The 534,827-nt window shown below is 44.6% G+C and overlaps 8 protein-coding genes and 1 pseudogene across 13 annotated transcripts; 5 read left to right on the plus strand and 4 right to left on the minus strand.

Moving 5' to 3' along the window:
* The first annotated feature begins 843 nt into the window (after positions 1-843).
* On the plus strand, positions 844-150,223 carry LOC106601254 (protein TANC2). Its single transcript, XM_045715128.2, has 28 exons — positions 844-1,239; positions 42,248-42,343; positions 73,318-73,414; positions 99,450-99,632; positions 121,606-121,754; positions 123,513-123,708; positions 124,075-124,332; positions 131,863-131,988; positions 133,855-134,136; positions 136,549-136,670; positions 138,452-138,683; positions 138,878-139,128; positions 139,350-139,547; positions 139,713-140,044; positions 140,240-140,348; positions 140,474-140,596; positions 140,693-140,929; positions 141,149-141,334; positions 141,415-141,508; positions 141,605-141,738; positions 141,901-142,024; positions 142,263-142,438; positions 142,652-142,784; positions 143,433-143,462; positions 144,309-144,400; positions 144,520-144,666; positions 145,650-145,750; positions 146,277-150,223. The coding sequence occupies exons 3-28, from the start codon at positions 73,351-73,353 to the stop codon at positions 148,237-148,239; spliced, it is 6,042 nt and encodes a 2,013-aa protein (XP_045571084.2). The 5' UTR covers positions 844-1,239; positions 42,248-42,343; positions 73,318-73,350; the 3' UTR covers positions 148,240-150,223.
* On the minus strand, positions 54,333-55,666 carry LOC106601256 (high affinity 3',5'-cyclic-AMP phosphodiesterase 7A pseudogene; annotated as a pseudogene).
* An 89-nt stretch (positions 150,224-150,312) lies between the features above and the next one.
* On the minus strand, positions 150,313-158,185 carry cyb561 (cytochrome b561). The gene is made up of 6 exons (XM_014193328.3): positions 157,679-158,185; positions 156,481-156,698; positions 154,638-154,736; positions 153,188-153,291; positions 152,826-152,983; positions 150,313-152,331 (listed from the first exon to the last, which is right to left on the minus strand). Exons 2-6 carry the CDS (start codon positions 156,689-156,691, stop codon positions 152,136-152,138), a joined length of 768 nt encoding a protein of 255 aa, XP_014048803.1. The 5' UTR covers positions 156,692-156,698; positions 157,679-158,185; the 3' UTR covers positions 150,313-152,135.
* A 27,532-nt stretch (positions 158,186-185,717) lies between these two features.
* Positions 185,718-271,201, plus strand: LOC106601252 (histone deacetylase 5). Of its 4 annotated transcripts, XM_082973718.1 has the most exons (25): positions 185,718-185,890; positions 199,051-199,296; positions 240,449-240,735; positions 240,904-241,048; positions 241,273-241,381; positions 241,708-241,841; positions 244,140-244,271; positions 245,195-245,307; positions 247,749-247,868; positions 250,773-251,010; positions 254,034-254,239; positions 254,402-254,701; positions 258,344-258,497; positions 259,608-259,741; positions 259,972-260,092; positions 261,986-262,035; positions 262,270-262,377; positions 262,610-262,665; positions 262,887-262,974; positions 263,103-263,320; positions 263,491-263,609; positions 263,932-264,065; positions 264,212-264,296; positions 264,421-264,586; positions 264,818-271,201. In XM_082973718.1, the coding sequence occupies exons 3-25, from the start codon at positions 240,481-240,483 to the stop codon at positions 264,855-264,857; spliced, it is 3,225 nt and encodes a 1,074-aa protein (XP_082829844.1). In that variant the 5' UTR covers positions 185,718-185,890; positions 199,051-199,296; positions 240,449-240,480; the 3' UTR covers positions 264,858-271,201. The 4 variants fall into 4 exon arrangements, with proteins under 4 accessions (XP_082829844.1, XP_082829843.1, XP_014048793.2 ...); XM_082973717.1 differs by lacking the exons at positions 185,718-185,890; positions 199,051-199,296 and adding an exon at positions 214,693-215,834 and having other exon boundaries at positions 258,374-258,497; XM_014193318.3 differs by lacking the exons at positions 185,718-185,890; positions 199,051-199,296 and adding an exon at positions 214,693-215,834 and having other exon boundaries at positions 247,752-247,868.
* Positions 271,202-272,709: 1,508 nt separating this feature from the next.
* LOC106601251 (protein LSM12 homolog A) lies at positions 272,710-279,374 on the plus strand. Of its 2 annotated transcripts, none has more exons than XM_045715131.2 (5): positions 272,710-272,895; positions 276,015-276,148; positions 276,833-276,942; positions 277,523-277,649; positions 277,756-279,374. In XM_045715131.2, the coding sequence occupies exons 1-5, from the start codon at positions 272,769-272,771 to the stop codon at positions 277,846-277,848; spliced, it is 591 nt and encodes a 196-aa protein (XP_045571087.1). In that variant the 5' UTR covers positions 272,710-272,768; the 3' UTR covers positions 277,849-279,374. The 2 variants fall into 2 exon arrangements, with proteins under 2 accessions (XP_045571087.1, XP_045571088.1); XM_045715132.2 differs by lacking the exon at positions 272,710-272,895 and adding an exon at positions 273,028-273,123.
* Positions 279,375-282,058: 2,684 nt separating this feature from the next.
* Positions 282,059-284,589, plus strand: LOC106601293 (uncharacterized). Its single transcript, XM_014193397.3, has 3 exons — positions 282,059-282,167; positions 282,580-282,950; positions 283,166-284,589. The coding sequence occupies exons 2-3, from the start codon at positions 282,675-282,677 to the stop codon at positions 283,943-283,945; spliced, it is 1,056 nt and encodes a 351-aa protein (XP_014048872.1). The 5' UTR covers positions 282,059-282,167; positions 282,580-282,674; the 3' UTR covers positions 283,946-284,589.
* Positions 284,590-288,059: 3,470 nt separating this feature from the next.
* LOC106601250 (myocardin-related transcription factor A) lies at positions 288,060-337,836 on the plus strand. The gene is made up of 18 exons (XM_082973114.1): positions 288,060-288,259; positions 290,151-290,201; positions 299,814-300,010; positions 312,412-312,477; positions 327,935-327,990; positions 328,140-328,215; positions 328,495-328,656; positions 333,180-333,457; positions 333,603-333,856; positions 333,967-334,132; positions 334,229-334,672; positions 334,792-335,592; positions 335,739-335,948; positions 336,056-336,172; positions 336,526-336,675; positions 336,782-336,871; positions 337,027-337,084; positions 337,187-337,836. The coding sequence occupies exons 3-18, from the start codon at positions 299,851-299,853 to the stop codon at positions 337,834-337,836; spliced, it is 3,738 nt and encodes a 1,245-aa protein (XP_082829240.1). The 5' UTR covers positions 288,060-288,259; positions 290,151-290,201; positions 299,814-299,850.
* Positions 337,837-345,995: 8,159 nt separating this feature from the next.
* LOC106601248 (protein shisa-9) lies at positions 345,996-463,265 on the minus strand. 2 transcript variants are annotated; one of them, XM_014193306.3, is made up of 5 exons: positions 460,275-463,265; positions 429,788-429,903; positions 389,416-389,532; positions 352,198-352,275; positions 345,996-352,031 (listed from the first exon to the last, which is right to left on the minus strand). In XM_014193306.3, the coding sequence occupies exons 1-5, from the start codon at positions 460,814-460,816 to the stop codon at positions 351,499-351,501; spliced, it is 1,386 nt and encodes a 461-aa protein (XP_014048781.3). In that variant the 5' UTR covers positions 460,817-463,265; the 3' UTR covers positions 345,996-351,498. The 2 variants fall into 2 exon arrangements, with proteins under 2 accessions (XP_014048781.3, XP_014048780.3); XM_014193305.3 differs by having other exon boundaries at positions 345,996-352,034.
* A 57,298-nt stretch (positions 463,266-520,563) lies between these two features.
* LOC106601247 (desumoylating isopeptidase 1) lies at positions 520,564-523,945 on the minus strand. Its single transcript, XM_014193304.3, has 6 exons — positions 523,229-523,945; positions 522,792-522,813; positions 522,569-522,638; positions 522,238-522,347; positions 521,973-522,095; positions 520,564-521,869 (listed from the first exon to the last, which is right to left on the minus strand). The coding sequence occupies exons 1-6, from the start codon at positions 523,320-523,322 to the stop codon at positions 521,782-521,784; spliced, it is 507 nt and encodes a 168-aa protein (XP_014048779.1). The 5' UTR covers positions 523,323-523,945; the 3' UTR covers positions 520,564-521,781.
* Positions 523,946-534,827: the final 10,882 nt, after the last annotated feature.

Raw genomic sequence — 534,827 nt, forward strand, 5'->3', positions numbered from 1 at the left:
TGGGACGTCCCCCCCCCCCCCCCCCCCCCCCTTCCTAGCTAGCGGGTAAACAGTGTCCTTCGCTCCCGCCTGCCAAACAGAACACCATGTGCTAGCTTACTAGTTAGCTAGCACACAGTGTCACTCCCGCCTGCAGTGTACCGGAGAAAACTGTGCCTGACAGGCGGGGGCGAAAGACACTGTCTACCGGTCGTCCCCGCCTCCCGCTAGCACAGCAGATGGGAGGCTAGGGTGACAGCATGTGCTAGTTAGCGACACTGTGTGCTAGCTTGCTAGTTAGTTAGCGCACAGAGTTGCCCCTGCCTCCCGCCTGCTGTGTACTGAAGAAAACTGTGTCCTACAGGCGGGGGCGAAGGACACTGTCTAAAGCACAGCATTAGGGAAGCTAGGGCGACACCGTGTGCTAGCTAACAAGCAAACTTGATAGTTAGTGACACCCTCGCCTCCCGCCTGCTGTGTACCGGAGTCCTCTTTAGGACTAGCTGCCTAAGCTAGCACACAGTGTCCTTCACTCCCGCCTCCTGAACACCTACCCTCGCTTTCGTCAACAGAACTGCGGGAAAACAGTGCCCGACAGTCCGCGTCCCTTCTACTGTGAGGTTTATCGACAGCTGGTATCCAACGTTATTGTGCATTAACGCCACCTACTTCCTCCCACCTGTCCTAACTTAAAAATGGACCAATAAAAGTATAGAGAGGAGTTCCTGCAGATTCAGGAATGCCCACGTGCAGGAACTTGGTCTGCAATTGCACCCTTCTCGAAAATACCACCTTCCCACTTGTATATGAACGCAGGATCTGAGCACCCGCCCCCTCATGAATAAGTCAGCAGCCCCTCGCGCCTCATGCGACTGTATGAGAGCGTTTTCGACACACAAACATCTTCGTAGCAATGTTTGGACCTTCTCATGCAGTCGCGTAATGAATAGTATCTCGTTCTTCTTCACTGGGTGGTTATTATTGGAGGCAAATTGAGCGCAATTACGGTATTTTTTCCTCCCTCAAAACCTGGAGTAGGAGGTACCTCAGTGGGAGAAGGACGGAACGATTGAACACGTCGAATCTTTACGCACGCTCGTGAAGGCTGTGTTGTGGTCCAGCTGCTTACTGGAAATCTTGCTGAAACGTTATAGCTAGCCATTGCACTGACGTTTATGTACGAACTGACACGGGTTTAATGGTCAGTGGGACGTTCTTGCCTCGGCTTATTTGACAGTGGAGGAGGTGAAAAAAACCAAGGTACGTGACAGCGAATGACAATGTTACATTTGAAACACGAAATTCGAATGAGTTGGCTGAATAACGTTAGTCCTAGCCAAATAATGTGATGTTCTTTAGCGTTCGGTGTCTGCTGTGCTGCACTGTCTTAGCTAGCGCTTGCTATATATCCGCATTGAAGAGTCCCAATCATCTATTGTATTGCAGGTAGATACATAGTTAGCATTCGCTATTTGACAACCATGTAATTTTCGAACATGTTTTTTACTGTAGTTATATTTAGCTGGACAACCTAAAGCCACACAGTGAACAATGTGGCCATTCAGTTACACAAAGAAACCCCTTTTGTGTATTTTTTTTATTGACGAATATCCCTTCGCCATACGCCTCAAATTGGCTTGCTGAACATCTTTGAATTTAGAATGACAGCTACCCCTCTGGCTAACGTTAGTTAAATAGAGAAGATGTTTATTAACCTCTTATAGAGAGTCATTATATCCTTGGTGAATTATAGCATGGCATTTGCTGAATGGCTCTGTAAACCAAATGTATAAATGCTTCATCTTTGTGCATTCAATGACCTAGCACCAGTTTACTTTAAAATGCATGGGGGTTGTGAATGCATTCATGCCATTATGGGTTATGTGTTTCTTACATTTACAGTGGTGACAGAACTGGGTCTGGTTTCCCAAAAGCATCTTAAAGAGAAATGTAAAAAAAATATATATATTCTTCCTATTCATCATCTCTAGCACCACACCAACATCAATATATGTCAAATGGCGTGTTTCTAGGTTTTGTTGATGTTGGGGTGGTGCTAGAGATGATGAATATGAAGTTGAACAATTTAGAAATTACCCTTTAAGGCTAAATTCGTCGTTAGAACCATCGTAGGAGCATAGTTAAATCTCTGAGCTGTTTCACAAAACCATCGTTATTAACGTTGCACTTGAAAACGATTAATCTAACATGCTGCCAGACCGCATGTGTGTCCGCGCCATCGCGCGCATGTTGATTTTGTACCGCCACACCATATGCGACCAAGACAAGCCAGTTGAAATATCAAAACAAACTTTGAACCAACTATTAATTTGTGGACAGGTCGAAAAGCATTAAACCTGTACAGCAATGTAGCTAGCTTGCTGTTGCTAGTTAATTTGACCTGGAATATAAACATTGGGTTGTTGTTTTACCTGATTCTTTTATTTTACCTTTATTTAACTAGGCAAGTCAATAAAGAAAAAAATCTTATTTTCAATGACGGCCTAGGAACACTGGGTTAACTGCCTTGTTCAGGGGCAGAACGACAGATTTGTACTTTGTTAGCTCAGGGATTTGATCTTGCAACCTTTTGGTTACAAGTCCAACGCTCTAACAACTAGGCTACCTACCGCCCCGGTAGTGCACAAGGTCCTCTACTCCGACAATTAATCCACAGATAAACGGGTAAACCAAGTTTGTTTCTAGTAATCTCTCCTCCTTCAGGCTTCTTCTTTGGATTTTATATGGCGGTTGGCAACCAACTTTAAGGTGCATTACCACTACCAACTATGCACTACCAACTGGACTGGAGTGTGGACCTTAGTTCATCTTTCAATCACCCACGTGGGTATATGCTCCTAAAAATATATATATACTTAAGATGAAAACCTAGTTGACTGCATTAAAATATAAATACAGTAGACTATAGGCTTATTTCAATCATATGTGATCCGTTTCAAGAAGCTAGGCGTATGTCTCATGTCACTACTTCATGGGAGGGGCGTTTGAACTTATTTTTTTATAAACAAATAAAATAATTTTAAAAAATTGTTGGCAGAAATGCCTTCTGGAATATGTGAACTTTCATTTTGCCTTAATAACAAACTTGTATGCCATCTGTAATCAAACATTGCATACAAAATAGCATGAGAAAACACTTAGAATACATAACATATGACAATCATATAAAATGAAGACTTAAACACATACAGTACATTCGGAAAGTATTCAGACCCCTTGACTTTTTCCACATTTTGTTACAGTACAGCCTTATTCTAAAATGGATTAAATAAATAAAAATCCTCAATCTACAGACAATACCCCATAATGACAAAGCAAAAACTGGTTTTTAGTAGTTTTAGAAAATGTATTCAACTTAAAAAGATACCTTATTTACATAAGTATTCAGACCCTTTGCGATGAGACATGAAATTGAGCTCAGGTACAACCATTCTTGAGATGTTTCTACAACTTTATTGGAGTCCATGTGGTAAATTTAATTGATTGGACATGGAAATTCCCGTACCTGTTTACATAAGGTCCCACAGTTGACAGTGCAGAGCAAAAACCAAGCCATGAGGTCGAAGGAATTGTCTGTAGAGCTCCGAGACAGGATTGTGTCGAGGCACATATCTGGGGAAGGTTTCCCAAAAATGTCTGCAGCATTGAAGGTCCCCAGGAACACAGTGGCCTCCATCATTCTTAAATGGAAGAAGTTTGGAACCACCAAGACTCTTCTTAGAGCTGGCTACCTGGCCAAACTGAGCAATTGGGGGAGAAGGGCCTTGGTCAGGGAGGTGATCAAGAATCTGATGGTCACTCTGACAGAGCTCTATTGTTCCTCTGTGGAGATGGGAGAACCTTCCAGAAGGACAGCCATCTCTGCAGCACTCCACCAATCAGGCCTTTATGGTAGAGTGGCCAGACGGAAGCCACTCTATAGTAAAATACACATGACAGCCCGCTTGGAGTTTGTCAAAAGGCACCTAAAGGACTCTCAGACCATGAGAAACAAGATTCTTTGCTCTGATGAAACAAAGATTGAACTCTTTGGCCTGAATGTCAAGCGTCACGTCTGGAGGAAACCCGGCACCATCCCTACGGTGAAGCATGGTGGTGGCAGCATCATACTGTGGGATTTTTCTTCAGCAGCAGTTACTGGGAAAGTTGTCGGGATCGAGGGAAAGATGAACGGCGCAAAGTACAGAGACATCCTTGATGAAAACCTGCTCCAGAGCGCTCAGGACCTCAGACTGGGGTGAAGGTTCACCTTCCAATAGGACAATGACCCAAAGCACACAGACCTTGACATGTCCTTGAGTGGCCCAGCCAGAGCCCGGACTTGAACCCGATCTAACATCTCTGGAGAGACCTGAAAATAGCTGTGCAATCCCCATCCAACCTGACAGAGCTTGAGAGGATCTGCAGAGAAGAATGGGAGAAACTCCCCAAATACAGGTGTGCCAAGCTTGTAGCATCATACCCAAGAAGACTCAAGGCTGTAATCACTGCCAAAGGTGCTTCAACAAAATACTGAGTAAAGGGTCTGAATATTTATGAATGAATGAATGGAGAAAAATATATTTTTGTGTCAAATTGGCAGCCCATCCCTTATGGGATTAACCTGTTGAGGACACGGAACCCCGTTCTGCCTGCGGAACCCCTAGCCAACAGCCAATGGCATCGCACGGCGCGAAATACAAAACCAACTAAAATAGCACAATTAAATTTTTTCAAAAAATCAACTATTTTACACTATTTTAAAGATAAGACTCTCGTTAATCTAACCACATTGTCCGATTTCAAAAAGGCTTTACAGCGAAAGCAAAACATTAGATTATGTTAGGAGAGTACATCGACACAAATAATCACACAGCCATTTTCCAAGCAAGCATATATGTCACATAAACCCAAACCACAGCTAAATGCAGCACTAACCTTTGATGATCTTCATCAGATGACACTCCTAGAACATTATGTTATACAATACATGCATGTTTTGTTCAATCAAGTTCATATTTATATCAAAAACCAGCTTTTTACATTAGCATGTGATGTTCAGAACTAGCATACCCACCGAAAACTTACGGTGAATTTATTAAATTACTCATGATAAACGTTCAGAAAATACATAACAATTATTTTAAGAATTATTGATACAGAACTCCTTTATGCAATCGCGGTGTCAGATTTTAAAATAGCTTTTCGGCAAAAGCAATATTGCAATATTCTGAGTACATAGCTCGGCCATCACGGCTAGCTATTTTGACACCCATCAGAATGCACTCCCAGGTCTTCTACTTCAACAACAAATGTTGTTTTGGTTCCAAATAATCCATAGTTGTATTCAAATAGCTCCGTTTTGTTCGTGCGTTCAGGTCACTATCAGAAGGGTGATGCGCATTTCGTGACAAAAAAATTCTAAATATTCCATTACCGTACTTAGAAGCATGTCAAACGTTGTTTAAAATCAATTTTTATGCTATTTTTCTCGTAAAATAGCGATAATATTCCAACCGGGCAACGTTGTATTCATTCAAAGGCTGAAAGAAAAAAATTGAGTAGTCTCGTGACCGCACATCTCCAGTGTCACTGTCCCCAGGCTGACCACTTACAAATTCTCCTGCTGTTCTTCACCCAGAGACAGCAGACACCCCATTCCACTTTCTGGCGGGTTTAGAGAGCCAATGGAAGCCTTAGAAAATGTCACGTTACAGCACAGATGCTGTATTTTCGATAGAGATGCAACAGAAGGACAACAAATTGTCAGTCAGGGCACTTCCTGTATGGAATCTTCTCAGGTTTTGGCCTGCCATATGAGTTCTGTTATACTCACAGACACCATTCAAACAGTTTTAGAAACTTTAGAGTGTTTTCTATCCAAATCTACTAATTATATGCATATTCTAGTTTCTGGGCAGGAGTAGTAACCAGATTAAATCGGGTACGTTTTTTATCCGGCCGTGAAAATACTGCCACCTATCCCAAAGAAGTTAAAGAGAAATGTAAAAAAAAAAAAACAATATACTTCATATTTATCATCTCCAGCACCACTCCAACATCAACATGTCAAATGGCACGTTTCTATGTTTTGTTGATGTTGGGATTGTGCTGGATATTATGAATATGAAGTTGAACAATTTATAAATGTCCCTTTAAGGCTAAGTTCGTCGTTAGAACCTTCGTAGGAGCATAGTTAAATCTCTGAGCTGTTTACCAAAACCATCATTATTAACGTTGCACTTATGCACAAAATGCGTAATCTAACATGCTGACCAGACCGCACGCGCACGTGTGTCTGCGCAATCGCACACATGTTGATTTTGCCCCCCCATACCAGACATGATCAGGACAACCAAGTTGAAATATCAAAACAATCTCTGAACCAATTATATTAATTTGGGCAGGTCGGAAGCATTAACTTCTTTGGGCTCAACTCCCGTTAACGGGATCGATTTGACAACAGTGGGTGAAATGGCAGAGCGCCAAATTCCCCAAAAATATTTAACTTTCATACATTCATAAGTGCAACACACCAAATTAAATCTTAACTTCTCGTTAATCTAGCCACCGTGTCAGATTTCAAAAAGGCTTTACGGCGAAAGCAAACCATGCGATTATCTTAGGACAGCGCCCAGCATACCAACACATGAAAATCAGATTTCAACCCGCCAGGCGCGACACAAAAGTCAGAAATAAGTATTTAATTCATGCCTTACCTTTGAAGAACTTCTTCTGTTGGCACTCCAATATGTCCCATAAACATCACAAATGGTCCTTTTGTTCGATTAATTCCGTCGTTATATCTCCAAAATGTCCATTTATTTGGCGCGTTTGATTCAGAAAAACACTGGTTCCAACTCGCCCAGCATGACTACAAAATATCTAATAAGTTACCTGTAAACGCTGTCCAAACATTTGAAACAACTTTCCTAATACAACTTTAGGTATTTTTTTTAACGTAAATAATCAATCAAATTTAAGACGGGATAAACAGTGTTCAATACCAGATAAAAACAACCTGAAGCGCGTGACCTGAAGAGCGTGACCTGGAGCGCGCTTCAAAACATTAGTGCTCTAGGCTGGACCCTCGTTCTGAACTGCCGTACTTCTTCATTTCTCTAAAGAAAAACATCAACCAATTTCTAAAGACTGTTGACATCCAGTGGAAGTGATAGGAACTGCAAGCATGTGCCTTATAAATCTAGATACACATAGAAACCCATTGAAAACACTGTCACCTCAAAACAAAATCCTGGATGATTTGTCCTCGGGGTTTTGCCTGCCAAATAAGTTCTGTTATACTCACAGACATAATTTTACCAGTTTTAGAAACTTTAGAGTGTTTTCTATCCAAATCTACCAATTATCCAAGCTTCTGGGCCTGAGTAGCAGGCAGTTTACTTTGGGAACGTTTTTCATCCGGACGTCAAAATACTGCCCCCTAGCCCAAAGACGTTAAACATTTATGGCAATTTCGCCAGATCGGCCTTTACATTTTTTTATATTGGACTGCCGTTTTGTGCTCTAAAATTAGTTTGATCCCCACAGTGAATTTTTTTAGATTTCGCTATAAATCGAGATATTCAATGAAATATTGATCCATTCTGACTTCTAAATTTGTCGTCACACAGGACCACGTGCTGACACAGAACTATTACGGACTGGCAGGCTACGGGGAGGCTCACGTCCCCATGCACGCTCTTTGCATGTGCACCCAGCAGCGTTGGGTTGACTCTCTCAGGCAGGATGAAATTGACTACATCAACCATGATCCTTTGCTAGTTACTGCCACTTTCACCATGATCCTTAGTGTTTTTTGTTGTTGTTGCCATTCAGCCCAATTCAGCAGTATGGCGCACTTCAAATTCAAATACTTCTGGCTTGATGCGCCATCGGGAGTTTTGCATAGCAATACGCGGATGATGTCAGTGCTATCACTATCTACTGGTTTTAATGTCTATGCTTGCAGGTGACAGAGTGGTTCAAATGATTGACAGGTGGAATGCGCACTCAACAGTGAATTCACCTGTGCACATACTTGATGGCTTGACCATGTGAATAGACCTAGCAGCTGAGAATACTTCAGTAGGCTACTGTACAATCATTCTTTGACGTTCAGTGATCAATCATTCACTCAAACGACTATATGCGACCTCCTTTATTCCCCAAACTTTTCCTCAATCACTCATCTTTCTTGAAGTGACCGTTATGGATAGGCTACCTACAGTAGAGTAGTCCATGGACACTGACACAGGGACCCAATATTTGGGTTTGTTTACTTATTCTGCTAATCCAGTTTCCTAACAGCAGTCTCCAAACAGCATGCTCAAATTGGCTCATGGTGACGCCATAAAATGAGGTAGCCTACAATCAATAAGATGAGCTGAGTTTGTATTTTGGGTGAACCATCCCTCTAAACATCTAAAGCCCCCTTTTTCCTACTTATAAACATTGTTGGGCCATGAATCAAATACTGTCAGACAGCCTACTGGCTAGGCTATTTTAACTAAAACACAACCCAGATTAAATAATCACAGTTGGCCAGTGCTTCCAGGGTGATTTTTTTGTTATGACTGACACGTAACATTTTCTTTGTAACTTTCATTTATGTGCCGGAGGGCAGCTGTGGAAAAGTGATTAGGGAAATGGATGTGCGGTCTGGGGCCTAGGGTTGGGGGCTTTAGCAAGGTACTTCACAGAAATAGCCCCAGCTGTCGCAGCAGACAGCAGCAATGATGAAAATGTCTCAGATTGGGGTGTCTGTTGAGGAAATAACAAAATCATAATTCAGTTCAGCCAATTGATTTACCGGCTGGAGTGGGTGCTTGGATCTTTATGATGGATGAGTATGGAAGGGCCTTAGCAAAACAATAGTGAACTGGGACCCCACTAGACTAAGTGAAAGGTTTTATGACATTGACTTAATTTTATTAATTCTACCTTTTTAACATGCAATAAGTGAAAAGATTTTGTACAGGCTGCTGAGGGAAGCCAATTAGATCCGATGTAGAATAAATGTGACTTTGACAAGTAGCCTACTTCCAGCAGTCCTGAGCAGTGTAATTTCTCAATGTTGCTAGTCTTGATGCCATAGGCCTACTTGTATACTTTATTTCTTTCTTTCTTTTTTACATATATATATTTTTTTTAATCCTGTTTTCTCACCAATTTTGTGGTATCCAATTGGTAGTTACAGTTTTGTCTCATCGCTGCATCTCCCATGCGGACTCGGGAGAGGTGAAGGTCGAGAGCCGTGCGTCCTCCGAAACACAAACCAACCAAGCGCATTGCTTCTTGACACAATGTCCGCTTAACCCGGAAGCCAGCCGCACCAATGTGTTGAAGGAAACACCGTACACCTCGCGACCGTGTCAGCGTGCACTGCGCCCGGCCCCACAGGAGTCGCTAGTGCGCGATGGGACAAGGACATCCCTGCCGGCCAAACCCTCCCCTAACCTGGACGATGCTGGGCCAATTGTGCGTCGCCCCATGGGTGTCCAGAGCCTGGACTCGAACCAGGATCTCTAGTGGCACAGCCTTAGACCACTGCACCACTCGGGAGGCCCTCCTACTTGTATACTTACAGGTTTACAAGATTACCTTAGTTATGTTGAATATACAGATTTTTTTCTTCTAAGCTTATTGCTCTAATAAGCTCTTCTGACTGAGGTTAAATGTTTTTTTCTTAAATGTCTGAAGAGAATGCAGTCTCAGGAAGCACCTCTCCTGCGCTACCACTAACACCTGGCTGCTACCAAGATATACTGCTATGATGGGAAAGTAAAGTCAACACAACTAAGACAGTTGTGCCAGGTGTTACAAGCAATTTAATGCTTCCTTTTAAAAATGTCTGAAGCCATTTTCCAGTAGAATGTTATGAAACGATGTAAGATTGATTTAGATGTTTTTTTTACCCCTCAGTTGCAGCCCAATCATATAGCCTAGTGGAGTGTTTGATTGATAAATGGATTCTTTGCACAACATTATAAAGTGGGGCAATGTTATGGATTTGTTACGGCTGCTATTCTTCGTTTAGGGGAACCTTGATTATTAAACACAGTCACACAGTGTTGTCTGTCTGCAGTCAGATATGTAAATTGAAGTCTGTGCTGTGTGCCTGGTGAGCTGCTGTGACTCTCGCATGTAGTAAATCCCCATAACTGCCACACCTCCAATGCTTAGAGGAAAACTTGAGCTGCTGCCATGCCTTTACTGCAGGGTCATTAAAGGCCATGCAATGAAGTGAAGCTGCATTCACTAACACCATCTCATTTCATCCCTTTGTTCCCAAGCCTCCCACCTCAGGTTTATCTTACTGGCTGCCTGTTTGTCAGACTCACACATGCGCACACACACACACACACACACACACACACACACACACACACACACACACACACACACACACACACACATACACACACCTTTCTCCCTTTGCTTTGATTGGGATGAGATTATCATTGGTCACAGCTGTTTCACCTCTTGGTGTTTGCTGCAGCGATAAGATGGTTGAGAATCTGACATGCAAGTAGATTTTCCTCTTTAGTCACATTTGGAGATGGCATATTGCTCTGCTCAGCGCAGTATGACGGACTGTATGTTCGAGCAGCAGGTTTGGCTTGTCCTACTCTTCCGAAATGGGCTTTCAATATGTTTGGCTGAATACTGTTATAGGACAGTCTTTCTCAGATGTTTTCCCATTTATGTCATTTATTACAGAATGTTATTACAGAATTGGGTGCCCATGCATCCAAACTATGGAAAGACGATTGACATCTCTCTTTAAAAATGTTTGTGTGGAATCACAATAAAGGGATTGTAACTGACTGTAACCATCAACATAATCTAAAGAGGTCCTTCAAGTTCAAAAAGCAGCAAAGTTGTTGTAAGTGACTGTTTTTTGTAGTTGAATCCGGGCCGACTTGTGAGAGATTACCCACAACCTCCTACAGGTGGGCTCCCTGCTGTCACCTGGCTCTTATCTCCATGCCCAATTTTACTTCCTACAGGACACAATTCAGCTGGCCCCATAGAGTGGGAGGGGGGAGGTTTTTGGCGTCTGGCACTTTTTTTCTCTCTCGTCTAGGGCTATGCAGCTTGCATTCCTGTGGGCTACATTTAATTGTCAGTGCCACTCAACTAGTGCTAATAATATCAAGGAGACTAACGAGGAGGCAAAAAGTTCCTGTTGAGACCACACATCAGGGTCAGTAATGCTTTGTTTGCTTTGTGTGTGTGTGTGTGTGTGTGTGTGTGTGTGTGTGTGTGTGTGTGTGTGTGTGTGTGTGTGTGTGTGTCTTCCGTTTGTTGTTTCTTCTATGTGGGCCAACGTCAATCTGGTTCCAAGATACCAACAGACAAGACTTTTGGTTACAATGCTGTATTATTTCCTGATATCGAATCCTGAGTCACCATCCTGAGTGAGAGAGAGAGAATGTTTGGATTATTTGGGGTTACTAAAGCACAGACCAATAACCCCTCCCTTATAATAAAATGATAACGGTCCCTAGTCAACCAAACTCGGTTTCTTGTTTCAATTGCCAAAGATTTTTGTGTTGCCACACAGTCAAGGTGGCATTTCTCAGTAGTAGAGATGACCAGGGACGTTCTCTTTATAAGTGCGTGAATTGGACCATTTTCTGTCCTGCTAAGCATTCAAAATGTAAAGAGTAATTTTGGGTGTAAGGGAAAATGTATGGAGTAAAAAGTACATTTATTTTCTTTGGGAATGTAGTGAAGTAAAAGTTGTCAAAATTCTAAATACTAAAGTACAGGTACCCCAAAAAACTACTTAAGTAGTACTTTAAAGTATATATATTTTTTTACTTAAGTACTTTACATCACTGAACCCTGTTAATTGATAGTCCCATTGTATGCACACATTTTACTTGGTGGTCATGTTGTGGACTTCAAGAGAATGCTGAGTTACCTTGCATGTTGACATATAAGTGGTTCCATTGTATCCTCTCCTTCCTCAGTAAGCAATATTAAAACAACTTGATTTGAAGAAGTGTTGACTTGCACCATAAGAGCTCAGCTGAATGATGGGGGATAATAATTCAGCTAGCGTCAGACAACCAAGTCTCTGGTGCAGTACAATTGGTTTTTAGAAAGAGTTAAAGAAATACATCCCTCTATTTATTTTTCTGTCGCACAGCAGTTTAATTTAAATGGACCACTGAACAATACTGTCTACACTACAGCAAGCAATGTGTCACCTGCTATGCAGAGGGGAAAAACAGCTGTGAATGCAGCCGTTTTCACTGGACCGCAGCGTTTACCTAATGGAATAGATTTGTAAATTCTCATAAATGTTATCAGTGAGGGATGACTGCAGTCACTCCAGGAAGCGGCACTTGTCACCGCTCATCATCAGGAGGCCAGTGCGATTCAACCATGTCAAGGTGACAAGACTGCCGGCTCCATCATGGAATTAGCCTAATTTACATCAGCTCAAACATTCGCATCTTTCAGTTTCACAAATGATCCGTTTGCTTATATTATACTTTTTGAGACCAATTTCATCCAAGTCTCCTCATTAACAAAGCCATAATTGTTCTCCTTTTGTCTTTTTTACATGTTAAAATGAAGCCGACTCAAGCTCAGGATTAGAACAAAAATAAACGGTAGTGTCATCTGGCATATGTTGCTCCTAGCACTGCAGGTAGACTGAAGAGGAGTATCTTACAGATCCTTTCGGGCAACCTCACCCCCAAGTTTATTCAGTCTCTAGCTCAGACTTCCAGGACTCCACTGAAGTCCCAGTACATGTCGTCTCCAATGGAGCGTGCCACCAGGACCTTCTGATCCGATCAGATGGCTGTTTTGACCCCATTCCTTCCTCTTCTATTCCCCCCTCTGAGGCCATCATCTCGTTCCCGCCATCCATGCCATGGTGCCACCTCGTCTTCAGAGACCTCGTACATGTACTGAACAAAAATATGATTGCAACAATTTCAATGATTTTACTGAGTTACAGTTCATATAAGGAAATCAGTCAATTGAAATACTATACATGTACATGTAGGCTTTGTGGTGGAAGCAGTTCAGGATTCTTTTGGAAGAGGCGTTGTCGTGCCCTCTTCACGACTGTGTTGGTGTGTTTGGACCATGATAGATCCTTAGTGATGTGGACATTCACGGTCGAGACTTTTGTATCAACATGTCTACTTCCTCTCTGAAATTTTTGTTTCATTAGAGAATTATATCCTAGCTTAAGTCTTGCGTTTTCTCACACCAGAAAGAAATCGCTAATATATGGCTATTTATATCTCTAATACTATCTCAAGCTAATATGGCTCCTGCTTGTGAGTAAAGAAAGACTGAGGGTACTGTTTCTTAGCTCAATTGCAGCCACTGTTTCGAAAGAAATGATCCTGCAGATCCACCCTCTGAACTCAATACAAAGGAGTCTGAGGGGATAGGTCTTAAATTGTCCTCATCGGTCTTTCTAAGTTGTTACATTGGACAGTACCCTCCATTTTTTTGTTTTTACCAGACATATTGCTGTCACCTCTAAACACCTTTGCCCGAGGGGTACAGATTGTGGTTTGCATGGTGGTTGGCATTGACATATTAAAATATGTCGCTTGACCAGATAGACTATGTTGGATATTATTAAAGAAATGACTGGAGTGCATAGAATTTGCTTCTAGATGTATATTGGCCTAGCCTACATTTGAACTGAAGCACTTCAGTGCCTTCCTTTCCCCCTGCACTTGAAAATACAGCCTCTCCATGGCTCTGAATTACTTCCATTTGAAAAGCTGATTTTATAGATAATCTGTTATTGATTTCAGAACATCATGCACCAGGTAAGGCTGTGTGTGTGTGCGCACATTTTATATGTGTGCTTTTGTATGTTTTTTTTTTTTGTTAAAGAGGCTACTCAGACGCTCCGCTTCCTGGTAGAACCAATCAAGACTGACCATTTAAAGAGCAATCTTGTGCATTCCTGTGGAAGGCTATCTGTGGTGCATCTGGAGGCTACACTAATCTGTGATGATTGGTCGTACTCAGTATGAGAACACAATCAGTTTTGAATGCTGTTCTAGTGAAGCATCTAATCCAATAGCCTATTTCTATTTTGGGTGTAAGTTTCAACCTCTAATATCTCAATTTGTAAATATGTTCTCCAAATCTGAGGTCATGTATTGATTCTTTCTTCTGCACCTCTGTAATTCTCTCTGACGAATAGGCCTAAACAGCAAGGATTTAGCCCATGTTTGTTGGTGTTTGCGGTCTTCGAAATCTGAGCTTTTCAACCTCACCCGACTTCACATCCCCTTCAACCTTCTCCTGAAGTAACAAAATAAAAATAAAATCCTCAAGACGGCCATGATTTATTTTCCCCTCCAGTTTTATAGAGTAGACCCTGAACACATGTTTTGCAGATATTATTGCAGGTGCAGCGAAATCCTTATGTTTCTAGCTCCAACAGTGAAGTAATATCTAACAATACAAAACAATACACAGTCTCAAAAAACTGTCCGGAATATAAATATACTCTTTCCATGACTTAGACTGACCAGGTGAATCCAGGTGAAAGCTATGATCCCTTATTGATGTCACCTGTTAAATCCACTTAATCCATGTAGATGAAGGGGAGGAGACAGGTTAAAGAATGATTTTTAAACCTTGAGACAATTGAGACATGGATTGTGTATGTGTGCCATTCAGAGGATGAATGGACAAGACAAAATAAGTGCTTTTGAAAGGGGTTCGGTAGTAGGTGCCAGGCACCCGGGTTCGAATGTGTCAAGAACTGCAACGCTGCTGGGTTTTTCACACTCAACAGTTTCCATGTGTATCAAGAATGGTCCACCACCCAAAGGACTTCCAGCCAACTTGACACAACTGTTGGAAACATTAGAGTCAACATGGCTAGCATCCCAGTGGACCGCTTTCAACACCTTGTAGAGTCCATGCCTCAATGGATTGAGGCTGTTCTTGGGGCAAAAGCGGGTGCAACTCAATATTAGGAAGGTGTTCCTAATGTTTTGTACACTCAGTGTATATGTAGATAATGGTGTGTATGGACAGTATATGAGTAGAAAAGGTGTGTACGGCAGTAGTTATATAGGATGAGTGTTTTACCCCTAGACATCTGTTTCCTTTTGTAGATAATCAGAAACTGACATGATCCCCAAACAGACAGCTGTTATAGTTTTCGGTAGCACTGTCCGGGTATCTGCTTTAGTGGTCCCCTGCAGGATTGAGTTGTAAAGAGCAGGGCTGGACGATACGTCTCTATATTACGGCTGGACACAGTGCACACATGGGATTCTTGTCTGTTCCATGGAGGAAAACCATATCATAGTGCTGGAGACTGGATAGAGATAAAATGTCTTCAAATCAGGTTCAGTGTGTGGATGCGCCACCGAGCCATGCTGTTTTAAGGTTTAATGCCTTACATGGGCATGGAACCTAATCGCTTTATACGGCCTTGTGAAAGCGGACACCACTTTTAGCCCATTACCCTGCATAAAATGGATGATTTTTGCCTCCTAACTTTTCTCCCACATCTACATAATGTGACCATTTGTGCGTGGTGCTAGGAGATGGCCTTTTGTTACGCATTAGGCTAACAGTGCTATCGCTACCTCGGATTGTGTCCATATACACTGGCAACCCGCAGTGACCACTGCTCCCCATTCCCTCCCCTCATTACAGAGGTAATAGCATCAGCCTCTGTCCCCTGAGCACACAGCCTTCCATACGTTTCTCATCAGCTCATTCCCAACAAGCCTTCCATAAGCCTCCAGTGATCATTGACTTTGAACTACCTCCAACAAGCCCATGTGATCAGCACGAGCCTGTTTATTATGCAGGTTTATTGGGGGGGTGAGCTCCACCATGTCCCCATTCTGTCGCTTCCGCTGGAGACAGGGAAGGAAAAAAGGAGACAGTCTACTGAAATTCAGAGTAGAGGGAGGATCTGGGCTCTTTCAGAAGCCTTTGTTTTTCATTGCTGCATTTCTCTCTTCATACCATCTATACCTAACACAGATTACAGAAGAGTGCTGATTTTAATCTAGCCTATATAACTGCTATAGCTAACGTATGTAGCGTCTCCACCGTTTGTCTATATGAACGGAGGAAAGCCAGCCAGTTCTTTATCTCCTACTGGTGGAGTGGAGCAGTGACCTCCCACTGGGGCTGGTGGATTCCTGCACTCTGCTGTATAATTAATGAGATTGTAGCAGAGAAAGGGCAGGGACAGGGAGGGGGCCAACATACAATACCCAGACAGAGATACAGAACAGAGAGGGACAGAGAGAAGACTGGCAAATATGGACTGAAAAGAATGGGAGAGGGGTTAAGAGGGAGAGGGTAAAAAGAAAACAGTCCCAAAAACATGGTGGAGGAGATTGAGAGCTTAGTGCTGTAATGGAGGTTCATGGGCTGAGTTACAATTGGCCTACACTACATAGCTCTTTAAACAGTGGAGACTTCTCCTCCATAGAATGCAGTCAGGTCTGACCACCGCCAGCCCCATAGACAGAACACAATCTTAAAGTATTCACCAGGTGTTTATACAAGAGACACCATTCTGTGTCACCTGTTTCTGCTTTAGGGTGTGGCCCTCCTACAGTAGGAGAGTAGACAGGTGTTGGCTATGCCCTCTGTTTACTCTACCTGTTCCTAAAACCGGTTTCTGGTGCACTGCACAAAGATGCCTATGTTGTCCTTCTGTTTACGTAACAGCTGCTGCTTTATCAGTCATTTATCTCATTTATTCCCTGCAATAGCCTATAGCCTACTTGGAAAGAAACATACAGATGTTCAAAGAAACATCATAGTATGTACCATACTGCCATTATATGAATGTAAACAGTACTACAGTATAGACTGTGGAGATTGGCCTACAGGCTGTGGAACTACAGTATAGACCAGGGGGTAAACTACTAGATTGAACCACGGGACGATTTCTGTCGGTGCGGCTGTTCAGGGGTCCAGAAGATGATTATAATAATTTGTACACCTTAGCCAAATACATTTTAAACTCAGTTTATCACAATTCCTGACATTTAATCCTGGTAAAAAGTCCCTGTCTTAGGTCAGTTAGGATCACCACTTTATTTTAAGAATGTGAAGTGTCAGAATAATAGTAGTTAGAATGATTGATTTATTTCAGCTTTTATTTATTTTATTACATTCCCAGTGGGTCAGAAGTTTACATACGCTCAATTACTATTTGGTAGCATTGCCTTTAAGTTGTTTAACTTGGGTCAAACGTTTCAGGTAGCCTTCCACAAGCTTCCCACAATGTCAATTTTGGCCCATTCCTCCTGACAGAGCTGGTGTAACTGAGTCTCAGGTTTGTAGGCCTCCTTGCTCGCACACAAATTTTCTATGGAATTGAGATCAGGGCTTTGGGATGACCACTCCAATACCTTGACTTTGTTGCCCTTAAGCCATTTTGCCACAACCTTGGAAGTATGCTTGGGGTCATTATCCATTTGGAAGACCCATTTGCGACCAAGCTTTAACTTCCTGACTGATGTCTTGAGATGTTGCTTCAATATATCCACATAATTTTCCTCCCTCATGATGCCATCTATTTTGTGAAGTGCACCAGTCCCTCCTGCAGCAAAGCACCCCCACAACATGATGCTGCCACCCCCGTGCTTCATGGTTGGGATGGTGTTCTTCGGCTTGCAAGCCTCCCCCTTTTTCCTCCAAACATAACTATGGTCATTATGGCCAAACAGTTCTATTTTTGTTTAATCAGACCTGAGAACATTTCTTCAAAAAGTACGATCTTTGTCCTCATGTGCAGTTGCAAACCGCAGTCTGTTTTTTTATGGTGGTTTTGGAGCAGTGGCTTCTTCCTTGCTGAGCGGCCTTTCAGGTTATGTCGATATAGGACTCGTTTTACTGTGGATATAGCTACTTTTGTACCTGTTTCCTCCAGCATCTTCACAAGGTCCTTTGTTGCTGTTCTGGGATTGATTTGCACTTTTCGCACCAAAGTATGTTCATCTCCAGGAGACAGAACGTGTCTCCTTTCTGAGTGGTATGATGGCTGCGTGGTCCCATGGTTTTTGTACTTGCATACTATTGTTTGTGCAGATGAACGTGGTACCTTCAGGCGTTTGGAAATTGCTCCTAAGAATGAACCAGACTTGTGGAGGTCTCCAATTTTGTTTCTGAGGTCTTGGCTGATTTCTTTTGATTTTCCCATGATGTCAAGCAAAGAGGCACTGAGTTTGAAGATAGGCCTTGAAATACAGGTACACCTCCAATTGACTCAAATGATGTCAATTAGGCTTTAGAAGCTTCTGATAGGCAATCAGAAGTTTCTAATACCGGATAAAAACAACGTGGAGCGAGCTCCTGGTCACGCGCACCAAAACAGTAGAGTCCACCTGGAGTGACACTTACAATGAATAGGACTACTTCTTCATTTCTCAAAAGAAAAACATCGAACAATTTCTAAAGACTGTTGACATCTACTGGAAGCCATAGGAACTGCAACCAGGTTCCTAATAAGGGCATCCCATAGAAAAATATTGGAAAATCCTATGACCTCAATTTTTTTTCTCCCCTGGATGGTTTGTCCTTGGGGTTTCGCCTGCCAAATCAGTTCTGTTATACTCAGACATTATTTTAACAGTTGTAGAAACTTTAGAGTGTTTTCTATTCAAATCTACCAATTATATGCATATCCTAGCTGGGCCTGAGTAACATGCAGTTTACTTTGGGCACGCTTTTCATCCGGATGTCAAAATGCTGCTCCCTACCCCAGAGAGGTTAATGGATTTCAGCTTTGAGTTGTCTCGCTGAAATGTTCTTATTCTTTCAAATGACTGCTTGACCCGCTGACTGCTCAATCCACACAGCAGACATTGTGGGCTAGGTTAGGAATGCTGTGTTGCACATGTAGCGCAACATTTTACATGGCGTCATTACGTCATGTACCTTTTGTTATATAGGTATGCACGGTAGCTTTGACATCGGTTTTTGACATCGGCGTTAACCTGTTGAGGGTAGGGGGCAGTATTTGCGCGGCCGGATAAAAAACGTACCCGATTTAATCTGGTTATTACTACTGCCCAGTCACTAGAATATGCATATACTTATTGGCTTTGGATAGAAAACACCCTAAAGTTTCTAAAACTGTTTGAATGGTGTCTGTGAGTATAACAGAACTCATATGGCAGGCAAAAACCTGAGAAGATTCTGTACAGAAAGTGCCCTCTCTGACCATTCCTTGGGCTTCTTGACTCTCTTTATTGAAAATGTAGGATCTTTGCTGTAACGTGACACTTCCTACGGCTCCCATAGGCTCTCAGAACCCAGGAAAAATCTGAATGATGTCGAGGCAGCCCCTGGCTGAAAAACATTAGCACATTTGGTAAGTGGTCTATCAGAGGACAATGAGACTGAGGCGCGTGCACGAGGCGACCCCATGTTTTTATTTTCTCTCTCTTTGAACGTAAACACGGTTTCCCGGTCGGAATATTATGGCTTTTTTACGAGAAAAATGGCATAAAAATTGATTTTAAACAGCGGTTGACATGCTTCGAAGTACGGTAATGGAATATTTAGAATTTTTTTGTCACGAAACGCATCGGGTGCGTCATCCTTCTTTACACTTCGGATAGTGTCTTGAACGCACGAACAAAACAGAGGATATTTGAACATAACTATGGATTATTTTGAACCAAACCAACATTTGTTATTGAAGTAGAAGTCCTGGGAGTGCATTCTGACGAAGAACAGCAAAGGTAATAACATTTTTCTTATAGTAAATCTGACTTTGGTGAGGGCTAAACTTGGTGGGTGTCTAAATAGCTAGCCCTGTGATGCCGGGCTATCTACTCAGAATATTGCAAAATGTGCTTTCACCGAAAAGCTATTTTAAAATCGGACATAGCGAGTGCATAAAGGAGTTCTGTATCTATAATTCTTAAAATAATTGTTATGTTTTTTGTGAACGTTTATCGTGAGTAATTTAGTAAATTCACCGGAAGTTTGCGGGGGGTATGCTAGTTCTGAACGTCACATGCTAATGTAAAAAGCTGGTTTTTGATATAAATATGAACATGATTGAACAAAACATGCATGTATTGTATAACATAATGTCCTAGGTGTGTCATCTGATGAAGATCATCAAAGGTTAGTGCTGCATTTAGCTGTGGTTTGGGTTTTTGTGACATTATATGCTAGCTTGAAAAATGGGTGTCTGATTATTTCTGGCTGGGTACTCTGCTGACATAATCTAATGTTTTGCTTTCGTTGTAAAGCCTTTTTGAAATCGGACAGTGTGGTTAGATTAACGAGAGTCTTGTCTTTAAAATGGTGTAAAATAGTCATATGTTTGAGAAATTGATGTAATAGCATTTCTAAGGTATTTGAATAATGCGCCACGGGATTCCACTGGCTGTTACGTAGGTGGGACGATTTCGTCCCACCTACCCTAGAGAGGTTAAGCTAGACATCGGCCGATACCGATGTTGGCATTTTTAGCTTAATTCTCCCGATTCCAATATGTTCACCGATATATCGTGCATCCCTATTCTTCATTGGTTGGGATCAGACCCTAGAGATTAGAGGTCGACCGATTTATGATTTTTCAACGCCAATACCGATTTTATTGGAGGACCCAAAAAAGCTGATACCGATTAATCGGCCGACCTTTATTATTATTATTTTTTGTTTTTATTCGATAGTTTTTTTTATTATAATAAAAAAAATGTATTATATATATTTGAGAAAGAGAAAAAATATATATATATATATTTAGTCGTGGCCAAAAGTTGAGAATGATACAAATATTTACTTTCACAAAGTCTTTTGTAGGATGGCAATTTGCATATACTCCAGAATGTTATGAAGAGTGATCAGATGAATTGCAATTAATTGCAAAGTCCCTCTTTGCCATGCAAATGAACTGAATCCCCAAAAAACATTTCCACTGCATTTCAGCCCTGCCACAAAAGGACCAGCTGACATCATGTCCGTGATTCTCTCGTTAACACAGGTGTGAGTGTTGACGAGGACAGGGCTGGAGATCACTCTGTCATGCTGATTGAGTTCGAATAACAGACTGGAAGCTTCAATAGGTGGGTGGTGCTTGGAATCATTGTTCTTCCTCTGTCAACCATGGTTACCTGCAAGGAAACACGTTCCGTCATCATTGCTTTGCACAAAAAGGGCTTCACAGGCAAGGATATTGCTGCCAGTACGATTGCACCTAAATCAACCATTTATCGGATCATCAAGAACTTCAAGGAGAGCGGTTCAATTGTTGTGAAGACGGCTTCAGGGCGCCCAAGAAAGTCCAGCAAGCGCCAGGACCGTCTCCTAAAGTTGATTCAGCTGCGGGATCGGGGCACCATCAGTACAGAGCTTGCTCAGGAATGGCAGCAGGCAGGTGTGAGTGCATCTGCACACACAGTGAGGCGAAGACTTTTGGAGGATGGCCTGGTGTCAAGAAGGGCAGCAAAGAAGCCACTTCTCTCCAGGAAAAACATCAGGGACAGACTGATATCCTGCAAAATGTGCAGGGATTGGACTGCTGAGGACTGGGGTAAAGTCATTTTCTCTGATGAATCCCCTTTCTGATTGTTTGGGGCATCTGGAAAAAAGGTTGTCTGGAGAAGACAAGGTGAGCGCTACCATCAGTCCTGTGTCATGCCAAAAGTAAAGCATCCTGACACCATTCATGTGTGGGGTTGCTTCTCAGCCAAGGCAGTGGGCTCACTCACACTTTTGCCTAAGAACACTGCCATGAATAAAGAATGGTACCAACACATCCTCCGAGAGCAACTTCTCCCAACCATCCAGGAACAGTTTTGTGACAAACAATGCCTTTTCCAGCATGATGGAGCACCTTGCCATAAGGCAAAAGTGATAACTTAGTGGCTCGGGGAACAAAACATAGATCTTTTGGGTCCATGGCCAGGAAACTTCCCAGACCTTAATCCCATTGAGAACATGTGGTCAACCCTCAAGAGGCGGGTGGACAAACAAAACCCCACAAATTCTGACAAACTCCAAGCATTTGATTATGCAAGAATGGGCTGCATCAGTCAGGATGTGGCCCAGAAGTTAATTGACAGCATGCCAGGGCGGATTGCAGAGGTCTTGAAAAAAGAAGGGTCACCACTGCAAATATTGACTCTTTGCATCAACTTCATGTAATTGTCAATAAAAGCCTTTGACACTTTTGAAATGCTTGTAATTATACTTCAGTATTCCATAGTAACATCTGACAAAAATATCTAAAGACACTGAAGCAGCAAACTTTGTGGAAATGAATATTTGTGTCATTCTCAAAACTTTTGGCCATGACGTGTGTGTGTATATATATGTATGTAATAATGACAATTACAACAATACTCAATGTACACTTTTATTTTAACTTAATATAATACATAAATTACGTCTATTTAGTCTGAAATAAATAATGAAATGTGCTCAATTTGGTTTAAATAATGCAAAAACAGTGTTGGAGAACAAAGTAAAAGTGCAATATGTGCCATGTAAAAAGCTAATGTTTAAGTTCCTTGCTCAGAACATATGAAAGCTGGTGGTTCAATATTCCCAGTTCTTCAATATTCCCAGTTAAGAAGTTTTAGGTTGTAGTTATTATAGGAATTATGACACGTCGACTATTTCTCTCTATACCACTTGTATTTCATATACCTTTGACTATTGGACGTTCTAATAGGCACTTTAGTATTGCCAGCCTAATCTCAGGAGTTGATAGGCTTGAAGTCATAAACAGCTCTGTGAATCAAGCATTGCTAAGAGCTGCTGGCAAACCCAGTAAAGTTTGAATGAATGCTTACGACCCTGCTGCTGCCTCCCACCGCTCAGTCAGACTGCTCTATCAAATATCAAATCATAGACTTAATTATAATATTATAAACACAGAAATACGAGCCGTTGGTCATTAATATGGTCAAATCCGGAAACTATAATTTGGAAAACAAAACGTTTATTCTGTCAGTGAAATACGGAACTGTTCCCTATTTTATCGAACGGATGGCAACCCTAAGTCTAAATATTGCTGTTACATTGCACAACCTTCAATGTTATGTCATAATTGTGTAAAATTCTGGCAAACTAGTTTGTCATGAGCCAGGCGGCCCAAACTATTGCATATACCCTGACTCTGCGTGCAATGAATGCAAGAGAAGTGACCCAATTTCCCTAGTTAATATTGCCTGCTAACATGAATTTCTTAACAAAATATGCAGGTTTAAAAAAAAATATATATACTTCTGTGTATTGATTTTAAGAAAGGCATTGGTGTTTATGGTTAGGTACATTCGTGCAACAATTGTGCATTTTTTGCGAATGCATTTTTGTTAAATCATCCCCCGTTTGGTGAAGTAGGCTGTGATTCGATGATGAATTAACAGCCACCACATTGAGTATATGCAACGCAGGACAAGCTAGTTAACCTAGTAATATCATCAACCATGTGTAGTTAACTAGTGATTATGTGAAGATTGATTGTTTTTTTATAAGTTTATTGCTAGCTAGCAACTTACCTTGGCTCCTTGCTGCACTCGCATAACAGGTGGTCAGCCTGCCACACAGTTTCCTCGTGGAGTGCAATATAATCAGCCGTAATCGGCGTCCAAAAAGGCGATTACTGATTTGTTATGTAAAATTGAAATTGGCCCTAATTAATCGGCCATACCGATTTAATCGGTCGACCTCTACTAGAGAATGCAGTGGGAAATATATTGGAGGACATCCTTCGAGTTGGGATGCACGCCATTGTTACTGCTACATTTGCTGTGATATACTTACAGAGCTCAATGCAACTTTAATCAGAGGCCTTTATCATATTCATCACTCTTCATGCTCACTTTTGTTACTGTTTGTTACGTTTACTTTCAATCGACTAGGCCCATTTTACATCAGTGTCACCCTCCCTGTTAAATTTTCCACAAAGCTTGGAATGATATAATTACTCACATAAAGCTGACTGAAAGCAGTTTAGATGGGAACATTTGTCTGTGGTTTTTCAGGTTTGTATTTGCAGTTTCTCAAGGGTCACTTGGAACACCAAGCCCTCTCAGGCACTTAAGCCGTATAGATACCATGCTTAGACCTGTAGGATGAGTCATACAGTAGATTTTGTGTGTGTGTGTGTAAATGTAGGACTGTGTATTGTCTACATAAGTGCAGGAAGCACTGCCTGATAAGAAAGAAAAGATAAATGAATAACCTGGGCCAAACCATGCCCCCACACTCCACAGTGAGAGAAATCAGAATGTTCCTACCCATGTCTGTTTCCTGGAATCTGTTTATAAAACAACCTGCTCCCTGTCTCTCTTTAACTCCTCTACCCTCCTCTCATTGCCTCACCATCCTCCTCTCTTCCTCCTCCTCCTTGTGGGCTGACAGTAATGGAGAGAGGCAGTCACTCTGGTTTAAAACCACCTCCAAACAGAGAGATGGGGATGAAATTAAGATTAGAGAGGAGAGGTAGACAGAGAGGACACCGCTGGTCACGGGCTAATCCTTCTGCTTGGACTGGAATCAGTAGGGTAATAGCCAGAAGAGACCTGGAAGGCACCAGCATGGAGCCGCTGCAGCCTGTACTGGAATTGATCTCCCAATTTATTTAATCTCTGCTTTATGGTACTGGCAGTGTCAAACCTTGGTGAATTTGCTGATTCTGCAGCGTGCTCACTTCATCAACACTGTAGTCAAACAGCTGACCAATCTCTGATACGAAGATGTCTTTGCCAGCCCGCATTGGACCTCTTTGATATGACTATACATTGACTTTGAGAGTATGCATTTATCATAACTAGAACAGAGAAACGGAGGGCTCTACCGCAAGCTGTCACTAGGCATCTTTGATGGCTTTCTGTTGTAGGCACAAAATATTTTTTGATATGGTGCAAACACTCTTAGGCTTATGTGCGTTATGGGGGTACATTTGTTTTGGTTTTTTCGTAGCTGTGTGTCATGTGTATTACTGGTACGACAAGAAAAAGACAGACATGCAGTGTCTGAAGCCAGCACTACAAACAACAACACCCTGTTGGCCCTCAGACACATTTCTCCGATAGAAGCAGGGCAGAGACATGGCGAGCAGCATTTCGGGGGGGGGGTGTGTGTGTGTGTGTGTGTGTGTGTGTGTGTGTGTGTGTGTGTGTGTGTGTGTGTGTGTGTGTGTGTGTGTGTGTGTGTGTGTGTGTGTGTGTGTGTGTGTGTGTGTGTGTGTGTGTGTGTGTGTGTGTGTGTGTGTGTGTGTGCGCGAGTGCACTTTAACAAGATGGTAAAACTGGAGTTTCTTACCAAGGCTTACAAGCAGCATTAGCCCCAGGGCAGATAACATCTGTAGTGGCTCAAGTCACCACTCAAAGGCTGCCTTATGTTCTCTCTCGCTCTCTCAAAACAGTGGCTCCTAAGAAGCTCTGGCTAGGGTTCTGGTCAGGGGAATCGACAGGCTAACATGAGGCCAGGGCTTTTTCGTTTGGTTTTTACTCGCTTTAGGCTACATCCCTCATTTTCTTGGCTTTTGTTCTCTGAGCACGAGTGAGGGATTGTTCAGCGTTGTACCCAAGGGATTTTAAAACTTATTTGACTCGGAGTCAAAAAATGAAATTCTACAGGAGGACAAATGATCTGTTCTGAAGGAAGATGGATGGAGCCTTCCAACCAGGCAGACACAAAGAAGGCCCTGATGATATTCTCTGGTCATACATAATAGCTAGGCCTATTTCCATTGATATGTAAAAATGGTTTTGTCCTGTTTTGGAACATAGACTAGTATTAGATTAGTATTACTGTTGCTTTGTTCCCTCAGCCACTAGCATTGGACACAGGCTAAGAAGGCTTAGGGGCGTGATCCTATCATCCCTACTCTCCTCTTGTATGCAGAGATTAGCACACTGACACACATTGGTGGCTTGCCTTGTTTCAGCTATAAACGCAATCAATGAGGGCTGTTTACCTTGACACACACACACTCCCCTATGTATTTATTTGGACAGTGAAGCTAAAGGATTTTAATTTGGCTCTGTACTCCAGCATTTTGGATTTGAGATCAAATGTTTCATTTGAGGCTACGGTACAGAATTTCACCTTTTTTGTGAGGGTATTTTCATGTATATCTGTTTTAGAAATATCATAACCCCCCCCCCCCCCAAAAAAAAAAAATTCTAACCTCCCCTGTTATTGTTAATGGTGAGGTTAGCATGTCTTGGTGGTATAATTTTGTGTCTAACTTTTGCACTCATCACTATTCAGGATTCATTCATTTATTTATTTAACCTTTATTTAACTAGGCAAGTCAGTTAAGAACAAATTCTTATTTACAATGACGGCCTACCCCGGCCAAACCCTAACCCGGATGACGCTGGGAAAATTGTGTGCCGCCCTATGGGACTCCCAATCACGACCGGTTGTGATACAGCCTGGAATCTAACCAGGGTCTGTAGTGACGCCTCTAGCACTGAGATGCAGTGCCTTATACCGCTGCGCCACTCTGCATTCATGATTATAGCATCCACATTAAGTGTTCAAAAACATTCTATTCACAAAAAAAGTGACTCCAAAATGAGCTAACTTCAAATGAATCTAACAAGTTTGTAGAGTCACAAGCTTGATGTAGTCATTGCGTGTTAGGAATATGGGAGCAAATACTAAACTTTCGACTACTTTAATACACGGATATGTGAATTTTTCCAAATACTTATGACACCTTCAGAAGGTCAAGTGCTTTCATTTGTAAATGGTAAAACAGATATGTATGAAAATACCCTAAAATAAAAGGGGACATTATGTACCCTCATATGAAACATTTGATCTCAAATCCAAAATGTAAGTTTTTGCTTCACTGTCCAAATAAGTACGGAGTGTATGAACAGACATGAGATGCACTCAAATATAGAAAATGGGTTGCTGGAGACTGATATTGCAACTTTCACTCTTGCTGATGTGCAAGTCTGCGCTCTCATAGGCCATTTATTTATAGACATATTAGCATAAGATATTTCAGACATCATGGCTCTTCTCAGAATGGTTTAAACATTAGAATCAAGGCATAGGCAGATGATGCAATTTATATGTGTGCCATTTGAGGCATAAATATAAATTGGATTAGGCCTACATTTTCCTCTTAGAAAAAATGCAGTTAAACATCATCCTGGACAGAATATTAGAGATAAATGTATCTTCATCTTTATCGGTGTCTCTAGACGTGACATCGGCTCCCCTCTTTAAAGCCTTTTCCCCAGGGGCTACAAAAATGTAATTTTCTTCTGAATATCTCTTTCTTTCTCTCTCTTCCAATCTCTCTCTCCCTCTTCCGGATGGTGGATTTTGTCCTTGCTAGGGCACAGGGCTCTCCACTGTTTCAGCACACAGTGCTGGCTAAAAATACCCCTCCGCCCCTCTGGTCCAGCATCCAATCCTCAGCGTGGGAGTGGGAAGAGAGATAGCGGTAGAGAGAAGCGATAGAGGAGGAGGAGAAGAGGGTGCGATGGAGGGAGGGGGAGTAGGCTGCGTTTCGCCCTGGGTTGCACCGGAATACAGAGACACTGAAGCACCTCCAACGCAGGAGCTCCACAGCCTACTCTGCCAAAGCTCTCCTCTCCGTCAGCCAGAAGCTCAGGTCATTATAGATGTGGGAGTGGAGAAGGGATTGGCCACTTCCATGAACAAGTCAGTTTACACTGTGGATGTGATACAGGCTGCTACTTTAGTGCAGCCATGCAATCAAAAGGATGTTTCACAAATTATTTAAAACTAACTTGCATCATTCATGTTATACTTGCCACACTAATATGAACTCTTATCTGCTTTTCCACTTACTAAAACAAACCTCAGACAATTGCAAGAAAATAAGTAGATGCACTGCAACTGAGCTCTCCCTGTTCTTTGATCTTGATGGCTCACTCGGCAGCAGCTATTAGAGCTAAGCTCTGCCAGGTGATTTTCTTTGATTGAGATCTTCCTGGCTGGTACAGTAGGCTACCCCAAAAGGCTTCTCCCTCTAAGGTCAGGGTCATTAAGTAAGGAGAGAGAGTCTTACACACACACGGTGTAACCAAGGTGTGTGTGTTAACTGTACTAGAATGCTTAAAAGGCCGCAATTCTTTTTAAATATCGGTTATCAGTATCGTCCAAAAATGTATTTCCGGTACATCACTAGTCTGAGAGTCTTTAGGTGTCTTTTGGCAATCTCCAAGCGGGCTGTCATGTGCCTTTTTACTGAGGAGTGGCTTTCGTCTGGCCACTACCATAAAGGCCTGATTGGTGTAGTGCTGCAGAGATGGTTGTCCTTCTGGAAGGTTCTCCCATCTCCACAGAGAAACTCTGGAGCTCTGTCAAAGTAACCATCGGGTTCTTGGTCACCTCCATGAACAAGGCCCTTCTTCACCGATTGCTCAGTTTCGCTGGGCAGCCAGCTCTAGGAAGAGTCTTGGTGGTTCCAAACTTCTTCCATTTGAAGAATGATGGAGGCCACTGTGTTCTTGGGGATCTTCAATGCTGCAGAAATGTGTTGGTACCCTTCCCCAGATCTGTGCCTCAAAACAATCCTGTCTCAGAGCTCTACAGGTAATTGGTTTTTGCTCTGACATGCACTGTCAACTGTGGGACCTTTTTATAGACAGGTGTGCCTTTCCAAATCTTGTCCAATCAATTGAATTTACCACAGGTGGACTCCAAGCAAGTTGTAGAAACATCTCAATGATGATCAATAGAAACAGGATGTACCAGATATCAATTTCATGTCTCATAACAAAGGGTCTGAATAGTTATGTAAATAAGGTGTTTGTGTTTTTAATTTCTGTACAAAAGTCTAAAAACCTGTTTTCGCTTTGTCATTATGGGGTATTGTGTGTAGGTTGAAGTACAATTTTTTTTGTCCATTTTAGAATAGGGCTGTAACGTAAGACATTTTGGAAAAAGTCAAGGGGTCTGAATACTTTCTGAATATACTGTATATTAATTTCGGGACAGGTTGAAATGCATGAAACATTCATGGACATTTAGCTAGATAGCTGTTGCTACCAGTTTGTCCTGGGAGATGAACATTGGGTTATTATTTTACCTGATCATGCATATGGTCCCTTTTTTATCTGGTTATTTTTTTATACACAGAGAGCGTGTACAGAAAGAGAGGGAGAGGGGCCTCAGGGCCGATGTCTGCTAATGGATGGGCTAATGAGTTGTTAATTGACTTTTAGAGGAATGGTTCCTACTTTCCCACTCCAATCTAGTGCCATCTCCAGGAGAGCACTGGTGAGGCCCGCTCAGCAGATGCCCCCCTGAGGTTACTATGGGATTCATTAGGAAGATGGACCTAGGGAAGACATGCCAACCATATCCCCATGCTTTAGGGGCAAAGGAAATGGATAAGGCACTGTTTCCAGGAGATGAATTAGGCCTAGTAAAATCTCTTGGCAACATTGGAGCTCAGCTCCAGCTCAATCTCATTTTTAACTATCACTGAAGCGCACTATGTGTCTGTTAACTCTGTGGTAGACAAAGGTCAATGTTTCTGAAGATGTCATCCATTTCCCTTTCCCTCCATTATCCTCACCTTTACAGTGAGAAAAATGACAGTGAGTGTTTCATGGTTTTAATGGTTATTTTACCTAATATTTAAAAAAGTCAAATGCTTGAGCAATCAAAGGGAAAATGAAAAAGCCATGAATATCTTTCCACCATTATTTTTGGTTTGTTTGTACGCGCTAGCATGAACAATGCCTTCTGGGGATAGTGGCAAACAAATTGTCAAGCAAATGAAAGAAACAAATTCATGCACCTCCTTATCTCATTCAGTGGGTTAGGGGTGTGAACGTTTAAACGTTAAAACGATTCAACGAAATCGGGATCTTTAACGTTAAGAAAACACTTTTTTCCCCCCACAAAACTACAATCACAGTGCAGTTATCACAAAACGGTATTTTCCTTGTTATAGCCTAACTTGACGATAGGCTATAAAGGGCTGGGGAAAGTTGTGTAATTTTAAATAAAACCAGACAGGAAGAGGTGAACTTTAGGCTACTTTTGTGAATTTGGGAGGCATGCAAGACAGATTACCAAGACACATGCGCACAATGTTTTTTCAGCGTATTTTTTTCTTCTTCAAATTGTTCTTTTTTTTCCGCTAGATTGAGTCAGAACCATGAGCTAGGCCTGTCTGCCTGGTGGCCGACCTGCCTATACTGTACCTCTCTCGTCCCTTGCTAGCTCGCTATGAAAGTGTTTTGATTAGTTGCTGTACTTCCAAGAACACAGTCTCCTCCTTTCCAAAAATATAGAATTTAAGAGTCGATTCCTAGTGGAATCTAATCTTGACACTCTGAAATGGGAGTCGACGCTGGGAGTCGACGTGCAAGGAGTCAACTCTCCACCGTTCGTTGTTAACAGTTGGAAAAATGGTGGCGAAAGGCAAGCGACAGCAGCAAAGTCCTATATGGCAATACTTTGAGAAGTTAAATGAGAAGGAAATGTAAACTTTGTAGTGGAACTGAGGTACAGTAATGGTAGTACAGGTGCAATGCTTAATCATCTGAAGGGGATGCACATTTTTCATTTAACACACACACACACACACACACACACACACACACACACACACACACACACACACACACACAGCCACAGCTTCCCAACATGTGTGCTGCTATTTTGGCTCACAGTGCTACAACTCTATAGAGCCATGCATTGGATTGCTTCAATAATAACCAATCCCTGTGTGTATAGTCATCCATCTTGTACTGCTGTTCTCCCGGTATGTCCCTGCGTGCGCAGAATGGAAGCATGCACTGGTCTGAAATAGAAAAGGAATCTGTTGAAGAACCACATTATGTTCTTGAGATCAGGAGATCACACTCTGGAGGAGGTTGCTTATCCTGTTCCACAGAAGAGCCACTGAAATACTCACATTTGGAATGGTGGCAAATAGGGCTGGGAATTGCCATGGACCTTACAGTACGATATTATCTCATATACTTGGGTGCATGATATGTACTGCGATTCTCACAATTCTAAATGTATTGCGATTCGATACTGTGATTTTATTGTGATTCGATGTTCCAAACATATTGTTCACCTTGTCTGCTGCAGACGGACAAGAGAGCCGTGATAAAATCTTTTTTGCTCAATCACGGAAATAAAAGTGCTATAAATAAATTGGCTCCCTATTGTAAAAAGAAGATGGTGAACAAGCTATGAAGGAAAAATACTGGAGTTTTGGTGCTGGTACAGCCAACTAGCGCAAAAATAATATTGTGATATTCTCAAAACTAAACAAAAGATCAAAAATAATATCCCGATATGTTACTGTGTTGATCACCATCACTAGTGGCGTAACAGTCTAAGCCTATATGAAAATAATTACATCTATCATAGTTTACTGATACCAAAAACCATTACAATAGGCTGTTTTAATAACCTGGATGACTTCAACCTTGAGGAATGAAGAGAAATCAGAGAAATGCAATGACTCATTTCATTCACTCAAGTTTCAGTTTAGAAGGACATCACGGAATAGAGTGATATCATGACGCTCCAGTTTAGAGTAACTGAGAGATTGTTCCTCATGGGGGAAAAAAATGACATTTGAGATTCATCAGTAGAATCTACTTTTTCCCTCTAAGGGCTTTGCATGTCAGAAAATTAACACCTCCCAGTTGGAGGGATATCATTCATTTGTTTGGGCTTAGCGTGGGTGGCTTTAAGCCTAGTGGTTAGAGTTGGGCCAGTAACCGAAAGGTTGCTGGATCGAATCCTTGAGCTGACAAGGTAAAAATCTGTCTTTCTGCCGCTGAGCAAGGCAGTTAACCCACTGTTCCCCGGGCACCGAAGACGTGGATGTCGATTTAAGGCAGCCCCTCACACCTCTCTGATTCAGAGATTGGGTTAAATGCGGAAGATGCATTTCAGTTGAAGGCATTGAGTTGTACAACTGACTAGGTATCTCCCTTTCCCTTTATATGGCTAGTAGATTTCTTGGCAGCCTCCCTTTATGCAGCCAGTCTTCTCCCTGACCCAGTTGTCAGACATAGACCATCAGGTGTGAATCCCCATCCTCTCACACTTCCTGTGGCAACGTCTGACTACAGTACTGGCGTCTTCTGCCACCTTCCAACACCAATTTACCATCCCCTCAGGCTATTCAGAGCAAGACATGTCAAAGTTCTACAAGCTTCCTCAGACGTCTTAAACACAGCACCTATGACTTTCCTCACCCTTGACTGCTCACACTGAGACTTCAGTCTCGCCAGGCAGAGTGCTACTCCACAGTCCCAAGGGACTGACTGTGAAATTGCAATTTTCCGCTCTGGTGGCACGCCGATGTGTAATTGACTTAATGAGATGGATTTTGGAAGGGATGGTAAAGAATGGGGGATGGCTAATTTTAAAACGAGGTGCCAGTAGAGCTCCTCCAGCCCAGAGAAGGCTCTTATCTCATCATACGCTGGTCCTTCTCTGGCACTTCCTGACCCACAAAGTAGTCTCACGCTATTCATCATTTCTAGGGTCCTATTGTCTACTTGACATCCTTGGACTGTTGGTCTTAAGGATCACTCAAGGAATGACCCAAGTCCTCAGGATAGACCAGGGAGATATGTTGAGTGTTGTTTGGATATGCCGTCAATGTCATGGGACATTTTTCGTCTGAACACCACCTGGATTTATGGAGATATCAGATGCATTTCTGACCTCAGATTTTTTATTTTTTTTGCTGTACACTGGATAACTGGCAGCAACTCGGGACCCCTCAAATGAAGGTCCAGGTCTCTGGTTAGGCATCAGCCTTATATGCACAAGAGGCAATTCACTGATTTTATCTAAATAATGGCTTTATATTAGTTCAGAGCAAACAATGTGTTGTTCAGCAAATTCTGAAATGATTTGTTTATGATGACAGGTGCCATATGCTATCGGAGCTGGAGAGAATCATTGTTGCCCTGATGGGTACCTCCAAGTGCACGGTTGGTATTTTCTGTGTTAACAGTAATTAAGTTTGCTACTTGCTTTCTGCTATTGCTGGGTGTGAGAGAGAGATTCTTACTAGTTTTTTTTAATGTAGTTTTTTTTTGTGGGATTAAATTTGCAGGACTGAGCTGTGATAACTCTTATACTGACAGCCTTTCTCTAGGGGTTTGAAACTACATCTAGCTTCACATCCTGTAAAGCAGTTAAACGTGGTAACACTAAAATGGTTTTAATAGCAAGCTAGGTGATGTTCTTTCCAAAAACAAAACATTTTGAGAATATGATGCATAACTTGATGCAAAATGAAGTAGTTATTATTGGAATGAGAGGAGCTCTTCCTTGATTACATCTTTATGAAACCAAAGCACAGATGGATATAATGGACAGATCACGCTGTGCCACCAGAGACAAGGATCCGGGAGAAGGGAGGCATGGCTAAAATGTGGGTCTAAGCCCAGGAACAAGAACCCCCTGCTGGGAAAGACTGAGATTAAATGTGCTCGGTAAATACAGATATGGAAATCTGGTGGAGCGACCGCAGGAAGGTCGGTCCTGACTGACACATCTGACAGGCGTAACCCTTGGCTCTGTGTTGGGTCCAGGCAGAATGCTAAGAGGATGGAGGACTGGGTGTCTACCTGTCACCTCTCCTTCCCTTCTTTGCTGCCTGTCCTCGTGCATCATCCCTGACGGGTCTTTTTACTGACCTGTCACTGACCACAGAAAGAACTGGGCTGGCTTCTCGCCAAGCCCTTCCCTCGCCACAGACCCCTTGCCCCTCTGCCTGGGGTGTTAACCCTGCTAAGCCCCCCTGGCAGGGGCACAGCGGGCCAACAGGAAATAGGAGCAGATCAGGCTGCTTTTAAGGGAATGAGAGATGAAGTTGGATGGCTGAGAGGGGTGTCAGGGGGAACATGAGGGGGTAGGAGTGGAGGGACCAATGTTATTTCATACTAAGGGATGACAAATGCAGTCTGCCGAGGGGGCAGTGGGTACTGAATAGCAGCGGTGCTCTGAGGAGGAAGAGAATCTGCTTCATTGAGTTTCATTCTGTGTGGAATGAGTCTTCTCTTATTTGTTTTCTTGTCTGGCTGTCACCTCCGGTCTGATAGCCAAGAAGGCAAGCAATAAATTAAACCCTTTTGAAAAGAAAATCATGCAGTCAGAACATGAAAAATAGAATGAGGAAATAGAACATTCTGATGGCTCATCTCTCCAGAGATATTAAAGCTTAGTGTCTCTCTCTGTCCACCACAAATTTTTTGTTTTGTTTTTAAGTTGCCCAGAAATTATACTTGGCTGAAGTGACTGCAAATACTTACTGGCCTAATGTGGCCATGGTGACAGCAAGGAGGGGGTTTTGTACCCCATATATTTTTATCCATGTCGTGCTTGTCCTCTGACCTTCTGTTGCCCAGTGCCCTTGACGCAAACAAAGAGTGGCCTAAATATATATACTATGGGTAGCAAGTAGGGGGGCAGGCATTGGGGCAAGTCCCCTGTTAAGGAGATGCAGGACCATTTTGTGATTTATTGATAAGTAAGTAAATATCAAAATGGTCAACCAGGAGGGCCTTTAAAATCTGAAATGCACTTCCTGTAGAAAAGGATGCAAGTTTTTGGTGTACGCTACAGAGCATACTATCCTCTCATCACAAACATGAATGGTACACAGGATGTATATGTTGAATGCATCCTATAACCCATGTGTTGTGGGTTATTCAGTAGTGTTTAGGATGAATATCCTAAAGATGCAGGCTATCCGACTCCCCCTCCACATCATCTTGTAATCAAGATTTTGATCAGCTCGAAGACAGATGGTTGGCCTGAGAGCCCCCTCCCCCTTCCCTTCCTCCAATCCTTAGCTCCAGTATGTGTGTCTAGACCAGAGTTATCCAGACTTACAGAATGACCCCCCCCCCCACACACTTCACTGAGCCTTGGAGTCACCATGGAGTTGGGGTCATCCATCTAGCACTCGAGCTGTGCTAAAAGTAGTGGAGCACTTGGGAAACTTAAGCTGGCAAAGTGCCAAGTCATTGTGCTCTACTGAAACTGTGATATCTACTGTATCTACAAGGTGTTGGGTTTTTCAGCACCTTCAAAATGAGCACAAAAACGGACTGTTTTTAAGACAAATATATCTAATCCTGGTAACATCTCATTACTGAGCTGTTTTTTGTATCAAAACACAAATGGACTGATAAGGTTTTTGCGGCATAAAAGATCATCCCGGCTTCATTTCACAAAAAAGACATCCAAATGTAGGCTACAAATACTTAGGTGTCTGGTTAGACTGTAAACTCTCCTTCCAGACTCACATCAAACATCTCCAATCCAAAGTTGAATCTAGAATTGGTTTCCTATTACGCAACAAAGCATCCTTCACTCATGCTGCCAAACATACCCTTGTAAAACTGACCATCCTACCGATCCTCGACTTCGGCGATGTCATTTACAAAATAGCCTCCAATACCCTACTCAATAAATTGGATGCAGTCTATCACAGTGCCATCCGTTTTGTCACCAAAGCCCCATATACTACCCACCACTGCGACATGTATGCTCTCGTTGGCTGGCCCTCGCTTCATACCCGTCGCCAAACCCACTGGCTCCAGGTCATCTACAAGACCCTGGTAGGCAAGTCCCTTATCTCAGCTCGCTGGTCAACATAGCAGCACCCACCTGTAGCACGCGCTCCAGCAGGTATATCTCTCTGGTCACCCCCAAAGCCAATTCCTCCTTCGGCCGCCTCTCCTTCCAGTTCTCTGCTGCCAATGACTGGAACGAACTACAAAAATCTCTGAAACTGGAAACACAGATTTCTGCACCTGTACATAGCCCATCTATAATTTAGCCCAAACAACTACCTCTTCCCCTACTGTATTTGTTTTTTTATTTTGCTCCTTTGCACCCCATTATTTCTATTTCTACTTGCACTTTCTTCCACTGCAAATCAACCAAATCTACCATTCCAGTGTTTTACTTGCTATATTGTATTTACTTCGCCACCATGGCCTTTTTTTACCTTTACCTCCCATATCTCACCTCATTTGCTCACTTTGTATATAGACTTATTTTTCTACTGTATTATTGGCTGTATGTTTGTTTAACTCCATGTGTAACTCTGTGTTGTTGTATGTGTCGAACTGCTTTGCTTTCTTGGCCAGGTCGCAGTTGTAAATGAGAACTTGTTCTCAACTTGCCTACCTGGTTAAATAAAGGTGAAATAAAAAAATAACCATTGCTCATCTTCTGGAGGGCTACATAATGCTACATCTGGGGACCAGACCAGATACTCTAAACAATTGACTCTTTGCCTCTAACGTCTCCATTCTTCAGTAAATGTCCCCAGTAAGAATGAGGATCTGAATGAGCATCTATTCACTGTTGGCTGTGTGGTTTGGTTTGCCGTACCTCATTATCCTTCTCTCTGCATACCATTATACAACTCACTTCAGCCAGCTCTACTATGAGGAAGCAACAATCGAGGCTTTCATACCATAAGTGCAATATATACACACTGCCACCAAAACGTCTGGAGCTTAGAAGTTATTTTCAACACTCTGTGTAGGAGTATGGTGCCCACGCAGAAAGAGGTTTGGGTGTGGCAGCCCTAGAACAGCCTCTAGTCTCCTTTACATCAGGACTGCTGATGACAACGCAAGAACTGGATAGCCTTCCATAGCAATGTCCCATCTCGTGATGTTAATTAGCTCGTAGGCCTACATTTGATATGTAGCACGAGTTGACGCTGCTTTTGTAAGAGCTACTTGATTCCGTTGTGAAGGCTGTGACTGGAGTTGCCACGCTTGACTGACTGGAGGTCTTTGGTGCCCTGTGGTCGAGAGGGGCTCTGTTAAACACAGGACAAACAAACACCTCAGAGCTTCTCCAGTGTGGAAATCCCAGTGCTGTGCTCAGCGACTCCAAACCCTCACCCCCTTCTTTCCAATCCTGTCGTTATGGCAGCGTGACCCTGCGGCTGTGCTCCCTGCTCAAATCCCAAATCCCAGGGTGCTCAGTCTCACAGCATGGCTTTGGATTCCTGATGCTGTCGTGTGTGTGTGTGTGTGTGTGTGTGTGTGTGTGTGTGTGTGTGTGTGTGTGTGGATTGAGTATCTGTCTGTGGGTGGGTGGAGATTTTTTTCTCCTTTTGACAATTTGTCCATTGTGCTGTGTGGCTTGTCTCGTTCTCTGTGGTTTCTTTGAGCATAGCGTTTGTGTGTGTGTGTCCAGGTGTGTGCGTGTCTGCCCCTTCATCTGGGTCTTTCATCTTCATGTGCAGCCTGTTTTATACCTTCCCCTCGTTATTTTGTCTTTATCTCCACTCCACTCATCCTTGCTCTCACCACCTGAATCTCCCTCTCTCTCTTTCCTATAAACTCACATAATGACTGTTTTGTTCAGAGTGCCCAGCGACTCGTAGCCAGGATTTGCATATGTGACAGAGCCCATATTCTCTCCTCCCCGCCCGGGGCCAACACCCGCCAGAGCATGTAGGAGTCAAGGGCTGCCCTCTCAGACAAAGTGAATGATCTCTCTATCGCCTCTCAATCCTTCCCCAGCAATTCAGTTGCCCTTTCATTCAGCTGAATAGGGACCCGCGGATCGCAACCCACTAACACATCGGCCATTTTGTGGCTTGAGTAAAAATCGGTATGCATTGTCAGAGTGAGTATTGGTTGAAGCATTCACTGTAATATGGCTAACTCTGGCCCTGCTATTGTCTGGTGGTGGGTGGATGATGGTGTAGGCTACTTGAAGTTATGCTGCCAACCTGTTGTACATTGTCCATATTTCAACTCGATACAACTCAATTGTCCAAGCACCTTCCTTTCCTTTGTCTGCGCTGATGTGTGGAGGTGAAAGAAAATTTCCAGTAGATTTTAGGCTAAATCCTTTCATCTTTCCTGCTTTTTAAATTCAGTCAGAAAGCTACTTTAGACTATTGAGATGCATCCTCTTACTTTCATTCTCTGGTTTGGATGACTGAACTTGTGGGTGATGTAAATTCCCCTAGCCCAGTGTGTATGCTTTCTCTGAGTGGAGGGGCTCTAAGCTTACTCCCTCAGCCAAAGACAAATAACCTAACTGGAAAATCACCCCATTCCCCTAGTGGATTCAGGGTATTGAATAATATCCCTCTGTGTCCGCCTGTGCATGTGTGTTTGTGCTTCTCCTTATATGTAACTTATTTAAAATATCTATTCACTTTTAACTAGTTTTGGATCACTTTGCACTGTCAACAGCGATAAAGCATAAATAGCAAAGGCACGCCTCTCTTGCTCTGTCCTCTCTTCTCGCTCTCCCTTCTGCTCTCTGCCTTTCCTGGACAGTTTAATAGCCAAGAGTACTGCGAAACATTGTTTGAATTTGACTAGTGCCTGAATGCGAAAATACCACATCAATTCCACATGAGATGTCAGCCAGTACAGTTTGTGCAAGCCTCTTGAGTCTGAGCATTGTGTTAGTCTTCCACATGTAGGTATATTTCACTCGACCATACATGTGTAACGCAGCCTTTCTTTTGTTATCATAAAAGCCAGTGCTGCAAGAGATTGGGACCTTTGATGCCTTGGGGGAAATCATGACATCATAGAGGATGTGCAACTTTCTTGCAGTTGAGCAGGTTCGGGTGTCGCTTACTTAAAATCCCTTGACTCGCTCCAGTCTACCGGGCTGCTCCTCCGCTTCTCATCTGTCATCTCTGGTGTTTTGGCTATAGCTCAGTCGTATCTGTATCACGCACCACAATAACTTACGGGGCTTGTGTGTTGCATGCACAAAGGAGCCTAGCGTTGCCCGTGAGTTCACTTTTAGAAACCTGAGGTAAGGCCCCTTATGCATGTCTCCTCTTGTGCGGAACATTTGGAAACTTTCCATGTGCTGTAACACCGTACCCAAACCGGCCCCGCGCCATAGAGCGCAAATTGATTTTGTCCCCCCACACCAAACGAGATCAAGACACGCAGATTAAAATATCAAAACAAACTCTGAACCAATTATATTAATTTGGGGAAGAGTCGAAAAGCGTTAAACATTTATGGCAATTTAGCTAGCTAGCTTGCAGATGCTAGCTAATTTGTCCGATTTACCTAGCTTGCTGTTGCTAGCTAATTTGTCCTGGGATGTAAACGTTGAGTTATTTTACCTGAAATGCACAAGGTCCACTACTCCGACAATTAATCCACACATAAAACGGTCAACCAAATCGTTTTTAGTCATCTCTCCTCCTTCCAGGCTTTTTCATCTTTGGACTTACAGTTGAAGTCGGATGTTTACATACACCTTAGCCAAATGCATTTAAACTCAGTTTTTCACAATTCCTGACATTTAATCCTAGTAAAAATTCCCTGTTTTAGGTCAGTTAGGATCACCAATTTATTTTGAGAATGTGAAATCTCAGAATAATAGTAGAGAGCGTGATTGATTTATTTCAGCTTTTATTTATTTCATCACATTCCCAGTGGGTCAGAAGTTTACATACATACACTCAATTAGTATTTGGTAGCATTGCTTTAAACAATTTAAACCTGGGTCAAACGTTCCGGGTAGCCTTCCACAAGCTTCCCACAATAAGTTGTGAATTTTGGCCCATTCCTCTTGACAGAGCTGGTGTTACTGAATCAGGTTTGTAGGCCTCCTTGCTCGCACACGCTTTCAGTTCTGCCCACACATTTTCTATAGGATTGAGGTCAGGGCTTTGTGATGGCCACTCCAATACCTTGACTTTGTTGTCCTTAAGCCATTTTGCCACAACTTTGGAAGTATGCTTGGGGTCACTGTCCATTTGGAAGACCCATTTGCGACCTAGCTTTACCTTCCTGACTGATGTCTTGAGATGTTGCTTCAATATATCCACATAATTTTGCTTCCTCATGATGCCATCTATTTTGTGAAGTGCACCAGTCCCTCCTGCAGCAAAGCACCCCCACAACATGATGCTGCCACCCCCGGGCTTCATGGTTGGGATGGTGTTCTTCGGCTTGCAAGCCTCCCCCTTTTTACTCCAAATATAATGATGGTCATTATGGCCAAACAGTTCTATTTTTGTTTCATCAGACCAGAGGACATTTCTCCAAAAAGTATGATCTTTTCTCCCCATGTGCAGTTGCAAACCGCAGTCTGGCTTTTTCATGGTGGTTTTGGAGCAGTGGCTTCTTCCTTGCTGAGCGGCCTTTCAGGTTTGTACCCGTTTCCTCCAGCATCTTCACAAGGTCCTTTGCTGCTGTTCTGGGATTGATTTGCACTTTTCACACCAAAGTACGTTCATCTCTAGGAGACAGAACGCGTCTCCTTCCTGAGTAGTATGATGGCTGCTTGGTCCCATGGTCTTTATACTTGCGTACTATTGTTTGTACAGATGAACGTGGTACCTTCAGGCATTTGGAAATTGCTCCCAAAGATGAACCAGACTTGTGAAGGTCTACAATTTTCTTTCTGAGGTCTTGGCTGATTTCTTTTGATTTTCCCATGATGTCAAGCAAAGAGGCACTGAGTTTGAAGATAGGCCTTGAAATACATCCACAGGTACACCTCCATTTGACTCAAATGATGTCAATTAGCCTATCAGAGGCTTCTAAAGCAATGACATAGTGTCACGTCCTGACCATATACTTAGGTTTTTTTGTATTATATTTGGTCAGGACGTGGCAGTTATGTTTGGTTATGGTATAGTGGGGTTGTGAGTGTTGGGGTAGGTTCTAGGTTAGGTATTTCTATGTGGAGTTTAGTGAGTGTATGTCTGTTTGGTTAATTGGGGTTGGGACTCTCAGTTGAAGGCAGGTGTTGTCTATCTGCCTTTGATTGAGAGTCCTATATAGTGGGGTGTGTTTGTGTTTGATTTTTGTGGGTAATTGTAATTTTGCACTGTGTTTCGTTTCACCTGTGAAACTGTCACCTTTCTCCTTTGCGTGTTTATTTTGTTTTGTCGTTTCCATCTAAAATAAATATGATGTGGAACAGTCAACCTGCTGCGTATTGGTCATTGAGTGATTTCGACATATCTTCCGATGAGGGAGAATACGAGGAACGTGACACATGGTTCCCTGTGGCTCAGTTGGTAGAGCATGGTGTGTGCAACGCCAGAGTTGTGGGTTCGATTCCCACGGGGGGCCAGTACAAAAAGAAAACGTATGAAATGTATGCATTCACTACTGTAAGTTGCTCTGGATAAGAGCATCTGCTAAATGACTAAATGACTAAAACATAGTTTTTTGGAATTTTCCAAGCTGTTTAAAGGCACAGTCAACTTAGTGTATGTAAACTTCTGACCCACTGCAATTGTGATACAGTGAATTATAAGTGAAATAATCTATCTGCAAACAATTGTTGGGAAAATTACTTGTGTCATGCACAAAGTAAATGTTCTAACCGACTTGCCAAAACTATAGTTTGTTAACAAGAAATCTGTGGAGTGGTTGAAAAAATTAGTTTTAATGACTCCAACCTAAGTGTATGTAAACTTCCAACTTCAACTGTATATGGCGATTGGCAATTAACTTTCATAAAAGGTGTATTACCACCACCGACCTCCGTTCGACTTTCAGTCACCCACGTGGGTATAACCAATGAGGAGATGTCACGTGGGCATATGGTTCTATAAACCAATGAGGAGATGGGAGAGGCAGGACTTGCAGCGCGATCAGCGTCACAAATAGAACTGACTTCTACTGTAGCCCTTAGCAACGTAGACACTTGTTGGCGCGTGCAAGCAGTGTGGGTGCAATAATTGAATAACATGCATGTCTACATTTATTTTGTAGTCAGCATGTAATGGGTCAAGGTGCGCCTTTGAGAAAACAAAGACATGAACACCAAAATGGAGGGAGGAGAAAGAGTAAAAGAACGAAGGATGTCCAGGAATGGGGCCAGAATGTTGAAAAACGATTCTGACAGATCTGAGTTTTTTTTTTTCTTTCTTTGTGATGTTTTTCATGGCTCGGCCTTGGCAGAATCTCTCCCTCTCTTCTCCCAGGGGAGGAGTCAATCAATCAATCAAATGTATTATAAAGCCCTTTTTACATCAGCAGATGTCTCATTGTGCTATACAGAAACCCAGCCTAAAACCCCAAACAGCAAGAAATGCAGGAGTCTGTGGTGTTTCCTCATGCTGACTTCACCATGTGTTACTGTGCCCCATATTCATATGAAGCTAATTTCTTAATTAAAAATCCCAAACTCCTATGTCTACCATGCAGTCTGAGAATATAAACTTTATGAGAAAATGAGACTGTGTTATTCAGTTAGCGGGTTATGCAAAGGTTGGCTGTAATGCTGCCTGTTGACACTGAATCACTTACTGATGTTTTCCCTTTTGCAGGACACACCAGAGTGCATCAGTTGGGAGATGGGAGAAGGGCTTGAGCCTGTCGCTGCCCCACCCGTCTCACTGTGAGGCCTTTGTCTCCCACTCATGGTAAGTCCCCACAGCCTACATCCCAGAAATATTTTTTTTCATGTGATGTGTGTGTCATGTGCTATTGTTTAGATGTCATGGTATACCACAGAAAAAGTCCGGGGACAGTCCCAACAAAGAATGCCAGTTGTCAAAGATGATGGGTCAGTTGTATATCCAGCCATACACTTAGCATGTGTACATTTGTGAGAGATGAGCTATGTCATTTACATGTACCTGGTATTTCAAAACAGCAGCAAGGCAGGTACTTAACAAAGCTCTCCTTTCAATGTTCCTATAGCCACAAGCTAGAATTCATTGTCCTGATTGGTGACATTGTTTTGGGAACAACACAATCCAGTCACGTTGCTAATTGATGGGTAGGAAGCAACAAGTGACTGATCAAAACATCTCCACATCTCACTGCTCACGGATATCAAACGACTCCAATAACACACAAAACTGCACGGAGCAACAACCAGAAAGACGAACTTCCACCAAGAATTGCCACGCATCCCGTACTCATTTAATGCAATAAAGCGACAAGTGAGACCCAAACAAAGCCAGCCCTGTGTTGAGCTCAGTAGCCCTCTCCCTAGTCTCTCTTTAGAGAACACTGTCTTATTTTCTTCTCACAGAGCTGAGGCGAGCGTCACCATGTTCACTCAAGGCTCATCTAATTATCCAGTGGCCGCCCAGCCGTGAAATTGGTGTTTGGCTGTGAAATGGAGCCAGTGTGGCTGGAGGAGACCTTGGCGTTTTGAGAGACCGTCGCAAGGTCCCTTTTCTTTAGAACGGACAAGGAGGAGGAGGAGACAACGAATGGCGTATCCAGCCCGGCCAATTCAAGGCGGCCATAATGAGCACAACAACAGCGAGGGCAGACGCACCACAGTGGATTAGCAGAGGATTATTACCTTTGATCTGTTATGAAGAGGGAGGAGCTAGGCGAAGGGCAATTAGCTGAGAGGCAGCCGACTGACTTCTTTCTTTTGTGGCTGTTGTCAAGGGGAGTAAGAGATACTGTGCTGTTTGCTTAAGACGTGATGGCTGAATGGGGTAGTGTGAAAGAAACCGACAGGGACTGGATTTTCATGGTGGTGGTGGTGCATATGTAGATGGAAATCCATAAAACAAAGACTGTTTTGAATGGTTTCTGGGGTATTTCTATCTTGAATATGTATTAATGTAACAATTCTGATTTCTAGAGGCACTTCTGTAGTAGGCCTATGCTTTATATAATCATACCGGCTAATGGAGAGAATAATTGGGAAAGTCTTTCACTGTGTATTTTCAGTGACTCGTTTTATTGACATGTCAAATGAACAGACAGGCTGGTGCCTAGCTAATTGTTTCACCATTCTTGGGGATTCCATGAGATTAGGATGTAAGCCCCTCATGATTTGCTTGTGGTTTGATCTGTTTGTTACTCAAGAGGACATGATGGGATGAAAACATTACCGATGTTTTATGAGAAGGTTTAGAGACTGACCTAATGCCCTTTAAAGGGGTTAATAATGACTTCTCACAACCTTTAGAATCAGGTAAGCGTGATAGATCCCTAGGGTCCACTTCCATGGATAAAATCGCTCCGTAAGATTTTGTAACCCATGCTCAAGTGGTCCAACTCAGCGCCACTGCTGCATATCTTTCCTTGATGACATAGCTGCTGCATTACTCATACTATTAACCTAGTAAATGCTTTCAAGCTTTTGCTAATGACATGTTCATGAAAAGTATCAGAAGGACTATTCATCTGCTCAGCATTTAGCATTAGCCTAAAGCCTTTAAAACATTCTGGCGCATTTAAATAGTTAAAATCGCCTGTCGAGAACCACTGCGACGTCTCATTTTTGAGCACCGCTGTGATTAAGGTGTTAGCTCGCCACCTGGGATCAAGTGACAAAGCTATTGTGTGTTATTTTAAGCACAGGCATCTGTTTCTCAAATGTCTGCTGTTTTTAATTGTTTTGAAGTAAGTCAGCTTGCTTTTATGCACATTAATTAATTTAGACTTAACGATTCTACCCTTCGCTGTTGTCATGAGCAGTTCAATTTCAAATGCTGTCAAACCAAATAATCTTCACCTATGACCTGCGTATCTTGTAGGTTAAGTGAATTGTTTTCTCCCCTGTATGATTTGCAAAACAAGCCGTCCTTGACGCATACTGTATTCCCCCAGCATGATTGTGCTGTCATGTACATTCACTACAACTAACAATTTATTTAGCTCCGATAGCCAATTAGACTGTCTGCATGAGGCCCGGTCTGTTTACTCAGACCCACTCAGGCGTTGGAGTGCTTATTAGTTATCGGTCTTCTTGGGGGTCTGGGTGGACAGCATTGCAGTTTGGATCGACAGAGCGCCTCAGCCCTCGTTGTCCAACCGTTTGCGTCGTGTCATTGGATGCTCATGTCATTGGAAGCTCACACTGCCTCTCAAAATAAGACAATCCTTCCAGGTCCAGGATTGGTGAGATGTCACTCATCGGGCTGGCAGCAACATGCGCAATTATCATGTTCTTTTAGTTGCAAATTGGAGCAGGCCAAGCCGCTGTTAAACTCCCTGCCTCTCGCTTCATACAGCAGGCACATTACAACTCTCGCTCCCTACATCTGCCCTCAGGGATAGGACATTTTGTCTGACAATTCGTGCCATCATGGCTGTTGACATAGTCACAGCCCTCCCTCTCTTTCTCACACATCTTTCTCGGTATTCGCTCTCACCTCCTTCCATCTCTCACTCTACTTCACATGCTGTAACTCGCTAGTTCTCGGTTTCTGTTCTCTCATTCCCTTTTTCCTTCCCGTTCTCTCTTATTCTCTTCACCCAATCACTGAACATAACAGCACAGACACAAGTGAGGAGAGGTGATGGAGGGGAAGTGCGGAGAGGGAGAACGAACATAAGATTGGCGTAATTACAGAGCACCCTGTTTCTCATGGTGAGGAGGACTGAGTGTCTGAGTACAGCTATAACAGTAAACCGGCTTTGTGTACAGAGAGCCGCGGCACGAAGCAGATTTGTTTTCGAGGAGGTCGGATACACAGTGGAAGCAGGAGTGGGCGTTCGCTCGTCGGGGGTCTCACCTGATGCAGATCTGTCAGTGGCGTTATTTCACGTCGTTGTCGTGACTGTTTAGTTGATGGGTTAGACATATGTACTTTCAGGAGGTTTATCCACTCAGGTCTGTAGTAGTACACTCCACGAAATATACACACCATAGACGAAGCCCCCCCCACACAGGCACATTTCCAAATGGATGCGGTTTCCCCCTCCTGTTTGATCGCTTGAGTGATGAAGCCAATGTAATCCCACTACCACTCTTTTCAAACCCCCTCATCACCCTCCACACCCACAGCCCTTATGCATCTATAGGCCACTCTACACCCCCTAGGGGAGGTATAGCAATCCCCTGAATTCCCTCATCTCATTGTACATCTTTCTCTTGAGTTCAGTGCTCACAAAGAATGTACTTTCTCTACTTCAAAGTTCTCCAAGATCAGTCACTATTCTAGGTCTCCACTACTGCTTCTTTCTCTACCCCCTCCCCCTCCATCTCTCTTTCTGTTTTTCACCTTACCTCATCTTGTCCTCATGCATCATTCTGACCGGCTGCGTAAGCTGAAACCTTGGCTTCTGGTCCTCCCACACTGCCTGTAAACTACAGAACACAACTGTACTGAGAGATGATCTGCCAGACTGCAGAGAACAGATTATTTTCTGAGAACCTGGGCATTCTGTTACGGGTTGAACGGGTCTGATGTTGATGATGTTGATGTTGGTTACATTTGTTATTGATGATGGGGATTATGATGAATATACTCTCTGATTTCTACCAGTGTATGGGTACAGAAATATCTGATTTGACAACCCACTGAGCCCCTAAACCCTCCTCCAACTGAAAACATTACTCCAGAAGCGAAGAGGAAGAATCGAAATATATGAATAATTTAAACGAAAAATAGAACCCTAGCTGTCAGATATTTCTGTATTTCCTTCTAATGCCTTCGTGTTGCAGCGGATTGAATCAGCCAGTGGCTGGGTGTTGATCGTCAAGTCTTACTGACAGACCTGACATGCATTCCTACAGCCCATCTAGTACTCCTCGAAGACCTCTCAGTGGAGTGTCCAGTACCTCTGTGACTCCCACTAACTTGATCTGCCGGTCGGTCACCTGTGCCTACGTGTCATTTTAGTCCTCATGTTTCAGTGCCACTACTTAACCCCTGTAACCAGTGCTTCATTTGTAAATCGGGAGGTCCCGGAACACATAGTGGGGGGGTGATTATCCTGGGGGCTCTGAGGTACCGTAGCAGCGCAGCAGACAGAGTAAACAGCCAAGTAGCCTACTGTATACAGTGGTGAATCGGACAGCACTCTCCAAGGTGCTGATTAATTCAAAGCATTTTAGACGTCACTGCAGTATGCCCACATACTTGTGTAAGCCCAGCAGCTATACTCAAGTCCGAATTTCTTATATCCTAATTTTTGAGACATCAATGTACAGCAACATTCTTAGACAACACTGCAGAACACCTGCCATATGCATACATACTCAGCTGTGGGGCTTACAAGACCTGACTTTCATATCATTTTCAAGACATCAATGTAGCAGTAGAACAAATATCACAATTTCGGAATAGAACTTCAAATAAATAAATCAAAATAGGCTACAGCAAAACACACATATAGGCTTCCTGCCTCAGATTACCTTCACAGTACAGGATTTCCCCCCCCCCCCTACCTTTAGTTTTCAAAACCTCCCACAATGACACTCCCCAAGTCCATTTAACTCCCAAGGGTCAATTTCTTGCGCAAAGCCATGAGTGGACCAGTGGCTGTGACGTTTAGTCTCCTTCTACGGCTGTTCTGAAGACTCTGGCTGTAGTGTTAACTATAACCTGGGTGTCTCTTTAGCCTCGTCGCCACCAAATGCACCATGGTTCGGGCATGTCAAAAAAACTATTTTTGAGGGCTCTTTGTTTTTTTGTTTTATTTACTGTACATTCCATCCACTCTTTTGCTAGTTCAATCCCTCCAGTCATTTCTAGACATAAGCTCCCTACCTTTTTGCATGTTGTCCAGCCAAACTTTTAATTCTGCATGACAAGCCAGGGGTTATACGTTTGCTTGTTCTTGAACTGCAAATTGCACCTGTTCTGAGCACTTCGTCGGTGGTTGCACTGACCCACATCCCCCAGCTCCCCGTCTCCTGCTGAGTCTGACTCGCTAGTGGAGGTGCCGGTGGTGATGCTCCTCTCCTCTGGCACTGACAGTACTCTGGCTCGTTTGTTTTAACCATCTTTTTCAGGATTTTTGGACTTCAGAAATGTCTTTAAACTCGATTGCCTTTTCTTATCCGTTTTTAATTTGGCTTTCACATGATTCAAATTCAGTAGAAAGACGACTAGCCTAGGCTAGGTAACGTGATTACGTAGGGACCTCTTCACTAGTTGACTACCAAGACCTGCTGTGTCAAGATCAGTTAATTACCCAACCAGCCCTCCTCATAACCTCTATGTACAAATAAGAGAGCAGGTCTGAAATCAGTGTGTTAGGAGAGGATGATTACACAGAAGGATAGGATCACTGTGCTTTTACATGGTCTTTCTGGGAGCGGGATAAATAATTAGAAGGCAACTTGATTTAACGCTGATTGCTTTCATTAGAATGTCTACAGTACAAACAATTAATAAATCATGAGGTACCGGATCCGGGCAAATAGGTGCCGGAACAAAGTAAAATCCGAGAAGTGCTTAAATTAAGCACAGCCTCTAACCCTTTGTCGTGGTCAGGGTTGTCTCCCTATTGGTCCTCTCGGTGACCACAGGGAGTTTGTGGCTGTTGACATGCTCGTATAGATGTACTCGCAGGGGGAGAAGGAACACATTTTACCAGGTAGAAAGGCACAGAACCTTTGTTTACTTTTACCACTGTGATGCAGAACTAATCTGTTTGTAGTCAAATAATATTTAGGCTAGCTAGGAATCCAAACAGTCCTTGTATCTGTGTTTTTTGGCTCACTGTGTCTATTCCTGCCAAGGACACTTCATTTTCGGATAAACACATGGTTTCCATTAGGAGGTCCAGAAGTGCCAGTGTCAAGCAAGGTTGTTTATCACCAATGAAGATAGCTTGTCTGTCAGGTAACCTAGTTGCTATGTCCAGATGGAGACACACCAATTCTGTACAATCAGTTGTTCCAAAATCTAAGCTCCTTCTCCTTTTTCAGATTAGAAAATAAGTCATTTGTGAAGGTATTTGCATGTTGTAAGTTATAACATTAAAAGTAATTAGTCCCCCTCCCAGTGTTGTCTTTAACACTTCTGAGTAGGGTACTTTGTAAACAATGTAGCATGTATTTAGCACTTAGAAGCTCATTAGTGAGAAGTTGATTTTGGAAATTGTGCCAATTTCTCCCTGTTCATCTTTTTGTCCACTGGGTAAGCATTTAGTAACATAGTATTTCTTATTTCCTTACCCCAAATAGCTTCTGGATCGTATGCTTAAGGCTAATTAATTGATGGCTAATTAGCTTTGCGTTAACCTCTGAGATTTGAAACCTCACTATAGCGATATGTTACCAGGAACACCCAGACTCTTGAGTGATCAACCAAAAAGCAAGGCCCTTTATGTACCTCGCTGCCTCTTCTTTTCAATGAGCTTAATGTTTTAGTGCTGCTTAATTAGAGGTGCTGGCTGGCCTCGTCTGGTTCCACTCAGTCACTCCTCTGTCACACAGCCAGACAGAGCCAGGTCTCTGATAGCAACATTGGAGCAGCAGTGAAAGGGTGCGAGGCGTTTTACATGCAAACAACATGGCCGCCTTATTCCTCTCCCTCTTATTATCCCTCTGCCTCATGTTTTGAATGTGTTTGTGGTTAGCCTATTGTTTGTATCCACACAAACCCGCGCCCATGTTTGGTCTGTAGAGGAAAGAGTCAAGTTCTCAGTCAATAAGCCCTTCAAACTACGGTATGTGGGGGTGTGTTAATCTGTTTCGGACGGTTGCTCCCTCACCTCTGAGCCATGGTTACCTTGTCTGACTGCAAATGTAATTATAAGCAAGTTAAATGCAGTTTCCTAAGCAGAAAAGCCAATTCTGTTTCAGAGAAACACAAGAGAGGGAAAGCTGGGGTTATAGTCTTAGTAGTAGATGGTTTGCCTGTGGACAGATATTTTTCTCTTTCCATTTCCTGAGCTCCAAAGGACTGTGCTTAGTGTGTTTGCTGGGCTACTGGACAGAGAACGGAATGGGGGATTGCTTTTGGAAACTAATTTCACCCCTGCTCCGCTTTCAGAGATCCTTGAATAACGGCTTCACTTGCAGCCCCACTCTTCTCATCATGTCAGTGGCCTGCTTGTTGCTCCACACAGACATCTTGTAAACATGGGTGTCACTCGCTTGAGCAGCAGTGTTCAAAGCAGACCCCTCACTAATTGCTGTATGAATGCCTAGGTTTTTCGCCCCAGGGGCAAGGATGTGGGAAGTCAATAGAGTTTGCAGAGAGAGAGCTCATTAGACTGTACAGAGTTTACGACAGAGGCCCCAGACTTTAATGCTGCAGTTTGTTGGGGCTACAATTACACCTTGCACACAACGAAGGCTTCTCACCATCAACCTGCCCCTCTCAGAAAGAAAGGAACCTATTTTCTTTTTACTTCAAACCATTCTTGTTGGTAGGCCACAACCATAGTAAGTGCAGCGAAGATGGTCCTTATCCCATACTGTAATTTGTCTAAGCTGATGAAATACACACACTCATGTGGTTCTGCTGCAATCAGGCTGAAGGTTCGGTCTTCTACTTCACCTCTGGGATGCCTGAAATAGTTAGCATTTAACCAGGGCTCACCTCGCAACCACAACCTCTCCAGAGCTCACTGCCCTCGGGTTCAAGGGTTTTGCCTATAGCCTAAGCGGAGGCTGTCTCACGTAGAGAAGACTCATCCTCCTGATAGGGTTTGACATATCTCTCAGGGAATGGACACGACCTTTACCAGGCTGTAGGAACCATCTACAGACCCTTCTCTACCCTTGCATCTCTTCTTTGGATCAAGGCCTGATGGAGGAGCACATCAGACTGACTTACATCTAAATGATGCATCCATTGTTCTCTGATTACAGTACGGCTAGTGAAAAGTTTCTATGCCAAGTCATCCTCAAATGAGACATTACGGTATTTCCAATGTTATAATTAGCAAGTAGCCTAGCATCTGAACATTTGACAGATTCCATCGTCACCGTAATAACAGACACAGCAGTGATGATAAAGATCCTTTGTATTCCAAAGCTCCCGATCTGTATATTATTGACAACACTTGCCTCAAACCTTTAATTTTTAATTTTCTTGTTCGCTCTTTAAAAAAGATATATATATTCTCTCTCAGCCCTCCTTGCTCCATATCCATAGGTCTCTGTCTCTCTCTCTCTCTCTCACACACACACACACACACACACACACACACACACACACACACACACACACACACACTGGGGCAAAAAAGTATTTAGTCAGCCACCAATTGTGCAAGTTCTCCCACTTAAAAAGATGAGAGAGGCCTGTAATTTTCATCATAGGTACACGTCAACTATGACAGACAAAATGAGGGGAAAGAAATCCAGAAAATCACATTGTAGGATTTCTTATGAATTTATTTGCAAATTATGGTGGAAAATAAGTATTTGGTCAATAACAAAAGTTTATCTCAATACTTTGTTATATACCCTTTGTTGGCAATGACACAGGTCAAACGTTTTCTGTAAGTCTTCACAAGGTTTTCACACACTGTTGCTGGTATTTTGGCCCATTCCTCCATGCAGAGCTCCTCTAGAGCAGTGATGTTTTGGGGCTGTCGCTGGGCAACACGGACTTTCAACTCCCTCCAAAGATTTTCTATGGGGTTGAGATCTGGAGACTGGCTAGGCCACTCCAGGACCTTGAAATGCTTCTTACGAAGCCACTCCTTCATTGCCCGGGCGGTGTGTTTGGGATCATTGTCATGCTGAAAGACCCAGCCACGTTTCATCTTCAATGCCCTTGCTGATGGAAGGAGGTTTTCACTCAAAATCTCACGATACATGGCCCCATTCATTCTTTCCTTTACACGGATCAGTCGTCCTGGTCGCTTTGCAGAAAAACAGCTCCAAAGCATGATGTTTCCACCCCCATGCTTCACAGTAGGTATGGTGTTCTTTGGATGCAACTCAGCATTCTTTGTCCTCCAAACACGACGAGTTGAGTTTTTACCAAAAAGTTATATTTTGGTTTCATCTGACCATATGACATTCTCCCAATCCTCTTCTGGATCATCCAAATGCTTTCTAGCAAACTTCAGACGGGCCTGGACATGTACTGGCTTAAGCAGGGGGACACGTCTGGCACTGCAGGATTTGAGTCCCTGGCGGCGTAGTGTGTTTCTGATGGTAGGCTTTGTTACTTTGGTCCCAGCTCTCTGCAGGTCATTCACTAGGTCCCCCGTGTGGTTCTGGGATTTTTGCTCACCGTTCTTGTGATCATTTTGACCCCACAGGGTGAGATCTTGCGTGGAGCCCCAGATCGAGGGAGATTATCAGTGGTCTTGTATTTCTTCCATTTCCTAATAATTGCTCCCACAGTGGATTTCTTCAAACCAAGCTGCTTACCTATTGCAGATTCAGTCTTCCCAGCCTGGTGCAGGTCTACAATTTTGTTTCTGGTGTCCTTTGACAGCTCTTTGGTCTTGGCCATAGTGGAGTTTGGAGTGTGACTGTTTGAGGTTGTGGACAGGTGTCTTTTATACTGATAACAAGTTCAAACAGGTGCCATTAATACAGGTAACGAGTGGAGGACAGAGGAGCCTCTTAAAGAAGAAGTTACAGGTCTGTGAGAGCCAGAAATCTTGCTTGTTTGTAGGTGACCAAATACTTATTTTCCACCATAATTTGCAAATAAATTCATAAAAAATCCTACAATGTGATTTTCTGGAAAAACAATTCTCATTTTGTCTGTCATAGTTGACGTGTACCTATGATGAAAATTACAGGCCTCTCTCATCTTGATCCCCTGCTGATTTTGTACGTTTACCCACTTACAAAGAAATGATCAGTCTATAATTTTAATAGTAGGTTTATTTGAACAGTGAGAGACAATAACAACAAAAAAATCCAGAAAAACGCATGTCAAAAATATTATAAAATGATTTGCATTTTAATGATGGAAATAAGTATTTGAACCCCCCTGCAAAACATGACTTAGTACTTGGTGGCAAAACCCTTGTTGGCAATCACAGAGGTCAGACGTTTCTTGTAGTTGGCCACCAGGTTTGCACACATCTCAGGAGGGATTTTGTCCCACTCCTCTTTGCAGATCTTCTCCAAGTCATTAACCTCTATGGGCTAGGTGGGACGCTAGCGTGCCACCCGTGGTGCACTCCATCAACAGCAGGTGCATTTCAAGAGCGGCAAATTTGAATCCAAATAAATGTCAAAATTCAAATTTTTCAAAAATACAACTATTTTACACCATTTGAAAGATAAACATCTCCTTAATCTAACCACGTTTTACGATTTCAAAAAGGTTTTACGGCGAAAGCATAAATTTAGAGTATGTTAGGACAGTACATTTACAAGAGTTGTGTGTAATGTTTTGTAAAGTCAAAGACAGGGTCACCAAAACCATAAAACCAGCTAAAATGATGCACTAACCTTTTACAATCTCCATCAGATGACACTCCTAGGACATTATGCATGCATTTTTAGTTCTATCAAGTTCATATTTATATCCAAAAACAGCGTTTTACTATGGCATTGATGTTGAGGAAATCGTTTCCCTCCAATAACCGGCAGTCAAGTCAGCGTCACAAATTAAATAATTAAAATTAGAAAACATTGGTAAAATATTATATTGTCATTTAAAGAATTATAGATTTACATCTCTTGAACGCAATCAACTTGCCAGATTTAAAAATAACCTTACTGGGAAATCACACTTTGCAATAATCTGAGCACTGCGCCCAGAAAAATCCGCGTTGCGATACAGACTAGACGTCATGTTGGGGAGATCTAAAATCGAAAATACTATGTAAATAATCCATTACCTTTGATTCTCTTCATCAGATGTCACTTCCAGGTATCACAGGTCCATAACGAATGTAGTTTTGTTCAAAAAAGCTCATCATTTATGTCCAAAAATCTCCGTCTTGTTAGCACATGATCTAAGCCAGCCGGACTTCTCGTCATGAACGAGGGGAAAAAATATATTTCCGTTCGTTCAAACATGTCAAACGTTGTATAGCATAAATCATTAGGGCCTTTTTTAACCAGAACATGAATAATATTCAAGGTGGACGAATGCATACTCTTTTATAACGTATTGGAACGAGGGTACCCAACATGAACTCGCGCGCCAGGTGTCTAATGGGACATCATCGTTCCATGGCTCTTGTTCGGTCAGATCTCCCTCCAGAAGACTCAAAACACTTTGTAAAGGCTGGTGACATCTAGTGGAAGCAATAGGAAGTGCCAAAATATTCCTCAGCCCCTGTGTTTTTCAATGGGATAGGTTTAAAGTCAATACAACACATCAGGTATCCACTTCCTGTCAGAAAATGTCTCAGGGTTTTGCCTGCCAAATGAGTTCTGTTATACTCACAGACACCATTCAAACAGTTTTAGAAACTTTAGAGTGTTTTCTATCCATATATAATAAGTATATGCATATTCTAGTTACTGGGTAGGATTAGTAACCAGATTAAATCGGGTACATTTTTTTTATCCAGACGTGCAAATGCTGCCCCCTAGCCCTAACAGGTTAAGGTTTTGAGGCTGACATTTGGCAACTCGAACCTTAAGCTCCCTCCACAGATTTTCTATGGGATTAAGGTCTGGAGACTGGCTAGGCCACTCCAAGACCTTAATGTGCTTCTTGTTGAGCCACTCCTTTGTTGCCTTGGCCGTGTGTTTTGGGTCATTTTCATGCTGGAATACCCATCCACGACCCATTTTCAATGCCTTGGCTGAGGGAAGGAGATTTTACATTTACATTTTACATTTAAGTCATTTAGCAGACGCTCTTATCCAGAGCGACTTACAAATTTCACTCTTTCTCACCTCACCGTGGGCGCCAGTCATGCTTGGCATGTCATGACCCTTTGCTTCCCTGAGGTAATACTTTGGAGTTTGAGTCTTTGGTGGCAGGAGTCCTCTGTTCCTCTGAGACCCTACTAGAGCTAGCCTGCTGCTTGTCCTTCCCCTCCTTCCAGCCTTGCTTGTTCAGGCTCAGGTGGCTCATCATGGTCATGGACAGCCGTGTGTCAGAGAAGCGTGACCATTCCACAAAGAGAGGCTCTACCACGTACGCCATGAAGCCAATCTGTATATTGGCAACCGAGTTGGATTGCCTGTCACAGAGTGGGGTTACTTCAAGATTATGTTTCCGCTCAATGTCACCTTGGTGGAAGAACTCCTCCGTCACTTTCTCGCTCCACTGTTTGCTGAGTTTCCACGGGCGGCAGGGGTTGCAGATGTCCGCACACTTCAGAGCCATCTGAAGGATAAAGTGTCGATGTCCTCCGTTAGTGAGGCAGAGCTCTCCCTTGTCCAAGTGTGTTCTGAACTCTGAAAGATAGTCATTCTGCCTGCTGATGTCCATAGCCAGAAAAAGGGATCCAAGCCTCTCCTCCATGTTCAATTTGTCTTCAGTGGGGAGGTGGGACAGCAGGTCTGATTCACGGAGCAGGCCCACCGCAGACTTCCAGTGGTAATTCTCCAAAACTGAGCTATTCTTGTACAGTGCTGCAAGGTAATGGTCCGTTTTGATGAGGAAAGGCTGGTTGACACCTGGATGGTCCAGATCATGGGTGGCAGCAGCAAGCAGACCCAGCAGGATATCACAGGAGGTCAGCGTCTCAGCAAGCTTGGGCTCCTGCAAGTAGCAATACATGGCCTGAGTCACATCTGCAGCGTGGACTGCATTGTGGTAGGGGTTCTGGCAGTGGTAGTCCTCTTGAATCATGACTAAAAATCTCCTAAGTTTAACCATGTCCAACTGGAAGAGCTCAATTAACCCATACGTGTTGAATAAGTGAAAGGTCAGGTTGACGAGGCTGTTCCCGTTCGTAAGTCTGTCAAACAGGAAAATATCAAAGTTCCAGTTTCCAACCTTCTGCAGCATTAACTTGGCTTGACCTGTGAAGTCATCGTCAAGGATGTAGCCTAGAGGGTTGGAGGCTGGGATGCCGTGAAAGAACCGTGACGAGTGGAGGTACCTCTGAAAGCTCAGCAGCCTTCGGACATTCCTGGCAGACACAGGCCGCGCAGCCTCAGGTCGGGCTATGGAAACATAAGTACAGAACCATTTACATTAGCTATGGTTGAAATGCACTGACTTTCTTTTAAAGCTAAGCCAAGTTTATATAGCTAACAACTGAATCCATTTCCAGTAAGAGTAACATCATGCTTTGTTGCATTATCTTTCAAGAAGATGTCTATATTTTCTTTCTTTTCCATAAAGTCTACTTTCAAGTTGCAGTTAGCTAGCTAGGTCACATGTTGTTAAAACAAACACTAGATTTTCACCCAAGGTTTTCGCCCCGTCCATCGTCCCTTTGATGCGGTGAAGTTGTCCTGTCCCCTTAGCAGAAAAACACCCACAAAGCATAATGTTTCCACCTCCATGTTTGACGGTGGAGATGGTGTTCTTGGGGTCATAGGCAGCATTCCTCCTCCAAACACGGCGAGTTGAGTTGATGTCAAAGAGCTCCATTTTGGTCTCATCTGACCACAACACTTTCACCAGTTGTCCTCTGAGTCATTCAGATGTTCATTGGCAGACTTCAGACGGGCCTGTATATGTGCTTTCTTGAGCAGGGGGACCTTGCGGGCGCTGCAGGATTTCAGTCCTTCACGGCGTAGTGTGTTACCAATTGTTTTCTTGGTGACTATGGTCCCAGCTGCCTTGAGATCATTGACAAGATCCTCCCGTGTAGTTCTGGGCTGATTCCTCACCCTTCTCATGATCATTGCAACTCCACGAGGTGAGATCTTGTATGGAGCCCCAGGCCGAGGGATATTGACAGTTATTTTGTGTTGCTTCCATTTGCGAATAATCGCACCAACTGTTGTCACCTTCTCACCAAGCTGCTTGCTGATGGTCTTGTAGCCCATTCCAGCCTTGTGTAGGTCTACAATCTTGTCCCTGACATCCTTGGAGAGCTCTTTGGTCTTGGCCATGGTGGAGAGTTTGGAATCTGATTGATTGATTGCTTCTGTGGACAGGTGTCTTTTTATAGGTAACAAGCTGCGGTTAGGAGCACTCCCTTTAAGAGTGTGCTCCTAATCTCAGCTCGTTACCTGAATAAAAGACACTGGGGAGCCAGAAATCTTTCTGATTGAGAGGGGGTCAAATACTTATTTCCCTCATTAAAATGCAAATCAATTTATAACATTTTTGACATGCGTTTTTCTGGATATTTTTGTTGTTATTCTGTCTCTCACTGTTCAAATAAACCTACCAGTAAAATTATAGACTGATCCTTTCTTTGTTAGTGGGCAAACGTACAAAATCAGCAGGGGATCAAATACTTTTCCCCCCCCACTGTATGTATATATATATATACACACACACACACCCTCTATCTCAGCATCGTTACATTCATGTCTGTCAGATGTGGGTTTGTGTGTCTGTCAGAGCCTTGAGAGACACGCCGTCTGGCCCATGTGATTGATTAACAGCTTGTGTGTACTAAAGCCCCCCTGGGATGTTGTGGCCATCAGTGGTGTTTTATATAGGCCTGCTCCCTTAAGACATCAGATTTCACATAGCTTTTCACATTTTCACAATTTACCTCATCTAATTTGATTGAATGTGAGTTCACTACTCTATGAAAAATGACATGAAACCAGGCTATAATGGCACACAAACTGCCTGAAATTGGTTCCCTTTGATACGGTATTAATTGAAAGGTTTTTGTTTTTTACATTCTTGTAAATCAGTTCATATTATGGTATGCAGTATAGCACGAGGGTCTAACGATGCTATGCACCTAGTTTCTCGCTAGCTATACACCTAGTTTGTCAAGTGTTATGGGAATCTTTTTGGGGCGATCTTACAGGCATTATGGATGGTAGGTTACCCCCTTAAGGTCGATGTCTGTGCTCCCCCATTGAAATATAATTAGCATAATAAAAAATTGTCAGTTTAAGCTAGAAATCTGTTCTTTTTGCATTGGATGCATCTCAATCCACCACATCCGCCGATGTCGCACTTCTGCAACTGCGGTGGAAGGTGACAGAGCTAGAGAGGTGTTTGTCAGACCATGAGACATCCCTAAAATTGGTCTTCTCACAAAATCGTCTGAACAGTTTAGCCTACACAATACTATGAACCATCTGTGGAAAGGTGAGACTCTCCTGAACACATTAGTCTAGGACGTCCACAGGGCTCACAAGACTCATCTGAGGTCCCCCGGTCCCTGTTGAAAAAATATGTGGAAGTATATAAAGAGTTTGTTTTGTGCCAAAATAAGGGGTTAAATACATGTATAAAATAAAAACTATGTTTCCTGATCTTTCTTATATCTCTCAGATATAGGACAGACACTTCAGAACAAACTTCCTTTAGTCACCCCCAAAAATCTGTTGTTCCTTGTAGTGAATCTGTTATTCAATGCATTTGTATGGGCTCATAGCAGTAAGACCAAGTATTTTTTTTAAATATATTTTTTGGAATACTTCAAGGGGTCTTAAAATTCCAAATCAAGTAGCAATGATTCCATATAACTTAGTAGTACCCCCAGGTTAGACAGGTCTTAGACTCTTATGGGTTATACACAGAGCAGCTCTCTCGCTCTGTCTCTCTCTCTCTCTCTGTTTCAAATCCACTATGGTTCTTTGTACTTTGAGTGTAGACTGCTAAGCCTGTAATAACAGGACCTACACCCCCTGTCTTTAATGTCACGCTTGACAACAACAACTATTCTGGCTGAAAATGAAATGTTCTATTATCTGCACACTTCTGAGACATCTCCATGGCGATGGCACATTTCATCTGCACCTCATTGTTGGTGACATTATAGCATTCCATGATAGGATTCTAGAAGCCCCACGAGTTATGGTGTGGTTGTGAGGGACATATAGTGACACACAATATATTATCCTTGATCTTGTTTAATGAGACGCTTGCAGTTCAGCAATCAACGTCACTCTCTTTTTACAGTACAGGCCTCGGCTACTGCAGATCTGTAGGGCCGCTCTGACAGGGGTAAAGATGTTGCCAAATGGCTTTACAAGCTGTCAATGCAATACACACCATAGCACTGTAATGTGCGCAGTGAAGGTGGTTTTTACTCTGCTACTGTATCTGATAGTGCTGTGCTGTGCTCTGCCAAAGGGTGCTAGACTGGATGGTGCCAGACTCCAGGGTGCTTTATCAACCTATTTTGTCATATGCTGGAATAAGGCATTTTATAGCACATTCTGTGGTAGTGGTTTTGTGTTGACGCCTTGACGAGACTTTAGTGGTTCAAGACGCTTTGTGTTACCACCAGACTGCTTAGAGTTTTGAACATATCGCACAGAATTTCCCCTGCTATGCTCCATCTCGCCTTACAGATAAAGATCTAAACGGAGGAATACTAAAAACCATACAATGCTAAATGGCGTTATATTGCCCAAATTGTGTGGTAAGTCAAGCCATTCTTTGACAACAGCTCATGATATTATTATCTTGTTCTGGCCAGTGCTGCTGGCCTTCCCTTGCTTGGCCGGGTCTAGCTTAGCTGGAACAGGGTGTTGGCTCAACAAGTCAATCTGCTAAATAGATCACAGCTGAGCCACCAAAACACACCTTCACATTGAGGATAAAGCAAGTGACACATTGTCCTATCCTTTCTATCAGGGGCTCGTGTCAATCCAGACAGCCTGGCTACAAGGACCTGTTTGCACTGCCTCCCAACATCACCATCCCTACTGACTAGTATCCTAGTAGACACGGTTTGGAATTACATTATTTCAATCCAGTTTTGCCCTCAGGGAATGTGCTGACCCAGCATAACGTAAAATGCAGTTTTTTGTTTACCTCTCCCTAGAAACTACAGCACACTGCTGCCCATTTATCTTGCTAGACCAAATCACATTATACATCAACCCAGATGATAAAAGGCCCATACCACATTTTATTCCGTACCCCTGGCTGTCTTGGGGAAAATATATATTTTTTGTTCTGGTGTAATGAATCAAGACAGTATTATCGATAGCTCTGGATCTGCTGGTTTCCGTGAAGAAAAGAAAGTAGGTCAGGCTTCAGAAAATGATGCATTGATTCTGGTGACTGTCCATTTACAGCCATTAGCCACGGGGGGTGGGGGTTGTTACTCCAGGTTAGTTATTACACACATCACCTTGAGGCCACTGACGGCCTATAAACCCACTTGCGTCCTCACATAACGAACATCCTCGTTGACTAAACAATTAAGTTTTACTTTCTTTGTTTTCTTAGAGCTACATTACAATCTAGTACTGGTAAATTACTGCGAGCCATTAATGCTTTCTGTTTCATTATTGTTATACAGTAATACTGTTAAATGATGTCTAATCCAGGGGTTCACCACACCACTATTGTATTTGTGAGATCAGAGTACGGGGAACCTTCAAGTGTTTCCTGATTTGGTTTTAGGACGTGGTCTTTACTTCCATGTTCTACATCCGCTCGACCAACTGTAGTATAAGGGAGTGCAAAAGACCCTCAGACCCCCCATACATTCACATACACACCGCCATACTCCCACTCTCCTGAAGGATATCCTGTCCTTGTGTGTTAGAGGAATGGCCTCATCAAAGAGGCAGCTGTGCCGGGTCTTAGCAGTGTGAAAGGTAAAGAAAACACACACAGCAGTTTGATTCAGCGCCAGGCCTTCACCCACTTAGGCTCAATTCTGAATGCATTATGTCAGGATTACAGTGCCTAAAACACTCAACCTCCTCTGCCAACGACGTTAGTTGTGGGCGCCGTGTTGTATCTGTTAATTGCACTCATAAAAGTATCTGAATTTCTTCCTGTACGATTGATAGATCTCTGATTTTCACCCTTGTGTTGTGGTGATGGTAGGTTTAAGCGTATCGCTGCACCATCCTGACAGCATGTTTAATGGTATAATTCCTCAAACTCGCTTTAGCTGTGTGCTTGGCTTAGAAGACAATGATGCACAGCAACAATATTGTCTGGGTGGTACAGACTAAGCTTTAAATGGCTTCCCCCATCCTGGAAATCGAAGGTTATATCAATGTTGAGTGTTGCAAGGTAGCACTCGGCATTGGGGTTTTGAGGATGGTCTGGTCTGTGTGTGGTTTTAACCTACTTTAGGCATGATAGTGCATTGTGTGTGGTGTGTGGATCGATGTGCACTTTAATGTGTCAATGTGTGTGAGTGTGCAGGGCACACAAAGTTGTGTGTGTGTGTGGGTGGGCGTATTAAAGCGATCCGCGCCATCCCAAAAAAACGATTGCGCAGCAGAATCTCTCATCAGTCCGTTTCAATACATTCACAGCCCCTCGGCCCAGCCACACACCTATATAAAACACTGTCCTCTCCCTTTCATAATCCCAAGGTTGATTTTGCAGTCCTTTGTCATGCAAAGCGGAGGACAGGAGCACGTCAGAGGAATTACTCCCCTCTAAAGACCTGGAGCAGCACTCAGGATTCAGATGGATGCCCAGGGATAATGGAACTAACTTCTGTGGATTGGAAACAAACAGAGAGAGAGACAAAAGAGTACAAGTGAAAGAGCACACCACATAAAGAGAAGGAATGAGACTTCTTGGAAAGTGCCTACACTTCATTAGCTACTTCAAATGGCTTTAAGTGTTTGTCTGTCACAAGTTCAGAATCTGAAAGGAAAATATGTCATTAGGTTGTCTCATACGTACATGGATAGATGGGTGAACACATACATATATGCATGAATAAATGTAAGTTATTATCCTAGTAATGGAAAATATAGTTTATCAGAGCCATATAGGAAGTTAGGCCACTGTGGTTTCTTCATTATGATGCATTTACATTACACTTCAGCATTCTATGGCAGCCATGTTAGCGCCCCATTAACATTACATGGGGAATATTTCAACAATGCTATGTCACTGAATGTCTAGAAATAGTCCAACATTCAAAAATCTAAAAGTTGGCCTAACTCTATTTAAAATATATATATATATTTTGCCTTTATTCAATCAGGTAGGCCAGTTGAGAACAAGTTCTCATTTACAACTGCAACCTGGCCAAGATAAAGCAAAGCAGTGCGACACAAACAACAACACAGAGTTACACATGGAATAAACAAACGTACTGTCAATAACACAATAGAAAAAGTCTATGTACAGTGTGTGCAAATGGAGTAAGGAGTTAAGACAATAAATAGGCCGTAGTAGCAAAGTAATTACAATTTAGCAAATTAACACTGGAGTGATAGATGTGCAGATGATGATGTGCAAGTAGAGATACTGGTGTGCAAAAGAGCAAAAAAGTAAATAAAAACAATATGGGGATGAGGTAGGTAGTTGGATGGGCTATATACAGATGGGCTGTGGACAGCTGCAGTGATCGGTAAGCTGCTCAGTTAGCTGATGTTTAAAGTTAGTGAGGGAGATATGAGTCTCCAGCTTCAGGTATTTTTTGGAATTTTGTATTTTTTGGGGGGGAGGCGATTCTATATGGCTCTGGTTCTCATCTGGTGTGTTTACTCTTGCTAAACAAACCTGTCACAGACATGGACATGCACACACGTTCATACACATTCATATACAGTGTAGCCTGTATCTCCCTCCATTTTAGAGCAGTCTGGTACCGCTGTTGCTATGCAACCATCCACTGTCGCTAACTGATGCATTAATTAGAGTTTAAATTTGAATACAATTGTTATCGTCTCCTGGAATTGCCTTGGCTGGCATATTTGTATTCCGCCGAAAGGTTTTGCCACGGTTGCTTTCCACGGTAAGCGTGTTATGAACACACCCTGCCCCCTTCTGCCCATCTACATCTACTGCCATCCAGTGCTTTGTAGAAATGCACCAGCTCATGCTCTGTCAGACATGCACTGCTTTCACATTGCAAGGAAAAGAGAGGACAATACAATATCTTGTGGAGTGAGAAACCTATCACAAGGATGGGGTAAAGATGCTTTTTTGGGGTTGTCATGAAATGTCTCCACAGTGGGAAATGTATTCACGGCGGGGCATCGTCCCAACAGGAACCTTCCCGTGGTGAAAACAGCAGCGCAGAACAAACCCATCAAAACGTATTAAACCAAGACATTCTCGGTTTCCACCCCCTGCCATTTTGTTTGGCACAGAGGCTTGCTCTCCTGCCATTGTAACTGATCACTCTGAGACCTCACAAGGTTGGGGAGGAAAAAGCAGCTCCCCTCCGCCTGCTACAGTAGTCAGCTGCTACCGTGTCAGGACTCAGGGGGCATGAGGGGCATAATGCTGTCACTGAGAGAACGATGGTGTCAGAAAGCTGCATGCTGACATGACGTGTCCCTGTGAGTAAAGCATGGGTTTGACATGTCACATGAAACGCTTCGGCAGGAAGGTAATGTCATTACAACTGTCAGACGTTGTCATCTACCAGAGTATGAGTTAATCACAACAGCAGGAGGATTACGAGAGTTCTTCCTGCTGGAGCGTCAGGAGCTGGAATGTCCGATATTGCTGACATTTTTCCCAGCCCTCCTTTTGTTTTCTGTAGTCTAGACAATTCTCACCAATACCTTTTGCTTTGGGGAAGGACGTGATACTGATGCAGGAAGATAAACTGCCTATTCTAAGTCCTTGGTCTTGTACTAACATCATTACCTGGCTAGAAAGCATTGAGACTAGGGGTGTGAACTTTTTAAACATTAAAACGAAGTTGGAATTGTTAATGTTAAGAAAAATCCCTAACCGAAAAACAGTTTTTATTTTTTTCCCCCCTACAAAATTAAAATCACAGTGCAGTTATCACAAAAAATATTTTCTGTGTCATAGCCTAACTAGACGATAGGCTATAAAGGCCTGGGGAAAGTTGTATAATTTAAAGGTAGACTCACTCAACGATATGAAGTCGATGTAGAACGTAAACCTCATAGTGGGTCAATTTCCACAACAACTAAGAGTGTTGAAGTGCAAGGTCAACTTCTCCAGGGTTTTGGTGGCCTGGCTACCACGCTGTGAACAGCATGAAGTGAACCCGTGCACATGCGCAGATGCTGTGTGTGACTGTGAGAGCTAAGTGTTGCATCTGTACCATTGCAACATACAGCTTTTGATTGCCGATAGATGGGCCTAGTACGCGGTTCTGACTGTCTGCCTGGTGGCCGACCTGCCTATGCTGTGCCCCTCCCCTCTCTCTCCTGTCCCTCGCTAGCTCGCTATTAAAGATGCAAGTGTTTGTTCTTGGAAGTACGGAAGCTACTCAGTCTCCTCCGTTTCAAAAATAACGAATCTTAGGAGTCGATTCCTATTGGAATCAAATCTTGACACTTATAAATGGGAGTCGACAACGAGAGTCAACGTGCAAGACTCGAGGAATCAATTATTTTGGCGTTGACTCCACCACTACATCATCGTCCTTAACATTTGGAAAAATGGCAGAGAAAGGCAAGCGACAGCAGCGAAGTCCTGTATGGGAATACTTTGAGAAGTTAAATGAGAAGGAAATGCAAACTTTGCGAGGTGGAACTGAGGTACATTAATGGTAGTACAGGTGTAATGCTTAACCATCTGAAGGGGATGCACTGTGAAACCCAAACTGTTGCTGGCAGCAGCGCAGCTGCATTGTGAATTCGCATGGAATTTTATGAAAATGTCGTATTGTTTTAATGGAAAACCGATAAAATAAATGGCAGTTTAAACGTTAAGAAACATTTTCCATTTGTCACGTTCCTAATTCAGACGACACATGGCTACTTACCAGAAAATCAACATGAGATTGCAGAAACTGATTGCTGTTAGCAACTTGAGGTCCCTCTAAAATGACATTCTCCTATCAGCTTTACTGTTGCTCACTGGATCAGGGCCCAAATCCCTGCCACCTTGATCCTCCCCAGAGCTCATTCAAAAACCAAACACAGGAAACAGTGCCATGACCGGTACTGTACATTCTACCGCTCTTCGTTTCCCCTCCCATTTCCCTGGACTCTGCACCCGCAGCTGATTTATTGTTTGAGGTTCCCGCAGAATAACAGTAGAGGGCCATGTGTTGTTCCAGTGTGGTCCTCAAGCCTGTGGGCTCTCATTCACCACCTAGTGGCTTCAAAGGTGGAAGTGTGAAACCCGATGACACGATGAGGAGAAGGCTGAAGATCAATCTGTTCAGGCTCTTTTCTGCCTTCGTCTCCTCTAAAAAATATTGAGCATTAAATCCAGTGTGGTACGGTAATGTGTTTCGCTTCAGCTGTTGTTAGTACAATGGAAATGTCAGCATTCTTCAGAGCCGTCATCAAAAAGACCATAAATATCTGAAAAGATGCAGTAGAACGTCCTCTAATTAGATGAAGCAAGTTTTATTTAGACACTTCCTTACTGCTATTGTTGTCATCCCTTTGTGCCAGCATCACTTTGGTTAATTGACAACCTTGTTTTTATGATGGTCCTCAGCAATGCAGATCAAACTGAAACTTTGCACGCCCATGTTATACAGCGGCTGTAGCTGGGCTGGACGCAGGAATGCAATTATGTGAAATGCACAAAAATCAAAAGGGTAGAGAAGTGAGATGTGGAGCTCTTTGAAACCTAACGGAACAAGCACACTCAGTTATTTTTGAAGAAGTAAACCCTTTGATCGCATGCTCTCCATTAATCCTGCACAACTCTGTGTGCTCTAGTCTACAGAGACAACACCAACAGTCCCCCACCTAGTTGGGGAGCCCTCTACTGTAGAATAGTTGATGCAAGTTGAGGCCTCTCTGCCATCATATCTCCCCGCAAAGATGTGTATAGTCACTGCTACAGTGAGGTTATGATGAGATTTAAATTACATTCTAGTGTAAACGTCAGTACATTGATTCTGTATTCAATGGTATTTACCTTGGGATAACGATAAGATGACTTCATCATCCGTGTTTGGTTGTGTGCACAAGTCAAAGATGCCAGATAAAGGGAAGAGGCAGCATTACCCCCATTTGAACAATACCTGAACCTTTGTACTGAAGTGTCTGTACACCCCATTCACTGCATAGAAACAGAATAACCCATCAGCTCAAAAAGCAAACAGTGTCATGTTGCGACATGCGAGACCCTCCAAAGGGAACAGATCGTACGACACACCACAGTGCCTCCTCGGCGTAACAATGACCCGCCGTTTCATGGGGCGAGAGGTCAACAGTGACATCTTGTTTTCAGAGCTCAAAAAGGCCCCCACTGGAGAGAGAAATGAATGGTGCCAGGCTGTTGTCATGGGGATCTCTGATATCACAACCCGACACACGGCCTTGACCCGCTCTGCCTCTACTTACAGCACACTGTGGAGGCTGTCCTTTGTTACTTCCTTTATCCTGAACTACTCCTCTCTGTTGTAACACTAAACCATTTACTGTTTGGATTTCCTTCACAATGAACTAATTTAACACCAAGATGGTGGAGGTAATTTATTTTCATAACTTGTATTTATAATGAACATATTCTTATAGAGGAATGAGAGGAGAGAAGAGGAGCGTAAGTATATTAAGTTGATTTAATGCTGGTTCTCCTTCTTGGCTTTCTATCAAGCCTCCTGTAAAGCTTCATACTCTAGCTGCATTACCTCCTCCCCCTCTTTAATGTTATGAGCCGGTGCTTCTCTCTCGGCCTGTTGAAAAACAAACAACTTGAGATTGCTGTAACACTCCTGTTGTACTCCCTATGTTCTGCCGTGGGAAGTGGATTGGCAGTGTGAGACGGTCATGCTGAGATAGCAGCTGGTTACTGCAACACACTCTGACTCTCTCCCCCACTGCTGTCAGTCTCTCTGAATCACTCGGCTATGCTTGTGTGGTACAGTTTTGGGACAGGTAAGCTATCTAACTATATAGCCTAACTAGCTAGCTATCTGTTTAGGAAATGTGATTTAAAAGGGAGTACTGCACTGACCACTACAAGTGCATAGATAGTCAAAGAAAAATGCAATGTTGTGATGCAGGCAGCATACTGGTATGATCATTTCTTGTTTTATTTTCAGAGTCCCTGGGATCCAGCTAGTCACAGGATAATTTAGCTTAGTTTATGTTTAACTGAAGCAACAGTATGTAGCACTCAACCACAAAAATAGGCTTTCAGGGCTCATCTCCACGAGGAAAATCACATGGCTTAAAACTTCCTCTTCAACCAGGGAGGACCCATTCATTTTGATAATATCATATATATTCACATTAGTCCCTGATCCATGATAGCGGATTATCATAAATGCTTCTCAGCTCTTGTAGACCGATAAACACAACAATCCACCACAGTCTGTTATAGAAGTCAGATTTGAGACTGGAGTATAAAGGTCTTATTCATTGCCTTATTCATTGCCTCCCAACTCTGAGATAAGAGTTTCGGAAAATGGAATCCTTGAGCTGAAACTAATTTTCTCTCTTGAGCAATTGCAGCATTGAAACCAAAAGCTTTCATCCCATCGATTAGAGGTGATTGTTAGTCACCACTAATGTGCCCTGTACAAATGTGGTGTTGTCAGAGATGTAGCCTACTCTGATGGGAGGAAGCAAATGTGTGTGCACTTCACAGCACACTGGCTTGGTGCGGACTCCCTTTGCTTCTTCTTATTAGTTTTGGATATACTAGTCTCCTCAGAAACTGGAAAGAATCATATTTTTTGGTTAGGACATTCTGAGAGTTCAGCATCAAGTCATCCAGCGCACTCAAAGAAAACGGGGCAGGACTGCAACTTTTTAAAGGGAGAGATGGGGGATCCTGTCTCAGGGTTGTAAACCTTCTCTATGTATGACATGTTTTATACCCCGTTCAAAAATGATTACTATTCTCCAAAACCAAAGCCTTACTGAAAAACGTACTGAAGTGAGTCTGATGTGAACTCATTGTGCAATACCATCCATTCCATTACTTTAGTTTACTTCAAAGTCCCTGCGGTTCTGCAGGAGTCCCTGCCCTCACTCGGTCAAGTTTAAAGCTTGTTTTCTCTTCCCTCACCTGTCGAGTGCAGTGGAGCTCGCTATGCTTGACTGGCAGGCAGGTAATGATCGGCGAGCCAGTAAGCCAACTGTTAAAACCAGGCAGTGGTATCGACCGCTAGCTCTCCATGGGGGGAGAGATAGGTGATGTCAGGCAAAGCATTGTCTGGCCCTCAGCTAGCCTCTAAAGCGCTTTCCTATTAGTGTGAGAGGAACAGAGAATTCCATAATCGGGTATAGAGTGGGAAAGATGTGAAGTGAGTTAAGCCTAATCTAAAAGGCTGTGTGAGGGGAAAATCTACCCCCCCCCCGTCCCCGTCCCTCTGGGCAGGGTCTCCAGAATGCTAAAGAGGTGCAGCGGCGCGACTGAAATGGGCATCTGAGCGGTTGGCAGTGTGCGTGGCAGCTTAGGGATGGAGCCTATGTAGGTTTAGCCCCCATCCCTCCCACCACCCTCCTTCTGCTTGTCCGTTAAAGTGGGGGATTTTACCACAGCGTTGGATGGGTTGTTTTTGTTTCTTTATGTTGTGGGAGTCTGGAACTAGGGGTGATTTTGCTGCTGAAACTTTTTTTTTTATATCTGATTATCTTTTAGGTAAACATGTTAGTAGTGTATGTTGAGCATATGTGATGTCCCTTGATTATCATTTGAAAATGGTTGCAGGTGGACAGATAATGCCCTACAACTATCTGATGGTTTTGCCGTGGCCTTTGTGATGACGTAAAGGAGCAGATACGTTGAAAAACCAACAATGACTAACGTTAATGACTGCCTAAACGGACAGTTCCGATGGGCCTCTGAGCGTGATTAGTGGATGTTGATGTTGTAGTAGTAGTACTGTACTCCTCCCCCTCCCTTCACTTTTCACACCCATATCAGCCCTGTTTTGTGGCAGGAGCAAATCCTAAAGAATAACAGTAGCAATTTCACTATGGAGCAGCGGTGAAAGCACAGTCAGCCCGGTCTAATGCCGTTGGTGCTACTGCGGCACACAAGTAAGCCTCTGAGCAGGCCAGGCCATGCAGCACTGGAAAGATAAACCCTGCCCAGTTCCAGTTCTAGGGCAGTCTTAGACAATTCTTTCAGCTCCAAGGATGCTCTGTGCCCCTCCGCATGGGCTGTGTGGATGGGTTGTTGTCTGAGTGAACACACAATAGCGTTGAAGGTTCAGCCTCCAATCGCCATTTTCTAGAACATATGCCTAGCATCTGTGATCAGGCCTCCAAGGGGAGGGAAGGAGGGGCTGCTGATAGCATGTTGCTGAGCTTTCAGGGAAGATGCTTCCTTCTGTACCGCAAACAGACACATAAACACATCTATGTGTTCAAGCTACCACACAACCAAGCAGGCTGGTTATGGTCTTGGATTGCTACTCTCCTTGCATGTAAATTACCAGTCCTCATTTTCACTCGCCCAAATGCATCACTGTTAACTTTTCACTTGTTGGGACAGATTGTCAAACTAGCCCCTTTTCTTCTCTTCTCAGATGCTATGCCATTTGGATAAGGTCACCCCACGTCCTAATCTGTATTCAGCATCAGCTCTCATTTCTTGTCCCTGTAGCCTTGTCGACGACGGTGCCCGTCTCTGACAGGCCCTGATGCCGAGCCTGTTTTTCTGCTGACGCTGTTAGCGTAAGCTGCGAAGCTGCTGTGTAAGGTCATGGTGGAGGGCTGCGCCACCACGCTGCGGCTCATTAATTACACAGTACCACGCTCCAGTGGGCCCCCTTTTCCTTCCCCACATGAAGAGCACAACGGCAAGAGGAGAGAAAAGGCAACACATACGGCATAGACTTGGCTAGGAGGACCATGACATCACATGGCAGTTGACTTAAAGCCTAGAAGGCGCTTCGAGGTGTGCTTGTCCTGTAGGGCACCAGATAGTGTTCTTGTAACGGGAGGATTGTGTGAAAGTGCTTCTGAATGACTTCAAGCAGTGTGCTTCTTTTGGAGTGTGCCAAGGAATTTGCCTCCTTTCTCCCCACTCTTCCCCTGTGAAATAGGGAAGCAGGGCTGGGTCATTGGATTGTTGTATGAGAAAAATGGTTTGATTTACTACAAAAATGTGTAGATTCCCTCTCCACCTACCACCCACCAACCCATCTGTTTTGTATTTGCTGGGCTTCTGCCAGAATCAGGCCTGACTAATACCTTGACCAGCGTGCCGCTAAAGGCACTAGGCTATTGTAATGTACATAATATACAGGGGTTCAGACATGGGCCTACGGTTAAGTAGACTGACAAATGACTCAGTAAATGTACAATGCAAATTACATTTAAAGTAATGAAATCACACACACGTGTGTAATTAATATATATATATATATCACACTACAGTATGTACTTCCTATTAGCTTTGCTCGTTCAATTGAACATGTGTAGAGAAAGAAAAAGTTTACTCATTGTGAGTTCCCTCCTATACCTGGCACCTGCTAGAACTGACACTTCCCGGCGGTGATTGAAGATGTAGCTCTGCCCGTCGAGAGAGAAGCGTTAAAGGAAGTCTGTTCGGCTCAGAATGGCTGCCTTTGTTTAAGCCAGCCACCCTCGCTGTGCTTTAAGTCCGATCTGGCTCGCTGTGTGGGTTGTTTTTTTAGATACCGAGAGAGAGTGAACCAGAGGAGCTCTGGATTGTATCGAACAGATTAAAGGAGTGAAAGTGAAGGAAGCTGTTGGTTTTTATTTCTTCTGCCACGTCACGCTGCTACAGTCATGGGGGTGGTGGTAAAGTAGAGGGGCGAAGCAGAGGCTTCCAGGAAATGGCACCAGGGAGAGCCGACTGTGGTCAGACCACGGCCACAGACCCCCTGTGGGAGAGAGAGAGAGACAAAGGGAGGGGGGTCTGAGTTACAGTTGGAATACACAGACATAGAGGGTACATGCACTGTTAGCAAACATGGAGAAAGAGTGCGGAATGGAGGATAAAAAGAAAGGAGATGAATAGACCGTGTCTAGAAGAAACTAGACACTAGAGATTGAAAAGAGGATTGACTGGAGTGAGAAACGGGCGGGGGGGGTATATGACGATTTGAAGAAAACATTGGAAAAGAGAGAGGCTACAGGTGGGGGTGGAGGGAGAAAATAACAGGATTGGGTAGGAGAGAGGAGGTCGGGGGAGCTTCACGCTGGCTCGTCTTTGTTGATGTTGTTTGGCATTGTGGGCTGCCAGAAGAAGCCACAGGGTCCAGTGTCTCGCTGAGTCATTCCCCAGCTTTAACATGGAACATCTGTTACTGTACAGTCCCCCCCCCCCCCCCAGCGTACAACACAAAAGCACCAAGGCAAACTGAAACTACAATCTCCCTGGAACAGAGTCCTCTCCCTTTGCCTCTATGGCACTGACTGGCTGAGACCAGTTGAAAGAGTTTTTAAAGGTCTCTGGTTTTCCTCAAATATCAGGAACACTTCTGCTGCTAATTGCCTCAATTTGGTGTGAGCTCAGCTCAGGACTGGTTGTGTGTCGGATAGGCTTAGTCCATACAGCGTATACCAGGGTATTTTTCAATACTGTTTTCAATACCGTTAACTATTTCTTTAGAATGTTTTTCTTTTTATACATTTCAATATTTGTTGCTACTTTTTAAGTAAATACCTGCAGTTAACTTGTGCAGTACTTTAGGAAATAAGAAGATTGCGTTCTTCATTTCCCCTGTCACATCATTTTTCATTATGAAGCTTACCGGTAGTCCCCAGTCACATGGTGTTTGTTTACAAGCACACCTTGTGAGTCACTCACTGTTGTACAGCATTGCTCCAGGTGATCTAGTTACAATATGGAATTCACAACTAAATGTTTGCCAGCTAGATATCTTATAACTATTAAGTTAACTCGAATTTGCTGAATGCTCTGCAGTTGTGCATTTTGGTTTGCTAATTTAATAGCTTAGTTAGCTACAGTATCTAGTGGTTAGCTCCTTCCAAAATAAAGCTTTGCTTGGTAACAGCAGAGAATCCCCTCCTGTATCAAGAGCCTTGTGGTCTAATAGTTTGTTTTGTGCGTGCAGCAAACTGTGAGTAGCATTTTTGAGTTACTTGTATAGTTTAGGTCAAGAGACTGTATAAAATGTTAGCAATGCACTCGTTAGCATTCTTTATGGGATGTTACATGTACTTGTTAGCATTGCTAATCTTTTGGAGAACAGAAGTCTCAGTGTGGTTTGAAAACAGCGGCCCTTGTTCAGTGCCGGTATTACCAAAATATCCAGATATTGCGCAAGGTCAGTATGAAGGTATGACAATTTGGACACCGCCCAAGCCTAGTGTCGGCTCAAAAAGCTTCTTGTCTTCTGCCTCGACCTGGAGTAGGCGTGGTCGTAGTTCTCCATGTTTGACACCTTGTGTGAAAAATGTATGACATTAGTCAAACACGAGAGAATACCTGAAAAGTCAAAATGGCTAATCCAAACTTTCTAAAGATGAAGTTGAAGAGGATAAGTATGAGAGGGAACCACAGTCGGCTCTTTCTAAAAGCTGTAATGTGACCGAAGAAAGCAGAGGAGGATTTTAACAGCGTGGTACCAAAGATTCCCAAGACACTAAACGCGTGGGTCTACTCAAATCTTAGTAAAGGGATTGCTGTTCGAAGCTCAGGCGGCATTTTAGGCCTCGTCTATTTGCGTTGAGGAGAGCCAATGTTTCCACTCATTCCACAACTGTCTCTTTCTCCTGCTTAATTATCATGCAGCGTGGCAGCAAGAGAAAGGAAAGGCAGGCGGACACAATCTTTTTCTCTCTCTTTCCTTTTCTCTCTTGGTCTTTTTCTCATATACTCACACAAAAGCACCTGGATGCAAGCTAAAAAGAAGCTCAGAAACATACATATGCACTGATACTACTTTGCACATTACAAAGACACAAAGGAACATGATTTCAAAGCCTGTTGAACAAACTTACACCTATACGTTCACACACACACACACACACACACACACACACACACACACACACACCAGTAATTATCAGTCGTATGAACGTTGTATGACGTAGGTACTAAAATATTCCTCAAGTAATTCAGCGAAGCATGACAAATCTCATGAATGAAGAGTTATTATAACACACAGGAAGGAACAAAATCCCCCTACCAGGCTGCTAATGTTATATTCACCTTTTCCCAATAGAGACTACGAAAATGACATTAGTATGTATAAGAGGATGAATAATTTACCTGTGAGAAATTGCTGTTGTTGTTAAGTACCTGAATTCTGTAAAACCATTTACTAGGTGACAGAATAGTACAATTACCTTCTGTACCGTTGTGGTGTTCTGTGGTGATCTTTTTGGAATTTGCAATGTCTTTACCTCATCTGCCCATGGCGCTATCCCACCACTTGCAATTTAAATAAAATCAAATGTTATTGGTCACATACACATGGTTAGCAGATGTTATTGCGAGTGTAGCGAAATGCTTGTGCTTCTAGTTCCGACAGAGCAGCATTATCTAATAAGTAATCAAACAATTCCACAACAACTACCTAATACACACAAATCTAAGTAAAGGAATGGAATCAGAATATATACATATAAATATATGGATGAGCAATGACTGAGCAGCATAGGCAAGATGCAATAGATGGTATAAAATACAGTGTATACATATGAGATGAGTAATGCAAGATATGTAAACATTATTAAAGTGACTAGTGATCCATTTATTAAAGTGGCCAATGATTTCAAGTCTGTATGTAGGCAGCAGCGCCTCTGTGTTAGTGGTGGCTATTTAACAGTCTGATGGCCTTGAGATGGAAGCTATTTTTCAGTCTCTCGGTCCCAGCTTTAGATGCCAAGTGAATACCGCTGACAACAAATAATAACCAACATCAGTAAATATAGCCTACATTACATTAAAAACACTCCCTTTTTCTTCTGCAGATTTCCCTATAGCCGCTGCAGACCGGTGCAGTCATGTTCAGGAACAGCTTGAAGATGCTGCTTGGCGGCAAGTCCAACCGCAAAAATCGCAACAGTGGTAAGTCAGTCTGACCAGTGTTGTGTATGTGGTGTGTCTGTCTGTATGTGTGTAAAACTTGCTCACCCACAGTTTAACTATGTGCTTCAATAATACAACATATGACTTACTGTGGTTATCGCCTGCTATTGAAGTCACTGAGATCTACCAGTGATGTCTCTCTTTGCCACTATGAACCAAGTCATTAACTTAAGCACTTATACTTGCCTCCTTTCACAAGTTGGCATCTGCCTAGCTTTTTTTACGTTGATAAAACGTGACTTGCGGTACACGAGGCATTGCGTTGCTGCTGAGTTCAGAGCGAGATACCTGTGACTACACAGCCATGGCACCCTCTCCAGGGACTTGAAGTGGAGCGTGCCACACGATCAGTAGAGACGTGTCAAGCTTGGTAAAGTACGTCTTTGGGATGCAACTGGTTAGGTTCACATCTTTAAAACTCGGTGCAGAGTCAGCTATACAGTACACCCCAAACACTCTCTTTTACTCAAGTTACTCATCTCCTGGAAACGAAGGTTTGAGGTCATTCACAAAGGGTTTCAGTCCCCATGAAACTGGAGACGGATTGTTTCCCATCATTAGTTCCTTTTAACTTGAAGAAACTTTATATGAATGTAAGTTACACAATTCTATTACTGCCCTTGTCTGACCAAGGAAATGTTTTGCAGCATGGTGAATATAGTTTTGCAGTTTCATTACAGTAGTTCCTACAGGCTCAAAATGTTAGCAACGTAAAAATTGGGGATGCACGATATATCGGTGAACATATCGGAATCGGACGATATTAGCTAAAGATGCCAACATCGCTATTGGCCCGACGTCTAGTTTAACATCTGTGCAAAACCGATGTCAAAGCTGACGTGCATACCTATATAACATAGGTACAGGATGTGATGATGTCACATAAAATGTTGTACTACACGTGCAACACAGCATTCCTAACCTAGCCCACAATGTCTGCTGTGTGGATCGAGCAGTCAACAATGTGAGCAGTCATTTGAAAGAGTAAGAAATTTCAGCGAGACAACTCAAAAGCGAAATCCATTAATGCCAAGATAATGGAATTCATTGCCCTTGACAATCAACCATTCTCTATCGTGGGTAATGTTGGCTGTCGCCGACTGGTCGAGCACCGGTACACACTACCAAGTGCGCTATTTTTCAGATGTTGCCCTACCAGAATTACACCGTAATAGCGTCACTGCTATTAGCTTCACGACTGACATTTGGACCAGCGATGTCAGCCCCATGATTATTATGAGTCTGACAGCACAGTGGGTCCACAAGGATTTCCTACTGAGGAAAGACCTATTGCCTGCTCATGATTGTGCGGTTTGTCATACCGCTGCTGCCATTTCAATGGCATTTGATAACATGTTTGAAACTTGGAAACATGAACACACTAGCTAGCTCCATTTAAACAACTGACTCAAGAAATACCCTCTGTCATGGCATTAAAACGCCTGCTCAACAAAACTTACGACACAGGCTTTGAACCAGCGATTCGGTGGCATTCTCTCTTTACTGTGTTGCCACCATGCTCAATGCTATGTACATGGACCGCTACTTCGATGCAGACAAGAAACAGGGTTTACGTGAAATGTTACATACACAGCTGGACAAGATGGAAATGGACACAGTGACAGTGCGCACCGAGGAAGAGAGGCCACGGACAGCTGAAACTTCACTGCTTGACATGTATGATGAAATCCTGGTTGAGAGTGAAACCACGGAACAAATGAACAACAAAACAGCACAGCAAGTAAGTGAAATAAATAGGTTTTGATTATGTTTTACTGGTAATGGGGACATGAGTAAATGCCAACAAAATACATTTTGTGTGTGTGTGTGTGTGTAACCTTTATTTAACTATGCAAGTCAGTTAAGAACACATTTTTATTTACAATGACGGCCTACCTCGGACGACGCTGGGCCAATTGTGCGCCGCACTATGGGACTCCCAATCACGGCCGGATGTGATACAGCCTGAATTCGAACCAGGGACTGTAGTGACGCCTCTTGCACTGCGATGCAGTGCCTTAGACCGCTGTGTCCATGTGTGTGTGTTAACTATTTAACTGTACTAGAATGCTTAAAAGGCATCACTTGTAAAATGTGCTACATTGTGCTCTAGGTTGGACAATACTGTCAATGGCTTGAGGAACTAAAGTTGTACCACCATTGGACTTTTGAACTATTTTATCATCAACTGAGTTGCTTTTCCTCAAGACTCGAGATTCACTGGTGTACATTTCTGCTACAGTGTAGCTGTAGGCTCATAAAAAAATGACCTGAGAGAATCTGAGCCAACCAAACACACAGTAACACAGTTTTTTAAACCATGCCACAGTGTCAAGAGACCCTCTGTTCCACACAAGCCCACACTGTGTCCACTCTTGACTGAAAGGTCGCTAATAGCCACCATTTGAAGGGCCAGAAAGGTTTTCAAGGCAGGGGTCGAGCCAGCGATAGTACCTCACATTTAATTCAGTGTCCCTGTAAGTTGTTGAAGTTGCTAATAGCAAAGGCTGTCTTCGTGGCAACGTGCAGCCTCAGTCATGACTGTGTTCTGCACCTCAGTAGGGAGGTGTGGTAGATCTTGGCCACTACTCGTCGGGTGTATATGTTTTTCTTCCTAAAGCCAGCGCTGAGAGGAAAGTGTCCGGCTCTACGCTATGTTTACCCTCAGAACAGTGCCACCCCAGTGTGTTCAGAGCTCCTCCGTTCCAGCCAAACAGAATGAGAAACGTGATTCAGCAAACGGGCTAGTCCATTTAGAGCGGCAAGTGTAGTCCAGGCTCTAAATCTGAAGCAATGATTTTCATGTTTCATAACCTCTCCCTTTATCCAGGGTAGTTATGGTAATTGAGCTAAAAGCCTGTGGTATCTGTTTTACCGGAAAGCCATTTTGAATTTCCTCAGTTACTTGTCTTGTCAGACCACAGATAGTTATGAAAGGCCATAGAGGGCTAATTAGGGTAATACAAGGTTATTAGGGGTCACAAGATACTATGACTGTGTACCACAGAAGTCTCATGTTGAAGGGACTGAAAATGAACTCATTGGCCTTACTCTTGAGGCAGAAAGTACTTTTGGAATACTGTTGAAATAGAGAGAGATCGCGGATTCCAATTCAAACAGAAGAAGGTAATGCACTGTGGGAGATGGGCCATTGTGGTTTTGTCGTGGGCTGGCAGAGGGTAGCAGGCAGGGGGCGATGAGGTGGGGGGGACACAGAGCCAGAGGTGTTTGGGCTCTGTACCAAGCCTGGCGTTGATGAGGTGCACTCCTGTCTACTCATTTTCCCTCTTGAGCTGTTGGGGGCTCAATCATAGCCAGCTGTTGACCAGAATGCTGTACTGCTGCCAACATCGAAGAGAATTTAGAATACAAGATTGTTATGTGACACAGAATCTAACGTGACACCAAACTACCACAACAGTTGGTCTTGGTAAAGCAGACTTTTTTTCTCCACGGATGGTCTGTTTCAAATTTCCCTGGGATGCAGTTGCTGCTTTTCTCTTGTTGTTTATATAAAAGACCCCCCCACTAGTTCTGGCAAACCATTTATGACTAGCATTCTCTCTTCCCATGTCCTTGTAATTTTGTTAGTTTCAAAGACATATTTTTGTCCCTCAACGCAAATGAAAGGGAAAGGGGGATACCTAGTCAGTTGTACAACTGAATGCATTCAACTGATATGTCTTCTGCATTTAACCCAACCCCTCTGAATCAGAAAGGTGCGGGGGGCTACCTTAATCGACATCCACGTCATCAGCGGCCGGGGAACAGTGGGTTAACGGCCTTGCTCAGGGGCAGAAAGACAGATTTTTACATTGTCTGCTTGGTGATTCGATCCAGCAATATTTCGATATCCTCAGCATATGTTTGGCATAAATTAAATCCAAGCCACCAGCAACTTGCCAAGTAAACATGAATGATCTCGCGACACTGGAAAACACAAGATGTCACCTTGGGATTGATGGTTACTAGCCTCCAGATTCCTCAACCTCTTGGATAAGAATCAAAGCTGACGTTAGCGCCAGCCAACTGCAACACGGTGCGATATTGTGTGCAGAGCGAGGAAAAAACCGTAATCTCCCAACCCTGCACAGACTGCGGTAAACATTTAGAACATGTCATAACACGTGTAGATTGCAAGGCAGGGGTTTCCTGGAACAAGCCAAGGCAGTTTTGTATTCAATGGCTATTTCTACAGTGCTGTAGAGCTCAGTGTTCAAGTTAAGAGTCAGACAATTTTTTTCCCCCAAGAGTAACTGCCTCACCTCACCTACCCCTTCATAAGAGGTTCGGTCATCCACTATATACCACTACAGTTGAAGTCGGAAGTTTACATACACCTTAGCCAAATACATTTAAACTCAGTTTTTCACAATTCCTGACATTTAATACTAGTAAAAATTCTCTGTCTTAGGTCAGTTAAGATCACCACTTTATTTTAAGAATGTGAAATGTCAGAATAATAGTAGAGTGATTTCAGCTTTTATTTCTTTCATCACATTCCCAGTGGGTCAGAAGTTTACATACACTCAATTAGTTAGCATTCCCTTTAAATTGTTTAACTTTGGTCAAACGTTTCGGGTAGCCTTCCACAAGCTTCCCACAATAAGTTGTGAATTTTGGCCCATTCCTCTTGACAGAGCTGGTGTAACTGAGTCAGGTTTGTAGGCCTCCTTGCTCGCACACGCTTTTTAAATGTAAATTTTTTTAATATTTTTTTTTACATTTTAGTCATTTAGCAGACGCTCTTATCCAGAGCATACTTTTGTACCTGTTTTCTCCAGCATCTTCACAAGGTCCTTTGCTGTTGTTCTGGGATTGATTTGCACTTTTTGCACCAAAGATGAACATGGTACCTTCAGGCGTTTGGAAATTGCTCCCAAGGATGAACCAAACTTCTGGAGGTCTGGTTCATCCTTTTTTCTGAGGTCTTTTCTGATTTCTTTTGATTTTCCCATGATGCCAAGCAAAGAGGCACTGAGATTGAAGGTAGGCCTTGAAATACATACACAGCTACACCTCCAATTGACTCAAATTATGTCAATTAGCCTATCAGAAGCTTCTAAATCCATGACATCATTTTCTGGAATTTTTCAAGCTGTTTAAAGGCACAGTCAACTTAGTGTATGTAAACTTCTGACCCACTGGAACTGTGATACAGTGAATTATAAGTGAAATAATCTGTCTGTAAACAATTGTTGGAAAAATTACTTGTGTCATGCACAAAATAGATATCCTAACCGACTTGCCAAAACTATAGTTTGTTAACAAGAAATTTGTGGAGTGGTTGAAAAACGAGTTTTAATGACTCCAACCTAAGTGTATGTAAACTTCCTACTTCAACTGTATATACACATTCTGGTGGATGCTGATTCCTCTCCAAAATGCAGCATACGACTGCAGCACTGGGACACGCGGTGTGCTATGGCTAAGCAGCTTGTATGGATTCAGCCTTGAAAGCGGATGATGGAAAGGGACCAGGGGATGTGTGTGTCAGCTGCAGCAATCTGAGTTTGCTGGCTAATGCCGCTCAATGGCTCTGGTGACTGTCATTGCCAGCCAAGACCGTTGTGCCTGTCCCAGCACCGCCTGCTAATTGCAAGCTTTTTTTTGTCAGCAGCGTCAATGAAATCCAGTCAAATTTAGAGGCTCATGCAACCGAGACCAATCAGGCGCAGAGCAAGGAAGCTGTGCACATCGACAAAATTAGAGATTTTCACTGCAGCTGTGGGCCTTAGTTACTAGGCAGGCTGTCCCCTCCCATCATCCCCACCATGTTCATTCATTACTTCCTGTTTCGTGATGAGGTTATTTTCCGCAGAATTTAGTTTACCTCTTTAAATAGCACTTGTGGGAGTGATGGTGCTGAAGCCGGCAGCTTGTCAGGTATGATTTACAACCAAGACATGCAGCTCTATTAATTGTTTCTGTTATTGAGGAGGTGCACCATGTTAACATTGTCTGAATCAAACACATAATTTTTCATCCAACGTCGTATCCTCCTCTAAATGATTGTGCTAATTGAGTTGATTTTTGTAATTCAGTGCCCTCATGTTTGCCCACCAGAGGCTGTAGTAAGACCATGGGACAGTTTATTTTATTTATTTGCTCTGCCAAATCTCTGGCGCCAATGCGTTTATCTACCTCAGCACTCACTCTTATCAGTCCACACTCCTCCTTCCACTTCCCCTTCTCCCTCTCTCCACCTCCCTGATCTGCATCTCTCCATGGTTCTCTCTCTCCGTCTCCCTGCCCATGCCCGCTGACAGGCTCTGGCCCACTGCCCAGGTCCTGGGCGGAACGGCTGGCCCCCACCTACATTCCTCTATCCCTCCTACCTCCCACTATCCCACTCTACCTCCCCAGCCATAATCCCCCACCCCCCCCCCCCCCCCCCAGAGTCCCTGCTGCCTGTGGAGAGAAAGCATCCCTGGAGCGAGGCCAGGAAGATGGGGGCTACTGTGCGGCTCAGGCTCTGCCTGCAACACTACAGAGGGGCTCAGCTGTAAGACAACCTCACTACCCTTCCTCTTCTCCCATCCATCAGTCAGTCTCTCTCTGGGGAACCCTTCCTTCCACCTTTATGTGTAGAACCTTTAGATCCCTTGGAATGATGAGTGACAACGTAGAGGAGTATGGGGATTATAGGAGCTGAATGCTTCTCAAACACCAGGTGTTGCTTCAACACAGGGATCACCTTATGTAACTTGGCAGGTCATCATAGCTCACTCAAATCCCCAAAGGAACAAGCTACAGGAGAGGACATAGGAGTGCACTGCTCACTGCAGTCAGTCTACAACAGAGAGAAACTATATTGTAAAGGAATGGGTTTCGTGAGAGTCAGTGCCAGCTACATAAAATGGGAGGACTTAGTACAGGCCATTCCCCTGCTAACAATGCTCTCTCTGGGCAGTCTCCTCCCTGATACAATCTTGCACCAAAGAGCCTGCACCAGGAGTCTCCCCTTCTAAACCAGTCTAAACTCAGTTCAGTAGTAGACACAGACACTAGACTCTGGCATGGTACTCTGCACCAGGAGGCCCAGTGTGTGACTGATGTTACACCCAGCCCTCCATGTGACTGATACAGTCATTAGAGACCTCATCTCTCCTTCCTTTCCCCAGTCGAGGCTTTACACAGAGTCACGTGGCTCCGAGGCTGCAGACGATCTTGCCCAGTCTCGCTTAGCTCACTGGTTTATCAATGTCGTCAACCCTAACCTCCTCACACCCAGCCAGTAGCAAGGGGTTGTAAGCCCTCACAAAAATTGACCGAATGGTACCCCTGTAGATTTGTGTTTCATATCTGTCTCCATGATTCATGTATAGGTGATTCACACCTGTATAGTAGATTATTTAGTAGGTAAAGACCAGACAAGCTGCTGTTGTAAAAGTGTTATTCCCCTTCTCTATTGGTAAAGGTAGAAGTTGCCCTTAACCACAGATCTAGGATCAGATTAGGAGGATTCAGTCCTTTTGCTTGGCAGTTTACTTTACTGTTGTACTATTGACTCTGATGCCAACTACCTACCATTGTAATATTGTGGTCTGGTAGGATGCCTATAGTTTTCAGTAGGTTACGCATGCCCAGACTCCACAAGTAGCGTCTCAGTCTTGGTGTGGTGTTGATGCATTGCAGGTTTATAGGGTTGTTTACAGCACTACAAAGCTCCACCATCCGCTTGTGTGTGTGAACCTGTCCTCTTTGGAATTCAGCCCTTTGGGAAAGTGTCACCTCAGATCATCGGATGGAACTCTTCTTGGAGTTTACGGATGGATACGTATGCGATCCATATTCACTTTGTGCACATACACATGCTAAAACACGTTATCGCATGCGCGTGTGCACACACACAATCAAAGAGACACACACATACGGAAACTTTGTAAGCAAGGGAACTGTCATTTATACTCACATTACATGTATAAGGTTCACAGCAGACATACTCTGTGTGTGTGTTGATCACCATTGTGCCTGTACAGAAACAACCTCTCTAGTTCAGAGGAAGAGCAACCTGGAGAGGAAGGAAAGGCTTCCCATTTTAAAATAGCATTTTATCTCAACACCTCTGAATACCCGGAAATATGTTTTTTAACCTACTACCACTCCGTAGTTCAGTAGAACTGTATTTCTATTAGAAGTCAACCGATTATGATTTTTCAACGGCGACACCGATTATTGGAGGACCAAAAAAAGCAGATACCAATTAATCGTCTGTTGTTTTATATATATATATGTGTGTGTGTGTGGGGGTATATATATATATATATATATATATATATACACTGCTCAAAAAAATAAAGGGAACACTTAAACAACACAATGTAACTCCAAGTCAATCACACTTCTGTGAAATCAAACTGTCCACTTAGGAAGCAACACTGATTGACAATACATTTCACATGTTGTTGTGCAAATGGAATAGACAACAGGTGGAAATTATAGGCAATTAGCAAGACACCCCCAATAAAGGAGTGGTTCTGCAGGTAGTAACCATAGACCACTTCTCAGTTCCTATGCTTCCTGGCTGATGTTTTGGTCACTTTTGAATGCTGGCTGTGCTTTCACTCTAGTGGTAGCATGAGACGGAGTCTACAACCCACACAAGTGGCTCAGGTAGTGCAGCTCATCCAAGATGGCACATCAATGCGAGCTGTGGCAAGAAGGTTTGCTGTGTCTGTCAGTGTAGTGTCCAGAGCATGGAGGCGCTACCAGGAGACAGGCCAGTACATCAGGAGACGTGGAGGAGGCCGTAGGAGGGCAACAACCCAGCAGCAGGACCGCTACCTCCGCCTTTGTGCAAGGAGGAGCAGGAGGAGCACTGCCAGAGCCCTGCAAAATGACCTCCAGCAGGCCACAAATGTGCATGTGTCTGATCAAACGGTCAGAAACAGACTCCATGAGGGTGGTATGAGGGCCCGACGTCCACAGGTGGGGGTTGTGCTTACAGCCCAACACCGTGCAGGACGTTTGGAATTTGCCAGAGAACACCAAGATTGGCAAATTCGCCACTGGCGCCCTGTGCTCTTCACAGATGAAAGCAGGTTCACACTGAGCACATGTGACAGACGTGACAGTCTGGAGACACCGTGGAGAACGTTCTGCTGCCTGCAACATCCTCCAGCATGACCGGTTTGGCGGTGGGTCAGTCATGGTGTGGGGTGGCATTTCTTTGGGGGGCCGCACAGCCCTCCATGTGCACGCCAGAGGTAGCCTGACTGCCATTAGGTACCGAGATGAGATCCTCAGACCCCTTGTGAGACCATAAGCTGGTGCGGTTGGCCCTGGGTTCCTCCTAATGCAAGACAATGCTAGACCTCATGTGGCTGGAGTGTGTCAGCAGTTCCTGCAAGAGGAAGGCATTGATGCTATGGACTGGCCCGCCCGTTCCCCAGACCTGAATCCAATTGAGCACATCTGGGACATCATGTCTCACTCCATCCACCAACGCCACGTTGCAACACAGACTGTCTAGGAGTTGGTGGATGCTTTAGTCCAGGTCTGGGAGGAGATCCCTCAGGAGACTATCCGCCACCTCATCAGGAGCATGCCCAGGCGTTGTAGGGAGGTCATACAGGCACGTGGAGGCCACACACACTACTGAGCCTCATTTTGACTTGTTTTAAGGACATTACATCAAAGTTGGATCAGCCTGTAGTGTGGTTTTCCACTTTAATTTTGAGTGTGACTCCAAATCCAGACCTCCATGGGTTGATAAATTGGATTTCCATTCATTATTTTTGTGTGATTTTGTTGTCAGCACATTCAACTATGTAAAGAAAAAGTATTTAATAAGATTATTTCATTCATTTAGATCTAGGATGTGTTATTTTAGTGTTCCCTTTATTTTTTTGAGCAGTATATATATATACATACACACACACACACACACACACACACACACATATATCCTCTCTAGGGTCGGCGGGACGAAATCGTCCAACCTACGTAACAGCCAGTGGAATCCTGTGGCGCGTTATTGAAATACCTTAGAAATGCTATTACTTCAATTTCTCAAACATATGACTATTTTACACCATTTTAAAGACAAGACTCTCGTTAATCTAACCACACTGTCCGATTTCAAAAAGGCTTTACAACGAAAGCAAAACATTACATTATGTCAGCAGAGTACCCAGCCAGAAATAATCAGACACCCATTTTTCAAGCTAGCATATAATGTCACATAAATCCAAACCACAGCTAAATGCAGCACTAACCTTTGATGATCTTCATCAGATGACAACCCTAGGACATTATGTTATACATGCATGTTTTGTTCAATCAAGTTCATATTTATATCAAAAACCAGCTTTTTACATTAGCATGTGACGTTCAGAACTAGCATACCCCCCGCAAACATCCGGTGAATTTACTAAATTACTCACGATAAACGTTCACAAAAAACATAACAATTATTTTAAGAATTATAGATACAGAACTCCTCTATGCACTCGATATGTCCGATTTTAAAATAGCTTTTCGGTGAAAGCACATTTTGCAATATTCTCAGTAGATAGCCCAGCCATCACGGCTAGCCATTTAGACACCGACCAAGTTTAGCCCTGATCAAACTCCGATTTACTATTACAAAAGTTTCATTACCTTTGTTGTCTTCGTCAGAATGCACTCCCAGGACTGCTACTTCAATAACAATGTTGGTTTGGTCCAAAATAATCCATCGTTATATCCGAATAGCGGCGTTTTGTTCGTGCGTCCCAGACACTATCCGAAATGGTAAATCAGGGTCGCGAGCATGGCGCAATTCGTGACAAAAGATTTCTAAATATTCCATTACCGTACTTCGAAGCATGTCAACCGCTGTTTAAAATCCATTTTTATGCCATTTTTCTCATAAAAAAGTGATAATATTCCGACCGGGAATATCCTTTTAGGTAAACAGACAAAGGAAAAGAAAGCTTTCGGTCGACGCGGGCACGAGCCTGAGTCTCACAGTACTGTAACCAGCCACTACCCAAACGCACTACTTTGTTTCAGCCAGAGCCTGCAAAGCCACGATTCAGCATTTTGCCGCCTTCTGAGAGACCATGTGAGCCGTAGAAAGTGTCACGTAAGAGCAGAGATCCCCTGTAATTGATAGAGATAATCAACAAGGCCAAGAAATGGTCAGACAGGGTACTTCCTGTACAGAATCTTCTCAGGTTTTGGCCTGCCAAATGAGTTCTGTTATACTCACAGACACCATTCAAACAGTTTTAGAAACTTTGGAGTGTTTTCTATCCAAAGCTAATAATTATATGCATATTCTAGTTTCTGGGCAGGAGTACTAATCAGATTAAATCGGGTCCGTGAAAATACTGCCCCCTAGCCATAACAGGTTCAAGTTCCTTGCTCAGAACATATGAAAGCTGGTGGTTCAATATTCCCAGTTCTTCAATATTCCCAGTTAAGAAGTTTTAGGTTGTAGTTATTATAGGAATTATGACACGTCGACTATTTCTCTCTATACAATTTGTATTTCATATACCTTTGACTATTGGATGTTCTAATAGGTACTTTAGTATTGCCAGCCTAATATCAGGAGTTGATAGGCTTGAAGTCATAAACAGCGCTGTGAATCAAGCATTGCTAAGAGCTGCTGGCAAACACAGTAAAGTTTGAATGAATGCTTACGACCCTGCTGCTGCCTCCCACCGCTCAGTCAGACTGCTCTATCAAATCATGGACTTAATTATATAATAAACACAGTAATACGAGCCGAAATGATAATTTCGAAAAAACAAAACGTTTATTATTTCATTTAAATCCGTAACCGTTCCGTATTTTATCGAACGGGCGGTAACCCTAAGTCTGAATATTGCTGTTACATTGCACGACCTTCAATGTTATGTCATAATTATGTAAAATTCTGGCAAATTAGTTCGCAAGGAGCCAGGCGGCCCAAACTGTTGCATATACCCTGACTCTGCGTGGCACAATTTCTCTCGTTAATATTGCCTGCTAACATGAGTTTCTTTTAACTCAATTTGCAGGTTTTAAAATACATACTTCTGTGTATTGATTTTAAGAAGGGCATTGATGTTAATGGTTAGGTACATTCGTGCAACGGTTGTGCATTTTTCACAAATGTGCTTAAATCATCCCCCGTTTGGCGAAGTAGGCTGTGATTCGATGATAAATTAACAGGCACCGCATTGATAATATGCAACGCAGGACAAGCTAGTTAACCTAGTAATATCATCAACCATGTGTAGTTAACTAGTGATCATGTGAAGATTGATAGTTTTTTTATAAGATAAGTTTAATGCTAGCTAGCAACTTACCTTGGCTCCTTGCTGCACTCGCGTAACAGGTGGTCAGCCTGCCACACAGTTTCCTCGTGGGATGCAATGTAATCGGCCATAATCGGCGTCCAAAAATGCCGATTACCAATTATGAAAACTTGAAATCGGCCCTAATTAATCTGCCATGCCGATTTTAATCGGTCGACCTCTAATTCCTATTCACGGCTATTCTGAATGTGCCCTCACTTGGATTGAAGGTTGTGTTCTCAAACACCGTTCCCTCTGATGTGACGAGTTGTTTTGTGAATAATCATGTTTACTTGATTATGCTTGTGTGGGTGGGTCTATTTATGTATCGGAGTGGGCTTATATAAGTATGCATGGATCAAGTATGTGTCTGTACTATTGTCTATACAATTATTAGGATTTCTGTGTGTTTTGGGAGTGTGAGTGTGATGCTTTTATGTGGTTGTTCAAGGAGGACATTGCAGTCAGTGTGCTTTTTAGAGCTTCCGAGTGTTTTCTGTGTCGAGTGGGAGATGGAGGGCGAGTCCGCCCGCCTGCCTGTTCCTGTGTGTCTGTCCTTGTATGTGTTCCTGCGCGTGCGCCAATACCTGGCACTTGCTTTCAACACTGCAGAGCTCACTCTCTGTCTACAGCTCTCCATCTCTCTCTCTCTTACTCTTCTCCTCTTCCCTCTCCTTTTTTATCACTCATAATTTGTGTGCCTCTTGCCATATCTCTCTGCCATGTCCTTCAAGTAGTTTACCATGGTACAGGATTTTACTAGCTGGAGACGCAGCCCTTTTCTACTAACTAAGGTGAGACTGACTCAAGCTTTACCTGGCTAGGGTACTTGCATAGGAGGGTGGAATCTAGGGGTGGGGGGAGTCTAGGGGCCATAGAGAAGGGACAGGTAATTGTGGTCGGGTTCAGAGAAGTACGTGTTTACTGCTGAGACTGCTGGGATGACTGTCCTTTAGCTGCTCTGTGATGCACACACCTCTGAGTACTAGCTAGCTAGTCTAGCACTGCCCACTGGATGTCAATCAGGATGACTGCCAGTTCTGATCTTTTCGGTGTGGTTCTATGCTATGAAATTCTTCTCTCTCGGTTTCTGATTCTGCCTCATGTACTACTCTGGCTTTCTCTCTCCAGCCCATTATGCGCCTGCTCCCCCTCTCTCTCTGGTGTGACAGGTTATGGGCGGGGAAGGGGCTGGGGTGTGGAGAACATGGAGCCTCTCTCACACAGAGTTATGTGCGCTGCATGTATGATTTCTCTCTCTGGCAAGTCGCAGGCACAGGCAGCATAATGATGCGAAGTAGCCGTTTCCTTCCCTCCCTAGCAGCACAGGGCTCCTGCAGATAAAGGCAGAACACACACACACACACACACGTTACACATGTTATACACGTTACACATGTTACATACATACGCGTTACACACGCGCACGTGTTACACATGTTACACACGCACGTTACACACAGACACGTTACACATACATACGCGTTACACACATACGCGTTACACATGTTACACACATACGCGTTACACATGTTACACACACATGCGTTACATATGTTACATGCATACCTGTTACACATGTTACACACATACGCGTTACACACACACATTACACGCGTTACACGCACACACGTTACACACAGACGTGTTACACACGATACACACAGATGCGTTACACACATTACACACACACGTTACACACACACGTTACTCACACGCGTTACACACAGACCCATTACACGCGTTACACACACACACGCGTTACACACACATACACTCTCACACATACTGACTATACAAAGCATTAAGGACACCTGCTCTTTCCATGGCATAGACTGACCAGGTGAATCTAGGTGTAAGCTATGATCCCTTGGTCACTTGGAGGAGACAGATTAAAGAAGTATTTTTAAGCCTTGAGACATAAATTGTGTATGTGTGCCATTCATAGGGTGAAGGGGCAAGACACAAGATTGAAGTGCCTTTGAACAGGGTATGGTAGTAGGTGCCGGGCACACTGGTTTGTGTCAAGAACTGAAATGCTGCTGGGTTTTTCACACTCAACAGTTTCCCGTGTGTATCAAGAATGGTCCACCACCCAAAGGACATCCAGCCAACTTGACACAACTGTGGGAAGCATTGGGGTCAACATGGGCCAGCATCCCTGTGGAATGCTTTCAACACCTTGTAGAGTCCATGCCCTGACAAATTGAGGCTGTTCTGAGGGAAAAGGGTGAGGGGAGGGTGCAACTCAATATTAGAAAGGTACACAATTACTGTCTGACACGCATCCAATCACGTACACACACTCATCCCATCAACAAGCATTATTTTTCTCTCTATTACACAGAAACACATTCACTCACACACACCCCTCACCCTCCCATGCACAGTCACACACACTCATTCTTACCCATATTCCCCCTCTCCTTTTCTGCCTCTCCCCTCTAAACACACACACACATCCCTCCACTGTCAGTATCTCTCGCCCACTCTGGGTTTGAGAGAGGGAGAGAGGACAGTGGGATCAGGTTGCTCTGCCTGTGAAGTTTCTCTGCTGCTCTTCTTATTCTGCTTTAACTCTGCTCTAATGCCTAGCAGCAGGGAAGCACTGATGGCTTCTGAATAGAGAGGAAATGACTTGCTTTAAAATCCTCACATCATTAACCACCCAGAGAGAAAATACAGCTAATGGTATTGTTCTCTTCTGGCCAATCCATAGCCCAGTATGAGTGTGTAGAGTATGTGGTTAATGAGTATAGTGGGTGGCTGGTGAAGGTGGGCATGGTTGAGTGTTTGCTGGGGGCGGCTGGTTAGATAAGTGCCCACCACACAGTACAGTGGCTCAGCAGAAACATTACATTCCCAAACTGTTCTTGCACTTGCACTCCCACAACATTTCTGTGTGATTCCTCACGAAACCCAGACAAAAAAAGACCATGATTTGGGGGATTTTCATGAAATGTAAGCCATAGGATAGTGCTTTGGGGGAAAGATTGTTGACATACACTACCGTTCAAAAGTTTGGGGACATTTCTAAGTGACCTTGTTTTTGAAAGAAAAGCCATTTTTTTGTCCATTAAAATAACATCAAATTGATCAGAAATACAGTGTAGACATTGTTAATGTTGTAAGTGACTATTGTAGCTGGAAACGGCTGATTTTTAATATCTACATACGCGTACAGAGGCTCATTATCAGCAACCATCACTCCTGTGTTTCAATGGCACGTTGTGTTAGCTAATCCAAGTTTATAATTTTAAAGGACTAATTGATAATTACAAAACCCTTTTGCAATTATGTTAGCACAGCTGAAAACTGTTCTGATTAAAGAAGCAATAAAACTGTCCTTCTTTAGACTAGTTGAGTATCTGGATCATCATTATTTGTGGGTTCGTTTACAGGCCCAAAATGGCCAGAAACAAAGAACTTTCTTCTGAAACTAGTCAGTCTATTCTTGTTCTGAGAAATGAAGGCTATTCCATGCGAGAAATTGACAAGAAACTGAAGATCTCGTACAACGCTGTGTACAACTCCCTTCACAGAACAGCGCAAACTGGCTCTAGCCAGAAAAAGCCATATCTCAGACTGGCCAATAAAAAGAAAAGATTAAGATGGGCAAAATAACACAGACGCTGGACAGAGGAAGATTGGGGGAAAAAAGTGTTATAGACAGACAAATCTAAGTTTCAGGTGTTCGGATCACAAAGAAGAACATTCGTGAGATGCAGAAAAAAATGAAAAGATGCTGGAGGAGTGCTTGACGCCATCTGTCAAGCGTGGTGGAGGCAATGTGATGGTCTGGGGGTGCTTTGGTGGTGGTAAAGTGGGAGATTTGTCCAGGGTAAAAGGGATCTGGAAGAAGGAAGGCTATCACTCCATTTTGCAACGCCATGCCATCCCCTGTGGACGGTACTTAATTGGAGCCAATTTCCTCCTACAGCAGGACAATGACCCAAAGCACAGCTCCAAACTATTTAGGGAAGAAGCAGTCAGCTGGTATTCTGTCTATAGTGGAGTGGCCAGCACAGTCACCGGATCACAACCCTATTGAGTTGTGGGAGCAGCTTGACCGTATGGTACGTAAGAAGTGCCCATCAAGCCAATCCAAGTTGTGGGAGGTGCTTCAGGAAGCATGGGGTGAAATCTCTTCAGATTACCTCAACAAATTGACAACTAGAATGCCAAAGGTCTGCAAGGCTGTAATTGCTACAACTAGAGGATTATTTGACGAAAGCAAAGTTTGAAGGACACAATTATTATTTCAATTAAAAATCATTATATCCTTATCAATGTCTTTCCTATTCATTTTGCAACTCATTTCATGTATGTTTTCATAAAAAAACAAGTACATTTCTAAGTGACCCCAAACTTTTGAACGGTAGAGTATATTTGACATAATTGAGACATTGATCAAAGTTGACATATTTATGACATTTTAAGGCCTTACCCAGACTCCATAGTGTTTCATCTGTAGTCGCTACAAAGCAAACATTGGTGTCATATGAAGCGTTACCGCTTGCTCTGTGATATGTGTAGTATTTTGATTTCAACATTTGTTTGCTATATATTGTTAAACATAATATATTCTAACCGGCTTTTCAAAGTTCCAGAGTGGGATCTCTCCTACTTTTAGAGTTAGGATCCAATATGTAAGCTTTACCAACAGAGTGAATATGAAAATTGATTCTGCTGGTGATTTACTGGATGTGCAATGATACAAGTAAGAGGGCTGGATTGGTTACCTTGCCTACTGTGGCAATGTCTCTGTATTAAATGGGCCATAACTTAGAACTAGCAGAGAGCATATTATGTCTGGGTTTTGTGAGGAGTTATCTTCTGTTACACTATGATACTGTCTCCATGTCCCTTATCATCTGGATGATAATGTTGTCACAACTTTGCTTTAATGTTCTCACATTGTTTCTCTAGGGTCCCGCTAACTCCATATATGTAACATCATGGTACACAAGGTCACTGACTCGCTTCTCCTCCTTTTCTTTCCCCTCTTCTCCTCCAATTAGTGAATTCTGCCAACGCTGCTGGATTTATGGGCTTTATCATGCAACGCCTGCCGCTGAGCACAGCAGGATCCACACAGCTGTGGATCCACACAGCCTCTCACAGCATTCATCAGCTTCTTACCACCCCTGTTTACAGCAGTACAGGCTAATGAAGCTCTATGAAGCTTAAATGTCTCCCAATGTCATCCTTTGATGCACAGGATTGCTCCCCCTGTCATTAAGCCATGGTTTCATCGATGCTCCCATCAACATGTTGTAGTGTCCATTGAGGAAACCATCTGATGACACTGCCTGATGCCATCGTCTACACCTCAGCCGTTAGCTTTAGCCTGTTGCTAACAGACGCCTTCGATTTCAACTGAATGTCAGGTTACTTCCCTCTCAGTGTATTTTTAGGAACAGGTCAGGTCATTGGGAAAACCTCTGGGCCCTATTATAACCTTGTCGTTTTCATTGAAGTGGGATAAACAGTGCTCTGCTAGCAAAGCCTAGCTTGTAGCAGACGCCACCAGATGAACTTTAGCATGCTTTGTTTGGAGAGCGAGAGAGAGAGCCCAGTGGAGCACTTGATGAGAGACAGACGGACAGAGAAGAGGAACAAAACAAAACCGATAGAAAACAGGAGTGGAGGAGTGGTGGCTCACAGCCCGGGGTTTTGTCTTGTCTCCTCTCCTGTATTTTCTCCTCCTCTCGCTGGCTAACCCACTCCCTCATGCTCTCGCTCACACACAGCCAGAAAGCTGAATTGTTCAACAGTGCAAGACTACACCCAAGCATTGCTTCTTTCTCCAGGCCAGAAACACACACACACACACACACCTTAACTAGCATCCCTTAACACGTCACACGTCGCAACTGGAAGTGCGTGTTTATAATGGCTGCTAGGCTGTACAAGGCTTTAACATCTGGAACCATGTGGAACACTTAGCTCCTCACATGCTCCAAACAAGCAGGCCAATATTCCCCACAGCAAAGAGAAAACAACAGAGGATTGGAATTGTATGTTTAGGTATGGTACCTCAGGTCTTGTTTCCCCCATGTATAATTCTATTTAGAGAAAAAAAAAATATACTATTTGTAGTAACAAAATAAGCCTAGCAAGTAAGGTTATAGTACGGTACCTCTAATACAATGATTAAAGATGGTGTAGCTAACCCTGGGCTAGGAAAAACTCCAGGCCCTATTGGTGAAGTCTGGTCTATCGCCTCTGTCTCTGTGTCCTACTCAGAGGGATTGCTAACAAGACCACTAAATAGCTAATCAAATGACTACCTGCATTGACCCTTTTTGGCACAAACTCTCTTGCACTGACTCTATGGACACACACTCACACATACAGTACTTACACTAACACCCCAACACACTACATACTGTACGCCCACACACACATAACACGCTAACACATGCATCCTGACGCCACACACACTTTCACACTCACCACATACACTGCAGCTACTGTTTTATCTATCCTGTTGCCTTGTCACTTTACCCCTACGTATATGTACAGTACATAGCTACCTCAATTACCTCGTACCCCTGCATATCAACTTAGTACTGGTAATCCCTGTATATAGCCATGTTACTTTTACTCGTCATTATTATTCGTTAGTCACTGTATTTATTCCTCCTATATTTTTTCATCTTTAACTCTGCATTGTTGGAAAAGGAGCCATAAGTAAGCATTCCACTGTTAGTCTACACCTGTTGTTTACGAAGCGTGTGACAAATGATTGGATTGATTTGGAGGTGGAGAAACACAGCTGGTCACCTTCAGCTCAGAGTAGACCAAGGTCAGAGCAGACATTTGTCTTCATCAGGGGTCTCTGGCCCTGTTCAAATAGGTATAGGTTAACTCCTAATGTGCATATTGGATACATTAAGTATAAACCCCTACTTCAGAGTACAATTCATCAGTCCACATAATTAGAATAGATTATCTTGCATACTCGTGCTATGACTAGTACATGCATTTATTAAGTTCTAAGTCATTTTAATTGACAGGTCTGATTTAATGACTACTTTCAGACACGATGTACACAGATATAGGGTATGGTTACTGCTGGTATTGGACATTTCTTAGAGGAATTCATTCAAATATTGGGTTCACCCATTTCAAATAGAGACTTCCTGCAGTTTACTAGTATCACATTTACAGTTATTGAATCCCACCTGTCTTGTAAATGCGTCATACATAAGGCTTCCACAGGGCCCTGAGACCCTTTTTTGCCTAATTAAGAGTGTGAGTGAACACCCCATCAGTGTAAAGTGTCCGCTTCGTGGATGTCAGGGCCGCTCTCATATTGATCCATGTGGTGTGTCTCACCAGACAGTGGAGAGAACTAGAGAATGTCTCTGAATATTAAGCTAGCCTAAATGATGTGAAGAGGCACCAGGCATGTTGAATTATTCGAAGTGCCAGAAAGTAACCATTAATACCCCACTATAAGTGTGTAAATAAACTACTAGGTGCCAGCTGAAGAATAGTGTTACCAAACAATTCTTCCTGCCACAGCCCAGTCTTAAGCTGCAACCCAGTGTAATTGGTTGGGATCCACCATGTGGGAAAAGCTGCCATAGGGTAGTGCTCCCAGGCACTTCGGTTGGTTATAGGCAACAGCCTTTAGGGAAGGCTACATGACAACACAGGATGGAACATGTGTTCCCATGACACAAGCAGCAGTCGTAACCGCCCCCTCTGTGCCGTGTGTGTGACTAGGGAGAGTTGCGTCATGGATGTGGCTTTATGCCAGAGCACCGTATGGCGTTCCACTTTCTGCCAATAGCTCTCTGTGGTCCTACTGTTGGCTATGGTGTTAGCATGCTATCATTAGCATGCCATGGTGTTATACTATGATGTTAGCATCATAGCCCCCCCCCCAAATCATCCCAGCTGGTGTTGGGGGTGGTTGTTCCCATGAAATGGGACTTTGGGCAGTGCCACACAGAGCAGATTTAGGCCATGCTTTGGGCTTAGGACCCAAGCTGCTGGGTTTTGCGTTGGGGGGAGGTAATGTACTAGAACAATTGCTTTTCAACATGCTGGACCTGATAATATCAAGCCTACAGGAGAAATTTGTATGGAACTTTTCCAGTCAACCCATATTGTAGGTAATTAGCTTAGATAATTTATTTAACTTGTCCATAGACGACAGGGAAATATTTGTAAAACTGAGGTTTATTTTTCTTCATCTTTACTTTTTCCCTTGTTCTCTTTCCCTGTCCTCTGCCTCACAATACTGCTCTCCCCCTGCAATGGTAATAGAGCAGAGAGAGGGAGGAAGATAAAGAGAGGGAGAGAATGATGTGGGATGATACTGTAACCCCTGTCCTGCGCTCCATTTCAGACTCAAGGACACTAGGCAGATCGGTACTCAGATTTAGTGGAGTGATTTTTCATTAGGTGAACAGTCGCTTTACACACTACATAAATTGAGATCTCTGCCGCTCTCTATCACTAACTTACTCCCCCATCCTGTGGAGTCATTGTTTTCAGGGCATTGTGTGTGTGCGCACGTTTTCCTACATTTTCAGGACCGCAATGTCCTAACACTTCACCTTAATGTCATGAAAAGGTAGAAAAACAAACTTTTTTTGAAAAGTCAGGTCCTGAATTTGTTCAAATGCTATGCTAAGCTTACAGGTTAGGTTTTGGCGTTAGGTTTAGGGTTAGGGTTTTTGGGATTCATGTTAGGTTAGGGAAAATAGTTTTTTTTATGGTGAAAAGTATTACGTCAAAATGTCCTTACATTTCACCGAAGTGTGTGTGGAAAACAGTGCATTATGGGCCTTAGTCCTCCTCATGCTAATTCTAATGCACATAAATTCATCTGACAAAACCAATACTAAAAGAGCAAATGTGTGGCAATGATTAGGCTACACAACACAAACAGGCAACCAAATTATCAAATGCATGAACAAACACTCACAAACTAGCCTCCTTTCCCCCGCTTTCAACTGCTCACTCTTTGCTCTCCCTTGCCTCGTTTTTTTGACTGCTTCCAAATTGTGACCAATGTTCAGTACAGTATGTGTTTTGTCAGGGTGACTGAATGTCCTTTCCACTGTCACCCTTTTAAAATTCACTCCAAGTAAATGTTTTCCCATAATCATTTATTTAGTTAGGATCAGATAAAACAACCTCAAATCTTACCCCTAACCATTAGGGACATTATAATATAGCTGATCCTGGACCATTCGTTAGGGGGAAAGCTCTCCTGCCACACCACTCTAGAGTCCCTTTGATCTCCCTGAGGGGACAGAAAACACCTCAGTCACAGCTAGTGTTTTAACATACTGTCATACCGCAAATCCAATTTCCCCTGACATCCTTTGCCGTTTGTGTGGTGGGTTTTTGATCAAAGCAGCGTATGAATTCCTTCACACAGTCGGTTGCGGTTCCGCTCCGGTGACACTTTTACCACTTTTTACCTCCTTCCCTCGTGGCAGTTCTCACTGGTGATTAGTTTGCTCCCTCCTTGCTCTCCCAGGCTTAGAGCTGCCTGCCTGGGACTCTGAAGTCATTTAGTGACGGGGTGCATTTCCTATCATGTCTCTGCATTCATCCATTCGGGTGGTTAAGGCTCTTCTTCCACATTGTGAGAGAAACTCCAGAAGGCATTTTCATGTGGAGCAAAGGGTGTGACATTTTACCTCCACAGTAAAGTTAGAGAGTGATTATATTAATTGCGGACATGGGCATATGGTGAAAATTGTGGTCTCCATCTCCCCCATCTCTTTCTATATCTCTCTCACTTCACTTCAGTCACTCACTCTCACACAGAGACACACACACCACATGGCCCTCCCTCCCTCTTGTGTAACTGGCCATCCGTCCACTTGGTCCATCTGTTGTTTGGCGAGCCGTTCAGTAGACGAGCTCAACACAACAGGCCAGCTTCCTGTCTGACGCCATCTGATGCACGTGTGTGTGTGCATGTGGTCCCTTTTACTTTACCTTCCCATGCAGATGTACTGAAGAGATCTACAGTAGTAGCAGCCTTAAATAACAGAACATGATGGCCACAACTCCCTCTCGTCCTCCCTTTCCATCTACTGTTTCATAACCGGAGGAGTGCAACCACTAAGGAGCTCAAACACTAAGACGGCTCAAACACTCTCGCTCTCTCCCTTTTCTTTCTCCCGCTCTTTCTCCCTCTTTATTTCTCTTTCTTTCTTTCTCCCTCTCTTTCTTTCTTTCTCCCTCTCTTTCTTTCTCTCTTTCTTTCTTTCTTTCTCTCTTTCTTTCTTTCTCCCTCTTTCTTTCTTTCTCTCTTTCTTTCTTTCTCCCTCTCTTTCTTTCTTTCTTTCTCTCTTTCTTTCTTTCTCCCTCTCTTTATTTCTCTCTTTCTTTCTTTCTTTCTTTCTCTCTTTCTTTCTTTCCCTCTTTCTCCCTCTTTCTTTCACCATTTCTCTCTTTCTCCCTCTTTCTTTCACCCTTTCTCTTTCTCCCTCTTTCTTTCACCCTTTCTTTCTCTCTTTCTTTCTTTCTCTCTCTCTCTTTCTTTCTCTCTTTCTTTCTTTCTCCCTCTCTTTCTCCCTCTCTTTCTCTCTCTTTCTCCCTCTTTCTTTCTCTCTTTCTCCCTCTTTCTTTCTCCCTCGTTCTTTCTTTCTCCCATGTTCTTTCTTTCTCCCTCTTTCTCTCTTTCTTTCTTTCTCCCTCTCTTTCTTTCTCTCTTTCTTTCTTTCTCCCTCTCTTTCTCCCTCTCTGCTTCCTCTTTCTTTCTCTCTCTTTCTTTCTCCCTCTTTCTTTCTCCCTCGTTCTTTCTTTCTCCCTCTTTCTCCCTCTTTCTTTCTTTCTCCCTCCCTCTTTCTCCCTCTTTCTTTCTCCCTCTTTCTTTCTTTCTTTCTCTTTCTTTCTTTCTCCCTCATTCTTTCTTTCTCCCTCTCTTTCTCCCTCTTTTTCTTTCTTTTTCCTTTCTTTCTTTATTTTTCTTTCTCCCTCTCTTTCTTTCTTTCTTTCTCCCTCTCTTTCTTTCTTCCTTTTGTTCTCCCTTTCTTTCTCCCTCTTTCTTTCTTTCTCCCTTTCTCTTTCTTTTTCTCTTTCTCCCTCTTTCTTTCTTTCTTTCTTTCTTTCTTTCTTTTGTTCTTTCTTTCTCTCTTTTTCTTTCTTTCTTTTTCTTTGTTTCTCTCTTTCATTCTCCCTTTCTTTCTTTCTCCCTCTTTCTTTCTCTCTTTCTCTCCCTTTCTCCCTCTTTCTTTCTTTCTTTCTTTCTTTCTTTCTTTCTTTCTTTCTTTCTTTCTTTCTTTCTTTCTTTCTTTCTTTCTTTAATTCTCTCTTTCATTCTCTCTTTCGTTCTCCCTCTCATTCATTCTCTTTCTTTCTCTCTTTCTCCCTTTCTCCCGCTTTCTCTCTTTCTTTCTCCCTCTCTTTAATTCTCTCTTTCTTTCTCTCTTTCTTTCTCCCGCTTTCTTTCTTTCTCCCTTTCTTTCTCCGTCTTTCTTTCTCTCTCTCTTTCTTTTGTTCTCCCTTCCTTTCTTTCTCTTTCTGTCTTTCTCCCTCTTTAATTCTCTCTTTCTCCCTCTTTCTTTCGTTGTCCCTTTCTTTCTTTCGTTCTGCCTCTCTTTCTTTCTCCCTCTTTCTTTCTATCGTTCTTTCTTTCTTTCTTTTTCTCTCTCTCTCCCTCTCCCTCAGGGTCGTATTAACTCTAATCTCTGTCACTAGAAATGCAAGACTAAGTGTCTGGACCAACCCTCCCCTGTTCACTATGCATTCGAGACACATGGCTCACTTTGCTCATAATCTAATGTATGATCTCAAAGAAAACAACATGTGGAGCTCATCGTTGTATCTCTGTGATGGTGTGGCCTATTGTATCAATCCATCTGGTGGTTATGTAGTTCTGTCAACATGGACATTCAGCATGGTGTAGTGTACATACAGTGCTGAGATGGAGTCATCGTCCATATCTGTGTGATGTCTCCATACCTTTAACTCCATTACCCTAGAGAGACAGTCATTGCTGTTACATACCGGTAAGATACACTTGGCTCCCATAAGGTTAAAGCTATGCTCTTTATTACACTTTTGCAGCACTGCAAATTCCCCTGGCTGGCAGATTACCTTTCGTGACATTGAAGGGCGCAGCGGCATCATCCGTATCTTATTCCCCCTCCTCTGCCTCAGGCCTCGGGCACAGGGACTGATATACTGTCTCTGAGGGGCCAGAGGGCTAGGTGGGGACACGTAACGGGAGGCCTGTTGTGCTGTAATATACTGCTGTAATATCTCGTTACAGCAGCACAGTAATAACATTATCAGTTTAATTGGCTGTGAATTGAAACGCCCAGAATGGCATTTCACCCCCTTAACACCTCCCCTACCCCCTTTTTCTCAGCCCCCCTCACCATACCCACTCCTCCTAGTGATGTAGAAGTGGTTAGATTAGAGTTAGCCAATAGGCACAGATCCAGACATCAATTGAGAAGGTGAAAGGCATTAAGGCTGCTGGGAAGGGAGTGGCAGGTTGTTGATGCTGTAGCACAGTCGAACACAGACACACAGGTGAACACACACTTAGTCACATCACACACAATTAGAACATCAACAGACGCAAATTGCTAAAACATAATCCAAGCGTGGTGTGTGTGTCTGTACTGTGTATTCCAATCAAACTGCTGTTCCTCTGTGTATAGAATTGTCTGTGACAGCCTGTTTTCACCTTGCTACCCACCATCCCCTCTCCCTGTCTACTAATACATGTTCATTAGTGTGGCCTTGTGCTGTGTCACATGGGTTGCCAGTGTGACACACTGCTGCTGGTGTCATCAGCCAGTGTCCCTGTCTGAGGTGCCTGTCACCTGACATGGTGGCACTCAGGTGCTTCTTGACTGAAGAGTACTGTGATTCCTGACATTGTTCATGTTAATTCTGTCACATTAGGGAAAGGGGGATACCTAGTCAGTTGCGCAACTGAATGCTTTCAACCGAAATATGTGTTCTGCATTTAACCCAACCCCTCTGAATCAGAGCGGTGTGGGGGAGGAGCTGCCTTAATCCACGTCATCGGTGCCTTGCACAAGGGCAGAACAGCAGATTTTTCCACCTTGCCGGCTCGGGGATTCGAACCAGCGACCTTTCCACTAGGCTACCTGCTGTTGCCAGGGGAAACGTCTAGTGTGCTGTAGAAAGGAGAGGGAGGATAGAGTAATGCCACATTCAGTCTTTGCCTTTATTCTCGATCAATTGGATACATTTTTATTGATCATCAGTTTCTGCTATATTTGGATATCTGGCACAGTCAGAGCTATTGAATGTTCCAGCTGACATTTTATGTCACTTTAATATGTGGTAAGATGACATTCCAGCATCCCTAGTGGCTGTGCTATCCTACCCTATCCTAATTAGCCTGCTGTTTCACTACCAGACAACAGGCAGGTGCTTGTCTGAGAGAGAAACAAAATGGATCCATTCATTAACACTAGGATGACAGTTGCAGAGGTTTGCCAGCTTGTACGGTGAAACTGCAGCCTCAACCGTGTCTAAAACTGGAGGTGTTGACACGGTCGGAGATGATACTGAGTGTGCTGTTAATGAAATGTGTCAGCGAGCGATGTGTGTGTGTGTGTGTCTGCACTATATTGTGAGTGGTGATAATGTAATATGTCAGTGTGTTGGTTTTAGGTCTCTTGTGAACAGTAGTTGATGTCAAATGACAAATTCTGTCAGTGTGTGGGAATGTAGTATACATGACTATATGACACCTCTCTGTCTCTCCTTCCCAGGTGGCAGCTCCACAGAGGGTGACGGGCTGTTTGAGGGCGACTACGGGGGGCCTCCTCTCCCGGTGACCGAGGGCATGCAGCACATCCGTATCATGGAGGGCGTGTCACGCTCGCTGCCCTCCTCCCCCCTACTCTCCCACCAGGCCCTCAACATGAGACTGCAGCCCACCAAGAGGCTCCCAGGTAGTTACTCAACCACTGGTCCTAGTTCAGTTTTGGTCTGTAGACTCACTAGGGGAGGTTTGGCATAAACAAACTTACTGCTGTCCTTAGTTCAGTACTACTGTGTGGACAAAGCGAGAAGTATCAAGGAGCCTTGTTTTGTGCCTGCTGCATGTAGATTTGGTGTTGAAGGTGCGAAGATGCTTGCTTAACGCTGACGACATCTCCCACTTGATTCTAACTCCATTTGAACTGTATTCAGGGTCTCAGGATCAGACATGTCACACTGAACTGAATTACATTTCTGGACAGTTCATCCTATTCAAGTAGAACACTGTGGCTCCCGGCCCTTTTGAAGATCAAATCAAATGTATTTATATAGCCCTTCGTACATCAGCTGATATCTCAAAGTGCTGTACAGAAACCCAGCCTAAAACCCCAAACAGCAAGCAAAGCATGTGAAAGAAGCACGGTGGCTAGGAAAAAGAGGATGAACCAATTACATTCACAGAGGGCTGCTCTGCTTATATCACAACACTTTCATATTATCTGAGAATTGTCCCCACAATACAGTATGACGCCTGTCCTCATAAGGCTGGTTTTGCCTCCCTGCTGACTCCTCATTATGGTACTGAGATAAGGCCCAATGGGTGAATGAGGACCTGTCACCCCCTCGCTGAGCACCCCACTGCTTTACCATTCCACTGGGGTAAACTCATACCCCCCCCCCCCCCCCCCCTTCCCCCACCAGGATGGTTAATGCCAGGGTGTTTGCGATAGGGGAGCGGCTGTGTGTAATTCCGAGGTAGAGGAGAGATAGGAGTGTGTAAGTGATGGTGTGTATGAGAAAATGAAGTGTGTGTGCGAGAGAGAGAGAGATTGGAATGGCATGTTTTTTGATGGCATGTCATGTGAATGTGTGACGTGGGAGTATTTGTCTATGGATAGCAGGGTGCATCGTAATATGACTGAAAGGTGGGAAAGTGTGTGACAAAGAGACTGGTATATTGGGTCCTTGAAAAGCACTATAAAAGTACCTATTATTATTATAGCAATGTGTTGGTTTTTCATGTGCAGGTATTTCAAGTGAGGGATTTCCATGAGAAGCTCTTGTTAGTTCTTGTTTTCCGCAGTATTATTCATCTCCCTGCAATGTCAGAGTTAAGAGGCTTTCAAGAAGCCCAAAAGTTATCCATGTCAAATCCTCCATCTCCCTTTTAGCCTCATAACCCTACATCACTTACCCCACCTCCGGTTAGTTCAGGCTGCATTGTGGGAAACGCATAATGTTACATCTCGGCGGGAAGCTGTGGCTGTTAAAGAGGCTGGTAAGCCGACTGTGACATCGCTCCTCGACAGTGTCTGGCCCAGATAACATAACAAGGCGTCTCTCTGAAATCTGCCCCATAGATGGCAACAGGCCACCATTTCACAAGCTGGCCATCAAAACAGGAGAGGACCACAACAGGCTTGTGAAGATGAAAGGCTCTAATTGGATAGTTATTTTCAATACAGCTTCTCCACCAAGATAAGATGGCGCTCACAGTGTAGTTCTCTGTTCAGGCCACCAGGGTGTACTAGTCTGGGTTTTCCCTTTTTTCTTTATCACTCTCCATTTTCCCTCTTCCATCCATCCTCAGAGAGGGCGAGACAGCCGGTGAATCATTATGTGGTGGGAATGTTGCAAGCACTCTTAATTGTTCACCTGGTCAGGGTGTTTCACCATGCTCATAAAGGTCACAAACAAATGTGCGAGAGTGTCAAAGGGTGTGACCTGTATTTGGAGGAAGTGGAGCAGGACACAGATTTGAATATTAATATACAGTATATATGTCTTTAATTTCAACATTCTCTAGCTCTCTCTTTCTCTCCCCCTGTTCCGCTTCCTCTGAATCCACCAGGTATTGGCAGGCACCCAAAAGGCTAGGGCACATTGGATCATTGTCCTCAGTTTAGCCTAACAAGACCATTTCAAAACATTCCAAACGTCAACAATCCCTATAGATACAGGATAGTATATGTACAACAAAACGACTTGAACAAATAAATACCAGATGAAATGAATGATATCTGTGACTGAGCTATCAGGTCACATACTGTATGTTTATTAAATAATCAAATATACATTAGTCGGCAGAGAAAGCCTTCCATGCCATAACAATCCTAAAACAACAGTTCATATCAGTTATGACGCAGGCAGCAACCATTTCTCACACACACTCACACTAGCAGACGAGTGGGAAAAGGCTACACGCAACACACAATTTTATTTAATTTTTTATTTAACTCGACAAATCAGTTAAGAACAAATTCTTATTTACAATGACGGCCTACCCCGGCCAAACCCTAACCCGGACGACGCTGGGTCAATTGTGCGCCGCCCAATGGGACTCACAATCACGGCTGGTTGTGATACAGCCTGGAATCGAACCAGGGTCTGTAGTTACGCCTCTAGCACTGAGATGCAGTGCTTTAGACTGCTGCGCCACATGGGAGCCCCCATGACGTTTACAAAACATTATTGAAAACAAGTCATTGTAAAGAGGGAGAGTGTTTATGGGGGAAAGCCCAACAGAAACAACAGTTTGGAGTGGAACAATGAGTCTTGATAAAGGGTCAGGAAAAAATTGAGATGTTGGGCCTTTGTTAGGGGTTTCATTTTGCCTTGTTTTCAAGGTCTGTTTATCTGTCTACGGCTTTCTGTGTCCATCTGTGTTTGACAAACATAAAACAGCCTAGTCATATTCTCAAAGCGTATTATCTCAAACTACCTCCCATGAGTCCATATCAAATCTAGCTTTATTCTCTCATGCGTGTCCAATATGCTCTGGTGGACTTAAGATAATATAATCTCTTAATGTCTTTGTCCTGGGTCAGGCCTGTTAGGGAGGGAATTAAACAGTGATTACTGATTAGGTTTTAAGTGGAGCAGCTCTCACTGGACACCAGCAGGCAGCTGAGATGGATGGATCCTGATAGCCATTTGGATTTCCTATCCGTCTCACACTGAAATGTTTTCGAGGCATTATTCACACATTTTTCACCTTGGAAACAAAAGGGTTGGCTATATGGCGTGCTCAGACACGGGGAAAGATGACTCCTGCCAGGGACTGAATATTGGCTTTTGACCTCTTAAACCCTGAAGTTGACCCCATTGCTTGAATTAAAAGCTTTGTCTGTGGTTCTGTTTTGACACAGAGACACACACAGATAGAACAACATTGTTTTGACAAAAAAAAAAGATTCTTACATCCCTTCCATGAGGTATCTTATAACCACTCACCTAACATGACTGGAATCGGTGAAAACAAAGCTGAAGCTCATTTTTACTTCATATTTGATTACTTCAAGTTAGAGAAGAAGGATGGATGCACAGAGGATGTATCTAAAAGAGCTCAAGAGAGAAATGAGAGCACAAAGAAAGACATGTAGCGAGTGTAAGATTCAGAGATAGTGGGTGGAGAGAGATGAGGAGACAGGGAGAACTACTCACCCGGACACCATTAGTGGAGCGGCCGGTTAGCTAATCCAACAGTGTCTGAACGGAATAAGTGCTGGAGATTAAATTATGAGCCTGGCAGCCAGTCAGTAGGCATGTGGCGCAGACCGCTTGAGTGCTCTCACTGTTGGTGGCAGTCACTCACTATGGTGTCACCGTGTAGCCTAGCCATTCTACTCCCCTGGGAGCTGCCAGGCCTGGGTGCCCAGAACGTGGCAGTGTTTCCCCTTAGTCTAATTTAGGTGGGGCGAGCCTCCCCATGTAGCTATGCTGTTGTCCCCATTTTCCTGTTGCCATCCACCTAAGGAAAAATGGTATTGGGATTTTGCCTTGAATGTTCTCTACTCAGTGGTGGTCTATTAGGAATAATCCCTAAAGATAACCTATTGCTATGAGACTGATTAAAGCGTCCCACCTACGTAACAGCCACTGGCAGCCTGTGGCGCGATTTTCAAAACGTTAAAAATCCTATTACTTCAATTTCTCAAACATATGACTATTTTACAGCTATTTAAAGACAAGACTCTCGTTAATCTAACCACACTGTCCGATTTCAAAAAGGCTTTACAACGAAAGCAAAACATTAGATTATGTCAGCAGAGTACCAAGCCAGAAATAATCAGACACCCATTTTTCAAGCCAGCATATAATGTCACCAAAACCCAGAAGACAGCTAAATGCAGCACTCACCTTTGATGATCTTCATCAGATGACAACCCTAGGACATTATGTTATACAATACATGCATGTTTTGTTCAATCAAGTTCATATTTATATCAAAAACCAGCTTTTTACATTAGCATGTGACGTTCAGAACTAGCATACCCCCCGCAAACTTCCGGGGAATTCGCTAACATTTTACTAAATTACTCACGATAAACGTTCACAAAAAGCATAACAATTATTTTAAGAATTATAGATACAGACCTCCTCTATGCACTCGATATGTCCGATTTTAAAATAGCTTTTTGGTGAAAGCACATTTTGCAATATTCTAAGTAACTTAGCCCAGGCATCACGGGCTCGCTATTTAGACACCCGGCAAGTTTAGCACTCACCATAATCATATTTACTATTATAAAAGTTTGATTACCTTTTGTTGTCTTCGTCAGAATGCACACCCAGGACTGCTACTTCAATAACAAATGTTGGTTTGGTCCAAAATAATCCATCGTTATATCCGAATAGCGGCGTTTTGTTCGTGCGTTCCAGACACTATCCGAAATAGTAAAGAAGTGTCGCGCGCATGGCGCAATTCGTGACAATAAAATTCTAAATATTCCATTACCGTACTTCGAAGCATGTCAACCGCTGTTTAAAATCAATTTTTATGACATTTTTCTCGTAGAAAAGCGATAATATTCCGACAGGGAATCTCCTTTTCGGCAAACAGAGGAAAAAATCCCAAAGGCGGGGGCGGTCGGGTCACACGCCTAAGCCCAGTGTCCCTTGATCGGCCACTTGAGAAAGGCGATAATGTGTTTCAGCCTGGGGCTGGAATGACGACATTCTGTTTTTTCCCGGGCTCTGAGCGCCTATGGACGACGTGGGAAGTGTCACGTTAGAGCAGAGATCCTTAGTAAATGATAGAGATGGAAAAGAAGTTCAAGAAATGGTCAGACAGGCCACTTCCTGTAAAGGAATCTCTCAGGTTTTGACCTGCCATTTGAGTTCTGTTATACTCACAGACACCATTCAAACAGTTTTAGAAAATGTATGGTGTTTTCTATCCATATGTAATAAGTATATGCATATTCTAGTTACTGGGTAGGAGTGGTAACCAGATTAAATCGGGTATGTTTTTTATCTAGCCGTGTCAATACTGCCCCCTAGCCCTAACAGGTTAAGTGCTTGAGGAAAGTGAATGTCACGAGAATTTTCAATCCCAATGATAATAACTAACAATCAATTAAGCTTTGACCAATCCCCAAGGTTTGTAAGACCCTGGGTTTAATAATAATTAGGCAAAGACTCAGCTTATGCAAAAGGTTTGTACAGTTTATTCACGAGAACGTTCTGAAGTCCACAATACAGAGACATGCCATGTTATAACTCACTCCCTACTTATGCACATACCTCCACACAAACAGTAGATAGCCTACGCACATACATACACACGAACAGTAGGTAGTTCCATCCCCCCGAGATTAGAGGGACCTTGAAAGGACTCCCTGTCCTATCGTAAGTTTCTCAGAGTTCTAGCCAGGTCAGGTCATACACAGTTTAATTGTTCTCGGTATCTTCTTAGTCACACACACACACATACACACATTTCTCTCCCTCACATGTCTCTACCGAACCTTATTGGACTTACATTTAGTACTTTAACTTCTATGGGCTACGTGGGACGCTAGCGTCCCACCTGCGGGACACAGCCAGTGAAATATCAGGGCGGCAAATTCAAAACAACAAAATGACATAATTCAACTTTCTCAAACATACAACTATTTTACACCATTTTAAAGATGCGCTTCTCCTTGATGTAACCACATTGTCCGATTTCAAAAAGGCTTTACAGCGAAAGCAAAACATTAGATTATGTTAGGAGAGTACATCGACAAAAATAATCACACAGCCATTTTCCAAGCAAGGACGTGTCAATAAAACCCAAAACAGAGCTAAATGCAGCACTAACCTTTGACAATCTTCATCAGATGACACTCCTAGGACATTATGTTACAAAATACATGTATGTTTTGTTCGATAAAGTTCATATTTATATCCAAAAACAGCATTTTACATTGGCGCGTGATGTTCAGAAAATGTATTCCCACCAAAACGTCCGGTGAATATGCACATCAATTTACAAAAATACTCATCATAAACGTTGACAAAATATATAACAATTATTTAAAGAATTATAGATAGACTACTCCTGAATGCAACCGCTGTGTCAGATTTTAAAATAGCTTTACGGAGAAAGCGCATTTTGTAATATTCTGAGTACATAGCTCGCCATCACAGAAAGCTATACAGACACCCGCCAAGTTCGGGGCAACCTAAACTCAGAATTAGTATTAGAAATATTCTCTTACCTTTGCTGATCTTCATCAGAATGCACTCCCAGGACTGCTACTTCCACAAGAAATGTTGTTTTTGTTAGAAATACTCCATATTTATGTCCAAATACCTCCGTTTTGTTCGTACGTTCAGAGACAAAGTCAAAATGTTCCATAACCGGACTTAGAAGCATGTCAAACGCTGTTTAAAATCAATCTTTATGGTATTTTTTGCGTAAAATTACGATAATATTCCAACCGGACAATGGCGTATTCATTCAAGGAGAAAAAGAAGGAACAGCGCGCTCAAAAAATGTGGAAAAGAAATTAACTTTATGTTCTGAATACAAAACTTTATGTTTGGTGCAAACACATCACTGAGTACCACTCTTCATATTTTCAAGCATGGTGGAGGCTGCATCATGTTATGGGCATGCTTGTCATCGGCAAGGACTTGGGAGTTTTTTATGATAAAAAGAAACAGAATAGAACTAAGCACAGGCAAAATCCTAGAGGAAAACCTGGCTCAGTCTGCTTTCCAAAAGACTGGGAGACAAATTCACCTTTCAGCAGGACTATAACCTAAACCACCAAGGCCAAATATACACTGGAGTTGCTTACCAAGATGACATTGAATGTTCCTGAGTGGCCTAGTTACAGTTTTGACTTGAAATCGGCTTGAAAATGGCTGTCTAGCGATGATCAACAACCAACTTGACAGAGCTTGAAGAATTTTTTAAAGAATAATGTGCAGATATTATACAATCCAGGTGTGCAAAGCTCTTAGAGACTTACTCAGAAAGAGTCACAGCTGTAATCGCCGCCAAAGTATTTTGACTTGGGTGTATATACTTATGTAAATTCGATTTCTGTATTTCATTTTCAATAAATTTGCAAAAATATCTAAACATGTTTTCACTTTGTCATTATGGGGTATTGTGTGTATATGGCTGAGGGAGAAAAAATGATTTAATCAATTTTGAATTCCAGCTGTAACACAACAACATGTGGAATAAATACTTGCAGAAGGCTCTGTATACTTGTTGATTGTCTCTCCCTCATTTATCCATGCCCTGTACAAACATACTCTTTTACCACCGCCACACTAACCACCACACTAATGACAACAGGCTCTGGAAATAAAGGAATGCTTAGAGGACGAGTTCCTTTCTACCCCCACCTTTCCCTCTATCACCGGCTGGGGAGCCTGGGGGGTATGACGTGATTGGAGGGATGCTACTGCCTCACTTCCTCCCTCGCCTCCCCTGTCAGGTGACTGCCATTAAACATGCTGTACTCTGCTACCTCTCTCTCATTCACTCCCTCTGTGTCCACGTCACACGTCATCTGTGAAGGGACAAAAATTAGGCTTCAGTTTGAGAGCGGAGGAAAGACGCTTTTCAGAGCTGAGAATTGGTTTGAATGGAAAGTTGATTATCCTCCCCTCCTGGGATTGTTTGTCAACAATTCTTGCAGAACGGAAGAAATTTGGGTTTTATTTTCTCAAGCTTTTACTGAGGGAAGGATTTAGTTAAATGGTGAGAACCCTTCCAATAAGTCTGCTTTTCTCTTCTCGTTCTATCTCTCTCTTACTCTGGAGGGTAGTGTGTGAGGAGATGCCGTGATTTATATTTGAATATGTTATAATTGCATGTTATTTTGTTGCATGTCTTATGTATGTATATTTCTCGATGACTGTGTATACTTGTGTGTTTTAAAGAAAACATACTTGTGTCTGGGCCTTTGCGAGATAATATACTGTAGCCAATAGACATTCAGAGAAGCCACCACCTCCACCCACAGGTGTATCCCCCTGGGAAATCCTATAGCCAAGCCAAAGCCAATCAGAACCGGTGTAGGCGGTCATGGCAACTCTGAACACACTCTGAGGCACCTATCGGTCGTCAAGGAAACCGCTTACATAAGAAGAACCCACGCGGAGGAAGGAAGTCAGTGGCACCCTCAGGGACACGGGCAGCTGTCATTCTTTCACACACGTAAAGGAACAGTCAGTCCTTGTTAGGGAGACTAATCACGCTACACCATCTCCACCACTACTCAATATCATCTCAGATGTATCAACAGTGACACATACTACTGGCAGCAATGGACTGACCAGATGTCCACGGTCAAATGTAAAGAAGACTGTCCCAAAGGAGGTTTGATAAGAAAGAAATGTAATTTTTGTTAAAGTCGAATGCTCAGACAGAACAAAATGCAGACAGGAAGCAGGTTTACGTCCAACCTTTTTTTATGCAAGTAAAGTACATGTCGTGAAAATAATTTTTTTCTGTGAACTTTCCAAATGTCGGCAAAACAAAATACGCTAGACAAACTGTGATCTTTTTATATCTAAAGTTAATTATGCGAGAATTGGAGGATGAAACACCTTTTTATGTGCAGATGTTTATATAATAACCATCATATCGAAGTAAACTTGGATTCTCATGATGATATGCTGTGGTCCTCCCACTACGACTCGGAAGTTTATTAGGCTACAGATGAGTTAAATTATGATGAACTTGACAGGGTGGTGAAAGTGCAAGGTGATGAGCTTGATGCTTCTTTCCAATAAATATTGAGGGTCATATTCTGGTGACATGATGATCGATGCTTGGCTGCCGTTTGACAAATAAAAATAATCAAGCTCTTTAGTCCATAATAATCTCATCCTGTAGGCTGTACCCGCATTGTATGTGCAAGCTGTTGGCTAGAGCGCACGTGGGAACATTCGCTATATAACACATTTTAGGAAACACATCAGTAGAGTTGAAAATGCAATAAAACCCCATTTAACTTGTATTTTTTATTGGGTACATGGGAATTTAACTGCGAAAGTTATTTGTATGTGCACTACATCATCACGCACAGACTTTTATCTGCAACAAGTCAATTTGATGGAAACATCTCTGGTGGGAAAATGCGCATATTGTTTTTATGCAGAGTTTATAATATTTGCATGAAAATCTGTCGCCTATTGGATGGAAACCTAGCTAGTGTTGGTCATTTTGCCACTGTGGAGGTCATACCCAACTGAGGTCTTATCACAATTTAATCTGTCATTTTTTTAATATTCTGGAGTATTGCCTGTTTTCCATTTTTCACCTTATTGCTTTGGTGGATGAGTGTCTCGTTCAATTAGTCTTCTCACTGTAGAAACAAAATCTGTAAAATGCACAGTACAGTAGATATTCTGGTATTTAAACTTGAAACTATTTACTCTTGCTTTCCCAGCGACCCTATTGGAGATAGAAAACCATACAAATGGGCCTCTAAAGTCCTATTGAAGTCATACAGTGTGCTATTTATGCCCAATCATAAATGTCAATAGGTTTGGCCCGTTTTCCATAATTTTTCTTCCTCTTTGTTTCCTGTAAACATTATTGCTATTTAAGTGAGCGTCTATGTCATTGTCACAGCATCCGTTTGTTATTGTTATCGTTGTGTTCTGTTTACATAGCCCTGCAATACCCCATAAATGATGACTCTCATTGTACCAGCCAGGGCTGTTCAATATGACCTGCCATCGTTATTGTTTTTGTAATATGACCTACCAGAGCTATTCCCGCTGAATGTCTTGTGCTGATGAAAATTGCTCTTGTAAGTCAAGCCGGCTAAGCATGCCAGCTAATTGGATAATAACCGCAACAATAGCATTGGACTAATCGTCTGCACTTGCCATCTATCACCGAGCAGGCGCTAGTGACTACTCGCTTGTTAGCACTGCTCTCGTACTGTAGCATGTATGCTAGTGAGCGAGTTTCTACTGTATTTACAGAGGCCATTATGGCGTTGCACAGTCCGGTACACAATCAGGGGCGAAAATCTGATATCCACTTTGGAGGGGACAATTACATTACATTTTCTCAAGAGCAATTCCTGAGGGGGACACCAAAAGTAGTGCTGTAACACATAGCCTACATTGTAATATGGTAAATGTATATTGAGGAACCAAAGAAATAAGGTGTTTGCCGTACTCCTAACTACCGGTACCCAAAACTACACAACTAATCACAACAGCAATACCATTGCCTTTAACAAATCTTAGTTCAGTCACCAGTTTAAGTTGAGAGTAGGGGTATCCATGGCATTTTCCAATTATGTTCCTATTTTACAAGTAAAAAAAATTGAGAACCTTTCATAATGTTGCCAAACAAAGACTCAACAAACTTACCTGAGACTCCCTGTCTCTGCCAGTCTGTCCCTGCATATCTGTCCCCAACTCTGCTGTCTGTGTGCCATCTGTTGCCTGCTCTGCCTAATGACATCATTGTGAAACATTTCCATTAGAATTTAATTTCTTTCTTATGAACATTTTATCAACTAGTCTTTGAGATATTAGGCTACTAGGGTTCTTACTTTGCGTTTTGGTGTACTGAAAAATACTCTGATGTCTGTCTTTTATTTTTCTGCCATTTTTCTACCTGGCTGGCTGGCTGGCTACACACACAGTGTGTAGGTTATTTACAGTAGGAGATGGGCTTCTATCATCTTCAATCATTCTATATGGGCTTCGATCTAAAAGGTAGCTAGCAAATGTGAAACGGATTAAAATGACAAGAGTTGACAGCTGTATGAGTTCACCATTTACACAACATATGCTGCAACCTTTTGTAATTTTAATAGTTTGTTTCATATTGGCTGGCTTCCAACAATAGCTGAATTTGCAAAGCTAGCGAGCACCAATTCAGTTTCAGTGGTGTTTGCTATAATCTTTGCTACCCGGGTTAAATAAAGGTGAAATAAAATAAAGAAATAAAAGTTCCCTTGCGACAATTTAGCTTTTGCAACGAGACCATTAAATATATTTAAGACAATGGTAGAAGAGAGTGTAGTTCTGTTCAGTTTGGACTTCAGTTTATCGCTAACCTTATCACAGGGACTTTGAAGCACTAACTTACATCATCTGCATGCTGATTCCATCTTTGACGACGCCACATAAATTGAATAGGTACTAGCTAGCTTAATAGTTAATATTTGTGCGCTAGCTCTGCATATTCAGCTAGTGTGTGTGTGCGCGATTGACTGGATGAACCTCACGGCAGTTACCTAGCAAGCTAAGGAACTGGCAGTGGATCAAACCATTGTGAGGCAAAGGGCGGGGGGGTCGCAATCTTTTGAAACTTAAAAACGCGCTATTAAGTGTCTATAATCAGCACAATTGCTTTCATTGCGTATTATTAATATTATTTAAATTACATAGTTATGTTTCAGTGATATATTGGGGGGGACAAATCATATTTTTCCCAGGATGGGGGGGTCGTGTCCCCCCCGGGATTTCCGCCCCTGTACACAATATAGCGGTGACCCTCAGTCAACTAGGCTGATGGATGACCCAATGCAGGAGGCTCACCTCGTAGCCACCTCACGTGTGACAATTCGCCCTCTAATGGCTCAGTAATGGAATGTGGGGCGTGTGTTACCGCGGCTCACATCCCAGGCCTCTCGGAGATGATGGGTCAGTGTGTGACAGCGGAGGTGTGTAGATGGGATTGTGATGGATTTGCTGGCCACCACTGACATTACATTTTTTTCATCTGCCGTTGTGAATGAGCAATGCTAGATCAAAGAAGTGGAGTTGCTTTTGCGGTACAGTAGCATCACGTCTGCTTTTATGAAATGCTTTGTTTTTGTCATGGTGTTGTTTCTTAGGATTCAAGACATTGGGTTTGGCGTTCAACATGTCTCGTGGCTAATTTGATCCTGTAGCCCAGTGCAGATGGCAGGTTCTAATTGTGCAATCTATTCAACCCCACCAGCTCCTGTTAATGAATGATCAAGACAAGACTCTTACTCCTAGGGTGTATTATGGATTCAACCCACGCTCTTCCAGCTATATTGAAGAGATGCACGACATATGATAAAGTATGTGCTGGGCTACATGTACTTATGCTGACATTTATTCAGAGACACTGGCTTTTTAATCCATCTCAACTATGTCTTGACTATAGAAGTCACAAATAAGGAATATCCTACTCTCACACACAAACGAGTGCTGCACACGCACGATTGCACACGTGACCCGCTTCTCGGCCGACCTGTACGTGCTGTGCAGACCGCTCGCTCACAAACATATTTTCTTACTCTGTAATCTCGTTAAGCAGGATTTATGAATCCATCATAGTGACAGCCTAGCCCCTGTAGAGGAGGGTATTGTAAAGCCCCTTCTCTTCTTAGAAAGTGCTGCCGCAGAGAAATGTCACATCTGTCCCTGAAGGGATTTTCTACGCCCATGATGCACTTACACCATCTTATTAATTCCCTTCGTATTGCCCCCATCCGCTAACCTACACACTCCTCCTTTTCTCTCATTGGCTTCCGGTAAGCATAAGCTTTAATGGAAGGTGTGTCCTTTGGCGTTCTGGTGCGATGGGGAGGTTCTCTCTGGGCTTGACAGCTGGCGGGCAGAGTTAGCATCTCCATCCAATGAGGAATAGCCAGGAGAGAACAAGGACATAGCATCGTTAGCAGTGGTTTTTGTAGTAGTGCCTGTGATGCGACCCAGTGTTTACTGGTTCAGTGTATTCGCTGTTCGACGGGCTTATGTAAGTTGTTGCATGCCAGAAAGTGGTTCTTAACCCAATTCTCTGTCTCTAAATATCTCACCATTATAAATAGAAATGCAACATCTGGCATTCAGATCTGATTGTTCAGTTCTTCAGCCATAATGAGGTAGTGCTATTGCAGAGAATAGACACTAAATATGTTATCTTGGGAGTATTAAACAGATTTCTCACATGTCGTTGCCAGACCTTGAAGCTAGGAGAGAGCAAAGATGACAGACCGGATTTGTCTCCTTGAAATGTGTTGGTTAGAGTGGAGCATGGAGGCATATGCCAATCCACCAGGAAGACATCTCCATACTGTTCTAACCTGAGGAACGATTTTACTCCTAGAATGACACTTCCTTGGAAAACAAGTAACCCTTTACACAGTCCTCTCAGTAAACACATTGGTTGGTTCAAAAGCGAGGTCGGTATCACTTTTTAGTGGATCCTGAGGAGAATTGTCTCACCCACTCCAAGAGCAGTGTTTTTACATGACAGGACTATGTTGTCTTCAAGCTGCAATCAGTTTTCTGGCAACTTTTACCTCACAGAACCTCCCCTTAAACCCCTGGAAGGAGTTGAACTCCAGTTAAACTCAAGCAAGGGACCTTGAAACAGCACATAGTTCTTTGTTAGCTTTTGAGGAGTGTGGCTACTCTTGCCCAGACAACTACTGTAGCTCTCATGCCAGATTTCACTGTCTTTTTTCTGGCCTAAGGATGATGGAAGTATATGAGCTCCGAACACTTTGAAGTCCCGCCCGGGGAGGGGTAAACCATATTGCGGTGTTCTCCCATGTAACGAATGACAGCTCGTCCCAGCAGACAGACGGTTTGAGAAATGTTGTATACCCAAGAGCAGATCTCCAGTCAAACTCCAGAGAGTTCACTGATCAACTCCGCTGTCACTTTTCAGGGATTCATACCATCTACATGTCTTCAATTAATTGTCCAGTGAAAATCTCACTTTTTAATATTCTGTTAACTTACAGTGCATTCGGAACCTCGTGAATGACGCAGCGGTCTAAGGCACTGCATCGCAGTGCTAGAGGCGTTACTACAGGCACAGGTTCGATCCCGGGCTGTGTCACAGTCGGCCGCGACTAGGAGACTCATGAGGCGGCGCACAATTGGCTCAGAGTTGTCTGGGGTAGGGGAGGATTTGGCCGGCCAGGATGTCCTTCTCCCATTGCGCTCTACATTTACATTAACATTTACATTTACGTCATTTAGCAGACACTCTTATCCAGAGCGACTTACAAATTGGTGCATTCACCTTATGATATCCAGTGGAACAACCACTTTACAATAGTACATCTATATCTTTTTTTTTGGGGGGGGGGGGTTTAGAAGGATTACTTTATCCTATCCCAGGTATTCATGCTAGCGACTCCTGTGATGGGCCGGGCGCATGCATGCTGACTTTGATCGCCAGTTGTACGGTGTTTCCCTGACACGTTTGTGCGGCTGCCTTCCAGTTTAAGTGAGCAGTGTGTCAAGAAGCAGTGCGGCTTGGCAGGGCCTTTCCAAATCATGTCCAATCAATTGAATTTACCACAGGTGGACTCCAAGTTGTAGAAACATCTCAAGGATGATCAATGGAAACAGGATGCACCTGAGATCAATTCGAGTCTCATAGCCAAGGGTCTGAATACTTATGTAAATAAGGTATTTCTGTTTTAAATTTTTAATACATTTGCAAAAAAAATCTGTCTTTGCTTTGCCATTATGGGGAATTGTGTGAAGATTGATGAGGGAAACATTTATTTTATCCATTTTAGAATAAGGCTGTAATGTAATTGTGGGGAGAAAAAGTCAAGGGATCTGAATATTTTCCAAATGCACTATATACCCAAATAATGTTGTTAACTCATCCTATACTCATATTTGTGGCCAAAGGAAAAAAAAAAAACATTAGAAAAACCCCACCTCAAACTTGTATCTCGAACAGACTGTTTCAAAAATGCTCACTATTTCCTCATAGAGGAGGATTAGCTGGCCAATCGGCGGTCTACTCGCATTAATATTTTTTATGACCACACCGTTCTGTTGTTGGGGTACACCCACACCCTTCCAACACAGAAAAGCAGATTTTTAACAAACTTAATTAAAACATTTAGGAAGGAAAACTATTTCACTCATTGTAATTCATTATTATAGGTCATAGTTCATAGAAATCTGGAAAAGCTGGACAGTTACTTTAAAAAGAGAGAGAAGAAAGGACTGCAATAGCACAGCTGGAATACTTTTGTCTTGTAGTATCATTCTGGAGAGGATGATGACGTCTCCTCCTAACTGTTGCCCACTGGAAGCTTAAAGGAGAGCGGGCTTTGACCATTAGCTGATATTCCTGTCTATTTTTTTCCCTCATCCATTTAAACATTTTCTTAGGATGCTGTGTTTGTCATGGCTCTCGCTCCGAATGACACACTCGTCTGAAACCGCTTCCCCACAGCCCAGAGTGTGATTCTCTTATAAGTCTGTCAACTCTCTCCAGCTCCACATAGTAGGCCAAGATTTGGTGCACTGGCTGGCATCTCCAAAAGCTGCATGGTGAACTCACATAGTCTTCACATCTGCTTGTCAAGAAACAAACTGTGGAAGGACTGACTTTGTAATCACTTGTCCAATCTATAAATATTCCCACTGTTCTCACATTGTGAAAGCCGGACGAAAACCTGCTGTGGTCAGAATACTGCTACTTTAAAACTCAGGGAGCATCTATTCTTAACAGTTTGTGGGCATTCCCCTTTCTTTTCACATGTCAAAGAGACAGATGTGATTTAGTTGGTTTCTTTTGTTTTTCAAAGCACAATTAATGGAATGCATGCTTGAATTGCCACCAACATATGTCTTAAACTTTTCACTTTATGAGTTTCATGTTTCCTAATTACTCCCTTTGTATTCCCCACCCCGGGGCGGAGAAACAACCTATTTTTGTTTGAATTCCGTGTCTGTTCCTACTAATTTTATACTTGTTTTCAAGAGTTGTCTCTAGGCTTGTTGCAACAACATTTTATAGTTACCATATTTATGTGTTGTGTGTTAACTTATACACGCAAAATCAGATGACACCCAGTGCTGACTGTAAGTGCAGCTGTTGTGGCTGGATGTAGATGTCTTGGTAAAGCTAACAAACAGCAGGTATGGTATCTTGTTGCATAAACAAGACAAGGCCATCCACTGACCCTACCAGACATGCAGGTATGACAGATTGGCCGTCTCTTAAAAGCAGTGACACATGACCCACCCTGACTCCGACACCCCCTTGTCCGCTGCCGATGGCTCTCGGGGAGGCAAGGTCAAAGGGGTGATGACCCTGGGCCCCTCGTTTGACCGTCCCCGTGACCCAACAACAGAGTAACTATACCCTCCCCCCTACACAGCCTGAGTTGACACACTTCCCATAAGCATTACCATCTGTGCTCTGGTCCTCCTCTTCACAAGCCAGCCCTCTCTCTCTTTCTCTGTCTGGTTAATGGTTCCCTCTCTCCTCCTCTCTGTGGCTCCCTGCCCTTTTTCTGTCTGTCTTTCTTTCTCTGTGAATGTATGTGTGTGCTTGTGGGACCATTTTTGGAGGGGGGGTCTTCCCATTCCAGAATTGGAGCTTTCCCTCCGTACGTTAACCTCTCCCTGTGCCAAGAATACTGACCTGGATATGCACTGTTCCGGTAAGCCTGACCCCTTCTGTCAGTCAGGACCTTGTGTGTGTGTGTGTGTGTGTGTGACGTTTCTCCCAACTTTAACAGCACTTTTTCATAAAGAAAGGCAGAGAGCAATGCTGAGGTCGCTGAATGAGTTTGGTGGTTTCTCGCTGGCCCCCCTCCCTCTCTCTCTCCCTCCTTTCTTCCCTTGCTCTGTGGTGTTTGGACTCCAACCCTTTCAGACTCCTTATGGTTTCTGTTGAAGTCTCAGCCAGTGGTATTCTCTGAAGACTTACAGAACAACCAAACCGCCAGCGCAGGCCTCGCCTCCCCCCTCCACCGTCCCAGCTCCAATGTAGGAAAAAAGAACCAGGACAAAGCAGACCAGCTCATTTTACATCAGACTACTGGAACTATACAGACCCATTTTAGCAAGGGCTGCTTTTGCGCTCATTGTGGGGGTACAACACTCTTACCTATCATGGATTGCTCCGCATCAATGAGGAAGACGTGTGTCCGCACAGGGGTGAGGTGTTCGCGACAAAGGTGTTTGCGGCGGCGCCGGGAACAGGGTTGTGGAGGTGACGCTATGGCAACAGGAGTCGGTCATGCCTCCTCGTTACTCCGGAGATTGTTGTCGGATATCTGCTGTTTGTCCCATGGGCAGACCTCAGAGCTGCCTCGCATTGAGACAGGCCACACTGGAGGAAGTGATGGACAAGAAATGGATGGAGAAGGAGGAGGTGAGAATAGAGGGAAGAAGTAGAGAATGGAGAAGAGGTGGGGAGAGTTATTGAATGCGGACAATCGCTGTCTCATTGTCCATCGCAGCTCATTCAAAGCTCTTCTTTCTCTCTATCCCCACCTGACTCCATTAGACGATCCATAGTAATACTCAATGATTGACAGCACGTTTGACTAATAACCTCTCACTGTGTACTGTAGTTCATAGGCCTCGTTCCTCCCCTCACCAGAGCAAGGTATCAGTGAGAGACAGGAGGCTGTGGATGATGAGGAGGCATGGCATCTGTCTGTAATAAACCCTGTGATAATGATACATATTTGACCTCCATTATCACCTCTGTCAGCTCATTACATTTGATCCATTGGAAAACCTCTGTGTGGAGTGTGTGTCACGAAGAGAGATGGAGATGGGCCAGAGGCATGGCTGAGGTGTCATCCGTCTCGATTAAGGGAGATTTAGTTGGAGATGTGGAGACACAAATGGAGGGAGATCACAGCATAAATGGTGTTCGATGAGCAAAAGAAAGAGGGGTGTAAATTCGGATAGTGTCTCTAGAGAAGGAAGAATATTGTATTGAACTGAGGTTTTATGTAATTTCAGTTCATTTGTGAGATATTGAGTACACAGTTTAACTGTAACACTGTAAACAAATGATAGGTGTTTTGTTAACTCTTGCTGGCACGGGAGTGCAGCATTTAGTTGTTTAATTGCTCAAGTTACTGTCTCCACAACTGTTTTTAATACTGTCTCCAGCATATGTTGAGGGTATTTATTCCTGGATCTCCATACAGATAGACCCATCTCATTCATCGCCCAGCCTTGCCTCTCTTCCACCACCACCACCCACCCCCAGAACCTCTGAAGCCACTCCACTCTGTGCAGCTCCACTAACTCAAACCAGCTTGCTGACTTATTTTCGGACAAGTACTTTCGGAGCATAGCGCTTACGGGCATTGTGATCTTACCTCCCCTATAGGTCTATGTCTTTCTCTCTCTGTCTGCGTCTGTCTGTCTTAAAAATAAAAGATCCAACTCCGACTCTCCACCAAAATTGTAATCCAAAAAAAGGGTGACCTGCCAACAAGTTCAGTATGTGTTGTTGTTAAGATGACCTGCCACTCAAACTGCTGCCTATGATGGCATTTTATTTTCAATACAAAAAAAAACATTTCTTCAGGTGCGTTATAAGATAGTTGTGATTTGTAGAAGTACAGTAATGATTTCTAAGCATTGGAAACCTACTCCAGAGGAGTTGGGAACAATGTGTCAGTGCCATTGGAATGATAATAAAATGATTAGATTAAGGGTTCTCAGCGTCTGTAGCTATTAAATGCGCTGCTGTATGGTGGGGCATTCTATTTCAGTGCAACGTAAGCTTTTTTCACATGCTGTTTCAAAAGGCTTTGTCACTACTGGCCTTGGAAGGAGGGGTCTACTTTCCAAGGGCTTTGCCATTCAAATGTTGGGGTTGAAGCCTGACCACCTCTGCCAGCTATGCTATCAAATCAGTCATTGGTTAATATGCCGTCACTCAAAAACCACTTAGCCAATGCTATCACCTCTCCTGTTTTGATACCCATGCGCATTACAGCTGCTGAGAGAAGGCATGAGGTTTCCTCAACCTAACTGATGTTATTTTTGTTTTCTGCCGTAAACACAAACAAATAATTAACGATGTCTCTTACGGGAACCACGCTTGGTTAGAGTAGAGCTTGCTGGGAGATGGAGGAGGCGGAGACCAAGGTACTTTGGGATGTTTACGAGGGGTCGCCATGGGTCTTGTATCCCAGAGTGGAATGACTAACATCTGAGCTGAGGAGACGCTACCGCTGTTATTGTTTGGATTAACTAGTGAGGAAAAGGTGGGCGTCATGGCAGACCAACAGAACATAGTTCATTTAGCTGTTGTGACCCTCCGCTGTCCAACTCCCCCTACTACAGACATGGCCAGTCACTAGTTAGCACATTGTTGGGAAGCTCACGAGGATGGGTTCTGTCTGAAAATGCACCTGCAGTGACCCAAGCTTGGCCTAAACTGCCCAGAACAAGCTAGTTCCAGTCTGCAGTGTGTTCTCGGGACCACTGTAACTGTGTTTTTCTTGGCAGATGAATTCAACAGGGGTCATTCAAACAGGGATAACCTGTTGGTCATAAAGCCATCCTGCTCTCCTGTTAAAATTCCTGTTGCTGAAATTACCCCCCACCTCTAACCCCCGTCAGTCTCCAGCCCCCTGCAGCCAGTCTGACCTATTTAATGGCCACTGTCTACATCTCTCTCCAGGAGGGGTTAACAGCTCACTCTAGTATAGATGTGTGTTCATGTGTGTGTCTCTTCTGTTCTAGGGGGGACATTAAGTGTCCATCCTAGTAAGGATCCAACGCTATTCAGTTATAAAGAATGTCATCGTTAGCGGCTGTACTGCTTGAGAAACGTCTGAACAGACATGTTTGATGAACAACATTTTCCAGCCATGTGCCTTGTAGAGATTTACTGTCATAATGGTGTCAGTGGTGGAATCCAGCAGTAATTATAGTCCACCAGTGGAAGAAAGACAAAGAAAGAGGTCTTGAGAGCCTGTGCGAAAGGGCTAGAGATGGAGAGAGAGATGGAAAGAAAGAGAGAGACTCCCTCGCGATAGTTGCCATGACGACCATCTGCATTATTGTACTCCTTCAGCAGGGTGAGATTCTGTGGCGTGAGGGAGAGAAAGGAGAACCACCAGAGCACTGTAATGTACGTGCTTCTTTTTCAGGTCCATATGTTTCATCCTGGTGAACGATAGATAGCTGTGATCATACAGTAGTGTCAGGATTTGTATGTGTTTATTATAAAAATTCTGTGCCATTTTTAGGCTCACATGTTCTGAAAGAAAAGATTATCTCTAAAGAGCTGTTCTATTTTTTATGTGCTTTTAGTTGGCATATTTAGGTCGAGAGAATACATTAAAATGAAGATCAATGATGCTATGCAGTCTCTTTTCTCAGCTGTGGTGCCATCTCCCTCTCTCTTAGGCATAGGTGACTAATCAGCCATTTTATAGCCAGTGTGTGTGTGCGTGTAGGTGTGTGTTCTAACAGTGACAGGACTGTGATGTGTTAAGTAAATAACACTCCCACCACTGGGCACTGGTGGTGTATTTATTTATATCTTTTTTGGAGCCTTTAGCAAAAACAAGTGTCTGTCTGTCTGTCTGTCTGTCGTTGAGGAGTCTTATTTTGACACAGCGGAGTAGTCAACACAGGGTTGTCTCCATTGATACAAATGTATGGTCTGTGGTGGTGTAGGGGCTGTGGCTGGTGGCCACAGGTCAAACAGACCAGGCGTCCAGATGGTCCTGTTTTTATTGGTTTCCGCTACTTCCTTTGACCTGTCCATAGGACCAACAACATGTCTGTCAGAGGAGCAGAAAAAGTGCCACCTAGCCTACTCCTCTCTTTCTCTTCCTTCTTTCTCTGCTCAGCTCCTTCAACGAGACGGGGCGTTGGTCCTCTCCCATCTGCCGTCTTTGTGTTGGACTGACCGCTGCCTCATTTGGGTGCTAAACACGTAGTGATGATGAGTGCCGTTCTAGGGTCTTCTATTGGCTCGGAGTGCAGACTACACTGACACTTCTTTATGCTAATACAACTGTCAGCTAGTTAAATAACATCACAGAGGATTAAGCACATGCTCGGAGCATTCCAGTAGCTTGATTAACTTGATTGCCTGATGTAATATGAACATGCTGTTTAATCAAGAAGATTAGCCAGATTGTCCTTAGCATTAAGAGACGTCCTCGTGAAAGAGGGGGATATTTAAGCAGGGACAGCTCCTACTTGAACACAAGCTACTAATACGTGGCATAAATTGTGCTTGGAATGCTCATGACAGACAACCTTAACAGTGAGGCGAAATGAAGTCATTTTTCATCAGTCTCCTCTCCCAGACTTATTTTAGTGGTGGGGTCCTGGTCTGAATAATAGAAATGGGTTGTTAATCCTTCCAAGCCCTCCCCTTTATTCCGGTCTTCCTCAGTGTCCCAGAGCCAGTTTGCTCTCCCCAACGCTGTGCTCACCTCGCTCCATCTCTCTGCTTTCACATACTGTTGGATCGATGTACAGTCCACCCAACGTCCTGCCGCAGGGGATTGTGGGATAGCTTAAATTTTTTGTGAAGGACAGATTGATAGCCAGGGTGTGTAAGGGACAGTAACGTCCTCCAAGGGTATTTGTTGTAGGAACTGTAGTGTTGTGTCTGGGGGAATTGTTACGAGCTCTGTAGATTAATCTCTAAGTTATGTGTGTGTTGTGGTGAGAGATTTGGTGGTTGTTTTTGGTAGTAGAGCAGTGCACATGATTCTTTCAATTCAACTAAACTGAGAGCAAGCCAATGGCTCTTTGACTAGATTAAGGGGTTGCCTCATTATGGTTCCGGATTGAGAACTGATCCCCTCGGGTTTAATCTGCTGCAGATCAATACATATTTCTCCTGGTATCTGTATCGCTGTACTGTGGTGTTGATCTGAATCCTTTCTCGCTCTCCCTCCCTCCCCATCTCCATCTCTCCCTCCATCCCTCCAGGTGAGGAGAGCCAGGAGCTGGGCCCCCCTCCCTCTGTGGACGAGGCAGCCAACACCCTGATGACGCGCCTGGGCTTCCTACTGGGAGACAAGATGAACGAGGGACAGCCGGGCTCACAGTACGACATGGACGACCACGACGACAGCCAGGTAGGTTACACACACGCACACTACAGTACAGTAAGAGCATGGATGAACACGACCACGGACAGGTAGGTTACACACCCTTCTGTTATGCACTGTTACAGTATATTATTATTAGTTTGTCAATACTTTGGAGTCTTTAAAGTCCCATCATGGCATCAGGATACAAAGTACAGGCTTTCCCTTAGATGAGTGGTACTCCAATAGTCACTACTGTAGGTGGCCAACACACAATGTGGTCCAGCTTATAAGGGCCCCAAAGCTATAGAAGCACACCCCCAAACAGTGGGATGTGCAGATCACTTTCCAAGGCCTCTTAAGCATCGGAACCAAGTGGACCATTTTGTGGATACGTCATTTGTTTACGGCAAACTCAATGGCCCCTGACACCAGTATGCGCTGGCTCAGAAGATGTTTGTGAGTTATGGATAACCTAGCTCGGAGTGAGGGACGCTAGGCTCTCCTTCACTCCTGCAGAGCAGAACCAACAGACCGTGACACAGGGCAGGGGAAGGTAACCCACTACCTCGGTTGTGAAAACTGCCCGCCGCATGCCACATTCTCTTGTCTAAGCAGTGTGCCTCCACAGAGGCCTGTCCAATGGCAGAGCCACCGGTGCTGGAGCGACTCCCCCTTAAATCCTGACCCACTTTTCCAAACGTCACACATTGGGTGCATCTTAAATAGTGCCTTCCACCTCTGGTGTCCTTCATCAGCAATGATCTGACTCTGGCCCATTTTGCCTTTATCGGTCTTTCTGATCTGTTGAGGTGAGTGGAAGGAGACGAGGAGAGGAGAGCTTGTTTAGACTATTGAGATGCACCCCTTGTTCTACACAGCTCAGCAGTATGCCTTTGGTTCGGTCCTTCGTGCCAAACTGCAGTGGTAACAAAAACCCAGCCCTGGTTTTCTCAAGTCCCAGTTTAGATGCCTGCCACTCCCGCGCAAGCAGATGCAGTCTGGGTAGGCTAGGTGGGAGGGAACCTCCCGTTCTATATTCATGTCTACGGCGCCTCCCTTAACACATCCGAATCACAACAGATTTGTTATCATGACCAAGGAGCATTCCATACTTGGATGCCCTCTGTCTTGCGCCAAACCTTCCCTAAGAAGTCACTCACACCTCTGCTCATATCCTGGTCTCCCGGCCACTTCTGTGTATTTCTATGCTATTCTGACTAATCTCCCGATTTATTTTCAAATGACTGTCTAAATCAATTCATTTTTCATTTAGAGCCAGGGCCATGGACAATTGATGAACAGATTGTCTGGAATAAGAATCCAGCATGCCTGGAGGTGGGCTTGCCTCTCTCTCCCTGCGCCTGCTCAATAGATCTAAGTATAATTGGATCTATTCTACTTGCGTGGCTCACTAAACGTATTGATATTCTACTGAATTAGAATTCATTATATTGCAAAAAATGGTTCACTCATGAAAATAATTGCATGAGTCATCAAAATATATTAAAAAGAGATGACTCTACGGTTACACATGCACTGGAATAATATGACAGGCAAGGACTGTATCAATGAGAGAGATTGCTAGGATCAGCAATCGTCTTGTCGGTCTATGGCGGGGGGTGTGTGTGCGTGTGGGTGCACGTGTGTGTGTGTAGGCTACTTTGTACATGTGATATGTCAACTGGTTGTGCCTTATCATAATTTAATCATGGCTAATTTACCTGATAATTTCTCATGGGTTGATGCAGTCCGGTGTATCACTGTACTTCAGTATAGACATGACCCTTCCTCCCTCCCTACCAGGGCATGATGTCAGTGACCCAGCGGATCAGCCCCTGCTCCAGCCTGGCCAGCAGCACAGCCTCCCCCCCTGCAGGCAGCCCCTGCTCCACGCTACCCCCCGGAGGGGCCCCCGGGAACCACGCCTCCGGAGACTGCGCCTATGGTTCCATCACCAGCCCCACCTCCACCCTGGAGAGCAGGGACAGCGGCATCATCGGTGAGGGACAGACGCTCACTTATTTTGTGGAAGTTATGAAATGTTTCCCATGTATTTCCTGGCATTCCAAACATTTACGCTGAAAGCCATGTTTTCTGTAACAGTTTGATATACTCATGTTTTAATTCTTTACATTTTGGAAAAGCCAGGTGATGGGGTTAGCTGCATATAAATATGTTTGCTTTATATCCTTATTGGCTCTACGGTTGGGAGATTTTGTTGTTATAACATTTACTTTGAGGTGTGTAATTAAATGAAGAGTCAACTCGCCTTGCTCCATGGGCCTTAATCAGTTTGAAACTAAGCAGAGTCTCTAAAGAACTGGAACACTGCATATATTTGTCTAAACTACCTTTTATCTGACAGCCACACTGACCAGCTACTCTGAGAATGCTGACCGGGGTGGGGGGAAGCACGGGGAGGGCTCGCGGGGTAGCCTGAAGCTGTGGCAGACCCAGAAGTGTTCGGGCACAGACTCGTACCTGTACCGCGTGGATGAGAACATGGCTGCCTCCACCTACAGCCTGAACAAGATCCCAGAGAGGAGCCTGGAGACGGCCCACTCCTCCCACTCTGCCCACTCCATCCCCCTCTACCTCATGCCCCGGCCCAACTCTGTGGCAGGTGAGTCACTGTGCCAGCCACACCTCTTGTCTATTTGTTTACCACATTTCATTGCACACTTTTATGCCAAAGTGGCACACAAATGAATGTGCCGCTAAAGGTAGGAGATTCATTACCCTTTGGAAGTTTGGGTCTGTTCTATATCAATTTCCATTCAGACAATGACCTGAAACTCAGAATGAATTTAAAATCCTTATAGGGTTTGGCTATATTACTTTCATAAATGTGTGATATCTAGTTACCAAGTTGGAATTGACCCCCTTCTCAGCATCCGAGACTGACTGAGTGTTTCCACCTCATTTAGGTGCTCTTATTTAACCCCCTGTGCCCCTCCGACATTAACTTTAATGGGAATAGGGAACGTTAATGTCCTCACAATACCTGAGGGTGGGGGGTGAATACCACGGATGCCAGGGTAAAACATTCCTTCAGGGTGAGGAAAGCCCCACAGATCCCCCTAAAAGTGTTCAAACATGTGTTTTCAATGTCCTCTCTATGTCAGGGCATATAAAAGCAGCATAGCAAGCTGGTTCTAAAAAAGCCTGTAGCTTCTCACCTCTGACTTGGCCTATCCAGTGGGATGAATGGAGCTGGGCTAGCAGTGTTTAAGGGATCGATCATACAGGGGTTTACGTTGTTTGGCCTTTTTCTTTTGACTTCTGACACATGCCCTCTAAGAGGCCACTGAGAGGAGCTTATTGAAGAGTCAGGGAAGAAAGCTGGGCATGGTGGGAGAATGGGGGAGGAGACTGATATAGGAGAGAGAAAGGGAAAGGAATAGAGATGTAAAGAGAGGGAGACAAACTGATAGAGGAATAGAGAGAGAAAGGGCTACCAGCAGATGGATATACAGTAGGGGGGACACTGATAAAAGGAGAAAGAGGAAAAGGAAAAAAGACAAACGGATATAGGAGAAAAGGGGAGAATGTGTGGCTTAGATTCCAGTCATCAGGACAGTAAGATGGAAGGAATGAGCAACATTAGTTTAGTAGAGAGAGAGGGGAGTCTGCGTAAGAAAGATGGATAGAGAGAAGAAAAGGAGGGAGGATAAACCGGGCATGGAGAGGTTTGGCCCAGGCAGCACTGAAACATCAAAGCCATGGGCATAGTCCCTCTGGTGACTGGGGGGAGAGACGGAGGGGGAGATGGAGAGAGAGAATCACACAGAGAGAGAAAGAAAGATAGGAGGGAGGCACCCTGGTAACGAGGGAGCGGAGCGAGATAAAGAAGGGTGAATGTTGGAGAGAACGAGTGCGGCTCCCCAAGTCCCCCACTGCAGCATTCAAATCAAATCAAATTGTATTAGTCATATGCGCCGAGTACAACAGGTAGACCTTACAGTGAGATGCTTACTTACGAGCCCCTAACCAACAATGCAGTTAAAAAAAAAAAAATACAAATAAGAATAAGAAATAAAAGTAACAAGTAATTAAAGGGCAGTAAAATAACAATAGTAAGACTATATACAGGGGGGTACCGGTACAGAGTCAATGTGCGGGGGCACCGGTTAGTTGAGGTAATATGTACATGTTGGTAGCGTTATTAAAGGGACTGTGCATAGATGATAACAACAGAGAGTAGTAGCGGTGTAAAGGGGGGGATGCAAATAGTCTGGGTGGACATTTGATTAGATGTTCAGGAGTTTTATGGTTTGGGGGTAGAAGCTGTTTAGAAGCCTCTTGGACCTAGACTTGGCACTCTGGTACCGCTTGCTGTGCGGTAGCAGAGAGAACAGTCTATAACTAGGGTGGCTGGAGTCTTTGGCAATTTATAGGGCCTTCCTCTGACACCGCCTGGTATAGAGGTCCTGGATGGCAGGAAGCTTGGCCCCAGTAATATACTGGGCCGTACGCGCTACCCTCTGTAGTGCCTTGCAGTCGGAGGCCGAGCAGTTGCCATACCAGGCGGTGATGCAACCTGTCAGGATGCTCAAGATGGTGTAGCTGTAGAACCTTTTTGAGGATCTGAGGACCCATGCCAAATCTTTTCATTCTCCTGAGGGGGAATAGGTTTGGTCGTGCCCTCTTCACGACTGTCTTGGTGTGCTTGGACCAGGCAGGTAGCCTAGTGGCTAGAGCATTGGGCCAGTAACCGAAAGGTTGCTAGATAGAATCCTCGAGCTGACAAGGTAAAAATCTGTCGTTCTGCCCATGAACAAGGCAGTTAACCCACTGTTCCTAGGCCGTCATTGTAAATAATAATTTATTCTAATCGGACTTGCCTAGTTAAATAAAGGTTGTTATAATAATAATAATTACAAAAAATTAAGTTGAAAGTTGGTTTGTTGGTGGACACCAAGGAACTTGAAGCTCTCAACCTGCTCCACTGCAGCCCCGTCGTTGAGAATGGGGGCGTGCTCGGTCCTCTTTTTCCTGTAGTCCACAATCATCTCCTTTGTCTTGATCACGTTGAGAGAGAGGTTGTTGTCCTGACACCACACGGCCAGGTCTCTGACCTCCTCCCTATGGGCTGTCTCATCGTTGTCGGTGATCAGGCCTACCACTGTTGGGTCATCGTCAAACTTAATGATGGTGTTGGAGTCGTGCCTGACTGTGCAGTCATGAGTGAACAGGGAGTACAGGAGGGGACTGAGCACACACCCCTGAGGGTCCCCTGTGTTGAGGATCAGTGTGGAGGATGTGTTGTTACCTATCCTTACCACCTGGGGGCGGCCCGTCAGGAACTCCAGGATCCAGTTGCAGAGGGAGGTGTTTAGTCCCAGGGTCCTTAGCTTATTGATGAGCTTTGAGGGCACTATGGTGTTGAACGCTGAGCTGTAGTCAATGAATAGCATTCTCACATAGGTGTTCCTTTTGTCCATGTGGGAAAGGCCAGTGTGGAGTGCAATAGAGTTTGAATCATCTGTGGATCTGTTTGGGCGGTATGCAAATTGGAGTGTGTCTAGGGTTTCTGGGATAAGGGTGTTGATGTGAGCCATGACCAGCCTTTCAAAGCACTTCATGGCTACAGACATGAGTGCTATGGGTCGGTAGTCATTTAGGCAGGTTACCTTGGTGTTCTTGGGCACAGGGACTATGGTGGTCTGCTTAAGATGTTGGTATTACAGACTCGGACAGGGAGAGGTTGAAAATGTCAGTGAAGATACTTGCCAGTTGGTTAGTGCATGCTCGCAGTACACGTCCTGGTAATGCATCTGGTCCTGCGGCCTTGTGAATGTTAACCTGTTTAAAGGTCTTACTCATATCGGCTGCTGAGAGCATGATCACACAATCTTCCGGAACAGCTGGTGCTCTCATGCATGTTTCAGTGTTACTTGCCTCGAAGCGAGCATAGAAGTAATTTAGCTCGTCTGGTAGGCTCGTGTCACTGGGCAGCTCTTGGCTGTGCTTCCCTTTGTAGACTGTAATGGTTTGCAAGCCCTGCCACATCCGACGAGCGTCAGAGCCGGTGTAGTACGATTCGATCTTAGTCCTGTATTGATGCTTTGCCTGTTTGATGGTTCGTCGGAGGGCATAGCAGGATTTCTTACAAGCTTCCGGGTTAGAGTCCCGCTCCTTGAAAGCGGCAGCTCTAGCCATTAGCTCAGTGCGGATGTTGCCTGTAATCCATGGCTTCTGGTTGGGGTATGTACGTACGGTCACTGTGGGGACGACGTCATCGATGCACTTATTGATGAAGCCAATGACTGACAGTATGTCAGCTTATAAATACAGCCCTAGCCTGTGGCATCTTGTAAACTGGGGACATTGTGAAAGGGTAGATTGAATGACTGTATAGAGAGCTTTGGTCATCACACACATGCTACTGACAGGAGAGGAGTGATTCAGTGAGGGTCATTGCTCAGAGGGAGCAGGGGAGCACTAGGTAGGGGTGTTCTGGTCTGCTGTCCTGCTACATGCCTCAGGAGCAGAGCTGGGGCAGCCACCCACACTGGGCTCTCTGCTCTCACTCCATATATCCTCTCTTTCTTTACCTCTACCTCGCTCCTTTCCTTCTAGCTTGTCTATTTCTCTCCTCACCTCTCCTCTCTCTTGCCCTCCTCTTCCAACCACCTCCTCCTCCATCTCTACCTCCTGCCTCTCTCGTCTCCGTCTGCTCTCTTTCATCCTATGTAGTCAAGCTCACTTTCAAAATGGCTCTGATCTCCTGGTTCAAATGCACTAGATTACTCCAACTGACAGAGAGGCTACCTTATGAGCCTTGACATTCTGTTCTGCAGAAACGCACGCCTCCCTCCCACTTTCCTTCTCTCTCTCTCCCAGCACATCTCTCACATAGCAATGACTATTTAAAATACATAAAATAGAAACCCAACTCCACCTAAGTAATGTGGTAGAGTGTGAAAATGTCAAGCCCTATGAGCTATGGCAGTGGCTACCCCATGGACATTTATCATTGATTATGTTTTAAATATGTACAGTACTAGTCAAAAGATTGGAAACACCTACTCATTCAAGGGTTTTTCTTTATTTTTACTATTTTCTACATTGTAGAATAATAGTGAAGACATCAAAACTATGACATAACACATATGGAATCATGTAGTAACCAAAAAAGTGTTAACCTCTTACATCTAGACGTTCCGCTAGCGGAACACCTGCTCCAATATCCAATGATGGGCGTGGCGCGAAATACAAACTCCTCTAAAATCCGAAAACTTCAATTTTTCAAACATATGACTATTTTACAGCATTTTAAAGACAAGACTCTCGTTAATCTAACCACACTGTCCGATTTTAAAAAGGCTTTACAGCGAAAGCAAAACATTAGATTATGTCAGCAGAGTACCCAGCCAGAAATAATCAGACACCCATTTTTCAAGCTAGCATATAATGTCACAAAAAACAAAACCACAGCTAAATGCAGCACTAACCTTTGATGATCTTCATCAGATGACACACCTAGGACATTATGTTATACAATGCATGCATGTTTTGTTCAATCAAGTTCATATTTATATCAAAAACCAGCTTTTTTACATTAGCATGTGACGTTCAGAACTAGCATACCCCCCGCAAACATCCGGTGAATTTACTAAATTACTCACGATAAACGTTCACAAAAAAACATAACAATTATTTTAAGAATTATAGATACAGAACTCCTCTATGCACTCGATATGTCCGATTTTAAAATAGCTTTTCGGTGAAAGCACATTTTGCAATATTCTCAGTAGATAGCCCAGCCATCACGGCTAGCCATTTAGACACCGACCAAGTTTAGCCCTGACCAAACTCCGATTTACTATTACAAAAGTTTGATTACCTTTGGTGTTCTTCGTCAGAATGCACTCCCAGGACTGCTACTTCAATAACAAATGTTGGTTTGGTTCAAAATAATCCATAGTTATGTTCAAACAGCGGCGTTTTGTTTGTGCGTTCAAGACACTATCCGAAGTGTAAATAAGGGTCACGAGCATGGCGCAATTCGTGACAAAAGATTTCTAAATATTCCATTACCGTACTTCGAAGCATGTCAACTGCTGTTTAAAATAAATTTGTATGCAATTTTTCTCATAAAAAAGCGATAATATTCCGACCGGGAATCTGCGTTTAGGTAAACAGACGAAAGAAAACAAAGCATGGGGTCGACGCGGGCACGCGCCTGAGTCTCACAGTACTGTAACCAGCCACTACCCAAACGCGCTACTTTTTTTCAGCCAGAGCCTGCAAAGCCACGATTCAGATTTTTGCCGCCTTCTGAGAGCCCATGGGAGCCGTAGGAAGTGTCACGTAACAGCAGAGATCCTCTGTAATGGATAGAGATAATCAAGAAGGGCAAGAAATTGTCAGACAGGGCACTTCCTGCATGGAATCTTCTCAGGTTTTGGCCTGCCAAATGAGTTCTGTTATACTCACAGACACCATTCAAACAGTTTTAGAAACTTTGGAGTGTTTTCTATCCAAAGCTAATAATTATATGCATATTCTAGTTTCTGGGCAGGAGTAATAATCAGATTAAATCGGGTACGTTTTTTATCCGGCTGTGAAAATACTGCCCCCTAGCCATAACAGGTTAAACAAATCAAAATATATTTTATATTTGAGATTCTTCAAATAGCCACCCTTTGCCTTGATGATGGCTTTGCACACTCTTGGCATTCTCTCAACCAGCTTCATGAGGTAGTCACCTGGAATGTATTTCAATTAACAGGCCTTAAGTTAATTTGTGGAATTTCTTTCCTTTTTAATGCATTTGAGCCAATCAGTTGTGTTGTGACAAGGTAGGGGTGGTATACAGAAGATAGCCCTATTTGGTAAAAGACCAAGTCCATATTATGGCAAGAACAGCTCAAATAAGCAAAGCGAAACGACAGCCCGTCATTACTTTTAAGACATGAAGGTCAGTGCAGTCACAAGTGCAGTCACAAAAACCATCAAGCACTATGATGAAACTGGCTCTCATGAGGACCGCTACAGGAAAGGAAGACCCAGAGTTACCTCTGCTGCAGAGGATAATATATTATTGTTTTTATTATTGTTTCATTCACTTCTATTTTTTACCTGCACTGTTGGAGCAATGAGCTTAAGAATTTCACTTTACCCTGCAATTACACCTGCAACCCTGTGCGTGTGTCTAATAAACTCATCTAAAATCTAAGTCTAATACAGCTGCTCGCCCACACCAAGGTCCCCGCAAACCACCGTAAATCTGAGATCCCACTCGCCACATGCCTGCTACAGTTTAGCTGTATTGCACTGGAAAGGTAGTAGTCTGGGAGGGATCCCTGCCATAGGTAAAACAGATCACAGGTTGCAGTTTAGGTGAGTGGTGGATAGAACTTATTTTCTTCCATTTAATTGTTGTTAGTGCCAGCTAGCCCAGTGGTTCAGACTTTGTGCTATGTGGGTATGCAGGGTTTTATTGAAGCCCATTAAAAAAACAGGATTACACTCTTTTCCTGACAGGAAGGAAGGAGGTGCGTTGTCAGTCCCTCCCTGTAGCATGAGGTTATCTCTGTCATTCTCCATAAAGCTCTTATCCTAAAGCTAAAAACTCTTTACTTCATTATCTTCCTACTCTTTTTTTCTCCCTATTGAGAGACAGTGGTTTTTGGGACAACTGGAAGTGCTCCAGACTTGGGAATATTGTTAACAGAGAGGGGAACAACTAAACAAACTATCTGGAAAAGGGGTCGTCCGAGGAAGGAAATGTGTTTGGTGTGTATGAGGTCACACACTTTCACACAGGCTCACACACACATACACTCTACCACGCTATAGATACACACATTAGTTCACATTAGTCTTGGACACTGACCAGTTTAAACCACTTCTGTTTGCTTGGAGAGGGATTTCAAATGGGTCTGGTTCGTAGTGGATCTCAATGGGGAGGTATGGAACTGATATGTTTGTCTATTTCCAAGGGTGTCTGTCGTTAGCATTAGCAATTTAGCATTCAGGTTTAGGCGGTTCAGTGATTCCTGGCTTTGTTTGACTAACTGTTTTTCTTCTCTCTCATCTGTTGCACCCATTTACCCACACACACACACACACACACACACACACACACACACACACACACACACACACACACACACACACACACACACACACACACTCACATTAGCCACGAGTTCGGCCCACCTGGAGGACCTGGCCTACCTGGATGAGCAGAGACACACTCCCCTGAGGACCTCCCTCAGGATGCCCCGTCAGAACTCTGGGTCCGGGCGCTCCGGACACGACCTTAGAGGTAGGCCTCATATCACTCTGGGTGGGGGTGGGGTGGATAAGTGGGCAGGTTTAGGGTCTGAGTGGGCAGGTTTAGGGTCTGAGTGGGCAGGTTTAGGGTCTGAGTGGGCTGGTGAGGGTCTGAGTGTGTGGGATACTGATGGGGGGTGTAGATGGATGAGGAAATGGGGGTGGGGGCATTTTGGGGTGTGGGTCAGGGAGTGGAGGTGGGGTGATTTAGGGACTGGGGTTGTGAGGGGTAATTTTGTGGTGTGTGTTAAATCTGCTTCATCTTCATATTTACTCCCATTCTACCTTGACCACACCCAAAATCTGTCTAGGTGTGTGTTTGAGAGAGAGATTGTGTGTGTCTTTGAGTATACATGTAAGTCAGTATGTTAGTAAGTATGATTTGTGAGTGAGTGTATATCTGTGTAGACATACTTGGTGCACTCTGTCCCTCTAAACCCCTATCCCTGCCTGGTATTAGGTGATGCAACCCTCCCTTTGGGCCTGGTACACCACACACACACACACACAGACACACACACACCCTGGTACACCTTAATCCGTCTCCCCTCCCGGATCAATGTTATTGACTTTCCTCCTCACCACTCCCTGGCTCATCTGTCACTGTAGGGGTCCTGTCTGAGGTCCCATCACTCATTGCCAAGGCTTTATAAGGCTTAAATCACACTCACACTAGCAAAGACACACACACTGAACACACATTGAACACGCACAAACACACACACAAACAGACTTGCACACACACACACACACAGATATTCAGATGTATACACACAAATGCACACACCCTATCTTTTTCCAATTCTCTATACCTCTCCCTCTATTCCTCCCTCTCTATTCCCTACGCTCTCTCTCTCGCTCTCTCTGACTGTATTTTTAGCCCCCTGCCTGCCACACTATCATGCTTACCACAGCACTTTCTCCCTAAGATCAGACCACACCGGGAATGAAAACTCATACAGAGATATTGCCTTACCTTTGCCTTTCTTACTCCTCAGTACAGAACTACTGGACGCACACACTCTCACAACCTCGTCTCTGAGGCATATACAGAAAACATGGCCTCCAAGAACAAGAAATATGCTCAAACGATATTTGTATGTGTCTGAGGCTTCATCCTAGGATCAGAGATGAAACATTGGGTGTGGCTCCCCACCACCCTGCTCCCTCCCTCCCTCTCACCATCCCCTCTCCTCTGCTAGCTAGCTGCACCAACCCTCCCATCCATCTTCCCCTTTCTCCTCCCCTTCCATCTCTCTCTCTCTCTCTCTCTCTCTCTCTCTCTCTCTCTCTCTCTCTCTCTCTCTCTCTCTCTCTCTCATGCTTTGTCTCTCTCTCCTCTCTTGCGTTGTCTCTCTCCTCTGTCCTCTGCCTCAGCTTCTGCTTACAGCCATGCCTGGCAATCTAACTCACGTAAGTGATGCTCCTCTCTTTCTCTTCTCCCATTATAAGGCATTATACTGTTCTACATCAGTTAATGCCACGTTATAATGATGTGCTTATTAAACTAGTGGTGCATTCACAGTAGTGGTGCTGTATTAGTAGGAGTACAGTATCCCTCTACTACAATATGTTATCTAATCCCCTGTCTCCCACTCTGCTAACAATATGTACTTGTTATACACAGGCAGTATCTACCCATACACTTAGTAATTCTGTTTCATTATGTAGTTCTTAGTATGAAGCCCAATGGTGGCGTTCACCCATGGTGTGTGTTATTTTGATGAACATCCCCCTCTATGGGTGACGAGCTGATGTTGCACTGAGGAAATGACAATGACAGTACAGTGGACTCTACACATCAAGTCCTGTGTCTTTTCCCTCACCTATAATCTGTCCCCTTCCTCTCTCTCTCCAGTACGCTTTGCCCCCTACCGCCCCCCGGATATCGCCCTCAAGCCCCTTCTGTTCGAGGTGCCCAGCCTGACAGCTGATTCGCTCTTCACCGGGAGGGAGTGGCTCTTCCAGGAAGTGGACGCCCGTCTTCACGGCGACGACTCGGCAGCCAATCGAGGTGTGGTTGTCGTGGGCAACGTGGGCTTCGGCAAAACTGCCATCATCTCCCGCCTGGTGGCACTCAGCTGCCATGGCAACCGCATGAGGCAGATCGCCTCGGACAGCCCCCACGCCTCGCCCAAACGTACGCTTATACTGTCCTACAGGAGAGAGGGGGGGGGGGGGGGGAGTGTGTGTGTGTGTGTGTGTGTGGTGTGTGTGTGTGTGTGTGTGTGTGTGTGTGTGTGTGTGTGTGTGTGTGTGTGTGTGTGTGTGTAACAATGATCCATGCTGGCTGCTGCTAGAAGGGCCTGTTGTACTGGGCAGTGGTGGAAAAAGTACCCAATTGTCATACTTGAGTAAAAGTACAGATACCTTCATAGAAAGTTACTCAAGTGAAAGTCACCCAGTAAAATACTACTTGAGTAAAAGTATTTGGTTCTAAATATACTTAAGTATCAAAAGTAAATGGAATTGGTAAAATATACTTAGCTTCTCTAGGGCCGGCGGGACGAAATCGTCCCACCTACGTAACAGCCAGTGTAATCCTGTGGCGCGTTATTCAAATACCTTAGAAATGCTATTACTTCAATTTCTCAAACATATGACTATTTTACACCATTTTAAAGACAAGACTCTCGTTAATCTAACCACACTGTCCGATTTCAAAAAGGCTTTACAACGAAAGCAAAACATTAGATTATGTCAGCAGAGTACCCAGCCAGAAATAATCAGACACCCATTTTTCAAGCTAGCATATAATGTCACAAAAACCCAGAAGACAGCTAAATGCAGCACTAACCTTTGATGATCTTCATCAGATGACACCTAGGACATTATGTTATACAATACATGCATGTTTTGTTCAATCAAGTTCATATTTATATCAAAAACCAGCTTTTTACATTAGCATGTGACGTTCAGAACTAGCATACCCCCCGCAAACTTCCGGTGAATTTACTAAATTACTCACGATAAACGTTCACAAAAAACATAACAATTATTTTAAGAATTATAGATACAGAACTCCTCTATGCACTCGATATGTCCGATTTTAAAATAGCTTTTCGGTGAAAGCACATTTTGCAATATTCTCAGTAGATAGCCCGGCATCACAGGGCTAGCTATTTAGACACCCAGCAAGTTTAGCACTCACCAAAGTCAGATTTACTATAAGAAAAATGTTATTACCTTTGGTGTTCTTCGTCAGAATGCACTCCCAGGACTTCTACTTCAATAACAAATGTTGGTTTGGTCCCAAATAATCCATAGTTATATCCAAATAGCGGCGTTTTGTTCGTGCGTTCAAGACACTATCCGAAAGGGTAAATAAGGGTTAAGAGCATGGCGCATTTCGTGACAAATAATTTCTAAATATTCCATTACCGTACTTCGAAGCATGTCAACCGCTGTTTAAAATCAATTTTTATGCCATTTTTCTCGTAAAAAAGCGATAATATTCCGACCGGGAATCTGCATTTAGGTAAACAGACGAAAGAAAATAAAGCATGGGGTCGACTCGGGCACGCGCCTAAGCCCATAGTACTCTGATCGGCCACTTGCCAAAAGCGATAATGTGTTTCAGCCAGAGGCTGCCTCGATATCGTTCAGCTTTTTCCCGGGCTCTGAGAGCCTATGGGAGCCGTAGGAAGTGTCACGTTAGAGCAAAGATCCTCAGTCTTCAATAAAAAGAGCCCAGATGAACAACAACTTGTCAGACAGGCCACTTCCCATATAGAATCCTCTCAGGTTTTTGCCTGCCATATGTTTTGCCTGCCAGTTCTGTTATACTCACAGACACCATTCAAACAGTTTTACAAACTTTATGGTGTTTTCTATCCAAAGCCAATAATTATATGCATATTCTAGTTACTGGGCAGGAGTAGTAACCAGATTAAATCGGGTACGTTTTTTTATCCGGCCGTGTCAATACTGCCCCCTACCCCCAACAGGTTAAGTACCAAAAGTAAAAGGATAAATAATTTCAAATTCATAATATTAGGCAAAGCATATGGCACCATTTTCTTGTTTTTAAAATGTATGGATAGCCAGGGGTACACTCCATCACTCAGACATCATTTACAAACGATGCACTTATGTTTAGTGAGTCTGCCAGTTCAGAGACAGTAGGGATGACCATGTGTTCTCTTGATAAGCATGTGAATTTGACAATTTTCCTGTCTTGCGAAGCACTCAACATGTAATGAGTACTTGTGGGTGTCAGGGAAAATGTATGGAGTAAAAAGTACATCATTTTGGGGGGGGGGGGAGATGTAGTGTAAGTAAAAGTTGTCCAAAATATAAATAGTAAAGTACAGATACCCCCAAAAAATACTTAAAAATGATACTGAAGTATTTTACACCACTGGTACTGGGTGTGTGTCTTAAGATGCATGTTAAAAGCATCCTTGTGTCTGTGTAAATAATGCACACAGTAGATGCACTCAACTTGATCTATAAACGTACTTCTCCCTCTTTCTGCTCCCTTCTCTCTCTCTCTCTCTCTCTCTCTCTCTCTCTCTCTCTCTCTCTCTCTCTCTCTCTCTCTCTCTCTCAGATGGGGAGACCCTGCCCCTCACCCAGCCCCAGCACTCCCATGGCACCCTGGGGGGCAGCTGCCCTGGCACCCCCGAGATGAGGAGACGCCAGGAGGAGGCTTTACGGCGGCTCGCCTCACAGGTACAGTACTACTACACCACCACTCCATGGCTGCATCTCAGTAGTCTTAAGTACCATTCAAAACCACCCTGGCAAGCTGAGTGAATCCTTGCTCAGAGGTTCATGTCTGGTTTACACTATGTTCTATTTTTATTTTAACGTTCTACAACGGTGTGCCTTACTGAACGTGGCCCGGATTCAACTAATTAACTGGTCATTGAGACATTGCTAAGGGGGAAGGTGTGTTGGTACTGGTCTGAAATCAAAGCCTGCACATCTGCTCCTTTTGTTCTTCAGTGTCAGCAGTTCTTTCCTACAGTGTCTCTGGTCTGGTAGCTGTCTCTGCCCTCTGACCTCCTTTTGGCCTTGTCCTCTCCCTGCTCACTCTATTATTCATTCTATCTGTCTGCTGCTGCTCTTCTCTCATTCTCTCTGTTATCTGCATTCTGTTCGTTCTACATCCTTTTATCTCTCCTTTTCTCTCTCCATGCTCTCTCCCTATGTCCTTAACCCATCCTCTCTAGCAACACTGATGCTAATGTCTTCCTTTATTCACTTTGCACTCTCTCTCTCCCTCCATCCACTATCAACTCCTGCTATCCAATCTGGCTCTTCACTCCGTCTCTCTTTTACTCTCTCTGTCTATCTCTATCTCCATTCCATTTTCATGACTGGCGGTGTTGTGCAGACACAGCAGAAAAACAAAGGGAAGCTCTCACTCCCCCCCCTCTCTCTTGCTGTCTCTCTCTTGTTTCCTCTGTCTCTCTGTGCTATGTGCTACCTAATGAAATATGCATAGGCCCAGGGATCAGTGTTCCAGCCGAGCCATTAGATCCCCTTAGCGGCCACATGCATTCTTAATGATAGCCTGCTCCAGTGGTTGACCCACACACACACACACTTTCTACACATACTTTACACTCACACTTTACACACACACACACCCACACTACACACAACACTAGCACACACAAGCATCACATGTTCTACACACATCCCTGTGGATGTCAGTGGCCAGAAACATACGGCTATGAATATGTGTATGACCTTCTGAGTGAAGCTCTCTAGTCTAGTCTAAAATAATCCCGAGCAAAGCTTTACGTTGGAGCCAGTCTGAAGCCTACTGGCTTTCCTCAGCACTCCAAGTCCACTCTATCCAAGGCGGTGCTGTATTATACCATACATTTAACTACAGATCTAGGATCAGACTACCTAACCTTATCCAACAAGGGCGTTAAACATGATCTGATCCTGGACCATTTCACCACCCCCAGGGTCTTCGTGCCAGCTCCTCTGACACACTAGACACACACTGACAGTCATAACAAGCTACACAGCAGTCATCACTCTTCAATGAATAATGTAACATGGTATTGTTTTTCAACAATGTTTTAATGAAGCCTCAATCTGTAGCTGTGCTTCAGTCTGCTTTAACTCTCTTGTGTCATAAAGATAATAGTGGTTACTTGGCACAGAATGTCACGTAGGCCTGTTTGGTTTGTGTTTTATTTCATTGTTACGTGCTGAAGATTCAAGACGGAATATACTTGTGTGGGTTGATTTGCGCCCTCTTGAAATAATTTTTTGGGGGTCACATACACGTGTTTAGCAGATGTTATTGCGTGTGTAGCGAAATGCTTGTGGATTGTTAAATGTACCTCTCTCTTTGGAAAAATAAAGTGTGATAATCAGAGATATCTAGATAAAATATATTTTCAATTTCAATGGGATCACCTATATAAAAGTAATCTTTTTTTTAAATCTCCCCCAACACACTCACTTACACTCTCTATCGCCCCCAGGTGGTGGCATACCACTACTGCCAGGCCGACAACGCCTACACGTGCCTGGTGCCAGAGTTTGTCCACAATGTGGCGGCTCTGCTGTGCCGGGCACCCCAGCTCATGGCCTACAGGGAGCAGCTGCTGCGGGAGCCCCACCTGCAGAGCACCCTCAGTCTGCGCTCCTGTGTCCAGGACCCCCTCAATGCCTTCAGGAGGGGCGTGCTGGAGCCCCTCGACATCCTGCACAGAGGTCAGGGGTGTTCAAGGTTTTATGGAACTGCATAGGAGCTGGTCATTTGATAACTTGTTATTTTCTCTCAGGGTTTGGGCCAACTCCATTCATGTTTTCCAAAAAACAACTAAATGTCCCATCTCAGTAGCTAATAGTTCATTATTTCCACTCCTTGTCCTGATAAAGAACCTTGTTGTCTTTGTGTTCATCAGAGAGGAAGATAGCATGTGAGGAGGACCTGATCATTCTGGTAGACGGGCTGAATGAGGCAGAGTTCCACAAGCCGGACTACGGCGACACCATCACCTCCTTCCTGTGTAAGACCATGGAACGCTTTCCTCCCTGGCTCAAACTGGTGGTCACTGTCAGGACCTCCCTACAGGAGATCACACATCCCCTCCCGTTCCACCGTATCTCTCTTGACCGCCTGGAGGAGAATGATGCCATAGACCAGGACCTGCAGGTAGGGTTCAGGTTTACACCAAACCATCTGTCTGACATCTTTACTCTCTGATAGTCATCTCTCACTTCAACCTCAATCATTGTAGTAAAAGTACTCAATATTGATTTTAAATTATTATCATCAACTATTGTGATAAAAGCAGTCATGGTGATAGTATTACCCCCCCCCCCCCCACCCCGAGTTATCATGATGCTAAACTCCTTTCTCTTCCTGACCTGCAGGGCTATCTGCTGCAGCGGATCCAGGGCAGTGCTGAGATCCAGAGCAACGTGTCTCTTAACGGGCGTCTGGACAACGCAGCCTTCGCCAAGCTGAGCACCCACCTCAAGGCCCTGAGCCGCGGCTCCTACCTCTACCTGAAGCTGACGCTGGACCTCATCGAGAAGGGCTACCTGGTGCTCAAGAGCTCCAGCTTCAAGGTGAGTCGGTGTCTCGGTTCTGGAGCTATATACTGTATGTCTCTCAAGGTTTTTGCTTGTGTTCCATACTCTGCCTGTTTGTGTGTGTTTATCTCTCTCTGTGAAAGTTCATAGGATGTTTCCTTACAAAACTGACCTGAGGTGTTTCTCCATGTCTCCCCCCAGGTGGTGCCGGTGAGCCTGGCTGAGGTGTACCTCCTGCAGCTCAACATGCGTTTCCCCACCCAGTCGTCCTTCGAGCGTGCCCTCCCCCTGCTTAACGTGGCCGTGGCCTCCCTCCACCCCCTCACGGACGAGCAGGCATACGGGGCAGTGAACGCTGGTGCCGTGCGAGGCCCTGCCCTGGACTGGGAAGACTTCCAGGGGAGACTGGAGCTGCTGTCACCCTTCCTGGTGCGGAGGAGGGATGGAACACGTATGTTCACACACCCCTCCTTCAGGGAGTGGCTCATCTGGAGGGAGGACGGGGAGAAGACCAAGTTCCTCTGTGACCCGAGGTAAGGAGACACTGATCCATTCAGAGGAACAAACAGACCCTCTGCAAATCCAGCGTGTACCTGGAACATCAATGTTTACAGCTTGAATTTGTGGAGCTTTCTGTTCTTAATTTCTCTCCCTCTCTCTACATCTATCTTTCTCCACTTTCACTCTTTTTTTCTTCCTCCCTTCTCCATCTCTCTCTTTGAATGTAGGAGTGGCCACACGCTCCTGGCCTTCTGGTTCTCACGTCAGGAGGGCAAACTGAACCGGCAGCAGACCATAGAGCTGGGCCACCACATCCTCAAAGCACACATCTTCAAGGTAACGACACACCACCACACAAGACATCACTACAGCACGCTAACACACATCCAACATCTGGGTCAATGGCTTCTACCCACTGTGCAGTAACACTGTTGTTGATATTACTGTTATCTTCTCCACAGGGCCTGAGTAAGAAGGTTGGGGTCTCCTCGTCAGTCCTGCAGGGGCTGTGGGTCTCTTACAGCACAGAGGGGCTCTCCACTGCTCTGGCTTCACTGAGGAACCTTTACACACCCAACATCAAGGTACTGGACATACTCACACCAGCAGTGGCCTAACCAAAGCACTATTGCATTAAATGTTTGGTGTATTGGTTATATATTTGACACTCCTCCCTCTAGGTGAGCCGTTTGTTGGTCCTAGGCGGAGCCAACGTTAACTACCGTTCTGAGGTTCTGAACAACGCCCCATTGCTGTGTGTCCACGCCCACCTGGGCTACACGGAGACAGCCGGCCTGCTGCTGGAGAACGGAGCACACGTAGACGGGGAGTCGGACAGCGGCCTCACCCCGCTGGGCTACGCCGCCGCCGCTGGACACCTGTCCATCGTCACTGTGCTCTGCGCCTGCAAGGCCAAGGTCAGGGACCAATCACCACTACTGTGCATACTGTCACTTTGGCAATTGAGGTTTATTACAACAGCATTATGATACATTTACACAACACGATATAACTCTCTGGCAGCCATGTTGGCACCTACTGGGGAAAATGTACCAATAGGTATTTTTGAACAGTGTCTGCATGTGACGTCTGTGTGTATGCATGTGTATAATAACCCTCTTTCTCCCTGTGTGTAGGTGGACCACCTGGACAGGAACGGTCAGTGTGCGCTGGTGCACGCTGCACTGCGAGGACACCTGCAGGTGGTCAAGTTCCTGATGCAGAGTGACTGGAACCCTGACGGACAGCCCCAAGGAGCCTTCACCAAGAGTCACGCTGTCCAGCAGGCCCTTATAGCAGGGGCCAGCATGGGATACACAGAGGTACACACGCATGTGCACACACACACAAACACACACACACACCGTACACACACTAAGTCTGAATGTTGTCTCCTGTACAGATCGCCTCTTACCTATTGGACCTGCCAGAGAAGGATGAGGAGGATGAGGAGCGAGCACAGATCAACAACTTTGACACACTCTGGGGAGAGACTGGTACGTGTTATTTTGGTGTGTTTGTTTATGACTGTATCAAAGTCTGTCGAATGCTTTTACCCACACTGACCCTGGCTTCCCCCTCTCCCACTGTAGCTCTGACTGCAGCAGCAGGCAGGGGGAAGCTGGATGTGTGCAGGCTGCTGTTGGAACAAGGGGCAGCGGTGGGACAGCCTAACCGCCGGGGCATCGTGCCTCTCTTCAGCGCTGTACGCCAGGGACATTGGCAGGTGGGTGGGCACTTTTGAATTTCGCACTCATTCATTATTTCAAGTCACAAAGCCATACAACTTGAATTGGAAATATTAAAATACACTACTGGCAATGATAGAGAACAATGGTGGCAAAAAATACTAACGTAGCTACATACTATTTGGTTTCTTCCTCCTCAGATAGTGGACCTGCTGTTGAACCACGGAGCTGACGTCAACATGGCAGACAAGCAGGGCCGCACGCCCCTCATGATGGCCTCCTCAGAGGGCCACCTCGGCACAGCAGAGTTCCTACTGGCACAAGGTCAGAGTTCAGTTCACCCTCAACATCACCACCACCCACTCTACTACTCTCATTGGTTCAGAGTACCTAGTGTAAAAGTGCAAAGGCAACTGCAAAAGTGTAGGTTTGACTTCCACATGGGCAACATGTAGCAGACATAAAGTATGTGTAGTATTTAGTAATGGACAAAACAGCTGCCAAGTGGCCATGTTATGACCCTGGCTGCCATGAAAACATGACCTTTAACCCCCTCTTGCAGGTGCGTCTCTGGCCCTGATGGACAAGGAGGGTCTGACTGCTCTGAGCTGGGCGTGTCTGAAGGGCCACATGCCATTGGTGCGCTGCCTGGTCGAGAGGGGCGCGGCCACCGCCCACGCCGATAAGAGTGGACGCACCCCCCTGGACCTGGCCGCTTTCTACGGAGACTCAGAAGTGGTAAGTGGTCGCTGGTCGCCACATTGCTGACCTCCCCGTGGCAGTGCAGCAGGGGGAAAGTTTTCACTGTTGTTGAATGGAATAAGTACCAAAAGGTACAATGCTCTTCTGTTCTTTCTCTCCTCCTCCTCTTCATTTTCCCCCTCAAATTTTCTTCATCCTTTAAACTCCCATCTTCCTTCTCTTATTCCCCGTCCGTCCGTCTGTCTCCAGGTGCAGTATCTGGTGGACCACGGGGCGATGATAGAGCATGTGGACTACAGTGGGATGCGACCTCTGGACCGGGCCGTGGGCTGCAGGAACACCTCTGTGGTGGTGGCTCTGCTCAAGAAGGGAGCCAAGATGGGTACGAACTGACCAGAGGTCACTAGTCACACACAGATTTAAAACACTGGTATATAGGACTGTCTTCTAATTTTGCAATATTGTTCTACATTAGCCTCAGTGGTTTAGCTACAACTTTAATCAGTTGCAGTTCTATTTAGTATACTGGTGTTTCCCCTCGGTAGGACTATAGTGGCCATTGACTCCTAGAATGTTGTCAACTACTGCCTGAATCTCTTCCCTATGTGGTTTGGTGCTCACCTAGGCTATGCCATGCCTTCCTCCCCAGTCACCACTAACCCCCCCTCTGTTTCCACCATGTTTATAATGGTGGATGTGAGGCCCCTCCCTCTGCTCCTACTGCTGCTGACATTGCTGTTGCACCTTTTTCTTTTGCTGACACTTTTTTGGCCACAGCTTCTCACTTCTGCCTCTTTCTGTTCTTTTCTTCATCTCACTCACTCCCTCCTCCCTACTCACTCACTTTTCACTTTCTCTCACGCGCACACACACACACACACACACACACACACACACACACACACACACACACACTCCTCTTGGTTCCTCTTATTGGGTTGGTTTCATTGTTTCCTCTCATTTCACCCACCTAACTCCCTTTTCTAACCTGTCACTCATAACCCTGGCTCCGCCCCCTCTCCGTAATCAGGATATCAGACTCTTCCCAGTCGACCCCGAGGTAACACACAGTTTGCCCTCTCTCTATATACATCTCTGCTCTCACTCTCTCGTCCTCTTTTTTTACCCTCCTTACTATTTATATGTGGCTTTGTGAAGTGAGCTAACCATCCAAGTCATCCACTGCCCGATAAGAGATTGTGACAAACACCACAACAAGGCCCACAGTCCATGTGTTCCCCCTGCTGGTGGGAAGCCATAAATGCATGTGTGAACCCCTCTGCTCTGGCATGGCTTGTGCTTGCCTGTCCCCCCTTACACAGCATGCAGAATAACACAGAATAACTCTGGCTAATAATGAGATATTATTGTGTATTCATGTTGGGTGAGATTGGCATTGGAACATAAATACGTTGATCGTTTTCCCAGTGGCTTTACTAGAGATTAAGTTACTGATTCTGTTCTTGAGTCAAATCCTTCCTGCACCAGGTATGACGTCAATATCTATGTATCCATCTGTTAGCTGAGCGCTTAAATGGCACATGCAGGGGCAAAGAAACCCCAAACCTGTCTGTCTCAGTAAGTCACGCCATATTTATCTTGGGTAGAGCTTCATGATCATCTCGATCTGTCAACTGGTTTCGCTCCACTCCGAGGTGAAGTTGCCCCTACCTACAGATCTAGGATCAGTTTGCACCCTCTAAATGCTAACTTAAACCATTACTGGAGGGGAAAAACAAAACAGACCTTAGATCAGCGTCTAGGGGCAACTTCACCCTGCTCCTTTCTCTCTTGTCCTTCTCATTGTCAGTCCTTTTACTCTGAGACAAGTTCCCTCTTCCTGTCATTGCCACTCTCCTCCGACCACTCCCCGTTACCCATCATGCCCCCTGCTGTCTTCCACCAGGTCCGGCCACCTGGGCCATGGCCACCTCCAAACCCGACATCATGATCGTCCTGCTCAGCAAACTGATAGAGGAAGGAGATGGCTTCTACAAGGTCAGCCCTTCCTAGAATATAGCAATATATCACAGCTGTCATTGAGGGTTACTGTTGTGGTGCCAAACCGTGCTAGTCTCTCGCCTTTCTGAGGGTTTTTTCTTCTACCCGTCCTGTAGAAAGGTAAAGTGAAGGAGGCGGCCCAGCGGTACCAGTACGCCTTAAAGAAGTTCCCCCGCGAGGGCTTCAGCGAGGACCTCAAGACCTTCAGAGAGCTCAAGGTGTCCCTCCTCCTCAACCTGTCCCGCTGCCGGAGGAAAATGAATGTGAGTGACACCCCACGGCACCCTCCTATCTCCTCACCCCACCTGGCTGTGACTGGAGCTGCTTTTATTGCTTACGCTCAACAGCATTACCATCTGCAAGGTTTACCAAGACATTACAATACAAAATAACTTTATTATCCCTCATTTGGATGTATGCTTGTTCATTGTGCTTACAATACAACGACCCATATAAAGATATTTAGCTCCTCTGATAGATTATAAATCCGCACGTGGATTTAAGCTGTGTAAAAATATTGGTTTCAAAAGGTTGATGACAGCAATATCATTGTGCAAAAATGTACAGTAGATCAGACTTCAACATAATAGCTGAAGGTAAATCTCCCTCAACTCTAGCCTCATCTAACCTAGGCCCATATCCCTGCATCTTCCATTCCCTCTTATAGTTTGCTTGGTTTTGGTTTGTGTTTGTAGCTCTGGTAACTTTAGAGGAGGTGCAAGGGGAGGTTGGTTTGGGTCAGGGCAATAGTGTCCAGCTGAGGTTCTAATGACAGAGCAGTGCAACAGCGGTTTCTGTGTGTGTGAATGTGCTTTTGTCTTTTGTGTTTGTATGTCTCTGAAAGTCCGTGTCCTGTGTGTGTTCATATCAATGTTTTTAATTGCTCAATTTACGGGGTTTCGTCATGGACTCATGTATTATTTTTTATTTGTCAGTGTCGCCCATTTGTCTTTCAGTTTTTTTTTTCTTGGGTGTCTTCTATCTGAACCCAAGTTTCCATCGATATCATCGACTCAGTTATTCACTTCTGTATTACTCTGTATGACTGATACAAGACTCCTGAATGACTCTCATATGGCTCATGTTTGACTTTGTACATGGTTCTATGTACAACTCATCTATAACCTTTTATCCATTAATCTCTTGACTCATTTTTGACTCACCTCTGACTCATTTCTGACTCATGTTCCGCTCCACGCGTGGCTCTGTGAATGACTGTCGGCCCTGTTGCTGTTGTTGCTTGCAGGACTTTGGGATGGCTGAGGAGTTTGCTACCAAGGCGCTAGAGTTGAAATCCAAATCGTACGAGGCCTTTTACGCCAGAGCCCGCGCCAAGCGCAGCAGCAGGTAACCGTAGCGACGGGGAGAACAGGGAGGCGGAGGCCTAGCGCAGAGTGAGCTCAGCCTTAGGATCCAATTGGGCCCTTTTATGTCACATGATCACCAGGTTTCCAATGCGCTGTAGACGGATGACTACATGGGGACATAGAGTTCATGAGCATTTTGGCCATGTTTTTCACCCTATGTCATGTTCAGTGGTTTTTATGTCTGCTTACACATCCTGTATCCCCTTAGCCCTATGACTTGTTCATTCTCTTGCTCATTGTCATGGCTCATTTTTTAATGTTTTAGCGATTTTTTTTTAATGTTTTGTCTGACTACTATGTGAGGGCAAGTAGTTTGAGCAGTTGTGGTGTTGTCATTTTGACCACATGCTACTCCCTCACGGTCTTTGGTTTCATGCTTTGTCATGTTCATCTGTACCCCCTCCACCTCTCCTGCTCCTCCCTCATTAATGCTTTCTCTTCTTTCTCAATCTCCCTCTTATCTCTCTTGATATTCCCCTCTTCACCCCCTCGTGTATCCACCTCAGGCAGTTCCACGCAGCCCTGGAGGACCTGAATGAGGCCACCCTCCTTTGCCCCAACAACCGGGAGATCCAGCGCCTGCTGCAGAGGGTGGAGGAGGAGTGTCTTCAGTTCGAGGAACAACAGGAGCTGGACCCTCCCCCATCCCCTCCCCGAGAGCAGGCCCCGCCCCCTCCCCAGTCCCTGGAGCCCCGCCTGGAGGACATGCAGCCAGTGCAGGACCTGTTTGAAGAGGACGAGGACGACCTGGAGAGCCTCCCCATGGGCATGACTCCCGAACCCCGCTCAAGCCCCTCTGGCCTGCCCCTCATCCAGAGCCTGCCCCCCTCCCCGTGCCACCGCAACTCGCCCTACCTCTCCGGAGGCCCCTCCATGGTCCAGGCTTTCGAGCTGCCCCCCAGCCCCCCTTCCATGTCCTCCCCCACGCGCCAAGGCTACCAGTCCACCTCCCCGTCACTTTCCCCGACGCACCAGAGCTCCCACTACCGGCCCAGCCCCCCGCACACCTCCCCAGCCCACCAGGCTTCCTCTACGCCGTACAACTTCAGCCCACCACCTTCGCCTCTCCGCCGGGGGCCTCAGTACCGCGCCAGCCCCACCTCAGAGAGCGGAGGAGGTCTGTACCGGCCACAGTCGGCCTCAGCCCGCTACCAGTCGGAGCAGATACCCGGCCGGCCCAAGTCTCCGCTGTCTAAGATGAGCAGCCAGCGCTCCTTCCAGCTGCCCTCCCAGCAGCAGCCTCCCCAGCAGGGCCAGTGGCTGCAGCCTGCCAAGGCCCAGATCGTACGCACCAACCAGCCCAGCTCCGCTGTGCACTCCAGTGCTGTGCTGGGCACCAGTGCCTACAGCCAGATGGCCCACTCCATGAGCACCCGCCTCCCCCCCGACCTGGCCGAGCTCGGGGACGGGGTGAATATATACCCCAGTGCCCTGGAAGGGAGGTCCACGCTGCAGGTGCAGGCCAGCCTCAGTGCAGGAGCACTGTACCAACATGGTGGGATCCAGATGGTCCCAATGGAGGACGAACTCCCCCAACGGCCCTCCTCAGCTTACCGGCCTGGAGGTCCGCGCTACGGCCAGGCCCCCCAGATCAGCCGCAGCCAGTCGGCAGCGTACTACCCTGTCTCACCTCAGATGGAGATGGAGTTAGAGATGGAGCACCAGGCGGCGCTGGGATCACCGGAGAACCCACACTGCCTGCGCCGACCTGTCAGTGCCACCAGCGCAGAGCCAAAGCCACACGCACCCACTCCCCGGCCCCTCATGCACTCCCAGAGCGTAGGCCTCCGCTTCTCCCCCTCCAACACAAGCCTGGGTGGGGTCTCTGCAGCTAATCTAGCCCCAGGCTTCCGGTGCTCCACCTCGGCCCAGCAGATGGAAATCCCTCTACAGCTGTCCTACGAGGATGGTAGTGTCTACTGCGACGACCTCTCGCCTGTCTCTCCTCCGCAGGGAAGCGACATAAGGGTGGTGGGAGGGACGTACCCAGACAAGGCGCTCCGCTCCAGAAACACACCTTTCATGGGCATTGTCGACAAGACGGCGCGGACTCACCAGTACCTGCCACCGCAACCGCAGACAATAGGGCGCTCCTGGGCCATCTCTTCCCTGGACACGGTGGTGACGAGCTCCGCCACGTCTCCAGGGAACATTGGCCCTCAGCATGGCTACAGCCAACAGTCCAGCCTGGGACACATCGCCTACTACAACCGCACCAACAACGCCCACAACGGACACCTCCTGGACGATGACTACTACCAGCCACCAGCTAACAGCTCACGGGACGGCCGGGCAGACGGCATGGGCCGCGTGAGCCAGGCGCCCACCTACCCGGACGTCAAGGTGGCCCGGACGCTGCCTGTGGCCCAGGCCTACCAGGACAGCGAGTACATGCAGCACTCCAGGGACAGGCAGGGCCCCACGTCCCCTATCAAACCAAAGAGACCTTTCGTGGAGTCAAACGTGTAGGGAGGGACTGAGGGAGAGGACTGATAAGCCTGCAGATATTTTGATTTGCAATGACTTAGAGACAACCCCAAGGGTATGTGATGAGACTGAGAAGGCAACACTACTGCAGACCAACACATTTAAACTCTCCTCCCATGCATCTTCTTTGCCTCTGTCCTTCACAACCATTCACTATGGATGAATACAAGAAAGCATAACACTGCAGTTTGCCAGGTTAGTCCAACACCTCCAATACTCCGGAATGTGTTGGCCTTCTGTTTGCAGAGTAGTTTGTAGTCAAAGTGGAGGGGGCAGGGATGATCCACAACTTTAGGAACTTGAGTCTGTTGGAAAAGCCTGTAGGAGGACTAATAACACACACCCTGACCTGGAAACCTCCAGATCTCAAGCAGGGGAGACTGCTGCCTGCCGTTTTCTCCCTGCCCCTGAATGCCTGTCCTGGGATGGTCAGACTCAAGCCATGGGCACTTCCCTGCTTACCCTGTTGAAGTCCAAACTCTCAATGCCTTCTTCAGAATGTCTCAATAGAAGGGCGCCCTTCACTAAGATGACCATGTTCTCTGATGTAAATGTGACTGAAAAGAGACTTCAACATACGTGTACATAGGAAAAGCAACAACAAAAAGTAATATTTATCATTTAAGTTATGTTTGTAAAATACATTATATATATTATTTCCATTGGATTGTGTTTTTTTTTTTGCTCAAGAAGTGACATGCAGCAGGCTTTGTGAAGCTTTTGGGAAACGGGCATTTCTTATTTTCCAATAACTTGAATGTTTCCTTTTACAGTTGAATTATCTCTACCAGCCAAAGCTGCAGGTATTCAAACATAACACTGTACTACATACAGTTTTGGCCACTAAAGGGTCAAAGATGTTGGCAGCATGCACACATGACCCAAGTGGTCATTGAAGGACTATTTTTATCCATCCACAAAATGCTTTCTATTAAACAATGGAATTTAGGTGGTCAAACGGTGTCTTCAATATAGAACAAAAATGGGTCCAAAGCTAATATTTAGGTTAAGGATGTAAACCGAGTTATCAATTGTTGAAGTCAGCCTATATATTCAGAAACGTACAAAACCATCCAATGTCTACATTTCGGTTATACTTTCTTTTACAGTGCATTTATGAAACTAGATGAAAGTGGTGTCAAGACTAGGCTACATTACATTGTTGGACTAGATTATGATCTAGCTATACAAGGTTGTCAATTGTGATGGATCTCATACCTTTGATTTAATGCAAGTCAATGCAACACAATTACAGTGCAGTTTACCCACCAGTTTGGTAACACCCTTTATCCCCTACTGGCACTTAGTATGAACAACAATCAGCTGGAAACAGATACTTCTCTTACAAGAACATGTGAAGTTTATATTTTTATTTACTTAAACATTTGGGCTAACATTTGTATTTATAATTATTTACTGTGTATTGGTAATAGGTGGAGCCTCTCCGATCGGTTCATAAACACTCCAACCAGGATGTTGAAGGAAATGAATGAGCCAGTTGATTGGATGCACCTCTTGTTAATATCAAAGGTTAACCCTACATCTGAGCCTGTTGCAGGAGGGACTTGTCAATACCATCTGTCTGGATTAACACCCAAAATAACATTTATTTTCAATAAACTTTTTTTTTTTTTAATAGTTTGTAAATAATTGTACATGCTGTGCTGCAAAGAAATGCATGTTTGTTCTCTGCTTACTCCCATGCTGATATAAACATGTAATATTTGTTTGTATAGCAGTTTAGCAATATTTGGAGAGGGAGGCAGAGTACAGGGCGAGGGAACAGCCATCTTTTTTCTCTTGGAAGGCAAACGTTTATTTGGGCTTGCTGAGCAGAGTTCTGTAAATTGTCTGTATATGTGAGTTGTGGCGTTTTGAAACGAGAAGGTAATAAGAAACGTGTTTTTAACCCAGTTAAGCGATTGTAAAATGTACTTATTTAAAAATGGTTACCACTTCAAAGAAACTGTGGGTCGGCTCCTTTACACCATCATCAGTGGCGACGTCTCATTGACACAGACTATATCAAACAAAGCACACCCAAAAACACACCTATTGAGTCATGCATCTTTAATAAGTGATAGGAAGGCAATATAGGTTTTAATAAGTCAGCAGTGCCTATTGTATAGAACAAGTTTCCACAAGTGAAGAGAGGTAGCGATATTGAATCTAAAGTAATCTTAGTTACATTATTGATTAAATATGAGGACAAGTAGATGCTTTGAACAAAGCAAGTTACAATAGTCATACATCTTCTCTTAAATACAATGGTTTTGGTGTAACAGTCAATCATATGCAGCAAACATGGATACAGATAAGCAGCTTATTGTACAATTAAATCCAGTTTGGCACACATACTATAACACCCTTCTATTACACTAGCACTGAGCATTTTACACCACAGAAGCATAAAGATCTTTACTGAACACCAAATTGACCCCTTAGCCCAGATAAATGATTCTGTAACCCCATATTTTGCAAATCAAGATCAGATCAATTTAGTTCTTTTTTTTTAAGGATCAGATCTTACAATATTAAGATCACAGAATCTGGATTTTCAGTGCTTTGAGTAGGCCTACACTGTCATAGTGAAACACATTAAAGGAACTAAGATAAATGTCTGTATATCACAAAAGAACATGCATTTATTTGACACTCCTCAATATAACTGACCACATACCTATACTGCAGTCGATTTAATGTAAGAACGTTTAAACCTCCCCACCTTAGTTAAATTGAAACGTCTTGGTTGTAGTGCCTTTCTAAATCCACCAAGTGTGATGTGAAAATTTGCCATTTAGCAAACACTTTTTATCCAAAGCGACTTAGTTATGCGTGCATACATAATTTTTTTAAATATTTTTTTTTTACATATGGTGGTCCCGGGAATCAAACCCACTATCCTGCAAGCGCAATGCTCTACAGACTTAATGCTACGGAATATCCTAATCACTACCTTTGGGTATTTCAAAACAGAAAATTACCCAATGCTAAGATTTAATCTGATCAGAAAAACTGGCCCCTGTAACTATTGGATAGGTGGTAGCAGGTTTCCCAACCCTCTCCTAGGGCCCCCCCCCCCCCCAGAAGTTTTACATTTATTTTAACTGGCACGCCAGATTCAATTAGTCAAGTAACCATCAAGCCTTTGACTGATTGAGTCAGGTGTGCTTTAGGGTTAAAACTAAAATATGAAAACGTCTGGGGTGGCCCGGGGAAACCCTGAATCAATGGTGAAAATTCAACCCAGCCAAACATAAGGAATGGATAAGAAACTGCTTGAAGAGTGCCTAGGGGTAATTTAGAATTCAACCCCAAAAATCCAGGCATCGTTCAGTCACAACTTTGTGCATCCTTTATCATAAATTCAACACTGCCAACAGATTAATTCAATATTAATTTTGTCACAATGAACATATCCCTGAATGAACTGCGACTTCTAAATTTATCACAAGCTTGAAAGTCATGACTGAGTTTGTTAAACAAGGAGTAACTTCTGATATTACAAAGTATAACCCTACTGCCCTAGATGAAGGCACAACTAATTGGCTTGGACACATGGCTTTGTCCTCACTGAACACTTAGCAAAGGCTATTTTGTTTTTAGAGACCTAATATGGCACTTTTGTGATGGCTAATGTGGCAGTAATTAAATACATTAGTCAAATCCGTCCTGTCTTACCTCCATTTCACCACAAGTGGGTGTAGAACAGCTCGATGTGACATGAAATAAAGACAGCATATCAGCCAGATCTCCAGCTGGACCTGGAGAGATACTGGGTGTGCAGGCTTTTGTTCCAGCCCAGCTCTCATACACCAGATTGTTTTAAATAAAAGCCTGAGCACACAGTAGCTTTTCAGACCAGAGTGTTTTCTGGTTTAAGGCGAGGTGGGGCTCCCTCCCCCCTCAGTCAGGGTCTTAAAGTGCACAGATAAGGCCTCCTCCTCTGGGTGTGGGGGTCTCCTGAAGTCCTCCCGTGTCACCACGTAGCCTACCAGAATCCCAAATGCTACTAGCAGCAGTCCCAGCATGTTACCAAGGATCCCCTCTGGGACAAACTGTGAATATGTGTGCCTGGGAAGAAAAAGGATTTCTGTATTATAGCAATGGAGTTTGTTGTGATACAGTACATCCTAATGTGAAATGACAACATTTGTAAAGAATCATTAGTTATAATATTTCCGTGTGACTCATCAAGATGAGCATAACATATGGCACCAAACAGTGTGCACTGCACCTGGCCTGCCACAGGAGTCACTAGTGCACGATGAGACAGGAACATCCCTGCTGGCCAAACCCTCCCCTAACCTGGACGACGCTGGGCCAATTATGCGCCGCCCCATGGGTCTCCCAGTCGCGGCCGGCTGCGACAGACCCTGGACTCGAACCCAGAATCTTTAGTGGCACTGCGATGCAGTACCTTGCACCACTCGGGAGGCCCAAAATACTTTTCACCCAATAATTGTGTATTTTAGCATACCACTTAAAATCCATGCCATTTGTATACATTTCTTCATTGTACGTGGTGGTAGGATATTAGAACTGAGCCCCTGCATAGTAATACTCACTGGATACTGAAGAACAATTTCTCTGAAATCCCCAGTAGGCAGGTGGCTAGGGACATGGCGAGCATGGCCAGGCCAAAGAAGACATGTAGTGGCAGGTACCAGCTCCGCAGCGCCATTAACGTCCCAGGGAAGAGGAAGAAACCAAGCCCCATCAGCCACTGAGGGAGTAGAGGACCAATGTTAAACGATTATGCCTATTAGAATGTAATATGAGAGCTACTGCCTGTATACAGCTAGGTTCTCAGTGCAAACAGTACATTAATTGTAATTCTGATACAAGGAAAAAGGAAGTTAAAATTATTAGCTTGGTTTGTGTGTGCGCGCGACTACATGTGTGCACAGAAGGAGAGGCGAGGGCTGACCTGTACACAGAAGAGAACAAAGGTGAGCATGCCACACCAGCTGTGGAGGGAGTACATGTTGGGGATCTTGTTATGATTATGGAAGTCAAACACAGCCACGATACCTGAGGAGATATAATGATACATGCTGTCAACCTTTCCCATTCATTTTGTATAGAACAATGTTGATCAATTATGACTTAGTACATATCAATGAATGTTACAATGTACAGGTTTTTTTTTTTACCTACCGCCATGTATGGATGTGGGTATTATTTACATGATGCCCTGCTTGCAAACCAAATGTTTCTCTGAGTCAGTAAGGATTGCCTGAAGGCAGATTTCAGCGTTTAAACTGATGACCATTTGGATACACCTTCCTGTTTCCATGACTACTCCAGACCTCAGTACATGACGCAGGCTACTGTGATTCAGCTTTACACGCCCATGCCGCACCACTGATTCGTGGTTAGCATGCGCAGTCTCATCTTACCCATGTTCATAGCCTACTACGTTTGTAAACATTTTTACCTCGCCAGTTCCCTGGGAGCCATGCCATCACCATTAGTTTCTCCCCTCACCATCTCTTAGCTAACTTAAACAAAATAATGATGATGTGTGTGCCCTAGCTGTGCTTGCACTGAACGCAAGAGAAATGACAATTTCACTAGTTAATATTGCCTGCTAACATGAATCTTCTAACTACCTATGCATGTTTTAAAAAAATATATAAAATAAAAAAATTCACTTGTGTATTGATTTTAAGAAAGGCATTGATGTTTAGGTACATTTGTGCAACGATTGTGCTTTTTCGCGAATGCGCTTTTGTTAAATCGTCACCCGTTTGGCGAAGTAGGTTGTGATTCGATGATATAACCAATGCGGTGCCTGTTAATTTATGCAACGCAGAACAAGCTAGTTAACCTAGTAATATCATTAACCATGTGTAGGTAACTAGTGATTATGTGAAGATTTTTTTTATAAGATAAGTTTAATGTCAGCTAGCAACTTACCTTGGCTCCTTGCAGCCACAAGGTCCTTTTGATGCTGCACTCCCGTAACAGGTGGTCAGCCTGTCACGCAGTCTCCTCTTGGATTGCAATGTAATCGGCATCCAAAAAGGCGGATTACCAATTGTTAAGAAAACTTGAAACCTGCCCTAATTAAAACCTGCCCTAATTAAAATCGGCCAAGCCGATTAATCGGTCGACCTCTAGTCTGAATGACTGATCTGGCCCTAGAGAACCTATTTATGACCCTGCGATAGATAAGTCCACTTGTTTGTCCCACCACGTAAGACATGTCTCTCATACATATACACTAGCTAGCTAGGTTAGGTATTTTCCTTTTACATATACACACACACACACAATAGCTACAAATGTAGAATAGTTTAGATGTTTGGGTTCAAGGGGAAAGGGCCAAAACAACAAGTCTTGCCCTTAGACACAGACACCCACCCAGGCCTTACCCACTATGCTGATAATGAGGGCGAGAAGGTGGAGCACAGCATGGAGAATCTTGACGTTGCGTTTGCTTTCATTCCTAAATACTCTGTACACCAGGATCGCTGTGAGAGACAAACAAGGCTGGTTAACACTCACATAAGACTATTCAAATATAATTATTTCCACAAGATGATAATAAAGTCAAGCCTGTCTAAATATAGAGTGGTCAGACTTGACACAGTAAAATAAAACTGTTCACCTTCAAACATTGCTTTTGCAGCTTAATCTGCTGTAACCATTTAAAAAAGGTTAGTCATTACTTTGGTCATAGTACCATAATCACACCCAACATGGCAAAGGCAATAACAGGTATGATGCTACAAAAGAAAGGGTGAATCAGGGTAGTTATGGGGGTGTTTTAGTCCCAGTGAGCCTGAGGTGAAGGTTAAGTAAAGTGAGGCTTTGAGTGGGGCAGAAGTCATTCAACAAGACCACTATAATACATTTTCACAAACACTTAACAAGTAGCTGCCACCAAGGTCTCAGCAACACATAGGGTTGGTTAGCATAGAAATGTTACAGAAATGCTATGAGAACACAACAAACAACTGTTCAACTGAGTTATTGTATTACTACAATTATAAAGAAATGATATTAACCTTGCAGAAACACTGAAACAACATTCCAGGCAATTGTATTTACTGTCTGTCTCCCGATCCCACTAAGGACAGCTGGTTCCCCTGGAGGGTGTTTTCATCCCAGCGCCATTTGGACTGACTGCTCACACTAATAGCCAAGTGACCTTTATGGTTTAATGTCCCAATTCAATTGCTATAGCAAGGTTAGGAATCAAAAGGCTACAGCTGACGTAATAACAAGCAGCCTTTTTATTTGACACCACAAAGGAGATTTTATTTACATTGTCATTGGCTGAAAAAAATCACGATTCAGGGACCAATGGAAAACGTATGCTTTCATTGCAACTGTTTATCATAGTACTATTTATGGGAACAAATCCCAGCATTACTAATTTCTCTCACACAGAGAGGGGGAGAAACAACAGCCTAGAAACAAACAAAATAAAGTATCGGCTCCTCCCCACCCTAATAGCATTAGGGATGTATTCCTGTTGCAGAGTGTGCCCTTAGGCCTGTGCCCTGTGTAGCATCACACTAATGCAATAGGTCAGAAGACCCCTAGGCTAACAGAGCAGACAGAGAAGACAACTGCCATTGTGGCTCGAAGAGACACTGTGGCTTCAGCTTCCCTTTCTTCATCTACCTCCATCTCTCCATGCTACCAGTAAATCAAATTGTATTGGTTGCATACACATATTTAGCAGATGTTATTGCAGGTGTAGCAAAATGCATGTGTTCCTAGCTCCAACAGTGCAATAATATCTAACAATGCACACAAAACTAAAAGTAAAATAAGAAATATTAGGACAAGCAATGTCGAGTCCGGTGTGTGTGTGAGATACATATACACCGGAATTGACATTGTATACATGCATGATGGGATGTGTAGACAGTATATGGATAGAATAAATAGTATATCTGAAGAATACATTGATATTAATAGGACATGTACAGCAATAGTTAAATAGGATAGGCCTTGACTAGAATACAGTATATACACATATGAAGTGGGTAAAACAGTAGGTAAACATTAAAAGTGACCAGTGTTCCATGTCTGTGTACATAGGGCAGCAGTAATGGAGAGCTACTTTATTGCTCTACATTACCAATTCGATCACTGGGACAATGATCCATTAATTGAGGCGATTTATAAAAAGGTGTTTAACTAAATTCCTGGAGGAATGGTTTTAATTCTAATTTTAGTTGTTTAATTCTAGTTCTGCCCTACCATCTCCATAGAGAAAGACCAGGCCCAGGACCATGCAGAGGGGATGTACATTGAACTCCTGTCCCGAACCATCCCAGGCGTAGCCTCCGTGATAGCTGCCCATCCACACGCCCGTGATCACCACACAGGCCAGGCCCAGAACCTGAGTCCCCCCCACGTACCACGGGAAGGAGCCCAGGCCTTGCACAGCCCGCTGAGGGCTATCTTCCATGGTGTGTCTTGGAGGGGGAGGAGGGATAGAAAAAGAGGGGGAGAATGATGGTTTAGTTCAGTCCAGTGGTTCAAAAAGGTATGTTTTAAGATGACTAGTTTCCTGACTGAACCAACCAGGAAAACCTCCAGGCCCATGGTTAAGACCCACCTATAGCTTTCTGAAAATACCATTGACTCATGGATTAACAAAACCTGTGATCTGAATCTTTACCTAGTCGCTTACCAGTCACCACCCTAGAAGACTCAGAAATAACCAAATATTGGATCAGTCTAGTCATGTCTCCGGAATTGAGATAAACAGAAACATCCTTTCCTGCGCTGCTTCTAGGCTCATGTGATGATGTGCGTGTGAGACTGCAGAGCTCTAAACTGGGGAAACTCTATCACATCCATGTGAAAAACACTTACATGACTAGGTGTTTGCTCTTCTGTTGAATAACAGTTTGTTAAAGGCTATGAGTATGACTGTTTATTCAACGTGATTGTGTATTCAGTTGTATATTTGTTATAGGAGTATGACAGCGTTTTTATTCAAAGTGTATGTATTCAGTTAATTATGTTGCTTAGCCTAGCTTACACCACCTTGTTTTTTACTAGATAGTATACAGGTACAGACGAAAGTTACTTTCGTAGGTAAGGATAACTTATGCAGCAGGTTAGGAGAATTAACCTAGCAGGTCAGAATAATTAGGTTAAGAAAAGAGTGAACGTTAACTAAAAAGCTCTCCTAACCTGCTACGAAACGTCACAACTCTTATTTTAGGCTACTGATTGGATTTGAGATGGATGCATGTCAGAAACAAGAACCAAATCTCGCGCATGTTGTGAGAAATGTGATTAAATGTAGGCAAACTATTGACAAACAAAACACTATTTATAGGCTATCCTCGACTATAATGTTGGATACCACATGTCTAGGAGCTCTATCCTATCCTCATACAACTTCAAGCGCAAACATCCGTAAGGTAGGACATGTTCCACTTACCGTTTGGTCCTCAAATAACCTGCTTTCCCAGCAAGTCTGAGAGGGAGTGGATATCCTTGTTCCGCTCCTTTTGTGTGTTTTGGACTGATTCCTAGATACGCCTACAATTTTCGTAGTAACCACATTACTAAAGAAACGCAATAAAATCCTATAGCCTAGGCCTGCCACGAAATATTTCACAATAAGCTTTATCTTACTCCTCACACGCGCGCTTCACAAAAACGTCGCGGGTGGGTGGATCTGTCGACTGGTCGTGACAGAAACAGTGGCGCAGCTAAACGTTGAGTTGACAGAGAAATACGTTATACACTCCCCCTCTCCCTTCAATTAGCACCAAACGTAGAGGAGGGAGGAGCACAAACAGCCTTGAGAGAAGATGACGTCTGGCACCACAGTTACGAAAATGTCCAAAGGTCGATTACCTTGGCTACTCAGGGCGTTCTTGCAGATGCAGACCCGGCATTGAATCAAAGCAATTCATTAAAAAGTCATAATGACCAATTAGTTGACTGCTTTAATTGATAAAGATGGACTATGCAATCTTGTCTGCTCCTTTAGACTAACAGCCCAATTCTGAACTTTTTTTTTAGCTAATTGGTCTTTTGACTCCTTGAAAAAGAGTTGACGTGAAAAGATCGGATGTGATTGGTCAAACGATCAATTAGTGGAAGAAACTTTCAGAATTGGTCTGCCTGTGTAAACGCAGCCTAAATAGACCAGCTCTAGTTGTTTGTGTTGAACAATAAAGATGCAGGAAAGAACAGTTTATTTAATTCAAGTAGGCTAACATTTCAACGTAATTACTAATATTTCAAAGTAAGTTTTTGCCCATGCTGCATGTGGCTATATCCGTCCGCTAATACAGGACTATTAAAGGGCTACTTTTATTAGAAAAAAAAATGTATCAAAAAAATATAGATATTTTGTATATATTGTATTATTATTATGATTTTTAAGGGGGTGCTGCAGCACCCTCAGCATCCCTACTTCCTGAGGCTACGAACCTACGGTAAAATATGGTGGTATATCTTTAATGTTATGGGGCTGTTTTGCTTCCGCTGGACCTGGGGCCCTTATTAAGGTCAACTGCATCATGAACTTTATCAAGTACCAGGACATTTTAGCCAAAAACCTGGTTGCCTCTGCTAGGTAGAGGCCAAGTGGACCATCCAGCAAGACAATAACCCCAAGCACTAATCAAAATCCACAAAGAAATGGTTAATTGACAACAAAATCAACATTTTGCAATGGCCATCTCAGTCTCCGGGCTTGAACCCCATTGAAAACCTGTGGTTTGAATTGAAGAGGGCTGTCCATAACAGCAGACAAAGGATATCAAGGATCTGGAAAGATTCTTTATGGAGGAATGGTCTAAGATCCCTCCCAACATGTTCTCCAATATAAAACATTTTAGAAAAAGGTTCAGTGTCATTATCCTCGCAAGAGGCGGGTACTAGAGTATTGAAAACAGGGGTGCCAATAAATATGACTCCTATCTTTTTTAGATTATGCTACTTGTTATACAATTTTTTTTTCTCTGAGTAACTATATTATTATAAATTAATATGATTTCCAAAATGTTTTGAGCATACAATACAGCCTAGCTCAATAATGTGTTGCTCATCTTTATCAAGGGTGCCAATAATTACGGACATGACTTTATCTGAATAGTTTGGCAACTTAATCTGCTAGCCTTAATGTTGAAAATCTAGGTTTAGCCCACAAATCGGTCTAAAAAATATTTGTCTGGTTGCATAATATTAATTGGGACATTTTGTTAATTAAAGGTAGACAGCGAAATTATGTTAACACGAGGCGCACAACAGATATTGAGATGCAAGACTTCTCTCTCACGCAGTCACACACACAGTATCTGCGCATGTGCAAGCGTTTGCTTCAAGCTCTTCACAGCGTGATTCGCATGGGCACCAAAACAGTGGAGAAGTTGAGCCTCGCGCTCTTAGTTGTTGTGGAAATTGACCCACTATGCTGTTTACTTTCTGCGGAAATTCACCCACTATGTACATTCTGCACTACGTCATATAGCTGAGTCTACCTTTAAATCACACATCTCAGCAAAACACCACACCTAAACACTTGATGGCAGAACTTGGAAGCTCCGCTTGTGAATATACCACTTCCCCAAATTATCCATAAGAGGGAGACAAAGACTTCAGAACTTCGTGACCAAAGGCCGCGCTACGCTTGATAGTTTACGTAAGGCAATTTGCCGTAGCCCTAATGTGATTTCCCGAATAGGCTAATGTAGAAGCAGACACTTTCAAAGTTTTGTAGTAAAGTGTTCACTTTCTGAAGGACAGCAAATTGGCCAGTGTTACCTAGTATTGCTTTTTCAGTGCTGATTCAGGTGTTTTAAGTGTTTAATTAATAGTGTAAAATAGTCCCAGTGTTGGTGTTAATAACCAGTGTTAAACCAAAACCACACCCATCATTATCATATTTTCCAGCATGCTCTATTGCAGGTAGATTTTTTTTGGTTTGTTTTAATATCCATGTTTTTGTATATACATAGATTAATTCATTTTATGCTACTCAAATATAAATAACAGACATTTTTCTAAACTAATCAAATCTGTTACATGGACTTATTGCACCAGTTACTGAAATTGTTGTTCCAGTTTAGATGGTTTAGGTCGTCTCATATTTTACTCTTCTAAACCCAGCAGTCATTCAAAATGTTGGATATCCCTGCTCTGGCTGGATTACAATAGGAATTACACATCACTTTGCAAGTCATCATAATGTGATTTGCAGGCCTGAAAACCTTGAGTTTCAGGCCGCTGTATTAGAGTAAAACGATGCCCTCAAAATAAGGCCTCATTAAATACTTGTTGTATTGTGTTATTTAATCATTGTCATTTCAATGATAACATATTCACTTAGAATCTCACTTGGTGAAGGCCACAGGACTGAAAATGGATGAATGTAAAAATCATGTTGCATTAATCCATGTCTCTGTAACTAACAAATACAGTCATGGGTGGTAACTCTACAAGTTACTCGAAAGGCAAGGCACTCTGGGAAATATACAAATAAGGCTTTACACTAAGTAAGTAAGTAATTTAACACAGAAAAACGTGGACCCATACAGACACTGTCAGTGTTGATTTAACACTGTGGAATTTGCTGTGTACTCATTTTGCCATGGGGCAGAGATATTATTTTTTTGCAGTTTTACAGGAAACTTCCTGCAATTCAAACCATTTTGCCATGAGGTGGAGAGAAATGTTTGCAGTTTTAAAGCCAATTTCCTGCAATTCTACACATTTTGCCAAGACGTATGCCATGTTAATGATATCTGAGGGAGAGTGAATAACAAAATGAATGGGGGCTCCTAGAAGTCAGGGCCCCTAGGCACATGCCCTGCCTGCCCGTTCGGTATTCAGTCGTGGTTACTACAAGTTTAGATAGCTGGCTAGACTCATTTATATATCCATTAAACAGAACACAACCAAATTTCTAAATTGCACTTTGTGTATTCTACTATTGTAACTGTAGGTTAAGACCCCTACGTAGTAAAATGGTTTTTGTAAGATTTTTTGTCTGGTAAGCAATTGCTTATGTCGCTTATTCCTGGAGCTGGCCCTGCTGCTCTTGTCCAGAGGTCTGGGTTATTCTGGCATAGTCCATTAGAAACTTGCCTCTGTATGCTACCGCAGGTTCAAGTCCCAATAATTTGAGTTGCACGTTGGGTTCATTAGACCTATTGGGCCAGGTATCAGAGAAGTGATATTGCTTCACGGGGAACTAACCATTGTAGCCTATGTGAAGGTTGCACTCTATGGTTGATCTCCCTCTTTAGTAGGCTAGTGTGCAGACAGACAGACTGATAATTCCCACACTCTGTTGATTGTTCTAAAAAAGTATTTTTGCTGACCGTATCATGTACTGTAGCGTAGATAGTCATAAATGGGAAGGTACAAAAATAGCCAACTTTTGCTTTATTGAAACTCAGTTTGACTTGTCTAGGCCAATGTTTGACTTATGACATAATTTTACTTTATATTGTAAGTGGGGTACATTTCATATTTCAATTGAAGATGGCTCTCTCTCTCTTATTAGGTGTGTGGATGAAGGCACTACCACCATGATGCCGAAAAAAACTGATAAAGAGACAAACATCAGTAAGTTACCTAATAGCCATTTGGTTCCTGTTTGAACTTTTTTACTTGTAATGGAATGAAAATGAGAGAAAGGTGTAGAATGAACATGCACATACTGCATGCTGTGACGGGGCTTCATTCTGCCTCAGTTCATCTGAAAACAGACAAAAAGGGAACATTTTAGCAGAGTCACCAGATGTATCTCTCCCTTTGCTCAAGAGCCCTGCCAGTAATTCTAATGAGGAACTAGCCATGGCCCTCCCTCTCAGTAAGGGCTCTAGCCACATCTCCCTGCACACAGGAAAGAGATTGATATTACATTTTCCCAGGCTCCAGCCATGGTTCAACCAGCAGAACCTCCCTGGTCTCTGTAAAAAAGTCCTTCCAGCCATGGCTCTACCAGCAGAATCTCTCTGGTCTCCCTTAAACAGAACTCTAGCCATTCAAACAGCCACACCTCTCTAGTCTCTGTAAAATAGCCCTCTAGCCATGGTTCAACCAGCAGAACCTCTCTGGTCTGTAAAAGAGCCCTCCAGCCAAGGTACAACCAGCAGAACCTCACTGGTCTCCCTTAAACAGAATTACAGCCATTCAAACAGCCAAACATCTTTCATCTCCTGTAAAAAGTCCTCCCACCAGGGCTTAAACAGCAGAGCCTCCCTGATTTCCTGTGAGGATCTAGCAATGGCCATACCTCTTAGCCATGGTTCAATCAGCAGAACCTCCATGGTCTCTGGCAAACTTTCAGACAGTAGAAATTAGATGAGTGAGTGTTGAGGCTCCCCTACTTCCTCTAAAGACTCATCTTCCACCAAGACTTTTGTCAGCCACTCCAGGACCAGCCCTCTTGGAGAAGATATGGTGGATTCAACATTTGAAAATGTAATCTCTGTGTTGAGATTTCAGGGGACTTTATCCTCAACTCTGTTGGATGAGGAACATTAGTCCACCTCTTTCAGTCAGAACCCACCACGCTGTGTGTCAGTTGGGCCGGTTGGGCCGGTTGGCAGTGGGCTGGTTGGCAGTGACTCTGAAACTCTCTGAAAACTCCTTGGAGGTCATCCTCTGTTTACCACAACAGGCTTTGGGAAGCTACTCTGATGAAATACTTGATATGATCATGATCATTGAAATGACGATGACAGTGCCAGTAACTCATCTAATGCTGCATCACCGCGCATGTCCTCCCCTGACCTAAACACACCTGACAACCGTGTCGGCCCAGGACAGGAGAGTCCTAAGTGCAATACTGCAGATGATCAAAACTAGGCTCAGCAGTGAAGATATCCTCTCAGGTGAGAGAGAAGTCTCCCAGCAGGTCAACACCAGAGTCCTGGAGGTGGTGGAGAAGATGCAGAGGCAGCTTAAGGACACTGCATCAGAGCCCACTATTAACATGACATCATCTCAGGACTCGCGTCTACCAGCTGCCATCTGTACAGTCTAGTCATGTATAGAGAGGTCAGTCAGAAGGACCTGAAGGGAGAGCAAGTGAAGGGAGTGCCTTATCTCTAAATGTCTGAGCTCCTCAATTGACCAGCCCATTCAGAGACAGTAAAGAATTAATAGTGAACTTGTCTGCTGCGGCTCAGAACATAATCAGTTATTTTTACCTGAACCTTGCTGAGATATCCTGCACTGGTGAGGTAAAAGGACTGGATAACCAGTTATGACGCAGCTTATCATTGGCCAAGGCTCTGACACTGTCAACTTGTGAGGCAACAGCATTGACACCACTTGTGCAGAATGTCAAAAAGGAGATGGCTACAGCTGTAGTTAGTCAACTGAAACATTTATTGAGTCAGGAAGCTATTTCTGTTTCCCGGGACACCATCCACTGAATAGACCTGAGGCAAGCCTTGAGAGCGATCCTGAAGAAGACAAAGGAGTATTCTGCTCTTAAAGGCCATGATATGGTTCTCCCTGATGACACCAATGACCAGCTTATTGTCTCTATTGTAGGCGTCATCTATCTTGATCCATGTCACAAAATCAGCCACAGCCTCAGCCCATTTGAGGTTGAGGTTGAGCTTGACGTGGTTCTCCAGGAGTTCCAAAATCCACTCTCAAAGTCTGTATTGTGTGTGCTGGAGTCCAAAAAAGAGCCACATAACCAGAGGAAGTCCAATCCTGAACCAGGAAAGCTGCAACAGTCACTTTCCTTTGCCAGTGGGAGCAAGTCTTTGCTCTAAGGGTGATGATAGTGAGGTCACAGGCCACTATAATCAACTGCTTGTGAAAGTTGTGGAGAAACTGATGAGGAAAATGCTCCTACAGGGCCTCAACTTTCCTGAGTGGCACACCAAAAAGACCACAAAGCTGACAGAATAAATTAAACAAAAGTACAAACTAGTTTCTAAGGTTTATCCTTTTCTGGAGAAATATATTATGGATTTCCTTTCCCTGAACCAAGTCAAACCAAATGGATCAGCAACTAATTTAGAAGCAGTTATGGCCAATCATATTCACCCAGACCAGCTGCCTGAGAGCGCCTGCAAAGCCCTCAAAGTGGGCTTTGCAGACCAATGTCCTGGTTAAAATGGCACTTAAAACTTCTTAAGGCTAGGGGGCAGTATTCGGAAGTTCGGATGACTGACGTGCCCAAAGTAAATTGCCTGTTACTCAGGCCCAGAAGCCAGGATATGCATATAATTGGTAGCATTTGATAGAAACACTTTGAAGTTTCTAAAACTGTTAAAATAATGTCTGAGACTATAACATAATTTATATGGCAGGCGAAAATCTGAAGAAAATCCAACCGGAAATGTTTTTTTTGGTTGAGCTCCCAGGCTCTTATAATGGAAACGTATTGTTTCTATGTAAATCTGTCTCCCAGATTGCAATTCCTATGGCTTCCACTAGATGTCAACCGTCTTTATTCAAGGTTTCAGGCTTGTTTTTGAAAAACAAGTAAGAATTTTGAGTTTTGGTGAGAAGAGCACCGGAACAATATCAGTCTTTTGGCGCGCGAGGGAGTGGGCGCACGCTTACTAATTTTTCTTTCCTATTGAACACACTACTTTCCGTATGAAATATTAGGGTTTATTTACATTTTAGAGTACCTGAGATTTAAATAGAAACATTATTTGACTTGTTTGGACGAAGTATAGCGGTAGCTTTTTGGACTCCTTTGTCTGCATGTTGAACGAGTGGATTGCTGAAATCGATGGTGCCAACTAAACAGACTTTTTGGGATATAAAGAAGGATTTTATCTAACAAATGACTGTTCGTGTTGTAGCTGGGACCCTTGGGATTGCAAACAGAGGAAGATCTTCAAAAGTAAGTGATTTATTTAATCGCTATTTGTGATTTTATGAGGCCTGTGCTGGTTGAAAAAATATGTTGTGGTGCGCCGTCCTCAGACAATCGCATGGTATGCTTTCGCCGTAAAGCCTATTTGAAATCGGACAACGCAGTTAGATTAACAAGAATTTAAGCTTTTAAATTATATAAGATACTTGTATGTTCATGAATGTTTAATATTACAATTATTTATTTGAATTGCGCGCCCTCCAATTTCACCGGATGTTGTCGACTGGTGTCCTGTTAGTGGGACGCCTATTAACCTTTATTTTTTTAGGCAAGTCAGTTAAGAACAAATTCTTATTTACAATGACAGCCAACACCAGCCAAACCCAGACGATGCTGGGCCATTTGTGCACCGCCCTATGGGACTCCCAATCACAGACGGTTGTGATACAGCTTGTGTAGGTGAGAGTAATCAAAACATGGAGCAAGGCCAATGTCTGCCTTAGGGCAATGGAGATATTCGAGTTTGTGTTGTTTGTGCAAAAGAAACTGCTCAACCTGTCACGCCTGCTTCCGCTCTCTGGCTCTAGAGGGCGCCAGGCTGCCCTTCATTACGCACACCTGTCACCATCATTACATGCAGCAGCGCTCATTGGACTCACCTGGACTCCTTCCCTTCGTTGATTGTCCCATCTATAACTGTCTGCTCCCCCGTTTGTTCCCTGTGTCTGCATTAATGTTGTTATGTGCTCACGTCCAGATGCTGTCCTGTCCTATGTCCGTAGCCATTAAATGTTCACTCCCTGTACCTGCTTCTTGTCTCTACCAGCGTCGACCCTTACAGAATGCAGACACCACTAAAAGAAGCATCAGGTAGTTTTGGTTGGTGACGTCCGGGGCCGTCGCAGAGGGAACCCGGGGGTGCCTCAGCTAGCTCGCCGGGATTCCACACCTTAGCTGGCTCGAGAGGTCTTGCCTCGGTGGGCTCGGCAGGCGCCCACCCCACGTCATGCTTCAGCCGGCCAATCAGGCTCCCATGCCTCAGCCGGTACGTCGGACTCCCACGATAGCAAGGCCTCAGGACTTGAGTTAATGTACGAATCCATGACGTGGAGCAGGGAAAACCACATGAGTTGCTCCGTGCGAAGGAAAGATAAGTATACAATTTATTATTCAACTCCTTTTACAATTCAATCAGACTTTTATGTTCAGTATATTTTGATGAAGATCATTTCAAGGCAAGTTTAATTTCATGGTTAAAAAATATATATTTTCACGGTCTAAAGTGAGCTTAGCCCTTTCTGACCAACCAGAGGTGGACATGATGACCAGGAGAAACATGTGCCCAGGGAAAATATGTGCCCAGGGGGAATAAGATGTTTCAGTTAGACAGTATAGTGAAGATGGATCTCAGTGCTATGTAGTGGCGACCCGTCATTCAGGGCAGGTTGGGCAGGGGTTGCCTGTTTTGCATGTTATTTTGTCATTAATTCGTGTCAAATCAAACTTTATTTGTCACATGCGCCGAATACAACATGTGTAGACCTTACCGTGAAATACTTACTTACAAGCCCTTAACCAACAGTGCAGTTCAAAAAATAATTTAAAAAGTAACACAATAAAATAACAATAACGGGGCTATATACAGGGGTTACTGGTACCGAGTCAGTGTGCGGGGGTACAAGTTAGTCGAGATAATTTGTACATGTAGGTAGGGGTGAAGTGACTATGTATAGATAATAAACAGCGAGTAGCAGCAGTGTACAAAACAAATGGAGTGGGGGGGGTGTCAATGTAAATAGTCCGGTGGCCATTTGATTAATCACATATCAGTTTGCAAACAATGTAAACACTTTTTTAAATCATTGAGTTAATAAAGCTGCGTACAAACATGGTCTCTTTTTTGCTTTCTTGAGTAAGGCAGCTCCAAGATCTAGCTGTTTCAGCCTAGCTCAGTGCTTTCTGTGCTGGTGGGGCAGCCAGTGGAAAACACGGAGTTGGTAATGTTCTCTAGTTGCGCTGTGTTTGGCTCAGTGTTCTGTCATTCATGGTGACACTACGTCACCGCAAAATCTACTGGGAGAGCTCGAAAATTAAAGCCCCTTGGTGCCCTGCCATAGAGTTACATTAGAAGTGCCCATCCAAGAAGGCTCAAGGTCATTGGCCAGAGATAAAATTACGTAAAATCACGTTATATCTACAGTTGATTTGATTGGACTGATCATGTCAACATCATGCCTTAAAATGTTTAGCTAGTATTCATCATCATGAATCAAATCGACAATCTACTGGCAAATACTTTTTAATCCTTGTCATATGAAGAGAAATTATAGATAAAACGTATTGGTGCTTATCACTCATTGGTGAGTTCAGGGAACAGGAAACTCTGGGAAAAAAACGAGCTCCGACTGGGAAAATACATTTTGAACGGTCATCGAACTCGAAATTGTAAATCGGGAACTCAGGCCTCTTTCTAGAGCTACGACCTGAAGATCACTGACATCATCATGAGTCGACCTTGTTTTTTTTCAGAGTTCCCAGTTGTCTTGAAAGCACCATAAATCCAAAGAATACCAGACTTTTATGACAAAGTTTGATGACAACATTTGCCCACGAAGGACTGCCACGCCACCTTCCTATTCAAGTGAGCACAGCACAACAAGGTGAGTCCAAAAATGTCTTGTATGCTGCTGCATAAATGATGTAATATGCCAGGGAGAAATGTATACTGTAGCTAAGAAAGTAATACTAAGTGTATGTTGTGTAGTAAGCTGTTAATAGCCCTAATCATTTGGTCTATTGTCCCCTCTTAATTTCACCTACTGTTCTGACTTGGTGGTGAACATGTAGCCTACAGTATAGCCTGTTTTAGAGAAATGTAATCATCAAATATTGTAAGAGTTTTCATTGTCTGCTTATATGCCCCCCTTTATTTATCCTACGGTTCTGACTTGGTGTACAGGGAAAACACTAAGAACGGCCCATGTTCTGAATTCTGTCACTGTACATTTCAATTGTCAGTAGAAACCACGTTTGTTTAAGCAAGTCAGCCATATCAGCTATGTTTTTTAAGGCAGTAAATGAGGCTAAATGATCTGTTTCGCTGCCAGACAAGGCTCTGCTGATAGCCAGGTGTAGAGGTGGTAAGGTGTTGGGACTGCTGTTTGGAGAGCTTTATGTAGGCCCTAACAGTTTGTGGGCACTGTTTGTCACCATTATAGTGCAATTAAATGTATTGTGTTGTGTTGTGTAGTGTAGTGGCTTTGTTGGCATGCATCCCCCCCAAAACAATTTGTTTGCCCCACCAAGATTTACATGCTAAATCGCTACTGGTGCTATGTACTCACACTCCACATGTATGAACTGTGACACTTTCTTCCACTTCTTCTCAGGCAAAGAAAAGATGTCCAGTCCCATAAAAACAAGGAATCCGTGGGTTCTTCAGGAGAGCACTGAAGACTCTGAGACGCTGCGTCACCTGTGGCTGTGTGGCCCATGGGAAATAGGACGAGGAGTAGAATCCAACAATCTCGTTCTTCTCTTTTTTGTTTTACTTTTTATTTTACTTTTTCCAGCATTTTTCTTCATCTCCACTATTTATTTTCTACTATTTCATTATAAATTCCCCTAAGTGTTACCAAATTTCAATGAGGCTTTGATAGTGAAAATGTACCCAAGATTTAAGTCTAGCTCCTACTACTTATCTGAAAGGTGGCTTTAAGTACTCAACACTCCCCATGATTGGCGGAGGCGGAGAAAAAGGGGCCGGAGGGCGGGCTGCCTTCTGAGAATTTGTAGGCCATCGAATAAACCCCTACTTCCTTCCATTCTGCTAGCAAATGTGCAATCTTTGGACAATAAAATAGATGGCCTACGCGGAAGATTAAACTACCAAAGGGACATTCAAAACTGCAATATCTTATGCTTCACGGAGTCGTGGCTGAACGACGACACTATCAACATACAGCTGGCTGGTTATACACTGCACCGGCAGGATAGAACAGCGGCGTCTGGAAAGACAAGGGGCGCCGGACTATGTATTTTTGTAAATAACAGCTGGTGCACGATATCTAAGGAAGTCTTGCATATTGCTCGCCTGAGGTAGAGTATCTCATGATAAACTGTAGACCACACTTCCAACCTAGAAAGTTTTCAACTGTATTTTTCGTAGCTGTTTACACACTACCACAGTCAGAGGCTGGCACTAAGACAGCATTGAATGAGCTGTATTCCGCCGTAAGCAAACAAGAAAACGCTCACCCAGAGGTGGCGCTCCTTGTAGCCGGGGATTTCTATCACCATGTTAAATGTGCAACCAGAGGGACAAAAACTCTGGACCACCTTTACTCCACACACAGAGACACATACAAAGCTCTCCCTCGCCCTCCATTTGGCAAATCTGACCATAATTCTATCCTCCCGATTCCTGCTTACAAGCTAAAATTAAAGCAGGAAGCACCAGTGACTCGATCAATAAAAAGTGGTTAGATGAAGCAGATGCTAAGCTACAGGACTGTTTTGCTAGCACAGACTGGAATATGTTCTGGGATTCCTCCGATGGCAAAGAGTAGTACACCACATCAGTCATTGGCTTCATGTAACGGCTGTCGGGAGAGAGAGTAGACCAAGGCGCAGCGGAGTTAGTGTTCATCATGATTTTAATGGACAAAAGAACACTATACACAAAAACGAGAAAACTGACAGCCAAACAGTACTGTCAGGTGCAATACGTAACAGAAACAATTACCCACAAAACCCCAACGGAAAAACAGGCACTTATGTGTGACTCCCAATCAGCAACAACCAACAACAGCTGTGCCTGATTGGAAGCCACACGGCCAAAATCAATGAAACAGACAACACAGAAAATTAACATAGAACGCCCACCCAATGTAACACCCTGGCCTAACCAAAATAAAGAACAAAAAAACCCTCTCTATGGCCAGGGCGTTACACTTCATCAATAAGTGCATCGATGACGTCGTCCCCACAGTGACTGTACGTACATACCCCAACCAGAAACCATGGATTACAGGCAACATTCGCATTGAGCTAAAGGCTAGAGCTGCCGCTTTCAAGGAGTGTTATGCCCTCCGACGAACCATCAAACAGGCAAAGCATCAATACAGGACTAAGATCGAATCGTACTACACCGGCTCTGACGCTCGTTGGATGTGGCAGGGCTTGCAAACCATTACAGACTACAAAGGGAAGCACGGCCGAGAGCTGCCCAGTGACACAAGCCTACCAGATGAGCTAAACTACTTCTATGCTCGTTTCGAGGCAAATAACACTGAAACATGCATGAGAGCACCAGCTGTTCCGGAAGACTGTGTGATCACGCTCTCCGCAGTCGATGTGAGTAAGACCTTTAAACAGGTCAACATTCACAAGGCCGCAGGGACAGATGGATTACCAGGACGTGTACTGCGAGCATGCGCTGACCAACTGGCAAGTGTCTTCACTGACATTTTCAACCTCTCCCTGTCCGAGTTTGTAATACCAACCTGTTTTAAGCAGACCACCATAGTCCCTGTGCCCAAGAACACTAAGGTAACCTGCCTAAGTGACTACCGACCCGTATCACTCACGTCTGTAGCCATGAAGTGCTTCGAAAGGCTGGTCATGGCTCACATCAACACCATTATCCCAGAAACCCTAGACCCACTCCAATTTGCATACCATCCCAACCGATCCACAGATGATGCAATCTCTATTGCACTCCACACTGGCCTTTCCCACCTGGACAAAAGGAACACCTATGTGAGAATGCTATTCATTGACTACAGCTCAGCATTCAACACCATAGTGCCCTCAAAGCTCATCAATAAGCTAAGGACCATGGGACGAAACACCTCCCTCTGCATCTGGATCCTAAGGCCACCAGAGATTCTGGGTTCGAGCCCAGGCTCTGCCGCAGCCGGCCGTGACCGGGAGGCTCATGGGGCGACGCACAATTGGCCCAGCGTCGTCCGAGTTAGGGAGGGTTTGGCCGGCAGGGATTTCCTTGTCTCATCGCGCGCTAGTGACTCCTGTGGCGGGCCGGGCACAGTGCACGCTGACCAGGTCGCTAGGTGTACGGTGTTTCCTCCGACACATTGGTGCGGCTGGCTTCCGGGTTGGATGTGTGTTGTGTCAAAAAGCAGTGTGGCTTGGTTGGGTTGTGTTTCGGAGGACGCATGGCTCTCGACCTTCGCCTCTCCCGAGTCCGTACGGGAGTTGCAGTGATGAGACAAGACAGTAACTACTACCAATTGGATACCATGAAATTGGGGAGAAAAAGGGGTAAAGAAATAATAATAATTAAAAACAAATTAACATGGGCCAAGCACACCAATACAGTCGTGAAGAGAGCACGACAAAACCTATTCCTCCTCAGGAGACTGAAAAGATTTGCCATGGGTCCTCAGATCCTCAAAAGGTTCAACAGCTGCACCATCGAGAGCATCCTGACTGGTTGCATCACTGCCTGTTATGGCAACTGCTCGGCATCCGACCGCAAGGTACTACAGAGGGTAGTGGGGCCAAGCTTCCTGCCATCCAGGACCTCTATACAGCTGCTACTCTCTGTTATCATCTTTGCATAGTCACTTTAATAACTCTACCTACATGTACATATTACCTCACCTAACCGGTGCTCCCGCACATTGACTCTGTACCGGTACCCCCCTGTATATAGTCTCGCTATTGTTATTTTACTGCTGCTCCTTAATTACTTGTTACTTTTATTTCTTATTCTTATCCGTATTTTTTAAAACTGCATTGTTGGTTAGGTGCTCGTAAGTAAGCATTTCACTGTAAGGTCTACAACTGTTGTATTCGGCGCAATGTGACTAAAACAATTTGATTTGATTTGACGATTGAGTGAACCACTTCATTCAGGCGTATACAGCTTCTAAACCCCTACCATTAGGAAGATTGGTTGACAAGTTTAACTCCTATGGTTAGGTGAGCTGTTAGTTGATGCCTTTCTCCCCATGCCTGTGGAATTGATTGATGCATGCCCTTTTAACTTTCAACAACTTTTTTGGCATTCCAATTTTTATGATAGGCAGGAAGATGTTTAACATTTATTTTACCTCTAGTGGATATATGCATGGGAGTCGTATCTTCCCATGCATGTATCCACTCAGAGATTTGATTTGCCCTTTTAGTATTTCTGCAAATTATTCTATTTTGCTGTAGATTTTTATGGATAGATTTGTTCTTAGAATAAATTGTTGCCTTCCAGAGTTTGTCTTTGAGTTATCAGTTATGTTATATGGTAAGTTATGTTATATGATATGAATATGCAAGGGCTCATAGAATGAACAAGAAATTGTAGGATTATTGTCGGATTAATTGTAGGTTTATATGATAATTCAATGGCCAATATACACTGAGTGTACAAAACATTAGGAAAACCTTCCTAATATTGAGTTGCACCCCTTTTGCCCTTAGAACAGTCTCAATTAGTTGGAGGCATGGACTCTACAAGATGTCGAAAGCGTTCCACAGGGATGCTGGCCCACGTTGACTCCAATACTTCCCACAGTTGTGTTAATGTCACGTCCTGACCATAGAAAGCTGTTATTTTCTATGGTAGAGTAGGTCAGGGCGTGACGTTTTTTTTTCTAGTTTAGATTTTCTATGTTGTTATGTTCTAGTTTTGTATTTCTATGTTGGGTTGTGTTTGGGATGATCTCCAATTAGAGGCCGCTGGTCATCATTGTCTCTAATTGGAGATCATACTAGGTGTTTTTCCTACCTGGGTTTGTGGGAGATTGTTTTTGAGTACGTGTATGTTAACACTTTGTCACGGTTTGTTGTTTTTGGTTATTTTGTATGTATCGCATAGTTTCACAGTTCAATAAAATATGTGGAACAATAATCAGGCTGCACTTTGGTCCACTTCATCCTACGACAACCGTGACAGGTAAGTTGGCTGGATGTCCTTTGGGTGGTGGACCATTCTTGATACACACAGGAAACTGCTGGCACCTGCTAACTTACCCCGTTCAAAGACACTTAAATATTTTGTCTTGCCCATTCACCCTCTGAATGGCACACATACACAATCCATGTCTTTAACCTGTCCACTCCCCTTCATCTACACTGATTTAAGTGGATTTAACAAGTGACATCAATAAGGGATCATAGCTTTCACCTGGATTCACCTGGTCAGTCTGTCATGGAAAGAGATGTTTATATATGTTCAGTGTAGTATGGCCACAACAATTGTATTCCAACAATTCTAAGAGTGTATTGTTTTTAGTGATGCAAGAACAATATAAAGAGTATGAAATGCCATTATTTAATGTCAACCCCAGTACCTTATGTGTAAATGCTTATGTGTATGTTTGCTAATCTATAATGACCGACAATAACCTAACAAACTGATCATCTCTCTGTTTTATTATTTATAGTGACATACCCCAAAAGAACCATTAATACACTTGAATATTCATGTCAGTAAAAGCAATGTATGCGTTCTCACACTTTCTGTTTTCATTTCCTGTCTCACAACCGGGGGTGGGAGGGTATGAGAGTAACGGAAGATGACATTTGAGTATGACTCGGTAACGGCATGACTCATTTATGACTCACCGCTCGTTGCTTTGTTTACAAATTTAGCAGCCCAGGGTCCATTCACAGTTTCACACACAGGGAATAAACCAAACCTCTCCTCGTATCAGCTCCTCTGACAGCTCCTCTGACCCTGAGGCCAAAGGCAGGGCAGAGAGGGATGCAGCAAACCTGCACGCACACCCTGAATGACATCTAGACTAAAAAGGTCACTGAGGTTAGCAATGAGCCCTGCAAGCTCAATATATTGTGTGTGTGTATCTGTTAGAGAGCAAGAAAAATACATTGGTGGTTGATATACATTTTTGGTCAAGGCAAGAAGCTCTTCTAATTGGGGAATATTGTGCAATGGTTATCAAAATTCATCTGGAATGTCTATGAATATGTTAATGAAAACACAAAGTCTGCAGTGAATGCTGCCTATGAGTAAGCCTACTCCGCATTTGCAGGTGACGTGACAGCTCTATCTGTTTCCAGTGCACGCCGACGCTTACCCGTGGCATAGCAAGTGCGGTATCACCATGGTAACAGGCTCTTCATTGCTGTGAAGGGCTGGGGTAAGTGGTGACTGGCTAGAGCTTGGGGAGAATGATCACCAGAGACAGTGTTGATTGGAACCACAGACAAGATATCATAAACATACCCAGTCAAGAGACTGCGACGGGAAAAGCATAGAAATAGTTGTAATCAATGCATAAAAGTTATTACAGAACCCCCTTTAGATTTCTAAATTAAAAAAATATTTCAATATGGAAGAGTTATTTCCAAAACGCTATATTCACCAAATGTATTGAAAATTAAATACAGAAATATATAATTTTCATAAGTATTCACACCCCTGACTCAATACTTTGTAGAAGCACCTTTGGCGGTGATTACAGCTTTGAGTCATCCTGGGAATGTCTGTATCAGCTTTGCACATCTGGATTTGGGGATTTTCTCTCATTCTTCCTAACAGATTTTCTCAAGCTCTGTTAAGTTAGATGGTCTTTCCACAGATTTTCAATGGGATTCAAGTCTGGGCTTTTGACTCAGTTACTTTTACATTCTTGTTCTGAAGCCATTCCAGCATTGCTTTGGCTGTATGCTTGGGTCATTGTCCTATTGGAATATAAAACTTCTCCCTAGTCTAAGTTTGTTTGCACTCTGAAGCAGGTTCTCATCAAGGATTTGCCTGTTTTGGGCTCCAGTCATTGTACCCTCTATCCTTACCAGTCTCCCAGTCCCTGCCATTGAAAAGCTGATATTAAAAATTGTTGAAAAGTATTTTTTCTGTTCATACAGGAATAATAATGGCCTAATGCACTAATTTGGTGGGGGAAAACAATTTTCATTTATATAATCAGTACCAGTCAAACGTTTGGACACACCTACTCATTCAAGGTTTTTTCTGTATTTTTTCTATTTTCTACATTGCAGAATAATAGTGAAGACATCAAAACTATGAAATAACACACATGGAATCATGTAGTACCCCAAAAAGTGTTTAACAAATCAAAATATATGTTATATTTGAGATTCTTCAAAGTAGCCACCCTTTGCCTTGATAACAGCTTTGCACACTCTTGGCATTCTCTCAACCAGCTTCACCTGGAATGCTTTACCAACAGTCGTGAAGGAGTTTCCACATATACTGAGCACTTGTTGGCTGCTTTTCCTTTACTCTCAATTGGGTTGAGGCCGGGTGATTGTGGAGGCCATGTCATCTGATGCAGCACTCCATCACTCTCCTTGGTCAAATAGCCTTTACACAGCCTGTAGGTGTGTTTTGGGTCATTGTCCTGTTGAAAAACAAAATATAGTCTCACTAAGCACAAACCAGATGGGATGGCATATCGCTGCAGAATGCTGTGGTAGCTATGTGTGCCTTGAATAAAAAAAAAAAATCACAGACAGTGTCACCAGCAAATCACCCCCACACCATCACACCTCCTCCTCCATGCTTCACGGTGGGAACCACACATGCGGAGATCATCCGTTTACCTACACCGCGTCTCACAAAAACACGGCGGTTGGAACCAAAAATCCCAAATTTGGACTCATCAGACCAAAGGACAGATTTCCACCAGTCTAATGCCCATTGCTCATGTTTCTTGGCCCAAGCAAGTCTCTTCTTCTTATTGGTGTAGTTTAGTAGTGGTTCCTTTGCCACAACTCAACCATGAAAGCCTGATTCACGCATTCTCCTCTGAACAGTTGATGTTGAGATGTGTCTGTTACTTGAACTCTGTGAAGCATTTATTTGGGCTGCAATCAATCTGAAGTGCAGTTAACTCTAATGAACTTATCCTCTGCAGCAGAGGTAACTCTCAAAGAGGTAACTTTCAAAGTTCTTGAAATTTTCCGCATTGACTGACCTTCATGTCTTAAAGTAATGATGGACTGTCATTTCTCTTTGCTTATTTGAGCTGTTCTGGCCATAATATGGACTTGGTCTTTTACCAAATAGGGCTATCTTCTGTATACCACCCCCACCTTGTCACAACACAACTGATTGGCTCAAACGCATGAAGAAGGAAATCAATTCCACAAATTAGCTTTTAACAAGGCACACCTTTTAATTGAAATGCATTCCAGGTGACTACCTCATGAAGCAGGTTGAGAGAATGCCAAGAGTGTGCAGAGCTGTCATCAAGGCAAAAGGTGGCTACTTTGAAGAATCAAATATAAAATATTTTTTAATTTGTTTAACACTTGTTTTGGTTACTACATGATTCCATATGTGTTATTTCATGGATTTGATGTCTTCACTGTTATTCTACATTGTAGAAAATAGTAAAAATTAAGAAAAACCCTTGAATGAGTAGGTGTGTAGAAACTTTTGACTGGTACTGTGTGTGTATATATATATGTGTAGTGTGTGTGTGTGTGTGTGTGTGTGTGTGTGTGTGTGTGTGTGTGTGTGTGTGTGTGTGTGTGTGTGTGTGTGTGTGTGTCTGTGTGTATGTATATATATATATATATATATATATATATATATATATATATATATATATATATATATATATATATATGTACAAAATCGTACAAAATCAGCAGGGGATCAAATAAAAAAAAAAGTATTTGATCCCCTGCTGATTTTGTACGTTTGCCCACTGACAAAGAAATGATCAGTCTATAATTTTAATGGTAGGTTATTTGAACAGTGAGAGACAGAATAACTACAAAAAAATCCAGAAAAACGCATGTCAAAAATGTTATAAATTGATTTGCATTTTAATGAGGGAAATAAGTATTTGACCCCCTCTCAATCAGAAAGATTTCTTGCTCCCAGGTGTCTTTTATACAGGTAACGAGCTGAGATTAGGAGTACACTATTAAAGGGAGTGCTCCTAATCTCAGTTTGTTACCTGTATAAAAGACACCTGTCCACAGAAGCAATCAATCAATCAGATTCCAAACTCTCCACCATGGTCAAGACCAAAGAGCTCTCCAAGGATGTCAGGGACAAGATTGTAGACAAGGCTGGAATGGGCTACAAGACCATCGCCAAGCAGCTTGGTGAGAAGGTGACAACAGTTGGTGTGATTATTCACAAATGGAAGAAACACAAAAGAACTGTCGATCTCCCTCGGCCTGGGGCTCCATGCAAGATCTCACCTCGTGGAGTTGCGATGATCATGAGAATGGTGAGGAATCAGCCCAGAACTACACAGGAGGATCTAGTCAATGATCTCAAGACAGCTGTGTCCATAGTCAGCAAGAAAACAATTGGTAACACACTACGCCGTGAAGAACTGAAATCCTGCAGCGCCCGCAAGGTCCCCCTGCTCAAGAAAGCACATATACATGCCCATCTGAAGTTTTCCAATGAACATCTGAATGATTCAGAGGACAACTGGGTGAAAGTGTTGTGGTCAGATGAGACCAAAATGGAGCTCTTTGGCATCAACTTAACTCGCCGTGTTTGGAGGAGGAGGAATGCTGCCTATGACCCCAAGAATACCATCCCCACCGTCAAACATGGAGGTGGAAACATTATGCTTTGGGGGTGTTTTTCTGCTAAGGGGACAGGACAACTTCACCACATCAAAGGGACGATGGACGGGGCCATGTACCGTCAAATCTTGGGTGAGAACCTCCTTCCCTCAGCCAGGGCATTGAAAATGGGTCGTGGATGGGTATTCCAGCATGACAATAACCCAAAACACACGGCCAAGGCAACAAAGTAGTTGCTTAAGAAGAAGCACATTAAGGTCCTGGAGTGGCCTAGCCAGTCTCCAGACCTTAATCCTATAGAAAATCTGTGGAGGGAGCTGAAGGTTCGAGTTGTCAAACGTCAGCCTCGAAACCTTAATGACTTGGAGAAGATCTGCAAAGAGGCGTAGGACAAAATCCCTCCTGAGATGTGTGCAAACCTGGTGGCCAACTACAAGAAACGTCTGACCTCTGTGATTGCCAACAAGGGTTTTGTTCTGCAGAGGGGTCAAATAGTTATTTCCCTCATTAAAATGCTAATCCTTTTATAACATTTTTGACATGCGTTTTTCTGAATGTTTTGTTGTTGTTATTCTGTCTCTCACTGTTCAAATAAACCTACCATTAAAATTATAGACTGATCATTTCTTTGTCAGTGGGCAAACGTACAAAATCAGCAGGGGATCAAATACTTTTTTCCCTCACTGTATATACACTGCTCAAAAAAATAAAGGGAACACTTAAACAACACAATGTAACTTCAAGTCAATCACACTTCTGTGAAATCAAACTGTCCACTTAGGAAGCAACACTGATTGACAATAAATTTCACATGCTGTTGTGCAAATGGAATAGACAACAGGTGGAAATTATAGGCAATTAGCAAGACACCCCCAATAAAGGAGTGGTTCTGCAGGTGGGGACCACAGACCACTTCTCAGTTCCTATGCTTCCTGGCTGATGTTTTGGTCACTTTTGAATGCTGGCGGTGCTTTCACTCTAGTGGTAGCATGAGACGGAGTCTACAACCCACACAAGTGGCTCAGGTAGTGCAGCTCATCCAGGATGGCACATCAATACGAGCTGTGGCAAGAAGGTTTGCTGTGTCTGTCAGCGTAGTGTCCAGAGCATGGAGGCGCTACCAGGAGACAGGCCAGTACATCAGGAGACGTGGAGGAGGCCGTAGGAGGGCAACAACCCAGCAGCAGGACCGCTACCTCCGCCTTTGTGCAAGGAGGAGCAGGAGGAGCACTGCCAGAGCCCTGCAAAATGACCTCCAGCAGGCCACAAATGTGCATGTGTCTGCTCAAACGGTCAAAAACAGACTCCATGAGGGTGGCATGAGGGCCCGACGTCCACAGGTGGGGGTTGTGCTTACAGCCCAATACCGTGCAGGACGTTTGGCATTTGCCAGAGAACACCAAGATTGGCAAATTCGCCACTGGCGCCCTGTGCTCTTCACAGATGAAAGCAGGTTCACACTGAGCACGTGACAGACGTGACAGAGTCTGGAGACGCCGTGGAGAACGTTCTGCTGCCTGCAACATCCTCCAGCATGAACGGTTTGGCGGTGGGTCAGTCATGGTGTGGGGTGCCATTTCTTTGGGGGGCCGCACAGCCCTCCATGTGCTCGCCAGAGGTAGCCTGACTGCCATTAGGTACCGAGATGAGATCCTCAGACCCCTTGTGAGACCATATGCTGGTGCAGTTGGCCCTGGGTTCCTCCTAATGCAAGACAATGCTAGACCTCATGTGGCTGGAGTGTGTCAGCAGTTCCTGCAAGAGGAAGGCATTGATGCTATGGACTAGCCCGCCCGTTCCCCAGACCTGAATCCAATTGAGCACATCTGGGACATCATGTCTCGCTCCATCCACCAACGCCACGTTGCACCACAGACTGTCCAGGAGTTGGCGGATGCTTTAGTCCAGGTCTGGGAGGAGATCCCTCAGGAGACCATCTGCCACCTTATCAGGAGCATGCCCAGGCGTTGTAGGGAGGTCATACAGGCACATGGAGGCCACACACACTACTGAGCCTCATTTTGACTTGTTTTTCAGGACATTACATCAAAGTTGGATCAGCCTGTAGTGTGGTTTTCCACTTTAATTTTGAGTGTGACTCCAAATCCAGACCTCCATGGGTTGATAAATTGGATTTCCATTGATTATTTTTGTGTGATTTTGTTGTCAGCACCTTCAACTATGTAAAAAAAAAAGTATTTAATAAGATTATTTCTTTCATTCAGATCTAGGATGTGTTGTTTAAGTGTTCCCTTTATTTTTTTGAGCAGTATATATTAATAAACGTGATTTATCAGGGCTCAGCATCTCTACTTCCCGCGTCTATGTTTCCCAATGATGGAGATCACTGTGCTCTTGAAAACTTTCAACACTCTAGAAATTGTTTTATATCGTTCCCCAGATATATGCCTCAATCACAATCCTATCTCGGAGATCTACTGACATTTACCGGGACTTCATGGTATAGTTTCTGCTCTGACATGTACTGTCAATTGTGGGACCTTATATAGACAGGTGTTTCTTTTTAAATCAATTGAATAGGCCACAGTTGGACTCCAATCAAGTTGTAGTGACATCTCAAGGATGACCAAAGGAAATTGGATGTGCCTAAGCTCTATTTGGAGTGTCATAGCAAAGGGGTGTAAATACTTATGTAAATGCAGTGTTTCTGTATTTCATTTTCAATAAATTTGCTAAAATTTATAAAAACATGTTTTCACTTGTCATTATTAGGTATTGTGTGTAGATGGGTAAGAAAAAAAATATTTAATCAATTTTGAATTCAGGCTGTAACACAGCAAAATGTGGAATAATCAAGGGGTATGAGTACTGTCTGAAGGCACTGTATATGGTAAAAAACGACTATCATTTAAAGGGGCAGTACACAAACATATTAAATATCCTTAATTTTATTAATTAAAAAAATCTTCATCCATTGATCCTGAGAGATAATGACCAAAAATATGGCTTAGTTTTCTTTATTTACTTACCCCGCAGCCAGCATTAGCATCGCTGCTTGTGAAAGGCATGCCCAAATCCTCAGTCACTTCAAACCAAATGTTATGGCCAGGTCTGTGTTATAGGAACACGAATACCATTAAAAGTTGCACATAAAGAATATTAAAAGATATTATAGGAATTCTGGTATTTATATAACATTTTATTTTTCAGAGAATACACATCAATACTGCACTATGTGTACATTCAGAGGGTAGCTGTTTTCTGTTTTACAGTTCTACCAATTATTCACACCACTGACAAACTTTTATGATCTGTTATGAGGGCAACTAAGAATATATCTAAGGTAATTTTGATTTTGTACATAGTCATACCTAGTTATAACCAGTTGTAACCATAGGCGAGTGCATATGGTGCTCCATCTCTGCATTTTTTAGATTTGCCAATACAGTTGTATGTATAGATTCAGAGCATATCTGAGTTCTGTATTGCAGTTTTATCAGCTATTTTTGATTTTGTACACGGTCATATGATACGTGGTATAGAAAAGGAACATTTTAGGTGAGTACATTGGGAGCTATATCTCTTCAAATTATCTGTCTAGCTGGTAAAAATCTCTGATACAGGTCCCCCTCCACCCTCTGGTGGTATGATAACTTGTTATTATGTCTCCCGAGAAACCTAGATTTAAATACATTCCTATCTATCAAATCACTATAGGCGGAATTGGGTGTTTTTTGCTGGGGTCAAAATGAGCCTAAAGGACTTGAATTTTGTTAAAGTCCATATTTGTACATAAACACTAAACAATGATTTAGATTGATTAAGAACAAGTTGATTGAGAAAGTCCTGAAAATGTGGAAGAATTTAATAAACCACATTTGAGCTATGATAAAAAATATGCCTCTGGGGTCAAAATGACTCCAATCAGTAGTTTAAGGGTTAAGATGACTGCACTAACTGTAAGTCACTTTGGATAGCAACATCTGCTAAATGATTAAAATGTACATGTTTACATACAGATCTCATATTACTATATTGATTCATTTAAACTAAATTATATTGATGTCACAAACGTATCATTTGTAAAGAAAGGTCTTTATGAAAAATGTAGTTGTTACATTTGACTGTGTAAAACCTAGCAGTACTACTTATTGTTCGGAGAGTGAAGAAAATGTATAGTGTTTTGCAAAAAAACATGATTATTTTTCTCTCTGAAAGGAAACCAAGTGATACATTTCAAATAAATACATGTCTGTCATTGAACAACCCCATGCCATGATTAGATAGTGAAAAAACAAAACGTTTTTTAAACAACAAAAGCTAATTTACCAACATTTCTGAAAATGGATATAGCGTTTTGGAAATAAACTTTTCATATCAAGAGTCACTTAACCCTAGTCATGAATGCCTGAATCTTGACTGAAGCTTGTACAAACAATCACAACATCCATCTAACCATTTCCTTGCAGCTGTTGTACTTAGAAATGCAAATGACATTGAGGCATATATTGCTATGCTTTAGCATTGTCTCATGCTTTTCATTCTTTAGGCGGTCAGAGTACACACTGTGCATGACTCGTTCTGCATGACATTGAGTTTTGAACCCAGATTCCCTTATCCTTTCTTCTGGTAAGGTCACCTGCTATAGATTGGGATGATAACTTGACTGTAGGGAATCTCTGCAGGCTCTATGCTTGTAATGTGGAAATGCAAGATAACTAAAGTTCATGTTTAGATTTCATGATCAACATTTGTAGCATATTTATAACCCATGATATTGACATTGATTATAATGTTGATATATAGGGCATCATCTGTATATCATAATGGAGTAGAACCACTGTCATCCTATCCCTACCTCATTGTACCCCAGAGTCCTACGGAATCGACACGCTATCTGATGTAAGACAATGCATCTACCCATATCTCTCTCTCTCTGTGCAATCATAATGAGGTAATGATCAGTCATTGCTGCTGTCTTCATATATCTTGCTATATTTCTCTCTCTCTGTCTCTCTTTCTCTCTCAAAGCACATGTCAATCTCATCCTTATTGCCCTTCATAGGCAGAATTAGTTGGCTATTTTCCACTGAAAATGCAGCCTCGAATCTCTCCAACTACTTTGTGTGACCTGACAAATCAAAAGCAGGCAAATACACCATAAAATCCAAGACACCTGTGGGTCAGGCCAACATGAGTAAAAATCCCTGTCAGAATATACCTATTTCCTCTATTTTCAACTTTCTTCTCTCCTCCACTCCCTTCGCTCTCTTTTGCTGTCAGACCAGTGGAACAAACAGGATTGCTTTTGTTCGCTTTTAACCTGTTTTGCAGCACTGCCTGTGTTATTTTTAGCTGCTATCTTGTCTTTCAATGTGAATCCATCGATCCCACCTCACCATGTTCACACAAATTGCCTTTTCTGACGTAAGAGAGGCAGCAATTGCTGGCTCCCTGGGAGGCATGACGTCCTTTCCCACCTCTGCAGGAGGGTTCACAGTACTGTCAATATTGGTTTGTGACAGACAGACTGACGAGAACCCTCTTAAAATGAAAGAAGCAAGGGAGAGAGCAGGATGAGAAGGATGAGGGAAAGAGAGAGGGTGTCTGGTAAACCGGTGGGGTAAGGTGTGGAGCTGTGCAGTCAGGTGCATCCATGGCAACTAACTACACATGAGCACACAGGAAACCAAACAGTAAAAGTGAGAGTGTAGGGCAATCTCTCTCCTTGTTTTATTTATTTTATTTATTTATTTATTTCACCTTTATTTAACCAGGTAGGCAAGTTGAGAACAAGTTCTCATTTACAATTGCGACCTGGCCAAGATAAAGCAAAGCAGTTCGACAACATACAAAAACACAGAGTTACACATGGAGTAAAACAACATACAATCAATGATGCAGTAGAAAAAAAAATAAGACTATATACAATGTGAGCAAATGATGTGAGATAAGGGAGTTAAAGGCAAAAATGCCATGGTGGCAAAGTAAATAAAGTATAGCAAGAAAAACACTGGAATGGTAGATTTGTAGTTTGAAGAAAGTTCAGAGATAAAATATAAATAATATGGTGCAAAGGAGCAAAATAAATAAAATAAATAAATACAGTAGGGGAAGAGGTAGTAGTTTGGGCTAAATTATAGATGGGCTATGTACAGGTGCAGTGATCTGTGAGCTGCTCTGACAGCTGGTGCTTAAAGCTAGTGAGGGAGATAAGTGTTTCCAGTTTCAGAGATTTTTGTAGTTCGTTCCAGTCATTGGCAGCAGAGAACTGGAAGGAGAGACGACCAAAGGAGGAGTTGGCTTTAGGGGTGACCAGAGAGATATACCTGCTGGAGCGCGTGCTACAGGTGGGTGCTGCTATGTTGACCAGTGAGCGGAGATAAGGGGGGACTTTACCTAGCAGGGTCTTGTAGATGACCTGGAGCCAATGTGTTTGGCGACGATTATGAAGCGAAGGCCAGCCAACGAGAGCGTACAGGTCGCAGTGGTGGGTAGTATATGGGGCTTTGGTGACAAAACGGATGGCACTGTGATAGACTGCATCCAGCTTGTTGAGTATGGTATTGGAAGCTATTTTGTAAATGACATCGCCGAAGTCGAGGATTGGTAGGATGGTCAGTTTTACGAGGGTATGTTTGGCAGCATGAGTGAAGGATGCTTTGTTGCGAAATAGGAAGCCAATTCGAGATTTCACTTTGGATTGGAGATGATTGATGTGAGTCTGGAAGGAGAGTTTGCAGTCTAACCAGACACCTAGGTATTTGTAGTTGTCCACAAATTCTAAGTTAGAACCGTCCAGAGAAGTGATGCTGGACAGGCGGGCAGGTGCAGGCAGCGATCGGTTGAAGAGCATGCATTTAGTTTTACTTGTGTTTAGGAGCAGTTGGAGACCACGGAAGGAGAGTTGAATGGCATTGAAGCTCGTCTGGAGGGTTGTTAACACAGTGTCCAAAGAAGGGCCAGAAGTGTACAGAATGGTGTCGTCTGCGTAGAGGTGGATCAGAGATTCACCAGCAGCAAGAGCGACATCATTTATGTATACAGAGAAAAGAGTTGGCCCAAGAATTGAACCCTGTGGTACCCCCATAGAGACTGCCAGAGGTCCAGACAGTAGGCCCTCCGATTTGACACACTGAACTCTGTCAGAGAAGTAGTTGGTGAACCAGGCGACGCAATCGTTTGAGAAACCAAGGCTACTGAGTCTGCCGATGAGGATGTGGTGATTAACAGAGTCAAAAGCTTTGGCCAGGTCAATGAATACGGCAGCACAGTATTGTTTCTTATCGATGGCGGTTACGATGTCGTTTAGGACCTTGAGCGTGGCTGAGGTGCACCCATGACCAGCTCTGAAACCAGATTGCATAGCGGAGAGGGTGCGGTGGGATTCAAAATGGTGTGCAGTAAGACAGTGCACTATGTGGCCAGAATAGAGAGTGTGAGAACAAGAGTTTGCATGTATAAGGGGACATCACTGTGCAAATGCAAGGTCTACCACACTTGAGAGAGAGAGAGAGAGAGAGAGAGAGAGAGAGAGAGAGAGAGAGAGAGAGAGAGAGAGAGAGAGAGAGAGAGAGAGAGAGAGACAGACTGACTGACTGACTGACTGGGTATAGAGCAGAACTAACCCACTCCATCAATAAATTAATCAAAACATAATTTTACATCTGGTTAGCAATAATAATTCAGGAAATGATATCTATCCTCACGTGTGCTACCTACATTTCCAAATAGAATCCACATACTATTTATTTTCCCTTTCTTACTTCTACTATTTGCACATTGTTACAACACTGTACATAGTCAGTAATAGAAAATAATTGAAATAATAATTGCTCTATTCGTTTAAAGCTTTTACTGTTCATTTCTGTTTATTTCACTTTTGTTTATGATCTATTCCACATGCTTTGGCAATGTAAACATGTTTCCCATGCTCTAGTCTAGCATAATCTATAACTTGCTGTTCTGAGTTACTGTATATCTAATAGGGGCGCCCAAGATTCACAATGATAGTCTTCCAAAAAAGATGCGCTACACATTCTGCGCAACCAAGATTTTGGTAGGAAACTTGCAGTCCTTTCCTACTCCGACCGTGGTAGTAGTGTCTACCTCTGCGACTGTGTTGGGGATCTGTCCTGCTGTACTGAGTTACTCATTGAGTGTATAATCTATTTTTAGCGCCAACAGACGGGGTCACGTGACAGGGGACAAACGTCATTAATGTTGTTGGTGGAGGAGCTGAAAATATGGAGGAAAGAGAGTTGTGACAGGGAAAATTTGACATTTCACCCCCAAAAATATTATTAAACCGATCAAGAAGTGTAACGGTCGAAGAGGCAATCGCCGAGCAGCGAAAAGGAGAACGACAATCAGGTACGTTATGTTTGTTGGGAGATAATGTATCTTTCGTCTACTGCTGGTAAGAAAGGTTTTTATACCGCGATATTTTCAGATGATGCGTTTGGTTACTCATGGCTAGCTAACGTTAGCTAGCAAGCTAGATAGCTGAGAGAACGTTATGAAGTTTTGATAGCTAGTTAACGTTACCTAGCAAGCGAAGTTGCTTTAGGTAGTGTAAATATGCATGAATGGATTGTTCTGATTTGGAAAATGTCAAGTTAACAAACTGACACATAGTATTGTCATCTAATTTAAAGCGTCAGTTAGCCAGGTTGTAATGTTCCCAGACGTCTGGTTAGCTTGCTAGCTAACGTTAGCTTATCAGCAGCCTACTTCCAGATAGTTAGTAACGTTAGCTAACTTAGCTATCACATTTGAAAAATGTATTTTTTGGGGGGGTGGGTGCTAAAAGCACTACCGCAGCCGTCGGTGCCCTGTCCATGGCAATTTGTGTCCTCCATGTTTAGCAAATTGTGTTGTTCGAGTTGAAATGACTAGTTTGCCACTTCTGCAATCTCCACTTCTTCTGGTAACCCCCATTGCAGTCGTTTGCGACGCCGCATTTTTTTTTTTAAAGGTGATGGTGCCACTTGAGTTAGGGTCCCATTCCCTGCTAGTTGTTCTATAGGTCTATACAGTTACTATGCCGTGTGTGAGAGAGGATCCCACACAGTCAGTAGCCTGTGTTTTTGCATATTCAGTATAACGTTATGCTAATTAACATAATGAGCTGCAACAAACACTCAAACTGAGAACTGTCCAATATATTCATTCAAAAACTCAATCATGGACACTCTTACTGATAGTTGTGGCTGCTTTGCGTGATGTATTGTCTCTACCTTCTTGCCCTTTGTGCTGTTGTGTGTCAATAATGTTTGTACCATGTTTTGTGCTGCTACCATGCTGTGTAGTCATGTGATGCTGCCCTGCTATGTTGTCTTGGGTCTCTCATTATGTCGTGATGTGTGTTTTTGACCTATATTATATTTTAAATCCCAGCCTCTGTCCCCACAGGAGTCCTTTTGGTAGGCTGTCATTGTAAATAAGAATTTGTTCTTAACTGTCTTGCCTAGTTAAATTACATTTTACAGCACTAGTTTTACTGCGTAAAATAAAAATGTGGATGAAAGTGAAAAATATAATAGCTTAGGCCAATTAACTCTATCAGTGCCTTCCTTGCCCCCCAAAACACCAATTTACATTACTGGAAGCACCTTTTGTGCCTAGATGGTGAAGTACAGATGGGTAGGTTTGCTCCTGATGTAGAGATGTCTGAATAGTTTCCTCATTTATGGTCAGTGTCGGTTATCACAATGGATTGTCTGCTGGCAAAGTTGTTTTGCAGTTACTTTCATGATAGGCATAACTCTTATGAAAGGAACATGGCATTTATTAAAGGTAGGCCTAGATACTCAGTGTACAAAACATTACAACACCTTCCTAATATTGTGTTGCACCCCCATTTTTGCCCTCAATTTGTTGGGGAATGGCCTACAAGGTGTCAAGTGTTCCACAGGGATGCTGGCCCATGTTGACACCAAAGCTTCCCACAGTTGTGTCAAGTTGGCTGCATGTCCCTTGGGTGGTGGACCATTCTCGATACAAACAGGAAACTGTTTAGTGTGAAAAACCCAGCAGCGCAGCAGTTGACACACTCAAACCAATCCCCCTCGCACCTACTACCATACCCCGTTCAAAGGCACTTAAATATTTTATCTTTCCCATTCACCCTCTGAATGAAACATGCACATTCCATGTCTCAAGGCTTAAAAATTCTTCTTGAACCTGTCTCCTCCCCTTCATCTACACTGATTGAAGTGGATTTAACAGGTCACATTAATAATGGATCATAACTTTCATCTGGTCAGTTTGTCATGGAAAGAGCAGGTGTTCTGAATGTTTTGTACACTCAGTGTATATTCTACAGTGGATTCCAAAGTAAGGTTTTGATTTGTGGCTTGTTTTGTGCATGTACACGCTAACATTTACCTGCAGGCCACTCTAAACCCGATGAAAAGATTGGCTTGTGGTTTTGGCTCGCAAGTCATTTGGCAGTCTTGCACAGCTCCATTTTGCAGAAGTTGAATGGAGCCAGAGGTCATGGAGAAGGATTTCCTCCTAAAATGAAATTAATGACAAATGCCTGTCTTTGATTAAGTGTCAAAGATTTGTTAGACATCAGTTGACTGCCAGATGCTGCTTTTCACGTGTGTGTGGATGCCTCTCACAGTCCTCGAGTGGACTTGTAAGTGTTCTTTTCATTGAAAATGGTTAAATCCTTGTGCATGGAGTTGTACGGTTTGTTTAACTTTAATCATTGGCATACATTTTAAACAAAATCCAATGTGAAAAGTCTCAGCATCACTGTTGCTGTGGAATTGCCCTCCTTAAGTCACTCCAAGTAAATGAAGAACAACTAGCTAAACCATCTCTAGCATCAGCTTTTTTCCTTATGAGGGAGGATATAAATAACATTTGCTTCAGACCATGGCCTCTGAACAGTATACATTTAAATGTGCTTTCTCTATGTGGGTCACTAATGTCTATTTTTGAAATGTGTATCTTTTATATTGATTACCTGAATTAAACTTGATGGGTCGAACTTTGCTTCTCTGATCTCGGACACCCAGAATTAAAATCTTGCGTAAATGTACTAACAAGACTAGCAAAGTCTTCACCCCTCTAAACGGAAACTCTCAGACAGTTTTGGGCTAGTCTATTTGCCATCCCACAGGCTGTCACAGATGCTACTACCATTTTTATGTTACGTGCATCTGTCCACGAGAGATTAGGCCTACTCCTTCAAGAAATGGGTTCAGTGCATAGAGATTCTAAGATTTCAACTCTTTAAGATTTTATATTTTTTAATTTTTTTAAGACAGTTCATCAACGATGTGAAGCAGAGTCACTTGTCCTGATGAGTCACACAAGGTGTTGAAAAGGCTATTGAACAGCCCTGCCCATGCGCTGCCCTGAAGATACAGGGCCTTGATGTTCGCCAATTCTGTTTGCAATGCAAAAATGCATGGATACTTGGATTCATACACTGTAGAAAAGTGTTTGGGCTACAGTGTGAAGCAAAAATAACCTCAGCTGTATGTTAATGATTGAAACATGCTTTTTGTGCTGAAATCTTTTTTTTTTTTGTTATATATCCCGGAAACCTGGTTACCGATGTTGATCGGATAAAACCCACAGTTGACAGCCTCCACCCCAATATTCCATGCACGTTTACAATCCTAGCCCCCAGAAAAGCCTATTCTTGGAGAAATGGGCATGTGACTGGTTCAAATTCCAGAAGGTATAGGTGCCAGCCTCCTACCCTTGAGCAATGTGCTGACCCAAAATTGTTTTGATTGTATCATTTCTGTGAGGCACTTCATTGTTGGGGGAAAATCATTGGACTGAAGTGAGTAATTTGATGTCTGGATCCTAATGAAACATCCTTGGACCAGTTATAAGGCCATTGCCTAGACATGCTTCATTTCACTACATTTTGAATGAACTAACTAGGCCTATCTCTCTCTGCTATTTAAGTGAACAATTTAGCTTCAAGGTAAATTAAAGGTTCCACACTGCCATTGAGAGCCTGCATGTTCTCTGTATTTTATGTAAGATGTGGCATCAAGGGGTCATTTTGTCCCTGCTAGTGGGAAAGGCTTTGCGTGCAGTGTCCCTACTTTCTCCTTGAGAATCTGCTGGTCACTCTCTCGCCTTGACTTTGAGTGCTGGCTGAGGGGGATGTGCAGCAGCACACATTTTTGCTGGTTTAGTGAGTGTCAGACCCCATCTTTGGTTCTGTTTATAAGAGCACAAAGGATCCTCCTTATGTGGTTCTGATTTTGGACCAGACCTGACTCAGTGCCACAGGCCTTTCTGTTGCATTGCCGGAAGGCCATTGCATTCATAAATGCTATGCAATAAAGTTTGACAGCAGCCAATTTAAACATGAAGCACATTTGATTGTTGCAAATTGATTTGCTCCTGCATAAAGCTCCCCCTGCAATTCTAAGAATTTCTTGGTGTACAATTTCTGTGCTTCATATGTTGAACCATTTTAAGTCATGGCTTCAAGCAAAGGCTGATGCCAAGGTCTGAGGACAGAGCATGTCACTTAGCAGCACTTCCTGGCTGTTGGAGGGACAGGTATTTTCAGTGATCATGTGAGGAGGCGGAGACCCCCACTTAGGCTATTCGCCGGATGAGTCTCCTTGCACCATCACACAGTGGTACTGCAAAGGGTAAAAAAAAGATGAGCTGATATTTTTATCCCCATTCGCACGTCATTAGGCTAATGCAGCCGGTGAAAGCAGCTAGGCCAGCAGTCAGAGGTGTTTTAAAGGTTCTAAATACCCTGCGACAAGGCATCCCATTATCCCTGTGACACGGTTTCTATAACCAAGCTTCCTGTGTATGCTGTGATGAAGCCAGGCCCTTGCCGGAGCATGTCATCTGACCGAGTGCCTTGGAATCCTGCAGGGGGAGAGTTGCTTACCAACATCTGGAATATCACACAGAGAGCCATTTGCTTAGCCCCATACCCCACCCTAGACACGTTTTCAGATTTAGCTGACATCATGTATGCAATTAGAGGAAATGTCATTCTCCGTGGGTGTACAGGAGAAAGGCATAGGTTAATAGCACTTAGTCCCAGACGTTAGAAAGGCTGCATAAAATTAACAACTTCAAAAAAAGTATAATTTCAATTTGACCTGTTTCTTGCAATTGGTGAAACAATGCCTTCCTGTCACAAATTGGCCTTGGTGATTTTGGTATCTAAACGTGTTAGTGACTGACTAAATTACATGTTCCTGTCATTTAGTCTAATCCTCATGACTGTTCCCAGATAACCAAACAAAACCCAAGCGAAAGATGAATATATTTAGTCGATGTGCTGACAAGAGGCCAGTGTTAAACCGGAGGGGACATCTGAGGAGAGTAGTTTTAAGAGCATTAAACGATCAGCGCCGTGTTTGGGCATGACGCCTGAGAGCCTTGCTTCAGTGCGGAAGGCACAGGGATGGCGGTACTGCATGGGCTTTCAGCGCTAACTCCGCTCCATTAAATCATATGGCTTAGAGGTGAGACTTCCGCGACTGATGAGTGGGACTTAGATCCGCTTTCCAGGAATTACACTGCAGTGGTAATTAGGGCTGGGCGATATGGCCTAAAAATCATCTAGATTTGTTCACATTTATGGCCAATTCCCTTTGTATGTACTAGTCAAAAGTTTAAACACCTACTCATTCAATGGTTTTTCTGAATTTTTTTCAATTTTCTACATTGTAGAGTAATAATGAAAACTATGAAATGACACATGGAATCATGTAGTAACCAAAAAAGTGTTTAACAAATCAAAATATATTTTATTTGAGATTCTTCAAAGTAGCCACCCTTTGCCTTGATGACAGCTTGGCACACTTGGCATTTTCTCAACCAGCTTCACCTGGAATGCTTTTCCAACAGTCTTGAATGAGTTCCCACACATGCTGAGCACTTGTTGGCTGCTTTTCCTTTACTCTGCGTTCCAACTCATCCCAAACCATCTCAATTTGGTTGGGTGATTGTGGAGGCCAGGTCATCTGATGCATCACTCTTCTTCTTGTTCAAATAGCCCATACACAGCCTGGAGGTGTGTTGGATCATTGCCCTGTTGAAAAACAAATTATAGTCCCACTAAGCCCAAACCAGATGGGATGGTGTATTGCTGCTGAATGCTGTGGTAACCATGCTGGTTAAGTGTGCCTTGAATTCTAAATGAATCAGACAGTGTCACCAGCAAAGCACTATTCCCACCTCCATGCTTCACGGTGGGTACTACACATGTGGAGCTCATCTGTTCACCTACCCTGCGTCTCACAAAGACACGGCGGTTGGAACCAACAATCTGAAATTTGGACTCATTAGACCAAAGGATAAATTGGCACCAATGTCCTTCTGTTTGTTTCTTGGCCCAAGCAAGTCTCTTCTTATTGCTGTCCTTTTAGTAGTCTTTACAGCAATTTGACCATGAAGGCCTGATTTCACGCAGTCTCCTCTGAACTGTTGTCTGTTACTTCAAATCTGTAGCATTTATTTGGGCTGCAATCTGAGGTGCAGTTAACCATAATGAACTTATCCTCTGCAGCAGAGGTAAAACAAAGATGGTTGTAGACTACAACTCCACTACGGGGCTGTAGTGGAGCAGGTTGAGAGCTCCATCACCAACAAACTATCATGGTCCAAACACACCAAGACCGTTGTGAAGAGGGCACGACAATGCCGATTTTCCCCCTCAGCCGACTGAAAAGATTTGGCATGGGTCCCCAGATCCTCAAAGTTATACAGCTGCACCATCGAGAGCCTCCTGACTGGTTGCATCACCGCCTGGTATGGCAACTGCTCAACCTCAGACTGCAAAGCACTACAGAGGGTAGTGCGTAGAGGTCGACCGATTAATTGGAATGGGCGATTTAATTAGGGACGATTTTCAAGTTTCCATAACAATCGGTATTTTTGGATGCCGATTTTTCAATTTTTTCTTCATTTTTTTTTATTTTGTCTTTTTTTATTTTTTTTTGAAATTTATTTAAAAAAAAAATTCTTCACATTTTTATTTCTTACATTTTTTTTACACCTTTTTAACTAGGCAAGTCAGTTAAGAACACATTCTTATTTTCAATGACGGCCTAGGAACAGTGGGTTAACTGCCTTGTTCTGCCCCTGAACGACAGATTTTTACCTTGTCAGCTCGGGGATTCAATCTTGCAACGTTAAGGTTAACTAGTCCAATGCTCTAACCACCTGCTTTACATTGCACTCCATGAGGAGCCTGCCTGTTATGCAAATGCAGTAAGAAGCCAAGGTAAGTTGCTAGCATTAAACTTATCTTATAAAAAACAATCAATCAATCATAATCACTAGTTAACTACACATGGTTGATGATATTACTAGTTTATCTAGCCTGTCCTGCGTTGCATATAATCGATGCGGTGCGCATTCGCGAGAAAGGACTGTTGTTTCTCCTTGTACCTAACCATAAACATCAATGTCTTTCTTAAAATCAATACACAAGTATATATTTTTAAACCTGCATATTTAGCTAAAAGAAATCCAGGTTAGCAGGCAATATTAAACAGGTGAAATTGTCACTTCTCTTGCGTTCATTGCAAGCAGAGTCAGGGTTTAACTTCTATGGGCTGCGTGGGACGCCACCTGCAGGACACAGCCAGTGAAATATCAGGGTGGCAAATTCAAAAACAACAAAATGTCATTCAACTTTCTCAAACATACAACTATTTTACACCATTTTTAAAGAAACTTCTCGTTAATCTAACCACGTTGTCCGATTTCAAAAAGGCTTTACAGCGAAAGCCTGTTAGAGTACATATACAAACATAATAACACAGCCATTTTCCAAGCAAGGACATGTGTCAATAAAACACAGCTAAATGGAGCACTAACCTTTGACGATCTTCATCAGATGACACTCCTAGGACATTATGTTACAAAATACATGCATGTTTTGTTCGATAAAGTTCATATTTATCCAAAAACAGCATTTTACATTGGCGCGTGATGTTCAGAAAATGTATTCCCACCAAAACGTCCGGTGAATGTGCACATCAATTTACAAAAATACTCATCATAAACGTTGACAAAATATGTAACAATTATTAAAATAATTATAGTTAGACTACTCCTGAATGCAACCGCTGTGTCAGATTTTAAAATAGCTTTACGGCGAAAGCACATTTTTCAATATTTTGAGTACATAGCTCGCCATCACAGAAAGCTATACAGACACCCGCCAAGTTCAGGGCAACCTAAACTCAGAATTAGTATTAGAAATATTCTCTTAACTTTGCTGATCTTCGTCAGAATGCACTCCCAGGACTGCTACTTCCACAAGAAATGTTGTTTTTGTTCGAAATAATCCATATTTATGTCCAAATACCTCTGTTTTGTTCGTGCGTTCAGAGACAAAGTCAAAATGTTCCATAACCGTACTTAGAAGCATGTCAAACGCAGTTTAAAATCAATCTTTATGGTATTTTTAGCGTAAAATTGCGCTAATATTCCAACCAGACAATAGCGTATTTATTCAAGGAGGAAAAGAAGGAACAGCGCGCTCACGGGATCGAGCATATCCAATCCCTTTGTTGCCAGGCAGTCCACTCAGTAACTGAGCTCCTATTATCTGCCAAGTGACAGGAGAATGCTCAAACCACTTTCTGAAGGCTGTTGACAGCCAATGGAAGCCTTAGGAAGTGCTACGTCACCCACAGACACTGTAGTTTCGATAGCGAATCAAAAGAACTACAATTCTCAGACTTTCCACTTCCTGCTTGGATTTTTCTCAGGTTTTTGCCTGCCATATGAGTTCTGTTATACTCACAGACACCATTCAAACAGTTTTAGAAACGTCAGTGTTTTCTATCCAAATCTACTAATAATATGCATATTCTAGTTTCTGGGCCAGAGTAGTAACCTGTTTAAATTGGGTACGTTTTTCATCCGGCCGTGAAAATACTCCCCCCTAGCCTGGCTCGTTGCGAACTAATTTGCCAGAATTTAACGTAATTATGACATAATATTGAAGGTTGTGCAATGTAACAGGAATATTTAGACTTATGGATGCCACCCGTTAGATAAAATACGGAACGATTCCGTATTTCACTGAAAGAATAAACGTTTTGTTTTCGAGATGATAGTTTCCGGATTCTACCATATTAATGACCTAAGGCTTGTATTTCTGTGTGTTTATTATATTATAATTAAGTCTATGATTTGATAGAGCAGTCTGACTGAGCGGTGTTAGGCACCAGCAGGCTCGTAAACATTCATTCAAACAGCACTTTCGTGCGTTTTGCCAGCAGCTCTTCGCAATGCTTCAAGCATTGCGCTGTTTATGACTTCAAGACTATCAACTCCCAAGATTAGGCTGGTGTAACCGATGTGAAATGGCTAGCTAGTTAGCGGGGTGTGGGCTAATAGCGTTTCAAACATCACTCGCTCTGAGACTTGGAGTAGTTGTTCCCCTTGCTCTGCATGGGTAACGCTGCTTGGAGGGTGGCTGTTGTCGACGTGTTCCTGGTTTGAGCCCAGGTAGGAGCGAGGAGAGTGACGGAAGCTATACTGTTACACTGGCAATACTAAAGTGCCTATAAGAACATCCAATAGTCAAAGGTATATGAAATACAAATCATATAGAGAGAGTCCTATAAAAACTACAACCTAAAACTTCTTACCTGGGAATATTGAAGACTCATGTTGAAAGGAACCACCAGCTTTCATATGTTCTCATGTTCTGAGCAAGGCACTTAATGTTAGCTTTCTTACATGGCACATATTGCACTTTTACTTTCTTCTCCAACACTTTGTTTTTGCATTATTTAAACCAAATTGAACAGGTTTCATTATTTATTTGAGTCTAAATAGATTTTTTTGATGTATTATATTAAGTTAAAATAAGTGTTCATTCAGTATTGTTGTAATTGTCATTATTACAAAAAAAATCTAAATTGGCCAATTTTATTTTTTAAATTTCATAAATAAAAAATAAAAAAAATCGGTATCGGCTTTTTTTGCCCCCCCCCCCCCCCCAATAATCGGTATCGGCGTTGTAAAATCATAATCGGTCGACCTCTAGTAGTGCGTATGGCCCAGTACATCACTGGGGCCAAGCTTCCTGTCATCTGGGACCTCTATACCAGGCGGTGTCTGAGGAAAGCCCTAAAAATTGCCAACGAATCCAGCCACCCTAGTCATAGAATGTTCTCCACCCTCCCCCATTACCTCGACTTACCTGGTGCCCAGCACATTGACTTTGTACCGATACCCCCTGTATATAGCCTCACTACTGTTATTTTATTGTTGACCTTTAATTATGTTTCCTTTTCTACATTTTATCTAACTTCAGTTTATTTCAGTAAATCATTTTTTTTAACACTTGTTGTTTAAGGGCTTGTAAGTAAGCATTTCACTAAGGTCTACAGCTGTTGTATTTGGCGCATGTGACAAATAGTTTGATTTGAACTCTGGGTCTTACTTTCCTGTGGCGGTCCTCATGAGAGCCAGTTTCATCATAGCGCTTGATGGTTTTTGCAACTGCACTTAAAGAAACGTTCAAAGTTCTTAACATTTTCCGCATTGACTGACTGACCTTCATGTCTTAAACTATTGATGGACTGTCGTTTCTCTTTGCCTATTTGAGCTGTTCTTGCCATAATCTGGACTTGGTCTTCTGTATACCACCTCCACCTTGTCACAACACAACTGATTGGCTCAAATGCATTAAGAAGAAAATAAATTCCACAAATTAGCTTTTAACCAGGCACACCTGTTAATTGAAATGCATTCCAGGTGATTACCTCATGAAGCTGGTTGAGAGAATGCCAAGAGTGTGCAAAGCTGTCATCAAGGCAAAGGGTGGCTACTTTGAAGAATCTCATATATTGATTTGTTTAACACTTAAAAAAAAAAAAAAAAAAAAAAGGAACCCTTGAATGAGTAGGTGTGTCAACTTTTTTGACTGGTGCTGAAAAGTGTCTCCCTATATAAAAAGATGGAGAACAAGCTATGAATGAAAAATTGCTGGATTTTTGGTACAGACAACTAGCGCACAAATAGTATTGCAGGATTGTCCAAACGATACATATCGGGATATTGTTGGACGATATATTGTAACTATGTTGAATTTTATTTGTTTTTGGCCACTTCTGTCCATATTACCTATTCTGTTGGCCCAAACCTCAAATGCAAACAGCGAGTTGAAACTGCTTGTCACAGAGGAAGAAGTGGTCTCATCATTTTTGTTGTGAGTGGCATGGGGAAGGGCTTGGTGTGAATGGGAAGGTGCACAGTCACAGCAGAAGGAGCGAAGGAGACGAGACCAAGAAGACATGAGAACAAGCAGACATAAGTGCTCATAAAAACAAAAAAACTATTGCGATACAGGCATTTTGAATACAGCGCTAAAACATATATTCAAATGAATAGTAATGCACCAACATGTGCACCTTTGGACACAGGCTCACGTGCTGTCGCATAGCAGCCTACACCTGCCACCCTTTGTTTGCCTGTATAGGTTACAGTTTGCCATCTGTGTGCATTTTAAAACAGTAAACAGATGTACAATTTCAGTATGGAATTCTCATTTTTAAAGGCACATTCTGATAGACTCCCACCATTAAACAAATATTTGCAGAAATGCCAAATCTTTACGTCACCCAAGCCTTACTTGTGTAAAATGCCACATTCTGAGCCTCAGTGCCACTTTGGTAAGAGGTTTCTGTGTAGAATATACAACTTAATGTAGTGCAGTCCTATGGTTGGATTAGGCACAAAGACTATCCAGTGTTTGCTGAAATGAGGAAGTTGGTGATGAAATCTGGTTGATAATGCCTACCCAGACTTGTGTTGAGACATGGGGGGGGCGCGCTGTCTGGCCATGTCCTGCCCCTGCAGTTGTTCCCTCTGCCCAGTAGGTGAGGCCGCAGGTCCAGGGAGGGACACTGTCCAGAACGCAGGGTGCCCCAGTGGGCTGTGGAACTGCCAGGACTCCTGTAGGATGCAGACCCAACAGCAGCTGCAGAGCAAACTGAGATGAATGGGTATTAAGCATAAAGCAGGCACTTTGTATCTTTTACTGTGTGGTGTAATGGAGCCAACATCGCACGTTAAGGATTTAACCAGGAGGTTATATGTTCAAATCATCAAAGGTCATTGCTGTCTATTAATGAGAAAGACAATTGGCACTGCGCCAGTGTTCATCCAGCTGTGTGAATACAAAATATGTACATTTGTATGATGTATTTTGCTCTGGATAAGGTCTGCAAAGTGCGTGAATAACCTCTTTGCAAAAACATCTCTAACATAATGCATATAGCAATTTGCGTCCGTTTTATTGCATGTGATTAGGCTACCTTGACAGGAGTTGATTGAAGTGATTTAGAATATTTGCTGCTATGTGTTAAGGTGGTCCGCTTAAGGTGAAACGGCGCCACTGCTCGCCCCAGCGCATTTATTGTTTTTGATTTGTTGATGAAACTGAGGAGAGGAGCATCTAGCATGGCAACAAAAAAAATGTGCAGTACCTCTGCTCTTATATCATGCATGCAATGATGTCTGAGGGAAGTTAACTGCTTGTTGTAATATCGCAAACGGATGTGGCATATTCACCAAGTACAGATTCCAGCTTTTTAAAGGCTAATTGGAATAAAAAGAATATAAATGAAAATCTATGTTGGACAGAACCCTGGATGGATGGAATCAGACCTCCCATGGTGAAATCCCCTTGTAGAAATGTATGACATGGCTTTAATAGCTATACGAGAGATCTAGGAAGCAACAACTAAGGTTTTATTTATTTTGCAACCTAAGAAATAGACCATCATACATAAGTGAAACATTACAGAGCAGGGAGAAATTTGCACAAGTAATTTAGAATGTGTTTACACATTCACACGGTGATGAAATGACTAAGTAGCCTATTGATTTAGAACAGAGGCCCAGCTTAGAAACACGGCACATATTGACACTGTCCATTTGTCCACTCACCATGCTCAATGACCCCAGGTGAGACTGGGGGCCAGTATGGGTATTGCAGCGCCATGCCTCTCCTCCATCCCCAGGGGGAGTGTGGGTATCGTAGTGTTGCTGTGTCTCTCTCGTCTCTGCAGACCTCAGGCTGCATGACTCATCCCATTAACAGCTCTGCGAGTGCTTTTCGGCGGAGGCAAACTGCCTCCTTCCCTCAAAGCAAAACAATTTTCCACATTTCAGACAGTCTTTAGCAACTAGACTTTTATGAGTTAAAGAAAGTGTTTTAATGGTAGTCTGGAGTGGAATAATGTCAAATCATTGGTCATCTCTGTTTATCATGGTGGTAGTTAGGGAGGGAGAGTTGCAAATGGAGGTAGCCCAGCTGCTTATTTGGGCTGTGCGTAACAACTAATCTTGACTGGCAGATCACCAACTCTGTCATTGCCTGACTAAGCAAAATTGGAGTAGAAAACTAACATTACTGAATTACTTATGACTGAATGAATGCTGGCCATGCTATCTGCAGTGGCCAGGAGTGTGAGCAGTTATGGATACCAGGATCCTTGAACTGCAGCTGGCTAACTCTTGTTCATTTGTGACTATTGCAGTGGGATTGACTCGAAGGAGAGGCGCCTACTGATCCACCATACCTCTGTGGACCAAAGTCATGGCTGACGCCGAAGACCCACTTTAGAACCTTCAGTCCATTCCCAAACACAAGCAAAATACACACTCGCCTAAAGCTTTATTATCCAAATTCTTATTACCTTCAACTTGACTGAGTTTTGGAACAACAAAGACCACTAACGCAATCATCTCTGGCTTCTCCGTTCATCATTCTGCCAACACCACAGGTAAGTCTGCTTTTCTTTCCTCCAGCTTTTTTTCATTTTTTTTTCATGAAATGCCAAAGGCCCCCCGTGACCTCTTACCCCTCTGATCACAACTCATGTGTTGTGATTTCCTTGAGTTATTTACAAGTTTGTTTGACGACAGGAAACCAGCATTTCAAAGTCCGGTGCTTTATGGTGGCTGTATGGTTCACCATTGAACTTGTATGTTATTACCTTTATCTTAAAGAAGTCGTCAAACTGGAGTGATTATTTAGAATTATATCCAGTAGCAGGATGTGTTCATGGGTCTTTTTTTTAACATTTTCTTTTTTTAGGCTTGTTCTCATGATTCCAGTTGGTTTAAGTTCCTCTACACATGGGCTATCCTATATCAGAATAAATCCTAACAACAACAACCTGTGGATTCTCTTACTGGCTGCTCTCTTCTCCAATCTCTTTCTGTCTATATTTAGAACTGCTGACGACTGGCCAGACCTTTATTAACCTCCCATCCCCTTAATGACGTCTTTGAATGTCACTGGGTGCTGTGGCAACCCTGACTGCTCTGTGAAAGGCCTGGAGGGTTGGCTGCTCATTGGACAGTACACTAGAGCAAACATGACTGCTGGTTTTTTGTGCAATGAGTATGAGTGGTGTAAGTAGCTTATGTGTGTAGCTAGTATCTTCGGCGATATATAGTGTTCGTGTTTATTTTAATAGCATTTGAGGTAGTAGGGCAGGAAAGCCTTCCGATCGGTAGGTGCAGCAATACTGAAAAGCTAACTGGTCATGAAGATGCGCTCAGGCCGGTCTTAGACTGTGACCACAGCAACAACAATGCAGACACGTTGTAGAATTTTTGCATAAAATCTAACCATCCTCAGTGTCAGCCTTTTTATGAGAGTTGAACATACAGTACAATGACTGGACTTATTTTATCTGCAGATTGAAGTGCATTGACATTCAAAATACTTTTTCAAAGTTACCATTAACTCCAACTGAACAGGTGTGAAACTGTGATGTCCTACTTTATACACCGCCACATGAGAAAACAATATCTGAATAAGCCCGAACACCCAAAAGGGCCTTATGGTCAGGACGGCAACTTTTCCTTTTGTGTGACTGGCCCTGCACAGGTGATTTAGGCTACTTCAGACGGGGAGCGCTGCAGAGAATTTACTCTGTTCTCTGCACCCACCTGTTCGATCAGCCAGGAACACGGAGAGCTCCTCCAAGAGCTCGAATCCTGCTAAGGCAAAAATGTGTTAAGTTGTCCGGAAGTACCTGACCGAGGGGCTTGTATAGCATTAGGGCCTTTGTTAGCCAGGTAACGCTCTGTTTAGTGCTGTTCCAAGAGGCTAAAAAGGTCATGATGGCTGTAGAAAAGCACTCGTAAGTGGCCTGCATGAAGGTAATTGGTGACCCATTTTTAAGTGCTTTGCAGAGCTGGCACGGTAAATTAACACCGATCACTTATCGCAGGAATTTTGTTGATGGTTCATTACAATAAGTAGCCTATAGTAGAGAAATATGAAGTTAGAAATGAAACACTTTTTTATAATACAGTGCCTTCAAAGTATTCATACCCCTTGACTTATTCCACATTTTGTTGTTAGACTGAATTCAAAATATATATTTAATCCATTTTTTTTTTGTCACCCATCTACACACAATACCCCATAAGTGTTTGCATTTTTAGCTATTTCATTTGTCGGTCTACCCGGCGGACTGGCCAATGTGATAGCTCAAATCAGTGCCTTCAAGTTTGATACTAGCCTACGTGAGATTTCATAACTTTTAAACATGACCAGAGAGAGACTGTCAAATAATACAGCAAAGAGGTGCTGTTTTTCTAAGTGAGTTCATGTTGAATTTTTTTATTCAGCACTGTCACATTTTTATTTGAAACTATTGCAAAACATAAAACTCCTACTCACGCTGCAATGAATGAGTAGCCGAGTGTATAGATAGCCTTGGGTTTTTATTATTAGCAGCTTGTTGTCTATATGAATATTTCACTTTCTCTGGTCATAAGAACAACATACATTTTTGCTTGAGGCAGATGCGGTGCGACTCGTTTCACCATCAGGTGGAAGACTGTGTCCCCTCTGGTGATACTGACCAGAGAAGGGAAGGAGAGAGCAGGGACTGGGAGAGGCTGACCCTCTGCTCTTTCCCTCCCTCTGCTGAGACTAATGCCGAGTTCAAAACCACTAGGAACTCGGCATCTACGACTTCAATGCGCTCAAGCGAACTCGGAATAAAACGAGATCTGACTGGGAAAAATATTGTGTAACAAAAAAAAATCTTTCTAGAGCCCTGACTTTCTGACCTGAACATCACTGATGTTGTGATTTAACTTTTTAAAATATAATTTCAGTTGTCTTAATCACCATCAGATGCAGGTAGCTTACCATCTGTCCAGTAAAATAAATATTCTAATTATTTCAATTTATACTCTGCTGTGGCTCGCAAGTGCTACACCACTTGATGATCTATTTTATTATCAAAGCTCAGGTTTTGACATATAATGTGGTCTGAGATGAACAATAATGGCAGGCCAGGCATATAGCCAATATGCTGTGATAATGTATTAGGCCTGCCTACTGCACAAACCTGATTCCTACATAACTGTTTTTATTAGGGTAATGTTAAAAAAAAATCAAGTCATGTTTAAAAAAAAAAAATAAGTGGTAGATCTCAGCATGCTTTTTTTTAAATGCGAAAGTGGTCTTTACTCAGGTTGGTTCACGGCCTCAATGCCAAAATGAAAATGTGTTTTTGGCATTTTTGACCATTTTATTGAAACGGAAATGCAGAAATATCACATTTACATAAGTATTCACACCCCTGAGTCAATACTTAGCTTTCTGGGTAAATCTCTTAAGAATTTTTCACACCTGGATTGTGCAATATTTGCCTATCATTCATTCTTTTCAAAATTCTTCAAGCTCTGTCAAACTGGTTGTTGATCATTGCTAGACAACCATTTTCAGGTCTTCCCATAGATTTTCAAGTAGATTTAAGTCAACTAACTCAGCACCTCTGGAACATTTACTGTGTTCTTGGTAAGCAACACCTGTGTAGATTTGGCCTTGTGTTTTAGGTTCTTGTCCTGCTGAAAAGGTGAATTCATCTCCCAGTGTCTGGTGGAAAGCAGACTAAACAAGGTTTTCCTCTAGGACTCTAGCTCCATTTCTTTTAATTTTTATCCTGAAACTCTCCAGTCCTTAACGATAACAAGCATACCCATAACATGATGCAGCTGCCACTATGCTTGAAATATAGAGAGTGGTAGTCTGTGTATATAGCCTTGTTATTGTGTTACTTTTTATTTTTTACTTTAGTTTATTTGGTAACCAACAATGCAGTTCAAGAAAGAGTTAAGGGCTTGTAAGTAAGCATTTCATAAGGTCTGTTGTATTTGGCGCATGTGACAGTTTGATTTATTTAATGTATTAGATTTGTCCCCAACAACATAACACTTTGTATTCAGGACAAAAAGTTTGCCCCATTTTTTTTGCAGTATTACTTTAGTGTCTTTTTGCAAACAGGATCCATGTTATGAGATTTAAAAAAAATTCTGTACAGCCTGCCTTCTCTCCATTCGGTTAATTAGGTTAGTAACTACAATGTTGTTGATCCATCCTCCATTTGCTCCTATTACAGCCATTAAACTATGTAACTGTTTTAAAGTCACCATTGGCCTCATGGTGAAATCCCTGAGCGGTTTCCTTCCTCTCCGACAACTGAGTTAGGAAGGATGCCTGTATCTTTGTAGTGACTGGGTGTGTTGACACTATCCAAAGTGTAATTAATAACTTCACCATGCTCAAAGGGATATTCAATGTCTGCTTTTTTTACACATCTACTAATATGTGCCCTTTGCGAGGCATTGGAAAACCTCTCTGGTTGAATCTGTTTTGAAATTCACTGCGCGACTGAGGGACCTTTACAATTATCTGTATGTGTGGGCTACAGAGATGAGGTAGTCATTAAACAATGTTAAAGATGCACTATGCAGAAATCGCTCCACCTTTTTCCTGTTTGTTAAAATTCAAATAGTTTGCATAATTTCTGTTAATGACAAAACAAGTCTAGTGTAGAGAATCATTGTACCATTTTAAATCACTGTCAAAAAATATATTTTCCATAACAGTATTGTATTTTCTGCTGTTTGAAGATGATGTGCAAAAACAAAACTTAAAAACAGGAAGCATAGAAATAACTTGAATTTGGTTGGTTCTCCCAAAAAGTTACATTGCAGCTTTAAACACTTATTGCGCACAGAGCGAGTCCATGCAACTTATGACTTGTTAAGCACATTTTTACTCCTGAACTTAGGCTTTCCATAACAAAGGGGTTGAATACATTTGCCCCCAAAAATGAAAAAGATACCTCCACTTTGACATTATGGGGTATTGTGTGTAGGCCATTAATCTCAATTTAATAAATGGTTTTTAATTGTGTCTAAAACAACAAAGTGGAGAAAGTCGAGGGATGTTAATATGAATACTCTCTGAAGGGACTGTGTGTGAGATTTGTTAATGGGACGATGGCTACAACCATCAAACAAGTAGTAGTAGTTTTAAAGGATACACAACATTAGCTGAACTTAGCGTTCTATTTATCATTATTCAGGCAATTTATCGCAATATGGATTTTTGTCCATATCGCCCAGCTGTAGTGCTTTGGTTGGTCATATAATACGTACAATCTCCAATAGATGAGCCCTCCGTCGCTGGGCAAAGACACAATCACAGCCGTATTTACAATCAGTTTCTCTGTATAATGAGTTAAAACTAAGGGCTTCTATGTTCCTTTAGAACATGCTTGTTTCCAGAAAGGTTTTGACTCCGTTCCAATATGAGGGGCAAGTTCCTATCTTGACTGCAGGAACATATTGATTTGCATCAATCAACACAAGCTAAACCCACTGCTTACAGACACTCTATTTTCTTTCATTCATTGTCCTTCTTTCTCACAATCAGTTTTTTCCCAGTTTTTATAGGCTAGCCTATGAAGGCATTCTTTCATTACCATTTGTTATGATCAGTAGACCTTTCCACTTGCACAGTCCCGGTTATCCTGTATATGGGTTGAACATGGCAGTTTTTGTCATTGATAAGCAGATTGGAACGTTGTGGAGTAACATGCTATACATGATGTCAGAGCTCAGATTCTACGCTTCACAGCACTGTATCGGTTTTGACTGACAGCTATTATAAACTTGAGTGCCGTGCGTGACAAGTTTCCCTCATCCCGCCCGATAATTGGGCGACATTTGAAATTGTCTTGGTGAGGGAAACGCTGTATATGAGAGGAGTTGATGTGTTCTGAAAGATGAGACATTGAGTGTTTATAATATGGCTTTGATGTCATACAAGCAAACCAAACACCTGGGAATCCAAATGTGAACTTCACATTTCCATATTTGAAAACATCTAATTCACAGTATTAACGTTTATGATCGCTATGTTTGATCCAAAGTTACAAGGATGACTTGCGTTACATGCTGACTGAACCGGCCGTGTTGCGAGCGTCGCAGAATAAATTGAGTAGACAACACACGATTATTGTGTGAGTTCAAAATGGGTCAAAGATATCCAGCAAAGAAAAAGACATATGCATTTCTGGTAAAATAACAACCCAATGTTTATCATGTTTCATGTGTGTTTTTGATCTGTCCCCAAATGTAATATTGTTTGTTCACCTGCGTGTCATGAACACGTCTGATCGGGATAGACAATCAACATGCACACTTGGAGCTGGTTTGGTCAAGGTGTAATACCCTGGGTTGACCTGAACAGAATGAGCCTAGGTTTGTCGTAGTGTTCCGCGGCAAATTCACAATAACTTGAATGCACTCATGACTCCATTCTATGCGCACAAAAATTGCAATCCGTTTGTCTGAAGTGCCTTTTGAAAGCCTAGCACTGTAAGATTGTATTTTATGTTGGCAATATAATAAGCTTTCAAATGATTCCCCCCTGACCCAGATAGGGATTTTATATTTAAAAGTTTTGGGATTGCCTAAACAACAACCGGAATTGTGTGAAGGTGGGGACGCAGGGCTGTGTCCCAAACAAACTACAAGTGTGCTTGCCTCAGTTCCTCAATGGCAAAGCTAGGGTAGTTAAAAAAAAAGCACCTCTATAGTTGAAGGGTCTTTCCTTGTCATAAAAGTGCATTTGGAGAGGTGTGGACACTAGTTGGACCTCTCACTTAAACCCTTCTTGCACCTACTGCAATGAATATTCTTATTATGTAACAATGTATCCAGAGTATTTTCAGATTTCGTTATTGACAAATGCTGTGAAAAGTACAGTAAATGTACATACAATCAACAGTGTAATTTTTGGATTCAGACTTGTACCAGGTGAACTGTTTCCCATTTTCAAAGTGTTCTCTTTCAATTTTCTACCATGGTCATGCATATGCTTTTAAAAAAATGTAAATGTATCCATATAGGCCTATTCCCACAAGTTTAAGGGGTGAACAGTTGCATATTCCCCAAAATAAATGGTGAACTTGACAATGATTTGATTTTTCAATTACCTGATTTTTCTTTTCTAAATTACTTCGATCAATTAATATTCCAAATCGTCACTTATTTGTAACTCATCCACTTTTCTATGGCTATATTTAGCATACAGTGTTTACAATATGACTCACATCTTAATTGGAATCTCATTCAAGGAAGTAAATAGAGATGTCAATAATGCAGTATGAAATATTGACAGTTCAGCCTCTTAGAACTCCAAGTGTGGTAAATAACAAAGTTTTTCAGGATAAAGTTGTTATTATCTGAACATTTATTTTAATAAATAAAGGTGTGTCATCAGCTACAGCAGAACATTGCAGTTGGTGCTGAGCAGAGAATGAGTCATCACTGCGTTCTATTTGAGGAAATTGAATCTCTGTGAATCCTCATGTGTGTAGCTTCTATGTGTGAGCAAATTTGCACAATTGTAGTAAAAGTGAACCTCTTTCTGCTTTATTGATGTGAGTCAATAAACTAACCTTAAATTATAGATCTATCTACAGAACATTCAGAAATTATTCAGACCCCTTGACTTTTTCCACATTTTGTTACGTTACAGCCTTATTCTAAAATTGATTGAGGGGGGAAAAAAACAATCTACACAATACCTCATAATGACAAAGCAAATAAAGGTTTAGCCATTTTTGTCAATCTATAAAAAATGTATCACATTTACATAAGTATTCAGACCCTTTACTCAGTACTTCGTTGAAGGACCTTAATCAGCGATTACAGCCCCCTTGTCGTCTTGGTTATGATGCTACAAGCTTGACACACCTGTATTTGGGGAGTTTCTCCTGTTCTTCTCTGCAGATCCCCTCAAGCTCTTTCAGGTTGGATGGGGAGCGTCGCTGCACATTTATTTTCAGGTTTCTCCAGAGATGTTAAGGCTGGGCTACTCAAGGACATTCGGAGACTTGTCCCGAAGCCAGTCCTGCGTTGTCTTGGGTGTGTGTTTAGGGTCGTTGTCCTTTTGGAAGGTGATCCTTCACCCCAGTCTGAGGTCCTGAGCGCTATGGAGAAGGTTTTCATCAATGATCTCTCTGTACTTTGCTCGGTTTATCTTTCCCTTGATCCTGACTATTCTTCCAGTCCCTGCCGCTGAAAAACATCCCCACAGCATGATGCTGCCACCACCATGCTTCATCGTAGGGATTGTGCCAGGTTTCCTCCAGACGTGACGCTTGACATTCAGGCCAAAGAGTTCAATCTTGGTTTCATCAGACCCAGAGAATCTTGTTTCTCATGGTCAGAGTCCTTTAGGTGCCTTTTGTCAAACTCCAAACGGGCTGTCATGTGCCTTTTTTTACTGAGGAGTGGCTTCCGTTTGGCCACTCTACCATAAAGGCCTGATTGGTGGAGTGCTACAGAGATGATTGTCCTTCTGGAAGGTTCTCCCATCGCCACAGAGGAACTCGAGAGCTCTGTCAGTGACCTTCGGGTTCTTGGTTACCTCCCTGACCAAGGCCCTTCTCCACCGATCGCTCAGTTTGGCCGGGTGGCCAGCTCTAGGAAGAGTCTTGGTGGTTCTGAACTTCTTCCATTTAAGAAGATGGAGGCAACTGTGTTCTAGGGGATCTTCAATGCTGCAGCATTTTGAGAACCCTTCCCCAGGTCTGTGAAGCGACAATCTTGTCTCGGTGCTCTATGGACAATTCCTTCGTCCTCATGGCTTGGTTTTTGCTCTGACATGCACTGTCAACTGTGGGACCTTTTTTATATAAGTGTGTGTGTGTGTGTGTGCTTGTGCCTCTCCAAATCATGTCCAATCAATTTAATTTGCCACAGGTGGATTCCAATCAAGTTGTAGAAACGTCTCAAGGATGAACAATGGAAACAGGATGCACCTGAACTGAATTTTGTGTCTCATAGCAAAATATCTATGTGAATAAGGTTTTTATTTTCAATAAATTAATTGTTTTTGCTTTTCCATTTTGTGTGTGTGTGGATTTAAGTATTTTTTATTTATTTTTGCTCAATTTTAAAGTAACAAAATGTGGAAAGAGTCAAGGGATCTGAATACTTTCCGACTGAGCTGTGCGGGTGCATCACTTAAACACTGCGTATTCCAATTCTGCAGAAATTCATATTTAAAAAAATAATAACATGCCAAAAACCCCTGAAAGTTATAATTTAAAGGTCCCTCCTATTCCATTTCCTAATTATAACAAAGCCATTACATTGATATTTATTTTTTTATTAGTTGGTTATAAAATACAATTTAATTGGTCACATGCTACGTAGACAGTGGGTGTAGACTAACAGTGAACTGCTTACTTACAGGTCCTGATCCAATAATACGGAGTTAAAGAAAAATGTGTATAAAATGGTGAAATGAATAAAAAGAAAAGTACAAATAACATGGCTATAATTATGACTAGAGAATATCATGGCTATATACAGGGAGTAATAGAACCGAGTTGAAATGCAGGGGTATGAGGTAGCTATGTACTGTACATATACAGTCGGAAGTTTACAAACACTTATGTTGGAGTCATTAAAACTAGTTTTTCAACCACTCCACATTTCTTGTTAACAAACTATAGTTTTGGCCAGTTGGTTAGGACATCTACTTTGTGCACGAGACGAGTAATTTTTCCAACAATTGTTTAGACTGATTTATTTCACGTATAATTCACTGTATCACAATTCCAGTGGGTCAGAAGTTTACATACACTAAGTTGACTGTGCCTTTAAACAGCTTGGAAAATTCCAGAAAATGATGTCATGGCTTTAGAAGCTTCTGATAGGCTAATTGACATCATTTGAGTCAATTGTAGGTGTACCTGTGGATGTATTTCTAGGCCTACTTTCAAACTCAGTGCCTCTTTGCTTGACATCATGGGAAAATCAAAAGAAATCAGCCAAGACCTCAGGAAAAAAAAATTGTAGACCTCCACAAGTCTGGTTCATCCTTGGGCGCAATTTCCAAATGCCTGAAGGTACCACGTTCATCTATACAAACAATAGTACGCAAGTATGAACACCATGGGACCATGCAGCCGTCATACTGCTCAGGAAGGAGACGCGTTCTGCCTCCTACAGATGAACATACTTTGGTGCGAAAAGTGCAACTCAATCCCACAACAGCAAAGGACCCTGTGAAGATGCTGGAGGAAACAGGTGCAAAAGTATCTATATCCACAGTAAAATGAGTCCTATATCGACATAACCTGCAAGGCCGCTCAGCAATGAAGAAGCCACTGCTCCAAAACCGCCATAAAAAAGCCAGACTACGGTTTGCAACTGCACATGGGGACAAAGATCAGGCTTTTTGAAGAAATGTCCTCTGTTCTGATGAAACAAAAATAGGAGAGTTTGGCCATAATGACCATCGTTATGTTTGGAGGAAAAGGGGGGAGGCTTGCAAGCCAAAACACCATCCCAACCGTGAAGCACGGGGGTGGCAGCATCATGTTGTGGGGTGCTTTGCTGCAGGAGGGACTGGTGCACTTCACAAAATAGATGGCATCATGAGGGAGGAAAAGTATATGGATATATTGAAGCAACATCTCAAGACATCAGTCAGAAAGTTAAAGCTTGGTCGGAAATGGGTCTTCCCAAATGGACAATGACCCCAAGCACACTTACAAAGTTGTGGCAAAATGGCTTAAGGACAACAAAGTAAAGGTATTGGAGTGGACATCACAAAGCCCTGACCTCAATCCCAAGGAAAAGTTCTAGGCAGAACGGAAAAAGCTTCTGCGAGCAAGAAGGCCTACAAACCTGACTTAGTTACACCAGCTCTGTCAGGAGGAATAGGCCAAAATTCACCCAACTTATTGTGGGAAGCTTGTGGAAGGCTACCCGAAACGTTTGACCCAAGTTAAACAATTTAAAGTCAATGCTAGCAAATGCACTCAATTAGTATGTAAACTTCTGCCCCACTGGGAATGTAATAAAATAAATAAAAGCTGAAATCATTCTCTCTCCTATTATTCTGACATTTCAGTCTTTTAAAATAAAGTGGCATAAGACAGGGGAATTTTTACTAGGATTAAATGCCAGGAATTGATAAATTGACTAAATGTATTTGGCTAAGGTGTATGTACATTTCCGACGTCAACTGAAGGTAGGGGTCCAGTGACTAGCGGCAGCTTATGTGGTGTGTAAAGTATTAGTATTCTTGGAAAAATCTATAGTTACAAATCACAATATTAATTTGACGACACTGATATTTTTCTACTGTTGGTAGATTTAGCTAGCGCTAGTCGTCTGTACCTGTGCCACAACTCCTGTATTTTTATCCTATAGCTTGTTCTCAAACTTATTTTTAAATAGTGAGCCAATATGTTTAGAGCAAATTTATTTCCCTGACTGATCAAAACTCGTCTTCTCATTCTCTCTCGTCTCTCTGCAGCAGACATGGTGAGCAGTATGTTTGGAACATCAAATTGCAATACATATATTGGCATCTAAGTATCGTGATATCTTCCCTGGCAAAAGGTCCCTGGCAATTCCCAGCCCTATTGGTTATGTGGGCAAAGAAGCATTTTTGACCAAATTGGGAAATTACAAATTCATCCTCTGTTTCTTGCAGTTATCTGTTAGTGAAATATAATCTCTGTAACCGTTAGTTTTTTCCTAATTACCATTAAGTTCATAGGGGAGTTCCGCTCAGCGTTAGAGCACATTTGAAGTTAACCTCACTTCTCTGACACTGGTGGTGTCGGTTCTGCATTTGCGCGCCCTGACGTCTGTGTTGGGTCAGGGCCCGGTCCTCAGCGGGGCAGTTATGACGCACCTCTCACAGTAAACTCACCCACTGAGGAAGTGTGAATGGGAACGTCTCGTAAAGGTTTTTCATGGAACTGACTCATTGGAGGCCTATCCTGCAATTGCTCGCAGTCGGTCGTCTCTCGTGTTAAATTTTTTTTTTTTAAGTTATTTTTATTTATGAATTTTTTATTTTTTTGCTTGTCCTCTTTTGTATTTTTTTTTGTTACGGCTTGCATGACTATATTTCATTGTCTCTCTGCTGCTTCGCTTTAATTTTGATATTGACATGCAGGAGGTTTCCACTGGTCTTTAGCTTTGGGATTCCTTCCTCGTGTGTGCTCTCGCTCTCTCGCGTGTGTGAGATATCTGTGAATTCAAGACCAGACGTTGTCCTTTACAGTCTTGAGAATTCTCTAGAACCTTCCTAGATTCAGGTTGAATAACCTCCAGAACATTACCATTTGTCTTTCGCACTGTTGAGTCGTTGATACAGCCTAGCCCAGGGCTATTCAACTATATTCTTAAGGGGGCCAGATGTAACAAAATAAAAGTGAATTGCAGGCGAGCCAGACATTTTCCACATGTGACTGTTCTTCGGAAGAACTGTATAACATTTTTAAAAAAGAATAACGTGCACACACCAATAAAGCACTTTTCTTAAAATTAAATGTTGCAAAAAGTAATTGGGGACGAAGTGGAGGGCGCTCAACCAAAGTAAGTTGAGGTGCAACAAACATTTTTCTCATCATTGAAAAGAGAAAGGCGCACCGCTCACTTACTATTTTAACTATTAAAAGATAAGGATCTGCCACTTAAAAAAATATATTTTAATTTTCATCTAAAATGACATGTACCCAAATCTAACTGCCTGTTACTCAGGCCCTGAAGCAATGATATGCATATTCTTGGTACCATTTGAAAGGAAACACTTTGAAGTTTGTGGAAATGTGAAAAGATCATAGGAGAATATAACACAATAGATCTGGTAAAAGAGTATACAAAGAAAAACCAACCGTTCTCTTGTTTTTTTTGTTGGTATTATCTTTGAAATGCCGTAATGAGTCCATAATGTATTATTCCAGCTGCAATTTAGATTTTGGCCACTAGATGGTGGCAGTGTATGTGCGAAGCTTTAGACTGATCAAATGAACCATTGTATTTATGTTCAAAATTGTCAAGACTGCCCAAATATGCCTAATTTGTTTAACTTTTCATGTTCAAAACTGTGCAATCTCCTCAAACAATGGCATGGTATTATTTCACTGTAATAGCTACTGTAAATTGGACTGTGCAGTTAGATTAACAATTTAAGCTTTCTGCCAATATCAGATATGTCTATGTCCTGGGAAATGTTCTTGTTACTTACTTCCTCAGGCTAATGCGATTTAGTATATGTTAGCTTAACTGTCCCGTGGAAGGGACACACCGATACCGAAGAAGTTTTTAAAGGTTGTCATTTTAAAATCTGAAAACTAAACATCTCAATAAATAACACAAACATATGTCATCAGGTAATGACAAATTCCAGTCTGAAGGAAGTATTCTTTGGTGTTTTCTGAGTCTCAGAGGGAAACGTAAGGCACATGTGTTCTTGAATCATATAGTTCAGGAGTAGGGTCATAATATTTTGTTTAGACTGTTCAAATGATAGAGCCAACTTCATATGAACAAAAAATAGACGCTAGAAACTACACTATAGACAACCACCATAGTACTTGTCATTTTGGCACTGAATGTCTGTACTCTGGCAGGGATTAAAAAAAAAAATCAGGTCTTTAAAAAAAATTTATGTTCAAAATTGATCACAGGGCTAAATGAATAAATGGGCCGTTTCTGGGGCGCCAGTAGAATTGCCCTGGCCTTTTAAGACTGCAGAGGAGTGCAGTCTTGAGATTAATCTCCTCAGTTAGAGCCCAGCTTGATCCACAGCCCAAGATTTACAAAACCTCAGTTTGTTCAGCGTGTTTTGCCTCCCTCCAGGTTTCTTGCAGGTGAGGGGTGTCTATTTGGATTGGTTGGCTCTTAATTTGGTCAAGCCCAGCTTACGCCAAACAGAGGGCCTCTGTCAAACAAAGTTAGCCGCCAAAGTCCTTGACATTAACTGCGCAAGTTCATCCTATGCCCAAAAAAATTACAGAAAAAAACCGTTGCGGCCTCTTCCCACCCCTCCTCTATTTGCCTCAAGCTAATATAACCCAATGTACGTCAGGAAGCCAGAAAGATACATCCACCTATAAATAATGGGGGTGAGTGGAGAGTAATGGCAGGAGAAGAGGTTGGATGAGAGTTTTGGCAATGCACAAACTGCTGCTCTACGCTTTCCTCCAATGCTACGATATGTAGCTGGACCCCACTCCTTTTGTCAGGTGAGCTTAGAATTCTCTCAAACTGCCTTCTAGCCAATTGTAATCATGGTCGTTTGGAGTGGCAGGTGGTGCATCCAGTCTATTCACAGCTTAGAGAGCCACAGTTGATCGGAGCTGGTCTGACCTGGTTGCCCAATGGGGCAGCCCAGTGGCAGAAGTAAAAAAAAATATATAATAAATATGCACTTGGCTCTTGTCAATATGCCAAGCAGCAACTGTCTAACCTTTTCTTCTAAGTAAGACTGACTTTCGTTTTGAATTTGTGTTTGTGATGCGTTTCAACGAGGCTTGTGGTCGGACCTACTGGTCAAGGAGAAGGAGGATGCTTCTTAATTTGCATGCATCACTATAGTGAAGGAGATTTAACACACACACACACACACACACACACACACACACAGTTTGGCTACACATATTAATAGGGAGCATTTCAGTTGGCACGGATGGAAAGTCCTATCACATCTGCTGTGGTCCAGTGGGGACTGGAGAAAACCCCCTCTTTGATGGGTCCCTGGCCAAGTCCCTCATAACCATTTGAGTTTAAAATGGCACTATGACCATCTGAGAATAAAGTGGCTAACATAGCCAGGAATGGCTGACTTGGGATTCCTGGTGCAATGTCATCCATTGTTTCACTCCAATCTGAACACAGCAGGCCATTAACAGTTGTTTATTAGCCCAGCTGCTGCCCTTGGTGGAGTCAGACAATATTATGTAAGAAGTGTGTGTTATCAATTGCGGGTATTTGATTCTGAATCATTTGGCAGTATTGTTTATATGTAGGTTACAATGTTTGATTCGACACATTGATGGTACAATTTGAATATGTATGAAAAATTAAGTTGCAACTTTATTTTCTTGCACATTTTGTCCTGCTGGTTAGTACTTAGTCTAGCCTGTAAATGTAAGCCTAATGGCTACTCATCCAGAAGCCGTGTGGCTCAGTTGGTAGAGCATGGTGTTTGCAACGCCCAGGTTGTGGGTTCGATTCCCACGGGGGACCAGTACGGGGGGAAAAAATGTATGAAATGTATGCATTCACTACTGTAAGTCGCTCTGGATAAGAGCGTCTGCTAAATGAAAAAAAATTTAAATGTCTAACTCATGAAATAACTTTTGAACATAACTGGTGCAACAAATTGTGCTACGCTTGACATCTGTGGATAGATTGCTTCAGTCTAACCCACTTGTGTTGGTGGAATGGCGACCCGAGCGAGCTGTTGACGCAGTTAGGCTCGATAATAAATACTTAGATTTACCCCTAATGGGCAGAAGCATTTGGTGCTAGCAAAGCTTTTCCGATCATTTGCAGGATGTGAGTGTTTAACTGACTTTGTGTCTGCCTACATTAGCCATTTTACTTGTCAGTCCTCACACTTCAAGGTTCCAATGGTGGCACTGTACCCCCCCCCCCTCCCCTCCATCAGCAACCCTCCCTCGGGGGATAGCGTGCCAATGGTGGCACTGTATCCCCCACCCCCCTCGGCACTGGGAACAGTGCTCGATTGGCCCAGTGCTATTTGAATGAACAAGGTCCCCTCCTTTCCCTCTCCTCTCTCTCCCTCCCTCTGCCTTCTCAAACACCCTCAGCTCTCGTCTCTATTTATAGCCCTAGCCCCTCCCCTGCCACTCGGCAGCTATTTCCAGCCGTCCTGAGCAGCCTAGTCTGTTTGTAAACTCAGTAGCGCTCCTCTTCTACCTCTGTGCTCCGCAACACAGGAGGGGGGGGGGGGGGGGGTTGGGTAGAAGTTACCGGAAAAATAAACAAACAGGAGAAAAATAAATAAAAAAGGAGATTTAGGCTAGGGGACAACCCCTTTTTGGAAAGACGCTGCAGGTTTTAATTCGTTTACCACTGGTTGAGGTGATGGGTGGTTCTGGCACGTTCTGACTGCTTTCTCCTCTGTGGCAGATGCAGAGTGCAGCAGCGCTGCCTTTGTGAAGAGAACAAGGAAAGGAGGAGGACACGCTGCAGTAGGAGGAGAGACTAGGAGGCTAACATTCAATGCCGTCAACAAAAGTCTACCTCCCGAGCACCGTCTACACAACCTCCTAGTGATCTATCTTCAGCTTCTCACTCTCTCCCCCTCTTCTCTATCTCGCTCCTCCTTCTCACTCTCTCTCCCCCTTCTCTATCTCGCTCCTCCTCCTCACTCTCTCTCCCCCTTCTCTATCTCGCTCCTCCTTCTCACTCTCCTCTCGCCATTCGCTGATCTCTCCCGTGGCGCTCTCAGATCTTCGCCGACGCAGTGACAGCCAGACTTGAGCTGACTGTGTCCACGTCTACTCTGCTTGCGACACAGACGACTGGTGCTTTTTGGATGAGATTCACTCTGCCTTTTTTTGCCTGCTATTTATTTTCCACAGCTTGACAGTTTTTCATATGTGGTGTTTTGAGAAGGCTACGTAACTCCAAGAGGGCGGTGTGTATTTTAACTTTGCTCCTCTGAGTGTTTCAGTGCTGGTCTACTCGCCACTGGCCAAACGACTTGTTTTGTTTCTTCTGTAGCCTGTGCTGGGAACGACTCTCACTGTTCACCTGGAGACACTGCAGTTCTGTTTGAGCCATGGAACTTCAAGGATCTCTCTCCTTCATCAGTTGTTTCATCTCTAGAGGAGGAATTCTGGAGTTTTCTTTAAAGATCTAAGAGGGATTTCGCAGTGTTCACCTTCTCATCTAGTCCAAGGTTTTTTCTCATTTTCTGCAACTGAAACGTGCCTGGATAGTGTTTTTTTTTTTTTCCCCCCATATGTATTGGAAGGACACCCTTGCACTGGCATGCTTTTAAGGCCCACTGTGCCGGGGCTGTGCGCAATGTTGCAGACCATCTATGAGACCGAGTCCTGCTTCTCCTCAGACACTGTGTCCAGCAGGGAGCAACCTCTGGAGCTGCTGCCCCCGTCCCAAGTGTCTGCCATGCCCAGTGCTGGTGAGTCATACAGGGGGTTGAGGGCAGGGGAAGGGTGGGTGCATGTCTGAGCACCTGAGAGGATGTCATTTTTTTTGTAGGACTTGTTGTTGTGACTAGAGGTGTAGTGTGTTTGTCTGTCACTCCATGTTATTGTTGAAGCTGCTTTTGAGGGAAGGACTTTTTAAAAGGAATGCATAGAAACTGACTACGGCCGCTCAAGTTTTGGACTCAGTCTTCTACAGCTTCTATGTCCTAGTGTGCGCTGAGAGGACGGGGGATGGATTTACTGCTCACCCGTGCTTAAATCAACACAGCGGAACGGCTATAGAGCAGCATGTGGGTGGTTCTCTTGCATATGCTCCCCTTGTTTACCCAACACCTGTTCAAATAAGTGGATGTGCACATTTCCTTTGGTTTTCTAACCTTCATGAATTGTCCCGCTGGCACTGACCTTGGTATGGTCAATTTGTGAAGAACATGACAGGATAGTGCTGACATTTTGATTTGGTAATGGTGATTTTAAACAGCTATTAGAATCTGGGACAGGACCTTTTTGGGGACTTTACCTGGTTTGTGTTTTCATGTAAAATAGGTCCTAGATGGATGGGTAGATAATACGCTAGGCAAAGGCTGTATCTTTAAGGTGTTTCCTATAACAACAATGAGCATACATGTTCTATCATGTCAAGGACTATGCTCAAGATAAACTACGCATCCAGATGTTCTCCCCACTTTACAGCTACAAAGTATTTCAGGATTTGACATTTAGTGGGTCAGCAATTTGGGGGATACATTTACATTTGAGTCATTTAGCTCAGTTGGTGTATTCATCTTAAGATGGCTAGGTTGGACAACCACATGTCATATAGTACATTTGTCCTCAAAGTAGCTATCAGCAAAGTCGGCGCTAGTAAGGGGGGAAAAGTAGTGTGAGTTAGTTTACAAAATGTACCAAGGTTTTTCTGCTCCCAGACTGTCTTGACACCTTGTACTTTAATCCTGTGGAAAGTTTTAGTAACTTTTGTAGAATTTCCCTTGAAGTGTGAGGTGCTATTGAGGGTGTTTTTGCTCAGGTTTGTTAACACCAGCCTGTTACAAAAACTAGACCCTGTGAATGGAGGTCTTTGTTGCCCACTGAGACGCAGTAGACAAGGCCTTAACGCGTAACATGTTTATATAAAGCTCCACCACCAAGACCACAGGAAATAGAAGGAATGCCAGGTCCTTTGATCGGCTCAACCAGGATCATAAAGTGACGGGGACCTGACCTGCGGCAACAATGGTTACCCTCCACCGGAAGCTTCCTGGCTGCACCAGTTTTAGCAATGTTACCGTTGCTCAGTCCAGACAAATAGGTTTTATGATGATCCAACCTCACATGATATAAGTGGTTTGGTCCATCTGATATGGGCTTTGTAAATGTTACTGTTTCTCCAGACATACACTAACGTTCAAAATTTTGGGGTCGCTTAGAAATGTCCTTGTTTTTGAAGAAAAGCAACAAAAAAAATCCATTAAAATAACATGAAATTGATCAGAAATACAGAGACATTGCTAATGTTGTAAATTACTATTGTAGCTGGAAACGGCTGAATTTATTTTTAAAATGAATATATACGTAGGCGTACAAAGCCCCATTATCAGCAACCATCACTCCTGTTTTCCAGTGGCATGTTGTGTTAGCTAATCCAAGTTTATCATTTTTAAAAGGCTAATTGATAATTAGAAAACCCTTTTGCAATTATGTTAGCACAGCTGAAAACTGTTGTTCTGATTAAAGAAGCAATAAAACTGTCCTCCTTTAGACTAGTTGAGTATCTGGAGCATCAGCATTTGTGGGTTCGATTACAGGTTCAAAATGGCCAGAAACAAAGAACTTTCTTCTGAAACGCGTTGTTCTGAGAAATTAAGGCTATTCCATGCGAGAAATTTCCAAGAAACTCAAGATCTCGTACAACGCTGTGTACTACTCCCTTCACAGAACAGCGCAAACTGTCTCTAACCAGAATAGAAAGAGGAGTGGGAGGCCCCGGTGCACAACTGAGCAAGAGGACAAGTACATTAGTGTGTCTAGTTAGAGAAACAGGCGCCAAACAAGTCCTCAACTGGCAGCTTCATTAAATAGTTCCCGGAAAATAGAAATGTCCTTGTTTTCCAAGTGGCCCCAAACTTTTGAACGGTTGTGTATGATAATCCAACCTCACGATATCAGTGACTTTAAGGCTATTGGGCTCCATAACTGGTGTTGACCATTCTAATCGGCTAGAGGTGAATCTATGCCCTTGCTCCTTCTATATGTATTGAGACTAATCTGCCATTTACTCCATGATGTGAACTGTGGTTATATGTAGCAGATGTACGACTGTCTACCCTATACCTTTTAATGGCTTGCCTTTGTTTCTGTGCCTGGTGTATTTGTTTGCGTGTGTCAGCTGCATGCAGTAAGCTGTTTTGATACTGGAGAGAAAAAAATGTCTCCTCAGGTGACGTGTGTGTGTGTTGGTTTGACTATCACTGTGGACAACAGATGGCTCTGTCTGATTTTAAGTGGGCATTATAGTTTACAGGGAAAGGCTTTGTGTGCATGGTGCGACTGACACACAACCAGTGCAGTGGACTCTTCCTGCATATGACAATATATTCGTTTTTTTGTCTTATCCCAAATCTCATGACCACAATCTTCTCGCTGCAACTCCCCAACGGGCTCGGAGAGGCGAAGGTCGAGTCAGCCAGCTTGCAAGTGCCCGGCCCGCTACAAGGAGTCGCTTGAGCGAGAGGAGTCAAGTTAATCCCTCCTGGCCAAACTGTCCCCTAACCCGGACGAAGCTGGGCCAATTGTGCGCCGCCCTACGGGACTCCCGGTTGTGACACAGCCTGGGAATGAACCCCAGGCTGTATTGACGCCGCAACTCTGCGATGCAGTGCCTAAGACCGCTGTGCCACTTGGGAGGCCTGGCAATATTTTGTATTAATCAAACCTTGATTTAGATAATGGAAAAGCAGCACTTACTGCTGCAGATCAGAGGGAATCATTTGGGATTAGATGGATTACAGATTTGCAATTGAATGGGTGACTGAATGAATTTGCAGCAACCAGATACCTGACCCTGTCAAACCTGCCGTTCTGTTTCAGACAAAATCACACTGACATTCTTAAAAGAAGAAATCAACGATGAGTAAACTCCTTAGTAGGGTGGCAATTAAAGCTAGGTGATAGGTGAGCTAAATAAACTAGTTTTGTCACTGGCTTGGTCTCCTGAAAATCCTCCTGTAATTATATAACTTACAGAGTTGTTGACATGTTTATGCCCACAAACTAGGCTACATGTCCTGTATTTTAACAATCAGCATCAGACATTTCATTTTTAGAAGTATATTTAAGAGATGTTCAGACTTATTCAATGTTTACTGTATTTCAAGCTGATTCAAGTGATTTAACAGTAAACTGCACATTCTTCAGCACAACAATAACTCTTCAAATTGTATTTGTCACATGTGCTGAATGCAACAGGTGTAGATCTTACTGTGAAATGCTTGCTTGCTTACTTACAAGCCCTTAACCAACAATGCCGTTCAAGAAAGAGTTCAAATATTTACTTAATAAATAAAAAATCTAAAAGTAACACAAATTACATAACAATAACGAGGCTATATATTGGGGGTATCGGTACTCAGTCAATGTGCGGGGGTACAAGTTAGTCGGTAATTTGTACATGTAGATAATAAGCAGCGAGTAGCAGCAGTGTAAAATCAAAGGGGGGGTTCAATGTAAATAGTCCGGGTGGCCATTTTGATTAATTGTTCAGCTTATGGCTTGGGGGTAGAAGCTGTTAAGGAGCCTTTTGGACCTAGACTTGGTGCTCCAGTACTGCTTTTTGTACGGTAGCAGAGAGAACAGTCTATGACTTGCCTAGTATAGAGGTCCTGGATGGCAGGAAGCTTGGCATCAGTGATGTACTGGGCCGTACGCACTACCCTCTAGCACCTTACGGTCAGTTGCCGAGCAGTTGGGGACCCATGCCACATCTTTTCAGTCTTTTCAGGGGAAAAGGTGTTGTGCCCTCCTCACAACTGTCTTGTTGTGTTTGGACCATGATCGTTCATTGGTGATGTGGACACCAAGGAACTTGAAACTCTCGACCCGCTCCACTACAGCCCCGTTAATGTGGGCCTGTTCGGCCCTCCTTTTCCTATAGTCCACGATCAGCTTCTTCGTCTTGCTAGACTTGGGAGCAGCATACACTTGGAGATCTGATCTTGGCTTGGAGGTCTATATCATCATTAGGCTATATCATTGTAACACAGAATGTGAAATCACTGGCATGCAAACATGAATCTGTTTCTCCCTCCTGGTCATTTCACTTGAACATGATGACATTCAGTGATCAGCCTGTGACTTCATTTTGATATCTCCCTCTACCTGCAGCTGGCTGTCACCACCCTCCACTTTGCCTTGTACAGAGGTCAGATGTCTATGCTCACTGGATGAGGTAGAACATTGATTTGTTCCAGTTTCTTTGAATGATGCTGCGGTGATGTCAACAATGGGTTGATGTGGCTTATATGGGGCCTAGAACAAGGTTGCTAGGACACAACACACTTTCACAGTCATGCCTTTTAACCAATTGGTTTAGTGGCACAATGTGCTTTGTCACAGTTATGCCTCAGTCACTAGTCACTACCTTGTAATTGTTCACTGCCCTGGTCCTCCTTTGGCCCATGTGTCAGGAAGTGATCACAGTAATCACATGATGCAAATTGTACACGGTTGTAAAATGTTCTTCTTTAAAAGACTGTCAATTAATCATGCTGAGAAGGCAATAGGCTGGTATTGAAACTTGAGTTCAGTTATTGCCAACTGTGTCATGACTGTTGCAGTCCAGCTATACAGATGGTCCTTTTAAAGCCCTCCATGTTCTGAGGCTCTGGGCCGGTTGCTTCGTCAAACCGGTTTTGGAGTTTGCGGATGTTTTTCTTAGAGCAGGGTATATGCTAGCGCTAGGCTACGCACTGCTGCTGGGGGCTGCCCACAACCCTCACTGCAACAAGGACCTGTAATTATGAGCAGTCAAGTGCAGACGTATGCGTCTGAACTGTGATCCAACCAGGAATCACTAGGGCCTTTCATGTGGTCCAGATCCTTATTGAGATGGAATGTTTGATAGTCCCGTTTACACCGACAACCCCTTTCTGAAACAACCCATGATCCCACCATTAGCCCTCATTCTTCCACACTATGCAGGCAAGGTACTAGGCTTGGCTGGTTCCTTGGATATGATGATTGGTAGTTTGAATAGGAGCTAATTTAGTAGACCTAACCTTTTTAGAAATCCTTGATTTTAGTTTCAATTTGCCATGCTGGAATTAGGTGTGCCTTGTGATAGGCCTAATTAAGGGGTTGTCTTAAAAAAGCCTCTTGTCGTTTAGTCATACTCTGCTTGATTTGTTGTGGTCCTTGTTCTGACGGATCCAAAATGGCTTAGTCCATTCAAACCGCATTATGAATCATATGGGGCCTTGGGTAACAGTTTTATGAATTTTGAATGTTCTGTGTACATTTTCAGTTTCAAGATGGATGCAAGAGTTATGCAAGGGGATGTGAGGGGTAAAAATGTATGGAGGGATTGACTGAGCAGGCCTGCTGTTTTCTAGCTGTCCTGTACAGGAGTCTGTCATAGTCTACTCCCCACAAGTAGAGGACCTTTCCTACCCACCAAATTGATGTGTGGGGGAACATTCACAATATTATTTGAGTACTAAGTTTGTTTCCTAGAGGCTGCTAAATTAAGACACATTTAAATATGGCATTGCCCCCCCCCCCCCCCCCCGTCGTCACAACCAGGGCTTGTCAACCCGCAGCACTCTCCCCCCTCTTATGTTCCAGTGCTATAATGAACGCCCAGGCATGTCACGCCTGTTTACCAGCCCCGTGCTGTGCCCCCACCCATGTCTGGGATGGTGGAGTTGGGTGTGTGTGTTTTGTACCTGTGTGGTGTGTTCCCAGACAATCATCTCTTTCCTTACCTACATTGCTACCTGCCCTGCACTCCACAATCAACGGGATGTGTCACAGGCACTGTCCTGGAACTGTCTTCACCTCAGCTGGCTGTCATGAAGCATTACCTACTGACCAACAGTCTCTGACAACCTTCGCTCTAGATATGCTATGTTGTTGAGCTGACTAGATTATAATTAGACATAACGTAATAACAAAAAGGCTTATTGTGTAACTTATTCCACCTGTCTTGGTCAATTAGAAGTCATATCTGCTGAATCCTTTCTCTTAATCAACTCTTATCTAAAATAATTTCAGATTGTGATAGGCCATAACCGATCAGAAATCCTTATACATCAATTATAGGAATGTACAAACATTTTATCCCATACTAATGCTAGAAATATCGCAATAGGAGTCTACTCTTCTTACCTGATATTGTTAGTCGTAGTAATTAGAGTAGAGTCATATTATGGCAGGCGGGGGTATATTTAGAGGCAGGATATTATTGCAGAAAGCAGTCTTGTGAGTGCGCGCACACAACCGTTCAAATGTTTGGGGTCACTTAGAAATGGCCTTTGTTTTCCATGAAACCATACATGAAATGAGTTGCAAAATGAATGGGAAATATAGTCAAGACGTTGACAAGGTTATAAATAATGATTTTTAATTGAAATAATTGTGTCCTTCAAACTTTGCTTTTGTCAAATAATCCTCTAGTTGTAGCAATTACAGCCTTGCAGACCTTTGGCATTCTAGTTGTCAATTTGTTGAGGTAATCTGAAGAGATTTCACCCATGCTTCTTGATGCACCTCCCACGAATTGGATTGGCTTGATGGGCACTTCTTACGTACCATACGGTCAAGCGGCTCCCACAGCAGCTCAATAGGGTTGAGATCCGGTGACTGTGCCGGCCACTCCACTATAGACAGAATACCAGCTGACTGCTTCTTCCCTAAATAGTTCAGAGCTGTGCTTTGGGTCATTGTCCTGCTGTAAGAGGAAATTGGCTCCAATTAAGCAGTGTCTGTTATTTTGCCCATCATAATCTTTTTATTGGCTAGTCTGAGAGATGGCTTTTTTTTACAACTCTGCCTCGAAGACCAGCATCCCGGAGTCGCCTCTTCACTGTTGACTTTGAGACTGGTGTTTTGCAGGTACTATTTTAATGAAGCTGCCAGTTGAGGACTTGTGAGGCATCGGATTCTCAAACTAGACACACTAATGTACTTGTCCTCTTGCTCAGTTGTGCACCGGGTTCTCACACTCCTCTTTTTATTCTGGTTAGAGCCAGTTTGCACTGTTCTGTGAAGGGAGTAGTACACAGCGTTGTATGAGATCTTCAGTTTCTTGGCAATTTCTTGCATGGAATAGCCTTCATTTCTCAGAACAAGAATAGACTGACGAGTTTCAGAAGAAAGTTCTTTGTTTCTGGCCATTTTGAGCCTGTAATTGAACCCACAAATGCTGATGCTCCAGATACTCAACTAGTCTAAAGAAGGCCAGTATTATTGCTTCTTTAACTTCTTATGGGCAGGTGGGACGGTAGAGTCCCACCTGGCCAACATCCGGTGAAATTGCAGAGCGCGAAATTCAAACGACAGTATTATAAATATTTAACTTTCATAAAATCACAAGTGTAATACATCAAAATAAAGCTTAACGTCTTGTTAATCCAGCCGCTGTGTCAGATTTCAAAAAGGCTTTACGGCGAAAGCAAACCGTGCGATTATCTGAGGACAGTGCCCTGCATACAAACACATGAAAAACATATTTCAACCAGGCAGGTGCGACACGAAAGTCAGAAATATATCAAAAATGCCTTACCTTTTGATCTTCCTCTGTTGGCACTCCAAAAGGTCCCAGTTATATCACAAATGGTCCTTTTCTGTTCGATAATGTCCTTCATATCCATAACTCAGTTTAGCTGGTGCGCTTCAGTCAATAATCCACCCAGTTTCCCTCCATCAAAATGCACACAAAATGAATCCCAAACGTTACTAAAACTTTTCCAAACAAGTCAAAAAACGTTTATAATCAAACCTTAGGTACCCTAATACGTAAATAAACGATAAAATGTAAGACTGAATCGTTATTGTCTTTACCGGAGAAAAATACCAAAGAACGCGGTCTCTTCCAAGCGCTTGGAAACACAACAGCCAAAATTGGAGCCACCTAGAAAAACGACCATTTCTGGCTCATTTTTCCAAAAACCAGCCTGAAACTCTTTCTAAAGACTGTTGACATCTAGTGGGAGCCCTAGGAACTGCAATCTGGGAGGACTTGTCATTATTTTAAAAAAAGTGATAGCCATTGAAAATAGGGGTAGGCTGATTTAAAAATAAATAAATAATAATAAATAAAAAAATAATTGGGGGGTGGTTTGTCCTCGGGGTTTCGCCTGCCATATCAGTTCTGTTATACTCACAGATAATCTTAACAGTTTTAGAAACTTTAGTGTTTTCTATCCAAATCATATGCATATCCTAGCTTCTGGGCCTGAGTAACAGGCAGTTTACTTTGGGCACGCTTTTCATCTGGACGTCAAAATACTGCCCCCTACCCAAGAGGTTAATCAGCGCCACAGTTTTTTTTTTAATATTTTTTTTTAGCTGTGCTAAAATAATTGCAAAAGGGTTTTCTAATGATCAATTAGCCTTTTTTTAAATGATAAACTTGGATAACACAACGTGCCATTGGAACACTGGAGTAATGGTTGCTGAAAATGGGCCTTTGTACGCCTATATAGATATTCCATTAAAAATCTGCTGTTTCCAGCTACAATAGTCATTTACAACATTAATGTCTACACTCTATTTCTGATCAATTTGATGTTATTTTAATGGACCATTTCTTTAAACATTTTCGTTAAAAAACAAGGACCTTTCTAAGTGACCCCAAACCTTTGAATGAGTGTGTGTGTGTGAGAGGTCAGGTGATATTGTATAGACCTCTATGAAGCCCTAGGTTCCCCAGAGGTGTGTGTGTGTGTGTGCATAAGCTGAAGATATTTTTCCCTATGAATTTTGGTTTCCAGACCAAACCTGGATACAACTATTGATGCTCCCCTCCTAGCATTCAAAAGCCCTAGACAGGCCCGATACAATGATGTGCAGTTTTGCCCGACATACCCGGGACGGGGATGCAGGACTACCTCAATAGGAAGTGTCCCATGGGTAGCGTGGGGGTGCACTGATGCATTCATCCTGGCTGACACCAGAGACGCCCTGGCGGACCCGCTGTCCCAAGACTCTCGATACCCACACAGAGTCCTCTGCAGCGGGCCAGGGAACTCCAGTTGGGACTCGATCTGCTCTCCGAATATTGATTCATGCATTTGTGCTGAAACTGTCACTGAGCGGAGCTCCCTCTGGGAGGGACCAGAGTCCTCTTAGCATGTTTTGCCTCCTGCATGTGATCCCAAGGACTGGCTTTTAATATCTGTTTGAAGGGCAACTGTTATAAAATGTATATCCAGCAGAAAGAGAGAATGTTAGGGTGTGTTGTCTGCATGTGTTATTGTGGGGTTGGACAAATTATCTTGGGCATCCGAGGTTAGTGGTTCGCAGCAATTGACTACATTACAAATGTGGTGACTATTCAAACCCAAATAGTATGGCATTGTATCAGTATGTTCCGTGGGCACCCGAGATGCCAAGGAGGGCAGAATGCTTTGCTGTTGAATCCAGCGGGAGGTGGCACACTTCAACCTCTCTTGGTTCTTGTCTCCAGTACACTGGTATCACGTGTTTCTGTGTGTGACCATGTAACTTGATCCTGCAGCAAACTCCACTGTTGTGGCTGAGAAGCACAGAGGCCACAGGGGTTCTATTTTAGCTCAGAGAAAGTCAGACTTCATTAAAGGCTGGAGCTATTTATATCGCTGACAAATAAAGTTGTGTGAATCCTGAAGGGGCCCATGATCACTGCTTTGAGCCCAGGGGGATTTGTGAGGGGGATGGTGCCCTTTTTTTTCAGCAGATAGGCAGCTGAAGGACTTTCTCTGGATCAGGCCACAATGACACACACATTAATATCAAGAGGCCTTTACTGGCTTGGTTATGCCCAAGAGAAACAAATTAAGGTTGAGGTCTGTGATTTATGAATAGAATTGTTTCAATACAAATGTTTTCCTTGGAAGCTTCCAGGGCTCCCTTAAGAGTGTGTGACACACTAGATTTTGAGATTCAAAACAAAAAAACTCACTTATGTTTCAGGGATTTTCTTTGTAAAATGTGCCACTGCTAATACGCAGCTGCAGCTTCTCAGAGGGATCATATTATTTCTAAATAATCACGTGCGTCACTATAAAATGCTGGTCTGTTTATTTTTTTTATTTTTTGGGGGGGTATGAGGAGCTGTATTTCAACTGGGATATGTTCAAACCGAGCCAAACCCTCCCCTACCGCTAAAAAGCGGTATGAAATGAATTCCGCACCACACACAGAAGTTTACCCAGAAAACAACATTCCTCTCATGCAAGTGTTTGACGTCAATGCCGGAACATTTATAGAACATGTAAACAGTTGCAGACTCAGGTCAGTGCTTAGCGATGACATTTCATCGTCTCAATGTTTATGCTTTACATAATTTTTCCCCCCTCTCTTCAAAAGGAAGGCTATCCCATGTGAGTAACAGAAATCAACCCTTCAGGGATTGTATCCACCACCTTGTGCACCACAGTGTGTTTGTGTAGGCTGCTTCATTTGAATGGGACAGTGTTTGGAGTGTGCTGGAGTAGGGTGCCTTATGTCCAGGGATCAACATTCTTTATGGTTCCGGTAAAACAGAGACAACAGGGGAGCTGTTTGCTGTAGGAAAACTCAGAATGCTCCCAGAATTTTCCTTTCAAATTATTTAGTCCGGGTGAAGGCCTGAATTTCAGCTAGCCATGTCACCATCGCATGACTCTATCCAGGCAGCAGCAATCTGTAATCCGCTCCAGGCCCATTATGTTCTAACATCCATGCATTACTACATGGCTATCAACAGTTGCATACAAAAGGGAGAATAAAAGGAACAGGCAAGCTACTGGGTAAATGTTAGCTTACATGCAAGCCATAGCAATAAGTTATAGACTGTCTCTCCTCCCCAAGTGCCTTTTTTGGGGCTTTCTCAGAAGAAACTACTAGTTTCTTGTTTTCCCAGAGCAAGGAGCTACCCCTGCAGAAGGCCTGCCAAGGCTTTGGGGGTTCCTGAGGCACATAAATCACACAGGCTATTTACAACCTCCTCTCCTATTAGCATCAGGATGAGGCTCCGACCGCTATAAGACTGTTCCAAAGGACGTAAATATCACCCTGCCTGTGCTCTCTCCTTCGTCTTTCCCACTTTAAAAAAAAATCTGGGCACCATTTTTGTCCAAACTGAACAGATCAGGCCAGCTTCTGTTTCTCCCCTCTTTCTCCCCTCTCTCTCTCTTCGCCGTGTGTGGCTAACAAGGAGAGGATGCAGAGCAGATTTGACAGGGCAGCCTACCTCATGTTGCTATGTGCTATTTCTGGAAAGCAATATTCATGTTTTTTTTGTTGTTTTTTTTCCTGTGTCTTGCTTTACTCCTCTTTCTTTTTTCTCTCTCTCGTCTTTCCAAAGTGTAGTTGGTGTAGCGTTGCTAAAGAAAATAACCATGACGTAAGCTGCACCCTCTGCAAAACAGACTTTAAAAAAAAGAGAAGGGAAAGAAAGCTTGTAACAACTCGAATAATAAATGGCTGCACTTCAGACTATGTTCCTAGCTGAGTGGAATGATCGATTAGTCGTCATGAGGTGGCACATATGCTTGACTATTGACACAGCTCTGCGTTTGACTCATGGACAGAGGACACGACAGTGATTTAAATATCGTGCTTAGCTATACTTATCCTAATAAAACTCTTAACAAGACCTGTACTTTTTGGAGTGTGTGCAAAGGTTGACCATTTTGTCAAACAAGCAGATATTATTTTATTCCAGCACACTGTGGGCCTAGCCATTGTCACCCCTGTTTTTGTTTTTATGGTGCGATAAGCTTTGCCCATATTTCAGTGCTGTCTGAGAGCCTAATGAATGCACAGTTTGCAGTCTACAGGGCGAGCGTGGTGTGATTTTATTAATGGGTGTCCTTCAGGTCCCTCCCGGGGCCTCCCACCTCGCTAGTGCCACTGCGCTGGCCACCTTGAGTCCTGTCTGATAGAATAAAAACCAGTGTACCGGCATGCAATGAGCTCTACATTCGGTGACATTGGTGATGGTTCTGCACCTCAATTTCTGGATTAAAGAGTGAGTCTCTTAAGACAGCCACTGACTAGAATGAGGGCGGCCAAGGAGAGAGTTCCTCAGTCCCCTCTCCCCGACATGCTCTCCGTTAACCCATGATTCTCCCTCAATGTAGCGTACCTTCAGTCGGATCATCTGGAGCTCCTTTACCTTGGAAGCATGGGGAGATAAAGGGACAGGGGCTAATCATAGCTGAAGGGGTGAGGTTTAGTATTTTGGACAGCTGGTCATTGCAGCACTAGCTTAAAAGACCACAAAGGCAAGATCCCCCACAAGTTTATTGTTCTGGTCCTGGCTGGCCTGTTAAATCCATTCCGTGATTAGACGGGGAAATAAAAGTTTCTGATGCTTATGTTTAATCACCATAAAATCCCCAGTCCACACACCTTGGTAACCAACAAACCGTTTTAATATCTGTAGGGATGTAACGATCGGTCCCAATTTAAATGTTTTAAGATACGACTGCATCGGTTTGCGGACACTAAACCAAATGTAGCATGCATCGGTCAGAAAATGTTTTCCAATGTTACGAATCGCTGATTCACAAATTAGTTTTGCTCATATGACTTTTTCTACCTTCCTAAAATACCTAATCTTTTGTGACAACTGATGCGTCCTCTCCTTCAGTGTCGAACTAAGCATGTAACAGTCATCGCTCTACAAGTCATTTTGCATGTCCAACAATTCAAGGGAATATCAGTAGCCTAGTGGAACGGCGCACTGTGCCCAGCTCCGCACGCCGACCAACTCAAGGTAGACAGCCTGTTCCTGATCTTGCGCAGCACCTTCAGCATTCATATTCTAAAATGCTTGTGTGATATTAGGCTTTATTAGTTGAGTGACAGCCTATGTAATTTTTTAGGTTATTGTTATCTATGCACTGTTGAAAATGTGTTTTTACTGGAATAAAAGCAAGCTACCGAAGACGACTCATCTGGGTACACCTGCTGAACAGGCCTTACAATAGATTTCATTTCGATTTGTTCAGATTCACCATCAGCAATAGATTTGGTAGTTTTTCTTTTTATTCTTTTTTTGTTTTTAGATATACAGGATAAAGTTGATCATTTCATTACGAGGAATCACTTGCAAGGCACACTGCATGGCCAAAGCAGGAGGCGAAAAGAAGCTCACTAAACTTCCAAATGGTCAAAACCATTTGATTTTGAGATATGGGGTGAAATCCAAAATTGTGCTATATATTCATTGGGTATGTCATAACTAAATTGTAAATGATAAATATTGATACATTACTAGCTTAAACACAATCTGCAAAAATGACAAGTTAATTAGTGGGTGACGGTGATTTCAGAACCAAAGTGGGGGGACAAAAACATGCTACATTGCCCCCTCCCCCCTCGCTAATATGAAAGTGGTAGATGCCTAGTCTCCCTTATGGCTCAGATCAGGTGCCTACATGTGATCTTCTTAACTGGTAATATTGAAGACTCATGTTAAAAGGAACCACCAGCTTTCATATGTTCTGAGCAAGGAACTTAAACGTTAGCTTTTTTACATGACACATATTGCACTTTTACTTTTCTTCTCCAACACTGTTTTTGCATTATTTAAACCAAATTGAACGTTTCATTATTTATTTGAGACTAAATTGATTTTATTTATGCATTATATTAAGTTAAAATCATTGTTCATTCAGTATTGTTGTAATTGTCATTATCGGTATCAGCATTGAAAAATCATAATCGGTCGACCTCTAGTCAAGGGGTATGAATACTTTCTGAAGGCACTATCCAGTATCTCTGGTTATACTCACGACCACCGGTCGTTGTACATCAACCTAGCGTTACTGGTGCAGACTTTGGGACTGACGAACTCCAAGTGCCTATTCCACATACTAGCTAGGTTCCTTCGGCAGGGCATGCAAACCATAGGTCTTTGGCTGTGGAGGCATGGTCTAGCCGTATAGGACACGTGATCCTTTGAACGTGTTGGGGGTGATGAAACAATGGAGCCACATTCAATGAAGGGAAGAGAAGTGGGCGGCGGGCGTTTTGCACTTGGAGCTTGGCAAAAGTGGGCATGATCTGTTGACGATTGTAATTCCAACCCGACCTTCATTTACTCGTTGTGACGCACTGAGGTTCCAAACAAGACTGATTTTTATGACCAAATTATCCTATTTACACTTTGTAGTCAATTTTGACACTGGAATAAATGTTTCTAACTCTGTTTTCAAAGGGATTAGTTGATTTTTAGGGGCAGTCGCTCTTTAATGTGTTTTCCACATATACAGATATAGCTAGATCAAAGCCTGTACTCTGCAAGGGAACGCCATATTCCCTTTGTAGCTGTCTCTGCAGCATCCGCATCCAAGACGGAGATAGCAGGGATGAGCTGGAATCTACAGAGCGAGCAGCAATCAAAAATGTGGAAAAACCCAAAATAGAAGCGTGCGCTTTTAAAAGCGCAGTGTGCTACCCCTTCTCTCTCCCCCAGTGCATTATTAATCCAGGGTTATTTATAACCGACATTTTTCGCAGGCAGACTTTGTTCTGTCGCTGCTTGTGTCTAATCTCTGCTGGGATCGAGAGAAAGTGAAGAGGGAGAGGAGGGTCGGGGCGCTCTGAAAATGGAGGAGAAGGAAAGGATTGCAGGTGTAGGGAGAGTGTCGTTGGCTCTAGCTATAGATAGAAGCCCAGAAGCAGATGTAGTCTATACTATGGTGCAGCCATTTTGATGGATGAGAGAGAAAACAAAGGGGTTCCTCAGAAGGAAAATGTACAGTATCAATTAAAAATGTACGTTCTTATTGCATGACAAGCCGCAACTTGAAACTAATTAAAGCCTTTTACAAGAAGACCAAAAAACACTTATTTACTGACATGTTTATTGGGTCTCCCGAGTGGCGCAGTGGTGTAAGGCACAACCTGGAACCAGGGTCTGTAGTATCACAATCTGCTGTGATTGGGAGTCCCATAGGGTGGTGCACAATTGGCCCAGCATTGGTAGGGTTTGGCTGGGGTAGGTCATCATTGTAAATAAGAATTTGTTCTTAACTGACTTGTCTAGTTAAATAAAATTGCCAATGTCACACACAGCAGGGGTTCTCACTAGATCCCCTGGAGTCTAAAATGCTGGTGCATCCGCTTAGTAGCAGCGTGCTCCTCTATCGGCTGAGTTTAATGGCTTGCATAATTCATGACGGCAACAAAATGATCTCATTGATACTTTGGTCGTTGATTTGGATGGATCAAAGAAGTCTGACAAACTGAACAGGGGACAGGGGGGCACCCTGGATCTCCAACTCGTTCCACCCTTATTGTGCTCCTGCTATGCTCTCCTGGCTTGTAGCTCTCCTCTCCTCCATCCTTGTCTGGCTAGGGCCTAATTAATGTCTTCATTTGATTAGGAAGAAAGATTTTCCTCTGGCCCTCTCTCCAGAAGACTCTCATCCTCCATGTTATTGGAGGGAAAAGGGGCAGAGGAGGCACAATCCATGCCTTTGTGTGACAGCGTCTTGTATAACTAACGGCTTTGAGTGGAGGTTTAAAATGACGCCCAGCTCCGGAAGAGAGGGAGTGGTTGGCATAATTAGGTGACACAAAGCTCGCAGTGGAGTGTGTAAGCCAGAATACTCCCTTGGGAGATGGATCTTTCTGTCTTAATTGGGAAAACTTTGGTTGTTGAACATAAAGTTAGTGGCAAACCAGCACAGCCATCTACTGGTCTTCCTCTCCCCAATGATGGCATACAAAATAAAGCATTTAAATAGAAATTTTTATTCAGTCAATTGCACTGCACTGTAAGGCCTCTCATCAGTCGTAAGAGTGTTGAGCATAGTTTCAATATTAGGCCTACTTGTGTTGCCTGTTGGCAAAGGCAGGGACACTGAGTGAATACAGTAGGTTTTGATTTTATCACAGACTAGATACAGGGCTGTAGCCAAGTTAAAACATTGCGCTAGCCCTAAATCCTGCATACTCTTTCTCCATCTCCCTCTAACGTGTGTATGTCTATCTTATGCAAACAGCCATCATCAAGGGGGAGAGGCAGGGGGGGTGCTATTTTTAGACTCTCTTTTCCAGGTGATTACTGTAATCCATGGAGTAAAATATAATCTGAGTAAATTTGAGTGCTCTGTTTCCTGGCCCTCCCCCAGGGTATCTACCCTTTCATTGATTAGGCCTAGTTAGCTTCCTTGTCCAGAAATGTCCCTCGCACCTCTTCCTCTGTTTCTGCCTTGAAACCCCACACAAGTGTTATGCAATACCTTAGTTTATTTTTAACGAGGAAGTACCCCCCCCCACCCCTTGCCTCTAGTGTTCGCAACCTGACAAGATAAATGTTTTTTTTTTTTTTTTTTTGTACACTTTAAATTCTGAGGTATCTGTTTACCCAAGAGCATCCTCCTTGCTTTCTTTAGTCATTGTTTAAGGACTCTGTTGGGGTTCATTTCCTTGTCAATCATTGGCTCATTGGTGAAATTAGCATTATGACATATTTAATTAAATCATTCAAAAACCTTTATTAAAGCAATTGCAGACAGAAGTTGACAACAGGAACATAACGCATGTTTCCGGGTAAGTTCTGCATCAAACAAAAGGTCTCAAGTTGTTTTATTAAACCGAAGTCCCACCTTAGTGATGTCACTGACTACGTCATTATCTTTTACTCCTGAGACCAAAACCATGCCTACTCAACACAAACTCGTTTTATATAGCTATCTAAAAGTTTAGCAGTAAATGTCCAAGTTGATTTGATTTATAGTGGAATTTCTTATCTCTTACACTCCCCTGCAGAGTTCTGTCTTCACAGTCACACATTTCTCAGAGGGGTCTCTTTAGAAGAGGCAACGAGTCCAGAAAACAACTGTGGAGCAATACTAAACCTCTATAATGAATATATATTGTTAATCTGTAGTCTAGGACCCTATAAATGTAAGGAGGGCGGGGTCTTATAACCCCTCCCCTTCTATTAATACAACATAAGCATAATCAATTATTATAATACATCAAACATTTGGTACAGCCCCTATCATGACCCCTAGGTGAACCCCCTTCAACTCGCATGGCAAAGAATAGAGCTTTGTTGTAACTAATTTAGAAATTACAATACGTCTCTGGTTAGATCATAGAATTCTTAGAGGGAAATTGTGATTTTTAATTTAGAATAAGGTGAGCACAAGCATAACTTAAACAATTCCTGGTGGATACTGTTGCAGGATAGGGGGTGTATGCGAAGGCCATTAGTTGTTTTTGTCGTTATATTTATAAATGGATTGCTTAATCACAGACCATGTCCTTAAAGTGTGTGTGTGTGCATTTTCATTGGTGACGTCTGCAGACACAGTCAAATTGCATCCATTTCAGTGTGTCTCATCACTGTGGTTTAATTGGATATGGCCACAAATATAGTTCTTAGGGACCTGGAAATACATTTGGCATTGTCACTCAGCCTCTCAGCCACCTCCTGGCTGGCCCAAGTCCTCACTAATCAAAGGGCCACCAACAGCTTCACCCAGATGACTGGGCTGTTCCTCCTCTCCTCTCTGTCCTAGCCTCCTCCCTCACACCCTCTCTTTTCCTGTCAACACAAAAACAGGTCCAAGGATTTTACAAGCAACTTTTTGCCTAATTTAAAAAGAGGCTTTATTACTTAATTTTTTTTGTTGTTCAAACTGACATTTTTAATGTCCCATTTCTGACCAAAAATAGTCTGTTGGTTCCTGTTATCTTTCACTTCCCTCCTTTTTTTTTTTTTTTTTTTTGTCTGGTTTGTTTCTTTTGAAGTAGACTTCTGAACCAAAGTTGAACCCAGAAGTTTAGCAACCCTCTGTCTAGGACAAGGTGGTGGAGTTCGTTGATGAGAAATGAACGCCTCAAGCATGTTATCACCTCGATAATCAATTGGGCTAGGAAGAAATGTATTGTTCATCTATAATTAACCATGCAGCGCCTCATAGAAAGTGTTGCTGAATTTTTTTTTTGCTGCAGAGTTAAAGCCACACCTGTTTGGCACATAGCTGATTTGCTATGGGACTGCTGGTAGTTCCTTCCGCCTCAGATGCTACTCCCCTGTGAGTTCTCCTGGCGGCTGTTCCCGCATTTGATCATTTGGGCCGATCATCAAAAGTATCATTCCTCAGACTCCCTCTGCTCACTGTCTCGAAACAGAGTGGTGCAGGCAACACCAAATTATTCCTTTGAATGCACAATTCACAGCCAGACAGTGTTATTAAAGTATTTTGTGTGTCTACAAATTCATTGACGATTTGAACACTGCAAAGGAGCCCAATACCTCTGTGCACATTGCACCACTCTGACAACAACCTATCATGTCACACCAATGTTGGTATAATTGTGATATTTATTTATTTAATCTTTATTTAAGCAGTTATGCTAGTTGAGAACAAGTTCTCATTTGCAATTGTGACCTGACCAAGATAATGCATAGCAATTCGACACACACATGGAATAAACAAAACATACAGTAGGAAAAAAAGTCTATATACAGTGAGTGCAAATGAGGTAAGATAAGGGAGTTAAGGCAATAAATAGGCCATGGTGGCGAAGTAATTACAATATAGCAATTAAACACTGGAGTGATAGATGTGCAAGTAGAGATACTGGGGTGCAAAGGAGCTAAATAAATAAATAACAGTATGTGGATGAGGTAGTTGGATGGGCTGTTTACAGATGAGCTATGTGCAGTGATCTGTGAGCTGCTCTGACAGCTGGTGCTTAAAGTTAGTGAGGGAGATATGAGTCTCCAGCTTCAGTGATTTTTGCAGTTCGTTCCAGTCATTGGCAGCAGAGAACTGGAAGGAAAGGTGACCAAAGGAGGAATTGGCTTTGGGGGTGACCAGTGAGATATACCTGCTGGAGCACGTGCTGCTATGGTGCCCAGTGAGCTGAGAAGGCGGGGCTTTACCAAGCAAAGACTTGTAGATAACGAGTATGAAGCGAGGGCCAACCAACGAGAGCATTGATTGATTTGAGCACCATTGATGGCTTTTACAAGTCATTATTGACATTCAGATTTGTAAATAGTTTTTTCAATGGAAGGCCTCGTGACTATCATTTGGAATATCTGGTACATCGCAATAGGCACGCTCCCTTTGGCTCATTCATTCAATGCCTTCTCCCCCATATTCTCTTTGACTGAGGTGTTTTGGGTGATCTATGTTAAGCTCATTTGGTTGGCTTGCACCCAACAGCCAAAGTTTTCCTGGCGACTTAAGAAAGGGATGAAAGAATGTCAAATGGCTGACACACACAATTGTCTGGAAGGTTAAATTTAGAAGCCGACTGATAAAGGATAGTAATCTTATTTGGAGTAAGCCGAAAGCTTCCGCCAGACCTCCAACAGAGCTATTGGATCATTATCTTGTTGGTTAACTCTGCACGCTCTAAGGTGAAAATCCTACCTAATGCTATGACATACAATGTGAATGTACACTGAGTATACCAAACATTAGGAACACCTTCCAAATATTAAGTTGCAAGTATGCTATTATCTGGTCTACCTCAGAGGCCTAATCCTAAAGTCCTCCAACCCCTAAGCCTCTGTGGCCTTAAGTACTAGAGGCAAGCTGCTATTGTGATTTACAACTGTTATTCCACTTTACCGTTATCGATATCCATTTTATTTTCCCTGCATTAGCATTTTTACAATCTTTATGGGTAGTTGCTGACTTAGGGCTCACCTTAATTGCTTGCAGAACAACAAAAAACCCACAGATTTAAGTATTTGTTTTTGCATTTTGACAAAGGCCTCCCTCTGAAGCACAGTTATACCTACTCATTTATCATCCAGCCTGGCATAGCTACCCTACTCAGCACTCACCTGGGAGGGAGAGCAAGAGGAAAGGGGGTGGAGGTGGTGATGGAGAGGGGGGAAAAAGGGTTAAGAGGAGGAATGAAGGACAATGGCGACGGTTCAGTTCCAGGGCAGGCTTACTTACATTGTTATTGTAAAATTGGCTGAAATTTAGCTGAGTTTCAAAGCATGCTGTTGCAGCTGCCCTTGGCAAAGACCAAAAAACACATTCACCTGAGATATCGTAAACAGATTCTGACCCTAGTGATGGTGGGGGGAGGGGAGAGTTAGTTACATATCGCAGTATTATTTTTGGACAATATATCGATTTGTACCTGCGCCAAAACGCAGGTATTTTGTTATCCTATAGCTTGTTTTCTATCTTTTTAAATAGTGATCTAACATGTTTTCAGCACTGACTGATCAAAATGAGTTTTCTCATGCTCTCTCTTCTATCTGCAGCATTTGTATAGGGTGGGCTGCACCAACATGGATTAACTCTTAAACTGGCTTAAATCAAGGTTTATCATTTAATCTAGTTGCACAAAGTTTTTCAACCAAGTTTTAAATTAATCATAGTTACATTTAATCCTTCTTAACTAAGTTTAATTTGGACTTTAAAAGAAGATCAAATGTAATGTTGCTCCATTGTTTTAAAATGCATGTTAAACTTAGTTTAAGGATAAAATCAAAACTACCACAGGAGAAGGTTTCAGTTAATCAAATGTCAGTGTATGTGCTTTATTTTCAGTGTGATACATGTTTTATCATGTTTGTATAACTCAACTAGCAGGCTCACTCTTTGACTGTGGCAGGTAGCCTAGCGGCTATGAGCATTGGGCCAGTAACCCAAGCCGACTAGATGAAAAATCTGTCTGTGCCCTTGAGCAAGGCACTTAACACACATTGCTTCTGTAAATCGCTCTGGATAAGAACGTCACCTAAATGACTAAAGTGTCAAATGTAAATGTAAAACATTTATTTAATCATTAGCCTGAAGTGAAAACTCACTTTGCTTGCTAGCTAACAAACTAGCAATGACCAGTGCTGGTTTGTTTCTGTAGAAATAGAATTTGAACATATTGCTATGGTAAATCCATTATGACACGTGTCACTAGTCATAGGGTACGTTTGTAAATTCACTCTACCTATCTGGTATCTATTTTGGTATTTTATTAGGATCCCCATTAGCTGTTGCAAAAGCAGCAGCGACTCTTCCTGGAGTCCACATGAAACATAATACAGAATGACATAATACAGAACATCATTAGACAAGGACAGAACTACATGTATTTTTAAAAAGTCACACGTAGCCTACATCAATAGGTCTAGAAGTGTGTGTGTGTGTGTGTGTGTGTGTCAGAGCTAAGTTGACTATGCAAACAATTTGGGATTTTCAACACATTAATGTTTCTTATAAAAAGAAGTGATGCGGTCAGTCTCTCCTGAACTCTTAGCCAAGAGAGACTGACATGCATAGTATTTTATCAGCCCTCTGATTACAATTAAGAGCAAAAATGTGCCTCTGTTCTGGGCCAGCTGCAGCTTAACTAGGTCTTTCCTTGCAGCACTGGACCACATGACTGGACAATAACCAAGATTAGACAAAACTAGAGCCTGCAGAACTTGCTTTTTGGAGTGTGGTGTCAAAAAAGCAGAGCATCTCTTTATTACGGCTAGACCTCTCCCCATCTTTACAACCATTGAATCTATATGTTTTGACCAAGACAGTTTACAATCTAAAGTAACGCAAAGTAATTTAGCCTCTTCAACTTGTTCAACAGCCGCGGCATTCATTACCAGATTCAGCTGAGGTCTAGGACTTAAGGAATGATTTGTACCAAATACAATGTTCCTAGGTTTAGATGTTTATTCCTGGCCACACATTCCAAAACAGACTGCAACTCTTTGTTCAGGGTTTCAGTGACTTCATTAGCTGTGGTTGCTGACGCGTATATGGTTGAATCATCAGCATATATGGACACACATGCTTTGTATTTAATGCCAGTGGCAGGTCATTCATTGGTAAAAATATTAAAGAGTAGAGGGCCTAGAGAGCTGCCCTGCGGAAGCCGAGCGTGCCAGAGCACAGAATAACTGATGAATTTACAGACTCAACACCCGTTCAATATAGCCGGTGTCTGTAAACATGGGCAAAAAGCATAATTACATTTTTGCCAGCAGCACAGAGTCACCAACGCTCTAGATAACATGAAAACAGTCTAACCAGCTCTGCTAGGGCGAGTAAAATGGTCAGACAGGTGTTCTCCCATTTGTGTCTGGAAGTAGCTAGCAAACTAGCCAACATTAGCCGGTTAGCTTGTGTGCTTGAGTGCTGTTGTGAGGTCAGAACGCTCGGCTCAACCCTGGTCCTCGGCCAGAGCGTCCAGTGTGCGCTCTGGATGCTCAGAGTGAAACACTCTGAATTTATGATTGCCCAGAGTGCACACTCTGGCACTCAAGATTGAAGTTATGAACACACCTGTAGTTTAGGGATTTAACTAATGTAGTCTTTAAAAAGTAAATGGTGCAAAACATCTAGTTAGGTCTAATCTAAGATTAAACCATGAGTGAGCATTATGTTTGGAACATCAAATCACAATGAAATCACAGTATCATAGATATCTATCTCGTGAGAATCACAATACATATCGGCACCTAAATGTTGTGAATGTCCCTGGCAATTCCCAGCCTTTTCTGACCCTAGATTACTTTTTTTTTTAAATCTAAATCTTTAACGACATGCAACTTTGACAAAAAATAACTGGTTTAGTTCTCCGGGCTTAGAGGTCCACTCATAGATGCCATTGCATTCAGAATCAAACTCACAAAGCAGTGCTTGTGCTTTTCAGCTAGTGCTAGCTGCTCCCTCAGTCTCCCATTTATTTTTCCCACAGGAGTTAGCCTACCGCTTCTCTCTCATTATCTGGTCACTGAGTGACTTAACCATCTGTGACACGGAATCGGTGCCTTCTCATTAGGTCCTAGCCTGCAGCTGGGATCAAATACTCTACATCCACCAATGCAAGGGCAGCAGTCAACCTCTTTACCCTTGACCATTGTTGCAGACTGAGTGCTTCTCTGCCTGCCCACTAATCTCTTCCATTTGTTTTTTTTTCTGCATTTGTTTGAAATGTTAAACTTTACAGCGTTTTGTCCTACTCAGTTCTGACCCTGCACCAATGTCAAGCCTTGTGGCCATTGAAATGAGGGTTAATGAAAGGTGAAACAAATGGATGGTGGAAACTGTCAGGTGCGTTGGAAGCCAACTTTGGGCACACAATAGCCCATTCCAATCCCCGATTTCCCTGCCGATTTTAAGGGAAGGTCGAAAACCGTAGCGTGGCCCTTGCCAGGTGGCTGTGCTTGCTTGACTGTTTGGCAGCAGCGCTTGACAGTGGCTTTGCGGCTTTGGGATGCTGTGCGCCGTTGCCCTCGTCCCGGCCCTACCTACTGTGGTCCTCCCAGGTTATGTAATGGTGTGCCCTCTTTGTATCGATAGTCGCCCTGGCTATTTTTAGCAAGGTCCGCTCCCATCCCTACCGTTCAATACTGTCTCCTATTGAGCAAAATGCATACACCGACACACTAGTATAGAATTACCTACCGTGATACAGACGGATGGATTCATTGTAATCCAGGGCGATTACATGCGCCATACAAAATGAATAACTAGTAAAACATGATTGATTCATCAGCTGATGAAGTGATGACTCTGTGCGTAACACTTTAACAGTCGCACGGAAACACTCCAAGACGCTCCTTCAGTCATTGAAGTATGTACTGTATAAACCTACATACTGTGATGAATTGTTCAGTAACCACATAAGCACTCACACACTTCTGTGGAATCATACTTTTAAAATAGTACACTTAAACACTCTCCTAAGTGTTCTAAATACAACATGCACCCTTCCTACTTTTGCCAGCAGAGAGAACAGGCCCCAAACTTTATTCTTCCTGATGTGTGTACTGTACGACAGTAGTGTGTCCAACTCCACTGAACTCTGTCATCATGGTGGAGTTATGCAACGGCCCCAGAGAGAGCTAGCATGCCAAACATTATTGAACTCATGGTCTGATTTCTGAAAGCAGTAATACACTGAAAGATGGACCGGGTCAGTTGCCAGGGTCACTCTATTAGATGGGATATATTTGTCCTTATAGAAACTGGTTGTCACTGCAATGAATGTCTCTATAACCTACTCAGTGTGCCCTTGTTGACTTCACTCAGTGAGACACTGTAGATCTGTGCCAAGCCGCATAGCTAAAATACATATGTATTATGTTAGTCAAACTGTACGCTAAATGTCATTTCTATCAAAGGGAATTACTTCTCAGCCCTTGAACTTTAACCTCACCATTTCAGCAGTATCTGATGATGTTTTGTTTCTGATTGGGGGAAAAAAGCCTATATTAAACTGTTGTACTTTCTTTATTTGATCACCATTTTAACAAACTCTTTTTCTTTGTCTGCTCCCCTCCTTTCCCTTCTGTCTCCCTCGCTTCTCTCTGTTTGCCCTCCTTTACTCTTCATTTCCTTCTTCATTTCCTTCTGTCTCCTTCCCACTCTCTCCGCTCTCCACCACTTCCTCCATGTAGCTGTGGAGGTGAAGACAACTCTCCCCTCGGGGATGCAGAGCCCTGTGGGCGGCAGTGAGCAGGGTGTTGGAGGCGGTCCCGTGGACCTGAGGACAGATCCCAGGCTGGGACCCCTGGGCGGAGGAGGAGGGGTGGACCCAGCCATGAGGGAGCAGCAACTGCAGCATGAACTGCTCCTCCTCAAGCAGCAGCAGGAGCTTCAGAAACAGCTTCTCTTCGCTGAGTTCCAGAAGCAGCATGAGGTGCTGACACGCCAGCATGAGGTTCAGCTGCAGGAGCACCTGAAGGTAACGGGGATACGCTTTAGAAAGGCTGGTGGGTGGGGGGCAAGAGGTGGGCTTAGAAACGTCTTTAGCCACACGCCACTGGACCGATCAGTTAGTTTCAGGCAGTCAGTTTGAGCTTCATTTGACATCCCCTCTCTCTGGCTTTCGTTCCCCCTGGCGTCCCTGCAGCAGCAGCAGGAGATCCTGGCGGCCAAGCGGCAGCAGGAGCTGGAGCAGAAGAGGAAGCTGGAGCAACAGAGGCATGAGGAGCTGGAGAAACAGAGGCTGGAGCAGCAGCTCCTCATGCTACGCAATAAGGAGAAGGGCAAAGAGAGTGAGTAGTACAGAGGTCACACACTGAGCAGTATATATTTGGTGTATGAAGAGAAGCTTTCAGAAAGTAAAAACGGATGACATATCTACTGTATATTTCAATCACACTTTCACTTCGAGTGATACAGTGCTGCTGTTATTGCTCTAGTTTAGATCCTCCTACTCCATAGCTGTTGGTCTTTGTTAGTTATAACAGCTTTGTGTTGTGATGGTTTGTTCCGGAAGGTGCCATTGCCAGTACGGAGGTGAAGCTGAAGCTCCAGGAGTTCCTCCTGAGCAAAAAAGAGCCTGGCACACCTGGCGGACTAAACCATTCCTTCCCCCAGAAATGCTGGTGAGCCTAACCATCAACATCTAATTTGAGTTCTGAGGCTGGCTAATGTTAGCTGGCAGACTGGCCAAGAGCCATGGAAGTTAATGAATATGGAGGAAGGGCTATAGCTTAGCTAGGACTCTTAGAGCTCCTACACTGATGCATTGACCTGGAGTGAACTGTTAAAAATACTTGGAACTCCAGAGAGTGGTATGACTTGTTTACCTTCCTCAGGGGGTGTCATGCCAAATGGATAGAGGTTTTAATCTAGTCAGCGAATGTTTTGTCTACATCACAAGTAGTATCAACTGATTCTGGTATCTTACCTGTTGTTATGGCTTCATCAGGGGGGCCCACCACACCTCTCTGGGCCCCAACTCCCCTCCTCAGAGTAACACTCCGGGAACGCCGCCCTCCTACAAACTGCCCCCGCTACTGGGGTCCTACGAGGGCAGGGACGATTTCCCTCTCCGGAAGACTGGTGAGTGGATGCACTGTGTGTGTGGTTGCATGTCTGCATTACTTTGAGGTAGGTGTGTGTGTGTGCCTTTAGTGTTTCTCCTTTTCTGGTATGAGTCAGAATGAGTCACCGCAGCAGTGTTGGTGAAGACTGGTGGGCAATAGCTACATACATACATACACACTCACTCATGTAGATAATTAAGCCCACCCACAGACAAGCCGATGGAGTGGGGTGGTTCACTAAATGGAGATCGGAGACTTTCCAATGAATGTGTTTTAGTCCAGCAGTAAACTTAATCTGGGTCTGAGAAGCTGACCCATGACACATGCTTAAATATATGCTTGCCGTGTCTGTATCTGAAGGATCTAGATGTAATTGTATTGCCTGTTGTTTGGTATTGTTTCCATAGACTTGTTAGCTCGTGCTTACTGGGAATTATGACTGAAAGGTATAACTCTGAGTGTGTGCATTCTCCTTACTTCATTCTCTCTGATCGTCCTCACCCCAAACATTTTGATTTCTAATCAAATGAAGCCACACTAAAGCCCATGATGTTATCAGGGCTGAAGGTCTTGGCTGGTCTACATAGGTGGGGGGAGTGTATGGCGTCAAGGCTTCCAGTGGAAGGACCGCTATTGGAGGCTAATTCAATTAAACCTGGGGCTTTTGCTTAATTGCCCCAATTCCTATTTTTTCCCCTCCCTCCATATTGGCTCATTTGGATCCCCATTAGCTTTTGCCAAAGCAGCAGGTATACTTCCTGGGGTTTTATTTACTTCCATTAGTCTAATTTGGTCTGTCCTTCGTTGCATCAACAATGGACTGAAAAAGCAGTTGTGTGAAGGAGGGGTTATTTGCAAATGGACATTTATTTCAGTCTTAGTGTCCCCAGTCATAAATAGCCCCATTTGGAGCCGTCCATAGTACTTTTGGATAGATTCTGCATTAGCTGTTGCGCGCCCGTCTCGCTCTCTCTCTCGCGCGCCGTCTCGCTCTCTCTCTCGCGCGCCCGTCTCGCTCTCTCTCTCGCGCGCCCGTCTCGCTCTCTCTCTCGCGCGCCCGTCTCGCTCTCTCTCTCGCGCGCCCGTCTCGCTCTCTCTCTCGCGCGCCCGTCTCGCTCTCTCTCTCGCGCGCCCGTCTCGCTCTCTCTCTCGCGCGCCCGTCTCGCTCTCTCTCTCGCGCGCCCGTCTCGCTCTCTCTCTCGCGCGCCCGTCTCGCTCTCTCTCTCGCGCGCCCGTCTCGCTCTCTCTCTCGCGCGCCCGTCTCGCTCTCTCTCTCGCGCGCCCGTCTCGCTCTCTCTCTCGCGCGCCCGTCTCGCTCTCTCTCTCGCGCGCCCGTCTCGCTCTCTCTCTCGCGCGCCCGTCTCGCTCTCTCTCTCGCGCGCCCGTCTCGCTCTCTCTCTCGCGCGCCCGTCTCGCTCTCTCTCTCGCGCGCCCGTCTCGCTCTCTCTCTCGCGCGCCCGTCTCGCTCTCTCTCTCGCGCGCCCGTCTCGCTCTCTCTCTCGCGCGCCCGTCTCGCTCTCTCTCTCGCGCGCCCGTCTCGCTCTCTCTCTCGCGCGCCCGTCTCGCTCTCTCTCTCGCGCGCCCGTCTCGCTCTCTCTCTCGCGCGCCCGTCTCGCTCTCTCTCTCGCGCGCGCCCGTCTCGCTCTCTCTCTCGCCCGCCCGTCTCGCTCTCTCTCTCGCCCGCCCGCCCGTCTCGCTCTCTCTCTCGCCCGCCCGCCCGCCTCGCTCTCTCTCTCGCCCGCCCGCCCGCCTCGCTCTCTCTCTCGCCGCCGCCCGCCTCGCTCTCTCTCGCCCGCCCGCCCGCCTCGCTCTCTCTCTCGCCCGCCTCGCTCTCTCTCTCGCCCGCCCGCCCGCCCGCCTCGCTCTCTCTCTCGCCCGCCCGCCCGTCTCGCCCGCCCGCCCGTCTCGCTCTCTCTCTCGCCCGCCCGTCTCGCTCTCTCTCGCCCGCCCGTCTCGCTCTCTCTCTCGCTCGCCCTCTCGCCCGCCCGTCTCGCTCGCCCTCTCGCCCGCCCGTCTCGCTCTCTCGCCCGCCCGCCCGTCTCGCTCGCTCTCTCGCCCGCCCGCCCGTCTCGCTCGCTCTCTCGCCCGCCCGCCCGTCTCGCTCGCTCTCTCGCCCGCCCGCCCGTCTCGCTCGCCCTCTCGCCCGCCCGTCTCGCTCGCCCTCTCGCCCGCCCGTCTCGCTCGCCCTCTCGCCCGCCCGTCTCGCTCTCTCTCTCGCCCGCCCGCCCCTCTCTCTCTCGCGCGCCCCTCTCATCTCTCGTGCACCCCTCTCTTGCGCGCTCCTCTCACTCTCTCGCCTATTTCTCTCCGACAGCCTCTGAGCCCAATCTGAAGGTGCGTTCGCGGTTAAAACAGAAGGTAGCTGAGAGGCGGAGCAGTCCTCTGCTGAGGAGGAAGGATGGGACAGTGATAAGCACCTTCAAAAAGAGAGCCGTCGAGATCTCTGGTGAGAGCGCACACACACCATGCATTTACACTCATCCATTATGCATTTACATACTTACATACAAATACATTGTACACTCTTCAACTGGAATTCCACACCCTGTGCCATTTCATAGTTGAAATCACACCCTACTTAACATAAAACAGTCATTTCAAAGTAGACATCCGGAGGGGCCGCGGCACTCTACACCTCAAGCTCATTTCCCAGAAGGACCTAGTTATATAACCCACTTAGCCAGGTTGGCTATATACACATGCCACACAGTGCCTTTCCAGACCTAGTACTGGCGCTAGCTACCATATGCTAGGTTTAAGGGTTTGCCCTATTAACCCGTTTCCATGTCACGTGCAACTACTATGTAAACATAGATCGTATGAATGCTGGTTGTTCTCGAGACCACAACAGAAGCTATGCTTATAGAGGCTTTTGATTTAAATCGCCAGTTTCATCTGATAATGAAAGCAGAAGCTTTTCTGGGACTAAATATAGGGACTTATTGGAGACAAACAAAAATAGCAGGGACTGTAGGGTGTGGATTAATACGTAAGGCTTGAATAGGACAGATGGGTTTGGGGGGGTTAGCTGGCAGTGGAACAGGGAAGAAGAGAACAGGGTTTTTGGGAACGTTCGGATTGGGACTTAGAATGTTGGCCTCTTGAAAGAGTCAAAGAAACGTTGGGAAGTCCTTTTTTCTAGTTCTCTGATTCCATGTATAGGTCACCAATGATAGTCTGTTTCTACCTTTCTGTATACTCATAGAAAACAGCCTGATAAAACCTACACATTTCTCTTCACACATTTGTACAGTTTGATGCAAGATTGGAGAAAGGCTGTACCACACAGGGGTTTTGGCGGTGGTGTCTGTCTGCCTGGGATGCTGGGTTGGTTCTGTCTCTGAGTGGCCTGTTCCATTGTCATTGCAGTGTCCTCCATGTGCAGCAGTGCCCCTGGCTCCGGGCCCAGCTCGCCCAACAGCTCCAATAGCGCCATCGCAGAGAACGGCTCCAGCGGCTCTGTCCCCAACATCCACGCAGAGGTAAGAGAGGGGAGGGCTGTGGGAGGATGCTAGGGGGTCAAGGGGGGCCTCCCCTCTGCACAAAAAAAATCTAATTCTACCTTCTATGGAACTTTATAACCCCTGAAATGTGTGTTGCTGTTTGTCTGTGTTGATGCATTTTTATAACACACCATGCAAAATCCATAACCTACTACTGGGACAAAAGGTTGTGGTACCAGCGACCAACAGACTGCATGCTTTATAAAATGTCTCATCACATTACTATAAAAAGTGTTGAGAGACGCAAATGGAACCCATTCTGATTGGGTAAGGGGGATACCTAGTCAGTTGTACAACTGAATGCTTTCAACTGAAATGTATCTTCTGCATTTAACCCAACCCCTCTGAATCAGAGAGGTGTGAGGGGCTGCCTTAATCGACATCCACGTCTTCGGCGCCCGGGGAACAGTGGATTAATTGCCTAGCTCAGGGGAAGAAGGACAGATTTTTACCTTGTCAGCTCAGGGATTCGATCCAGCAACCTTTGGGTTACTGGCTGAACTCTCTAACCACTAGGCTACCTGGTGGTTTAGTTTTTATCAACCCTGCTGTTAGTTCTAGATCAAATGCAATGGGGACTTATGAGGAGTGTTACATGACTAGGTCCACTGTTCTTTAGAGCTAATGGTAGCTTATTCTTTATGCTTGTATGGTCATTGTGCTTGGCTGAATTGTAAACTAGGGTGAGAGGATATTAGCTGACTTCAGTGTGTAAGGCCTGAAATAAGCTTGGGTAGACTTGGGGGGGGGGGGGGGGGGGGGGGGGGAACATCTTAACCTTGAGGGAGAGGGATGAGAAGGGGGACGTAGGAGGGAGAGAGAGCTAGCCATAGTGTTCTGAATGACTGCTATCCTCCATTTTGATAATAAAGCCTGATCCATTGTTCATTTTGTAAGACAAGATAAATATAGGCCTAGCTGCCTTAGCTATTTCATTGCAGAACATACTGTCAGTTCACTGGTCAGAACTACCAGTTCTTTTCCCTGGGACTTGAGTTTCTCCTCGTAGTCAGGCTACTTCCAGAACAGCTGGAGCTGGAGCACTGTAGCCTTCAGGTACTCTATCTTAATCTCCATATCCACCTCTTCAAATACCTGTTTTAGAAGACCTGTGTTTTAATGGATAAATGTGTTTTCTATTTGGTAGAACAAATCATTGAATTGTGTGTGTTCACACAGGATTGATGATTTGAATTCAAAAGAGCATTTTGTCCTCTCATTCAGACAGCTCTCTCAACACTCAATTTACAGCCATCTTCCCCCTGCCATTTTATAACACCCAAAAATACTTTCTCTCTCTTCTCTGTGAAAAAGGCTGACATTCACCGGGGGGACCTGAAAAAGAGAAGGGCCTTTCTTGAGAAAAAGTCAAGGCAGGGAGAAATATGTCTGTGTGCAAATACCCATATTGCATTCTAAATAGTATGCTTTTTGTGTATGTGAAAATAAAGTAAAATGTGAAATTTCAAAAATGTATTATGCTTTAAATTCTAGGATGTAATACTCATTTCGGCTTTTCATCGAGTAGAAATCGCTGCACACTATTGAGGAAGAGAATCGTCTTTTTGCACTCCACATGTGTTCGACAACAGCTGATAATCAGAATATGGCCTACTAAAATGAACGACTGGCGGGGGAACAAGCGCGATTGCACATTAGATGATGCCTTCTCATAATGCGGGAGATTCCTTGGTCCACCTCTACACAGACGACACCATTCTGTAAACATCTGGCCCTTCTTTGGACACTGTGTTAACTAACCTCCAGACGAGCTTCAATGCCGTACAACACTCCTTCCGTGGCCTCCAACTGCTCTTAAACGCTACCTCGCTCCTTGCCTGCTCGCTTTGCTCCTCTCCTCGATCGCTCCTCTCCTCGATCGCTCCTCCCCTCCCCTCCCCTCCCCTCCCCTCCCCTCCCCTCCCCTCCCCTCCCCTCCCCTCCCCTCCCCTCTCCTCTCCTCTCGCTCCTCTCCTCGCTCCTCTCCTCTCCTCTGCTCGCTCGCTCCTCTCCTCGCTCGCTCCGCTCCTCTCCTCTCCTCTCCTCGCTCGCTCCTCGCCTCTGCTCGCTCCTCTCCTCTGCTCGCTCTCTCCTCTCCTCGCTCTCTGCTCGCTCGCTCGCTCTCTCCTCTCCTCTGCTCGCTCTCTGCTCGCTCCTCTCCTCTCCTCTGCTCGCTCGCTCGCTCTCTCCTCTGCTCGCTCGCTCTCTGCTCTGCTCCTCTCCTCTGCTCGCTCGCTCCTCTCCTCTGCTCTGCTCGCTCCTCTCTCTCTCGCTCCTCTCTCTCTCTCTCGCTCGCTCCTGGCTCGCTCCTCGCTCTCTCTCGCTCCTGGCTCACTCCTCTCTCGCTCGCTCCTCTCTTTCGCCCTCTTGCTCACACGCTCTCTCACTCAATCACTTTTTCCTCCCTCTTTTCTGTGCAGCAGCTGCGGTCCCTCCACCAGACCCTTAACACTGATGGGACAGTCAGTTCGCTGAACCTCTACACGTCCCCCTCGCTGCCTAACATCTCCCTGGGCCTGCCAGCCAACTCGCACCTCACAGTGAGTACTATACTGAAATTCTGAACACTAGAAACTAGGGATAGGCATGAGTACTCGATCAGAAGTAAAAACTCCATCTTTAACCAGAAATCAAAATGTTGTCTTGAAGACAACATTAATTTGCTTTGACTCCAGTGTTCCATTTGTACATGTGCATTTGCGGGGCACAACAAAAAGAAAACCAAGCTAAGCATCACACAGTTCTTCTCCCTAAATTCCTTTTCCCCTCCATGTCTCACTCACTCAGTTGCGTTCCGACTGCTCCCTCTACAAACACGTACTGATTGCACACACAAGCTCCCGTTAGGTTTTTAATAGGCATTTGTTTCTGTAGGCCTATCTAACTGATGGGATACACAAGCTTCATTCCTTGCCAAATGACGACAGTTTTATCACAAATTCTCAATGGACAGCTTGGCTGAAGTAGGGAAATATGTTCCAACAACGAGCGCTGCAGTTTTGTAAAGATTGTGTCCTGTCTATTTTCCACTTATGTTACTTTGAACTACTAGTGCCATTTAGAATCATTAAGCCCAGGCTATAGCCCCCCTAAACATTTATCAGAATCATTAAGCCTAGGCTATAGCCCCCCTAAACATTTATCAGAATCATTAAGCCCAGGCTATAGCCCCCCTAAACATTTATCAGAATCATTAAGCCTAGGCCTACTCACCAAACAGATGTGGCCATAATTCATCCTCATGCAGTGTTCAATGTGGAATTGTTAATCCATTTGGAAAATTCCAAAGAACAGGCAGAATAAACAAAATTGAACGTCTGTATATGGAAAAGACAGATTTTGGTTTGTAACCCAGAAAAAATGGTTTCACCTCGCCAAACATGAAGACTGCAGATGTGGCCAGGGCAATAAATTGCAATGTCCGTACTGTGAAACGCCTAAGACAGCGCTACAGGGAGACAGGACGGACAGCTGATCGTCCTCGCAGTGGCAGACCACGTGTAACAACACCTGCACAGGATCGGTACATCCGAACATCACACCTGCGGGACAGGTACAGGATGGCAACAACAACTGCCAGAGTTACACCAGGAACGCACAATCCCTCCATCAGTGCTCAGACTGTCCGCAATAGGCTGAGAGGCTAGACTGAGGGCTTGTAGGCCTGTTGTAAGGCAGGTCCTCACAAGACATCACCGGCAACAACGTCGCCTATGGGCACAAACCCACCATTGCTGGACCAGACAGGACTGGCAAAAAGTGCTCTTCACTGACGAATCGCGGTTTTGTCTCACCAGGGGTGATGGTCGGATTCGCGTTTATCATCGAAGGAATGAGCGTTACACCGAGGCCTGTACTCTGGAGTGGGATCGATTTGGAGGTGGAGGGTCCATCATGGTCTGGGGCGGTGTGTCACAGCATCATCGGACTGAGCTTGTTGTCATTGCAGGCAATCTCAACGCTGTGCGTTACAGGGAAGACATCATCCTCCCTCGTGGTATCCTTCCTGCAGGCTCATCCTGACATGACCCTCCAGCATGACAATGCCACCAGCCATACTGCTCGTTCTGTGTGATTTCCTGCAAGACAGGAATGTCAGTGTTCTGCCATGGCCAGCGAAGAGCCCGGATCTCAATCCCATTGAGCACGTCTGGGACCTGTTGGGTTGGAGGGTGAGTGCTTGGGCCACTCCCCCCAGAAATGTCCGGGAACTTGCAGGTGCCTTGGTGGAAGAGTGGGGTAACATCTCACAGCAAGAACTGGCAAATCTGGTGCAGTCCATGAGGAGGAGATGCACTGCAGTACTTAGTATCTGGTGTGGTCACCAGCTGCATTGACTGTTACTTTTGATTTTGACCCCGCCTTTGTTCAGGGACACATTATTCCATTTGTTAGTCACATGTCTGTGGAACTTGTTCAGTTTGTTGGATCTTATGTTCATACAAATATTTACACATGAAAATAAACGCAGTTGACAGTGAGAGGACATTTCTTTTTTTGCTGAGCGTGTATGAGGCAATTTAGCAATTAAGATTTGTTATCTGTAATGGTTATAATAAATTAGCCATAGCTGCTGTTAGGTTCTAATTAAACAGAGTAAAAAACTCACGGACAACTATGACGAGCTCAAACCAAGTTTATTCACCCAATGAGTCAGACAGCTGAACAGACAAAGACATGTTCCCACCAGCATCTATATACCCCCCCCACCCAATTTAGGTGAAGTCTCCTCCTAACCTCTAAACATGACATATTTATTGCTAGGCGGGAATTTAAGTGATGTGGGTAATAAACTGTTCCTTCTCCTTTACTGTGACCTGACCTCAACCCCCATTCCTCACTAATCCACAGCTCTCCACCCTTATCAGTGACCACAACCATGTGATTGCCTTTCCTTAACTCAGTACATTCCAAGCCCCTGGCTCATATTCAACCTTAATTGACTCCACCATATACATTCCTCCTACAGATAACCATTAACTTCTGGTGTAACAACCAGACTGTGGCCCTTCTCCTTTCCATAGGATACTTGATGATTAACAATATTTCAAGTTTAGAAGTCAGAACCCGTCACTGTTGGCATAAAGGTAAATGTGCACGTATTTTTTTCCACTGCGGGCCTTGTGTTCTAGAAATAGCTTTTATTTAAAAATTAAAAAAAATGTAGGTACTCGTAAAAAAAACTGCCTGAACCATCCCACTGAGTTGAACCTGCTCCATCCCACTGAGTTGAACCTGCTCCATCCCACTGAGTTGAACCTGCTCCATCCCACTGAGTTGAACCTGCTCCATCCCACTGAGTTGAACCTGCTCCATCCCACTGAGTTGAACCTGCTCCATCCCACTGAGTTGAGGTCAAATAGAAATCAGCACACACTCCCCTGAACCAGAGTTGTCCTCTGATGTGGACATTCTGACTTAGTTAAACTCCCTTTCATCCTCAGGCCAATCAGAAGCTGTTGCAGGAGGCGGAGAGGCAGGCCATCCAGACCATGCGTCAGGGTGGGGCTTTGACGGGCAAGTTTGTCAGCACCTCGTCCCTGCCGGCATCATGCCTGCCACCTGGGATGCAACACGACTTAGACTCCACCCAGGCCCCCAACAGCCACAGCAGTCACTCCTCCCTACTGCAGCACGTCCTCCTGCTGGAGCAGGCCCGCCAGCAGAGTGCCCTCCTCTCAGGTAAATCTACCAACATATACACTGATCAAAAAAATAAAGGGAACACTTAAACAACACAATGTAACTCCACAACAGGTGGAAATTATAGGCAATTAGCAAGACACCCCCAATAAAGGAGTGGTTCTGCAGGTGGGGACCACAGACCACTTCTCAGTTCCTATGCTTCCTGGCTGATGTTTTGGTCACTTTTGAATGCTGGCAGTGCTTTCACTCTAGTGGTAGCATGAGACGGAGTCTACAACCCACACAAGTGACTCAGGTAGTGCAGCTCATCCAGGATGGCACATCAATGTGAGCTGTGGCAAGAAGGTTTGCTGTGTCTGTCAGCGTAGTGTCCACAGCATGGAGGCGCTACCAGGAGACAGGCCAGTACATCAGGAGACGTGGAGGAGGCCGTAGGAGGGCAACAACCCAGCAGCAGGACCGCTACCTCCGCCTTTGTGCAAGGAGGAGCACTGCCAGAGCCCTGCAAAATAACCTCCAGCAGGCCACAAATGTGCATGTGTCTGCTCAAACGGTCAGAAACAGACTCCATGAGGGTGGTATGAGGGCCCGACGTCCACAGGTGGGGGTTGTGCTTACAGCCCAACACCGTGCAGGACGTTTGGCATTTGCCAGAGAACACCAAGATTGGCAAATTCGCCACTGGCGCCCTGTGCTTTTCACAGATGAAAGCAGGTTCACACTGAGCACATGTGACAGAGTCTGGAGATGCCGTGGAGAACGTTCTGCTGCCTGCAACATCCTCCAGCATGACCGGTTTGGCGGTGGGTCAGTCATGGTGTGGGGTGGCATTTCTTTGGGGGGCCGCACAGCCCTCCATGTGCTCGCCAGAGGTAGCCTGACTGCCATTAGGTACCGAGATGAGATCCTCAGACCCCTTGTGAGACCATATGCTGGTGCGGTTGGCCCTGGGTTACTCCTAAAGCAAGACAATGCTAGACCTCATGTGGCTGGAGTGTGTCAGCAGTTCCTGCAAGAGGAAGGCATTGATGCTATGGACTGTCCCGCCCGTTCCCCAAACCTGAATCCAATTGAGCACATCTGGGACATCATGTCTCGCTCCATCCACCAACGCCACGTTGCACCACAGACTGTCCAGGAGTTGGCGGATGCTTTAGTCCAGGTCTGGGAGGAGATCCCTCAGGAGACCATCCGCCACCTCATCAGGAGCATGCCCAGGCGTTGTAGGGAGGTCATACAGGCACGTGGAGGCCACACACACTACTGAGCCTCATTTTGACTTGTTTTAAGGACATTACATCAAAGTTGGATCAGCCTGTAGTGTGGTTTTCCACTTTCATTTTGAGTGTGACTCCAAATCCAGACCTCTATGGGTTGATAAATTGGATTTCCATTGATTATTTTTGTGTTATTTTGTTGTCAGCACATTCAGCTATGTAAAGAAAAGTATTTAATAAGATTATTTCTTTCATTCAGATCTAGGATGTGTTGTTTAAGTGTTCCCTTTATTTTTTTGAGCAGTATATTTAGATTCTTATATCCCTGCTAGCAGAGTGCCCTCCTCTCAGGTCCATCTACCAACATATATTTATACTCTTATATCCCTGCCAGCAGAGTGCCCTCCACTCAGGTCCACCTACCAACATATATTTATACTCTTATATCCCTGCCAGCAGAGTGCCCTCCTCTCAGGTCCATCTACCAACATATATTTATACTCTTATATCCCTGCCAGCAGAGTGCCCTCCTCTCAGGTCCATCTACCAACATATATTTATACTCTTATATCCCTGCCAGCAGAGTGCCCTCCTCTCAGGTCCATCTACCAACATATATTTATACTCTTATATCCCTGCCAGCAGAGTGCCCTCCTCTCAGGTCCATCTACCAACATATATTTATACTCTTATATCCCTGCCAGCAGAGTGCCCTCCTCTCAGGTCCATCTACCAACATATATTTATACTCTTATATCCCTGCCAGCAGAGTGCCCTCCACTCAGGTCCATCTACCAACATATATTTATACTCTTATATCCCTGCCAGCAGAGTGCCCTCCTCTCAGGTACATCTACCAACATATATTTATACTCTTATATCCCTGTCAGCAGAGTGCCCTCCTCTCAGGTCCATCTACCAACATATATTTATACTCTTATATCCCTGCCAGCAGAGTGCCCTCCTCTCAGGTCCATCTACCAACATATATTTATACTATTATATCCCTGCCAGCAGAGTGCCCTCCTCTCAGGTCCATCTACCAACATATATTTATACTCTTATATCCCTGCCAGCAGAGTGCCCTCCTCTCAGGTCCATCTACCAACATATATTTATACTCTTATATCCCTGCCAGCAGAGTGCCCTCCTCTCAGGTCCATCTACCAACATATATTTATACTCTTATATCCCTGCCAGCAGAGTGCCCTCCTCTCAGGTCCATCTACCAACATATATTTATACTCTTATATCCCTGCCAGCAGAGTGCCCTCCTCTCAGGTACATCTACCAACATATATTTATACTCTTATATCCCTGCCAGCAGAGTGCCCTCCACTCAGGTCCATCTACCAACATATATTTATACTCTTATATCCCTGCCAGCAGAGTGCCCTCCACTCAGGTACATCTACCAACATATATTTATACTCTTATATCCCTGCCAGCAGAGTGCCCTCCTCTCAGGTCCATCTACCAACATATATTTATACTCTTATATCCCTGCCAGCAGAGTGCCCTCCTCTCAGGTCCACCTACCAACATATATTTATACTCTTATATCCCTGCCAGCAGAGTGCCCTCCACTCAGGTACATCTACCAACATATATTTATACTCTTATATCCCTGTCAGCAGAGTGCCCTCCTCTCAGGTCCATCTACCAACATATATTTATACTCTTATATCCCTGCCAGCAGAGTGCCCTCCTCTCAGGTACATCTACCAACATATATTTATACTCTTATATCCCTGTCAGCAGAGCGTCCTACTTGCAGGTAAATATAGATACAAATACATGCGGCCTCTTCCTGAAATGCATCTCTCTGACTCCTCCCTCCAGTCCCCATGTACGGTCAATCGCCGTTGGTGACGGGGGAGCGGGTGTCCAACAGTATGCGCACGGTGAACAAGCTACCGCGCCACCGGCCCCTGAGCCGCACACAGTCTGCGCCCCTCCCCCAGAGCCCCCAGGCCCTGCAGCAGCTTGTCATGCAGCAGCAGCACCAGCACTTCCTGGAGAAGCAGAAGCAGTACCAGCTCAACAAGGTAGGGGGCGCCACAAGGAACACTACTACATTATTAGAGGTTATGGTAGTGTTTGCCGGTAAAAAATGATTGTATGCCATTTGCCTGGACTGGACTGGGGGGTGTAGTATACTGCACATGTGGCAGCAGTGTCTAACTCTCCTTATCGGTCAACCACACCAGATTCTGTCAAAAGGGGTGGAGCTTCCTCGCCAACCGCCCACCCACCCCGAGGAGACAGAGGAGGAGCTCACAGAGACACAGGAGATGCAGGAGGAGGGGGCGGGGTCTGGGCGTCTGGGGGAGGGGTGTCCTCAGGAGCAGAGGCTCCAGGAGGAGTCGGGGGAGACGTCGCCCCCCTCAGAACGCCTGCTGACCCCCCTGAAGGGCGAGAGCACAGAGAGCGACCTGGAGGAAGAGGATGATGAAGATGAGGCCATCGAGCTGAGGGAGTGCGATGAGGAGGGTGTACCTTACGGCCAAGTAAATACTGAATTTTCTTTAAAGACATTTTGCATTTAATTTTACTTCGATAGAGAAAAACAAAATGTATTGCCTTGCCAGTTTAACTCTAAGATGACTTTTGTAAGAAAATCAGAGAGCCAATAAGAGAGGTGCAAATTGTATATTTATAAAACATGAGTTTTGTCTATGATTAATTCTGTTGGAATCAAATCAAAGTTTATTGGTGTTATAGCGGGTGCAGCGAAATGCTTGTTACTTGCTTCTAACAGTGCAGTAAAAATATTCAGACCTCATTCGTTGTTGAACTTCCCAAATCTGTTCCATTGACGTCTGTCTGTGATGACTAAACCTAGTGACTTGATTCGTCATTGTACCTCTTATAATGGGCCATTTATGACTTAATGGCAAGAAACTGTCTAGAATGACCAATCACTCCAGGGAGGGGTGTAGATTGCAGAAATGACCTACCGAAAGATCAGTCGCAAAGGCTATGCAGTTGAAAAGGTAGGAACGTCATCATTAGCGATGTGGCTTCATAGATTGGCGTTCACACCCAGTTCGAGTGGTGGGTTGAGTTTTGCGGGGGCCTGGTGATTTAGAAAAGGGTATCCCCTCTCGGAGGGCAGAGTGGCTGCGCTGTGCGAGGCATCATCATAGCTCCCTACAGAAGAACGAGAGCCTTAATTCCCACCCACCTGTGAGTCATCCATTGCACTTAGCAGGAAATAAAGGAACAAGCTCTCAAATGAATCGCCTGCAGTTCTTTCACAAATTACCAAGAGGATAAGCGGCTCCAGTTAGAAGTTGTTAAACAAAAGTTGCAAAAGGGCAAGTGGACGATTTAAAAAAAAAAAAAAAAAAAAAAAAAAAAAAATTACTACAGGTAATGAAGATGGATTGAATTTGGATTTAGCTGTCATTGGCCGAGACCGAGAGCTACTCCACTCAGTAGTTGATGACATGCATTTGGATCCTCATCAGTGCCTCATACTCTTTTTGAGGACCTAAACATTACAATATTATACAGTAAACGGCCAGTTGGCTATGTTGCTGTTGGTTATCATATTTGGCTCTAAATTATGGTCATTGACAGCAATTAATACGTAAGGTTAAAAAGAGGGAACAAGAATGGACATGTTTTTGTGGTCACGTTCCTCTAAGAAATGCTGTTTGTGCGTTGGAGGGAGGAAGAACCAATGCAGCAAGGGAGATTATAAGATAAACCTCTCCTACTCCCACACACCATTGAGAAAAAATATCAGAGGAGAGAAAAGCATCAGAATTCAGGCTGTGTCTTCTCCCCCTCAACGCCGCTCACACACCCTCCCTCCCCTGCCCTTGCTGCTTTTTCTCATTTCAGTGAATGGACTCATCTGTGACTCATCTCTCCTTGGTGAATCATTCCCCTCTCCCTCCCACCCTCACCCTTCTCTCCCCCCCCCCTCTCTTCACCATACCAGCCCTTCTCTCCCCCCTCTTTTCACCATACCAGCCCTTCTCTCTCCCCCCTCTCTTCACCATACCAGCCCTTCTCTCCCCCCTCTCTTCACCATACCAGCCCTTCTCTCTCCCCTCTCTCTCTTCACCATACCAGCCCTTCTCTCTCCCCCCTCTCTTCACCATACCAGCCCTTCTCTCCCCCCTCTCTTCACCATACCAGCCCTTCTCTCTCCCCTCTCTCTCTTCACCATACCAGCCCTTCTCTCTCCCCTCTCTCTCTTCACCATACCAGCCCTTCTCTCTCCCCCCTCTCTTCACCATACCAGCCCTTCTCTCTCTTCACCATACCAGCCCTTCTCTCCCCCCTCTCTTCACCATACCAGCCCTTCTCTCCCCCCCCCTCTCTTCACCATACCAGCCCTTCTCTCCCCCCTCTTCACCATACCGGCCCTTCTCTCCCCCCTCTCTTCACCATACCAGCCCTTCTCCCCCCCTCTCTTCACCATACCAGCCCTTCTCTCTCCCCCCTCTCTTCACCATACCAGCCCTTCTCCCCCCCCTCTCTTCACCATACCAGCCCTTCTCCCCCCCCCCTCTCTTCACCATACCAGCCCTTCTCTCCCCCCCCCTCTCTTCACCATACCAGCCCTTCTCTCCCCCCCCTCCTCTCTTCACCATACCAGCCCTTCTCTCCCCCCCTCCTCTCTTCACCATACCAGCCCTTCTCTCTCCCCCCTCTCTTCACCATACCAGCCCTTCTCTCTCCCCCCCTCTCTTCACCATACCAGCCCTTCTCTCCCCCCCCCTCTCTTCACCATACCAGCCCTTCTCTCCCCCCCCTCTCTTCACCATACCAGCCCTTCTCTCCCCCCCTCTCTTCACCATGCCAGCCCTTCTCCCCCCCCCTCTCTTCACCATACCAGCCCTTCTCCCCCCCCTCTCTTCACCATACCAGCCCTTCTCCCCCCCACCTCTCTTCACCATACCAGCCCTTCTCCCCCCCACCTCTCTTCACCATACCAGCCCTTCTCCCCCCCACCTCTCTTCACCATACCAGCCCTTCTCTCCCCCCTCTCTTCACCATACCAGCCCTTCTCTCCCCCCCCTCCTCTCTTCACCATACCAGCCCTTCTCTCCCCCCTTTTTCCCCCTGCACTTTACACCAATTCACCACCCACCAGGGAGCTAGGCTGCTGCAGTACTATTTCTGTTGTGACGGGCTAGGGGGATAGGAGTTTTTAGGGTATGGGGGGCATAGGGAGGGAGCATGGGTGTATGCAGTCATTCTGTAGAGACGACATCCTCAAACCTATTTTGGCATTCGAGTCGGTGACACAGAAGCCCCCCCCCCGCACACACAAACACTGCCTCCCTGCTGAACTTTTTTTTCTCCTCCGACTCTGCTCTACTTGTCTGCTGTGGTGCCTTGAATACAAATGGATCTGAGCCGCCCTGTACAATGATAAGAGAGATGGAAAGTGAAAAGACAGTGAGAGACGCATAAGAGAGCCTGCATTGCCTTAGGATCTCTCGTTTAAAAAGGGGTTAGGTGTGGGCCTGCCGGACCTGTGCGTGTGTGTGTGCGCATCCGCGACCGTAAACTCAGCTCCCATCTCAAGGTCTTGAAACAAACCGTCCGCAGTTAAAAAAAAGATGCATAAGAACATTGTCATTTGATCTCTGTTAGTAGGAGCATCTGTAGCGTTAGTCTTTTCCTAGAGCTCACACAGCTCCTGTCTGGATGTGTAGTGCTTCTCCCATTGACAGAAAGCAGAGCCCCATTAGCTCAGCCACTGTTTACAGCTGGGGAATTGTCAGAGTAGTCTTTTGGCTGTTGGGAAGGCTCGGTCATTGTCCTGCCCTGCCTTTTGAGGCTCGTATGGGGATACGTGTTTGCCTTTGGGTTTCTACCCAGGGCCCATGTTTAGTCTATAACAGGCTTAATTTAGCTCCACCTCCCTGCCATTTTCCCCTCGTTCCATTGGCCTGAGGTGGCAGCTTCAGTTTGCAGCTATTGTGAAATGTCACTTCTCTCTCTCAAGGTTGCAGTATTTCTATCTGATGTAAACAATGAAAGCCACAGAGCTGATTTTATATACTAAGTCCATTCCCTCACACTGAAGTCCAGTCAGTGTCTCATGATGAAAGACATTATTCAAAGCTTTAGTTGGTATTCAAAATGTCTCTATTTGTTATTTTGTCCCCGATTTTCCCGACCAGCATCACCTGCAACAGCTCAATGTGTTCCAGGCGTCCCTGTCCATTTCGGGCATGCCCCACAGACCTCTGGGAAGGGCCCAGTCCTCCCCTGCCACTGCCAGCGTCAAGGGGGCTCCCATGGGTGAGGTCCCCATCAAGCACCTCTTCACTACAGGTACGCTTCTTTGGTTTTTGGAACAGATGACATACAAAGTGAGGCGATCAGGGCCCATTGAACAATATGAAAGAAGCCGTCTCAACTTAGTTATCTATCTGAATCGCTGTATTTCTTTTGTCATAATGGTAGATAGGGATTCATTGCTAAAGCGCTACTATTAGTTAAACACTAACGAAAGCCATTGGCCTTTAGAGAAAAGACACTTTCAGAAAACAAACACTTCCCTAGCCAGTCCATGGTCAAATGGCCCTGCAGAATAGGACGTGTTGACTAAGTCAGTGGTTCCCAAACTGTGGGCCGTGGCGAGGGGTCGGCAGGAACTCAGTCCGGCTTTCAACTTATTCTTGAAAGTTGAAATGGTAGAATGCACAAGGTGCCATTTATAAAGTGGGTAGTGCATCATCAGTTTTCCTGTTGTCATGTCACTCACTGCATACCTTAGAACTATTTAGAACTTGTCAGAAATGTCCAGATCAGCTAATGTTTTTTATTTCGTTTTTTTAGCCCATAGATGTTGTACTTTTTTAGTCACTCTACTGTCACGAATACACTATACATGACAAAATGTATAGAATTGCTTTAAAACTGAAATTGTCTTTGCAACCAATAACAAGATGTGTAGAATTGCCCCCCTGAGTGAAAAAGTTTAGGAACCCCTGTACTAAGTGATGAGTCCAATTAGGGCTGAGGCAAGCATCCTGCCTGGGTGTAATTATTTCAGCAGAGAAAATAATAATAGCGAGAGCCTGCAGGGTTGGATCTGATGAAACCAGGAGGGCAGGGCGACATGGAGCCATCCTCCACCATGGAATCATTAACATCTCCAAAGGTCCTAACATGAAAAGATCCATTTGAGATGATGATCTTAGTATGCTCTGACCTGCTGGGTAATGGGGTCATCATTTTGTTCTGAGAGAGAAGTTGAAGAGAGGTTGCCCTGTGCTTGGTCTTCTTCCTACCCTGCCTTGAAAAGCTACATTTTTCTTCTTTCTCTCTTTTTCTTTCCCTTATCTTTCTCTCTCTCCATCTCACTCACGCCATCCCTTTTCTTTCCATCTTTCTCTTGCACACTTTCTCTCTCTGCCTCTCCTATCATCTCCTTCTCAGGGTTGGTGTATGACACCTTTATGCTGAAGCACCAGTGTATGTGTGGGAACACCCACATCCACCCAGAACACGCCGGCCGCATCCAGAGTGTGTGGTCCCGGCTGCAGGAGACTGGGCTGCTGGGCCGCTGTGAGGTGAGGGCTCCCTGCACACTACAGCTAGAATAGCGACCAGCTCCGTTCCATATTTCCAAAGAGAATGTCTTCTCAGTAACTTAAACAAGCAAGTGGTAGCTATATGTGGAGATGAGAATGAGTTTTATCCATTATTAGTTCAGGTTCATTTTAAAAATCACTTCCCAATTAGCAATACAACATAACCCTGAATGAAATTGATGTATTGTGTTTTCCTTTACCGTGTACAGAGGATTCGGGGGAGGAAGGCCACGTTGGACGAGATCCAAACTGTGCATTCAGAATACCACACCCTGCTGTACGGCACCAGTCCCCTCAACAGACAGAAACTAGACAGCAAGAAGCTCTTAGGTGCCTAACCTCATCTCTTCATGTCTTTACTCCTCGTGTGTGTGTGTGTGTGCGTGTGTGTGCGTGCGTGTGTGTGTGTGTGTGTGTGTGTGTGTGTGAACGCATGCATGTCTGTTTCCCTAGCCATTTTGCTCGAATGGTGGAAACAATATTTGCCCCAAGCATCCTTGAAAGTAGTGACTGCCCCTCCATCCACCCACACACTCACACGCAGTCAGGTGGATTGTTTGAAGGCTTAGCTCCCCTGACAGGCGCAGGGGGGGTATTTTTAGACCTGCTGGTCGAGGGGAAAGGGCCCCAGACACCCGTCCACCCCCGTCTGGGTGACTCATAGCTAGGCTGGGTCTCATAGAAGAGGAGGGAGGGGGGGATGACTGGATCAGCTTCAAAACAGCACTGCTGTGACTGAGCTGTCGACTACACACACACACACACACACACACTTCTATGTGCGGTGCTGAGCAGAACAGGACTTGCAGACATCGATGGTAAAAAAAAACAATTATACAGTGCATTCGGGAAGTATTCAGACCCCTTTGACTTATTCCACATTATGCTATGTTACAGCCATAATCTAAAATGGATTTTAAAAGCTTTTCCTCATCAATCTACACACAATACTCCATAATGACAAAGCGAAAACAGGTTTTTTGAAATTATTCAGAGCCTTTGCTATGAGACTCAATTTAGCTCAGGTGCATCCTGTTTCCATTGATCATCCTTGATGTTTCTACAACTTGATTGGAGTCCATCTGTGGTAAATTCAATTGATTGGACATGATTTGGAAAGGCGCACACCCGTCTATATAAGGTCCCACAGTTGACAGTGCATGTCAGAGTAAAAACCAAGCCATGAGGTCGATGGAATTGACCGTCGAGCTCAGAGACAGGATTGTGTCGAGGCACACATCTTTGGAAGGGTACCAAAAAATATCTGCAGCATTGAAGGTCCCCAAGAACACAGTTGCCTCCATCATTCTTAAATGGAAGAAGTTTGGAACCACCAAGACTCTTCCTAGAGCTGGCCACCCGGCCAAACTGAGCAATCGGTAGAGAAGGGCCTTGGTCAAGGTGGTGACCAAGAACCCGATGGTCACTCTGACAGAGCTCCAGATTTCCTCTGTGGAGATGGTTGTCCTTCTGGAAGGTTCTCCCATCTCTGCAGCACTCCACATGCCCAATCAGCACTCCACCAATCAGGCCTTTATGGTAGAGTGGCCAGACTGAAGCCACTCCTCAGTAAAAGGCACATTATGAAGGATGAATGGAGCGAAGTACAGAGAGATCCTTGACGACAACCTGCTCAGGATCTCAGACTGGGGTGATGGTTCACCTTCCAACAGGACAATGAACCTAAGCACACAGCCAAGACAATGCAGCAGTGGCTTTGGGACAAGTCTCTGAATGTCCTTGAGGGGCCCAGCCAGAGCCCGGACTTGAACTCGATCGAACATCTCTGGAGAGACCTGAAAATGCCTGTGCAGTGATGCTCCCCATCCAACCTGACAGAGCTTGAGAGAAAGGTGCTTCAACTAAGTAAAGGGTTTGAATACTTATGTAAATGTGATATGTGTTGTTTTTTTTTAAATATGTATTTTTTTTAATTCCAAAAACCTGTTTTTGCTTTGTCGTTATGGGGTATTACGTGTAGCTTGATAAAGAACAAAAAAAAACATTTAACCAATTTTAGAATTAAGGCTTTAACAAAATTTTGAAAAAATCTAGGGGTCTGAATACTTTCCGAATGCACTGTATCCCGAGCATCTTGGGAAAAGAACTCTGCTAGGAAGGCTAAAAGGTGTGTGATGAAAATGTTGAAATATGGCTAAATAGTGTTTAACTTGTTTAAACTACAACCTAACCTTTGCTCCCTGTCCCCATTGGCTCCTTAAGGTCCAATCAGTCAGAAGATGTATGCTGTGTTGCCCTGTGGAGGCATTGGGGTGAGTCATCCATCTATCCATCCATCCATTTAGAATGGAGTTACATTTTAGTTAGAGGTAGAGATTGGATAATACAGTTTCAGAAAATGTCATGCAGTTTAATTGTAGGATATTTATTCAACATAAGCAGCACAAAGCTGAGCATTACATCACCTACAGCAGTGTCATCATGTTATCAGTGTTAAAAGAACAGTAGCAGGATGGGATGATTGTGTTCTCTATTGCCCTCTGCAGGTGGACAGTGACACTGTGTGGAACGAGATGCACTCCTCTGGCGCTGTCCGAATGGCTGTTGGCTGCGTCATCGAGCTGGCTTTCAAAGTGGCCGCCGGGGAACTGAAGGTAACATTACCAGCCTCTCTCCGTTCCACTACTGTTTGATTGAAAGTTGTCAGGGGAAACCTTACACCTTAATTTAAAATGAGCAATATGTAATATACCCTGTGGGTTCGTTCATGGGTGGACACAGTAGTACCCTGATCAATAAGCACTTAGTCACTTGATTTTGTTGGATAGGCCTACTCAACATTTTCTCATGAACGGTTTCTTTCTCTCTCACTCCTCTCCATTTCAGAACGGTTTTGCCGTGGTGCGTCCACCAGGCCATCATGCTGAGGAATCCACTGCCATGTGAGTACACCCAGGGAATCATGGGTAGAGCCAGGGCAGGGGAGTGGCTAGGGGGCTTCAAGGGAGTTGGTTGAAGTTCCATAGAGAAATGGCGTGTGCGATGGTTGATACAATAATTGGTACAAGCGTCCATTTTGAGTAGCTACTGGGCAGTGGCCTTAAACAATCTCCCTGTTTCTGCTGATAAAAGAAAAATGGATGTCTTTTGTGTCTGTCTGCAGGGGCTTCTGCTTCTTCAACTCAGTGGCCATCACAGCCAAGCTGCTACAGCAGAAACTAGGAGTGAGCAAGATCCTCATCGTGGACTGGGTGAGTGGGTCGTATGTTGTTAGCGAGGCCCTGTATGTGCTAATGTTGTCATGATACCAAAACATATACCATACGTTATGTGATCAATGCTGGTCATGTATTATTGTTCACATATCCATTCTGTCCAGGATATTCACCATGGTAACGGGACACAGCAGGCTTTTTACAACGACCCCAACGTACTTTACATTTCCATGCATCGCTACGACGATGGAAACTTCTTCCCCGGCAGTGGGGCTCCTGAAGAGGTGGGGGTTGGACCTGGTGTTGGCTTCAACACAAACATCGCTTGGACAGGGGGCGTAGAACCGCCCATGGGTGATGTGGAGTACCTGACTGCCTTCAGGTGAAGTCTGTTGTTGGTCATTAGCTGAACGAGCAGAAACATTGGCACTGATCTTTCATTCATATGAACAGGCTCTGCTTATTTAGCAATTTCCACACTGCTTAGTTCTTGCAGATGATCTGGAAACGTATGAAATGAAAATGTTGTTTTCCATCTTGTCTGTTATACAGGACGGTGGTGATGCCCATAGCCAATGAGTTCTCCCCTGACGTGGTCCTAGTGTCTGCTGGGTTTGATGCCGTGGAGGGCCACCAGTCCCCTCTGGGAGGATACAACGTCACCGCTAAATGTAAGTTGAACATTACTCCGTCTTTACGTGTCAGTTTTTCTGCCAACCTTTTCCATAGTGTGTGCTTTTATAGGAGGGTCCTCTAGCTAATTGTATATACACTTCTACCCCCTGCTGGAAGAATAGTACTTAACCACTAGAAGAAAAGCCAAGAGACTCTGTAGGAATATTGAAGTACCTCAATTATTTCCTATCATATGGGGCCTTTACTTCATAAACCTGCACAAAACTAAAATTCCCGCGCAGACATCTCCTATTTACATCAATTTACTCAGAAGATTATACTCAGTACAGGGTCAGTACAGTGTTGAACCATCCTCAGGTTTCGGCCACCTCACCAAGCAGCTGATGAAGCTGGCGGGGGGGCGTGTGGTCCTGGCGCTGGAAGGAGGTCACGACCTCACGGCCATCTGTGACGCCTCCGAGTCCTGTGTGGCGGCCCTGCTCGGCGATGAGGTATGACATCTGCTATAGGAGGGGAAAGTGGCGTGATGTCACATACACTACATATCATTTGGTAGAGATGGATGTAATTGTTCATAGAGGAAATTCTTTGTTTTTACATCCCAATCTCTCTCTCTCACACTGTCTCTCTCTGTCAGTTGGACCCCCTTCCACAGGCTGTCCTACAACAGAAGCCCTGTCCAAAAGCTGCTGCCTCTCTGGAGAGGGTCATTGAGATACAGAGTGAGTTTGTTCGCTAAAATCAAAATCATCATTGTGTTTTACCTGCACATATGCACTTAGTTGTGTTTGCGTCATGTGTATCACGTCACCCTTAAAACTGACACGACTCTTTCTCTCCCTGCAGGTAAACACTGGAGCTCTCTCCAAAGGTTGGCTCCCACGGTGGGCCAGTCCTTAATGGATGCCCAGCGGAGAGAGAAGGAAGAGGCCGACACGGTCACTGCCATGGCATCGCTTACCGTGGATACTGAGCAGGCCGCCGCTTCCACCGTCTCCACGGAAACCAGCAGGTAAACACCTGCACCATTCACTCTTGGGGATTTTATGTGGTTTTGGAATGGCTGTTTTTAAGACATCAGATTCATTCACAAGGCTGTGGGCCTGAAGTTCCACTGAGACTTGTTAAGGTGTAGACTTATCATATACGTTTTGCCCGACCTTCATTGGTAGGGGCTTTTATTTTGGCATGACTAAGAGGCTAATGTCCATGTCGTGCTGTTTCCTATTTGGTGTACCTGCAGGTCTACAGAAGAGCCAATGGAAGAGGAGCCTGTCTTGTAGGAGGAAACAGAGAGTTGTCACGACAGCGCAACACCTTTGTCTCCACGTCCTTTGGCACTAGCCTTCTCCTGTCATCCTCTCCTCTTTCCAGCCCTCGCCTCACCTCTTTCCATTTTCTGAGGATTGATGGACTTGTACTAGCCTCCCTTTCCAACTCACTGAGGTGAGTTTGTTAGTGTGTGTGGGAGAGGAGAGGCGGAACACACACACACACTGACCTAAAGGGGGCAGCGGCGGATATGCGTGATTGGTGGAGAAGCAGGAAGAGGCGGGACCTTTTGAGAAGCCTGTGTGTCTTGCTTTTTTCTTTCAATCTTTTTTGTAAGCAGAAGGCAGTGGATCCAGGAGGGTGCCTCGGCTCTGGGGCCCGAGAAGCTTTGTACATTTCTTGTCATACTTTATACTTTTCAGGAACATTAGAACTGAAAAAGCCAACAAGCAGCAAAAATATTTCAACAGCCACAAATACTCAAACACACCTGCATTATACTAGACACACTAAGTTCCCAACAGAGGAACAACAATGGGGTTGTATCAATGAATAATGCTCTTCCTTTCAGAGCATGCGTACCTCTGTTCCTATTTTGTCTGTCATTTGGTATTCTCATGCGTCTATTCAATAATCTGTTCAAAGAAGCACACAAACATATATGTATATTTTGCGTGTGTGTGTGTGTGTGTGTGTGTATATATATCACACTGTATATTCCTTTCACTGTATCCGATATCAGCTGTGGTTGTGGAGTGGAGGTCGAGCTGTGGAGCCTGCCAAGGGGGACTTACTGGCTGAAGGAGACAACATATCTCTCCAATACAGCCTTTTCTTTTTTCTTCAGGAAGTCTCAGCTCCCTCCACTTTGTATGGGACAGAATGCATTTTGAGGTGGTTTTTACCCTTCTACTTTGTTTGGACTATCAAAAAAGGACACAAATACATAACCACAATCAAATTTACCGCTTGGTGCAATGGAAGCCCACGGATTGGACGAGGAAGGATTTTGTGGAATAATACTTGGATTATAAACTTTTTGTCTCACGCTTGCTGCTGCGACTGGGAGACTTGTGGTGGTCATGAGACTGGAGAAAGACATTTTTAGAAGAACTTGGTGCCTTTTATATTCAATATCCCTGTTAACACCAACTACACCACCACTTAGCAGAACACAGGACAGAAAGACAAATCCACACACTTGTTACTCTCATGTCTGTTTTGTTTGTATATTTGTTTGCTTGTTTCTTTCAAAATGCCTTAATTTCCTCCAGAGAATGCACCATTTTAGCCATCTCCACAGAGATGGGATTCTACTCCTATGTCCTCTCTTTCCTCTCTTTCTGGGTTTGTGTAATACTCTAGGTCAAAGGTCAGTGTGGCCTTAACAACTGAGGTTTTTTTTTTGCGTCCTTTATCAATTCCGACCCGTACATATGCGGCTGACGGTATGATTGTGAGGAAATTTGAACGCTACAACGACCAACTTTTTACTATGTCACTTCCTGTCACTTGTAAATACTGCATCCTGTCCTGCTCTGGCAAACCCCTCAACCTGAGACAGTTCAATAACGAACTCATTGTTTTTCCATTTATTTAGAGAGGAAGGACTGAACTTGGTCACTTTTTTAAACAAACGTTTTATTTTGTAAAAAATAAAATATAAGATGTATATGAATAATGACAATAACAGTGTTAATCCAATCAAATTGGATATGAATATTATATTTGAGAAGAGTAAAAAAAAAAAAAAAATGTAATGTTAAAGCCACCTAAGCACATCGTGTTAGTTTTGCAATCAATGTTTTGTCCTTTTTTCTAAGTGCCATTTGTTTTTTCCACACAAAATAAGAGACAACCGAAATGGTGATATGGGGGTGGATCTCATTTGGCAAATAATCATGAGCAAGCACCACTTTAGATGTTTACACTGCAATACCCCAATCCCTCGAAACTGTTGCCCACTTGTCAGCTGTCATAAACCCTTTGTTTGACTTAGTGTCCAGGTGCTGTGTTATCTGGCCTCCGTTGTTGCCATCAATATTTATATTTCTCAATCAATGAAAAGTGTTTACACTTGACGCATATATAATTAAACAAATTAAATACTTTGGAAAATATATATATTTTCAGTGGGAATTAGCACAATCATCATGCTTGAGGAATTCATACAAACCAAGTATATCTACTAGAGAATGGTAGCCGACAACTCCCTTAAAAATATGCTCTGGAACTTTGGTGACTACTAAGTATTTTTTTAAACCTCCCGCTTTGGGCTGGATGTGTAGTTCATACATGCATAATCTATGAGCAGAATTACTGTCTTACCTCAATTAGCTACGCAATCCCTAGTTTAAAAGCCACTTTTTTTGGATGCTGTGCTGCGGCATTTTCCTAATTTTCCCCCACCTGGGCCAGCCCTCTAGCAATTTGAGTAAAACCAACGAGCTTCTGCCCCTCGCCAGCTAGCGAAATGTACACGGTACATCTACAGCAGAGAAAGAGAGAGATCTATGACACGGTGCACATATGTCACGTAATACACAATTGTTGGGGCCCACTTTTTGCTCGTGAGCACAACTTTCAGAACTTCCGGCTAAAAAGTATACAAAAGTACTGGAGAATCACTTTAACCAGCATACTCTCAGAAGATAATGTGTGGTGCAGAGTGCTTGTCTACATTGATCATTTTGTTTTATTTCAAGCAATGTAACAAAACACTGACCAAGTCTTCTGCATCTCATTTGTCCTCTTTATTGAGGTAAAAAACTATCATTACGGAATAGGTTATTACTGTAGAGTTGTTCCCTCTAATCATATATTCAATTCTCTACCGGTCCACTCACCATCGTAAGGTACTTTTGTCCCTTTGTCACACAACTGTATATTGAACTTATCTACATACTGTAATAACTATACAGTGACGATGTTTTCATAAACGTTAAAGGGGTGTCAACGCCTAACTTCCTCACTAGTTACCCTTCTTCATATGAAACACAAAGGGCTAGCTTAGTTCAATCCAAAATTAAAGTTTTAGAGGTTTTCAGCCCTGTCATTTGAAGTCTATATTCCTACATGTCCATCTCAAGTAGATCAAGCTTTATGCTCCAATCCCAAATGAATGGGAAAGTTGGACACTGGCACTATCTAAAATGGTGAAATCAGACATGCTTGAATCCCAAATAAATGGGAAAGATTATTTGATTTCACCATTTTAAATAGTGCCAGTGTCCAACTTTCCCATTCATTTGGGATTGGAGCATACAGTGCATTCGGGAAGTATTCAGACCCCTTGACTTTTTCCAGATTTTGTTACGTTACAGCCTTATTCTAAAATGTATTTAATAACAAATTCTCACCAATCTACACACAACACCCCATAATGCAAAAACAGTTTTTTAGAATTTTTGCAAATGTATCTAAAATAAAAACAAACACCTTATTTACATAAGTATTCAGACATTTTGCTATGAGACTCGAAATTGAGCTCAGGTGAATCCTGTTTCCATTGATTGTCCTTGAGATGTTTCTACAACTTGATTGGAGTACACCTGTGGTAAATTCAATTGATTGGACATGATTCGGAAAGGCACACTTCTGTCTATAAAAGGTCCCACACTTGACAGTGCATGTCAGAGCAAAAATCAAGCCATGAGGTCGAAGGAATTGTCCGTAGAGCTCAGAGACAGGATTGTGTCGGTACAGATCTGGGGAAGGGTACCAAAAAATGTCTGCAGCATTAAAGGTCCCCAAGAACACAGTGGTCTCCATCATTCTTAAATGGAAGAAGTTTGGAACCACCAATATTCATTCTAGAGCTTGCCGCCCGGCCAAACTGAGCAATTGGGGGAGAAGGGCCTTGGTCAGGGAGGTGACCAAGAACCCGATGGTTCCAAAGTTCCTCTGTGGAGATGGGAGAACCTTCCCGAAGGACAACCATCTCTGCAGCACTCCACCAATCAGGCCTTTATGGTAGTGGCCAGACGGAAGCCACTCCTCAGTAAAAGGCAAATGACAGCCCGCTTGGAGTTTGTCAAAAGGCACCTAAAGACTCAGACCCTGAGAAATTTGATTCTGGTCTGATGAAACCAAGATTGAATTCTTTGGCTTGATTGCCAAGCGTCACATCTGGAGGAATCCTGGCACCATCCCTATGGTGAAGCGTGGTGGTGGCGGCATCATGCTATGGGGATGTTTTTTAGTGGCAGGGACTGGGAGACTAGCCAGGATCAAGGGAAAGATGAACGGAACAAAGTACAGAGATCCTTGATGAAAACCTGCTCCAGAGCGCTCTGGACCTCAGACTGGGGTGAAGGTTCACCTTCCAACAGGACAACGACCCTAAGCACACAGCCAAGACAACGCAGGAGTGGCTTCGGGACAAGTCTCTGAATGTCCTTGAGGGGCCCAGCCAGAGCATGGATTTGAGTCCGATCGAACATCTGGAAAGACCTGAAAATAGCTGTGCAGCGATGCTCCCCATCCAACCTGTCAGAGCTTGAGGCTCTGCAGAGAAGAATGGGAGAAACTCCCCAAATACAGGTGAGCCAAGCTTGTAGCATCATACTCAAGACTGTATTTGCTGCCAAAGTTGCTTCAATAAAGAGTAAAGGGTCTGAATACTTATGTAAATGTGATATTTACATTTTAAAAAATGTATTATCTAAGAACATGTTTTTGCTTAGTCATTATGGGGTATTGTGTGTAGATTGAGGGGGGGAAACTATTTAATCAATTTTAGAATAAGGCTGTCATGTAACAAAAGGTGTCTGAATACTTTCCGAATGCACGGTATAGCTGGATCTACTTAACCAATGGTGTGGGACTTGGAATCATGTTGACATTAGAGCACCTTCGAGGTCTGAAAATGTCTGAAACTTTGAATTGTGAGTGAACTACCCCTTTAAGGTCATACAGTCCCCTCATAGCTCCTATTGTCATGCCGACCATGGTATGCTCTTTCGGTGTTGGTTTCCAGTGGTACTACTTCCCAGGCTGAGCACGTGACCTGATGTCACAGAAAAAACAGGCATTCGCCATTTGACTGAACTCTAATCACGGTGTTGTCACAATCATTTCACCGGGGTAGGAATTGAAACACTTTTCACTTGCAAAATTGTTGGTGGATGCCACTGTACTCACATGTAATATACACAGCGGTTCCTACTTCCTTTTACATGTGGCTATGGTGTGTGTGGGGGGGGGGGGGGGGGACTGCTGTACATGGGACTGCTGTGACCTTGTTTTGTCATGTTTTCATGTAGATCATTGACCATTTTGAGATTTGGTGCATAGTTTTGTACCTCCACCTGGTATGGCATATATAAGGGTTATTGGGCTGTCCCGTGGGTGAGATGGCATATGACATAGTTCAATTAAAGAAAGGGTAATTGACGTGTGTTTTGTAGGTCAGGGCTTTTTTCCTGTGGGTATGTTGGAGGGGCAGCAAAAAAAACAACACTCAAATCAAGAAAGTCTACTCAGAATAGAGGAATGTTTTTTGTGTGTTGCCTTAGACAAAACAACTACTACAAATGGCAACCATGCAAATGTGTTCCTTCTGTCTAAACAGATACTGGAAGACGTCCAAGTCTGTAAATTATATCGACTTATCCACCATTGAAGATAGCTTTATTGTTCCTGCCACACTATTTTGCTATTCAGTAAATAATGTATATTTATTGATATTTCATACGTTGTGTATATGTAGTGACCTATGATCGTCAAGGTTCAAAGAGTAATTGTATATTTTTTCACTTCGGAAAGAGGTGTGTCTCTTACATTGTGTCCTTCCACTGCGCTGGTGTTTCTATCTCCACTTTCTGTGGTTGGATGTTTGAATATGTGACTGTCTTTTACCTTATATTTTAAATATATTCTTTCTCTCTTCTGGTCATAACTAATGCAGACGTTTTGAATTGATCAAAGCACATTCCTTAATGTCATGTATTCTTTCAAATGCTTTCCTGTTGCGACAATACAAATCTGTTTATACTATTTGCTACTCACGTGTATAAGTGCATATATGTGTACACATGTGCAATACACGCTATTTGAGCAATCTATTACTGTGACTATTATTGATGAAAATCGCTGTCCCTTTGAAATTTTTTTTTGCATTGTGCACAGCGCCACCTTGTGGGTTAGCAAGGATCTTAAAGGGAATGTTGAGTCTGATTACTGTTTTATTTCAGGTTGTGTAAATTTTAAAAAAGCCCTTTTTTATTACTCATTGTAATGTTGTGACATCCTATTTGAGTATTTTTTTTTTATTTTTATTTTTTGGGGCCTGTTAATTGTCTGGAACTCAATAAAGCGATTCACTGCTCCAATACAAAGGAGTAAAAATCTTTAATTTACAGTGTTGGTTGTGGGATAACATACATGGCTTTGAATATTAACGTGGATGAGTGGTTATTTTAAAGTGTATATATTTTTTTTTATCTCAGTTTGCAGTCTTAAAGTGAATTTCCTGCAATTGTACACATTTTGTCATGGCTTATGACATGTTTTATATGCTATATGGTGGGTCCCCAGGACAAGTGCCCAGTGGGTAATCAGGCCCTGGTCAGAATCAGACTAGTCAGATTATTTCTATACTAGCATCATGAAATGAGACTTCAAGCTTGTAACAGGCAAGTCAAAAGTATATATTTAGGACTGTCCACTCCACATATACATTTATGGTGGAAAAATAAGATGAACGTGACATGCCAAGTGCATGGATGTTTTACTCTGGTGCTTGTGATGAGGGATGTTTAAGTATGGTCAAAGCAACCCTCAAATTCAGTCTCCAAACAGTGTGAGTGAATTAACTAAATGTTTTTTATGCATAGACCTACTCACCAATATTGCAACATCTTGAGAGGTACTATTGCCGCCGTTCATGTGCTAGTGTGCCTAGTAGTCGAACTTGGAAATGTCGGACTTGGTAACTGGTTGCAGTAATACATGTGGCGAATTCAACCAGTTAGCAAGTCGGACATTATTTTCTTTGACATGGAAAAAGCATATGACTTATTGTGGCGAGAAGGACTTCTAAAATATTACTAGATCAGGACAATTAAGGGTCCAGATCGGTTCACCAATATCAACCCGCCTGGCTCCAGGTCATCTACAAGACCCTGCTAGGTAAAGTCCCCTCTTATCTCCGCTCACTGGTCACCATAGCAGCACCCACCTGTAGCACGCGCTCCAGCAGGTATATCTCTCTGGTCACCCCTAAAGCCAACTCCTCCTTTGGTCGACTCTCCTTCCAGTTCTCTGCTGCCAATGACTGGAACGAACTACAAAAATCTCTGAAACTGGAAACACTTATCTCCCTCACTAGCTTTAAGCACCAGCTATCAGAGCAGCTCCCAGATCACTGCACCTGTACATAGCCCATCTATAATTTAGCCCAAACTACTACCTCTTCCCCTACTGTATTTATTTATTTTATTTATTATTTTGCTCCTTTGCACCATATTATTTATTTTAACTTTGAACTTTCTTCAAATTATAATTCTACCATTCCAGTGTTTTACTTGCTATACTTTATTTACTTTGCCACCATGGCCTTTTTTTGCCTTTACCTCCCTTATCTCACATCATTTGCTCACATTGTATATAGTCTTATTTTTGTCTACTGTATCATTGATTGTATGTTGTTTTACTCCATGTGTAACTCTGTGTTTTTGTATATTGTCGAACTGCTTTGCTTTATCTTGGCCAGGTCGCAATTGTAAATGAGAACTTGTTCTCAACTTGCCTACCTGGTTAAATAAAGGTGAAATAAATAAAATAAAAAATGAGGTGGAGAATTGGACCGCCCAGGGAAGTGTGATCAATCTGACACGCTTATCAACATTCCCTATCGATAGTCAGTGACGCCACCGCGTACATTTACGTAAATCTGGCGCTCCCGTTTCCTGGCGGAGAAGATGGCGGCTCCTGGACCGGGGGAGTATTTCAGTGTCGGGAGCCATGTCTCCTGCCTCACCTGCTTGGGGCAGCAATTGCAAGGAGAGGTCGTTGCCTTTGACTATCAGTCCAAGATGTTGACTTTGAGTATCCTTTTTACCATTTTCCGTTGTCACTAAATCGGTGGTCTTCCAGGCTGCAAGGGGCCTGGGGGTAACTGGTCGCGCTTGCCAAATTGAGATCCGCGCAAGCGTAGTCAGGAGACTAGCTAGGGAGCTAACTGGCTTACTCGTGATCAAAACGTAGCTAACTATACGATTTAAATGCTGTTCCGTTCAGTTACTTTAAACCTTGTTACTTTCTATTTCAAGCCAGGTATGTTAAGTTTAGAATCGGCATGATCTTGAGTTAATGTTTGTTGTTAGCCAGCTAGCTATCGAAGTTGGCATGGTATTGTGCCATAATGCTAGCTAACTTGTTAACCCAAGCTATTGTGGTCAGCGTTAATACAGTCAGTCCTTGTATGGATCACTATCTGGCAACTCCAAGGGGCGTTATGCCTGGCAAATTCTTAGTAACAGTTAGCATGCAGCTAGAAAAAGGGCTAACTCGCAGACCACGCTTAGAATTGTATTATGCTTTAAAACAATGCTTATTTAAAGAACATTATTGATGGTTAGTCATGCAATGATGTAGTTAGCTTACGTTGTCGAAACTGACACGCCAATGATTCTCTGGTGACAGTTTAGAAAGGAGTGACTGTCAAGTTCTAGGGTTAGCTAACGTTAGCTAGTAACTGTCTACCTAAGTACTTTGACCCCTGTCAAGTGTTTTGTAGCGGACTTGAGAAATACATTAACTATATGCAAGTTCTTAGTTGTAGCTATATTGGAAGACGGCCAACGTTACCTAGTTGCTGTGAAATATGTTATGTGAATGTGCAGAATTGTATTTCACGACATGAGGGATGTTGATAGGATAAGGCCAGGTGGATTTCTTACAGGCAACATTTGGAGAAGACCTATACAGTATAGGTTGGGTGAAGTTGAGGTATTATACACACAAATTCCTTTTCAGGCCTGCACAGAGCACTGCTTAGAGAAATGGGCAGTCATGAAAAGTGCAAGATTTGATATGCTGCAGAACTCTAAGGAAGCCATTTGATTTGAACTATTTGCTCACACAGACATACATTGCAGAGCACTAAGAATTCTGTTTGCGTGGTTGTGCGGGCCAATCTTCCACCTCTGCCTAGTATAGGACAGAAAGGCCCAGAGTCAGACCACCCTGTGATAGTGAAACAACTGCAACCACAGCCAGGGGAAGGAATGTGATGTCTGTCTGTCAGCTGTTATCACACTGCATCAGCATTGTGGATTTCAACAATGTGCATTCCATACCTTCACGGTCTGGTGGATGTCAAACAGGTCTCTATTACCTGGCTGGAAGGTAGTACTGCCTCAGACTTTGCTCATTTGATCTTGTTAAGTTAGAGGCATTTTATCAATGTCAGTTGATGACTAGCCCTCGTTTTTTTTTAAAGTACAGATCTACAATGTTAAGGTTGTTAAATCTAGTCAACTTTTTTTGTGGGTGTTGTGAGATGCATAGAGGGTATTTTCCCAATGCTAGGTCACAGGGGACAAGTCACTCTTCAAGATGTGTATCATGTAGGCCTATTAACTTGATGTATTTTGCTTATGGAAGCACACTGTGTGACATGTTTTCAGGGTGACACAATAGCATTGTATAGAACCGGGGGTAAATAAAGCTTCTAGATCCAGTCAGTCATACCCTCATGGCATGTTAGGTTGTTTCCCTTGAGGCTGGTGAGTCACTGAAAGGTCATGCTGTCAGACAGGAAATCCACAGCCCTCTATTACTGTTATGGAGGAAGTGCAGCAGCTGTAAAATGAAGGATTGTAAACTTGAATGAGTTCAGCTCTGAGCACTTTACCTCTGTCTGCCTTGTAATGGGAAAACTTTTTTGACCATAGTAAAGACAGGCCTTCTTCCCAAACTTTTACTCATATCCAACCTGGTTTTTATTAGGAAAATAATTAGCTTGGCTCAGGTTTGAGGGTCTTTTCGGGAAATCAGTTGAAGGGCAAGTTCTGTGCTGCCTTCGGTTGTTGTGAGGTCACAGACTGAGTCTGTGAATTTGGTCTGTCACCAGACTATAAACCGTGTCTCAAGGGCAGTGAGCAGGCTGCTACTAGATAGTATCCTTTGAGCTTTCTTTAACACAGTTGGGTGTTCGTGAAGGCTACTCTTGGCAGTTGTGCTAAGTATGCCAATTTATTTTATTTTCTGCCTAGTAGGCTATTTGCTCTCTTTCGCTCCACAGTATTTCTGATATCCACATGATGAATTGTGCTTGTTTGTACCCAGCCTCCTCCCTTACAAACAATGCATTGGACTCTTTGTCCCCTCACTTAAGTTAGCAGAGTTGAAAGGTGATCTGCTGGTGGAGTGCATACGCCTCATGCCGTCTTCAAATCAAATGTTGTATTTGTCACATGCTTAGTAAACAACAGGTGTAGACTAACTGTGAAATGCTTGCTCCTTAACATCTCCTTTGAGAAGTTCTGAGTGGGCTATTAATTTTGTTTAATTGCTGTTGGTTTGTTTGACTGGTAAGTCCTGAGCTTAGCCGATGTTTAGGACTTCTGTTATGGGTTGTAACAGTCTGCATTGTTTCTTGGGCAAGAGGCTGTTCCAGGACTGCAGTGGTGAACCCTGGACCTGTTTCCTAGGTTATGGGGAAGCGTGATCCCAGGATGTTCTGTTGTGAGGAGGCTGTTGAACTTTAATGGCAGAATAGAGGGGGTGCGGGGGTGAAAAAGAGGAAGTTGTTCCATCAGGGGGATCTCCAGCACCTGGCAAAGTTGGATTGGTGCTGTGCTTGGATTTTGTGTTCTACTAAAGTAGAATATGTTGTGCTCACTTATTAAGCCTATTTGGTCAGTGGTTCACTATTGAGCAACTAAATTGCACTATTGTGACTAGCTGCAGTATGCCATTTAGAATGTGTGTTATGACTTCTCCTTAAGCTCAATAACATAAAAATGTTGGTGATTTTCCTCAGGTCTGGCATAGCCTAATGTTTGTGGAAGAAGTGCTTGAATTATGATTCCAGCTGATCCATTGTTTCCCTCACATACAAGTCCTGCATGTATATTTAGTCTAATGCTAACTGCTGCTAATTTGACCTCCATTCTGAATGTGTAGTACAGCCTATTTGCCTTGACCCACTGCCCTTTCAGAATGCGCCCCCTCCAGTGGAAAGGCTAACGTCAGCGACGTGGTCCTGATTAACTTAGCCTACGTGTCTGAAGTGGACATCATTAATGACCGCACTGAAACTCCTCCTCCACTAGCATCTCTGAATGTCAGCAAGGTAAGACCGGCCAATCACCCCTCCTCACATGTTCCTTGACACATCTCCTTCAGCATACCAAGTAGTGAAGAATCATCGGACATCTGGTCTTTTTGTCATAAGCTTTATCAAAAAGTCCTGCACTAACTCACTTGATTCAGCTAATTGTGGTTCAGTCAGACTAGACTGTCATTAGTTTAGGCAAGCTGATTATTCTAGTTGAATCGGGTGTGTTTTATGCTGGGCTGGAACAAAAACTTGCACACCCATTGGTTTTCAGGACTGGAATTGGGAATCCCTGTCCCAACATGGAGTCAATGAATTGTATAATTTTGGGTGCTTTCACATGTTGATTGGAACCATATGTTTAACCTGAATGGATTGTATGCGTATTTAAAGAATGAATGGCCATTGTCTTGCCCCAAAAAAATCCTGAAATGTTCCATCACCATATCATTCAACTTTGGTCGGCATCAAACAAAACCCCCCTGTTCCACATTTGACTAAAATTATCAGTAAGCAGTTTCTAATATTTATTTGTATTGCTAACGGGTGGAAATTCCTTAAAGTTCCTTTCAATGCCAAATATAATTTTTTCTTTTTACATACTTTAACTTCCAAGGGCTTTTGGGGTTCTCAGTTGAGAATGTTGGTTGTTTTGAACAGCTCTAACGTTTTGGTTCTCCTTTTCCAACACGCCTGCAGCTTGCCAACAGAGCACGGTCGGAAAAGGAAGACAAGTTATCCCAAGCATATGCAATTAGTGCTGGAGTCTCTGTGGAGGGCCAACAGCTATTCCAGACTATACATAAAACGTGAGTATCGTCTCTTGTCTCTATTACTGGGGCTCTGCTTCATCCAAATATAGAAACATCAGTTATTTACTTACTATGACGGTCCCCAATGGTCAGGAAAGGCTGTTTTAAAGAAAACGTTCTTCCCAATGCATTTAAATAGTCTCGTTGGGTGTTGAAGTTGCCTTCACTGATTAGTTGACCTGTTTGAATGCCAGTCTTTGATTCAGTAATGTTTTGTTATAAACCCTATCAAATAGTATGCATTCCATTATACCTCTTGGTTGTAATGGGATTGTAGTGTTGATCCCTGATTTGGCCTAGACTACAGTGAGTGACCTATGACCGTAAGTCTTCCAGTACCAACACTGATTGACCAATTTCTAATGTAAGCTCTTAATTCTGTAATGTTTTTTTGTTTAATTTGTTTGTATATTTTCTTCAGCGTTGTTGCTGTTCAATATGCACCTGTCCACCATCCGATACCTGCTGCATGGAGTCATCTGTCTAAATGTGTGACCTGAAGCCTTTAACCTCAGTACCCTGACTAAAGACAGCTACTGGGTGCTTTTTTTCAAAAACATTCTCCATCTCTCTGTAGCATCAAAGACTGCAAATGGCAGGAGAAGAACATCATGGTGATGGACGACGTGGTCATATCCCCACCTTACCAGGTGGAGAACTGCAAAGGCAAAGAGGGTAGCGCTTTAAGTCACGTACGCAAAATAGTGAGTATGCCTTCCCACCATTCATTCACCATTTGAAGGCAATACAGGAATTGCAGTACCAGAAAGTTGATTGAGGATAAAATGTTACTTGTCTTGTCCCCGGCAGGTGGAGAAACATTTTAGAGATGTGGAGAGCCAGAAGTCGGTGCAGCGGCCACAAGCACAGCAAACACAGAAAGACTCCACTTTATCATCTTGAGCCGGAGGTTCAGTCCGGATAGGGGGTGTGGGAGGGGGAATTGGTTGGGGGAGGTCACAACGGCAAAGGCAGTTTTGGTTTGTTCTTTTCTCTTCCCCTCCCTTCAACATCAGACCAAGGCCAGTGCCCCCCCCCCCCACCTCCATCAGAGGTGTCCAACATTTTGAACAGGACAAAAGGGTTCCCAACCGAGAGGGAAATATCCAGTTCATTTTTAAAGATAATCTAACAAAAGTAATCTCAATTTGCCACCATTCCCCACACTCCTCTTCTTGACCTCTTACCTTCCCTTCTGTTTCTTCTCTCCTCCTGCCATCAAGCCTGCTCCTCACTTCCATTTCACAGAGAAAAGTCACTTGATTTCTGTTCATTGGTTGATCTATTTTCTAGTCATTTTTCGTAAATTTCAAGAGTAGAAATTTATGGTAAGCGATAAAGGACCTTTTCTAATATTGAAATACTGTTTTGACAAGAACACTAATTTTAATAGCTTTCTTGAAAGCACGTGGTTATTTTTTTAACAGCTGACTGAAAGGATGCCAATAGTGACGCGTGTGAATGGGATGAATGTGAACTCTCACAATCTTACAAACATGCACCCAGTAGGTTATTGAAATTGCTGTTTTCCCTCAACTGGGGAAACACTCAAATTGTGTTTAACATTATTTATCTGACATAAAATAGACTTGAAATACCTCCCTCAAATTGTCCTTTCATAAAAAATACAAGTTGTATACACCCATTTGGTTCTAGTAGCTTGAAATATTTTCATGAAATGCTTTCTTTTTTTCCAAACAGACATGACTGTCTGCTTTTACCCATAAGCTCTTGCTGCATGGTCCCACCTGAACTAAATTTGCTCTGTTTTTCTGTGTATTGTTTTAAGTCTGGAAGATAAAGGGCATGTGTTATTTTAGAGTAGAGGCTGGGCTGTTTTCCTCTTCCCTTTCATCCTTGTCCCTCATGGTCTTTGATTCTACAATACAGTACCTCTTCCACGTTGGGACCACATTGAAATCCAGCTCTTTTCTTACATTCTCCATCTCCCACTCCTGTTGTCTACCGACCATTGACACACTTTGGCAGGTGAAATCTGCTCTTCCGCCCGACTCAATGCATTCCTCCCATGTTCAAACAAGAAAAACCAAATGAATTAACCACGTTGGCCAATATCATATGGCGTGCCACTGAACCGTGTGCGATGAGATCGATCTCAGTTCTGTATGGGATGCTTTGTATTCACTTTTGGAAAAAATGTACTTAAAGATATCTTGCCATGTTTGAGACTGAGATGGGGAGCAGGGTTCCCAAATGGCCCAAAGGCCCCTATCCCAGCCTCGTGTTTATAACAATGTAGCCTGATTGGAGGCTCGGCCAGTGGGGTTAAGTTGTGACAGGCATCCACGTTGTTTACCCGTCCACCGTGTGTCAACGAGGCTGCCGTTGCCAAGGTTTCCTTCCCAGTATTTTAATTTTAATTTTTAAATAGCTAGTAACATGGAAATAAAAAGAAAAAAAAAAACGAAGTTTGCAGTTTGTCATGTTTCTTTAATGTCTTTGGTGTTCATGGTTTTCTAGTAGTTGACGTAGCAATCAGTCTTTCATTCACACTCGTATCAAAATATTCCTTTCTCAGGGAAAAGGAATTCATCTTCAACTCATTGTTTTGTAAAATGCATTATTTCAACATTTTATTGAGCTGGAACATCTGGGATGGATGAATTGCTGTTGTATCAAACCATTTTTCTTCTTTGCTATGCCTTCAAATTGTCAGCAGGGGGCATCATAGAAATGTAAATGAAGGTGGGACATGAGATGTTTGAATGTGGTAAACATGCAATGACCATGTCCATTCAATAGGTCATATCAGACAGTATCCAAGCTCTAAGGTCTTGCCTTCAATAAACAATAAGTATCCACATAACAAAGAACCATGGCACATTGTCAGAATTACACATAATGACATCTAAAAATCTATTTGGTGAAATGCCACATGTTCCCTATTCACTCACTTAATGAATTAAATAGAGTAGGCCTGCCTACCTGTCATGAGAAATTGAGGGCTTCTAGGGGCATTTGTGGGCTGCTCCACATAATCAGAAATACAAGGGAGATGACCTCAACCAATTAAAGGAGCCTATTCTTCCATATAGAATGGCATGCTTAGTCACTCATATTGTAGTTGGACTCTGGCTTTAGTTCTGACATTTTTTACCTCAATTAATTCAGGCTGAGAATAGTTTTCCTTTGTCCAGGACTCCATGTATAGAGAGAGGTGAAACAGATCTGAAACTGTACCCTACACGTGCGTTGGTCAGCAGGACTGTGTATGAATTTATTATTCACAGCCAGTTTTGCCTTTATCACCACCTAGAACCCCTCCAGGTGCAAAGAATTGTCCATCTATTAATTTGTGGTCAAACTCTCAGATGGTGTAGCAACTGGTGGCATGATGTTTAACTTTTTGAGAAGAATATTGTTTCAATGGATGCCTTTAGATAAAGAAAATGCTGTGGTGTGGCAAGTTTGGAATATTGGTATGTTTGCGAAATGTGTGTGTGTGTATATGTATATATATATATATATATATATATATATAATATTTATTTATTTATTTTTTAAAACAATTTACATAAGTATTCAGATCCTTTACTCAGTACTTTTTGGAAGCACCTTTGGCAGCAATTACAGCCTCGAATCTTCTTGGGTATGTCGGAACAAGCTTGGTACACCTGTATTTGGGGAGTTTCTCCCATTCTTCAGGTCTCCAGAGATGTTCGATTGGGTTCAAGTCTGGGCTCTGGCTGGGCTACTAAAGGACATTCAGAGATTTGTTCCGAAGTCACTGCTGTGTTGTCTTGGCTGTGTGCTTAGGGTTGTTGTCCTGTTGGAAGGTAAACCTTTGCCCCAGTCTAAGGCCCTGAGCACTCTGGAGCAGGTTTTCCTTTGATCCTGACAAGTCTCCCAGTCCCTGCCACTGAAAAACATCCCCACCACATGATGCTGCCACCACCATGCTTCACCGTAGGGATGGTGCCAGGATTCCTCCAGATGTGAAGCTTGGCATTCAGGCCAAAGAGTTTCATCAGACCAGAGAATCTTTAGGTGCCTTTTGGCAAACTCCAAGCTGTCTGTCATGTGCCTTTTACTGAGCCTTCCGTCTGGCCACTCCACCACGAAGGCCTGATTTGTTGTGCTGCAGAGATAGTTGTCCTTCTGGAACTTTCTCCCATCTCCACAGAGGAACTCTGGAGCTCTGTCAGTGACCATCGGGTTCTTCGTCATCTCCCTGACCAAGGCCCTAATCCCCCGATTGCTCAGTTTGCCCGGGCGGCCGGCTCTAGGAAAAGTCTTGGTGGTTTCAAACCTCTTCCATTTAAGAAAGATGGAGGCCACTGTGTTCTTCGGGACCTTCAATGCTGCAGACATTTTCTGGTACCCTAACCCAGATCTGTGCCTCGATACAATCCTGTCTTGGAGCTCTATGGACAATTCCTTTGATCTCATGGCTTGGTTTTTGCTCTGACAGAAATGTACCTTTCCAAATCATGTCCAATCAATTGAATTTACCACAGGTGGATTCCAATCAAGTTGTAGAAGCATCTCAAGGATGGGATGATCAATGGAAACAGGATGCACCGGAGTTCAATTTCGAGTCACATAGAAAAGGGTCTTAATACTTATGTAAATAAAGGTATTTTTGTTATTTTTAATACATTTGCAAAAATGTCAACTTGTGTTTTTTGTCATTGTGGAGTATTGTGTGTAGATTGAAGATGACTTTATTTATTAAATTTTAGAATAAGGCTGTAATGTAACAATGTGGAAAAAGTCTAGGGGTCTGAATACTTTCCGAATTCACTGTTTATAACTATTGGACACAATTTGATGGATGCAACATGTAACCTCTGCGTGAATGTGATTTAATACGACCCAATGACATTTGTTCAGAAGAAATTCACAAAAACTACAAATTGTGTAATATTAAAATTGGGGGATTGCAGGGCAGATGTTCCATCGTCAGTTTTTCAAATTAGAAAAACGAGGGGTCTTCAATGGGTAACTGGGATGTTTATTCTACTCTTGCTAATAGCAGGACACTGGATAAATTGAGGTGAAATAAAAGGGAGGGGGTCTGAGAAGGAGTACTAGAACAAAAACTCCATTATTAGATGGGAACATCTGTAGGGCGGATGATTTGTGGATTAGGTCTCGACGGAAAAAGCGGGAGGGAGCGTGACAAAGAGAGATGAGGATGCAGGAGTTAGTTTACTGATGCGGCACCAGCGCGTCTCGTTGATTGGATATAAAGATTGTAGGTAAAGTATTGTTTAATTTAATTACTTACGAGTTATTTACCGTTGCTGTTATAGTTCGTTGAATAGGCTTGCTGTTTTGTCGGTTTAAAAAGGTAACCTTTTATATTTACATTGTAATGTATTTAGAAACGCAATTGTGTGTTTCTGCAATTACCAACAATAGGCTATGCGTAAAACCTTCACATTACGCGCAACCGGCTCACTGCTGGTATTGTGTACAGTAACGGATTCTAAATGTTTTCTAACTTGTCTTTTAGAGATGTCGACTTGTTCAAGCTATTAAAAGCCTACAGATGACAGATCTATTAAATGTACATGTTCCTCTATCGTACCGAATACTCACTACTCAGCGACAGCTTTGATACTGTATCTCCAAACCATAAGTATAATGGTTGTTTGCCTTATTTTGCAGATATTCCTCACATATCTGGATTCTGACACTCCACTCCAAACGTCTTCAAGCCTTGTCGTGATAAAGCACTTTAGGTGCACATTTTTGCAAGTAATATGTTATTTCCTGCTCTGCTGCTGCTGCTGGCGCTGTCTTCAGTGGTAGATTCAAAAGAGTGCCCTCACCACTGCCTCTGCTACGAACACTCGGATTTGGTGGACTGCCGAGCCCGCGGGTTCCTCCAAGTGCCCCATGGCCTGTCCCATGGCACCTGGCTGCTGGACCTGGGTGGCAACTTGCTGATGGAAGTGCGGAGCCGTGCCTTTGCCGGACTTTGGTCACTGCGTGTCCTGGTGCTGTCTGACAGTGGAATCCAGCTGCTGCAGCCCGAGGTAACACATGCGAAACCAATAAATGTCATATACTCATGGGGGACCTACTGTGTACATTTTTGTTCTAGCCCAACACTAGTAATGGATTGAGAAACACTGCGATAGCCTATGCATTAGTGGCATAGTTTAGCATAAGGATTTGATGGTGGATATGAAGGTTAGATGCCGATGATTACTTTTTCATGTTCATAATTTATTGTACCCTCTGCTCCCAGGCCTTCTACTCCCTCTCCTTTTTGGAGAAGCTGGACATGAGCCGTAACAAGCTGCGCCGGCTGCCGTCGGACTTCTCCCACAGTCTGTCCTCGGTCCGGGAGCTCCGGCTGGACCACAACACCCTTGAGCGGCTGGAAGTCTCCAGCCTGGAGCACCTGGAGAGCCTGGAGAAGCTGGACCTCAGCCACAACCACATCATCTTCCTGCAGCCAGGAGCCTTCCGGGGCCTGTCTCGACTGCGCCACCTCTACCTCCATGCCAACCAGCTGGGAGCTGTACGCCATGGTTCCCTGTCCATGCTGCCCGTCCTGGAGGCCCTGCAGCTGGGCCAGAACAACATCACTCACATCGACACGGAGGCTCTGGCTCCCCTGCACAGCCTCACCCTGCTGGGCCTGGAGGGAAACCAGCTGCAGCACCTTAAGTTCAAGACCTTTCTGAGCCTCCACACGGCCGGCACCCACCTGCAGCTAGCTGGCAACCCATGGAACTGCGACTGCGACCTGCACCGGGTCTTCAGCAAGCTGCTGAGTGTGCGCCACTTGCACGTTGACGACTACCACAATGTGACGTGCCACGAGCCTCTGCAGCTGGCGGGTGCCTCGCTGGCATGGGTGGACAGTCAGTTGTGCATGGCAGAGACGGCCACCGTGCTGGTCATCACCGTGACGGTGCTGGTTACCGTGTTGGCAGCTGTGGTTATGGCTGAGCACACCCGCAAGAAGAACCAACATGGCGTCAAGAGCTGGGATGCTGAGTCGCAGTCCCAGGAGAGGTGACTGTCATGGGGGAGGGACACTGAGTAAGTGTTCGATAGATGCATTTTCCCTCACCGATCTAGGATCATATTTTACACCATGCTCCCTGGTCATTTTATGTTTGAAGAAGAAAAAAAGAAAGGGGCCATTTCCCATCTGCAGCAAACTGACTGTGAGGGTTCATAACACACCTCAGGCTCAGACTGCTCCTTAACATTCAGTTGAACTTGTTGGAGGCACTCATTCTCTCTTCTACTTCATCATGGTCATAATGCATGGCCCAATCTGGTTCCAAGAGTCTGAGAAACAATATTTTAGAGTATGAGCAGTTTTGTATGATGTATCTAGGAGTCTGTGACTTGTGGAACTGGAGGAATGGAGATCATTATTTGTCGGTGTATCATTTAAGACCTACCTGAAGTGTTTGACTGCTCACAATTTATCCTGTTAATTTATTTCTTAAAACACCAGTACAGTACTTGTCTTTTTCTGTTCAACATTTTCTCTTCAATGTCTATTCCATTTCTGCACACTGTTGAGAACATGAGTGTCATGTTTCAAATGTAGGCCTATACTCCAAAGTACAGTAGTTGTTTTGTTTTCATGAATGATGATTATCTTCTAACACATGGATATGTTTGATAGGGAATTTATTGTATACAGATGGTAATAAAGTATGATTCTTTTTTTGACTCTACCGTGTGATGTACCTGGATTAAATCTTTGCCAGATTTGAGTGTAGGGGTCTCCACTTCCCCTATTCCATGCACTGCACTAAACACTCCCTTAGATGATCAACATCTGCTTTAGTCAAGGTCAGATTATTCACCAATTAATCACCATTATTCCTGCCCACACAGATTAAAGCCGGTTTCAATCTATCTAGGTCTGCCATGTGACAAAATGTTCTCCACTTTTAGATGAAAATGTGTGTTTGGTAACATACGTTTTGCTTTTGGGTTTGGCCTCCAGCCTGGAGAGCCTGGAGAAGCCGGACCTCGGCCACAACCACATCATATTCCTGTGGGTTTGGTGATATTGAAATAGAAAGCACAGATGAAACTCTTTGAAGTACTTAATTTTAGGAAGTGCGCAGTTTTGCATTAGATTCCGATAAAGGACATGGAGGATTTCAGATTCTGACACCGGTCTTTGGCCAGAGACAAATTGCTGCAGGGTTTAAAAGGCTTAGATCCAGGTCACAGGGAGAATGATGCGGCATATGGGCCTGGCCTCCAGAGCAACATCAGCAGATTACGACTCTGATTAAAAACCAGAGGAGGAAACGAACTGCCACGGGTAGAAAACAGACAGCCACCCAGCTCAAATCCCCTGGGCAGACCTTATCTAAGAGGAGGATAATGTCCAGAAATTGAACTTGTATCAGTACTGATGCTGTTTCTGCTCAGCAGCCTTATAAATGGATCTGGATAAGGAGAGGCGATTCAGCAATGGAGATATGGGCCAGCCACCCATGTGACCAAAGCTATTATCAGATGAACCAGATAACAATGATATGACACAACAATGGCATAATAACCGTCTACTACCAGCAGGTGTGTGTATTACAACGTTTTAGTTGTCAGAACCGAGTGCAGACAGATCTATGAGATTGACGTAGGGCGTTTTAATACAAACTAGCTCTCATCCTTTTACTTAAAAACATAACACAGGACAGACAAAGGTATTATAAGTTACATAATTCAATTCCATTCGCTCATATTGCACAACAGAAAACAGATGCCATTGTCTCCGAAGAAACCTCTCTAATTTAGCCGAGAGAAAATAGTATGGGATTTTATGACAGTTACGTCTTCATAATCAACCCAGAGGATTTCCTTAGCTTCCTACCTTCAACACCCCAGTTCAACCCTAACCCTCAACCACAACCCTAAACCGAATCATAACCTTAGCTTCATGTCCACGTCCTGGTCCACAACCCAAATAATCTGTAGTAATTTAATTGAGTTACACAATACATTTTTAGATACTATAGGATGATTTGGACATAAAGTGTGCAGAAGCTAATATAGGAACCATTGACTTGCATTGGATTTGTGCCACAAATACTCAAAAGTTAGCATTTGAATCAGTGGCCAGTTAAACCAAAGCATGGATTGTTGTCATACCTTGTCCATAGACTGCTTAAAGGGTAAGGAAACCAATATGTAATTTTGGTGAACTATTCCTTTAAGTTTTCTAATGCGTGTTCCTATTTTTGTATTTTTATTAGTAACGTGTCTTTGTCAATCTTGTTAATATATCTAATGTGCTGTTTCCCACACGTTGCATGAAACTATTTAAATTACATTTTGTGGAAACTGTTGACAGATGGGGGCGCCAAATCCACCATTTGAGGTGATTGTGTCGGTCCCAAATGTACAAAGTAGAGCGTACACAGTGGTGGAAAAAGTACCGAATTGTCGTACTTGAGTAAAAGTATAAATACCTTAATAAAAAGTTACTCAAGTAAAAGGGAAAGTCACCCAGTAAAATAGTACTTGAGTAAAGTCAAAGTATTTGGTTTTAAATATACTTAAGTATCAAAAGTAAATGTAATTGCTGAAATATACTTAAGTATCAAAAGTAGAAGTAAAAGTATATATCATTTCAAATGTATTATATTAAGCAAAGCAGACTGCACCATTTTCTTGTTTTAAAAATGTACGGATAGCCAGGGGCACACTCCAACACTCAGACATTATTTACAAAAGATGCATTTGTGTTTAGTGAGTCCGCCAGACCATAGGCAGTAGGGATAACACGTGGTCAATTTCACCATTTCCCTGTCCTGCTAAGCATTCAAAATGTAATGTGTACTTTGGGTTGTCAGTGAAAATGTATGGAGTAAAAAGTACAATAGTTTCTTTAGAAATGTAGTGAAGTAAAAGTAGTCAAAAATATAAATAGTAAAGTACAGATACCCAAAAAAACTACTTAAGTAGTACTTTAAAGTATTTTTACTTAAGTACTTTACACCACTGAGCATACATAAAGGCTTCATAAGGACTACATAAATGCTTCACAAATAATCGATAACTGTATGTCATACTTTATAAATGCACTGTATGTTTATACACCATTTATAGAGTATGACATATGCTTATAGATGATTTGTTAAGCCTTTATGCAGTGCTTATGAAGCCTATATGTTAGCTTAGTGGTGTAAAGTACTTAAGTAAAAATACTTTAAAGTACTACTTAAGTAGTTTTTTGGGGTATCTGTACTTTACTATTTATATTTTTGACTACTTTTATTTCATTACATTTCTAAAGAAACTATTGGCATCTGAGCTAGCTCCCAATTGACTCCGATTCACTCCTTGAAGAAAAGCTTTGCTTGTCCCCGAATCGCCCAGAATGCACAGCGCTTCACACTGACAAGGCATGGACTATGCACACAATGGGTGATCATTCGATTTCAATTGAGTTTCCCATCTCCTCAAAAGTATCTCTGGAAGAGTCAAGGAGAGGACATACTTTCCAGTGTGTGTCTGTTGATTTAAGGTTACTTTGGTTTTGAAGATTCTGTCTCCATCTAGTGGGAAAAAGGAAAACAGTAATGTCCAGAAAATCAATAGAATCAGTGTATGGTGTATTTATGTGAGGATGGTTTGTGTTAAACATGTGAATAAACTTAGTCTTTTTTACTGTGGTGCCAAACACCAAAGATGTCATCCTAATAATGGAAGTAGATCAAGGACAGGTTGGAACACTTACAAAAAATAGTTTCCCCAAACATCTGGCCATTAAAGTGAGAATCATTTGTTAGAGCTGCAGGATCTTTGCTTGGGCGGAAGACATCGGGATTAAAGAGGTTTTTTAACTGCTTTCAACCTTACTTCTGTACTGATGTTGGTGTAGAGACAATTGATATTGTGGGCCTGGAATGGTTGGTGTGATATGTATAGGACTTTTATTTTGACACGCATTCGAAATCGTTGATAGAAGCACACGCACAATTTTGTTTTATCATTTGGGAAAAACAGCTTAATGCAAACAAATATATAATACATTTTATTTAACTGGTAAAATATATATCAAGTATTAAGATATTGTCCATAATTGTTTTCCTTATTTAATAATTTACACTTAAAGACTACAGGACAGAACTCTTATTCTGAAGGATTGTTATTCTTGCTAGTTTGACACTCGTTTGAGTGAGCAGTTTGTGAGGGAATGTTATTAGCTAGCTAGCTTTAACAACGGTCAGTAAAGTATCGATTTGATTGAAGACCAATGGAAATGCGACGAACATGTCGACCATAACTTTTCTGCCGTCACCTGTCTCGGTTCCATACCACCAGCACTGCAGCAGCGTGTTTCTCTTGCGAGGTGAGTTGAACCACTAATGTTAGCAACTAGGTTAGCTATCAAACAATCGCAATCAGACTAGGGACCTGGCTAGTGATTTGGTAAATTAGCTAGTTTAGCAACAGTGCACCCACATCTGGCTACGCGGGGCTAAAATCTGGTTTACGGCTGCTCCACTGGCACGAGCCATGAGTCTATGTAGTTAGCATCTAGCGAGCGTATTACGTCATAGTTACAGCACAATTACCATAATGGTTAGATAGCTAACATTAGTGTGTGGTTTAACGGCTAGTTCCCTATCTATCTAGTTGTCAATCACAATGGTAGCCTAAAAACTCACGCCTGCTAACGTGACTTGCTAGCTAAGGCATTTTGACATCTGGCCTTATCGTTTTTCAAGATTTTCAAAGCTATTTGACCATCAGGGTCAAATAATCACAGGGGTTATAGAGGAAGCAACAAGTAAATGTGAGTTGGTTTTTCATATTCGAACATTCAGAGGTTGAGACAGCAGGTGCAGTAGAGGTAGATGTGTAGCTAACTAAGTATACATATTTCAACTCTATGGCAAGCGTGAATGTCTGACTGAAAACTTGTGTGGCCGCACAGCCTGTTCCAGCTAATCACTTATTCTGCCTGGTGTCGAGTAGTGATGGGCATTGAGCCGGCTCATTGGCTCCGTTCATGTGAAAGAGTCGGCTCATTTGGCTCCCAAATGGCTCTTCGTTCAAAAATATTTAAACTGATATAGAACCATGAAAAAAAGTGCAAATCTCCAATGTAAAGCCAAAAGGGTAGGCTACCATAATGTGAAATGCACGTTCAATACATTTGTACCGGGACAAATTATTAGATGGCCTGCAAAACGTTTTTTTACGCACTGAAGATCAGCGTCGACCAGTTTGACGCGCTGTTTACACTGTTTACCGGTGTTATTATTGTTGTTGCCTCAGCCCCTTCTTTGGAGGACGGAGGCTACCATCCAACGTCATTGTGCATTAACGCCGCATGTCCTAAAAGTATAGAAGTATAAAGAGGGATTCCTGCAGATGCAGGAACGCCCCGAATTGCAGTCTGCAATTTCACCCTTCTCAACTGAATTGGGTTAGTTAAGCAATAAGGCACGAGGGGGTGTGGTATATGGCCAATATACCACAGCTAAGGGCTGTTCTTATGCATGACACATCGCAGAGTACCTGGAAACAGCCCTTAGCCATGGTATATTGGCCATGTACCACAAACCCCTGAGGTGCCTTATTGCTATTATAAACTGGTTACCAATGTAATTAGAGCAGTAAAAATAAATGTTTTGTCATACCCGTGGTATATGGTCTGATATACCACGGCTGTCAGCCAATCAGCATTCAGGGCTCGACCCACCCATTTTATAAATTAGCATTAATACTGCCTGTAAAAGTGGAGTGGGCTAGTGTTGTGGATTCACATCCTGCCTGTTATCTTTCTCAAGGCTTAGATTTGTGTCGATTTGGCAAAAAATATAAACCTATCCTTGCGTCAAATCTCTATATTTTATTTTCCGGCCATGACATAAGTGCTTCATATTTATTTGGCTCACAGATAACCCTATTCAGGCTGATCCTCTGCACTTGGCCTACTTTTTCTATTGTCAGTGCCTATGAACAGGTGGATTATCTAAATGCTGTATTATACTTACGTGGGGTGGGTCTACCTAGCATCTAATCTCTATCAAGCTTGAGCTATGTGTAAATGGGAGACCTGAGAACAGTTGGCCTGCTCCTTGGACAGGAATTAGGATCTAAAATGTATTTTAGATAAAGTTTAGAGATTAAGATATTTATGTAATCTGTTTACATGTTGTAACAAATGTATCTCTTTATCTCTCTTTTATCCTCACTACCCCTCTCCTTTCACTTTTTCACAATGAGAGCAGCCCCACTGAAATGGAAACACCCAGGACCTTGTTAAACAGGAAATAGACCAGGTATGCTATGCACAAACGCCTCTCGTAATCTCACGATTACACACTCCTTTTGGTTGAAGTCGTACTGTTCTTATGGTCTATGTTACTGCTGTCATCATCATGTTGCTGTGACCGTGCTGTGAATGCCTTTTCTTCAATCATGAAAGTCTAGTTAGTTTGTTTTCCTCTCGTTTTTCATCTTCTTTCAACTCCTCCACTTTCTTTGAATCATGGCTTGAGTTCGTTTAGCTCATCCATGTTCAGTTCATATCTCACTTCAAAGTGGACAAGATTATAGGTAGTTGAAATACAATCTGAATCTTGACATAGAAGTGTCAATCTCTTTGAATCCTAATGTTTCATTACCGGGGCTGAAACTTGTAACTAGAGGCCGACCGATTAATCGGAATGGCCGATTTAATTAGGGCCGATTTCAAGTTTCCATAACAATCGGAAATCTGTATTTTTGGACGCCGATTTGGCCGTTAAAAAAAATAAATGTACACCTTTATTTAACTAGGCAAGTCAGTTAAGAACACATTCTTATTTTCAATGACGGCCTAGGAACTGCCTTGTTCAGGGGCAGAATGACAGATTTTTACCTTGTCAGCTCGGGGATTCAATCTTGCAACCTTACGGTTAACTAGTCCAACGCTCTAAGTTGCTAGCTAGCGTTACTCTTATCCTATAAAAAATAATCAATCAATCATAATCACTAGTTAACTACACATGGTTGATGATATTACTAGTTTATCTAGCCTGTCCTGCGTTGCATATAATCGCTTTGATTTTAAGAAAGGCATTGATGTTTATGGTTATGTACACGTTGGAGCAACGTGTACCTATGTCAGAAGAATTTTCTATCCCAATGATAATAATTAACAATCAATAAGCCCTGACTAATCCCCAAGGTTTGTAAGACACTGGGTTAAGAATAATTAGGCAAGGACTCAGCTTTCTGCAAAAGGTCTGTACAGTTTATTCAGAGAACGTTCTGAAGTCCAGTACACAAAGACATTCATTTTATGCTCACTCCCCACTTACGCACATACCTCCACACAAACAGTAGATGTCTTACACACATACCTCCACACGAACAGTAGGTGAGTTGTATCCCTCCCCGGAGTTCTCACCACTGTTAATCACTACCCAGCGCTGTCTGTTCCTTTCCCCCGAGATTAGAATGACCTTGAGAGTTACTCCCTTTCTTCTCTAAGTTTCTCAAAGTTCCTCGCTAGGTCGGGTCAAACCCAGTCTAATGGTTCTCGCTATTTTCTTAGGCCCACTAATACACACACATTTCTCCTCCTCCCGGGTCTCTACTAGACCTTATGGGACTTACGTTCAGTACTTTAATTATTCATTATACATGCTACTTAACTACTAATTACTAATCAGTTATGTTTCAGGGTTGGATTCTTTAATCATTTACCTTTAAACATATTATTCCCTTATCAACCTAACCATAAACATCAATGCCTTTCTTAAAATCAATACACAAGTATATATTTTAAACCTGCATATTTAGTTAATATTGCCTGCTAACATGAATTTCTTTTAACTAGGGAAAATGTGTCACTTCTCTTGCAACAGAGTCAGGGTATATGCAGCAGTTTGGGCCGCCTGGCTCGTTGCGAACTGTGAAGACTATTTCTTCCTAACAAAGACAGCCGACTTCGCCAAACAGGGGATGATTTAACAAAATCGCATTTGCTAAAAAGCACAATCGTTGCACGACTGTACCTAACCATAAACATCAATGCCTTTCTTAAAATCAATACACAGAAGTATATATTTTTAAACCTGCATATTTATGCCAGAGTTTTACGTAATTATGACATAACATTGAAGGTTGTGCAATGTAACAGGAATATTTAGACTTAGGGTTGCCACCCGTGAGATAAAATACGGAACGGTTCCGTATTTCACTGAAAGAATAAGCGTTTTGTTTTCGAGATGATAGTTTCCGGATTCGACCATATTAATGACCTAAGGCTCGTATTTCTGTGTGTTTATTATATTATAATTAAGTCTATGATTTGATAGAGCAGTCTGACTGAGCGGTGGTAGGCACCAGCAGGCTCGTAAACATTCATTCAACCAGCACTTTCGTGCGTTTTGCCAGCAGCTCTTCGCTGTGCTTCAAGCATTGCGCTGTTTATGACTTCAAGACTATCAACTCCCAAGATTAGGCTGGTGTAACCGATGTGAAATGGCTAGCTACAGTGAGGGAAAAAAGTATTTGATCCCCTGCTGATTTTGTATGTTTGCCAACTGACAAAGAAATGATCAGTCTATAATTTTAATGGTAGGTTTATTTGAACAGTGAGAGACAGAATAACAACAAAAGAATCCAGAAAAACGCATATCAAAAATGTTATAAATTGATTAGCATTTTAATGAGGGAAATAAGTATTTGACCCCCTCTCAATCAGAAAGATTTCTGGCTCCCAGGTGTCTTTTATACAGGTAACGAGCTGAGATTAGGAGCACACTCTTAAAGGGAGTGCTCCTAATCTCATCTTGTTACCTGTATAAAAGACACCTGTCCACAGAAGCAATCAATCAATCAGATTCCAAACTCTCCACCATGGCCAAGACCAAAGAGCTCTTCAAGGATGTCAGGGACAAGATTGTTGACCTACACAAGGCTGGAATGGACTACAAGACCATCGCCAAGCAGCTTGGTGAGAAGGTGACAACATTTGGTGCGATTATTCGCAAATGGAAGAAACACAAAAGAACTGTCAATCTCCCTCGGCCTGGGGCTCCATGCAAGATCTCACCTCGTGGAATTGCAATGATCATGAGAACGGTGAGGAATCAGCCCAGAACTACACGGGAGGATCTTGTCAATGATCTCAAGGCAGCTGGGACCAAAGTCACCAAGAAAATAATTGGTAACACACTACGCCGTGAAGGACTGAAATCCTGCAGCGCCCGCAAGGTCCCCCTGCTCAAGAATACATATACATGCCCGTCTGAAGTTTGCCAATGAACATCTGAATGATTCAGACGACAACTGGGTGAAAGTGTTGTGGTCAGATGAGACCAAAATGGAGCTCTTTGGCATCAACTCAACTCGCCACCGTCAAACATGGAGGTGGAAACATTATGCTTTGGGGGTGTTTTTCTGCTAAAGGGACAGGACAACTTCACCGCATCAAAGGGACGATGGACGGGCCATGTACCGTCAAATCTTGGGTGAGAACCTCCTTCCCTCAGCCAGGGCATTGAAAATGGGTCATGGATGGGTATTCCAGCATGACAATGACCCAAAACACATGGCCAAGGCAACAAAGGAGTGGCTCAAGAAGAAGCACATTAAGGTCCTGGAGTGGCCTAGCCAGTCTCCAGACCTTAATCCCATAGAAAATCTGTGGAGGGAGCTGAAGATTGGAGTTGCCAAACGTCAGCCTCGAAACCTTAATGACTTGGAGAAGATCTGCAAAGAGGAGTGGGACAAAATCCCTCCTGAGATGTGTGCAAACCTGGTGGCCAACTACAAGAAACGTCTGACCTCTGTGATTGCCGACAAGGGTTTTGCCACCAATACTAAGTCATGTTTTGCAGAGGGGTCAAATACTTATTTCCCTCATTAAAATGCAAATCAATTTATAACATTTTTGACATGCGTTTTTCTGGATTTTTTGTTGTTATTCTGTCTCTCACTGTTCAAATAAACCTACCATTAAAATGATAGACTGATCATTTCTTTGTCAGTGGTCAAACATACAAAATCAGCAGAGGATCAAATACTTTTTTCCCTCACTGTAGTTAGCAGGGTGCGCGCTAATAGCGTTTCAAACGTCACTCGCTCTGAGACTTGGAGTAGTTGTTCCCCTTGCTCTGCATGGGTAAAGCTGCTTCGAGGGTGGCTGTTGTCGATGTGTTCCTGGTTCGAGCCCAGGTAGGAGCGAGGAGAGGGACGGAAGCTATACTGTTACACTGGCAATACTAAAGTGCCTATAAGAACATCCAATAGTCAAAGGTATATGAAATACAAATCGTATAGAGAAAAATAGTCCTATAATTCCTATAATAACTACAACCTAAAACTTCTTACCTGGGAATATTGAAGACTCATGTTAAAAGGAACCACCAGCTTTCATATGTTCTCATGTTCTGAGCAAGGAACTTAAACGTTAGCTTTCTTACATGGCACATATTGCACTTTTACTTTCTTCTCCAACACTTTGTTTTTGCATTATTTAAACCAAATTGAACATGTTTCATTATTTATTTGAGGCTAAATTGATTTTATTGATGTATTATATTAAGTTAAAATAAGTGTTCATTCAGTATTGTTGTAATTGTCGTTATTACAAATAAATATTTTTTAAAAATCAGCCGATTAATCGTCACCAGCTTTTTGGGGGGGTCCTCCAATAATCGGTATCGGCGTTGAAAAATCATAATCGGTCGACCTCTACTTGTAACAGTTTGATTGATATATTGCACTGTACACCTTGTTCTGTGTTTGCACCATAATATCATTAATGCTAAGAATATGAACCCACTTACTGAATTATGTTTTATGTATGTACACTTATGTACAACTTGGTACGTAAACACAAACACAGCATGTACTGGACTAGTTTTGGTTTGCTAATGCCATGTAAATCATCAGTGTGTTGGTTGTAGATATGATTGACAGTTCTGTCAGTAGTGGAACTGGACCACCTGGCAGGGATTACGCACATGTGTAATTAAGACGTTGGGCAGACTTCGTGGCATTGTGACTCAGTGACGTCATCAGAGACAGCAAGTCCTCCGCTACTCCCAACAGGGACCTAGGAGGAAGGGCTTTAGTCTGCCATGCTGTCTACATGCTGCCCCAATGGTATCATGTATCACAACAAATAGTGAACACTAAAACCTGATTTGAATTATTTCTCGACTGTGACGGAAAATAAGTGCGGATCACGTGGTGGTGGCGCTGGACATTTTCTGTCTGAACATGAGGGATGCAGAGAGGCCGGGCTATGATGTCATTGCTTTGGCAGGGGAAATGATTAAGGCGTTGAATATCACACTGTGCTCTTCAAATTCAGTCCAGCTTGTTCTCAGTGCCGACTGTAATGAATCGTTGAAAGAACTGTAACTCATTGTGCAACATGGTGATACAATCTGTTAGTGCTCAGTACATGCTACAGGCGTGGTGTGCTGTCATTCTAAGGGAAAGTAAAAGTCCCTCTCCAACAGCACATGACCAAAATCATTTATAATAAGCAAAACGGGTCTCTGAAAGTACAGGGTTAAAGTGTGTCTATAGGATATCTGGCTATGTTGTTGTTTTGAATAATTCTGGGTTTGTTTAACATTTCTGTCAGCTGTTTTGTCTCAGTAGGACTTCTACTCTGGGTGACTGACTGTTTCCCAACTGGTTGTCAAGTCAACATGGTTTACCTGGACAACAGTCCAGTGTCTTATCATTCTTATGGCTCTTCTAGCGATTGTTCCGTTGTCTTCTGTTATCGTGTATCATTGTATCTATCACAAGTTCACAACAACCCTTCAGGTTACCATGTCACTTTCACTAGAGCTTCCTGGACAGTCCCTGCAGCATCTTTTGGCTTAGTTAAATATTAGCGAAACTATTTCCATTTAATTATGGACAGTGTTGATGGTTTTGGTAGAACTGAATTATCATACATGTATTTGATTAAAGCACTCTGTGTAATAGCTTTCTGGGAAATGACAGGTGAGTCACTCTTAACACTCGTCAGCAGCTGACTTGTCACACTTTTGGTTCTTAAGAAATGAGTCATTTTGTAAAAGATGGATAACTCATTTTCTGCTCGCTACTAATAAGCAGCACCCTTTCAGCACATAGCCTAGGCCTATATCTATCTATGGCAAGAGGTGGACAAGGGCAGTGGGGCAAGTTTGGCGAAAGGGGATGGGTTGCCAATGGAAACTGACATAGTATATTATGAACCTGTTTTTAGAAAGAGCCCAGTTTGAAAATAACCCGTTTTCTTGAAGGATTGAAAAGCCTCGGGGAAGGTCACCAGTCAGGACCAGTGGAGTTCAAAGGTTGTGTGAACTCAGGCTTTCCATGCAATGCTTCTCTTGTGACCTCTAATTCAGCTTGAAAAGTGTGGAGTGGTGGCGCTCCCTTGTCCTGACAGCATAATATGTCTTTGTATGTACTCCAACAGTTGTAGCTAGATTGTGTAAGGGTGGAAGCCTCTGGAACATGGCTCGAGTGGCAGGAAGCTATTGGTGTGATTTTGGTTCACAGAGGGCAGCTGTGTTAATCTGCCCATCGGGCTCAGGTTACTGCCATGTTGACTTAAAGGTCCTGCACAATCATCCTATTTCCCAAGTAAAAATAGCCTTTTAATGACCAAAACATGCTCAGAATTTAATACATTTTACCTCTCATCTATAACGATCAGTAAGCCTGAAACAACTGGCTGAGTGGGCAGGGAGTTTATATTCATGTGCTCTCCTTGACTGACAGCTCTTTCAAACATCCCTGTGTACATTGCCAGGTAACAAGGTAAATTGGCCACAAGTTATTGGTGACCAGGTAAACAATGGACCACATGTAATTCTGAGCCTAAACAGTATGCATCAACCCATTTTCTCAGCAAAATGCTCTCATGGTCGACAGAGCTGATCATGGACTGTTGAATATCAGCAGCAATACACAATTGCATTGCACTTTTTAGTGAACCCTTTCAATGTTTGTATTTTGGAATTTTTGTGTGCCTGAAATTCTCTATATTTGAAATGTATAACGATGACTGGCTTCACAGCATATCCCCCTTATTACAGCATATCCCCCTTATTACAGCATATCCCCCTTATTACAGCATATCCCCCTTATTACAGCATATCCCCCTTATTACAGCATATCCCCCTTCTTTTTCTTGATAAAGCTGATTTTTGCATCACAGCATTCCTGCTACGGTGGTTGCCTGGGAAGCAGTGCAGACAGAGTAGATGTTGGAATTTCTCAAATGTCTTCTTACAGCTTGATGAGTGAAAAGATAAAAGGAGATGGAAATTGAAATAATAATCCCCCCCCTTTAATCATCATGATTAGCCCCAATGACACAAGCTACATTAACTGTAAGGCAACAACCCTCACAATAGAATTCCGAAAATATGATTTTCAGAGGTAAATTACAAATACTATAGAACAAAAACCATATAGTGACTATCAGATGTTACAGAAAATGTACAGTCAAAACAGCCACAGTTACAGCCACCGTGTCAGACTCCTCAACCTCTTATGTACATTATGGTCAGAGCTTGCAACATCCACTGATCCACTGTCAATGATGGTACAGCAGCCGTCTTCAGGATTAGCTTCCTGGCAAGACCCATCCAATGTTCTCCCCAATTGATAAAGCAACTTCGCTCTAAATTTGCACTGCACACGCGTGACATGATGGTAATTTTCGGTGCAGCCTGTCCCCCTGAAATGAAAAGCAGCCACTGCTGTCAGATGTCTTCATTCATCGGATAATAGTGTAACGTTAAATTAACACTGGTATCCAGCCACAACACAGGGTGCTTTTTCCAGCATGCTGGTTACCGTAGTAGTTTGCTTGATAAAAGTCAGTTATGTACCGTTCTGCTTGAGCCATCTTAGGCTTTGTAAACAAAGCCATATGATGTGCTCATGTGATGACTGTTCAGGTTTTATATATTTAAATTAGTTAAGATTATAAGACTACCATTGGTGTATGACATTTCCAGCTTTACGTGACGTTGCATAAAGCTGGTAGTAAACCGCCTCCTGGATCCAAGCGTTTGACGTGAGGGGGGGGACCCGTAACTTTATGATCAACTTTGTCAACGTACCAGCTAGTCATTTTTCATTATTGGGTCAACCTACTATTAACTGGTTTCATTTAAATATCATCACATTTCACTGTTCGCGACCGTTTAAATTGCATTCAAATAGCCATCGATAAAATGCAATTGTGTCTGTAGCTTATGCCTGCCCATACCATAACCCCACGGCCACCGTGGGGCACTCTGTTCACAACGTTGACATCAGCATACCGCTCGCCCACACGCCATGCAGCCCGGTACAGTTGAAACCGGGATTCATCTGTGAAGAGCACACTTCTCCAGCGTGCCAGTGGATATCGAAGGTGAGTAATTCCCAGCTGAAGTGGGTTTACGACACCAAACTGCAGTCAGATTAAGACCCCCGTGAGGACAACGAGCATGCAGATGAGCTTCCATGAGACAGTTTCTGACCGTTTGTGCCCAAATTCTTTGGTTGTGCAAACCCACAGTTTCATCAGCTGTCCGGGTGGCTGATCTCAGACGATCTTGCAGGTGAAGAAGCCTGATGTGGAGGTCCTGGGCTGGTGTGGTTACACGTGGTCTGCGGTTGTGAGGCTGGTTGGACCAACTGCCAAATTCTCTAAAACGACGTTGGAGGTGGCTTTTTGTAGAGAAATTAACAAATTCTTTGGCAACAGCTCTGGTGGACATTCCAGCAGTCAGTATGCCAAGTGGACGCTCCCTCAACTTGAGACATCTGTGGCATTGTGTTCTGTGACAACCGCACTTTTTTTGTAGCCTTTTATTGTTCCCAGCACAAGGTGCACCTGTGTAAGGATCATGCTGTTTAATCAACTTCTTGATATGCCACACCTGTCAGGTGGATGAATTATCTTGGCAAAGGAGAAATGCTGACTAACAGGGATTTGAGAGAAATAAACTTTTTGTGTGTATGGAACATTTCTGGGATCTTTTATTTCAGCTCATGAAACATGGGACCAACACTTTACATGTTGCGTTTTGTATTTTTGTTCAGTGTATATATAAAACACAGGAAAATCACCTTTTTGACTGCACTGGGCATTTAACCATGGGGTGAGGCACTAAACAAGACGACAATGGATGGCAGTGTAACACTATGCAAAGCGTTGTATTACAGTAGATTGCGCAGAAGCAAAATTAACTGCTGCACCAAATTCTGTAAAACACAGCTATTTAGCTATGCTGCTGTTTTACCTGCTGAGAAAACTGCAAATAATTTTAACAATGAATGCATTATGAGTAAAGATCACCACATGACTATGCAAAAATGGCATGTGGATACAGACTGCATTCCATCAAGCCACATTGATATTTAGTGTAGGAGACCATATCGGTACACACTACTAAGTGACAGATTAGCTGGAGGTTTGCAAGAGCACCTTTGTGGCCCATCAGTAGCAAGTTGAGCTCTCATTCCAAGGCTATGTCTGTTTTAGGCTGCTCCTCTGAATCCGTTAGCATGTGATTTTTGTACATTTATCTGCATTGGGTGGTGTTTATGTAAGGCGTTGCCATGGCAAGGAGCTGGTCCTCCCCGGTATTTGCTGGGCCCAGTGTTTCATCTGCGGTCCTGCCTGTTATGGTGGGTTGCCATGGGAACGGGCTGGTCCTTCTGCAGCAAGACCCATTAACCTATTGGATTAGGGCTCATACACTCTTTCAGGCTACTGAACTGGAGGGGAGCCCTGGGAATGTGTCAGGCAGGTGATGTAAGGCAGCCAGCAGGAAGCAGTTGGGGATACAAGTAAATGAGGGATGTTCTAGCCAGTTTAGTAAATCACTTGTGAGATAGTTCTAGGCATTTTTGATGAATGTGTTATTTTGTTAATCTCTCAGGTCTGTCTGTCAGCCACCCTCCGTCACCCCTGCGATCATGGAGGCCCAAGCAGGGGAGGAGCCAGGCCCAAGTGGTTCGGCTCCTGCATCGTCTGACTCTGCCCCCAGCCCACATAGCGAGGCAGTGACCAATGAGCTGCAAGGGCTGTCGCTGCTGCCAGCCCCCAACCTGCTGCCCCTGAGAGACCGGAAAAACGGTGAGTGCCTGTTCTGATTCCAGGCAACTGCCATCAAGCCCACTGATGAGATTAAAACCCTGGTGGACTGACGCTATGTGGTGCGAAGACCATCCACTTCCATCAGAAAGCTACTGGTATGAACTGTAGAAAATGAAAACTATGAAGCATGGACAGGTTACTCAGTCTGAGGCTCTGTGTTGTGTAAACACTTCTATAATGCAGGTAGAACTGTAGAACCGTTACAGTTTGCTCTCATACTTTCTCTCACTTGGTACAGTACCCACAGTGGTCTCTGGTCAAGGAGGGAGAGTTGTATGGCAAAGTTGTTAGAATTCCAGCTGAAAGGGCTCAATGAGGGGGGGGGCGAGTAGTATCTTACCCATGTGCACTCCGGGTCAAAGGGTACCTGGAATGCAGTTTGCGAAAGTGCACTTGAGGAGTAGAAGCTGGTGTGCAGGAATAAAACCCAGCTGAACTTGAGCTTCTCTCATTAAGTCATGAGGAGGAAGAGCTTGTGTATGAAATTATTTTTACAGACATGAGGAAAATAGGAACGGTGTGTGTGTGTGTGTGTGTGTGTGTGTGTGTGTGTGCGTGTGTGTGTGTGTGGAGGCGATAAAGTCTAAACATGGGGGCTACTCTCTCCTTTTCAAATCAAAGTTTATTTGTCACGTGCGCCGAATACAACCGGTGTAGACCTTACAGTGAAATGCTTACTTACAGGCCCTAACCAACAGTGCAATTTATGTAAAAAAGAGGTATTAGGTGAACAATAGATAAGTAAGGAAGTAAAAAAACAACAGTAACAAGACAGTGAATAATAACAGTAGCAAGGCTATAACAGTAGTGAGGCTATATACAGACACCGGTTAGTCAGGCTGATTGAGGTAGTATGTATATGTAGATATGGTTAAAGTGACTATGCATATATGATGAACAGCGAGTAGCAGTAGCGTAAAAGAGGGGTTGTCTTGTGGCTTGGGGGTAAAAGCTGTTGAGAAGCCTTTTGGTTCACGGATTACAATTCTGAGCAACAAACACAGTCAGCAGCACTGGAAACATTGAAAAGCACTTTGTTCCACCAATCCACACCAGCATCCTCAACCACAAGCATCTCAGCGAGGGGAAGCTGTGAGACAAGCAAATCTTAAAAAGAGCAGCATGATCTCATGAGCAATAAAAGTCTGAGTTAATCGTGTTCACTTTTTCCACTCTTCTCACCCTTTCCACTCATGCTATCATCAGATGCAGTCCCATTCCCTGAGCTGTGTGAGTTTACATAGTTAACATTTTATTACCGCAGCAAACTGCAGCTCTAACTTTGTGTTATCCCTGTGCGTACATGCCCATGCTCAGTGTTGCAGTAGCTTGGTGGTAGTTGAACTCAATTCAGATCTTGGTAGTGTTTTCAGTAGGTCATAACTGTTTTGCCTTGAGGCTAGCTACTGGAACTACATAACTGTTTCAGCTGAAAGATAATATTTGTGAAGTAGGCAATTTCCTTTATTTCTGTCTAATTCTCACTTGAAACACAGTTTGTGTGTTTTTAATAGGCTAAATGAAACATTCTGTTAACTTCTGACCCTAGAGTCATCTGTTCTTGCAATTTGTAGTCTGATATTTCAGATTTAGATATGATTATTTATCACAAAGTACTTTGGATGTAATTAACCTCTTGTTCAAAGTAACTTTAGTTAAGTAAACTATATCTTTCTTACGGGTAGCTTTAATGTAGCTTAATTTCTTCCAGTGTGAAGTAATTGGTAGCTTGGTAAACTATATTTTCAGAGTAGCTTCCCCAACACTGCACATGCTCAGTTATTTTAGGAATTTAGAGGTTGCATACTTGTCCCAATATTTCACTGAAGTGCAGGCAGCTCAACACGACTGTTTAATGACAAAGTTGGCCTGAATCCAACCACTTTGCTAAGGAGGAGGCCTGAGAGATCAAGTGTGTAGTGGTTGTCGAGGAACTGCACTCACACCCAGACTGCAGTTGTAATTCGAATCACAGCAGGGCTAGACACTGCTGCCCTGACACTGTGCTCTGCTCCACTCTGATCTACTCCACTCTGATCTCCATCTTACTCTGTGACTGAATGTTCACCAGTGGATAGCATGCTAATTAGGGTATATGGGTGTCAGTGTACGTTTGCCGATAAACACACAGGCTCCATTATGAGTGAGCATGCTCTGCACCTTTAGTCTGCTGTTCTGACAGGTGAGGGGAGGAGTGTGAAGTGTCTGTAGGGAGTCAGGTGTGATGAGGTTCCTGGGACGTGTTTAATAGGTCACGGCACACCAGAGATAAACGTTTCCTAATGGAAAGCAGAAATCTGTGCTCTTAATGATCTAGTTCAGCTAGTTCCTCCTGACACTGTTCCACACAGAGCACTGAGTTGATTCTCAGCATACACACACACACACACACACACACACACACACACACACACACACACACACACAGTTGTTTTTTTTATTTTTATTGAATATCCAAAACATACAATATACTTGCAGTGAAGCCACTCAAGAACTACATCATACCAGTCATCCCACAGAAGCATCCAGGGTCAATGTCCTGCTCAAGGGCACGTTGATAGATCTCTCCCATTATCCCGAACCCGCCAAGACGTCTGTTGTTAACATGGAAACAGAAATGTCTTCCTGACGTTTATCTGAAACACTCATGCTCGAGGAGCCTTACGTAGCAGAGAATAATAAACCGATTGATTGAGTGTGGGTGTTGGCATGTGGATTTTGGAATAATAGCAGCCGGAAGTTATGTTCTTGACAGATATATCCTCAATTCCTTATCTGTTCATATTTTGATATGTTTACACATCTATGGTAATCAAGGCTGTCAAACGAGAGAAGGGAGGCGAAGGGAGAACAGAGATTAATGGAAGGGAGGAAAAAGATTATGAATGAGGGGCAGCAAAGAGTGAGAGAGATGAGATCAAGAGGCATATAAAGTCCACTGCTATCAGTCTAAATGTGTATTTTTTTTTCAACTGTGAAATATTAGTGGAAAACATTGTCACCTGAACCATATAGCTGACCTCATGTACTGTGAATGTGATTGACCAGGAGTAAGGGACGTGACAGTAAGGATGACTGCACAAAGAGTTCATAAGAGTTTAATCACCCTGAAGTCTTATGTTCCCTACTTGCTCTTTCATCTCTGGCCCTGAACACATGCTGCCAGATGTACCCAGCAGCTGGATTGAACATCGTAGACTATTAGAAATATCAGTGACGTTTGGGATGATACACGCTGCCATCTATTGGCTGACAGAAACACTACAACTGGCCATACAGCATTAGAGGAAGGACAGGGAACTGAAGTACTGTGGCACATCACATATATATTGATATTTGCATGTATGCAACATGTCCTATGAATCACGAGATGAGGTTCATTTTCAAACCTTGGAAATTCTCTTAATGTAATCGAAATGTCTGTTTCAGTGTAAACTTGGGTTTTTATGTGTTCAAATGCACTGAGGATATTGAACAGGTTCTAGATCCTTAGCACAAGATATGTGTGGAGTCAGGTTGTGTGTGTGCAGGGATATCTGTGAGTAACCCTAGCCGCCGTCTGCACCAGTTAAGGGTAGCTGGATATAGCCCCCATAGCCAGCTGGCCTACTATTTAAAACAGTCAGTCCGAGGGGAAGGCTTGGTGGGGGAGGGGGGCTGCTCACATTCTGGAGCCCAGGCCCAGAGAGAAGGAGTTAATTTGAGACTTGTTTACCGCACACCCTTCCTCCTGAGTAAGACCTCGATGAAGAGGTGTGAAGGCAGCAGCCGTTACTGTTTGAATGTGGACTCCATGTTGTTTCAAACACAGTAGGCCCACCAGATACTGAAACGCCAGGGCCCAGTTTCCAAAAAGCATATTAAGTTCATTTTAGAACCTTTGTAGTAGCATGGTTAGATTTCCAAGCTGTTTCCCAAAAGCCTTGTTACTAAAGTTGCACCTCAAAACGCTCTTTATTTACCGACTGCCTCATAACACTCTTAACAGCTAAGTGCGTCGTTAGATGCTTTTGTTGCCCTTCTGCTTCACTTTATACACAGATCTCCGCTAAACATAAACATCTTGTTTCTATCTGTCTCTGTGACTGCCGATAACATCAGAGCAAAGTTGACTACAAATACAAACAGGTGAAGGATAAAAAGATGCTTCAAATGAAAACTGAGATGCATACAGTATAGGCTCTAGGCCTATATATTGAAATCATATTGACATCGATTGAGTTATATTTACAGTAGCTAATTGTAGGCTACTTTCTGTAATTTTTGACTCAATATATTTTGATGTGTAACAACGTGCGCAATTATATGCCCAAACTGATTTAGTGCATTATTATCGGGTCAGCATTAGAATAAGCCGCCTCATTATTTGCAGCCATAATGTGGTAATATATCTCTCTAGGAGCTGATCCATCGTCATTATTGTGAAATAATTAGAATGTTAAGGTAAGATTTAAATGGAGAAAGCTGATCTGAGAGCAGCGCTGCCTTTCTTTCAATCCTATCAGTATCGCCACATGCTCCAACGACACACTTAGCGAATGTTCTCTGTGTGTGGTGTTTTGGGAAACTCATGTTAGATCTTCTGCCGTTGTAGCGATTCATCGTTAAAATACTCATAAGCTCCATCGCTATCGGTAAACCGGTCCCAGGCCAGTATCAGATACCCTAGCGGTTTCCTCTTGGAATAGGAGCTACCTTGATGACAATTATCAGTGTCTCTTGCCTCTGGCTCTGAAGATCATAATTTCTCCTCAGCGATGTCCTAGCACTTCCATTTAAAGACCAACACCACACCGCCCCCCCCCCCCCCCCAGACCGCTTCTAGGAGATGTGATTATTTTACCTCCCTGTCTGAGGGTGCTTGGTCACACAACCTGCAGGCTAAATGTATCTTCTGGGGTTATGAAACGGCTGGTAAGTGAACTACCCCTGCTGGAACTACCAGAGGTCAACTCTGTATACGGTTTCCTTCTTTCAGAAGTCATAAGGCTTCAGTACTTTATAAACATGTACAGTAGGATCGGCAAGTAGCCTCACAGAATATTTTTTTTTCTCTAGCTATTTCGTGTTTTCTTTGGGGCTTATCAGCAAGGAATTGTTTGGGTTGTTAGGCAATAGTGAGAATTGGTTTGCATTTAGTACTGGGCTATGGGCTGATTTTGACCCTAGATTCTTAACTTAGTTAATTTGACCTTGACCTTGCATAGTTCTGAGCATAACCATCACTGATCTAGTAGTCAGAGGATGCCCACAGGAGCTCTATTTCAGTCTGATAAACATTGATTATTACCACTTTCACTGAAACAGCAGAATGCAACTTTAGGTATTTTGGATATGCTTAGAGCCCCTGTGAGTTATTAGCTTTTCCTATCATCAGTATTTATGGCTGACATAAACACACACTCTCACACACACACGAAAGCAGGACTATCCCTGCAAGCATATGGTTGGTGCCTTATCTGCAGCAAGGGGGATCAGAGTCTTGATTCATTTTCCCCTTCCTTGTCAAAGTGAGCTTTGCCTGAGGATTGTGCATCCTGATTCCAGCATCTCTCCCTCTCACACACATACACACACTTTGTTGGCATCTGTAAATAGTCTCTTATGCTCGCCTTTATTGTGGCCGGCTCTCTAAAGCTAGGCCATTACACAAATCTGTTCTAAAACACAAAGTGAATGCCAATAATAATCAACAAGAGCTTCCCTGGGGATTTTCTCTACCTCACATAGTTCTTTGTTATGACCCCCAGGCTAGTTCTCAACTTTATTTTAGCTCACCTGATCCACCATTAAGTGAATACAAATGGTAACTTTGGCAGTACACACAGCTGTAGGCTGCATTTCTGTTTTTAAATGTCTGTTTTGACCATTTTTGTACTTCGTCTTTAGAAAATGATTTTAGGGCTTTGATTAGCATTGATGTTTTAATGAGAAGTGGCAGACCAAAACGTGTTTCACATTTTAAAGTTCTCACTCTCTGTCACTACCTTCTTGTATTAGCAAATGTTTTGCTTACAAAAGTCAAACGGTGATGACCGAAACCGTCAAAGACCCAGTCTTGGCTTTGGGACAACACGTGCTTCTGTGTGGTGGCAGTTTCTTCCCTGGGGCCATTATGCTGTCTGCCTACATTAGGAGTACTGTGTGGGGCCATTATGCTGTCTGCCTACATTAGGAGTACTGTGTGGGGCCATTATGCTGTCTGCCTACATTAGGAGTACTGTGTGGGGCCATTATGCTGTCTGCCTAGATCAGGGTACTGTGTGGGGCCATTATGCTGTCTGCCTACATCGGGGTACTGTGTGGGGCCATTATGCTGTCTGCCTACATTAGGAGTACTGTGTGGGGCCATTATGCTGTCTGCCTACATTAGGAGTACTGGGTGGGGCCATTATGCTGTCTGCCTACATTAGGAGTACTGTGTGGGGCCATTATGCTGTCTGCCTACATTAGGAGTACTGGGTGGGGCCATTATGCTGTCTGCCTACATCGGAGTACTGTGTGGGGCCATTATGCTGTCTGCCTACATTAGGAGTACTGTGTGGGGCCATTATGCTGTCTGCCTACATTAGGAGTACTGTGTGGGGCCATTATGCTGTCTGCCTACATTAGGAGTACTGTGTGGGGCCATTATGCTGTCTGCCTACATTAGGAGTACTGTGTGGGGCCATTATGCTGTCTGCCTACATTAGGAGTACTGTGTGGGGCCATTATGCTGTCTGCCTACATTAGGAGTACTGTGTGGGGCCATTATGCTGTCTGCCTACATTAGGAGTACTGTGTGGGGCCATTATGCTGTCTGCCTACATTAGGAGTACTGTGTGGGGCCATTATGCTGTCTGCCTACATTAGGAGTACTGTGTGGGGCCATTATGCTGTCTGCCTACATTAGGAGTACTGTGTGGGGCCATTATGCTGTCTGCCTACATTAGGAGTACTCAAGTACTATTTGAGAAGTTCCGTCCCCACAACTCTCCTAGGGGGCAAAGGTCTGGATGGATATTGTTATTTATCGGCGTAGTAACAAACCCCCACCTTGCAACCCATGTGACCCCAAACTGTACACAACCCTCCTGTTGGCGTAGAGAAAATCTTGCAGTTTTAAAGCTAATTTCCCACAATTCTACACATTTTGCATGGGGCAGAGCATTTTATTATGTTGCTGTTTTAAAGCAAATTTTCTGCAATTCTACAAATGTTTCCATGTCTTATGTGTATTTATATGATACCAGGGGTCAATGCCCGAGCTACTTCCAAATAATAAACTCAGCAAAAAAAGAAATGTCCCTTTTACAGGACCCTATCTTTAAAAGATCATTCGTAAAAATCCAAATAACTTCACAGATCTTCATTGTAAAGGGTTTAAACACTGTTTCCCATGCTTGCTCAATGACCCATAAACAATTAATGAACATGCACCTGTGGAACGGTCGTTAAGACACTAACAGTTTACAGACGGTAGGCAATTAAGGTCACAGTTATGTGAACTTAGGACACTAAAGAGGCCTTTCTACTGACTCTGAAAAACACCGAAAGAAAGATGCCCAGGGTCCCTGCTCATCTGTGTGAATGCGCCTTAGGCATGCTGAAAGGAGGCATGAGGACTGCAGATGTGGCCAGGGCAATAAATTGCAATGTCCATACTGTGAGACGCCTAAGACAGTGCTACAGGGAGACGGGACGGACAGCTGATCGTCCTCTCAGTGGCAGACCACGTGTAACAACACCTGCACAGGATCGGTACATCCGAACATCACATCAGCGGGACATGTACAGGATGGCAACAACAACTGCCGGAGTTACACCAGGAACGCACAATCCCTCCGTTAGTGCTCAGACTGTCCGCAATAGGCTGAGAGGCTAGACTGAGGGCTTGTAGGCCTGTTGTAAGGCAGGTCCTCACAAGACATCACCAGCAACAACGTCACCTATGGGCACAAACCCACCGTCGCTGGACCAGACAGGACTGGCAAAAAGTGCTTTTCACTGACGAGTCGCGGTTTTGTCTCACCAGGGGTGATGGTCGGATTCGCGTTTATCGTCGAAGGAATGAGCGTTACACCGAGGCCTGTACTCTGGAGTGGGATTGATGTGGAGGGTCCGTCATGGTCTGGGGCGGTGTGTCACAGCATCATCGGACTGAGCTTGTTGTCATTGCAGGCAATCTCAACGCTGTGCTACAGGGAAGACATCATCCTCCCTCGTGGTATCCTTCCTGCAGGCTCATCCTGACATGACCCTCCAGCATGACAATGCCACCAGCCATACTGCTCGTTCTGTGTGTGATTTCCTGCAAGACAGGAATGTCAGTGTCAGTGACAGGAATGTCAGTGTTCTGCCATGGCCAGCGAAGAGCCCGGATCTCAATCCCATTGAGCACGCCTGGGACCTGTTGGATCGGAGGGTGAGGGCTAGGGCCATTCCCCCCAGAAATGTCCGAGAACTTGCAGGTGCCTTGGTGGAAGATTGGGGTCACATCTCACAGCAAGAACTGGCAAATCTGGTGCAGTCCATGAGGAGGAGATGCACTGCAGTACTTAATGCAGCTGGTGGCCACGCCAGATACTGACTGTTGCTTTTGATTTTGACCCCCCCCCCCCCCCCTTTGTTCAGGGACACATTATTCCATTTCTGTTAGTCACATGTCTGTGGAACTTGTTCAGTTTATGTCTCAGTTGTTGAATCTTGTTATGTTCATACAAATATTTACACATGTTAAGTTTGCTGAAAATAAACACAGTTGACAGTGAGAGGACGTTTCTTTTTTTTTGCTGAGTTTATATTTATTTATTTTGTCATCTGGACCCGCGGCCTGTATTGACCCCGTTCTGGGACCGGATCCAGACCGCAGTCCACCAGTTGAGTATGTGGCGTCTAGATTGTGCACAAAGCTCACAGGTGTGCACTCTTATGTTGTCACTAATGAGCAGAGGTCCCAGGTGCCAAGGGGGAAGTATTTGATTGTGGTTAGGAGGAAAAGGTTTAGCTGAAGTGTGTTGGTGTCTGTCAATGGCGGAGTGAGTGGGTGCAGCAACAGCTGTGACAGTGCTTGATCAAGGATTCACAGGCATTTGACACACACTCACAGACCCACACACTCACCTCACTCACTCATCTTGCTGCAGTAGATACTGGCTCTTGAAACTCATAGCAGCTGTACATTTCCACTGCAAGCCAGTGTTTCTTTTTTTCCATCTTTTTCATTTAGTTTTGTTTTTCAGTAAGATTTGGCCATTTTTCTGAACTATTCGGGAACTTTGTTTGCTAAAAAACGAGAAAGAGGAAAGGTCAGCGAGAACACAGTTGTGTATAGAGCACTTTTTATGGACTTTTGGAAAACTTCAATCTTCTCATGATTTTTGTCGCTTGCACAAGGACCATTTCTATTCTAATGCTCTTATTTTGGTCCATCACTCCTGCATTAATATATTTAGCAGAATCTCTGTGACTTTTCCAAAAGATATTACAAACGTAATAATCCATATTGACTGGACTGTATTGAACTTAGCTGAACAGAGAATTCTATTTTTGTTACATTTGAATGTTGGACATTATTTGAATGTATTTTTTGGATGGGACCACCGTCTTTCAGTAATAATTATTTATTGTTTTGAACCTGATCACCATGCTGGACACCAACCCGTCCCTTCACACAGACCCCACCTCTTTTGGGCCCCCTCCAATCAGCAACAGCATGGATAAGCAACGCATACGATTGGAGTTAGAACGCCGGGCTTGTCAGAGCCTGAGGGAAGGTGGGATTCATATTACGCGCACATACACACAAACTCTTTATAATATGAGATATGGAAGATATGGTTTCATTTCTTTGTTTGGCTATATTATTTTTTAAACAGATCTTTTTGATATAGCATCATTATGGAGAATTATTATCCTTACTCTTTCTACTTGGCTTTTGTTTCATAGCTCCCCATAAAACACACCCAGCTATACAGTTGAGTTGTTCTCAGTGAATCGTGTGTATTGAGTTATGCTGCTCAGGCCGGCTCAGTGGGTGTCTGTACTTCTGGGCTTCTGGTCAGATACTAAGTGGACCTTCTGGCCCCGGTACAGATGGGGCAGCGCCAGGATTCTGTGCCCAGTGGACAATGCTCAGGCACCTGTGGGTGCAGCCAGGGCCGTGACACCAACTGAGTTGGCGCGAAAAGAGCCTGAACAGATTTAGTCGTGACACACTGAGAATCTCGCACTGACTTTTAGAGAAACATAAATGTGCTGTGAGGCAGATACGCTGGCCCACTGAGTTAAGGTGAGAAATACTGAGACTGATGAAGATACTGTGGTGTTTAGTGTGACACACAGAGACGGGTTTAGATACTAAGACACAGATGGACGCTGAGGGAAAACAGGGACAGGCTTGAGACACTGAGATGGACTTGGAACCATTGAGACAGACTGTGATTTACCGAGAGGTTATTTGCACCGAGACGTACAGTCTTTCAGAGACACTGTACGATGCGGTAACCCACAGGCACTTGCCTTGGCAGCCAGTTTGACTTCAGACTTTCAAAGGTGGACGGCATACCTTGGCCCTGTTTGAGGAGGGTGTCTGTTCACATGTGTCCCCTCATTCAGCCAGGCCGAGCCCAGGCCTTAGATTTCTGCTTCAGAGCAGTTTGAGCGTTGGGGGATTTACAGTAATATTCCCTGTAACTCAACAGGCTGGGCCGGGCAGAGAGATAGAGTTCCCAGATATTACAGTGTGGTACACAAATAGAAACCAGCAGGGAGAAGGATGGGTTTCATCGCAGGGTTGGGATGGAGGGAATGGAAGGTTTTGAAAATATTTTCAAAGAAGTAAACGATTGAATAGGCGATGCAGAAAAAGTGCACAGGAAGTTTTGCAGTGACGCATAGAGAAAGGCGACAATACATAAATTGAGCACAAAGGAGATGTGGTAGGAAAATGTAATGTTCTCGTTTACATCACATTGAGGTACTGAGAACGGTAATGAATTCAAATTGTGGCATTTCAGAGTGAGCATTTGCCTAGAAAAGATTGTGTATAAGCACCTGGCGTCATTCCCCCCCCCCCCCCCCCCCCGTAAGCCCATTTAATCTCGTCTCCTGTCAAGGGGACTATTGGGAGTCCTTCGTCAAGCAGCCATATAAGAGAAAAGAGGATGATTTGGCCCAGGCGGCGACAGCCAGGACTGTCAGAAATGTTGACGCTGGTCAGAGATGTGAAAAACCGCAGAAGCTGAGCTCAGAGAGAGATGGAAACCATGAGAAAGAAGTCCCACATCGCCCACATTGATCTCACTCTGACCTACTAGTCAGTATGCTTCCCTGTGGTTCACATGAAGGCAGCAGACCAGCTACAAACACAACTACCTCAGGAGGTGCACACAAGCATCACTTTGTGTACAGTACAATGGACTGGTCCAACAATCATACTCTCACACATGAACACCAGGACACATACTGTGTGGCTATGTAGTATACTGTAACAGCTTAACTTCCCCTCGCATGTACAGTATCACATCTCTAATTTCATGAAAACTGCTTATGTGCATACTGAGATGTAGGTTTACTTTACCTCACATCTGACAGGAATCACTTACAAGAGTCCACTCAGCTCACTTTGGCTGAAGTGTAAACACTGGATAGCAATGATGATATGATGCAGAGAGCATGGTCTCCATCACTAGCTTTCTGTGTTCCTTCTATTGGTCTAGCTGAGATTAGGCAGCTGTTAGCAAGACACATTTATTCATGTCATACACATTTAGTCAGTACAGAAGTGTTACCATTTATCTGTACACATACTCCTCTCAATATAACAACTCATTCTATTTTGAATTGTGAATGTGGGCCTTCCTGTTTTTACAAGAAGTCCTCTGTGCATTAGCATTGTTCAAGCCATGCGGAAGTGTCGTCCTCTATCTCTCTCTGTGTGGTAGAAGTTGTCAAAACGCGACAACCCGGCTGCTGTTTGAATGTAGAAACAGGAAGCGCGTGTGTGTGTGTGTGTGTGTGTGTGTGGTGTGTGTGTGTGTGTGTGTGTGTGTGTGTGTGTGTGTGTGTGTGTGTGACAGAGACCGTCTGCCTGCTATTTCTCCTCCCTGCCTCTGATGATAACCTCTGTATCGGCTGTCAGACGACTCTGTGGGAGGGAGAGAGCGAGGGCCAGAAGAGCAGTGAGTAGGGTACTCTTCAACTCTTGGCTTGTACCTCCCAGAAAGATGCACTATATTCATTTACAACACGGCTGTAACCGGCCTTGTATTTCCTCCCAAGGAGAAGAGCACGGAACGGAAACTGACTGTAGGGCGTTTGGGTTTTCACTATTGGTTGTTGCCCTTGCTGCTTCTGTCTGTAGTGTACTCACCTGACCTCTTGCTGTCCCTCTTATGCAGTGCTCCAGCTCAAACTCCAGCAGAGACGGACCCGTGAGGAACTGGTCAGCCAGGGGATCATGCCACGTAAGTAACACTCTCCCGTCCGTCAAACTGCCTCATCCCCAAACCAATCTCCCCTTCCTCTAGCTGCTACCTCACTGCATTAGCTTGCTTTTCAAAGTGAATGGATAGTTTGTTGACCTATTCTCACGCCCATAACAATCAGTAAAGCTACTCCTATTGTAGTCACCTCACTTGTTTCATAACAGGCACTTAATATACAACCGTATAGTGTCTTACATGGCTATACGCATCTCAATGCTTTGCTTCATGTTCTAAGGTTCTAGAGATCCTGATGATTATGCATGTGGTTAAATCGGCGCTGTCTTTTTTCAGAGAAATGTCGTTGTCAGTCTTCAAAGTGGATCGTGCTCCTTCCTCTGCTTCTGACTTGTGAATGCTAAACTCAGTCAGTGTGTACTGGGGTCTGTGCGTTTAATTCATTGCCACATTTCATTTTGAGCCTTTACACTTGTTATTTTCATTGCACAGTCAATGAATGTTTACATTACTAAGATAGACTTCCTCTCTGTTTCACACTAGTTAGTTCCAGGAACCTTTTTTTTTACCCCTTTACGTCCTCTAACTATATTTAGTACAATATCAGAATGCGCCACAGAACACATTTTGTTTGGTGTAAATGCATGAAATTTGGTATCAACATAGTAAATACAGGTGACCTGATCTAAGCCCAAATATGCCAAATATATGATTCAACTCATTGTTTGTGAACTACAGCTGTTTCTGTATTGTACTATATTTAGTCTTTGGACACATGGGGTTACTGTTTTTAACACATTTCATGAATAAAGTCATGTAAATATGTTCAAATTGTCAGATCTTAATAGTTGTATAGATTGCCTGGACCTTATATTAGGGACACACGATATATCGGTGAACATATCGTAATCGGACGATATTAGCTAAAAATGCCGGTATCGGCCTATGTCTAGTTTAACGCCCGATTGTACAAAACCCATGTCAAAGCTGACGTGCATACCAATATAACGAAGGTCCAAAACGTAATGGCGCCACGTAAAATTTTGCACTATACGTGCAACACAGCATTCCTAAACTAGCCCACAATGTCTGCTGTGTGGATCGAACAGTCAACAAGTCAAGCAGTCATTTGAAAGAGTAACAAAATTTCAGCGAGACAACTCGAAGGCGAAATCCATTAAAGCCAAGATAATATAATTCATTGCCCTTGACAATCAACCATTCTCTGTCGTGGGTTATAAATTAGGGTTATTTTAGATGATGACAGCTAGCTATATAGTTAGCTATCTAACTATAGCTACTGAAACAGATTGTCGTGTTATTTGACACGTCTTTTTTGGCACGCAAAGACCCAAACGGCGTTCCATAGAAATCCTGGTTGGGAATGAAACGACTGAACAAATGAACAACAAAACAGCACAGCAAGTAAGTGAAAGAAATAGGTTTTGATTATGTTTTACTGGTAATGGGGACATGAGTAAATGCCAACAAAATAACTTTTTGTGTGTGTGACCTTTATTTAATTAGGCAAGTCAGTTAAGAACAAATTCTTATTTACGATGCTGGGCCAATTGTGCGCCGCCCTATGGGACTGCCAATCACGGCCGGATGTGATAGAGCCTGGATTCAAACCAGGGATTGTAGTGACGCCTCTTGCACTGAGATGCAGTGCCTTAGACAGCTGCGTCCATGTGTGTGTGTGAACTATTTAACTGTACTAGAATGCCTAAAAGGCCGCTAAAATGTGTAATATCAGTTATCGGTATTGTTTTTTTTGCAAGGAAAATATTGGATATCGGTATCGGCCAAAAAAGAAACGTCCTCTCACTATGAACTGTGTTTATTTTCAGCAAACTTAATGTGTAAATATTTGTATGAACATAAGATTCAACAACTGAGACATAAACTGAACAAGTTCCACAGACATGTGACTAACAGAAATTGAATAATGTGTCCCTGAACAAAGGGGGGGGGGGGGTCAAAATCAAAAGTAAGCCAGTGTCTGTTGTGGCCACCAGCTGCATTAAGTACTGCAGTGCATCTCCTCCTCATGGACTGCACCAGATTTGCCAGTTCTTGCTGTGAGATGTTACCCCACTCTTCCACCAAGGCACCTGCAAGTTCCTGGACATTTCTGGGGGGAATAGCCCTAGCCCTCACCCTCTGATCCAGCAAGTCCCAGACGTGCTCAATGGGACTGAGATCCCCGCTGGCCATGGCAGAACACTGACATTCCTTTCTTGCAGGAAATCACGCACAGAACGAGCAGTATGGCTGGTGGCATTGTCATGCTGGAGGGTTATGTCAGGATGAGCCTGCAGGAAGGGTACCACATGAGGGAGGAGGATGTCTTCCCTGTAACGCACAGCGTTGAGATTGCCTGCAATGACAACAAGCTCAGTCCGATGATGCTGTGCCACACCGCCCCAGACCATGACGGACCCTCCACCTCCACATCAATCCCACTCCAGAGTACAGGCCTCAGTGTAACGCTCATTCCTTCGACGATAAACGCTAATCCGACCATCACCCCTGGTGAGACAAAACCGCGACTCGTCAGAGAAGAGCACTTTTTGCCAGTCCTGTCTAGTCCAGTGACGGTGGGTTTGTGCCCATAGGCGACGTTGCCGGTGATGTCTGGTGAGGACCTGCCTTTACAACAGGCCTACATGCCCTCAGTCTAGCCTCTCTCAGCCTATTGCGGACAGTTTGAGCACTGATGGATTTTGCTTTCCTGGTGTAACTCTGGTAGTTGTTGTTGCCATCCTGTACCTGTCCCACAGGTGTGATGTTCGAATGTACAGATCCTGTGCAGGTGTTGTCCTCGCAGTGGCAGACCACGTGTAACAATCAGCTGTCCGTCCCGTCTCCCTGTAGCGCTGTCTTAGGTATCTCACTGTACAGACATTGCAATTTATTGCCCTGGCCACATCTGCTGTCCTCATGCCCCTTTGCAGCATGCCTAAGGCACGTTCATGCAGATGAGCAGGGACCCTGGGCATCTTTTGATGTTTTTCAGAGTCAGTAGAAAGGCCTCTTTAGTGTCATAAGTTTTCATAACTGTGACCTTAATTGCCTACAGTTGAAGTCGGAAGTTTACATGCACCTTAGCCAAATACATTTAAACTCAGTTTTTCCACAATTCCTGACATTTAATCCTAGTAAGAATTCCCTGTCTTAGGTCAGTTAGGATCACCACTTTATTTTAAGAACGTGAAATGTCAGAATAATAGTAGCGAGAATGATTTATTTCAGCTTCTATTTCTTTCATCGCATTCCCAGTGGGTCAGAAGTTTACATACACTCAATTAGTATTTGGTAGCATTGCCTTTAAATTGTTTAACTTGGGTCAAACGTTTTGGGTAGCCTTCCACAATAAGTTGGGTGAATTTTGGCCCATTCCTCCTGACAGAGCTCGTGTAACTGAGTCAGGTTTGTAGGCATCCTTGCTCGCACACACTTTTTCAGTTCTGCCCACAAATGTTCTATGTGATTGAGGTCAGGGCTTTGTGATGGGCACTCCAATACCTTGACTTTGTTGTCCTTAAGCCATTTTGCCACAACTTTGGAAGTATGTCCATTTGGAAGACCCATTTGCGACCAAGCTTTAACTTCCTGACTGATGTCTTGAGATGTTGCTTCAATATATCCACATATTTTTCCTCCCTCATGATGCCATCTATTTTGTGAAGTGCACCAGTCCCTCCTGCAGCAAAGCACCCTCACAACATGATGCTGCCACCCCAGTGCTTCACGGTTGGGATGGTGTTCTTCGGCTTGCAAGCCTCCCCCTTTTTCCTCCAAACATAACGATGGTCATTATGGCCAAACAGTCCTATTTTTGTTTCATCAGAACAGAGGACATTTCTCCAAAAAGTACGATCTTTCTCCCCATGTGTAGTTGCAAACCATAGTTTGGCTTTTTTATGGCGGTTTTAGAGCAGTGGCTTCTTCCTTGCTGAGCGGCCTTTCAGGTTATGTCGATATAGGACTCGTTTTACTGTGGATATAGATACTTTTGTACCTGTTTCTTCCAGCATCTTTACACGGTCCTTTGCTGTGGTTCTGGGATTGATTTGCACTTTTCGCACCAAAGTACGTTCATCTCTAGGAGACAGAACACGTCTCCTTCCTGAGCGGTATGACGGCTGCGTGGCCCCATGGTGTTTATACTTGCGTACTATTGTTTGTACAGATTAACGTGGTACCTTCAGCCGTTTGGAAATTGGAGGATGAACCAGACTTGTGGAGGATGAACCAGACTTGTGGAGGATGAACCAGACTTGTGGAGGTCTACAATTTCTTTCTGAGGTCTTGGCTGATTTCTTTTGATTTTCCCATGATGTCAAGCAAAGAGGCACTGAATTTGAAGGTAGGCCTTGAAATACATCTACAGGTATACCTCCAATTGACTCAAATGATGTCATGGCAAATGACATCATTTTCTGGAATTTTCCAAGCTGTTTAAAGACAGTCGACTTAGTGTATTTAAACTTCTGACCCACTGGAATTGAGATACAGTGAAATAATCGGTCTGTAAACAATTGTTGGAAAAATGACTTGTCATGCACAAAGCAGATGTCCTAACTGACTTGCCAAAACTATAGTTTGTTAACAAGAAATTTGTGGAGTGAAAAACTAGTTTTAAGTGTATGTAAACTTTTGACTTCAACTGTATATACAAAAGTATGTGCATCGTTCCTGACAGGTGTATAAAATCGAGCATAAACAGCTATACAAACATTGGCAGTAGAATGGCCTTACTGAAGAGCTCAGTGACTTTCATCGTGGCACCGTCATAGGATACCACCTTTCCAACAAGTCAGTTCGTCAAAATTCTACCCTGCTTGCCCGAATGCGTTCTGCCAACTGTAACGTTTGGTGGAGGAGGAATAATGTTCTTGGGGCTGTTATTCATGGTTCAGGCTACGCCCCTTAGTTGCAGTGAACAGAAATCTTAACGTTACAGCATACAATGACATTCTAGACGATTCTGTGCTTCCAACTTTTTGGCAACAGTTTGGGGAAGACCCTTTCCTGTTTCAGCATGACAATGCCCCCATGCATAAAGCGAGGTCCATAAAGAAATGGTTTGTCGAGATCGGTGTGGAAGAACTTGACTGGCCTGCACAGAGCCCCTGACTTCAACCCCATCAAACACCTTTGGGATGAATTGGAATGCTGACTGCGAGCCATGCCTAATCACCCAACATCAGCCACAAGACCTCACTAATGCTCTTGTAGCTGAATGGAAGCAAGTCCCCGCAGCAATGTTCCAACATCTAGTGGAAAGCCTTCCCAGAAGAGTGGAGCCTGTTACAGCAGCAAAGGGGGGACCAACTCCATATTAATGCCCATGATTTTGGAATGAGATTTTTGACGAGCAGATGTCCACATATACAGTGCATTCGGAAAGTATTCAGACCCCTTGACTGTTTCCACATTTTGTTACGTTACAGCCTTTTTATAAAATGGATTAAAACAATTGTTTCCCTCATCAATCTACACAACACCCCAATTTATTCAAAATAAAAAACGGAAATATCTAATTTACATAACTATTCAGACCCTTTACTCAGTACTTAGTTGAAGCGCCTTTGGCAGTGATTACAGCCTCGGGTCTTCTTGGGTTTGACGCTACACGCTTGGCACACCTGTATTTGGGGAGTTTCTCCCATTTTCTTCTTTGCAGAGCCTCTCAAGCTCAGTCAGGTTGGATGGGGAGCGTCGCTGCACAGCTATTTTCAGGTCCAAAAAGTGCTGTAATTTCTCAAGTTCACCCTATTTATGGATGAAAATCTCCTCAAATGAAAGTTGACAGTCTGCACTTTAACCGTATAGTCATTGTATCGTTTCAAATCCAAAGTGCTGGAGTATAGAGTCAAAATAAGAAAACATGCTTCACTGTCCCAATAATTACGGAGGGCACTCTATATACAGTACCAAAAATTAAGATCTGATCATTTGAACAAGACACTAACCCCATGTGTCCAAAGGCTAAATATAGAACAATATCAAAACCTCATATTGTAGACAAATGCTTTGGCCGGTAAAAAATCTCCATCAGTAAGCTCAGAGAACAAGTGTACCAAAGGAAGTGATACATATCCGTTATGGACATGAATGGGTTTAATCTGATTGGGTTAATGAGTAATAAACCAGTAGCAGACATGTTTTTCTTTGGCATTTCATTCATTGAGGATGCATGATCCTCCTCAGTCAGGGTTTTGAAACGCCAATAGAACGCTTTCTCTGTTCACTTTCAAAACCCTATTTGGCCCAGTAAAGGAAATGCACATGTACTAACGTTACTCTCTATGCATTGCAAGTTGTTCATATTTACAGTACACTGCCTAGTATTACACGATATAACACTATTATAAATTGCTCACATTTTTCTTGTTCTGTAAGGAACCACACAAGGGGAAGGTCTTATGGTTTGACACAGACTACCTTAGCGTTTAGACAAGTATTTAACAATGCCTATTCTCCATGCTTTTGGAGTATTAGAGAAGATACCAATTGAAATCTACTCCTTATAGTAATGTTGAGACAAAGGGTGCCGTTGAATTTAGTCACACTCTGTTCAGACCGATGTGTGTAGTGGTTGTCAGACTTGGCTAGAGTAGTCATTTGAGTCTTCCACCCCTGGGCACTCTTCATGAACCTTTGCTGGTAACAAGTGAAACGGCACACAGTGTTGTGTGCAGCGGGATTGAATTCAATGTGCGGCCGACACAAAAAAGGCTCGCATTTCCTTCTACTACTAACAGCCTTGATACGTTAGAATATTTCTTTACTGTGCTTTCCGAGTGGCTAAAATGCAACAGTGTTAGACAGTCACAGTAGCAGCTTTGTTGGGATGTATTGCTCAACCTTATTATATCTGCTATTGCTGCTTCTCTTTTATGTTTACTTCTCCTTTCTTACGTTGATCAGAAGAGAACCCCAGTCTGCATGGGGCCAGACTAAGCAACAAGGCCAGGGTCTCATTCAACATAAGAGAGGGAGGATTTTGGAGAGAGTGCAGAGGGTATGAGGAGATGGCACAGAACAGTAGAGGAGAGGGTGTGAGGAGATGGCAGAGGAGAGGCTGTGAGGAGATGGCACAGAATAGAATAGGAGAGGAGAGGCTGTGAGGAGATGGCACAGAACAGTAGAGGAGAGGGTGTGAGGAGATGGCAGAGGAGAGGAGAGGCTGTGAGGAGATGGCACAGAATAGAATAGGAGAGGAGCGGCTGTGAGGAGATGGCACAGAACAGTAGAGGAGAGGGTGTGAGGAGATGGCAGAGAATAGGAGACGGTGTGAGGAGATGGCAGAGAATAGAATAGGAGAGGAGCGGCTGTGAGGAGATGGCACAGAACAGTAGAGGAGAGGGTGTGAGGAGATGGCAGAGAATAGGAGACGGTGTGAGGAGATGGCAGAGAATAGGAGACGGTGTGAGGAGATGGCAGAGAATAGGAGACGGTGTGAGGAGATGGCAGAGAATAGGAGACGGTGTGAGGAGATGGCAGAGAATAGGAGACGGTGTGAGGAGATGGCAGAGAATAGGAGACGGTGTGAGGAGATGGCAGAGAATAGGAGACGGTGTGAGGAGATGGCAGAGAATAGGAGACGGTGTGAGGAGATGGCAGAGAATAGGAGACGGTGTGAGGAGATGGCAGAGAATAGGAGACGGTGTGAGGAGATGGCAGAGAATAGGAGACGGTGTGAGGAGATGGCAGAGAATAGGAGACGGTGTGAGGAGATGGCAGAGAATAGGAGACGGTGTGAGGAGATGGCAGAGAATAGGAGACGGTGTGAGGAGATGGCAGAGAATAGGAGAGGAGACGGTGTGTGGAGATGGCAGAGAATAGGAGAGGAGACGGTGTGTGGAGATGGCAGAGAATAGGAGAGGAGACGGTGTGTGGAGATGGCAGAGAACAGTAGGGGAGAGGGTGCGAGGAGATGGCAGGGAACAGTAGGGGAGAGGGTGCGAGGAGATGGCAGGGAACAGGAGAGGAGAGGGTGCGAGGCGATGGCAGGGAACAGTAGGGGAGAGGGTGCGAGGCGATGGCAGGGAACAGTAGGGGAGAGGGTGCGAGGCGATGGCAGGGAACAGTAGGGGAGAGGGTGCGAGGAGATGGCAGAGAACAGTAGAGGAGAGGGTGCGAGGAGATGGCAGAGAACAGTAGAGGAGAGGGTGCGAGGAGATGGCAGGGAACAGGAGAGGAGAGGGTGCGAGGCGATGGCAGAGAACAGTAGAGGAGAGGGTGCGAGGCGATGGCAGAGAACAGTAGAGGAGAGGGTGCGAGGAGATGGCAGGGAACAGGAGAGGAGAGGGTGTGAGGAGGTGGCAGAGAACAGTAGAGGAGAGGGTGCGAGGAGATGGCAGGGAACAGGAGAGGAGAGGGTGTGAGGAGGTGGCAGAGAACAGGAGAGGAGAGGGTGCGAGGAGATGGCAGGGAACAGGAGAGGAGAGGGTGTGAGGAGGTGGCAGAGAACAGGAGAGGAGAGGGTGCGAGGAGATGGCAGGGAACAGGAGAGGAGAGGGTGTGAGGAGGTGGCAGAGAACAGTAGAGGAGAGGGTGCGAGGAGATGGCAGAGGATAGGAGAGGAGAGGGTGTGAGGAGGTGGCAGAGAACAGTAGAGGAGAGGCTGTGAGGAGATGGCAGAGGATAGGAGAGGCTGTGAGGAGATGGCAGAGAACAGTAGAGGAGAGGGTGTGAGGAGGTGGCAGAGAACAGTAGAGGAGAGGGTGCGAGGAGATGGCAGAGGATAGGAGAGGCTGTGAGGAGATGGCAGAGAACAGTAGAGGAGAGGGTGTGAGGAGGTGGCAGAGAACAGTAGAGGAGAGGGTGCGAGGAGATGGCAGAGGATAGGAGAGGGAAAGAGTAGCAGTCACAGGAAAGGCATTGGTCTGCTAAATGACCACCTTACGGCAGGTGAGTCATCATGTCTCCTGACTATTTCCTTCGCTCCCCCTCGTCCTCTCGCTTCCCTCCTGAATACATATTTAACCTCTAGGTCTGAGTATCACTTCAAAATAGGTCCTCCTTGCTGGTACTGTGTGTGCAGACAGCCACTTCTCTTTCCTCTCATTCCCTCTTACATTTTTGGTGTAGTGCACTTTGTATGGAATAGGGTGCCATTTGGGACACCAGTCTCTGTCTTATGCAATCCCAGGGTGGCACCACTCCATCCAATCAGAGAGCAGTGAGGAAGTGGTCTCATGTAAAAGCTATGTTTTTGTTTGAACCACAGAAAAAGAGAAGCGCTAAATGAGGGTTAACTGTAGGGGTGATGCTCAGTGTCAGGCTCCTCTGATCACTGCTGACCGGAGGACTGGTTCAGTCGGAGGCCTGCAACATTTTCTACTCACCACCTCAGAGATACGTACACTACATGAACAAAAGTATGTGGACACCTGCTGTGCAAGCCAGTCAAGTTCTTCCACACCGATCTCGACAAACCATTTCTGTATGGAACTCTTTGTGCATGGGGGCATTGTCATGCTGAAACAGGAAAGGGCCTTCCCCAAACCATTGCCACAAAGTTGGAAGCACAGAATCGGCTAGAATGTCACTGTATGCTATAGCGTTAACATTTCCCTTCACTGAAACTAAGGGACCTAGCCCGAACCATGAAAAACAGCCCCAGACCATTATTCCTCCTCCACCAAACGTTACAGTTGGCACTATGCATTGGGGCAGGTTGCGTTCTCCTGGCATCCACCAAACCCAGATTAGTCCGTCGGACTGCCAGATGGTGAAGTGTGATTCATCACGCCAGAGAACGCATTTCCACTGCTCCAGAGTCCAGCTGACGCTTGTGGCTGAAATAGTCCACTAATTTGAAGGAGTGTCCACATACTTTTGTATGAGCCAATTGGCTCTTTGTCCAGACAAACATTAGCCTGAATGTGCACTGTTGGGTGGATAACATAACATTCTAGGACGTTGGCTAACAGTCATATGTTTGCTTACGCACATTGTTACGAGTGTATGAAAATGAATTACTAAGTCAAGATAATGGGATTTTCCATAGCGTATACGCTCTAACCTAGAAAACAGTGAAGCATATTCAGGACGCACACACATGTCTCTGTGGAGAGACATTTAGATTTTTGCAATTTGAAGCATTTGTCTAATTCAAGATAACAGTGAAACGTATTGTCAAGCCTTCAATTACAGGAATCAAAATGACCTTTAAAATAGAACAGATACTTTATTGTCCATTTTGGGCAGTTTAATGACGGTTGATTGTTTTTATTAGATGGCTGTTTTAGCTAGTGATATCACATACCATGTATTGAATTAAATAACAATCATGACTGTTTCTCATGGTTGGAATCATTTAACAGTATTTGTGCGACTGCATGCGTGGTTAGCCGGCTGTGGTGTAAGGGTGTGTTTGTGTCACACTGTGTGAACCTGGGCTATAATAAGCAGGCCTGGTGATATCCTACCTTACATGTTATTTATATCCACTTTAAGACATCGCGTGCTGCTTCTAGTAAAACTGCAGAGAAGACGTGATCCACACACCATCATGCATGAAACACTCTTCCTCGCGCTCACAGATGCACTTAGGTGACTCGTTATTCTGCATGCATAAATACATCACGGTCCATGATGTTCATAAGCTTAGCCACAGATACAGACACAGTCAGTCCATTTAGGAGCGCAGGGAAGGACTGAGAAGAATTCTTTCACCATGTACATTTCTTCAGTGGCGAGTGGTCAGGATGTACAGTGTTTTGCTCAAGAGGCCAGATATATATTTCGCAGTCATGTTGGTTGATTAGTTGGTGAAGGAAGGTTCAGGAAACCCTTTCAACAATGAATACCTAATTAATGAAGATTAGGGTGCTATGCTATGAGAATATGAGAGCAACAGCAATTATTGTTTTATTATCTTTCATTAAATTCAATTAGAAGGTGTAATGAGGGTCATTTTGTTTAGTCCATACGTCTTGGTTACATAATGGGTGTTGTGACTAGAAGTAAGGGGAGGAAGCCGGGGAGGAAGCCAGACAGGAAGTGAAAAAAGAGAGTGAAAGTGGGGTTCATGTACAGGTAGTTGCACAGACCAACACCCAGCATCAGATTAACACGTTCAACTCCACAATAAAAACACAACAACAGACTTCAACCAGATGTAAACTACTCAGGATAACACCTAACTCTCAAAGTCCTCCTGATTTCAGATCCTGGAATGGCTCTTTGATGTTGTCAGCACAATGCCTCGATAATAAAGTGGGCTGTGCTTTTTACTGGTTGGCTCTCCTCTGTGTCTTTCTCACTTAAACACCCACAGCCCCCGAGAGCCGGCCCCTTCCATTACAATAGTTTGATTTTCAAATCAACCCCCGAGGAAGAATACAGTGCCTTGCGAAAGTATTCGGCCCCCTTGAACTTTTCGACCTTTTGCCACATTTCAGGCTTCAAACATAAAGATATAAAACTGTATTTTTTTGTGAAGAATCAACAACAAGTGGGACACAATCATGAAGTGGAACGAAATTTATTGGATATTTCAAACTTTTTTAACAAATAAAAAACTGAAAAATTGGCCGTGCAAAATTATTCAGCCCCCTTAAGTTAATACTTTGTAGTGCCACCTTTTGCTGCGATTACAGCTGTAAGTCGCTTGGGGTATGTTTCTATCAGTTTTGCACATCGAGAGACTGACATTTTTGCCCATTCTTCCTTGCAAAACAGCTCGAGCTCAGTGAGGTTGGATGGAGAGCGTTTGTGAACAGCAGTTTTCAGTTCTTTCCACAGATTCTCGATTGGATTCAGGTCTGGACTTTGACTTGGCCGTTCTAACACCTGGATATGTTTATTTGTGAACCATTCCATTGTAGATTTTGCTTTATGTTTTGGATCATTGTCTTGTTGGAAGACAAATCTCCGTCCCAGTCTCAGGTCTTTTGCAGACTCCATCAGGTTTTCTTCCAGAATGGTCCTGTATTTGGCTCCATCCATCTTCCCATCAATTTGAACCATCTTCCCTGCCCCTGCTGAAGAAAAGCAGGCCCAAACCATGATGCTGCCACCACCATGTTTGACAGTGGGGATGGTGTGTTCAGGGTGATGAGCTGTGTTGCTTTTACGCCAAACATAACGTTTTGCATTGTTGCCAAAAAGTTCGATTTTGGTTTCATCTGACCAGAGCACCTTCTTCCACATGTTTGGTGTGTCTCCCAGGTGGCTAGTGGCAAACTTTAAACGACACTTTTTATGTATATCTTTAAGAAATGGCTTTCTTCTTGCCACTCTTCCATAAAGGCCAGATTTGTGCAGTATACGACTGATTGTTGTCCTATGGACAGAGTCTCCCACCTCAGCTGTAGATCACTGCAGTTCATCCAGAGTGATCATGGGCCTCTTGGCTGCATCTCTGATCAGTCTTCTTCTTGTATGAGCTGAAAGTTTAGAGGGGCGGCCGGGTCTTCGTAGATTTGCAGTGGTCTGATACTCCTTCGATTTCAATATTATCGCTTGCACAGTGCTCCTTGGGATGTTTAAAGCTTGGGAAATCTTTTTGTATCCAAATCCGGCTTTAAACTTCTCCACAACAGTATCTCGGACCTGCCTGGTGTGTTCCTTGTTCTTCATGATGCTCTCTGCGCTTTAAACGGACCTCTGAGACTATCACAGAGCAGGTGCATTTATACGGAGACTTGATTACACACAGGTGGATTTTATTTATCATCATTAGTCATTTAGGTCAACATTGGATCATTCAGAGATCCTCACTGAACTTCTGGAGAGAGTTTGCTGCACTGAAAGTAAAGGGGCTGAATAATTTTGCACGGCCAATTTTTCTGTTTTTTATTTGTTAAAAAAGTTTGAAATATCCAATAAATTTCGTTCCACTTCATAATTGTGTCCCACTTGTTGATGATTCTTCACAAAAAATTAGTTTTATATCTTTATGTTTGAAGCCTGAAATGTGGCAAAAGGTCAAAGTTCAAGGGGGCCGAATACTTTCGCAAGGCACTGTAAACAAACGTTTGAGATGGCTGTAGCGTAGCAGGGCCGTTACATGTTATAACTGCTACGTAGCAGTCCCTCTTGTACCCTAACAGCAGGGCAGTGTGTCAGCAGCGAGTGGGTTGGAGGCCGGTGATGCGGGCGCTCACGCAGATAAATGGGGCTTTTGGCTCTGACCTCATCGCCCTCCCGCTCCTCTCTCCTCACTGACAGACAGGCACGCTGGAACCGCACCGCCCAAGGAGGTCATGTACCCATCCAGGAGGCTAGGGGGCACAGGGGTAGAGTCCTAGGGGTGTGGGGGCAACAGTGATGTGCCCATGCTCAACGGGGTGAACTGAGGCTTGTACTGGTACTATGAGGCTGACCTGGGGCCAACTGACCTGACCCGCCCGGTCAGAACACAGACTATGCATTGGAGGGAGGGAGATGAGGGAGGGAGAGCTAATGTGTTACTGACAATCTAGCTAGCACTCTATTTATCGCTGTCTCTTGTCTGCTCTGACTGCAGAAGCAGGTTACTTGTCACTTCTCCCCACAGAAACAAGGTACTGCAGGTACCTATATGATAGCTCAATATACAATACATGCATTATTCTATAGACCGGGAAGCAATATGTAGTGGCTGGAGTAATTATCAAACAGTGGAAAATCACATTCAGGGAAAACCCGTTGATGTCTCCATTCCATTCCCACCTTGTGACTGTCAGACCATGAAAATGGAAACCTGCTATTTGACTCATGAATGACTAGAGGCATACTGATATGCTATTGGTTTTGAGTACTCAAGTGTAAAATGTAAAGTACACTGCTCAAAAAAATAAAGGGAACACTTAAACAACACAATGTAACTCCAAGTCAATCACACTTCTGTGAAATCAAACTGTCCACTTAGGAAGCAGCACTGATTGACAATAAATTGCACATGCTGTTGTGCAAATGGAATAAACAACAGGTGGAAATTATAGGCAATTAGCAAGACACCCCCAATAAAGGAGTGGTTCTGCAGGTGGGGACCACAGACCACTTCTCAGTTCCTATGCTTCCTGGCTGATGTTTTGGTCACTTTTGAATGCTGGCGGTGCTTTCACTCTAGTGGTAGCATGAGACGGAGTCTACAACCCACACAAGTGACTCAGGTAGTGCAGCTCATCCAGGATGGCACATCAATGTGAGCTGTGGCAAGAAGGTTTGCTGTGTCTGTCAGCGTAGTGTCCAGAGCATGGAGGCGCTACCAGGAGACGGGCCAGTACATCAGGAGACGTGGAGGAGGCCGTAGGTGGGCAACAACCCAGCAGCAGGACCGCTACCTCAGCCTTTGTGCAAGGAGGAGCAGGAGAAGCACTGCCAGAGCCCAGCAAAATGACCTCCAGCAGGCCACAAATGTGCATGTGTCTGCTCAAACGGTCAGAAACAGACTCCATGAGGGTGGTATGAGGGCCCGACATCCACAGGTGGGGGTTGTGCTTACAGCCCAACACCGTGCAGGACGTTTGGCATTTACCAGAGAACACCAAGATTGGCAAATTCGCCACTGGTGCCCTGTGCTCTTCACAGATGAAAGCAGGTTCACACTGAGCACGTGACAGACGTGACAGAGTCTGGAGACGCCATGGAGAACGTTCTGCTGCCTGCAACATCCTCCAGCATGACCGGTTTGGCGGTGGGTCAGTCATGGTGTGGGGTGGCATTTCTCTGGGGGGCCACACAGCCCTCCATGTGCTCGCCAGAGGTAGCCTGACTGCCATTAGGTACCGAGATGAGATCCTCAGACCCCTTGTGAGACCATATGCTGGTGCGGTTGGCCCTGGGTTCCTCCTAATGCAAGACAATGCTAGACCTCATGTGGCTGGAGTGTGTCAGCAGTTCCTGCAAGAGGATGGCATTGATGCTATGGACTGGCCCGCCCGTTCCCCAGACCTGAATCCAATTGAGCACATCTGGGACATCATGTCTCGCTCCATCCACCAACGCCACGTTGCACCACAGACTGTCCAGGAGTTGGCGGATGCTTTAGTCCAGGTCTGGGAGGAGATCCCTCAGGAGACCATCCGCCACCTCATCAGGAGCATGCCCAGGTGTTGTAGGGAGGTCATACAGGCACGTGGAGGCCACACACACTACTGAGCCTCATTTTGACTTGTTTTAAGGACATTACATCAAAGTTGGATCAGCCTGTCTTGTGGTTTTCCACTTTAATTTTGAGTGTGACTCCAAATCCAGACCTCCATGGGTTGATAAATTGGATTTCCATTGATTATTTTTGTGTGATTTTGTTGTCAGCACATTCAACTATGTAAAGAAAAAAGTATTTAATAAGATTATTTCTTTCATTCAGATCTAGGATGGGTTGTTTAAGTGTTCCCTTTATTTTTTGGAGCAGTGTACATTATGATGTCATTGCCTGGTACATGAGGACATGCGTTTCTAGCCACTTGTTTTTTTAAACATCAGCATGAACATACACTTTGCCCTGTTAATGTCTTCTCTCTCTCTCCAGCGCTGAAAAGTCCAGCTGCCTTCCACGAACAGAGACGAAGTTTAGAGCGAGCGCGGGTGAGTTTCTCTTCATACTCCTCTCACTCTTTGTGGTGTCTGTCAGATGAACACTTTTAAACTGACCCTCAACGGTGAACTGGTTAAAAAGTGAATCATTTCTCCCCTTCTCTCTTCCTCTTTTCTCTTCCTCTTCTCCCCTCTCCCAGACTGAAGACTACCTAAAGAGGAAGATCCGAAGTCGGCCGGAGAGGTCGGAGCTGGTCAGGATGCACATTCTGGAGGGTGAGTTTCTCAGACAGCGCCCCCTCCCTGAGCCAGAGGGTGCTGCACCTGAAAAATGTAGGCTACAAAATAAATTCCCACAATTGTTTGCTCTTCCATTCCATTAGCTGATATTGAGTGCCATAACTGGTAGCTGTGCTGTGTGCTTGTAACTTCGTATCTGCATCATTACATAAGCATTGACGTTGAAACTCACAGCTTTGATTTCCTGGTTCCCTGATAAAGATCACGTGCCTGATGGTTGTTGGCTGGCTAACCCGCTGTGTGCTGTGTGTTCAGAGACGTCGGCGGAACCCTCCCTCCAGGCCAAACAACTGCAGCTGAAGAGGGCCCGTCTGGCTGACAACCTCAACGACAAGATCTCCCACCGGCCCGGCCCCATGGAGCTCATTCACAAGAACATCCTGCCTGTACACAGTAGCATCAAACAGGCCATCATAGGTAACTAAAGCAGCAGCATCAAACAGGCCATCATAGGTAACTAAAGCAGCAGCATCAAACAGGCCATCATAGGTAACTAAAGCAGCAGCATCAAACAGGCCATCATAGGTAACTAAAGCAGCAGCAGCATCAAACAGGCCATCGTAGGTAACTAAAGCAGCAGCAGCATCAAACAGGCCATCATAGGTAACTAAAGCAGCAGCAGCATCAAACAGGCCATCATAGGTAACTAAAGCAGCAGCAGCATCAAACAGGCCATCGTAGGTAACTAAAGCAGCAGCAGCATCAAACAGGCCATCGTAGGTAACTAAAGCAGCAGCAGCATCAAACAGGCCATCGTAGGTAACTAAAGCAGCAGCAGCATCAAACAGGCCATCGTAGGTAACTAAAGCAGCAGCAGCATCAAACAGGCCATCGTAGGTAACTAAAGCAGCAGCAGCATCAAACAGGCCATCGTAGGTAACTAAAGCAGCAGCAGCATCAAACAGGCCATCGTAGGTAACTAAAGCAGCAGCAGCATCAAACAGGCCATCGTAGGTAACTAAAGCAGCAGCAGCAGCATCAAACAGGCCATCGTAGGTAACTAAAGCAGCAGCATCAAACAGGCCATCGTAGGTAACTAAAGCAGCAGCATCAAACAGGCCATCGTAGGTAACTAAAGCAGCAGCATCAAACAGGCCATCGTAGGTAACTAAAGCAGCAGTATCAAACAGGCCATCGTAGGTAACTAAAGCAGCAGCATCAAACAGGCCATCGTAGGTAACTAAAGCAGCAGCATCAAACAGGCCATCGTAGGTAACTAAAGCAGCAGCATCAAACAGGCCATCGTAGGTAACTAAAGCAGCAGCATCAAACAGGCCATCGTAGGTAACTAAAGCAGCAGCATCAAACAGGCCATCGTAGGTAACTAAAGCAGCAGCAGCAGCATCAAACAGGCCATCGTAGGTAACTAAAGCAGCAGCAGCATCAAACAGGCCATCGTAGGTAACTAAAGCAGCAGCAGCAGCATCAAACAGGCCATCGTAGGTAACTAAAGCAGCAGCAGCAGCAGCATCAAACAGGCCATCGTAGGTAACTAAAGCAGCAGCAGCAGCAGCATCAAACAGGCCATCGTAGGTAACTAAAGCAGCAGCAGCAGCAGCATCAAACAGGCCATCGTAGGTAACTAAAGCAGCAGCAGCAGCAGCATCAAACAGGCCATCGTAGGTAACTAAAGCAGCAGCAGCAGCAGCATCAAACAGGCCATCGTAGGTAACTAAAGCAGCAGCAGCATCAAACAGGCCATCGTAGGTAACTAAAGCAGCAGCAGCATCAAACAGGCCATCGTAGGTAACTAAAGCAGCAGCAGCAGCATCAAACAGGCCATCGTAGGTAACTAAAGCAGCAGCAGCATCAAACAGGCCATCGTAGGTAACTAAAGCAGCAGCATCAAGCAGACACAGTACCACTCCATATTATGTAGCCACACTAGCAAATGAGCTCTCATGATGATCACTACACTATTCTATCATTTCAACAGCATCAAACAGGTTCTTGTAAGAAGTCCACCATTCCACAAGCCCCATGTTTCCAATTGCCACAATTCACAAATTTGCTCACTAGCGTGATGTGAACATCTGCTGAATAAGCAAAAATAGTCCACCCAGTGAAACTCTATATGAAGGTCGTCAAGAACAGGTACTGAATAAAATCTCATATGAACTCTGCTCACATCGGACCCAGTCACATTAATACTGTACATCTGTGTGTGTCTCAGTGTATGTGTGTGTATGTACAGTACATTCAGAAAGTATTCAGACCCCTTGACATTTTGTTACGTTACAGCTAAAATGGATTCAATAGTTTTCCCCCCCTCAATCTACACACAATACCCCATAATGACAAAGCAAAAACAGGTTTTTAGAAATGTTTGCTAATTTATTCAAAATAAAAAACTGCAATATCACATTTATATAAGTATTCAGACCCTTTACTCAGTACTTTGTTGAAGCACCTTTGGCAGCGATTACAGCCTCAAGTCTTCTTGTGTATAATGCTGCAAGCTTGGCACTCCTGTATTTGGGGAGTTTCTCCTATTCTTCTCTGCAGATCCTCTCAAGCTCTGTCAGGTTGGATGGGGAGCTTCGCTGCACAGCTATTTTCAGGTTTCTCCAGAGATGTTCAATCGGGTTCAAGTCCGGGCTCTGGCTGTGCCGCTCAAGGACATTCAGAGACTTGTCCCAAAGCCACTCCTGCGTTGTCTTGGCTGTGTGCTTAGGATCGTTGTCCTGTTGGAAGGTGAACCTTCACCCCAGTCTGAGGTCCTGAGCGCTCTGGAGCAGGTTTTCATCAAGGATCTCTCTGTACTTTGCTCTGTTAATCTTTCCCTCAATCTTGACTCGTCTCCCAATCCCTGCCGCTGAAAAACATACCCACAGCATGATGCTGCCACCACTATGCTTCACCTTAAGGATGGTGCCAGGTTTCTTCCAGACATGACGCTTGACATTCAGGCCAAAGAGTTCAATCTTGGTTTCATCAGACCAGAGAACCTTGTTTTTCATGGTCTGAGAGTCTAGGTACCTATTGGCAAACTCCAAGTGGACTGTCATGTGCCTTTTACTGAGGAGTGGCTTCTGTCTGGCCACTCTAACATAATGGCCTGATGGTGGAGTGCTGCAGAGATGGTTGTCCTTCTGGAAAGTTATCCCATCTCCACAGAGGAACTCTGGAGCTCTGTCAGAGTAACTATTGGGTACTTGGTCACCTCCCTGACCAAGGCCCTTCTCCCCCGATTGCTCAGTTTGGCCGGGCGGCCAGCTGTCTTGGTGATTCCAAACTTCTTCCATTTAAGAATGATGGAGGCCACTGTGTTTTTAGGGACCAGAAATATTTTGGTACCCTTACCCAGATCTGTACCGACACAATCCTGTCTCTGAGCTCTACGGACAATTCCTTCGTCCTCATGCCTTGGTTTTTGCTGTGACATGCACTGTCAACTGTGGGACCTTATATAGATAGGTGTGGGCCTTTCCAAATCATGTCCAATCAATTGAATTTATCACAGGTGGACTGCAATCAAAAGGGATGATCAATGGAAACAGGATGCACCTGAGCTCAATTTCGATTCTCATAGCAAAGGGTCTGAATACTTATGGAATAAGGTATTTCTGTTTAAGTTTAATACATTTGCAAACATATCTAAAAACCTGTTTTCACTTTGTCAGTTTGGGGTGTTGTGTGTACATTGATGAGATTTTAGAATACGGCTGTAACGTAACAAAATGTGGAAAAAGTCAAGCGTCTGAGTACTTTCCGAATACACTGTGAATGCACTGTATGTGTGTTAAAACGGGAGAACCTCTGCTTGTCCCTCCTGGCCATGTCCTCCAGCCAAAATGAGTATATTGATGTTCAAGTTGGCATTCTCCCACCATGCCCATCTAGAAGGGCCTTGCCTGCCTTCAGATGCTTCAAAGCTGCTGCCAAGCATGGAGATATCATTGTTAACCTTAGATATGTATTTACACACATACCGTAAATTCATGACTGTCTGATGAGCAGGGGCCAACCTCATTGCCAACCTCCCCACTGCGGGCCCCTCATGGGCGCAAATTATATTAATCATACAAATGTTTGTTCGCATTTGTGCATTCATGGATCACAGAAACATGTTGATTTCAATTTCACACAACACTATAAAATGTGAGAGTGTCAGTTTGCGTGTTGGTGTGTGGCTGTGTTTGTGCACGCATCAAGACATGACTTGGCTGGATTAAATGTAAAGGAAATGTATGTTCACATAACAGGTAGTCTCTACTGTGCTGTTAAACCGAGAGATAAATGAGATGATAGAAACTGGATTGATTGCTGTGAAGATGAACGTAAACATGTCTGAGCGTCAGGTTCCAGCATGGTTCAATCTCAGGGGATTGCCCCTGCTGTCGGTGGTTCTTAATAACAACAATCAAATTACAGGCAGTTATATCCACACAGAACAAGCACATGACCTAAACCTGTGCTGCTTTCCACACTCTCAGCCACACAAACACAACACACACACACACACGGCGGTGCAAAGGGGAAGCCATCAAATGATTGGTTCAGGAAGAGAATGAATCAAACCCCATATTGGTTATTCATCATCTCCCACTGATGGGAAATTAATAGCCAACGGTGCTCGCTGAGCGCTCCAACTGCCTGCCGTCAGTAAATAAAAGATCCATAATGGTCTTTGTCAAAGGCGTGGGGATGTACCAGCCATATACAATGTGACGATAAAGCCCCGGGCCCAGCAGGCCTCCATCTCCTCCTGCTGCCACTGCAGGAACCTCTGTTGATGCTGACTGACTGATTAACTGACTGACATGGCTAATGTTGACACAAAGCCTGGCTTTTTTTTACATGGCTCTCTCACACTACATCACAACAACGATGGTGGCTCATTATTCTACTTTCTCACTATTTATTTCCCTCTTTTTTCCCCCTTCTCTCTTTTCACTCTTTTGTTCTTTCTTCTCTTCATCCCTCTTTCTCTCCCTCAGAGACAGACTTCCCCAAGGTTGCTGGGGAGATATCCTCCTTTGATGAGGACAGTAGTGATACTCTCTCTCCTGATCAGCCCATTGGTCAGGAGTCTCCGCTGGGCCACGCCCCTCTGCCCTCTCCCCACGACGCCCTAGCTTGCAACAGCACCCCCACACAGTTTCTCACTCAGGTTCCTCCGCCACCCCCTCCTCTTCCTCCCTTCTATGGGCCCTGCCAACCAGTGAAGTTGAGCAATGGGACAGCAGTTCTGAGAGCCGCCCCTGCACTGATCAAGGTTAGTGGCAGCTGTCACGGCTAATTATGAGTATTGTACCAAAGCCCATTGTATTTGTATTATTAGTTTAGCATTACTTCTGTTGTTAACAGTAGACTAGTCCAGTGTTTAATCCACTACGTCTCAATGATCTTTCCCCCTGCAGTCCCAGCCAAAGCCCACCTCAGAGCGCCCCCCTCAGCGATCCAAGAAGCCCAAGGACAACAAGCCCAAGGTGAGGAAGCTGAAGTACCACCAGTACATCCCCCCGGACCAGAAGGCCGACCACGAGCCGCCCCCTCAGCTGGACTCCACCTACGCCAAGATCCTCCACCAGCAGCAGCTCTTCCTCCAGCTGCAGATCATCAACCAGCAGCAGCAACACTACAACTACCACACCATCCTTCCTGCACCGCCCAAGTGAGTGAGTGTGTGTTTGCGCGTGTGTGTATACAATTGCTTCACATACTCATCAACTACAGCCTGTATCCTATCCTATCATCGTTTTGACTCATGTTTTTTCTCTCCAGACCACTAACAGATCAACCACCTCCCACCAATGGCCCCTCTCCTTCTCCGGCCGTACCCGCCCCCTCGACATCCTCCTCCAGTCAAAGTGCACCAAGCCGGCAGAATGTCACACATGTGGGAGGGGCCACACCAGGTTCTTTGCCTTCTAACCTGGACGACCTGAAGGTCAGTAAAAGCCGTTGCATTTATCAAGAGTTGACTGTTGACAAAACCAACTGTGTCTAAACATTTCACATTCTGACACCTTCTTTTGTCCTCCAGGTGGCTGAACTGAAGCATGAGCTCAAACTGCGGAGCTTGCCTGTATCAGGCACCAAGAATGACCTCATCGAGCGGTTGAGGAACTACCAGGCTCAGCAGAACAGTCGTGGTGGTGGTAGTGCAACAACTACAACAGCAGGGGGTGCCACAGGGTCTGGGGCCGGAGCTCCCAAAACCAACCACCCAACACAACAACAACTACTACTACTACAACAACAGCAACTTTCCCAACACCAGGCCCTGTCCTCTGTGGTCCACCAATCAGGAGATGCAGGTGTGGTAACCTTGGCAACCTTCCCGTTCATGACCTCTGCTCCACAGCAGATCATGCACTTCGGCAGCACTAGCTCCTCCCCGCCTGTCTCTCCTGCCCCCTCGGACCGCTCACTAGCTGGGATGAGCCCAGACGAGACGAGCTGTAATGGAGACTCATTTGGGGAGATGGTAGGTCTCCTTTCTATATCAGATGTGTCCTTACTTTAAAAAAAATATATGTTTTTATAGTGCCCAGAAATCAGGTTTTATAGTTTGAATCTTGAGACTACTTTTCTCTTTCCAAATAGGTAAGCTCTCCCCTCACCCAGCTAAGCCTCCATCCCTCCCCCCAGCACCTTGGCACTATCAAAGAGGAGTTGAGTGGCTCGGCCCCAACAGCCTGCCAGTTCTCCATGGCTGCTCTGCAGAAACGCCTGCAAGTAGCACCCCCGTCTGTGAACAAGGACCAGATGCTGCAGGAGAAGGACAAGCAGATCGAGGAGCTGACGTGCATGCTAAGGCAGAAACAGCGGCTGGTGGAGACCCTGCGCGTCCAGCTGGAACAGGGCAATAGAGGGGGCCGGGACGCCCCCCCAGAACCCCTGGGCCTTGTCAGGGTGAAGGAAGAGCCCCCAGACATCCCCAGCATCCCCTCCACATTTTGCCCCATTGCCCGCTCCCCGACCCCTTCCCAGTGCCACATGGAGGTCACCAAGATGACCATCAAGCAGGAGGTCGGGGATGTGGAAGAGGCTGTGGAGCCGTCCTTGGAAGCCCCACCTCAGCAGGTGCAGCTGGAGCAGATCCAGGCGCAGCAGCGGTCGCAGCTGGAGCAGCTGAAGCTCCAGCAGATGCAGCAGATCAACGCGCTGCAGCTGGCACAACAGCAGGCCCTGCAGCAGCTGCTCCTACAGCAGAACCAGCAGAATCTGCAGAAACACCGCTCACAGCAGAGGAAGAAGAAGTCCCACAAGCAACAGCTCAAGCAGCAGCAACAGCTGCTGTCCCAACAACAACAGCAGATACAATCAAAGAACCAACAGCTGTTACATTCAAAACATCAACATCAGCAGATATTGCAGGCACAACAACAGCTGAAGTCACAACAGGTCAGTGGCAGTCAAAACAACTCAACGGCTAGTCACAACAAGAGCTGCAGACAGTGACGGCAAAACAAATGTGATCCCAGTCAAAATAGTCAGTGTGTCACCTTGTGTTTTGTCTCTAACAGACTATTGCCTTTGGTCTCTTCCAGGTGTCTCAGATGTTCCTCAATCAGCAGTCGCGCTCCACCACTTCCTTCCCCTTGGATCTCCTCAAGACACACTCCACACCTACCCTGGTGACAGACAGCAACGGCAACCATTTCCTCATCGCACTGACCAATCACTGTGCCGAGAGCCAAGGGAGTGAAACGCCACAAGGCACTCCACAGGGCAAAGCAACCAATCGCATCATACTGCAGGCAAACATTTAAATCCCTCTTTCACTCAAACCTAATGTTTTTGTTTAGGGACTCCTTGTGCTGCTTACTTTTCGTTCTCACGCCTTTTCTCTCCTTGGTCTAACCAGAGACTGCAGTCAACTCCCACCAAGCTGCCCAGCCAATCCCCTCTTCAGTTGTCCAGCAGTGACACCCAATCAAAACCGAAAACTCAACCAGGCCTCGTGGAACAGCCAACCAGAAAGGTAAGGGAAAGGTTCCAAAAGCCTGACATGTAGGATGTCCGTTGAACAGCGGTCAATGGAGCCTCAATTATGGTGGTGACTGGCTTGTTGCTAATGTCCCATTAAGTGAGAGAGTCATTCAGAATTGCCCCGGTGACTCCAATAATCGTCTGTGTTATGTGAATTAATGATGTAAACCCTGTAATACACTGATAGCATCCTTGATATATAAGAGCTGATAACTAATGTAATAGTGATTATTATTCTGGTAATTACTGTAATGATATTCCTCATCTTTGTGATTTATGTTTTAAACTCAGAATGAAGCTTTCAGCTCATTTGAATCTCAGCTAATTAAGATTTATTTTGCTTAGGGACAGAAGGTGGGGCTGCAGGTGTCAACCAATCACTCCCCAGGGGTCGCACTCTCCTTCTCTGCCCCACCCAATCTCCAGCCTTTCTTCCCCAATGATGACTCCTCCCCTTCTGAAAAAGACGCCTCCCCCTCTCCTCCAGCTCAAACGGTAATTGTGAACTTGTTAAAACTTGTACTGTAGTTGCAGTTCTCTAAAGGGACAAGTTAACAGTATACATTTTTAAGACATGAGAACATTGTTGTATTTCCATCAGGAGGATTTGAGTCCAGGTCTTGACCATGAACCCGTGTTCAGCCCTCCTTCTCCCAAACAGACGCCCTCCCCTAACCCACCGGATGACAAGGTAACCCACGCCGCCTGGTTGTCTCTCTGTTTCTATGTTTGTGTCTCAGAGGTCTCATTATGGACAACCATGCCGAGACTCTTGCTCTTCTGTATTCACCTCTCAACTCAGTGGCTGTGTCACGTTTTACTATTCTCCCTGTGTCTTGCTCCCAGGATAATGGATCCACCCAGCATATGGACGACCTCTTCGACATCCTCATTCAGACAGGAGGTGAGTGTTGAATGCCGATAGAGAAGGAGAGCTCCTCCTGGTTTCCTGATTCAATATTTGTCTCCTACTGGTTGACATTTCTTCTCTCTCCTCCTCTCCCAGAAATCTCAGCCACCTTCAAACCAGCGCCCGACCCTTCCCTGGCGCGATTGCGCCCCAACACCCCTTCCCCTTCCCACTCTCAGGTCCCCTCCCCTCTCCAGCTGCAACTCCACTTCTCGCCCCCCACCCCTCCCGAACCCGAGACCCCCAAGCCGGGCCCAGGGGAGGAGGAGGAGCTGCAGGCGCCAGCCACCGTTGACCAGGACGTAAGCAACACAGGAAGTGGACGTCTGGAGGACTTCCTGGAGAGCACCACGGGCAAACCCCTCCTGGGGGTAGAGCCTGGCGGGCCCCTGACCCTGATTGACGACCTTCACAGTCAAATGCTGAGCACACCCAGCATCCTGGACCACACATCTTCGCCCATGGACACCTATGAGCTGTCGGGCTACACGGCCAACCCCCCTGGCCTGGACTTCGGAGACCATGCCCTGGACAGCATGGATTGGCTGGATATCACCATGGGAGGGGCGAGCAATGAGATTGCAGGGCTCGCCCCACTGGGTCCCCTGGGCCCCCACACGCCCCCCAGCGTCTTCTCAGCAGACTTTCTGGACAGTTCAGACCTGCAGCTCCACTGGGACTCCTGCTTATATTCAAAAACACACTGGCTCTACTGCACTCTGAACTCAGTCCCTCTTACTGAATAACACTTTGATAGAATTCTTATGTGTACGCTTACGTTCTATAAGGCAGGCCCTCTTACACACGTAGCTTATACAGTAATACCTTTGTTAACAAACCCTGTGGACCGTAGTTGATGATGCTCCTTTATCTGAGCCTGTCAGCAGCTTACCGTAGCTACCCATTTAGACTATTGTCTATGTTTATTATTGCCCTTAGTAGTATAAGTAATAGTATGGAGATATTGTAACAATGTTGAACCAGTAATGTGAGAACAAGACGATAATCACGTCTGTCTAGCAGCTTTAGGGTTAAAAAACCACAACCTACTTATTTTCATGGGAACTTTAGAGGAGATGATCAGGGAAGCCAAGGTGAAGGAGAATCAAGTAGCTATTTGTTAGCATGACTGCATGCAGGAGTCAGACCATGGCTCCAGTGTAGCAGTCTGGTGAGCGCAGCTCTGGCTGAGTAGGAGAACTGCAGGAGGAGCCTGGTACAGAGGAGAGACACACAGACAGTGATATTTGACTAAAATGTATTTTTGCCCATAATATGGGGTGTATTTTGGAATATATTTGAAAATGCCAGGAAACATGATTTCATGTTTTAGAACACGTGGTCTTACTCTCTTAGCTTTAATGATATTGCTCTAGAACATCATGACAGACGTGATAGGATTTTATATATTTGATAAAAATGAGAACCTGCTTTTTTTTTAACGGAGGTATTGCTGCTACGTAGTGTACTTTATCTCCTTGGACGTAGGTTAATTTCATAGACACGCAGAACTATGTCAGCCAGTACTGTAGCTAAAGTAAGTTATGGTTAAGAGATTGCAAAGACGGAAATGTTTGTTTCATTTTAACCTATATAAGCAATTAAGTATGCAGAGATGACGTGTTTCATGTATGCTGTAGTCCACTCCATCAATTATAGTGATGCCTACTGAACCAGGAGCTGCAGTGGTGAACCACGAATGTTGTGTTATTATTTTGGGTGCCACTTAACATCAGGACTGTATTATTATTCATATGTACTGTATCAGTACCTTTGCCAAACAATTTTTTTAGAAAGTCCTCCCTATAAATTCTTGCTGTAATATACCAATTTAGACACTGAAAATGTATTATAATGCACAGTTCTTTTTTTGACCTGACTCCATGTTAGGCAATGGAGCACTACGAAGTACACGGTTTACTGTGACAAATTCTGTCAACAGTGTGAACTCTGTATCCGGAGTTAGAATACCCATTTTTTATTTTATTTAACCTTTATTTAACTAGGCAAGTCAGTTAAGAACCAATTCTTATTTACAATGACGGCGTACCCCGGCCAAACCCGGACGACGCTGGGCCAATTGTGTGCCGCCCTATGGGACTCCCAATCACGACCGGTTGTGATACAGCCTGCATTAGCATGGTCTCAGACTCGCAATCATACAACACTGCACACACACATGCCCACATGCTCAATTTTGAGCATCGCTTGCTTGTTTGAATGTATTATCCTTTTCATGGTTTGTTGCATATCACCATAAACATACATTCAAGATATGCTTCTCTCTCACTTCTCCTGTGTGTGTGTTTGTGGTGGGGGCGGACAGGCAGTTTCTGTCCAGTATATCCTCCTCTTTGACTTTGCCCTCATGGTGGCCTGACTGGTGCTGTTGAATGGAAAACCCTCCATGGTAGAGAGATTGTAGACCAGTCAGCCCCGATCTGCTGTATTAGGGATTCTGAAATGCTCCATTTTAAGTTGTCAAAACTTGAGGGATTTGGGGATTGCTCTGGGGAGGGAAACTGGTTGGGCTTCTTCATGGTTTGGACATTTTATTATGTATTTTCAATTTTTTTTGAAAAGTAATTGATTAAATTTGATAAATTGTGGTTTACAGCGTGGATGTTTGGGGGCCACAGCATGGAATGAGAGTTGAAGATGAACATTTTGAAAAAGCGGATACTGTGAAGTACTCATTTAGCACCAGAATCCCCCTAGAGCACGTTTCTCCAACTGGCGGCCCTTGTCCCGAATTTGACCAGTGGGTGATTTTATTTGGCCCCCCAAATTTTCTGAGCAAAATAAAGTACAATATATAATTGTTTTATTGTTGGACATAAAAGACTAAAAACACGAGCAAATCGGCTTCAAGTTATTTTAATAATGGAAGTCAGTTCCGAAGAATTCCCATGCACAAGAGATATACAGTATGTGTTCATATACAAATGTATGCAAGGTTTGAAATGATTACATCTGTTTTGTGAAATATTTGTAAATATGTTCCAGCCCCCTGACCATCCACTCAAGAAAAAATTGGTCTGCAGCTGAATCTAGTTGATGATCCCTGCCCTAGAATGACCAAACTACTGTATTACAACTAGCCCATAGATATAGACCCTGCTTTGCAACTGCCCACTTTCATGTGCTCACTTTTTTTGTCTGTGTGTCTGCAGGTATACTGACGAGGAGAAACACAAAGGTATATACAATTGGTATTGGTTTTCCACATGTTATGTAGATCACATGTATCATCTTTGTATACATTATTTTATTTAATGCTTTCTCTAAACCTTACAGGACTCGGTCACAGCAGCCATCGTCCTCTTCCCTTACCTCTTCAATGAAGATCCAAAGGGCTTCTGGACACTTGTCAAAACTGAACTCTTTCAATAAGCAGTTCATATCCCCCCCCTCCCCCAAACATTTTAAGGAACCATTAAAGGATTCTTTGAAAGCGTTCTAGTTCTCCTCTAGCCCCTCCCATATTGTCCCTTTCATTTAATTAACCAATCTGGAACCCCAATTAATTTTCCAGCTTTTATTTTCTCAGTGAAGAAGTGTCCCGTCTTTCCAGTTCCTCTTGCTACTTTATTCCTGACTGTAATTGAAGCTGAAACAATAGTGTGCAGGTCTCTGAGTATTGAGTAAGATACTTTATTCCTGACTGTAATTGAAGCTGAAACAATAGTGTGCAGGTCTCTGAGTATTGAGTAAGATACTTTATTCCTGACTGTAATTGAAAACGTCACTCGAGACCCCCCGCCACACCACCCACCCACATCATGCCTCCTCCCATCCCACTTAAGTCATTCCGGATGCATCCAATCGCAATGAATTCCTCCGCATTTAATTCATTTTCTGCTCTGAAATAGTCCATCAGGTTTTATGGGCTGTCTAACCCCACCCACTACTCCATCACAGATCACCCCTCTTAAACCATACATATTGATTAGGGTCACTTGTGTCTTATGAAGTGGTGGGGGTACCTACCTGCCATTGTTGGGGGATTGAAGCAATTTCTCTGGAATTAATTTGACAAATGACAATCATCCGGTTGACATTAGTGGGGATAAAAGAGTCCTGTAGAGGTAGAGCTGCAAATTGAGTTGATTGACGGAGGTACAGTACAGACTTGGAAGGGAACCAAATGCTTTTTTCTTTCCTGCGTTACCTCTTCTGGCCACCAGGGTGTGATGTGACCTTCAAGCAAAGGGTGCCTGATTTCCTTCCAAATGGGAGAATAGCAGTGCAGGGGGACTATGCAGCTCTTCAGGAGTGCTCAAATTTAATTGAGTTTATGAAACGGTGGATGGGAAGATCGATGGAGCCCATCCATCTAATATACTGAGGTCGCTGTCGATGCCCCCCTCCAGATAGACAGGGTGTCCAGCCGTCCACAGACCATTACAGGACCACCGCGCCACTCAGAGCACGGCGCCTGCATATGTCAGTTGCGTGACCCGTGTCTGCTCTTATCTATTTCTCTTCGTCCTCCATGTTTTCCATCCACACACTTCCCTCTCTCTCCCTTTTCTTAAGCCTGTCGTTGCAGCCTGGGACCTCCCTGCCTGTGCACTGACAGCTGCTGTGTGCAGACACTGAGCCAATGAGATTGATGGAGCTGTCGCTGGCCTGCAGAGTGTGTGGGCGTGTGTGTGTGTGTGTGTGTGTGTGTGTGTGTGTGTGCGCGTGCAAGAGAGAGCATGTGTCGAGAGGGAGGTTTGAAAGGCTCGATATCCTCCGACTGCAGTCCAATCACCCCTTACTGTTGTGCCAGACTGTTGCCTGTCTCAAACCCCCTATTCTGCTCCCTCCCCTCAGGCTCAGCCACCCCTCAAGGCCCCCCATTCTTGCCGCACAATTAACAATCAATCAGCAGTATTACAATCACAATGCTGGTTCCTCATGTGGTGGGCTTATCTCTCTCTTAGTCAGCCCTCTCTGGTTTTGCTGTCGCTCTTGTCTCTTTTAATTTAGTGCTGTCTGTCTTTCTCTGTCTCTCTCATGTTCAATTCCTCCAGTTCTGCTTCCGTCTTTCCTTCTGGAAACATCACTCCTTTTTTCCCCACTTCCATTCGTTCTGCTCCTTCTTTCATTGTCCCGTGCTGTCTTATTCTTGCTCTTTCTTTTCCTCTCCCATAGCTTTATGATTTATTCATTTCCTTCATTATTGACTGCAGTCCCTTTTGTGTTCATGGTCTCCCTTATCTACACAGCCTGGTCTCACAAACTAGGGGTAACATAATAAATGTAAAGCCTGGAGACTGAAATTGGTATGATTTGTTGCTTTTGGTATGTTTGCATAAGACAAGAAACAAAATGAGTAAGGGTGGATGGTCCATCCGGGTGGATGGGTGGGATAATGCGACCGTCTAGCAACAATGCGACTGTCTAGCAACCCAAAGGTTACGTGTTTTGATTCTCATCATGGATAACTTTAGCATTTTAGCTCATTTGAAAGTACTTACTACTTTTGAGATACTTTGCAACTATTTAGCATGTTAGCAAACCCTTCCACTAACCTTAACCCTTTAACCTAACTCCTAACCCAGACTATTTGCATTGCCCCCCCCCCCCCAGCCCCTTTACGCGGCTACTATTCTCTGTTTATTATCTATGCGTAGTCACTTTAACTCTACCTACATGTACATATTACCTCAATTACCCTGACTAACTGGTGCCCCCGCCCTTTGACTCTGTACCAGTACCCTCTGCATATAACCTCGCTATTGTTATTTTACTGCTGCTCTTTAATTATTTATTACTTTTATTTCATATTTTTTACTTATCTATTTTTTACTTAACACGTATTTTTCTTAACTGTATATTTGGTTACAGGCTTGTAAGTAAGCATTTCACTGTAAGGTCTATGTGTTGTATTCGGCGCATGTGACAAATCAAATTTGATTTGAACCCCTAGCCTAGCGAACTTTAGCTAGCTAACGTTAGCCACAACAAATTGGAATCAAATCAAATTGTATTTGTCACGTGCGCCGAATGCATCAGGTGTAGAGCTTACAGTGAAATGCTTACTTACAGGCTCTAACCAACAGTGCAAAAAAAGATATTAGGTGAACAATAGCTAAGTAAAGAAATAAAAACAACAGTAAAAAGACAGGCTATATACAGTAGCGAGGCTATAAAAGTAGCGAGGCTACATACAGACACCGGTTAGTGGTAGTATGTACATGTAGATATGGTTAAAGTGACTAGGCATATATGATGAACAGAGAGTAGCAGCAGTGTAAAAGAGGGTGTGGTGGGTGGCGGGACACAATGCAGATAGCCCGGTTAACCAATGTGCAGGAGCACTGGTTGGTCGGCCCAGTTGAGGTAGTATGTACATGAATGTATAGTTAAAGTGACTATGCATATAAGATAAACAGAGAGTAGCAGCAGCGTAAAAGAGGGGTTGGGGGGGGGGCACACAATGCAGATAGTCCGGGTAGCCATTTGATTACCTGTTCAGGAGTCTTATGGCTTGGGGGTAAAAACTGTTGAGAAGCCTTTTTGTCCTAGACTTGGCACTCCGGTACTGCTTGCCATGCGGTAGTAGAGAGAACAGTCTATGACTGGGGTGGCTGGGGTCTTTGACAATTTTTAGGGCCTTCCTCTGAAACCGCCTGGTGTAGAGGTCCTGGATGGCAGGCGGTTTAGCCCCAGTGATGTACTGGGCCCTACGCACTACCCTCTGTAGTGCCTTGCGGTCAGAGGCCGAGCAATTGCAGTGATGCAACCAGTCAGGATGCTCTCGATGTTGCAGCTGTAGAACCTTTTGAGGATCTCAGGACCCATGCCAAATCTTTTTCGTTTCCTGAGGGGGAATAGGCTTTGTCGTGCCCTCTTCACGACTGTCTTGGTGTGTTTGGACCATTCTAGTTTGTTGTTGATGTGGACACCAAGGAACTTGAAGCTCTCAACCTGCTCCACTACAGCCCCGTCGATGAGAATGGGGGCGTGCTCGGTCCTCCTTTTCCTGTAGTCCACAATCATCTCCTTTGTCTTGGTTACGTTGAGGGATAGGTTGTTATTCTGGCACCACCCGGCCAGGTCTCTGACCTCCTCCCTATAGGCTGTCTGGTCGTTGTCGGTGATCAGGCCTACCACTGTTGTGTCGTATTTAAACTTAATGATGGTGTTGGAGTCGTACCTGGCCATGCAATTGTGGGTGAACAGGGAGTACAGGAGGGGACTGAGCACACACCCCTGGGGAGCTCCAGTGTTGAGGATCAGTGTGGCAGATGTGTTGCTACCTATCCTCACCACCTGGGGGCGGCCCGTCAGGAAGTCCAGGATCCAGTTGCAGAGAGAGGTGTTTAGTCCCAGGGTCCTTAGCTTAGTGATGAGCTTTGAGGGGACTATGGTGTTGAACGCTGAGCTGTAGTCAGTGAATAGCATTCTCACATAAGTGTTCCTTTTGTCCAGGTGGAAAAGGGCAGTGTGGAGTGCAATAGAGATTGCATCATCTGTGGATATGTTTGGGCGGTATGCAAATTGGAGTGGGTCTAGGGTTTCTGGGATAATGGTGTTGATGTGAGCCATTACCAACCTTTCAAAGCACTTCATGGCTACGGACGTGTGTGCTACGGGTCTGTAGTCATTTAGGCAGGTTGCCTTTGTGTTCTTGGGCACAGGGACTATGGTGGTCTGCTTCAAACATGTTGGTATTACAGACTCAATCAGGGACATGTTGAAAATGTCAGTGAAGACACCTGCCAGTTGGTCAGTAACATATCATACATTTTTCAAATTTGTAACATATTGTACATTTTTCAAATTCGTAATATATTTTATATTTTTCAAATTCGGAACATATTGTAATTTGTAACATATCATACAGATTGTAATTCATAACATTTCATATGAAATGGATGATGGACATCCACAAATGAATACGGTGTGTCTCGGGTTAACGCACAGAATAATATGAAATGCTCCGAGACCAGGTTGGTCTACACCATGTCAGCTGCTAGTAAAACTTTTTGAGAGCATTAAGCTACTATGTGTAACAGTATAGCTTCCGTCCCTCTCCTCGCCCCTACCTGGGCTCGAACCAGGGACCCTCTGCACACATCGACAACAGCCACCCTCGAAGCATCATTACCCATCGCTCCACAAAAGCTGCGGCCCTTGCAGAGCAAGGGGAACAACTACTTCAAGGTCTCAGAGCGAGTGACGTCACCGATTGAAACGCTATAAGCGCGCACCCCACTAACTAGCTAGCCATTTCACATCGGTTACATATGTACTGTTTGGACTATACCACAATATTGGTTTAGGAATAGCTATAAGAAGGCCTCTTTCTCTCTTTTTTTACTCCCTGTCTGACAGACACACTCACAAACATGCCCAGACACAAGGTTTCTCTGACCATTTTAATTTTTTATCAAGTTCATACAAAGAACACTTAGTAAGGTTTCCTCTAAAAAGAGATGGTTAAAAAGCCAGACAATAAGTTTGACCTTAACTCTTCCTCAAAAATGATTGTAATTAGTGCTGTAAAAACGGAAACAATCTTCATCATAATCGTCGTCATCATCAATGATAACCTCTTTTAAAATGTAAGTAAACAGCTAAGGAATGAAAGGACCCTATTGATGCTATGACGGTGTCTTTGAGACCGGTTGAATATGCATAGAACTGAAGCGTTAAGGTTGGGTGGGAGGGGTTTTTAATTTCCCTCATATCAATGTCTTCTGTCTTTGGAAGGAGCTCATTGGAACAATCCTATCAACTGATCTGCTTCCCAAATGCAACATCCTGTAAACCTTTAGTGTAGTTATATTAATGCTCTATAACAGGAGTATGCTGCTATGTATTTCAGTCTTTTAACCTGAACATTTAACATTCCTAATTCAGGACATTGCCTCAGGTTGTCCACTACTGCAGTGGGAGGTTGCGAGAGAGGGATGTGGTTTGTGGCGTTTGGCTCTTTGCTCTCTCAGATGGAGTCAGTCCAGACCCTGGAGACATATAAATGAAGTCAAACATCAGTGACAGCTGGCCTGGGTCTCTGTGGCGATGTGGTGGCAGAACAAAACAAATGCAGGGCACTAGGAGAGAGGGATGCCCAGATAAATGCTGAACTCATGGAGTACATGCCCAGACCAAAGGGTTGGACTTCAATTTTTTTTCTTCTGTTGACAGTGCCTGTCTTCCTTATCCAATGTGAATGATAGCCACCAAATTAACATAAAATATGCTTTTCATTTGTCTTGCCTGTTCTTCTGGAATTGTATTTACTGTGTCAGTGTGTACTGTACTGAATGCATGTGTGTTCGTGTGTACACATTTATTCACATCAGGTAGGCCTACATGTTTTTCTAAACATTAAATATACATTTTTAGCTCCATTTCTCGTGGCCTTAAACTATGAATAAAGAACTGCATAATCAAAACCACATGTAAACAGAGAACATAAGAACACCTGCAACAACAAGGATTATTTTTAGATGTCAGGGCAGTATAATTAGTACAGGCCCGTCAGCTAAATTAATATCATTTCTGGTCAAAACATGCAATGTTCCAGCACCTTAATTACCTTGTATCTCCATTCTATCTAGACAGCATGGGCATATTAAGAGGTGTCCAAACCAATTTTTGGATTCATTTAAAAGCCATGGACCTTGAATATAAATCAAATTAGATGACAATTTCATTTATAATTGGGCTATTTTATTGACCAAGTCTACAGGCATCGCAACGGTACTTGATAGATGCTTGGTTAAGGACGTCAATTAAAATCCTCCCTATGTTTTCTTCCTTGTCTAAAGAGTTTACGCACCCACTGATACTGTTTCATGATGCTGAGGAAGAGGTTGGTATGGCGGCTTAATGGTAATGAAATCTTGCTGATACTGGGCCCCCTCGTAAGGTTAAGATTAAAAAGAGTACCAGTATTTGCCCTGCTTTACGGAGTGGAGTAGGGGGAAGGGGGGACTTTTAGCTGATACAACAAGGAGTAGGCCTTCGCTCCTTAGCCTCGCATATTTTCAGATTACTTCACATAATCCAGGGGTCTGAAACGCTACTGCCAGCTAACAACCCAGAGAAAAAGACTCAGCCAAATCAGAGATGTCAGAAAAAATGAATTTGGACACCGCAATCTGGGTGACCCAAACACTGGTAGCTCTCCACTCAACGCAAAACAAGAGAAAGATGTGTTTTTCTTGTTTAAGTCTATAAAAAGCCCTTATATGAACCAAGTATTTAACCATTTTTAAAGCAGACAAGTGGTACAATATATATACACAAGTACAGAGCAATCAAAGGTAGTCTACTACCAAAAGTATGGAACAACACATGATTTGCAGATATAAGCTGCACAGGAATCAAAATCTTCAATCGTCATTGTTAACTAATGTGTTGCCAAAGCACATGAATACATGAGTGCATGTACCATACATAGTATCTGAAAAAGCACAAGCTTCAAACACAGGACGTTTTCTGTTGGGAAGAAGTGCGTGGCCAGTTCTGAATCTGAAAGCACTTCATCTCTCATCAGTCAAACGCTACTTTTTTGATAGAACTTCCAATCCGAATACAGTACCAAAAAAATCATACACAATATATTGCTAAGGATGAAACCCAAGTATGTCTACCAGGTTGCATTCAGATAACCTGTTGTAGAATAGTTGCGTTTAAGGAAGTTTTACAAAGAACAGTCATTCAGCTCTTTTAGGGTGCCGTATATACAGTGTAATCAGTAGAGATTGAGTATGCACACTAAGCTGATGGTCCACAGTCTGACATTCCCACTGTGTGCTATCAGTTACGTGTACTCAATTTCTCCTGATAACAATTGTTTTGGTCCAGCACCTACAACCACAGAATGGGCGACTGTGAGATATACATGGCTCCTCTGTCCTGCTGTGGTGTATTATTTACATCGTCCAGTGTTGAGAAACTGAGGCAAAACTTTGGGCCAGTAAGCCTTCGACAGCTTTAATTCACTTTTGACTGTCCAACACAGACTGAGGCAATCCAAAACCAGTGGGCTTACTGTGACAGTATTGGTGTAGGATTCACTGTATGGAGGCCTGCGGCAAAAAGACTCTGGCATACCTGTGGGCCAAAAAGGCCCTTCACCGGGTAAATGATACTCACGGAGGGTGTCACTATTTAGAACAGTCAGCAGTGTTTGTCTCCCATGAGTCAGATATACCTGCTTGTCAACATTTGCTCAGCACTAGGATGGGAAGAAGAGGGATATTAAGGTGGAATCTCAGCCAATTACAGTGCTTCATTCCACTATAGGAGGCAAGCCAAGGCGCTAGCCTGGCGACATCCTGGTGCCTCGCTAGCTGTCAGCTTGGCCCCAGGCTGTGTTTGTCCTTGAAGCCTCAGAGAGGCTCACCCTCCTCATGGAGATTCCCTGGAGCCTGAAGGATCCATGTGTTACAACGTCAGCATCGTTCAGCTAGCATTAGCAACACTATCCTAGTGCCTGCAGCCTGTAGAGCTCAGATGGGGTTTCAGAGGTGTCCACTCTTGCAGGCCAGCCCTGATAACTGCTTGTAGGTTTGTGTTTTCTTTAGTATGGCCTTGCTGGAATTGTGTCTGTAAAATAACATTTGAATCCGTCCAATAGTAAAAGGTCATGGAGAGCTAATCAAGCTTTTTTTTCTGAGTGGATAGGGTTCTCAAGAGTTCTGATTCGCTAATGCAACTTCCTCTGCCGGAGAAGCGCAGGAGGAGAGAGAAGAGAGAATTTAAAAAAAGCTCTGTGAAAAGCTCAGTGGTCTGGTTTCTGAGAAAATAGTCCTAAATATCTTTCAGAAGAGCCTGAGATTGCAACAACAACAAAAAATCTGGGTCTATGCAGCTCTGCTTCCACCTCAGCTCCCCACATTTAAAGGACTCATGGATAGCGGATAGATGGGTACTTATTGCTTTGCAGACAGAACATATTGCTTGTTACTTGCACACATCCATTGCTTGTTCACAACCACTAATGCATCCTGAATGATAAAGGAGAGAGTCCATAGAATACTTTATATGGCTGGGCTGTTAAGCTAAGAATCATTGTGTTTAACCCCCCCCCTCGTTTACGAACTGAAGTTGGAGAAAGCTAAATGGTGACCGTGCATGCTGCATATGGTAGCTATGAGTGCAGAGGGGCATGATGCATATTTATACATGTACTGTGCATATCCCAACACTTCTCTATTTCTGATTTACTTTTATTCAACCATATCATAAAAACAACAACAACTCCAAGTGGGTCTTATGTAGATTACATAACAGCTTTAAAGTATGAACCGTGGACAGATAAATCAAATCCCCAATGAAATGTAACATAAGCATAAACCCATAAATGTAATTGTCTCCAACAGCCAATTCCAACATGAATGACTCCACCGGCTGCACGTAGTTTAAATCAATTCAAATGTATTATATTCCATATCGTGCTGCTACAAAGGCTACAGTGAAACCACTTGGTGTCTGTCCGTAACACAGAATGGCTTGACAATAGCAGCCGAATGAATCTCCAAATCATTTAACACTGTGAAAGCCCTGCTCCATTCCATGCATGCCTAGTGTGTGAGAGTGTGTGAGGGCTGCCATGCTGGGGATTGGGTATCATTAGTTATGGCTGCACCCCCTGTGAGGAGGCAGGGTGTCCCCTGGCTGGGAACAGCTTGGAAGACCATGCAGGGGTTGGATGCTGGAGGCTCCCACCATAAGTCAACCCCACTGGGGAAAGGGAGAGCAGAGGAAAGGGGGTCTGGTGGAGCTCAGGAACAGGCTGGAAGCTGGTTGGTGGGGAGGAGCTAGCAGCAAATGGTGAATGACTCTAGTAAACACGACTGACTGGCTGCCATTCGTTGATACGGTTCCACCTGTCTGGAATACGCTGGGCGTAGGTATGCACTGCGGCGTAACCTGTTTACTTAAGATAATACATTAAGCTTGAGGCTTGGGCTAAATTGCAGGAGAGTCCACTGAAAATGTACGGTGAAGGACGGTGCTTATGTGAACTTAGACATATCAGATTTCCATGCAAATATTGTACCTTGCGGTCAAGTGTAAAATGATAACGAGCCAAGAGGAGTTGCTTGCTCTCCTGTAGCTTGACTATTGGAAATAATCCTTGTGGTTGGGAAAGACTTACTGTAATGTCTATGTTTAGCCACTAGCTTCAACCCAGCTGCATTTAAAGTGACTTATTATACATATAGATGAACCATACACCTGCATTCAACAAAATAATCATATTAAAGCCTATTTTAATATTACAATAATATATGCATGCATCACATGAATTGCTGCCAGTCTGGAAGACATACTTGAATAAAATACTCTGTGTATGATTTTTCTTCCTTCCTGACTTTTGTGCATTCATGTTTGGATAAATTCTTCAACAGCAAGCCAAAGCTAAGATAAAATAAAAAAGCAATGACCTTTACTTCACACCTACAACTTCCCACCCTTTCCACCCTTGCATTGCCTTTGGCACCATATTACCCGGGACAGACACGGTGACCTGTCCTGCCCTCTTGCAGGCGCCTATTGTCCCTTGCGATTTGCGTCTGGCCTCCGCTGAAGCTTCACTAACACAGACGGTACCATTTAACACGACTGTGGTGACCTTGCTGATACCTGTGCTGTTTGCCCTTTCCGATGCATGCGTCACCGATTAAGACAACAACAAACAACACATCGCTGAGAGACGTGGACGCTGATGATCCCTAGGGAGTCTCCAGACACAACCACTGTGTGAGATTCGCCAGTTTTAACGACCAGGGGGTCTGACGCTTCAGGGCTCTTCTCCAGCAGGTGACGAACAGGAGGTGCCTGCCGCACCAAACCTCTGTCCGGCTTAGTTCCTCATCCCTTACATTCAGGATGAATAAACAAGCACCTCCTTTCCCGCTGTTTCTCTCTCTTCCTCTCCCTCTCTCTCGCTGGTACAGATTTCCCAGAATGGTATCTCACTCTGTTCTGGATGGAGGGTGATGGGAGCTGACAAGACAATGGCATTGTCACTGCTGTTGTTCAGGGTCCTGGGGGTGCTTTACCCATGTGTACCACTCTGACAGGCTGCAAACAGTAGGAGAGTGTGTAAGTGTGTGGGGGGGTAGGGATTTGTAGAGTAGTGGTGCCAGGGGGAGCAAAGAGGAGATTGACCAAAACAAAACAGGGAGGACGCTGGGACAGAGAATTTAGGGGAACCAGGTCTAGAGAGAGCGAGTCACTTCATGTGATCGTTACCTTCCGTTTTGGGTGTTACATTATCAATAACGAAGAAAACCAGCAATTAAAATAGCAAAAGAAGATTGCTTGTTCCTGTTCGTCCCCCCAGCCATCAACACGACATTGATTCGTACAAAAAGCTCTCGTTCCCAGGCTTTACTCCCAGTCCTATGGACTCTTTTCTTGCTCTCCTGCTCTCCAAACGTTCATGCTCAGACTGTGACCTCTGTCTTGCTGTTGGTGGGCAGCCCCTTGTTTTTGGGGTGCATGTGGGGCGACTGTCCATAGCCCAGGGGCTGGGAGAAGAGTTCCGGGAGCGTCTCAATGCTGAACTTCCGCTTGTTGGAGTAGGCCTGCCGGCGGCTGTTGGGCTGTTGATGTAACTGCTGTTGATGCTGTTGATGTTGTTGATGTTGCGGATGCTGCGGATGCTGCGGATGCTGCGGATGCTGCTGCAGTGCCTGCCCGATGTGGGAGGCCGTTGGATGCTGGACATGGCCCTTACTGGGGTCCCAGACTTTGAAGGCCGAGCTGGAGGTAAGCGGGTGGGTGTTAGTCTTGGAGATCTTGGGCTTGGGGAGCTGGGCGGTGTTGATGGTTATGGCCAGTGGGGCGTGGATGTCTGGAGGGGGCAGGAAGGGCTTGTCCTTGTGAAAGGCGATGGGCTGGAAGGTGGGGGGCGAGGAGTGATGGCGGGAGTAGTCCACCATGGGGTAGCCCTTGTAGTAGTCTCTTGCTGCCGTATCTGCTGCGAGAAAGGGGAGGAGACAAAGGTGGGGTAGAGAGAGAGAAGAATGTGGTTAGTGGTATAGAGGTCAAAATACCTTACAAATACCTTTAATCTTTTCCTTTGACATGGTATGCACTCAACCTGTGGGTCCACAATGAATTAAATGGATCGGAATATCTACCTGGTACCCCCAGAGACCTCAACAATGTCCTCCTTTGTTCAGATACAGTAAGAGCTCTGTTATCCAGTGGCCAAACCCCTAAACCAAGTTAAAACAAACAAAACAACAACAATGAAAATCTGTAAGGACCTGCTGCACAAGCATCTCCTCCCTACTTAATCATGCTGTAAAGACAAGTGAGATTCCAGGTAATTACATTGTACACATTGTAATAGCAGTGTAATAGACTCCATCATAATGTGGCTGTAAAATATGCTGGAATAGAAGAGCACAGATTAATAAAATTCACTGAGTTACCCCACTCATATCACCTCCATAGCTTTGAACCTCACCCAACCTCTCTGTTTTAATTAAATGTACGCATTTAGGCAAGTTATATAAGACATTGTGTTCCTTTCTGGAGTCACTTGTATGCTATTCTGCTGCCAAGGGACGAATTAAGGTGAGACACCTCTCCCCCTGTGTTAATCCCTGTGCCGTTGGCTGTGTATTATATACCATGAAAGGAACCAGTAGCTTTAACAGCATCATCCCTAAACCAGCCAACCTGTCAGGTAAACCTACAATGACATGGAGGTAGAGCTGCACAGAGTGTACAGCATCTTACACCCACAGGGGCTTGGTTCTGTGTGTGCGTGTGCGTGTGTGTGTGTGTGTGTGTGTGTGTGTGTGTGTGTGTGTGTGTGTGTGTGTGTGTGTGTGTGCGTGCGTGCGTGCGTGCGTGCGTGCGTGCGTGCGTGCGTGTGTGCGCGTGTGTGTGTGTGTGAGAGTAAGAGGGGGGTTAAAAAGCCTGAAGCCCCGTACCGTTAACGTTGAATGAAAACAAATAAGAAAAAAAAGCAACAGCAACTGGCGGATGAGCTGGAGTTTTGAGGGGAGTAAAAATAGAGCTGGTTTAGAGTGTCATGTCGTATTAGTGAGGGAGCCCTGAGTGCTGCTTCGTGAGGTCACAGCGGCCAACCCCTCAGCCCTCAGACACTAACAACCTTGTTCGCCTCACTGTTGTGTCATTTTGGTTTTTCTTCCCCTATTTTGTTGGAAAAAATGATCCTGGTTGTTGTTGTTTCTTTCCCCCCTCCCCCTCAGCCTCTGTGTGTGTGTGTGTGTGTGTGTGTGTGTGTGTGTGTGTGTGTGTGTGTGTGTGTGTGTGTGTGTGTGTGTCGCGTGCGTGCGTGTCTGCCTGCACCATCACAGATACAAATGTACATACGAATGTAGATACTGGTAGAGGGTATGCCCTGGAAGTTATAGCATACGCAGACAAGCGACTAGAGTTGAGTTTTATCTGCAGTAATTTAGCTTTTGGTATTTTATTAGGATCCCCATTAGCTGTTGTAAAATCAGCAGCTACTCTTCCTGGGGTCCACACAAAACATGAAACATAATACAGAATTACATACAAATTGAGCATGAATGAATGCATTTGACTATTGGTTACTCAGAGTACAGTATGTAGATGTAATCCAAAAATGGGGTCATTCAGTTGCGTGCTGTGCATGAAACATTCTCTATTTCATCACTGTGAAAGCTCCTAGCAGTTTCTGTGCACTGGAAACTGTTGAATCAGTTTTATTTAGATTAGCAATAATGTTGCACTGAAAATGACCTCAAATTCTACACATTTGAGCCTTTGTATCAACTATGATGTGCGAATGTATTCAAATCAACAATTGCCATTCAGCATACATTGGCTGTATTAGAAGTCAGAACAGCCAATATAAGTACTTTTGTAGTGCGCTAGCTAGCATACTATGCTACAAGTAACTGCCAAAGTAAAGGAAACACTTGAGTAAATGACGGTTACGAAGTATATTGAAAGTAGATTCTTCCTGAGTTAATTAGGTGTGGTTCCTGAGTTAATTAAGCAATTTAAACATTCCATCATGCTTTGAGCCATGCGTAAAAATACCCAGTTGCTCATTATTTTGGTTATCATGGCTAGAAGAAGAGATCACAGTGCCTTTAAAAGAGGGGTCTCAAAGCAACAAAGGGGGTTTAAAGGGTGTGTGGCTGTGGCTGAAATCTGGCTTGCCTACTATTTACTTAAACTGCATACCGTGTACTAATTACACTACATACAATTTAGCACATACTGTATTGTAAAAATGAAGTATGTCATGGCCGAAACATATTACTTTTGGTACTTTCAAGACAACTGGGAATTCGGAAACAAAATGAGCTCACACTGGGAAAAATCATGACTTTGTGATCTTCAGGTTGGAGAAGTCAGAGCTCTAGGATGACACCCGAGTTTCTGACTTGTAATTCTGAGTTGGCTGACCATTCAAAACTATTTTTCTCAGTCGGAGCAATTTTTTTGTTTGTTGAGTTCCCTGTTGTCTTCAATGCACCATCAGTTATGGCTTCACATATGAACCGGAAAGGATAGCCTGTAAGCCCTCACTCTCCATCTTTGGAGGATGCATGCACTCAAAGACTTGGTCTCTATTGGTTGATCTAGCCAGCTATAGATGAGTAGCTATAGATAGGCTACTCATGATGATGTATTGCCTGTTTGTTTTTTGCTTTTGATGCACTTTGAGATACTATAAAATTGTTTTTTTTAAATACTCAAACGGCCTACTATTTCGGACGCAAGTATGAGTATTCGGACACGGCCTGTGTGTGTGTGTGTCTCAGTCACCAGATCTCAACCCAATTGTACGCTGGAGCAGCGCCTGAGTCAGCATTTTCCGCCACCATCAACAAAACACCAAATTATGGAATTTCTCATGGAAGAATGGTGTTGCATCCCACCAATCAAGTTCCAGACACTTCTAGAATCTATGCATATTGAAGCTGTTCTGGAAGCTGGTGGTGGTCCAAAGCCCTATTAGGTTCTTTATTTTGGCAGTTACTTGTATATTGGTCCTGAAACTCAATATCATCAAACCACAGACCAAAACATTCATTACCTTGAAAAAACTATCAAAAGAGGGAAATTGTTCTTCAGTACAGAACATTATAACACATACTCTGTTTTGTTAAGGAAAGTTCTCACTTCTTCCAAAGGAGAAGAACTACAGATGTCTAAAGCTGCTTTAAATGGCCAAATCACTTATTTTAACACGAGGCATTAAACAGCTATTATGCTGATAATGACAGTGCTCTTAAAAGGCCTGCTTTCATGTTGTGGCATGTGCCATATTTGGCAAGTCATGGGAGGATTAAATGGCTATGTTGCCAACGCAACTGTAAACAGGTATGTTTATACATTCTAAATATTCTAAAAGGATAAGCAGCTTGATTCCAGCCGACCATGTGACAGTGTAAACCCTGTCACATGGCTTCTCTAAAGAATAGCAGTCTAACAGGTGCCAAGTCATTCATGCTGAAGACTTCCATTGATCCCCACACCACAGCCATTTTGAGGCCAAGTAGGGGTGTGCTGTAACTGGCACCAGACTAGACTGACATTTTAGCTCATTATCCTTACTAGTGATGCTCGAAACCCATGCTACCCAATTACTTCTCTTTATCCTTACTAGTGATGCTCGAAACCCATGCTACCCAACTACTTCTCTTTATCCTTACTAGTGATGCTCGAAACCCATGCTACCCAACTACTACGATGCTTGCTAAGAAAGATTTGCACGAAAGTGACCTCAGGGTTGCAGCAGCATGCGTTTTGTCACGGGGAATCACTGACGTTCTCGGCCGACTGCACGGGAAGTGCACGGTGAGAGAGCATATGCGCTGAATGCGGGGGACCGGCAACGAGGCCTTGCTGCCCTCTCCGTCCATTTCTCGCCTTCTCCATCACTTTTTTGCACTACCCCTTTGTGCCCTAGCAGAAATTCTCAGGTCGTTAGTGTTTAATTAAGATACAGGGCTACAACTACATCCTGGTCCAAGGACCTGCTGCTACACCTGGCAGAAGTTGGCTGACACTTGAGCCAAAGCCTTCTGAACTACACTCTGTCCTCTCAATGACTTTGCCAACACAGCGAGTGGTGACGTGCCGTGTTGTTTATTGGCTTGCTGGGGGTTAGAATCACGTGTGAAGAGATGAGAGGGCTAAGCCTATATCCCAAATGAGCTGCTATGTTTGCCCTTATGAGTGGGTCTGTGTGTGCCCTTATGAGTGTGTCTGTGTGTGCCCTTGTGAGTGTGTCTGCGTGTGTCCTTGTGAGTGTGTCTGTGTGTGCCCTTGTGAGTGTGTCTGTGTGTGCCCTTGTGAGTGTGTCTGTGTGTGCCCTTGTGAGTGTGTCTGTGTGTGCCCTTGTGAGTGTGTCTGTGTGTGCCCTTGTGAGTGTGTCTGTGTGTGCCCTTGAGAGTTTGTCTGTGTGTGCCCTTGAGAGTGTGTCTGTGTGTGCGCTTGTGAGTGTGTCTGTGTGTGCGCTTGTGAGTGTGTCTGTGTGTGCCCTTGAGAGTGTGTCTGTGTGTGCCCTTGTGAGTGTGTCTGTGTGTGTGCTTGTGAGTGTGTCTGTGTGTGAGCTTGTGAGTGTGTCTGTGTGCGCCCTTGTGAGTGTGTCTGTGTGTGCCCTTATGAGTGTGTCTGTGTGTGACCTTATGAGTGTGTCTGTGTGTGTGCTTTGAGTGTGTCTGTGTGTGCCCTTATGAGTGTGTCTGTGTGTGCCCTTGTGAGTGTGTCTGTGTGTGCCCTTGTGAGTGTATCTGTGTGTGCCCTTATGAGTGTGTCTGTGTGTGCCCTTGTGAGTGTGTCTGTGTGTGCCCTTGTGAGTGTGTCTGTGTGTGCCCTTGTGAGTGTGTCTGTGTGTGCCCTTGTGAGTGTGTCTGTGTGTGTGCGCTTGTGTGTCTGCGTGTGCGCTTATGAGTGTGTCTGTGTGCCCGTGTGAGTGTGTCTGTGTGTGACCTTGTGTGTCTGTGTGTGCCCTTGTGAGTGTGTCTGTGTGTGCGCTTGTGAGTGTGTCTGTGTGTGAGCTTGAGAGTGTGTCTGTGTGTGCCCTTGTGAGTGTGTCTGTGTGTGACCTTATGTGTGTGTCTGTGTGTGTGCTTTGAGTGTGTCTGTGTGTGCCCTTATGAGTGTGTCTGTGGGTGCCCTTGTGAGTGTGTCTGTGTGTGCGCATGTGAGTGTGTCTGTGTGTACCCTTGAGAGTGTGTCTGTGTGTGCTCTTGAGAGTGTGTCTGTGTGTGCCCTTGAGAGTGTGTCTCTGTGTGCCCTTGTGAGTGTGTCTGTGTGTGACATTGTGAGTGTGTCTGTGTGTGCGCTTGTGAGTGTGTCTGTGTGTACCCTTGAGAGTGCGTCTGTGTGTGCCCTTGAGAGTGTGTCTGTGTGTGCCCTTGTGAGTGTGTCTGTGTGTGACATTGTGAGTGTGTCTGTGTGTACCCTTGTGAGTGTGTCTGTGTGTGCGCTTGTGAGTGTGTCTGTGTGTGAGCTTGAGAGTGTGTCTGTGTGTGCCCTTGTGAGTGTGTCTGTGTGTGACCTTATGTGTGTGTCTGTGTGTGTGCTTTGAGTGTGTCTGTGTGTGCCCTTATGAGTGTGTCTGTGGGTGCCCTTGTGAGTGTGTCTGTGTGTGCCCTTGAGAGTGTGTCTGTGTGTGCCCTTGAGAGTGTGTCTCTGTGTGCCCTTGTGAGTGTGTCTGTGTGTGACATTGTGAGTGTGTCTGTGTGTGCGCTTGTGAGTGTGTCTGTGTGTACCCTTGAGAGTGTGTCTGTGTGTGCCCTTGAGAGTGTGTCTGTGTGTGCCCTTGTGAGTGTGTCTGTGTGTGACATTGTGAGTGTGTCTGTGTGTGCGCTTGTGAGTGTGTCTGTGTGTACCCTTGTGAGTGTGTCTGTGTGTGCGCTTGTGAGTGTGTCTGTGTGTGTGCTTGTGTGTCTGTGTGTGCCCTTATGAGTGTGTCTGTGTGTGCCCTTGTGAGTGTGTCTGTGTGTGCGCTTGTGAGTGTGTCTGTGTGTGCGCTTGTGAGTGTGTCTGTGTGTGTGCTTGTGTGTCTGTGTGTGCCCTTATGAGTGTGTCTGTGTGTGCCCTTGTGAGTATGTCTGTGTGTGTCCTTATGAGTGTGTCTGTGTGTGCCCTTGTGAGTGTGTCTGTGTGTGTGATTGTGAGTGTGTCTGTGTGTTCGCTTGTGAGTGTGTCTGTTTGTGCCCTTGTGAGTGTGTCTGTGTGTGCGCTTGTGAGTGTGTCTGTGTGTGTGCTTGTGTGTCTGTGTGTGCCCTTATGAGTGTGTCTGTATGTGCGCTTGTGAGTGTGTCTGTGTGTGCCCTTGTGAGTGTGTCTGTGTGTGCCCTTGTGAGTGTGTCTGTGTGAGTGTGTATGTGTGCCCTTATGAGTGTGTCTATGTGTGTGTGTATGTGTCTGTGTGTGCCCTTATGAGTGTGTCTGTGTGTGCGCTTGTGAGTGTGACTGTGTGTGCGCTTGTGAGTGTGTCTGTGTGTGCCCCTATGAGTGTGTCTGTGTGTGTGCTTTTGTGTCTGTGTGTGCCCTTATGAGTGTGTCTGTGTGTGCCCTTGTGAGTGTGTCTGTGTGTGCGCTTGTGAGTGTGTCTGTGTGTGCCCTTGTAAGTGTATCTGTGTGTGCCCTTATGAGTGTGTCTGTGTGTGCGCTTGTGAGAGTGTCTGTGTGTGCCCTTGTGAGTGTGTCTGTGTGTGCCCTTGTGAGTGTGTCTGTGTGTGCCCTTGTGAGTGTGTCTGTGTGTTCGCTTGTGAGTGTGTCTGTGTGTGTGCTTGTGTGTCTGTGTGTGCCCTTGTGTGTCTGTGTGTGCCCTTGTGAGTGTGTCTGTGTGTGCCCTTGTGAGTATTTATGTGTGTGTGCTTGTGAGTGTGTCTGTGTGTGCCCTTGTGAGTGTGTCTGTGTGTGCGCTTTTGAGTGTGTCTGTGTGTGCGCTTGTGAGTGTGTCTGTGTGTGCGCTTGTGAGTGTGTCTGTGTGTGCGCTTGTGAGTGTGTCTGTGTGTGCCCTTGAGAGTGTGTCTGTGTGTGCGCTTGTGAGTGTGTCTGTGTGTGCGCTTGTGAGTGTTTCTGTGTGTGCGCTGGTGAGTGTGTCTGTGTGTGCGCTGGTGAGTGTGTCTGTGTGTGCGCTTGTGAGTGTGTGTGTGCCCTTATGAGTGTGTCTGTGTGTGCCCTTGTGAGTGTGTCTGTGTGTGCGCTTGTGAGTGTGTCTGTGTGTGCGCTTGTGAGTGTGTCTGTGTGTGTGCTTGTGTGTCTGTGTGTGCCCTTATGAGTGTGTCTGTGTGTGCCCTTGTGAGTATGTCTGTATGTGTCCTTGTGAGTGTGTCTGTGTGTGCGCTTGTGAGTGTGTCTGTGTGTGTGCTTGTGTGTCTGTGTGTGCCCTTATGAGTGTGTCTGTATGTGCGCTTGTGAGTGTGTCTGTGTGTGCCCTTGTGAGTGTGTCTGTGTGTGCCCTTGTGAGTGTGTCTGTGTGAGTGTGTATGTGTGCCCTTATGAGTGTGTCTATGTGTGTGTGTATGTGTCTGTGTGTGCCCTTATGAGTGTGTCTGTGTGTGCGCTTGTGAGTGTGACTGTGTGTGCGCTTGTGAGTGTGTCTGTGTGTGCCCCTATGAGTGTGTCTGTGTGTGTGCTTGTGTGTCTGTGTGTGCCCTTATGAGTGTGTCTGTGTGTGCCGCTTGTGAGAGTGTCTGTGTGTGCCCTTGTGAGTGTGTCTGTGTGCTGCCCTTGTGAGTGTGTCTGTGTGTGCCCTTGTGAGTGTGTCTGTGTGTTCGCTTGTGAGTGTGTCTGTGTGTGTGCTTGTGTGTCTGTGTGTGCCCTTGTGTGTCTGTGTGTGCCCTTGTGAGTGTGTCTGTGTGTGCCCTTGTGAGTATTTATGTGTGTGTGCTTGTGAGTGTGTCTGTGTGTGCCCTTGTGAGTGTGTCTGTGTGTGCGCTTGTGAGTGTGTCTGTGTGTGCGCTTGTGAGTGTGTCTGTGTGTGCGCTTGTGAGTGTGTCTGTGTGTGCGCTTGTGAGTGTGTCTGTGTGTGCCCTTGAGAGTGTGTCTGTGTGTGCGCTTGTGAGTGTGTCTGTGTGTGCGCTTGTGAGTGTTTCGGGGTGTGCGCTGGTGAGTGTGTCTGTGTGTGCGCTGGTGAGTGTGTCTGTGTGTGCGCTTGTGAGTGTGTGTGTGCCCTTATGAGTGTGTCTGTGTGTGCCCTTGTGAGTGTGTCTGTGTGTGCGCTTGTGAGTGTGTCTGTGTGTGCGCTTGTGAGTGTGTCTGTGTGTGTGCTTGTGTGTCTGTGTGTGCCCTTATGAGTGTGTCTGTGTGTGCCCTTGTGAGTATGTCTGTGTGTGTCCTTGTGAGTGTGTCTGGGTGTGCCCTTGTGAGTGTGTCTGTGTGTGTGATTGTGAGTGTGTCTGTGTGTTCGCTTGTGAGTGTGTCTGTTGGCCCTTGTGAGTGTGTCTGTGTGTGCGCTTGTGAGTGTGTCTGTGTGTGTGCTTGTGTGTCTGTGTGTGCCCTTATGAGTGTGTCTGTATGTGCGCTTGTGAGTGTGTCTGTGTGTGCCCTTGTGAGTGTGTCTGTGTGTGCCCTTGTGAGTGTGTCTGTGTGAGTGTGTAAGTGTGCCCTTATGAGTGTGTCTATGTGTGTGTGTATGTGTCTGTGTGTGCCCCTATGAGTGTATCTGTGTGTGTGCTTGTGTGTCTGTGTGTGCCCTTATGAGTGTGTCTGTGTGTGCCCTTGTGAGTGTGTCTGTGTGTGCGCTTGTGAGTGTGTCTGTGTGTGCCCTTGTGAGTGTATCTGTGTGTGCCCTTGTGAGTGTGTCTGTGTGTGCGCTTGTGAGAGTGTCTGTGTGTGCCCTTGTGAGTGTGTCTGTGTGTGCCCTTGTGAGTGTGTCTGTGTCTGCGCTTGTGAGTGTGTCTGTGTATGCCCTTGTGAGTGTGTCTGTGTGTGCGCTTGTGAGTGTGTCTGTGTGTGCGCTTGTGAGTGTGTCTGTGTGTGCGCTTGTGAGTGTGTCTGTGTGTGCGCTTGTGAGTGTGTCTGTGTGTGCCCTTGTGAGTGTGTCTGTGTGTGCGCTGATGAATGTGTCTGTGTGTGCGCTGGTGAGTGTGTCTGTGTGTGCGCTGGTGAATGTGTCTGTGTGTGCGCTTGTGAGTGTGTCTGTGTGTGCGCTTGTGAGTGTGTCTGTGTGTGCGCTTGTGAGTGTGTCTGTGTGTGCCCTTGTGAGTGTGTCTTTGTGAGTGCCCTTGTGAGTGTATCTGTATGTGCCCTTATGAGTGTGTCTGTGTGTGTGCTTGTGAGAGTGTCTGTGTGTGCCCTTGTGAGTATGTCTGTGTGTGCCCTTGTGAGTGTGTCTGTGTGTGCCCTTGTGAGTGTGTCTGTGTGTGCGCTTGTGAGTGTGTCTGTGTGTGCGCTTGTCAGTGTTTCTGTGTGTGCGCTGGTGAGTGTGTCTGTGTGTGCGCTGGTGAGTGTGTCTGTGTGTGCGCTGGTGAGTGTGTCTGTGTGTGCGCTTGTGAGTGTGTCTGTGTGTGCGCTTGTGAGTGTGTCTGTGTGTGCCCTTGTGAGTGTGTCTGTGTGTGCGCTTGTGAGTGTGTCTGTGTGTGCGCTTGTGAGTGTGTCTGTGTGTGCGCTGGTGAGTGTGTCTGTGTGTGCGCTTGTGAATGTGTCTGTGTGTGCGCTTGTGAGTGTGTCTGTGTGTGCCCTTGTGAGTGTGTCTTTGTGAGTGCGTGTGTGCGCTTGTGAGTGTGTATGTGTGCCCTTATGAGTGTGTCTATGTGTGTGCGTGTGTGTCTGTGTGTGCCCTTATGTGTGTGTCTGTGTGTGCGCTTGTGAGTGTTTCTGTGTGTGCGCTGGTGAGTGTGTCTGTGTGTGCGCTGGTGAGTGTGTCTGTGTGTGCGCTTGTGAGTGTGTCTGTGTGTGCGCTGGTGAGTGTGTCTGTGTGTGCGCTTGTGAGTGTGTCTGTGTGTGCCCTTGTGAGTGTGTCTTTGTGAGTGCGTGTGTGTGCGCTTGTGAGTGTGTATGTGTGCCCTTATGAGTGTGTCTATGTGTGTGCGTGTGTGTCTGTGTGTGCCCTTATGAGTGTGTCTGTGTGTGCGCTTGTGAGTGTGTCTGTGTGTGCCCTTGTGACTGTAGCTGTGTGCCCTTGTGAGTGTATCTGTATGTGCCCTTATGAGTGTGTCTGTGTGTGTGCTTGTGAGAGTGTCTGTGTGTGCCCTTGTGAGTATGTCTGTGTGTGCCCTTGTGAGTGTGTCTGTGTGTGCCCTTGTGAGTGTATCTGTGTGTGCGCTTGTGAGTGTGTCTGTGTGTGTGCTTGTCAATGTTTCTGTGTGTGCGCTGGTGAGTGTGTCTGTGTGTGCGCTGGTGAGTGTGTCTGTGTGTGCGCTGGTGAGTGTGTCTGTGTGTGCGCTTGTGAGTGTGTCTGTGTGTGCGCTTGTGAGTGTGTCTGTGTGTGCCCTTGTGAGTGTGTCTGTGTGTGCGCTTGTGAGTGTGTCTGTGTGTGCGCTGGTGAGTGTGTCTGTGTGTGCCCTTGTGAGTGTGTCTGTGTGTGCGCTTGTGAGTGTGTCTGTGTGTGCCCTTGTGAGTGTGTCTTTGTGAGTGCGTGTGTGCGCTTGTGAGTGTGTATGTGTGCCCTTATGAGTGTGTCTATGTGTGTGCGTGTGTGTCTGTGTGTGCCCTTATGAGTGTGTCTGTGTGTGCGCTTGTGAGTGTTTCTGTGTGTGCGCTGGTGAGTGTGTCTGTGTGTGCGCTGGTGAGTGTGTCTGTGTGTGTGCTTGTGTGTCTGTGTGTGCCCTTGTGTGTCTGTGTGTGCCCTTGTGAGTGTGTCTGTGTGTGCCCTTGTGAGTATTTATGTGTGTGTGCTTGTGAGTGTGTCTGTGTGTGCCCTTGTGAGTGTGTCTGTGTGTGCGCTGGTGAGTGTGTCTGTGTGTGCGCTTGTGAGTGTGTCTGTGTGTGTGCTGGTGAGTGTGTCTGTGTGTGCGCTTGTGAGTGTGTCTGTGTGTGCCCTTGTGAGTGTGTCTTTGTGAGTGCGTGTGTGTGCGCTTGTGAGTGTGTATGTGTGCCCTTATGAGTGTGTCTATGTGTGTGCGTGTGTGTCTGTGTGTGCCCTTATGAGTGTGTCTGTGTGTGCGCTTGTGAGTGTGTCTGTGTGTGGGCTTGTGAGTGTGTCTGTGTGTGCGCTTGTGAGTGTGTCTGTGTGTGCGCTGGTGAGTGTGTCTGTGTGTGCGCTTGTGAGTGTGTCTGTGTGTGCGCTTGTGAGTGTGTCTGTGTGTGCGCTTGTGAGTGTGTCTGTGTGTGCGCTTGTCAGTGTTTCTGTGTGTGCGCTGGTGAGTGTGTCTGTGTGTGCGCTGGTGAGTGTGTCTGTGTGTGCGCTGGTGAGTGTGTCTGTGTGTGCGCTTGTGAGTGTGTCTGTGTGTGCGCTTGTGAGTGTGTCTGTGTGTGCCCTTGTGAGTGTGTCTGTGTGTGCGCTTGTGAGTGTGTCTGTGTGTGCCCTTGTGAGTGTGTCTTAGTGAGTGCGTGTGTGTGCGCTTGTGAGTGTGTATGTGTGCCCTTATGAGTGTGTCTATGTGTGTGCGTGTGTGTCTGTGTGTGCCCTTATGAGTGTGTCTGTGTGTGCGCTTGTGAGTGTGTCTGTGTGTGCCCTTGTGAGTGTGTCTGTGTGTGCCCTTGTGAGTGTGTCTGTGTGTGCCCTTGTGAGTGTGTCTGTGTGTGCGCTTGTGAGTGTGTCTGTGTGTGTGCTTGTGTGTCTGTGTGTGCCCTTGTGTGTCTGTGTGTGCCCTTGTGAGTGTGTCTGTGTGTGCCCTTGTGAGTGTGTCTGTGTGTGCGCTTGTGAGTGTGTCTGTGTGTGCGCTTGTCAGTGTTTCTGTGTGTGCGCTGGTGAGTGTGTCTGTGTGTGCGCTGGTGAGTGTGTCTGTGTGTGCGCTGGTGAGTGTGTCTGTGTGTGCGCTTGTGAGTGTGTCTGTGTGTGCGCTTGTGAGTGTGTCTGTGTGTGCCCTTGTGAGTGTGTCTGTGTGTGCGCTTGTGAGTGTGTCTGTGTGTGCGCTTGTGAGTGTGTCTGTGTGTGCGCTGGTGAGTGTGTCTGTGTGTGCGCTTGTGAGTGTGTCTGTGTGTGCGCTTGTGAGTGTGTCTGTGTGTGCCCTTGTGAGTGTGTCTTTGTGAGTGCGTGTGTGCGCTTGTGAGTGTGTATGTGTGCCCTTATGAGTGTGTCTATGTGTGTGCTTGTGTGTCTGTGTGTGCCCTTATGAGTGTGTCTGTGTGTGCGCTTGTGAGTGTTTCTGTGTGTGCGCTGGTGAGTGTGTCTGTGTGTGCGCTTGTGAGTGTGTCTGTGTGTGCGCTGGTGAGTGTGTCTGTGTGTGCGCTTGTGAGTGTGTCTGTGTGTGCCCTTGTGAGTGTGTCTTTGTGAGTGCGTGTGTGTGCGCTTGTGAGTGTGTATGTGTGCCCTTATGAGTGTGTCTATGTGTGTGCGTGTGTGTCTGTGTGTGCCCTTATGAGTGTGTCTGTGTGTGCGCTTGTGAGTGTGTCTGTGTGTGCGCTTGTGAGTGTGTCTGTGTGTGCGCTTGTGAGTGTGTCTGTGTGTGCGCTTGTGAGTGTGTCTGTGTGTGCGCTTGTGAGTGTGTCTGTGTGTGCCCTTGTGAGTGTGTCTGTGTGTGCGCTTGTGAGTGTGTCTGTGTGTGCGCTTGTCAGTGTTTCTGTGTGTGCGCTGGTGAGTGTGTCTGTGTGTGCGCTGGTGAGTGTGTCTGTGTGTGCGCTGGTGAGTGTGTCTGTGTGTGCGCTTGTGAGTGTGTCTGTGTGTGCGCTTGTGAGTGTGTCTGTGTGTGCCCTTGTGAGTGTGTCTGTGTGTGCGCTTGTGAGTGTGTCTGTGTGTGCGCTGGTGAGTGTGTCTGTGTGTGCGCTTGTGAGTGTGTCTGTGTGTGCGCTTGTGAGTGTGTCTGTGTGTGCCCTTGTGAGTGTGTCTTTGTGAGTGCGTGTGTGCGCTTGTGAGTGTGAATGTGTGCCCTTATGAGTGTGTCTATGTGTGTGCGTGTGTGTCTGTGTGTGCCCTTATGAGTGTGTCTGTGTGTGCGCTTGTGAGTGTTTCTGTGTGTGCGCTGGTGAGTGTGTCTGTGTGTGCGCTGGTGAGTGTGTCTGTGTGTGCGCTTGTGAGTGTGTCTGTGTGTGCGCTGGTGAGTGTGTCTGTGTGTGCGCTTGTGAGTGTGTCTGTGTGTGCCCTTGTGAGTGTGTCTTTGTGAGTGCGTGTGTGTGCGCTTGTGAGTGTGTATGTGTGCCCTTATGAGTGTGTCTATGTGTGTGCGTGTGTGTCTGTATGTGCCCTTATGAGTGTGTCTGTGTGTGCGCTTGTGAGTGTGTCTGTGTGTGCCCTTGTGAGTGTGTCTGTGTGTGCGCTTGTGAGTGTGTCTGTGTGTGTGCTTGTGTGTCTGTGTGTGCCCTTGTGAGTGTGTCTGTGTGTGCCCTTGTGAGTGTGTCTGTGTCTGCTCTTGTGAGTGTGTCTGTGTGTGCACTGGTGAGTGTGTCTGTGTGTGCGCTTGTGAGTGTGTCTGTGTGTGCCCTTGTGAGTGTGTCTTTGTGAGTGCGTGTGTGCGCTTGTGAGTGTGTATGTGTGCCCTTATGAGTGTGTCTATGTGTGTGCGTGTGTGTCTGTGTGTGCCCTTATGAGTGTGTCTGTGTGTGCGCTTGTGAGTGTGTCTGTGTGTGCGCTTGTGAGTGTGTCTGTGTGTGCGCTTGTGAGTGTTTCTGTGTGTGCGCTGGTGAGTGTGTCTGTGTGTGCGCTGGTGAGTGTGTCTGTGTGTGCGCTTGTGAGTGTGTGTGTGCCCTTATGAGTGTGTCTGTGTGTGCCCTTGTGAGTGTGTCTGTGTGTGCGCTTGTGAGTGTGTCTGTGTGTGCGCTTGTGAGTGTGTCTGTGTGTGTGCTTGTGTGTCTGTGTGTGCCCTTATGAGTGTGTCTGTGTGTGCCCTTGTGAGTATGTCTGTATGTGTCCTTGTGAGTGTGTCTGTGTGTGCGCTTGTGAGTGTGTCTGTGTGTGTGCTTGTGTGTCTGTGTGTGCCCTTATGAGTGTGTCTGTATGTGCGCTTGTGAGTGTGTCTGTGTGTGCCCTTGTGAGTGTGTCTGTGTGTGCCCTTGTGAGTGTGTCTGTGTGAGTGTGTATGTGTGCCCTTATGAGTGTGTCTATGTGTGTGTGTATGTGTCTGTGTGTGCCCTTATGAGTGTGTCTGTGTGTGCGCTTGTGAGTGTGACTGTGTGTGCGCTTGTGAGTGTGTCTGTGTGTGCCCCTATGAGTGTGTCTGTGTGTGTGCTTGTGTGTCTGTGTGTGCCCTTATGAGTGTGTCTGTGTGTGCGCTTGTGAGAGTGTCTGTGTGTGCCCTTGTGAGTGTGTCTGTGTGTGCCCTTGTGAGTGTGTCTGTGTGTGCCCTTGTGAGTGTGTCTGTGTGTTCGCTTGTGAGTGTGTCTGTGTGTGTGCTTGTGTGTCTGTGTGCCCTTGTGTGTCTGTGTGTGCCCTTGTGAGTGTGTCTGTGTGTGCCCTTGTGAGTATTTATGTGTGTGTGCTTGTGAGTGTGTCTGTGTGTGCCCTTGTGAGTGTGTCTGTGTGTGCGCTTGTGAGTGTGTCTGTGTGTGCGCTTGTGAGTGTGTCTGTGTGTGCGCTTGTGAGTGTGTCTGTGTGTGCCCTTGAGAGTGTGTCTGTGTGTGCGCTTGTGAGTGTGTCTGTGTGTGCGCTTGTGAGTGTTTCGGGGTGTGCGCTGGTGAGTGTGTCTGTGTGTGCGCTGGTGAGTGTGTCTGTGTGTGCGCTTGTGAGTGTGTGTGTGCCCTTATGAGTGTGTCTGTGTGTGCCCTTGTGAGTGTGTCTGTGTGTGCGCTTGTGAGTGTGTCTGTGTGTGCGCTTGTGAGTGTGTCTGTGTGTGTGCTTGTGTGTCTGTGTGTGCCCTTATGAGTGTGTCTGTGTGTGCCCTTGTGAGTATGTCTGTGTGTGTCCTTGTGAGTGTGTCTGTGTGTGCCCTTGTGAGTGTGTCTGTGTGTGTGATTGTGAGTGTGTCTGTGTGTTCGCTTGTGAGTGTGTCTGTGTGTGCGCTTGTGAGTGTGTCTGTGTTTGCTTGTGTGTCTGTGTGTGCCCTTATGAGTGTGTCTGTATGTGCGCTTGTGAGTGTGTCTGTGTGTGCCCTTGTGAGTGTGTCTGTGTGTGCCCTTGTGAGTGTGTCTGTGTGAGTGTGTAAGTGTGCCCTTATGAGTGTGTCTATGTGTGTGTGTATGTGTCTGTGTGTGCCCCTATGAGTGTATCTGTGTGTGTGCTTGTGTGTCTGTGTGTGCCCTTATGAGTGTGTCTGTGTGTGCCCTTGTGAGTGTGTCTGTGTGTGCGCTTGTGAGTGTGTCTGTGTGTGCCCTTGTGAGTGTATCTGTGTGTGCCCTTATGAGTGTGTCTGTGTGTGCGCTTGTGAGAGTGTCTGTGTGTGCCCTTGTGAGTGTGTCTGTGTGTGCCCTTGTGAGTGTGTCTGTGTCTGCGCTTGTGAGTGTGTCTGTGTGATGCCCTTGTGAGTGTGTCTGTGTGTGCGCTTGTGAGTGTGTCTGTGTGTGCCGCTTGTGAGTGTGTCTGTGTGTGCGCTTGTGAGTGTGTCTGTGTGTGCGCTTGTGAGTGTGTCTGTGTGTGCCCTTGTGAGTGTGTCTGTGTGTGCGCTTGATGAGATGTGTCTGTGTGTGCGCTGGTGAGTGTGTCTGTGTGTGCGCTGGTGAATGTGTCTGTGTGTGCGCTTGTGAGTGTGTCTGTGTGTGCGCTTGTGAGTGTGTCTGTGTGTGCGCTTGTGAGTGTGTCTGTGTGTGCCCTTGTGAGTGTGTCTTTGTGAGTGCCCTTGTGAGTGTATCTGTATGTGCCCTTATGAGTGTGTCTGTGTGTGTGCTTGTGAGAGTGTCTGTGTGTGCCCTTGTGAGTATGTCTGTGTGTGCCCTTGTGAGTGTGTCTGTGTGTGCCCTTGTGAGTGTGTCTGTGTGTGCGCTTGTGAGTGTGTCTGTGTGTGCGCTTGTCAGTGTTTCTGTGTGTGCGCTGGTGAGTGTGTCTGTGTGTGCGCTGGTGAGTGTGTCTGTGTGTGCGCTGGTGAGTGTGTCTGTGTGTGCGCTTGTGAGTGTGTCTGTGTGTGTGCTTGTGAGTGTGTCTGTGTGTGCCCTTGTGAGTGTGTCTGTGTGTGCGCTTGTGAGTGTGTCTGTGTGTGCGCTTGTGAGTGTGCTGTGTGTGCGCTGGTGAGTGTGTCTGTGTGTGCGCTTGTGAGTGTGTCTGTGTGTGCGCTTGTGAGTGTGTCTGTGTGTGCCCTTGTGAGTGTGTCTTTGTGAGTGCGTGTGTGCGCTTGTGAGTGTGTATGTGTGCCCTTATGAGTGTGTCTATGTGTGTGCGTGTGTGTCTGTGTGTGCCCTTACGCTTGTGAGTGTGTCTGTGTGTGCGCTTGTGAGTGTGTCTGTGTGTGCGCTTGTGAGTGTGTCTGTGTGTGCCCTTGTGAGTGTGTCTGTGTGTGCGCTTGTGAGTGTGTCTGTGTGTGCGCTGGTGAGTGTGTCTGTGTGTGCGCTTGTGAGTGTGTCTGTGTGTGCGCTTGTGAGTGTGTCTGTGTGTGCCCTTGTGAGTGTGTCTTTGTGAGTGCGTGTGTGCGCTTGTGAGTGTGTATGTGTGCCCTTATGAGTGTGTCTATGTGTGTGCGTGTGTGTCTGTGTGTGCCCTTATGAGTGTGTCTGTGTGTGCGCTTGTGAGTGTTTCTGTGTGTGCGCTGGTGAGTGTGTCTGTGTGTGCGCTGGTGAGTGTGTCTGTGTGTGCGCTTGTGAGTGTGTCTGTGTGTGCGCTGGTGAGTGTGTCTGTGTGTGCGCTTGTGAGTGTGTCTGTGTGTGCCCTTGTGAGTGTGTCTTTGTGAGTGCGTGTGTGTGCGCTTGTGAGTGTGTATGTGTGCCCTTATGAGTGTGTCTATGTGTGTGCGTGTGTGTCTGTGTGTGCCCTTATGAGTGTGTCTGTGTGTGCGCTTGTGAGTGTGTCTGTGTGTGCCCTTGTGAGTGTGTCTGTGTGTGCGCTTGTGAGTGTGTCTGTGTGTGCGCTTGTGAGTGTGTCTGTGTGTGCCCTTGTGAGTGTGTCTGTGTGTGCCCTTGTGAGTGTGTCTGTGTCGTGCGCTGGTGAGTGTGTCTGTGTGTGCGCTGGTGAGTGTGTCTGTGTGTGCGCTTGTGAGTGTGTCTGTGTGTGCGCTTGTGAGTGTGTCTGTGTGTGCCCTTGTGAGTGTGTCTGTGTGTGCGCTTGTGAGTGTGTCTGTGTGTGCGCTGGTGAGTGTGTCTGTGTGTGCCCTTGTGAGTGTGTCTGTGTGTGCGCTTGTGAGTGTGTCTGTGTGTGCCCTTGTGAGTTGTGAGTGTGTCTGTGTGTGCGCTTGTGAGTGTGTCTGTGTGTGCGCTTGTGAGTGTTTCTGTGTGTGCGCTTGTGAGTGTGTCTGTGTGTGCGCTTGTGAGTGTGTCTGTGTGTGCCCTTGTGAGTGTGTCTGTGTGTGCGCTTGTGAGTGTGTCTGTGTGTGCGCTTGTGAGTGTGTCTGTGTGTGCCCTTGTGAGTGTGTCTGTGTGTGCCCTTGTGAGTGTGTCTGTGTGTGCGCTTGTGAGTGTGTCTGTGTGTGCGCTTGTGAGTGTGTCTGTGTGTGCGCTTGTGAGTGTGTCTGTGTGTGCCCTTGTGAGTGTGTCTGTGTGTGCCCTTGTGAGTGTGTCTGTGTGTGTGCTTGTGAGTGTGTCTGTGTGTGCGCTTGTCAGTGTTTCTGTGTGTGCGCTGGTGAGTGTGTCTGTGTGTGCGCTGGTGAGTGTGTCTGTGTGTGCGCTGGTGAGTGTGTCTGTGTGTGCGCTTGTGAGTGTGTCTGTGTGTGCACTTGTGAGTGTGTCTGTGTGTGCCCTTGTGAGTGTGTCTGTGTGTGCGCTTGTGAGTGTGTCTGTGTGTGCGCTTGTGAGTGTGTCTGTGTGTGCGCTGGTGAGTGTGTCTGTGTGTGCGCTTGTGAGTGTGTCTGTGTGTGCGCTTGTGAGTGTGTCTGTGTGTGCCCTTGTGAGTGTGTCTTTGTGAGTGCGTGTGTGCGCTTGTGAGTGTGTATGTGTGCCCTTATGAGTGTGTCTATGTGTGTGCTTGTGTGTCTGTGTGTGCCCTTATGAGTGTGTCTGTGTGTGCGCTTGTGAGTGTTTCTGTGTGTGCGCTGGTGAGTGTGTCTGTGTGTGCGCTGGTGAGTGTGTCTGTGTGTGCTCTTGTGAGTGTGTCTGTGTGTGCGCTGGTGAGTGTGTCTGTGTATGCGCTTGTGAGTGTGTCTGTGTGTGCCCTTGTGAGTGTGTCTTTGTGAGTGCGTGTGTGTGCGCTTGTGAGTGTGTATGTGTGCCCTTATGAGTGTGTCTATGTGTGTGCGTGTGTGTCTGTGTGTGCCCTTATGAGTGTGTCTGTGTGTGCCCTTGTGAGTGTGTCTGTGTGTGCCCTTGTGAGTATTTATGTGTGTGTGCTTGTGAGTGTGTCTGTGTGTGCCCTTGTGTGTCTGTGTGTGCCCTTGTGAGTGTGTCTGTGTGTGCCCTTGTGAGTGTGTCTGTGTGTGTGCTTGTGAGTGTGTCTGTGTGTGCGCTTGTCAGTGTTTCTGTGTGTGCGCTGGTGAGTGTGTCTGTGTGTGCGCTGGTGAGTGTGTCTGTGTGTGCGCTGGTGAGTGTGTCTGTGTGTGCGCTTGTGAGTGTGTCTGTGTGTGCACTTGTGAGTGTGTCTGTGTGTGCCCTTGTGAGTGTGTCTGTGTGTGCGCTTGTGAGTGTGTCTGTGTGTGCGCTTGTGAGTGTGTCTGTGTGTGCGCTGGTGAGTGTGTCTGTGTGTGCGCTTGTGAGTGTGTCTGTGTGTGCGCTTGTGAGTGTGTCTGTGTGTGCCCTTGTGAGTGTGTCTTTGTGAGTGCGTGTGTGCGCTTGTGAGTGTGTATGTGTGCCCTTATGAGTGTGTCTATGTGTGTGCTTGTGTGTCTGTGTGTGCCCTTATGAGTGTGTCTGTGTGTGCGCTTGTGAGTGTGTCTGTGTGTGCGCTGGTGAGTGTGTCTGTGTGTGCGCTGGTGAGTGTGTCTGTGTGTGCTCTTGTGAGTGTGTCTGTGTGTGCGCTTGTGAGTGTGTCTGTGTGTGCGCTTGTGAGTGTGTCTGTGTGTGCCCTTGTGAGTGTGTCTGTGTGTGCCCTTGTGCGCTGTGTCTGTGTGTGCCCTTATGAGTGTGTCTGTGTGTGCGTGTGTGTCTGTGTGTGCCCTTGTGTGTCTGTGTGCCCTTAGTGTGTCTGTGTGTGCCCTTGTGAGTGTGTCTGTGTGTGCCCTTGTGAGTGTGTCTGTGTGTGCCCTTGTGAGTGTGTCTGTGTGTGCGCTTGTGAGTGTGTCTGTGTGTGCGCTTGTGAGTGTGTCTGTGTGTGCGCTTGTGAGTGTGTCTGTGTGTGCGCTTGTGAGTGTGTCTGTGTGTGCCCTTGAGAGTGTGTCTGTGTGTGCGCTTGTGAGTGTGTCTGTGTGTGCGCTTGTGAGTGTTTCTGTGTGTGCGCTGGTGAGTGTGTCTGTGTGTGCGCTGGTGAGTGTGTCTGTGTGTGCGCTTGTGAGTGTGTGTGTGCCCTTATGAGTGTGTCTGTGTGTGCCCTTGTGAGTGTGTCTGTGTGTGCGCTTGTGAGTGTGTCTGTGTGTGCGCTTGTGAGTGTGTCTGTGTGTGTGCTTGTGTGTCTGTGTGTGCCCTTATGAGTGTGTCTGTGTGTGCCCTTGTGAGTATGTCTGTGTGTGTCCTTGTGAGTGTGTCTGGGTGTGCCCTTGTGAGTGTGTCTGTGTGTGTGATTGTGAGTGTGTCTGTGTGTTCGCTTGTGAGTGTGTCTGTTTGTGCCCTTGTGAGTGTGTCTGTGTGTGCGCTTGTGAGTGTGTCTGTGTGTGTGCTTGTGTGTCTGTGTGTGCCCTTATGAGTGTGTCTTTATGTGCGCTTGTGAGTGTGTCTGTGTGTGCCCTTGTGAGTGTGTCTGTGTGTGCCCTTGTGAGTGTGTCTGTGTGAGTGTGTAAGTGTGCCCTTATGAGTGTGTCTATGTGTGTGTGTATGTGTCTGTGTGTGCCCCTATGAGTGTATCTGTGTGTGTGCTTGTGTGTCTGTGTGTGCCCTTATGAGTGTGTCTGTGTGTGCCCTTGTGAGTGTGTCTGTGTGTGCGCTTGTGAGTGTGTCTGTGTGTGCCCTTGTGAGTGTATCTGTGTGTGCCCTTATGAGTGTGTCTGTGTGTGCGCTTGTGAGAGTGTCTGTGTGTGCCCTTGTGAGTGTGTCTGTGTGTGCCCTTGTGAGTGTGTCTGTGTCTGCGCTTGTGAGTGTGTCTGTGTATGCCCTTGTGAGTGTGTCTGTGTGTGCGCTTGTGAGTGTGTCTGTGTGTGCGCTTGTGAGTGTGTCTGTGTGTGCGCTTGTGAGTGTGTCTGTGTGTGCGCTTGTGAGTGTGTCTGTGTGTGCCCTTGTGAGTGTGTCTGTGTGTGCGCTGATGAATGTGTCTGTGTGTGCGCTGGTGAGTGTGTCTGTGTGTGCGCTGGTGAATGTGTCTGTGTGTGCGCTTGTGAGTGTGTCTGTGTGTGCGCTTGTGAGTGTGTCTGTGTGTGCGCTTGTGAGTGTGTCTGTGTGTGCCCTTGTGAGTGTGTCTTTGTGAGTGCCCTTGTGAGTGTATCTGTATGTGCCCTTATGAGTGTGTCTGTGTGTGTGCTTGTGAGAGTGTCTGTGTGTGCCCTTGTGAGTATGTCTGTGTGTGCCCTTGTGAGTGTGTCTGTGTGTGCCCTTGTGAGTGTGTCTGTGTGTGCGCTTGTGAGTGTGTCTGTGTGTGCGCTTGTCAGTGTTTCTGTGTGTGCGCTGGTGAGTGTGTCTGTGTGTGCGCTGGTGAGTGTGTCTGTGTGTGCGCTGGTGAGTGTGTCTGTGTGTGCGCTTGTGAGTGTGTCTGTGTGTGTGCTTGTGAGTGTGTCTGTGTGTGCCCTTGTGAGTGTGTCTGTGTGTGCGCTTGTGAGTGTGTCTGTGTGTGCGCTTGTGAGTGTGCTGTGTGTGCGCTGGTGAGTGTGTCTGTGTGTGCGCTTGTGAATGTGTCTGTGTGTGCGCTTGTGAGTGTGTCTGTGTGTGCCCTTGTGAGTGTGTCTTTGTGAGTGTGTGTGTGCGCTTGTGAGTGTGTATGTGTGCCCTTATGAGTGTGTCTATGTGTGTGCGTGTGTGTCTGTGTGTGCCCTTATGAGTGTGTCTGTGTGTGCGCTTGTGAGTGTGTCTGTGTGTGCGCTTGTGAGTGTGTCTGTGTGTGCGCTTGTGAGTGTGTCTGTGTGTGCGCTGGTGAGTGTGTCTGTGTGTGCGCTTGTGAGTGTGTCTGTGTGTGCGCTTGTGAGTGTGTCTGTGTGTGCGCTTGTGAGTGTGTCTGTGTGTGCGCTTGTCAGTGTTTCTGTGTGTGCGCTGGTGAGTGTGTCTGTGTGTGCGCTGGTGAGTGTGTCTGTGTGTGCGCTGGTGAGTGTGTCTGTGTGTGCGCTGGTGAGTGTGTCTGTGTGTGCGCTTGTGAGTGTGTCTGTGTGTGCGCTTGTGAGTGTGTCTGTGTGTGCGCTTGTGAGTGTGTCTGTGTGTGCCCTTGTGAGTGTGTCTTTGTGAGTGCGTGTGTGTGCGCTTGTGAGTGTGTATGTGTGCCCTTATGAGTGTGTCTATGTGTGTGCGTGTGTGTCTGTGTGTGCCCTTATGAGTGTGTCTGTGTGTGCGCTTGTGAGTGTGTCTGTGTGTGCCCTTGTGACTGTAGCTGTGTGTGCCCTTGTGAGTGTGTCTGTGTGTGCCCTTGTGAGTTTATCTGTGTGTGCCCTTATGAGTGTGTCTGTGTGTGCCCTTGTGAGTGTGTCTGTGTGTGCCCTTGTGAGTGTGTCTGTGTCTGCACTTGTGAGTGTGTCTGTGTGTGCCCTTGTGAGTGTGTCTGTGTGTGCGCTTGTGAGTGTGTCTGTGTGTGCGCTTGTGAGTGTGTCTGTGTGTGCGCTGGTGAGTGTGTCTGTGTGTGCGCTGGTGAGTGTGTCTGTGTGTGCGCTTGTGAGTGTGTCTGTGTGTGCGCTTGTGAGTGTGTCTGTGTGTGCCCTTGTGAGTGTGTCTGTGTGTGCGCTTGTGAGTGTGTCTGTGTGTGCGCTTGTGAGTGTGTCTGTGTGTGCGCTGGTGAGTGTGTCTGTGTGTGCGCTTGTGAGTGTGTCTGTGTGTGCGCTTGTGAGTGTGTCTGTGTGTGCCCTTGTGAGTGTGTCTTTGTGAGTGCGTGTGTGCGCTTGTGAGTGTGTATGTGTGCCCTTATGAGTGTGTCTATGTGTGTGCTTGTGTGTCTGTGTGTGCCCTTATGAGTGTGTCTGTGTGTGCGCTTGTGAGTGTTTCTGTGTGTGCGCTGGTGAGTGTGTCTGTGTGTGCGCTTGTGAGTGTGTCTGTGTGTGCGCTGGTGAGTGTGTCTGTGTGTGCGCTTGTGAGTGTGTCTGTGTGTGCCCTTGTGAGTGTGTCTTTGTGAGTGCGTGTGTGTGCGCTTGTGAGTGTGTATGTGTGCCCTTATGAGTGTGTCTATGTGTGTGCGTGTGTGTCTGTGTGTGCCCTTATGAGTGTGTCTGTGTGTGCGCTTGTGAGTGTGTCTGTGTGTGCGCTTGTGAGTGTGTCTGTGTGTGCGCTTGTGAGTGTGTCTGTGTGTGCGCTTGTGAGTGTGTCTGTGTGTGCGCTTGTGAGTGTGTCTGTGTGTGCGCTTGTGAGTGTGTCTGTGTGTGCCCTTGTGAGTGTGTCTGTGTGTGCGCTTGTCAGTGTTCTGTGTGTGCGCTGTAGTGTTCTGTGTGTGCGCTGGTGAGTGTGTCTGTGTGTGCGCTGGTGAGTGTGTCTGTGTGTGCGCTGGTGAGTGTGTCTGTGTGTGCGCTTGTGAGTGTGTCTGTGTGTGCGCTTGTGAGTGTGTCTGTGTGTGCCCTTGTGAGTGTGTCTGTGTGTGCGCTTGTGAGTGTGTCTGTGTGTGCGCTGGTGAGTGTGTCTGTGTGTGCGCTTGTGAGTGTGTCTGTGTGTGCGCTTGTGAGTGTGTCTGTGTGTGCCCTTGTGAGTGTGTCTTTGTGAGTGCGTGTGTGCGCTTGTGAGTGTGAATGTGTGCCCTTATGAGTGTGTCTATGTGTGTGCGTGTGTGTCTGTGTGTGCCCTTATGAGTGTGTCTGTGTGTGCGCTTGTGAGTGTTTCTGTGTGTGCGCTGGTGAGTGTGTCTGTGTGTGCGCTGGTGAGTGTGTCTGTGTGTGCGCTTGTGAGTGTGTCTGTGTGTGCGCTGGTGAGTGTGTCTGTGTGTGCGCTTGTGAGTGTGTCTGTGTGTGCCCTTGTGAGTGTGTCTTTGTGAGTGCGTGTGTGTGCGCTTGTGAGTGTGTATGTGTGCCCTTATGAGTGTGTCTATGTGTGTGCGTGTGTGTCTGTGTGTGCCCTTATGAGTGTGTCTGTGTGTGGCTTGTGGTGTGTGTGTGTGCCCTTGTGAGTGTGTCTGTGTGTGCCCTTGTGAGTGTGTCTGTGTGTGCGCCTTGTGAGTGTGTCTGTGTGTGCCCTTGTGAGTGTGTCTGTGTGTGCGCTTGTGAGTGTGTCTGTGTGTGCCTGTGAGGTGTCTGTGTGTGCCTTGTGATGTGTCTGTGTGTGCCCTTGGAGTGTGTCTGTGTGTGCGCTTGTAGTGTGTCTGTGTGCCTAATGAGTGTGTCTATGTGTGTGCGTGTGTGTCTGTGTGTGCCCTTATGAGTGTGTCTGTGTGTGCGCTTGTGAGTGTGTCTGTGTGTGCGCTTGTGAGTGTGTCTGTGTGTGCGCTTGTGAGTGTGTCTGTGTGTGCGCTGGTGAGTGTGTCTGTGTGTGCGCTGGTGAGTGTGTCTGTGTGTGCGCTTGTGAGTGTGTGTGTGCCCTTATGAGTGTGTCTGTGTGTGCCCTTGTGAGTGTGTCTGTGTGTGCGCTTGTGAGTGTGTCTGTGTGTGCGCTTGTGAGTGTGTCTGTGTGTGCGCTGGTGAGTGTGTCTGTGTGTGCGCTTGTGAGTGTGTCTGTGTGTGCGCTTGTGAGTGTGTCTGTGTGTGCCCTTGTGAGTGTGTCTTTGTGAGTGCGTGTGTGCGCTTGTGAGTGTGTATGTGTGCCCTTATGAGTGTGTCTGTGTGTGTGCTTGTGTGTCTGTGTGTGCCCTTATGAGTGTGTCTGTGTGTGCGCTTGTGAGAGTGTCTGTGTGTGCCCTTGTGAGTGTGTCTGTGTGTGCCCTTGTGAGTGTGTCTGTGTGTGCCCTTGTGAGTGTGTCTGTGTGTTCGCTTGTGAGTGTGTCTGTGTGTGTGCTTGTGTGTCTGTGTGCCCTTGTGTGTCTGTGTGTGCCCTTGTGAGTGTGTCTGTGTGTGCCCTTGTGAGTATTTATGTGTGTGTGCTTGTGAGTGTGTCTGTGTGTGCCCTTGTGAGTGTGTCTGTGTGTGCGCTTGTGAGTGTGTCTGTGTGTGCGCTTGTGAGTGTGTCTGTGTGTGCGCTTGTGAGTGTGTCTGTGTGTGCCCTTGAGAGTGTGTCTGTGTGTGCGCTTGTGAGTGTGTCTGTGTGTGCGCTTGTGAGTGTTTCGGGGTGTGCGCTGGTGAGTGTGTCTGTGTGTGCGCTGGTGAGTGTGTCTGTGTGTGCGCTTGTGAGTGTGTGTGTGCCCTTATGAGTGTGTCTGTTGTGCGCTTGTGAGTGTGTCTGTGTGTGCCCTTGTGAGTGTGTCTTTGTGAGTGCGTGTGTGTGCGCTTGTGAGTGTGTATGTGTGCCCTTATGAGTGTGTCTATGTGTGTGCGTGTGTGTCTGTGTGTGCCCTTATGAGTGTGTCTGTGTGTGCGCTTGTGAGTGTGACTGTGTGTGCGCTTGTGAGTGTGTCTGTGTGTGCCCCTATGAGTGTATCTGTGTGTGTGCTTGTGTGTCTGTGTGTGCCCTTATGAGTGTGTCTGTGTGTGCCCTTGTGAGTGTGTCTGTGTGTGCGCTTGTGAGTGTGTCTGTGTGTGCCCTTGTGAGTGTATCTGTGTGTGCCCTTGTGAGTGTGTCTGTGTGTGCGCTTGTGAGAGTGTCTGTGTGTGCCCTTGTGAGTGTGTCTGTGTGTGCCCTTGTGAGTGTGTCTGTGTCTGCGCTTGTGAGTGTGTCTGTGTATGCCCTTGTGAGTGTGTCTGTGTGTGCGCTTGTGAGTGTGTCTGTGTGTGCGCTTGTGAGTGTGTCTGTGTGTGCGCTTGTGAGTGTGTCAGTGTGTGCGCTTGTGAGTGTGTCTGTGTGTGCGCTTGTGAGTGTGTCTGTGTGTGCGCTTGTGAGTGTGTCTGTGTGTGCCCTTGTGATGTGTCTGTGTGTGCGCTGGTGAGTGTGTCTGTGTGTGTGCTTGTGTGTCTGTGTGTGCCCTTATGAGTGTGTCTGTGTGTGCCCTTGTGAGTGTGTCTGTGTGTGTGCTTGTGAGTGTGTCTGTGTGTGTGCTTGTGTGTCTGTGTGTGCCCTTATGAGTGTGTTTGTGTGTGCCCTTGTGAGTGTGTCTGTGTGTGCGCTTGTGAGTGTGTCTGTGTGTGCCCTCATGAGTGTGTCTGTGTGTGCCCTTGAGTGTGTCTGTGTGTGCGCTGGTGAGTGTGTCTGTGTGTGCGCTGGTGAGTGTGTCTGTGTGTGCGCTTGTGAGTGTGTCTGTGTGTGCGCTTGTGAGTGTGTCTGTGTGTGCCCTTGTGAGTGTGTCTGTGTGTGCGCTTGTGAGTGTGTCTGTGTGTGCGCTTGTCAGTGTTTCTGTGTGTGCGCTGGTGAGTGTGTCTGTGTGTGCGCTGGTGAGTGTGTCTGTGTGTGCGCTTGTGAGTGTGTCTGTGTGTGCGCTGGTGAGTGTGTCTGTGTGTGCGCTTGTGAGTGTGTCTGTGTGTGCCCTTGTGAGTGTGTCTTTGTGAGTGCGTGTGTGTGCGCTTGTGAGTGTGTATGTGTGCCCTTATGAGTGTGTCTATGTGTGTGCGTGTGTGTCTGTGTGTGCCCTTATGAGTGTGTCTGTGTGTGCGCTTGTGAGTGTGTCTGTGTGTGCGCTTGTGAGTGTGTCTGTGTGTGCGCTTGTGAGTGTGTCTGTGTGTGCGCTTGTGAGTGTGTCTGTGTGTGCGCTTGTGAGTGTGTCTGTGTGTGCGCTTGTGAGTGTGTCTGTGTGTGCGCTTGTGAGTGTGTCTGTGTGTGCGCTTGTCAGTGTTTCTGTGTGTGCGCTGGTGAGTGTGTCTGTGTGTGCGCTGGTGAGTGTGTCTGTGTGTGCGCTGGTGAGTGTGTCTGTGTGTGCGCTTGTGAGTGTGTCTGTGTGTGCGCTTGTGAGTGTGTCTGTGTGTGCCCTTGTGAGTGTGTCTGTGTGTGCGCTTGTGAGTGTGTCTGTGTGTGCCCTTGTGAGTGTGTCTTTGTGAGTGCGTGTGTGTGCGCTTGTGAGTGTGTATGTGTGCCCTTATGAGTGTGTCTATGTGTGTGCGTGTGTGTCTGTGTGTGCCCTTGTGAGTGTGTCTGTGTGTGCCTTGTGAGTGTGTCTGTGTGTGCCTTGTGAGTGTGTCTGTGTGTGCCCTTGTGAGTGTGTCTGTGTGTGCCCTTGTGAGTGTGTCTGTGTGTGCGCTTGTGAGTGTGTCTTTGTGTGCTGTGTGTCTTGTGGTGTGTGTGTGTGCCCTTGTGTGTCTGTGTGTGCCCGTAGTGTGTCTGTGTGTGCGCTTGTGAGTGTGTCTGTGTGTGCGCTTGTCAGTGTTTCTGTGTGTGCGCTGGTGAGTGTGTCTGTGTGTGCGCTGGTGAGTGTGTCTGTGTGTGCGCTGGTGAGTGTGTCTGTGTGTGCGCTTGTGAGTGTGTCTGTGTGTGCGCTTGTGAGTGTGTCTGTGTGTGCCCTTGTGAGTGTGTCTGTGTGTGCGCTTGTGAGTGTGTCTGTGTGTGCGCTTGTGAGTGTGTCTGTGTGTGCGCTGGTGAGTGTGTCTGTGTGTGCGCTTGTGAGTGTGTCTGTGTGTGCGCTTGTGAGTGTGTCTGTGTGTGCCCTTGTGAGTGTGTCTTTGTGAGTGCGTGTGTGCGCTTGTGAGTGTGTATGTGTGCCCTTATGAGTGTGTCTATGTGTGTGCTTGTGTGTCTGTGTGTGCCCTTATGAGTGTGTCTGTGTGTGCGCTTGTGAGTGTTTCTGTGTGTGCGCTGGTGAGTGTGTCTGTGTGTGCGCTGGTGAGTGTGTCTGTGTGTGCGCTTGTGAGTGTGTCTGTGTGTGCGCTGGTGAGTGTGTCTGTGTGTGCGCTTGTGAGTGTGTCTGTGTGTGCCCTTGTGAGTGTGTCTTTGTGAGTGCGTGTGTGTGCGCTTGTGAGTGTGTATGTGTGCCCTTATGAGTGTGTCTATGTGTGTGCGTGTGTGTCTGTGTGTGCCCTTATGAGTGTGTCTGTGTGTGCGCTTGTGAGTGTGTCTGTGTGTGCGCTTGTGAGTGTGTCTGTGTGTGCGCTTGTGAGTGTGTCTGTGTGTGCGCTTGTGAGTGTGTCTGTGTGTGCGCTTGTGAGTGTGTCTGTGTGTGCCCTTGTGAGTGTGTCTGTGTGTGCGCTTGTGAGTGTGTCTGTGTGTGCGCTTGTCAGTGTTTCTGTGTGTGCGCTGGTGAGTGTGTCTGTGTGTGCGCTGGTGAGTGTGTCTGTGTGTGCGCTGGTGAGTGTGTCTGTGTGTGCGCTTGTGAGTGTGTCTGTGTGTGCGCTTGTGAGTGTGTCTGTGTGTGCCCTTGTGAGTGTGTCTGTGTGTGCGCTTGTGAGTGTGTCTGTGTGTGCGCTGGTGAGTGTGTCTGTGTGTGCGCTTGTGAGTGTGTCTGTGTGTGCGCTTGTGAGTGTGTCTGTGTGTGCCCTTGTGAGTGTGTCTTTGTGAGTGCGTGTGTGCGCTTGTGAGTGTGAATGTGTGCCCTTATGAGTGTGTCTATGTGTGTGCGTGTGTGTCTGTGTGTGCCCTTATGAGTGTGTCTGTGTGTGCGCTTGTGAGTGTTTCTGTGTGTGCGCTGGTGAGTGTGTCTGTGTGTGCGCTGGTGAGTGTGTCTGTGTGTGCGCTTGTGAGTGTGTCTGTGTGTGCGCTGGTGAGTGTGTCTGTGTGTGCGCTTGTGAGTGTGTCTGTGTGTGCCCTTGTGAGTGTGTCTTTGTGAGTGCGTGTGTGTGCGCTTGTGAGTGTGTATGTGTGCCCTTATGAGTGTGTCTATGTGTGTGCGTGTGTGTCTGTGTGTGCCCTTATGAGTGTGTCTGTGTGTGCGCTTGTGAGTGTGTCTGTGTGTGCCCTTGTGAGTGTGTCTGTGTGTGCGCTTGTGAGTGTGTCTGTGTGTGTGCTTGTGTGTCTGTGTGTGCCCTTGTGTGTCTGTGTGTGCCCTTGTGAGTGTGTCTGTGTGTGCCCTTGTGAGTGTGTCTGTGTCTGCTCTTGTGAGTGTGTCTGTGTGTGCACTGGTGAGTGTGTCTGTGTGTGCGCTTGTGAGTGTGTCTGTGTGTGCCCTTGTGAGTGTGTCTTTGTGAGTGCGTGTGTGCGCTTGTGAGTGTGTATGTGTGCCCTTATGAGTGTGTCTATGTGTGTGCGTGTGTGTCTGTGTGTGCCCTTATGAGTGTGTCTGTGTGTGCGCTTGTGAGTGTGTCTGTGTGTGCGCTTGTGAGTGTGTCTATGTGTGCCCTTATGAGTGTGTCTGTGTGTGTGCTTGTGTGTGTGTGTGTGCCCTTATGAGTGTGTCTGTGTGTGCCCTTGTGAGTGTGTCTGTGTGTGCGCTTGTGAGTGTGTCTGTGTGTGCCCTTGTGAGTGTATCTGTGTGTGCGCTTGTGAGTGTGTCTGTGTGTGCGCTTGTGAGAGTGTCTGTGTGTGCCCTTGTGAGTGTGTCTGTGTGTGCCCTTGCGAGTGTGTCTGTGTGTGCGCTTGTGAGTGTGTCTGTGTGTGCCCTTGTGAGTGTATCTGTGTGTGCGCTTATGAGTGTGTCTGTGTGTGCCCTTGTGAGTGTGTCTGTGTGTGCGCTTGTCAGTGTGTCTGTGTGTGCACTTGTGAGTGTGTCTGTGTGTGCCCTTATGAGTGTGTCTGTGTGTGCCCTTGTGAGTGTGTCTGTGTGTGCGCTTGTCAGTGTGTCTGTGTGTGCGCTTGTGAGTGTGTCTGTGTGTGCCCTTATGAGTGTGTCTGTGTGTGCCCTTGTGAGTATGTCTGTGTGTGCGCTTGTGAGTGTGTCTGTGTGTGCCCTTGTGAGTGTATCTGTGTGTGCGCTTGTGAGTGTGTCTGTGTGTGCCCTTGTGAGTGTGTCTGTGTGTGTGCTTGTGTGTCTGTGTGTGCCCTTATGAGTGTGTCTGTGTGTGCCCTTGTGAGTGTGTCTGTGTGTGTGCTTGTGAGTGTGTCTGTGTGTGTGCTTGTGTGTCTGTGTGTGCCCTTATGAGTGTGTTTGTGTGTGCCCTTGTGAGTGTGTCTGTGTGTGCGCTTGTGAGTGTGTCTGTGTGTGCCCTCATGAGTGTGTCTGTGTGTGCCCTTATGAGTGTGTCTGTGTGTGCCCTTGTTAGTGTGTCTGTGTGTGCGCTTGTGATTTTTTCTGTGTGTGCCCTTGTGAGTGTGTCTGTGTGTGCGCTTGTGAGTGTTTCTGTGTGTGCGCTGGTGAGTGTGTCTGTGTGTGCGCTGGTGAGTGTGTCTGTGTGTGTGCTTGTGTGTCTGTGTGTGCCCTTATGAGTGTGTCTGTGTGTGCCCTTGTGAGTGTGTCTGTGTGTGTGCTTGTGAGTGTGTCTGTGTGTGTGCTTGTGTGTCTGTGTGTGCCCTTATGAGTGTGTTTGTGTGTGCCCTTGTGAGTGTGTCTGTGTGTGCGCTTGTGAGTGTGTCTGTGTGTGCCCTCATGAGTGTGTCTGTGTGTGCCCTTATGAGTGTGTCTGTGTGTGCCCTTGTTAGTGTGTCTGTGTGTGCGCTTGTGATTTTTTCTGTGTGTGCCCTTGTGAGTGTGTCTGTGTGTGCGCTTGTGAGTGTTTCTGTGTGTGCGCTGGTGAGTGTGTCTGTGTGTGCGCTGGTGAGTGTGTCTGTGTGTGCGCTTGTGAGTGTGTCTGTGTGTGCGTTTGTGTGTGTGCCCTTGTGAGTGTGTCTGTGTGTGCGCTTGTGAGTGTGTCTGTGTGTGCCCTCATGAGTGTGTCTGTGTGTGCCCTTATGAGTGTGTCTGTGTGTGCCCTTGTTAGTGTGTCTGTGTGTGCGCTTGTGATTTTTTCTGTGTGTGCCCTTGTGAGTGTGTCTGTGTGTGCGCTTGTGAGTGTGTCTGTGTGTGCCCTCATGAGTGTGTCTGTGTATGCCCTTATGAGTGTGTCTGTGTGTGCCCTTGTTAGTGTGTCTGTGTGTGCGCTTGTGATTTTTTCTGTGTGTGCCCTTGTGAGTGTGTCTGTGTGTGCGCTTGTGAGTGTTTCTGTGTGTGCCCTTGTGAGTGTGTCTGTGTGTGCCCTTGTGAGTGTGTCTGTGTGTGCGCTTGTGAGTGTGTCTGTGTGTGTGCTTGTGTGTCTGTGTGTGCCCTTGTGTGTCTGTGTGTGCCCTTTGAGTGTGTCTGTGTGTGCCCTTGTGAGTGTGTCTGTGTGTGCGCTTGTGAGTGTGTCTGTGTGTGCGCTTGTCAGTGTTTCTGTGTGTGCGCTGGTGAGTGTGTCTGTGTGTGCGCTGGTGAGTGTGTCTGTGTGTGCGCTGGTGAGTGTGTCTGTGTGTGCGCTTGTGAGTGTGTCTGTGTGTGTGCTTGTGAGTGTGTCTGTGTGTGCCCTTGTGAGTGTGTCTGTGTGTGCGCTTGTGAGTGTGTCTGTGTGTGCGCTTGTGAGTGTGTCTGTGTGTGCGCTGGTGAGTGTGTCTGTGTGTGCGCTTGTGAGTGTGTCTGTGTGTGCGCTTGTGAGTGTGTCTGTGTGTGCCCTTGTGAGTGTGTCTTTGTGAGTGCGTGTGTGCGCTTGTGAGTGTGTATGTGTGCCCTTATGAGTGTGTCTATGTGTGTGCTTGTGTGTCTGTGTGTGCCCTTATGAGTGTGTCTGTGTGTGCGCTTGTGAGTGTTTCTGTGTGTGCGCTGGTGAGTGTGTCTGTGTGTGCGCTGGTGAGTGTGTCTGTGTGTGCGCTTGTGAGTGTGTCTGTGTGTGCGCTGGTGAGTGTGTCTGTGTGTGCGCTTGTGAGTGTGTCTGTGTGTGCCCTTGTGAGTGTGTCTTTGTGAGTGCGTGTGTGTGCGCTTGTGAGTGTGTATGTGTGCCCTTATGAGTGTGTCTATGTGTGTGCGTGTGTGTCTGTGTGTGCCCTTATGAGTGTGTCTGTGTGTGCGCTTGTGAGTGTGTCTGTGTGTGCGCTTGTGAGTGTGTCTGTGTGTGCGCTTGTGAGTGTGTCTGTGTGTGCGCTTGTGAGTGTTTCTGTGTGTGCGCTTGTGAGTGTGTCTGTGTGTGCGCTTGTGAGTGTGTCTGTGTGTGCCCTTGTGAGTGTGTCTGTGTGTGCGCTTGTGAGTGTGTCTGTGTGTGCGCTTGTCAGTGTTTCTGTGTGTGCGCTGGTGAGTGTGTCTGTGTGTGCGCTGGTGAGTGTGTCTGTGTGTGCGCTGGTGAGTGTGTCTGTGTGTGCGCTTGTGAGTGTGTCTGTGTGTGCGCTTGTGAGTGTGTCTGTGTGTGCCCTTGTGAGTGTGTCTGTGTGTGCGCTTGTGAGTGTGTCTGTGTGTGCGCTGGTGAGTGTGTCTGTGTGTGCGCTTGTGAGTGTGTCTGTGTGTGCGCTTGTGAGTGTGTCTGTGTGTGCCCTTGTGAGTGTGTCTTTGTGAGTGCGTGTGTGCGCTTGTGAGTGTGAATGTGTGCCCTTATGAGTGTGTCTATGTGTGTGCGTGTGTGTCTGTGTGTGCCCTTATGAGTGTGTCTGTGTGTGCGCTTGTGAGTGTTTCTGTGTGTGCGCTGGTGAGTGTGTCTGTGTGTGCGCTGGTGAGTGTGTCTGTGTGTGCGCTTGTGAGTGTGTCTGTGTTTGCGCTGGTGAGTGTGTCTGTGTGTGCGCTTGTGAGTGTGTCTGTGTGTGCCCTTGTGAGTGTGTCTTTGTGAGTGCGTGTGTGTGCGCTTGTGAGTGTGTATGTGTGCCCTTATGAGTGTGTCTATGTGTGTGCGTGTGTGTCTGTGTGTGCCCTTATGAGTGTGTCTGTGTGTGCGCTTGTGAGTGTGTCTGTGTGTGCCCTTGTGAGTGTGTCTGTGTGTGCGCTTGTGAGTGTGTCTGTGTGTGTGCTTGTGTGTCTGTGTGTGCCCTTGTGTGTCTGTGTGTGCCCTTGTGAGTGTGTCTGTGTGTGCCCTTGTGAGTGTGTCTGTGTCTGCTCTTGTGAGTGTGTCTGTGTGTGCACTGGTGAGTGTGTCTGTGTGTGCGCTTGTGAGTGTGTCTGTGTGTGCCCTTGTGAGTGTGTCTTTGTGAGTGCGTGTGTGCGCTTGTGAGTGTGTATGTGTGCCCTTATGAGTGTGTCTATGTGTGTGCGTGTGTGTCTGTGTGTGCCCTTATGAGTGTGTCTGTGTGTGCGCTTGTGAGTGTGTCTGTGTGTGCGCTTGTGAGTGTGTCTATGTGTGCCCTTATGAGTGTGTCTGTGTGTGTGCTTGTGTGTGTGTCTGTGTGTGCCCTTATGAGTGTGTCTGTGTGTGCCCTTGTGAGTGTGTCTGTGTGTGCGCTTGTGAGTGTGTCTGTGTGTGCCCTTGTGAGTGTATCTGTGTGTGCGCTTGTGAGTGTGTCTGTGTGTGCGCTTGTGAGAGTGTCTGTGTGTGCCCTTGTGAGTGTGTCTGTGTGTGCCCTTGCGAGTGTGTCTGTGTGTGCGCTTGTGAGTGTGTCTGTGTGTGCCCTTGTGAGTGTGTCTGTGTGTGCGCTTATGAGTGTGTCTGTGTGTGCCCTTGTGAGTGTGTCTGTGTGTGCGCTTGTGAGTGTTCTGTGTGTGCCCTTGTGAGTGTGTCTGTGTGTGCGCTTGTGAGTGTGTCTGTGTGTGTGCTTGTGTGTCTGTGTGTGCCCTTATGAGTGTGTCTGTGTGTGCCCTTGTGAGTGTGTCTGTGTGTGCGCTTGTGAGTGTGTCTGTGTGTGCGCTTGTGAGTGTGTCTGTGTGTGCCCTTATGAGTGTGTCTGTGTGTGCGCTTGTGAGTGTGTCTGTGTGTGCGCTTGTGAGTGTGTCTGTGTGTGCCCTTATGAGTGTGTCTGTGTGTGCCCTTGTGAGTGTGTCTGTGTGTGCGCTTGTCAGTGTGTCTGTGTGTGCGCTTGTGAGTGGGTCTGTGTGTGCCCTTATGAGTGTGTCTGTGTGTGCCCTTGTGAGTGTGTCTGTGTGTGCGCTTGTGAGTGTGTCTGTGTGTGTGCTTGTGTGTCTGTGTGTGCCCTTATGAGTGTGTCTGTGTGTGCCCTTGTGAGTGTGTCTGTGTGTGCGCTTGTGAGTGTGTCTGTGTGTGCCCTCATGAGTGTGTCTGTGTGTGCCCTTGTGAGTGTGTCTGTGTGTGCGCTTGTGAGTGTTTCTGTGTGTGCGCTGGTGAGTGTGTCTGTGTGTGCGCTGGTGAGTGTGTCTGTGTGTGTGCTTGTGTGTCTGTGTGTGCCCTTATGAGTGTGTCTGTGTGTGCCCTTGTGAGTGTGTCTGTGTGTGTGCTTGTGAGTGTGTCTGTGTGTGTGCTTGTGTGTCTGTGTGTGCCCTTATGAGTGTGTTTGTGTGTGCCCTTGTGAGTGTGTCTGTGTGTGCGCTTGTGAGTGTGTCTGTGTGTGCCCTCATGAGTGTGTCTGTGTGTGCCCTTATGAGTGTGTCTGTGTGTGCCCTTGTTAGTGTGTCTGTGTGTGCGCTTGTGATTTTTTCTGTGTGTGCCCTTGTGAGTGTGTCTGTGTGTGCGCTTGTGAGTGTTTCTGTGTGTGCGCTGGTGAGTGTGTCTGTGTGTGCGCTGGTGAGTGTGTCTGTGTGTGCGCTTGTGAGTGTGTCTGTGTGTGCGTTTGTGAGTGTGCCTGTGTGAGTGTTTGTGAGTGTGTCTGTGTGAATGTTTGTGAGTGTATGTCTGTGAGCGCTTGTGAGTGTGTCTGTGTGAGCGTTTGTGAGTGTGTCTGTGTGAACGTTTGTGAGTGTATCTGTGTGAACGTTTGTGAGTGTATCTGTGTGAGCGTTTGTGAGTGTGTATGTGTGAGCGTTTGTGAGTGTGTATGTGTGAGCGTTTGTGAGTGTATCTGTGTGAGCGTTTGTGAGTGTGTATGTGTGAGCGTTTGTGAGTGTGTATGTGTGAGCGTTTGTGAGTGTATCTGTGTGAGCGTTTGTGAGTTTGTATGTGTGAGCGTTTGTGAGTGTGTATGTGTGAGCGTTTGTGAGTGTATCTGTGTGAGCGTTTGTGAGTGTGTATGTGTGAGCGTTTGTGAGTGTATCTATGTGAGCGTTTGTGAGTGTGTATGTCTGCTTTTCTGCTTTTGCGGCCATCTGCAAGCATTGTGTGTGTGTGTGTGTGTGTGTGTGTGTGTGTGTGTGTGTGTGTGTGTGTGTGTGTGTGTGTGTGTGTGTGTGTGTGTGTGTGTGTGTGTGTGTGTGTGTGTGTACTTGTGTGTGTGTGTGTACTTGTGTGTGTGTGTCCGCAGGACCATACGGCTGTCTGCTCCATTCATGAGGAAATAATAAGTGAAATACCCTAGAGGTGTAGAGAGACTCCTCTCTCTTAAGATCAATGGATTCAAATGAGATGCAGATATGTAAATACAAAGCAACTGCTCGTGGTAATGCACCAGCCGTGAGGTGGGCCCGATGAGCCGGCATGCCAACCTGCTGTGCCACAGGACCCGTGCCCCGGCTGGCACCACGGATGGCGGCACCACGGATGGCGGCACCACGGATGGCGGCACCACGGATGGCAGCCACGCCATTGTCTGTACAACCTACAGCTATGTGTGTGTGTGTGAGTGTATGTAGAGTGTGTGTGTGTGTGTGGTGTGTATAGTGTCTGTGTGGTGTGTAGAGTAGCTCTAAAAAATGAATGCAGTTTAAAAGTGACTACATTAAAGAGCGGACCAAGTCATCCACTTACGTATTCGGTTTAGGGTCCTCCTGGTGACAGGGTTGGGGATTATAAAATGTGTTTTCATCAAACAGAAAGGAATATGACCACGTATGAAGAAAAAGAGTGTTCAGATGAAAATGTTAATTTAAGTATTTTACTGCAAATGTCAATGACAACGTCATATGAATCTATTGGCTTTTCTATTGATGGTGCTTTGGTGCAATCACACTTATTTACTCAGTGAGCAGCATAATGACTCCTCCATCTCTGCCATTAGTGGTTTTAGAATAGGAAGGGCTAGTGAGCAGTTCTCTCATGGCGCAAGCATGTATGTGTCGTGCTGTCTTTCCAAATAAGCATCTGTCTGTCCTTGTCTTTCCAGAGTGATCAGATACAATCACGTATGGTTGTGTGTGTGTGTGTGTGTGTGTGTGTGTGTGTGTGTGTGTGTGTGTGTGTGTGTGTGTGTGTGTGTGTGTGTGTGTGTGTGTGTGTGTGTGTGTGTGTGTGTGTGTGTGTGTGTGTGTGTGTGTTGGGGTCAGTGTACTGTAAGTATGTGTGAGTGTGTGCTTTTGTGTGTGAGGCCATGGGGCCAGCCAAAGGGGACGGCTCTGACCCATCCAGACACATACTCTCAGTCACTCAACAGGGAGTCTTGTCACTATCCTGACTGCCTGAGCTTGACCTACAGGCAGGTTGACTGCACCATGTGTCTGTGTTCCACATGTGTCTGTGTTCCACATGTGTTGGTGTTCCACATGTGTCTTGGGGGATATGTAGTAGCATCAGTATGTGTGTTAATGAGTTAGTCATGATAGAGTAGGGCAGTGGACTTTGTGTGGGAGTAACATCATTGTTGTTCATATACAATATTCACCCTCTACTTCAGGGCTGCCCAACCCTCTTCCTGGAGATCTACTGTCCTGTAGGTTGGACTGAAGACCCACAGGACGGTAGATCTCCAGGAATAGGATTGGACTGAAGACCCACAGGACGGTAGATCTCCAGGAAGAGGGTTGGACTGAAGACCCACAGGACGATAGATCTCCAGGAAGAGGGTTGGACTGAAGACCCACAGGACGGTAGATCTCCAGGAAGAGGATTGGACTGAAGACCCACAGGACGGTAGATCTCCAGGAAGAGGATTGGACTGAAGACCCACAGGACGGTAGATCTCCAGGAAGAGGATTGGACTGAAGACCCACAGGACGGTAGATCTCCAGGAAGAGGATTGGACTGAAGACCCACAGGACGGTAGATCTCCAGGAAGAGGGTTGGACTGAAGACCTCACAGGACGGTAGATCTCCAGGAAGAGGGTTGGACTGAAGACCCACAGGATGGGAGATCTCCAGGAAGAGGGTTGGGCAGCCCTGCTCTACTTGATTACTCACACATGTTTTTCTCACGTTTCACACAGTCACACATGTTTTTTAGAGCAAAGTATAGGCATTAAGCAATAAGGCCCAAGGGGGTGTGGTATATGTCCAATATACCACGGCTAAGGGCTGTTCTTATGCACGACGCAACTCAGAGTGCCTGGAAACAGCCCTTAGCCGTGGTATATTGGCCATATACCACAAAACCCTGAGGTGCGTTACTGCGATTATAAACTGGTTACCAACGTAATTAGAAGAGTAAAAATAAATGTTTTGTCATACCCGTGGCCAATCAGCAAGTGTTTTGTTTATGTGTGTGCATGCGTGTGTATGTGTGTGTATTTGTGCATACGCATGTGTGTGTCCGCAGGACCATACGGCTGTCTGCTCCATTTATGAGAAAATAATAAGTGAAATACTCTAGAGGCTTATAGGGCACCAACTACACAGTTTATGATATACATTAACATACATTAACATTATATAACATATAACACTCTGTTCAATACTGCAGCTATGGAACCCTGACCTGTTCACCGGATGTGCTACCTGTCCCAGACCTGCTGTTTTCAACTCTCTAGAGACAGCAGGAGCGGTAGAGATACTCTGAATGATCGGCTATGAAAAGTCAACTGACATTTACTCCTGAGGTGCTGACCTGTTGCACCCTCGACAACCACTGTGATTATTATTATTTGACCCTGCTGGTCATCTATGAACATTTGAACATCTTGGCCATGTTCTGTTATAATCTCCACCCGGCACAGCCAGAAGAGGACTGGCCACCCCTCATAGCCTGGTTCCTCTATAGGTTTCTTCCTAGGTTTTGGCCTTTCTAGGGAGTTTTTCCTAGCCACCGTGCTTCTACACCTGCATTGCTTGCTGTTTGGGGTTTTAGGCTGGGTTTCTGTACAGCACTTTGAGACATCAGCTAAAGTAAGAAGGGCTTTATAAATACAATTGATTGATTGATTGAGTATGACAGGCACTGTGTCTCACGTAATAAGGACAGCAGTTCTTCAAATGCACATATGTAGAAATATACAAATAAAAAATGCATAAAATATGTCTATATTATTTATGTTTGCATGAGTGGATAAGTTTTAGTGTATTTCTGTCTATGTGAACTGGTCTGTTGATAGACAGTGTATGTGAAAGGATGTGTGTAGTGAGCAATGCGTTGCTTACCCACAGCCTTGAGGGAGGCGCACTTGTTAAAGCCCAGACCAAGGTTGTTGTGAGGGTGGGAGAGCGCCATCGCTGGACCCAGGGGTGAGAGGGCAGCGTTATTCAGGTGGTTGTGATCTGAAAGACAGTGAGATGGAGAGAGAGAGAGAGAAAGAAAGAAAGGAAGAGAAGAAGAGAGAATGAGCACCTTTACACTCTAATTAGTCCCAACACTTGGGATTGAAGATACACAGTTGACAGAAATTGACAGAGACCATGTGTACCACCGTGTGTACCACCATGTGTACCTTCATGTGTACCACCATGTGTACCTTCATGTCTACCACCATGTGTACCACCATGTGTACCACCATGTGTACCATCATGTGTACCACCATGTGTACCATCATGTGTACCACCATGTGTACCTTCATGTGTACCACCATGTGTACCATCATGTGTACCACCGTGTGTACCATCGTGTGTACCACTGTGTGTACCTTCATGTGTACCACCATGTGTACCTTCATGTGTACCACCATGTGTACCTTCATGTGTACCTTCATGTGTACCACCGTGTGTACCACCGTGTGTACCACCGTGTGTACCACCGTGTGTACCATCGTGTGTACCACCATGTGTACCACCATGTGTACCACCATGTGTACCTTCATGTGTACCACCGTGTGTACCACCGTGTGTACCACCGTGTGTACCATTGTGTGTACCACCGTGCGTACCACCATGTGTACCACCTTGTGTACCATCGTGTGTACCACCGTGTGTACCTTTGTGTGTACCACCGTGTGTACCACCGTGTGTACCATCATGTGTGTACCACCGTGTGTACCATCGTGTGTACCACCGTGTACCATCATGTGTACCATCATGTGTACCACCATGTGTACTACCATGTGTACCATCATGTGTACCATCATGTGTACCACCATGTGTACCACCATGTGTACCATCATGTGTACCACCATGTGTACCATGATGTGTACCATCATGTGTACCACCATGTGTACCACAATGTGTACCATCATGTGTACCTTCATGTGTACCTTCATGTGTACCACCATGTGTGAGTAATGCTTAATGACCTGTATATTTATGTGTCTACTCTGTGCATAGTGGGGGCTGGTGAAGATAAGGATGCATGCTGAGAAAAACATGTGACCACACTGTCCTTTGTATTATTGAGGCGGTCAAATATCCTCCCCTACACTAGAAAAAAAGGTGCTATCTATAACTTAAATGGTTCTTCGGCTGTTCCCATAGGAGAACCCTTTGAAGAACCACTTTTGGTTCCAGGTAGAACTCTTTTGGGTTCCATGTAGAACCCGTTCCACAGAGGGTTCTACGTGGAACACAAAAGGGTTCTACCTGGAACCAAAAATGGTTATCCTATGGGGACAGCTGAAGAACCCTTTTGGAACCCTTTTTTCTAAGTGTGTATTGGGGGCATAATGGCTAAAATCCCATCTTCCGGACATCAAATAGTCTATTTCCCAAAGGTGATTTGACAGGCACTACAATCACAACACAACACAACCACAACCACACAACAAGCCCACTGTGCAGTACTAGCTATAACTATACCGTGTCAAGATTGTTGTGACCCGACATTAACCCTCATTCAACCAGACCCCCACAGTGGTGCCCCCTGGGTCACAGTGAATGGGGAGTTAAGGATGCTAATGTGGCCCAGTGGTTGCAGTCACGGATGAGGCGTTCATTGTCGTGCATGAGCACCGCCTCTCTATCTGCCCCGTGGCGGTGTGAGGCCGGATGGTTTGTTGTGGTACACACATGCAGAGCATCGACATGCAGATGGAAACTCTGCCCAGAGCCATTCATTTAGAGAGTTATGCTTTTAGAATTTTGAATATTGTTATAATTCATGACATTCAGTTACAAAGCATTGTTTAAATATTCCCTATGGTATATTTAGATTGTACATATTTTTTTGTTTTTGTTTTTAATAACTTGTTGATAGATTAACTGTAATATCTGGTGGTGACCCACGGAGTTGCAGGACTGATTATGTCACGTCTAGCTAGCTTGCTATCATGATTTGAATGATGCAGCAACACCAGATCAACACCGTCTTACTGGCGCTTTTACAGTCGCTGAAGCATCACCCAGGTGGGTGCTACATTTCAGTATTGGACGATCTAGTCTATCTACGGAGGAGGAGCTGTGACTATCGAAGACGACTAGGTTCCAGATGAAGAGCTCTGTGGCCTGTCTGTTAGATGTCTCTACCTCCCTGCCTGGCTGTACCATCTATGTTCCCTCCACTTAAGATACTTCCTTTTCCAAACTGCCTTTCATCTAAAGCTATGGAAGACAATTTGATTTATGTATTTATTTAATGTAATATCTTCTTGTCTATTATTTACGGTGGGAAATACACATGCGGAGATCATCCGTTCACCCACACCACGTCTCACAAAGACAGCGGTTGGATCCAAAAATCTCAAATTTGGACTCTAGACCAAAGGACAAATTTCCATCGTCTCTTCTTATTATTGGTGTCCTTTAGTGGTAGTTTCTTTGCAGCAAATCGACCATGAAGGCCTAATTCACACATTCTCCTCTGAACAGTTGATGTTGAAATGTGTCTGTTACTTGAACTCCGTGAAGCATTTATTTGGGCTGCAATTTCTGAGGCTGGTAACTCTAATGAACTTATCCTCTGCAGTAACTCTGGGTCTTCCTTTCCAGTGGCGGTCCTCATGAGAGCCAGTTTTATCATAGCGCTTCATGGTTAATGCTACTGCACTAGAAGAAACTTTCAAAGTTCTTGAAATGTTCCGTATTGACTGACCTTCATGTCTTAAAGTAATGATGGACTGTACTTTCTCTTTGCTTATTGAGCTTCTTGACCCAATATGGACTTGGACTTTTACCAAATTGGGTCTATCTTCTGTATACCACGCCTACCTTGTCACAACACAACTGATTGGCTCAAACGCATTAAGAAGGAAAGAAATTCCACAAATTAACTTAAGGCACACCTGTTAATTGAAATGCACTCCAGGTGACTATCTCATGAAGCTGGTTGAGAGAATGCCAAGAGTGTGCAAAGCTGTCATCAAGGCAAAGGGGGGCTATTTGAAGAATCTCAAATATAACATATTTTGAATTGTTTAACACTTTTTTTGTTACTACATGATTCCATATGTGTTATTTCATAGTTTTGATGTCTTCACTATTATTCTACAATGTAGAAAATAGTAAAACTAAAGAAAAACCAATGAATGAGTAGATGTTCTAAAACTTTTGACCGATAGTGTACACTGAACAAATGTGACAGTCAGAGGCTTGTTCACTCTGGCCCTCTCCTATTTTCACAGCACTGAAATGGAACCCCGCAGTCCTCAAGTTCTAGCAGGCTCACCAATCCAGTGAGGTGATGCTGGTGTTCAGGCCAATGACAAGAGAGGAAGCTAGCTAGCATGACAACAACAGCAACCTGACCTGAGATGACTGGCAGTTGCCCAAATATAAGCACCAGAGGATGACAAAAGGTTAAATGTTTGTGCCGCTTCAGATGCATCGTTGCAACTCAGAATATAATTGATTCACACATTTTTGTCAGAGTCTCTGAAAGGTTACTAGTCATTGGATGCTCATTTAAGTTATATAAAGCTATATAGCTACTGTACATGGCTGTTGTGTGTGACCCTGGTGAGGACATTTTAAAATAGTCACGATGTCACGGTTATCGTCGGTGAAGGAGGACCAAAATGCAGCAGGACTGTGTTTGTTCATTTTGAACATTCATTAAATCAAAATGAACACAAAAACAACAAACAAGAGAACGAATGATCCACAGACTGTTCTGTGTTTAGCCTTGTGCCTTGCCAGACTATCTCCCACAAACACACAGACAAACACACACAACTAATATAGGACTTCCAATCAAAGGCAACACCACACAGCTGCCTTCAATTGGAAGTCCACCCCAATTAACTCTACATAGAAACACACTTACTAGACTACACATAGAAATACATAAACATAGACCATAAACCAAAAACCCGGAAATACTAAATCAAACACCCTTTTACCAAAACACCACCCCGGACCACATAAAACAAATATCCTCTGCCACGTCCTGACCAAACTACAATAACAATTAACCCTTATACTGGCCAGGACGTGACAGTCCCCCCCCCCCCTTAAAGGTGCTAACCCCGGAAGCACCTTAAAAAAAACAACAACCCCAAACAACAAAAACTAAAATTCCCCCCTACTAAAGGGAGGGAAGGGAGGGTGGCTGCCGTCAACGACGGCACTGTGCTACACCCCCCCTCCCCAACCCACCTATATCTGGAGGTGGCTCCGGTTCTGGCCGTTCCAGGCAGTCGGGCCACTCTGGCAGCTCTGGGCAGTCTGGCCAGTCTGGCAGCTCGGGGCAGTCCGGCAGCTCGGGGCAGTCCGGCAGCTCCGGCAGCTCGGGGCAGTCCGGCAGCTCGGGGCAGTCCGGCCGCTCCGGCAGCTCGGGGCAGTCCGGCCGCTCCGGCAGCTCGGGGCAGTCCGGCCGCTCCGTCAGCTCGGGGCAGTCCGGCCGCTCCGGCAGCTCGGGGCAGTCCGGCAGCTCGGGGCAGTCCGGCCGCTCCGGCAGCTCGGGGCGACTGTTGACTGGCGGGCAGTCCGGCGACTGTTGACTGGCGGGCAGTCCGGCGACTGTTGACTGGCGGGCAGTCCGGCGACTGTTGACTGGCGGGCAGTCCGGCGACTGTTGACTGGCGGGCAGCTCTAGCGACTGTTGACTGGCGGGCAGCTCTGGCGACTGTTGACTGGCGGGCAGCTCTGGCGACTGTTGACTGGCGGGCAGCTCTGGCGACTGTTGACTGGCGGGCAGCTCTGGCGACTGTTGACTGGCGAGGCTGGGTTTACGCACTTGAAGCCTGGTGCGTGGTGCTGGTACTGGGCGTACCAGATTGTGAACACGCACCTCCAGGCTAGTGCGGGGAGCGGGAACAGGACGAGTCGGACTGGGTTGACGCACTTCCAGGTCCGCACGAGAGACAGGAGCTGGAAACCCAGGGCTATGGAGGCGCACAGTCGGTCTTGATCTTACCTCCTGCACAACCCGTCTTGGCTGGATGGAACTAGTAGCCCTGTACAAGCGGGGTGCTTGTACAGGGCCGACTGGGCTGTGCAGGGGCCTGATGGTAGCCGTGCGTAGAGCGGGAGTTGGGTAGCCTGGTCCTCGGAGGCGTACCGGCGACCAGATGCGCTGCGCAGGCATCCTCCTACCAGGCTGGATGCCCGCTCTAGCACGGCACCTGCGAGGGGCTGGAATAACGCGCACCGGACTGTGCGTGCGTATGGGTGAAAGTGCGCTCCTCAGCGAAACATGGCGCTCTCCACCTCATACGCTCCTCCATATAACCACGGGTAGCTGGCTTCCGGCTCTTCCAATGCCTAGCCAAACTACCCGTGTGCCCCCCCAATTTTTTTTATTGGGGGTGCCTCTCGTGCTTCAACGCCAGTCGTGTTCCTCGGAAACGTTCCCGGTCCATACCAGCCTTTCGCCTTTCCTCTCTCTCTCTTACCACCTGTCCCCATGGAAGGCGATCTTTTCCTGATTGGATCTCCTCCCAAGTGTAGGAGCCTTCTCCCTTCAAGATCTCCTCCCAAGTCCATCTCTCACCATAGTCCAACTCAAAATCCCACTGCTCCTTCCTCTGCTGCTTGGTCCTGGTTTGGTGGAAGATTCTGTCACGGTTATCGTCGGTGAAGGAGGACCAAAATGCAGCAGGACTGTGTTTGTTCATTTTGAACATTTATTAAATCAAAATGAACACAAAAACAACAAACAAGAGAACGAACGATCCACAGACTGTTCTGTGTTTAGCCTTGTGCCTTGCCAGACTATCTCCCACAACCACACAGACAAACACACCCAACTAATATAGGACTTCCAATCAAAGGCAACACCACACAGCTGCCTTCAATTGGAAGTCCACCCCAATTAACTCTACATAGAAACACACTTACTAGACTACACATAGAAATACATAAACATAGACCATAAACCAAAAACCCGGAAATACTAAATCAAACACCCTTTTACCAAAACACCACCCCGGACCACATAAAACAAATATCCTCTGCCACGTCCTGACCAAACTACAATAACAATTAACCCTTATACTGGCCAGGACGTGACACACGAAATATGTTTCACATTTCAATTAATAGATAGAATGATAACTTTTTGTAAAATAACCATGTGTGCTTCAAGGGTCATTATGTAACATAATGTACAAAATGTTTGGAAGGCATTGTTATGCCTAGGTCACTTAGTGGCACAAAAAGTTACCAAACACAGAGCAATACCGTAGCCCTGGATGGGGTCCGAATCGTCCGAGCCATGTTATGTATCGCATCAATGGAAACCATGCAAGGAGATGAAAGGAGCGGTGAAAAGAGCGGCGAGGGAAGGATGACACTGAAGTTGACTGATTGAATTAGAAATGAATCTTCACGTCTCCGTGTAATTGATATGTGATTATGACACACGCTGAGTGAGCCGTGCGGAAAATTAACTGTCTTTCGTGCCACACTGCACCACTGCTCTATACTCCACCCCAAGGAGAATAGTGAGACTGGCGCCAGCCACCAAGGCTTACTCGCTCCCTGGCTGATGAGCTGTGAAGTGTTTGATTCTGGCGAGCAGGACATTTCCCACCAGTTCTCCCTCTCAAGAGGGGTCCGTCTCTCTGCAATCCCAGCGGTCATCTGAGCTGGCACCCCTAATGAGCTCTGTCTCTCACAAAAATTCCCTCGGAATCCCTTTCCCCTCCGACTGAGAACTCCGGAATGCACTTTGACTGTCTGTCTGGTCAGAGCTATTCCCCACTCGGAGTCTTCCCCACTTGGTGCTTGCTAAATCCAACTATTTTTCAGTATTCTTTTGTTTGTATCTTTTTTTTTTTTTTTTTTACAGATTAAAACTACATTTACATTGTAATACTACTGACAGCTAACTTTCTAACTCCACCCATAACTTTAGGACTTTAGAGCATTCACAGAAGGCATGGATTATTGAGTCACCCTTAGTTTTACACTTAAGACATGACTCTGCCGTTATGCTGTTAAATCCAACTCTAACTGACTAATCAGCAGTGGAAAGAGGAGAGGCCAAGAGAGAGAGGGGAAGAGAGATACAACTAGAGAGAAAAAAATCTACTAATTGCATTGATGAAAAAAATCCTTGGCTTCTGTCCAGTTTGACCACAGGGTTATGTGCTGGTGACATGGGGTGGTGGGTGGTGGTGGTGGTAGTCATGGTGTGGATGGAGCTGGACACTGTGTCCACACTGTGTGTGATGGCCATCTGTGCTGCAATGATGGGATTGAATATTCACGGATATGAGAGCGTTTTTATTTTTTTTACGAAGTTTGTGCGTAGGTTCCTTGAGTCTGTGCGCACAGAACAAGGTTTAAAGAGAGTGTACGTTTTGAAGTGGGTATGAGTGTGAGTGTCTCTGCGAATAAGGATTTGTATGTTGATATGAATTTCAAATTGTGTGTGTGTTTGTGTGTGTGAGAGAGAGAGCAAGAAGGAGAGAGAGAAAAATAAAGAGAGAGAGAGAGAGAGGGGAGAGAGAAAAGACAGAGAGAGAGTGCAAGGGAGAGATTTGGATTTGTGTGTGTGTGTGTGTGTACACATTGTGAATGAGTCGGAGCTGGTGTACAGTACACTGCTGGGCGATGGCCTAATTCAGCAGGGCTGAACTTCAAAGGGCCCTAGTGCTGCAAGGGCTTCAGCAGAGCTGCCACTGATATGGCTCTAAAACACAGAGACAGAGTGGGGGCGAGAGACTACACCATCAATAGATTAAATACTGATATCTCAGAGCAAGAGGCATTTTTCACTTGATGAGAAAAGATGAGAGAGTGAGCAGGCAAGCAAGTGAAAGGGAGAGCGTGAGAGAGAGAGCATGAGAGGGAGAGCATGAGAGAGAGGGCCATAGAGAGAGAGTGAGAGAGAAAGAGAGAATGGAGAACTCCACAGGGAGGATGTTAAAAAGACAGAGAAAGTGGCGGTAAGAGAGACATCTGTCACTGGCAGTCTGTTCTGCCATGTTGCAGCAACCCCGCCACCCCCCCCCCCCCCCCTCCAATAAACAGAAAATATGCTTCACTTAATTTAAACACATCCCTCTCTCTCTCCTCCTCAGTCTACCCCACTCTCCATCTCTCTCTTCCTCTACCCCACTCGCCATCTCTCCCTATCTTTCTTTTCATCTACCCCCTCTATATCTCTCCATCTCTCTCTCTCACTCCCTGCCTCTCTTGTTCAGCTTCACAGATCTCTTTCCCCATATAGCTCTCCCTCTAGTGCAGTTTGGTGCAGTAAGCTGATTAGCCCTGAAAAGCGTTCCTATGCCCTTACACTGCAAATTAAGACACCTAGCCGTGAACTCCTGTGCTGTGACAAAATGACCCTGCCTCTCCTCTCAACTACATCTGGGGCACTGAAATCACAGTTGCTCATACTCACATGTGTGTGCACACTCACATACATACTGCACACACTTTGTCTCTCTCTCTCTCTCTCTCTCTCTCTCTCACACGACACATTCTCTTTCTCTCAAGCACACACACACACACACACACGCCTAGTTCTCTAATCTTACAACTAAAACTTAAGTAATGAAATCACTCTCTTTCTCACACAGACATATGTTACTATCATTAGACTCTCCCTTTCTGTATACTGAAATTACTCAATTTAAAATCACACAAATGTGGCTTGGGTTTGGCAGCTGAAGTAAGCCCTCCCTATTTAAACATGAGAAGATTCTAATTTCCAGAGCGCTAAGTACCCTGCCTGCCTGTACTTGTGATGGAGCGTGCATTGGCCATCTGTTGTGCTCACGTGAAAAGCTTTAAAGGGATGTGTTTGGGAGATCAGCCATTCCTTTCGGCTGCTCATTCTCACTCTTTCACTCTCTAGCTCTTTCCACATCACACGGTCTCATCCCACTCATTTCCAACCCCCCCTATCTTTTTGTGGTAAATATATATACTCACATACCCACACAAATATATATATATATATATATATAAAACATTCATACATACATACATACATACATACATACATACATACATACATACATACATACATACATACATACATACATACATACATACATACATACATACATACAGTACATACATACATACATACATACATACATACATACATACATACATACATACATACATACATACATACATACATACATACATACATACATACATACATACATACATACATACCCACACAAATATACAGTTGAAGTCGGAAGTTTACATACACCTCAGCCAAATACATTTAAACTCAGTTTTTCACAATTTCTGACATTTAATCCTAGTAAAAAATCCCTGTCTTAGATCAGTTAGGATCACCACTTTATTTTAAGAATGTGAAATGTCAGAATAATAGTAGATTCCACAAGCTTCCCACAAAAAGTTGGGTGAATTTTGGCCCATTCCTCCTGACAGAGCTGGTGTAACTGAGTCAGGTTTGTAGGCCTCCTTGCTCGCACACACTTTTTCAGTTCTGCCCACAAATGTTCATAGGATTGAGGTCAGGGCTTTGTGATGGCCACTCCAATACCTTGACTTTGTTGTCCTTAAGCCATTTTGCCACAACTTTGGAAGTATGCTTGTGGTCATTGTTCATTTGGAAGACCCATTTGCGACCAAGCTTTAACTTCCTGACTGATGTCTTGAGATGTTGCTTCAATATATCCACATATTTTTCCTCCCTCATGATGCCATCTATTTTGTGAAGTGCACCAGTCCCTCCTGCAGCAAAGCACCCCCACAACATGATGCTGCCACCCCAGTGCTTCACGGTTGGGATGGTGTTCTTCAGCTTGCAAGCCTCCCCCTTTTTCCTCCAAACATAACGATGTTCATTATGGCCAAACAGTTCTACTTTTGTTTCATCAGACCAGAGGACATTTCTCCAAAAAGTACAATCTTCATATCACAGTTTATTTGTCACGTGCGCTGAATACAACAGGTGTAGAAATGCTTACTTACAGGCTCTAACCAATAGTGCAAAAAAGGTATTAGGTGAACAATAGGTAAGTAAAGAAATAAAACAACAGTAAAAAGACAGGCTATATACAGTAGCGAGGCTATAAAAGTAGCGAGGCTACATACAGACACCGGTTAGTCAGCCCAATTGAGGTAGTATGTACATGAATGTATAGTTAAAGTGACTATGCATATATTATAAACAGAGAGTAGCAGCAGCGTAAAAGAGGGGTTGGGGGGGAAACACAATGCAAATAGTCCGGGAAGCCATTTGATTACCTGTTCATGAGTCTTATAGCTTGGGGATAAAAACTGTTGAGAAGCCTTTTTGTCCTAGACTTGGTGCTCCGGTACTGCTTGCCATGCGGTAGTAGAGAGAACCGTCTATGACTAGGGTGGCTGGGGTCTTTGCCAATTTTTAGGGCCTTCCTCTGACACCGCCTGGTGTAGAGGTCCTGGATGGCAGGCAGCTTAGCCCCAGTGATGTACTGGGCCGTACGCATTACCCTCTGTAGAGGGGACTGAGCACGCACCCCTGGGGAGCTCCAGTGTTGAGGATCAGCGTGGCAGATGTGTTGGTACCTACCCTCACCACCTGGGGGCAGCCCATCAGGAAGTCCAGGATCCAGTTGCAGAGGGAGGTGTTTAGTCCCAGGATCCTTAGCTTAGTGATGAGCTTTGAGGGTACTATGGTGTTGAATGCTGAACTGTAGTCAATGAATAGCATTCTCACATAAGTGTTCCTTTTGTCCAGGTGGGAAAGGGCAGTGTGGAGTGCAATAGAGATTGCATCATCTGTGGATCTGTTTGGGCAGTATGCAAATTGGAGTGGGTCTAGGGTTTCTGGGATAATGGTGTTGATGTGAGCCATTACCAACCTTTCAAAGCACTTCATGGCTATGGATGTGAGTGCTACGGGTCTGTAGTAATTTAGCAAGAAATGGCAGCAGTTTAATGGGCGCCCAACCAATTGTGCTTATTATGTGGGTTTTTTTCGCATTATTTGTAACTTATTTTGTACATAATGTTTCTGCAACCATATCTTAAGGCAAAACAGAGCTTCTGGATATCAGGACAGCAATCACTCACCTCGGATTAGACAAAGATTCTTTCTACAAGGACGCACTGGACATTCTCCAAACACCCAACAGGGCCGACATCCCTGTTATTTGCAAGAGTAAGCGACGCAGGTACAGAGGACAAAGAGCCGGATGCCTCGTCAGGACCCGGAGAAGGCGAGTGGGAAAGCTGCCGTTACCATCAATACTACTCGCCAACGTGCAATCATTGGACAATAAATTACACGAGGTACGATAATGAATATCCTACCAATGGGACATCAAAAACTGTAATATCCTATGTTTCACAGAATCATGGCTGAATGACGACATGGATATTCAGCTAGTGGGATATACGCTGCACCGGCAAGATAGAACAGCACACTCCAGTAAGATGAGGGGGGGCGGTCTGTGCATATTTGTAAACAACAGCTGGTGCACGAAATCTAAGGAAGTCTCTAGATTTTGCTCGCCTGAAGTAGAGTATATTGTGAGAAATTGCGGGCCACACTACTTGCCTGGAGAGTTTTCAGCTATACTTTTTGTGGCTGTTTATTTACCACCACAGACAGATGCTGGCACTAAGACCGCACTCAGTCAACTGTATAAGGAAATAAGCAAACAAGAAACCACTCACCCAGAGGCGGCGCTCCTAGTGGCCGGAGACTTTAATGCAGGGAAATTTAAATCAGTTCTACCAAATTTCTATCAACATGTTAAAGGTGCAACCAGAGGGAAAAAAATTCTACATCACCTGTACTCCACACACAGAGACGCGTACAAAGCTCTCCCTCACCCTCCATTTGGTAAATCCGACCACAACTCTATCCTCCTGATTCCTGCTTACAAGCAAAAATTAAAGCAGGAAGCACCAGTAACTCGGTCTATACAAAAGTGGTCAGATGAAGCAGATGCTAAACTGCAGGACTGTTTTGCTATCATAGACTGGAACATGTCCCGGGATTCTTCCAATGGCATTGAGGAGTACACCACATCAGTCACTGGCTTTATCAATAAGTGCATCTAGGACATCTTTCCCACAGATGACTGTACATACATACCCCAACCAGAAGCCATGGATTACAGGCAACATTCGCACTGAGCTAAATGGTAGAGCTGCCGCTTTCAAGGTGCGGGACTCTAACCCGGAAGCTTACAAGAAATCCTGCTATGCCCTGCGACGAACCATCAAACAGGCAAAGCGTCAAATACAGGGCTAAGATTGAATCATACTACACCAGCTCCAAAGCTCGTCTTATGTGGCAGGGCTTGCAAACTATTACAGACTACAAAGGGAAGCACAGCTGTGAGCTGCCAAGTGACACGAGCCTACCAGACGAGTTAAATCACTTTTATGCTCGCTTCGAGGCAAGCAACACTGAGGCATGCATGAGAGCATCTTTGTCCCCATGTGCAGTTGCAAACCATAGTTTGGCTTTTTTTATGGCGGTTTTGGAGCAGTGGCATCTTTCTTGCTGAGCAGCCTTTCAGGTTATGTCGATATAGGACTCGTTTTACTGTGGATATAGATGCTTTTGTGCCTGTTTCCTCCAGCATCTTCACAAGGTCCTTTGCTGTTGTTCTGGGATTGATTTGCACTTTTCGCAACAAAGTACGTTCATCTCTAGGAAACAGAACATGTCTCCTTCCTGAGCAGTATGATGGCTGCGTGGTCCCATGGTGTTTACACTTGTGTACTATTGTTTGTACAGATGAACGTGGTACCTTCAGGCGTTTCAGAATTGCTCCCAAGGATGAACCAGACTTGTGGAGGTCTACAATTTGTTTTCTGAGGTCTTGGCTGATTTCTTTTGATTTTCCCATGATCTCAAGCAAAGAGGCACTGAGTTTGAAGGTAGGCCTTGAAATACATCCACAGGTACACCTACAATTGACTCAAATTATGTCAATTAGCCTATCAGAAGCTTCTAAATCCATGACATAATTTTCTGGAATTTTTCAAGCTGTTTAAAGGCACAGTCAACTTAGTGTATGTAAACCTCTGACCCACTGGAATTGTGATACAGTGAATTATTGTCACGACACCGACGGATGGTGGCACCCCCCCTTGACCGGGCGGGGCTCGGCGGTCGTCGTCGCCGGCCTACTAGCTGCCATCGATCCTTTTTGTTTCACTTTCTGTTGGTTAGGTCTAGGTAGGCACGCACCTGTTTTGTGGGGGTTATTTAGTTTAGCGTAGTATGTCTGTGTTTGTTGCGTGATTTCTGTCAAGGCTGGCTCAAGAAAGCAGGAGAGGTAGAGTCAGGCGCAGGAGACAGTGAATTCTTGAACACACTTTAATTCAAGAAAACTGTTATGGTCGTCAGAAAATAGGGACGCAGCCCTTAAATACTTCTGCGGTGGTAAAACACAAAAAAACAACCACAGGCAGAGGGGAGAAAAACACACGTTCCTCAAGCACACCAACCCGACAAGGAACATAATCACGCACAAACACAGACATACTACGCTAAACTAAATAACCCCCCCTACTAATAACTAACACAAAACAGGTGCGTGCCTACCTAGACCTAACCAACAGAAAGTGAAACAAAAAAGATCGATGGCAGCTAGTAGGCCGGCGACGACGACCGCCGAGCCCCGCTCGCACCCACAGCACCCAGTACCAGTGGGGTGAAACTCGCTCCCCCCAGGGAGTACGATGGGACGGCCGCTGGGTGTAAGGGCTTCTTACTCCAGTTGGAGTTATACCTGGCGACCGTTCGTCCCTCTCCCTCGGGGGAGGAGAGTGTCAGCGTCCTCGTCTCCTGCCTCACGGGTAGGGCCCTGGACTGGGCAAACGCCGTGTGGGACAGTCCGGACTCAGCCAGGGACAACTACCCAGAGTTCACCTGCCGTTTTCGGGCAGTGTTCGATCATCCCCCGGAGGGGAGAGCGGCGGGTGAGCGGCTGTTTCACCTGAGACAGGAGACGAGGAGCGCGCAGGATTTTGCTCTCGAGTTCCGGACCCTGGCCGCGGGAGCAGGGTGGAATGAGAGGGCCCTTATAGATCACTACCGATGTAGTTTGAGGGAGGACGTCCACCGGGAATTAGCCTGTCGGGACACGACCATCACCCTGGACCAACTGGTGGCCCTGTCCATCCGACTGGACAATCTGCTGGCCGCCCGCGGACGTCCGATCCGGGCCCTGCTCATTCCACCCTCCAGCCCTCCTGCTCCCACGCCTATGGAGATAGGGGGGGCAGCAGCCAGGAAGACTGGAGGGGGAGTTCGCTCCTGCACCTCATGTGGTCGCAGAGGGCACACTGTGGACCGGTGCTGGAGAGACTCACCTGGGAGTCCAGAAGGCAGGCAGAGCGCTCCTTTGACACCTCAGGTGAGTCAGCACCAGCCTCACCCAGAGCCCCCTGTCCGTCACATGTATGTGTCAGTGTCTTTTCCTTGTTTCTCCCCTCACTCCTGGTTTAAGGCGCTAGTCGATTCAGGCGCGGCTGGGAGTTTTATGGACCGTGGGGTCGCGGCTAAGTTAGGGATTCCCCTGGTCCAGTCGGACCAACCCTTCCCCGTGCACGCCCTAGATAGTCGACCGCTAGGGTCAGGGCTGGTCAGGGAGGTCACTGTGCCACTGGTCATGGTAATGCGGGGGGGTCATGAGGAGCGGATTAGTCTTTTCCTCATTGATTCCCCAGCGTTTCCAGTGGTTCTAGGGATTCCCTGGCTAGCCACTCACAACCCTAAGATTTCGTGGGGACAGAGGGCTCTTAAGGGGTGGTCAAATGAGTGCTCGGGCAGGTGCATAGGAGTTTCCATCGGTGCGACTACGGTGGAGAGTCCAGACCAAGTCTCCACCGTGCACATTCCCTCAGAGTATGCCGATTTGGCTATCGCCTTCAGTAAAACGAAGGCGACCCAATTACCACCTCATCGACGAGGAGACTGTGCGATAAACCTCCAGGTGGGCGCTGCACTTCCTCGTAGTCACGTTTATCCCCTGTCTCAGGAAGAAACAGTGGCTATGGAAACATACGTCACTGAGTCTTTGAGGCAGGGATACATTCGGCCATCTAACTCACCCGTCTCCTCGAGCTTCTTTTTTGTGAAGAAGAAGGAGGGAGGTCTACGCCCGTGCATTGACTATAGAGGTCTAAATGCCATCACAGTGGGTTTCAGTTACCCACTACCTCTCATCACATCGGCGATAGAGTCATTTCACGGGGAGCGCTTCTTCATAAAATTGGATCTCAGGAGTGCATATAATCTGGTGCGTATCCGAGGAGGGGACGAGTGGAAAACTGCATTTAGTACCACATCTGGCCATTATGAGTACCTCGTCATGCCGTATAGGTTAAAGAATGCTCCCGCAGTCTTCCAATCCTTTGTGGACGAGATTCTCCGGGACCTGCTCGGTCAGGGTGTAGTGGTGTATAGCGATGACATTCTGGTCTACTCCGCTACACGCGCCGAGCATGTGTCTCTGGTGCGTAAAGTGCTTGGGCGACTGATGGAGCATGACCTATACGTCAAGGCTGAGAAATGTGAGTTTTCCAAACCAGCCGTCTCTTTCCTGGGGTATCGCATTTCCACATCAGGGTAGTGATGGAATGTGACCGCATCTCAGCCGTGCGTAATTGGCCGACTCCCACCACGGTGAAGGAGGTGCAGCGGTTTTTGGGATTTGCCAATTACTACCGGAGGTTTATCCGGGGCTTTGGGCAGGTGGCGGCTCCCATTACCTCACTGATGAAGGGGGGCCCGGTGCGGTTTTGCTTTGGTCCGCGGAGGCGGCCAGGGCTTTTAGTCGTCTGAAGGTTTTGTTCACCGACGCTCCGGTGTTGGCGCATCCGGACCCCTCTTTGCCCTTCATAGTGGAGGTGGATGCGTCCGAGGCTGGGGTAGGAGCCGTGCTATCCCAGCGCTCTGGCACCCCCCCCAAGCTCCGCCCCTGCGCCTTCTTCTCTAGGAAGTTGAGTCCGGCGGAGCGTAACTATGATGTGGGGGACAGGGAGTTGTTGGCTGTGGTCAGAGCCCTGAAGGTGTGGAGACATTGGCTTGAGGGGGCGCGTCACCCTTTTCTCATCTGGACTGACCACCGCAATCTGGAGTACATGCGAGCGGCGAGGAGACTGAACCCGCGTCAAGCCAGGTGGGCGATGTTCTTTACTAGATTTCAGTTTAACATCTCGTATATCCCAGGTTCCCGGAACACTAAGGCCGACGCACTGTCTCGTCTCCATGACGCCGAGGAACGGTCCACCGATCCCACTCCCATACTTCCAGCCTCCTGCCTGGTGGCACCGGTGGTCTGGGAGGTGGACGCGGACATCGAGCGGGCGTAACGGACGGAGCCTACTCCTCCGCAGTGTCCAGTGGGTCGTAAGTACGTTCCGCTCGGTGTTCGCGATCGTTTGATTCGGTGGGCGCACACGCTTCCCTCCTCGGGTCACCCAGGGGTTGAGCGGACAGTGTGTGGTCTTAGTGGGAGATACTGGTGGCCCACCTTGGTGAGGGACGTGAGGCACTATGTCTCCTCCTGTTCGATGTGTGCTCAGAGTAAGGCTCCCAGGCACCTGCCTAGAGGGAAATTACAGCCCCTCCCTGTTCCACAGCGACCATGGTCCCACCTGGCGGTGGATTTCCTGACCGATCTCCCGCCGTCTCAGGGCAACACTACGATCCTGGTCGTTGTGGACCGGTTCTCTAAGTCCTGCCGTCTGCTTCCTTTACCCGGTCTTCCTATGGCCCTGCAGACCGCGGAGGCCTTATTCACCCACGTCTTCCGGCACTACGGGGTGCCCGAGGATATCGTCTCAGATCGAGGCCCCCAGTTCACGTCCCGAGTGTGGCGGGCGTTTATGGAGCGACTGGGGGTTTCGGTCAGTTTGACCTCAGGGTTTCACCCCGAAAGTAATGGGCAGGTAGAAAGGGTAACCAGGAGGTGGGCAGGTTTCTGCGGTCCTACTGCCAGGACCGGCCAGGGGAGTGGGCAAGGTTCGTGCCATGGGCTGAAATGGCTCAGAACTCTTTGCGCCACTCCTCTACCAACATGTCGCCATTCCAATGTGTGTTGGGTTATCAGCCGGTCCTGGGGCCATGGCATCAGAGCCAGACGGAGGCCCCTGCGGTGGAGGAATGGGTTCAGTGCTCAAGGGAGACCTGGGACGCTGTGCAGGAATCCCTGGAACGAGCCAGGGAGCGTCAAAAGGCGAGCGCTGACCGGCGCCGCAGCGAGGCCCCCGTGTTCACCCCAGGGGAGAGAGTCTGGCTCTCGACCCGGAACCTGCCCCTCCGCCTGCCCTGCCGGAAGCTGGGTCCGCGGTTTGTGGGGCCATTTAAAGTCCTGAGGAGAATAAACGAGGTGTGTTACAGATTACAACTTCCTTCTTATTATCGTATTAACCCCTCGTTTCATGTGTCTCTCCTCAGGCCGGTGGTAGCTGGTCCGCTGCAGGAAGATGAGGTGCTGGAGGTCCCTCCACCCCCCCTGGACATTGGGGGGCCCCCGGCGTACACAGTCCGGTCCATCTTGGACTCCAGACGCCGGGCGAGGGGCCTGCAGTACCTCGTGGACTGGGAGGGGTACGGCCCGGAGGAGAGGTGCTGGGTCCCGGTGGAGGACATATTGGACCCAGCGCTCATCCGGGAGTTCCACAGCCTCCATCCGGATCGCCCTGCGCCTCGCCCTCCGGGGCGTCCTCGAGGCCGGCGTCGGCGCGCTGCGGGAGCCGCGCGTCAGGGGGGAGTACTGTCACGACACCGACGGATGGTGGCACCCCCCCTAGACCGGGCGGGGCTCGGCGGTCGTCGTCGCCGGCCTACTAGCTGCCATCGATCCTTTTTGTTTCACTTTCTGTTGGTTAGGTCTAGGTAGACACGCACCTGTTTTGTGTTAGTTATTAGTAGGGGGGGTTATTTAGTTTAGCGTAGTATGTCTGTGTTTGTGCGTGATTATGTTCCTTGTCGGGTTGGTGTGCTTGAGGAACGTGTGTTTTTTTCCCCTCTGCCTGTGGTTGTTTTTTTTGTGTTTTACCACCGCAGAAGTATTTAAGGGCTGCATCCCTATTTTCTGACGACCATAACAGTTTTCTTGAATTAAAGTGTGTTCAAGAATTCACTGTCTCCTGTGCCTGACTCTACCTCTCCTGCTTTCTTGAGCCAGCCTTGACAATTATAAGTGAAATAATCTGTCTGTAAACAATTGTTGGAAAAATTACTTGTGTCATGCACAAAGTAGATGTCCTAACCGACTTGCCAAAACTATAGTTTGTCAACAAGAAATGTGTGGAGTGGTTGAAAAACGAGTTTTAATGACTCCAACATAAGTGTATGTAAACTTCCGACTTCAACTGTATATATACATATACACACTTTTTTATATACCTTCATTTATTATTCCCTCCAAACCCTACCACCCGGCAAGTATCCTAGTGGTTACAGCATTGGGCCAGTAACCAAAAGGTTGCTGGATCAAATCCCTAATGTAAGAATCTGTCATTTTGCCCCTGAACCAGGCAGTTAACCCAGTGTTCTCTGGTACGCCGTCATTGTAAATAAGAATTTGTTCCTAACTGACTTGCCTTGTCAAATAAAGGTTAAAAAAAGAAAACTAATAAACAATAAAACTTAGTCTCCTACTTCCAGCTTATACACATTTTACAGACACAATATATTTTATAATATACTGCTCAAAAAAATAAAGGGAACACTTAAACAACACATCATAGATCTGAATGAAAGAAATAATCTTATTAAATACTTTTTCCTTTACATAGTTGAATGTGCTGACAACAAAATCACACAAAAATAGTCAATGGAAATCCAATTTATCAACCCATGGAGGTCTGGATTTGGAGTCACACTCAAAATTAAAGTGGAAAACCACACTACTGGCTGATCCAACTTTGATGTAATGTCCTTAAAACAAGTCAAAATGAGGCTCAGTAGTGTGTGTGGCCTCCACGTGCCTGTATGACCTCCCTACAACGCCTGGGCATGCTCCTGATGAGGTGGCGGATGGTCTCCTGAGGGATCTCCTCCCAGACCTGGACTAAAGCATCCGCCAACTCCTGGACAGTCTGTGGTGCAACGTGGCGTTGGTGGATGGAGCGAGACATGATGTCCCAGATGTGCTCAATTGGATTCAGGTCTGGGGAACGGGCAGGCCAGTCCATAGCATCAATGCCTTCCTCTTGCAGGAACTGCTGACACACTCCAGCCACATGAGGTCTAGCATTGTCTTGCATTAGGAGGAACCCAGGACCAACCGCACCAGCATATGGTCTCACAAGGGGTCTGAGGATCTCATCTCGGTACCTAATGGCAGTCAGGCTACCTCTGGCGAGCACATGGAGGGCTGTGCGGCCCCCCAAAGAAATGCCACCCCCCACCATGACTGCCCCACCGCCAAACCGGTCATGCTGGAGGATGTTGCAGGCAGCAGAACGTTCTCCACGGCATCTCCAGACTGTCACGTCTGTCACATGTGCTCTGTGTGAACCTGCTTTCATCTGTGAAGAGCACAGGGCGCCAGTGGCGAATTTGCCAATCTTGGTGTTCTCTGGCAAATGCCAAACATCCTGCACGGTGTTGGGCTGTAAGCACAATCCCCACCTGTGGACGTCGGGCCCTCATACCACCCTCATGGAGTCTGTTTCTGACCGTTTGAGCAGACACATGCACATTTGTGGCCTGCTGGAGGTCATTTTGCAGGGCTCTGGCAGTGCTTCTCCTGCTCCTCCTTGCACAACGGCGGAGGTAGCGGTCCTGCTGCTGGGTTGTTGCCCTCCTACGGCCTCCTCCACATCTCCTGATGTACTGGCCTGTCTCCTGGTAGCGCCTCCCATGCTCTGGACACTACGCTGACAGACACAGCAAACCTTCTTGCCACAGCTCGCATTGATGTGCCACCCTGGATGAGCTGCACTACCTGAGCCACTTGTGTGGGTTGTAGACTCTGTCTCATGCTACCACTAGAGTGAAAGCACCGCCAGCATTCAAAAGTTACCAAAACATCAGCCAGGAAGCATAGGAACTGAGAAGTGGTCTGTGGTCCCCACCTGCAAAACCACTCCTTTATTGGGGGTGTCTTGCTAATTGCCTATAATTTCCACCTGTTGTCTATTCCATTTGCACAACAGCATGTGAAATTTATTGTCAATCAGTGTTGCTTCCTAAGTGGACAGTTTGATTTCACAGAAGTGTGATTGACTTGGAGTTACATTGTGTTGTTTAAGTGTTCCCTTAATTTTTTTGAGCAGTGTAGTTATATTTGGTTTGTTTTTAGTCCTAGCCTTCCTCTATTTTTTATGTCCATCCAGTTTGATTTCTAGTTGCAACTGTGCTATTTCACAAAAGTTCTGAACCTATATACATTTTACAGACCTTGTATGTTTTACATTGGTTATCTTGTTGTTATTCTATTTGCCATATATTTGCCACTTCCTTCTCTTTATCTTACTCTATATCTCTTCTTTCTCTCAGTTCCTTTCTGTCTCTCCATCTGAGAGAAGGACTGAATTGACGGCTTAGCCAGGACAATGGGTTTGCTGCGGTCAGCACAGTCCAGCCCAGCTTAGTGATTTAAAAGGCCCCTCTACTTATCTTGTCTCGTGTACACACAAACACACGCCTTGCTGAATTATGGTCCATTAAAGTAAATTCCCCCTCAGTGCGCCATCGTGAGTCAAAAGTTATCAGTGTTGGGCTGTGCTGAGATATCTTTCTGTACTACAGTTAACAATGTATACAACACACACACATATAGTTGCAAGGCTATTCTCATGTGTAGACCTACAAAGCAACCAATTTATTTTACACTGGTACATCTGATACATACATTCCGTTTATTATGTACAACACCCTGTTCATGAAAATAGTTCGCTCCTGGAGACAGTGAGTCACGTGGCCATGGTTTGCTATAAAAAGCAGGCAGACAGGCATTCAGTTACTGTTTGATTGAACGTTAGAATGGGCAAAACCAGTGACCTAAGCGACATTGAGCACGGTATGATCGTCGGTGCCAGGCGCACCAGTTCCAGTATCTCAGAAACGGCCGGCCTCCTGGGCTTTTCACACAAGACAGTGTCTAGGGTTTACAGAGAAAGGTGCAACAAAAAAACGTGCAGTCAGCGGCAGTCCTGTGGGCGAAAACAGCTCGTTAATGAGAGATCGAAGGAGAATGGCAAGAATCGTCCGATCTAACAGGTGGGTCACAAACAGGCAAATAACGTCACAGTACAACTGTGGTGTTCAGAGTGACATCTCGGAACGCACAACTTGTCGGTCCTTGTCCCGGATGGGCTATTGCAGCAGACGACCACACGGGTTCCACTCCTATCAGCTAAAAACAAGAAGAAGTGTCTCCAGTGGGCACGTGATCACCAACAACAAAAAACATTGCCTGGTCCAACAAATCCCAGTTCCTGTTGTGTCATGCTGATGGCAGAGTCAGGTTTAGCATGAGTCCTTGTCCCCATCCTGCCTGGTGTCAACGGTACAGGCTGGTAGCAGTGGTGTAATGGTTGTCAGCTAATGTGAATTCAACATGAAATCAGCAAAACATTTCTCTATGACATTGGAGTTAGGTTAAAAGTTGGGTGAAAAAATACTAAATTCCCTTACTTTGATGACTTTTTGCAAATCCAATCAGTTTTCCAAGTTGATTCAACATCATCACATAGATATTTGTTGTTGAAATGATGCGGAAACACAGTTGATTCAACCAGACTTTCCAGTGAATCTCTCCCACGCCCTGTGATTTGGGTGGGCATTCTATGTCCCTTTTTCTATGTGTTTGCATTTCTTTGTTTTGGCCGGGTGTGGTTCTCAATCAGGGACAGCTGTCTATCGTTGTCTCTGATTGGGAGCCATACTTAGGCAGCCTGATTTTCCGTTGGGGTTTGTGGGTAGTTATTTTCCTGTTTAGTTCTTGATAACATAACATAACTGTTGCGAGTTGTTTTTGTTTATTTTGTAAAGTGTCCATTCTTTCTATTAAAAGTCAAGAAGAATACATTCTCCGCTGCACCTTGGTCCCATCCTTTCAACGGCTGTTACACCCAGATAGAATTTCCTTTGTATCAAGTGAGTCTGCCCTCTATCTATCTATCTCTCCGTTGTGATGCATAATTCACCCTGAAAGTAACAACACACCGAACCTCCGGGTGCTCCCTTTTAAGTTCAAAAGACTTAATAATTTAAAATAACTAATTGAATTGCACAATCATTTCAAGCTTCACTTACAGACAGTTTATACAGCGAAGAACTTGAAACCCCAGTTACGCAACAACCTGTTATTAGGTTCCCATCTTTTGGCTGGATAAATATTTTATGGAAATTTTAGAAACACCTTTTCATTTTGGGATTAATTGGCAAGAGATGCCAAAGAGGGCCTAGTATTGTTATTTTAATGTTTTAGCCTTTCAATGTATTTTTTGACAATTATTCCAACAGCAACAGGGACTTCATTTAGGGATTGCCAGAAGTAGCCCAGGCTATACGTTACAATATGTAAGATCCTTAAGAGTCTATTGACGCACCTGTGCTTCAATCTGAGTAAAAACATTTTTTTAAATCCCCATCAAAATCCGTCCGTTTAATTTTGAGATCTTTTTTGTTGTTGTATGGGTTGCATCTCAACCCACCACATCCACCTATGTCGACTATCCACATCTGCGGTGGAAGGTGGCCGAGCTACAGTGGTGCTTGTCAGACCATGAGACATCCCAAAAATCGGTCTTCTCACAAAAACATCTATAGCGTCCGAACGGTTTGGCCTAAAAGCTATTATTCTACTTTATGGAAAGGGGAGACTCTCAAAAACACAATGAAAAAACATGAAAAATATGTGTACTGTCTTAATAAAACACAATTTTCCACCACGATGCTAGAGTGGCTTATGCTACTTTCTGATGTTCAGCCAATCAGGTAGAAGCAGTCTGTTGTTTACCACCGGCTGAACACCATGTGCAACATCAGGAAGTAGCATTAGCCACTCTAAAGTTAGTATGATGGTGGCAAATAGTTATTTTCTTTTAGTACTCATATTTGTCCAGATAGTTAAGGAGGAAACTGATGCCCTGCGAACCTGAATGGAGGATGTTTTATGTACGAGTCGGTCGCCGGGGGACATGAGTGTATAGCCGTGTACATTCCTGTTGGACGCAGATGACAAACGACGTAAAAGGAATAATAGCGCCATCTGCTGGCCGTTTAGTCTACGCAGGATGTATGTCGCAAGGCCAAGGCAGGTAGGTAACTGCAGGGTATTAATCAATTATTGATGAAGGACTTTCATGGGACCTAGAGTGCAAAATGTCCTACGCCCTTGGGCTAACCCTGTTTACACCAACAAGTAGGCTAGCTAGCCTAAGTAGCACAGTGTCCTGAGGGTAACGCAGTTAGTTTCAGACAGAAATAATCTATCTTTTTAGATGAATGTCAAATGTCTACTTGATGTCATGCCAACATCATTTGGCGACAGATACTTTAATAGAGGATAATGAGAGAGTCATTTCAGGGCAAAAAGACTCAGAGGAAAAGACTTCCTCCTAATCTTCTAGAAGTTCTACAAGCAAGAAACATTGAGCTGTTAATTCATTATTCATGGGTTCACACAAGACGGAAGAGCAGTCAGTATGTATATTAATGTTTATATTAAATATTACTAGCCAGACCTTTGAAGGCAAAGGAAAGTACTCAGGGTGGGGAGGTGTAAAGTGGATTATAGAGAGTTTTGCAGTACCCTAAGTAGGGCCTACTACACAACTTGTTGGTGGTGATGTTGGTTTTCTAGTCCACGAATTGTTCAAATGGGCTGTCTAGTGTTCACAGTGTAAATTGTGAACGTGGTATATTGTTATATAAGAGCTGTCAGCTCTCCTTTGCCTTTTGGCTCGTCTCATTGGCGGTGAGTTGGAAAGGTTTTGTTGTGATGTAATTTGATGCTTAATGGTAGATGACAGTGATATGTGGTGTCTGTGTATAGGGTATCCCTCAGTCGAGTAGTTTTTGTTTCCTCCTATTGCCCCCTGCTTGTTAGTGAGGGCCTTTCCCCCTACTGGCAATTGCTTCTCCATAGTAACAATTATGTCACTGTCACACACATCCAGCCTCTCATAGCCACATTCACACACACAACACCACAGAGAAAGAATACACACACAAACACACACATCTAAAAAGAATGACACAGTGTCATGGTTTCCGGAAGATCACTAGATCTCACAAAGTCTGTACAACAAATCAAACTCATTTATGTAGAATACAATTTGACAGTCATAGATGAAGCTATGTTTGTTTGCTGAACAAAATAGATACGCCTAATATTACATTTAGTAATACAATTGTTGACAATGTCATGCCACTACCACTTGTAATTCTGGTGGTAAGGGCAGGTAACAACACAACACATCCGCCACGCTGATCCTCAACACAGGGGCCCCTCAGGGGTGCGTGCTCAGCCCCCTCCTGTACTCCCTGTTCACTCATGACTGCACGGCCAGGCACAACTCCAACACCATCTTTTAAATTAGCTGATGACACAACAGTGGTAGGCCTGATCACCGACAACAACGAGACAGCCTATAGGGAGAAGGTCAGAGACCTGGCCATGTGGTGCCAGGACAACAACCTCTCCCTCAATGTGATCAAGACAAAGGAGATTAATGTGGACTACAGGAAAAAGAGGACCGAGCACGCCCCCATTCTCATCGACGGGGCTGCAGTGGAGCAGGTTGAGAGCTTCAAGTTCCTTGGTGTCCACATCACCAACAAACTAACATGGTCCAAGCACACCAAGACAGTCGTGAAGAGGGCACGACAAAACCTATTCCCCTTCAGGAGACTGAAAAGATTTGGCATGGGTCCTCAGATCCTCAAAAGGTTCTACAGCTGCACCACCGAGAGCATCCTGACTGGTTGCATCAGTGCCTGGTATGACAACTGCTCGGCCTCCAACCGCAAGGCACTACAGAGGGTAGTGCGAACAGCCCAGTACATCACTGGGGCCAAGCTTCCTGCCATCCAGGACCTCTATACCAGGCGGTATCAGAGGAAGACCCTGAAAATTGTCAAAGACTCCAGCCACCCTAGTCATAGACTGTTCTCTCTGCTACCACATGGCAAGCAGTACCAGAGCGCCAAGTCTAGGTCCAAAAGACTTCTAAACAGCTTCTACCCCCAAGCCATAAGACTCCATAAGACTCCTGGCTACCCAGACTATTCACATTGCCCCCCTCTCCACACCACTGCCACTCTCTGTTGTAATTTATGCATAGTCACTTTAATTAACTCTACCTACATGTACATACTACCTCAACTAACCGGTGCCCCCGCACATTGACTCTGTACTGGCAACCCCCTGTATATATTGTTATTTTTTACTGCTCCTCTTTAATTACTTGTTACTTTTATCTCTTTTTCTTATCTCTGTTTTTTGAAACTGCACTGTCGGTTAGGGTCTTGTAAGTAAGCATTTCACTGTAAGGTCTACACCTGTTGTATTTGGCGCATGTGACTAATACAATTTGATTTGATTTGTAATTCTCATACAGTCCCTGGTGAAATGATGCCATGTGTCCATGTCTCTGTGTGTCATGTATGCATGGGAGCGTCTGTCTATGTAAGGTCATGGATGTTTGATAGTGCCGTTGTTAACCTTTCATGCTGTCGCCGTGACTGGAACATGCAACCGTACTTTGAGCTGTGAGCTAATTGTAGACCTGATATGGGAGTGTGGGCAAATGTGCAGAGCTAAAGCTACAGATGAGGCGGAAGACACAAGCTCTCCATCATGCTATCCCCCAGAGTGTGTATGTGTGTCGCCAGAGCCCTTTAGAGGATTAGCTCATCCGTATTAGCTCAATCTGACGCCATCATGCATTAATTATACTGAAGTAAAATATAAACGCAACATGCAACAATTTCAAAGATTTTACTGAGTTACCATTCATATCAGGAAATCAGTCAATTGAAATAAATTCATTAGGCACTATTCTATGGATTTCACTTGACTGGGAATACAGATATGCATCTGTGGGTCACAGATACCTTAAATAAAGGTAGGGCCGTGCCTCAGAAAACCAGTTAGTATCTGGTGTGACCACCATTTGCCTCGTGCAGCGCGACACATCTCCTTCGCATAGAGTTGATCAGGCTGTTGATTGTGGCCTGTGGAATGTTGTCCCACTCTTTAATGGCTGTGTGAAGTTACTGGATATTGGTAGAAACTGGAACACGCTGTTGTACACGTCGATCCAGAGCATCCCAAACATACTCAATGGGTGACGTCTGGTGAGCATGCAGGCCATGGAAGAACTGGGACATTTTCAGCTTCCAGGAATTGTGTACAGATCCTTGGGAAATGGGGCCTTGCAATATCATGCTGAAACATGAGGTGATGGTGTCGGATGAATGGCACGACAATGGGCCTCAGGATCTCATCACAGTATCTCTGTGCATTCAAATTTCCATTGATAAAATGCAATTGTGTTCATTGTATGTAGCTTATGCCTGCCCATACCATAACCCCACCGCCACCATGGGATGGGGCACTCTGTTCACAATGTTGACATCAGAAAACCACTCGACCAAGCCATTCACGTCGTCTGTGGTTGTGAAGCCGGTAGGATGTACTGCCAAATTCTCTAAAAAAAGGTGGCTTATGGTAGAGAAATTAACATTAAATTCTCTGGAAACAACTCAGATAGACATTCCTGCAGTCAGCATGCCAATTACAGGCTCCCTCAAAAGTTGAGACATCTGTGGCATTGAGTTGTGTGACAAAACTGCACATTTTAGAGGGGCCTTCTTTTGTTCCCAGCACAAGGTGCACCTGTGTAATGATCATGCTGTTTAATGAGCTTCTTGATATGCCACACTTGTCAGTTGGATGGATTATCTTGGCAAAGGAGAAAAGCTTTGTCAATTTGTAAACAAATTAGTGCACAAAATTTGAGAGAAATAAGCTTTTTGTGCTTTTGGAAAATTTCTGGGATCTTTTATTTCAGCTCATGAAACATGGGACCAACACTTATATTTTTGTTCAGTATACATCAGCTCTTTTAAAACTGCCCATTAAAGAATGGTACAAAAGAATGGTACGAGAGTAGGTGTTCAAACCCATCCTGTGTTAACCAGTAGATTCAACATTGGGACTTTTCTTTGTTCTATATTGCAACACACACACACACACACACACACACACACACACACACACACACACACACACACACACACACACACACACACACACACACACACACACACACACACACACAGAGTCTGATTTGAGGCAAAGCCCTCAAGCATGTGCAAGGCGTGTGCACTCTGTCTGCACGACCACCCACCATTGCAAACTGTGATTGATGTACTGCAGACGCATTAACAGACAGCCCTGTCTTTTGACCTTCAATTCACCTACCTCGCTACCCCCCCATTTCTGTTCCTGACTTGGTATGTTCTGGCTAGAACCTGATTTGTGTGATGTCGGAATGGGTCACTGAGCTGGGGGGCTTGGGGGCTGGGGTGGGGGTTGGGGTTTAACAAGCCCCCATGCAGATTATATACCACACTGTACATTCTGCTAGTGTCTGTGAGGAGAGAGGGAAAGGGTGAGAGGCTCATTGTGAGAGAACGGCAGAATAGCACAAGGCATAAAAATGTGTACTGGGAGAGGGACACTACATGGAAAAAGGGAGAGCAGATGGCTAACGGAGATATTTAAAAAGAGAGGAAAACAGAGCGAAATGTATATCACAGCGTCCAGCTGCTCTCTTGTCACTGAGAATAACGATCACTCTCTTTTCATGTTTTTCCCCTTGTTGTAATGGTTCCCTTCTCATACCTTGCTTCTATCTCCCTCTCCCTCTCTCTCTCTGTCTGGTGTATGCTCAACCTGTCTCTATTTCTATCATGTTTCCTCCTGGACTTACATGTCTCTCTCTTTTGACCTTTCTCCATCTTTCACATTTTGTTCTGTTCTATTCCTCTCTCTCTCTCTCTCTCTCTCTCTTCTCTCTCTGTTTCCCACTCTCCCTTAAAGAACCAGTGCAGTCAGCCATGATTTTCCTTGTTTTTTAAAATATTTTCACACTATGACACTGGAATAATATTGTGAAAATTATGATAATGCCCTTAAGTGTAAGAGGTGTTTGAATAGACCAATAAGAAAGAGAGTTCCAAACATCTCTACCAATAACAGCTAGTTTTCAGTTTCCCACTCCACACACCACTCCCAGACAATCCTAGCTAAATTCTTGCTTGAGAAATTGCTCTTTGCTAAGAAGCTATTTTTGTTTCTCTTTGACCATTTTAATTGAAAGCAATCCCCAGCAGGGTACTTAATTGTTACCCAGAAATGATTTGATATGGTGATTAAAAACAGCTGCATTGAGCCTTTAAGGCTCTGATTTGTGGATTCTGTCACATTCCAACAGCTGGAATCGCTGCTCCATCTCATCGTGAGGCTTGGGACACAGGCTCTGTGCACTGCATAGTAATTATGTGTGTTTAATGTCTCTAATCAGATCACTGTACATTGTGCAACTGTTGTCTTCCTAACATAACATTTGTATTTATTATTATGCATCCTTGATAATAAAAAGTAGAATGAAGCACGCAATTAAGATAAACAAACCTTCATATCATAAAAAGCAGCATTAATATTAATGGGACTTGTTTTTACAACATTATCCTTATTTAATTCCTACAGATGCTATAATAGCACTAGTTTTCTGACTTCATATGCCAAGGTCATGCCCGTGACATTTTTAATCAGTGATTCAGCTCCCTTTTGACCAAAGCAGATGAAGTGTACAGCTGCAGGGTTTATTACAAAACATAGGCCTACACATGTCTCCAGTAAAGACTCCCTTGGAACCTTATATTGCCTATCCACATGCTCTCACACACAGAATGATACTAACGTACATAGATAGAATACTAAATGAATCCACACTTAATTAAACACTCCTTGCATGTGGCAAATACATGCACTCTCACCAACTAACATGCACACACATGGCACACACAATGACACACAGGCACGCCACCCTTTACCATGCTTGACATTTCACCCATTTTGCACCCACCACATGTAAGCTGTCCAATGACATTTAAGCAGCACTGCAGCAGAGAGCAAGGACAGAGAGAGCGAGGGACAGTGGGGAGAGGGGGGTCGAAGGGGTTTCCAGGGGTCTCTTTTCCAGAACACTGACCAATGGCTCTATAAATTCTGTCCCCCTCATTTCCCTAAATGTTCCATGCCTCCCTCTCCTAACCCTCCTGCATGGTCTTCCATACCAGTTTCTATTACCTCTGCCACTCTTCATTCTTCGCTCTTTATTTCTATTTTCTTTCCAATTTTACTCCCTCAGTCCCTCTTTGTTTCTCACCTTCTTCTGCCACCTCACAAACCCTCCCCCCTCCATCTCTTTGTCTCCCCATTTCCCTCCTGTCAGAGCAACGTTTCTCCATCTCTTTATGTTGATCTCACTTTCTTTGTTCCCTCTCTCTCATCCTCCGCTCTCTCCCTATCTGTCTCCCCACCCTCCTCTGTGTTCGGATGAATGATTGAGAGGCTCCATTCGATGACAGCCGCGGGATTGGAGCGTCAGTCAACAGGAAATTCTCACTCCTCCCTTGCTGTCGTCAGATCACTGGGAGGCCAGGGCCTCTTTGATCCCCCATAATGCTGCCTGATCGTGGTGTCAGCTCCGACTCTCTGCAAACACCTCTCTAGGCACTGTGTGCTAAGATCAATACCACTTCCACGAGGGGGCTTCTCTCCCTGCACCAACTCCTCCGAGCGCTTGCATGGCTCAGAGATTTGACATCTGAAAATCCACTCTCTGTACACCCTTATCAAAACAGTGGAAGTCTGAGTAAGCACACTCTGTAGTTTAACACTGTGCCAAGTGACTGTGTTTGATACTGGCTCCGTGTGTCACCAATGACTCTTGCTGTTCTGTCCCATGTGTTTTGACAGGTAGCCCCTCTTAATCACCTTCACCTTGGACAAGACTGTCTGGCAAATACAATCATGGCAATGAATGTACTGTAACACACCATTCCTAGGGGAGTCTAAGCACAAGGGCAAGCATGGGCACTACCCTTCCGGTTGTGGTTTTGGAGACCTCTCCATCCTCTTCTCTTGACTTAAACCTGGCTTGTCCACAGGCACTTCCTTTGTTCCAGAGCTCTAGTGCTGTAGCAGAGGCTTGTTGACAAATGATGTCTGTCTCTCACACAGCAGTGCACCTGCAGCACTTTGATGGACTCCCTCTGCATGGATTCTGGAGCAAGCCCTTCCTGTCACTCTCCAGTGATGGGTCCTGGACCGTGATGCTGTACGCTCCAATCACTCTTCCTATAACTGGTACTGGGATCGATCATTCTGGGCCTCAGGCACTGAACTATAACCTCCCTGGTGGTGACTGTAGGTACATCATGAAACAGAGAAACAGATGCCCTGTCACAGTTAGAGGTTGTTTTTTTTTAACCTTTATTTAACTAATAAGAACAAATTCTTATTTTCAATGACAGCCAGGGAACAGTGGGTTAACTGCCTGTTCAGGGGCAGAATGACAGATTTGTACCTTGTCAGCTCGGGGATTTGAACTTGCAACCTTCCAGTTCCTAGTCCAACGCTCTAACCACTAGGCTACCCTGCAGTTTCTTTCATTCCCCCATGTGGCCTCCACACAAGTTCACCATATTTTCAATGGGCACAAGAGGAGCATCAGCTGTCGTGACAGACATTTCTGCTTTTTTTCTCTTACAACTTGGTTGCACAATCTTTACCCATGATTAAGTCTAAAGGGTCTCTGATCCGGTCAGACGTCGTAATTAGGGGATGCCAGCTATGACGCATCGTAAGCAGTGTGCACTGGCTTTTAGCTATGGGGTTGCTTCCAATCAGAAATGTTTCAGCTACAGAGATGAACACAGCAGGAGAGTAGATCTATTAAAGCACACAGTGTGAGTGACCTTCAATGAAACAACGGAATACATTATCAGATCATCTTGGTTCTTCACTAAGTTCTGCTCTCATGTTGAGCCATTAACTGGTCTCACTTTCTCTTACAATGGGTAACATTATGCCTGATAATGACTCTCAGGCTGGACATGACTCTGTCTAACACAGAGCAATTTGTGGTGTTTATTTCGTGAAAATGTTGTGACCTTCAAATATACACTGAGTGTACAAAACATTAGGAACACCTGCTCTTTCCATGACATAGACTGACCAGGTGAATCCAGGTGAAAGCTATGATCCCTTATTGACGTCACTTGTTAAATCCACTTCAATCAGTGTAGATGAAGGGCAGGAGACATATTAAAAAGTGATTTTTAAGCATGGCAACAATTGAGACATGGATTGTGTATGTGTGCCATTCAGAGGGTGAACGGGCCAGACAAAAGATTTAAGTGCCTTTGAACAGGGTATGGCAGTAGGTGCCGGGCACACTGGTTTGTGTCAAGAACTGCAACAGTTTCCTGTGTGTATCAAGAATGGTCCACCACCCAAAAGACATCCAGCCAACTTGACACAACTGTGGGAAGCGTTGGAGTCAACATGGGCCAGCATCCCTGTGGAATGCTTTGTAGAGTCCATGCCCTGACGAATTGAGGCTGTTCTGAGGGAAAAGGAGGGGTGAGGGGTTCAACTCAATTTGAGTAAGGTGTTCTTAATGTTTTGTACACTCAGTGTATGTTGAGGATTCTACCACTTGATCTTCAGCACACATCCAATCGGAAACACATCACCCCAATGGTAATGATGGGCTTGAGACTTGCAGGGGTTAGGTGGAAACTGTAGACTCCTTTTGGCTCCGGAGGCTCATCTATGAGAGGGTTAGGTCTCATTATGACGGAATAACAGAGCCAGAATGGAGCCACATCCCCACTCAACCGCCCGGAAGCCATAATATCAGTACGTCAGCAGCTTGGCTTATCCCGGTAGTTTCATGTATAGCCATGCACATCTCTGAGGGGCTCAGCTTCCCTCCTATCAGCTACACACAGACACACTGGATCGACGAAAAGCCTGCTTCAGCCCAATCACCATTACAGCCCTTTTAAGGTCAAGCTAAAACTGTGTCAATCCATAACTGTTGGAGCCCAAAGCTACAGTGGAGAGTGGGGAGGAGGCGATAAGGTTACGAGCATGTCCATACTGTGCCCATAGCCCCATATCCATAATTTGTCTATATTGCATCACTTAAGACTCTACAGTGTCATCCGTAGCCCGTAGTGTGAGGTGTCCTTGAGATGACAGAGTGAAAGGACCCCGGGCGCTGGATCTACGCGATGCAAATCCCCTCAACCACAGCTCAGCGGCAGTGCATTACTTTCAGTCCAAATCCTCAACAGGGCACTGAGAGACAACCCAGCACTGGTCCAGGACCTGCTGCTCCATGCTAATCTACACCTCATTGGCTGAGAGGATATCCAAATAGAACTGACTTAGGGGCACTGTCTGTCTTAGCTGCACTCCGAGCCCTGTGCACTCTTCATTATCATCCTATTCCCCTCTCCAACCCTCCTTAAATTGCACAGTCTAACCTGTTGAGATGTAGCAGAAGCAACCAGCAGTTATAGCCTGCAGACGCCCCTGGGCAGGACTGAAGGGGGAGGAAGGGGGGAGAGATTGAGGGGGAGAGTAGGAGGTCTGTGGCTTTGTAAAGACAGCTGGAGGGGTCAGAAGAAGAGCGCCAGAGGCGTTGGAGAGAAGCTGTGCTGTGATCAAACACATCTGCCTCGTTTGACACATACGAGAACACACACATGAACACAGCCAGGCAGCCAGTACATCAACTCACAAACACAGCAATGGAAGTTGAGGCTTCCGTCATACAAACACTAACAGACACACTCAGACAGAACAAACACTAACAGACACACTCTGACAGAACAAACACTAACAGACACACTCTGACAGAACAAACACTAACAGACACACTCTGACAGAACAAACACTAACAGACACACTCTGACAGAACAAACACTAACAGACACACTCTGACAGAACAAACACTAACAGACACACTCTGACAGAACAAACACTAACAGACACACTCTGACAGAACAAACACTAACAGACACACTCTGACAGAACAAACACTAACAGACACACTCAGACAGAACAAACACTAACAGACACACTCTGACAGAACAACACTAACAGACACACTCTGACAGAACAAACACTAACAGACACACTCTGACAGAACAAACACTAACAGACACATTCTGACAGAACAAACACTAACAGACACACTGACAGAACAAACACTAACAGACACACTCTGACAGAACAAACACTAACAGACACACTCTGACAGAACAAACACTAACAGACACACTCTGACAGAACAAACACTAACAGACACACTCTGACAGAACAACACTAACAGACACACTCTGACAGAACAAACACTAACAGACACACTCTGACAGAACAAACACTAACAGACACACTCTGACAGAACAAACACTAACAGACACACTCTGACAGAACAAACACTAACAGACACACTCTGACAGAACAACACTAACAGACACACTCTGACAGAACAAACACTAACAGACACACTCTGACAGAACAAACACTAACAGACACACTCTGACAGAACAACACTAACAGACACACTCTGACAGAACAAACACTAACAGACACACTCTGACAGAACAAACACTAACAGACACACTCTGACAGAACAAACACTAACAGACACACTCTGACAGAACAAACACTAACAGACACACTCTGACAGAACAAACACTAACAGACACATTCTGACAGAACAAACACTAAGACACACACACACACTCCGACACAACACTAACAGACACACTCTGACAGAACAAACACTAAGGGGGCTTTTACATCAAATTGATTTGGATTGGGTCCCCCCCACTTATTTGGGTTTGTCTGTAGTGGTGTGAACACTATCCACACTAGGGAGCGCACTAAACAATGCACAGTGGCTCACTCAAAAAGGATGGTCTCAGTCCTATTTCATTCCTAGTGTGGTGCGGTTCGCTACAGGTGAGAAGGCAGTCTGGACCAAACACAGGAAATGAACCAGAGGTGAGCGGTATTATTGGTTGTTTGACTGAGAGCATTTGATGAAATGCACACAGTACCAGCTGTGGCTGCATAAAACATTCTGTGAATAGCAGCGCATTTATGAGCACATATGATGCAGGTTAGGGGAGACTGGAGCTGAGTATAGCCTATTCACATAGCAGTTAGAGCGGCTATTCCGCTGTTTCCTCCCGCATGTTGTTCGAAGACCAAAGCGAAAGTAATATGAAGTTTGGGACACAAGTTATTCTTCCTGATAATCAGAGATGGAGTTAACGTGAGCATTTGTGCCCAATAAACAAATGACATGCATGAACACATGGTTTTGTTTTGGCATTTTAGTTTGTTTGACATTTGGCAATGTGAAAACAACCGGACCAAATGAAAAAAATTACAATGTAACAAATAATCAAACCCTGATTCGAACTATAGCTCAGAACTAACAAACACACTCTGACAGAACAAACACTAAAAAACAATGATAGAATCACAAACATGCCAGCATGCAGGTAGGTTGACTCAAGTACACACAAATGCACAAACACTGTACATACAGTGCATTTGGACAAAATTCAGACCCCTTGACTTTTTTCACATTTTGTTACATTACAGCCTTATTCTAAAATGTATTAAATTGTTTTTTTCTAATCAATCTACACACAATACCCCATAATGATTTTTTTGCAAATGTATAGAAAATAAAAAACTTTAATATCACGTTTTCATAAGTATTCAGACACTTTACTCAGTACTTCGTTGAAGCATCTTTAGCAGTGATTACATCCTCAAGTCTTTTTGGGTATGACACTAGAAGCTTGGCACGCTTGTATTTGGGGAGTTTCTCCTATTCTTCTCTCAAGCTCTGTCAGGTTGGATGGGGAGTGTCGCTGCACAGCTATTTTCAGGTCTCTCCAGATGTTCGATCGGGTTCAAGTCCAGTCTCTGGCAGGGCCACTCAAGGACATTCAGCGACTTGTCCTGAAGCCACTCCTGCATTGTCTTGGCTGTGTGCTTAGGGTCGTTGTCCTGTTGGAAGGTGAACCTTTGCCCCAGTCTGAGGTCCTGAGTGCTCTGGAGCAGGTTTTCATAAAGGATCTCTCTGTACTTTGCTCCGTACATCTTTACCTCGATCCTGACTATGAGGCTCCAGAGTGGCGCAGTGGTCTAATACATTGCATCACAGTGCAAAAGGTGTCACTGCAGTATCTGGTTCAAATCCAGGCTGCATCACATCCAGCCGTGATTGGGAGTCCCTTAGGGTCGGCGCCGTCCAGGTTTGGCCAGGGTAGGCCGTCATTGTAAATAAGAATTTGTTCTTAACTGACTTGCCTAGTTAAATAAAGGTTAAATAAAAAAGTCTCTTAGTCCCTGCCACTGAAAAACATCCCCACAGCATGATGCTGCCACCACCATGCTTCATCTTAGGGATGATTCCAGGTTTCCTCCAGATGTGACGCTTGGCATTCAGGCCAAAGTGTTCAATCTTGGTTTCATCAGACCAGAGAATCTTGTTTCTCATGGTCAGAGAGTCCTTTAGGTGCCTTTTGGCAAACTCCAAGCGGGCTGTCATGTGCCTTTTACTGAGGAGTGGCTTCCGTCTGACCACTCTACCATAAAGGCCTGATTGGTGGAGTGCTGCAAAGATGGTTGTCCTTCTGGAAAGTTCTCCCATCTCCACAGAGGAACTCTGGAGTTCTGTCAGAGTAACCATCGGGTTCATGGTCACCTCCCTGACCAAGGCCCTTTTCCCCCAATCGCTCAGTTTGGCCGGGCGGCAAGCTCTAGGAAGAGTCTTGGTGGTTCCGAACTTCTTCCATTTAAGAATGATGGAGGCCGTTGTGTTCTTGGGGACCTTCAATGCTGCAGACATTTTTTGGTACCCTTCCCCAGATCTGTGCCTCGACACAATTCTGTCTCGGAGCTCTACAGACAATTTCTTCAATTTCGAGTCTCATAGCAAATAGTCTGAATAGTTATGTAAATAAGTTATTTTTGTTTTATATTTTTAATACATTTGAACATTTTTTACAAAAAAACTGTTTTCCCTTTGTCATTATGGGGTATTGTGTGTAGATTGATGAGAAAAAAATATTTAATACATTTTAAAATAAGGCTGTAACGTAACAAAATGTGGAAAATGTCAAGGGGTCTGAATACATAACGAATACACTGTATCTACAGTACACAACATAGCTCAAAGCACACACACACACACAGATTACAGAGGACACATGCATGAGCATGTATGTGGTGCAGTGTGACTGTTATTCCCAACGCATCCTCTCTGTTTCTCAGAGTATCATTACCACAGCGTCATATGTTGACTGGTAGGCAAGCACAGTACGTATGTAATTGGCACTGGTCCCATGTGGATTTTAATCACAGTGAATATACATAGAAATTAACATACATATTCAACCCCCCCCCCCCCCCCCTTTTCACTTAACACTCCCTCCGCCCGTCCCAATTCCCTCATTTCCTTGTTTTGATTTCAATGTCACACTGATGCTATCGCTCTCCCCCTCACAGACTGCCTCTGCAACATGCAAATTACACACGCTCCACAAATGCAGATCCCCCTTATCTACAAAGAGAGCAGGAACAGTGCCAATATAAAACTTGTACACAGTCCGCCCAGCCAAGATTATTCAACGCAGGGGTATTTTCCTCTGAACGTGTTTGTTTAGATAGTGGTTAGCCACTGTATGAGCAGGATCAACTTCGTCATCACTGCAGTATCAGCGTCATCAACAACAACAGGGACATCGTCTTCATCGTGTTCAATAACAGTAGTGTAATTGTCGTTATTGCCAAAACATTAACAAATGATGAATGTTGAGATCGGTCTGTTCAAGCATATCGTAAAGCTTAAATAATTCATGGTGCAGTTCTAAGGGGTTTAGACCAGTCAGTCTCCTGCATTGTAATGAACCATTAGCTCTGTCCATGGTGCTCAAACACAGCTCACAGACAGCAGAAACAAGTGGGATTAGGATAGGCTAGCCCTTGTGCTTTGTGCTCTCTCAATCATTCTCTTTCCATCTGTTAGTCTCTCACTTCCTGTTTTCAGTCCCTCTGTTTCTGTCCTTACCCAATTTCCTCTCATTCTCTTCATGTTCTCGTCTTTCTCTCCCTTTCTCTCTATTCCCCAAAATCGATATAAAATGTCCTCAGTCTCTTTATTTGTCATTCTGTCTCTATCTCTTTCGCTCCGTTGTTTCACAGAGGAGCACGCATGGCCTGTTCACTGGGAGCTGTTTGACCCTCAGGGCAGCTCTCCACACAGAGCAGCTCTGTCCAGCTGTCCCACTCACTGCCATGAGAATGCTCTCATACAACACACACACACACACACACACACACACACACACACACACACACACACACACACACACACACACACACACACACACACACACACACACACACACACACACACACACTCACACTCACACTCACATTCACATTCACATAGGCCTATAGTACATAAAATACATGCCAAACACACTCTAACATAGACACACTCACAGGAACACACAATTCCAAAAGGAACACTCAATTCCATCACAACTCATGTAGATACTTATACACTGTAATTACCAGCGTATAGCCACTCACTGACAAGAATAATACACACATGCACAAACGTTATAATTCTCAACCAGCATTGGCCTCACGTATGGTACATACTGTCTCAACACTCAACACAGTCTCAACACTCTGCACAGTATATTCAATTATTATTGCAAAGGCACTAGAACACAGTTGCACACACTTACACACACACATGCTGAACACACACACACACACCCTCTCTGCCGGGATTGTCCCCTAACCCCACCCTCACACTCTCAGACACTGATCTAGATGCAGCCTTAACCAGATCATGTCAGATAAAGCACTGAGATTACAGGGCAGAGCAGTATGGGGTGGAATAGCAATAATGAAAACATGTGCAGAGCCAGCGTTTTACACTCTCATCCACCTCAGTAGACTAGGCAGCACCTGTAAGTCCTCTCTTTAACCTCTCTTGGGTAGGGGGCAGTATTTTGACGTCCGGATGAAAAGCGTGCCCAAAGTAAACTGCCTGTTACTCAGGCCCAGAAGCTAGGATATGCATATGCATGGTAGTATTGGATAGAAAACACAATGTCACACCCCAGTCAATGTCCTTCTTTCATCTGTTATTATTTGATTCGTTTTTTGACCCATATCTTTCTGGGAATTCCTCAATGGATATGTCACCCCATCATTACTGTCTCTCTCTCATCTTTTTAGATGTCTGCATTTTTTTTACCCTTATCTATTACAATCCCTATGTTCCCTCATTTCAATCCCATTCTTTCACCTTGTCATTTCTTTCTTGCCCTCTCCTTTGATATTTGTTCCAGAAATCCATCTCCCCTTCTTATCTCTCTGCCAAACTCCTCCTTCCCTTTCTTCTACCTCTTCCTTTTCCATCCTCTGCACTCCATCTTTCCACTTCTACCTGCCCCCCTTTCTCACACACATGCTCTCTGTCCCCATCCATCTCTTTCTCTCTCTCTCAAATGAGCCCCTTCTCTCATCTTGCTCCATCTCCCCCTCTCTCCCCCTCCCCCTCCCTCTCTCTCTCTGGTCTGTGGTTCTTAATGAAGGTCATGCGGGTGGTGGCAGGTTGTGGTTGTGTGGCCAGCGGACACACCATGCTGAGAGCTGGGGGGGGGGGACAGAGGGCACACAGACGGGTCTCTCTGGCCTCCACGTCCCATTGTATCAGCCCTCCACAGATAATGACCACTTAATTAAAGACTCATTTAACGATCAACGCTAGTCAGAGACAGGAGAAAGGAAGGAGAAATGGGGACTGAGTGTTGTTTGGCAAAATAATAAAGAGGAGTAGAGATGAAGGGAAGGTGGAGACTGATGGGTGTAGGTTGGCATGAACGGGATGGAGAAAGGAATTGTTGCAATAGAGTGAAGATGAAAGCAAAGCAAGTGTGAGTGTGTGTGTGCGTACGTGCGCACGTGCGTGCGTACGTGCATGAGTGCGTGCGTGCGTGCGCGTGCTGGAGGGGAATGGGGTTCAGAGGGATTTGAGGGGATCTAATTAGTAAACAGATTAACTGCTTGGTGCTATATCAACAGGTCCCGGACCAGAACAAAGATAATTACACCTTCATTAAAGATGACCAGCCTGTCCCTGCACTTCCGCTCAGCCATGGAGGGAGACAGCAGGGGCTGCTATGGAATTAAAGATGACCAGCCTGTCCCTGCACTTCTGCTCAGCCATGGAGGGAGACAGCAGGGGCTGCTATGGAATTAAAGATGACCAGCCTGTCCCTGCACTTCTGCTCAGCCATGGAGGGAGACAGCAGGGGCTGCTATGGAATTAAAGATGACCAGCCTGTCCATGCACTTCCGCTCAGCCATGGAGGGAGACAGCAGGGGCTGCTATGGAATTAAAGATGACCAGCCTGTCCCTGCACTTCCGCTCAGCCATGGAGGGAGACAGCAGGGGCTGCTATGGAATTAAAGATGACCAGCCTGTCCCTGCACTTCTGCTCAGCCATGGAGGGAGACAGCAGGGGCTGCTATGGAATTAAAGATGACCAGCCTGTCCCTGCACTTCTGCTCAGCCATGGAGGGAGACAGCAGGGGCTGCTATGGAATTAAAGATGACCAGCCTGTCCCTGCACTTCTGCTCAGCCATGGAGGGAGACAGCAGGGGCTGCTATGGAATTAAAGATGACCAGCCTGTCCCTGCACTTCTGCTCAGCCATGGAGGGAGACAGCAGGGGCTGCTATGGAATTAAAGATGACCAGCCTGTCCCTGCACTTCCGCTCAGCCATGGAGGGAGACAGCAGGGGCTGCTATGGAATTGAGCCTTCCTCCTAGCTCAATAACAAGTGTCTGCATGCGTGCGCGTCAAATACATTTTGATTTGTTACATGCTTCGTATACAACAGGTATAGACCAACAGTGAAACATTTACTTACAGGCTCTTCTCAATAATGCAGAGCAAAAATTGAAAAATGCCAGAGTCTGAAATAGTCTGTTGTACCCTATTCAGAGTTAGTAGTGTCCTCATTAGTATTGAGCACTAAAAGAGCCCTCCTGAGAGTGCTTGCAAAGCGTTGCTGGATCAGTATCCGATATGCTTAATTACACTGAGAGACATCTCCTGTAATAACCCCTGTCGCTCCCAGAGAAACAGGTTTACCGTTGTTGCTGCGCGGTGACCTGCCAGAGATCCCATTGGTCCCTATGGGGTGGTGACCCCCGGTCCCGTCCACTCCACCCACCTCTCCGGGCTGCTTCAACAACTCTGTCAAGGCCCTGCAGAGAGAAATACAAGTGTTAGGTTCAAGATCACCCATCAGTAAGACGAGAGAACATTGTGTTAAATCGATTGAGATCACCATAGAATAAACTCCTACAACATCAAATCAAATGGAAGTGTGCTGCCATAATTCCCTAATCTGTGTGATTTGATCACAATAAAAGCCCTCTTATATGTGATGTCCATTGGTGTGTAAAACAAACGCTTTAATCATAGTGTAGTATAGTACTGACAGCTGGAATTTTCAAAGAAATCGGTTGAATTTAAATGGTACATGCCTGCTGACAGCTTAGCTGGCTAGACATGAGCACCGGACAGTAGGTCAGTAGTGTTGTGATAGGAAAGAGGGTTAATATGTAGATCATGCTGACAGACTGAATGACAGCAGGGATAGACAAGGACTAAGTCTCGAGGCCATGCTGAAATACTGTCCCTCTGTTTTTCGTGCTTTTCTTTTCACTTGTTGGGTTTCTCTCTAAAATGCCCTACAGTCACCCATTCAGCAGTACACAAACAAACACTCTACTCCTTAACTCATTACCACCAGTTAGTTTCTGTCTTTCTGGCTAGTTTCTGTCTTTCTCACTCATTCCCTCTGTTTCATGCGTCTCCTACTTGGCTAAAGCATTTCTCTCTCTTTTTCATCCTCTCTCTGTTTTCTTTCTCTCGGGCATTGCTGAGGGTGCTGTTATTGTGGAGTTGTAACGCGGGTCGTCTAAAGGAGACCAAGGTGCGGCGTGTGAAGTGCTCATATTTACTTTTAATGAATATACTTAAACAAAACGACTGACAACAGTTCCGTCAGGTGACATACACTAAACAGAAAACAACTACCCACAAAACCCAGGAAGAAAAACCCCTACTTAAATATGATCTCCAATCAGAGGCAACGAGGATCAGCTGCCTCCAATTAGAGATCAACCCAAACAACCCCAACATAGAAAAACTAGAACTTAAACATAGAAATAGAAAACATAGAACAACCCAAACCACCCCCTGTCACGCCCTGACCTACTCTACTATAGAAAATTACATCTCACTAGGGTCAGGATGTGACAGTACCCCCCCCCCCCCCCCCCCCCAAAGGTGCAGACTCCGAATGCAACATAATCAAAACCCAACAAAACAACCACAAAACACAAAGGGAGGGTAGGGAGGGTGACAAAAGTCTATGGCGGCTCAAATGCAGTCCACATAACCTTAACCTCCAGCATAGGAGGCGGCTCCGGTTCTGGGCGTCCTCGACGCTCCACCCGCTGATCCTTCTGCTTTATTACCACCTGACCGTGGATCGTCGTCGAAGGAACCGGACTGTAGATCATTGCTGGAGGTTCCGGGCTGCGGACCGCCGCTGGAGGTTCCGGGCTGCGGGCCGCCGCTGGAGACTCCGGGCTGCGGGCCGCCGCTGGAGACTCCGGGCTGCGGGCCGCCGCTGGAGACTCCGGGCTGCGGGCCGCCGCTGGAGACTCCGGACTGGGGAGCGCCGCTGGAGACTCCGGGCTGCGGGCCGCTGCTGGAGACTCCGGGCTGCGGGCCGCCGCTGGAGACTCCGGGCTGGGGAGCGCCGCTGGAGACTCCGGGCTGCGGGCCGCCGCTGGAGACTCCGGGCTGCGGGCCGCCGCTGGAGACTCCGGGCTGGGGAGCGCCGCTGGAGACTCCGGACTGGGGAGCGCCGCTGGAGACTCCGGACTGGGGAGTGCCGCTGGAGACTCCGGACTGGGGAGCGCCGCTGGAGACTCCGGACTGGGGAGCGCCGCTGGAGGCTCCGGACTGGGGAGCGCCGCTGGAGGCTCCGGACTGGGGAGCGCCGCTGGAGGCTCCGGACTGGGGAGCGCCGCCGGAGGCTCCGGACGGAAAAGCGTCGCCGGAGGCTCCGGACTGGGAGGCGTCATAATAGGTTCCGGACTAGTGACTATTGTTGCTGGCTCCATGACATGGATCATCTCTACAGGTTCCGTGCCAAGGATCATCACTGGAGGCTTCTTACCATGGATTATCTCTACAGGTGCCAGGCCATGGATTTTTCCTACAGGCTTTGTACCATGATTTATCCCTACAGGCTCCGGACCATTTATAATCCCTCCAGGCTTCTTGCCAAGGATTATTTCTTCAGGTTCCGGGCCATGGATTACCTCTTCAGGCTTCGTGCCATGGAATATCCCTACAGGCTCCGGGCCATGGATCATCACTAGAGGCTTAGTGCCATGGATCATCTCTACAGGCGTCGGACCATCGGTTATCACTGGAGGCTTTGTACGTGGAGCAGGAACCGGTCTTACTGGACTGGGGAGACACACTGAGGACCGAGTGCTCAAAGCAGGCACCGGCCGTACTGGGTTATGGATGCGCACTGGAGGGAGAGTGCGAGAGGCAGGCACATGCTTACCACAAAAAAGCACGGGGAATTGGCTCAGGTCACAGTCCTGGCCCAGCCAAACTACCCATGTGCCCCCAAAAAAAAAGTTTTTGGGGGCTGCCTCTCGTTCTTCCCAGGTAGGCGCCGATATCGTTCGATTACCTGGCCCCAAGTCCAGTCTCTCCTCTCAATCCAATCCTAATGTGACCAGGTGTCCATTTCTGCCCGGGCACGCCGCTTGATCTAATCATGGTGGGTAGTTCTGTAACGCGGGTCGTCTAAAGGAGACCAAGGTGCGGCGTGTGAAGTGCTCATATTTACTTTTAATGAATATACTTAAACAAAACAACAAAACGACTGACAACAGTTCCGTCAGGTGACATACACTAAACCGAAAACAACTACCCACAAAACCCAAAAAGAAAAACCCCTACTTAAATATATCTCCAATCAGAGGCAACGAGGATCAGCTGCCTCCAATTAGAGATCAACCCCAACATAAAAATAGAAAAACTAGAACTTAAACATAGAAACAGAAAACATAGAACAACCCAAAACACCCCCTGTCACACCCTGACCTACTCTACTACAGAAAATGACATCTTACAAGGGTCAGGACGTGACAGGAGTGCTGGTTGTTCCACCTTCTCAACACAGCTGTCAGCTCTCTGAACCTGTATTCTAACCCCCCAGGACTGTCACATCTCCTAGCTAACGTAAAGATGTAAAGGGATGATGTGATTTGATGTGAGAACAGTGCAACACTTTTCAGAAAAATTCCCAGAGCCCTCTCTTAGGCTCAGATATTACAAGGGCAAGGAAATGTTTAAACCACGATGGCAGCCAAATGCCCTGGCGAATCCCATGCACAGATACATTCCCATGCACAGACAATCGGGATCTGTCTCTTTTATCATAAGAACCTGGGAAAAGGGTTTGGTTGGATGAGCCAGTGTTCCTCAAACACAATTCTCGGGGCTGACAGAACTATTTCCCTGGGTGTTGTTTCAAACATTACGTTCTCTCTGACAGAATGTTACAAAGGAAATTATGTTAGATGGCTCTGCCAATCCTACTGCAGTGGTCAGATGTCAACTACTTAGAAAAAGCTCAGATTTTATGGCTTTGTACATTTCAAAAAGCCCTTGTAGTTTGTCACTGAAGATGTTCATTGAGGAATTAGTCTGTTTAGTCTCTCTCTCTGTCTCTTTTTCTCTCCCTCTCTCTTTCTCTCTCTCTCTCCCTTTCTCTTTCTCTCTCTCACACACATTGTGCCACTTTGTTAAGAGAGGGGGCAACATTGTTTTCCAGATTCTATACATTACAGGGGTTATCTTGAGGTTGCGTCAGATATGGCCACAGATGAGATTCATTTGCAGTTTAATTACTTAAAATGGATTGTGTGCTGTAATACAAGAAAGGAAATGAATCGATTAATGAATTAAAGATAACCATAAAGTTTTGTGCACCCTCATCAGCAGTAGTGTGTCAGCAGAAAGGAGAAAAGTTAAGGTGGGAAAGTTTAAGTTCGACCTGAGGGGCTTTACTGTATGAGGCAAGATCCCGGAAATTCTTGAGGCATATCGTTGCTATTTCCTCCATATGCTGGTTGGTCGGTCCTGATGATGATGAATTCTGTAGTATTGCAGTGTCTGACGTTTCCACAGGGTTGACTTGTCAGTTGCTTTGAGTGACATTTGAAGGGAACGAACATGTGAAGAAATTGACAGGTGGAAACTCAGCACTTACTGGGCTGGTAAAATTCATAATGGTTACAAATTGAAAGAGTTTAAAGCCTCTGTGCAAATGTGTTTTTTGGCACACCAATTAAATATGGATGGTAATTACATCAAATTGATTTCACAATCTATCCATCATCTTCTCAACCAAGCGCAAATCTTGGCTGTGCGCAATCATTGATTATTCAGTGGTTAATAGAAAAAGATTATCTTAAATCATGTTCACACAGCATGTCAACTTAAAGGGAAACATGTTGCCCTTAATTAAACCATCACAATTCAGTAAAGTAATTATTACGATTGTCTTGAATTATTTAGAGATGTATAAGCCTGGAACCAGCCTTTTGAAAGTCCCCCAACTAGGTCCTCACGCTACATGAAGCTAATTAACCTGTCTGTGCTGTCCTCATGTAGAGGGAGCACTACAGAAGCACCTAGAGGTCATGTGACGTGTGAAAACGTCTCCAATCATTGAAACACAGCTATTCTAGGAGAGGTGAGGCAAGGACTTGTTTACGCCACAAACAACTAGATTGAATGATTGAACAAAGGACATAGGCTCAATTATTTAGAACGATTTTACACTGAGTTAGGTTTGTGAGTTGCTTCACTCATTGATGGATGCTACAGTGTAGTGCATGCAGGTTTACAGAGTAAAATTAATTAGACTGTAATAATGTCTGATACTCAAAGCTGGATTCCTCTGGTATTGTTCAAGCATGAATCAAATTATGCTAATGTTAACTTCTGTTGTGATTTCAACCATCTGTAGCTAATTGTTGAGTTTCTTGCTGATGCACTACACAAGAACAAAGGCATGAGGCAACACTACTTCCATTCCTTTTCTTAGATCAATTATATTCAATTATAAACGGCTCTGGGATCGGCATGAAGGTCCTGTTACTCTGAGATTTTTACCATCACCCTAGTGGAGGCAGTGGGGGTTCAGGTTGGAGTTGAAGCCTGCCTATCTCCTCCGCACTCCCTGTGGGTGGTAAAGGTGAGGCCTGCCTATCTCCTCCGCACTCCCTGTGGGTGGTAAGGGTGAGGCCTGCCTATCTCCTCCGCACTCCCTGTGGGTGGTAAGGGTGAGGCCTCTCTATCTCCTCTGTACTCCCTGTGGGTGGGGAGGGTGAGGCCTGCCTATCTCCTCCGCACTCCATGTGGGTGGTAAGGGTGAGGCCTGCCTATCTCCTCCACACTCCCTGTGGGTGGTAAGGGTGAGGCCTCTCTATCTCCTCTGTACTCCCTGTGGGTGGTAAGGGTAAGGCCTGCCTATCTCCTCCGCACTCCCTGTGGGTGGTAAGGGTGAGGCCTGCCTATCTCCTCTGTACTCCCTGTGGGTGGTAAGGGTGAGGCCTGCCTATCTCCTCCACACTCCCTGTGGGTGGTAAGGGTGAGGCCTGCCTATCTCCTCCACACTCCCTGTGGGTGGTAAGGGTGAGGCCTCTCTATCTCCTCTGTACTCCCTGTGGGTGGTAAGGGTAAGGCCTGCCTATCTCCTCCGCACTCCCTGTGGGTGGTAAGGGTGAGGCCTGCCTATCTCCTCTGTACTCCCTGTGGGTGGTAAGGGTGAGGCCTGCCTATCTCCTCCACACTCCCTGTGGGTGGTAAGGGTGAGGCCTGCCTATCTCCTCCACACTCCCTGTGGGTGGTAAGGGTGAGGCCTGCCTATCTCCTCCGCACTCCCCATGTGTGGTAAGGGTGAGGCCTGCCTATCTCCTCTGTACTCCCTGTGGGTGGTAAGGGTGAGGCCTGCCTATCTCCTCCACACTCCCTGTGGGTGGTAAGGGTGAGGCCTGACTATCTCCTCTGTACTCCCTGTGGGTGGTAAGGGTGAGGCCTCTCTATCTCCTCTGTACTCCCTGTGGGTGGTAAGGGTGAGGCCTGCCTATCTCCTCCACACTCCCTGTGGGTGGTAAGGGTGAGGCCTGACTATCTCCTCCGCACTCCCCATGTGTGGTAAGGGTGAGGCCTCTCTATCTCCTCTGTACTCCCTGTGGGTGGTAAGGGTGAGGCCTGCCTATCTCCTCTCCACTGCCCATGGGTGGTAAGGGTGAGGCCTCTCTGTCTCCTCCACTCCCTGTGGGTGGTAAGGTCACAATCAAAGTGAGTGTATTAGTTCATTACCAGCAGACAGCTGGAGCCCACTGAGCAGAAGAGGCCTGCTGTGACCCCCTGCAGTCTCAGCCAGGAGCCAGGGTGTCTCACTGTTTACCTCCAGCTGCTGTCCACTACTGCACAGTACAGTAAAATAGAATAGAATTCAGATTTAATCATTTTGTTTATTGTCCTTTCAAGGCAGAAATTGCAGAACACTTCTGCATGTTTATATCACCTTTACTGTCCACTGCTCTGGGGTATGTTTGAAACCCTTTGTTCTTGACACTGTAGTGTCTGAATCACCACCACTGTCACACCAGGTTAGTGTGTTTTTATTTGCCTCTACCATCCACCACTAGCTATAGTGTTTGTTAATACACTTTGTCTTATTTCTATGTGGGGTTTTATCTGTGGCACCCCACCTCGTGTTCAGTCCACCGGGGTTATTATGAGGACACCCCACTGAGTCACCCCCAAATCCCACTGAGGGTGTGCTGCCGAGGCTAAGTGTGGGTGGGGAACTTGAGCTACCAGAAAGGTTTCCCAAACAAAAAGATAAAATAAACCCTCCAGCGCAGAAAACTAATTCTGGACTGCATGGTGCGACAATGGCTTGGTTCACATTATTTCACTCCCTAAGTGATTTGATTTGATTTGAAATGCCATCATAGCGCTCAACAGCCAGCTTCACTCACCAGGCGTGAAAGTTTAGTCATTTTGTACACATTCCTCATCTGTAGCTCTGCTCTTTCTTTGTCTTGGTGTTCTAGGCTGACAGAACCAACAGCTCTCCCTAAACCCTGTCTCCCTTGATCAATAATGTAGGCTGTGTCTCCCTGGTGCTCGCTAAGGGAGGGATGTAGTAGCAGAATTGACACCCTGTGTTTTGGGTACTGAGTCTCCCACCCCGCGGTGCTCAGAGCCGAGTTCCCTCTCAAACAGGGAGGCTGACGCTGTAGCTACCACTGCCAGATAGTGAGCCCCAGCAGTGTTAGTGCCTGCAGCTGCCTGCCACTGTCTCCCCTACTTTGGTATTGGACGTGACAGCTGCCAAATAGTGCCTCTTAGCATGGCTGTGTGACTATGCCAGGGTATGTTTATGTTTGTATGTGGGTGGGCATGACTGTGCTGTCTGCAGTGGCCTAGTTCCCTTCTATAGTTGCTGAAGCTACTTCTCCAAAACACACACACACACCATTTGTTACACCCTTCATCATTCCTTGGATGAAAAGTAATTCCAGCACCTCATTCACATTCAACCATTGGATAGGCTGGACTCTGGAGGAGCACCTCTTAGATCAAGCTAGGCTTTGGGCAAAGATGTCATGGGAGCTAGGGTTGAATATTTTCCCTGTATTTTACAAATGTCCCATTCCGAGAATAAATCACTTTTCTCCCGGGTAACCCGATATTTTCCGCCAAAACCGAAAGTGTTATTCAAAAGCATTATAAAGCATATAAATAGGCCTGTGTCTGGATTTGATTAGAGTTTGATAGAAAATTCAAGCCTGATGCTACCTGAGCCTGATGAGCCAGACATTAAATACATTTTATGAGCGCTACATTAACAACATTTAATGAGCCCAAAGTTTAAAAAAAATCGCAAATGATTGTGCCATTAACCAATACATAGACCTATATGAAATAGACTACTGCTCATTATGCACGACAAAAAAACAGAAAAGCCCATAGATAGCTTGTCATTGCATTTCAGAAATGCTTAATGCGACCATGGTTGTCAATGTTAAGTGCCCAATGAGCTGTGCTTTTGAAGTTCTATTCAGGTACAAAACAATTGTTTACTTTCAGTTAGGCTAATGCTTGAAATTATTCAAATTTGAACATTGTCAGTAACAACTCCATGTACGATTAAATGTTCCCTAATTTTATTGGTCTGTTGTACCCTCTTGGGTAAATACAGGAAACTAGCTCCAGTAGGCTAATCTTTCTGAGTGTGAACTGTATTACTGTACTGTATTGTATTATACTGTATTATATGGACTGGAATTACACACCTCGTTCAAACCATAATAAAGTTGGGAGAGAACATACAATTCTGGTGCAGCACATCTGGCCTACGAAGTTACAATTATAGGCTAGCGAAAAGGATTTAAATGTCTAAATATATTAGGGCCTATTTGTATAATTAGTAGGCTGACGCATATATACCATTCATAATATTTCCCCTAATGTTATTATCCTACTTCCTCTTTCTCTCTCTATTGTTACATCATTCCTTCATCGCTTTCAACAGTTGAATGAAATATGTTTTGTTGTCCTTATCGTCATCATTCTAATGACATGCTTGAATAATATGGGACTAGAATTAAATGCAGAAGGCTTTCACTTCTATTCACAAAGATTGAATGGTTAGCTGCAAAACATAAAAAAATAAAACATCTTTACAGTAGAAAAATAAGGAGACCCCATAAGCCAGCAGGAGATGGGTAAATTAGATGCTGCAGCAAATGAAGGCCTACCTGTCACAAGAAGAAAAGTGACCATGATGAGGTGATAGGTCTACATGCATTGTGAATTGCTGTCAATACTGAGCGTCCCCACCCTGAGCGTTGATTCATCATGCAGAGGCCGTAGAGAAGCCAGATTTAGACATCACATATAATTCAAGTTCCATTTCACGCATGCTTTTCATATAAATAATTTATTATAATTGACCTGTTTCTCGCAGTTATTTATCCCAGGAAAAGGGAGTGGTTTTGGGCAGTAAATCATGGTAACTGGGTTTCCGCCACTCAACCCTAATGGGAGATCATTTATTTCAACCACTGACTCCTACTTAAATGAATGTTGGGTCTTTAGGACACACCTACCCTCTCCCAGGAATACAGTCATCCCATGAGGACACACTAAGGTCCACATGGCCCTAATACTGTCTCTATCTAAGTGACGCCAAAGACTGGCCATCGTCTGACCATCATCCCCATGACAACCTGCCCCAGCACACATAGCCTTATCGCTTCATGACCCATCATCAGCTCTATCACACACAGGCCATCCATCTCCACTGAATGGACAAGCGATCAATGCCGCCCTTGACATTTTCCTATGGAACTGTTCCAGTCCCATACTGGCCGTGTCATGCGTAAGATGTCACTGTATATTACCGACCTGTCACGGGCTCAGGGTTTTGATGACTTAACAATAGCATTGTTCCAGTCGCCATGTCAATGTAATGGCCCTGTAATAGCCTGGCTAACGGACCTGTTTTTGACCGCAGGGACACATGGCGTAGTGGCCATGTGCTCTGCTGAGTGCTGTGGCTGTTTCCCTTCCCTGTGTCCGGCCCGCTTGGTCCATCCCCATTTCGTCAAGCCCATTTAAAGCTGATTGTTATCAGTATCCTGCATGGTATCAGGGGGATGTTTTGTCCCGCCGCGTATCCTAATGAATTTTGGGAGAGCAAATAGCAGTGTTCCAAAATGCTCTGTGGTGATTGATTAGGCCTCCCACAGGGGAATCTCACGTATATAATTAGTCATACCCTCCTGCCATCAACACACAAACACATTCAAAATCCTATTTTCCATAACCCCTTAACCTAACCCTAACCTTAACCCTAATGTTAACCCCTAACCCTAAGTCTTAAACCTATTGTTAACCCTAAGCCTAACTTTAACCCCAACCCTAAACCTAACAACACCATATGAAAAAATTCAGGACATGGAAAAAAGTCCTGACTTCTAAAAAAGGTTATTGTTTTCCTACCTTGCCAGGACATTCTGGTGACTTGTCAGGACATTGTAGTCCTAATAATGCAGTAAAACATGTACACACACACACACACACACACACACACACACACACACACACACACACACACACACACACAGGTCACTCTACATAAGCTCATAGCTTGCACACACACACACAGATGGGTATACCTCTCTCAATACATAAGATCAAAGTATTCCCATGCATGTACAGAGTTAGGATACTCTCAGAATACAGAATGTCACAATGTTTATTCAAATACACCCACCCATATGAGTACACTTTCCTCTAAGCACTTCAAATAAACACTTCAATGCTTTTTCACGAGCAAGAAAATAACCTCCTCCCGCAGTGCAGAGTGAAATCAAATGATGTAGGAGCCCACACATTCAGCCTAGCTGAGTGAAGGATGACTCCAACTTTCCACCATTATTAATGCATGGTGGCCTGAATGGAGCCATGCGTCGTCTGCAGCTGGCCTTGTTGTCCCTTGGGACTGAGGCCACTGTCCGTCACTTCATGTCAGTCACTGCGCACTGAGTGTACTTTGGTGTTCGATAACGCTCTATTGGAAAATATGAGACCTTAGACAGTGTTTCACTGACAGCCAGGAGCAGGTCTGATTTGTGGATCTACTCAGTGAGCAACAGCAAACCAACAGAGACAGTGAAGGGTTGAAATATTGTTTCTTGGGGACATACACTGTCATCCATCTTTTGAGGCTTGAATACAGAAACTCTACAGAGGAATCCATGCGAGGGCACAGCCATTATGGCTCTGGTGTGGACACTGTACTCATAGATGCCAACAGGTGAACGACTTTTAAGGCCTCAATGCAGAAACTGGGTTTAAGCATGGACGCAGGTGCAAATCCATAATGGTTCCAGTGTGGAGCAGTCATGCACAATCTTCTATTTACCTTCTGTGGACACCCACCTGCTCACACATGCACACACAAACACACATGTTCATAATAATTGATTCTGTGTGCACTTCACACAAACATTGGCAATGTACCACTTACAAAAATACACCATCCGTAGACCTACGAAGTCATGGTTGCTAATGAGTATGCATACACACACACACACACACACACACACACACACACACACACACACACACACACACACACACACACACACACACACACAGGTCACTCTACATAAGCTCATAGCTCACATACACACACAGATGGGTATACCTCTCACAATACATAAGATCAAAGTATTCCCATGCATGTACAGAGTTAGGATACTCTCAGAATACAGAGTGTCACAATGTTTATTCAAATACACCCACCCAAATACCAATATGAGGGGAAGAAATAATGTAAGCATACTCTGACAATGCAAGACAATATCCTATTGCATATTACACTCACATCAAATTGTTGCTTCTCATTTTTCCTAATAGCAAAAACATGCCTTATCTGTACTACTCTTTCTACATGAGTGAATGTGTATCTACTGGGTTGGTCACATCAATGACTGTAATTTATCAACCTGTCCAACCTTCTCTCTCTCTCTCTCTCTCTCTCTCTCTCTCTCTCTCTCTTCCCCACACTCTGGTCTTCCATGCAGTCCTTGAGCTATGTTCACTGACTGTATCGGTATGCTATAGTCATTCAGCAATTAAATTGAGTATCCGTCCTCTGTGTGACTCCATTCCCCTCATAGTGACTGATTGGCATGACAACAATATTCATGCCTTGACAAATGAGTTTAAAGAGACAATAACACAACGCCACAGGAGAGAAAATGTAGCCATGAAAAATGAACATCCACCAGTAACCTCTGATAACATGCCAATTAACCTATATCTCCTTCTATAGTTAATCTCCACTTTCCCACAGACCCTCCCTCTCTCATGCTCACTCTCTCCCTCCTTCCCTGTTACGTGTGCTGTTTAGCTGCGCTCAGCTTCACCTGTCAGCTTGGATCAGGGCTCTGGAGCAGCAACATGACAAACTGGCCTCTGATTCACACACACACACACACACACACACACACACACACACACACTGGACATTATTGGGCAAACCTCACTCACAGACAAACACACACTCACAGATTTGGCCTTTTACACACAGAAACATACACTGGCTTAAAAGGTTGTCCATTTCTACAGAGGCACACAGAGACATAGTTTTAGACAGATGTGGAGGCAAACTGTAGCATCTTTAAAGAGTTAGACATACGCATACCTGCATTCCTACATTTTGCACACATATTTTGTGTACTGGCATCTACTGTATACTGTAAAACATGCATTTAACAAGCAACGCTTAAAGTCAAGATGTGTGAAGGCAGCCGGTACATTTTGTTCTATGGCAGGCATGGCCACTCACAGCCAGGAGATCATAAAGCAATCACGTTAGTGCTTTAAAATGCTAATATATGCAATATCCTGCTAAAGGGGCTGAACCAGCTTTGCCGTACTCCCCCACTCACTCTATATCTATCTCTCTCTCTCGCACACTCTCTCTCTCTCCTTCTCTCTCTCTCTGCCATTCCCTTTTCATCTCCTTGTCCCTCACTCCATCTCTTTCATATTATCCCTCGTTCTTTCATTTCTTATCTTTCTCTTTCCTTCCTTTCTCTCTGCCTCTCTTCCTCTAAGTGATGACTGTCCCACCTGCTAAGCTGTTGATAATGTATCCCGTCATTAAGGGGATTTATGGCTAGTCCCTCCCGCAGCATGCTGACATCTCCCACTCACAATCAATACTCCTTTATGCAGTCTTCTCGCAGGGCTGTCCCGCTGTTTACCCAAACACAACTCTGCGTAGCCAGGGTCAGCTCACACATCCTCTCACACCCACACCCAAATATTCAACCAAACGCACCGAAACACACTTACAGACAGCTAAAGCAAACTGGGCCGAGGCCAGTCCAGCCAAGCCAGACAGAGTCATTTGGACCAACGGTCCCCAAGCTCATAAAGAGGTGGCCAGCCCAGCGTGTCACGGCGGCCCAGACAGCACATACACAGTTGTCAAGTGCTCTGCGTCACATGGAGTGAGGGATCACGTTTAGAACAGTGGTTGAATAAAACAGCGCCGCTGGCAGAGGGGCAGTTCATATGCTTGGTCTAGTGACCTGTTGTAATGCAGAGCATCCATCTGTTTCCTGAGGTGTCCTGGTGTATTTGTATTTTTGCTTTGTGTGTGTGTGTGTGTGTGTGTGTGCGTGCGTGCACTTTAATAATATGCGCGTGACGACTGTGTACGTAAGTTGTGTGCATGTTAATTTGCATGCAGGTGCTGTATTTGTCCAGTGATTTAGTGTTGTGTATTTTTCTTCCTGCGTGTTTTTGTGTTTGCCCCCGTGTCAAACTAAGTGAGCACATCATACACTCATCAGTCTTCAGGGCTGCAGACGTCAGAAAGAGTTTTGGGAGAAAGCAAAGAGACACGCTACATCAGACAAGAGAGGGGAAAAAGAACCACTCAAAATGGGAGGGGAAGGAGGGACTTGTTGTTTTTACACGTGCCACAGTATTGTCTGTTCATGTTTGTGGTGGTGAGGGTATTTGGAGCAGATGGAATGCACTAGGATGAGAGAAGAAAACAATAATGTCTGTCGAGCCACACAACAGACACTTCCTGTTTTTGTACAGTCTTTGCGCCTGCCAAAAACCGAGGATTGGTTTTGAATTGAAGGCTGCTGCATCTAGAGGAGGACGGCTCTCAGAAGTGTGTGAAAAGGGTGGTGTGGAAGACAGAGGGCTTTTTTGAAAAGTCTCCCACTGCCAGAGAAAGAGACAGAGCAGTCCTCCTCATGGTTTATCATTATATTTTCTGCGGAGGGCAGATCTATGTGCTCCGAATGCGAATGCCCCCCAACACATGTCAGGGTGACTCACATTCTTTTTGATGCATTGTGAACGTAAGGGGGATGTGGGTAGAAAGGGGGTGAGTTCAGGAGGGGGTGAGGTCGGTGGAGGAGAGAAGGGGGTTAGTCACATTGAGAGCCGGCAGCAAAGGACACAAGACGCACAACTCCTCTTTGGTAATCAAAAAGCATGTGCTTTAGCTCTGCCAAAGAGAGGGAGGAAGAGGAAGAGGAGGAGAGGGAGGAGGCGTCCTCTGGGCTTGATCTCTCATACAGATGTAGGATCTTAATTTGAGCCAGTTTGTTACAGCAGGAAAACAATCCTGCAGTTGCAGGAAATGTGAATTATTATGTGGATTATAATGAATGGACATTTTTGTAGAGGTTAATACATTCTTCGTAAGGGGAGAATCAAGTCTGAAATTGCAAAGTGGAAATTACAAACTTCAGAAGCCTTTTTAAACCTCAAATACACTACAAGTTTGACATGTTCTCCTGCAACAGAGTGATCAAATTAAAAGTCCTGTCATCTCTCCGATGGTGCTCTCCCTCTCTCTCGTTCTATTCCCTTCTCTCTCTGTCACGACTTCCACCGAAGTCGGCTCCTCTCCTTGTTCGGGCGGCGTTCGGCGATCGACGTCACTGGCTTTCTAGCCATCGCCGCTCTATTTTTCATATGTCCATTTGTTTTGTCTTGTTCCATACACACCTGGTTTTCGTTCCCCAATCAATCTACATGTATTTAGTCCTCTGTTCCCCATCATGTCTTTGTGTGTAATTGTTCATTGTTAATGGTGTATGTTCAGGCGCGATACTTTTATAGTTTATGTTCTGTGGTTTTGGGCACTTATGTCATTTTTTTGCCTATTGTTGAACGGAATAAAAGTGCGCCTGTTTACTCTACTCTGCTCTCCTGCACCTGACTTCGCCTCCCTTACACAGCCTTAACACTATCTAGTCCTCTCTCTTCTTCTCACTGAAGCCAAGTCCCATGTTATATAACACAGTATCTCTATGCGCTCTTCCATTTAAGGATCAAACAGCAGCATATGCACAATGGGGTTGGCCATGGTGCTGTTGGGGTGGGGGGCATGTGGTCGTTGCTGTAGTTGTACTTGGTCATCTACTCCACATGCAGAATCTTAGTTTTCATGTCACTTCTCATTGACTTCTTAGTTTTCATTGGGCCAATGGGAGTATTGTATTGTGTTCTGTGTCTAGCTCAAGGGCACATTTTCTCTCTCTCTCTTTCTTTCTTGTTCTCTCTCTCGTTCTCTCTCTCTCTCTCTCTCTCTCACTCTCGCTCTCTCTCTCACACTCATACACATACAGTAGCTATCAGTGTGGGAACCCTCTGTCACTGATCTGACTGTTGCGTCATTGTGACACTTTGTCATTGGCTACATTGATACGGCCGCAGAGTAATTAGTATGCATAACAGTATTGACAGTACCACTTTTGCTGAACGTCACTGTGTGTACAATGCACTTCTGGAGTTGGAAAGCAGTATTGTTTATGACGTGTGAAGGGCAGTGTTTACATAGTATTTTGAATGAAAAGAGTCGAGATAGTAGTTAGTATTATAATGACATATCATTAAAGTGAAAAGGGATGTACTTCTAGTAAATATCTTGCAGGTGTATTAGAATAATTTGATTAAAAATACATTCCTGAACACTGCTGAAACCCATGGCACCTGGGGTTTTGAGTTGACCCGTGCATCACTATCGAGGAGGTGCTTAAGGATTTAGGTGCAGTGGTGTACAGTGTATTTAATCATTATCACACTAAGGAAGTCTTAATCGTCATTAAGAGCCCTGAAACAGACGAAAGGAGTGATTAAGATCAGAGAGATAGTGTTTCGACCCCTTAACTACATTGAAGCTCTAAGAAGTGTATCAAGTTCCTTTTAAATTGAATCCACAGAAACAGATGCCTCCGTCCGCCATTCACAGATCTTATAAGATACACCATTGGATGGAACTGAGTGCTATTTTTAACCACTTGGATCCCCCATCCTAACGCTTGATTGTCCAGACCTCCTCCATAAGATATAGGAGATATTAGAGATATAACCTACCTCAAACATAAGTGCCCCCTGGGTGACAAGGGGCCATCTCTGGGAGCGTCTCCAGACCGGCTGGAGAGACTATGATTAACCAGGGTTGTCTGCACCAGCCGTGGGTTTGCCTGGCCATCAATCACAGTGCACCAAAGCCTCAGCAAACGTTGGAGTGAGATCGTGAGGGAAATCTAGTCCAGTCAAGATGAATGACTGCAGCTTTCCAGCAAAAAAGTGAGAAACTGCCGGAGTGATTATACCAGACAGACGGGCATTACTCTTCAAGGCCTTTTGAGAGTGGACATCCGCATTCAGGTGAGGCTTTAGGCCTTGAAAGAGAGATTTTGTTGAAGCCTATATATTGAAGCCTAATATTTCTCAATGTGTGCTTTACAGCCCATGCTCTTCTTTCATTCTGTACATTTAGCTTGAAATGAGAACACGGTACAATGGACAAAAGATAAATCAGTACCAGTGTACAGATCTAGCCATGGCCGGTCCTACCCCGGGGTCATTATTCCCTGCAGTGGGGTCAGTCAGTCTCTGGTCTCCCTCCACCGCAGCAAATTAACCCTAACGGGTCTGTCACTGCGACCATTTACACGGCATTTGGTCTCACAAAGGCCTTCAGTCACACTGCCGACCCTAACACCACCAAAGAGTTCAGGATGAATGAGCAGTGGAGGAGCGGAGGGAACGAGGGGGAACGAGGGGAAGGGAAGGGAGGGAGAAATAGATGAAAGGAAAATAAAGAAGCACGCTGCTTTGCCCGGTTCCCCCTCGAGGCCCGAGCAGAGTTTCACTGATACTCATCTCTCTCTCGTTTTTTCTTGTGTCTGCTGTGTTTTTTAGGCTCTAGCCGATGGTGTGAACGATAAGGGCCTAGGTGATTACTGAGAGGATGGAGAGAGGGTTGAGGATGGATGGGAGGGTAAACTGATGGGTTTGGGGTTTGCTGGTCCGATAAAGACTGAGGCTCCGATAGTGCTTGGTACTGAGTCCGCTCCAACAAATCGCTACAAGTTAGCTGTTGATGTTCTGTCACTGTAGCTTGGGCACTGTGTCAATCCTCCCTGGTCTTGCCCATTACCCGGCCCAGTCGAGTGAAAACAGGACCCGGGCTGTACTGCATGTCCCAGCCGCCGGTATACACAATCATATGCGCTCTCTACACACACACACAGACACACACACACATACACACACATAGCGGCAGTTTGTAGTCCTCACTATTTGCAAAGCCTACACTGAATTTTTACTGTAGTGTTATGTGTTACTATGCACATGTCCAATCTACTCAAACGGCTTGTCTCACAACGAAAAATACAGTATTTTAACAGTTAGTCTCTAGTTACGTAAACAAAAAGCCTACTATCAAGAGTTATCTACTGACATTAAAATTGAAGTCAAAACCACGCTGTAGTACAGTTTTAGTAAATGTCATGTCTTGTTTGTGCCGATATCTATGCTGTGTTAGTTTGCCTTTAGGATAAAGTGTGTGAGAGGTAGCTTTGGGATAATGCAGCAGCGGTCCTCAGTATTCTGCAGCTCTCACTGTGAGGCTCTGCACTGGGGTGTGGTGTGGCCTTCTAAGTGATGTCACTCCCACAAAGCCTGGGATGTGTGGTTGTAAGATAAAACGTTCTGGGGTTGTTTCTGTATAAAATCTCGGTGTAGTAAAACTGGGAGCATATAACAGTGTTTAGCAGTATAGGCTGCTTAGAGGAGAACAGCTCATAATAAAGGTCCGGAACGGAGCAAATGGAATGATACCATTCCACCTATTCCACTCCAGTCATTACCACAAGCCTGTTCTCCTCAATTAAGGTGCCACCACCCTCCTGTGGTGTCTTGGTGTTCTAGGGATTATTACTGCTAGCAGACAGTTTGAGTTTGGTTTTATTGGACTACAACACATTTTGTTTGTATTGTATGTTCACGTGCGCGCGTGTGTGTGTGTGTGTGTATGTGTGGAAAAGACTGTAACTAATGTCGTGCACATAGCACATCTGAGCGTCCCTGCCTGCACGCTGGAGGTGGTCCCAGTTCCACCATATCCAGGACACACCAAATGCAAAATCCACTTTGGAGCAGCAGCCTCTCCCATCTCTCCTGACTGCTTTATGGACCGCTCCCCCGACCTGATCTGGAGCGACAGACAGCGCACAGGGGGCCACCAGAAAGGGGTGGGAGAGTAAAGGATAGAGACATTGGATGAAGGGAGTGAAGGGACAGGACAGTTTGAAGTGAGGAGTGATACACTGGAAAAGGCTAAAGGAAATGCCTGGGGACCACCTGCTGTCAAAAGTGTTTTATCGTGTGTGTGTGTGTGTGTGTGTGTGTGTGTGTGTGTGTGTGTGTGTGTGTGTGTGTGTGTGTGTGTAGGCATATGAGTTTGTGTGCATACATCAGGGCTTGACATGACATTTTTTAGTAGGACAGATTTTTTACTTGTTCAAAAGGCCAAGTAAAAAAAATTGTCTAACACCACTTGTACATCATTGTATGATGCTAGGAACCACTTTACAAAATAAAATGCGTTGCTATCTTCCTTACCATAGAGAATCAGACAAAATGTAGGCTACACTGTCTTTTGGCTTCTTTGCATATTGAAGCCTGTCTCAAAATACAACACTGTCCCTTTAAGGCTCTCCTGGAGGATGGTTGGCCACACTTGGAAGCCTATAAAATATTGCAACATTATGATTACAACCAGGGTTCGAAATTAAGGGCATTCCGTCATCCCTGGACGATAAAAATATATGTCTACGGTTCAGACTCTGGGACAGTTTTGGGATGACAGATCCAAAATTCATACAACCACTGCACATTAAGAAAAAATGTAAAAACTATGAGGCTGATGCAACAGATCAGACCGTTTAGCTTAAAATGTTGATAAAGTTGTATTTCTTCATTTTATACGCTCAACAATGCACACATGACTGTAGGCTACGTGTGAGTGTTCCAAAATGCAATCAGGAAAACACTGTTCTCAAAAGCGCATGTGACAGAGATGAAAATATCCATTCAAAATTAAGAAAGAGGGGTGCTCTAAAGATGCATCAACTAGCATGGGTTAGGGTAGCTTGGGGGAAAATGCCCCCCTAAAGGAAAGGTTCACCCATTTTGAATATTATATTGTTTTTGTTCATCTCTGAGCGATGTTCTATCGATTTCCTGGGTCATTTCATGTTTTCATGTATATTGGCGTTCAAGCATGCAGGAATCTGTCCGGTATGACATAGCACTGTGATAAGGTTGCTCTCACTACACTGGAAGTTAATAGGAATACGACTTTTAGATCGTGAAAACGTCTATCATACATGTCAGATTTCAATGCTGGCCAATATCATAACTCGGGAGGAAGTCTTCTCTCGAATAAGCCATTGATCATATTTTTGCGATATTCCTACCTCGAGAAATTAGTCATTTTTCCTAATTGTCTGCCTCTTTAGTCTAGGGTGCATAGAAAGGAGATAGGAATCCAATGTATAGCGCCCCACCCAGCAGATTGTCGACCAATCGCGTTCATGTTGTCATGCTGCGTCATGTGGTTGCTAAACTAATCGCCGTGCCTATTTTCCTCGAAAGTACATAATATCACAATTCCAAAGCTATACGATATTACATATAGCAAGTTAATTATCTCACATAAATTATCTCAGAAAATATTGGTAATGTTCTACCTCTTGTTGACGAAATTCGTGCTAATGTTGGATTTTTGAGCTAGTGCCCAATAGGCTCCCATTCACTCCTTGTCCCAGAATCACACAGAATGCATTGACGTAGCATGGTCAACGTTTCCCTCCTCAAAAGTATATCTGCTGTTGCGAATGTCAGACTCCACTCTGTGAAGCACATCGATCTGCAGGTTGAACACGGTGAGATTGTAGACTCGTAAATTGATAGTGCAGTTTGTTTAGGTGACTTTACAGCTAACCAGCTACTTTACATGCTGATATTGTCTTTGGTATTATTGTGTGTAGCTACGTTCGCTAGCTAGCTACCTACTTAGCTAGGTAGCCAACCATCCAATAGAGTATTGCATTTTGGATTTTGTAGTCAACTTGAGCTGCAACAGATTTCCACAATGATTTTCCATGTTGCTACCGACCTTATTATAATGCCAAAATTAAACATTTGTTCACCAAAAAACATTGCTCTCATGTATGAGTGTTATTTAACACTGTAAATTAGAAGGAGTGGTTTTGGGTGAATTTATTTCTTTAAGGGAAATGTCTATTTTCTGACTGAAAAAAAAGCAAAGTTTGGTAAGATGTAGATATGTGTATACTGGCTATCCTTAGGCACACATTTTGAAAGGAAATAAGTAGGCAGATTTTGTTTGTTATTCAATAAAAACTGAAACTTTTAGAAAGGGGGCATTTTGCCCCACTATCGGGGCAAAACGCCCCCTGAAAACTAGTGTATTAACATCTATTTTACAAGCTTCATTTTGGATTTTTTTTGTAATTGACTCTTAAAAGTTAAGTCTAGGTATCTTATTTTAATGAAATAAATAAAATATTGGAACAAAATGACATTGCACGTCTCACTATTAATATCCTCACTATTATGAGTTTTTATTTGATTATTTTTGCTCTTCCTGTCCAAATCATCCTGAAGTATCTCAAAATTGATTGTGTAACTCAAGTAAGTAACTTATGATTTGGAAAATGCTAGTATACGTGCCATTGACTTGTATTGATTGCCCTGGGGATATTTTTCTAAATGACAAAATATTAGTTGTACCTCAATAGTTTTGTAGGAGTGAATTAAAAAGTTGAGATGAAACAGATTACATTTTTAGTTGAGCAAGACTAGTGGCATCCAATGAAAGTGTTCAAAAAAACATTTAGTGACAAAGTGTTTTTTTGTGAGAATTATAGGGGGGTGGGGGGATGTTTCATTCCAAGCCACCCTACTAATGTGACTAGGAATATGCCTTTTGACAATAACATCACCTTCATTTGAAAACCAATGGAATATGAGAAAAATGCTGATTTCAATGGCATATTAAGTAAATGTTTATAAAATAATTCCCTCAACAATTCTAGGCTAGGCTACTTTGAAACAAGGTAAGGCATGCATCATAAAATGACACATAACCTCCAGGTTTTAAACAATTACATTTATGGTTAAATAGTTTCAAAATGCAAATGCCTCTGCTCAGAATCAAGGTGGGTGATGTGCGGTGCGCCACAGGCATTGTCCTTCACTTTCTGGTCTTGTGACCAATTGATCTGAATGGACCGTGCCTCGAGTATGTCGACAGAATCAAGCCTTTAGAAGTTCATTATTTGTTAAACATGCCTACCGTTTAGCCTATAATTTTTATCTAATTAAAAGTCTCATTAAAGTTTGGCTACATTTTCTGGCGTCTCCATCATGGCAGTATTGGTTTGGACTTGAGGCTGTAGCCAATAAACTATGGATATCACCTACACTTTGACATGTATGCTTTTTTTATTTGTATATCAATCAATCAAATGTACAGTCGTGGCCAAAAGTTTTGAGAATGACACAAATATTAATTTTCACAATGTCTGCTGCCTCAGTGTCTAGATATTTTTGTCAGATGCTACTATGGAATATTGAAGTATAATTACAAGCATTTCATAAGTGTCAAAGGCTTTTATTGACAATTACATGAAGTTGATGCAAAGACTCAATATTTGCAGTGTTGACCCTTCTTTTTCAAGACCTCTCCAATCCACCCTGGTATGCTGTCAATTAACTTCTGGGCCACATCCTGACTGATGACAGACCATTATTGCATAATCAATGCTTGGAGTTTGTCAGAATTTGTGGGTTTTTGTTTGTCCACCCGCCTCTTGAGGATTGACCACAAGTTCTCAATGGGATTAAGGTCTGGGGAGTTTCCTGGCCATGGACCCAAATATCAATGTTTTGTTTTCCGAGCCACTTAGTTATCACTTTTGCCTTATGGCAAGTTGCTCCATCATGCTGGAAAAGGCATTGTTCGTCACCAAACTGTTCCTGGTTGGTTGGGAGAAGTTTCTCTCGGAGGATGTGTTGGTACCATTCTTTATTCATGGCTGTGTTCTTAGGCAAAATTGTGAGTAAGCACACTCCACTGGCTGAGAAGCAACCCCACACATGAATGGTCTCAGGATGCTTTACTGTTGGCATGACACAGGACTGATGGTAGAGCTCACCTTGTCTTCTCCGGACAAGCTTTTTTTCCAGATGCCCCAAACAATCGGAAAAGGGATTCATCAGAGAAAATGACTTTACCCCAGTCCTCAGCAGTCCAATCCCTGTACCTTTTGCAGAATATCAGTCTGTCCCTGATGTTTTTCCTGGAGAGAAGTGGCTTCTTTGCTGCCCTTCTTGATACCAGGCCATCCTCCAAAAGTCTTCGCCTCACTGTGCGTGCAGATGCACTCACCTGCCTGCTGCCATTCCTGAGTAAGCTCTGTACTGGTGTTGCACTGATCCCGCAGCTGAATCAACTTTAGGAGACAGTACTGGCGCTTGCTGGACTTTCTTGGGCGCCCATGGAGCCTTCTTCACAACCATTGAACCGCTCTCCTTGAAGTTGATGATCTGATAAATGGTTGATTTAGGTGCAATCTTACTGGCAGCAATATCCTTGCCTGTGAAGCCCTTTTTGTGCAAAACAATGATGACGGAACGTGTTTCCTTGCAGGTAACCATGGTTGACAGAGGAAGAACAATGATTCCAAGCACCACCCTCCTATTGAAGCTTCCAGTCTGTTATTCGAACTCAATCAGCATGACAGAGTGATCTCCAGCCTTGTCCTCGTCAACACTCACACCTGTGTTAACTAGAGAATTACTGACATGATGTCAGCTGGTCCTTTTGTGGCAGGGCTGAAATGCAGTGGAAATGTTTTTTGGGGATTCAGTTCATTTGCATGGCAAAGAGGGACTTTGCAGTTAATTGCAATTCATCTGATCACTCTTCATAACATTTTGGAGTATATGCAAATTGCCATCCTACAAACTGAGGCAGCAGACTTTGTGGAAATTAATATTTGTGTCATTCTCAAAACTTTTGGCCACGACTGTATTTATAAAGCCCTTCTTACATCAGCTGATGTCACAGTGCTATACAGAAACCCCGCCTAAAACCCCAAACAGCAAGCAATGCAGGTGTAGAGGCACGGTGGCTAGGAAAAACTCCCTAGAACATGAAAAAAATATTTGAATATTATTCCAATGTTGGCCTCTTATCCAATTCTAATTGGAGTAATTAATTGATTTTGTCCATTTGGACAAAACATTAAGAACACCTGCTCTTTCCATGAAATAGACTGACCAGGTGAATCTAGGTGAAAGCTATGATCCCTTATTGATGTCACTTGTTAAATACAATTAAATGTGTACCATTCAGAAGGTGAATGGGAAAGACAAAAGATTTAAGTGCCTTAGAACGAGGTATGGTAGTAGGTGCCAGGCATACCGGTTTTTGTCAAGAACTGTAATCCTGCTGGGTTTTTCACACTCAACAGTTTCCTGTATGTATCAAGAATGGTCCACCACCCAAAGGACATCCAGCCAACTTGACACAACTGTGGGAACCATTGGAGTCATCATGGGCACGCTTTCGACACCTTGTAGAGTCCATGCCCTGACGAATTGAGTCTGTTCTGAGGGCAAAAGGGGGTGAGGTGCAACACAGTATTAGGAAGGCGTTCTTAACGTTTTGTATAGGACAAGCGTTGAGCCCTGATACATGTTAGCAACCGTGTCTTTCTTCATAGGTCTACGGATGGTGTATTTTTGTAAGTGGTACATTGCCAATGTTTGCGTGAAGTGCACACAGAATCACTTATTATGAACACGTGTGTTTTTGTGTGTATGTGTGCATGTGTGAGCAGGTGGGTGTCCACAGAGGGTAAATAGAAGGCTGTGCATGACTGCTCCTCACGGGAACCAGTTTTTGCCCTCAAGCATTAAGTCGTTCACCTGTTGGCATCTCTGAGTACAGTGTCCACACCAGAGCCATAATGGCTGTGCCCTCGCATGTATTCCTCTGTAGAGTTTCTGTATTCAAGCCTCAAAAGATGGATGGCAGTGTATGTCCCCAAGAAACAATATTTCAACCCCTCACTGTCTCTGTTGGTTTGCTGTTGCTCACTGAGTAGATCCACAAATCAGATGAGCTCCTGGCTGTCAGTGAAACACTGTCTAAGGTCTCATATTTTCCAATAGAGCGTTATCGAACACCAAAGTACACTCAGTGCGCAGTGACTGACATGAAGTGACGGACAGTGGCCTCAGTCCCAAGGGACAACAAGGCCAGCTGCAGACGACGCATGGCTCCATACAAGCGCACTTGCATTATTAATTGGATAAAGTTTGATTCTTTCTTCGTGCAGCTACACCGACTGTGGGGGCTCATAAGATAAATAATTTGGTCTGACTCTGCATTGCGGGAGGGAGGTTATTTTGTTGTTCAAGAAAGCATCGGTGTTTATTTTGGTTTTTGTGTTAAGTGCGTAGTGGAAAATAATAGGGCATAGAATGTTGTTTTACATATGCATCAGGGACCTCTGTGGAGAAAGAGGTGATGATATTCATAATGTTAAATCCCCTGTTATACTGGAGGAATATACTTCACATCAATTGTTGCCCTTTTAATTTGTGAAGGCAACCACACATACATTTTTTTCTGTTTTCAATGCTGGCATTGGTTTTGCCTGATGACTCACCATGAATTTAATTCCACTGCTCTATCGATTACTACATACATTCAGTTTAAAATCTCCATCCTAAAGTCATTTGTGTGACTTCAAAATGAAGGGCCTTGTACAAAACAAATTCATCAGCGATTGGATCGTCTCTACCGGGTCTAACCAATCAGAGTATCAAATTTGATAATGTCATCGTGTAGGCCGGCTCTGGCCCAACCCATCGTTGTCTGGGACCAATCAAAGCGGTCAGAATTTTTTTGCATTCTAGAAATTGCCGGGGAGGGAGGCAAGTCCAGACTCATCGTGGAGAAGAAACATCAGTTGGGCGGAGCGATGTGGATGGGTAGCCAGGCAACCATTGGCTATGAATGATCAAGAGCAGTGGTGGGAATTGTTAGAATAGTATTCTAAGTATTGGCTGTTTAGATTCCTGGTGGGTCAGGCTGCTGCCGTGCCCTTGAGGATAACACTTCAGCTGAATTGCTCAAAATGAACATCCAGCTGCATTAATGGAATAGCCTATCTGAAGGATTTAAACAGGTGAGCCACTCACTGATAAGTAAAAGCATCTTGTAAGCACACAGAACATGAAATTACATTTTTTAAAGCTTGAGACAGAGCTGAAATATTTCACCCTTCAAACTATGAAATGTTTTGTCCTCGGTGAGGGACTAAGCCTGCTGTGCTGCACATACATGAGCAACCTGTTAGAAACGTCAGGAGCTAACGGCGTGGGCCATAAATCCCCTCCAGTTCGATATCTGAATCTGGAGGGAAACGCAAAGCACTCTCTCCCCGCTTATCCACATCAGACTAAGCCATGCACGAGATTAGCTGAGTTGAAGTTGGCTTGGCACATTAATAATTCTCTACCCGAGCCGGAATCAGCGCATTAAAGAACATGATGCATGTTTTATAGCTCTGTGCTGCATTTCACTCAATGTGTGCTGGAGACTATGAGGCTAGCTATGGTGGGGCAAACAAACACATGTACCCGCTTGGGAACCGTGGTACAGGGGAACCGTGGTACAGGGGAACAAGGTTGCACAGAGGCCTAGGCTGCGGTTGAAAGGCAGAGGGTTTGAATAAAAATGGTGATTATTGCTGAGGGTATGATGGGAACTGTGTATTGTAATCAAAGCAAGCAGTGGCACAGTGATAGTAAACTCTCACAAGCTGAGAGCTATCTCACACAAGTACAGTATCAGTCAAAAGTTTGGACACACCTACTCATTCAAGGGTTTTTCTTTATTTTTACTATTTTCTGCATAGTAGAATAATAGTGAAGACATCAAAACTATGAAATAACACATATGGAATCATATAGTAACCAAAAAAGTATTAAACAAATAAAAATGTATTTCATATTTGAGATTCTTCAAAGTAGCCACCCTTTGCCTTGATGACAGCTTTGCACTCTCTTGGCATTCTCTCAACCAGCTTAATGAGGTAGTCACCTGGAATGTATTTCAATTAAAAGGTGTGCCTTGTTAAAAGTTCATTTATGGAATTTCTTATCTTCGTAATGCATTTGAGCCAATCAGTTGTGTTGTGACAAGGTAGGCTTGGTATACAGAAGATAGACCCTATTTGGTAAAAGACCAAGTCCATATTATGGCAAGAACAGCTCAAAAAAGCAAAGAGAAACAACAGTCCATCATTACTTTAAGACATGAAGGTCAGTCAATGCGGAAAATGTCAAGAAGTTTGCTAAGTTTCTTCAAGTGCAGTTGCAAAAACCATCAAGCGCTATGATGAAATTGGCTCTCATGAGAACCACCACAGGAAAGGAAGACTCATAGTTACCTCTGCTGCAGAGGATACGTTCATTAGAGTTACTAGCCTCAGAAATTGCAGCCCAAATAAATGCTTCACAGAGTTCAAGTAACAGACACATCTCAACATCAACTGTTCAGAGGAGACTGCTTGAATCAGGCTTCATGGTTGAATTGCTGCAAAGAAACCAGTACTAAAGGACACCAATAATAACACGAGCAATGGACATTAGACTGGTGGAAATCAGTCCTTGGTCTGATGAGTCCAAATTGGAGATGTTTGGTTCCAACCACCGTGTCTTTGTGAGACGCAGAGTAGGTGAATGGATGATCTCCGCATTTGTGGTTCCCACCGTGAAGGACTGAGGAGGTGTTGTGATGGTTCTTTGCTGGTGACACTGTCAGTGATTTATTTAGAATTCAAGGCACACTTAACCAGCATGGCTACCACAGCATTCTGCAGCGATATGCCATCCCATCTGGTTTGTGCTTAGTGGGACTATCATTTGTTTTTCAACAGGGCAATGATCCAACACACCTCCAGGCTGTGTAAGGGCTATTTGACCAAGAAGGAGAGTGATGGAGTGCTGCATCAGATGACCTGGCCTCCACAATCACCTGACCTCAACCCAGTTGAGATGATTTGGGATGAGTTGAACCACAGAGTGGAGGAAAAGACTGTTGGAAAAGCATTCCAGGTGAAGCTGGTTGAAAGAATGCCAAGAGCAAAGCTGTCATCGAGGCAAAGGGTGGCTACTTTGAAGAATCTCAAATACAAATCAAAATATACTGCTCCAAAAAATAAAGGGAACACTTAAACAACACATCCTAGATCTGAATGAAAGAAATTATCTTATTAAATACTTTTTCCTTTACATAGTTGAATGTGCTTACAACAAAATCACACAAAAATAATCAATGGAAATCCAATTTATCAACCCATGGAGGTCTGGATTTGGAGTCACACTCAAAATTAAAGTGGAAAACCACACTACAGGCTGATCCAACTTTGATGTAATGTCCTTAAAACAAGTCAAAATGAGGCTCAGTAGTGTGTGTGGCCTCCACGTGCCTGTATGACCTCCCTACAACGCCTGGGCATGCTCCTGATGAGGTGGCGGATGGTCTCCTGAGGGATCTCCTCCCAGACCTGGACTAAAGCATCCGCCAACTCCTGGACAGTCTGTGGTGCAACGTGGCGTTGGTGGATGAAGCGAGACATGATGTCCCAGATGTGCTCAATTGGATTCAGGTCTGGGGAACGGGCGGGCCAGTCCATAGCATCAATGCCTTCCTCTTGCAGGAACTGCTGACACACTCCAGCCAGCATTGTCTTGCATTAGGAGGAACCCAGGGCCAACCGCACCAGCATATGGTCTCACAAGGGGTCTGAGGATCTCATCTCGGTACCTAATGGCAGTCAGGCTACCTCTGGCGAGCACATGGAGGGCTGTGCGGCCCCCCAAAGAAATGCCACCCCACACCATGACTGACCCACCGCCAAACCGGTCATGCTGGAGGATGTTGCAGGCAGCAGAACGTTCTCCACGGCGTCTCCAGACTCTGTCACGTCTGTCACGTGCTCAGTGTGAACCTGCTTTCATCTGTGAAGAGCACAGGCGCCAGTGGCGAATTTGCCAATCTTGGTGTTCTCTGGCAAATGCCAAACGTCCTGCACGGTGTTGGGCTGTCAGCTCAACCCCCACCTGTGGACGTCGGGCCCTCATACCACCCTCATGGAGTCTGTTTCTGACTGTTTGAGCAGACACATGCACATTTGTGGCCTGCTGGAGGTCATTTTGCAGGGCTCTGGCAGTGCTTCTCCTGCTCCTCCTTGCACAAAGGCGGAGGTAGCGGTCCTGCTGCTGGGTTGTTGCCCTCCTACGGCTTCCTCCACGTCTCCTGATGTACTGGCCTGTCTCCTGGTAGCGCCTCAATGCTCTGGACACTACGCTGACAGACACAGCAAACATTCTTGCCACAGCTCGCATTGATGTGCCATCCTGGATGAGCTGCACTACCTGAGCCACTTGTGTGGGTTGTAGACTCCGTCTCATGCTACCACTAGAGTGAAAGCACCGCCAGCATTCAAAAGTGACCAAAACATCAACCAGGAAGCATAGGAACTGAGAAGTGGTCTGTGGTCCCCACCTGCAGAACCACTCCTTTATTGGGGGTGTCTTGCTAATTGCCTATAATTTCCACCTGTTGTCTATTCCATTTGCACAACAGCATTTGAAATGTATTGTCAATCAGTGTTGCTTCCAAAGTGGACAGTTTGATTTCACAGAAGTGTGATTGACTTGGAGTTACATTGTGTTGTTTAAGTGTTCCCTTTATTTTTTTGAGCAGTGTATATTTTATATAACACTTTTTTGTTACTACATGATTCCATATGTGTTATTTCATAGTTGTGATGTCTTCACTGTTATTCTACAATGTAGAAAATAATACAAATAAAGAAAATTCCTTGAATGCGTAAGTGTGTCCAAACTTCTGACTGGTACTGTACATACTGTATACATCACACTTACATTTTTTATCTTAGAAACATGTCCAATTTAGAACATTTGAATTATCAATTTCACAGGTAGTTTACTACACATTTAACAATAGAATATCTGATAACAGAAAGCTGTTATTAAAATGTGTGCTCATCTTACTCTAACTTCCATCCATACTGTGCTATAGTATACAGCATTCAATAACATTCAGCTGTTGAAAGGTATTTTGAAGGAATAAAATCAACTACTCCTTGAATGCACAACAAAACACCAGACATATTCTGTTACACTGTAAGAAAGCTTTACCGCAGGATGCACACACACACACACACACACACACACACACACACACACACACACACACACACACACACACACACACACACACACACACACACACACACACACACACACACTGTGAGAAGCAAATTCCAGATACTGTACCCCTGTGATGAGCCACAAGGCACAACTAAAGAGATTGGCCTTGATTGTAATTTTCCCACAGACAACTGTCTCCTTCCCTCTAATATATCACAGATCTAAAGGCCCTGTTTCATGTTCATGAAAACATTTGATTACTTTTCTCATACTAGTGATCATACCTTTTCTGATATCAAATCATATCAATCTATTCTCTTCAACTTAGACTCAAGAGATACATTCAGGAAAAGCTAAAACACTTTGGAAAGTCATAGTTTATTAAAGTATGTTTTTGTTCAAGTAACGTAATTAAAACTATCCCCAGGCATCTACAATGTTTGTGTGCGTGTTTTAGCCACCCACAACCTTGAAATTGGGGTCTCAGTGAATCAATGGGCCCAGTGACTGGGACAACTGGCTGACTGACCTGATTGGGTTTCTCCCTGCTGATCAATAAGATACCACCCTCTGCCCCTCTCTCTGTCCCCCTCCCCCCACTCCCCGCCCGTTGTAGGATGGCAGGACGCCTTCATCGAGGCTCGTAAAAACAACCCTGCGCACTACGGTAAATCAGGGGAAATTATGGCTGCCCAGCCTCGCGCTCCTGCCCAGCCTCGCGATTGCCCTTCCATTCCCCCCCGCCTTTGTCATTGGGCTCATCAATACAGCAGATGACTCGGGTATTGGAGGCTCATGTCTCTCTCTCTCACCCACTCAGCCCTGCAGCTTGTCTCCTCTGAGAAAACAGAACCTGCGAGGGTGTGACTGGGCCCTCTTTTCTCTCAATAATAATACTGGTGTGGTTGAAGTCCCCCTCCCCCCAATTGAGAGATCCGGTAATGACTTGTATTAACGCCATCCCCGTGGTCTCAATCTTAACAACCAATAGTACGGCCAGTCACACCCAGCCCTCCCTTCACTTTCGCTGAACTAGAATTAGCCCTTGGCACTACGCCAGCCAGCGCATGTCAATAGTCCACCAAAAAAAACAGCTCCGATTCCCTCACAGTGTACTAGAAGCCATAGTCTGGGCTCTCCACAAATAGCTTTACGCAAACACTCCATGGTCACACCTATTATCACTTGTAAGAGCACATCCACCCTGCCCCCCCAGCCACCCCGTCCCACTGGCCCATGACCCCTGCTACTCTCTTACCTAGAGTTGGTCATGTCTGTCTGGCCACCTCTGCTCTTCTCCAGGCCCAGCTTGGTGAAGATGCCCACCAGCACCATGATGGCCACCACGCCACAGATGATGTAGACGATCATGTGGGTGCGGTCTCGGTCGGGCTCCTCCTGCACCTCAGTGACGGGGGCCGCCGGCTTGCCGGTGTTGGCCCAGACGGGCGTGTCGTAGTTGGAGCAGGACTCCTGCTCCAGGCTGTGCACCTTGAACTGGCAGCAGAAGCGGTAAAAGCAGGAGCCGCAGCAGAACAGGTAGACGCCCGCGTTGCAGTTGAACGGTGGGTCCCATTGGCCCATGACGTCATAGTAGCCCCGGCAGCGGCTGCCTATCATTGGGATGGTCTGGTCCTCCGCCACCGGAGTGGCCAGCGTAGCCTCCGGAGAATCAGAGGTGGCTGCCGTCTGGTTGGTGGCCTGGGCATCGGCCCCAGCCTCTCTAGAGTTCTGGCCCAGTGAAGTGAAGCCCAGCAGAAAGCTGAAGGCGAGGCAGATGAGCACAGAATGGGCAGCCATGTTTGATACCTGTGGATGCTGCTTCTTTTCAGTTGCTGAAGTGTCTCAAAGCTGGTGCAGGCCAATAAACACCAACTTCAGAAATGCAGGCTTCTTACTGGCCCCAAAAAAACTGACATGGACAAATAGCCTTTTAGGTATTTCACACACTAGAGACTTGGAAAGGAGTTGAGCGCTTATGGATTAGTTTATATTCATAGCAACTGCCTGAAAGAATAAGAGCTTTCAATTACCTTGCTGAGAGTTATTACCGCACTCAGTAACAGGGGGCTCAGTGTAAAGTAATAAATTGCCATCAAGAAGGGGGATGAGCAAGTAAGTGAAACAAACTAACCCCGATTCTCAACCTGCTCCTCACGAATGAGTCCCCAGTGATTCAGTCCCAGACTCAGACACACAGTTCTGGCAGCGTTGCGAAAATACCGCCCTTTTCTGCCAAATGTCAATAGCAGATGTGATCTGAAATCTGGAGCACCTCCAGTTTAGGAGGTGTCACCCAGAAATGAACTGGCCCGTGGCATTTAAAAAAAATCTCCCCCCAATAAAGAAAGTGTTACCCGTAAATCAGAGAGATTTGGAATCCCAACACCGCCAGCGGAAAAGCAGAGTCCTCAAGGATCCAAGCTCCTTTCTGTAAACGTCTTCATTTAGGAGAGGGACACACAGATTTTGATAATTGCCCTGCCAAGCGTTAATCAATACTGAAGTGGGGGAAACGGCAAGCACTGGAACTTCTAGATAATCCACTTGTCATAATCTATATATATGGGAGTTGTTGATATTCCCCTCTCAGATTATCTTGCCTCGAGCAACTGCCTGGTCTCCAACTGAATGTTCATTTGATTCTTTGTTATTTTTCTTGTAGACATTTTTAATCCCTTTGCTAAGTGGAACATAATGCTCTCATTCCTTTCCTTTAAAGATGTGCAATTCCAAAAAATGTATGTTGGTTTTTGTTTCCTCTTCCTCTAGCGAAAGCACAGCCTGCAGTTCTTCAATATTGTCCTATGAGATCTGAAATGATGATTTAGTCCAGATTTAAAGAGGTCCTCAGAACCTGAGGCAGGCAGCCTTTCTCACACACACTCACGCACACACACACACACACACTCTCACAGACACACACACACATTCAAATCCATAGGCGACAGCGCTCCGTCAGTGTCAGTTTGGCTTAATGGGTTTAGAGGGATGGGGGTCCAGTCACTCTGTTGTTGTGGGTTTCTCTTGGTGCTGTCGGATCGGCTCCACACCACACCTGAGAGGGATTCTAAAAAGATAGGGTCACCAATACAGCTCTGCTGCCAGACAACTAGAACCCCACAAGCGCTACCAAGCAGGGGATAGGGGAATGACAAGGGCAGCGTGCTGAAAAATCCCCCCAGCCTGTGGAGTCTAGTCCAGTCCTCCCTAGTCTAAATTTATGACAAGCTCACTTTTGAGCGAACATGCGGTGTAATTACATTTCTGCGTAGTGTCCCACTTCTTTACTGTAGTCAATCGTTAGTTGCTTAATTTGTTTTGGTCCCTTCCTTGTTTTCCCTGTCTTCGTTTATTTACCAAGACTCCATAATCCCTCTCTGCTGCTTTTTGTTGTTTCTTGCTCTCTGCTTTCTTCAGTTTTTTCCTCACTTACCTCTCCCTCTTTCAGACACAACTAAAGAGCAGGCTGTCTGCCGCGTTACTGCTGTGAATACAAGAAGGTATTACTGAGCCTGTGGAATGCGGTCCATGCATTCAACACACCCAAGCCTCAACTCCCCAGCCTGTTCCAAGGGCAAAATAACTGGAGAGGCGACAACAAAAGGTAACGCAAAATCCTGTTTTCAAGAAGCCTTCAAAAATGGGACTGCAGCAAAGCTGTTTGTGTTGTTTGTGGTCTTTTATCACGCTCATATGCAAAAGCATTAATATGCAACAGTTTTATCAAATGCTGCACATTAAAGCAGTGTTCCAATTGTTATGCAAGGGACCTCAACACAGTCCTTCCCCAAAAGCAGCTTCTGTGAAAACAGGCATAATTTGATATATATGTATAGGAATTTTAGATATATATCACATGTATGTGTTTTCTCTGTTTCTTTGCTTATGGAATTCTCCAACAGAAATTGGATAAAACAGGATAACCAACAGCAGTAGGATGCTTTTTTTCATTCCATCCCCTCTTTGTTTTTCTTCAGAAGTGTATTCCTCTGTTTTCCTTGTCCCTCGCTCAGAGCTTCTTTATCCCGTCTCCGTTGATGTTGCACTACTGTGCTCTGGCAGGACTAAATGCTCACACGCTCTCTCCCCCGCTCTCTCTCTCGCTATCTCTCACTCGCTCTCATGAGCGAATGAGCGCACCTCTCTTGGTGACTCCCCCCCCCTCTCTCTCTGTCACTGACACCCTCCTCCCTAGGCTGTGTCCCATGTTTTTTGTACTCTCTCCTTCCAAATCTCTTTACATCTTTCCCCGTCTCTCTTCCTTTCTCTCGTTCTCTTTTCTTTTTTATCCCCTCATTTATTTTACCTCCTGTCTAACCTTTTCTGTTTACCTTACCTCCATCCTCTATCCTTATCATTCCCCCCCCCCCCTCTCTTTTTAAACCCCCCTCGGTTCAACAGATGAGTGCAGTGGTGCTGACTGCATGTGTCCATGTGTGAGGGTGATTGTGCTAATGCCGATGCACCCCCCTGGTCTTTGTGTGAGCATGTCTCTAACATGTGCTGCAGGATTTGATTTAGTGAGGGAGTGAGTGAGTGAGTGAGGGAGTGAGAGAGGAGAGGGAGGGGAGTGAGTGAGAGAGTGAGAACGAGAACGAGAGAGAGAGAGAACGAGAGAGAGAACGAGAGAGAGAACGAGAAAGAGAGAGAGAAAGAGAGAGAGAGAGCATAACGTAACAGGGACTGAAGAGCAGGGGAGAGGGGCGGGTGGCTTTGAAAGGGAAGGAATTATTAGACTGCAGGAGGGATGGATGGATGGCGATTAAGGAAAGGAGTAGGAATAGATGGAGAGTGAGAGGGAGCAAGCCAGGTAGTAAAGGAAGGGGAAGATAGATAACAGGTGAAAGAGTGAGAGACAAGGTGGCGTGGGGGATGAGAGAAAGGGAGATAATTGAAGGCTAGGAAAAGGATATTCTGCAGGAAAGGCAGAGAGCAAGGCCTGAGAGATTAGGATGAAAAGAGAGAGACAAAGAAAAGAGAGAGAGATGCAAAATTGTATGAATTTGGAATAATCCCTGATTTAATGTTGTACATGAACTAGATTTGGTAGAAGAAGTGCTGTTGGGCCTTCTTTGTGCGTTCTAGGCGAATATGCATCCTCATCAGAATACACTGCAAAATAGCGAAGGGATGCTGCTAAATATTTTATTATGTTTCAAAGCTGTTGACATTATACTCCTTTTGAATATTCATATTTTCTCTTATTTTGTTTAATTTCACTGCCCCCGTCTTCTTCTCTCTCTCTCTGTATATCTGCATCTCTCCATCTATTTCTTTCTCTCTTTGAGCCACTGTTGTTTCGCCTACCCATCACTATTCCCTGCACAGCATCCCCTTCTGTCTAACCCTTACCAACCCTCTTTCCCAAATTCACTTAGGAATTTTGGCAGAGCGCATACAGACATGCACACACTAAGGCACTCTGGCACACACACACACACACACACAACATGCAGTCATATACCCTCTTTCTCCAAGTTTCACATCTCCTCCATCTCATCGCCCCTCATCAATATTTGTTTTCTTCTCTGACTTCCTCCCTAACTGCAGGTCTAGTATGGAATTGCCTGCAGTAAGAAAGTATGCTGTTGATAAAGATGTCAGGCAATGTTGCTGTTCTGTGAAATATTGCACTCATGTATACGGCTGCCTACAATTATCTATTGAGATGGAGGGGGAGAAGGAGTGAGGGAGGAGTGGAGAGAGGGAAAGAAAGATGAGATGGATGGAGCGGCAGAAAGAGGGGATGATAGGAAATGTCTCGGGGGGGGGGGGGGGGGGGGTGCTAGAGGTCAGAGAGGGTACAGGCTAGATGAGAGTTCTGTCTTTAATCATTTTATTATTTCCGTTCACCGGGTCTGATAGCACCCCTGTGGCACTCATATTTCTTTTAGTCTGGTTTTACCTTTGCAGCACACATTGTACCTATCTGCTCCCATCAAAAAACCCTCCTAAACAGAGAGTGGAGAGCTGTTCCTGTTGCATGCTGGATCTCCCCCTGTCATCCCTCTAAATAAAAGATGAACGTCAATATATATTACATGTCATCATCATTTCTTTATCCATCCCTCTCTATTCATCTCGCTCCCTCCACCCGCTGTCCCCTATGTCCACTATACGGTACCTCTTAATCCTCCCCATCCTCTCTCTCTCTCTTTCTCTCTCCCCTTCTCTCTCCCCTCTCTCCCTCTGTTTCTGTCACTCTCCCTCCCTCTCTCTCTGTCGCTCTCCCTCTGCCTGTCTCTCATTCTCTCTCTCTCTCTCTATCCAGGGACAAAACATCAGTCCTATAGTCAGTAACTGTCACTCACTATAGATTTGTTTTGGTTCTGGTCTCTTGGATGTTGGGTGTGAGAGGAAGAGATGGCGGGAAACAGATAGATAAAAAACTAAGAGAGACAGGGAGATGGACAGGTGGAGAAAATTGAGAAAAAGAGGTGGGCTGAACCCAACTCTAATGACAACTCTGCCTACAGTCTAGACAAAGAGAGAGAGGAGCATATTGTCTGGTTCAGAGGCCTTAGCTGCCAGGCCGAGTTCGGGGAGGAAACAGTGGGAGTTTATTGCCTAAAATACTGTTACGTCTGGACGCTGATTGATGTATTCGGCTATTCTATCATTTTTCCTGATCGCTCTGATACTGCAAGCACCGATGTGAGCGAGTAACCCCCCGACACCCACGCCTTTGACTGCAGGGATAGACATTGCACACCCAGCATTGATCTGATCCACTCCAGACATTCATATCTTATTTGTTTTTTGAAGGAGGTTGTGTCCCTCCTAGGATGATTGGAAGGAGGGGTTGAAAGTTAGAGGTGACATGGATATAGTAGATGGAGATTGTGAATAGCTTACCGTTACGTTCAGAGCACTTCCAGTATTTGTTCATTCCTGTGCATGCAAGAAAAAGTGTTTGCGTGTAAACGTATGGTGTGTACATACCTTTGTGTGTTAGTTTAAAGACACTGATTTGCCCTATCGTTAGGAGTGTTTGTTCTTATAAACAAGAGAGCTTTGCCAATGGCCGAGAAACGCTCTCATGGTAGTGAATGGAGATTTAATTCCTTTGCTAAATGTACACACTCTGGATAAATCACTTCCGCCCACTTATGTCAGTTGCCAGTACAGAAATGTGCGACAGGTCAGGCCCATTTGCTCTAATATCTCAGTCATCCGGCCCAGTGTTTTTCCAAAGGGAATGACTGGGCTTTGGAAACTGCCCAGAAACCCAATCTGTTGTGAAAGGTGAGTGAATTTATTCAGGTTGTAAGATGATGTGGGACAAAAATCTATTGTACATCTTGCATTTTTGACCAATAACCTTGAAGAAGTTGTTAGTTTTATTTGTGGTTGTTATTATACTTCAAGCTAATTGTGTGTAATTAACCTTTTGTTTTGTAGCAATTCTTGTGTAAAAGAGTATGTTATTAAATGTCTTCCTTCAAAACTCCCATCACTTCCTGACATCTCATCATCATTGACCCTTTGCATGTTCACTCTCTCTGTCCTCCCTTTTCTCCGTATTTCAACCAACCATTAATCCGTTTTATCCTGCTCGTCCCCTCCCTCCCTCCCCAGCTCAATGAGAACAGTGCAGTGCTAATGTATTGCAGTATTGATGCACCTCGCCAGCCAGTCAGTCAGTCAGTCTCTCGTCACTTATAGAGTGGACTTACCTCTTAGCCAGGCCATGAGATCTGTCTGTATCTGTCTCTCTCCTTGTGGTCTTAATGCCCCCGCAAAGCTGTCTTACTACCCCTGCATGGCTGGCCCCATCAACGGTGTTGGCCCCAGTAACCCAATCAGCCAAAAAGAGATGGGATCTTTCACCAGCCTCCCCACACACAGAGAAGAATGGTCGGAGAGGGCGAAAAGAGAGGCCTAAAGTGGCAGTGGAGATAGGGAGGAACACACAGGGAGATGGATACAGAGAACAGCAAGGGAGCAAGAGGAGTTCGAGGCAGAGAGAGGAAGCTGAGAAAGTGAAAGAGAAAGAGAGATCAATAAAGTGAGATGGTTATTTTAGAGATATAAGTCTGTGCCTATAGCAGCTCCATCAAGATGGGCTCTCAAGCCCTGCGGCCAGAATAGCACTGCTACTGAAGCGCTTTGACACAGCATGGGGTCATGACACAATGTAACCCTATGTTTGCCACAGGACAACACCAGATCTGGGTGTCTGCCTCTGCCACCCTGGCACCATTTAAATACTCTGTGTCTGCAGATTGTATCTGCAATACGGCAAACGTATCTTATCAATATGCATATTATTCGTCTAGAACTTTTTGAATATGTGTTTTTATAATTGCTATTTTCTTTTTTCAGTTGATGTTTTATATGATTTATTTTGACATGCATCACTAGCCTGTTTATGGGCATGATGTTTGTGTTTGTGCGTTACTGGATTAGTCTATTTGAGTCAGATTTCTTGTTTTAGTCCTTGTGTCTTAAGCTGGTTGATGACTCATACATCTCTGACAGTGCTGTGGCTGGTGACATCACATATATTTTCCCACTGCTGCTGTAGGCTGTTTATTTTTCTTTGCTAATTACAGTACAATAACTGTTTCATGAACTATAATAACTGGTGGTTATAGATGAGTAATCAAACATTTCAAGGGTCAGTCTGTGTTACCAGTTAAAGGGGGGAAAAGATTAGTCCTCACAAACACATTATAGTATGAGAGAAATGTATATAAGTCAAGGTGTAAAATATTGAAAATGGAATTTCAGGGGTATTTTGTTTTTGATTCGCCATAGTTTCTGAAATGTCAAGTAACAAACTCTTTCCTTCTCTCACATAAGCCAGTCCTTATACCACTCTCTCACATAAGCCAGTCCTTATACCACTCTTTCACATAAGCCAGTCCTTATACCACTCTCTCACATAAACCAGTCCTTATACCACTCTCTCACATAAGCCAGTCCTTATACCACTCTCTCACATAAGCCGGTCCTTATACCACTCTCTCACATAAGCCAGTCCTTATACCACTCTCTCACATAAACCAGTCCTTATACCACTCTCTCACATAAGCCAGTCCTTATACCACTCTCTCACATAAACCGGTCCTTATACCACTCTCTCACATAAGCCGGTCCTTATACCACTCTCTCACATAAGCCGGTCCTTATAACACTCTCTCACATAAGCCGGTCCTTATACCACTCTCTCACATAAGCCAGTCCTTATACCACTCTCTCACATAAACCAGTCCTTATACCACTCTCTCACATAAGCCAGTCCTTATACCACTCTCTCACATAAACCAGTCCTTATACCACTCTCTCACATAAGCCGGTCCTTATACCACTCTCTCACATAAGCCAGTCCTTATACCACTCTCTCACATAAGCCAGTCCTTATACCACTCTCTCACATAAGCCAGTCCTTATACCACTCTCTCACATAAGCCAGTCCTTATACCACTCTCTCACATAAGCCGTTCCAGCATTTCTTGAACTTTAGAAAAAAACATCTTAATCTAATTTGGGATTCCTAGGGAAGTCCAACAGTTTTTATCTAATGGTTCACTTTTCACTTTGAAATATTCAAAATTAGGCCAAATAATGAATTCAGTCTATTGAAATATTTATTCCAAATTGAAAACTTCCATTCATAATTCACATGGATAGCCATGTTTTGGTTGAAAAATATGTGCAATAAGTTGTGATGGTAAATTAAAATCATACACTTTGTATATGGTATGTGGTGTCAGCATAGGGAGTGAGGGCATCTTTGCACTAAGCTAGTTAGCAATGCTGTACCCGAAGCACGCTAAGATAGCACTAACGCTAGTTAGTATTAACTGACTTGCGAAACTGCCTCTAACTTCTTTCGTACTGGACACAGAGTCATAAAAATGGTATCCACGAGTTTATCTGACTCCAGGGAACTATCCCTGTAATATACTCACTCCCTATGCTGACACCACATACATAGAAAAGCTTGCAAAGTATATAATTGTATCTTACCATCACAACTTACTGCACACATTTTTCAACCAAAACATGGTAAACCATTTGAATTATGAATGGAAGTTTCTAACTTGGAACGCATATTTCAACTAATATGAACACTTAAAATTAGTTTTGGAGAAAATGTTTACCTTCTGTAAGTTTAAGGAATACTGGCTCATGCCTTGTTAATTCTGTTACCAGAAACCCACATACACTACATGATCAAAAGTATGTGGACACCTGCTCGTCTCACTTCTCATTCCAAAATCATGGGCATTAATATGGAGTTGGTTCCCTCTTTGCTGCTATAACAGCCTCCACTCTTATGGGAAGGCTTTCCACTAGATGTTGGAACATTGCTGCGGGGACTATCTTCCATTCAGCCACAAAAGCATTAGTGAGGTCGGGAACTGATAGTTGGGGATTAGGCCTGGCTTGGTGCACGGGAGCATTGTCATGCTGAAACAGGAAAGGGCCTTCCCCAAACTGTTGCCACAAAGTTGGAAGCATAGAATCGTCTAGAATGTCATTGTATGCTGTACGTTAAGATTTCTCTTCACTGGAACTAAGGGGCCTAGACCAAACCATGAAAAACAGCCCCAGACCATTATTCCTCCTCCACCAAACCTTACGGTTGGCACTATGCATTGGGGCAGGTAGCATTTTCTTGGCATCCGCCAAATCCAGATTTGTCCGTCGGACTGCCAAATGGTGAAGCGTGATTCATCACTCCAGAGAACGCGTTTCCACTTCTCCAGAGTTCAATGACGGCTAGCTTTACACCATTCCAGCACATTGTGATCTTAGGCTTGTGTGTGACTGCTCGGCCATGGAAACCCATTTCATGAAGCTCCAGATGAACAGTTCTTGTGCTGTCGGTAGTGAGTGTTGCAACCGAGGACAGATGATTTTTACACACTATGCGCTTCAGCACTTGGCGGTCCCGTTCTGTGAGTTGACTTGTTGTAAAAGTGGCATCCTATGATTGTGCCACATTGAAAGTCACTGAGCTCTTCGGTAAGGCCATTCTACATGGCGGTGTGCTCAGTGTTATACACCTATCAGCAACGGGTGTGGCTGAAATAGCCGAATCCACTAATTTGAAGGGGTGTCCACATACTATTGTATATCATTTCTCATTTCTCTCCCTATTGAGGAGGGAGAATAATGAAAGTTCACCGAAGTAACAAGTAATGGTAGACCTACCAATCAGTTAATGTGATTTGTGTGTTTATTAGTTAAATGATTAAAAGTCGTAATTAAGTGATTAAAAATCGTAATTACATTACCAAAAATTCATTAACGGAATTACTGCAACTGAATTGGCTACAATGGGAAATCATAATAGTCTCAAACCACAGTTGGGTCACCTGCTACTGTCCTCCCTTCCACTGGTATACTGTTATGTTCAGCAACCCCTCCCTCTCTCTATCTGCCTCTGTCTCTCTCTGCCTCACTCTCTCACTCTCCAGTTCATCTCACCTCCCACAGCTCTTACTGATGCCTACCCACGAGCCCCCTCTCATTGCCAAAATCCTGAACTATCCCTTTAAGACTAAACGATATCTTACTCAAGAGACTTGGTTAACAGGACAGATTCCAAATATATACATTTGATCTGTCTCCTAAACCAAGGAAGTCTTATCGAAAAATGCATACGTTAGGTTTAACAAAGCATTCATGTTGAATTCAAATGTTACTATTTACTGTCAGTAATAGCTGACCTATACAGCTAGCCAAGCAACCCCACAGTTACACCTCCTACCTTAAGTCTTGAGTTTCAGTTTCATTTCCACATTGAGGCTGAGGACAGGTTTGGTCCTCCTGTCATGGTGACTGCCGTGTCAGCAGAAAGCTGTTGATCAAAAATGATATCCCTCCATAGATGACAGACTTTGTCACACATGTCACTACTCCACTTAATTTTAAAAGGAGCCAGTCCAGTGGTCCACGTGTTCGACGAGCTGCTCTCGGGTGTTCAGTGTGTCTGGTTACAGTGGCATGAATATCATGACCACCCTCATGAATATCATGACCACCCTCATGAATATCATGACCACCCTCATGAATGTCATGACCCTCCTCATGAATATCATGCCCCCCCTCATGAATATCATGACCCCCCCCATGAATATCTTGCCCCCCCCCTCATGAATATCATGGCCCCCTCATGAATATCATGACCCCCCCCCCCTCATGAATATCATGGCCCCCTCATGAATATCATGACCCACCCCCATGAATATCACGGCCCCCTCATGAATAGCATGACCCCCTCATGAATATCATGCCCGCCCTCATGAATATCATTGCCCCCTCATGAATATCATGACCCCCTCATGAATATCATGACCCCCCTCCCCCCTCATGAATATCATGACCCCCCTCATGAATATCATGGCCCCCTCATGAATATCATTACCCCCCCCCCCTCATGAATATCATGGCCCCCTCATGAATATCATGACCCACCCCCATGAATATCACGGCCCCCTCATGAATAGCATGACCCCCTCATGAATATCATGCCCGCCCTCATGAATATCATTGCCCCCTCATGAATATTATGACCCCCCCTCATGAATATCATGCCCCCTCATGAATATCATTGCCCCCTCATGAATATCATGACCCCCCCTCATGAATATCATGACCCCCCCATGAATATCTTGGCCCCCCTCATGAATATCATGCCCCCCCCCCCTCATGAATATCACGGCCCCCTCATGAATAGCGTGGCCCCCCTCATGAATATCATGCCCGCCCTCATGAATATCATGACCCCCCTCATGAATATCATGCCCACCTCATGAATATCACGGCGAATATCACGGCCCCCTCATGAATATCACGGCCCCCTCATGAATAGCATGACCCCCTCATGAATATCATGATCCCCATCATGAATATCTTGGCCCCCCTCATGAATATCATGGCCCCCCTCATGAATATCATGCCCCCCCCTCATGAATATCACGGCCCCCTCATGAATAGCGTGCCCCCCCTCATGAATATCATGCCCGCCCTCATGAATATCATGACCCCCCCTCATGAATATCACGGCCCCCCTCATGAATATCACGGCCCCCTCATGAATATCATGGCCCCCTCATGAATAGCATGACCCCCTCATGAATATCATGACCCCCATCATGAATATCATGGCCCCCCTCATGAATATCATGACCCCCCCTCATGAATATCATGACCCCCCCTCATGAATATCACGACCCCCCCTCATGAATATCATGCCCCCCCTCATGAATAGCATTGCCCCCTCATGAATATCACAACCCCCCTCATGAATTTGATGCCCCCCTCATGAATATCAGGGCCCCCCTCATAAATATCATGGCCCCCCTCATAAATATCATGGCCCCCCTCATGAATAGCATTGCCCCCTCATGAATATCACAACCCCCCTCATGAATTTGATGCCCCCCTCATGAATATCAGGGCCCCCCTCATGAATATCAGGGCCCCCCTCATAAATATCATGGCCCCCCTCATAAATATCATGGCCCCCCTCATGAATATAATGACCCCTCCTCATGAATATCATGCCCCCCCCTCATGAATATCACGACCCGCCTCATGAATATCATGGCCCCCTTATGAATATCATGGCCCCCCTCATAATTATCATGGCACCCCTCATAATTATCATGGCCCCCCTCATGAATATCACGGCCCCCCTCAAGAATATCATGGCCCCCTCAGGGATGTCATCTCATCCTGAAAGTGAACAGGAATGTAGCCAGCCAACATGTGTCCATGGATACAACCAGTAATTGAATGTGGAATATAGATGTAGCATGATTAGAAGTGATGAGTGTTGTGTATAGTGCTATTTGGAATTTAATATTGACACATTAAACACTGAGAGCAAATGCATCTATCTTGTGAATATCAGCGTATTATTCATTCGATCTATGATTTGGTATAACCTACCTACAGACTATGTACATACAAAGTCTGAATACTCAATAATCAATTGCAGGAACAAAACCTACCTACCTACCTACCTACCTACCTACCTACCTACCTACCTACCTACCTATACACAGACACACAGACACACACACTACCATTACTTGACTGGTCCAAACAAAACACAATACTATATCTTGTATTCCGACTCAGTCTTCCCTGGCTGTATGGATCAGGGTTAAATAAGCAGTAAGCATGTGTGTAGCTTACTTCATCTGGTTAACCCCCTCAGGTCAAACCCTTACTGACTCTCCTAAGTTCTGTAAGAAATGTTATTATATCAATACATTACAATTCTACCCGTGATTACAAAAGTACAATGATTCATGTTTTGCTTTCGTTTGAGATTAAGAATCAGTGATAGACCTTGCAAGTGCATGAAAAGGTTAACTGTACAAAGTCAGATGTCTGTGTGTTGAAACTATACTTTGGGTAACAGATGGATAAAGGGAACCAAGAGTTCCTGTTGTTGCTATGTTCCAGTCTTACTTCTGCTAGCACATGATAGCAATAAGGGGAAAGGTGATTGGGAAACAAACTGCCAACAACACAATAAGCTGAACTCCGCCTAGCAGAGACATCTTTGTATTAGCAACTGATAATTATGAGCTTATATGGTATTAAAGTTAAGGGACATCATCCTGGGCGGGGTGAACCATAGTAGGGGATAAAAAGGGAAAACACCATCTTTTGTGCTGAGTGTGTTACTTGCAAATGACTGTAAGTGTATACTCCGGGTTGCAATCCTTATTAAACAAACTAACCTCTGATCATAGTAGTTTCCTGTGGTCTCTTGTATGAACATTGGGTAGAAATCCCTTACAGGTCAAACAGTGTGTCTCCAGCCTCCCCTCCCTGTCTGACTGTTACCTCTCTAAACTTAGTAGTCAAACATACACCATCCATCAATGGAGAACTGTTGTTTTTTCACCACTACATCCCTGATGAAGATGATGTCTGTGGAATTCATTTACGACGTGATTAGAATGTATTAATATAGTCAATACAGTATTATTTTTCATTATCATTCATACTAGTATTGTAATGGAAGCCCACTGGGCACACACTGGTTTAATCAATGTTGTTTCCACGTCATTTCAATGAAATTACGTTGAACCAATGTGGAATAGGCTTTGAATTGACGTCTGTGTCAAGTGGGAGAAGTCATTATCAATATTGACGTAAGTGACTGGTGATTTAAAGCAAAAAACAAGTACTGATTTTCAAGACTATTTTCTCCAAGAGCCTCCACTTCCAAGAGTGCCCAATTATATGGATGAGCAAGCTGCTGGCATTTTACTCAGAGGATGAATGTGTGTCTCTTGGTTGAATGACCCCTCTGCCTATAAAATGTAGCTGCTATGTGTGTGCTATGTACTTAGCCCCAGCTTTGTATTGATGTAGACCTTGGCTAAATGTACATGTCATGTGTTTCTATGACAGAGCTGTCAGATAGGGTCAGCAGAGCAGTCTGCCCCTCGGCATCTACCCTACACTTGAACCAACTCTGTTTCCCCAGGAACGTCATTTTTTGATGAATCAGTTTGTTGCATCAAATGAACTAGTAAACCATTCACCAGGCACGGCATAGTATTTTTTATAGTATTTCCTATGCTACAGTAGATGCAAACATAATACTGTAACAGTGTCTCTCTTAGCCTTGGACACTCACAAATGCATAGCAGTGGGATTGGATGTGATTCTATTTGACATTTGTTTAAAAGCTCCTTGTAGGAAACCGTTTAAGTGAACAAATACCAGGGTATTGTACATTTAGCTTGGGGAAAGCTAAACGATGAGATCAGTTGTCTGCTACACCAGCGCTAGGGAACAAGTTACTGAGTTTGTCATCTAAATTGTTCAGGCGAGTGAGACAAAAACAAAGAAAGATAGAAAGAGAGGGGGGCCTGAATGGAAGGTGCCTCTGTTTAATTAGTGGTGGCAAATGAATTAGAGCCAGAATAGGAATTAATTAGCAGTGAAAAGCGTTATAAAGGAAGTGCCATAAGGAGTGACTGGATGTCCCAGCACACACTGGCTGTGAATGAATGTGATCCCATTATTTTGCAATTCAATGTATTTTCCTTTCTGCATCGCTCAACTTTGTGCAATTAGTCAAAATATCTTTTAAGTAGCCACTGTTGTTTTTTCGTAGTCTTTGACTTGATCTACTCCAGTCAACGTTGTGTGTGTGGCTCTAAAATTCTCCATCATTTTTGTGTTTTGTTGTTGTATTTTTGCACTTGCAATAAAAAAGCTACATTTGAAAAAGCAGATGTTTTGAATGCCCCAACTAAAGGTTGGGAAGAGGGTTATGGGTGGAAATCATTTTTTAAGGTCTTACGGATTTGAATGGTCTTTTAAAGCTATTTAGTGCCTTACCCAGTGCTAAAATCGGTCTAATTTGTGGATAGTTTTATAACCACTATATTCGTAAAACAGGTTGTGAGTAGTGAAGTGAATAAGCTTCAGTCACAGGCCCGCTGCTCAGCTCTGTCACTGGGGATCTGGACCTCATGGTTACAAGTACAGTTCCTCAAGCACAACACACCATACCACTGACCATAACATCATAATGGGTCAATGACTTCATTCAGGGCAGGTGGGGCAGAGTTTTGAGCCCCACCTGTTTAGTCAAATAAAAATATATTCAATTAAATGATATATATATGTTTGCCTGTTTTGCATGTTATTTTGGCATTCATTGTTGTTTGTTTAATTAGTGACAGAATAGGAATTAATTAGCAGTAAAAAAGCGATATAAAGAAAGTGCCATAAGGAGTGACTGGATGTCCCAGCACACACTGGGGTTTTGTCACAGTGAGTGAACGTGATCCCATTATTTTGCAATTAAATATATTTTCCATTTATGCAACGCTCAACTTAGTGCAGTTAGTGTACACTCCACCACCTTCCTTCAAATAGCTGTGAAGTAGTGACTGTTGTTTTACGTAGTCCTCAACTTGATTTACTCCAGTCAAGGTTATGTGTGTGGCTCTAAATTATTCCAGAATTTTGTGGTCTGTTGTTGTTTTTGTTTTATTTGTGCAATCACCATGCCCCTGAGGCGCACTTCCAATAAAAAGGCTACATTGGGAAATTCTGATGTTTTGAAAAGGGAGGGGGGACGGGTGGTCATTTTAAGGTCTCGCAGATTATAATGGTTTTTAATAGCTATTTAGTGCCCAGTGCTCAAACCTGTCATCATTTCTGGATAGTTTTATACCCATTATATTCGTCCAACAGGTTTTGTGTAGTGAAGTGAATAAGCTTCAGTCACAGGCCCACTGCTCAGCTCTGTCACTGGGGATCTGGACCTGATGGTAACAAGTACAGTTCCTCAAGCACAATACACCATACCACTGACCATAACATCATAACGGGTCAATAACTTGGGCCTACCCACACCTTTTTATTGGTGTTCTTGACAGAAGCAGTGGACGACTGTACCGTCTGCCCTTCACAGTGTCACGTGATTGGTAGTGGCCCTGGTAACTGTGGAGTTGTCACCATGGAGACCAGGAAGAGGTGGTAGGAACAGGGTTAAGCCACAGAGTATTTACCCAGCCAGCGGGGAAAGAGGAGGAGAGGAGAGGAGAAGAGATGTAAAGAGAAAAGAGGAGAGAAGAGAGGTAAAAAGAGTGGAGGAAAGAGAACAGAGCTGAAGAGAGTAGAAGCAAGACAAGAAGAAAATAGGAGAAGAGGTAAGATTGTGGCACAGGGAGCCAAACCTGGGGTCAACCCTGATTACGTAACATGGTGGATAGGCATCGATTCTTCCAGCAGCCTGTGTGGAGTCATGCGCGCTTCTCATCCCATCCATCGACCCCATCCATCGACCGGACAGGCCCAATCAATGCTAATGACAGTGAACGTCCAGCACACAACATATTTTGACACAAACTTCTGATCATAATCCCATACTGTGAGATGAAATGTGATGGGAGTTGGGTTGCAAAGGGTCGGAAACTTTCGGTTAATTTCCAGAATTTTTCCATGGGAATACATTTTTTTATTTCTATTGGAAGGATTTAATCATTTGCAATTGTCTACTTATGATAAGGTAAAATGTTTATGTTTCTGTCTCCATATGATATGGTAAATATATCCAGTGCAAAAAACATCTACATTTAAATGGTATTAATAGTAATTTTCATATATTTCCATTAATTCCCATATATTCCCGTTAATTCCCACAGAAAATTTCCACCGCTGAATATTCCCCAAAATGTGCAACCCTAGATGGGAGGTTGTGTTGTAAGCATCAACTAGCAAATAGGCCTGTGACTCATTAACACAACGTTGCAGGTTGACTTCCCAATTTGGATTCCCCAGATTACCTGTGTAGATGATCTGTGTAAACTCCTGTGTGTGCTTGATCAAGGTACTTTTTGGGAATGGCCATGGTTAACATTCAACAGTAAACTATCACAAACCACTTTGCCTTGGAGAAAGGTGCTGCCAGCCAAACAGCGAGTGGATAATAATAGAGTATATCATAGAGAATATATTTGCACCCATACGTCCCCGTGAGATAAGGTCGTCTGCTAAGCGTCTGAATAATGATCATAATAATGCGATGCGCTGCGGCTGTTTTTGAAGCTTAAAAGCCAAGAGAGGAGCACAGTCTAGTGGGGGATAGGAGGGGGGGGGGGGATATGATCCGTTGGATAGCTTTACCGTCTGCTCAGAGCTGCAAAATGCTGGTTCGCCAACATCCACCCCCCCCACCCGCCAATCCCCTCCAACCTGAAAACAATAGCACCGCTGCTAAATTTAGAGCCCCTGTGTTTTGTCTCCTCTCTTCTAAGACACATTTCAGTTGAATGCATTCAGTTGTACAATGGACTAGGTATCCCCCTTTCCCTTTCTCACATTCCCCCTTTCTTCTCTCGCTCCCCTTTTTCTCTATACCTTCTTCTCTCTCACCTCAGATCACACTTGTTTCTCTCTTCCTACCTTCTCTGACTATCTGTTACGGAGCTCTTGTTGTTATTGTTGTCTTCGTACTATTTGCCGGCAGCAAGGCTGTTTTGGGGTCGTGTGTGAATGCAAATTGTGATGATTAGTGTTTTTGATCCTCCACTCATTCACTGTCCTGTTATTATGCTTCCCGTGTCTTTGTGTGCATTAGCATTTTCACTGTGTGTGCTGCTGTGATAGGATTTGATAGGCTGTGATAGGATGTGATAGGTTGTGATAGGATGTGATAGGCTGTGATAGGATTTGATAGGCTGTGATAGGATGTGATAGGCTGTGATAGGATGTGATAGGATTTGATAGGCTGTGATAGGATGTGATAGGCTGTGATAGTGTGTGTGTGTGTGCGTGCGTGTGTGCGTGCGTGCATGTGTGTGTGCGTGTGTGTGTGTGTGTTTGTTTGTTGCTGGATAGCTGTCAATGTACATTGATTTTTGGGCCATGTCATTAGCATTTTGTTTGTCTGCATGAGAGCAGGAGTCAAATAATTGTATGTTCTTAAATGTTATATATGGTTCTTGGCTATGTTGGTTCTCCACAACACCACCATCTCCTACCCGTATATCTTCTTTTGTGACCTTCAATTCCACAATACAAAGACACCCCACTCTTCATCTCCTTCCCCACCAAACCACCCTTGCTCCTTCACCCAACAAACCACCCTTGCTCCTTCACCCAACAAACCACCCTTGCTCCTTCACCCAACAAACCACCCTTGCTCCTTCAACCACCAAATCACCATGGCTCCTTCACCCACCAAACCACCCTTGCTCCTTCACCCACCAAACCACCCTTGCTCCTTCACCCACCAAACCACACTTGCTCCTTCAACCACCAAACCACCCTTGTTCCTTCAACCACCAAACCATCCTTGCTCCTTCACCCACCAAACCACCCTTGCTCCTTCAACCACCAAACCACCCTTGCTCCTTCACCCACCAAACCACCCTTGCTCCTTCACCCACCAAACCACCCTTGCTCCTTCACCCACCAAACCACCCTTGCTCCTTCACCCACCAAACCACCCTTGCTCCTTCACCCACCAAACCACCCTTGCTCCTTCACCCACCAAACCACCCTTGCTCCTTCACCCACCAAACCACCCTTGCTCCTTCACCCACCAAACCACCCTTGCTCCTTCACCCACCAAACCACCCTTGCTCCTTCAACCACCAAACCACCCTTGCTCCTTCAACCACCAAACCATCCTTGCTCCTTCACCCACCAAACCACCCTTGGTCCTTCAACCACCAAACCACCCTTGCTCCTTCACCCACCAAACCACCCTTGCTCCTTCACCCACCAAACCACCCTTGCTCCTTCACCCACCAAACCACCCTTGCTCCTTCAACCACCAAACCATCCTTGCTCCTTCACCCACCAAACCATCCTGCTTAAAATACCAAAGCTGCAGTTTAGCATGTTTTGATGCTATGGTAATAATCAGAATAACAAGCGTGGTGATAGCTGAGTCTGAGCCGCCAGTGTTTCTGACTTCAAACGGCCTGCGCCGTGAGAGAGACGCATGGAAAACGGGCGTCTTATCGCCGCCAGGGGGCTGCTGGAAAGGGAACCCACTGCTCCACTCACACAAGGATCAGAGGACCGAAAGTCAGAATGTTCAACTCTGATCAATGTTCTGTTCTGTTCTCCACACAACATGTACATGGGTTGGATTGTTGGTTCATACTTTGGCAGGCTGGGACTGGGGATGTGTTATTTCTGGTTTCCTGTGTGCTCTGGGGAACACTCATTAACTGCTTATAAATGAGTTTGAAATCGTTTATTAACCATAACATAACTGTTTACCATTAGTATCTACACTGAGTATACAAAACATTAGGAACACCTGCTCTTTCCATGACATAGACTGACCAGGTGAATTCAGGTGAAAGTTATGATCCCTTATTGATGTCACCTGTTAAATCCACTTCAATTAGTGTAAATGAATGGGGAAAAGACAGGTTAAAGAAGGATGTTTAAGCCTTGAGACAATTGAGACATGGATTGCGTGTGTGTACCATTCAGAGGGTGAATGGGCAAGACAAAAGATTGAAGTGCCTTTGAACGGGGGATTGATAGTAGTAAGAACTACAACACTGCTGGGTTTTTCACACTCAATAGTTTCCCGTGTGTATCAAGAATGGTCCACCACCCAAAGGACATCCAGCCAACTTGACACAACTGTGGTAAGCATTGGAGTCAACATGGGCCAGCATCCCTGTCGAATGCTTTTGACACCTTCTGGAGTTCATGCCACTGCTGTTCTGAGGGCAAACTCAATATTAAGAAGGTGTTTTTAATGTTTTGTACACTCAGTGTATGTGTATTTTGTTTACGTATTATGTTTGACTCATTAGTGCATTAATTCTCTAAATGTAATGGCTGTAGATTGCTGGTGTATATTGATTCAGTGTGCAGTAACCATGTCTTTCTATCTTCTAAAGGCATGGTCAGTAGAACACCTGCACACCAGTATCCATGGCTGCATGTTTTGTGTACTGATTGGTTGGCATATGTGTTTACTTGTTGTGGACAGCCAGTACCAGTGAGTTGGCACAAAGAGCCTGGTCTGCTGACGCATATATTGGAAATCAATTCTGTGCATGCAAGCCACCGACAGCCTCAATCAATTCTGTGCATGCAAGCCACCGACAGCCTCAATCATTTCTGTGCATGCAAGCCACTGACAGCCTCAATCAATTCTGTGCATGCAAGCCACCGACAGCCTCAATCAATTCTGTGCATGCAAGCCACCGACAGCCTCAATCAATTCTGTGCATGCAAGCCACCGACAGCCTCAATCAATTCTGTGCATGCAAGCCACCGACAGCCTCAATCAATTCTGTGCATGCAAGCCACCCCTTCCTCAATCAATTCTGTGCATGCAAGCCACCGACAGCCTCAATCAATTCTGTGCATGCAAGCCACCGACAGCCTCAATCAATTCTGTGCATGCAAGCCACCGACAGCCTCTGTAATATGTTACTGCAACTCCCTGGAAAGGAAAATGCATGATTAGCATGCAGATATTAGTCATTATCGTTTTACCTAAACATGTTTGACCAATGACCCTACTTATCTTGTGACCTCTTGAGGGTTATTCTGAAAATTTTGCTGACATGAAATTGGCTCAGTGTTTTTCAATATAAAGTTAATTGACATTGAATGAATGGCCTGCCCACGTTCAGGATGCTCTCCAATGGGTTTAGTCAAGTAATTAGCTTTTTCCATGACTTGATCAAAACAACGAGTACGTTTCCTGTAATATAAAGATGTAATGAAATACTCCCTGTGGTTTAGGTTGTTGTTTTAATAATGTCTCATTCAATCTGTTGATAAGCGATTCCACTCCGCCATGCTCAGTCTTAACATTAGCTATGGCGAAGACGTAACACTTCCCGTCCCATTTGGGTACTGTGAGACTAAGACTGCTGATGCTCTTCCCGCTAAAATGAACTTCTCTCACAGAGCTTCCTTTCTTATCTCTATGCAAAGTGGAAGGATTTAAAGGGGCCTTTCGTATTTTGTCTGTGACGACGGTCATATCTATGATGTCAGATGGGATTCAGTGCTATTGTTGAAGAGGGATTTGATAATGCCAGTGTAACACATAAGAAATCGTTCAAATGTCATTTCCACCTTAAAAGAGTGTTAGCAGTCACACAATTGTAACAAGATCAACGGTTCCTGTGTCTAATTGAGATCATTTATTTTCACGCAACGAGTTACTGCTTCGTAATGCAACCGCAACCACCTGTATCTTAAAAATATATTATATCCACTAGGGCTGAGAAATGCCAGGGTCCTCACGAAAATATATTATCATGATACTTAGGTTCCAATTCTATATGTAATTGCGATTCGATGTTCCAAACATATTGCTCACCATATGTCTGCTGCAGAGGGACAAGAGAGAGCCATGAGAAGGCAAGTTTGATCAGTCATGGAAATAAAAGTGCTGAAAACGAATTTGCTCCATATTTAAAAAGAAGATGGAGAAAGCTACAGTATTAAGGAAAAATACTGGAGTTTTTGTGCAGTTACAGCCAACTAGCCCAAATATAATATTTTGATACTGTCAAAACAATACGATATGAAATATCGTCAACAATAATATTGTTAACTGTATCTATTTTTCCCCCATCACCAATATCCACAATTATTGATTTCAATTAGCTCATGCTAGTGCCCAGAGCTGCCTTAGTTAGATACAGTATCAAAACCCTGACAGTGCTGCAACATTTACAATCAAGCTTTGAATTCTAGTTGTGTTTTTCAGTTCCGTCATACCATGAAAGGATTTGCTGAGCTGTGAGAGATGAGCTTTTGGAGGACACCGGGCCCCCCATCGGCCCTCCCGGTTGGGATGTCTCCCCAATTACTGTGGTGCTGGTGAGGACGGCCTACACCTGGCTGGTGTCTCAGCGAGTTCTCCCTAGTCTTTATCATCGGTACCCTGAGTACATTAGAGGTGGTGAGAGGCTAGCAGGGCGGAGGTGGAGGGTTGGAGTGAAGCGGTTTTAGAGCCGCACTGTGCCACTCCACACGGGGCCTCTCTCTCTCTCGCACACAGACTGGCAGGTGATAGAAACACAACAATAAAGCCCTGTGCCATGTTAGTCCTGAGAACGCATGTCATGGCCTCCCCATGTAGACATAATAATAATAATAATAATAATAATAATAATAATTATGATAATAATGATAATAATAACAGTAATAATAAATGTTAAGAGTTCCAGAGCTGGGGCGCTGTACTGCTAAAAGCCTGTTTTCCCATGGAGCGGAGCCTGGTAGGAGAGATGGTGAGAAGGCCAGTGTCAGAGGAGCGCAGTGAACAGTTGGGAGTGTAGGGGTGCATGAGGTCAGTAAGGTATGAGGGCGCAAGTCCATTGAGTGCTTTGTAGGTGAGAATGAGTAATTTGAAGATGATTCTGTATTGAACTGGGAGCCAGTGGAGTTTGACAAGAGTGGGGGTGATGTGGTCCAAGGTCTGGTGTGTGTGAGTATTCGTGCAGTTGAATTTTGAGTATGTACCCAGTGTTTTGGCGGGGAGTCCGTAGAGAACGACGTTGCAGTAGTCCAGGCATGATAAAACAAAGGCATGAATGAGGGTTTCAGCGGTGGGGTCAGTGAGAGAGGGTCTGAGTTGTAAAATGTTTTTGAGGTAGAAGAATGCTGACTCTGGGATGTTCCGGATGTGGGGTTCTAATGAGAGTGGCTGTGTAGTTGGAGTGTGGATGCTGCAGCCATCGATTGTCATGTTGACTTGACCCAGTTTTTGATGAGAGAGTTGGGGACCATGAGCATGATCTCTGTTTTGTTGTTGTTTAGTTTTAAAAAGTTCTAAATAACATGTCTTTTATCACTCTGTATCTCTCGCTCACTCCCTATACTGTATGTCACTCACTTTTCTAGGCTTCCTCCGACTGTCCCCTCTCCTTCCATCTTACTATTAATACCGCTCTCTTTACCCATTTCTATTTGTCTTCCTATAACTGTCTTTCCCTCCATCTTTGTTTGCTCTCTGGCAATAGGTGTGCTGTGTGCTGTGTGCTGTGCCAGTCTCTGAGACTGAGGGATTTTGCTGTGTGTGTGAGCCTGCCTCCAGTGCCTTGGAGCGAGTGCATCTGTTGTGCTCCGGAACTATAAAGAGAATAATGGATACATTAAGGGAGATGGAGAGAGAAAAAACAAGGGCGTGTTAATTGTGTTGGACGGGTTGGGGGGTGCTGTCAATGGAGGGGGTGTGGAGGGGGAGAAAATAGATGGAGAGGAAAAGAAGGGTAGAAAGAAGGTGGAGAGAAGAGCTGGAGAGAGAAGAGGTGGAGAGAGAAGAGGTGGAGAGAGAAGAGGTGTGAGTCCAATCATGACAGAGGGAGAGGATAGTGAAATGGGTGAAGTGGAAAGGATCATTGCGGTAGTGATTTCCTGTGCGTGTTCGGCAGCAGGCATCACTACTCAGTCACATTGTCTCTTATCTTTTGGCAACACTTGAGAGGCTCCTCTCTGGCCTGTGAAAAAAATATTTGAATTTGAAATTGGGGTTCTGAGAGGAAAAGGTTCTGAGAGGAAAAGGGGGGAAATGAAGGAATGTGTAGAAGGAGTGAGAAAGGACCTCCCATATATCCCCCAACCCCCTCCCTCCCACCCAACACACACACAGAGTGAGGTCCACACGTTTCCACATATAGCCAGACAGTACACACCATACCTTGTACATACACTGTATAAGTTCCTGTTATTGTGTATCTAGACAGGCAGACATGACCAATCATTTACTACTTCTGCTTCTCTGAAAACTGTACGTGGATCTTTAACTCCCGACTCAACGTGTTTTAGAGGAGGGTCCAAAATCTGATTGACAGTAATCTGCATTCTCTGTTCCACATTCAGCTTTAATAAGTCTCAACAAGAGCTTGTTGTTGCCCAGAGTGGAATATTTGCTTTAAAAAATTGGGACGGTATGCAAACAGGGAGCCATCTTAAAAGCATTTCGCTGTTGAACATCAGTGCTTCCACACTTGACAATGCTGTCATGTTGTAGGGTTTCAGTTAGCCGTGGTCTGAGTTCAACTGAAGGAGCGCCCTACTAAAGTAAAGAGCTGGAGGGAGCACAGCTTCTAGCAGTACTTCACATGTCAAGTGGGACTTCCGCTTCCCGCGCCATCACTAATCCCACAGCCCTCTGCCAGGATCCTATGGGAGCCAGAGTGGACATCAGTTATCTGGCTGAGTGGAGGTACACCTGGATTGTCTATGACGTCACATGACTTAATGAGGGGTCTCTAGCATGATTCTCACTGGAAAGAGATTTCATGGAATGAAAAGGATTAGCATTATTCCACATCAAACACTTACTGTAGGAGTCCAATGAGCATAAATGTGTGTTTTTCAGAGGAAATGATCTGTGTAGAGAGAGATAGAAAGATAGATTGAGACCAACAAACATAGATATCAGAGAGGCTAAATGTGGAGCATTGTGTGTGTGTGTGTGTGTCTCTATGGGGGGCGGGGCTGTAGAGGGGGCGGGGCTGTGTCTTTTTGCTGAGGTGAGGGAATTCAGGGAGACACCCAGAAACAAATGGGAGCTGTCACCCAGCATATGATGCTGCCTCTGCTGTTTACCAAGGATGGGGAGAGATTGATGGTGAGGACATTAAGGCATTCTCTCGCTCTCTCCCTCTCTCTCCCTCTCTCTCCCTCTCTCTCTCTCTCTAAATCATTATCTTTCTCTTCCTCCATCTCGTTCCTTTATATCACTCTGTGTATTGTTAGAATAGGTAGGTTGAGGGTTTCAGGTCAAGTTGGTTATTTTCTGTGTCACACCCACTTGATAGCTAACAACTCTCTGTATCGTACTTGTGAGTGTATTTCCATGTACTGTACATTCACATTTTACATTTTAGTTATTTACTGCAGCAGGCACTCTTATCCAGAGCGACTGACAATAAGAGCATTCAACCAAGGGATGTGAAACAACATCATAACACAAACATCACAAGTAAGATTATAGTAACAAAGGCTAAAATAAGAAAGTACAGTTAAAAAATTCAAAAGACACCAAGTTCAAAATGTCAAAGTATACAAAGAGCAATATTAAGCAAAATAAGTTAAATCCGATGTTTGAAAGGAAAGGATGAAGATGAAGCAGAGTTGTAGGTTTGTGTCCACCACCACATGTGATATTTGTTGTGGATCGTAGCACCCTGTTCGTTAGGGGTCATATACTCTCACATTAACTTAGCTTACAGGCTTAGCAGAACACAGTCATATTACAAAGCACTAGAGACAAAGCACTGAAAGAAAAACAAACTGGAAATATGCCCTTAAGTAAGCTCTCACACACAACTTCATCCTAGAGCATCACTCTAGTTTGTTACAGGGAATAACAAGATATATGTAATGTCATCAGAGATGATGAAGGTAATTTAGATGGTTGGGAAGTTGATGTTATTGATGATTTCGAGGATCTTTATAGGAAGGAATAAGACAGTAGTAAAGCAGTAGTTAATCATGAATACGAGAGAAGTCATACTCATCCTGGCAGAGTCACAGGTAGACAGACAGACCTGGGCATAGCTGCTGTTTGTCACACGCCCTGATAGCCACACGCCCCCAGACGGCACTCAGACTGATCCTATTTGTGTGTCTAAAGGTCAGTGCTGTCTCCACCGTAAGGCTGACCTAGATACGATTGGACCTTGCGCGCGCGTGTGTGTGTGTGTGTGTGTGTGTGTGTGTGTGTGTGTGTGTGTGTGTGTGTGTGTGTGTGTGTGTGTGTGTGTGTGTGTGTGTGTGTGTGTGTGTGTGTGTGTGTGTGTGTGTGTGTGTGCGTGCGTGCATGTGCATGTGTGTGTGCGTGCAACTTGCATGTGTGTCTGTATAATCTTGTTTAACATTGTGTTTCAGGCAAAAGTAAGAGAACAGACTCACAAATTGCAGAGCACCTGACCTACATTGCTCTCAGTAGCTGCTTAAGCAGACACACACACACATTCAAGTACACACTTGCAAATCTCAGACATGCTCAACAGTTTAATAATGATGCCAGTTTCAGAGAAATCCACCCGTCGTATTAAGACTGTGGATTAGATGCTCTGTAAGCCCTCTCACCAGGCTCCTGATCTTTTGGGTGGTTTAATGTATGAGTTATAATCTCAGCACACATACACACATATACAGAGAGACACACACATACATACAAACACAGATGTAGGATCTTAATTTGATCACTCTGTTGCAAGAGAACATTCCTGCAATGCAGGAAATGTAAAACTTGCTGTGTATTTGAGGTTTGAAAAGTCTTCTGAAGTTTGTAATTTCCACATTGAAATGTCAAACTTGATTTTCCCTTGTATCAACCTCTACAAAAATGCCCGTTAATTATAATCCACATAATAATTCACATTTCCTGTTGCTGCAGGATTATTTCCCTGCTGTAGCAAACTGACTCAAGTTAAGATCCTACATCTGTAGAGACCAGCAGAAACATAAACACACAGCCCACCTATGAATGTGTCATTCCTGCCGACTCTCAGCAGTAATTAGAAGCCAGGGAGACAGCCAGGTAGTGGAGGTTATAATGGGCCGGGGCTATTTTCGTTTCCTCTGTCTGTCACGTTAACAATGCCGTCAGCCCGTCAAGCACTGCAGTCAGGTCGAGGTGGAATTATAATGTTCCTGCCCCCGTCTTCCCCATTCCACCTTCCTCTCCCAAACCATCTATCCTTACCCCCCACCTCACACGTTATCCCTCTTCCTTCTTTCTTCTACCACTGTCCCCTCGTTCTCTCTCTCTCTCTTTCTCCCTCTGCGTGGAATTGAAATGACATGGCGTCAGCATTTACGTTGTATGTACTGTCAGTATCTTTGAAGACAGTAACATGATGCACTCTAGTAGGTTAGAGGAGGCACGATGATGGCGAATTTCTATCTGTGGTGGGGATAGTAGAGTTGTTCTCTCAACTGGTGTAGGGGGCAGACTTTAACCAGTCTGTAGCAGCACATTTTAATCAGTTCATATCAATAAAAATAAAGTAGCACACTCTAAATATGCTCCCAACAATTCAATGGGTACACCTAACCAATGTTTCAGCATGCAGTGCCTTCTTCAGTTCATATCAATCCATACATCTCAAGCTGGATATGAGAATTAGGTATAAGCTTTCGAACAGAGTAGGCCTCGCTCCGGCATTGCAGGGATATTTCAGCATGATATTTGCCACTTTAAACTGTTTCTGTCATTTTAAGCCAGATGATATTGACCCTGAGGCTGTCTGCTTGTCATTCTCCCAAAAGGGACTTGAACTGATTCAGCACAACAAGAATAATCTTAAACCCCTTTCTCACCCAGATTACATTTCACACTCTCATCATCATCAGCGGAGGTGGCATATTTCTTGTCAGAAATAACGACAGCTTGCACACGCTATAACAAAGCAGAACATCAACGCTGTCAATGTCACCCCCATAAGGAACATGAAGGCCCACACGTCAACTCCTGCTGCAGCCTCCCAGCTCCTCCCTGTGTGTGCGTGTGCATATGTTGTAGACACACTGGCGCGCATTGACGTCACTCTCAGAGGGGCTATGAGGCCCCCCACTGATTCAACCCAATCGCATCAAAGCTCCTGGAGATTCACTTTTGGCTGCTTCATGGAGTGTTGTCTCGGCCCAGCCTCGTGGTGCTGAGAAGATCTGGGGCTGGATTTAGTAAGTGTGTGTATGCGAGTGTGAATTTGCATACAGGGAGACACAGTGGTCGTGTAAGAACTTGTGCATGCAGTGTGTGTGAGCATGTCACCTGAAGTGGTAAGGAGCTGTTAGAGAGAGAGTGAAAGATTGAAGGAGTTGTGAGAGAGGGAGGTGAGAGATGGAAAGTAGAGCAATAGAATGGGAGAGGGTAGTTGAGGAACTGAGAGGAAATGGGAGGGAAGAGAGAAGAGTTAGCAAGATAGTGTGATGGGAGGGATGGAGGGGGAGATACTGTAGAGACGGAGAGGGCTAAAGAAGCTGACAGCTCAGCCCTATTTTTCATGTTTCATGTCACGGAGTTAATCAGGTGTCTCCTCTAGCAGGTTAGTCCTCTGAGAGTTTTATTCACAGGGCTCAGGCAACACGGATTTCAAAACCAACCAGACTACCGCCACACCTTCCACTCTACTGTATGTGTGTCTGTATGAATACACTTACACTAGTGAGCACTGGTATACTTTAAGAATAATGTAGTCGTACAGGACTCTGAGGTTCAGCGTGGGCTTCGATAGCTTTAGTCAATGGTGATTGTGTAATACTTGTGAGGGTGTCATCTCTCCGATGCTATAGCTGTGATATCTATTCACAATGAATGAATATTGGCCTTAAATGCCTACACAGTATATATTTTTATCTTGATATCCATACACCCCCATGTGCCTGTCAGCTAGTCTTGAAGGCCCCTCTAATAGGCCCATACATATGTCTGTGTGTGTACACTGCCGGCGTGTGTGTATGCTCTGCTCTGCTTTGTGCTGTACCCCACAGTTGTCTCCCAAACATCGTCACCCTCCAGTGACTCACTTTCAGAGCGCTACAAATTAATCATCCATCATCTCACTGCGACATTTGCTTACCCATTGTGTGTATGCATGTGGGTAGGTGAATTCTTGATTCAGTTTTTTTCACATCAACCACTTGTTGACAATGTTGTACCACATCCACAGTTGGGTATAATAAGCGTTGCATAACCTTAATGTAACCTAGGAGCTATACTATAAAAGGGTTTTCTAACATAACCAGTCAATGGCTGCCAAAGATGGCAGAGCCCTCTAGATGGTGAGTTATCCTGCACTTTTTTAGGTTTGGTTTTTAGTCATTGACACTGGAGGGCATGTCGGGTTATGTCTGTGACCAGTGAGTTATTTCATTCTGCATTGCAATGTCCATCATTTGGTAAAGTCTAACATATGTTATGATCAATGGGGGTGGATTGTCACGTTGGTATAAAGGGTCGAGAGACAGGCGCAGGAATGCGTAATAGTTTTTACAATTTTACCCAAATTACGGCGTGCCACGTAAAGGCATGGGGATGAAGACCATACAAACACGTATACAAAACACAGGGTTGAGACCCAAACAAAAGAGTGTGGAGTACCTCGAATAAATGCACAAGCGCACAATGATACCACACGTGATGAGACCCGTAATCATCTGCGCAATACAAGCGACACGAAATCCAAAACAACAAAGCATAGGTACTCACACAACCAATGGACATTGTAACAATAATTGACAAGACCATGGTGAACAAAGGGCACACTTATACAATACTAATCAAGGAAATGGGGACCAGGTGTGCGTAATGACACAGTTCCGCAGGGATCCGTGACATGGATTGGGCATTAACTCATAATGTATTTTCTTCAGTAAACAATACTTAAAAAGATGCTTCAAGCAGGGATCCCATAGTGGAAATACATACTTTTTTTAAAGGTCAGCACTTTCTGGGGTTTCGTTGATTTCATTATTTTTTTCATAAGAAATGTCCAAACAATCTCACACAATGGACATGTTCAGCTTGCAACACCCTTAGCATGTGTCCTTTTAAAATACAATTCAACATAACATGAATTTTAATGGATCAACATACCATGTCTTTATGTCATCATGTACATTATATTCCATGGGCACATACTGGTAGAATCAATGTTGTTTCAGTGTAGTTTGTCAATGTATTGTGACATGGAATCAACGTGGAAAATACTTTGGATATGAAAAAGTAATCATCCGGTAGTGTTTTCATCTAAGCATTGAAATTAGGGTAAGCATTGACTTAAAGGGGAGCTGCACCCGCTGATTTGGCCTTGTTTTTTGCCTTGCTCCTCAAGAAATGCTGGCGGTCATGACAGAAGTCAAACGTGAGTTGGTCTTGGGGGTGTGGTTTGATGTGGGTGTTTCTTGGGTGTCGCCTTTCCACCACCAAGACACACCCATCTGTCAGGACTTTGGTCGCAGCTGTTCCCCCCACTCAATCCCAACAAACAAACCTCCTGCAGGTTGAGTTCAATAATCCTGGATCGATAATTGTTTTTAATGCAGACGAGAGCACTGAATCAGTGCACCATGAGTTTAAATGCTCGGTGGGAGAGGGCACAGTATTCCCTTTGAGTCAGGAACCAGAACTCCTCCATAGTGACCTGTGTATGGGTTGTCTGCAGCATTCGGTCACATGATAGCTCGATCAGCTGTTCAATTTCACTTACCTGCATGTCAACTGAGGCAGGAACACAGTCAAACGGATTTTGCTAAATCAGTCACTCACCTGTAGATTTTTTTTGTATTTCCCCTGCATGCTTGAATTCAGTTTATTCAGTTTTCCAAATACCTTATGTCTGTTACATAGGCAAGAAGACACATTTTCTTTTAATTACACAAAGTCAACAGTCCGTTTTTTACATCCATAGCGAATGACAGCAAATGACAACAGTTCCTCTCTCAAAAACCACCAAGCCTCGGTGTGAAATAGAACATTGTCATGCTCTGATCCCATATCTCCACATAGTTTTGCGAACAGGAGTGCGCAATGTAGTTCACAATCAAAGTTCTGCGCTCAGCTCTTTTGCCACCAGTTGCTTCCGGTGTATCCATTATAGCTCAGTGGGGGTGTCATACAATGTGTTCATATGGCAGAGGGAGACACATTCATAACTATAGTGCAGAGGCCTGCCCGCTGTCCCGTGATAGATGGAGTCCAATCTGTGGATAAGCCCACCATTCGATCCCATGGAATCTGTATTTTCGTAAATATAGCCATGCAGCACACTGAACAGCCCCTGTGCCGTTTCATGCTCGGGAATCGTGAGACAGAACAATATGTCCTCGTGAATAGTATCACCCAACATGTAGCTAACAAAAGTCAATACATGGGCATCGCGGCCCTCACGTCTCACGTCCATTTGGAGAGCATAAGCTGGGGAGTTTATGAGTTTTTCAGTCAGTGTCCTCATGATTGCTAGCTATAGCATCAATTCTTAGTTTCACAGTGTTTCTGACAAAGGTATTGATGTGAGTTTCTGTGCTTCTGCCTCCCCTCACATTGTTTTAACCATATCAATTGTAGCCGGTAATATCAAAGTCTCTGTAATAGTGTGTGGTTTCATAGCATAGCGGGCTAGCCATTCACCGTGGGAATGATTAAAGTGCAACGGTCAAGTGCGGCCTTTTCCCACTATCTAAGGGCACTCTCTGGTTGAATTTTTACTTTTAGATTTGAATAATTTTCATTTTGATTTTTAAGGTCAACCACATTACAATGATTTTGAGAGACAAAGACATTATTATAATAGATATATTTTGAGGGGGGGGTTGGAAATTCTCACGCGACCCCACTTTCATATCAGGGACCCCTAGTTTGGGAACTTCTGAATTAAAACCATGCAGTAAAGCACAGGCATATAAAAACACACCCTCAAACCAAAAAACTTTCAGAAGTATGAGATGTGTGTGGTGCAAGAAAACACTATGTAATGAGGGGAAATGTGTTGCAAAAGACTAAGACTCCTCTGTGAATGACTGATAGCTGAGTGTATTGAGACATTCCTAGCTGGTCATAAGTGAGTCTAACGACTGGCTTAGACTGTCTGTTCTCTGAGGGAGCAGGGACTAAAAACTCATCTGAACTAGGGCCAAAGGCTAACTGAGGCAAGGGACTACTGACACTTCAGAGCTAGGGCCTGGGGCTAGTGACACCTCTGAACTAAGGCTTGAACTAGGGCTTAACACAAGACACTATTGCACACTAGGGCCATTAAATTGTTCTTCAGAGGTCACTGGTGTCACGATCGTCGTACTGAGCGGACCAAGGCGCAGCATGAGTTGAGTTAATTTTAATTCACAGTGAAACAACAAAAACGAGAAAAGATCCAACGAACATGAAGTACATCGCGCACATAGGCACTAACTGAAACAATATCCAACAAAGCAGGTGGGAGAAAGGGCTTCCTAAATATGATCCCCATTTAGAGGCAATGATTACCAGCTGCCTCTAATTGGGAACCATACAACTCACCAACATAGAAATAGAATGACTAGAACACCCCCCTAGTCACGCTCTGACCTAAACACCATAGAGAACCAAGGGCTCTCTATGGTCAGGGTGTGACAACTGGAGCTTCTGCTGCCAGTTCAGGAACTTATTCACTTTCCTCTTCAGAGGGGCAGTCTAGCTCAACTTGCTCCGAAGGAGGGCTTTTGTACTAGCACTTGGTCCTGGGACAACTGTGTCCAAAAAATCCAACACTGGAGGTTCAGAGAATCCCATTTCCTCATTCGAGCTCCCTTAGCGAGTTCCAGAACTGTCTCCTTATCTTCATCAGATGGCGGGGCAGAAACTGAGATGGATCATTGATGCTTTTGATTATGTGTCTCCATCCTCTTTTTAGGTTCTATAGTCTCCCAACTACTGACTCCATGTGGACTTTTTTTTTGATACAAGAGTTCCAAGCATATTGAGCAGTGTGCGATTGAATCTCTCCGGCTGTGGGTTCCCTTGAGGATAGTATGGCGATGTATGTGACTTCTTCACCCTGGCCAGCTGAAGGACCTCCTGGATGAGTCTACTTTGAGTTTATGCAGGAAGGCAGGCCAGGCTTTTGCTCTTGATGTCTCACCCGTTTGTCATATCTTGTTTTATTCACCCTATTTCTGCCTGAAGCTGCTGTGTAGGCTAGTTGATAGGCTTCATTTAGCTGTTCCGTTAATGTGGATGTGTACTTCAGGTAGTCTTGGTTGGAGCTGCCATCATAGAAGCACAAATCAATGGGCAGTCTAACCTCCCTCCCAAACATCAGGTAGAGGGGGTGAGTTGTTTCGGGTGCAGTTGTAGGCATGGACAAGGTACCCCAATTGCTGGCTCCATGTGGAGTTTTGATTGGATCCAAGAGTTCCAAGTATATTGAGCAGTGTGTGTTTGAATCTCTCTAACTGTGGGTTCCCTTGAGGATGGTATGGCGATGTATGTGACTTCTTCAGCCCAGCCAGCTGAAGGACCTCCTGGATAAGTCTACTTTGAGTTTATGCAGGAAGGCAGGCCATAATGGACAAAGAACTTCTCACAAAGCACCCTGGCCACTGTGCTGGCTTTCTAGTCTTTAGTGGTGTAAGCTTGGGCATAGCGAGTGAAGTGATCTGTCACTACGAGAATGTTACTGATGTTCTTTGTGTCATTTTCCAGAGAGAGGAAGTCTATACACACCAACTCTAGTGGGACCATAGTGGTGATGTTCACTAAACCTGCTAATCTAGTGGGCAGTGTCTTCCGCTGCACACACCATGCACATGACTTGCAGTGAAACTCAATGTCTCTGGACCTGAAGGGCCAGTAGAACCAAGCACGGGCTAGATCAAGAGTCCTAAATAGCCTAAATGTCCCATATCATTGTGGACAGACTTCCTCACCATGGCCCTGAATTATTTGGGGAGATCCAGCTGCTTTCTCTTGACCTAATTGAGGCCTCTAGGGCAGCGGTTCCTAAACTAGGGGTTGTGACCCCATGTGGAGTCACCTGATATGAAAATTGAGTGATGTAATCACTGCCAAAGGTGCGTCAACAAAGTACTTATGTAAATGTGATATTTCAGTTTCATTTGTAATAAATTAGCAACATTATTTTTTTTTGCTTTATGGGGTATTGTGTGTAGATTGATGAGGGGAAAAAACAATTTAATCAATTTTAGAATAAGCTTGTAACCTAACAAAATGTGGAAACAGTCAAGGGGTCTGAATACTTTCCAAAGGCACTGTATATATACACTGAACAAAAATATAAACGCAACATGCAACAGTTTCAAAGATTTTACGGAGTTAACAGTTCATATAAGGAAATCAGTCAATTGAAATACAGTAATTGAATTATGCTCTAATGGATTGCACATGACTGAGAATACAGATATGCATCTGTTGGTCACAGATACTGTACCTTAAAAAAAAGTAATGGCTGGGGCGTGGATCAAAAAAACTGTCAGTATCTGGTGTGAGGAAGCTGAGGAGTGGGACAACATTCCACCAGCCGGATGAACTCTATGCAAAGGAGATGTGTCATGCTGCATGAGCTTCTTCATGCAGCACAACATCTCCTTTGAAATAGAGTTGATCCGGCTATTATTATATGCATCTAATAAGTAGAAAATAAGCAACAAATAATGTCAGTTTACATATTATGTTTTACAATTGGGCTATCAAATGTATCAAAGTAATGAAATGGGTTACCTTCTGTATTTGTACAAATGATTATCCCGTGAACGCTGTTGCCACTGCGAGGTGTAGGTTGCTGGCTGGATACTTGCCAACATGTGGCTGACTGTTACATTCATAGGAATGCTCACAGCGAGGGCATGTCTGCATGATGCTGATGAGGGCCCTGTTTGCTGGTCTTCTCTATGCTGCATGTTCGGCTGCAAGCTGGACATCTCTTGAACAAGTAAAGCAGGCAATCGTATGAGGTGATGTTGACTGGGAGGGCCTGTGACAGGGTGATATAATAAAGCCTTTCTCAAACCATGGTCTGTGGACCGGTGCCGGTCTGTGGCGGTATGCTTGTTGGTCCGCAGCATATTTGTCTTGAATATGATTGGGGAGTGTTTTGGTCCACGTCATAAATAAATACATGTATTTACATCAAATAAATACTTGCTGTAGGCCTACTTGCGCAATGCACTGAACTATGCATGCTGCAGTAAACAAATTGTGTTGCCATGACTAAGTATAGCTACACCAAACACACATACAAGCTAGCCCTGCTGCGCAGGCTGCACGCTCTCAGTCTCCCTGGATTTGTTTCAAATGACAGCTGCCTGCCAAAACCGCTCTGTGTGATATGTCAGACTTGCCTCAGCAATGATGCTATGAAGCCATTGAAAATACGCATGAATTTATAAACAAACCATCCACGTCTCAAGGATAAACCAGACCTCTTTTTTTTTTTTACAAAAAAGAGAGGACCATACCAAACAAAAATGCTGCACAATAATTTCAAAGACTATGAGAATTTACTGAAGGCTTCATACTCTCTCATAGCATTTTCCAAGTGCCAGGCTCCTTTCACCATAGTTGAAAAGCTGGTCATAGCCTCAGTCGTGGATGCTTGCCGAGAGGTTTTAGGCCCAACTGCAGCTACAAAGATCAGCATCATCACACTTTCTAATGACACGTAGAATGACACGTAGGATCCAGGTTATGGCAGATGATATTAAATCACAGGTTTTAAAAAGAACTCGCACATCAAATTTGTTTGCAATCCTATTAGGTAAGACGACTGACATTATAAATGCCCGCTTCTTGTATATATTCGATACATACAGTATATGAAGAATTTATTTGTTGCAAAGTGTTGCCTCAGAATACAACCGCAGGTGAAATATTCTGTCTTCCGAACGAGTACGTAACGGGACTTGGAATACAGTGGCACTGTTGTATCTGGATCTGTACGGATGAGACTGCTGCTCAACCTATCCATGCAGGGATGCACACGTCATTTTCCAAACAAACGATAAAATTGATTTCATTGACAAAACAATAAAAACATGATTTATTCATTATACACAATCACATGACCTGTGCTGTCAATAAAACAATGTAACAACTGAATCTTTATTATTTCTATATACGTTATTAAAAACATTAAATAGTACAAGATGTTTGACACACCAGAGTGGCGCAGCAGTCTAAGGCACTGCATCTCAGTGCTAGAGGCGTCACTACAGACCCTGGTTCAATCCCAGGCTGTATGATCGGGATTACCATAGGGCAGTGCACAATTGGCCCAGTGTCACTGGGAGGGGGGTTTGGCCAGGGTAGGATGTTATTGTAAATAAGAATTTGTTCTTAACTGGTGTGCCTGTCTTTTGGACACCAGTGGTCAAAGTGGTCAGAGGGATGGAGGAGAGGGACACTCAAGGTGTTTGGGTGTCTGGAGAGAGAGGCATTTTTGATATGTTCCCCCTATTCTCAACTCTGGCTGACGAGAGTGATGTAGAAATGGATCACATGTATAAATTGATGGGATCACATCTGAGCCAAACTCAGCTCAAATTCTAGGATTACTGTCCCTCGCAATCTGATCCACTCCCAGGAAAGCAGTGGATGCGTAATCCGTTCACCAGCACTGAAGAGACTCACAGCTTGTCACCGGTTCTTGAGGATAAACTATTGGAACTGTCCTGTGACCAAGACCTGGGCGCTTGTTTTAATGAGATGCGCCTGTCCATATTCTGGCTTTTCAGCAATGGAGAATACCCGCAACTCAGCGAGATGGCAGTGAAGACATTCATCCCCTTTCATTCTACGTACTTAAGATGTACCAGCTTCTCCTCTTGCTGCAACAAAATCTAAATGTTGCAGCAGACTGGCTGTTGAAACACCTTGAGCGTCCCTCTCCTCCATCCCTCTGACGTGTTGGTGTCCAAAAGACAGGCACACCAGTTAAGAACAAATTCTTATTTACAATGACTGCCTACCCCGGCCAAACCCAGACGACACTGGGCTAATTGTGCACCACCCTATGGGACTCCTGATCATACAGCCCAGGATGGAACCAGGGTCGGTAGTGACGCCTCTAGCACAGAGATGCAGTGCCTTAGACTGCTGCGCCACACGGGTGAGTCAAACATCTTGTACTATTAAACATTTTTAACAACGTATATAGAAATAATTATAGAGATTCAGTTGTTGTTACATTGTTTTTATTGACAGCACAGGTAATGTGATTGTGTATAATGACTAAATCATGTTTTTATTGTTTATGTCATTTACAGACAGACATCACCTGAAGACAGCCCATCAAATAGACATCCCATGAAAACAGCCCATCAAATAGACAGGCAAACAGACAGCCCCTGAAGACAGCCCATCAAATAGACATCCCCTGAAGACAGCCCATCAAATAGACAGGCAAACAGACAGCCCATCAAATAGACAGGCAAACAGACATCCCCTGAAGACAGCCCATCAAATAGACAGGGAAACAGACAGCCCCTGAAGACAGCCCATCAAATAGACAGGGAAACAGACAGCCCCTGAAGACAGCCCATCAAATAGACAGGGAAACAGACAGCCCCTGAAGACAGCCCATCAAATAGACAGGGAAACAGACAGCCCCTGAAGACAGCCCATCAAATAGACAGGGAAACAGACAGCCCCTGAAGACAGCCCATGAAGAAAGCATAGAGAGAGACATTGCCCATGAAGACGGCAGAAACAAACCATGAAGCCAGCCAAGAAAATACATAATTCATACATTTTGTGTAAAGAAAGAAATTAAATCAGTCTTTTTTATAAGAAAAAGCGATTGCCAACATTTTTTTTTTTTACCAAAGCAGTCCCCAGAACAAGAAGGCCGTGTCTTGCTGGTCCCTGGCACAAAAAGTTTGAGAAAGGCTGATATAATAAACAGCCAAGTGGTAAATTGCATTTTGTTCTAAAGAAAGGACAAAGCTTTTGGCTAATGCACAAATGACTCTGCTTGGTCAAGGAATTAACCTAATATATTATCAAGCTGGGTATTTTTTAATACAACTTTTTACATAACAGACATTACCTGTCGTTGCTGATGAAGCCGTCTGTGTCATCAGGGCAGTAACTCGGGTCACTATCAGAAGCGTCATGATGGCGTGTCCTTTTCATGGGAGTCAAGGGAGGCACTGGCAACAATTTAGGAGGTGTCACAATGGTACGTGTGTCGCATGACACGGTTTTATTCCGAGGTCTTGCCTGACAAGCTGTGAAAGTATCAAGTGAACAGTGAATACAATTATTTTTTGAGGTCGCTAAACCATTGTAACCATATTGCTGGACATGTTATGACACCCACCTTTGCTCCTTCTGGTAGGTCCAGTCATCCGTTCATGACCAGGGGATTAGTTTGGCACCCAGCTGTGCACTTTGTCTAACAGAAAAACAGCAACAACATTTGTCATCATCCCTCAATTATAAACATAGCTTGAGAAATAACGTCACCTCGTTGGAAGCTAATGTTATGCTTTACATATGTAGACTGACTGGCTCCAGATTGGATTAGATTCAGGCCGGTGACACCGTTACACTATGCAACCAACTGTGACATGTTTTGCTATGGCACTGGGTTGGTTTGAGTTTGTTGCTGCTAGTTAGTACACTGTTGTAGTCAGACATGAGTTAGCTAGTACCACCATCCAAACATGGATGTAACATGGGGGAAGACATAACAGTTTCTCCCATGCTTCCCTGCATATCCTCTCAAGCTCTGTCAGGTTGGATGGGGAGAGTCGCTACACAGCTATTTTCAGGTTTCTCCAGAGATGTTCGATCAGGTTCAAGTCTTGGCTCTGGCTGGGCCACTCAAGGACATTCAGCAACTTGTCCCAAAGCCACTCCTGCGTTGTCTTGGCTGTGTGCTTAGGGTCGTTGTCCTGTTGGAAGGTGAATCTTCGCCCCAGTCTGAGGTCCTGAGTGCTCTGGAGCAGGTCATCATCAAGGATCTCTGTACTTTTCTCTGTTCATCTTTCCCTCGATCCTGACTAGTCTCCCAGTCCCTGCCGCTGAAAAACATCCCCACAGCATGATGCAGACACCACCATGCTTCACCATAGGGATGGGGCCAGGTTTCCTCCAGACATGATGCTTGGCAATCAGGCCAAAGAGTTCAATTTTGGTTTCATCAGACCAGAGAATCTTGTTTCTCATGCTCGGAGAGTCCTTTAGGTGCCTTTTGGCAATCTCCAAGCGGGCTGTCATGTGCCTTTTACTGAGGAATGGCTTCCGTCTGGCTACTCTACCATAAAGGCCTGATTGGTGGAGTGTTGCAGAGATGGTTGTTCTTCTGGAAGGTTCTCCCATCTCCACAGAGGAACTCTAGAGCTCTGTCAGAGTGACCTTCGGGTTCTTGGTCACCTTCCTGACCAAGGCCCTTCTCCCCCACATTGATCAGTTTGGCAGGGCGGACAGTTCTAGGAAGAGTCTTGGTGGTTCCAAACTTCTTCCATTTAAGAATGATGGATGCCACTATGTTCTTGGGGACCTTCAATGCTGCAGAAATGTTTTGGTACCCTTCCCAAGAACTGTGCCTCGACACAATCCTGTCTCTGAGCTCTATGGACAATTCCTTCGATCTCATGGCTTGGTGTTTGCTCTGACATGCACTGTCAACTGTGGGACCTTATACAGACAGGTGTGTGCCTTTCCAAATCATGTCCAATCAATTTAATATACTACAGGTGGACTCCAATCAAGTTGTAGAAACATCTCAAGGATGATCAATGGAAACAGGATGCAGTTGAGTTAAATTTCGAGTCTCATGGCAAAGGATCTGAATACTTATGTAAATATGGTATTTCTGTTTTGTATTTTTTATACATTTGCAAAAAAAATCACTTTGTCATAATGGGCTATAGATTGATGAGGGAAAACATGAATTAATCAATTTTAGAATAAGGCTGTAACGTAACAAAATGTTGAAAAGGGAAGGGGTCTGAACACTTTCCGAATGCACTGTACAAAACCAGCACTGTATGGTCTAGCTACCTGTATACTTACCACCGAGGACCATCGAACTCCAATCACCTAATTTGCATGACAGGGTCCTTCGCCAGGGCATGCAAACCATAGCTGGTGGTTGTACATCCTGCTGGAAGCTGCTCCAAAATATATGGGGGATTGGAAATGATCCACCCCTTTAAAAGAAAAAAAAAAGAAAAAGAAAATGGATCAGCTTAATACTGCGGAAAGATTGTTGCTTCCATCAATGTAATTGTCTGCATCATTTCCAATCCCCCATATATTTTTGTGGAAAATATATATATCCATATACATACACGTATGCATACATATACAGGCCTTCCCTGTGGCTCAGTTGGTAGAGCATGGTGTGTGCAACGCCAGGGTTGTGGGTTTGATTCCCACAGGGGGCCTAGTACAAAAAATAATAATATGTATTTAATGTATGCACTAAGTCGCTCTGGATAAGAGCGTCTGCTAAAGGACTATAATGTAAAAAAATATATAGATATACATACTTTTTTAAGAATATACCTTTATTATTCCCCGCAAACCCTACCACCCTTCCCCCAATTGGAGTAAACTAATAAACACTTAGGCTTCTACCTTCAGTTTATACATCTTATACACATTTTACAGACACAATCTATTTTACAATAGTTATATTTTGTTTGTTTTTAGTCCTTCCTCTATTTCTGATGTCCATCCAGTTTTATTTCTATTTGTAACTGTGCTATTTCACAACATTTCTGAACCTATATACATTTTACAGACCTCTTGTTATTAGTCCCATCCTTCAGCTCCATTCAACCCCTCCCATCTATCTCTCAACATCATCCATTTTGGATTTCTATTTGCCATATATTTTTCAACTGTGCTGTGATGCTTCACAAAAGTACTGAGCCTTTCTATTCTCATAGCTTCTACAGATTGTAAATTAAAAATAAACATTTTTGCTAAAATAATTATTATATTATTGATTGACTGACTATGGTTTTTCAAATCACCCAGTATTGCTATCTGCAGCGTTAGTTCTAGGCAAATGTTGCAATTCTTCAGTCATTCCTGGACCTGTGACCAAAAATGAGCTACATATGGACAATACCAAAATAAATTATCTAATGACTCTGCCTCCTCACAGCAAAATCTGCAGAGCTGGGAAGGTTGTATACCCCGTATATATAACATTCTATTGGTTGCAAGAATTTTGTATAGTAATTTAAATTGAAAAATTCGAAGTTTTAAATCCGGCGTTGTTTTGCGTGTCTATTCATAAACCATGTGCCAAGGAATGGGTACATCGAAAATCTCTTCACAACTATTTTGCAATTTATATGGCACAGCTGTCATTTTTTGGTCCTTGAATGAATTTGGTATATGTTTTTATTTATCACACTTTTCTTTAACCATTTATGTTCTTTAATACCGAGGCCGAGCATACAAGTTCCTTACTTTTTCCCCTTCTACTTGCCTCTTCCATTTTTGTGGTAATGCTGCAATTAATTTGTTGTAATTTTGGGTAGAGCAGACATTTCCATATGTCTGTGTTAGCTGCATGTGTGACATAACTCCACCAGTCCTATTTATGATATCATTCACTAAAATTATACTTTTTTAACATTTCTTAGAAAAATACGTTTTTTTTTTAATCAATTTGTATTTTTGAGTTTAATCACAATATTTGTTGTATTATTTATTCTGTCTTTTCAGGTGGATTAAACTGAAATTGCAACCACCTTTCTAAGGCTTGTTTAAAAAATAACTATATTTCGGAGATTATTTCCTTTTCAAACAACCCGAAAGTGAGCAGGTGTAATCTGAATAAAGGGAAAAAGGTCATTCTTGAACATAGGATGAGACATTCCTACCAATTTACTAGAGAACCAGTTTGGATTTAAGTATAACTTTTGTATGACTGATGCCTTTAGTGAGAGGTCTAATGCTTTAATATTTAAACCCCTACAACTCATCCAGAACGCCGCAGCCCGTCTGGTGTTCAACCTTCCCAAGTTCTCTCACGTCACCCCGCTCCTCCGCTCTCTCCACTGGCTTCCAGTTGAAGCTCGCATCCGCTACAAGACCGTGGTGCTTGCCTACGGAGCCGTGAGGGGAACGGCACCTCCGTACCTTCAGGCTCTGATCAGTCCCTACACCCAAACGAGGGCACTGCGCTCATCCACCTCTGGCCTGCTGGCGCCCCTACCTCTGAGGAAGCACAGTTCCCGCTCAGCCCAGTGAAAACTGTTCGCTGCTCTGGCACCCCTATGGTGGAACAAGCTCCCTCACGACGCCAGGACAGCGGAGTCAATCACCACCTTCCGGAGACACCTGAAACCCCACCTCTTTAAGGAATACCTGGGATAGGATAAAGTAATCCTTCTAACCCCCCCCCCCCCCTAAAAAGATTTAGATGCACTATTGTAAAGTGGTTGTTCCACTGGATATCATAAGGTGAATGCACCAATTTGTAAGTCGCTAAATTACTTAAATGTAAATGTAAATGTTAATAATTTCTGCCAACGAAATCAAATTCGTTATATTTTAATTTTGTCTGGCTTGCCGTTCCAAATAAAATTGAATATTTTTTGTTCATATAATTTAAAGAACAGGTCACTAGATGTAGGCAAAACCATAAGCAAATAGGTAAAATGTGATATGACTAAAGAGTTAATCAGGGTGATTTTTCCACAAATAGACAGGTATTTTCCTTTCCATGGTAGCAAGATCTTATCTATTTTTGCTAACTTTCTATAAAAATATATTTGAGTGAGATCATTTCTTTCTTTTGGGATTTGTATACCGAGTAAGTATACATCTCCGTCAGACCATTTAATTAGTAAACTACACGGTAATGTAAAATTTGAATTTTTTTGTGATTAATAAGTACACTTATCATAATTTGGTTTTAACACAGAGAGGATAGCAAAAGTATCTAGATCCTCTATGAGGCTGTGGAGAGATTCTAATTGTGGTTTTAGAAGAAAACATGAATCATCAGGGTACAATGACACCTTAGTTTTTAAGCCACGGATTTCTAATCCCTTAATATTATTGATTGATCTAATTTTAACAGCTAACATTTCGATGGCAATAATAAATAGATATGCCGATAGTGGACAACCTTGTTTTACTCCTCTAGATAGTTTAAAACTTTCTGAGATGTAGCCATTATTTACTATTTTACACCTAGGGTTACTATACATAACTTTAACCCATTTTATAAAAGATTCCCTAAAATTGAAATATTTTAGGTATTTATATATAAACTCCAGTCGTACTTTATCAAAAGCCTTTTCAAAAACAGCTATGAAAACCAGGCCTGGTGTCCCCGATATTTCTTGGTATTCTATTGTTTCCAGTTCTTGTCTTATATTATCTCCAATGTATCGTCCATGTAAAAACCTGTCTGATTAGGATGAATAATATCTGACAATACTTATTTAATTCTATGCGCCAAGCATTTTGCTAGGATTTTTGCATCACAACACTGAAGTGTAAGAGGTCTCCAATTTTTTTAAATGGACTGGATCTTTATATATACCACTTGGGTCCTGTTTCAGTAATAATGATATCAGACTTTCTTGTTGCGTGTCTGATAATCTACCATTTATATAGGAGTGGTTAAAACATGCTAATAAAGGTCCTCTGAGTAAATCAAAAAAAGTTTTGTATACGTCCACTGGTATGCCATCCAGCCCTGGAGATTTCCCAGCCTTAAAGGCCCCAATTGCATCAAGAAGTTCCTCCTCTGTAATTTGGCCTTCACATGAGTCTTTCTGAACAGATGTTAATTTTACATTATTATTAGGAAAAAAAATCCATACAATTAGTTTCAGTTAGTGGAGATGGAGGAGACTGAAACAAAAATATATTCTTAAAGTACTTTACTTCCTCTTTCAAAATATAATTTGGTGAATCATGCGTGACTCCATCATTTGTAACAAGTTGCAATACATTTGTTTTGGTAGCATTTCTATATTGAAGATTGAAAAAGAATTTGGTGCATTTTTCCCCATATTCCATCCAGTTCGCTTTATTTTAAAAAAATATTACACTGGATCTTTCTTGAATAAGTTCCTCCGTTTCTTTTAGTTTTTCCTCTAACCATTCTGTGCCTCTATGGTACAGTTTTTATTGCTATCTAACTGTACTGTTAGTCCTTCAATTTCCTTTGTTAATATGGACTCTTTTGATCTAAATTGCTTTTGTTTTATAGATGAGTACTGAATTGCATGGCCTCTAAAGGCACATTTAAAAGTGTCCCATACAATAGGAGGATCTGCTGTACCTATGTTATGTCTGAAAAAGTCAGTTATAAATTCTTCTCTCCTAGTTCTAAACTATTTATCATCTAGTCGGCTTTGATTAAATTTCCAATATCCTCGCCCACGTGGAAATTCTGTAAGAGTAATATATATGCCAATTATGTGATGATCCGACCGCATTCTGTCCCCTATCAACACTTTTTAAACTTTTGGTGCAAGAGAGAATGGCATAAGAAAGTAGTCAAGACAACTAGCTTGATTAAGCCTCCGCCATGTATATCTCACTAGGTCAGGGTATTTAAGTCTCCATATATCCACAAATTCCAATATTTCCATGACATTCATGATTTCCTTAAGTGCCTGAGGGTGATAGTTTGTAGTGTGATTTCCTTTCCGGTCCATAGAGGTATTTAAGACCGTATAAAAATCTCCCACCATAATAATAGAGTCTAGTGTTGCTTGTAGAGTTGATAAATTCTTATATATATTTTCAAAGAAACTTGGATCATCATTATTTGGACCGTATAGGTTAATAAGCCATATCTGTTTATTGTCCAATAACATATTTAAAATAATCCATCTACCTTGATGATCTGTTTGGACAATTTGCACATTTGGATCAAAATTACTGTTAATTAAAAACATCACCCCTTTTGAATTTCTTTGCCCATGGGAGAAATATATTCCGCCCCCAGTCCTTTTTCCACAAAACTTCATCTAAAATTATTGAATGAGTTTCCTGTAAACAATAGATATTGTATTCCTTCTCCTTAGCCAGGTAAATACTGATAGTATTTTCTTATTATCTGCTAGGCCATTACAATTGTAACTGGCTATACTTATTTCACCACTTACCATGAGACACAACTTTCAATTATATTTATCAAAATATATGTTTGTAAACGTACCATTAAAAAGTAACATGATGATTGAGTGTCTATATAGCTGTACCATGCTATTTTCATTGCTACTAAGTAAACCTCCAATTGGTCCCCACTATTCCACCCGCTAAATGCCCTCCTCATCCCGAGTTGGGTTGTCATCCCAATGCCCGGCAGACCACCCCCGACCCCCCGTATTCCATAGCCCTGAAAAGACTGGGATCCATCCTTCGAAAAGAGCACACAGTGCTATTTACAGAACAGAAGTAGATCAACCGCCAAATGCATTTCCATCGCCCTCACCTCGATTTGTATTATAGATAGCCATCAAAATAAATATATATACATATATATTTTAAAAATCCTGTTTCTTATTTTCCATATTTAGCTATTAATATTTGTAGTTTAAGGAGTATTGCCTTGTGCCTTGTAATTCTGTTACCAGAAACCCACATACATTACATGACCAAAAGTATGTGGACACCTGCTCCTCAACCATCTCATTCCAAAATCATGGGCATTAATATTGAGTTGGTCCCCCCTTTGCTACTATAACAGCCTCCACTCTTCTGGGAAGGCTTTCCACTAGAAGTTGGAACATTGCTGTTGGGACTTGCTTCCATTCAGCCACAAGAGCATTAGTGAGGTCAGGCACTGACGTTGGGCAATTAGCCCTGGCTCGCAGTTGGCATTCCAATTCATCCAAAGGTGTTCGATGGGGTTGAGGTCAGGGCTCTGTGCAGGCCAGTCAAGTTCTTCCACACCGGTCTCAACAAACCATTTCCGTATGGACCTCGCTTTGTGCAAGGGGACATTGTCATGCGGAAACAGGAAAGGACCTTCCCCAAATTGTTTCCACAAAGTTGGAAGCACAGAATTGTCTAGAATGTCATTGTATGCTGTAGCATTACGATTTCCCTTCACTGGAACTAATGAACCATGAGACCATTATTCCTCCTCCACCAAACGTTACAGTTGGCACGATGCTTTCGGGGTGGCAGCATTCTCCTGGCATCTGCCAAACCCAGATTCATCCGTTGGACTGCCAGATGATGAACTGTGATTCATCACTCCAGAGAACGCGTTTCCACTGGTCCAATGGCGGCGCGCTTTACACCACTCCAGCCGACCCTTTGACATTGCACATGGTGATCTTAGGCTTGTGTGCGACTGCTCGGCCATGGAAACCCATTTCATAAATCCACTCCCCACGAACAGTTTTTGTGTTGACGTTGCTTCCAGAGGCAGTTTGGAACTAGGTAGTGAGTGTTGCAACCAAAGACAGGCAATTGTTACGCACTCCTTGCTTCAGCACTCGTCGGTCCTGTTCTGTGAGCTTGTGTGGCCTACCACTTCGCGGCTGAGCCGTTGTTCCTCCTAGCCGTTTCCACTTCACAATAACAGGACTTACAGTTGACCAGGGAAGCTCTAGCATACCAGAAATTTGACGAATTGACTTGTTGGAAAGGTGGTATCCTATGACGGTGCCACGTTGAAAGTCACTGAGCTCTTCAATACGAGCCATTCTACTGCCAATGTTTGTCTATGGAGATTGCATGGCTGTGCGCTCGATTTTATACACTGTCAGCAATGGGTGTGACTGAAATAGCCAAATCCACTAATTTGAAAGGGTGTTCACATACTTTTGGCCATGTAGTGTATTTTCCACGACACAATATTTTGACAAATGAAGTTGAAACAACAATGATTCAACCAGTGTGTCCCCAGTGGGATTAAATATAAACCTATGCCAGTAAAGCACCAATTTTAGTAAATCATTTTTTTCTCGTCACACCTGGGTTATTGAAAATACATCCCACAGATTAATCTTTTTTATTTAAAAAGGCAAGTCAATTAAGAACAAATTCTTATTTACAATGATGGCCTACACCGGCCAAACCCTAACGACACTGGACTAAATGTGTGCCGCCCTATGGGACTCTCAAATGTGACTCTCAGTTGTGATACAGCCTGGAATCAAACCAGGGTCTGTAGTGATGCCTCTAGCACTGAGATGCAGTGCCTTAGACCGCTGCGCCACTCGGGAGCCCTTAATAAAGGAAACACCAACATAAAGTGTCCTAATAGGGCCACCAGAACAGCTTCAATGCTCCTTGGCATAGATTCTACAAGTGTCTGGAGCTCTATTGGAGGGATACGACACCATTCTTCCACGAGAAATTCCATAATATGGTGTTTTGATGGTGGTGGTGGAAAACGCTGTCTCAGGCGCCGCTCCAGAATCTCCCAAAAGTGTTCAATTGGGTTGAGATCTGGTGACACACACACATACACATCCTTTATGCTTCTTTGAGACCCCTCTTTCAAAATCACTGAGATCTCTTCTAGCCATGGTAGCCAAAATAATGGGCAATTGGGCATTTTTATACATGACCCTAAGCATGATGGGATGTTGTAATTACTTAATTATCTCAGGAACCACACCTGTATGTAAGTATCTGCTTTCAATATACTTTGTATCCCTCATTTACAGTGTTTCCTTTATTACCTGTATGTGCCCCACAAAATAGGGGTAAATAAATATTGACAATTATCTCCCTTTAACAACTCCCTACACGCCAAGCTACGTAGCTGTGGGTGAGACACAACATCAGGTTAAAGGAAGGATATGTCATAAGATTCGATCATGCAGGAGGGGTGAAGTCAGGCGCAGGAGACTAAGGTACGTGGGAAAACACGTTTTAATGAATACAGTCCAAAGTGCCGAAAAAACAAGGCAGGGTACAGAACTCAAACGATAGGTAACAGCCCTAAATCGAGTCGGGACGCAGCCCAGCAAACCCTAATACCTAATACGAAACGGCAGAGGAAAATCAAATCCCCAACATCCAATAAAATGACACGAAACAATCCCGCACAATCCCAAACCAAAACAGACAGACTAAATACCCTCACAAATGAACTAACTCAAAACAGGTGCTAACAAAAACAGACATCACCAAATGAAAAAGAAAAGGAGATCGGTGGCAGCTAGTAGGCCGGCGACGACGACCGCCGAGCGCCGCCAGAACGGGGAGAGGCACCACCTTCTGTGGACGTTGTGACAGTACCCCCCCCCTCCCCTGATGCGCAGCTCCCGCAGCGCGCCGACGCCGGCCTCGAGGACGACCCGGAGGGCGAGGCGCAGGGCAATCCAGATGGAGGCTGTGGAATTCCCGCAACAGTGATGGATCCAAGATGTCCTCCACTGGTACCCAGCACCTCTCCTCCGGACCGTACCCCTCCCAGTCCACGAGGTACTGCAGGCCCCCTACCCGACGCCTGGAGTCCAAGATGGACCGGACTGTGTACGCCGGGGACCCCCCGATGTCCAGGGGGGGGCGGAGGGATCTCCCGCACCTCAGCGTCCTGCAGTGGACCAGCTACCACCGGCCTGAGGAGAGACACATGAAACGAGGGGTTAATACGGTAATACGAAGGGCGCTGCAACATATAACACACCTTGTTTATTCTCCTCAGGACTTTAAACGGCCCCACAAATCACAGACCCAAGTTCCGGCAGGGCAGGCGGAGGGGCAGGTTCCGGGTTGAGAACCAGATCCTGTCCCCTGGGGTAAACACGGGGGCCTTACTGCGGCGGCGGTCAGCGATCTCCTTGTGCCGTCCCACAGCCCGTTTAAGGGATTCCTGGACGGCGCTCCAGGTCTCCTTAGAGCACTGTACCCAATCCTCCACCGCAGGAGCCTCAGTCTGGCTCTGATGCCAGGGCACCAGGACCGGCTGGTAACCCAACACCATCTGAAAGGGCAACAGGTTAGTAAAGGAGTGGCGGAGAGAGTTCTGCGCCGTCTCGCCCCATGGCATGAACCTCGCCCATTCTCCCAGCCGGTCCTGGCAATAGGACCGCAGAAACCTGCCCACATCCTGGTTAATTCTCTCCACCTGCCCATTACTCTCAAGGTGAAAACCTGAGGTCAAACTGACCGAGACCCCAGTCGCTCCATAAACGCCCTCCACACCCGGGACGTAAACTGGGACCTCAATCCGAGACGATGTCCTCAGGCACCCCGTAGTGCCGGAAGACATGAGAAAACAGGGCCTCCGCAGTCTGTAGGGCTGTAGAAAGACCGGGCAAAGGGAGTAGACGGCAGGACTTAGAGAACCGATCCACAACGACCAGGATCGTGGTGTTCCCCTGAGACGGCGGGAGATCCGTGAGGAAATCCACCGACAGGTGGGACCATGGCCGCTGTGGAACGGGGAGGGGCTGTAGTTTCCCTCTAGGCAGGTGTCTAGGGGCCTTACACTGGGCGCACACGAACAGGAGGAGACATAGAGCCTCACGTCCTTCACCAAAGTGGGCCACCAGTACTTCCCTCTAAGAGCCCGCACTGTCCGCTCAATCCCTGGATGACCTGAGGAGGGTAGCGTGTGCGACCACCGGATCAGTCGATCACGGACACCGAGCGGGACGTACTTCCGACCCGCGGGACACTGAGGTGGAGTAGGTTCGGACTGCAACGCCCGCTCGATGTCCGCATCTACCTCCCAGACCACCGGTGCCACCAGACAGGAGGCTGGAAGTATGGGAGTAGGGTCGATGGACCGCTCCTCGGAGTCGTGGAGACGAGACAGTGCGTCGGCCTTGGTGTTCCGGGAACCTGGTATGTACGAGATCGTGAACTGAAATCTCATGAAAAACATAGCCCACCTGGCTTGGCGAGGGTTCAGTCTCCTCGCCGTCCAGATGTACTCCAGATTACGGTGATCAGTCCAGATGAGAAAAGGGTGTTGCGCCCCCTCAAGCCAATGTCTCCACACCTTCAGGGCCCTGACCACAGCTAGCAACTCCCTGTCCCCCACATCATAGTTACGCTCCGCCGGACTCAGCTTCTTAGAAAAGAAAGCACAGGGGCGAAGCTTCGGGGGCACGCCCGAACGCTGTGACAGCACAGCTCCAACCCCAGCCTCGGACACGTCCACCTCCACTATGAATGGCAAAGAGGGGTCCGGATGCGCCAGTACTGGGGCTTCGGTAAACAGGGTTTTCAGCCGACAAAAGGCTCCGTCTGCCTCCGCCGACCACCGCAGCCGCACCGGGCCCCCCTTCATCAGTGAGGAAATGGGTGCCGCCACCTGCCCAAAGCCCCGGATAAACCTCCGGTAGTAATTGGCAAACCCTAAAAACCGCTGCACCTCCTTAACCGTGGTCGGAGTCGGCCAATTACGCACGGCCGCAATGCGATACCCCAGAAAAGAGACGGCTTGTTTGGAGAACTCACATTTCTCGGCCTTGACGTACAGGTCATGCTCCAACAGTCGCCCAAGCACTTTACGCACTAGAGACACATGCGCGGCGCGTGTGGCGGAGTAGATCAGAATGTCATCGATGTACACCACCACACCCTGACCGAGCAAGTCCCGGAGAATCTCATCTACAAAGGATTGGAAGATGGCTGGAGCATTCTTCAACCCATACGGCATGACGAGATACTCATAATGGCCAGATGTGGTACTAAATGCGGTTTTCCACTTGTCCCCATCTCGGATACGCACCAAATTGTTCGTGCTCCTGAGATCCAGTTTTGTGAAGAAGCGTGCCCCGTGAAATGACTCCACCGCCGATGCGATGAGAGGTAGCGGGTAACTGAAACCCACCGTGATGGAATTTAGACCTCTATAGTCAATGCACGGACACAAACCTCCCTTCTTCTTCACAAAAAGGAAGCTCGAGGAGACGGGTGATTTGGATGGCCGAATGTATCCCTGCCTCAAGGACTCAGTGACGTATGTCTCCATAGCCACTGTCTCCTCCTGAGACACGTGACTCCTGGGAAGTGCGGCGTTAGCCTGGAGGTTTATCGCACAATCTCCTCGTCGATGAGGTGGTAATTGAGTCGCCTTCGTTTTACTGAAGGCGATAGCCAAATCGGCATATTCTGAGGGAATGTGCATGATAGAGACTTGGTCTGGACTCTCCACCGTAGTCGCACTGATGGAAACCCCTATACACCTGCCCGAGCACTCCCTCGACCACCCCTTAAGAGCCCTCTGTCTCCACGAAATTTTAGGATTGTGAGTGGCCAGCCAGGGAATTCCCAGTACCACCAGGAAACGCTGGGGAATCAATGAGGAAGAGGCTGATACGCTCCTCATGACCCCCCGCATCACCATAACCAGTGGCACAGTGACTTCCCTAACCAGGCCTGACCCAAGTGGTCGACTGTCTAGGGCTTGCACGGGGAAGTGTTGGTCTAACTGAACCAGGGGAATCCCTAACTTATTGGCGACCCCACGGTCCATAAAACTTCCAGCTGCGCCTGAATCGACTAGCGCCTTATGCTGGGAGTGAGGGGAAAACTCAGGAAAAGAAACTAAGGCATGCATGTGGCCGACAGGGGGCTCTGGGTGAGGCTGGTGCTGACTCACCTGAGGCATCAAAGTGGTGCTCAGACTGCCCTCTGAACTCCCGGGCGAGCCTCTCCAGCACTGGTCGGCAGTGTGCCCTTTGCGACTACAGTGGGCGCAGGAGAAGACTGCCCCTCCGGTCTTCCTAGCTGCAGCCCCCCCTATCTCCATGGGCGTTGGAGCAGGAGGGCTGGGAGGTGGAATGAAAAGGGCCCGATTGGAACGCCCACGGGCAGCCAGCAGGTTGTCCAGTCTGATGGACATATCGATGAGCTGGTCCAGGGTGATGGTAGTGTCCCGACATGCCAGCTCCCGGTGGACGTCCTCTCTCAGGCTACAACGGTAGTGATCAATCAGGGCCCTTTCATTCCACCCAGCTCCAGCGGCTAGGGTCCGGAACTCCAGGGCGAGGTCCTGGGCACTCCTCATCTCCTGTCTCAGATGGAACAGTCGCTCACCCGCCGCTTTGCCCTCCGGCAGGATACAGCATCTGCTGTTATGTAAGTAGCTGTAAGTAACTTGGGATAGGAGAAACAGAGAGGATGACAAACCAAGGACACTGCATTGTAGCTGACTGTAATGTCAAATGTAACGTAAAACATTTAGACTGGGGAGTTAGGTGGTAGTAGTGTCACTGATTTGAATGCACCATATAGTTAATTACTGCAGTGGGCTGAAACACGGTCACACAGAGGGATTCTTCGTAGTCTTAAATAAGTCTACGTTGAAACAAAAGTATACACCCCACACACATGGTTAGGGGCTTAAAAAAGAAGACAACTGTAATATGTCAGATAAACAGTTGAAGTCAGAAGTTTACATACACTTAGGTTGGAGTCATTAAAACTAGTTTTTCAACCACTCCACAAATTTCTTGTTAATAAACTATAGTTTTGGCAAGTCGGTTAGGACATCTACTTTGTGCATGACAAAAGTACATTTTCCATCTATTGTTTACAGACAGATTATTTCACTTATAATTCACTGCATCACAATTCCAGTGGGTCATAAGTTTGCGCATTTAAACAGCTTGGAAAATTCCAGAAAATGATGTAATGGATTTAGAAGCTTCTGATAGGATAATTGACATAATTTGAGTCAATTGGAGGTGTACCTGTGGATGTATTCAAGGCCTACTTTCAAACTCAGTGCCTTTTTGCTTGACATCATGGGAAAATCGAAAGACCTCCGAAAAAAAATTGTAGACCTCCACAAGTCTGGTTCATCCTTCGAGCCATTTCCAAACGCCTGAAGGTACCACGTTCATCTGTACAAACAATAGTACGCAAATATAAACACCATGGGACCACGCAGCCGTCATACAGCTCAGGAAGGAGACACGTTCTGTCTCCTAGAGATGAACGCACTTTGGTGCGAAAAGTGCAAATCAATCCCAGAACAACAGCAAAGGACCTTGTAAAGATGCTGGAGGAAACAGGTACAAAAGTATCTATATCCCCAGTAAAACGAGTCCTATATCGACATAACCTGAAAGGCCGCTCAGCAAGGAAGAAGCCACTGCTCCAAAACCGCCATAAAAAAGCCAGACTACGGTTTGCAACTGCACATGGGGACAAAGATTGTACTTTTTGATCCAAGTTAAACAATTTAAAGGCAATGCTACCAAATACTAATTGAGTGTATGTAAACTTCTGACCCACTGGGAATGTGATGAAAAAAATAAAAGCTGAATTAAATCTATTATTCTGACATTTCACATTCTTAAAATAAGGTGGTGATCCTAACTGACCTAGGACAGGGAATTTTTACTTAGATTAAATGTCAGGAGTTTAAATATATTTGGCATGTAAACTTCCGACTTCAGCTGTAGAGTTAAAATGTACTCAATTTTGAGTTTGCATCCCAATATATTACTTTACATACAGTGGGGGAAAAAAGTGATCCCCTGCTGAGACGTTTGCCGACTGACAAAGAAAGGATCAGTCTATAGGCCTGTACTCTGGAGCGTGATCGATTTGGAGGTGGAGGGTCCGTCATGGTCTGGGGGGGTGTGTCACAGCATCATCGGACTGAGCTTGTTGTCATTGCAGGCAATCTCAACGCTGTGCGTTTCAGGTAAGACATCCTCCTCCCTCATGTGGTAGCCTTCCTACAGGCTCATCCTGACATGACCCTCCAGCATGACAATGCCACCAGCCATACTGCTCGTTCTGTGCGTGATTTCCTGCAAGACAGGAATGTCAGTGTTCTGCTATGGCCAACGAAGAGCCCGGATCTCAATCCCATTGAGCACGCCTGGGACCTGTTGAATCGGAGGGTGAGGGCTAGGGCCATTCCCCCCAGAAATGTCCGACAACTTGCAGGTGCCTTGGTGGAAGAGTGGGGTCACATCTCACAGCAAGAACTGGCAAATCTGGTGCAGTCCATGAGGAGGAGATGCACTGCAGTACTTAATGTGGCTGGTAGCCACACCAGATACTGACTGTTACTTTTGATTTTGACCCCCCTTTGTCCAGGGACACATTATTACATTTCTGTTAGTCACATGTGTGTGGAACTTGTTCAGTTTATGTCTCAGTTGTTGCATCTTGTTATGTTCATACAAATATTTACACATGTTAAGTTTGCTGAAAATAAACGCAGTTGACAGTGAGAGGACGTTTCTTTTTTTGCTGAGTTTATAACAAAACCTTTTGACATAGAAACACCGGATTTTCATCGTAAAAAAATGTATCTCAATGAATGATGACATTTTTGAAAACTATTAACAACATTCCGCCCATGAGATCAAAGAGGGCTCTTTTGGTCATTAACTGTAGGAAAAGGCTACAGTACTAGAAGTGGCTTTAGTGTAGATAAGTGTCTAATTAGTGAATAAGATCCAGTATAATGTCAGGGCTGAGATGTGAAATGGAATTTAGGAGAGATGAGCTGAGATGTTTGGTGGTTGGGAGTGGAGAATGAAGGGTTGATGTTGTGGTGAGGCTGATGAGTGCGAGGCCATGCATTGCGATCTGTCTCTGGTACACTTCGCTCGGGGGCCCTCCCGTTCACTCAGAGCACCCACAGAGCTCTGGGCACAGAGCAACAAAACAAGCCCATCACCATCCATCCCTCCATATAACCATCCATTCCAGCACTGCTGCCGGGGCCCTGGAGAGCTAACGAGGGCCACACACAGTGGCTCATGCTCCAATGAAAAGTGGAGCAACTAACTCTGACTGACTGTCCCTTTTTTCTTCCTCTCACCCTCTCTTTCTCCTGGTTTCGATTTCTCATTTAGTCTCTCTCTCTCTCTCTCTCTCTCTTTCTCTCTCTCACTCCCTGCCAGCATGTTAGTCTTTTTGGGTCAGGTTTTCTTTTAATGGTTGGATCCAATTAAACAACAACATTTGACAACGGTAATATCTTCAGTGGTAGTGACGTCCTGAAGTCAGAGCCATAGGCCCACTATTTATTCCTCATCTCATCTCTATCTATTGCTCTCTCCCTCTCTCTCTTTCTATCTCCTCTCTCTCTCTCTCTCACTCTCTTTTTCTCTTTGTTGTCACGTTTTGGCTCAAGGCTACTCATTTGGAGTAATCAAAATAGTTAAACATGTTGTATCATGACAATACCCCTGTCTTGCTTTTCTAGTTCAGTTATTGACTGAACCGATATGTCATTCTCTCCCCCGGCCTTCTCATTCCTCTGTTTTGTTTCAGCACATACAAGCTATGATTATGAGCTAAATAATGGTGGAGATTAAATATCTTACTAATATATATTTTTTAATTCACAGTTTATAAAAAATCCTGGATTCATTCAGATCTATGTCCTCTGCCAAAAGCCTTTCATCGAGAATAGAGACAATGTTTGACTATGGAAAGCCTGCAGGTGTCCGTTGACACACAGATAGCTAATAAATATTTTGGTTGCCTTTTTGCGCAGAGACTATGAGATTGCTTCCCCTCAGTTTTAAGCTCCATGAAAATGCCCACTAAGCATTTCTTTCTCCCCCATTCTCTCAGGTCACCCCAGTTAATATCCTATTTACAGCGGGCATCTGTCAGCCTCCCTTTATGGGTCATGCCCCTCTCCCAAACTGAGACGCACCGCGCTGCTCCTCTACCCATCAGCCCATACAAATGCTGACCCAACGACCCTGCTGAGGACACACTCTGACCTGGCCACAGCTGGATCCGCCAGAAGTTCCCTTCTTCATCAGAAAGAACTCCTCTGCAAGTAAGTCCTTCAGGTCATAGAGAACTGCAGTCAACGAGTTCATCAACAATTCTCACAGATTGTGGGCGTGGTTAAACCCTGTCGCGCTCCACAGAGAAAGCAGGAATGATATTGGTACCGCTATGGAGTGACTGTGTCGGATGCATATGTTTTTTAAAGTTGAGAGAGAGGGTGTTGAATTAATTAAATCATTTTCAGCTGTGGTGTTTCTTGTGTCTGAAAGCACAATGTTGTTGATTCAGAGGTCAGCAGCTGCCCTTGGGTTCCCGTGTCGCCGTCATGCAGGGAGAGAAGGACATGTCAGGAACCAGTTCTGCAACACAGTGTTGATACCCTTCACATTCAATGCAGGAGGAAACGTTTGAGCGACATTGAGGGAACTCTCATCATAAATCTGCCCAAAAACAGAACAAAGGGAAGATTATTACAGATGCCCCCATTCGCTAAGTTGAGAACATGAATTGATGTCGGATCCACGATGTACTGTGTGCATCAATATATTCTGTAACCTGTGTGTCTCTCACAACCCATTTAAACAAGGGTGAATGTAATCACTTCATAAAGTATACCACTTCTCCCTCCATTCAAATTACAGTAAGAGATGCAATGGAAAGCATGAACTTTAGTAATACTATAGCAACCATAAAAAGTGTTATGTGATTCTGGACTACTTGTATCAAGCTCAGATCCAATAGTCTTGAGATCACTCCATTATAGAGCCTCATCAGTGGCTCCCCCATTACAACTGCTCTCAGCTAGCGCCACCCAGTGGCAGCCAAGCATACTCATTGTATGATCTAAATGGCGTGTCATAGTGGAATTTTAAACAGACATATTTCAACTAGCTGGTTCTGTAATGGAGTGGAGATTGGCGGTGTCCTTGAGTGCAGGTCATAGAGTCACTTGTAAGGCAGCTCAGGAGGGAAAGGAAAGCTGGTGTTTCACTAATGCCTGATGAAATATGAATAAATACTAAAACACTAGGAAAAATCCAGAGTGCTGATGATGGAGCTCTTGGTTTCCCTCTCTCTGCCCCAGGGCCCCATGGGTAATTAGAGCTGCCCTCTAAGCGGTGCCTCCAGTCCAGAGGAAAGTGGGATTTTGGGGACCAGAGCAGCTATTGGCTGACACATGGCATCTCTGCGTGCACTATGCAGACCACTCTTAATGGGTGGAATTAATGGGGCTTCGTTGCATTTCCTTCACTTAATTTGAAGGGGATGTGGTGAGGGGACGGGGACTTTGAGAATGCTGTTGGGTCGTTCCACGAAATGAGTACCTTTTGCGTACCTTTTATATTTTAAGTTGAAATTGTGCTCAAATATTGCATTTTAAAAGCCTGTTAATATAGACCACATGGAAACTTCAATAAATCTGAACGATTTTTTTATTTGAATAAAGACTTGCTAAAGTGCCAAAAGTCAGCATTTGAACATGTCCCTCTATGTATCCTCTGACTTTAGGAAAGATTTTAACACACATAACCCCAAGATTTCTCAAAGTTTTCACCATTATTGTAAAGCCGTAGTAATTTTATTGCTTTGACAAAGTAATTTCTGAAGATTATTATTTATTTATTATAATTATGTTTCCAATTTTTTGTTAAAAAAATGTATAATAATTTCCCTCATTTCAAGGTCAACCAACCCTGTTGTTTTAATATGGTGAAACTATTCAAGGTCAACCCTCTTGTTTTAATATGGTGAAACTATTGCTTTTTAAATAATTGTTTCTAAAGAAACATTGAACATCTAATAGTCAAGTAATACTGTAAAAGCAAGTGAGCTGGTTCTACTTTTTGGGGGATTGTTTTTGTGTTTTGTGGTGGAAAATGAGCATAACACGACAAACCTGTTACCCATATAAAGACAGACTAGAAATGTTTTCACAATTATTATTTTTGTCAGTTGCCCCTCCATGTTACAAGCTTCCATTCCCCCTGTCACAAGAGGATTTATTGCTGATTTAAGATGACATTTCCTGAATCCAGCTCATTTTGATGCAATGCTTTCCAATCGTGTCATCAGAGCAGGATGTTGTCCAAGAAAAAAAGAGTAACAGCACAAATCTCAAAGTGCTAGTACATTTGTAGTGTGTGTGCTTGATCGCTTGTGTGCATACACTCGTGCATGGGTATATGTGCGCAATGTGCAGCAAGCCATTACAGTCATTGTACAGTATTTATACTGGCAGGTAGCTGCGAGAGGGTAGAACGTTTATGATCTGATGAGCAAAACTATTAAAGGCATCAGCGAGGTTGCACAGAGTTCCCATTACAGAGCATTCATTCACTCTCATATACACGCACACAAACATGCACACACACACACACACACACACACACACACACACACACACACACACACACACACACACACACACACACACACACACACACACACACACACACACACATTCTCCGGATGGGACAACCCAAGGGCATTTCAGGAAATGGCACAGTGATGGACCCACCAGAAGGAGGAGAGGACAAAGATGCCTATATTTATGTATGTATGCAGGTGCATGGGAGTTTAGAGTATCTGCCGTGACTCAGACTCTGAGGTCAGGCAGGTCTGTTTCTCATGGGATCTCCCATATGGTGACCCTGACAGCTGGGCGCTTCCTGAGGTGGAAAGTTAGAGAGAGGAAGTGGAGAGTCAAGGTTCTTCCTATTTAAACAATTAGCATTTGTTTTGTCATGATAAAAGCAACATTTCTTTGAGACTAAATTTAACTCTCACACATTCAGACAAAGCGTAAATTGAATGTTGGATTTCAGAGGACACAAATGGGTAATAATAATAATAATACTGTATATGTATTTTATATAGTGCGTTTCATTACATAAGGAATCTCAATGTCGCTGAGGGGGGAGGGGGACTGGTGAAGTGGGGATAAGAGAGAAGGGAAACCAAACAGAAATCCCTGGATGTTGGAGAGAGGACGGAGTGATTGGCAGTCATGCAAACTGACACCTAAGATAGATGAAGAGATGTTTAAACAAGCTTGATTGGACAGTATAAACATTACATCAAACTAAATGTGATTGCTACATGGTGGAGCACTTGCGTGATGGGGTGCTTGGACTTGGCCAATTAAAATTTGTATAAATTCAAAGTATTACAGGAGAGAGTGCCATGTACTCTGTACTATACTGTAGTATTGTGCAACAGTGTAATTTTATCCGTTTTTTAATCCTTCAATGGGAAATTCATAGCTGCAGGAACAAGCAGTATTTTAGGAGTAGTGTGTGTGTGTGTTACTTTTAATTAAAATCCTAACCTTGGGTTTGAGTTAATTAATCCTAAACATATTAGGGCAATCTGCAAACTCAAATTACTTGACCTGAGGTTTTAATTATGAATCCTTATTTTGTATTAACTATTACCACACAGTGTCACACCTGCTCCCGCTCCCCCTCTCTGGCGCTCGAGGGGGCCAGGCTGCCTATCATTACGCACACCTGTCACCATCTTTACGCACATCAGCGCTTCATTGAACTCACCTGTAGTCTAACACTTATTGATTGCCTCCTCTATATCTGTCTATTCCTCAGCATTAATGCCGTTATGTTTCCCTTGTCCAGACGCTGTCCGTGTTTTGTTGCATGCCTGTCATTTATTAAATATTCACTCCCTGTACTTGCTTCTTGTCTGCCAGCGTCTGTTCTCACACACAGAATATTAACTAGCAACACCTACATGTACTTATGCAAATGCGGCAGTCCAAGTCAAGTTCCTATTACAGTGGCTCCTCCTATAGGATAGATTCATGACCAGAACTCCAACTCCAACCACTGTCGGTGGTGTTTACCTAGAGTTGCCTCTTCGTCACCACCTTCCATCCCTTTGGATACTCGTCCAAGACCCCTTTGAGTCACATTAAAGGAAATAAATAAAAAAAAGTCTGTCATATAACGGTTTGTCACTGGGGAGGGTGAGTGTGACTCAGAGTCTCTCTCACGGAGGTCGTGCCATGTTAACAACTTTGCCCCCCCACCATTTCCACCACCAGTCTAAGAAGTTGGTGTAGAGAGCAGAGATGGGGGGATTGAGGTTAAGATAAATAGCCATAGTACCTCAAGGTAGCCTTCCCCAGAACAGCACCAAGCCTCATACCTACTTTTGTGTTCCCAAAATGCAAACATGGTGTTATTTGTCTTGACAGGTCTGTCACCAAAGCACAGCCCAAGTGCTCTCTCTTCACATGCGCTTGAATTATCTATGGGTGCATTGTGTGTCTTCAGCTCTTACAAGGATGGAGCAATGAGGTAATAAAACAAGGACTATTAGATCATGACTTGTAGTTTCCCCAACAACATTTTCTACATAATATCATCCATATTCTGCATGAAAATAAAAACCATTAATGCTTTGTCATTCCACTGAACTGTGGATTTCTAGGTTCAGATAAGAAGCAGATATAAACGCAATCTTGTTGACAGCTGTACTTTCATATAAAGTTTTACTAACACTTAGAGACAGGGCCGTGACAACAGAACAACTACTATGTTATGACACAAACATAACAAGCATGCAAAAAGTATGACTGAAGACTTTGTCCTCTAACACACTGTGACAGTAGCCTGAGCAAATTATGCTTCAGTCAAGGTCACTGCAAGTACGCTGAAGTTTGTTTGGACAATTTATCCTTCACATGATTACTAGTGATGGGGTTGGTCCTGCTGACAACAGCCGTGTGAACGGCAACGTCTAATCAACATCAAAACAGGAAGAAGTCAGTCTAAAATTGTGCTTTAGATAGAATATGGAGACATTTATCTAATGAACTGTAGTTCCTTTAATGGATCAAAAACATGTTTCAAATCCAGCTTGAGGGACCAATACTTTGCATGCCTAACACTGGAAGAGTAACACAGACACTTTTGCAGAACTGCGCAAATAGTAAAATTTGCAGTGAATGGCTTTATTTATAGATACAATTACAAAACAACAAGCAAACAATGTGCAAAAACAATATCAACCATACATAAATAACCATACATAACTAATATAGTATTCATAAATATCTACTGAAATGTATCATTACATTTCGCAGCCAGCAACTGATCCTGAAATAAATAAAACTACAAATAAGGAGTATTTCATTGGTCAGGTTGATTGTTGAAGGTGGTTACGTGAGCAACATACCAAGGTGAAGGGCCTTGTCTCTTTCACTAAAACATATAAGCACATATTTGTGGAGTCATTCTTTTTATGAAGAGATAGTGTCACCATGGCATTTGAGACATGCTATGCTGTCATTACCTGTCTGATGCGATACCAGAGGTGCTGTCTTTTACAGAACATATAGTTTACTGTACTGTTCTACTGAATGATGCTATAGTTAACCAGTGCTAGGAGTTGCAGTGAATACGTGCATTTAATAAGAGGACTTTACACATTTCATGCCTAGTCTAATAAGTACAGATATGTGAAGTGTTATTGCTCCCACTGATGGCCCAATGAAAATTATACAAGAATATGTATGATTTGATCCCAAACTTGACCCCAAAATTGTAGAAACTTTTTCATAATAAATTACATTTCTGATATTATTTCAAACACATACAAGATACGCATGGTCTGTTTCTTCATCCAGAGAACTAATGCAGATTTTGTACACTTCAGCATTCATCCTTCATATCACACTATCAGCAACATTAACACTAAGGTGAGAGAGGTGAAGGCATAGAGGTGTATATAGCACACACCATCTGGTGGAAGGTGGAGTAGTTCATTGGAAGTCATGCTGAAACCCTGACTTGAGATACACGCTAACCTTCTTATAAATCATATTGATGATATTGGAAGATTTGTGAGAAAGTTAATGTTGCGCAACTTTCCCTCAGATCAGGATCATACCATTAGAGGCAATAAGGAAGGTCCGTAAACAAAAACTGGAAACTGAATCGACATTTTTTTAAACATACAAAAGGCGAGAGCAGTGCTGGTGGGGAGTTACAAAACAATCATTCTAAAACCAAGCATACGCAGTACAAAAGCAATGTGACTGACTAGACTCACTGAGATTCACCCTCCACGGTTTCATCAATAACCCACCTCCGTTTTGAAAATGTCAATTAGAACATATCTAAATATTACTGTGTGCAGTTCAGGCAGTTTAGCTGTGGCGACCGTTGATGATGTTCCCCCCAGGAGGAGCGATGTGGATGGAGTCCAGTATAGGCCGGAGTATCTGACCAAAGGGTCTAAATGGTTAGACAGAGGAACAGGGCAGAGGGTCAGAGAGGTACACAAGTCAGTAATGCATTACTAGTATCTGTCGCTCAGCTACTAAGTATGTAGACTCACGTGGAGAGCACTTCGGAGGGTAGGTCTGTGATGTAAGAAGGGATCGTCCGGCCTGTTAAAAACTGGGCCACCTCATTAGTGAAGGTGTTACAGTTGTGCTCAAACAACCTATACTTGTCGCCTCTATAGAAGAATAAGAACAGAAAGCAATCTCAGATCTAAATCAGCTATCACTGCTATGTTGTGTTCGTGGCTGATGTGTCCACCAAGGTGGTGGTGTATGAGGTGAGTTACCCAAAAACAACACTTTCTTTGTGACACACACCTGTATGTGTTCTCTCCTAGCGAGGACAGGTAGTCCATGAAGATCTCCTCTGTCACCTCTGTGTTTCCCAATTCCACCACAGTGTCTGGGGAACCAAGCATTGTTCCCCCCTAAAACACATAAAGTCCATATTATCCTACAAAACACCAACCCCCAAAACTTCTCTGTATATCCGATGTGTTAAACTTCCCTCCTCTTTGAAGGTCATACCAATGTCGGCCTAGTCTTACTGTCAGCTAGTGCAAACCTATGATAAAGAGTAGAGGGCACACTGAAGTAGGTCTTAGCAAATATTAGAAGGATATTAGCCAATACATAATTTTAGGCTTACCGGTGAGCAGCTGGAAATACCCACTCCTCCAAAGTAGAACTCGTCTCCATAAACCACAATGGCTGAGTGCCTGTGAGAATTGAAACACAAGACTGAGTGTACAGTAATGGATGGTTACAATATGGACATGAAAATAATCCTTCGAAGAATTGCAGTGACAGTAAAGACAAAGTTGTGTGGATTAATTGTATTGTCACAAAATTATAGGTGGGAGAATTCTTACCAAATGCCATCAAGTTGTTTTCCTGTAACACATTAAAATATATATATATATATGTGTGTGTGTGAACGAGGCTTGACGCTGCTGATGAGCGTGCATGTCAATCAAGCTCGAACAAACCTCTTGTCTTGTGTGTAGCTAGCATTTTAGCTAACGTAAACGTTGCAATATTGTTGAGCTGAAATTCTGAAGAATAAGCCTTTGAATAGCTAGGCTATACTGTATAAACCAAGCTCAAACTTACTTCAATTGGCAGGTTGTGGCGAACTAGCTAGCAAGTTAATAACAAACAAAAAATGCTGCATTGCAAAAGTAGCTAGCTAGCCATCAACTGGATCAAAGGCTTGCCGACGTGCTCAATCAATCTCAACCGGCAGCTAGCTACTATAGCTACACAGCTTCATTATCTGGGGAAGTTGTCGAGACTGAGCTTCACTTACCTAACATGATTGGGCTGAGATTGCGAGCCATTCCTCTTGACAGGTCGTATATATACAGTTGTACACTGTATGTTGTTGTGTCATTTTTATCCATTACGTTAAACCCCCAAATATGTGTTTGTGTTTGTTAGCTAGCTAAGCTATCAGTAACGTTAGCTATCTTGCGGTTAACTTGCCTTTCTACAGACTGCTGGTTTTGCAAGGTTGCTGTCTACTGAAAAATGTCACGAGATTATATTATCAGCTAATTACCTGAACGTTGTACTTATGACGTTAGATATTTAGATGTCTGATTACAATCTACAAGTACCCTGGCTGCCAGAGACAGTTGTCCCCCATAAAATTGCAGATTGGCATCCCATGGGCATGGTAGTGCATCAGCGCCTCCATGCGTCCATATAGCACTGTAGAGGTTCTGTGGTAGAATGTCTCTGTTATTAAAAAAAAAGCATTGCCATGATATTCTCTATCAAATCCCCAACTACAGCTCCTCGCATCTGAACATTATCAATAGTCTTTCTAGCCTATTAAATAGGATTCACCCAGTGTGGACTTGGGAGTGACTATTGCGCGAGACAGTCGCTCTCTACTGTCCAGGTGCTAGATTTCGGATTTCCAATTCCCGCGGCTGTCCATGGTGCTGAATCTAATTTTGCTGCTTTTAGCCTGTTTGTTTACTTGAACAACATCGTTCCTTTCTACACTCATGACAAAGTTCACGAAGACTTAGCCCTATCTTCAAACACCATCAACATGTAAGACTTACCCCAACCAAAATCAAGGCAGCCTTTAGTAATGGGCTAGCTATTATGAGGTGAAAGTGCATCAGCATCTTCATGTGTCCACATAGTGCAAAAGTTAGTTGGGGGTGATGTGATTGTCCTCCACCAAGTCTAAAGCAAGGAAATATAATACACCAATATTTCTGTGTGTATTATTGTTGCACTTGAGTCTTCAAGCTTTAGATCCAAGGGCATAGTGATTGTAGTTTTGTGGCCATCAATCATGGAATTGGACAGCAAAATCAACACTGATTGCATTTCGAGACTTCACAAGGTTTGACAGGTGAGTTAAGGGTTCTAACAAGTGTCTCATATAAAACTATTTTTACATTTGTATACTTTTGGTTGGCATAACAAAACCCTCTAAATATTCAGTTATGGATCCATCAGGAGCTTGTAGTTCACTCCCACTTTGTTCACCCACAGGTTTACTCACTAACTAAGTGTCTGAAGGTTGTTGTCACATACAGTGCCTATCATAAGTATTCACCCCCTTGGATTTCTTCACATTTTATTGTGTTAACAAATTGGAATAAAAATGGATTTAATTGTAATTTGTTTGTCAACGATCTACACAAAATACTCTGTAATGTCAAAGTGGAAGAAAAATAAATTTTTTATTAATGAAAAATAAAACACTAATTTACTGTATCTTGATTAGATAAGTATTCACCCCCTGAGTCCATACATGATAGAAACACCTCTGGCAGTGATCACAGCTGTGAGTCTTAATGGGTAAGTCTCTAAGAACTTTGCACACTTGAATTGTGCAACATTTGCCCATTATTTTCTAAATTGTTCAAGCTGTGCCATAGATTTTCAAACAGATTTAAGTCAAAACTGTAACTTGGCCACTGTCTTCTTGGTAAGCAACTCTAGTGTAGATTTGGCCTTGTGTTTTAAGGCTATTGTCCTGTTGAAAGGTACATTACTCTCCCAGTGTCTGGTGTAAAGCAGACTGAAGCTACTACCCAGTCTTTGCCTATGTCAAGCATACCCATACCATGATGCAGCCACCACCATGCTTGGAAATAAGGAGGCAGTTACTCAGTGATGTGTTGGATTTGCCACAAACATAAGACTTTGCATTTAGGCCAAAATGGTATTCCTTTGCCGTACTTTAGCAATGCTTACAGGATGGATGTTTTGGAACATTTATATTCTGTATATTTGTATTCTTCTTTTCACTCTGTCATTTAGGTCATTTTTGTGAAGTTACTACAATGTTGTTGATCCATCTTCAGTTCTCTCCCATCACAGACATTGAACTCTGTAGCTGTTTTAAAATTACCAATGGCCTCATGGTAACATCCCTGATCAGTTTCCTTGCTGTCCTGCAGCTCAGTTCAGAAGGACGACTGTATCTGGGGGGTTTAATATATAATCCACAGCGTGGTTAAAGAGAGAGTCAATGTCTGATTTGTTGTTGTTATTGTTGTTGTTACCCATCTACCAATCACTGCCCTTCTTTATGAGGCTTTCGAAAAGCTCCCTGGTCTTTGTAGTTGAGTCTGTGCTTGAAATTCAATACTTGACTGAGGGAAGTTACAGATGTTTTATGTACAGTATGGGGGACAGAGAAAGGGTTAGTCATTAAAAAATCACGTCAACCCCTATTATTTCATGAGTCCATCTACATTTTACTCCTGAACTAATTTAGGCTTGCCTAAACAAAGGGGGGGAATACTTATGCAACGACTATATTTTAGTTATTTAATTGTTGTACATTTTAATTTTCTTTTCACTTTGAAATGATCAAGTATTTTGTATAGACCAATGACAAAAAAAAAACATCACACAATGAAATATATTTCAATCAAAATTTGTAACGCAACAAACTGAAAAAAAAACAAGGAAGGTGAATCAATCAATCAATCAAATTTATTTATAAAGCCCTTTTTACATCAGCCGATGTCACAAAGTGCTATACAGAAACCCAGCCTAAAACCCCAAACAGCAAGCAATGCAGATGTAGAAGCACGGTGGCTAGGAAAAACTCCCTAGAAAGGCAGGAAACTAAGAAGAAACCTAGAGAGGAACCAGGCTCTGAGGGGTGGCCAGTCCTCTTCTGGCTGTGCCGGGTGGAGATTATAACAGTACAGTCGTGGCCAAAAGTTTTGAGGATGAAACAAATATTAATTTTCACAAAGTCTGCTGCCTGATGGCAATTTGCATATACTCCAGAATGTTATGAAGAGTGATCAGATGAATTGCAATTAACTGCAAACGTCCCTCTTTGCCATGCAAATGAACTGAATCCCCAAAAAACATTTCCACTGCATTTCAGCCCTGCCACAAAATGACCAGCTGACATCATGTCAGTGATTCTCTTGTTAACACAGGTGTGAGTGTTGACGAGGACAAGGCTGGAGATCACTCTGTCATGCTGATTGAGTTCGAATAACAGACTGGAAGCTTCAAAAGGAGGGTGGTGCTTGGAATCATTGTTCTTCCTCTGTCAACCATGGTTACCTGCAAGGAAACACGTGCCGTCATCATTGCTTTGCTCAAAAAGGGCTTCACAGGCAAGGATATTGCTGCCAGTAAGATTGCACCTAAATCAACCATTTATCGGATCATCAAGAACTTCAAGGAGAGCGGTTCAATTGTTGTGAAGAAGGCTTCAGGGCTCCCAAGAAAGTCCAGCAAGCGCCAGGACCGTCTCATAAAATTGATTCAGCTGCGGGATCGGGGCACCACCAGTACAGAGCTTGTTCAGGAATGGCAGCAGGCAGGTGTGAGTGCATCTGCACGCACAGTGAGGCGAAGACTTTTGGAGGATGGCCTGGTGTCAAGAAGGGCAGCAAAGAAGCCACTTCTCTCCAGGAAAAACATCAGGGACATACTGATATTCTGCAAAAGGTACAGGGATTGGACTGCTGAGGACTGGGGTAAAGTCGTTTTCTCTGATGAATCCCCTTTCCTATTGTTTGGGGCATTCGGAAAAAAAGCTTGTCTGGAGAAGACAAGGTGAGTGCTACCATCAGTCCTTTGTCATGCCAACAGTAAAGCATCCTGAGACCATTCATGTGTGGGGTTGCTTCTCAGCCAAGGGAGTGGGCTCACTCACAATTTTGCCTAAGAACACAGCCATGAATAAAGAATGGTACCAACACATCCTCCGAGAGCAACTTCTCCCAACCACCCTGGAACAGTTTTCTTGACAAACCATGCCTTTTCCAGCATGATGGAGCACCTTGCCATAAGGCAAAAATGATAACTAAGTGGCTCGGGGAACAAAACTTTGATATTTTGGGTCCATGGCCAGGAAACTCCCCAGACCTTAACCCCATTGAGAACTTGTGGTCAATCCTCAAGAGATGGGTAGACAAACAAAAACCCACAAATTCTGACAAACTCCAAGCATTGATTATGCAAGAATGGGCTGCCATCAGTCAGGATGTGGCCCAGAAGTTAATTGACAGCATGCCAGGGCGGATTGCAGAGGTCTTGAAAAAGAAGGGTCAACACTGCAAATATCAACTTCATGTAATTGTCAATAAAAGCCTTTGACACTTATGAAATGCTTGTAATTATACTTCAGTATTCCATAGTAACATCTGACAAAAATATTTCAAGACACTGAAGCAGCAAACTTTGTGGAAATTAATATTTGTGTCATTCTCAAAACTTTTGGCCACGACTGTACATGGCTAAGATGTTCAAACGTTCATAGATGACCAGCAGGGTCAAATAATAATAATCACAGTGGTTGTAGAGGGTGCCACAGGTCAGCACCTCAGGAGTAAATGTCAGTTGGCTTTTCATAGCCGATCATTCAGAGTTAGAGACAGCAGGTGCGGTAGAGAGAGAGAAAGTCAAAAACAGCAGGTCCGGGACAAGGTAGCACGTCCGCTGAACAGGTCAGGGTTCCATAGCCGCAGGCAGAACAGTTGAAACTGGAGCAGCAGCACAACCAGATAGACTAGGGACAGTCTCTTAAGTGAATACTTATGATACCCACTGTAAAGGGCTCTACACAGTCTACGCAAACGGATCCGACCAAGGTCCGCTTGCATCGCGTTCCAAAAATGCAGACACATAAATGTACACAGACTACGTAGAGAGTGACACAAAAGGACTCCGTCGGCTCTGTTTACGTGGACTGTTTAGACCACTTAAAGATTTGCAATGTAAATTTACTCACTCTTGAAAAGAGACCACAGCCAGCCCATAAGTCATATTGGAACCTGTGATTGAACAATGCTGTATATCAGTTTTATACTATATCACAAAATGAATATTTTGATTTACAAGATACTTATAGATTTTAATAGGAGTGCCAATATAGCTCTGTGTTTGTGTGTGTGCACACATTTGCTTTTGCTTGCATGAGTCATGCGTATGTGTGTCCTGCCTGTTTTCATTTACATGTTCAGTCCAGTAGAGCAATCAACGCAACAATTAATGTATCATGTATTATCAATTTTGGAACGATAAAAACAGTAGTTTTGTTATGCTCTAGCAAAGGTCAACGGTTAAAGTAGAGAGGTTGATCTACCAACACCTCCTTTTGCTTTTTATTGGTCACCTTGGAAACAGTTACCATGACATCTGGAGATTGTCGATTATGCAAGAGACCCAGGTGCAGAGAGGAGGCTGTGGAAGGGGTATGTAGGCGTTTCAACAATGGGGCAAAGCCTGGGACAAAAGTGAAATACAGCTTGGGGCTTCCCCAATAGAGATTCAAATCTAACATCTAATTGTATTTGTCACATGCTTCATAAACAACAGGTTTAGACTAACAGTGAAATGCTTACATACTGGTCCTTTTCCAACAATGCAGTTTAAAAAAATAAGTACCGCTACCGAGTTGATGTGCAGGGGAACAAGGTAATTGAGGTAGCTATGTAATGTAGATATAGGTAGGGGTAAAGTGACTAGGCAACAGGATAGATAGGACAGTAGTGTGTGTGTGTGTGTGTGTGTGTGTGTGTGTGGGTGTGTGTGTGTGGGTGTGTGTGTGTGTGTGTGTGTGTGTGTGTGTGTGTGTGGAGTCAGTATGCATGTGGAAGCATGTCTGGGCATATGTAGTGTGTGTATGTTGGGGTGTCAGTGTAAGTATATGTGAATGTGTGGGTAGAGTCCCGTGTGTATGCATAGTCAGTGCAAGAGAGTTAGTGTAAAAAATGGTCAATGCAGTACTCTGGTTATCCATTTGATTAGCTATTTATCAGTCTTGTTGAGCATTCTTATGGCTTGGGGTAGAAGCTGTTTAGGATCCTGCTGGTTCCAGACTTGGTGCACTGGTACCGCTTGCCATGCGGTAGCTGAGACAACAGTCTATTGCTTGGGAGTTATTTACAATTTTTTGGGCCTTCCTCTGACACCGCCTGGTATAGAAGTCCTAGATTGCAGGGAGCTTGGCTCCAGTGATGTACTGGGCCTTACTCACCACCCTCTGTAGCGCCTTGCGGTCGGCTGCCTTGCAGTTGCCGTAACAAGCGGTGATGCAGCCAGTCAAGATGCTTTCAAAGGTGCAGCTGTTGAGCTTTTTGAGGATTTCAGGGCCCATGCCAAATCTTTTCAGCCTCCTGAAGGGGAAGAGGCAATGTCGTGACCACTTCACAACTGTGTGGGTGTGTGTGGACCATGTTAATTCCTTAGTGATGTGGACACAGAGGAAGTTGAAGCTCTCGACCCGCTCCACTTCAGACCCATCAATGTGGATGGGGACGTGCTCGCCCTTCCGTTTCCTGTAGTCTACGATCAGCTCATTTGTCTTGCTGACAATGAGGTAGAGGTTGTTGTCCTGGCACCACACTGCCAGGTCTCTGACCTCCTCCCTATAGGCTGCCTCATCGTCATCTTCTATCAGTCCTACCACCATCCTGTTGTCAGCAAACTTGATGAGGGTGTTGGAGTTGTGTGGGGCCTCACAGTCATGGGTGAAAAGGGAGTACAGGAGGGGACTAGGTACGCAACCCTGAGGGGCCCCTGTGTTGTTGGCTGACTATCTTGCACTGACCCTACGCACATTCACTGGACTTTATATACACATCATATACACACTCACACACACTACACTGTCACTCCCACACAAATCTCCCATATGCATAGCCGCAGGAAGATGTTTGGTGGTGGAGGGTGCTGTGAATTGCCTGCGCTACAGATGGTTATATTGGTCCGCTAATACAGAACTAGTAAAGGCCCAGTGCCCTACTTTTGTACAACAACAAAAAAGGTGCAGCACCCCTACTTCCCGTGGCTATGCTCACACATTCAAACACTACATACGCACACACTCAAATAGAAATAACACACACGCATGACGACACAACACAAACAAACATACATACGTACACACACTTTTGCACTCATCATTTGCTGCTGCTACTAGGTTCTTTATTTTACTCGTATTATTATCTATTCGGTTGCCTAGTCACTTTACCCTGCCTTCATATACATATCTACCGCAAGTACCTCGTATCTCTGCACATTGATCTGGAACTGGTACTCCCTGTATATAGCTCCACATTGATCTGGTACTGGTACTCCCTGTATATAGCTCCACATTGATCTGCTACTGGTACTCCCTGTATATAGCTCCACATTGATCTGGTACTGGTACTCCCTGTATATAGCTCCACATTGATCTGGAACTGGTACTCCCTGTATATAGCTCCACATTGATCTGCTACTGGTACTCCCTGTATATAGCTCCACATTGATCTGGTACTGGTACTCTCTGTATATAGCTCCACATTGATCTGGTACTGGTACTCTCTGTATATAGCTCCACATTGATCTGGTACTGGTACTCCCTGTATATAGCTCCACATTGATCTGGTACTGGTACTCCCTGTATATAGCTCCACATTGATCTGGTACTGGTACTCTCTGTATATAGCTCCACATTGATCTGGTACTGGTACTCCCTGTATATAGCTCCACATTGATCTGGTACTGGTACTCCCTGTATATAGCTCCATTCTTGTGTATTTTATTTTATTTGTCTTGTGTTGGTTAATATTATTTATTTAGTTTACTCTGCATCATTGGGAAATGTTTGTAAGCAAGCATTTCACTGTAAAGTCTATAAGAGTTGTATTCGGTGCAAATTTGATTTGATGGTCAGCGTGGCGGATGTGTTGTTGCCTACCCTCACCGCCTGGGGCTGGCCCGTCAGGAAGTCCAGGATCCAGTTGCAGAGGAAGGTGTTCAGTCCCAGGGTCCTGAGCTTGGTGATGAGCTTGGAGGGGACTATGGTGTTGAATGCTGAGCTGTAGTCAAGGAACAACATTCTTAGATAGGTATTCCTTTTGCATAGGTGGGTGAGGGCAGTGTGGAGTGCAATAGAGATTGCGTCATCTGTGGATCTATTGCGGCAGAATGCGAATTGGAGTTGGTCCAGGGTGGCTGGGATGATGGTGTTGATGTGAGCCATGACTAGCATTTCAAAGAATTTCATAGCTATAGATGTGATTGCTACGGGGGCGATAGTGACTTAGGCCGGTTACATTAACATTCTTAGGCACATGAATATGGTGGTCTGCTTGAAACAAGTTGGTATTACAGACTGGGTCAGGGATAGGTTGAAAATGTCACTGAAGACACTTGCCAGCTGGTCAGCGCATGCTCTGAGTACGAGTCCTGGTATTTCGTCTGGCCACGCAGCCTTTTGAATGTTAATCTGTTCATCTGTTTTTACTCACATCGGCTACGGAGAGCGAGATTACACAGTCGTCCGGAATAGCTGGTACTCTCATGCATGGTTCAGTGTTGCTTGCCTCAACGTGAGCTTGTCTGGTAGGCTTGGGTCACTGAGCAGCGTCACTACTCCTTGTCAGTGGACATAACACTTTTCAGGGCAGGATGGGAGCTGTGAGGACATCTACTAGAGGTGAGTGACGTCTCCCAGAGGCCCACATACAAATTACAGACTTCACAGTCAATCAGCCAATCATCGTAACTCTGGCATTTAAGCCATGTCAACCAAAGGTAAACACTGCATCCGTGCATGTGTGTATGCATTTGTTTACTGTTCATTGCATTTGCGTTGGTCTATTATAGCTGAACTGGGGCCTTGTGGATTGGCAGCTTGTGGATATTGGCTTCTATACCCAATAGTACTACTGTGTATGTTATCTGTGTTATCAGTGGCGATTTTAACATATACATCTTGGTGGGATAAACAAACCAAACAATTTTTTAGATGCATGCCAGCAAAGCCACTAAACAACACAACACTAAACAATACATTAATTGGACTATAATGGTGACAAACAGTGCCCACAAACTGTTAGGGCCTACATAAAGCTGTACCAACAGCAGTCCCAACACCTTACCACTGCTACACCTGGCTATCAGCAGAGCCTTGTCTGGCAGCGAAACAGTTCATCCAGCCTCATTTAGGGGTCACTTAGTAATGTCTGTGTTTTTGAAAGAAAAGCACATTTTTTGTCCATTAAAATAACATCAAATTGATCAGAAATACAGTGTAGACATTGTTAATGTTGTAAATGACTATTGTAGCTGGATTTTTTATGGAATATCTACAGGCGTCGAGGCCCATTATCAGCAACCATCACTCCTGTGTTCCAATGGCATGTTGTGTTAGTTAATCCAAGTTTATCATTTTAAAAGGCTAATTGATCATTAGAAAACCATTTTGCAATTATATTAGCACAGCTGAAAATTGTTGTCCTGATTTAAAGAAGCAATAAAACTGGTCTTTAGACTAGTTGAGTATCTGGCATCAAATCAAAGTTTATTTGTCACGTGCGCCGAATACAACAGGTGTAGTAGACCTTACAGTGAAATGCTTACTTACAGGCTCTAACCAATAGTGTGAAAAAAGGGGGGGTGGTGTGGTGTGTGTGTGTGTGTGTGTGTGTGTGTGTGTAAGTAAAGAAATAAAACAACAGTAAAAAGACATTTGAAAATAAGAGTAGCAAGGCTATATACAGACACCGGTTAGTCAGGCTTATTGAGGTAGTATGTACAGGTAGGTATGGTTAAAGTGTCTATGCATATATGATGAACAGAGAGTAGCAGTAGCGTAAAAAGAGGAGTTGGCGGGTGGAGGGACACAATGCAGATAGCCCGGTTAGCCAATGTGCGGGAGCACTGGTTGGTCGGGCCAATTGAGGTAGTATGTACATGAATGTATAGTTAAAGTGACTATGCATATAAGATAAACAGAGAGTAGCAGCAGTGTAAAAGAGGAGTTGGCACACACCACACACACACACACACACACACACACACACACACACACACACACACACACACACAATGCAAATAGTCTGGGTAACCATTTGGTTACCTGTTCAGGAGTCTTATGGCTTGGGGGTAAAAACTGTTGAGAAGCCTTTTTGTCTTAGACTTGGCACTCCGGTACCGCTGTAGTAGAGAGAACAGTCTATGACTGGGGTGGCTGGGGTCTTTGACAATTTTTAGGGCCTTCCTCTGACACCGCCTGGTGTAGAGTTCCTCGATGGCAGGCAGCTTTGCCCCAGTGATGTACTGGGCTGTACGCACTACTCTCTGAAGTACCTTGCGGTCGGAGGCCGAGCAATTGCCGTACCAGGCAGTGATGCAACCAGTCAGGATGCTCTCGATGTTGCAGCTGTAGAACCTTTTGAGGATCTCAGGACCCATACCAAATCTTGTTAGTTTCCTGAGGGGGAATAGGCTTTGTCGTGCCCTCTTCACGACTGTCTTGGTGTTTTTGGACCATTCTAGTTTGTTGTTGATGTGGACACCAAGGAACTTGAAGCACTCAACCTGCTCCACTACAGCCTCGTCGATGAGAATGGGGGCGTGCTCGTTCCTCCTTTTCCTGTAGTACACAATCATCTCCTTAGTCTTGGTTACGTTGAGGGATAGGTTGTTATTCTGGCACCACCCGGCCAGGTCTCTGACCTCCTCCCTATAGGCTGTCTCGTCGTTGTCGGTGATCAGGCCTACCACTGTTGTGTCGTCTACAAACTTAATGGTGTTGGAGTCGTACCTGGCCATGCAGTCGTAGGTGAACAGGGAGTACAGGAGGGGACTGAGCACGCACCCCTGGGGAGCTCCAGTGTTGAGGATCAGCATGGTATATGTGTTGCTACCTACCCTCACCACCTGGGGGCGGCCTGTCAGGAAGTCCAGGATCCAGTTGCAGAGGGAGGTGTTTAGTCCCAGGTTCCTTAGCTTAGGGATGAGCTTTGAGGGTACTATGTTGTTGAACGCTGAGCTGTAGTCAATGAATAGCATTCTCACATAGGTGTTCCTTTTGTCCAGGTGGGAAAGGGCAGTGTGGAGTGCAATAGAGATTGCATCATCTGTGGATCTGTTTGGCCGGTATGCAAATTGGAGTGGGTCTAGGGTTTCTGGGATAATGGTGTTGATGTGAGCCATTACCAGCCTTTTAAAGCACTTCATGGCTACGGACGTGAGTGCTACGGGTCTGTAGTCCTTTAGGCAGGTTGTCTTTGTGTTCTTGGGCACAGGGACTATGGTGGTTTGCTTAAAACATGTTGGTATTACAGACTCAATCAGGGACATGTTGAAAATGTCCGTGAAGACACCTGCCAGTTAGTCAGCACATACCCGGAGCACACGTCCTGGTAATCCGTCTGGCCCGGCAGCCTTGTGTATGTTGACCTGTTTAAAGGTCTTACTCACGTCGGCTACGGAGAGCGTGATCACACAGTCATCCGGAACAGCTGATGCTCTCATGCATGCCTCAGTGTTGCTTGCCTCGAAGCGAGCATAGAAGTGATTTAGCTCATCTGGTAGGCTCGTGTCACTGTGCAGCTCGCAGCTGTGCTTCCCTTTGTAGCCTGTAATAGTTTGCAAGCCCTGCCACATCCGACAAGCGTCGGAGC

Source organism: Salmo salar, chromosome 03 (genome assembly GCF_965601325.2).
Source record: "Salmo salar chromosome 03, fSalSal1, whole genome shotgun sequence".
In the NCBI taxonomy this organism is placed as follows: domain Eukaryota; kingdom Metazoa; phylum Chordata; class Actinopteri; order Salmoniformes; family Salmonidae; genus Salmo; species Salmo salar.

What these genes read in the sequence shown, in the direction of transcription:
- LOC106601254 (XM_045715128.2), top strand. Translation starts at nt 73,351, where the DNA reads ATGTTCAGGAACAGCTTGAAGATGCTGCTTGGCGGCAAGTCCAACCGC. An exon ending in ACGACCACGACGACAGCCAG is followed by an intron (nt 121,755 to 123,512) that starts GTAGGTTACACA and finishes CCTCCCTACCAG; the next exon opens with GGCATGATGTCAGTGACCCA. An exon ending in TCTTCCCAGTCGACCCCGAG is followed by an intron (nt 143,463 to 144,308) that starts GTAACACACAGT and finishes GTCTTCCACCAG; the next exon opens with GTCCGGCCACCTGGGCCATG.
- cyb561 (XM_014193328.3), bottom strand. Translation starts at nt 156,691, where the DNA reads ATGGAAGATAGCCCTCAGCGGGCTGTGCAAGGCCTGGGCTCCTTCCCG. An exon ending in CCTCATTATCAGCATAGTGG is followed by an intron (nt 153,292 to 154,637) that starts GTAAGGCCTGGG and finishes ATATCTCCTCAG; the next exon opens with GTATCGTGGCTGTGTTTGAC. An exon ending in AAATTGTTCTTCAGTATCCA is followed by an intron (nt 152,332 to 152,825) that starts GTGAGTATTACT and finishes TTTTCTTCCCAG; the next exon opens with GCACACATATTCACAGTTTG.
- LOC106601252 (XM_082973716.1), top strand. Translation starts at nt 215,684, where the DNA reads ATGCTTTTAAGGCCCACTGTGCCGGGGCTGTGCGCAATGTTGCAGACC. An exon ending in TTTCCCTCTCCGGAAGACTG is followed by an intron (nt 241,842 to 244,139) that starts GTGAGTGGATGC and finishes TCTCTCCGACAG; the next exon opens with CCTCTGAGCCCAATCTGAAG. An exon ending in AGGGTGTACCTTACGGCCAA is followed by an intron (nt 254,702 to 258,343) that starts GTAAATACTGAA and finishes TTTCCCGACCAG; the next exon opens with CATCACCTGCAACAGCTCAA.
- LOC106601251 (XM_045715131.2), top strand. Translation starts at nt 272,769, where the DNA reads ATGGCGGCTCCTGGACCGGGGGAGTATTTCAGTGTCGGGAGCCATGTC. An exon ending in CATCTCTGAATGTCAGCAAG is followed by an intron (nt 276,149 to 276,832) that starts GTAAGACCGGCC and finishes ACACGCCTGCAG; the next exon opens with CTTGCCAACAGAGCACGGTC. An exon ending in TAAGTCACGTACGCAAAATA is followed by an intron (nt 277,650 to 277,755) that starts GTGAGTATGCCT and finishes TGTCCCCGGCAG; the next exon opens with GTGGAGAAACATTTTAGAGA.
- LOC106601293 (XM_014193397.3), top strand. Translation starts at nt 282,675, where the DNA reads ATGTTATTTCCTGCTCTGCTGCTGCTGCTGGCGCTGTCTTCAGTGGTA. An exon ending in TCCAGCTGCTGCAGCCCGAG is followed by an intron (nt 282,951 to 283,165) that starts GTAACACATGCG and finishes CTCTGCTCCCAG; the next exon opens with GCCTTCTACTCCCTCTCCTT.
- LOC106601250 (XM_082973114.1), top strand. Translation starts at nt 299,851, where the DNA reads ATGGAGGCCCAAGCAGGGGAGGAGCCAGGCCCAAGTGGTTCGGCTCCT. An exon ending in AACAGCTGAAGTCACAACAG is followed by an intron (nt 335,593 to 335,738) that starts GTCAGTGGCAGT and finishes GGTCTCTTCCAG; the next exon opens with GTGTCTCAGATGTTCCTCAA. An exon ending in CCTCTCCTCCAGCTCAAACG is followed by an intron (nt 336,676 to 336,781) that starts GTAATTGTGAAC and finishes TATTTCCATCAG; the next exon opens with GAGGATTTGAGTCCAGGTCT.
- LOC106601248 (XM_014193305.3), bottom strand. Translation starts at nt 460,816, where the DNA reads ATGGCTGCCCATTCTGTGCTCATCTGCCTCGCCTTCAGCTTTCTGCTG. An exon ending in GTCACCGCGCAGCAACAACG is followed by an intron (nt 389,533 to 429,787) that starts GTAAACCTGTTT and finishes ACTGTCTTTCAG; the next exon opens with ATCACAACCACCTGAATAAC. An exon ending in CGCCTCCCTCAAGGCTGTGG is followed by an intron (nt 352,276 to 389,415) that starts GTAAGCAACGCA and finishes AACTTGGTTTAG; the next exon opens with GGGTTTGGCCACTGGATAAC.
- LOC106601247 (XM_014193304.3), bottom strand. Translation starts at nt 523,322, where the DNA reads ATGGATAAAAATGACACAACAACATACAGTGTACAACTGTATATATAC. An exon ending in GTATTTCCAGCTGCTCACCG is followed by an intron (nt 522,348 to 522,568) that starts GTAAGCCTAAAA and finishes TATGTGTTTTAG; the next exon opens with GGGGGAACAATGCTTGGTTC. An exon ending in CTAGGAGAGAACACATACAG is followed by an intron (nt 522,096 to 522,237) that starts GTGTGTGTCACA and finishes ATTCTTCTATAG; the next exon opens with AGGCGACAAGTATAGGTTGT.